The sequence below is a fragment of the Schistocerca americana genome, chromosome 2 (genome assembly GCF_021461395.2).
Source record: "Schistocerca americana isolate TAMUIC-IGC-003095 chromosome 2, iqSchAmer2.1, whole genome shotgun sequence".
NCBI lineage: Eukaryota > Metazoa > Arthropoda > Insecta > Orthoptera > Acrididae > Schistocerca > Schistocerca americana.
Window position 1 is genome coordinate 924898015 of NC_060120.1, and position 576716 is coordinate 925474730.

At 42.6% G+C, this 576716-nt stretch overlaps 2 protein-coding genes and 1 non-coding gene across 6 annotated transcripts; 1 reads left to right on the top strand and 2 right to left on the bottom strand.

The window, feature by feature from the left end:
- Positions 1–40719: 40719 nt before the first annotated feature.
- Positions 40720–40795, bottom strand: Trnas-cga. The gene has a single exon. It is a non-coding gene; the product is annotated as a tRNA-Ser (tRNA).
- A 42791-nt stretch (positions 40796–83586) lies between these two features.
- LOC124595972 (rho GTPase-activating protein conundrum) lies at positions 83587–327814 on the top strand. Its single transcript, XM_047134911.1, has 15 exons — positions 83587–83755; positions 209261–209353; positions 272722–272975; positions 277935–278116; positions 285417–285562; positions 290042–290240; positions 293904–294114; positions 297953–298103; positions 298359–298453; positions 303071–303320; positions 305187–305373; positions 319944–320136; positions 320228–320400; positions 321852–322036; positions 327503–327814. The coding sequence occupies exons 2-15, from the start codon at positions 209266–209268 to the stop codon at positions 327610–327612; spliced, it is 2424 nt and encodes an 807-aa protein (XP_046990867.1). The 5' UTR covers positions 83587–83755; positions 209261–209265; the 3' UTR covers positions 327613–327814.
- A 735-nt stretch (positions 327815–328549) lies between these two features.
- LOC124595973 (zinc transporter 2-like) lies at positions 328550–465773 on the bottom strand. Of its 4 annotated transcripts, XM_047134914.1 has the most exons (9): positions 465616–465773; positions 465250–465511; positions 370770–370972; positions 357019–357129; positions 343130–343430; positions 342424–342625; positions 342222–342327; positions 329183–329317; positions 328550–329078 (listed from the first exon to the last, which is right to left on the bottom strand). In XM_047134914.1, exons 2-9 carry the CDS (start codon positions 465456–465458, stop codon positions 328933–328935), a joined length of 1413 nt encoding a protein of 470 aa, XP_046990870.1. In that variant the 5' UTR covers positions 465459–465511; positions 465616–465773; the 3' UTR covers positions 328550–328932. The 4 variants fall into 4 exon arrangements, with proteins under 4 accessions (XP_046990870.1, XP_046990868.1, XP_046990871.1 ...); XM_047134912.1 differs by having other exon boundaries at positions 465250–465742; XM_047134915.1 differs by lacking the exons at positions 465250–465511; positions 465616–465773 and adding an exon at positions 431481–431573.
- Positions 465774–576716: the final 110943 nt, after the last annotated feature.

Sequence of the window (576716 nt, forward strand, 5' to 3'; positions counted from 1 at the left end):
GTTAGTGTTGTTTTAACGTCCCGTCGACAACGAGGTCATTAGAGACGGAGCGCAAGCTCGGGGTAGGGAAGGATGGGGAAGGAAATCGGCCGTGCCCTTTCAAAGGAACCATCCCGGCATTTGCCTGAAACGATTTAGGGAAATCACGGAAAACCTAAATCAGGAAGGCTGGAGACGGGATTGAACCGTCGTCCTCCCGAATGCGAGTCCAGTGTGCTAACCACTGCGCCACCTCGCTCGGTGGCTGGCTCAGAGAAAAATAATATAGACACCAGTTCTTCAAATTAAGTTACATTTACATTTCACTGCACACGTTTCTGTTGGTCATAGTATATGGACAATATGTGAGAAGTAGGGACTGTTAGTGTTTGCACGTGTGTTAATAATTCAGCAAGGGACTGGATAACAGCATTGCTGGTTCTAAGGACAATTCCAAAAAAACTTTGTGAGTGCACAAGTGGTGGTTTATGGACTTGCTATGTTCTCCGCAAGACTCTTCAATGGTGATTGTGCACCTGCACAGTCACAACAGATGGCTGCTGCCTATTTCTACAAGGACTACAGTGGGTCTGCACCTTTGATGGCCCACCAATACCATTATTTCTACAAGAACTACAGTGGGTCTACACCTTTGCTGACTCACCAGTACCATTATTTCTACAAGGCCTGCAGTGGGTCTGCACCTCTGGTGGCCCACCAATACCATACTCTCTACCAGGACTACAGTGGGTCTGCTCTGTGATGACCTACCAATATTCATCAAAACTTCGACTGACTCTGCAGTGGGTTTGCTCTGTTGTGACCCAATACTTGTCTGCATGTCGAGAGTCAGCACTGTCTTTCCGTTGGAAGGACAACACTACTTCTTCAAGACTGCATGGAAATCCACTACTTCCGTGTGCATTTTCTTTTACTGCTCAGACTTTGAGAAAAACACTGCTATTCTCCTGTTATGTACGATTAGGACTGTCTTTATGGACTGTGAGAAAATTTTAGCTTTTGACCAACATTGTATCAATAAGTGTGTGCATTTGATTTCTTTGTTATTGTAATTATGAAAAATTTTATCAAATCATTATTGGGCACTGCCCAAAACAATTTGTAAAAATTTTTGTGGGGAGCATGGGGGCTATGTAAGTAGGCTGTTTAGGTTTTTTTATTGGTAACGCCACCTCTGTATGAAAAATCACTGGCTGTGCTGTGTGCAGTCTGTGGGTAGTTTGCATTGTTGTCTGCCATTGTAGTGTTGGGCAGCGGCAGCTGGATGTGAACAGCGCGTAGCGTTGCGCAGTTGGAGGTGAGCCGCCAGCAGTGGTGGATGTGGGGAGAGAGATGGCGGAGATTTGTAATTTGTCATGAACTGCTATATTTATATATGATGATATCAAGGTAAATACATTGTTTGTTCTCTATTAATATCTTTCATTTGCTAACTATCCCTATCAGTAGTTAGTGCCTTCCATAGTTTGAATCTTTTATTTAGCTGGCAGTAGTGGCGCTCGCTGTATTGCAGTAGCTTGAGCAGCGAAGATTTTTGTGAGGTAAGTGATTTGTGAAAGGTATAGTTTAATGTTAGTCAGGGCCATTCTTTTGTAGGGAATTTTGAAAGTCAGATTGCGTTGCGCTAACAAAATATTGTGTGTCAGTTTAAGGACAGTCCTGTAAAATTGTTCAAAGGGGACGTTTCAATATACATGAGTATTACAGGAGTTATGACATAAGTAAATAAATGAAAACTGAGAATATCCGTAGAAACATTAACTTGACACATGAGCATTAAAAGAAAACAGAACAGAATAAATAATGTCTGAACATCTTTCCAAAGTAAAAAACAGGTTAGATTTGAGAATGACAGTATTCCTCATCATAGTGACTGCAACTTAGTATCAGAAGAAAAAAAATTCTACCTAATTTATCTGATCAGGTAAACAATCAGAGATAGGAAGAACACAAACACGCAAGGGTACACATAAACACATAGCGGAATAACACAAAAGGAAAGGACATTGTTTTCAGTGTGACATTTGGTATTGCAGTACTTGTGGTGAGCATTTTATACTTCTTTTTTCATTGTTTTTCTTTCAGTGATATCTTTCATACTGATTCCTTTATAACTTTCACCCAAACCAATTTCGTTTCCAACTGAAACTTCATTTATCTCTCTTTTTTCAACATTTGTTCCCACAAAAACAATCCCATTTATCTGTATTTATACTTTTGTATCTTTCTTACCACATCATTTGTTTCCAAGAAAATCGTACCTAAAAAAGTAATTCTTCCTCATTATACAATATTTTTTGGCCAAGCCTTTTTCTTATAGCTTCACAATGCATTTCTTCCCAACTCATCATAACCCATTTTCTTATATAGCATACACCCTCTTAAACTAACTTAAATCTACTGAGCTCACATATATAAACTAGAGAACGAGGCAATGCAGCATCACAAAACATTTAACACAAAGCACAACGACAATCAATGCAAACTAGCAAAGCAAGCAGCAGTATATCTAAATTAGGAAAGCAAATGCAACATTTCAACTAATATAAGGCAATATGCAGCAAGCAAGAAGAATAAATCAGTGGAAAACTGTCTTAGCACAGTAATACAAAATAAAATTTAGTCGGACAATGCCTGACAAATAGCAGCATCAAATGCAATAACTTATACCTAAACATAACAAAGCAAAGCAGAAGAAATATTACAGTAAAGACAACAATGAAGATAAGGGAAATGTCTATTTACATCTTATTGTCTATGTCACATCTTAATACTAGAGTGGTGCAGCACAGCAACTTATTCCAGAAAAAAATTTCCAAGTCCTTGAAAAGAAAATTAAGTATGCAGTTCCTATTACTAGTCCCTTCTCCTTCTTATTGTTCTTTCCTTTCCAAGTGCTCTTTTTTTAAGAATGTAGATCATAAAATTATTGTTTAATGGATCTGTAGACAGAAAGTGTTTACATTGGCGTATGTAATGAATTTTATTTTATAAAATTGCTACAGAACAGCTAGAAACCAAATGTCAAATAAAATAAGCAAATATGTACAAAGAAAAGCATAAAAACATCATTCACCAGCCACATGGCACTTCATAAGTCAGTAAAAATTCTCTCAACTATCGTAGAAAGATACTTGTCATAATCAGGTGTGTAGACGTAAGACTATTTCTCATCGCTTCATAAGCATTTCAGTAAGTAGCACAAAGTACGAGCTCCAAAGTGTAATCATATGTTTCCAAGTAATAGTGTGTTGTGTTTGTGGCGTTTTCTGCAAAAAATGTCAATAGTAAGGTCAACGCCCTCTCTTTTCTGCAGCTATGTGAGCGCTTACAGGAGTGTGGTGAGCTTCAAAGTGACTAAAGTGGCACAAGTAAACTTGAAACTCCACACAACAATGGATATATTTCAAAGCGGCTAGCACGCAGCTGGGGACAGCGTTACGTCAAGGTCACATATACACTTTACCGAAATATTTACAACAGCAGTTTGAGCTACAAGAACAGTTTCATACCAATAAAAAAATCTCGCAGATTGAAAATTTACAGGAGAAGTGTTTAGAAACGAAATCTCATCAATAACAGTGTCCAAAAATTTCCAGCAGCATTGTGGTACTCACATTCCCATATGTACTCACATCTCATAACTCTTGAAGTACGATTCTTGGTTTCCAACATTCTTTTTCACAAATTAGAGTCCCTAACACCCACTCACTATTCACATACATATACGCCAATACTGCTTCAGTACTTCATCATAATAAACACATAGCATAATCATATTCCTCGTATAGTATCGCCTTATTCATCATAAACATATCTCAACATCATAATACACAATGTCGTCGTAATAATATCATCGAACACATCAATCAAATCTCAGAATCGTCGCAGCATCCTGCAATAATCTCAAAACCTCAAAAATGCTCTCTGCTCCTTTCAGTAGTGGCATATACCTAAAACATACTTCAAAAATCATGATCTCATGCAAAATACATCACTCAGATCTCTATTAGTATCACAATCGCTAGGTGAAACTTCTTAATATATTTTTTTACTTGGACTGGAATAACTGAGAAGGTGAAACTTCTTTATTTAATTCTGAAAATGCTGAGTGAAACTGAAGTACTGTCTCTTTGCTTGTATTTATCATTTCATCATTAAACTACAGAATTTGCCCTGACAAACACAACTCAAACATCTCCGACTCATTAATTTCCCACAATATTCATGGATAATGTGATTTGAGTGCTTTAAAATTAACTCAAAAGAATGGGCCTGAATTAGAAGAAATCCTAACAATAATCCATACATTTCGTAAGTCACTTACCTCACAGAAAATCTTCATTACACGAACTACAGCGATACAGCAAGCTCCAATACAGCCAGATAAATAAAAGATTCTAACTACTGTAGGCTCTAACTACTAAGAGGCAGGTGGTTAGCAAAGGAATGATTTTGTAGCAGAGCAAACAACGTATTTAGCAGATTTTACCTTAATCATGTGACAACCAGTTCAAAAATTATGTAATCAGCCATGACATCCAGTTCCAAAATTTATATAATCGTCAACAAAATTAAGTCTCCATGACGGACACGTCCAGACTGTCCGCTCACGCTAACACTTCAGACCTGTAATCTCCATCACTGTTAACTATTAACTTCCAACGTCTATCACTGCTAGCTATTCAGCTCTAACTGCGAGCCCGACCAACCACAGAATCTGTTACAGAGGGCACACAGCACTATCAGAGTTATAAGTGCAGTCTATCGCGCTGCCAACATACAAACATATAAACAGGCTACTTACAAAATTAAGGCCGATTATTGATACTAGTGGACTTTTTTGGCCAGGAATGTCCTCTTTGCCTGTACTGTTCTGCTTCTGATCCCCCTGCTTCGTCTGTCTAGTGTTATTTTGCTGACAAGGTACGAGAATTTCTTCATTTCGTCTGATTCGTGATCACCAATTTTGATGTTAAGTTTATCGTTAATCTCATTTCTGCTACTCCTAATTATCTACGTTTTTCTTCTGCTTGTCCGCAGCTCGTGGTCGTGCGGTAGCGTTCTCGCTTCCCACGCCCGGGTTCCCGGGTTCGACTCCCGGCGGGGTCAGGGATTTTCTCTGCCTCGTGATGACTGGGTGTTGTGTGCTGTCCTTAGGTTAGTTAGGTTTAAGTAGTTCTAAGTTCTAGGGGACTGATGACCGTAGATGTTAAGTCCCATAGTGATCAGAGCCATTTGAACCATTTCTTCTGCTTACTCTCAATCCATATTCTGTGCTGATTAGACTGTATATTCATCCCATTCAACATATCCTGCAATTTTTCTCCCCTTTCACTGCGAATAGAAGTGTTATCAGCGGATCTTATCAATGATATCCTTGGACACTGAATTTTTATCCCACTACTTGAACATTTTGTTTATTTTCGTCATTGCTTCTTCGGTGTGTAGATAGGAGGGGCGGGGGGAAGAGTACATCCCTGTATTACATCCTTTTTAATCTGGGCCCTATGCTACAGATCGTTGTTAGTATTCTTGTTATGAGTCCACCTGCTCCTCATTTCTAAATCCATATAATACGGCCATCTTTTCTGAGGACTGTATTGTTTTGAAGCGATCAGATGACTTCTGCTATTTCCTGAGTTTTCAGAAATTCAATTCGAATCTGGCATCAAATTTTCTGTCACTAGTCCTCCGTGGATAGATATCAGCTAGAATTTCGTATTTGTACTCTTAGTTTGTAATGTTTCACTTCCCAGATCGTAGTGTTGTTGGCTGGTAATTGGACAACCTGTAGTGTTTAATTATAAGTATTTTTTTATTGTTTGGCTTATTTGCATCATTCTCGTCAGATAACTAGCAACGTCGCTAGTTTCGTGACTTCGCTTTCACTTGTGGAAAGCGTGCAGTGGAACATTTCTAGTAATAATAAATGTTTATTCTCTCTCTGTCCTTCCACTCGCCATAAGCGTCCGAAGTATGCTGCCTAAAAGGAAATAGGAAGAAACGTTAAAACACTATGCCTAGTCGTAACAGCCTTCCTTGCGCTAACATTTATTGAACTGGATGTCAAAAATGACGTAGGGCTGTAACGGGAAAATCGTTTTACGATCAAGTAGTTCATATACTGTTCTAGAAAATGCACCATTCCTTACCCGTAACAACCCAACATAAAATACATTCACTAGCCAGTGATACTGCACTCCTTCCCCAAGTGCTCCTCTTCAGGAGTGCATTTGGCCATGACCATTTTTATGGATGACGGTGAGCCACCGCTTCGAACAGTGCAGGTGAAGGAGTTCTTGGAACGAGAGAATATTCGGCGAATGGACTTCTAGGCGATAGTTCGAAGCTGGGCGTTCTACAGGGTGTTACAAAAAGGTACGGCCAAACTTTCAGGAAACATTCCTCACACACAAATAAAGAATAGATGTTATGTGGGCATGTGTCCGGAAACGCTTAATTTCCATGTTAGAGCTCATTTTAGTTTCGTCAGTATGTACTGTACTTCCTCGATTCACCGCCATGATTCCAAACGGTATACTCTATCTGTGTTGCTAGAACATCTGCCTTTACAAGTACGACGCAACATCTGGTTCGTGCACGATGGAGCTCCTGCACATTTCAGTCGAAGTGTTCGTACGCTTCTCAACAGCAGATTCGGTGACCGACGGATTGGTAGAGGCGGACCAATTCCATGGCCTCCACGCTCTCCTGACCTCAACCCTCTTGACTTTCATTTATGGGGGCATTTGAAAGCTCTTGTCTACGCAACCCCGGTACCAAATGTAGAGACTCCTCGTACTCGTATTGTGGACGGCTGTGATACAATACGCCATTCTCCAGGGCTGCATCAGCGCATCAGGGATTCCATGCGACGGAGGGTGGATGCATGTATCCTCGCTAACGGAGGACATTTTGAACATTTCCTGTAACAAAGTGTTTGAAGTCACGCTGGTACGTGCTGTTGCTGTGTGTTTCCATTCCATGATTAATGTGATTTGAAGAGAAGTAATAAAATGAGCTCTAACATCGAAAGTAAGCGTTTCCGGACATACATCCACATAACATATTTTCTTGTATAACATATTGTCTTGCATATGCCGGAACTTCTCATCCCATTTTCTTAGCAAGCACGGCGACAACAAGAAGAACTGCACCACAATATGATCATATTTTCTTTCTTTGTGTGTGAGGAATGTTTCCTGAAAGTTCGGCCGTACCTTTTTGTAACACCCTGTGTAGTCAAATTCCGTGAGTGCCTGCGCTTTCCATGCTATTCCTTCGCGGTGCTGTGATTTCCTTTGTGCAGGAGTGAAACAGGAACAGTTGCAGCCGTGACAGTTTGATAATCAGAGTTGCGCAAGCGGGGCTGACCAGTTGGCGGGCAGTACTGCAGATCCTGTCAGCAACGGCTGCTGGCATTGACATTAGCGCAGCAGCTGGGGCGGCGTAGGCGGGTATGCCGGCTAGTCGGCGCAGCCTCTTGTCCCTGTCTCACTGCCGCGGCTGAGACATCGGTCTTCAGCGAGGCTTTTCGCAGATGCCGAAGTTATCTGTGAGTAAATTCTATCCGATAGAATTTGCAGTGAATAGAGCTGATCCCGATAAAAAAGTCAGCCTAGTCCAAAAGTTGGCAACTTAATGTTCATGTGGAGAAACCTCATGAGACGTAAAAGCATAACGCCCTTTCACTACAGGATTGAAGAGTCACAACTACGAGGGGTAGTCATAAACTTTTAATTATCACCTCGGAAAAATACAGTTAAGAAACTAACTCTCTAACGTGGTGATAGGTTTGGAAACTCGAACCACATTTAGCTCCCCCCACCCTGTACAAGGCGAAGGAGATCTACGTAGTTGGAGAAATGACTATTAGTTGGTGAACATGAAGGTGTGTTCCTCAGTCTTCTTCAATCCGGTAGTCATAATTGAGTTCCTGCCTTAGCGAAATTAATTCCACCAACTTTTCAAAGGAATTGTGGGGTGTATCTTTGGTTCTACGTTACGTACATACACAACTGGCCTTTTAAATTATTGCACCAAGAAGAAATGCAGATGATAAATCGGTATTCATTGGTCAAATATATTATATTAGAACTGACATGTGATTACACTTCACGCAATTTGGGTGCATAGATCCCGAGAAATCAGTACCCAGAACAACCACATGTACCAGTAATAACGGCCTTGATACGCCTGGGCATTGAGTCAAACAGAGCTTGGATGGCGTGTACAGGTACAGCTGCCCATGCACCTTCAACCCGATACCACAGTTCATCAAGAGTAGTGACTGGCGTATTGTGACGAGCCAGTTGCTCGGCCACCATTGACCCGACGTTTTCAGTTGGTGAGAGATCTGGAGAATGTGCTGGCCAGGGCAGCGGTCGAACATTTTCTGTATCCAGAAAGGCCCGTACAGGACCTGCAACATGCGGTCGTGCATTATCCTGCTGAAATGTAGGGTTTCGCAGGGATCGAATGAAGGGTAGAGCCACGGGTTGTAACACATCTGAAATGTAACGTCCACTGTTCAAAGTGCCGTCAATGCGCACAAGAGGTGATAGAGACGTGTAAACTATTGGCACCCCATACCATCACGCCGGGTGATACGCCAGTACGGCGATGACGAATACACGCTTCCAATATGCGTTCACCGCGATGTCGCCAAACACGGACGCGACCGTCATGATGTTGAACACAGAACCTGGATTCATAAAAAACAATGACTTTTTGCCATTCGTGCACCCAGGTTCGTCGTTGGGCACACCATCGCTCCTGTCTGTGATGCAGCGTCAAGGGTAACCGCAGTCATGGTCTCCGAGCTGATAGTCCATGCTGCTGCAAACGTCGTCCAACTCTTCGTGCAAACGTCCCCATCTGTTGACTCAGGGATCGAGATGTGACTGCACGGTCCGTTACAGCCATGCGGATAAGATGCCTGTCATCTCGACTGCTAGCGATACGAGGCCGTTGGGATCCAGCATGGCGTTTCGTATTACCGTCGTGAACCCACCGATTCCATATTCAGCTAAGTCATTGGATCTCGACCAACACGAGCAGCAATGTCGCGATAGGATAAACTGCAATCGCGATAGGCTACAATCCGACCTTTATCAAAGTCGGAAACGTGATGGTATGCATTTCTCCTCCTGACACGAGGCATCACAACGACGTTTCACCAGGCAACGCCGGTCAATTGCTGTTTGTGTATGAGAAATGGGATAGAAACTTTCCTCGTGTCAGCACGTTGTAAGTGTCGCCACCGGCGCCAACCTTGTGTGAATGCTCTGAAAAGCTAATCATTTGCATATCACAGCATCTTCTTCCTGTCGGTTAAATTTCGCGTCTGTAGCACGTTATCTTCGTGGTGTAGCAATTTTAATGGCCAGTAGTGTTATTCTGTGACCAGAAAAGTTTGAAAGGCTGCACGAGCTTTATTTTGTTCGTTGAAGGTGTAATAAGGGGAGTTGGCGCTACAGATTCTGCACATCGATTTGAAGCTGCCATGTCAGAGATGCCTCACAAGGGGATACTCCCCATCGAACCCCCCTCACATTTGGTGGTAAGATGGGCCAATGGATAGCCCTTCAAAAACTGAACACGGATCAAGCATGAAACTAGGAAGGAGGTGTACTGAACTGCGGAAAAAGAAGCAAAATCGAAACAGTGAACGGTCCGAGCTCAAGATGTCCCACATCTAGCAAATACGAACAGCCGCGGCGTCGTGGTTATGTGGTCACGGTGTTGGTCTCCAAATGGGGAGAACCGTGTTCAAATCTCCATCGTGCCCCACAAAATTATGGACTGTCCATCTGGTCATTGATGTGTCTGTTCGCTGTATTCACATCTGTGTCTGTGTTGTGGTGTAACGTCCGTTTGCACCAACGAGGCGTAACGAAGGAACATCCAGATGTACGTAATTCCTATTTGTTCTATACAGGTACCACATGATATGACTCTTGCGTTCCGTATTGGAAATTTTGACTCTTGAATTCCTTTGTTGTAACATAGTTCACATCGTTTATTTCATTTCTGTCACAGATCTATATGGAATCTCTCCTGCTCTCACTATTCATCATGTTCACTTGCGACAGTAATCTAATCTTACCAGATGACTCACATCCTGTAACCAATGAATAGTATGGCAACTGTCAAGACTTCAGAAAGCGAATAGTCACGTCAATGAGAGGACGGAAAGTTAATAATTTAGCCAAAAAAAAAAAAATGTGTACGAGGGAAATTTGAACACGGATCTCTTGCTTTGCAGTCCACCACCGAGACCACAAAATCACGACGCCGTGATTCTTGCAGTTCGCTCGATGTTGCACTTCTTGAGGTTGGGCCGTCCGCTGTTTCGATTTTTCTTATTTTTTTCACAGTTCAGTACACATTTTTCCTGATTCCAGGCTTGATCCGTGTTCAGTTTTCTACTTGCTATCCAATGCGCCACTTTACCACTAAACCTGAGGGGGCTGCGATGGGGAGTTTCCCTCTACAGAACAGTACCATGCTACTCTTTATGACTGTTTCTTGTTCTTAATTTATGTCATATTCACATAAAACTTCTTTTCAACAGAGGATGTTACAGAGCTTTCTGAATAACACAACGTCAGACATTTTTATCTTAAATGCGCATTTGATTCAGTAATACAACAAATTTCGCCTCGTTAGTGACTTTGTTTTCATTATACGTTTCTAATAATCAAGAAGAGAAGTGTATTATGTGAAAAAGCTGCTTTCGCAATCCAGCACTTTTCTTTGTATGGACTGACGAAACTGATGTTCGGTCTGTGTTCTCTTTCTTAAAATGAAGAGAACATATTTTGCGACGTTTGGTCACTTTCAAATCTTCCCTTCTCACAGCGTTCACCCATAGAGCTTTTCAAGTTGGAGTGACTGTAAAAACTGCAGTCAAATGGCAGAAATGAAATCACTACAGTAAAAGTACACAGCGCAACAAAAATTCATGCATATAAAAGAATAGCTTGAACAACTCCACTTACGAATGAAATGTGACTCCTTTACGTTTCAGACTACAATCAGAATGATTAATATGCCCGCAAATGAAGCAAGTTGGCATTTTTGGTCGAAATACTTCCACCAGGAAATATTGTCTGGGGCAACTAACTTCCCGGATGTCGGTTTCAAGTTTGTGGCGTCATGACAACTGATACATCCATAGTTTTGCGGTTGGGGGGGGGGGCAATGAAATATAACAAACAAACTCATTGCTCGCGTAACGGCAGGGTAGAGAGACCGGCTCGCCAATAGCCAATGGACCCTTTTCTCGCAGCGCATGGTGACGTAAGAATGAGTAGTCGTTCTCTTCATGCACTACAATTGTATTTTGACAATTATTTTTACGTAAATCGCCGATTTAAGCATCTTATTTCATTCCACTTTCCACGCGGCCTTAGGTCAGTTTAGTCATGCTATGAGACGAGAAAATGTTTCTATAGTTCTTCTTTCACTGCTTAAAACCCTGCAAAAGAGTTTGCTTAATGTTTCCTGTAATACCGATTTCGTCGTCTAATTTCTATCAACTTCCTTTGCTCACCGATCCATGTGGCCGTAGGTCAGTTTAACTGTGCTAGCCGGCCGCGGTGATCTAGTGGTTCTAGGCGCTCAGTCCGGAACCGCGCGACTGCTACGGTCGCAGGTTCGAATCCTGCCTCGAGCATGGATGTGTGTGATGTCCTTAGGTTAGTTAAGTTTAAGTAGTTCTAAGTTCTAGGGGACTGATGACCACAGATGTTAAGTCCCATAGTGCTCAGAGCCATTTGAACCATTTTTTGAACTGTGCTACGAGAGGAGTAAAGATGGTTGTAACTCTTGTGCGTGTGATACATGTCTGTAATACATTTTGTTTCATATGCTGCCCTACCCCAGTAGTTAGCTAATTATCATTGCTCCAAGTTCTGTTACGTAATTTAGAAGTGCAACCCTTATCGTATCTCAGTCTTCCTTTGCTTGTCTCAATCGTGTGTTCTGCACTTGTGAATAGCATGACATGTTCACCACCATCAGTTTAGCGATAATGGTGAAATTTATTCTCTTTTTTTTTAATGTAATATTACTGAGTTCATGTTCGATTGTTCAGTGTGCTATAAGATCAAAGTATGATGTGCGAGTTATCAATGTAGTAAATGTTACTACAGCCGTCACTATTTCACTCACCAACCAGTCCATACTGCACATTCTTGGTAATAGTTGATCGATTCTGACTGGGAGCTAAATGATCAGGGGGCTGAAATTCACAAGAGTGATTAGAAAAGTGTGGAAAAAAGCAAGAAAAAATGTTTGTTTCGTAAATAACTCAGCTTCGTTCTCGACATAGTCCTCTTCGAGGGATATACTCTTGATCCAGCGATCCTCAACCTTTTTCATCCCAAAGGAAAAAATGTTCCGTCTAATTCTCTAAAATACTACCTGACTGCAACTACACTTCCTCATTTGATGAAAAGTTCTTCTCAGCAATCTAAAGGTTTTAATTAGGAAGCAAATCACTTGTGTCTATGGTGAATAGGATCGATGAGGAACCAATTCAAAGCCCCCTTCATGCATTTTCGCCATTGTTTGGCTGATCTGTGAAATGCTGCACTATCGTGGTGAAAGAACATTCTTTTGCGTGCCTACCTCAGTCTTTTTCAGCCAATGCAGGTTTCAAACGATCCAGTAATGAAACATAATAGAGCCCAGTTATGGTTCAGCCGTTTCCGTAGGTATCTATGAGGACTATTCCTTGGGAATCCAAAAAAAAAAAAAAAAACCAGTGGCAATCACCTTACCAGCTGACAATGTGGTCTTTGCCTTCTGCGATGCACTTTCACCAGACTTTGTCCATTTGTGCTGACTGCCGTATTATCTCTGGTATGTATTGATGGATGCGAGTTTCGTCAACATTCACAAATCGCCGCAAAAAGTCTTGTGGACTGCGATTAAACATCGCCAGACATTGTGTTGAAATGTTATGCCGTTTGCGCTTGGTCGCCTTTGAGCAATCGCGGCACCCACCTCCCACTCAGTTTCTTCATAGCCAATTCCCAGTGCAGGAGATTATGCACTCGCTCACTTGAGATACCTCTGGATTTTGCCAATGGTTTCCCTTGTGGTGACCTCGATTTTACGGCTGGAGCTCGCTTCGTCTTCGGTGCTTGTCCGACCACGTGTAAATTCATTAATCCAAAAGTAATTGGTCTTCAGTGATGGTGCAGAGCCGCGTGAACTTCATCCAAATCTATTTGTGTGGCAGTTCAACCTTTCAAATGAAAAAGTGTAATAACAGCACAAATCTTCATTTTCAATCGCACTCGACACCCTGACCTATTCAGACAGCTGTCAACAAATACCTGTACCCTGTACATTGTTGAAATTCATTACACGATCCTTGGGATAATTAAGCTTACCAATTGTGAAGGCGCAACAAAAACGTTCCATTTTTAATGGAAATTTACAGATTTATCAAACCACTCTAGTGTGTGTCGTTAGCATCATGTACTATGCTTGAACCTGGGATTTGCATAATAAAACATTTTGTGAAGTTTGTTTTGATTAATTATACTGCTATGTGGCTTCTTCTCACCCCTGTTCGTCATGAGCTCTGACTGTAAAAAAAGGCAACTGGCACAAATGGCGAATACTGTCAGGGTACAATAGGCTTTCAGTTTGCAGTTACTACTCTTTAATCCTTGTACACATTGAAATCCTAGCCCCACAACACCTTGAGAGACAAAACAAAATGGCTCAGCTCATTGACAAAGTGGTTTTCCGCCTTCGAAGGGGAACAACGCTGCAACAAAGCTTGCCGAGTTGTTGGATATGTACAACAATACAACTTCATATGACACATTGGTTAAGTGGCACAGGTGGTTCCATTATGGTCGTATAAGTCTGAATGACGAAGTACGAAGTGACAGATCATCCCTCCGTGAAACACCAACAATCGTAAAAGAAGATGAAGCCTAGGTATCACAATCGTGATGACAGTAGAAAACGTAAAAATCCTTCACATATAAGTTTCCAAGCTGTCGCGTAATGTTTTTAATACGGAAAAGGTCGTTGCCCACTGGGTTCTGTGACTGTTCACATTCATTCGAAAAGCCCGCCAAACCGAGGCCACAGTGGTCTGTCACGTCAGCCCATCATACTTCTTTAACTGCCTAATCACCACAGCTAAGGTCTTGTTGTATCATAGCTGGGGGCACTGCTGGCGTCCCACAATTGTTAACAGCAACGACGCCGGCCATGGTGGCCGAGCGGTTCTAGGCCCTTCAGTCCGGAACCGCACGACTGCTACGGTCGCAGATTCGAATCCCGCCTCGGGCATGGATGTGTGTGATGTCCTTAGGTTAGTTAGGTTTCAGTAGTTCTAAGTTCTGGGGGACTGACGACCTCAGACGTTAAGTCCCACAGTGCTCAGAGCCATTTGAACCATTTTGAACAGCAACGCAAGTGTCTTTCAAACGTCGACAGCAGTTGTGCGGGGTCTAGCGAACCCAATGGACCACACTTGCTAAGCCACGCCTCCAGCGGCTCCGTAACACGAGCGCCCTCTTCCACCGGTCCGCTGGAACCACATGGCCCGTTCGCAAAGAGGCTACTGAGACACATCCCAGTAGCGGCGTTGACTGTCTCGTGTATTAATTGCGAGCCTCATTTTATGATGCTCATGTTGCTGTTGTATTAGCTGGACTTCATTGTTGCATCTTCAATTCTAAAGAGTGTTTGTACGCTTGGAGAAAACTACGAGTTAAGTAACGCTACCTTTAACTGTATTTACGCCGGCCGGTGTGGCCGAGCGGTTCTAGGCGCTTCAATCTGGAACCGCGCTGCTGCTGCGGTCGCAGGTTCGAATCCTGCCTCGGGCATGGATGTGTTTTCTGTCCTTAGGTTGGTTAGGTTTAAGTAGTTCTAAGTCTAGGGGACTGATGACCTCAAGATTAACTCCCATAGTGCTTAGAGCCATTTGAACCATTTTTTGAACTGTATTTACTTCTTCGTCAAACATTTCTGCTCCTGTCCTACTTTCCTATGACGACGACTGCTCCACTACTCTGTAGCTGGAGAGGCGTACAAAGTAGTACCCAACAGCTGTGGGTGTATCGTATTACACTGAGACAAATGAGGAAAGCAAGCAGGCATGTAACCTTCACCACAGTGAGGTATGAGGCGAGGACGCAACTATCAAGGGACTAGATCATGCTGAGTATTTTTTGCGACTGGCACGCTGTGATTCTAAAATATACTCAAATAAATAAAGACCGACGCACCACGAAGCAATGATCCGGATGGAACGGAAGTCGGTAGATGTGTACGTGTACAGGCGAACAAATGATTGCAATTTCTGAAACATTGGATGATTTATTCACGAGATAGAAGAGCTCCATAAATTGAGCTGGTTGAAATGGCTCTAAGCACTATGGGACTTAACATCGGAGGTCATCAGTCCCCTGGACTTAGAACTACTTAAAACTAACTAACCTAAGGACATCACACACATTCACGCCAGAGGCAGGATTCGAACCTGGGACCGTAGCAGCAGCGCGGCTCCAGACTGAAGCGCCTAGAAGCGCTCGGTCCCAGCGGCCGACAAGTCAATAATACTTCTGAGGGATATCGCGTCAAATTCTGTCCAATTGGTGCGTTAGACCGTCAAAATCCCGATATGGTTGGCGGGCACTGCCCTTAACGCTCGAAACATTCTCAGCTGAGAAAAGATCTGGCTGGTCAAGGTAGGGTTTGTCAAGCACGAAGACAAGCAGTAGAAACTCTCGCCTTGTGTGAGCGCGCAGTATATTGTCTAAAATATGAGCCCAAGATACGCTACTGGCCATTAAAATTGATACACCACGTGGTACAGAAGCGAAATTTAACCGACAGGAAGAGGATCCTGCGATATGTAAATGATTAGCCTTTCAGAGCATTTACACAAGGTTGGCGCCGGTGGCGACACCAGAACGTCCTGACGTGAGGAAAGTTTCCAACCGATTTCTCATACACAAACAGCAGTTGACCGGCGTTGCCTGGTGAAACGTTGTTGTGATGCCTCGTGTAACGAGGAGAAATGCATACCATCACGTTTCCGACTTTGATAAAGGTCGGATTGAAGCCTACCGCGATTTCGGTTTATCGTATCGTGACACTGCTGCTCGCGTTGGTCGAGATCCAATGACTATTAGCAGAATATGGAATCGGTGGGTTTAGGAGGGTAATATGGAACGCTGTGCTGGATCCCAACGGCCTCGTATCACTAGCAGTCGAGATGACAGGCATCTTATCCGCATGGCTGTAACGGATCGTGCAGCCACATCTCGATCCCTGAGTCAACAGATGGGGACGTTTGCAAGACAACAACCATCTGCACGAACAGTTCGACGACGTTTGCAGCAGCATGGACTATCAGCTCGGAGACCGTGGCTGCGGTTACCCTTGACGCTGCATCACAGACAGGAGCGCCTGCGATGGTATACTCAACGACGAACCTGGGTGCACGAATGGCAAAACGTCATTTCTTCGGATGAATCCATGTTCTGTTTACAGCATCATGATGGTCGCATCCGTGTTTGGCGACATCAAGGTGAACGCACATTGGAAGCGTGTATTCGTCATCGCCATACTGGCGTATCACCCGGCGTGATGGTATGGGGTGCCAATAGTTTACACGTCTCTGTCACCTCTTGTGCGCATTGACGGACACTTTGAACAGTGGACGTTACATTTCAGATGTGTTACGACCCGTGGCTCTACGCTTCATTCGATCCCTGCGAAACCCTACATTTCAGCAGGATAATGCACTACCACATGTTGCAGGTCCTGTACGGTATTTCTGGATACAGAAAATGTTCCGACTGCTGCCCTGGCCAGCACATTCTCCAAATCTCTCACCAATTGAAAACGTCTGGTCAATGGTGGCCGAGCAACTGGCTCGCCACAATACGCCAGTCACTAATCTTGATGAACTGTGGTATCGTGTTGAAGCTGCATGGGCAGCTGTACCTGTACACGCCATTCAAGCTCTGTTTTACTCAATGTCCAGGCGTATCAAGGCCGTTATTACGGCCTGAGGTTGTTGTTCTTGGTACTGATTTCTCAGAATCTATGCACCCAAATTGGGTGCAAATGTAGTCACATGTCAGTTGTAGTATAATATATCTGTCCAATGAAAACCCCGTTTGTCATCTGCATTTCTTCTTGGTGTCGCAATTTTAATGGCGAATAGTGTAGCTTGCCACGAAGGCCAAAGAAACGGGCGTAGACTACCGTCGACGTGCCGATGTGTTTTAAGAGCGTCGCGGATGACAACCGAAGGGCCCTGCCATGAAATGAAAGGGCACCTCAGACTGTCCCTCGTGGTTGTCGGGCCGTATGGCGGGCGACAGTCTGGATGGTACTCCACCTCTGTCTGGGACGTCTCCAGACACGTCTCTGCTGGTGATCGGGGCTCAGTTCAAAGCCGGACTCATCACTAAAGACAATTCTACTCTAGTCAATGAGTTCCAGGCCGAACGTCTTTTGGTGTATAGAGGCAATGGTATTCGGCGCAAGGATGGCTCAGCCCCCCTTTTGTGAGCCCCCTATTAATGGTCCTTGTCGTCACTGAAGCACCAATTGCACTTCAGATCGCTGATAATCATGAATTTGTGTCACTCTGAAGACTGCTCGGTCTCCACATGCGGTTGTCTGTCTAGGTCGACCGCTTTCTTTTTGACGCTGTGTTCGCCCATAGTTCGCCCATTCCTGCCACCATCGCTCCTATTCAAATGTCGAAAGATTCGCTGATTACTCCAATCGCCAACTACACGTCCTCTCTCAAATGCTGATGTATGCGAATATTGTTCACGTGCCTGTCTGCGGGGTATAATTGCTGTCCAAATTGTTACACGTAATGAAATTCACAAAGACTTTATGACCTGATATCGACGAGTCCCCTGTTTACTATCCTTGCCATCTTGCCAGCTGCCCGTCGAAATTGCGCTGCAGCGTCAAACATTCATCCACCGGCCGCCAAACTTTAGTGTTTTCGTCGACACCTATGCGAACATCAATTTCTGACGAATTCCTTCTTGATAAGCCGGTTTTTCTGTCTCGGAGTGTTTTATTCTCATACGCAAGCGTTCCCAGGATGACGTCGAGATGACCTTACTCGTTCGTTTTCCTCTCGGAAGGGAACACAATAAATACTTGCCTCTTCTTCCGTTATTTTTTAAAAAAAAGTTCAAATGTGTGTGAAATCTTATGGGACTTAACTGCTAAGGTCATCAATCCCTAAGCTTACACCCTTCTTAACCTAAATTATCCAACGGACAAACACACACACCCATGCCCGAGCGATGACTCGAACCTCCGCCGGGAGTAGCCGCACAGTCCATGACTGCAGCGCCTAACACCGCTCGGCTAATCCCGCGCGGCCTTCCGTTATTCATTAGCGCTGATTACTTCTACGGTCCCAGATACTTTCCTCTGAAGATTAAGGTGTCACATCGATGCCTCGTAGGTGAGCATACACTTCGTTTGGCTGAACTATACTTAGATGCCTTTCATTAGAAAACCGCTACAGCGCTAGATGGAGATTTAAATAACATTCTCGACCAGAAAACGCTCGCTGATCTCTGAGTGACAGTATTCAAGCTAGTCGTTCGCCAGATTAAGACTCACGGCCTTGATCGTAATTACTAACTGGTTGTGCCTCTGTGCCTCCATTACAAACACATCAGATAATTTGATCGGAACTGTACCGTTCTAGCTTTTCCTGAAGGTCATGTTGCTGTAATAGCTTCACGGGCGTACGTAATCTATTTTCTCTCGCTCCCACACTCACTTCCTCTATCCCAGTTCCTTCCCCTTTCCCTACCCTTCACTCTGTGTCTGTCTGTCTCTCCCCTCCCCCCCCCCCCCCGGTCTCCCTCTCTCTCTCTCTCTCTCTCTCTCTCTCTCTCTCCTCTCCTCTCCTCTCCTGCCTGTCTTACAGATTCGGTTAATAAGGCTGACCACTAAAGTTGCAGTTTTAGTTATTCCGCGTGCACAGTATAGGAGGAAGAATGCTGCTGTTGTTGTGGTCTTCAGCTCGAAGACTGGTTTGATGCAGATCTCCATGCCACTCTACCCTGTACATTCCTCTTCATCTCCGAAGAGGAGACCGCATGCCTTTGAACGTGCTTACTGTATTCATCTCTTGGTCTCCCTCTACAATTTTTACCCAGTATGCTTCCCTCCAATTCTAAATTGAAGTTCCTTTTCAGTCTGATAATGTGTCCCATCAACTTATCGCTTCTTCTAGCCAAGCAGTTCTACAGATTTCTATTCTCCCCGATTCTATTCAATATCCCCTCATTAGTCACGAGAGCTACCAATCTAATCTTCAACATTCTTCAGCGGCACCACAATTTAAAAGCTTCTGTCTTTTCTTGTCTGAACTGTTATCGTCTATCTTTCACTTCCATACGAAGCTCCACTTCAAACAAATGCAATCAGAAAAGACTTCCTAACTCTTAAATATATTATTTTTTTTAGCCGTTTGTCTTCTGACTGGTTTGTGCGGCCCTCCCAAATTCTTCTCCTGTGCCAATATCTTCATCACACAGAAGAGTAGCACTTATAACCTACTTATTCAGTTACATCTAGATTCGATGTTAATGAAGTTCTCTTCTGCAGAAACGCTTTCCTTGTCTTTCCAGTCTACAACTAATATCTGCTTTAGCCATCATCAGCTATTTTACTGCCAAAATATTAAAACTCATCTACTACTTTAGATGTGTGTCATTTCCTAATCTCATTCCCTCAACATTGCGTGATTTAATTCTGCTGCTTTCCACTACCCTTGTTTTACTTCTGTTGGTGGTCATCTTATACCCTGCTTTCCAGACACTGTCCTTTCCGTTCAAATGCTCTTCCATGTCCTTAGCTGTCTCTGACAGAATTACAGTGTCATCACCAAACCTCAAACTTTTTGAAACCTGGTAATTAAGGAAAGCAGGATTGGGTTACGATTGTGGGCGGGGCCCGAAACAATTACTATTGGTTTGCTTTGCAATTCCACTCATTTATTTTAACAAATAATTTTTGAAAGCAAACCAACGCGGTTGCAATCAGGCTTTTAAGGCACGTAACCACAATCACGGCTGAAGGCCTTTAACGTCAGAATGGCAATTATAAAAATTTAAAAAAACATACATAAGATACAGACAGCAAATGCTTTTGGAAAACAAGCCAATGTGGTCGCAACCAGAATTTTAAAGCAAGTAACCACAATCACGGCTGAAGGCCTTTAACCCCCAAAATGCCAATTGTTAAAATATTTAACAAACTACATAAAATACAGACAGAAAATAATTTTTGAAAACAAGCCAACGAGGTTGCAATCAGGCACGTAACCACAATCACAGCTGAAGGCCTTTAACGCGAAAACGGCAATTATTTAAAATTTAACGAATACATAAAATACAGACAGCAAATAATTTTTGAAAACAACCCAATGTGGTCGCGATCAGAATTTTAAAGCAAGTAACCACAATCATGGCTGAAGGCCTTTAACGTCAGAATGGCAATTATAAAAATTTAAAAAAACATACATAAAATACAGACAGCAAATGCTTTTGGAAAACAAGCCAATGTGGTCTCAACCAGAATTTTAAAGCAAGTAACCACAATCATGGCTGAAGACCTTTAACCCCCAAAATGGCAATTATTAAAAAAATTAAGAAACATACATAAAATACAGACAGCAAATAATTTTTGAAAACAGGCCAACGAGGTTGCAACCAGGCACGTAACCACAATCACGGCTGAAGGCCTCTAGCGCGAAAATGGCAATTATTTAAAATTGAACTAATGCATAAAATACAGAGCGCCAATAATTTTGAAGACAAGCCAATGTGGTCGCAATCAGAATTTTAAGACAAGTAACCACAATCACGGCTGAAGGCCTTTAACGCGAAAAATGGCAATTATAAAAAATTTTACAAATATATTGTCAAACGGCGAATGACATAGCAAAACTTAATTTAAAAAAACAAACAACAGATCACCAAACAGGTGAGACAAATGCTGGTAACTTAATAGTATAATAATGAAATAAAACACAAGGGCCAGTGATAGACGGTGCTCCAGGAATCGACCTCTGAGTAGGTCACACCAAAAACACATTTGCGAGCGAAGAGAAAGGCAGCCAAGAGTTGCATTCAGATCACAAGATGGTAACTCGGACCAGTGGCAGTCTAACGAGTGACTAATGATAATCTTGGTGAGGCTACCTGTCATCCAACAAAACAAATACAAGATGTAAAATCACGCCAAAGCCGGAACCGGCGGTCTGAGCTCTGCCCGCAGAATACTGTGCTTAGAGCGCCCAGAACAAGAAGGAATGACTCCCACTAAGGTAGAAGAACGCCACCCACCTAAAATCAAGAAGCTGTCAAACGTACGCGCCTCACAGCACAGCGGCGGCAAGGCGATGAAATGTACACTGCCGTTACATACACTAAACCCCGGGGCAGGTAACTGGGGCATTAATAGCCACAAGACAGAAAAATACCGCTGGTTGAACTTAACAATGTGAGAAGCTGAAAATAGTAATTAGAATCTCAGGAAGGCTAATCAGATCCACCTTCCCCAGGTACTCCACTCGCTGCTTTTCGCCTCGGCGACACTACGAGCAGCAACACGAACCAAAGTCACTGGAAAATCGCGAGATTTCACAATGGTGAAGGTTTCTCTACGCAAATTGAAATGCACTCAACTTAAACATGCAGGATCCAGTTTCGACGAGGTCGTGCACCCTGTGACCACTGCCCTTCGATGCGGCAGTCCATACACGCCGCCAGCGGTCCCGGCGTGTTGATGCTCTGTGCGGACCTCGCTGCTCCTGCCTCCAACTGAACACACTCAGACCACACGGAAGAAGCCCGAGGTTGCCCCAAAGATAGGGCGGCATTACTACATATCGATAAGCGCCGCTGACAGCGGACAGGCGATGCTTACGACATCGAGCGGCGCCAGTGAACACGAGAAGAAGGCAAACAACACAACCATGCCAACTAAACGATACGGTCTGGCACAAACCTACACATGGCACCAATGCGAGCCGCGGCACGGCTCACTTTTTGTATCTTCGCCATGAATTTTAATTCCTTCTCCAAATTTTTCTTTGATTTCCTTTACTACTTGCTCAGTGTACAGATTAACTAACATCCGGGCATGGGTGTTTGTGATGTCCTTAGGTTAGTTAGGTTTATCTAGTTCTAAGCTCTAGGGGACTAATGACCTCAGCAGTTGAATCCCATAGTGCTCAGAGCCAACTAACATCGGGGAAAGGCTCTGACCTTTTCTTATTCCCTTCCCAACCAGTGCCACCCTTCCATGCGCCTTGACTCTTATACCTGCGGTCAGGGATTTTCTCTGCCTCGTGATGGTGTTGTGTGATGTCCTTAGGTTAGTTAGGTTTAAGTAGTTCTAAGTTCTAGGGGACTGATGACCATAGACGTTAAGTCCCGTAGTGCTCAGAGCCATTTGAACCATTTTTTTTCTTATACCTGCCATCTGCTCTCTGCACACATTGTAAATGACCTTTCGATCCATAAATTTTAGCCAGAATTTCAAACAGTGTATTTCAGTCACCATTTTCATAAGCATGCTGTAAGTCTACAAATGCTGTAAACGTAGGTTTACCTTTCCTTAACCTATCTTCTAATGGAAAGGGTCAGTATTGCTTCGTGTGTTCCTACATTGCTGCGGAATCCAAACTGATCTTCCCCAAAATCGGCTTCTGCCAGTTTTCCCATTCTTCTGTAAATAATTTGTGACAGTATTTTGCATCTATGACTTATTAAACTGATAGCAAGGTAATATACATCCCAGTCAGCACCTGCGTTCTTTGGAATTGGAATTATTGCATTCTTCTTCAAGTCTGAGGGTATTTGCCCTGTCTCATACAAGTTGCGCACCACGTGAATATAAGGTATGTTCAAATGAAAAAAAATGTCTCTAAGCACTATGGGACAACATCTGAGGTCATCAGTCCCCTAGACTTAGAACTACTTAAACCTAACTAACCTAAGTGCATCACACTCATCCATGCCAGAGGCAGGATTCGAACCTGCTACCGTAGTGGACTGAAGCACCTAGAACCGCTCGGCCACAGCGGCCAGCTCAAATGAAAAGGTATGAAACGTCGTAGCAACCAAATCGGTTCAAAAATTCATTGCCACTTTGGGACAACGTAGTGAGACCAATATGGATGATTGGCTCTGAGCACTATGAGACTTAACATCTGTGGTCATCAGTCCCCTAGAACTTAGAACTACTTAAATCTAACTAACCTAAGGACATCACACACATCCATGCCCGAGGCAGGATTCGAACCTGCGACCGTAGCAGTCGCGCGGTTCCGGACTGAGCGCCTAGAACCGCTAGAAATATGGATGAATATGTAGTTTCCAGCATGGGTGTGCGTATGTGGAGGGACATGGCACAGGAGAAGCAGGCAGTTAGTTATATGTTCCGTCCATTTGACGTGGCAGTGCATTCACATTGCAAAATTCGAGGATTGGGGAGGAACGATACGTTCTCAGATTTCTGACTGCAGAGGGGCTTACATCAGCCGATATTCATCGCCGGATGGTGGTCGTGTACAGAGAAGACCTTGTGTCTGACAAAGTCAGTGAGAAGTCTCTGTAAGGCCATCTTTATGCAGTTAGTTGCGGGATCTCGGTTGTTCAATATAAAATGTCAAATTAAAACCCCATCAACCATCTAAATTTACAGTTGTTATTTTCTATGAGCAACCAGTTTCGGCGCTACATTACGCCACTTTCAGGCCCCCTACACATCTGTCATGGGGGCTGAAGTTGGCGTAATATAACGCCGAATCTGGTTGCTCAAATAAAATAAGAACTGGAAATTTAGACCGCCGAAGATGGTTTGATTCGAGGTTGGTCAGTGAAAAAGTAGAGTGTCCGTTTTGGTGGACGCCGACAGTTTTTGAGTGATAACCCGAGACCAGACCAGGCAAAGACGATAATCACGGGTGAAGTCATTGACAAGGCGAAAGACCTGGAGAGAAATGATCGGCGTGTCATAATGCGAATGTCGGCAGTGATTGTGGGGCCAGTGTTGGAGCAGTGTGCACAGTTGTGCATGAGAGGTTGGGTTACCAGAAGGTGTGCGCACAGTGGTTCCGATGTAGCTCAGCTAACCGTGAAAGGAACTGTTTATGGGGCTAGCATTGGAACACCAGTTACGATGTCATGAGGACCATGCTTCCCTGGAGCGGATGGTGGCTAGAGACGAGAGCAGGTGCCGTCACTTCGAGCCAGAGGCTAAGTGGGCAGCATGCAATAGAGACATGTGTCGTCACCTACCCCCAAAAAATTCAAATCTGTGTTATGTGCAGGGACGGTGATGCTCACTGACTTTTTCGACGTGCGAGGTCCGATACTCACCTAATTCCTCGAGCACTGGCGTCTGCATTGAAATGCTTCATAGCCCACGCACCTCCATCAAGAGCAAAGGGTCGCGGCTGCTCACGAAGGGAGTGGTCTGCTCCACGATAAGGCGCGTGCATACACCTCCAAGGTCACACAAAGGGTAATGGCCAACTTCAAGTAGGAGTAGCTAGAGCATCTGGCCTACAGTCTGAACATGTCGCCCTGCGACTTCCACGTGTTTTGACTGCTAAAGAAACATCTCGGCGATGAGCTGAAAGACACAGTGGAAGACAGGCTCCTGACGCAACCACAGGAATTCTGGGAACAGGGGATGCTTCAGCTTGCAAGGCAATGGGATAGCTAGGTATTCTCAGGCCGTTGGTGATTACTTTTGAACAGACTTCCATTATATCCAGTATTGTTTCCTACCTTTTCTTCTGAACACACATAGCTTTGTCAAGGTTGGCTGCCCCAAAGGCATCAGCAGTTCTCACAGAATGTCGTCTACTCCATGGGCCTTCTTTTGGCTGATGTGTTTCAATATTTTAGGAAGAGAAGAGGTTGTAGATGAGATGATGATAGTATTGGGACAACCTGCATATGAGTCCACTCTGCATTGTTGCCGGCTGTATCCAAGATGGTGATGATGACGTCATCTAAGATGGCGTCGTGTAGACTTGGCAACAACGCATGACGTCATCCAAGATGGCAGGCATGACGTCATTCAATATGGCGGGAAGTTTGAATTTTGATGGGAAATTGCCATGCACCCCTCCCCCAGAAAAATGGTGCAAACTTCTAATTCCAACAGGATAATGCAACACACCTCGGTTATCTCTACTCAGCAAAGAAAATGGTGCGAAGAAAGGTCACTTGGGCTAAACGAAGTCACCCAACCGGCGATTCACCCTACGAACTGGCGCCAAGTTTGAATTGGGTGGGAAGATAGGTCATTTTTTCATAATTTGAGCGGGTATGATGCTCATTTTCTCGTTGAGCACTTAGCTAATTTCGGTATGAAGAAAGATCAGGTCAGTGTCCTACTTGAAAGTGTTGAGAAGTACATTTCTTCCTCAAAACGAGTGACACCAAAAATTACGCTCCACTTCCTTGACTCTTTACGCTTTATGCAGACTTCACTCCATAAACTGGTTGAAACTTTACCTCAGAAAGATGTGCATATTACTTGATCTGCAAAACAGATGTAACACGCACACACTGAGTTAAATGATGCAGATATCGGAACACTGAAACTGTACTTACCAGGTAATTAAACTTCCTGTACACAGCATCGTTTGCTGCTGCTGCCACTGGCACTGTCGATGCTGTCAGTGCTGTCTGTATGCTTCATAATGAAAAAAAGTAGACCGACGACGACACACACACATACTGAACCAAAGATAGGAGCAGAGTGAGGGTGAGTTGGGTTGTCGTTTGGTTTATACAGGCTCTATGATGTCGAATCACGTAACTAATGCAGTAACCAATAGGAGAGCAGCATTCTAGGGGTGGGTGGTGCTACATCATGAAGGAACACTGCGCCCCTAGTGGGAAAATGTGGAACTTTTCATTTGATCATTGAATATCGAAGTGGTACATTCAGTTATTGAATATCATTAAAATTGAGATGGTATTAAATAGTTAGGTAATTCGTATGTTAGATGCGCGATTTGGGTCTTACAATAGTTAGGATATTTACAGAAGACTATCTCCGGCGCGAGTATGAAGATGCTGGCTGCAGGCTGTAATGTCAGCGGTCGCTCGTTCGCGGGTCGCTGACGCGACGCGTATGCCGTTATGAACGTGAGAGAGAGAGAGAGAGAGAGAGAGAGAGAGAGAGCAGATGATCTTCGGTTAGGTAATGGGACTGTGCAGTGGCTGTGTGTCCTAGAGCTCATGGTGAAGAAAATGTATGCAGCCATCTTGAATACCGGTACTTGCGTCATCACCTGATGTCAGGGTAGCGCTCTCTGGTGGCGACGATATGAACTAAACCAGTTGGGCTCTGGACCTCTTGGTGGACACACTGGGTGCCGCCATCTTGAATAATGGTACTTTCATCACATCACCACCTGACGGGATGAGAGTGCCCTTTGCTGGTGGCGATCTGAACTAAGCCAGTTGGAGTCCAGATGCAGTGGCGAACACATCGGCTTGAAATTGGTTAAATAATAAAGACAAGTCCTTTTTTTCTCACGAATCCTTAGGAGGAGGTCGGGTTAGTACAAGTGTCCTTTCTTTCGCACCAGCAGTGAAACCTTAAGTGACCTATCTTCCCACCAAAATTCAAACTTGGCGCCAGTTCGTAGGATGAAGTGGCGGTCGGGTGCTTAGTTTAGCCCAAGTGACCTTTCTTCCCGCCATTTTCTTTGCTGAGTAGAGATAACCGAGGTGTGGTGCATTATCCTGTTGGAATTAGAACTTTGGGTCATTTTTCTGGAGGAGGGGCCGCTATCTTGGATGACGTCATGCGCTGTTGCCAAGTCTACACGACGCCATCTTGGATGACGTCAGCGCCGCCATCTTGGATGCATGTGGCAACAATGCAGAGTGGACTTGTATGCGGGGTTGTCCCAATACTGATGAGATGGTAGATACGATAGTGTGAGAAAAACCTGACTGAGCACTGAGTAGGAAGAACACATGTATGGTGATTTGGGGGTACACAGTGACATGGGCCTGCAGGTGTTAGCTCGGATAGGTACTGAGGAAAACATCAGACAATGCCCGAAGGCCAATACTTTGAATACATGGAAGTTGTGGGTCGTATGGGCAGGCACCATTTCTCTTGTATTTTTAAAATATTACAACGTTATTAACTTGATTTTAGAGTAGTAAGTAATCATTCGTTATCATGAACAGCGGCATCCTCAATATAGTTTCTTAATGGAAGTTCCTGAAGCATTATTTTAACAGATCGAAGAACAGCTCTCAGAATCAATTTACTACGCTTTAAACTCAAAATCCCTTTTTAAGCAAAGGAAAAAAATACAAGTTGCATAATGCAAGGTTAAATAAAAGATTCTAACGCCACATGGCAATACCAATATGTTCCTAGACATCACATGAGATCTCTAAAGGCAGTATTGATCACAAAATTTTAATTAAACTAACAACTTAAAGGCAATAAAATCTGATTACTATCATCGTACACTCAAACCCCGTAGGCTCTACGATCCGCACGTATCACAAAATATTTTCCTTCTTTTTCAACACTTTACAGTTTAAACCTCCCTACATGTGATGCATACTACAACCATCGAATTATGACAAATAATTAAGAATAGATGTTATAATTAACCAGGTATGTAAATCTTTTCTTTTCAAAATAAAACAAAAAACACACAAATCAACACTTGCTCAGTGGTTTCACCCGTTAAACAAATATGTACAATACGTATCTTTTGATTTCTACGTGGTCATGCGCTGTTGCGCATCGTGCTCTCCCTCACGATCACATGCTGCATGGAAAAGATTTTCCACGATGTACAAAAGTTAACAGGGCGCAACCAAATTACAAAAATTGTATACTTGGATTATCGTCGATATGGATGAGGCCCGCAAATCTTAAAACGGGCGAGGGAGTAGATGCGGTACTACTGAACACTTCGACTATACCGCACCGCACCAAACAGTAGTACGGTGGGGTAGACAAGAGACAAATCAAAAACTGTTACAAGGCAATCTCAGCAAAGGCAATAAGAAAATATTTGGGGCTTAAAACTCTTGGGAGGGCCACACCGAGCCACAGAATGACGTCCCAAGCTAAATTACGAACATACTATCGGCGATTTCTCCACGACAAGTAGAATCGTAAAATACCGTAAGAAGTGAACTACAATTAACGTGATTCATAAGCGTCCGCCTGAAAGGCTCCATTGTCAATCTTTCCCTTACTCCAAAGACTTGGCAGTACCTCCAGAGTTCACTCATGGAGACTTCCAGAGTGTCAAATTACTCGTTGTAACTGTAGATAAAAGAGTTTAACACGCTGGGGGCCGACTTAGGTTTCTTAATAAGACACACAATGATTTGGTGCCTCACTTGGATCCACCTTCGATCCAGAACAGTCATTTACTTTAAAGCAGCTAAGCAGATGACAATACCGATATCAACGCTGTCCTCCCACGCAGCGCTCTAAGTGGAAACCGCAGCACCGAAGCAAAGCTTACACCACTCACAAGTCTGATATACACGCCACCAACGCGCACCTTTTTGGAATTCTTATGTTCACCGCATGCCCCAAACTTGCCGTAATTCTTCGTCGGAATCCAAGGGCAGAACCAAGAAATCACTTCTCAGCCCTTGGACGACGACACGGTGGTCGCCATCGGGACAACACCGGCCCTCCACACTGGGATCTCCGAGCCCACAGCGTTCCGTCCCCAAACGACTACTTCCGCGGGGCCCACCGACCAAACGGCCTTGTCCTCCGACACCGACGTCGCTTCTCACACACAGTCCAGAGATGACTCCCAGCAGCCCCCTCCTTCCTCGTTCTGTCGCCTCGCGGAGCGCGGGAAGCCAAGTCACCAAAGATATGCGGCGGCCAGAGACGCCAGTCCGATCTCGATACCGACATCGCGACGAGTATTGAGAAGGAGGATGGCTTCAAAAGACAAAAAAACAAAAAAAAAACGTAAATAGCGAGCCGTACCAGCTCACACAGGATGCGAAATTTATTACACAGGACTTTCACCCCTGTCTCTAACCCATCTGGACAACAAGTAGAACTGATACGGATGATAGTTATGACTACGTCATTGTAAGCAGCTTAAACTCTATGCTTCAGATACTGCATTGGCGTGGCGTGCCAGACTCCCAGCAACCTATGACCAGATATTTGTATCATGTGAGAGAGCTGCAGAACGAGCTGTCCAGGGCAGCATTCGAATAACCTTTGTGTCTATGTAGGCCAGGACAGTACGGATAACATGCTGAAGAGTGTAGTTGTGGGGTGAGTGGTACTGGTTACGGGCTGGAGGACCCAGTGGATGAAGATAGAATGATTTTATTCAATCCCAATACACGCTTTGACATAGCTCGGTGAGACAAAACACGCCTCAATCGGTTGACACTAGGTTAGGGTTGCCATAATCCAAGGACGAAAATGAAGGACAAATTTCGGTGATTATAATGATGGGGTTGAAACGCGGACCAATATGTTGTGCAAGTGACCATTGTTCTGCATTTCAGTTGAATCTTCATCATTACTTTACAGTGGTAATTATGAAGATATGGTTGAAACCTGGAATCACACAATGTCCTTTCACCTTTCTGCACGTCAGTCAAATCTTCATAATTACCATAATTTAAACAGTTATTCTGTCAGCAAAAAAGTTGTAATTAACAAGGAAAATTAATCCAAGCATTAATGGTGTCTGTAAAGGAGGAGTCAATGATGAAGAAAATTAATTGCAATTGATATTAAATCACTTTTTAATTAAAGCACTGAACACAAATTATTAACATGTGCACAATCATGCTGCTACAATTGATATACAGGTATATCTTTCACCTTATGCTTTAAACCAGTCATATTCCTCTGAGCCATGGACAGAAGAAAGAAACTCGCTTCGATTCTGAATCAGTCAAAACACACGTTTTTGACAGCTCTTTCATTCACCCTGAAAACTAAATTTGATGGCAAGAGGAAAATATTTTTTCAGTAACTGAAAACTATCGCCAGAAAATAAAATTGCGGGAGACTTTGGTTTTAAACACGTACAGTTGAGTAATCTGATCAATTGTAATACTCATTTGTATGCTTTCTACAAATGATAGGCATTGTTTACTGTTACGTACTTACCCACACACTTTGCAAATAGCCTCATGTTCGGTTCTTCCGCGTTTAATACTTATAAATGCATCAATATATTCTTCTAGAAAATGTGCTTTTCGTTTCGACACTTTAAATCTCAAATTCTGTACAATAACAACAGCAGAAGTACACTTCGCTCAGCTGAATGTTAACTTTACACGACCAAAGAATATCAGATACCGACAGCAGAGACGTTGTAAACCAACAGCGGAAAACTGAAACAATCGCAAAGAATCGATTATTGCACTGCTTCCACTGTCTGTTCTGAAAACAGCAGAGCGATTCTGAAGTGACACGGAATATCATGTCCGCAGCTCGTGGTCGTGCGGTAGCGTTCTCGCTTCCCACGCCCGGGTTCCCGGGTTCGATTCCCGGCGGGGTCAGGGATTTTCTCTGCCTCGTTATGACTGGGTGTTGTGTGCTGTAGTTAGGTTTAAGTAGTTTTAAGTTCTTGGGGACTGATGACCATAGATGTTATGTCCCATAGTGCTTAGAGCCACGGAATATCAGCACAGGTTTCAACGGCCATCGTCAAGTTTGCAGGAGTTATGAAACACTTGATCGGTGGCCAGTGGCAAAACTTAAATAATTTTTTTTTTTTTTACTTACTAGCCACTTTTTAGTGGACATTTTCCTCTTCGTCCAGGATATCCGTCTTCGAGCATAAAATCGCGGACTGTCCGCGAAATCCGCGACGTATGACAACCCTCCCCTAGGTGGCGCCGACGTACCAGCAGTGGCTTTTGCCATGATGACACAATGCTCCGTAAGCATCATCTGCTGCATCAGGCCCGTTGGTGGCCGGCAGCCTCTGTAGGTCATTGTTGCGGCGTAAGCAGCGTGCTTCTACTGTTGCGGTAATGGCGCCTGGAGATGCCCCTCTGCTTTACACGCATTCACTGTGCGCAGGAATCGACCCACTGCTCTCTGGTATGAGTAGGACGGCGGCTGGCACTATGGCATACAGTCCCAGGGAGGAAACGCGGTGTTGGCAGCAGCAGGTGCAGCCCAGTCTCGAACCCATGGCTGCTACTGGCGATGCACAGTCGTCTCGCCGTCTGGCGTGGCCCTGGTGTTATGGTGGCGCTGCTGGACTCCGACGACGAAAATGCGTCTGCCTCAAATCTGGGCCATAGACCCAGCGACTACGGTCATTACCGCTACATGGCGCAGTTTTCCGCTGAGCGCTAGTAGCCGCATCTCACAACACCCTTACGTGAATGTTATTATGATTCGCATCTCACCACACTGCGCCTACTTGCCTGCGCCAGCTAATGCAGTTTGCCAAAGAGGCGTCCAATTGAACGACCTGCACTAGGGCAGTGAGCCACACGAAATTCTGTTATTTGCTAGAAGACTGCATAGCTATACTACAATGTGGCCTTGCGTTATCTTGTTGAAAGATAATGTCGCGGAGATCTTGAAGAGAGGACACAGCCGTCGACCTTCAGACATCGGAAGCGAAACGACTGCTGTCCAGATTACCGGCTATGTAAATAAGTGGTGCTCCTGTTGTATACTCAAAGGAATCCCAAACCACCACCACAGGTCCCGGGCTCATGTGACGACGGCAAATAAAATGTGGTAACGTTCGTTCTTCTCAGAGCGTCTGTGCAATGATACGCCCATCGTGATGCAGTACGTAGAACTGGGACCCATCTGAAATGACGATTTGATGCCTCTACCGTTTCCAGTGTTGTAGCCGGCCGTGGTGGCCTAGTTGTTGTAGGCGCTTCAGTCCGGGACCGCGCGACTGCTACAGTCACAGGTTCGAATCCTGCCTCGGGCATGGATGTGTGTCACGTCCTTAGGTTAGTTAGATTTAAGTAGTTCTAAGTTCTAGGGGACTGATGACCTCCGATGTTAAGTCCCATAGTGCTCAGAGCTATCCAGTGTTGTAGCTGCACGCAGCGAAGTCGGCACTTCGCTCTCTGCTGACGTGTCAATTAAGCGGCAACAATGATCGCCGGCAGTCCGTGTAGCTCAGACGTCGTGCACTGTGTGTGTGGATACCTTTCTTGCCCATTTCCTGATTCAAACTTTGTAACGTGGCTATAGGATCTTGCACAGCTGAGCGAACATGTGAGACCTCTCTGGCGCTACTCACGTTGCGCCGTTGAATCATAAGGTTGCAGATAAGCTCAGCATTAACGTTTACCTCAAAGTGCACTGCAATGTATCGACTAATGCGACCAATCGTGACAGCGCAAGTCTGCTGTACAGCCTGATCCACAAGGAGATCGCTAGTAAAAACTTCCAACACTTTGCCGAATTTCAGATAAACTTTCGCTCGTTGCACAAAACAAGTATATTTTTCCGTTTCTCAGCAGAATGTCATCTCACGATATAGGTATCTTATCCAGGCACCATACACAAGGTGACCAAAATTAAACTGTCTTACGAATTTGGACAGCAAGCGATGGCTGTTCGCCGGCCGGAGTGGCCGTGCGGTTCTGGGCGCTACAGTCTGGAACCGGGTGACCGCAACGGTCGCAGGTTCGAATCCTGCCTCGGGCCTGGATGTGTGTGATGTCCTTAGGTTAGTTAGGTTTAATTAGTTCTAAGTTCTAGGCGACTGATGACCTCAGATGTTAAGTCGCATAGTGCTCAGAGCCATTTGAACCATTTTTGATGGCTGTTCTAAAGACCGTTGAGGTTGCGTAAATGCGAGTATTCTGTGAGGTCACATTGTCGGATGGGATGAACCAAATCTCATCTGAAGTGAGTATTGTATGAAGGATCCAAACAGCCCAATAATTCTAACGCAGAAAGCACCGACAGGCCTCAACACGTGCAGGTTTGTCTGGAAACCATAACTTAGGCACAACAGAAAATTTGTAAGCGTGAAGCTGTACATCTCTTTGATAACACCATGACACGACGACCTTTTATGCTTAAATTGTCCATTGTTGATGGGGCTATGTAGCTATGTAGACTCAGTCGCACGAATTAACTAGGGAACAAAAGAAACTGGCTCAAATTGTCATTAAAATTGACATTGACATCAAATGAAAATCAATTAGTTGCAGTTTGAGGAAGTTCTTTTGTTTCCGTAATTGACAGCCTATAACCGATAGACTTCTCGTTCGCAGGCACAGCACTTTTCGTGGCTCCAGAAGCTGGCCTTTCCAGAGTCAAAAACAAAGGGAGTAGGTGATATAAAATAAATTCAGATAACCTGAATACTGATTGACACTGCTCCCGAGATAACCCGTTGACTTATACTGAAAATAAACGTATCAGGTGTGTGGTTATTTAACAAGCTTTTAATCCCAGACGCCACAGAGGTGCCGACTGTTTTGATCACAGTAACACTCCGTTACGTCCAAGTGATTGGTCGCTACAAATCTTTTAATTCCGACTTGCCGAGCTAAAAAGCTTTTCAACTGTCTTGGTCTTTTCTGCAGACTATCTTTTATTTGAACAATGTTTTCTGGTGTTTTAATTCATTTCCAGTTGTTTTCTAATTAGACTTTTGCAGTTCAGATTACGCTGTACAGAAATTCCGAAGAAGAACTTACGAGCCAGTTTCATTTAGACCATCCTGTAATTATGTCATTCTCCCAGGCTCGAGCCTGTCGTTATTAGAATAACAACAGGTCTATCCCTAAGTGCAAAAGAAAATCTCCATAAGATTTCATGTACGAAGAGAAATGGTCCAACAAAGTTCATCTCTGACAAGAAGCGCTCTAAACAGCAGAAAGAATTTCTTCGCAATGTTGCTAAGGGGGTGGTGATGATGAGAAACAAAAAAATTGAATAACCATGAAAGAGAAATATTCAGCTAGACGGAGCGTGGAATGTCAATAGTCTGTACGTTGTAGGGACACAAGAACATCCGAAAAGTGAACTGCCAAGGCTTGAACTTGATAGAGTATGGCTCAGTAAACTGAAGTTGAAAGAAGGATTTGCTGTCTTACGAATATAGGGTAATATCAACAGCAGTGGAAAACAGTGCTACGGGAGTAGGATTCGTCATGAATGTGAAGGTAGGGGGCAGAGCGAGCTACTGTGAACAGCTCAGTCACAGAAAAATCTAGTGGCCATGGGTGATTAGAACACTATGGTAGGAATACGAGCAGAATATAGTGTCACGGGAAAATATGGGCTCGGTAGTAGGAGTGAAATAGAAGAATAACTGACTTCTGTAATAAATTTCAGGTAGTAACAGTCAGCATAGTGTCCAAAAATCACAGGAGGAGGAGGTATACTTGGAAAATTCCTGGAGACACAGGATGATTCCAGGCGGATTATTGCATGGTGAGACAGGGATTTCGAAAATCAGATATTGGATTGTAAGGCGACCCAGGAACAGAAGAAAATGAAACATGCAGATTGCAGTTTAGTAATGATGAGCAATAGATTGAAGTTTAAGAGAAAAGTCAGAAGGAGTCAACGAGTAAAGAAGTGGGATGCTGAAGAATGATTTTGTACATTTGAAGTGCGGTAGGTTCTGCGATAATGAACATCACAACATGTAGTTCAGTTGGTGAGGAATGGATACAGCAAAGAGGGCATCACAGCCGTTGGACAGACATAGGCACAAAGAACATAATTACGAGGATACCTTCAGTAACAGAAGAAATACTTCAATGATCGACGGAAGAAGGAAGTACAAAAATGCGGGACAAACACAGAAGAACAGCAATGTAAGTCACTTAGAAAGGAAACAAACATAAAGTGCAGGAAAGTAAAGGAAAATTGGCCGCAGAAAAAATTCGAAGCAACCGTGAAAGAAATGGTCGTCGGAAGGACTGATTCAGCATACAAAATTTCAAAGAAACCTTTGGTGAAATTAAAAATAAAAACGACCACATTAAGAGTGCAAGAGCAGTTACATTCTAAAGTGCAGTAGAGAGAGCGAACAAGTGAAACGGTGCATTGAGTAGCAGCAGAAATGGTGTAACGGGAGCATGATTCGTCATGAATAGGACAGTAGGGCAGAGAACGAGTTACTGTGAACAGCGGGAGAAATTGCCTAACATCTTGATAGAAGAAGAAATTTGAGCCGATACGGAAAATACAAGGGATCTAATACCAGATGTCAAGTCTTCAAAGGCATAACATTCCTTTCAAATTTCGAAAATAACATTGGAGGTAGCAACTGAATGACTCTTCAGGTTAGAGTGTAAAATCCATGAGTCTGGAGACACAGCACCAGATTTCCTAAAAAAAAATATCATCCCCATAATCTCGAAGACAGCAAGAGACAAAAGTGCGAGAACTATTGCTCAATCAGCTTAACAGTTCATGCATTCCAGTTGTTGACAAGAATAATATAAGAGGAATAAAAAACAAAATTGCGGATCTGTTAGATGATGATCAGTTTGGCTTTAGGAAAGGCAAAGACACCAGCGAGGTAGTTCTGACGTTGTGCCTGATGTGCCTGATAATGGAAGACTGTAAAAAATCAAGATACGTTTATAGGATTTGTCGACTTAGAAAAAATGGTCCAAGATGCGGACAATAAGATTGGAAAACCAAGGACGAAGTCCTGAGATTAAACACAGTATAAGACACCCCTATTGATCAATTATACATCGAAGAAGCAGTGATGGTAATAAAAAAATGATTCAATAGTGGGATTACAATTCAGGATATAAGCATATCAATTATAGGATTCACTGATATTGCTAACCTCAGTGAAAGTGAAGAAGAATTTACCTGCTGTAGTATCATTCATGAGCCATTGCAGAGGGTGTTTTCCAACAGAATAACGCTCGGCCACATACCACTGTTGTAACCCAACATGCTCTACAGAGTGTCGATGTGTTGCTTTGACCAGCTCGATCACCAGATCTGTTTCCACTCGAGCACATATGGAAAAACCCGCATCTCGTGGTCGTGCGGTAGCGTTCTCGCTTCCCACGCCCGGGTTCCCGGGTTCGATTCCCGGCGGGGTCAGGGATTTTCTCTGCCTCGTGATGGCTGGGTGTTGTGTGATGTCCTTTGGTTAGTTAGGTTTAAGTAGTTCTAAGTTCTAGGGGACTGATGACCGTAGATGTTAAGTCCCATAGTGCTCAGAGCCATTTTTTGAACATATGGAAAATCATCGAGTGACAGCTCCAGTCATCCACGACCAGTATAAACTGTCCCTGTACCGACCAATCAAATGCAACAGACATGGAACTGCCTCCTACAAACTGACATTCGGCACATGTACAACACGATGCATGCATGTTTGCATGCTGGCATTCAGCGTTCCGGCTATCACACCAGTTATTAATGTCTCAGCATTTCACATTTGCAGTGGCTTATCTCTCACTAATCTTGCTATGTTAATCATTTAAATATGTTACCCAGACAAATGTATTCCCGAAATTTCGTTCCTCTGCATTAAATACTTTTTTGTATAGCTGAGGGTGTTCGTTGCAAGTGCTACTCTGAGATGAAGAGGTTGGCACAGGAGAGAAAGTCGTTTTGGATCGTATCAAACCAATCAGTAAACTGATGACCCCAAAAAAAGAACAAAACCTTGTGACTACTCGACGCACAACAGGGATATGACGGTGAAACGGTACCATGAGTCGCGTGCCAGAGCTCAGTAGGGGACGAACGTTGAAGGCGCCCAACGGGAGAAACGGGTGCGAAGTTGGAGAAGCTAAGCACTTGGCGGCAGGTGCGCGGTGCCAGACAGACAATAGACGGTGCGGAGCGCGCGCTGCATGCTGGGTAGGCCACGTAGCGCCGGGCCTTGGGATCGCCATCAGTATTCGCCTCGGCAGCGGGTCCGCCAAGTGCTGCCAGCACAGGAATGTCGGGCCAGGGCCTCAGCTAGGCGGCACACTTGTCTGGTCGAGACGTGACCATATGCTGCCTTCGCTGTCACCGGAAGAGCTCATGTCCCGGGGGGGAGGGTGAGAGGGGGGGGGGGGGGGCAGAATTCAGAGCGATCGCCTGCGAGATCGGAATGTCAAGACCGCATCGAGGCTCTGCCTGAGGTGTTCACCCACCCACCTCTAGAGAGCTTTCCATCCATTGCGTTCTCTCCTCGGTGTACGCTTCCTGCACATAAACTGCCAGAAAAAAAATAGTACAACCTTTCAGAGGTTTCCACTTTACACAAGATTTATTGTTGCACCAGCGCATATTAGGTTCATGAAATGATCACATTTTAACGTCAATAGAACAAGCAGTCTGACCCATGCTGAAACATCCATATTAGTACGTGGTGGAACCTTCACCGGGGACAATGCAGACACTGACTCTGGCATCCAGTCCATTGTACAGATGGCGCATACTCTCCTGGGATACTTTATTCCACGCCTACTTGACGTGTAAGAGTTGCACATGTCACTTCTCATCCAACCATGTCCCACACAGGCTTGAAACAAGTCCGGAGATCATGCTGGCCAGAGAAATTGCCCCAAATCCTGGATAGCACGTTTTCACCGGCAGTTGGTGGGAGAGCATTATCGTTTTGGTATAAAACATCATCTTCCTGCTCAAGGACAGCAAAACAACAGGTATAGCAACATTCTGCACTTACCGATCACTGGTTAGTGTCCCCTCCAGAAACACCAAAGGTGTACGAGAGTTGTAGCTTATCGCATAAGATCTGGTGTGGGGATGTGTCTTGGATGAATGCACACTACAAGACAGCACTCACCAGGTCTATGTCGTATACGCAAACTACCAGCACTAGCGTGCAGGCAGAATCTGCTTTCATCGCTGAAGACCATGGCGCGCCTTTTCATCTTCCAACGGATGTCCTGACGGCACCACTCGAGCCGCACACGTCCATGCTGTGGAGTGAGTGGAAGAGGGGCTCGAGGTGTGCGTGCCCATAGTCCCACTGCTAATAACTGGTTCACAACATTTCGTGGTGACACGTCTGGGCTCACAAACCCTGATATCTGTGCTGTGGTAGCTGCACGAACTGCCACTGTTAAGCTGCTTTCACACTGGCCATTTCGTCGCAGCGATTCAGCCACGCGGTTCAGTCGCTGCAATGCGCGGCTATCGCGCAGCTGAACCGTGCGACTGAATCGCCAGGCACGCGGCTCAACCGAGTGGCAGTAGCGCTGTGGCGGGAACTGTCTGTGTGCTTGTGCCAGCCAGCTCCGAAACGGATTCTGACGAGGAAGCGTTGCTTTTCGCTCTGTTGTTGAAAAGGAAATCCAGATGCTGCCGAAGTCAAAGAAAATACTGGATTCATCCTCTACTGAATACTCAAGAAAAACACGGACATTTTTTCACAATTTATTACGAATTAAGAGAAAATCCTGAAAAATTCATGAACTATTTCAGAATGTCTGTAACATCTTTTGATGAATTATGTGCTATGCTGAGGCCAAATCCCACAAATCAAAATACGCAAATGAGGAACAGTCTTTCACCAGAGGAAAGACTAATGATTACTTTAAGGTAAATAAAATGCTTATTTTACATATACCTTTATTTTTAAAGTGGGTTTAACAGTAATTTGCTCCAATGTGTAATATCAAAATACAGTAAGCCAAAACTGTGATACTTCGCTATCTAGAGAATAAATCAGTGACCACTGATGAATCAGATGATACAGGTGAAAGTGTGGCATCACGATTTGATGTACGCCGGCCGGAGTGGCCGAGCGGTTCTAGGCGCTTCAGTCTGGACCCCGCGGCCGCTACGTCGCAGGTTCGAATCCTGCCTCGGGCATGGATGTTTGTGATGTCCTTAGGTTAGTTAGGTTTAAGTAGTTCTAAGTTCTAGGGGACTGATGACCTCAGAAGTTAAGTCCCATAGTGCTCAGAGCCATTTTTTTTATTTGATGTACATGGGCTTGGATTAGATGCAGGTACAGTTATGGGTGAATTTGAGTATACAGGCATTGGTATTTGTGACGTGAACTGAAAATTATAGTTGCCTAGTGAACTGTAAGACCTGCTGTACTTCTCAAAACTGACATTATTTCAAATTTAGCTTCCATTTTTAAATGTTGTGGCACAGATTTCAAATCATCTAATAATGATAGTAGATAATGTTTGTCAGCGTCATCTGCTTCGGCCATTGATGCGTTTTTTCCTTGATGTTTCCTGCAAGTACCTGAAATAATTTCTCATCGTCTGTCATCTTTTGTCTCTTACGGGAATTGGAGGCAACTCCATCCTGTACATCAAAATTATTTGCCTCATCAGTATGTGCATCAGGTTCTTCCAACTCTGGTGGTTTAGTGGCAGTTACAGGTAATAGGAAATTAAGCATATCGAAATATACATATTTTTGTAGGTTTCTGCAGGAAAACCACTTTTTGAGGCTTTTCTCTTGTTGAGTTCTCTTGTGTAACAGTCACGAATGTTCATCCACTTCTCCTGTAACTGTGTTGCTGCAAAAAACAAAACTCTATGATTTCAGGTACCTTGCTACAGGCTGTAGATTTACAGAGCTACATTATTCCTTCAAATGTGAACTATATCAAAAATGGTGCGAGAAACATGTCAGGAGATATGGGATAATCAACAAAGCATATGCATGCCACCTGCATCAGAAGAAGGTTGGATTAATATAGCAGAAAAATTTAAAGTATATGTTGATTTTCCAAACTATCTTGGTGCAATTGATGGATAGCATGTAAGAATTGTTAAACCTGAACACAGTGGCTCTTTATACCATAGCTACAAACACTTTTCCCAACAGTGTTACTAGCAGTTTGTGACGCTGATTATTACCTAAGCCCATGCTTATTACATCTAGTTACTACAGGTCACCCAGAAGAAGTTCAGCAAAGACACTACAACCGAATTCGGTTGGGGCGGAAGAGTATTTGCTTAATATTTCAAGAATCGATAGCAGGTGGTGCGGTTAACTATGAATGAATCTTGCTTTGATAAACAACACCACGTTACTGAGCTGGGGGGGGGGGGGGGGGGGGGGGAAGAACATTTACCATCATATGGCGGGGAAAACTTTGTAAAAGTCCTTATTCCACTAATTGGCATTAAAATCTCAACTTTTCTAGATACAAGGGTTTAACCCGCATATTTTATGTAATGCTCAACATTGCCAACAAATCAAATAGTTATGAGGAGCACAAGAAACATTAACTAATTATCACATTAATACTATTCCACACACGTAGCCAAGTTGCGCTAGCCAACAGAAATACAAAAAATACGGACACGTAAGATTATTCCTTCCCTATCTTACACTTGCCCACTACCGTATGGTTGAAACTTCCTGGCAGATTAAAACTGTGTGCCCGACCGAGACTCGAACTCGGGACCTTTGCCTTTCGCGGGCAAGTGCTCTACCAACTGAGCTACCGAAGCACGACTCACGCCCGGTACTCACAGCTTTACTTCTGCCAGTACCTCGTCTCCTACCTTCCAAACTTTACAGAAGCTCTCCTGCGAACCAAGCAGAACTAGCACTCCTGAAAGAAAGGATATTGCGGAGACATGGCTTAGCCACAGCCTGGGGGTTGTTTCCAGAATGAGATTTTCACTCTGCAGCGGAGTGTGCGCTGATATGAAACTTCCTTGCAGATTAAAACCGTGTGCCGACCGAGACTCGAACTCGGGACCTTTGCCTTTCGCGGGCAAGTGCTCTACCAACTGAGCTACCGAGGCACGACTCACGCCCGGTACTCACAGCTTTACTTCTGCCAGTACCTCGTCTCCCACCTTCCAAACTTTACAGAAGCTCTCCTGCGATGGTTGGTTGGTTGTTTTGGGGAAGGAGACCAGACAGCGTGGTCATCGGTCTCATCGGATTAGGGAAGGATGGGGAAGGAAGTCGGCCGTGCCCTTTCAGAGGAACCATCCCGGCATTTGCCTGGAGTGATTTAGGGAAATCACGGAAAACCTAAATCAGGATGGCCGGACGCGGGATTGAACCGTGGTCCTCCCGAATGCGAGTCCAGTGTCTAACCACTGCGCCACCTCGCTCGGTCTCCTGCGAACCAAGCGGAACTAGCACTCCTGAAAGAAAGGATATTGCGGAGACATGGCTTAGCCACAGCCTGGGGGTTGTTTCCAGAATGAGATTTTCACTCTGCAGCGGAGTGTGCGCTGATATGAAACTTCCTGGCAGATTAAAACTGTGTGCCCGACCGAGACTCGAACTCGGGACCTTTGCCTTTCGCGGGCAAGTGCTCTACCAACTGAGCTACCGAAGCACGACTCCGCTGCAGAGTGAAAATCTCATTCTGGAAACAACCCCCAGGCTGTGGCTAAGCCATGTCTCCGCAATATCCTTTCTTTCAGGAGTGCTAGTTCTGCTTGGTTCGCAGGAGAGCTTCTGTAAAGTTTGGAAGGTAGGAGACGAGGTACTGGCAGAAGTAAAGCTGTGAGTACCGGGCGTGAGTCGTGCTTCGGTAGCTCAGTTGGTAGAGCACTTGCCCGCGAAAGGCAAAGGTCCCGAGTTCGAGTCTCGGTCGGGCACACAGTTTTAATATGCCAGGAAGTTTCATATCAGCGCACACTCCGCTGCAGAGTGAAAATCTCATTCTGGAAACAACCCCCAGGCTGTGGCTAAGCCATGTCTCCGCAATATCCTTTCTTTCAGGAGTGCTAGTTCTGCTTGGTTCGCAGGAGAGCTTCTGTAAAGTTTGGAAGGTAGGAGACGAGGTACTGGCAGAAGTAAAGCTGTGAGTACCGGGCGTGAGTCGTGCTTCGGTAGCTCAGTTGGTAGAGCACTTGCCCGCGAAAGGCAAAGGTCCCGAGTTCGAGTCTCGGTCGGGCACACAGTTTTAATCTGCCAGGAAGTTTCATATCAGCGCACACTCCGCTGCAGAGTGAAAATCTCATTCTGGAAACAACCCCCAGGCTGTGGCTAAGCCATGTCTCCGCAATATCCTTTCTTTCAGGAGTGCTAGTTCTGCTTGGTTCGCAGGAGAGCTTCTGTAAAGTTTGGAAGGTAGGAGACGAGGTACTGGCAGAAGTAAAGCTGTGAGTACCGGGCGTGAGTCGTGCTTCGGTAGCTCAGTTGGTAGAGCACTTGCCCGCGAAAGGCAAAGGTCCCGAGTTCGAGTCTCGGTCGGGCACACAGTTTTAATCTGCCAGGAAGTTTCATATCAGCGCACACTCCGCTGCAGAGTGAAAATCTCATTCTGGAAACAACCCCCAGGCTGTGGCTAAGCCATGTCTCCGCAATATCCTTTCTTTCAGGAGTGCTAGTTCTGCTTGGTTCGCAGGAGAGCTTCTGTAAAGTTTGGAAGGTAGGAGACGAGGTACTGGCAGAAGTAAAGCTGTGAGTACGGGGCGTGAGTCGTGCTTCGGTAGCTCAGTTGGTTGAGATTGAATTGACTGGATCCGTACGTCAAGGTTGCCCAATGTCAATGGCCCTTTTCGCAATAGCAATAGAACCTCTCCTCGCGACACTCGCGCATCACCTGCAAGGACTGCATATACACGGCAAGAAAATAGTGTGCAACGCCTACGCAGATGATGTGGGCGTCCTGGTTATACATGAAGATGAAGTGGCGAAAGCTCTTCAGATTGTACACACATATGAACTTGCTTCTGGCGCCAAACTAAATAAAAGGAAGTCAGGCATCATGAACCTAGGCAGAGGAATATCCATGCAAAATCGGGGACAATTGACGGAAGTATCCACATTGAAATGTTTGGGTATTGAATTTAGGAGCAACATCCAACACACTATTGCCGTCAATTATAAAAAACTACTTGCAAGCATACGAGCATCTGTACAAGGAAACAGTATGAGGCAACTGGACGAGATACAGAAAATCAAACTAGTAAATGTGTACATAACATCCAAACTTAACTATGTTGTCCAAGCTTTTCCGATGCCATTAGAAACAGCCAGAAGAATTTTATCCGCGATAGGAAGCTTTGTATGCCAAGGCAACATTTTCAAAGTGAAGTTCAATACACTAACACTCCCAACAAGGAAAGGAGGTTTAAACCTTGTTGATGTCAGTTACAGGTCACGAGCGTTATATGTGTGTCGAATGTGCAAGCAATGGAAACAGATGCCCGACAGCTTAACGGCCCACTTGCTGAATGAAATTGCTCCAACAAGCATGCAGCCGCCTATAGATGTGAAGCATATACCAGCTGGTCTTTGTCACCTGAAAACGTTTCTCGTTGAGTACAGTTATATCTCCTCGAGGCTCTCAGAACAGCAGTTGAAGAGAGTAAAGGACATCTATACATATTTGATGGAAGCTAAGGACGGAAATATTATTGAAAGAAAATACCCCAACAACGACTGGTCTGCAATTTGGAAAAATATCGACGATCGGAACTTACCCTCTAAGGTGAAAGCAACTTGGTATAATGCAGTCAACAGGAAAATTTCAACTAATTCCAAATTGCACGCTATACATCTCACAAATTCGCCCTTGTGCGCGTCATGTAACCTTCTTGACACTGAAGAACACCGATTCGTGTGTGAAAGAGTAAGAAACATATGGCATATAGTTAAGCAGAAATTAGCGACCGTTAACAGAACATCTCCAACCGTTTTCACCGCCGCAGATTTTCTGACTCCAGACGCAGTGCCATACCCTGATACGAAAAGAAATGCTGTTAACTGGCTAAAAGGGCACACTGTGCACTATATCTTGAAGGCAGAAAATAAAAGCAAAGAAGATTATTGGGTGTATCTAACGACTCAGCACCATCATCTCATCCGGACAAAAGACTACAAAAAAAATTACGCATGCCTCCTAAATAGAATCATGGAATAAAATTAAACAGAGAACAATAGACAGATTAAGATTGGTATGGAATTCAGAGATGTCAGCCCTGCACGATTACAGATACCTGGAACCGGAATGTCTTCGATCCTTTCACGAGACACAGCAGAAAAGAAATCAAGTCCGTGGCAAGACGCACAGGACTATATCCTCATGAAGAAATTAGACATCAAGTTTTATGTATTGTATTCCTTTTTTTTTTTTTTTTTTTTTTTTTTAATTATCTTATGCCATACACGGAGAAGTTTTCAGTTCTAAAAAAAAAAACGTTCTTCAAGGGGTTGCAAGATTTTATGTTTTCCTTATGAAGATGAGAGACTTCAGGTATCAGTTTATTTTAATATACTTATCTTTCCATTAGCAAGAGGAAGATTCATTACCTTTAGTTAATATTAAGAAGAAACATTTATTTCTCATTTCTGTTAGCTAAGGTAATTTAGACATCCAGCTTACAGAAAAAAAAATTAAGAAGCCGAAATAAAAAAAAATAAAAAATAAAAAATAAAATAAATCAAAAAAATACAAAACAAGAAAAAGTGGCCGAGCACTCGCAAAAAGTAAGAAAAATGAGGACTTGGCATCAAAAACATAAAAAAGGACATACAATAAAAAAAGTAAAAAAAAAAGTTGGTAGAAGGAAGGACTCATAATAACAATGATAATAATAATAAAAACGACAAAAGTAAAGACGCTAGCCGAAGAAGGCAAAGCAAGGTGAGCGATTGGAAGGGCTGTGAGGGGAGAAGGGAGGCCCTAAAAAAAAAAAAAAAAAAAAAGTTGGTAGAGCACTTGCCCGCGAAAGGCAAAGGTCCCGAGTTCGAGTCTCGGTCGGGCACACAGTTTTAATCTGCCAGGAAGTTTCATATCAGCGCACACTACGCTGCAGAGTGAAAATCTCATTCTGGAAACATCCCCCAGGCTGTGGCTAAGCCATGTCTCCGCTATATCCTTTCTTTCAGGAGTGCTAGTTCTGCAAGTTTCGCAGGAGAGCTTCTGTAAAGTTTGGAAGGTAGGAGACGAGATACTGGCAGAAGTAAAGCTGTGAGTACCGGGCGTGAGTCGTGCTTCGGTAGCTCAGTTGGTAGAGCACTTGCCCGCGAAAGGCAAAGGTCCCGAGTTCGAGTCTCGGTCGGGCACACAGTTTTAATCTGCCAGGAAGTTTCATATCAGCGCACACTCCGCTGCAGAGTGAAAATCTCATTCTGGTACCTTATGGTTATTCACTCGATTACTATACATTTTCAAACCGAGACTGCAGTTTACCAATGTAGCGGTTGGTCCATCCGACCACGTGGCGGGAAAGCAAGTACACAAAGAAAAAAAAATAATAAAAATCCCCCAAAATATTACTCTAAAAGAAAGACCACATTAAAATACGTTAAATGAGTAAACTTCCGTTAAAGACAAAGCAATAATGCGACCGTGACCTTAAGGCCCATGGTGCGTGGGCTGAGCAAGGCACAAACGCAAAGTTCTTACTGAAATTGGACTAAATTATGAAATTAAACTCCCTTATGGGGGTTTGGTGGTAAACTCACACCTGATCTCAACATCTGGACTTTATTATTATCAGTTTTGAGACATTCTGATACCTTTGTTAAGATTAGCAAAATCGAGAGCTGCGTCTCCACGCCTGTCCAGCGCCGCTACCCAGGAACAACTGGGCCCTCGAACACCTTGCCTAACCGTTGTTCATTCAAAAGCTGGTGGAGGGGATGGTTCGCCAACCCGACAGACCCAATACTCGCGCCTTCGCGACCTCTCTGACCTGGCTTGCACACTATCTTTGCCAAACTTGTTCGCGTTTGGGGATTGGTACTATCCTACCACAGAATCACTCTACTCATGCAATGCTACGACCTCTGACCAAAACTTGCTGCTACTTCACATAATATCTCATTCATACAGCCCAATGTCGCACAAGGGAAAGGATGCAAGGAAATGCGGCATACACGAAATAAAAATCAATTAATACATAAATAAACGCCGCTTGGTCCATTCTCTTCTGCTTGTTACTCACAGACTTACTACTACAGAGTAAAAACACTCTCGCCATAATTCTCCTGTATCGGAATTTACTGAGAAAAATATGGAACGGGACAGCAAGTTCCGTTTCAAGATACTGTACTGTTTATTTACATGTGCATTCTTTATTTCCTGCAAGGAAACAGGAGGACGAGCCTGATTACTAGGAAGTCGTGATGCCCGTTTTGTTTACTTTACTTGTCCACAAGATGGCTCTGTTGTATCATATTCACATTGTCCCAGGACAGAATGTGCTTTGAATCACAACAGATCCATTCATTACTCAGTGTTGTATGGAGACGTACAGTGCAATACGATGGAGCAGCATCGGTATAATATTCCCTGGTCGATGGATTACAAGCAGACGTCCTATTCCATGGCCTGTGGGGTCACCTGACCTGAATCCCCTTGATTATTTCCTTTGGGGATATCTAAAGTCGTGTATGAGACCCCAGTGGATACGGAGATGGAATTAGTTATCAGATTTCATGTGATTCGAAACACACCAGGAATCTTTGTCAGGGTGCGTCAGAATCTTGTTCGCCGATGTCGCTTGCAATGAGGTTGATGGCCGTTGGTTTCACAACATTTTGTAAGATACAGTACAGGTGGTACTTTCATTCTGTCAATGATGGTATTTGGAGTTAACTAATGTAAATAAGAAAGTACACAATAAGGTGATTTTATTCCTATTATCTCTTTAAGCTGGCTTTTCCTACCCTAGGTTCCCTATCTAAAATTGTTTATCCTCTACGTCCTGTTAAATTTTTGCACTCTTTTACGGAAACACGCTGTACACAGTATGTTAAGGGTGTAAGTGGAGATACCGTTACTGAAGAGTGAGAACGCTGTACTCAACAACATTACATTAGTATTTACTTCATTTCCAGAATAATAATTATAGTTGCTAGGAACAGCGTGGGTAGCACCCCCCAAGTACATGTGGCAAGATCAAGCTATTAATGCTTATTTGCCCCTGGGTAGCAAGTCAGATGTGAGGTGTGAATCAGTGGACGCAAAACGGTCAATTTATGACAGGTGTACTGCACTTAGTGGTGCAGTTGCGACGGTGCAGAAAACATCAGGTAGTAAATTGTGTGGCGTGTTTGGGGAGGCATAACTGACCGTACGATTTGTCTTAGAACACAGGTTAAAGATAGGCAACCCTAGCACTTGTAGATTTAGATAAAGCTTTTGACAATGTTGAATGGAATACACTCTTCGAAACTTCGAAGGTAGCAGTGATATAGTACAAGGAGTGAAGGTTATTTACAACTTGTTCGGAATTCAGACAGCAGTTACACACACTGGAGAGCCAAAGAAACTGATACACCTGCTTAATATCGTGTAGGGCCCCCGCGAGCACGCAGAAGTGCCGCAACACGACGCGGTATGGACTCGACTAATGTCTGAAGTAGGGCTGGAGGGAACTGACACCATGAACACTGCAGGCTTGACCGTAAATCCGTAGAGTACGAGGGCGGAGATCTCTTCTGAACAGTACGATGCAAGGCATCCAAGATATGCAAATAATAATCAAGTCTGGGGAGTTTGGTGGCCAGCGGAAGTTTTTAAACTTAGAAGAGTGTTCCTGGAGCCACTCTGTAGCAGTTCTGGAGTGTGGAGTGTCGCATTGTTCTGCTAGAATTTCCCAAGTCCAGCGGGATGCACAATGGACATGGATGGATGCAGGTCATCAGACAGGATACATACGTACGTGTCACATGTCAAAGTCGTATCTAGACATTTCAGGGGTCCCATATCACTCCAACTGCACACGTCCCATGCCATTACAGAGCCTCCACCAGATTGAACAGTCCCCCGCTGACATGTAGTGTCCATGAATTGATGAAGCTGTCTCCATATCCATACACGTCCACCCGCTCGATACAATTTGAAACGAGACTCGTCCGAAATGTCGTTGAATGGTTCGCACGCTGACACTTGTTGATGGCCCAGCATTGAAATCTGCAGCGATTTTCGGAAGGGTTGTACTTCTGTCATGTTGAACGATTCTCTTCAGCCGTAGTTGGTCTCGTTCTTGCAGGATCTTTTTCCAGTCGCAGCGACGTCGGAGATTTGATGTTTTACCGGAGTCCTGATGTTCACAGTACACTCGTGAAATGGTCGTAAGGGAAAATCCCCATTCCATCGCTACCTCGGATATGCTGTGTGCCATCGCTCGTGCGCCGATTATAACGCCACATTCAAACGCACTTAAATCCTGATAACATGCCATTGTAGCAGCAGTAACCTATCTAATAACTGCGCCAGACAGTTTTTGTCTTATATATGCGTTGCCGACCGCAGCGCCGTATTCTGCCTGCTTATATATGTCTATATTTGGCAGTTTCTTTGGCACTTCAGTGTAATATCCGAAGTATACAACAGGTAAGCAGTGGTTGAGAAGAAAGGTTTTAACCTACCCCTATGTTATTCGATCTGTATACTGAAGAAAGAAAAATTTGGAAAGGGCATTAAAATTCAGAGAGAAGAAATAAAAGTTTGGTGTTTCCGTATGGCACTGTAATTCTGTCAGAAACGGGAGGACTTGGAAGAGCAATTGAACAGTAAAGCATCGTATCCTATCGATAGTGCTGGAGCTGGCACCGCTAGGGGCACTTTGAATATCGCCACCAATCTTGCGGCCGCCGACCTATAAATACCGCCACGACGGTGTTTGAAACGGCGGGTACCTGGGCGCCGCTATTATAGTCCAAACTACTACTAGTCGCATTGAGATATTGATAGCTAGCTCTACAGAAAACATTCAGTTTACTTAGACACAGGCCTATGTCAAGACTCTGCTTATAGCTAGCCACGGCTGCCATAAGTTGTCAATAAGCACTCCGTCTTCAGGCCACAAGTGGCCCATCGGGACCATCCGACCGCCGTGTCATCCTCAGTTGAGGATGCAGATAGGAGGGGCATGTGGTCAGCACACCGCTCTCCCGGTCGTTATGATAGTTTTCTTTGACCGGAGCCGCTACTATTCGGTCGAGTAGCTCCTCAATTGGCATCACGAGGCTGAGTGCACCCCGAAAAATGGCAACAGCGCATGGCGGCTGGATGGTAATCCATCCAAGTGCCGGCCACGCCCGACAGCGCTTAACTTCGGTGATCTCACCGGAACCGGTGTATCCACTGCGGCAAGGCCGTTGTCATAAGTTGTCAATAGCGTAACATTTTTTCACCCAGAAGTTGAGTACAGTATATTTATGTCAATGCTTTTATCAATTAATCTTTTGCTTCCAGAATAAAATTTTTAGTCTATAGCGGAGTGTGCGCTGATAAACTTTTGCTTGCTTATCCAGACTGCTACGGCGACAGATCCTTTGGCCCCTTTCAGTCCATTTAACATTAGCGGCGAGGACGTAATATTTGGCTCTTCGGAACATAACGGTTGCCAGCTCACATCGTAACAGATAGTGTCTTTAGAAAAGGTTATAAGATGAACATCAACAAAAGTACAAGGGTAACGGAATGTAGTCAAAGTAAATCAGTTGATGCTGAGAGAACTAGATTGGGAAAGATGTGATTTGATATCTGGACATCAAAATAACTAAGGATGGCCGAAGCAGAGAGGATATAAAATGCAGTCCGGTAATAGCAAGAATACCTCGTCTGAAGAGAAGTAAAATATAATATAAATTTAAGGGGTAGCACGTGTTTTTTGATAATTTTTGTATGTAATGTAGTCTTGCACGGAAGTGAAAGGTGGACGATAAGAAATCTAGAGAGACTGCAGAAGCTTTTGAAACGAGGTGCTACAGCCATATGTTGAAGGTTATATGGACAGACAGAATAACAATGAGATACTGAACCAAACTGGGCAAGAAAGAATTATGTCACAACTTGACTAAAAAGGAGGAAACAGTTGATAGGAGACAGCCTGAGTCATCAAGCAATCATAAGTTTGATAATTGAGAGAAGTGTGGAGGGTAAAAATGTTAGAGAGAAAGACCAAGGCTTGACTATAAGAGGCAACTTTTGCTTCGAAAAATTGCCTTCAAAATTCAGGTGCATCTTATACTCGAAATTAACATAAAAAATGTCCAGAGTTTGTTTTAAAATTCCCGCCAGTCTTAAGAACGGTCATTTATTCGAAGCCGTGGAAAACCTCTCTCTATCTAACAATATTGGATTCAACTGGCAGTAGCAGTGCATCGATGCGACGAACATGAGTTGCAGGGATTCACAAACTTCATAACGTTGTCTGCCGCCCACCCTGCAATCGAAAACCCAGGACACTGTCTAGCCTACGACGCGTCATTGCGGTCTACGGTTCCAGTGAACTTGAATTGAAAGTGATTTGTGTTATAGGTAACAGTGCCTTATCTTTGCTAGTAGCTGGTTTCGTAATGGAAAAAATAAAAGGCATTCACATGATGCGGGCTGTAAATTGAAAGTACGAGGGTTGGAACTTTAATAGTGGGAACTATTTATTTACTGCTCGTACAAAATAGATACGATATCAAAGTTTTACTGACCTTCAAAGTAGTCACCAGCATAGTGTAGCCAGCGATATCGAAGTCATGCGAGTTGTGTTGACAGTTCGAGCGGCGCGGTCTATTGCCCGACGAATTTGTAGCAGTTCAGAAGCGAATGCCATGAAGTGTTTCCTTCAGTTTAGAAATCACGTTGAACTCACGAGGGCTCAAGTCAGGGGAGTGCAGTAGGTGGTATAGCACTTAGTAGCCCCATCAGTCAAACAAATCAGTAACAGCTTGCACTGTCCGTGCTTGAGCATTGTCCTGCAAAATAATGGTCAGGTCCTGCAGGAAGTGTCATTACTTCTGTCTCTAAGCTAGTCGTAGGTTGTGTTCCAAAAATGAACAGCATAGAGACAGAAGTGATGACATTTTCTGCTGGACCTGACCATCATTACTATCTCTGCGCTATCCTACGGCACTTGTTAAGAGAACATTTTGCGTGTTCCCGTATGCTGAAGTTTCTGTGCTAAGATTCTGTCTAATTATTCTCAATGGTCCAACATTGAGTTACTTTTCATAATCTCTGGAATTAATAAGTTACGAAATGCAATGTATAACGCTAGTCGCGCCTTCAAGCAACCCATTCAGGATAGAGGTTGGTAACCGCTTGTTTGAAACATGCCCCTATCCAGGCTGACACAACTGAACTATCGGAAATGTTATTGATTATTCGCTTCATTTCATTTACGTTTGTTGTTATTCTCTTCTATTATGGAGGTTATATTTGATCTGCATCATCCAATTAATAAAGAGGGGGCAAGGGGTGCTAGGAATTGCCAAAGCAACACGTAATTAGCACGAACGAACTTTTTTTATTGTATCAAACAACATTCTCTCTGAATTTCAACTACATGGACTCAAATCGACAGTATTTCTGAATCGAAACAAGGTAAGCTTTAGTTATATTGAATTAATTATTAAATAAACGTCTCTTAATCGGTCTCTCATCCACGAATTACCCTTCGGTTACACTATCAGAAAGACAATAGAGGGAAACGCTCTCAGAACAACACAACATTTCCACGCAATGACGCTCACGGATACAGACGTCGAAAACAGCCGTGTACTACTGATAAAACTAATAGCGTTAGCGTACGTCATCCGAAAGCTCGTTATCAAAGATGCCTCGAGGTGCATTACTTACGTTTGTTCGTGAGGTGTGTGGGGAAGATTGAATTAATGAGCAAACACATGTTAAAAGGGAAGGCTTTGATTAATATTAATGATGTAGAAAATACTTGAACTAATGAAGTGAGCCGGCCACTGTGGCCGTGCGGATCTAGGCGCTTCAGTCTGGAACCGCGTGACCGCTACGGTTGCAGGTTCGAAACCTACCTCGGGCATGGATGTGTGTGATGTCCTTTGGTTAGTTAGGTTTAAGTAGTTCTAAGTTCTAGGGGACTGATGACCACAGATGTTAAGTCCCATAGTGCTCAGAGCCATTTGAACCAGCCATTTTATGAAGTGAGCAGACAGAGGACACTAAGCACTTTTGGCGGGAACACTCAGAACTACTATCAATCACGCAAAATCCAAATCCATTATAATTCTGAAATTGAAATGAAGATGGGTGACAGTAAATGAACAACTATGGGTGCAGGCACCACGTAGGAATTTGTAAACACGTGGCTATCTCTTCCTCACAAAGAAACAAATTAAAAAATACACACAAAATTCACATAAAACCAGTATAAAAATTTTCCAAATTGCTTTACATACTCGTTAGGACACTGCGTTATTAGCTGGTTGCCTCGTTCAAGACACCACCTACTACTAGCTTACACGTAGGCAGCTCAATGCATCTACCATGAACCTCAAAAAGAGTCAACTGAACACTAACCGAGCAACATATCTAACCAACAATTCAAGCTGCCTCTAAGAACGCCTGACCCCAGTTGAAACACTCACCAATCCTGATATTCTGGCCGTCACTGCTTTCTTCCGGAAGTCGCGCGGACACGGGGCGCGGACACAAGCTACAAAGAATGTGCCACGAATTCGTTCAAAAATTAACTAAAAGCATTCTAGCTCGCTTTCTATTATTTTTCCTGAATGTTCGCAACCACTGGCCGTTTCCAAACCTATGTATTTTCAGCAGTTGCTGTGCCACGCCAGAAGTGGCGCTAACCGGTGGCCAACACCCCATTACAAAGTGAAGCACATGGTGAGTCGAAAGTCGCAGTACACCCTGTTAAGTCAAAAATCCTGCAGTAAGGTACGGGTAAGGTGGTCTATCGTTTACAGTATGTATAGAATCTGGGCGCCATCTTGAAATCGGCCATCTTGAAACTAACTTCTTTATATATGGAAATGATGTCGTGCGATACGTAACGTCGGCATTTTCTGACAAGTTCATTCCTGAAAACTGATTCGAAGTAGCAATTATGGTTCAAAAGTTACAATACTTTTTTTGTTATTGCAGGTAACCGAAGATGGCTCTGACCAAGGAGGAATGAATTGAGGTCATTTTGTCGGCTGGGGAAGAGAGTTTCCGTGTCACAGTGGTAGACTTTAACAAGCGGCACCCAGAAAGAGGTCCATTTACAAATTCCGAGAAACTGTGATTGTGATTGAGAAGGCACGGAGTGGCCGTCCAAAATGTGGTACTGACGAGACAACCTCAATAATGGGTTTGGCGTCCTTCGTGAAGAGCCCACACCATAGCACACGACGTTTGTCCGCAGTATGTGGAGTCAGACAGTCATCGATCGTATGAATCCTTCATGCTGATCATTTGAACCAATTCAAGATTCAGCTACTCCAACGCCTAGCAGAGGATGATCCACAAAGACGTATGCAGTTTTGCACGTGGACCTTAGAGCAAATACAAGAAAACCCCTCTTTTGCACGAGGTATCTAGCTCAGTGATGAGGAAAACATTGTTGTCAGTGGTAAAGTTAACAGTCACAATCTTCAGTGGCCAGAATCCACACTGGGTGGAACCTTCTAAGATTGTTGGTGACAAAGGTTATGAAGTTGTGTGGAATATGGGGTACCCATGTAACTGGGCCCATTTTCATTGACCAGAACTTAATGCTCAACGCTACCTGCAAATGCTGCAAGAAATGTTGTTCTCCTTAATTCTGAATGGAGATGGCAGCTTTCCCTCTTATTTTCAACAGGATGGGGCTCCACCACACCACGGGGCAGTTGTTCCTCAGTGGTTACATGGTCAATTTCCCGGTCATTGGATTGGCCGACGTGGTTCTGTGGATTGGCCACTCAGATCACCTGATCTCACACCATATGACTTTCATTAGTGGGACCATTTTAAGCAACTCGTATGTGCGGAGAATATAGGATACAGAAACCATGTCGAGCAACGCATTGAAGCAACGTGTGCCAGCATTCCTGCGGAAATCCTTCTGCTAGTGCATGACAACTGGATTCGGCGCCTTCAAATGTGCGTTAACCGAGAGGCAGACCATATTGACCACATTAAATGACTGTCCTTTATGGAGAATAGTCCAGCCTGTAACTCCAACAAAATGTGTAGTAACTTTTGAACCGTAACTGCTACTTTGAATCTTTTTACAGGAATGAACTTGTCAGAAAATGCTGATGTTACGTGATATATCACACGACCCCTATCCCTTTAAAAAAACTGACTTAGATTCGAGATGGCCGACTTCAAGATAGCCCCCATGTTCGGTACATGCTGTACAAGATGGACCACCTCACCCATAGGTTACTGGAATATTCAGGTTTTCCCATTCCTGCAGGGTTTTTGACATAACAGGGTGTGCTGCGACTATTGACTACGCTGTAATTCAAAATTTACCTCCATTCCATAAAATTATGTTAGCAAGGAAATCTCTTCACATGCTTGCGTAAATACCACCATTTAACACTCTGAAGCTCATCCTGTAAGGTGCAACACTGGTGGTCAGCACTGGTACAAAGACGCTTAGAACCACCACTCATTCACCGTCTCATACATCCAAAATAACAATAATTATATCTACATTTGACACTTCGCTAACCAAATCAACCCTGAATAACACATCGCGAGTCCTATCCACAACGATATAACTCATTTTTGAACTTCTTACCACATACCAACCGGTGCTCAACAACAGCACGTCTCTTCACCTCGACCCCACTAGCTATAGTGCCAGAACATTCCGGAAACAAAGGTCCCTTATTCAAAACTCTGATCTCTCATTGGCGGTAGGCCAACGTATGCCCTCTGTTCTCTTTCGAATCCATCTCTGTGCGCGACCGCTACGGTCGCAGGTTGGTTCGAATCCTGCCTCGGGCATGGATATGTCCTTAGGTTAGTTAGGTTTAAGTAGTTCTAAGTTCTAGGGGACTGATGACCTCAGAAGTTAAGTCCCATAGTGCTCAGAGCCATTTGAACCATTTGATCTCTGTGCTTAGCTTTCTCATGCTATGCTTTGACAAGCCTACTGCTTTCTAGCTATCTTTGTGTTAGTCCGTCACCTACCTGCATCCCATTATATTGTCCTCCCCTGGTAGCTGAGTGGTCAACGCGACGGAATGTCTTACCAAATGGCCCGGGTTCGGTTCCCGGCTGGGTCGGAGATTTTCTCAACTCAGGGACTGGTTGTTGTGTTGTTCTTATCATCATCATTTCATCCCCATCGACACGCAAGTCGCCAAAGTGGCGTCGACTCGAAAGACTTGCACACGGCGAATGGTCTGCCCGACGGGAGGCCCTAGCCACACGGCATTTCCATCCCATTATATTCTCTTACACTCTCGGAGAGGTACAGATAGGACGAGGATGTGTGATTCGAAAGAGTACTTATAAAAAAAAAAAAAACACAGAGGTGCACATTTCCATATCCATTCGCCGAGTTTTATGATTATAAGAGAAGAAACAGCCTTGCCATGTAACAGATTACTGTAAACATTACCTAATTTGCATTCTGATATCATTTGCATATCGACACCAGTAGTGTAGTATTCTAGTACTACCATTTCAATTTCCTCAAATTAAGACCAATCTTTGATGCTAGTAAATTTTTGGCGATAATTCCCTGTTTACCCGTTCTTCTTTTTATGTCCTCCCTGCTTCGTCTCCCATGTGTTATTTTACTTCCAAGGTAGTAGAATTCCTTCTCTTCGTCAGCTTCGTGGCCACCGACTTTTATTTTAAGTTTCTCACTCATCTCATTTCTGCTGCTCGTCATTGTTTTCGTCTTCCGTCGATTTCCTCTCAGTCCATACTGTATGCCCGTTAGACTGCTATTTACATTCTACAGGTCCTGCAATTGTTCCTATCGCTGAAAGTAGCAATGTCTTCGTATGTTGTCATTGATTCTCTTACACCTTGCAGATGAATCCCGCTCTTGAACCTTTGCTTTACTTCTGTCATTTTGCTTTTCGATGTACAAACTGAACAGTAGGGGCAAAAGACTTCATTCCTGTCTTCCACACTTTCACTTTCTTGGTCGTTCATTCTCATTTTACCCCTTATCATTATTGTACATATTATACATTAACCGTCTATCCCTGCAGCTTATAACAGTTTCCCTGAGAATTTAGAACATCTGGCACCCTTTTACATTGGCTATCTCTTTCTCTAGATCCTATGTCATGTACGTATTTACATTTCAAAAACCTTGCCAAAGAAAAACACCTACCGTCGAAAAATTTCCGAGACTGATTTCTTTCTGACGCGCAGTAACTACGATAGCACCTTGAAATAAGAACTGTGAACAACCGATGTGCAATCGAGCAGTCACTTGTGTGCAGGCAATGTTAATTACTGGACGTGCGACTGTAGTGTGTCAAAGTTGCATCATAAACTGCAATGGGACAACGAACTGAACGTATCTAAATCAAGGGCTCAATACATTCTCCAGAATGTTCTGAAGAGGAGGAAAGTGTTGTAAGTAGGCTGTTTAGGTTTTTATGTTGGTAACGTCACGTAGCGCTCTGTATGAAAATCACTGACTGTGCTGTGTGCAGTCTGTGGCTGGTTTGCATTGTTGGAATATTTGCTATTGTAGTGTTGGGCAGTTGGATGTGAACAGCGCGTAGCGCCGCGCAGTCGGAGGTGGGCCGCCAGCAGTGGTGGATGTGGGTAGAGAGATGACAGAATTTTGAGAGCAGACGATCTGGACGTGTGTCCATCAGAAAGAGTAAATTTGTAATACTGGATATCATGTATGATGAATTTAGAATATTATTAAGGTAAATACATTGTTTGTTCTCTACCAAAATCTTTCATTTGGTAACTATTCCTATCAGTAGTTAGTGCCTTCAGTAGTAAGAATCTTTTATTTAGCTGGCAGTATTGGCGCTTGCAGTATTGCAGTAGTTCGAGAAACGAAGATTTTTGTGAGGTAAGTGATTCATGAAAGGTGTAGGTTATTGTTAGTCAGGGTCATTCTTTTGTAGGGATTATTGAAAGTCAGATTGCGTTGCGCTAAAAATATTGTGTGTCAGTTTATTGTTGATCAAAATAAGTAAAGAGAGAAATGTCTGAGTACGTTCAGTTCTGCTCAGCTGTTTGAAAATCAAATAACGTAAGAGGTTTATCAGCACTGTAATTCATAAATTTTTCTAAGGGGAAGTTTCTGTGTGTGCAACGTTTGTTCCAATTATTTCGTCTACGCAACAAAAAATAACATGTGGTCGCTTGTCGTGACTTGATTATAACGAAAAAATCTGCCAGTTTATTTTTGAAAAAAACGATAACGGATGAAGAGATTTGGTGCTACCAATGCGAACTACAATAAAATGGCTAAGTCCAGAATGTGTCTCTGATGGTACACCAAGACCGAAGAATGTATGAACGTGATGCGCAAGTCGAACAACAACCCAAACCAGTACTTTTTTGACAGTTTCAGTAGGTTGTGTGAAATGTCAGCGCGTTGTACTCAAATGAGGGGGGACACACACTGTGTAAGACACATGAAGTATTAAAAGCACCACGTTAACGTCTCTCTATATGTTATTAATCGAGTCTCAGAACTTTTCGGGCTGATGGGGTAGTGCTGATAAGCAGATACAGAAACAACTTCTATTTCAGACACAGTGAAAAATGTAAAACATCAAGGACAGGATCCTGTTAAACCTACAGATACGTCACAAAAGAATATAAAAGTGTACCACGCATCGCCTCCATTCGCAAGGTCATTTACTTTCCGTGGACCCGGCGTATTTCTCATCTCATCGCTTTCCTACTTTGAAACCGTCCTTCTAATAAACGTAAATTTATACTCACATATTTTGTTCCTAAAGAACAGAAAAATATGGAACGGAAAAACATGATTGAGACGAGGTCACACATGACAAGCAAGATCAACTCTCGCTACAGATAAGGACTGTCGGTGAGTCGCAAGCGGCCTTTGAAGATGACGTCAATAAAATGGCGGCGAACACCACAGAGACGTTAGCCATATATATACACGATGTAAGAGTGCGCACGAATGCCAATAACGGCAGTACTCGAACGCAGTTTCTGAGAGTTTATTAAATAGAAAAAGTGTATACTGGGCAGATTACACAACTATTCCGCTGCCTCCCGCGTACAAGGCTTTTGAAAGAGATTCATTTCATAAGACTGTACATTGTGTTTAAAAAAAGGTGCAAATATCTGCAGAGATATGGCCCCGTTTTACTTGTAACGAGTAACGTGTACTATTCGTTGGTGTAGGCTACCTTACTATTGCAGGTCATTGCGCATGTTGAAATGGTTGTAATTTGCAGGACTCAGATGATGGCGCTAATATCAGGCATGGCAATACAATGTCCTGCTACATCAGTCAGCTGACGCTGTGCTGCCCATTCACTCCGTAAGCAGAACAAGACTAGCGATTCAGTGCACTTTGAATAAACTGTACTGTAACTGGGGAACCTCTTTTGATGCTAGTCAGTTGTCAGGATGAGCATTACTGCAAAGGGCAGTTGATTCTAACGCATTATGTCAGGATGAAAAACACTAAATGAATTACTTTTTCTCTCTTAACAACATGTGGGCAGGGTGGGTTCTTCCTTGGCTCGGGTATGAGGTAGAATGAAACAGCATTTTTACATAAGATAACTTTTATTGAAAGTTTTGTACAATGGTTTCCTTGCTGGATTGTTCTGGATGGGAGAGCGCCAGCTGTGTCGTTTGCGAAACCTTAAGCTTGCGTGAGTGGCGGCGTCTGATTACTTGTGGCGGTGTATATCTCGTGTCACTGTTTCGCCCAGTTAACTGGAGACGCACATCGGGAGGTGGCCCGTTTAATTATTGAGAACGAAGTCTGAATCGGATGGTGATACCTTGGATGAGGCGTCCCAGTGTTTCTCTTTTCTATGCGGCCGCGTGTGTTGTGCGTCGGCCAGCGGAGCGGCGCGGCGGGGGAAGGCCAGTGTACCGTACTCGAACAACAGACTCGAGCTTGCCAGTCTTCGGTTGTCAGACCTACATCACCAGCTCACAGGTGACTGCTGATGTGAGGCCGTCTCCTTCCCGTCCTCACGAGTCACCCGGTTACGTAAACATTAGTCTTCAAATACCTTCTAACTTCTGTCTTCTGGCGGCGAGGCTGCAGCTTGCTATTCCATTACAGCAGCGGACTTGGTGCTTCCTGCATGACGGTTTTCAGCACCGAAACTGAACTGAAAACTACCCTCGGGCCCACTGCGTCTCACGTATTTATTTACTTCAGTTCACTGGAGGTGAACGACTTCACGGTCATTGCCTCTTCTGTCACGTTGAAAAGCTTCTCAAAGAATCTTCTTAACGTCGGTCATTGGCTCTTGAAATGTAGGCGAGGGCCTGTGATCACATGTGACAATTGAGAAACACGTGAGCCGGTCGGGCTTCCGCTTATGTGGGGAGAGCGATGGCTTCTCCTGAACGTGCTGACTTGCAAGCGACGGCCGTTGCCACTGCTGCTCCGCCCGCTGTTTGCCAGTGTGTAATTCTTCTAAACTAAACTAAGTTTTTCATTTATTTTCTGATTTCTACTTCACTTCACATTGATTTCACTAATTTATTTACCTATCTTAAGTACCACTCAACAGTACCATACAGGGCGATTTTTTTCCAACGTGTACAAATTCTAGGGACTGATCGATGAGAAGATACAGAACAAAAAAGGTCTACTGAACTAATGACCAGAATTGCATGGTTTCCATGCTAGATACCATTTATTCAATCATACTTTGTCATAGAGATTTCGGTCTAATACGCGCTGTACCATACAGCCACAGTTACAGTATGCATGGGTTCCTTCTAGAGGGTGATGCTGTTCCGCATACGTCATGCCCTAGCGCCCTCTCCTGCCATAGCAAATTGGTAAAGTTGTGTCCGATTCACTTCTCTTGCTGACTCACCTTGTGTTGGATGTGATACAGCATTGTACACAATGGTTCCGTATTCGAATCGAGAGCTTGCCGACATGTGTTTACGTACGGAAAGGCAAATGGCAACGGGCGTGGACTGATAGGTTGTATCAGGAGACCTAAACGCGCCGAGAACAACCACAGCATTCAATATTCGCAACAGTGTTTCGCCATTTATCTGAGACAGCGTCGTTACAGGAAGCAGGAAATCACGAAGGACGTAACCGGAATACTCGGACAGCAGATTTGGAGGAAAATGTGATAAACACTGTGGAAGGCGATCGCCGTGTTGGCCGAGTTGGCACGCTTGTACAGGGTAAGCCAGACGACCGTGTGGAACAGTCTTCATGACAATTGTTGCTATCCTTATCGCTTACAGCGTGTGCAGGGCTTACTAGCGACAGACTTTTCACATGGGGAGCAGTTTTGTCACTGGTTTCTTCACCTCGTGAGCACGATTCCGGGATTTGTGTCATCCATACTATTTACAGATGAGGCCACGTTTACGCGGAGTGGTATCTTCAACTTTCACAACCGTCATCTAGGATAGTATGCCGAACCACCATGGTATGGTGACAGCGAATCATCAGCGTCGGTGCAGTATGAATGTGTGGGCCGGGATAATTGGGGGGCCATCTGAAAACCACCGTCTATGCAGAGCCCATTCCAGATGCGGGGACTCCCAGCAGCGTGTTTATGCGGCCTCTGACACTCTTCGGATGCGGACTGGCCGATGTGAACGTGTGAGACAGAACATAATAGGCGCGTACACGTACGCGTTAAGGCACATGGAAACCATTTTCTGCACATACTGTAACTGTGATGATGATGTTTGGTTTGTGGGGCGCTCAACTGCGCGTTTATCAGCGCCCATACAAATTCCTATTCTTTACTCAGTCCAATCTCGCCACTTTCATGAATTATAATGAAATGATGAGGACAACACAAACACCCAGTCATCGTGAGGCCGGTGAAAATCCCTGACCCCGTCGGGAATCGAACCCGGGACCCCGTGCTCGGGAAGCGATAACGCGACATCGAGACCACGAGCTTTGGACCCTGTAACCGTGGCTGCATGCTACAACGCGTATTAGACCGCAGTCTCTGTAACAATGCATGATTGAATATATGGTCTCTAGCATGGAAACCATGCATTTCCGGACATAAGTGAGACCTTTTTTTGTTCCGTATTCTCCCATCCATCTATCTTTAGAGTTTGTACACGGTGGAAAAAATCACCCTGAATAAACAGTGCAATTCAGGCCTACATTTCCAGGAGGCAAAAGGCAGACATTTATTTAACCTGATCCGATTAGGGCCATCAGGCCTCCTTTTACATCGGACTAGGGTTTCACATATACAGTGCCTTTTTACGTCGTAGTTACCTAAGAAATAACAGTTTTACGAGGATTCTTCCGGAAGCAACGTCCGATAGGGCGCGAAATGCAAACGATAGTGAAGACCTGATGAAACTTTGCATGGATGTGTTGGGCAGTGTCTCTAGTATGCCCGTCGATCGCGTCACGTCGCTCTCTTGAGTTCTCAGTGCACATTGAGTACGTGAAAATTCCTGTGAGGGCCTGGTGAAAGATTTCGCCTGATGTCATGCAGCCCACATAACATAAAGAGTTCTGCGTTCGCTTCTTAATGACAATTCTCAGACGCACTCGGCAGGGGCAATGAAGATGCTCCTACAGCGTTTTCAATGGGAAGTGTTTCATCTCCCACAATATAGCCAGTAATTGGCTCCCCCTGAGTTTTATCTCTGCTCACATGAACCACTGGCTATGAAGACAACATTTTGGCACAGACAACTAGCTGTAGACCAGCGTAGAGAATTGGTGGAAAGCACTGGCGGCTGCCTTCTATGACGAGGATAACGGGGAGTTGGTTCAACCGCTACGAGAAATTTCTAAGTCGGAGAAGTAGCGGGAAGATGTAGCCAACTACTGTAAATAAAATATTTTTGATTTGCACAGTGGTCTCTATTTCGCGACCGATTGGACCTTAGTTTCCGAATGGCCCTCGTAGTATGATAGTATTAACATGATTTGAATGTCTGAAAGGCAGTGTGAGTAAATAATACTGACTATGAACTAATAAAGTTAATATTGGCTGCATCTGTTCTACTGCAGCTACTGCCACTGATAGTGACAATAGTAATAGTAATAATGACAATAATAACAACAGTGATAATGGCACATATAAAAAGAATTTATAGATGCACAAAATAGATGTTTTCTGATACAGCGAGTTCTGGGGAAAGGAAATAAGGAGACTGAATGAGTTAAGAATACTGGGAAATAAGAAAGATTTAGTTGGAAAGAAGGATGTACAAGGGTAGCGAGTACATCCAGAGACAAAGGTAATCCTTATTGTCGCTTTAGTAGATATTAACTGTCTTTTGAAGCTGGAGCTGTTATTCAGTTCCCTAACGAGGGAACTTATTTCAGAGTCGGGTTCCTGCTACTGAGAAAGTGGCTGACCGATGGAGTGGATCAGAAAGGATTTTGCTCTGTTGGAAATGGGTGTTACTGCCATGTTGTTCAGACAAGAGCATTATGGCTGAGAAGAGGTATGAAGGCAGTGTTTGTTGATCAGACAGTAGAAAGGACAGACGGCGTGGAAATCTCTGCGCTTGTCTGCGCGCAGCCAGGATAGCTGTGCATAGGATGGTGAAATATGATCACAGACTCAGGCATCACAGATATTTCGAACACAGTCTTTCATAACCAGTTCCTGGCGCCGTGAACTTTCCAGAAAGGCCTTGGAGGATAAAATCACTGTAATCAATAATTGGAAGGAGAAATGTTTGTACACGTTTCTTACTCAGATAAAGACGAAAATGTTTTTTATATTTTTGAAGCACATGAAGAGATTCTGATGCCCTCTGGACATTGCAGTTACGTGTTCAGTTCAAATGGTTCAAATGGCTCTAAGCACTATGGGACTTAACATCTGCGGTTATCAGTCCCCTAGACTTAGAACTACTTAAACCTAACTAACCTAAGGACATCACACACATCCATGCCGAGGTAGGATTCGAACCTGCGACCGTAGCAGCAGCGCGGTTCCGGACTGAAGCGCCTAGAACCGCTCGGTCACAGCGGCCGGCGTGCTCAGTTCAACTTAGATTTTCATTCATTATTACTCCTAGACTCTTTGCTAAAGGAGAGATGTTGATATTAGTCCCATTTTGGGTTAAAGATGGTAGAGATTCTCAATATTTCAGGGTAATGAGACTAGAACGACTAACCAGTACTGTTTGGGTCCGCTTGGGTTTCGGATGGGTTCAGTTTCAACCCTATACCGCGTGCCCATTTTGACAGTCCACACAGATCGGCACTGAGATTCTCGATGACTGTCTTCATTTCTTTGGTTTTGCACTTAGATACCACTGGAGGCCATCAGCGTACAGGCGGTATTTGGAGGAGGACAAAATTAATGAAGCAAAATTTACGTACAATGAAAAGAATAGAGGACCTAATACCGAACCCTGCGGTTGCCTGATACTACCTGTTTTCATTATGAATTTATGGTGCCGGACATGACGCATTGCTGGCGAGGAATTTAAGATGCTAAGGTGACTAGTAAAATGTAGTCGACGTTGTCAAACTCTTTGGAGAAGATGCACATGATAGTTGTCTCTTGTGCATCCGAAGCAATCTTCAGGTCATCTGTTACCTTTGTTAAGGTAGATGTGCTGCGATGGTTACGGAAACCTGATTGGTATTCGTCTAGTAAGTTGTTTGTAGTTAGATAGTTTGTTAGCTGATCACGTATATATTCCAAGGATTGGACAGTGCAGGAAAAACACAAATAGGCCGGTGCTGTGCTAACGTCCTTTTTAGGTAGTGGCTTAGCTATTCCCTGTTTCCAGGCCTCAGTGAAAACACTTGTAGTTAAGGAATGGTGGAAGATACATAATGTAGTGGGCAGTAGTCGGTCCATAATAAGCTTCATTATTTGGACTGTGATGTCATCGTGTCCAGTAGATGTTGATCTTATGGCTCTTTTGACGGTATTGCAAGTAATCTGCTTTAGATAGACTTTTAAGTAGGTTCAGTCGTTTACGATTATCAAACAAGGAATGAGTCTCTGTTTCGTTTGTGGTTCAATTGTGGTTTTAAATAATGAGAAGTATCTGTTCAGTTCTTTGGCTGGGACAATGGGATCAACCGCACTTTCTACTTGGCTTATACTAAGATCATACGGGTTTTTGCACAGGACAGCTAATCTATTCCTGTTGTCGGCCAAGGTATGGGTATGCCTCAGTTTTGCGTTTCTCACAGCTTGACTGTGCTTTTGCTTTTAAGCTATATGATTTTCCGCTGTGGGTTGTATGCCCGTATTTCGTTATGGATTAGCCGATGGCAGTAATCGCCAGGCCCGTAAACTGTATATTGAACAACATCCGCAACGCGACATTCCATTAGCAAGAGTGTTCAGCAGGCTATTCCCGATTATTGTAGTCACTGGATCATTCTCAGCGAGAACAACGGACGGCCTTAAGCCTCGCACAGTTCATAGACCGGAGATGGGCGAAAAGGTAGTGCGAAATGTAGAAAATGATCCTGAAAAAAATATGCGAAGAATTCGACCTAATGTACGTATCTGCATTACCGCTGCGTGGCCAGTTCTGCACGAGGAGTTCATCCCTATCACACGCAACGCGTGCAAGTTCTTCGGTCGGCAGACCACCCTAACCTATTACAGTTCTGCCAATGGTTTCTACAACAGATTGCTGAAAACCGCAGTTCACAGCCGGCTTTTTATTTAAAAATGAGGCAGATTTCCCAAGAGACAGTTTAGCAAGTTACCATAATACGCACATGTGGACAGATGCAAATACTCGAGCAATCATGGACGTGAGGCATCTGGATCATTTCAGTATGTGTGTATTGGCAATAACTGTCTGTGACCGACTCATAAGGCCGCACACTTTATCAGACAGATTAACAGGGGCTGTGCGTTACCGATTTCTGCGAGATGAATTACCAGCACTACCGGAGAACGATACGCTTGCATGAAGACAACGACTGTGGTTTATGCGCAACGGACACCATTGTATGTCAGTACCTCACCGGAAGTTTCCATGGACAATGGATTGATCGAGAAGGTTCGGTAGTATGGCCTCCCCGTTCACCCGAGCTAAATCCTTTAGATATCTGGCTTTGGGGACAATTATAGATAAAGGAAAAATGCAGGCTTTACAGGATTGTGTGAGTAATACATGTGACGCAACCCAAATGGAGCCAGGTATATGTGAAGGAGTGCGTGACTCATTGCGAAGAAGAGCTGAAAGATGTGTCAGGAAGTCTCCAAACTATACGCACCACTGCCTATATTCTTTACCTCTATGTAAGGGAACGATACGAATGAGAGGATAATGATAAACATTTCAACTGTGTTAGTTGCCAGATATATCATTACTATCTAAGCGCCCGCTGCTTCGCTGCAGTAGACTGTATGATCTGCACAGATTTGTATTGTTTTTCTTTGATCGAATTTTTACGTTATTGCAATATCTTAGAAACTTTTCACGCTAATTAATGCCATAGAAGCGATTCTGGTAGCTATAGTCGGAGGTCTTTGTAAATGCTGTCTTTTGAGTTTTTGTGGTGATAATTCCATTAAAACTTTCAACCCCTAACATGTGTTCTCTTAGAAATCAAATACCAATTTTCATCGATTTAGATTTCAATGTTTTAATATAACGAAATAATTTCATAAAAGTGTTCATCCCCTATTTCACTACCATATGGCTTGAATTCAAAAAAAGAAAAAAAATCTGGAAGATGTATCTATTTTATTTCTAACAGAAAAGTCAAACAGAGATTTTCAGAGATTTAGTTTCAAAAATGCTTTTGTAATGAAGCATTTCCGTAAAAATTTTCATCCTTTAGGAGTTGAATTTCGAAAAACACTGACACAGGAATTTTTTTATTTCTACCTGAGAAGCTAAACACAAAATTTCTTCGATTTAGTTTTGAAAATGCTTTCATAATGAAATATTTTTAAAAGTGATTTCATCCCCTGTTTCACCCATCTTGGAGGGTGAATTTCCAAAAATAGGGAAATATGTATTTTTTTAACACAGCAATCAAATGCCAGTTTTTATACAGGTAGTTTTAAAAATGCCTTAGTAATTTTTTTTAAAGTAATTTATTTTCAAACAAAGCTTTCACCCACAATTTCATCTCCATAAGGGTTAAATTTCCTGAAGACTGAGACGTGAATTCATTTATTTCTGACTGAGAAATGGAATACAAATTTTCGTAGTTATAGTTTCAAAGTTGCCTTAATAGCGATATATTTTCAAAAGACCTTCAGCTCCCTAGGGGTGGACAGTATAAGGTCAACACCCTCTTTATATAAATTTCAAGTTTCTGGCCTTAGCAGTTTGGCTGGGCGATTATGAGTCTGTCAGTCAATTGGTCAGGACATTTCCTCTTATACATAGGGTTGAGAAATTTGCTTCTAGTTCTGACCAATGGTACCATCTGTAGGAAAATGTGGCAATTTTTTTAAACAATCTGCATCTTCCGCATGAGTAAAGAGAGAAGCTTGGTATAAATTTTAACTTATGTATCAAAACTAAAGGTTTGCATTGGCGCCAGTTGTAAGTTGCCGAGTCATTTAGTTAGGCGTACGGGTTTCCTTGGTGCAGCTACCTCGATCACTTTCTCGTTCATTTTTCAAAACGCTTCGAGTTGAGATGATAACACAGCAACAAAAGACCTTTAGCGTTCTCCGTTTCAACAGATAAAATTCGGCCACAAATGTTCAACGTGTTTTTCGTTGAGAGCACGGCGCTGCACCTCCTACAGCGTAAGGCGATTTTACATTCCACAACTGGCCCCCAATGTCACCTGATGTCAATTTATGTGATGTTAATAACGACAGTAGGAGCTTTATGGCGCAACGAGATCGAATAAATTCTTTTTTCTGTCACACGTGCGTTTTGTGGATGCCGCCACTCAGGTAACTATTCCTCGCCTTCACCGTTTCGCGTCCTTCATCCGAATACCGCATTCTCCGGAATTTGAAGTTGGGTGGCTGCTCAGAAGCTTCCTGACGACGACATGAAACAGATTTCCTCCCACAAATATTAATACACTGCACTACATCTACATCCATACTCCGCAAGCCACCTGACGGTGTGTGGCGGAGGGTACTTTGAGTAGCTCTATCGGTTCTCCCTTCTATTACAGTCTCGTATTGTTCGTGGAAAGAATTATTGTCGGTATGCCTCTGTGTGGGCTCTAATCTCTGTGATTTTATCCTCATGGACACTTCGCGAGATATACGTAGGAGGGAGCAATATACTGCTTGACTCCTCGGTGAAGGTATGTTATCGAAGCTTCAACAAAAGCCCGTACCGAGCTACTGAGCGTCTCTCTTGCAGAGTCTTCCACTACAGTTTACCTATCATCTCCGTAACGCTTTCGCGATTATTAAATGAACCTGTAACGAAGCGCGCTGCTCTCCGTTGGATCTTCTCTATTTCTTCTATCAACCCTATCTGGTAGCCGGCCGCTGTGACCGAGCGGTTCTAGGCGCTTCAGTCCAGAACCGCGTGACTGCTACGGTCGCAGGTTCGAATCCTGCCACGGGCATGGATGTGTGTGATGTCCTTAGTTAGGTTTAAGTAGTTCTAAGTCTAGGGGACTGATGACCTCAGATGTTAAGTCCCATAGTGCTTTGAGCCATCCTATCTGGTACGGATCCCACAGCGGTGAGCAGCATTCAAGCAGTGGGTGAACAAGTGTACTGTAACCTACTTCCTTTGTTTTCGGACTGCATTTCCTTAGGATTCTTCCAATGAATCTCAGTCCGGCATCTGCTTTACCGACGATTAATTTTATATGGTCATTCCATTTTAAATCACTCCTAATGCCTACTCCCAGATAATTTATGGAATTAACTGCTTCCAGTTGCTGACCTGCTATATTGTAGCTAAATGATAAAGGTTCTTTCTTTCTGTGTATTTGGAGCACATTACACTTGTATAAATTGAGATTCAATTGCCATTCCCTGCACCATGCGTCAATTCGTTGCAAATGGCTCTGAGCACTATGCGACTTAACTTCTGAGGTCATCAGTCGCCTAGAACTTAGAACTAATTAAACCTAACTAACCTAAGGACATCACACACATCCATGCCCGAGGCAGGATTCGAACCTGCGACCGTAGCGGTCGGTCGGCTCCAGAGTGCAGCGCCTAGAACCAATTCGTTGCAGATCCACCTGCATTTCAGTACAATTTTCCATTGTTACAACCTCTCGATATACTACAGTAGCATCCGCAAAAAGCCTCAGTGAACTTCCGATGTTATCCACAACGTCATTTATATATATTGTGAATAGCAATGGTCTTCCCTGCGGCACACCTGAAATCACTCTTACTTCGGAAGACTTCTCTCCATTGAGAATGACATGCTGCGTTCTATTATCTAGGAACTCTTCAATCCAATCAAACAATTGGTCTGATAGTCCATATGCTCTTACTTTGTTCATTAAACGACTGTGGGGAACTGTATCGAACGCCTTGAGGAAGTCAAGAGACACGGCATCTACCTGGGAACCCGTGTCTATGGCCTCTGAGTCTCGTGGACGAACAGCGCGAGCTGGGTTTCACACGATCGTCGTTTTCGAAACCCATGCTGATTCCTACAGAGTAGATTTCTAGTCTCCAGAAAAGTCATTATACTCGAACATAATACGTGTTCCAAAATTTTACAACTCATCGATGTCTATAATTCTGCACATCTGTTCGACGCTCCTTCTTTAAAATGGGGATGACCTGTGCCCTTTTCCAATCTTTTGGAACGCTACGCTCTTCTAGAGACCTACGGTACACCGCTGCAAGAAGGGGGGCAAGTTCCTTCGCGTACTCTGTGTAAAATCGAACTGGTATCCCATCAGGTCCAGCGGCCTTTCCTCTCTTGAGCGATTTTAATTGTTTTTCTATCCCTCTGTCATCTATTTCGATATGTACCATTTTGTCATCTGTGCGACAATCTAGCGAAGGAACTACAGTGCAGTGTTCCTCTGTGAAACAGCTTTGGAAAAAGACATTTAGTATTTCGGCCTTTAGGCTGTCATCCTCTGTCTCAGTACCACACTACAAAATTAAATGTTCAGTTTTGCAAGATTCCGTGATTGTCTGCCATTGCGATGTATAAGTGTGAAATCTGGCACAAAGGATACGAAAAGGCCTCAAGGGGTGGCATAAAGGGTGTCAATGATGCCACCCCTATCCTTGGGACGTTGATTACTGCACATTTCGCGGTCCTCTGTAACGATGAAAAAGCGTGGCGCCCTGTGAGGTCCCACTCCAGCTCGACAGCGCTTCGAACAGCAATGTGTCACATATGCGAGAAAAGGACGAGAGCTCTAATTTGCATGTGACGCGTAACCTTTGTTAATTGTGTCACATTGGCACAAAATTTCGCTACAATTCTGCCCAACGCCCCTGTGGATGTATAACAACCCTACCACAACAAAGGTCAAAAATTAATTATGATTGTACTGTTGCTCACACTGCTAAATATTGCATTTTCGGGCAACAACAAAGTTATATTATGTGGCAGGTATCATTAGAGCACAGTTAATAAAGTCATTTCTTGAAATAATGGATTAACTAGGCACTCATCTTTTCGTGTTTCCCACGCTGGTCTCGTTGTGAACTCGTGTCTCAATCGTCGAAAATCTAGGTAGTGATGATTCCAAGCTCGGATGCAAAGAGGCCTAGGTGTTATTCTGCGATATTCAAAAGTTTTATAGATCTGTTTCATAAACCATTCTTGAAGATTAATCGTTTGCAAGTTAGGAAAATGATGATGTAAAAAAAGCAATCAGCACTCCGAATTTAAGTTACACTTCTTTTTTATTACTTTTGTTGCAATATCACGTAACTCGTTCCAAAACATCACTTCACAATATAAAACATACTTGAAAATATCTTCCTCACTGTTAAAGTTCACATTTCATAAACCGACTACAATTTGCGTCTTTTTTAACATGACGACCAAAGCTTGACTCTCTAATAACCGCTTACGCGCCCAAAAATCAGAGTTACAAGTACGTCAATGATCATAGTGACAAAAGAAAGAATACACTTAAGAATTATATCATTGCAATATATACATATTGATGCTTCGAAGTACCTCTACATTAATGAAATCAAATCTGAATGTTGTCACAGAAATATGTTAACTATTTTACAGAAACACAGTAGAATATTGCTGGTATCGAGAGGTTGAGGTGAGGTGCCGTAATGGTTACGTAACTCAAGTACCATTACAATTATGAAACGAAACGTCCCCTTAGAAAACTTAATGAATTACTGTGCTGATAAACCTCTTACATTATTTCATATTCAAACAGCTGAGTACCTATTCTGATCAACACTAAACTGACACACAATATTTTTAGCGCAACGTAATCTGACTTTCAATAATCCCTACAAGAGAATCGCCCTGACTAACATTAACCTATACGTTTCACAAATCACTTACCTCACAAAAATCTTCGTTACTCGAACTACTGCAATACAGCGAGCGCCACTACTGCCAGCTTAATAGTGTTCAAAAGTCATAATATATATATCAGTCCATGATATCCAATATTACAAATGTACTCTTTCTAATGGACACACGTCCCGATCGTCCGCTCTCAAAATTCCGCCATCTCTTTCCCCACATCCACCACTGCTGGCGGCTCACCTCCAACTGCGGAACGCTACGCGCTGTTAACAGCCAACTGCCCAACACTACAATAGCCAATAACAATGCAAACCAGCCACAGACTGCACACAGCACAGCCAGTGACTTTCATACAGAGCGCTACGTGGCGTTACCAATAAAAAAAAACCTATACAGCCTACTCCCACAATGTGTCACGCTACTGGAACGCTGTCACGCCCCTTGTTACCCTTCTTTTGACTCCTGTGTGATGGAGGTCAGAGCGTGACACTCAGTGTTGAAATCACGCGGATTTTCTGTGGGTGGCCGAGAAAAACGTTTCGGACACATCGTCGCTCAGAATCGACACGAGAAGGCCCGATGTGGCGGCATAAAGGGCGTCAATGGACCTATCCCTTTGTGGATTATACCATTTTATACTCCAAGGAAAAGTTCCAGTAGATACTTAATCACCTTCTACGGGTTTGTTCCTTATGGCCTAAAGTTTCAGCTCCTCTATAAAGACTTTTCGAAGCCGCATCCCCGTTGAACGTGATCACATCCCTTTGGAGAATAACGTAACTATGTCGGTGCGCGAAAAAGAGTGTGCCGTTATCGAGTATCGAATTCGAAGAGTTAGTCCACCCATGGAGTACTCTCTCCTTCAGCGTGACAATGGCAGACCACACACGAGCCCTGCGGCATCTGCAACAATCCGATTCCTTGGATTCACTGTCATCACCGATCATTCTTCATACAGTCTCGACTTGGCCCCGACTTGGCCGCATTCGATTTTCATCTGTTTCCAGATCTTAAAGGAAGCCTTCGGAGACTTCACGTTGATAGAGATGGAGCGGTACAAGCAGAGGAGAGGTTGTGGCTCCGACAAATAAGTCAAACATTCTACAGCGACGGTAATAATAAACTGGTCTCTCTGTCCTCTAAGGTCACTTTACCAGGGTTCCGGAGCCCTTTTGACGATTTGCAACGGGAGTAAGGCGAGGAGAACGTGTCTGACACGAGGAACCTCAGTGGGCGGCAGCATAGCTCTCCGTGGCGGATCCTCGCCCGGCGATAGCATCGCATTGCGAGGCATGACGCCCGTGTCTTATGCAACCCCCCGGGCTCCCGCGGGCAGCTACCACTGCTTGCTTCCTGCGGCGACGGGGTTCTCGGAGCAAGTGGAGCAACCGCCGCTATGCACGCGGAAGCTTCTCTCGTTTCCCGTGAAAACTGAAACAACAACACGGCAAATGAATCTGCAAAGTGCTATTTATTAAAAAAATCTCTTTACTAGACGCACAGTACTTCGATTAATAATTTTGTCCTATCAACAGAAATGTATCGTCGTTGGACGATTGTAAGGAGATGTACAGCAACTTAGAATTTCTGCTTGGTTTAGTGAATGAAATCCCTCTATTAATGTGTAGCAGCCATATTCAGTTGGCAACCCTGCGGAGCAAAGACTGCGAGATACTTATAACCTTTATAACTGGTTGTCATGAAGCCTACGTACAGCGAACACAATGTTTTTCCCATAAAAATGTCTTGGTTTGGTGCCGTCGAAACGTGTGTCAACAGCAAAATGGTTTTACGGATTCGGAGTTTCTGTAATGACTCTGAAGAAGAAATCGACCAGGAAGAAAGAATCGAGGCTGAACAAGTTTTAACCTTACGGAAACCCACAGTGGCCTGCTGTAGTGATACAGAAGTTACTAAGTATCACAGAGGTAACTCTGCTGCCAGCGTGATGTATAGTACCGTATATAACGAGCTTTTCTTATTAGTTAGGCCTACTAAGGACCACATGAAATACCAAACGTCTTTCTTCTTTTCTCCTTTCTTTCTTTCCAGTAGTTTATCATTTTCACCTACGTTTTTGTTCTGTCCATGCTGTTCCTGTCTTTTTCTTTGTTTTCTGCTGGAATCTCTTGGTACTTTTTACTTTTGCTCTGAACTTTTCTCTTTCTCCCATTTCTTCCTCCGTTATTTCCTTTTCTCCCACGTCTGCTTTAACTTCTTTGATCCATGCCATTGATGTTTTTGGGTTTCTGTCCAAAAAGCTAACAATTACTTATGTTATCCTCTTTTCAGTTAGCTGTTTTGTGTGTCCATACAATACAGCTCTTCACTTCCTCATTCTGTGTAATATTGGTGCCATACTTTTTATAAATTTCTTTATTACTCCTTTATTTCTTTCTTTTCTATTGCATTTAATTGTTCAGCTGTATTTAACCAAACGCATTTTTAAGCATACAGGCATTCTCGTTTAACGACAGTATTGCAGTGGCGGAGTTCTGCATTTATGGAAATGAATTTCTTGTAATACAGGTCTTTTGTTAATTGAAAAGTCACCTCCATTTTCCTTGTCCTTGCTAAGTTAGCTTCTTTGTCCAAGGTATTTGGTTGTACAACATTTTGAAAAACACAGCCCTCAGTCGCGAACACAATTAATTTGTAACCTAGATTTCGGTGTCACAAGGGACACCTTCTTCGGACAAAATTAAAACTAAATGTTACAGCATAACGTACCAAAAAATACGAAAGCTGCGGTCATACTAGACAGCGTCGGATAGTCAGAATTAAAATAAAATGCAACAGAGGTGCAAACCACTAGGGTCTGCCATATGTCCTCTGCTACAGTCAACACAAAACAATTAATTGTGTTCGCGATTGAGGGCTGTGTTTTTCAAAATTTCGTATTATACAACAGTCGCTGATTGACAGCCATGTTAAAAACCTTAAGTATTTGGTTGTATTATTTCACTTAAGTATTTAAATATTGTAGCCTTTTTTTATCTTCCACAATCAGTTCTTATGTGCTTCTGTGCCCCTTTCACACTGTCATATAACCCCTTTTTTTTCAAAAGATTAGTTCTGCTTTTGAAGCTGTCTGTTGTTGAAGCACATCTGTATTGTTTAATGTAAATTACTGAGTTTCTTATCTTGTCACGTATACGTGGCGGAGATTTGACGAGCACTGACGACTATACCTCGCCCGGCGGGGGGTTATCACGTCACCAGATACAATACGCATATGGTCGACTGACCAAAGCAACAAGAATCCTCACGCTAGATGATATCCTCGGCAATGATAATATGATGAGACAAATGAAAAAATATTCAGTGTCATGTACGTCTTTAAAACTGTATTCAGCCTATTCTTGACCAATCTCGAAAGAAGTTGGTTAACATGGAATCAGTTAAGACATTTTATTACGTGGCCTGCCATTGTATATCGTTGATGGAAATAAACGAAAACAAAGCGTTTCGTCAAAAATCATAGTCGATGAATCATGTATACTAACTTAGTGCACCCATGAAGAAGAGTATTTCAACTGTGCTTATCATGAAATTTTAAGCAGATGATTATATGCATATAAAAACATTATTTAAGCACGAGAAGCGCTAAAAGTCAGAAGTACGTCTTTGCTTTTATAATATTTCGACGACGAGTATCTGCAAAAGATTATTTCGGCGTTCAAGGATTAGAAAGTGCTATAAAATGTATGTTGATGAGAAGAACTCAGTCCGATTACCTGGGAAATAACCCTTTGGCACATCAACGTTGTAAAACATCAGTTTAAAGTGCAACTGCTAGTGTAGAAATCAACGATTCGCCGATTTTGTTGAGTACTTGTTTGAATAGCATTACAGGTTGTCTCGGTGAGAGAGAGAATCAGTAAATGAATTTCACGACAGTTTCTGAAAGCGACCAAACAAACGATTTTGTTTATCACATTCTTCCTCGAATGAGGGAATCCAGGTTGTGTTCAAGAAATTAACAGCAGACAGTCAAATTGTATCCAGTATCGAATAAAGTTGTAATGGTGACGGGACAGCGCATGGCCGGAACACATAAACTATGTTCTTTAACAACGTTTCATATTCAAAAGGGATCCGTTTCACCAACCTGTTTCGAAGCAACTAACTTCGGTTACTTATTTCATCTTACTTCGTTTGATTTCCTCGCTCTCTGACCTCACCAATTTACGAAAGTTTGAAGAAAAATTATATATCAAGACGATAAGTTGACCGACACCTTCTTTAACAATTTCGCAAACAGTTACAACGAAAAGTCGTCACTCCAGCAAAAATTTTAATTCTGAACTGTACAGCAAGCATGAATGCCTGTATAGTTGTGGTTTGGAAAAAACCCTTATTATTTTCCTTGTTTATTATTTGGAGGAGACCTCTGCGTGGAACAAACATGGAGTCTGTGACATTGATCACCTCCATTACAAAATCAGGAAACATATAGTTTCTTCTGCCTTTGTGAATGTGGCAGATCTAGGCAATTTAAGTATAGCTACCCAACTAGACTGTGGGTACAGCAGGTCTGTGGCATTACACAACCAAAACTTTGCCGATGATAGGTACATAACAAATCTGATTACTAACTGCATTTTTTGAAGTGGTGAGTTGGAAATTGACCTAATACAACATGATGAGACTGAATCGTCTTCCAGTCCTGGTGTTTTTCGTGCCTTGATTAACTTTAGTGCAGAATTGGACTCGATATTAAAATCGTATTTAGAAAAATCAAAAGTTTTCTAAGGTACCTGTAAAACCATCTGGAATGAGCCCTTTCAATGCATGCCTCTAGTATTTCAGCAGGAAATTAAAAAGAAGTGAAGGATGCGAAGTTCCTGCCTGTAATAGCTGACGAAACCAGTGATATAGCCTCTGTTTTCCAGATGGCTGCAGTTTATAGGAGCATCATTAATGGAAGACCAGTTGAAAGAGCTTGGGACATCATAGCACCAGAAGTGCATGATGCTCAGCCTTTGGCATCGTACATCACAGAACAGATAAACCACCATTTGAAGAATTGTCATTTGTTAATAGTATACACATATGATGGTGCAGCAATCGTGAGTGGTTCGTCACACGAGGAGCTGACTCTTGTCAAGGAAAAGTTTACAGTGGGTCACACGTTCATTATTACGCCCATCAGTCGAATCTGACGATGCTTAAAGCCGTTTCGATTAATAAAAATGTGGAATACTTTTCATCAAAGTTCAGCACTTCCACATACAACTCTCGTCGAAACAGTACCAAATTGGCTGCCACAGTTTTCAGTCAAGGAGTGACAATACCGTTCTCGAATGTAGGGAAGATATTACCAAGTAAATGAATAACATGATCAATGGAGAAAAACCGTGTAATGAAAATACCGTCCCACAAGTCCGTAGCTTAGTAGCGATTTTGAATGATGAAAGGTTCATTTTCTCGATCTCTTTCTTTCACAAGGTTATGAACCATGTAGATAATTTACATACACAGTGAAAAAAAAGGAATAACAACCCAACTTGTGCACAAAATTAGCTGATAGCTTTTGAGCATGAAATTACAAACATAAGGGACGGCAAGACTGAAAATTCAACGACTCTGCACGAGCATCATAAAATAGAACTGTAGGAACTGAAGATGGAGGAGTGATGTGTAATCTACTGCAGGATGCAAAAGAAGTATGTGACTTTGTAAGTTAGGGTCTACGAGCCGAAAGAAAGCTTCAAGTTCTCTGAACACAAATTTGCAAGCTCTTTCTACCAGAGAAATTCACCACTTACTCATTCAATTCTCCAAAACTTCTTTCAGGACTGCTGTTCAATGATATTCATTTTGGAAGCAAAGAAACTCCGAACGGAACTCTGTTATTTATTAAGTCAGGAGTACAAAGGAATGTGTGGAGTTTTGAGCTTGCTGGATTACGTAACAGATACTAACCTTTGTGATACATTGAGCGAATCTGTGAAACTCTTGAAAGCGATAATTAGAATTACGACAACCACATCAGAAGCAGAACGTTCTTTTGATCGCTGAAACACATCAGAACTTTCTTACAGAATGCTATGGACCAAGAAAAACTATCAGTACTCGTAATGCTCTGTACTGATGAGACCTCATTTTAGGAATTTCTGACCTCAGTCAAAAAGCGATTGAAAAATTTCCAAATATGAAAGAAAGAAGAACGGAATCCCTGTACAAGTGATCACCACCACATCAAGTGGCAGAGATAAGATCGAATGGCGTTAACACCGGTCCCACTGAGAAATGTCACTAAAGCGCCTGCTACTTTTTGCGTATGTAAAGTTCCAATTCATCTTAATTTCCTTTATGCTACAAAGTAATATTTTATTCTGTGTACACGTTTAGGTGTTATTACGAGTAGATGATGCAGAGAGAAAAGCGAGTGACCTCTTTATATCATGCATTACAAAAATGTGAGCAGTGTGCTGATTTTCTATTCTTTGCTGATTTTCTATTCTTTGCTGATTGTTTACATGGTGAGCAAAGTGCACCTCCACCCTTTCTTGGCCACGAGTCTCCACTGCTGGTCATGATAGTGTCAGGAAATGTGATGTAAAATGAGCGTGTGTGCAGTCTTGAATAAATTCTACAAGCCTGCTTGGTTGTGGGTCGTTGAAGTACGAGGTTTGGAACTTTAATAGCGGCAACTATTTATTTACAGCCCGTAAAAAATAGATACGTGTTTCAAAGTTTTACTGATCTTCAAAGTTGTCACCAGCATTGTGTATAACCCGTTGCCAGCGATGTGGAAGTCATAGGATACTCTTAGCAGTGCCAGTTGTATTGACAGTTCGAGCGGCGCGGTCTATTGCCCGACGAATCTGTAGCAGTTCTGAAGCGAATGCCGTGAAGTGTTTCCTTCAGTTTTTAAACCGAGTTGAACTCACGAGGGCTTATGTCAGGGGAGTTCAGAAGGTGGTATAGCACTTAGCAACCCCATCAGTCAAACAAATCAGTAACAGCTTGCACTGTAAGTGCTTGAGCATTGTCATGCAAAATGATGGTCAGGTCCTGCAGAAAGTGTCATCACTTCTGTCTCTAAGCTGGTCGTAGGTTGTGTTCCAAAAATGAACAACATAGAGACAGATGTGATGACACTTTCTGCAGGACCTGACCATCATTTTGCATGACAATGCTCAAGGACGTGTAATGCAAGCCGTTACTGATTTGTTTGACTGATGGGGCTGCTAAGTGCTATACCACCTACTGCACTCCCCTGACTTTAATAGTCAGAAACGACACAGTAAATTTAGAAGAGGAATTTATGCCGTAAATGACAACAAATTTAAGAAATTAAACATGAAAGGAATCCAACAGAGACCTTTCAAACTGGAATGTAATGTAGACGACTCCATTCCAGACATTCCCTTTAGTGAAGATGCGCCAGAGGCACACATACAACAGGTCTCCAACAATAAAGGCCACCCCGTCGAAGCCTTCTCTACACCGTTTGCCTTGATACAACACGTCCAGTGGTTGTTGCGAGGTCAGATGCCAGCTGCTACACAGTACTAACGTGGTCCCGTCGTGCGCTTACAGGCAGATAACGGTCCTCTCTTTCTGATGGTCTTCGGCTTACAGTTTCGATCTCCATAAACTATCACCACTTTAGAGAAACGACAGAACGATTCACATTAGCCGGCCACTGTGACCGAGCGATCCTAGGCGCTTCAGTCCGGTACCGCGCTGCTGCTACGGTCGCAGGTTCGAAACATGCCTTGGACATGGATGTGTGTGATGTCCTTAGGTAAGTTAGGTTTAAGTAGTTCTAAGTCTAGGGGACTGATGGCCTCAGATGTTAAGTCCCATAGTGCTTAGAGCCATTTGAACCATTTTTGATTCATGTTAAGCCATCGACTCATGTGAGTTTGCGACTGTCCTTTTTATTTATTTATTATCATCCCAATGATCACATTTGTGATATAAGATTTGTCAGGGTACATTTTAAGAACTATATAATATATTTACAAAATTTGTATCTGTGCTGAATTTATATTATCTATCTTATATGTTTTGGTAGTGCATTAAAAAGTTTGATGCCTTGATTACATACATGTTTCTGACTTCGGGTCCTTGTTACAGCTTGTATGTGGAGATCTTTACATTGCCGTGTATCATAATTATGGAAGTCTGTATTGGTTTTCATTTTGTCCTGATTTCTTTTGATCACCAATAGACATTTCAGTATGTATAATGATGGAATTGTTAAAATTTTCAATGCTTTAAAAAGGGGCCTACCATTTGTTTGAGGTGGGCAGTGGGTCATTATCCGAATAGCACGTTTCTGTAATTTGAAAATCTCATTTAGACGACAATTTGTTTTTCCCCAGAATACTATCCCATAGGATGCAATGGACTGAAAATAGCCAAAATATACTAATCTGGTACAGTCGTTACTACAGACTCTTGAAATTATTCTAAGCACAAAACATACTGAATTTAGTTTTAGTGCTAAGCTCACCACATGGTCCTTCCAGTTAATCTTCTCATCAATGTGCATACCCAGGAATTTTGCACACTGTACTCTTTCAAGTTGTTTGCCCTCCATGGTGGGATTTAGGTCGTCCTGTTGACTTATTTTTCCATATTGCACATAATTAGTTTTTTTGCATTCAGTGTTAGCTTGTTAGTACTAAACCATTTTTGTATATCTTGTAGGACATTGTCCACAGTACTGTGCAATGACAGCTTCATATCACTAACTATTAAACTAGTATCATCAGCAAATAACATGATTCTAGCTTTTCTCTCTGACACCTGAATATCATTAATGTAAATTAGGAACAGCAAGGAGCCTAATACACTTCCTTGGGGTACTCCTGCTGTGACCTCCCGTGGATCTGATCTTAGTTTAATTTTTTGATTAATATTTGGTTCTGTGATTTCAACCACCTGCATGCTCTTTTCCAGATAAGACTCAAACCACTTTTTTACCGGTCGTCTGATACCTATAGCTTCAAGCTTTTCCAAAAGTATGCTGTGATCAACAGTGACAAAGGCTTTTGACAAATCTAGATTTATCCCAACTACACTTTTTCCCTCTTCCGATTTAGTGTATATATCTATGGTGTATTTCAGTACAGCTGTTTCGGTACTTCTTCCAGCTTGAAATCCATCCTGATTACTGTTTATCAGATTGTGCATATTAAGATAATGTGTGACTCTATATTTCATTAGTATCTCTAAAACCTTAGAGAAAGTTGGGAGAAGTGAGACAGGTCTGTAGTTTTCTACACTCCTGGAAATTGAAATAAGAACAACGTGAATTCATTGTCCCAGGAAGGGGAAACTTTATTGACACATTCCTGGGGTCAGATACATGATCACACTGACAGAACCACAGGCACATAGACACAGGCAACAGAGCATGCACAATATCGGCACTAGTACAGTGTATATCCACCTTTCGCAGCAATGCAGGCTGCTATTCTACCATGGAGACGATCGTAGAGATGCTGGATGTAGTCCTGTGGAACGGCTTGCCATGCCATTTCCACCTGGCGCCTCAGTTGGACCAGCGTTCGTGCTGGACGTGCAGACCGCGTGAGACGCCGCTTCATCCAGTCCCAAACATGCTCAATGGGGGACAGATCCGGAGATCTTGCTGGCCAGGGTAGTTGACTTACACCTTCTAGAGCACGTTGGGTGGCACGGGATACATGCGGATCTGCATTGTCCTGTTGGAACAGCAAGTTCCCTTGCCGGTCTAGGAATGGTAGAACGATGGGTTCGATGACGGTTTGGATGTACCGTGCACTATTCAGTGTCCCCTCGACGATCACCAGTGGTGTACGGCCAGTGTAGGAGATCGCTCCCCACACCATGATGCCGGGTGTTGGCCCTGTGTGCCTCGGTCGTATGCAGTCCTGATTGTGGCGCTCACCTGCACGGCGCCAAACACGCATACGACCATCATTGGCACCAAGGCAGAAGCGACTCTCATCGCTGAAGACGACACGTCTCCATTCGTCCCTCCATTCACGCCTGTCGCGACACCACTGGAGGCGGGCTGCACGATGTTGGGGCGTGAGCGGAAGACGGCCTAACGGTGTGCGGGACCGTAGCCCAGCTTCATGGAGACGGTTGCGAATGGTCCTCGCCGATACCCCAGGAGCAACAGTGTCCCTAATTTGCTGGGAAGTGGCGGTGCGGTCCCCTACGGCACTGCGTAGGATCCTACGGTCTTGGGGTGCATCCGTGCGTCGCTGCGGTCCGGTCCCAGGTCGACGGGCACATGCACCTTCCGCCGACCACTGGCGACAACATCGATGTACTGTGGAGACCTCACGCCCCACGTGTTGAGCAATTCGGCGGTACGTCCACCCGGCCTCCCGCATGCCCACTATACGCCCTCGCTCAAAGTCCGTCAACTGCACATACGGTTCACGTCCACGCTGTCGCTTCATGCTGCCAGTGTTAAAGACTGCGATGGAGCTCCGTATGCCACGGCAAACTGGCTGACACTGACGGCGGCGGTGCACAAATGCTGCGCAGCTAGCGCCATTCGACGGCCAACACCGCGGTTCCTGGTGTGTCCGCTGTGCCGTGCGTGTGATCATTGCTTGTACAGCCCTCTCGCAGTGTCCGGAGCAAGTATGGTGGGTCTGACACACCGGTGTCAATGTGTTCTTTCTTCCATTTCCAGGAGTGTATTTTAAGTTTATCACCCTTTTTCAACAGGGGAATGACTTTAGAAATTTTCAATTTTTGTGGAAACATGCCCTCAGCCATTGACAAGTTTGCTATGTGCGCCAATGGTTTCGCTATTTGATTAGCTGTTTGCTTTACTAAGCTGACATCTTGGACTTGAGACTGTTAATCACTTTTAAAACTTCCTTTTCGTTTGTTGGAACTGCCATCATAGTGCTGGCTGCCTTGGGTGCTTCCATCTTCATCTGCTCCCCAAAATTCCTACTTATTGTCTGGGGTACATTTAAAAAGTAATTATTTATATAATTAGGCATGGCATATTTATCTACCATTTTATTCTCCTCATCTTTTAGAATAATTTCCTTGTCTTTGATAGGTACCCCGGTTTCTTTTCTCACAATTTCCCATGCTATTTTAGTTTTATTTCTCGACTGTTTTATTTCCATATTATTACTTAATAACTTTGCATTTGCAATTGCTCTGCGGTATATTTTCCTATACCTCTTTACTTATTCTATAAAATCAGTATCTGTACACTCCCTAACTCTGAATTCAGTTTTTTCATGTCTTCACATGATTTCTTAATGCCAAGAGTCATCCAAGAACTTGACTTTTTGTGTCCAGTAGACTTGATTCTGATCAGTTTCTTTGGAAAATACATCTCAAAGTTGATCATATAAATCGATGCAAGTACACTATATGCCTCATCTGAACTTGACTGCTTCACAACATCTAACCAATTTTCATTTTCTAAGATACTTATGAACTGATGACAGCTGTCCACAGAGAAGTTTCTTTTGTAAATATTATTTACACCTTTATCTTCCTTTGACCTTAAAGCGATTTCAATGGTGAGAGCATTGTGGTCAGACAATCCTAAATCTTTGTTTGTTGCCTCTATGTCAGTTACTGACGTATTTGAGAAAATGTTATCTATGAGGCTATTGGAGGTGTTTGTTATTCTAGTTGAATTGTTTATGTGTGATGACATGTTGAAACTCTTTAATATGTCCAAAATTTGCCTTTTTTGTTGACTTTCAACTAGAAGATTAATATTGAAATCACCACAAAGAATAATCACAGTTTAATAATCACAGTTTCTGTTCTTCCTTTGGCCCTCCATCGCAGAGACTCTGGTAGGCGTTTTCTCTGTGCCATACTGCATCGTCTGTCACTGTATATGCAGCGACTGTGGATGTGAGGCTACTCGGCGAACACTACTCTGTTTGACAGATGACCTCACGCCATCGCTGGCGTGGTCTTCCGTTGACCGAAATGCCATCTTCCGTGCAGAATACGATCGTACAGACATCTCTTGAGCGTTTGTATGATTATTAGTGAATTAGGCACAGGACGGGGAAACAGCAGTTTGTTGTTTGAAATTTGGTCACCACATTTATGTAATGGCTCTGAGCACTATGCGACTTAATTTCTGAGGTCACCAGTCACCTAGAACTTAGAACTAATTAAACCTAACTAACCTAAGGACATGACACACATCTATTCCCGAGGCAGGATTCGAACCTGCGGCCATAGCGGTCGCTCGACTCCAGACTGTAGCGCCTAGAACCGCACGGCCACTCTGGCCGGCCCACATTTATGTATATAGTTTTTATTTTGTACTCAGTAGACCGTTCTTCATCACGATGAAAGGCAAGAGCTTCTTATTATTACTTATAAATGCGAAAGTTACTTATGAATAAAAGGCATATGTTTTATATAAGTTCAACGAAGTATTGAAGTGAGGTTTGTAATAATTTTTATGATTGTTTTTAATTTACCTTTTTGCTGAGAAAATGCGTTGTCTAACACTATGTGGAAAATATGTATTGTTTCCTCTATTTTTACTAAGACCTCCCTCTGTTTCACGTCACAAATCAAGAATGTTCGAATAAATCCTGAATTAAATATTGACAGTTTCAGTTTTGCTCTAAATACTGTTTACTCTTAAATAAGAGACAGGACGATAAGAGTGTATAAAAAATAATTTCATAGGTTATTTGACCCTTTATACATCTTCACTCAGTTTCTAGACCGTTCTCCACATTCGGTTTTTAGGAGAATTTGGTAAGAAACTCATCATGTACGTAAAGAAAGCCATCCTTAGGAGGTAACGCCCGATAGATATGCAGCATACTCAACGCACAGGTAACACGGGTCCGGCCTTTAACTGACTAAAGTTATTAGGAAAACTGTCGTATTCTATGGTAGCCTACGATAAAGCATATAAAAGAACTATGGCCAAAGGAGTAGTTTTCCAGGATAAGATACGTACATATCTAGTAGAACAGTTCTTGATGTGAGCGGCCATAACTGTAGGCCTGTTATTGCTGTGTGTGCAATAGGATCGGGCCTTGTAAAGCACTGCCGTGCTCAAACAAATCGTCAGGTCATGGAGAGCTGTAGTTTTCTGCAGCCTAATTGAGGAACACTTAAATCGCTCTCAGACGCTACTCTCCGGAATATCGCTGTCGGACTTCCGTAAGCAGCTCAGCGCCGCGTTTGCTGAATAGTACCTGTGTGCCCTGGCCGCTTGCTGAACGTTGCGTCATGACCCGCGGCTCAGGTAAACAAGGCACGCTCCCTGCTCCATTGGGTGGCGTGAGGAGGAAGAGGGGGGCAGCAGAGGGGCGGTAAGTGCCGCGGGAGGGTCGGAGGGGGGGGGGCTCCGCGGCAGTGGGTGGGGGTACGCCCCCTCCTCCTCAGCGGGAGGCAGCTCCGGGGCGCTGCAGTTGACCAGTGAGTTTGCTTTGTGTACGCGTGTCGGTGCTAAGCGCCAGTGTCGGTTCAAAAAAAGCTTACACCTGTGCTGTACGCAGTCGGTGAATCCCTTCACGCTATTTGGAATACGTCAATGAACTTACCGTGACGAACAAAGCGACGCAGCAAGTAAGTAACAGTGTCAGAACTCGTTTCTGTACATAATTCGACGCTCGAGTTTACAACATTTACGGACTCGGTTTGCATTTAGCCATGTAAATTCCATCGCGCGATGAAGTGTATTGTGTGATGTCTTGGGGAAGAAATCGTGCAAGTGGATTTCCCTCAGCGAGTAAAAAAATGACCATATGCAGCGAGTTGGCCGCGTGCGTGGTATTTCTCGCAGGTGGAGAGGCGGCAGTATGGGTGACTCTCCGAAGCTGCAGCCAGCCGGTGGCTGGGTGGGCCACTTAACGGACCACCGGCCGTTGAAAACGCCTTCTCGTCTGTTTGTATATAGCTGTAGCGAGCCAGAACCTCAGTGCACAGCTGAGCCAAGCGGTTTCCTGCCGTCTGCACGCTCTTTAAATGTCACGACAGCAGCAGCTGCAGTTTCACAAGATCCTTGGCGTCACCGCTTTATCCAGTTCGCAACAGTCCTCGTTCACCGGCGTCAAATTCAGGAATGGGTCTACATGGACGAAGAAACTGGATTAGCCAAACGATGTTCTGTGTTGTGAAGCATTTAAAGACAATCATAATTGTCAACAAAAACTGCTGCATGGATATATTTTTTATCATCGATACAACTTTCGAACAAAAGGCCATCTTCAATCGGTACATAGATTTACAGAAACAAACGATTTCTGTTGATTTCACTGTGAGGATTCGAAAAGTATTATTATGTAAAAGAAAACCATTCTGTTGCTAATATTTCTCACTGATTATTTTGGCGACCTGGGTTTCTTTAGATAGAGTAGCATGGAGAGCTGCATCAAACCAGTCTCAGGGCTGAAGACCAAAACAACAACAACAACAACGGGTTTCTTTAAGCTAACCGGCAGGTTAAAACTATATGCTTTTCACAGCAAAAGCTAACAGACCGATACAAAGGTCGTAAAAAAAAAAAAAAAAGTGGCAAGAAAGTGTGTTTTTCTCACGGAAATATAGTGGTTACTCTTATCGGGAGGGTTACATAAATAAGTTCTCGGTGTCAAAAATATGCACTGAAGTTGCTATTGTCTCAAAGGCCCACAAGGAAGGTCCCTTGCAGTCAAAAAGCTTCTTGGTGATTAATATTGAACAGCGTCACAGGTCACATTACAATTTTAACTGTTACTTATTACACAAGGCGTACGGGGGAGTGGTCTGCGACATCAGGGGGTTGTGTATGTGTGAACAACGACTGCGTGCCACAGTTAACAATCACGTTAAGTCATGGTTTCTGCCATTAGTTTGGACATTAGACACGTTACTTCCAAATAGACGTTATATACCGATAAGGTCGACTTTTTGCGTATTGGCGAACGCAGCGATCACTTTATGAACTGTTACATACTAAGTGTATCGCACTATCTTCATTGGCTTTATTGTTTCTGCTTCATAAGAGATGTAGAGTGTAGTCGTTTAATTTTTGCATGTGAATGCCTGGTTATGAGAGGCCATTCCGTAAACACATAGTTTAATAAAAATTAATTAAAACCCTAATATAACAGTCGTGTTGTTCTCAAAAGCTAGCGCGTTATAGTGCTTGTGGTACTGTAACGGTTACAAAGAAGGCAACACAGCGGAGTTTTATGTAGTAGTGGGTTAATTAAACCGGCGTGGTGTTTATTTATTTCTTAAAAAGAATTTCATACCTCTTACGTGAGGCACATTCTTTTGTGGAATATAGTTTTCCCGTAGAGTGATTTATTTATGACTCAGGACTGTCACAGAATTGTGAAAATGCTCTCCAGTGTTACAACATGCAACGACAAAGCATGCGTAAAGTTTATATTCACCAGTGCGTTCCAGCTATGCACGAAGTAAGTTCCATTCTAATTAACTCTCTTGCTAGGAATGTGGTGCTCAAATTATTTAGTTTTGTCTTGATTTTTTGGGAGATGATTTTACAGATTGGAAGAACTGCCATTTACTATATGTGACGTTAAAACTGCGTACCAGATCAGGGTGGAAGCCAATCATATATCTTTCTCGGACGTTCCCTTATCAATTGAGCAAAGCAGCTACACTAACGAGGCCGATTCAGAACTTTTACTTCATAAAGTGGTTCCTTTCAATTCCTTTTTAATTGGTGAAGCGTTGTATAATAAGAAACGTTACCAGGTTCGCGTCCCGTTCCGGCAAAGTAGTTTTCACCTAGAGACACAGACAATCAACACTGCATGTAGCATACAGGAGTGAAAGAATTCCTTCTCAATTGCCGTACAGATGGGAAGTGGTCTTTATGTGTTAACAGGATGACTGGCTGACCTGTGTTTTTTGTAAGGGGTGCGCCAGTTACATTTGTCTGTGTCGTTGTTTTAGCTCTTATGTCATGTTTCAATCCCTGGTCGACCACCTGTCACCCTTTTTCCGTTGTGTTTGGGCGTGTGTGATTGAGTGATAGTATGAGTCAATGCGAGTCAGCTGGGAGTGAGTGCATAAGAGTCGTTTTTTTAGATTTCATTCTCACTGTGTGCAACGATTTTAGCGATTTTATCCATATTAGTTTCTTTTTAACATGTGTCAGGCCGGTGATAACCTCGCCGTTTTGCGCTCGTCAAGTCAAAACACGCACACATACACAAACACTCCCTTTTTTAAGGGGATGTTGATTCACGATGTCTCATACACAGTCGTCTCTCGATAATTTGAAATTCAAGGAACCCCAGAGAAAGTTCTAATAATTGAAAGTTCAATTTCATTGAAATATGATTAAGATGTAATCAGGAAAAAATCAAGATAAAGTGTACCGTTTGTAAACAAACTAAAAACATACCACTGTAATTTCAATAACATTCGTATTTCTTTACAAAGCACAAAGTAACAACTTAAATTGAAACCTAAAGGAAATTTGTCTTTTATACGTTTAGTTAATTTTTACTTATTTTAGATATGAAATGAAAGATAAGTACAAACTTCCAAAAATACGTAACAAAACTTCAGTTTTATTCTGCACAGAATTCGACGATATTTTCCTACTTCAGTAGCTTCCAGCGTATTTAGCCAATCACTTTTCTATTGTGACCAATGCCAGTAATACATCGTCATCATTATGTACATCTAACCATGTACACGCGCAACGTTTATAATGACGGCTTTGCCTCTTTTTGAATGACAGATGGAATCGGCTCTGCTTGTTTCGCTTTTTGATTGTCTTCGATTTTTGCCACTCAGAACAGTTAAACTTCAACGATGGTCAGAGCATCGCAAACTGCACATGATCATCAAACCGTACGTAATCACCAAATGTCACGTTTACTCCTAATTCATCAAACTGGCTATGTGGTGGTCAAACACTTGTGCTTCTTTGAAGGTACTTTTACAACTGATATCCCGTAACACATTACTCAGTGTAGACAGAGGAGTATCGAGAGGAAATCGTCGAAACAATATTACCGAAACAATCGAATTACGGAGTTTTTGACCCCCGCTAACTTCGATTTATAAGAGTGTTTGCGGGCGATCTGACTCGACAATCGCTTCGATTTATCGAGTGTGCCGAAACACATAGGATTTCTTCGATCTATATAGATCTTTGCAAAGGACTGAACAATTAGATCGATTTATACCGGTGCGAATTATTAGTCTCTTCCCGTTTCAGTGCTTTAGATTTCATGCTAGTGTTAAAATCACTGCCATTTGAAAAAAAAACTTTCTGTAGAATTCAGCGTATGCCAGGATTATCTTAACCTTTTGCTTTACTGTAAAACAAGCGTCTTAGCAAAACGGTGGTTCGGTAACGAAGGTCTACTCGGAAACCAAGCAATTCGTGGAGGTATTGGGACACTGTATTCGTAAAATTGTTTCCTGGAGCTGCAGAAGGTAAAGCAGCCAGGAAGGTCGTTGACGTAATCAGAAATGATATCATGGGCTTATTGTATTCTCACAGTCGTTTGCTCTTTTCTTTTATTATGATGGATTATATCAAATAATGTATCTCCTTACTTCACACTTACAGTTAGGCTAGAGGCAATCTGTTTGCGAATTGGAGATAAGATAACCATCGCAAAAAACCCAAAACGCCATTATTTACTATCAATCCTCGGTCAACATGTCCACTGCATCCATTGTGACATCTGGTTTTTAACGTTTCTTGCATACCGTCAATGTGAATGTAGTACAGACTCTTTTTCCCTCGTACAATGTACGAATTTCCCTCCCATCATACAAGTACACTTATCTCAAAGTTTGTAGCATAAGTTCAAACATTTTTAGCAAAGTTTATCGGTGGCAGCATTTTACATAGTTTGTTGCACGGTACCGGTATATATAAATAATATGCAACGAAATGCTAGTCGAAGATTTGTCTATTATCTAATACAGCTTGTCTTAATTTTTCTTTCAGCTTTAGTTTTCGTTAAAAGAAGTGCGTTAAATATGGCGCGAACGCACAAATCGGTCTCTGTTGCAGATCAGTCTGCTATTACAATTTATTCTTCATCCATTTTCGTCGAGTTCGCAATATCACAACCTAATCATTATCTTCCGACCCATCCTAGATTCGGGCTGTCACTATGTCACTATCCAAGTTTATCTCACAGAATTTGTTATTTAAATGTCTTCAAAATCTGAAAAGCTGCAATAAGCATTACTCCAAAAGCGCAGTTATTTTTGTTGGTTTTGAAAATTCTGAATGAAGTGTGTTTTCGCATTAGAAAATTTGGATTACACACAGAAAACTTGTAACTTCCTATGAGCGGATAGTTACTTGTTTTAAATTACAACTTCAAATTATAATAGTAGCCCTTTCTATGCAAATAAAAAAGTTCAAATTAATGAAACACAATCTTGTGGTATCCTTTTGTACATGGGTAGTCGTTTTGTAAAGTTTGTGTCTCTACATTGCACAGATGATGAACTAATTCAGGAGGAAGCTATTTTAGCTAGTTAGTGCCTTAAATATCAATTTCATAAACTTACAATCACCCAACAACTACTTCGAAGCCTATATTCGATTGGCTTGATAGATTAGGCCCTAATGCATATGATCCGTGAGTCGGAGTTTCCGTATTTCATACATGTAATACACAGTTTATTTCAAATTTAAATACAAATTTAACCACATGATACATACTATTTATACAAACTTGTTTTATAATGTTTTTCTCTTAATTCTATTCTCCGAAACTTGTCGATTACAAACATTTCCAACTAATTTTGGAATTTTTCCTCGTTTAATGTATCGTATGTATAGTAAATGGTGTATTAAACCACACGAAGATTGGTTCTAAATTGAATTTATCAGACCATGTCTTCTTATATCGAATGTCACGCAATAACTCGTTTGAGACTGGGGTATCTGTATGTATGTGTTACAGATGTTGCCCACCAACATGGTTTACAAATTTTCGTTTTTTGCTTTGTAATGACAAAATATAATTATTTACCTTCAAAACCGCAGATGCACCGGCCGCGATATGTCCGTCAAACATTGTTGCGTTGACCGTACACGAATTCAACTAAACATTGCCTCCAGTACACGGGCGCCATCTCGTAAATATTCTTGGTTAGTACGAATGTGTGGATGAAGAGTAACAACATTAGTCGCTTCAGAGACTGCCTTGATTCTGCGGTGGTCATTCTTCGACATGTATCGACAACAATTGATTTTGTTTTCTTTGTTTATTCAAACGACAAAAAGGGGTGAAATAATAACGTACATCAAAGATGCACAGCATCCAAACTTCAGAGCTTTTCATTTCTTTTGATTCTTTCGTATCAAACAACAACAATCACGTACTGGTGGTGTCATTTGTCGAAAGCCAATTCGCAACGTAAATTCATTCCCTTAAGTACGTGTGCATCACTCTGTAACATGTCGTTCACTTCATAGACAGGTTATCACTATCGTCCAGTGTAAAAAGGAATAATTACTTTAGTTACTTTCGAACATGTTTTTCCAAAACTGTTGTCACTTCCATAATTTAAATATAGATGTAGCTAAATTTTTATTATCTAGTAATGAAGTACGATTCCCAGCTTCTATTCGTAACTGACATAAAAGAAATCACTCTCAATGAATGATTTCAAAGAACGATCTCCAGTAATATAGCTATACACATATTTGTAAACTAGTCTCAATATAAACAATTCACATTCAACTTTGATGAAGTATCATCTGATCCATCACTCTATTTGTGATGTTGCGGTTACAACGTTGCTTGTAAAATTTTTGGAGGGTTAACGGCTTTTCGTAATTGAATCAGCATTATTCACGGCCACCAACGACGATGCTAACAGATAGATTAAGTTTTCACAGGTTAACGTACCAATTAGAGAGCTGTATTCGAGCCGTGGTAATCAGTTATGAGAATGACAATATGAGGAAATGTTTCAAATTAAGGTACGAGGGAAATGTTCATTGTTTAACATACTGTATGAAGAAATAAGCAGAGTTCATAGCGCTTTCCTCGAAGTATTGTGTTAAGGTTGGAAGACCGTGGCACTCTGTTTAAGGATATTATGTAAAGTTTTTATTTTTTTTTTTTTAAGTGCAAGCTTCACTGTTTTGTTTCACCAGCAGTGATACAAATGTGTTCAGCTGCTGTCTCGTAAGGTAGCCTACCCTAGACGGCGTCGTTTACATCTTATCTGCTTCTATGTACCGACTTGACAGATAATCCTAGGAAGTTCTGGTCTTACGCTAAATCAGTAAGTGGCTCGAAACAGCATATCCAGACACTCCGGAATGACGATGGCATTGAAACAGAGGATGACACGCGTAAAGCTGAAATACTAAACACCTTTTTCCAAAGCTGTTTCACAGAGGAAGACCGCACTGCAATTCCTTCTCTAAATCCTCGCACAAACGAAAAAATGGCTGACATCGAAATAAGTGTCCAAGGAATAGAAAAGCAACTGGAATCACTCAATAGAGGAAAGTCCACTGGACCTGACGGGATACCAATTCGATTCTGCACAGAGTACGCGAAAGAACTTGCCCCCCTTCTAACAGCCGTGTACCGCAAGTCTCTAGAGGAACGGAGGGTTCCAAATGATTGGAAAAGAGCACAGGTAGGCCCAGTCTTCAAGAAGGGTCGTTGAGCAGTTGCGCAAAACTATAGACCTATATCTCTGACGTCGATCTGTTGTAGAATTTTAGAACATGTTTTTTGCTCGAGTATCATGTCGTTTCTGGAAACCCAGAATCTACTATGTAGGAATCAACATGGATTCCGGAAACAGCGATCGTATGAGACCCAACTCGCTTTATTTGTTCATGAGAACCAGAAAATATTAGATACAGGCTCCCAGGTAGATGCTATTTTTCTTGACTTCCGGAAGGCGTTCGATACAGTTCCGCACTGTCGCCTGATAAACAATGTAAGAGCCTACGGAATATCAGACCAGCTGTGTGGCTGGATTGAAGAGTTTTTAGCAAACAGAACACAGCATGTTCTTATCAATGGAGAGACGTCTACAGACGTTAAAGTAACCTCTGGCGTGCCGCAGGGGAGTGTTATGGGACCATTGCTTTTCACAATATATATAAATGACCTAGTAGATAGTGTCGGAAGTTCCATGCGGCTTTTCGCGGATGATGCTGTAGTATACAGAGAAGTTGCGGCATTAGAAAATTGTAGCGAAATGCAGGAAGATCTGCAGCGGATAGGCACTTGGTGCAGGGAGTGGCAACTGTCCCTTAACACAGACAAATGTAATGTATTGCGAATACTTAGAAAGAAGGATCCTTTATTGTATGATTATATGATAGCGGAACAAACACTGGTAGCAGTTACTTCTGTAAAATATCTGGGAGTATGCGTGCGGAACGATTTGAAGTGGAATGATCATATAAAATTAATTGTTGGTAAGGCGGGTACCAGGTTGAGATTCATTGGGAGAGTGCTTAGAAAATGTAGTCCATCAACAAAGGAGGTGACTTACAAAACTCTCGTTCGACCTATACTTGAGTATTGCTCTTCAGTGTGGGATCCGTACCAGATCGGTTTGACGGAGGAGATAGAGAAGATCCAAAGAAGAGCGGCGCGTTTCGTCACAGGGTTATTTGGTAACCGTGATAGCGTTACGAAGATGTTTAATAAACTCAAGTGGCAGACTCTGCAAGAGAGGCGCTCTGCATCGCGGTGTAGATTGCTCGCCAGGTTTCGAGAGGGTGCGTTTCTGGATGAGGTATCGAATACATTGCTTCCCCCTACTTATACCTCCCGAGGAGATCACGAATGTAAAATTAGAGAGATTAGAGCGCGCACGGAGGCTTTCAGACAGTCGTTCTTCCCGCGAACCATACGCGACTGGAACAGGAAAGGGAGGTAATGACAGTGGCACGTAAAATGCCCTCCGCCACACACCTTTGGGTGGCTTGCGGAGTATAAATGTAGATGTAGATGTAGATGCTTGTGGCGCAGTGAATACAGCGTCTTGACCCCGTTTATTACTGTCTCGTAAATTCATCTCCTTCGCCTCCGAGATTACCTCTCACTGATGTTTCTTCCCCATAATCCGCTGAGAAAATCTTACTCTGATGTAAATACGGTAATACTATGGCATTGATAAAAAGTTTTCGCACGATTAATTCATCATCGTCAACAATAATACACATCATGTTTCAGTGGCATTAAATCTAGAGGAAAAATAAGGTTGAGATTGTTTCTTTAAGATGACGCGGTACTATTAGCTAAGCAGTACTAACGCTCGAGGCACCTCTTGGTAACTTGTATCCTTTTTTTAGTACAGTTTGTTTTCTCTATACTCCGCTCTCTAGCCTCATCACATCGCGTACTTTATCAAGAGTTTTTTTTTTCGCAAACATGAATTTGATGAAACTTATGCTGCCCAGTCACGTTAATGTGAACACCTGTGAAATGCCTGAATAATCACCCTTTGCAGTGCGGACCGCTGCGAGACGTGCAAGAAGAGAGTCAATGAAGTTCTGCAATAAATCGACAGGGATGTGGAGTTATGCCTACCCAGAGCCGTGGCCAGTTACGCTATGTTTCTATGTTGAGTACCCAAGATCCCACAGATTCTCGATTGGGTTTAAATCAGGGGAATTTGCTGGTGAGGGGAGTACGGTAAAACTCATTCTGGTGCTCTTCGAACCACTCGTTTACACTGCGAGCTGTGTGACTCGTTGCATTGTTCTGCTGGTAGATACCATCGCGCTGAGGAAAAACAATCTGCACGTAGGCGTCGACACGGTCCCTACGGATAGATGCATACTTGTGTTGATTCATTGCGCCTTTCAGAATGACGAGATCTCCGAGGGAATGCCACGAAAACATTTCCCAAATGGTAACCGCTCCCTCCTACGTCCTGGACCCTTCAGACTATTGTGACATGGTGTTTGCTTTCAGGCGTTTCACAGTGACTCGCGTGATTCATTTGGACACCTGCCGTAACTCAGAGTGCGTCGAGTTGGGGTTTGTTGTTGTTGTGGTCTTCAGTCCATGATACTCTATCCTGTGCAAGCCTCTTCATCTCCCAGTACCTACTGCAACCTACATCCTTCTGAATCTGCTTAGTGTATTCATCTCTTGGTCTCCCTCTACGATTTTTACCCTCCACGCTGCCCTCCAATACTAAATTGGTGATCCCTTGATGCCTCAGAACATGTCCTACCAACCGATCCCTTCTTCTGGTCAAGTTGTGCCACAAACTTCACTTCTCCCCAATTCTATACAATACCTCCTCATTAGTTATATGGTCTACCCATCTAATCTTCAGCATTCTTCTGTAGCATCACATTTCGAAAGCTTCTATTCTCTTCTTGTCTAAACTATTTATCGTCCATGTTTCACTTCCATGCATGGCTACACTCCATACAAATACTTTCAGAAATGACTTCCTGACACTTAAATCTATACTCGATGTTAACAAATGTCTCTTCTTCCTTGCCATTGCCAGTCTACATTTTATATCCTCTCTACTTCGACCATCATCAGTTATTTTGCTCCCCAAATAGCAAAACTCCTTTACTACTTTAAGTGTCTCATTTCCTAATCTAATTCCCTCAGCATCACCCGACTTAATTCGACTACATTCCGTTATCCTCGTTTTGCTTTTGTTGATGTTCATCTTATATCCTCCTTTCAAGACACTGTCCATTCCATTCAACTGCTCTTCCAAGTCCTTTGCTGTCTCTGAAAGAATTACAATGTCATCGGCGAACCTCAAAGTTTTTATTTCTTCTCCATGGATTTTAATACCTACTCCGAATTTTTCTTTAGTTTCCTTTACTGCTTGCTCAATATACAGATTGAATAACATCGGGGAGAGACTGCGACCCTGTCTTACTCCCTTCCCAACTACAGCTTCCCTTTCATGTCCCTCGACTCTTATAACTGCCATCTGGTTTCTGTACAAATTGTAAATAGCCTGCCGCTCCCTGTATTTTGCCCCTGCCACCTTTAGAGTTTGGAAGAGAGTATTCTAGTCAACATTGTCAAAAGCTTTCTCTAAGTCTACAAATGCTAGAAACGTAGGTTTGCCTTTCCTTAATCTTTCTTCTAAGATAAGTCGTAAGGTCAGTATTGCCTCACGTGTTCCAGTGTTTCTACGGAATCCAAACTGATCTTCCCCGAGGTCGGCTTCTACTAGTTTTTCCATTCGTCTGTAAAGAATTCGTGTTAGTATTTTGCAGCTGTGGCTTATTAAACTGATTGTTCGGTAATTTTCACATCTGTCAACACCTGCTTTCTTTGGGATTGGAATTATTATATTCTTCTTGAAGTCTGAGGGTATTTCGCCTGTTTCATACATCTTGCTCACCAGATGGTAGAGTTTTGTCAGGACTGGCTCTCGCAAGGCCGTCAGTAGTTCCAATGGAATGTTGTCTACTCCCGGGGCCTTGTTTCGACTCATGTCTTTCAGAGCTCTGCCAAACTCTTCACGCAGTATCGTATCTCCCATTTCATCTTCATCTACATCCTCTTCCATTTCCATAATATTGTCCTCAAGTACATCGCCCTTGTACTGGGGTACTGGTGGGTAAATACCAGCCTTCGTTGCCGACGAACAGCAGTCAGCATGGGTACATGAACCAGATGCCTGCTGTGGAGACCCATATGCTGCAATTTCCTTGAAAGGTCGTTGAGGAGACACTGTTGGTATCATCTTGGTTCATCTGGGCAGTCAGTTCCTTAACAGATGCACGTCTGTTCGCCCGTACACATTTCCGTAGCCGTCGTTCACACCTGTCATCTATGATGGCCCGTGGTGTATCACAGTTGCCACCGCCCCGGTTTTGGATAGGGTCATTTTGTCACGCTCAGTATTCTCTAGCCACGGCTGCACGCGAACAGTTTACAAAGCTAGTCATTTCGGAGATGTTTCCAACCTTGGCCCGAAAGCCAATGATGCGCCCTTTGGGACATCAGACGCACAGGTGCGTTCGCGTATTACGATTACGACTGCACTTTTTCCCGCGTCCTTAGGACACGCTTTATATACCCTCCACTGCTAGTGCTGCCACCTGCCGTCTGTCAGTGGTTAGTGCACGATGACGTCGAACACAGGCGGTGGTCACATTAACGTGACCGGACCGTGTATATTTAATATCCAGTGGCGGAGAATTTCAATGCAGCAAAATTCTGAACTTTGAAACGATCGATGAAAGACAACAATTACTTCATGAAGAACTCAAAAGCGAACAGGTTTAAGATTGACAATGTGGGGGTTATCCTCTTGAACGCAGGTCAAATACCAGCTGTGATTGCAAAGAAGATTAATAAGAACCTACACTACTGGCTATTAAAATTGCTACACCACGAAGATGACGTGTTACAGACGCGAAATTTAACCGACAGGAAGATGATGCTGTGATATGCAAATGATTAGCTTTTCAGAGGATTCACACAAGGTTGGCGCCGGTGGCGACACCTACAACGTGCTGACATGAGGAAAGTTTCCAACCAATTTCTCATACACAAACAGCAGTTGACCGACGTTGCCTAGTGAAACGTTGTTGTGATGTCTCGTGTAAGGAGGAGAAATGCATACCATCACGCTTCCGACTTTGATAAAGGCCGGATTGTAGCCTATCGCGATTGCGGTTTATCGTATCGCGACACTGCTGCTCGCGTTGGTCGAGATCCAATGACTGTTAGCAAAATATGGAATCGGTGGGTTCAGGAGGGTAATACGGAACGCCGTGCTGGATCCCAACGGCCTCGTATCACTAGCAGTCGAGATGACAGGCATCTTATCCGCATGGCTGTAACGGACCGTGCAGCCACGTTTCGATCCCTGAGTGAAGACATCGGGACGTTTGCAAGGCAAGAACCATCTCACGAACAGTTCGACGACGTTTGCAGCAGCGTGGACTATCAGCTCGGAGACCATGGCTGCATCACAGACAGGAGCGCCTGCGTCGGTGTACTCAACGACGAACCTGGGTGCACGAATGGTAAAACGTCATTTTTTCGGATGAATCCAGGTTCTGTTTACAGCATCATGATGGTCGCATCCGTGTTTGCCGATATCGCGGTGAACGCTCATTGGAAGCGTGTATTCGTCATCGCCATACTGGCGTATCACCTGGCGTGATGGTATAGGGTGCCATTGGTTACACGTCTCGGTCACCTCTTGTTCGCATTGACGGCACTTTGAACAGTGGACTTTACATTTCAGATGTGTTACGACCCGTGGCTCTACGCTTCATTCGATCCCTGGGAGACCGTACATTTCAGCAGGATAATGCACGACCGTATGTTGCAGGTCCTGTACGGGCCTTTCTGGATACAGAACATATTCGACTGCTGCCCTGGCCAGCACATTCTTCAGATCTCTCACCAATTGAAAACGTCTGGTCAATGGTGGCCGAGTAACTGCCTCATCACAATAAGCCAGTCACTGCTCTTGATGAATGGTATCGTGTTGAAGCTGCATGAGCAGCTGTACCTGTACACGCCATCCAAGCTCTGTTTGACTCAATGCCGAGGCGCGTATCAAGGCCGTTATTACGGCCAGAGGTGGTTGTTCTGGGTACTGATTTCTCAGGATCTATGCACCCAAATTGCGTGAAAATGTAGTCACATGTCAGTTCTAGTATAATATATTTGTCCAATAAATACCCGTTTATCATCTGCATTTCTTCTTGGTGTAGCAATTTTAATGGCCAGTAGTGTATATAGGATCAACAAAATTTGTTTCCATACTTATGGCAGAAGTGGAATATTTTGTAGTTGTTGTAATTTAAATTTAGACGTTGATTACAGTGTCGAGTGGCATTATGTTAAACAATAAGGGTGAGATATCACATTCTTCCTCTTGCGTTACGACTTCTGTTGGACCGTAGGTAGCCCCTTCTTGGAATGCATTTTTCTCCTCCCAGAACATCTTCACCAGTTTTCTTCTCTCCCGCTCTTCTTCCGAGATCTTCAGTAGCCTCTTCTCTTGTCTGCTTCGATGGTGACTATACTTTTGCAGTATCCTTCTCTGTCGTTGACGTCCGGCACATTGGCCAGTGTGTACCTGGTTCTCCTTTTTTTCTCTCCTTCCACATTCATCCCCAGTTAAAACCTATCCCTCTGGATATCAATAATCTGTTTGGTTCCTCTTGTTTTCCCTGTTGTTTTACATCTCTTTTCGTCATTCTGTCCACATCCATCCTGATTACATGTATGGTTTCTCATGATATAGTCCCTATGTTCCGGTACAGTTCTTCTCTAGGTCTTTACATCCATCTCTTACCACATTTCCTCAGCATTTTTCAGTTTTCTTTCTCTAGTTGTTCTGCACCATTTCTCCCTAGTGTTATCATCTCAGCTGCATATACTACCGCATTCCTCCGAGATTGTCATGATCTTTGTAGATATATTCTTTTTATTGTAGACAGGGTGTTTCAAAAATATTTTTACAAACGTTGGAGACGAGAAAAATGTTCATATTAACACATGTCTGAAAATCCTTCGGTTTTGGGTTATAAATATAAGTTTACAATTTAGGTGATTGGAGCTCATCAACATACAAACTCATAATAAATGCTCGAAATGGCCTCCTCTTCCAGAGACAATAATCCAAAGGACAGAAGCCGGGGGAACGTGTCGGCCATAGAACTGGTCGTTCTCTACCTGTTCATCTGTTATGGTGGATACCAGCCAGTCATCTCGAACATTCAGACTGAAATGTGCTGGAGCTCCGTCGTGCATAACCCATATGTTTCTTCTTATATACAGGGACACATCTTGCAGCCTAGTAGGTCTTGAAGAGTGTTTTGAATACTGACCCTGTAGACAGAAAATGTAAGACTTGGTGCGAGAACGTATGGCTCTAGCAGATAGCCATCTACAATGCCAGCCTATATATTAATCCTAAGCTGATGCTGATGTATACCCTGTGCTGTAGAATGGGAATTGCGATCGGCCCATATGTGTTGGCTGTGGAAATTTGTTATTCCATCTCTTCCAAACGTTGCTCCGTCTGTAAAGTAAACTGAAGAGACCAAGAAAGGATCGGCAGTCTGTGCAACAAACCATCGGTAAAATCTCTCCCGTGGTTGGTGATGGGCAAGTGTAAGGCCTCGTTGAAGATGATACGGATACATAAGTTCCTCGTGAAGTATCTTCCATGCTGAATTTTGCGATGTAACACATGTCAAGATCACTTGCCTTGCGCTGATACCTGGCTCTTCTTCGACATCCTGTAGTTCGTGCTTATCCTGGAGTACGAGCAACACGTAGTCTTCGTGATCAATAGTCTGTGCTACTACGGGTTCTGTCTCGCTAACATGACGATACACAGCACAAAGATTGGGTGACTCGGTTGTCTTCGGTCTGGGAACGCCGTCTGATATAACTTTGCAGCCTCGTATCCAATACCATTCGCGCAGCCGTATATAAAAATTATGTCTGCCTGCTCACGAAATGAACTTCCTGCCATGTCTGAACGGAGCACTCTCGGCCTGAGCACTACCTGTAGTAGATGTACACAGTGGGTGCGTTGAAGATAGACGAATGGAGAGTGTAAGCAAGTCTCTCTGGCAACGCAGAGCCATCTATGACACGAGTGCGATGAGTCAGACGGGTGCATAGATAAAAGAAGTTTTTGGGTTGTGTTGGGTTGAACGTCAGATTTAATTAATAACCTGAAAACGAAGGAGTTTCGGTCATATGTTCGCGCGAACTTTTTTCTTGTTTTGGTTTAGGGAAAGTGTCCCCAAAGTTTTTAAAAGAATTTTTGAAGCATCCTGTGTATCTCTGATCATACAGATGGCGTGATCATCCTCTCTGCTATTCTGTCATTGCTCCTCTATCTTCCTGCGATATATTCTCCCAGATATTTTCAATTCATCCATCTTTTGCACAGTATCTTCTAGTGTTTTCCAATACCCGGTTTTAATCAGTGCCTTTGTCTTCTGCTCAGCTGAACCCTTCTGACCATCTTACTTAGGTTTTCAAGTTGTATCTTTGCGTCTTCTTCCGTTTCACTTATTATCGTTATGGCGCCAACAAAGACTAGACGTTCCTCTTGGCCTCTGTTGTTCTTTTTGTTTCCCACGTGCCGTCTTTGTTAATCCTATTTTCTTGGTTATTGCTCTCCACTGTCTGATCACTTCGTCCAGTTCTACGTTGAACAAAATGAGGTGACAAAACATCTCTTGTTTGATGCTGCTCTTGATCTAAAGCTCCTTTGATACTGCTCCTCTGAATGTCCCAATTCCCTTTGTGTCTGCGATAATGTGTCATATGTAAAGTTATTGTATTTGTTCCTAATACCACATTTTCTTTTTAAAGAAGATAAAGTCGTATCAAGCCGAAAGTTGGCGTGAACACCACAGGGGTTTACCAACCACTATCCGCTTGGAAGTGGAAGTGGTACGTCTTTGCCTTCCGTCGACCTTTAAACTGACTTCACCTACCAGTTAAAGAGAAACCTTTATTTCGAGGTGGATTTCAAAGCACAATGCAGTTTAGTTTCTTCGTATATACAAATAATCTTCAGAGACGAGAAAAAACATTGTGGCCGACAGGGTATTGAGTCCTGCGCCCATGAATTTATCATCTGACATCTGCAGTTTTTCTTTTCTTTAATCATCCTGGCGTGAAATTTTGCTCATCTCTATACGATATGATTTCCTTATCCGTTACATCATGGCTGACAACTTCAATAGATTTTACTAAATGTTCGGCGTAAAGATAAACATAGGTAAGACATCTCCAACAGTTAAATGACGAAGTACTCTTCCAACCATTATGAAATCATACCTTGAATTATAGAATTCCTGTAGTGCCGCGACAATTAGTCTGCAACAAATGTAAAAAATGCCTGTACACTTGAGACTGTCAATTTCAAAAGCTGAGTATCGTGCCGCACATTTTGCAGACAACCACAGCAACCATCTCACCCTTCCATAAAACATTAAACACCAAAAAGAACTGAAAACGAAAACCTGGAGCGTTGCAGTGGTAGACTTGTACCGCGGACATCGCCCAATAGAGCACTTGAGGTAAATCTTTGACATTCAACTCTGAACGAGATTAATTGTAACACTGGAAAACATTTGCACTGCTCCTCTGTCTACAACTAAATTCTGAGAACCACTGTGAAGTGGGTACTCCCCGTAGTTCCTCATATTAGAATTTTTTCCCGTTCCATTCGCGGAAGAAGAACGAGAGGAATTACTGCGTATATGACTCTGTGCGCATTGTAATTGGCGCAGTCTTGTTTCGAAATTCCTATGGGCTTTACGCACAGGCGGCTGCATTATACGTCGAGATCCCTCACTTCATTCCAGTTCTTGAAACCGAGTAAGTAGTATTTCGCGAGACAGTTCAGGATTAAGCATCTTTGAGACACTGTGCCGTAAATCAAGCAAACCTATGAGCATTCGTGCTGCCCTTCTCTGTATACCTCGTACGTTCAGCATCCCCTGTTAGCCCTATGGGCCCTACATATTTGAGCAATATTCTACGTTAGGTCATGCGGGAGTTCTGTAAGCAATCTCCTTTGTAGGCTGATTGTGCTTTCCCATTATAGTACCAATGAAACGATGGCTTCCACCTGCCTTACCTACCAATGAGCCTATGTGACTACCTTATCAGCAGCTAATCTAAGACAATTATTTGTTTACCATTAATTTCCAACCCTTTTGAGCTACGTTTGATTGTTCGTATTGCACTTCCTGTGAATAAATTAAATAAATATGGAGAAAGATGACACCGTCGTGGGACATCTCATCTGCACTCTGATTTTTGTATTGACTGAAAATCAATATTTTATCTCTTCAGACTATTCACGTTTCGCTGTTCTCCAAACAGTGTCCTCCGGTTCACTCTTATCGAAAGCCTTAGCTAGGTCAATGAGTCCACCACATGCTTTCTTCTTAAAATTATTCATAGTGCCATTGCAGCTTCTCCGGTTCATTTTTGAAACAACTAACTGAATCCAAGGTTCTGTAATTTGAACAATCATTGGCGCTTCATTTATCTGGTGTGGTAATTGTTTTACCTTTTAATTAGTTCCATTGGTAGTGCTCCAGCCACATAGGGATAGGTTGCCAACTTCTAAAAGCATTCTATTAAGGGTACCAACGAGAACGCCAAATCTGTACCATGAACAACTGTTACCTTTAGCAAAACAAGGACACGCACAATGTAGTAACCAGTATACATACGTTAATCGGTTAAATGTAAATATTACAGAGCATGTTTAAATACTTGTAAAACATTTACAGTGCTAAACATGAGAATTAACATACATCATTTTATCAAGAGGCTAATCTAACAAAATCGTATTTACTTGCTTCTTTTGCCTTAGCCAACAGTTTGTTGTAATTCTTAACAGTTTCAAAACTTTTCTGACAACTGCAGTTGTAAGTTATTATTTATGCATTGAACGAATTCTTAAAGACTTGTGCTAGCAAAGGATAATTCTTTTTCCGTCTTTCTAAGTAAACAAACAGCTGTGTAACTCGCTTAGGAGGTGAATTAGACATTACCAGTAATCCCTCGTTTCTCTAAAGAATGGAACTCCCAAGTATAAAAGGGCTTCAAACATATAATTACTTTACAAATGAGTTAATGTGTTAAATAGTTAAGCATGCAAGCCAGAAAAAAGTTTCGAGAAGGTTTGAAATTATGTATAAAGTTCCTTGGAAGTCACTAAGTGCTGTCATTATCAAGCACAGGATGAGTAAGTCAGGGTAATTTGCGTTCCCTTTTAAGCAAAAGCAACTTTATCAGACATCTCAATGTTTGCGGTGTCATATCGCCTAGAATATGAGTCGTACAATGATACAATTTTACAAGTACACTCTGTAGTAAATGTGAACACAGTCTGCAAAATATGTTACGAAAAACGTTAGCAGAAAAGAACTAATCAATTAAAAGGCCATGCTTGATGCTGAAGTTTTAAATCAGGGACAGTGAAAATGTAGTAAGCATCAAACTTTTCTTCCTTGTCTCATTTTGTAGGAATCTCAGCGAGAAAATTTTTTTTAAAGGTATGAAATTGTGCGTAAAGTTTGTAGCAAGTCACTAAGCGCTCTTCTCCTCATATACTCGATGAATATAGTACGTGTGTTTGAGAGCGGTGAGTTACACTACCTCAAGATACATACAAACAAAGTTTCTAACTGGAATACCTATCTTACTGCGTTAAACATGCAATATAAGGTTACATCTCTTAATGCGTAGATTAACAGCATTTTAAATTTTGAAATTCGATCAATAAATTACTAAATTAAATACTGAAGTTCCGGTTTTCATTGTCCTTGTAATCTTTTAGAGCCGGCCGGTGTGGCCGAGCGGTTCTAGGCGCTTCAGTCTGGAACCGCGCGACCGCTACGGTCGCAGATTCTAATCCCGCCTCGGGCATGGATGTGTGTGATGTCCTTAGTTTAGTTAGGTTTAAGTAGTTCTAAGTTCTAGGTGACTGATGACCTCAGCTGTTGAGTCCCATAGTGCTCAGAGCCATTTGTATTTTGAATCTTTTAGATTGACAACCTACAACTAGAACCAATCGACTGAAGTCGATTGTTGACTGTATGTCCATCTGTGGCACGGATAATAGCAGCGACGCGTCGAAACATGGAGGCCTTGGTAGGTTGCTGGAGGGAGCTGGTCCCAAGTCTGCACACACAAGTCACCTAATTCCTTTCGCAACGCTCTACCACTGCACCAACGTCCAGTACCAATGGTGACGAGCTCATTTCAGTTGTGTTGATGATGTCGTGCTGTTAACTTTGCCGCATGCATGGGTCGTCGGCTGCGGAGGCATATCGTTTGGAGTGTTTGGTGCACTTTGTGTTCAGACCCCCTTTACTCGGCCCAGCGCTAAAGACTATTATCAGTTCCGCCACAGTTTGCCACCTGTTCTGTTTCACCAATCTGCTCAGCCTACGATGTCCAACATCTGTCATGAGTGGCGGCCACCCAACCACCACGACGTCTTGACGTGGTTTCATCTCGGTTCCGCCACATGTTGAAGACACTCACCAAAGCACTCCTCGAACACCCGATAAGTCGTGGAGTTTCCTAAATGCTCGTGCCGAGCTTCCGGGCCATCACAATCTGCCCTTGGTCAAACTCAGATAGGTCACACGCCTTCCCTATTCTACACACGGACAGCACACTGACTGATATCACATGCACCGTGTGTGTGTGTCTGACTAGCAGAGTGACACTGCCATCGCCTGGACGGGTTTATATCAGAAGTAGATCAGTGGTCATAATTATCTGGCAGCGTATTATCGGACATTAATGTGGGATGTGTCCACCCTTCGCCTTTATAACGGCTTGAATTCTGCTGCGGACAGTTTCAATTAGGTATCTCAATGTCTGTGGAGGAATGGCAGCCCAAACCAGAGAAGGTAGTGATTTTGAACCTGGGGTCTGGAGCGAAGTCGATCACTGACTCATACCAAAGGTTTTGCGTTGGGTTTAGGTCGGGTCTCTGGGCAGGTGAGTCCATTTCAGAAATATTATCGTCCACAAACCACTGCCTCATAGATGCTGCTTTACGACATGGTGATTTGTCATACCGACACAGTTATCGCCTCCGAACTGTTCTTCTACTGTATGCAGTAAAAAGTGCTGTTCATATGTTCATATCGAACAGCATTTAATGTTTTGTTAACAACAGTAAGGCGACTACATCACAGCCAAGAGACACACCCCCATAGCGTAATAACACAGCCTTCTCCGTACTGAACTGTTGACACTAGACGTCAGTTAATGTTCTCCAAGTATCCGCCTAACCCAGCCACAGGGTCTAGCGTGATTCATCAATCCAAATCACGCGTTTCCAGTCATCCACTGACCAGTCGCGTCGCTATTTACACCAACTCATAGCACTGACTGTAGAAATTTGTATCTTATAAGCAGCTGCTCGACCACTGACCCACTTTTTTTTATTTCGCACCCATTGTCCTAGCTGGACTGCTGGTAGTACTTTGAAACTTTAAAGTGTCCCTGTCCATCAGTATAGGAAGTCACATTTCCACTTCGTAATCATGTAACAAACAGTCGACTTGGGCAAGTTTACAAGCGTTGAAATGCCCCTGACGGATTTGTTATCCAGGTGACTCCGAATGATTACTACACGTTCGAAGACATTGAGCTCTACGGAATGATCCATTCTGGTGTTACTGTTTTTGTATTGGCAAATAACAACACAGTACCGCCTGCCTTCTTTTATAAGGGCAAATTCGCCTCTCTTGGACATCTGTTAATCAATTCCGTGTTACACAGGAGCGTCTGCATGTTTTTGATCGGATAGCGCAGAATATGCGAAAACTCGGAACTGCTATGTCACTCCAGTCGTACTCACTTTGCACAGGCGGCGACCGAGTTGGCGAATACGGGTCAGACGAAAAGATCGGCGTCGCTTTCGAGACAGCGCAATTTTGCCGGCGCGTCGCTTTCCATCCCAGCCGTCACCGGCGCGGCCGCGGTCGGTGTTTTCCACAGAGGCGCGACCTTGCGGCCGACATCTGTACGGCGGCTGCCGGTGACGCGCGGATGGGGCTCGCGACACGAAAACAACGGAGAAAGCCATCTCGCGCCTCGCTATGTGACAAGCGTCTCGCGCGCGCTCTTCACCACTGCACCGAGGCGTACGCCCACCAACCGAGGGTGTCCACCTCATTCGAAGGTGCAGGTGCATTAAAGTGACCATGTCAGCTCTTTCAGGCAAGGGATGTGCGACGTTGGCCAATCGTCGGTGCTGATTTCGATTTCCTCAATGACGTCGAAACCTCGATAGCCGATAGTAATCGACCTCAAAAGATTTTAAATGTTTTTATAAAACACAGATCTGACGATGGTCATTATAGACCGAAACCGGTAATCTGCGAACAAAAAGTTAGTGAACATAGACTTCTTCAAGGAAATTTATTAAATGATTATTACACCACTCCGTCTACAGGCCACAAGTGGCCCATCGGGACCATCCGACCGCCGTGTCATCCTCAGAGGAGGATGCGGATAGGAGGGGCGTGGGGATAGCACACCGCTCTCCCGGTCGTTATGATGGTATTCTTGACCGAAGCCGCTACTACTCGGTCGAGTAGCTCCTCAGTTGGCATCACGAGGCTGAGTGCACCCCGAAAAATGGAAACAGCGCATGACGGCCTGGTGATCTCACGGGAACCGGTGTATCCACTGCGGCAAGGCCGGTAAAATGATTAATACACAGATGTGCAAAACTTGAGGCCGAAAGAAACTTTCGCATGATGTGTCACTGGCAAGTAATATAGATCGATGAAACTTTGACCATACATGCAAAGAACTGCTACAGCATAGTAGAGAAGAAATATGCAGTGATACGAACAGAAATGGCACTTTTATTCAAAGGCAATAATTACCCTGAAGGCATCGCGATTGATGACGACCCCTCGAGATTACAAAAGGCGGACATGGTTCATAAAAAGATGTGATAACTAAGCACAGCGGTGCGTTCTCTGCAGTGTGCTTCGATGACTGCCCGGGGTTGGTAAGGCGTTCTTGTGTTAGGCCGATCCATGCCTACACCAGCGCGGTTGACAACTGCTCGATGGTCATTGGTGCATGCGTACATGATCCAGTACGTCTCTACCATACGTGCTCGAGGGGATGTAAGTCTGGGAGCGAGCAGGCTAGTCCATTCGCTGAATACCACTCCTTCCAAGTCGTCCTCCAACTGTGGTGTTCGATGCGGTCACACATTGTCGTCTATAACAACGAAATCGGGGCCGAAAACACCCCTGAAAGTACGCATATGGGGAGGGAGTGTAGTGCCACAATAACGTTGACATATAATCCTACAGTGTACTAGGATTTGGAGGTCAGTACGCCCATGTAACTTCATCCCTCCCCAAACAATACTCCGGCCGGGTGGCCGAGCGGTTCTAGGCGCTACAGTCTGATACCACGCGACCGCTACGGTCGCAGGTTCGAATCCTGCCTCGGGCCTGGAAGTGTGTGATGTCCTTAGGTTAGTTAGGTGTATGTAGTTCTAAGTTCTAGGGGACTGATGACCTCAGAAGTTAAGTCCCATAGTGCTCAGAGCCATTTGAACCATTTGAACCCAAACTGTAACACTTCGACTATCAAAAAGATCATGATCGACTATGTTCTGGGTGCATTGCCTGTTCCCAACTCTCGCCATGTGAGGGTATGTCCAGAATCACTACTATGGCCGAGTCTACTCTCGTCCGAGATGAGAACGCGATCCCTCTCCTAGTTGGTCCAGTACCTACGCCCTTGGCACCATTGCAAATAGCGTCGCTGATGTGCGGGTGTCAGTGGAACGCAACGTACATGTCGTCGGGCAAAATGTATTCACAGTGCCACTGTGGAGCGTGAGGTTGGGTGCCTTGCAGTCCTGTTACTTGTGTCTGCGGTGCACCCACTGTTTGACAGGGGTCCCTCCTTGTCTACCAACGTAGCAGTCATCTGCTGCTGTAGTTGACCGCGGTCGACCGCCTCCTTTCATTCAGACTGCAGTGCCTATGGTTCGAATGGCTCTCCATGCTCATGAAACAATGCTGCGAGCAATATCGAACGACTGGACTACACTCGTCATACCTGGTCCGTTTTCCAGTTTCCCGACGGTTCTTCCCCTTGTGAAGTAATCCAAATGTCGCCTCCGGGGCATGTCGTAATGAAGAATACCAGCACACTGCACTGTAACTGCTCGCTGATTGACACACAGTCTTTTCCTGTTTCTTCAACTGCCTCGTGCTGTGGTGCCAGCCCCGTTTGGCGCTACAGTCTCGTTGAACTCATTACATGTGACCTCCAGCTTTCTGTGCGGGACTGAGAGGCCTCTGGCAACATACTCGTGCACTTTAGTTCATTTCCACCGAGCAATTATTATTGTATGTTGCTTTATCTAGAACGCCCTTACGCTCTGCAGAGCAGGGTATCTATAGTGTTTTAAGAAAGTGTGACAGGCTCCTATAGGCAGTAGTATTGGTCGAAACTAGAACAAAAGTTCCTATAATGATATGTTCGGAAACCAACACCTGTTGAGAAATGGATCAATCTGTCCTGTCAGCCCTATCTGTTTCTTAGACAATAGTACACATTATAGCCAGTGCCCCATATGGTTACAACGCACGCTGACACACTCTTTCAGCCCTTCTTGTCTATGGCTTGGCCACACACCAATGTCTTCAAACGATTTCTGCGCGATCAATTATCAGCGTTATTGGAAAACGCTATCCTTTCGCAAATACAATGTCTGCAGCTTATCCACGAAGGAGCACCATTTCATTTTCTACAGATTGTGCGACAGAACGTCACCGCAACGTTTTGTTGGCGATGGACTGGTCGAGGAGGTCCGGTAGCATGGCCTCATTGTTCACCGGATCTGAATCCATTGGATTTCTGGCTCTAGTGATATTTAAACGAGTTGGCTCTTGCCTACCCCCACCCCCCCAAAGCCACATTTGACAAGACGCAGGAGTGTCGCGACGATGGTAACAGGTAACTTGCCATTTTGCCAACATTGAAGGTCGATACTTTGTCTCCAACATCGATATCATGATGTCTCGACGTTGAAACATCGATTTTTAGTCCCTCAACATCGAAATTTTGTAAATATTGATGATCATAGAACATCCGTGCTTCAGAATCTTGGAACTGAAGATACTCGAAGTTATTTGCATTTTTCAAGCCTTGATTCGTAATCAAACAACTGGTGTATTCTACTCTTAGGTCCAAAAATAAATTATCTCACCCCTACACAATCACAAAATCCGCCGCCTAAGATACGACTAATCTCAGACGCCTGGTACAAAATACCTATTCTATAAAAAAAATAGACTACGTCTTGACCATGGCTCCTCGGAAATTACACATTCTCTGTAGACACAGGACAGAGGAAGCAGGTAGCAGAGGCAGAAAAAAAATAGTCTATCTCAGGGCAACATACTGGACACAACGCTTTTTAATATTTACGCCAGTGGCCGACTACTATCGACTGACACTACGAACTTCGCATACTCTGATAATCGATCTGTGGCCGTCCAGGGCAGTTCATTTGAGGAGGTTGAAGCAACACTAGCCCCCAGAGAGGCTATGTCTGGACCCAGATTAAGCCCTACTCCACAAAAAAACGAGTTTGGACGTTTTGTCCGTGCAGTAATCATGAAACCGGAGGGCTGCAAATTACACAGAGAGGGTCGCTATTGGAGCACTGTGCCTCGCGCAAATACTTGGCTGTTATCTTACACATAACAGCAGCACTGCACCGACACCAAAATGAAATTCAGTGAAAGAAATAATATCCTCTGGAGCATCATTAGCTCACTGTACCACACAAGCGGCTCGTAGTGAAATTACGTGCTTATGGATTATCGTCTCAGTTATGTCATTGGATTTGTGATTTCCTGTCAGAGAGGTTACAGTTCGTAGTAATTGACGGAAAGTCATCGAGTAATACAGAAGTGATTTCTGGCGTTCCCCAAGGTAGTGTTATAGGCCCTTTGCTGTTCCTTATCTATATAAACGAGCAGCCGTCTTCGGTTGTTTGCAGATGACGCTGTCGTTTATCGACTGATGAAGTCATCAGAAGCTCAAAACAAACTGCAAAACGATTTAGAAAAGATATCTGAATGGTGCGAAAAGTGGCAGTTGACCCTAAATAACGAAAAGTGTGAGGTCATCCACATGAGTGCTATAAGGAACTCGTTAAACTTCGGTTACACGATAAATCAGTATAATCTAAAAGCCGTAAATTCAACTAAATACCTAGGTATTATAACTACGAACAATTTAAATTGAAACAAACACATAGAAAATGTTGTAGGGAAGGCTAACCAAAGGCTGCGTTTTATAGGCAGGACACTTCGAAAATACACTCCTGGAAATGGAAAAAGGAACACATTGACACCGGTGTGTCAGACCCACCATACTTGCTCCGGACACTGCGAGAGGGCTGTACAAGCAATGATCACACGCACGGCACAGCGGAGACACCAGGAACCGCGGTGTTGGCCGTCGAATGGCGCTAGCTGCGCAGCATTTGTGCACCGCCGCCGTCAGTGTCAGCCAGTTTGCCGTGGCATACGGAGCTCCATCGCAGTCTTTAACACTGGTAGCATGCCGCGACAGCGTGGACGTGAACCTTATGTGCAGTTGACGGACTTTGAGCGAGGGCGTATAGTGGGCATGCGGGAGGCCGGGTGGACGTACGGCCGAATTGCTCAACACGTGGGGCGTGAGGTCTCCACAGTACATCGATGTTGTCGCCAGTGGTCGGCGGAAGGTGCACGTGCCCGTCGACCTGGGACCGGACCGCAGCGACGCACGGATGCACGCCAAGACCGTAGGATCCTACGCAGTGCCGTAGGGGACCGCACCGCCACTTCCCAGCAAATTAGGGACACTGTTGCTCCTGGGGTATCGGCGAGGACCATTCGCAACCTTCTCCATGAAGCTGGGCTACGGTCCCGCACACCGTTAGGCCGTCTTCCGCTCACGCCCCAACAACGTGCAGCCCGCCTCCAGTGGTGTCGCGACAGGCGTGGATGGAGGGACGAATGGAGACCTGTCGTCTTCAGCGATGAGAGTCGCTTCTGCCTTGGTGCCAATGATGGTCGTATGCGTGTTTGGCGCCGTGCAGGTGAGCGCCACAATCAGGACTGCATACGACCGAGGCACACAGGGCCAACACCCGGCATCATGGTGTGGGGAGCGATCTCCTACACTGGCCGTACACCACTGGTGATCGTCGAGGGGACACTGAATAGTGCACGGTACATCCAAACCGTCATCGAACCCATCGTTCTACCATTCCTAGACCGGCAAGGGAACTTGCTGTTCCAACAGGACAATGCACGTCCGCATGTATCCCGTGCCACCCAACGTGCTCTAGAAGGTGTAAGTCAACTACCCTGGCCAGCAAGATCTCCGGATCTGTCCCCCATTGAGCATGTTTGGGACTGGATGAAGCGTCGTCTCACGCGGTCTGCACGTCCAGCACGAACGCTGGTCCAACTGAGGCGCCAGGTGGAAATGGCATGGCAAGCCGTTCCACAGGACTACATCCAGCATCTCTACGATCGTCTCCATGGGAGAATAGCAGCCTGCATTGCTGCGAAACGTGGATATACACTGTACTAGTGCCGACATTGTGCATGCTCTGTTGCCTGTGTCTATGTGCCTGTGGTTCTGTCAGTGTGATCATGTGATGTATCTGACCCCAGGAATGTGTCAATAAAGTTTCCCCTTCCTGGGACAATGAATTCACGGTGTTCTTATTTCAATTTCCAGGAGTGTATAACAGACCTACTACGGAGACTGCCTACACTACGCTTGTCCGACCTCTTTTAGAATGCTGCTGCGCGGTGTGGGATCCTTACCAGATAGGACTGACGGAGTACATCGAAAAAATTCAAAGAAAGGCAGCACGTTTTGAATTATCGCGAAATATGTGAGAGAGTGTCACAGAAATGATACAGGATTTGGGCTTGACATCATTAAAAGAAAGGCGTTTTTCGTTGCGACGGAATCTTCTCACGAAATTCCAATCACCAACTTTCTCCTCCGAATGCGAAAATATTTTGTTGACACCTACCTACATAGGGAGGAACGATCATCATGATAAAATAAGGGAAATCAGACCTCGTACGGAAAGATACAGGTGTTCATTATTTCCGCGCGCTATACGAGATTGGAATAATAGAGAATTGCGAAGGTGGGTAGATGAATCCTCTTCCAGGCAGTTGAAAGTGATTTGCAGAGTATCCATGTAGATGCAGATGTAGATGTAGAAGTCGACGCGCTAACCCAAGAGCGGTAAAAACAAGAGCACTACCAGTTTGCTATTCCACTAGCGAATGTGCCTCTCTCTCGTGTGGTGCAAACCATCCCACAACAAGCAAGCTGATGTCGCTCTCAACGAAACGAGCAGAGTAGAATTACCGACTCTACGAAACCTACTCCTACAGATAAGCTCTACCACGGGGCTCACTTACCAGGCTGGAATCAAAACTAAACTAAATTCCCCGAACAGGCCTTGGAAGGCCGCTGTGTCATCCTCAGGCGATACGCGTCATTTTTTTTTTTTTTTTTTCATTTTGTTCGGTACTGTTCGTTGCGTTTTGGCCTGGGTGGACGTCAGATGACATCCGTCCAAGTTCATTGATTCATTTACTCAGTTTTTTTTATTACAGAGGGCAAGCAGCCCCTGACCGAACACACTGAGCAACCGTGCCGGCATGTCAGTGGATGCAGATATGGCGGAGACCGTGGTCAGCACACCGCGCTCCGGGCCCTTGCCAGCTTTCATGACTTCTCGATCAAGTACCTCCTCAACCGGCCTCACTAGGGATGAGTGCATCCCGCTTGCCAAAAGCGCTCGGCAGACCCGGATGGTCATACCACTGCGACAAGGCCGTTGGCAATCTGATTGTCTAAGGAGTGAGAATGAAGTGCTGCTTGAGGCTTTTGTCGACGTAGTATCTGCTTGAATGGTTCACGGGGATTGCGTTGGATGGTGTTGTGTAAACAGCACAATATTTCCAACGGACAAATGCTCGTCACCTTCAGGTGCTAGTGACGGATTGCTGTTCTGACTCGCCAGTTTTGACGCTGACTCGCAAGAAAAGCGCAGGCGCCAAGGGGCTGGGCTTTACGTCATCGCTAGCTAATCGTAGAGGACGTCGACATCCAGAACAGGGTAGGCGGCTTAGCATGACGATGTCTTCTACGATTCGTCAACAGTGAGCCCCACCCACTGGAGCCTCTGAGTAGCATTCCACAACTTCTGCTTGTAAGAAATCTCCACTTTCCGCTAAAAGTGACCAAAAGGAATCCACCAAGTCGAGCTCTTGGTCATCAGAGACGGAGAACTAGGATAGGGAAAGAGGCAACTGTGGCCCACTTAAGGAACCATCCGAACTTTCGGTGCTAATGAACGAGAGAAATAATGGAAAACCGGAAATACGATGCCCGGGTGGCTACTGGAAGCTCGCCCTTTCCTAATAAAGACTTCAGTGACTTCAGAAGGGCGCCATCTCTCTCGGTCGAAAATTCATACGTAAATACGCCTGTATGAGCCAAACACGGTGCCATCTGATACTGGAATAGCCTTTAGCGCTGACGAGCACATCATTAGTACATAAAGGCGCGACTATGTGGCAACACCTAATACTGTTTTGTTTTAACCATCTCGAGTAAACAACTTTCCCGGGTCTGATTTCATGGAATGGATTTCAGATGGTATTTTAGTCTTAACAAGAGGGTGAGGCAGCGAAGCCAGGCCATCCCAAATACAGGTTGCTTAAAAATGACTAATCCAGTTTCTCAAGACTGTATCTTCTGCGTGAACTTTGGCTGATTTTTAATTTACGTATCAAGACTAAATGTTTACCTTGGCGCTAGTTTCATGTTCCCAGTTCATATTTTCGTCCAATGTGCGTCGAGTCGAGATGGCGATAACACAGCAACAAAAGGTGATAAAAAAAAGATGGTTTATTTTTCCGGCTCAATTGAAGGAAAATTAAGCAATACAATTTGTTTTTAGAGTTTCGTACCTCGGTCAATAAAAACGGGACTGTTATAGGATCACGTTATTGTCCGTCTCTCTGTGTGCCTGTCTGTTAAGACATCTTTTTCTCAGGAAAAAGTGGAGGTATCAAGTTGACATTTTATGTCAAATACTAAGGTCTACGGTCCCTCTGCGGGGTAGACTTCTATGTCATTGTAATCAAAATATACTGCCATTTATGTCGCACATTTCGATACTCGCAAACTCACTCGTCAAAACCTTCAGACGAACTATTTGTATACGTAATTAAGTTTGAACGGAACCTTCAGAACGAGAGTCCTGCTCGCATTTGTCCGATATTTTCAGTATCAACACAGTATTTTCAGTGTCAATATAGCTGCTGAATTTTCTCATGACGAATATGTTGACTATAGTGAAATGGTGTTTTGCATCATCCGCGTTAACAGAATAACCGTGCGGCGTGATTTTCGTACAGAGTACGACACTGCAGCTCTTACACTTGGTACAGTAGAGCAGACCTTTGTGGTATCTCCTTCTTCTTCTTCTTCTTCTTCTTCTTCTTCTTCTCCTTCGCCCTCTGCCACTCTAGGCTTAGGCTTAGGGCATGTTTCCATCTCACCATTTCATCCTCGGACTTCCCTCTCCTGTGTTGCCCATTGCTAGTTTAGGTAGTCTTTGTGGCAGCATAAAAAGTACATGTTCTCTCCATTCTTCTTAGTATTGGGTTGCTTTTTGGGTTATTGGTTGGATCCCTAATTCTTCCCTTATTATTTAGTTTCTAAATTTGTCGTTCGTAGTGCAGCCTTCCACAGATCTTAGATATTGCATTTCTGATGTCTCTAGTTGTAAATCTATTTCACCCAGCGTTCCGCTTTCTTTCCCGTATAATAAAGTAGGAATTGCCATGACGTTATAAAATTTCAGTTGTGGCTCAATCCTTGTTTTGTCCTTAAGTATTCTCCTTATTGTGCCTCATATACGCCGGCAAGCATTAGTTTTTTTCTGTTTATCTGTATCTTGATCATATGACGTGTCACATCCTAAACACTTGAAATGGGCTACCTGTTCTGTGGCTTCATTATTGAGGACTAATTTTGTTCTTACTGGGATCTACACATTTAGTCTGTGGATGAAACATAATATATGAGTTTTTCTTCCAAGTGCTGTTTCTTCTCGTTTCAGCACTGCGCTGATGTCGTTACGAGACACGTTCAGGGAAGGTTCGTTTAAACGACAAAGGAATTACTGACTGAGAAGGTCGATATTTTGTCTTTAGTATCCACGTTCCTATGTTTCAGAGGCTTCAGTATAGATAAAGACACATCGATGTTTCAACTTTCAATAACGGCATTTTGTAAATATCAGTATTTTCGAACATCTCTAATTGTGTCCAACCGCCACCTCTCCAGCCAGTAGTGCAGGCTTTCGACACCGGAACTGATACTTCGTCGTCAACATGCTCGTCATTGACATTCAAGGCGCTGATCGGACACCCTTTTACTGTTCTTTTAGTTAGGTAATCGAACTCGGATACTCAGTATGGCAGCGAGACATCATCAGTCACAACACGCCGCCACTTGTTACTACGAGTTTCCGAAGTTTGGTCGCAGTAGAAGCGTTTATTTTTCTGACCTTGTCATACTATGTCTATTTTATAGGGGAATTAAGTTGTAAGTTGAATTAACATTGTTCTCGATTTTCTCCGTGTCCACGAGATGAGAGTGAAACAGAAATTACGTCTCATCATTTCCTCTGTAAAACAGTAACGTTGGGTCAGGTTAATTTTGATGCAACTATTTCAAGCTGTGTCACTGGTGGTCACTGAGATGGCGGTGACCGTTAGAGAAGCTCCATTTTTTTTGAGGAAGCACGCCAGGAGCGTAGGAGTACCTTCCTGGAAAGAGGTGGCGGTTAGCCAGGTAATGGCAACCTAACAGACCAGAAGAGTTCCCTCAGAACACGCTTCGAAGACGGAATAGTGTTAGGTTACACCTGAGCCATCGACGTACTCCTGTGGACAGGACTTAATTTCGGCCGCAAAGGCCTTTCGGCACCTCTCAAGGATTTTTTAACTCACTTGAACAATTCGGCACCGGGGATTTAAAATATTATACGTCTATTAAATAGCAACGAAACTTAAAATTCCCGCTGAGACGTCTAAGAGGGACATTTGGTGTTCAAATGTGTTGTTTACTTGTAGTAATGAATATACATCCAAATCAACCCACTTGTAATACAACTCCATGAGTAGAACACATATAACATTTAAAGCATTTACTAATCATGTAACTCATAAGGGGAGGCCACGACATTGGGATCATGGATTTACTTCGGACTTTGTACACCTTTAGTAGGTCACTGAAACAACATAATGTGGAAATAGTAAGGTGCACTACTCTCGTAATTTCGAGAACATCGCAACAGAAGTTTTGCGCGTCTACTATGTACATCGTGTACCTGTGCAAAGCTGCAGCCCATAAGAATTCCTTGTGGTCATGTGGTTAGCGTTCGCGATGGTTAAGACGGTCGTGGACAAGGTAATGGTTCGAATGCTTGCCGGCACGGTAGCTCAGCGTGTTCGGTCAGAGGGTTTGCATTCCTCTATAGTAAAAAAACTGAGTTAATCGCTCAACAACGAACTTAAACGGATGTCTTACGACGTCCGCCCCGAGCAGATGCAATGAACGAAAGCGAACAAAATGACATTAAAAAAAGCGTGTTCGGTCAGAGGGTTAGCTGCCCCCTGTAATGGCTCAACACTGAACTTGAACGCGTGTTATAAGACATCCGCACTGAACAAATGCAACGAACAATATCGAACAAAATGAGATGAAAGACAAAAAAAAGTATACCAAAAACACAAATTTTTAATCTATAATTTTTTCATTGCTGGTCTCATTATTTAATTTATATGACTTTTTAGAGGTAATACAATGAAAAAAACCAACATGCTGTAAGTAGGCTGTTTTGGTTTTTATGCTGGTAACGCCACGTGGCGCTCTATATGAAAATCCCTGACTGTGCTGTGTGAAGTCTGTGGCTGGTTTGCATTGTTTTAATATTTGCTATTGTAGTGTTGGGCAGTTGGACGTGAACAGCGCGTAGTGTTGCGCAGTTGGAGGTGAGCCGCCAGCAGTGGTGGATGTGGGGAGAGAGATGGCAGAATTTTGAGAGCGGACGATCTGGACGTGTGTCCATCAGAAAGAGTAAATTTGTAATACTGGATATCATGAACTGATATATATATATGATGACTTTTGAGCATTATTAAGGTAAATACATTGCTTTTTCTGTATCAAAATTTTTCATTTGCTAACTATGACTATCAGTAGTTAGTGCCTTCAGTAGTTAGAATCTTTTATTTAGCTGGCAGTATTGGCGTACGCTGTATTGCAGTAGTTTAAGAAGATTTTTGTGAGGTAAGTGATTCATGAAAGATATAGGTTATTGTTAGTCAGGGCCAATCTTTTGTAGGGATCATTGGAAGCCGGATTGCGTTGCGCTGGAAAAGTATTGTGTGTCAGTTTAGTGATGATCAGAATAAGTAAAGGGAGAAATGTCTGAGTACGTTCAGTTCTGCTCAGCTGTTTGAAAATCAAATAACGTAAGGGGTTTACCAGCACAGTAATTCATAAATTTTTCTAAGGGGAGGTTTCAATGCATTTTCATGAAGTTGTAGTGAATTTCACGTGCTATTTGACTATTTACTATTTGTAATTAAACTTTCAAGGACGAAGGACAGTCTTGGAACACCCAAGTCAAACCTCGATACATAATTATGCGAATGACGTTATTCATAATCAGTAATATAGTGAGTCACAGTGTGCCAGTCCAAAATCACACGTTGCAGGATATTATTTGTCATACAGACACGGAAAACATATAAAGAAATTCATGCAAATACACGTTTTTTTCATTATAGTACCTTTCAAATGTCATACAAATTAAATAATGAGATCAATGATGAAAAAGTATAAATTAAAATAATATGTGTTTGTGGGGATTGAAATCGTCAGTGACCGTCTTGTCGTGTGTGAACACTGAGCCCATGACCATAACGAATTCTGTTGGGGTGCACCATTGCACTGGTACATGAAGTACATAATATACGCGTAAACTTCTGTTGCGATGTTTTCGGAACTGCCATAGTAGTGCACCCTACTACTTCCGCATTATATTGTTTTAATGGCCTACTAAAGGTGCACAAAGTTTGAAGCAAATCTGTGATCCCAACACCGTGGCCTCCCCTTGTCAGAGTTTCATGTCAACCTGTGTTTTGTTTTGGTTTTTTCGGAATTGTACGTGACCCCAATAGGACAGGCATGTATTCGTCGTCACTCATCGCTAAATGCTAAATCCTATATTTTTGAACACACTATCACCGAACAGCTACAGTGCAACTGTTTTAACGCTGCGGCTGGCAGCAGTGGGAAACGTGACGTCATAGCCACGAAGACTACCGACTTGTGCCGATACGTGTCGAGCAGAACTAGGTAGCTAAGTGACACTTCTATGGAACCAGACGGTAGCACCTGTTGTTTAGCCCGCCCGCCTAGCCCCGCGGTCTAACGCGCTGCTTCCCGTGCGGGAAGGCGTACCGGTCCCCGGCACGAATCCGCCCGGCGGATTAGTGTCTGGCCAGCCTGTAGATGGTTTTCCATCTACCTCGGCGAATGCGGGCTGGTTCCCCTTCTTCCGCCTCATTTACACTGTGTCGGCGATTGCTGTACGAACACCGTTTCCACGTACACACAAACCACCATTACTCTACCACGCAAACATTAGGGGTTACACTCGACTGGTATGAGACGTTCCTGCCCAATAAGTGTGGGGCGGCGGTGGGATGGGTGGACTGCTGTGGGCTGTTGTGGGTTTGTGTACCACTGAGGACTACGGCAAGACGAAGCCTCTCCGTCGTTTCTAGGTCCTCGGTTTCATACAATACAATACCTGTTGTTTATACCAAACCTTGTGGGCGGTTTAGTTGTTTTGATTGTAAGCTATTATGTTTAAAAACATGAATTTCAGAACAGTATTTTGTAAAAAATGATTTCTCAATTTATCACAAGTTTTCAGAAATCGGAACTTGTAATTTTTATAGTCGGGGAGTGGAGGGTTGTATGATTGAAAAGATGCAGTCCGGCACCTAAAATTTTAGAAATTAAGTCCTGGCTGAGAATGTCCTTACCGATAAACAGATCGCTTCCATAGGATGACGTGAGCTGAATTACAGGTGTTGTGCAACGGTTAACTTAATGAATTATATTTATTAACCATGGGTGGCCCTACTATACATGAAACATGGGCGCTGTAACTCAAGAGATAAATAGTAGGCTCATCAAACTAGTGAATGGGATAATGGTCACTATGATACCCTGTTTGTTACAAGTCCCTGTAGACTTCAAACTAAACAGAAGTGCACAAAGACAGAAAACCATTACGTTCATTAAGTATTACCATAAGTTACAAAAAATATTACAACATCAGTACCTTGGCGAAGGTCGGACAATGAGTCTCGGTGAATACGTTGAAGTCAACCTAAAATGTGGAAAAAAACTAAGTTCATGGAAGTTGCACAATGATTACCGATCGTTCATCAAGAAGGAAGGAAAGAACTAAAGAGAGAATCATGCATGCACCTAATATCTTGATAGCACATGTTAAGCTCACAGTGGCAAGTAAACGTACTTGAATTAAAAATGTGGCAGTCCTAACGTCAATTTGAAGCCTTTGCGTGTCACCTACAACTCGGTTTGCGAATGCTGCTGTTGCGATCCGTATTTAGCGCTTTCAGTGCACACAAGTCACTGATGTGCTGGCTGCAAAATTCTAAGTCATCTGGCCTGAACCGAAGGCTGGTGTCCCTCAGAGCCCGGAATCGAAGTCCGTCTCTCAGCTGAAGCGTTCCAAGTCGAGTCTCAGATGGAAGTTGTCCTACAGAGAGCTCCCAGCAAAAAGCGGAATTTTTACTCTTACTTTTTGAATATGAACCTTGTGCATGAGTTGATCACCAATGGCAGATTCTTCTAAGTGATGACCAGTAAGATATGTTTTAATAAGGCAGCATTCTTCCTTCCATTCGCAATTTTAATGTAATTCAACAACCGTTGGCATTTTAAGTGTTGAAGCTCAGAAACAAGGAACCTCTGACTCCCACTATCTGCCCTATTATATGTTTCACCCAATATGGCCTCCTCCATGAATACACAATTGAGTACTATACCCCCAGTACTATACCCCCCAGTCATTTGTAACTGCTCTTACTGTTTCTTAGCAGCCTGACGGTTGAAAGTGCCGCGCATTCAAGCACAAAAGAGCCGGATGGTCTCATCTCATTTCACCTAACAGATCTCGTCTTTGAACCGTCCTGTGCCCAGCGGCACCTAGAATACAGGCTGCCTGCAGGCCCCACTGGATTTCGATATGGCATGTCCTGGTGCTATTACCTCGTGACATGCCTCTCTGGTACCGCTGAACGCGCCACATTAAAAACAATCCTTCGTTACATAATAGCTTCCGTTCATTTCGGACACAGACACAGACGGCGCCTGTCCAGTGGAACATAATCCACATGCAATATACCGCGCTTCTCCTCCCCCCCCCCCCCCCCCCCTCAACGTGCTGGTACTTGTATTTTGAAAGCGACTGCGGCGCCCTAATTGCCCAACGTTGGCTCTCTCTCCCCTGTTCTGCTAGCCTCTGCTCAATATGTATTCAATAGGATTTCCAACAATCCATTTAAACTTTCCTCCAGAATAAGAAATTAACGTCGAATTTTAATACGAGGGTCGTTCAACAAGTAATGCCACGCATTTTTAAGATATTAATATACACAGACAAACGTCCTTGCTGGTGATTCATATTTGACGTTTGTCCTGTGGGTCGGTGAAGTTTCGAATCGTTCTGGCAGATGGCAGAGCCGTAGTACAGCGTCAAAATGGTGTCTACAAACGACTCACCTTACAAGCAGCGTGCACGCTGCTGTTATTGAATTCTTGTGTGCAGAAAAAGAAACCGTCGTGGATATCCATAAACGTCTGTGTGCAGTGTATGGCGATGCTGCAGTTGATAGGAGTACAGTTGGGCAATGGGTAAAGAAACTTACAGGGCTCCATGACCAGCCACGCTCGGGACGACTTGTCACAGCCACTGCTCCAGACATGTTGAATCGTGCGGATGCCATCATTCGTGCCGACCGGCGCATCACAACTCGACAATTGGCTCTACAGTTGTCGGTCAGCAATGGAAGTGCGTCTGCAATGACCGAGACTCTCGGAATTTTAAAGAGGTGCTCACGATGGGTTCCACGAAAGCTCACAGTGGGCCACAAGATTCAAAGAAAGGCCGTTTCACCTGAATTGTTGGAGTGTTTTGAAACCGACAGAGAAGCCTTTCTGTCACGGATCGTAACGGGGGACGAAAGCTGGGTGCACCACTTCGCGCCGGAAACAAAAAGGCATTCCATGGAGTGGCATCATCCTCATTCACCACAAAAGAAGAAATTCAAAACAACCCCCTTTGCCGGAAAAGTCATGGTGACTGTTTTCTGGCCGGCCGCGGTGATCTCGCGGTTGAGGCGCTCAGTCCGGAACCGCACGACTGCTACGCTCGCAGGTTCGAATCCTGCCTCGGGCATGGATGTGTGTGATGTCCTTAGGTTAATTAGGTTTAAGTAGTTCTAAGTTCTAGGGGACTGATGACCACAGATGTTAAGTCCCATAGTGCTCAGAGCCATTTTGACTGTTTTCTGGGATTGTGAAGGCGTCATTCTCATGGATATAATGCCAAGAGGATCATCCATCAATTCAGAGGCGTACGTAAGAACTCTGAATAAACTCAAGAATCGTTTCCGACACTTAAGGAATCTCTACTGGAAACACACTTCAAAGATGACGAGAGTGTCAGTCTTGTAGTGAAAAGATGGCTACGCCTGCAGGCCTACAGGACAACGTTGGTGTACGGCCATAGAACGTGATGTAGACTACGTAGAAAAATAGGACATGGACAAGACATGTTGGTTTATATTGGCACAAAATTCTGACTCTTAACAATAAGTATCTTCTGGGGGAAAAAAAATGTGGGGCATTACTTGTTGAACGACCCTCGTATTAAAATTCGACGTTAATTTCTTATTTGGAGGAAAGTTTCAATGGATTGGTAGAAATCCTATTGAATACATATTGAGCAGACTCCATATCTAACTACGACCCTCGTAGTTAGGTATGGCAGTCACTGATGTTCACCATAATCGTACTTTCATTCCTAGATGTGAATTAATTTACGAGGGCAGTTTAATAAGTAATGCAACACTTTTTTTTTCTGAAACAGGGGTTGTTTTATTCAGCATTGAAATACACCAGATTATTCCCCAATCTTTTAGCTACACAACACTATTTTTCAACGTAATCTCCATTCAATGCTACGGCCTTACGCCACCTTGAAATGAGGGCCTGTATGCCTGCACGGTACCATTCCACTGGTCGATGTCGGAGCCAACGTCGTACTGCATCAATAACTTCTTCATCATCCGCGTAGTGCCTCCCACGGATTGCGTCCTTCATTGGGCCAAACATATGGAAATCCGACGGTGCGAGATCGGGGCTGTAGGGTGCATGAGGAAGAACAGTCCACTGAAGTTTTGTGAGCTCCTCTCGGGTGCGAAGACTTGTGTGAGGTCTTGCTTTGTCATGAAGAAGGAGAAGTTCGTTCAGATTTTTGTGCCTACGAACACGCTGAAGTCGTTTCTTCAATTTCTGAAGAGTAGCACAATACACTTCAGAGTTGATCGTTTGACCATGGGGCAGGACATCGAACAGAATAACCCCTTCAGCCTCCCAGAAGACTGTAACCATGACTTTACCGGCTGAGGGTATGGCTTTAAACTTTTTCTTGGTAGGGGAGTGGGTGTGGCGCCACTCCATTGATTGCCGTTTTGTTTCGGGTTCGAAGTGATGAACCCATGTTTCATCGCCTGTAACAATCTTTGACAAGAAATTGTCACCCTCAGCCACATGACGAGTAAGCGATTCCGCACAGATGGTTCTCCTTTGCTCTTTATTGTGTTCGGTTAGACAACGAGGGACCCAGCGGGAACAAACCTTCGAATATCCCAATTGGTGAACAATTGTGACAGCACTACCAACAGAGATGTCAAGTTGAGCACTGAGTTGTTTGATGGTGATCCGTCGATCATCTCGAACGAGTGTGTTCGCACGCTCCCCCATTGCAGGAGTCACAGCTGTGCACGGCCGGCCCGCACGCGGGAGATCAGACAGTCTTGCTTGACCTTGCGGCGATGATGACACACGCTTTGCCCAACGACTCACCGTGCTTTTGTCCACTGCCAGATCACCGTAGACATTCTGCAAGCGCCTATGAATATCTGAGATGCCCTGGTTTTCCGCCAAAAGAAACTCGATCACTGCCCGTTGTTTGCAACGCACATCCGTTACAGACGCCATTTTATCAGCTCCGTTCAGCGCTGCCACCTGTCGGAAGTCAATGAAACTATACGAGACGAAGCGGGAATGTTTGAAAATATTCCACAAGAAATTTCCGGTTTTTTTCAACCAAAATTGGCCGAGAAAAAAAATGTGTTGCATTACTTATTTAACTGGCCTCGTAGATTAGATAGATTAATCAATTTAACGGAGTCTGATTATGATAGTGTCAGTTTTGATAAAAACCATCATGTAACAATAGCTTCTTGTAGGAACGACCGTTTTTGGTGGCACTCAGTCTCTATTTTCTAAGAGTCCTCCAGTAGTCAATAGGAAGCGTCCGCATAGACAGTGTCCATCACAGTAGATCTCGTGTTAGGCGCCATATTGGAGAAAGTTCGGCTCTAATGTTTCACGCACTTGTAGGAGTAATGAGAGCCTTTGAAAATAGAGTATGATGTTCACTCATTGCGAGACGTACGTGATTCACTCTATCGGAATACAACCGCCGGCCACTGTCTGCACAAGACGGGAAGGTACTGTGGCCTGCAGGCTAGGAAAAACGCCATCATACCACACTGCTGCTCCTAAATGATAGGATTTCTCTCTCTCTTCGCTATCCACAACACAATAATGGCTTCTCTGACGTGATTTTGTAAATTTTATTTTTAAGTGATGCTTGATCACATGTGAAACCTGACACTGAATACTAGTGCACTTACTCTCCATGTAAGAATTTAATTTTCGTTTTCCTGTTTGTTTGTAAAATTTAAATGGTGAATGTATTTAATGAATAAAATTTGATCCTCGTGTTCTAGTGAGTGTGGTACGTATGCTGTTCACATACAGCCCCATGATTTGCTCTTACTAACTGTTGTTCAAAGTAACTGCTTGATTCATGCCTAGAAGTAGGATCGAGTTTGAGGCTTCCAAGACCCCACGGTATCACCTTATTTGGGCTAGACTCGTTAGTGGAAGTGTGGAACAGATGGGGTGTTCCTGCATCTAATAACAATAATTTCGTGTGGCCTGGAGCAAGTCTTTCAAACTGCACGTCACTTCGGTGACTTGCGTGTTCCTAACCTACCCCAGTTATCCAACTGGGGAAATGGGACGTACAGTTTAACTTGGAATTTAAACCACCATTCATTTTTGACGACTCCTCACATCGTTGAGAGGGGAAGGCTAGGTTAAAATGAAGAGCAAAGAATCCTTGGCCTGACCGAGATTTGATCCTGCAATCTCTCGTTTCCCAGGCATCTTTATCAGTAGACTACCATGCCTGTCCCTCCATATACATCTACACTCAGCAAGCTACCTTCTCGTGAGTAGCAAATGATACATCGTGTACCAGTACAGTCTCCCAAATTTCGTATTCCACTCGCGAATCTTGCGCGGACAGAAAGTGTGTTCATGCTTTTTACTGGTAGACTGAACCAGTATGGAATATGGTCAGTCAGGGCCTAAAATGCTGCTAATGGGCTCTGGTCGACCAGGCCGTAACCTCGGCCTCACTTTTACGACACCAATGGGAATCACAAATTTTATCACACGTTAACCGTCAAACAGAGATAACAGCACATACTGTCACTTTGTGGACGAAAGAAATCACTTGAGCCAGGGGAACCCAGTAAAAGGAGGGGGGGGGGGGGCGGAGGGGGGAGGAGGCGGAGCAAGAGTGGTCTCGAGACAGTTCCCCTCTCCCCCCTTAGCTGTCAGCGCCGCCAAGCTTTTTATGACAGTGGAAGACAAAAATAAACCTGTCCGTATAGACTTCGATACGATTGCACATCGTTCACATCCATCGAAATGCAATACACAATTCATTAAATAGCTGTCTGAGTGACGTATAAACTTCCAAGTGGTGCGACCTCCACCCATCCGCGAGCAGACTGACACGATAAAAGAGACGGGAAGATTTCGCAATTGATAAGTTTTATAAAAGCAAGCGAAATCTGCTGTTCGAATTTTTCGTGAAAAGTACTGCATATGTTGGTGTAATTATAATTTCCCCTCACGATGTTTTTCGAAATTTGATTAAATCTCTAATTTTATAGTTCAGCTGTAGCTTCTTTATTACTAAAGAAATTTGGCATAAAACTTATAAATGTCTTGAATAGAACGGAAATTTGATTGTTTTTTGTAACTGGTACGTTTTCGATTGTGATACTTCTTACTTATTTGCTTAATTTCAACCTGTTGTACATTACAGCGCTGAATCTCTTTTTTTTTCGCCTCCCTTAAAAGTAATAATGTGAGTGCCCCTGTATTGAGCTATTATTGGTAGCTTGATCATATCTTGGTCACTTCTACGTCTACCGCCACGCTCTGTAAACCACTGTGGAGTGCATGGCAGTGGTTACTTTCCATTGTGGCAGATATAAATATTTATTCACGCTCCATTTGTATATCTATGAGGGGGGGGGAGGAGGAGAAGAGAGTTTGAACGTCTCTGTGTGCGCTATAATTAGTCTAATTTTGTCTTCATCATCCTTGTGGGAGCTATACTTAGGCAGTTGTAGTGCATTCCGAGATTCATAACTTAAAGCTGATTCTTGAAACATTGTACGTCGGCTTTATCGCATTAGTTTCCGTCTCCCAATTCATTTTCTTCAGCATCTCCGTGACATTCTCCCATGACACAAATAAATCTGCGACCGTTCGTGCTGCCCTTCCTTGCGTGCCTTCAATATCTCCTGTTAGCTTACATGACTCGAGTCCCACATACTAGAGCAACATTCTAGGATGGGACACACGTGTGTTTTGCATGTTCAAAAATGGTGCAAATGGCTCTGAGCACTATGGGACTTAACATCTGCTGTCATCAGTGCCCTAGAACTTAGATTTACTTAAACCTAACTAACCTAAGGATATCACACACATCCATGCCCGAGGCAGGATTCGAACCGGCGACCGTTGCGGTCGCGCGGTTCCTGACTGAAGCGCCTAGAACCGTTCGGCCACACGGGCCGGCGTTTCGCATGGGGTCTTCTTTGTAGACTGATTGCGTTTCATCAGAATTCTACCAATGAATGTAAATACACCACCTGCTTTTTCAAAGTCGGAGCGTAAGTGATCGTTCCATTTTATATTCCTACAAAGTGCTGTTCTCAGTTATTTGTATGAGTTGACCGATTCCCAAGTGTGAGAATTTGCTACTGTAGGATACTTGTTGGTATCATAAGTTAATATGTTATGACGTTTGAAAAGCGTTCAGTTTTACATTTCTGAACACTTAAAGCGAATTACCAATCTATTACTTTGGAATCTCATCAAGATCTGTGCAGCGCTTTTCAGACACTACATCATTATACGAGAGGCTGTCAAATGAAAACGAACGCCCCTCACAACGGGACCGTGGAATACTTCCATTCAACAGAAATCACAACACGCGGTAAGAGACTTACCCCACTTGGAGACTATACGACGATTTCCTGTTCCGTAGAAGACGGTCGGCTGCTGACAGATCACAGTCGCACCCGCTATTGCACTTCCTCGTCCAACGTCCACGCGTGTCTTCTTTCAGGTCGCCAAAGATGTGAAAATCACACAGTGGGAAATCCGGGCTGTGCACAGCATGTTGCAGCGTTTCCCAACCAAATCGCTGAAGCGTACCCTTCGGTGAGAGAGGGGCGGGCGTTATCGAGCAAGAGTATAATTCTGCCCGACAGCATTCCCGGGCATTTTGACCTAATGGGGCGTCGCAGTTTCTGCAAAGCGTCTTCATAGAGCTACGCCTTGACTGTGGTTCCACGCTCGAGGAACTCGGCGAGCAGAGGAAGCATCCCGTTGCACGATAACGCCCACCCCTACACTGTCAATGGGACGAAGGCAGCGCTCCAGCGATTTGGTTGGGGAAACACACAGCCCAGACGTTTCACCGTGTGACTGACGACCTGTGGAAAGACAAGCGTGAACCTCGGTTTCAGTGAGACGAGGAAGTGCAGGAGGGGTGCGATTGTGGATCCGTCAGCAGCCGACCGCGTTGTACGAAATAGGAATTGAAAGTCTCGTCTCCCAGTGGGATAAATGTCTTAATGCATGTGGTGTTTACTTTTGAATGGGACAATTCGATGTCCTGTCGTGGCGGGTGTTCGGTTTTCATTTGACTGCCCTTGTACACTGAAAAACCAAAGAAACTGCTACACTTTCCTAATATCGTGTAGGCCCCTCACGAAAACGCAGAAGTGCCCCAACACGACGTGGCATCGACTAATGCCTGAAGTAGTGTTGGAGGGAACTGAAACCATCAATCCTCCAGGGCAGTCCATAAATCCGTAAGGGTCTGAGGGGGTGGAGATCTCTTCTGAATAGCACGTCGCAAGGCATCCCAGACATGCACAATAATGTTCACGTCTGGGCAGTCTGATGACCATCGGAAATCTTTAAAGTCAGAAGAGCGTTCCTGGAGCCACTCTGTAGCAATTCTGGAAGTATGGGGTGTTGCATTGTTCTGATGGACGGCACAATGGACGTGAATGGATGCAGGTGATCAGACAGCATGCTCACATATGTGTCACCTGACAGAGTCGTATCTAGACGGGTCCCATATCAGTTGAACTGCACACGCCCATTACAGAGTCTTCAGCAACTTGAACAGTCCCCTGCTGACATGCAGGGTCCGTGGATTCATGAGGTTGTCCCCGTATCCCTACATGTCCATCCGCTCGATGCAATTTGAAACGAGATTCGTCCGACCAGGCAACATATTCCCAGTCATCAACAGTCCAGTGTCGGTGTTGACGGGCCCAGGTGAGCAGTAAAGCTTTGTGTCGTGCAGTCATAAAGGGTTCTCGAGTAGGCCTTTGGCTCCGAAAGCCCATATCAAAGATGTTTCGTGGAATGGTTCGCAGGCCGGTCAATGTGGCCGAGCGGCTCAAGGCACTTCAGTCTGGAACCGCGCGACCGCTACGGTCGCAGGCTCCAATCCTGCCTCGGGTATGGATGTGTGTGATGTCCTTAGGTTAGTTAGGCTTAAGTAGTTCTAAGTTATAGGGGACTGATGACCTCAGATGTTATGTCCCATAGTGCTCAGAGCCATTTGAACCATTTTTTTTTGAATGGTTCGCACACTGAAACTTGTTGATGGCCCATCATTGAAATCTGCAGCAATTTTCGGAAGGGCTGCACTTCCGTTACGCTGGACGATTGTCTTCAACCGTCGTTGGTCCAGTTCTAGCAGGATCTTTTTCCGGCCGCAGTGATATCAGAGACCTCGTAGATAAATGCAGTTCTGTTAATATTGTCTGCAAGGTCATTAATTTACGACTGAACAGCAAGCCTTCCAATACACTCCCCTGGTGCTCACCTGACGTTTTCTTACATGTGTAGATGATTCTCCATGCAGTGCGTCCTCCACACCAAAAGAATTCTGGATCAAGTCACACATTTCGCTTGGTACCCCATATGGCTGCACGTTCGGTATGTCGTACTGAGTCAAATGCTTTTCGGAAGTCAAGAAATACCACATGTACGTGACTGCGTCGACCCATGGCTTTCAGGGAGTCATGAGGGAAAATTGGGAGCTAGGTTTCCCCTGATCGGTGTTTACCGAAACCGTTTCGGTTGGCACTGAGCAATTTATTCCGTGCCGACATTCGTCGCTACGTATGAGCTTTAAGCGTCTACAATAAATGGACGTAGAGGATAGTGGACGGTTATTTCTTGAACAATTTCTGCTACTCTCCTCGTAGAAGGTTCTTACCTGTGCTTTCTTCCAACTACGGGACGCGGTTAGATGATATACTACCATGTGGCTACAGAGAGTGCCTCTCATGAACCGCGGATGATTGGAGTTTGGAAAGCCTTTGCATTATTCAAGAGGCTAACTGTAAGCGGCTTCGTTTGAAATGTCCCCTCATGGTAATGAGCCGCCGGGAGACCAGTTTGCAGCGAACCTCCGCCTGTCGGGGCTACTTGCATCTGTGCGCAGTCTCGTACCTGCATTGCGCAACAACTATTAAAGTTCGAGGATTACGTACACTAGGAAAGGCTTACGTAAGGCCAGTGCGGTAATGCGAAGACATAAACCGAGCGAAACAAGCAGGTGATAGACAGTACGTGCATCATGCAATTCCAGTTGTTTACCTCCAATTCTTTTTTTACGTGCTGTTGATAGCCGCTAGAGAGGAAGCGGCGAGGATGGAAGATGCAGCTGACACCTATTTAAGGAACTTATTCCAGTATTCTACTCAAGCACCCCGAGTGTCTATAGCAATAGGGATTTGGTATGTGTAAAAATAAACAAATAAAAGACGCAGCATGGAGGACAAATCCACATGGGGCGGTCATCGGTAGATGTTGTGTAGATGTACACAAACAAGTTATTACAATTTCAGAAAAATTGGATCATTTATTCACGAGAAAGAGCTTCACAAATTGAGCAAGTCATTGATTAGTCGGTCCACGTCTACCCCTTATGCAAGCAGTTGTCCGGCTTGGCGTTGATTGAAAGCGTTGTTAGATGTCCTCTGAGGTATATAGGTCCAAATTCTGTTCAGCCAGCGCGTCAGACCGTCATCCCGAGATGATGGGAGGGCCATGTCCACAAAGCTCGAAACGTGGTCAGTTGTGGAGAGATCCGGCAATCTTGCTAGCCAAGGCAGTGTTTGGCAAGCACGAACACAGTCAGTAGAAACTCTCGCTGTGTGCAGGAGGACATTATGTTCCTGAAATGTAAGCCCAGGATGACTTGCCATGAAGTGCAACCAAACGGAGCGTAGAACATTGTCGACGTACCGCTGGGCTGTAAGAGAGCCGTGCATGACAACGAAGGAGGTCCTGCTATGAAAAGAAGTGGCAGCCCAGATCATCATTCCTGGTTGTCGGGCATTATGGCCTGGTTGGTATCACACTGCTGTCTGGGGCATCTCCAGATATGTCTTCGGCGTGGAATCTCGTAAACTGGAGTAGAAGTGTCTTCAATGATGAGTCCCGCTTCGGAATGAGCCCTAATGACCAGCGATGACGTGTCTGGAGACGCCACTAACAGCGCCAAACGGACCGACAACCACAAGGACGCCAATTATTATCGTAACAGAACCCCTTCGGCTGTCATCGACGGCGCCCTTACAGCACAGCGGTACGTCGACGGTATTCTACACCCCGTTTAGTTGCCCTGCATTGCAAGCCATCCTGGGCTTACATTTCAACAAGATAATGCCCAGTCGCATGGCTAGAGTTCCTGCTCTTCGTCTTCGTGTTTGCCAAACCCTACCTTGCCTAGCAAGGTCGCCGGCTCTCTCCCAGATTGGGGACGTTTGGAGCAATGTGGGCAAGGCCATTCGGTATTTCGGCGATCTAAAGCATCAGTTTCAAATTCTGAAGGTGGCAGGGGTAAAATACAGGGAGTGAAAGGCTATTTACAGTTTGTACAGAAACCAGATGGCAGTTATAAGAGTCGAGGGGCGTGAAAGGGAAGCAGTGGTTGGGAAGGGAGTGAGACAGGGTTCTAGCCTCTCCCCGATATTATTCAATCTGTATATTGAGCAAGCAGTAAAGGAAACAAAAGAAAAACTCGGAGTAGGTATTAAAATCCACGAAGAAGAAATAAAAACTTTGAGGTTCGCCGATGAAATCGTAATTCAGTCAGAGACAGCAAAGGCCTTGGAAGAGCATTTGAACGGAATGGACAGTGTCTTGAAAGGAGGATGTAAGATGAACATCAACAAAAGCAAAACGAGGTTCATGGAATGTAGTCGAATTAAGTCGGGTGATGCTGAGGGAATTAGATTAGGAAATGAGACACTTAAAATAGTAAAGGAGTTTTGCTATTTGGGGATCAAAATAACTGATGATGGTCGAAGTAGAGAGGATATAAAATGTAGACTGGCAGTGGCAAGGAAAGCGTTTCTGAAGAAGAGAAATTTGTGAACCTTGAGTATAGATTTAAGTGTCAGGAAGTCTTTTCTGAAAGTATTTGTATGGAGTGTAGCCATGTATCGAAGTGAAACATGGACGATAAATAGTTTAGACAAGAAGAGAATAGAAGCTTTCGGAATGTGGTGCTACAGAAGAATGCCGAAGATTAGTTGGGTAGATCACATAACTAATGAGGAGGTATTGAATAGAATTGGAGAGACGAGAAATTTGTGTCACAACTTGACTAGAAGAAGGGATCGGTTGATACGACATGTTCTGAGGCATAAAGGGATCACCAATTTATTATTGGAGGGCAGCGTGGAGGGTAAATATCGTAGAGGGAGACCAAGAGATGAATACACTAAACAGATTCAGAAGGATGTAGACTGCAGTACGTAGTGGGAGATGAAGCAGCTTGCACAGGATAGAGTAGCATGGAGACCACAACAACAACTAACGCACCAGTAGGACAGGATTTGGCACGATATCTCTCAGGAAGACATCCAACAACTCTGTCAGTCAATGCTAAGCTGAATAATCGCTTGCGTAAGTGCCGGAGGTGAATCAATGCGTTATTGACTTTCTCAATTTGTGAATCTCTTTCTCTTGAATAAATCATACAACTTTTCTGAAATTGTTATCATTTGTTTGTCTGTAGGTACATCATATCTACCGATTTGCATCCCATTAGGGTTATTACTTCGTGTTACGTTGTGTTTGTTTAATTTTTTTGTCTTAGAGTGTATTTTAGAAAATCACTACAACAATCATGAGATCAATGTAGCAGACACTGGATGCTGGAGAAAAAGAAAGGATGCCGCTTGGAACAGCGTGGAAACTTTTCATTGAGTCAAGAACACTCTCAAAGGCGAATTATTTTAACAGAAACGTGATGCTGCTGAAGACGAAAGATTGTTGAGAACTTCAGAAGTGTATGCAACTGATAGCAAGAGGAAGAACTAGTTAACCATATTTTTTACATGTTACGTAGATATTATGGAATTTCAGCTTGATGGACTGAATAATCCATCACACCGTTTCAACAAAGAGAAAAACGTATCAAGCAACGAATGAGTAACACAGTTGATGAAGTGACATCACACATAATCCTTAGAAAATCAGATTCCGCTTCATCAGACTCTTATTTTTCCCTCTTCTCTGTCCCTGGCCAATTTGCCCTAACTATCGTACAAAGTGGCCATTTTGCAGATTTTTCGCCGAAGCTCAGTGTTGTCCTACAAAAGAAGGATTTGAATAATAGTGCAATTGTTTTATAGTTGCAGGTATATTTTATACAGATATATTTCATCCGCATATCTACGAGGGCCATTTGGAAAGTAATGTCCGATCGTTCGCGAAATGGAAACGACTGTGGAAATCAGGAGTGTCTTCCTTGCAACAGTTAGCTACACCTTCCAGCTACTTCTGTATTCAGTCGCCGCCCCGACTTAAATACAGTTGTCACAGCAATGTACCAACTTCCCATTACTCTCGTCATAAAAGGCAGTCGCCTGTGCTCTCCACCAATTTTTTTCGCTGCTCTGCAGATCGTTGTCTGTGACAACACGTTGTCTTTATAGCTAGCGATTCATGTGAGCAGAGATGAAAAACAGAGCGAGGCAGATCCGGGCTCTGCGGTGGGTGGTCAAACAGTTCCCATGGAAACAGCTGCAGGAGAGTCCCTATTGACCCTGTAGAGTACGGCCGAGAATTGTAAAATGGTTCAAATGGCTCTGAGCACTATGGGACTTAAGATCTGAGGTCATCAGTCCCCTAGAACTTAGAACTCCTTAACCCTAACCACCCTAAGGACATCACACACATCCACGACCGAAGCAGGATTCGAATCTGCGACAGTAGCAGTCGCGCGGTTCCGGACTGAAGCGCCTAGAACCGCTCGGCCACCGCGGCCCGCTCGAGAATTGTCATCAAGAAGGAAACGCATGACTTTTATGCTATGTGGGCTGCACTTGGCGAGAGACACTATGTTCTACGAATTTTTACGTGCTCACTGTGCGCTCAGAACTGAAAAGAGCGATGTGACGCAATCGACGGGCATACTACAGGCACTGCCCAATACATCCGTGGAAAGCTTCATCGTATTTTCGTTGTGGTTTCTACACTACTGGACATTAAAATTGCTACACCACGAAGATGACGCGCTACAGACGCGAAATTTAACCGACAGGAAGAAGATGCTGTGATACGCAAATGAATAGCTTTTCAGAGCATTCACATGAGGTTGGCGCCGGTGACGACACCTACAACGTGCTGACATGAGGAAAGTTTCCGACCGATTTCTCATACACAAACAGCAAATGACCGGCGTTGCCTGGTGAACCGTTGTTGCCATGCCTCGTGTAAGGAGGAGAAATGCGTACCATCACGTTTCCGACATTGATAAAGGTCGGATTGTAGCCTATCGCGATTGCGGTTTATCGTATTACGACATTGCTGCTCGCGCTCGTCGAGATCCAATGACTGTTAGCAGAATATGGAATCGGTGGGCTCAGGAGGGTAATACGCAACGCCGTGCTGGATCCCAACGGCCTGGTATCACTAGCAGTTGAGATGACAGACATCTTATCCGCATGGCTGTAACGGATCGTGCAGCCACGTCTCGATCCCTGAGTCAACAGATGGGGACGTTTGCAAGACAGCAACCACCTGCACGAAGAGTTCGATGACGTTTGCAGCAGCATGGACTATCAGTTCTGAGACCATGGCTGCGGTTACCCTTGACGCTGCATCACAGACACGAGCGCCTGCGATGGTGTACTCAACGACGAACCTGGGTGCACGCATGGCAAAACGTCATTTTTTTCCGATGAATCCAGCTTCTGTTTACAGCATCATGATGGTCTTATACGTGTTTGGCGACACCGCGGTGAACGCACATTGGAAGCGTGTATTCGTCGTCGCCATACTGGCGTATCACCCGGCGTGATGGTATGGGGTACCATTGGTTACACGTCTCGGTCACCTCTTGTTCGCATTGATGGCACTTTGAACAGTGGACCTTACATTTCATATGTGTTACGACCCGTGGCTCTACCCTTCATTCGATCCCTGCGAAACTGTACATTTCAGCAGGATACTGTACGACCGCATGTTTCAGGTCCTGTACGGGCCTTTCTGGATACAGAAAATGTTCGACTGCTGCCCCGGTCAGCACATTCTCCAGATCTCTCACCAATTGAAAACGTCTGGTCAATGTTGGGCGAGCAACTGGCTCGTCACAATACGCCAGTCACTACTCTTGATGAACGGTGGTATCGTGTTGAAGCTGCATGAGCAGCTGTACCTGCACACGCCATCCAAGCTCTGTTGGACTGAATGCCCAGGTGTATCAAGACCGTTATTACGGCCAGAGGTGGTTGTTCTGGGTACTGCTTTCTCAGGATCTGTGCACCCAAATTGCGTGAAAATGTAATCACATGTCAGTTCTAGTATAACATATTTGTCCAATGAATACCCGGTTATCATCTGCACTTCTTCTTGGTGAAGGAATTTTAATGGCCAGTAGTGTTTTTCGCGCCCTGTCGGATCTTAGTTTCGGAATAGTTCTCGTATGACATGTCAGGAGAAAATAACATTTTGCTCGGTGAGGTCACTTTACCCAACCTTAGACAACACATTTCTCTCGAGGTGGCACAGAATTGCTACAGTCTGCATCAAACAAGTCTACCAGCTGACGAGCGCAATGACCACTTCCCTCTTCCTGTCCCGTCCAACCGCGCCGCATTCCGCTGGAAACGCTCTGCGCCCGGTGCGTTTCGTGTCAACAGGACGGTCGACAGTGGGTTAGCGGCCGTTGCGCTGACGTCCCCACTCTGCAATTAAGCGTCGCGTCGTGCCAATAAGGCCGCGGGCCGCAGCGAGGTCGCAATTAACCCGTCACGCAAAGCCGCAGCACGCGGGTGCAACGCTCTGTAACAGCCAGTGGACAGTTGTGTGTCCTCCATGTTCCGCTCGCACAGTTGCGTGTCTGCAGCGCTGCTGTTGCTGTCGCCGCGTTTGCAGGACGAGGCATTCGAGCAAGTCAGAGGAACAGGAAGGCCTCTGTGAAAATGTGTGGCTTGGAAACGGTCATCCAACACCGCCGCTGCCCTGACCGTGCCTAAATCATCAAATGGTTCAAATGGCTCTAAGCATTATTGGACTTAACGTCTGAGGTCATCAGTCCCCTAGACTTAGAACTACTTAAACCTAAGAACATCACACACATCCACGCCCGAGGCAGGATTCGAACCTGCGACCATAGCGGCAGCGCGGTTCCAGACTGAAGCGCCTAGAACCGCTCGGCCGCAGTGGCCGGCGCCTAGAGCATCAAATTCATATCCTACTACTCGACGTTGTCTTCACAATAACAGTGGAGTACTCCAGGCGTGATGGCAGATTAAGGACATAAGAGTATAGCACAAAGGAGACTGCTTATAAAACACTAATACGACCTATTCTTGAGTACTGCTCGAGCGTTTGGGATCCCTAACAGGTCGGATTGAGGGAGGACATAGAAGCAGTTCAGAGGCGGGCTGCTAGATTTGTTACTGGTAGGTTTGATCATCATGCGAGTGTCGCAGAAATGCTTCAGGAACTCGGATGGGAGTCTCTGGAGGAAAGGAGGCGTTCTTTTCGTGAATCGCTACTGAGGAAATTTAGAGAACCAGCATTTGAGGCTGACTGCAGTACAATTTCACTGCCGCCAACTTATATTTCGCGGAAAGACCACAAAGATAAGATAAGAGAGATTAGGGCTCGTACAGAGGCATATAGGCAGTCATTTTTCCCTCGTTCTGTTTGGGAGTGCAACAGGGAGAGAAGATGTTAGTTGTGGTACGAGGTACCCTCCGCCACGCACCGTATATATATCACTTATAAATTCACATGAGAAGTATTTTATTTTATTTTTTTAAAATGTAATCTACACCGGTTGAAAATGTTAAAATTTTTGCGTGTATTACTTCAAGATCTAATAAAATCGGTAATTTTTTATATAGAAGGCTGTGGATTGCTGTGTTAGAAAGGTAATGTCCAGAAGAGGATGGGCAACAGGTTGAGGAAGTTGAAACGAAGTTCGAGAGACAAGACACTTTCTTATAGTAAAACCATAAGAGACAGGCTGACAGACAAAATGATTGATGAACTACAGCAGTATTATGGGGTGGCCATTAGAAATAATACTGAGGATCTGTTGAAAATGAAGCAGGCAGTATGGGCTATCTTCTTCCATAGACTGTCAACTGATGAAAAACCAGTACACCACCTTTGTCCTCCTGGATCTGATTCATGGTGCAATTACCGCAATGCCCAGTACTCAGACAGTTCATACAGCCATAAACATTCCATCCCAGCAGCAGTCATGGATATAATAAAACCTACTTACATAGACCTGGCAAATCCTGAATTACTGAAGAAGTGTCTGCGTGGCCAGACTCAAAATCCCAATGAGTCGTTCAACAATCTAATGTGGACTCGCTTACCAAAAAATGGTTTCGTTAGAATTAAGACACTAAAGTGGGGGGTCAGTGATGCTGTCATTGCTTTTAACGATGGCAACATTGGTAGGGCGAAAGTGCTACAGCATATGGGAATTAATCCTGGAGCAAACTGCATCAGAGAACTTGAACAGATGGACAAGGTTCGCATTGATGAAGGGAATACGCAGCACAGTTGGCCACTAAGAAGTCCAGAAAGGAGAAAAGTAGAAAAAACTTGGAAAAAGATCAAGAGGATGATGTACAGTGTGGTGCAGGGTGCTTCTGAGTGACTAAAAATTAAAAAAATTAAGCATATCTTAAGTGAGTATTTCAAACTTGAAAAGCTGTTCCTGAAGATTTACATTTTCTGTTGCATTTTTCCTTAAATCTCAGAAACCGCTTCGAGTAATTCAAATTTTCTGGGACTAATAACATATATATCCTGAGTCTACTGAACTAAAAGAGGAACATAACGTTATGTACAATTAAAATTATCTAAGATAACGTACAAAAAAGTACACAAAAGTTTAACTGTGTAGTTAAAAAATTGTATTTTCGAAATCAGAGGATCAAATGCAAATGTTGTAGTTCAGTAGACTCATAACATACAGTTTAATGTCCTGTTAAAGTTTCATGTCAATGGCTACTGTGGTTTCTGAAATACAGGAAAGCCAAGTCACTAAATTTAGCATTGTCGGGATACGGCGTTCCGACTCCCCTTAATATGTTCCCACTTTACTGTGTTGGTTGTTTTTCCTCTGTGTTTAACAGTCTTCCAGTAAACACGTGACATAATTTACTACCTGTTGTTTTCTGAACGGCTCTTAGTATAGACTGCTAGTTTTGCAGTTATGTATCCACACTTCAGCACCTGACCTACTGCCCAGGGAAAGTAAGTATTAACGGCTAACTCTTTACAATACATCCTTGGAGGTACTAACTAACCTAAAAACATACGACTTGTTGGCGTAAATACTGATGTAATGGTGTTCAGTACACCATGCTCAGTGAGCAGTAAAAACACCAGCACTACTCGTTACACCTTGTATACAGGGTGTAACAAAAACATACGGTACAAATTTCAGGACACATTCCTCACACACAGACGAAGAAATTATTTTATGTGAACATGGCCCTGGAAATGATTTGTTTCCATGTCACATCTAATTTTCTCCAACTCAGTAACCATGGGAAACACACCAGAACAGAACATTAGAATCACGGGGAACGTGCGTTCTTGATGACGTCTCGTTACGTTGTGCATCGCCAGTGTTTTGCTTTACATTTACATCAACATCTACATTTATACTCCGCAAGCCACCCAACGGTCTGTGGTGGAGGGCACTTCACGTGCCACTGTCATTACCTCCCTTTCCTGTTCCAGTCGCGTATGGTTCGCGGGAAGAACGACTGCTGGAAAGCCTCCGTGCGCGCTCGAATCCCTCTAATTTTACATTCGTGATCTCCTAGGGAGGTATTCTTTCTATATATTCGCAATACATTACTTTTGTCTATGTTAAGGGTCAGTTGCCACTCCCTGCACCAAGTGCATATCTATTGCAGATCTTCCTACATTTCGCTACAGGTTTCTATTGCTGCGACTTCTCTGTGTACTACAGCATCATCCGCGCAAAGCCTCATGGAACTTCCGACACTATCTAATAGGTCATTTATATACACTCCTGGAAATGGAAAAAAGAACACATTGACACCGGTGTGTCAGACCCACCATACTTGCTCCGGACACTGCGAGAGGGCTGTACAAGCAATGATCACACGCACGGCACAGCGGACACACCAGGAACCGCGGTGTTGGCCGTCGAATGGCGCTAGCTGCGCAGCATTTGTGCACCGCCACCGTCAGTGTCAGCCAGTTTGCCGTGGCATACGGAGCTCCATCGCAGTCTTTAACACTGGTAGCATGCCGCGACAGCGTGGACGTGAACCGTATGTGCAGTTGACGGACTTTGAGCGAGGGCGTATAGTGGGCATGCGGGAGGCCGGGTGGACGTACCGCCGAATTGCTCAACACGTGGGGCGTGAGGTCTCCACAGTACATCGATGTTGTCGCCAGTGGTCGGCGGAAGGTGCACGTGCCCGTCGACCTGAGACCGGACCGCAGTGACGCACGGATGCACGCCAAGACCGTAGGATCCTACGTAGTGCCGTAGGGGACCGCACCGCCACTTCCCAGCAAATTAGGGACACTGTTGCTCCTGGGGTATCGGCGAGGACCATTCGCAACCGTCTCCATGAAGCTGGGCTACGGTCCCGCACACCGTTAGGCCGTCTTCCGCTCACGCCCCAACATCGTGCAGCCCGCCTCCAGTGGTGTCGCGACAGGCGTGAATGGAGGGACGAATGGAGACGTGTCGTCTTCAGCGATGAGAGTCGCTTCTGCCTTGGTGCCAATGATGGTCGTATGCGTGTTTGGCGCCGTGCAGGTGAGCGCCACAATCAGGACTGCACACGACCGAGGCACACAGGGCCAACACCCGGCATCATGGTGTGGGGAGCGATCTCCTACACTGGCCGTACACCACTGGTGATCGTCGAGGGGACACTGAATAGTGCACGGTACATCCAAACCGTCATCGAACCCATCGTTCTACCATTCCTAGACCGGCAAGGGAACTTGCTGTTCCAACAGGACAATGCACGTCCGCATGTATCCCGTGCCACCCAGCGTGCTCTAGAAGGTGTAAGTCAACTACCCTGGCCAGCAAGATCTCCGGATCTGCCCCCATTGAGCATGTTTGGGACTGGATGAAGCGTCGTCTCACGCGGTCTGCACGTCCAGCACGAACGCTGGTCCAACTGAGGCGCCAGGTGGAAATGGCATGGCAAGCCGTTCCACAGGACTACATCCAGCATCTCTACGATCGTCTCCATGGGAGAATAGCAGCCTGCATTGCTGCGAAAGGTGGATATACACTGTACTAGTGCCGACATTGTGCATGCTCTGTTGCCTGTGTCTATGTGCCTGTGGTTCTGTCAGTGTGATCATGTGATGTATCTGACCCCAGGAATGTTTCCCCTTCCTGGGACAATGAATTCACGGTGTTCTTATTTCAATTTCCAGGAGTGTATATTGCGAAAAGCAATGGTCCCATAACACTCCCCTGTGGCACGCCAGAGGTTACTTTAACGTCTGTAGACGCCTCTCCATTGAGAACAACATGCTGTGCTCTGTTTGCTAAAAACTCTTCAATACAGCCAGACAGCTGGTCTGATATTCCGTAGGCTCTTACTTTGTTTATCAGGCGACAGTGCGGAACTGTATCGAACGCCTTCCGGAAGTCAAGGAAAATGGCATCTACCTGGGGGCCTGTAACTAATATTTTCTGGGTCTCATGAATAAATAAAGCGAGTTGGGTCTCACACGGTCGCCGTTTCTGGAATCCATGTTGATTCCTACAGAGTAGATTCTGGGTTTTCAGAAATGACATGATGCGCGGGCAAAAAACATGTTCTAAAATTCTACAACAGATCGATGTCAGAGATATAGGCCTATAGTGTTGCGCATCTGCTCGACGACCCTTCTTGAAAACTGGAACTACCTGTGGTCTTTTCCAATCATTTCGAACCTTCCGTTCCTCTAGAGACTTGCGGTACACGGCTGTTAGAAGGGGGGCAAGTTCTTTCGCGTACTCTATCTAGAATATGTCCCTGTTGCCATGCGACGTTCAACATTGCTTGTTTACAATTAACATCAACTGTTCCAGCGATCAGTACGACTGTTGCAAGCACACGCATTACTACGTAGAGTTGTTCGCAGACTTGACTCGTTCAGTGGCAGTGTACACAAATACAGAGATGTCAGGTGCCCATTTGATGTATGGATTAGCTGACGGCAATGGCGCTCGGCGCCCGACGTTTGTACAGGGAGAGATTTCCAGGACGAAGGTGCCCCGACAGGAAAATGTTTAAAGCCACTGATCGTCGACTTACGGAACATGGGGGAATTTAAACCTGAGACTATCGACTGAGGGAGACCGAGAAGGACGAGGACACCGCAAGGAGAGACTGCAATTCTTCATGCAATTGACGACGACCCTGGCGTCCGTACAAGACATGTCGCTGCATCACTGAATGTTGACCGCGTGACTGTCTGGCGAGTCTTACAAGGAAAGGGTTGCACGTGGTATACTGGTGTGTTCTGTTCTTGTGCGTTTCCCATGTTTAATAAATTGGAGGAAATGAATTGTAACATGGTAACAAAGCGTTTCTAGACCCATGTTCACGTAACATAATTTCTGCGTCTACGTGTGAGGGATGTGTCCTGCAACTTGTGCCTTAAATTTTTGTACACCCCATATACTGAGTGCTCCAGGAGGAATGTTCAGTATTCGGAGATATGACACGAACGCTCATTTGAAGCAAAAAACTTCATATGGACATATGCCCTATTCGGAATGGTTTCCCAGATAGAGCACATGTAATTTATATTTGTTCCTTGTCTAGTTGTGCACACGTATGTTTATTACCCATCCAACATCTTTGACGTTTTATTCTAGCCCAAACTATCTCGTTTGCTTTCAACCTCTTTGCTCGGAATATCATTCTGACGTTAAAGTAGTCCGTTGAATGAACATTTGTCCATGGTGTTCAGTGAGTAAAGGAGTCAGAGGGATTGAGAGTGAATCAGAAAGAATCTTCGGTTAACTGTGTGTGTACACGCGCTGGCTAAAATATCAGAAACCTACTAATGAGGAATTCGCAGATACAGTGTATGTTTACGGCTTCGGCTGCTATCGAAGAGTACCGTCGGCTTTTTCCGACACGTCGAATTCCTTATTGTAGAGTGTGTAACACATTGTGTGAAACACGTATTTTTCTCTTCTGAACATGTAGCTCAACCACCTGTGCCATAAAAGAGTCACACTGTTGTAATGGAGCAGTGCAGTCATTTTAGCACATAGAGACTTTCTGTGCGTATCAACGTCCCACGACAACGAGTATGGTGACAATTATGTGCGGAAAACTTGTACCCATTCCACAGTCACCTTGCCCACAATCTTTACGCTGGCGCCAATGCAACACGACTTGAAATCTGCCACTTGTTAAATGGCTATAGTCATTTGCTTCCAATAAAATTATTCACTGATGAAGTCACGTTTACATGGAGTTGACTCATCGGTGGTCGCAGGAAAACCAGTTTCCGTTTATCGATCAGTGTTTGGTGCGGTGTGACCGATATAATGTTGGTAGGCCCAGTAATTTTAGAAGAGGGAATGACTGGATAGAATTACTTGCACTCTTTTGGATATTTCGTTTGTTGAACACCTTGAAGACGTTCGTTTGACCACGCGAACTGCAATGTACTTTCAACGTGTAGGAGCACCTCCTCATTTCACTAGACGTCTGAGGGAACATTTCAACCGCATTTTCCCTAAATTGCGAGACTGGTCTCTCTGGCCACCAATATCGCCAGACCTTACGCCATTAGATTTTTGTTTATGGGTTTGGATGAAATCTGTGCGATACTCCAGCGTTTATTGTGAACTGTACAACGGTTGTAATGTGACTGTATGATGGTGCTTACAGGGGAATGTGTTAAAAACATATTTTTCAATTGATACGTGGTGAAAAGGAATGTTGTAATGTTTACTCACTGTTGTATATGTGTAAGCCTGGTAATGCATTGAATAACACAGAAAATAAATAACAACGTACATTAAATGTGTTCCGCCTTTTTGCTTCAAAAGATAGTTCCTGTCATATCTCTGAATACTGATGGAAGACTGTTCGGACACTCTCCATATTAACAGAGACCTACAAATACATTAATAATGAAGCTGACACACCTGAACAAGGTAAAATGCCACTGGAATGGGTGGCAAAAGTGCATAAATATGAGATGGTTATTACTGGACCGGGAAAAACCCTCAGTCAGTCAAGAAAGCCAACTGTCATAACTACTCAGAGAACACGTAAAAAGGAGGAATTAAAATACGTAACTGAGTGCTAGCAAGGGCGATGCTGTCTAATGATGCCGTATGACAGTAGAAAGTGGCAGATATCCTTAGTGGCGGAATGGAGGCGTCGGTGGTCCTCATCCGATCGTAATTTTGGATGACCTGATTGTAGCTGCACCGTCATTCCGGAAACTAATAGAGAAAATTCAAAGAGATTCAGGCCGTTGTAAAATATACTAGTGGCAAGACACAATTATTACCTTCACCGCGCAGTAACAATGGTAATGTTACCGATGACAGTCTCACTAAAGTAGATTAATGAACACTATTTCGCGAAACTCCTTCCCCAAAGAAGGCGAAGTAAATATTCCAGAATTCGAATCAAGAAACAACTTCTAACATGAGAAACTTAGTAGTCGATAACGTCAGTATAAACAGAGAGACGGACAACAAAGAGGTCCTAAGACGGTTCCATTTTTACTTTCTGTCGTACAGAATGCTAAAATCAACAACTATCCATTACATCCATTTACTCCGAAGTTAAGTCAGCGACCTAAGAAGATTAAGGTGCGTACATTCTATGGACTAATCATACTTATTCATTTACTATAATATAATGTAAAAAAATTTAAAGAGCTTTTCCTGTCGTCTTGTTTGCTTCTCTGTTACAAAATCATATGCCAACGACGAACATGAGTCTGCGTGCTGCGCTTGTAAAAACCTTTGTCTTCTTTTTATTTGACGTGGCTCTGGAAACGAATACTAGTTTGAAAACCTCAGATGACATTCCAACACCAGAATATCCATCTGAACACCTCATTTACGATCCTAGTATCTTCTGTTCTTCGAATGACCTAGATTTTGTACTTGATTCTAAGGAAGCCTCTTTGACAGTTAAATCTCACACCAATCCAACTTTATATACGTAAAACTGGTAGGTCTCGAAAAGATGAGCTTTCTGATACTTCATTTACATACTAAAAGCAGCTGCTCGTGATTTATTTCAATTTTCCCTCAAATCACTAATTAAGTTTTTCTTAAGTTACCTATTACTTTCAAGCAGTCAAATTTTTTTGACAAAACTAGCCCTCACACAGGCCAATTTCATATCCTATGTGACCTTTTTTCACGTTTCGTTTAACTATGAAGATTCGGACATAAATTTTCCTTAGATCACTGATTAAGTTTTCCTAAATTAACCTGAATGCCTTCAAGCAAGTAAACGTTTTTCGTAAAACTAGACTTCACGCTAGTCAATTTACTGTCCCGTTTGTCCATTTCCCACTCTTCGTTTGGATATGAAAATCCAGACAAAAACACAGTATGTAATTTATAGGGTGTCTTGTTTTGATTTTGTTCAAACAATTAATCCAAAAGAGTCTCATAGAATATGTCTCATGTTGTCCTTGAGACCATTACTGGATTCACCTGTGACTCGTACGCACTGTGCGTATTCAGTAGGGCGTTTGGACAAATAGTATACAAGGGTAGAATATGCGAAGAGACCAAAATTGATGCCATCTGTTGTGCACGATATACTGGCGAGACGGACGTAAACGTAATAAAACCGGTGTCTGTATAATACGAGGTTGCCAACTCGTACCCGTATCTAATGACGTGCTAACATATTTTGTCAATGTTTAGTCAATGTATATGCGGGCAAACGGAAAAAACTCCAACCTGCACTTACCTGGTTAAAACATTTTTAGAACTCTGTACATCCTTCGTATTGCGTCACTCTGCTCATGAAGGATATTGTCCGAATGTTTTACCGCGTGAGTGTATATCTCTATTTCTTCGAGGATGTTCAAGAGTCTACCTTTTTTGCTCTGTGCAGAAGGTGACGTTCTTAGTGACGTCGTAAGCATCTCGCTTGTACTCTCTTAAATGAGTAGCATATGCTGATGCATTGGGCTCACGACACTTATATGGTCTCTACATCTCGTTTTGAAGTTCCTCCGAGTCCGCCCAATATAAAGCTTATCACAATCACCACAAATAATTTTACATACTCTGTACATCGTATATTCCTGATTCGCATCCACACTCTGTATAATGCGTTATACTACAGAATGTAACTAAATACCTTTTACAGACATTGAGGACATGTTCCTTACACCAAAAAAAGAAAAAATGTCCAGTAAACATGGGCTAAAAAATGCATACCTTACGACACTGAGCACTTCTTTATCTTCGCTGCTGTGAAACACACCTCTTCTATTGAACAAGTGTTCACAGCTCTTAAGGTATCTGTTTTAGAGCCCGTGTTTACTGAATTTTTTTTCTTGTTTTAGTCTTCTGTAAAGGGAATTTAGGTACATTCTGTGCTGTACAATCCGCCCGGAAGAATTTTCAGCGCAGGTTTTCGAAACAAACGAGCAGTTTTATGGGAAATGTGATTCCAATACGGTAAGATTGCAAATCTATCTGTTTTCTTCGGTTGATTCCTCTCCGGTGTAACTTGATCACTGTTCTTAGTTTGTTCCTTCTGTTTCTTGGTCTACAACGTTTCATATTTCGAGTTCTTCCTAGTGCATAGGAGAGAAGAACACACACACACACACACACACACACACACACACATATATATATATATATATATATATATGTATATATATATCAAGCGAGAGAGAGAGGGTGGGGCGGGGGAGGCAAGAGGCTACAGAATTTCCCTGATTCTTACTGCGACGTTGTTGTTACGCAACTAAATTTCGTAACAGTGTGGCAGGAACTGATGTTTTGTCAGGCCTCGCACTGATAACGCTTCAGCAAACAAAGATAACAGTGGGGAGAGGAGTGATTTTCAATCACTGCCGAGTGCGCAAGCGGTTCTGGCCGCGCCCACGACTGCGTATAAGCCAGGAAATCCCACCAATATGGGAGGAGCCGCACACAACGATAGGTCCCCGCCCGGTATATTGCTTTCGATTATAGCCCCACGTTGTCGAGTGTCTTTGAATTAAGTGGATCGTGAGTGTCATCCTCGACCGGTAGACAGTCCCCCTGGGAGTGGCAGAAGTATTCGTGTTGAGAGCTCTCCGAACTAACAGAGGGACTGTACGAACTTCCGCTCACGGATTTGATTCATATTGACAATGTGCGTAGGGCACGACTACGATTTGAACGTATGCAAACGGGAAGACGCGACTCTGAACCGTTTTCGAGAAAATCGAATATGGAAATTTTAGCTGTGGTTGTATGCTTTTTTGTGTGGTCGCTAGTATCCAAGGAGTCTACAGCCGAGAGTTTCATAAGCGCATGGGTCTTTGGATCGGGGACATGGAGTATGGCAATGGAATATGCTCTCTGTAATAATGTTACGTTTGTCTGATGCACATGTACATCATTTATTCGTCTACTGTAGTAGCTGTGTACACATTCATTACAGTCAATACGGGAACTTTTACTGATTAGTTTTCTTTTATTCGTATAATAATCACGTTTTCTACTACATAAATACACGGAAGTGGTAGAATTTCATTTTTTCTTAAATTCCACATAGCTCAAAAACGTGGTACCAGAAACTTCATTGGACCTATATAGCTCAAACAAAATCCGCGATATCACAAAACCGCACACAACTCGATAAATCTGACAACTAACACTACACTTGATTAATATAGCTAAAACGAAGTCTACGGTACCACAAAACCAAAACTCGCCCATGTAACTGATACCCAAAACCCGATCTCACCAGCGTAGGTAAAACAAACTCCCCTCTACCCTAACACAACGTCATTAGTACTTAATTGTTGGCACTACATGTCATGGCAGGTAATGTTCTCCAGGCATTCGCGAAATCTAAACCGTTCTGTCGGATTGCTACATGGCAAAGCGTGCTTCATTACTCCAAATCACTCGTTTCTAGCAATCTACTCTCCAGTGGCGTTACATTTTACGCCGCCTCAAATGTCGCATATATTGACTACAGAGATGTGTGGTTTATGAGGAGCTGCTCCACCATTGTACCCATTCTTTTTAACTCCTTGCGCACAATCACTGCGCTTGCTGGACTGCTGGTAGCAGTATGGAAGTCACGAATCGTTCCTTCTGCTGATTTCATGCGATTTTTTTCAACCACACTCCGCAATGATCGACAGTCCTCCTCCGTCAGTATAAGAGGTTTGCTTGGTCTTTGTTTAGCTGTGGTTGTTGAAGTGTCGGCAGAAGTGCCAACACCGTGTTGTTTGAGGAAGCCGAAATGCACGCTATAAGCTCACGCAGGATGGCGTGAGGTCTGAAACAGGATACGTAATGAATGCTATAAAGAAAAGTACGTAGCTGCTGGAATACTTAACTTTAATCCACAATTGGTGAACATTGGTCTTGTTACTGTACATGCTTCATTAGATACATAGCAAAGGATAAATGGCGCCTTGCTAGGTCGTAGCAATTGACTTAGCTAAAGGCTATGCTAACTATCGTCTCGGCAAATGAGAGCGTAATTCTCAGTGAACCTTTCCTAGCAACGTCGGCTGTACAACTGGGGCGAGTGCTAGTACGTCTCTCTAGACCTGCCGTGTGGTGGCGCTCGGTCTGCAATTACTGACAGTGGCGACACGCGGGTCCGACGTATAGTAATGGACCGCGGCCGATTTAAAGGCTACCACCTAGCAAGTGTGGTGTCTGGCGGTGACACCACAGTTGTTGCTTCTCGTTTCCACTTAATCACATCACCAGACTTGGGCAGCTTTAGAAGGATCAAAATATCCGCGGTGGATTTACTACCTGATAACCAGACATCCATGTCCGCCCCGAGAGGTGAGTGGTCTGCCGGGACGGGAGCTCAGCGTGTTCGGTCAGAGGGTTAGCTGCCCTTGCAATAAAAAAACTGAGTCAACGGCTCAACACTGACCTTAAACCCGTGTCATGGGACATCCGCACCGAACATATGCAACGAACAGTATCGAACAAAAATGAGAATAAAACCAAAAAGAAGTGGTCAGCGTGACGGATTGCCGTCCTATGGTCCCGGGTTCGATTCCCGGCTGGGTCGGGGATTTTCTCCGCTCAGGGACTGGGTGTTGTGCTGCCTTCATCATCATTTCATTCCCATCCGGCGCGCAGGTCGCCCAATGTGGCGTCGAATGTAACAAGACCTGCACCAGGGCGGCCGGACCCGCGCTACAAGGGGCCTCCCGGCCAATGACGCCAAACGCTCATTTCCATTTACCACACATCCATGTTCGAGGTCACTGACCTCTCCTGACCGACCCTTTCTGCTGTTGCTGCTTCCCTACTGGCAACACAGTACTGCCAGCCTCCTTTTATTCTGGCTTTTCCGCCTCTTACATCTAGAAGTCAGTGCCGTATTACAAAGGCGTGTCCGTATACCTTTGATCATACTTTCCACCTGAGTTCCTCCTCATCCCTGCAAAGTGCCGACCATGTCCTTGTCTTTGCAGCTGGCTGGAATCTGAGAGAAGAGCATTTCTTTGTCTGCGATCTCTCGATGCTGGCGCAAGTGACGTCGACGATGAGGCAGTAAGACTTGCTTCACGGTTTCATGTGCGGTTGGAGTAGGATGACGAAGCCAGAATGAGGCAAACATTTCACCTTCACAATTACAGTCTTCTCGTAGAAGTTAGTTACACCGCTGGTCTTAGTACAGGCTGGAAACTCCTACTGACAGAAATAGAAGTGTGTCATGTAAATGCTTGACTGATGGTTGGTTGACATACGTAGCCTGAGGCAAAACAAATAGATTTCCAATTAAATCCACACGCAGTTATCAAAATTGTGGGCACGTCGTGTCCAGTGTAGTGAGGTAACAGTATGTGGTAACAGACACATGCGTGCTTCGTCGTTTGCTATAGAAGTGAAATAAATTATTTTCTATTATTTCTTTATTGGTATTAGGTCCCATTACCCTACAACCATCTTCTTTGTGCAGATTTTCGTAAAATACACACTGCGAATAACAATTTGAATTATGCTATGAACAAATCATGCAATAACAACCATCATTTAAATTATTCACAGTAATAACAGAATAATTGTAGCTGTGGTAACATACCGTATCACACGACAGTCACAATTTTCGCAACGTTTTCTTGTTCACTGATTTTCCGTTATTTACTTTGTATATTTTCAGGTACTGTTACTGAACTTGAACTACACGCATAGTTAAATTACTTTTGTTGAGATACTTTATGACTAAATCATATATAGCAATTGCTCGTTATCGCACTAGAACATTACTGGACGTTGATAGTAGTAGTATATTTTCCTCTATTAGATGCTTCATCAGCTATTCTTGTTCTTCAGAGACGGAAGGTGTTTACAAATGAAACGTACAATATTGTGGATATTCTACAGTATTAACTTATTTCGTTAACAGGTTTTCGGCCTTTAGTGTCATCATCAGACAATAAGTGCTACAGTCATCAAAGAGGATAGAGTTCAGGCGAAGAACTTTGAAAAGATATTACACATGCTGAGAGATATATAAATACATGCTAAATGTCATATTTGAAAGTGCACTTGTAACATAACTGAAAATGTTTAAGCTAAATGTGGAGGTAACATCCTAGAAAACATTAAGATTAAATGCTGGAAAAAACTTTGTTTCCTCCATGTGGATTTACTGTTTAGCTTAAATATTTTCAGTTAAGTTACAATTCTACCTTCAAAGATGATATTTCTCTGATTTTGCATTTCAATCACTATTTATTTTGTTATTTATTTATTGAGCATGTGATCTTTCAGCGTGGTACAGTATATTAAATCGACATTAGAAAATCAACAGTGTACATGTTGAGCAAATCGACTTCAGTGTGCACACACATAAGCAAATGCACTTTCATATATACTAGGCTTTTAACTTTTTGTCTGAGACATATAGTCCGAGAATTACATTAAAAATAAGTAAAGCATTTTTCCAAGTTTTTCACCTGTACTGTATCTTCTTTGCTGACGATAGTCAATTATGTCTGATGATGGCCTTGTAAGCGGAACATCCGTTAATGAAATCGGTTTACACTGCAGAAAATCGACAGGTTTGCGCTTACTTCTTATAAAGCTGAAGAATCAATTAAGAAAGTACAAGGTGTGTTGAAACAATAACGGAAAATTTTGGTTTTTTGGAAAGAATTTTATTATTTGTCTACGTCAGCGTTATTTGCTTCAAAATAGCCTCCATTAGGTAGGATACATCTGTGCCGGCGTTCCTTATGATCGCAGAAACACGTCTGGAACTCTTTCTCGAATATAGCGGTCGGGGCATTGTTACAGTGTAATTTTTGCCTAAAAATTCACGACCAGGTAATGAAGTGTGAATAGGTGCATTATCATGGAGTGAAAAACACTAAATTGTTTCGCCACAAAGCCGAGCATTTTTCTTTTTCAGACTGCTTCAAGCGGAGGGTGCTGGTCTCGTAGTACTCCGGTCTTGTGGCAAGCACTATAGTGTACTCTGTCGTTAAAATTGAAGAACACACTGAGCATAACCTTCCCATTTGACCGCATTCGTCTAGCTTTTATCGGTGTTGGCGATCCAGAATGCTTCCATGATTGGTCTTTAAATTCGATGTCATATCCGTAAATCCACATTTCGTCACCTCTTACGGGACGTTTCAGCAGTTCTGCATCGTTACTGACATCCAGCGACTCCTGAGCAATTTTTATTCGCTGCTGTTCTTGATCGAAATTCAACAGTTTTGGAACAATTTTTTTCTCACCTATCGTACGCAAAACATCGGAAATATTTATGGCATAAACTATACGGAACGCCAACATCATCAGCGACTTCACTAATTGTGATTAGTCGCTCGTACATAAATCATTCCTTTCACTTTTTCCAGTATTTGATGGGTTGATGATGTGCTGGGGCGTCCGGGACGCTAGTGCTCTTGAACGTCTTAACGATCTCCTTCTAAACGCTTATACCAGTGGTAAACCCTTGTTTTACTCATAGCAGACGCATCAAATGCAATATTTAACATTTATAAACCTTTGCTGCAGTTTGCTTCGTTCTTATAAAAATTGAATACATATCTTCTGATGCATGGTTATAGAAATTAAACAATCTCGGGTACTATAAAGAAATATGTAACACTCTGGCAGGTGACAGCAGACTAAATATTCGATATGGCTAACACTGTATAGAAACGTTTCACACATGTTTACCAACATAACACAAAAAATTACGCGAATCGCTCTAATTCGATAACCGAAATTACAAAATTCGCGTTACTTTTCGAACACACCTCGTAGGGTTTTTCGAGAAGTCCAAGGCGATAATGATTGCTTGGAAAGTTACGGTGGTCAGCTCGCAGTCTGCTGAGAGTAGAGGCGCTTATTCGTTCGTGTAGGTGGCCACCACTGCAGAAAGGGACACCTTCGTGACTTTCTGTGAGGACAAACTGTACTGCCAGTACTGCGCAATGAGTGGTTAAAAATTTCGGTGAATGTTATTATAAAACAAACATCTGTGTAATAGCGCTATTTGTATGTCACCAGTGCACTGACTAGCAGAATGCAACATCGATGGCAACTGCTGAAAATCTCGTTGCCATGCAAAACAGAGCTCCTTTTCTGCAAATCATGATCGCCGAGTGTGGTGCCTAATGACACTAGTTCGATCTGGATTACGCTAGTAGAGCACCGCTGTCTGTTACGTATTTCGACACGAATCCAAAAACAGATGAACTCAATTCTTCATTCGACCTCAAAAGACCCCTATGCTGCCATTTTCAGCATATCTAAAAGGCTGTCAAAATCTTATTTATGGATTTTCCCGTTACTTGTTGGCAGAACAATTCCATATTCAAGTTGAATAACAAGTACACTGTTTTTGTTTATTTCAAACTGGTCTTCGGCTTATTGGGACATCTTCAGGAAACAGGCGCTAGTCAGCTGTTTCCTGAAGATGACCCAATAAGCCGAAAACTAGTTTGAAATAAAAAAAATATCAGTAGAACAAAACCAGTGTACTTGTTAAAATGTTTGTGCACAAGGGCGCATGAGTACATTTTGTTTGTATCTTCTAAACTTTTTTTATCCTTATCCCCATATGGTAATTTTAAGATATTCTCCTAGTCTTTCAGGCACTGAAAATCACAGCCTCTTCCGTAACAGATACCCCAGCTAAATGCGTTCCATCTGCCCTCCTTGATGCTCTGTTGCGTCATTCACAAATGCCAGGCATTGTGTAAAAAAACACAGCCACATATGAGTGCCACATTACCACTAGCTTGCGTTGCGGATTAAAAACATCTGCTTGGAAACATTCTCTCGTCTCTTCATCCTTTTCACCCACTGTTCAAACCGTAAGTAAGCGATTCAGGAAGAATAGTAAATATTTTAGGAGATCACAGTATAGACTAATTCAAGTAAAACATTCCTCGTGTGTCCAGTTTTTATTAATTACAGAGATGCAACTGCTTGAACAAACAAGTTTTCATTTCACTTGTTGGTACTCCAACTGCTACGAGTTTGAACCTTCCTGACAGATTAAAACTATGTGCCAGACCGAGACTCGAACTCGGGACCTTTGCCTTTCGCGGGCAAGTGCTCTACCAACTGAGCTACCCAAGCACGACTCACGCCCCTTCCTCACAGCTTTACTTCTGCCAGAGCTTCTATAAAGTTTGGAAGGTAGGAGACGAGACACTGGCAGAAGTAAAGCTGTGAGGAGGGGGCGTGAGTCGTGCTTGGGTAGCTCAGTTGGTTGCCGGCACGGTAACTCAGCGTGTTCGGTCAGAGGCTTAACTGCCCTCTGTAATTAAAAAAAAAAAACTGAGGTAATGGGTCAACGACGAACTGAAACGGAGGTCTTGCGACGTCCGCTCCGAGCAGATACAACGAACGAAAACGAACAAAATGAAATTAAAAAAAAAAGTTGTTAGAGCACTTTCCCGCGAAAGGCAAAGGTCCCGAGTTCGAGTCTCGGTCCGGCACACATTTTTATTCTGCCAGTAAGTTTCATATTATCGCACACTCCGCTGCAGAGTGAGAATTTCATTCTGCTATGAGTTTATTTACTGATTGTCATTTTTGTTTTGAAGCTGTGTTTCAGTTTATATAATCTAATTTTTCAACTGTGATTCTGATTTGTCGTCGAGTTCTACAGTATTGCACTGTTCACCCGTCAAAAGCCTGAATACCCACCTTTTGCAGCCCAAACCGCTGAGAGAGGTGTACGACGAGAGTCAGTGAGATTCCGGAAGGTACCGACATGGATGAAGGGCCATGCCGACACCAATGCCGTGGCCAGCTGTGCTAGGTTTCTCGGCTGAGGATCAGTAGCGCGAACAGCCAGTTCGAGGTGGCCCCACGTACACTCGATTGGGTTTGAATCCGGGGAGTTTGGTGGCCAAACGAATATGGTAGACTCGTCCTGATTCAAAAATGGTTAAAATCCTTTGAGCACTATGGGACTTAACCTCTGAGGTCATCAGTCCCCTAGAACTTAGAACTACTTAAACCTAACTAATCTAAAGACATCACACACATCCATGCTCGAGGCAGGATTCGAACCTGCGACCGTAGCGGTCTCGCAGTTCCAGACTGTAGCGCCTAGAACCGCTCGGCCACTCAGGCCGGCGGCTCGTCCTGGTGTTCTCCGAAACACGCTCATACACTGCGAGCTGTTTGACACGCTGCATTGTCCTGCTGGTAGATGCCGCCATGACGAGGGAAAACAAATTGCAAATAGGGGTTGACACGTCTCCCAGGGATAAATGCATACTTGTGTTGATCCATTGTGCCTTCCAGAATGACGAAATCACGCAGGGAATGCTATCAAAATATTCCTCCCTCCTCCAGCCAAGATCCTTCCAACGATCCGACGGCCATCTCTTCGATGGAACCTAAAACGTGATTTACCTGAAAAGGACACCTGTCGCTCCTCAGTGGACGTCCAGTTGCGGTACTGGAGGGCAAATTCCAGTCTTCGTCGCCAATGAACAGCACTCATCGAGGGTTCAGGGACCAGGCACCTGCTGCGGAGGCCCGTATATGCAGCAACGTTCGCTGTACGGTCGTTGGAGAGACACTGTTCGTTACCCCTTGCTTCACCTGGGTGGTCAGTTGTTCAACGGCTGCACGCCTACTCGCCCATACAAATCTTCGCAGCGGTTGTTTATACCTGTCATCTCCGGCCCGTGGTGCTCCACAGCTGCCTTGAGGCCGGTTCTGGATAGCGCCACTTTCCCTCGCACGGCATACTTTAACCATGGCGGCACGCGAACAGTATGAAGACTACACTACTGGCCATTAAAATTCCAACACCAAGAAGAAATGCAGATGATAAAACGGCAATTCATTGCACAAATATATTATACTAGAACTGACATGTGATTACATTTTCACGCAATTTGGGTGCAGAGATCCCGAGAAATCAGTACCCAGAACAACCACCTCTGGCCGTAATAATGGCTTTGATACGCCTGGGCATTGAGTCAAACAGAGCTTGGATGACGTGTGCAGGTACAGCTGCCCATGCAGCTTCAACACGATACCACAGTTCATCAAGAGTAGTGCCTGGCGTATTGTGACGAGCCAGTTGCTCGGCCACCAATGACCAGACGTTTTCAGTTGGTGAGAGAGCTAGAGAATGTGCTGGCCAGGGCAGCAGTCGAACATTTTCTGTATCCAGAAAGGCCCGTACAGGACCTGCAACATGCTGTCGTGCATTATCCTGCTGCAATGTAGGGTATCGCAGGGATCGAATGAAGGGTAGAGCCGCGGGTCGTAACACATATGAAATGTAACGTCCACTGTTCAAAGTGCCGTCAGTGCGAACAAGAGGTGACCGATACGTGACACCCCATACCATCACGCCGGGTGATACGCCAGTATGGCGATGACGAATACACGCTTCCAATGTGCGTTCACCGCCATGTCGCCAAACACGGATGCGACCATCATGATGCTGTAAACAGAACCTGGATTCATCCGAAAAACGACGTTTTGCCATTCGTGCACCCAGGTTCGTCGTTGGGTACACCATCGCAGACGCTCGTGTCTGTGATGCAGCGTCAAGGGTAACCGCGCCCGTGGTCTCCGAGCTGATAGTCCATGCTGCTGCAAACGACGTCGAACTGTTCGTGCAAATGGTTGCTGTCTTGCAAACGTCCCCATCTGTTGACTCAGGGATCGAGACGTGGCTGCACGATCCGTTACAGCCATGCGGATAAGACGCCTGTCATCTCGACTGCTTGTGACACGAGGCCGTTGGGATCCAGCACGGCGTTCCGTATTACCCTCCTGAACCCACCGATTCCATATTCTGCTAACAGTCATTGCATCTCGATCAACGCGAGCAAAATTGTCGCGATACGATAAACCGCAATCGCGATAGGCTACATTCAGTCCTTTATCACAGTCGTAAACGTGATGGTACGCGTTTCTCCTCCTTACACGAGGCATCACAACAACGTTTCACCAGCCAACGCCGGTCAACTGGTGTTTGTGTATGAGAAATCGGTTGGAAACTTTCCTCATGTCAGCACGTTGGAGGTGCTGCCACCGGCGCCAACCTTGTGTGAATGTTCTGAAAAGCTAATCATTTGCATACCACAGCATCTTCTTCCTGTCGGTTAAATTTCGCGTCTGTAGCACGTCACCTCCGTGGTGTAGCAATTTTAATGACCAGTAGTGTATGTTGTGTCGGAAATATTTCCACCCTTTACTCGGGGGCAATGATCTACCATACTGTATGTCAGATAAATCGCTCCGTTTCCACATTACGACAATGTCTGCACTGTTTTCCCCGTCTCCCCCACTTGCTTTATGTACCTTCCACTGCTAGAGCTGCCAACTGTCGTCTGTGAGTGGTTATTTCGCTTTGACGTCTAACGTGTACAGTGGTCTCGTTAATGTGGCTAGACAGAGTGCAAAAGCTGAGTATGACGAGATGGTATTTGTGTACACTTTTGTAATGGAAACCGTGCTGCTTCTTGAAGAGAAGACGGCAGACGATTTCGTAACAATAAACTGCGGGCGACTGGTGCAGTGCCCGGCAGTCACACCTCATCTGAGGGTGAAAATGAACAGAGGCTGGATGAAGTGCAAGACACAACGAAACGTATGCACGCTGTCAATATTTATCATATACAGCCGACTCATCAATTCGAGAAGGAGTTAAAGGTAGACAGTTGGAATTTTGTCGTTCGTTAATAGCAAATCGCCATTGATAGTGTTTGCTGACGAAGCCGCTTTCACTCGTGGTGGTATCAATAATACTCTTAACTAACGCCGGTCGTCGGTAGAAGACCCACATGCCTTTATGGACACATTCTCAAGAATGTTTCTCTGTAAATGTGTGGTGTCGTATGATACACAATCAGTTGTCTGGATCTGTTGCGTTACTCCATCGACTTCAGCGGCCCTGTTATCTAGACTTTCTTGAAAGTGAACTTTCAGCATTATTGGGAGAGCTGAAACATCATCTAAACCTAACTCTCCCCGAAAGATAGATCGGTAGAAATGGTCACGTTTCTTGGACACCTGTGTCCCGGACTTTACCCCATCAGATTTTTGCCTGTGGCGATGGTTGAGAGGCAAAGCCTACAAATAAAAAGTAAGAGACGAATTGAGCGTTCAGATTATGAATTGTGCTTTTCTCACGAAAGAAGACCCAGGTGACATCGGAACAGTTACTCGTGGTGTTACCAAGAGAATTCGAAAGTGCATTGAAGTCGGAGGTGGAATTAATGAAAATCAACTTTGAACTCCTCATCTGCCTTAGCTTAAGAGTAAGTATTTGTTTGAGTTTTATTCCTACTTCTCTATCTCTGTAACAAGTGGAAAATGTACATACGTCGTATGGCATGTTCTGGGACATTCTATACTATTAACACCTAAAATATTGACTATTTCTCGGGAAACAAACTGTATTCCAATTATCTTATATATTATTCAAATACTTAAATACTCCTTATTTGACCGAGCGAGGTGGCGCAGTGGTTCGACACTGGACTCGCATTCGGGAGCACGACGGTTCGATCCCGCGTCCGGCCATCCTGATTTAGGTTTTCCGTGATTTCCCTAAATCGCTTCAGGCAAATGCCGGGATGGTTCCTTTCAAAGGGCACGGCCGACTTCCTTCCCCATCCTTCCCTAATCCGATGAGACCGATGACCTCGATGTCTGGTCTCCTTCCCCAAACAACCAACCAACCAACCAACTCCTTATTTGTAGAAGACGGGCCAGAGACTAACAACAACAATCTCGCTTGTTCGTTATACAAAATGGTAAGTGCGTTATCTCACATTCCATTTTGCTAAATCTCGATAAGATCTATTCAGTGGAAACCCACCATCCTCGGTCGTAAATAAATTACTCGAAATAAAGTGATTTGCTTTTCGTGATCCTAAATATACCTTTGTAATTGCTTCAACTGTGGCTCCCCGTAGGTAAAAATCCTGCCTTCTTCATTAAAATATCCTTGAATTTTACAAAGTTGTAAATGAAACATATCTTAACATTTCTTTTACACCTCAACTTCCTAAGCCTCTCCTCCTCCCACCTCTCCCCTCTCTCTTCGACACTGAACAAGAGTCTGGAACCGCGCGACCGCTACGGTCGCAGGTTCGAATCCTGCCCAGGGCATGGATGTGTGTGATGTCCTTAGGTTAGTTAGGTTTAAGTATTTCTAAGTTCTAGGGGACTGATGACCTCAGCTGTTAAGTCCCACAGTGTTCAGAACCATTTGAACCATTTGAACTGAACAAGGGCAAAACATTTGGCGTGAAAAAAAAATCCCTTTTACGTTGAGCCGGAACTAAGAACTCATAATAACATCTGATACTGTTCATCTAGGGCGATAGTCAGGGCGTTGTCACACTACTGTTGGCGTCATTTCTTATCTAGATGCTCTGTCATTTTTTTATTCGTCACAACAGTGCGTCAGTATTTTATCTTTTTCACTCTGCTTTATCTGTTTCATTTTACGTAACAAATAAGTCTCACTTATCACATCAATTTCTCTGAATCTATCATTTGGATTCGGATTGTGAAAATAATAAAAAACTGCTATAAAAGTATCAACACTGATACTACTGTAAGTTAGAAATGACTGGTAATCTGATGAAGAAGTTGCTGTGAAAAACATTTTATTTTTGATCAGCATAGAAGGAGCAAGTCCACTGCCAGAAAAGAAGGAGACATGGTATTCATCAGAGGTATCAGGAGCGTTGTGAAATCAAATCCTCTTGAAGATTGTGAGGACGGTATTATTTCTCCTGGTTTATGCAAACGGGCGAGAATTCATTTTCTCAGCAACTTCAAGGCTTCACTTAAGTCTTTTCTCGGAAGCTGCAGCCACAGTCACGCGGCAGAAAATCAGTTTTCAAGCAGACGCCTGTATAAGTCAATTTACACTCTAAGCCAAAAAATAAAAGACGGACCACGAAGGAATTATCCGAATATGGCAGAAATAGGTAGATGTGATGTACAGACAAACAAATGATTACAATTTCCGAAAAACTGGATGATTTATTCAAGAGAAAGACCTTCACAAATTATGCAGGTCAATAACAGGTTAGTCCAGCACCGGCCCTTATGCAAGCAGTTATCTGGCTTCATACTGATTGATATAGAGTTTTTGGATGCCCTCCCATGCCAAATTCTGTCCAATTGGTGCATTAGATCGTCGAAATTACGAGCTGATTGGAGGGCCCTGCTAATAATGCTTCAGATGTTTTCAATTTAGGAGAGATGAGGCGACCCTGCCGGCCAAAGTACGGTTTGGTAGACACGAATACAAACAGTAGAAACTCTCGTCGTGTGAGAGAGGGCTCTATATTGCTGAAATCTGAGCGCGGGATGGCTTGCCATGAAGGGCAACAAGACAGGGCGTAGAATATCGTCGACGTATCCCTGTGCTGTTAAGTGCCGTAAATGACAACCACGTCCGCCCCCGGTAGCTGAGTGGTCAGCGCGACGGTCTGTCAATCCTAAGGGCCCGGGTTCGATTCCCGGCTGGGTCGGAGATTTTCTCCGCTCAGAGACTGGGTGTTGTGTTGTCCTAATCATCATCATTTCATCCCCATCGACGCGCAAGTCGCCGAAGTGGCGTCAAATAGAAAGACTTGTACCAGGCGAACGGTCTACCCGACAGGAGGCCCTAGCCACACGACATTTCATTTCAATGACAACCAAAGCGGTCCTGCTACGAAAAGATATGGCACATCAACTGTTTTTTTGGCCGTATAGCGGGCGGCAGTTAGATTAGTATCCTATCGCAGTCTGGGCCGTCTCCAGACATCTTCGGCCAAGAATCTCTATCACTGGACTACAATTGTCTTCAGTAATGAGCCCCGATCACCAGCGACGACTTTCTACGCCCTGTTTTGTTGCCCTTTATGGCAAGCCATTCTGGGCTTAGATTTTAGCAAGATAATGCCCCGCGAACACGGCGGGAGTTTCTTCTACTTGTCTTGATGCTTTCCAAACCCTACCTTGGCAAGTAAGGTCGCCAGATCTCTCCCCATTTGAGAACCTTTGAAGCATTTTGGACAGGTCTCTACAACTGTCTCGGGATTTTGAAGATCTGACTCGAAAATTGGACAGAATTTCACGATACCCTCAGGAGGGCATCCAACAACTCTCTCAATCAGTGCAAGCCGAATAACTGTTTGCGTAAGGGCCAGCGATGGACCGACGAATTGTTGACTTGCTCAATTTCTGAAGCTCGTTCTCTGAAATAAATCGTTCAATTTTCCTGAAATTGTAAACATTCGTTTGTCTGTTTATATACATCACATATATCGAGTTCCACGCCATTTGGATAATTCCTTTCTGATGCGTTGTTTTTATTTATTTATTGTCTTAAGTAACCTTGTTTCAGTACGGAAAGATACTTGCTTGCAGTATGGGCACTTGTGTAGCACAAAATCTATTTTATTCATGTATTTTTATTTGCTGTTGGAATATTTTTTCATTAATGCTTATACTAATAATTGTTTGATAATGTATTCAAGTTGGCTAATCCATAATTCTTTTCTTTCTAAAGGAGCACTTTCGAATAAAAAATAAGCTTGTTATTAATACATCCTTTCGTGATAATGAAAAGTACCTTAAAACAATTAATGCATGCCAATACTGTTGGTATCGGCACTTTTATTCCAACGTTGCTGAAATATCGATAAAAAACGTATCTAAATCAGGCCTAGAAGTTGCTGAGAAAATGAATTCTTGCCTTGGTTTAGTCATGTCAGCATGCGGAGTTCAGAAATCTTCTTCTTTCAACAGAGTAACGGCAGAAAAACAAAATTTTGGTACAGGCAGGATGTCAATAAGACCACATCCACAATTTGATGTATTGTCCTTGTAGAGGTTATAACGTCAACAAAAACATTCAACTGGTAAGAGAAATTCATTGTGGAACCTAAGCTATTGGTAACCAGTTGCCTATGAAGAGGATGCTACATTGTTCCAAGGGGTATAAAACCTAAACTCCTGATCAATAGATACATTTTATGTGGTCCGACGTATTTACTTTCACATTGCATACTGTGAAGGCCATGTTTACGCATGGATAACACAAGCAAAATCAAAAGGTTCAAATGGCTCTGAGCACTATGGGACTTAACATCTGAGGTCATCAGTCCCCTAGAACCTAGAACTACTTAAACCTAACTAACCTAAGGACGTCACACACATTCATGCCCGAGGCACGATTCGAACCTGCGACCGTAGCAGTCGCGCGGTTCCGGACTGAAGCGCCTAGAACTGCTCTTCCACAACGGCCGGCTAACACAAGAGAAAGTACAATCTGCATTACCTCCTTCCAACTCTGAAGCAAGTCTGGTGTTTTTAAATGGATGGGGTGGTTGTAGCGTGGCTGTCAGTGGGTGCTGTTGGTACTCGAAGGGAAAAGACTGCTGGAAAGGTGAGAAAAGTCATACACTCGCAGGTGACGCTGTTCGTTCAGAGGCGCAACTTTTGCTCTCAGTACCAGATTGTGCCTTCCTTGATGATAACGCCACCACTTTTGCTGCTATTAATATCTAAGATTTGTTTGAGGAGCCTGAGGATAAACTGAAGCATCTGCTTTGGCCTCCAAGGTTTCTTTGCATTTTGAAAACAAGACTTGATCTGGTGCTAGTTTACTAGGCTTATAACATAGATTCACGAGAACACTGTTGGCCGTCATTTTTTCCGGGTTGTTTGGCTCTGAGCACTATGGGACTTAACTTCTAAGGTCATCAGTCTCCTAGAACTTAGAGCTACTTAAACCTAACTAACCTAAGGACACCACACCCATCCATGCCCGAGGCAGGATTCGAACCTGCGACCGTAGCGGTCGCGCGGTTCCAGACTGTAGCGCCTAGAACCGCTCGGCCACCCCGGCCGGCCCGGGTTGTGTGTGTGTGGCCTTAACAACTGCCTTAGCGGTCATTGAAGCACAATGACCCCACTGCAGTTTACACCTATAGGAATCCCCCTACTTCATGCCGTTGTCCGCCTCCCATAAACTAAGCAGATCAAGAGGAATACCAATAGATAGTCGGTTGATAGTATTGCGAAAAGGAGATGGTAGAGCGACGGTACGAGGATAAACTGAAAATGTAGGCTTTACCCCTACTTTTCAACCTGAACTACGTAGAAGCAACGACGAACATAGAAGAAAGATTCTGGCGTGGGATAAAAATGCGGGATAAAGGATACCTACGTAAGATTCGCCGATGGTAGTTCCGTCCTCAGACAAGGTGAGAAAGAATTACAATATCTGTGAAATGGAATGAGCAGTGAATCATCTTGCTGGGGTGTGAATGCTCCTGTTGATATTTTCTCCGTGTTTGCGAATTAAATTTGGGTTTTTAAAATTCCGCCTTATGCAAACATATCTAGCTAAACGGAAAAAGTAGTACAGTGTTTTCTGTATAAAGAGGAATTTAAGAAAAGAAAAAAAGAAACAAATGGAATGAACAGTCTAATCAGCAAGGAATATGGACTGAGAGTAAATCAAAGAAAGACAGAGGTACTGAAGGGTACCAGAAATAAGGATAGTGATAAAACACACAGTATAAAATTTGGGATCACTTACCAGACGAAGTGAAGAAATTCTGCTATCTTATAACACATGACACACGAAGCAAGGAAGACACAGGAAGTATACTAGAACAGACAAAGACGGCACACCTGGCTAAAGTCCACCTATACTAAACATCGGTCTTCTTTTGAGCAAGAAATTCTGTTTGGATCACAGCATTGTATGGTAGCGAATCACGAACTCTAGGGAACACGAAAAGAAGAGAATCGGAGCGTTTGAGATATGGTACTTTAGAAGAACGTTGAAAATTAGGTGGACTTAGAAGATAAGAAACGAGGAGACTCTACGCAGAATGGTCGAGGACAACATAGACAATAAACAGGGACGGGATTATAGGACATGTCTTAAGCCATTAAGGAATAACATCCATAGTAGTAGAGAGAGAGTTGTAGAAAGAAAAAGACTTTAGCGATGATAGAGATCAGAATACATTCAATAAATAATTGAGGATATTGGGTGGAAGTGCTACTCTGTGATGAAGACGCTTGCACGGAGAGGATGGCAGATCACACTAAACCTACACTACTAGCCATTAAAATTGCTGCACCAAGAAGAAATGCAGATGATAAACGGGTATTCATTGGACAAGTATATTATACTAGAACTGTCATGTGATTACATTTTCACGCAATTTGGGTCATAGATCCTGAGAAATCAGTACCCAGAACAACCACCTCTGCCCATAATAACGGCCTTGACAGGCCTGGTCAACGCGTCAAACAGAGCTTAGATGACGTGTACAGGTACAGCTGCCCATTCAGCTTCAACACGATACCACAGTTCATCAAGAGTAGTGACTGGCGTATTGTGACGAGCCAGTTGCTCGGCGACCATTGACCAGACGTTTTTAATTGGTGAGAGATCTGGAGAATTTGCTGGGCAGGGCAGCAGTCAAACATTTTCCGTATCCAGAAAGGCCCGTACAGGACCTGCAACATGCTGTCGTGCATTATCCTGCTGAAATGTAGGGTTTCGCAGGGATTGAATGAAGGGTAGAGCCACGGGTCGTTCACATCTGAAATGTAACGTCCACTGTTCAAAGTGCCATCAATGCGAACTAGAGGTGACCGACACCTGTAACCAATGGAACCCCATACCATCACGCCGGGTGATACCCCAGTATGGCGATGACGAATACACGTTTCCAATGTGCGTTCACCGTGATGTCGCCAAACATGTATGCGACCATCATGATGCTGTAAACAGAACCTGGATTCGTCCGAAAAAATGACGTTTTGCCATTCGTGCATCCAGGTTCGTCGTTGAGCAGACCATCGCAGGCGCTCCTGACTGTGATGCAGCGTCAAGGGTAACCGCATCCATGGTCTCTGAGCTGATAGTCCATGCCGCTTCAAACGTCGTCGAACAGTTCGTGCAGATGGTTGTTGTTTTGCAAACGTCCCCATCTGTTGACTCAGGGATCGAGACGTGGCTGCACGATCCGTTACAGTCATGCGGATAAGATGCTTGTCATCTCGACTGCTAGTGATACGAGGCCGTTAGGACCCAGCACGGCTTTCCGTATTACCCTCCTGAACCCACCGATTCCATATTCTGCGAACAGTCATTGGATCTCGACCAACGCGAGCAGCAGTGTCGCGATACGATAAACCGCAACCGCGTTAGGCTACAATCCGATCTTTATCCAAGTCGGAAACGTGATGGTACGCATTTCTCCTCCTTACATGAGGCATGACAACAACATTTCACCAGGCAACGGCAGTCAACTGCTGTTTGTGTATGAGAAATCGTTTGGAAACTTTCCTGGTGTCAGCACGTTGTAGGTGTCGCCACCGGCGCCAAGCTTGTGTGAATGCTCTGAAAACCTAATCTTTTGCATATGACAGCATCTTCTTCCTGTCGGTTAAATTTCGCTTCTGTAGCACGTCATCTTCGCGGTGTAGAAATTTTAATGGCCAGTAATGTAGTTAGGATGCTGAAACTCATCCAAAGAAAAAATGAATGCAACAGGGGGTTGTCCTCCTCAAGTATCTCTAATGAAAATGGTTTTCTTCGCGATAAATGTTGTATAATCCAGTTTACATACATTCGACAACTGTATGCTCCAATTTCCAACAGACTGAAGTATTTCTTTTTTATTATTCCAAAGGCCCCCCCAAAAGACATTTCGTGGGTGTCCACAGTGTACTGACCAACCCCTGAACTCGGGGAGATCAGTGCAGTGCCAGGCCGCAGTGCCCTGGCCAGTTTCGTAACAGGCAGGCAGAGCCGCTTTCTTCCGCAGTCGTGCGACGTGCTATGCTCCACTGGATGCTGAGTCGCAAGAACGAGCCGCGTGTAGCGGGCCACAGTCGCAGGCCCGCCAGCCGGAGAGCCATTCGCAGCGATGATTTAAACAATATAACACTGCACCATTTACGGTCTTCATCAAGCATAGCACGGCGAGTTTCAGGTATTTTTTGTCATTTTCAAGTGTAACTAATACATCGAATTGTAGATCATGTGTGCGTGTGTGTTGTCCTGCTTCCCTTGCACCGAACTCGTTTCTTTATGGTACTATGCCACTGGGAAAGTATAACTGTTGTAATTACTTTTAGACGCTAACGTTAGATAATAGTACTTCTTGTGTATCTACATACAGGTATTGCGCTTCCTTCACTACGCAGAGCCGGCCGGAGTGGCCGAGCGGTTCTAGGCGCTACAGTCCGGAACCGCGTGACCGCTACGGTCGCAGGTTCGAGTCCTGCCTCGGGCATGGATGTGTGTGATGTGCTTAGGTTAGTAAGGTTTAAGTTGTTCTAAGTTCTAGGGGACTGATGACCTCAGAAGTTAAGTCCCATAGTGCTCAGAGCCATTTGAACCATTTGCACCACTACGCAGAAGTTCACACACACATACACACAAGCCATCATTTTCATTGTTTCCTCATGTAAAATCACAACATGATACAAAGATTGTTCAATAGTATGTATCCTTTTGTGATTTTACGTAAAGAAAGTCAATGATGCATTTACCCTGGAGCCAAAAAAACGAGTTCAGGATTGATAATGTAATGTTTAAAAGACGAACCCAAAGCAGTATTTGATATATGTTTACGAAAAACAGATTTATGTAAACCTACTAGATGAGATACAGGCAGGAGAATGTGTATTTATTGCAGGGTGTTGGCATAAATCCTGGTGATAATCACCATCTCTCCATATCACTGAGGAACCAAAGAATCTGGTACGCCTGCCTAATATCGTATAGGGCTCCAGCGAACACGCAGAAGTGCCGTAACACTAGTTCACGTGGCAAGGACTCTACTAATGTCTGAAGTAGTGCTGGAGGGAATTGACGACATGAATCTTGCAGGCTGTCCATAAATCCGTAAGAGTACGAGCGAGTCGAGATCTCTTCTGAACAGCACGTTGGAAGGCATCCCAGATGTACTCCATAATGATCATGTCTGGTAACCAGAGAATGTGTCTAAAATCAGAACGGTGTTCCTGCAGCCACTCTGTAGCAATTCTGGACGCGTGGAGTGACGCACAGTCCTGCTGGAATTGTCCAAGTCCGTCGGAGAATACAATGGACGTGAATGGCTGCAGATGATCAGACAGGATGTGTCACTTGTCAGAGTCGTATCTAGGCGTATCAGGGGTCCCATATCACTCCATCTGCGCACGTCCCACACCATTCCAGAGCCTCCGCCAGCTTGAACAGTCCCCTGCTGGCATGCAGGGTCCATGAATTCATGAGGTTGTCTCCATACCCGAAAACGACCATCCGCTCGATATAATTTGAAACGAGAGTCGTCCAATCAGGCAACATGTTTCCAGTCATCAACAGCCCAACGTTGGTGTTGACAGGCCCAGGCGAGACGTACAGCTTTGTGTCGTGCAATCGTCAAGGTTACACCAGTGGGCCTTCGGCTCCGAAAGCCCCTATCGACGATGTTTCGTTGAAAGCTTTGCACGCTGACGCTTCTTGATGGTCCAGCACAGAAATCTGCAGCAATTTGCAGAAGTGTTGCTCTTGTGTCACCTTGAACGATTCTCTTAAGTTGCCGTTGGTTCCGTTCTTACAGAATTTTTTCCGACCTCAGTGATGCCGGAAATTTCATGTTTTACCGGATTCCTGATATTCACGGTACGCTCGTGAAATGGTCGTATGGGAAAATGCCCACTTGATCGCTACCTCGGAGATGCTATGTCCCATGGCTCTGGCACCGACTATAACACTACGTTCAAACTCACTTCAATCTTGATAAGATGCCATTGGTTCAAATGGCTCTGAACACTATGGGACTCAACTGCTGAGGTCATTAGTCCCCTAGAACTTAGAACTAGTTAAACCTAACTAACCTAAGGACATGACAAACATCCATGCCCGAGGCAGGATTCGAGCCTGCGACCGTAGCGGTCTTGCGGTTCCAGACTGCAGCGCCTTTAACCGCACGGCCACTTCGGCCGGCTAAAGATGCCATTGTAGCTGCAGGAAAAGATGAAGGGCTTATTTCAATAGTGGTACAAGTCCACTTTTCAAAAAAATGGAGTTACCCTCACGTACGTACTCACACAAATCTTTTTAATTTATTTGCATTGTGGGACAGCTCCAGCGTCGTCCTGTTGCCAACAGAGAGCACCTCAATGCTGACACATCAGAGAAAGCAAGCAGGAATTTATTTCAGTAGTGCTACAAGTCCGTATGCTTTTGTGCATTGCAGCGTGTTGCTATTTCTTGCGAAGATGATGGATTCAGGAACATTATCAAGTGACTGTGATACAATTGATGATCCAGATTTTCAAACGATTTCAGGTAAAAAGAATTTACTTACTTTTCTCTCAGCACTATAGACATTTTGTTCCAAAAAAGGAATAGGCGAGAATGAAGTTGACAATAACAAAGAAAAATTAGGGTGTCCATCTTAATGTATTTCACATATACATATATTTTCAATCATCTGATGCTGTATAAATAATAACTTGTGTTACTTTCTATTTAGATACCAGTACCGATGATGATAAAACTTCCAATGGAAGTGCAAAAAATGGCGAATTAGGAGACACTGTTACTGATGCATGTGCGAACGGTGCAGCCGCAAATATGCAGACAAAAAGGAAGTGTACTCGAAGAAAGAAGGGTGCAAGGAAAACGGACACACGTGAAAGCATATTCGAAAGAAAAAAAGGAACACTGGGGAGTTATACGTCACAGCAACTGGTAAAATAATTCCTCCAAAAACATATCGCAATGTGGACTGCAGGTGTGCACGTAAATGTTTCAATAAAATTTCAGAGGATGAGGAAGACGTTATTTGACAATTTCTGGGCTATGGGTGATATTAATCGCCGAAATAGTTATCTGCATCGTTTATGCACGTAGCATTCAGTTAACCGCCGACAACCAAGAGATGGATCTGTATTTATGAATATCGATTACATGTGAATGGAAACTGTTCTGTAGTATGCGAGAAGTTTTTCTTGAATAATTTTGACATTTCTAATGGACGACTCTACAGGCTTTTAACAAAAAGCAAGGAAGAAGTTACACCTCACCTTGATGGAAGGGGCAAACATCAGAACAAATTCTCTGTTCCGGAAGCTCTGATCAATGATGTAAAGGAACACATCAAAAGCTTTCCAGCTACCGAGAGCCATTATGCAAGGAAGGATAATCCCCACAAAAGGTTTTTAAATACTGAGCTGTGTGTGTTCAAAATGTACGATTTGTACAAAGATAAATGCATATCTCAGAATAAAGAAATTGTGGGGGAGCACATCTATCGAAAAATCTTTAACAAAGACTTCAACCTGTCATTTCGACCACCAAGTAAAGACACTTGCTCTTTTTGTGACAAATTGAGCTTTAAAATGGACGACCAATGCAGAAGGAAAAAGAAAGTCTCAAACTAAAAACGACCTTCACCTTAGGAGGGCTGAAGCTGCAAGAACGGCAATGGCTACAGGCACAGCATGTAGTGAAGTGGCGGATTCCCAGGTTTCGTGTTTACCTTTGACCTGCAAAAAGCACTTGCATTTCCTAAACTGATAACATCGATATCGTATTACAAAAGAAACATGTACGTGTATAATTTTGGTTGCCACAATTTAACTGACGGCAAAATTCATATGTATTTTTGGGATGGAACATATGGATCAAGGGGTTCGCAGGAAATTGGTACCTGTTTATTAAAACATATTGAAAAGTTGTCACTTCTCAAAAACAGGTAGTTGGTTAGGTTAGGTTAGGTTAGTGTTGTTTTAACGTCCCGTCGACAACGAGGTCATTAGAGACGGAGCGCAAGCTCGGGTTAGGGAAGGGTGGGGAAGGAAATCGGCCGTGCCCTTTCAAAGGAACCATCCCGGCATTTGCCTGAAACGATTTAGGGAAATCACAAACAGGTAGTTGCGTACAGTGCCACGTGTGGCGGACAAAAGAGGAATATAAAAATTGCCTTAACACTAATGAAAGTGACACATCAACAGGTTTATATAGAATGTTCAAATGGTTCAAATGGCGCTGAGCACTATGGGACTTAACTTCTGAGGTCATCAGTCCCCTAGAACTTAGAACTACTTAAACCTAACTAACCTAAGGACATCAAACACATCCATGCCCGAGGCAGGATTCGAACTTGCGACCGTAGCGGTCTCGCGGTTCCAGACTATAGCGCCTAGAACCGCTCGGCCACCCCGGCCGGCTATAGAATGTTCAATTTATTTTATTTCAATAGTGGTACAGCTCCACTTTTCTGCCTATACTGCTGCTGAAATTAATGATCCAAACAAATAGAAAGAAATGTTCATATCTAGCAACAAGTCCTATACTTAAGTATTTCTGGTATCACAACTGCGAAAAAGGTGAATAACTTACAGAAATGTTTTATACAGCACTGAATGTAATGTCTTTTCAAGTTTTATATCCGCCTAACACTGTTAGTTCCTGACGTTCCAAGTGGCATGCGCGAATGAGTTATTCAACAGTCATAACAGAGTCATATGTCTGTGCAGAGCGCTGTGTTGTTTATGGTTTCATGAGTCCAAATCTGTTACTGCAGTTCAGAGACAATTAGAGAAGGTGTTTATTTCTCCGCTTCCGGGAAACGCCGACAGACTGCAACAATGGTAAACATATGTGTGCCACCGTACATCAAGACTTGCTTCATAGGATTTGGCAGGGCAGTTGTCGCATTACAGTAAGTAGCCACACTGGACATGTGTAAATAAAACTTGAAGATGTACTGCATTCAGTGATGTATCAAACAATTCTGTAAGTTATTTATCTTTTCTACAAACAAAGGGTGCTTTTGTATAAATAACTTGTAAAAACCTTCTATATGCAGGGTGTAAGCGATGACTGCCTACAACGTACCACAGTGGTGTGGAGTAGGCAGAGACGAACAATTTTATGTGACACTTGTGGTCCATCAAGTCGGGAAAGTACCTCAGAAGAGCCTACAAAAACCATCTAACCTTCAGAGCATGCGCGTTCTGAGGGATTTTCATACTCTCCTTTTTGTAGCAAATTTTTACTAGAGGCCGCGGTTTTCGATTTATTCAAGAAAAACCTACAGCAAAAGTGGCCTTCAAACTCAGCCTGTCCTCCAAGCGCTCCCTCCCCCGGGTAAGGATTTGTAGTTCATTGTTCATGCCACGCCGTCCTACCACTTTACAAAAATTTCCGACTACACGATTTATTTTCCATTTTCTACCTTTCTTGGTCTTCATTGAATGGATTGTTCGCCACCTGCTTAGTCGGCATTTCGTTTTATTGATTTAAAAGCGCACGTGAGGGTAATGAAAGAAAAACGATATTTATAAAACGTTACGCAAAAACTAATACCACTGGCAGCTCGATCCAAACTTACCCGTCACCAGCACGGTGATTTCATAGTCAGAAGGCTAGACAAACAAAGCGATTTAATTATTAATTTTCTGCTGTTAAAATTCAGAACATTGTTAGGTAAAATATACGTAAACGTCAGTTTTTTAAGAGCGCATCTAAGCTTATGGCGTAATAATAAGTCCAGTCAATGAAGACCAAAAAATGTTAAATATGCGAAATGGTGTACTGGCAAATTTTTGTACATTGTTAAGGGGCTCCGGAAAGGCTCAAAATCATGAAAAGTTCAATTTCTACTTTTTTGCGTTTTCTGAATCTGCAGACTATTACCTTTTAATAGATATATAATTTATTCAATTCCGAAGACTACAACTATTGTAAAATTTTTTTTGAAATGTGTTCTACATGGGCGTGACCCACTGTGGCGCTGTTAAACTGCTGTCAAATGGTGTTATTATTAACGTCCGTGTTCATCAGGTACATTTTAGTGATGTGAGATAAAGTATGTGTTGTGGCTAACCTGTGTTGGTTCAATATATATCGCTGGTGTGATTGTCGATTGTTTCATGTTTATTTACTCTGTCGTTATCTCGAAAATATTCGTACTTAATTCTGTTTCTTGAGTCTCTGTTTTGTCGAAGTATAATAATGAGTAAAAGTAAAGTTATTAGAAATCCTCTGAAGGCTTTTAAGAAAAGGAGAAATGTTGGAAAGCCAAAGGTATGTGTTATTACTGTAAACAATAAAGACGATAACCAAGTGAGTGAACCTAACCTCTCAAGTACACCTGCCCATAGCAGTCAAAGTGGGAAAGAAAATATTTCACAGAAGAAGCTTGGTTCAATGAGTGAAAACTATGAATGTTTTATGGGCGAATCGGATGTGAATGAAATATTTGATATGTCGGTTCTCAAAGAAATTTTTTCAAACTGTGTAAGATGTATTCATTGTAGTGAAGTTGGTCTGGAACTCTCCATAATAAAGCACGTAGGACTTGCTAGTGAAATACAACTGAAATGTGATAAGTGTTCATACATGACCACCTTTTGGAACAGTGTTGCAGTAACTGCAACTGAAGAAAATGGTAGCAAAATCTACGAACACAACAACGAGCGATGCTTGCTTTAGACAAGGAACGCCTTCGGGCTGCAGACAGGGCTGTAAAGAGTCTAGAAATACAAGCAAGAGTAAACAGGAGGAGGAACAAGAGGAAGCTGGAGGAGGAGTTTGCAGAGGATGAAGATAATCCATCCTATGGACCTGGAATGCACTAAAAAGTTAATCCAATCTTTGTCGCTCGATTCCCAAAACTTTTATTTTCTCATACTAATTACATGTTTTCTAAGGATCTTCCAAACATATTTGTTTCAAACTTTCAGTAAATGTTACACAGTACCTTCTGCATAATTTAACACAGCCTTTTTCCAAAAAACTGTATATTTTGGAATATATAAATAAAAAATTGCAAAAAAATGTTGTGAATTTTCATTACAATTGAAAAAAAATCATCTTTAATAACTGAACTAAAATTTTGTAAAATCCCTGTGTTAAGTTGTAGCCCATATTCCAATATATAATCTGTAAAAAGTTCAACTTCCTACCTCAAATACTTTGTGAGGAGAGATGTAATTTATAAGCGTTATTTTAACATTGTAAGTATAGGGCGTTCCGGAGCCCCTTAAGAGGGAGTGTCTTAACAACATACCAATCTGACCGGTGGAAGGGAGTGGATACGTTTGAAGGTGTTCGTCTTTCTTCAACAACTCGAAAGACGCAGCCTCTAGCAAAAACGTGACCCACTACAACGTCAAACTACGTTTCCTACAAAAATATCATGTTCATTTTTACCCAGGACAAGCGGTTTGCGCGTAGAGAGCGAAAATACGAAAATCTCGCTCAGCGCGCATAGCGGTAGCTGAAGTGGGTTTTGTAGACAAATTTGAGGTATTTTCTCGACTTGACAGAATATGCCATCAAATATTGGATATGAAGATGTCTTCAGGCACCAGTATTAAAACAATGCAGCTGTGAAGCTAACGCCACCGCACATAACACAACAGGAATAGTCAGCCTACACTTTAATAATGTAAATGACCGTGTAATCAGGTGGTGATCTAATCTAGCTGTGGTGCCTTAAATAAATTTAAGTGTGCTAATCAGTAATCAGTTGTGATTAAAATTCCACATGCGGGATTCTGAGATAAAAAGAATGAAATTAAATTTACTGTCCAAATCAAAATCAGTAAAGGTGTACTCATATACTCTCCGTGTAAATTTATTCAAGCACGCAAAAAGCAGGATGAAGGGAATTAAAAAAAAATCACTCTCTGACATTATATACAGTTCACACATGTATACAATACCAATGCTGTTGAATGATAGGTATGGGTGCACCCAGGAACGCACTCAGCTACTCGAAATACTCTGATATACGCAATCCACATAACTGATGCAATACTGTAAACAAACCAGCCGCAAACAGCAAATGTCACATTTGAATGCAGCGCCTGCTGCGGCTCCCGACCAGTCAGACTACAGCACATTTCTGATTCATTCGAGCGCTCGCCGTACTGTGGCGTTTTGCAAATCTGTCCGCTTCACGTTATAATATTTATTACGTGAGAAATCACAATCTGTGGCACATGACAAACGTACTGAATGAATGGGTGCATGTGACTAATATTTTACAAATTAACAGATGAATTGTAGACAGGTATGTGAGACGAACATTACATTTATATGTTGTACTGTTGAGCCGTTTTGTGACGTTGCCGTTGATCAGACAATATTACAAGTGAAACATTTTATTTCAAAGAGAAAACAAACAAAACACATTGTTTGCAATTGAGAGCCTCATCATATTTAGCAGTCTGTTTCATAAATTTCCCCTTTGGTGCATTTCACGTCTTTGCAGAATTACCACATAATGTGATGACTATGAGGCGTGACGATGGAACTTTACCCTTCCGTGTTGAATATGTCTCCAGGTGCGTTATATACGGGGCTGTCAAGCGAAAGCGATACAAATGAAATCTCCGCAAGTGTTAATACATTTCAATACGCCCGAACAAAGCAAGATGGGAAACAACACTTACGCAACCCGAGAAGAAATTATCATGTTAATAGATTTATCCAACTGCGAGACAAGACTATCAGTGCCTTCATGGAAAAATGTTTGTAGATGCCTACGGAAACATGTCTGTGCCCATGCGTGCACCTCTTCATCCGAAGCAAATCGAGAGCAACGAATCTCCTTCTTCAGGCTTCCTGAAATATGGAAATCGTATAGGGAGAGATCGGGACAGTGTGGAGGATGTGTAAGGGCTTCCCAGCGACATTTCTGCAGCGAACTCGAAACAGCCTTGGCAACATGTGGACCCGCCCACATTTGTCGAGTATGTTGCAGAAGTTTCGCTAGGAAGCCCTTACACATCCTCCGTAGAATCATAGTTCCATAGGCAACCGCAAAGATTTTTTTCCACAAAGGCATTGACCGTCTTTTCTCACAGTGTGATGAATCTTTTAACAGTTACGGAGATTAGTTTCGAAAATAGTAATGAACAGTTTATTTACTTTTTTCTGTACGTCTCGTTTACGTTTGATAGTGCCTTATACGTATGTTTCAGACACCGATCGCTTCGCTGTTGTCGCCGGGAGCTTGATGTCATTAGACTGCAGTTACAGAGTTTGTTTGGAACACACGGCACTGACCTTTTTACCGAGTATATTTGTCTACGCAATGTCCTAGGCCGCGGCATTCGCGAAACACAATTCAATGGTTGAAGCGATACAGTTCATAACTTATTCACATCAAAGAACAGCGCTGATGATGTTCAAATCTGTTAGTGCGCGCAAGCCGCTCTTGACCAGTGACCTACCGATATTCGTCCCTTGCACACGCAATACCTTTCTTAGTCCATCCAGGAATGAAAGCAGAGCCCACAGTTCACAGACTATTCAGCAACCACTGTCTTTCTGCGGTTCACATTGACAGAGTGCAAATATTAATTTAAATGTTTTGTCTGTTTTATCCGTGTCCACCAACACAAAAGCCAATCGACACATACTCCTCGACTGTCCAGTTTCTATAGTCGAAAGAGACTCACTTATAGCATAGCTAGAGAAAAATATATTGAAACTTTAACGTTAATTAGATGTATTTGTAATATTTGAATGTAACGACATATTGCTAAATATAACAAATAAAACAAAATAATAAAAGGAGAAAAAATATTTATGTAGCCTCCATAGAGGCGTATCTTTACAATCAGAATCGTCCATTAAGAGTCCCCGGCCTGTTGAGACAGAAATGCATTATACTGTTCTGAATGTCACAAGTTTTCGAGATATAAACTATCACAACGGTACTTCAGTATTTTATTACCAGTTGCGAAGTCCGTCTGAGCCGCATCTTTATTACCAGCTATAATTCAAGGCGAGATACGCCTTGCAAAAGCTCTCACTTGCTATTATGACCACCTGTTACAACACAGTAGATTGCTTGTTTCTATGGAATGAAGACGCGTCATCGGTAGCTAAGAGTCTCACTGTGTTAATTGACCATAATACTTGTAGCGCTCTAATATGATAAGATTAGCAGTGTTCTTGCTCGGTGACTCACACTGTTCCTCGCTAAAACAGCTCAAAGAGAGCTGTTCTCGCGAAGGGAATCTTTCTCAAATCTTCAGTCCCGGTACTTAAGTTTGACCGTCTTTGTTGTTTTTATGAACCGTCAGGATCGTAAAGGTGGCTCGGTTACAGATCGATAAAGCGGTCCCAGATTAGTCTGGTGTGATATTTGTTTGATCGATATTTATGACCAGAGGTAGTAAAGCACGAAGACTAACCGGTTCTCCAACAGCGACTGAGCATTGCTGCTGCGTGACGGCAGAACTCGGCGCGGGCTAGGAACGCACTGATGCTGCTGGAAAACTGGTTTTTCTTCTTGTTTTAGTGCCCCTGTTCATAAATATCGATAAAACAAATATCACACTACACTAATTTGGGACTTTTTGTCGAATGGGGCACGTAAAACTCATCTTTAAAAATCATTCTCCCCATAACGGAAAGCAAACCGGCGCTTTCCGTCGACACGGGGCGTCGCATGAAAGGCACGATGAGCGGTATTTGTCTGGACTGACTCCAGCTACATATTGCAAAATCGAAACTGCAACTAGCTTAGCACCCGCTGCTTTGCTCGCGTATACTATATATTTGTTTTCTTTATTGAATTGTTATGTGGTTCACAAATTGCAACATCATCTAAACTTTGCACGCTAGTTATGGCCATAGAAGCGTGGTATTTTTCGAACGCACTTCTGATCAAAACGTGATGCTGGTTGCTAGAGTCGGAGGTCTGTGTTAATCCTCCCTTTTTGAGTTCTTGCGGTGCCAACGGCCTCGCCGTGTCTGTAACACCGCTTCCCGTCAGATCATCGAGGTTAAGCATTGTCGGCCTTGACTAGCACTTAGATTGGTCACCATTCGGATCTGGCGAGTGCTGTTGGCAGGCGGCGTGCACTCAGCCCTTGTGAGGCCAATTGAGGAGTTACTTGATTGAGAAACAGCGGCACCCGTCACGAAAACTGACTACGGCCTGGAAAGCGGTGGGCTGACCCCATGCTCCTCCCTATACGCATGTGGTGACGCCTAAGGACTGAGAATGACACAACGCCTGGTCGGTACCGTTGGGCCTTCGAAGCCAGTTCGGACGGTGTTTGTTTGTTTTTGAATTCATGTGGTGATTTCCACAGAAATTTTCATTCCTTTTTTCTTTATAAGTGAAGCATAAATTTTCACAAATATAGATTTTAAAAGTGTTTTAATGTAACGATATACCGGGTGATCAAAAAGCCAGTATAAATTTGAAAACTTAATAAACCACGGAATAATGTAGATAGAGAGGTAAAAATTGACACACATGCTTGGAATGACATGGGGTTTTATTAGAACCGAAAAAACACCCCATATTGCTAGACGCCTGAAAGATCTCTTGCGCGCGTCGTTTGGCGATGATCGTGTGCTCAGCCGCCACTTTCGTCATGCTTGGCCTCCCAGGTCCCCAGACCTCAGTCCGTGCGATTATTGGTTTTGGTGTTACCTGAAGTCGAAAGTGTATCGTGATCGACCGACATCTCTAGGGATGCTGAAAGACAACATCCGACGCCAGTGCCTCACCATAATTCCGGACATGCTTTACAGTGCTGTTCACAACATTATTCCTCGACTACAGCTGTTGTTGAGGAATGATGGTGGACATATTGAGCATTTCCTGTAAAGAACATCATCTTTGCTTTGTCTTACTTTGTTATGATGATTACTGCTATTCTGATCAGATGAAGCGCCATCTGTCGGTCATTTTTTGAACTTTTGTATTTTTTTGGTTCTAATAAAGCCCCATGTCATTCGAAGCATGTGTGTCAATTTGTACCTCTCTATCTGCATTATTCCGTGATTTATTCACTTTTCAAATTTATACTGACTTTTTGATCACCTGGTATATTCATAAATTTCTCATCCCCTATTTCACTCCCTTAGGGCTTGAATTTACAATAACACTGAAACATAGGTTTTTTTAATTTCTAACCGAGAAGCCGAATACAAACTTTCTTAAATTTAGCTTGAAAAATGCTTTCATACCCAAAAAAGTTTATAGAAATAGGGGTTGAAATTCCAAAAACACTGAAACACGTTTTTTTTTATTTCTAACCAAGGAGTCCAATACCAATTTTCGTAGACGTATCTTTAAAAATGCTTTATTAGTACATTAATAATGAACTACATTTAAAAAAATTTACCAATTAGGGGCTAAGTTTCCAAAAAGCGCTGAAACACCTATTTGTTTATTTCTGACTGAGAAATCAAACACCACTTTTCGTAGTTCTAGCCTTAAATGGAATTAAATGTGAAATATTTTCAAAAAACATTTCATTCCCTATTTTATCCTCTTAGGCGCGGAATTGCGAAAAATCCGTCCTTAATCGATGCCTACAGTATAAGATCAACATCTTCCTCAATCTTCAAGTTTCTGTCCTTAGCGGTTTGGGCTGGCTGAAGATGAGTCAATGAATCAGTCAGGCTCTATTTCACCCACTTAGGGGATGAATTCTGAAAAACACTAAAGCACGTTATTTTTCCTTTTTAACCGAGAAGCCAAATACAAATTTTCATAAATTTACCTTCGAAAACGCTTTCCTAATTAAATATTTCCATAAACTCTTTTATCCCCTATTTCACCTCCTTAGGGGATGAATTTCGAAAAACTCTGAATCAGGTTTTTTTTTGTTTCTAACCGAGAAGTCCAATACCAATTTTGATAGATGGAACTTCAAAAATACTTCAGTATTTCTTTAATAATGATCTGTGTTCCAAAAAAATTTCATCTAGTGCTTTATCCCATTAGTGACTGAATCTCAAAAAATGTTGAGGTACGTACTTCTTAATTTCTAACTAAGAAATCTATTATCAGTTTTCTCAGTTCAAGCTTCAAATTGCTTTAATATCTACATATTTTCAAAAAGTATTTTATTCCCTGTTTCACCCCCTTAGAAGAGGTGCGAACAATCCCTTCTAAAATGATGTCTCCAGTATAAGATCCACACGCTCTCCACGTTTTAAGTTTGTATCCTTGCCATTGGGGCTGGGCCATAATGAGTCAGTGTAGCATTATTTCACCCCCTCGCGGGTTGAATTTCGAAAAATATCAAGTTTGTATCATCAGCGGTTTGGGCTGGGCGTTAATGAATCAGTCAGAACATAGACTTCCATATATCTAGATATCATCGGCGCGACAATCGGTTGCACTGAAAATGTTCAGTCGACATGTGGCAGAAACGATCGAGTTAATTGTGCTGACTATTTTCTGATGTCATTTATTACGTAGTGTTTTGTACGTGCCTATGCAAATGACGACACTGAAACTTGTGTTTTGTGCATTTGGTTTGCGTTGCGTGAGTGCTTGGTGCCTTCAATTGTCTCAGTGCGAGCTTCCGTGTTGCGCTAACTACAAGAGAACAACAACATCCGCTATAACAGCACTTTGGCAGCCTTGCTTGCTGGCGTGATGAAAGGCAAACCTGTAACTATAGCTCAACAAGGGGCGGGTTGTTACGACATATTGACAGCAGAACTGCAGTCAGAGTAGGCGGAACAATGAACATGTGTGAACTACTTAGCGCTGATCTACTTAGGGAACGGCGTGTGTGAGTATTGTACTGAAAGGGGCGAGCCGTTAACTTTTCTTGACGGCTTACAGTAATTTGATCTACATGCATATTCGGCAAACCATGTTGAAGACAATTGCAGAGGCGCTTCTTATTGTATTACGCATTAACATTTTTTTACTGTTTTGTCCGCACAAAAGGGTTGGGAAGGATGGCGGCCTCTGCGCGCCTTCTAATCTTCTCTGTGGCCCTACTGGAACGAAACATAGGGAGATGTAGTATATTACTATATTCCTCTGCTGGGCCTTAAACTTTGTTATTAGACATTCCAGGGGTTGTTAACGTTTGTCTTCTAGTGGCTGCTAGCTCAGGTTTCTCAACATTTTCCGTGGCGCACTTTTGCAAGTGACCATTCGTGCTGCCCTTCTTTGTATACCTTCGATATCCTCGGCTTTTAGTTTTTGGTGTGGGTCCCAGGCGCTTGGCCATTATTCTAGAATTTATCGCACGGATGTTTCAGAAGTAGACCGGCGTTATTTTTGCAGTATCCTTCCAAATAAACCTTCGTCTGCGACGTGCTTTACATACTATTGATCCTATGTGATCATTACACTTTATATCCCCACAAATTGTTACTTGCAAATATTTGTTTCATTTGACTGATTCCAGTTGTGCCTCACTGATATTTTCGTCATTGTATACTACTTTTTTTGCGGTATTTGAAGTTCAGAATTTTACATTTACGAATATTGAAAACTGTTTGAAATATCTAATTCTGTCTGGAATATTTGTGTTACCTTTTTCAGATAGTACATAAAACATAACTATATCGTCTGCAAAAGATCTGATGTTATTATTAATATTGTCTGCTATGTCATTAATATACCGGGCGGTTACTATTAAAATGCAGATACTCACAGAGTTCCAATGTCAACTGCAATTATCGTATGGCAGCGAAACTTGCTAGTTATGCTAATGCGTTAATATGGAACAATTTTGGGCTCCATGTGCAAATCTGGCATATAGAAATGTTTTCATATGTAACAGATTAGGAACGGGACGTGGCAGAAGAAGTGAAACAAGTGAGAAAGGCATTTATGTTGATTCTATTATTAACCGCCGCTTACACAGTTCGTTAAACATAAGTACCGGAAACGTCGACGACAGGGTGCATCCTTAAAACGACGTGATAAACAGTTGCTCGCAGCAGCTCAGGTGGAATCTCGGCAACGTGTTCGTGTACACAGGCCTTCAGATCGGGTAGCTTGTGAGGTGAGACTTGCTACGGCTGAAGAACATCCGGCTTTAACTCGTTCCTTGGAAACTCCTTCTGAAAGTGAGGCGCAAACGTAACTCCGATCGAGAGCGTCATGCGTTATCTTGCTCCTCAGAACCCTTCACTCATGGATGCTTAAAGTTACTTCCCTCCAACCTCACATCATAGACGCGGAAATTTTGACGGCCAATGGCACCGGCGAGCGAGTCGTTATACTCGAAATCCCGCTTCCTCTTAACAGTCTACCATGTACTATTCTCGGTGAATTTACTTTATGCTATGACCGTAAATGAAGCAAAAGGCCAGCGTGGTATGTAACTTAGTGGCAGTTGGTTTTTCTCATGGCCAGCTCTACATAGCTCTCTCTCATGTTAGTGAAACAAACAAGCTCCTCTTTCGTGTCCCCAATAATACTATTTCAGACAGCGAGTAAAAAGAAGCTTTACATGACAAAAATAAATTCCACAAGTCACAGCTATAAATAGAAACCTAGCCAACGTCAGGTTTATCAGCCAGTTGTATACAGTGAAGCGCCAAAGAAACTGGTATTGGCAAGCGTCTTCAAATAAAGAGATACGTAAACAAGCAAAATACGGCGCTGCAATCGGTAACACCTATATAAGACAACAAGTGACTGGCGCATTTGTTAGATCGGTTACTGGTGCTATAATGGCAGGTTATCAAGATTTAAGTGAGTTTGAAGGTAGTGCTATAGTCAGCGCACGAGAGATGGGACACAGCATCTCCGAGGCAGCGATGAAGTGGGGATTTTCCCGTACGACCATTTCACGAGTGTATCTTGAATATCAGGAATCCGGTAGAACATCAAATCTCCGACATCTCTGCGGCCGGAAAAAGATCTTGCAAGAACTGGGCCAAAGGCGACTGAAGGGAATCATTCGACGTGACAGAAGTGCAACCTTTCCGCAGATTGCTGCAGATTTCAATGCTGGGCCATCTAAAAGTGTCAGCGTACGAACTATGCAACGAAATATCATCGATATGGGCTTTCGGAGCCGAAGGCCCACTCGATGACTGCACGGCACGAAGATTTACACCTCGCCTGGGCCCGTCAATGCCGACATTGGACTGTTGATGACTGGAAACGTGTTGCCTGGTCGGACGAGTCTCGTTTCAAATTATGTCGAGAGGACGGACGTGTACGGGTATGGAGACAACCTCATGAATCCATGGACCCTGGATGTCAGCAGGGGACTATTCAAGCTGTTGGAGGCTCTGTAATGGTGTGAGGTGTGTACAGTTGGAGTGATATTGGACCCCTGATACGTCTAGATACGACTCTGACAGGTAACACGTACGTAAGCACCTTTTCTGATCACCTGCATCCATTCATGTCCATTGTGGATTGCGACGGACTTGGGCACTTCGAGCAGGACAATGCGATACCCCACACGTCCAGAATTGCTACAGAGTGGCTCCAGGAACACTCGTCTGAGTTTAAACACTTCCGCTGGCCACCAAACTCCCCAGACATAAAGATTACTGAGCATGTTCAAATGTGTGTGAATTCCTAAGGGACCAAACTGCTGAGGTCATCGGTCCCTAAACTTACACATTACTTAAACTAACTTACGCTAAGGACAACACACAACCCAAGCCCGAGGGAGGACTCGAATCCGGCGAGAACCGGCCGCGCAATTCGTGGCATGGCGCCTCTAACCGAGCGGCCACTCAGCGTGGCGTTGAGCATGTCTGGGACGCCTTGCGACCCGCTGCTCAGAAGAGACCACTACTCTTACTGGTTTATGGATAGCTCTGCAGGATGCATGGTGTCAATTCCCTCCAGCACTACTTCAGACATTAGTAGAGTCCTTGTCACGTTCTGTTGCCGCAATTCTGCTTGCTCGCGGGGCCTACACGATATCAGCCAGGTGTACCAGTTTCTTTGGATCTTCAGTGTATAAATAGTGTCACTAATGTTCTCACATAAACAGACCTGTTGATGACTTTCAACTTGCAGTGTGTGGTATAACACTACACGAAAAATCTGCCTATGATACTGTTATTGCCGGCCGGAGTGTCCGAGCGGTTCTAGGCGCTACAGTCTGGAACAGCACGACCGCTACGGTCGCAGGTTCGAATCCTGCCTCGGGAATAGATGTGTGTGATGTCCTTAGGCTAGTTAGGTTTAAGTAGTTCTAAGTTCTAGCGGGCTGATGACCTCAGAAGTTAAGTTCCATAGTGCTCAGAGCCATTTGAACCGTTTTTGATACTGTTAATGTATAATTCCACATAACTCAGTCTGACGTATTGCCGATAAAGACATCCACATGTGGGCTGTTGTTTTGTCATTGCTCTCTAATTTTTATCGGCCTATAAAAAAAAAAAGGAAAGTGTAGTCAGTGGTGACTTTAATGGGGCACGAAAGAAACAATTTGGTTGTTATCCTGCAGTTTAAATTTAACGCTTTGCCCTTTATTCTTTCTCACGACCTGTTTGGCTTCGTGTTCTGTAGTAGCACACCACAAAGAAAGCACTCGTTCTCTGTGTACACCGAGCGAGCGTGTAAACAGTTGGTAACAATGGATTTATTTTCCTTTCTCATGGCAGTGTGTTTTGAGGAGGAAAAGTGGCGCAGGTTTGATAAGAAAGACAAAGAAAGAAGCTAACTGCAACCTAGTTGACGGAATAATTTCACGTCGTATAGGCAACAAAGATGCAAACAGCACTATAAATCTGCATATACCCCATGCGGTAGTCACAGTACAGGAGTCGTGGAGCAAGTTTTATGCTGTACAGCGACATTTTTCTCACGTTCCGCGACTGTCGCAATACGAAAGTTGCAAGGAGAAGGTTCGCCATCGAAACCCAAAAACATGCGCGAATTATTGCTCCCAGTAGGTTTTCTGAATCCGTTTCCATTTGTCCGCCGCGAAGACGACATTGAAAATAATTGATTTTCAGGCCTTCTCATGCCTTTGGGATATGCCATCCTAGGACCAGAAAAACAGGAGCAATAGGAGTAGTACTATGAGTCACTTGGCCAAAAAATACGAAATGTCACAACATGAGATGTATACTCGAAAGGACGAAGAGACAGACCAAGATTTTATCGCGAGGCAGACAACAAACTACACGAAGAAGTTAACAGAGACAGTTCGGAGGAGACAGTTCGGAGTAGAAATGAATTTGCAGTTCACAGAGAGCATGATGTGAATAAATTAACAACGCCGGCAGAACCTGCAGCGAAATTTCAATAGCCCAGCGAGAAATTGATGATGGAAGGACAGCGAATCAAATGTGCAGAATACCACACCGCTTGAAGTAATATTGCCTCCAGTCCATTTCTCGTCATCAACATCTTATAGCGCAAATAGTATTCACTCATTCCTTTCTGACTCTCCCTTTCTTTATACATCGCAACACTGTGAAACTCTAGTCTAATATTTAGAGACCATCCATCATCGAACTGTGCTAGTATTGCTAGATAAATTTAAGTAACAAACATAAATGTCACAAATAAAGTTGTATTCTTTAAAAATTCATTTTTAAAATAAAATATACTTTCAATAAAAATAGTATTATGCTTAACTTTCACAAGGGCTTTCAGCGACGTAATTATGGCTTCACACGATTCTGGGACGATATGTGAGAATCCTTGTCCTGGTGGCGGAGCCAGTGCTTCATTGTGTGAATCACCTCCTCATGTCCTCAAAATGTCTTCCACGAATGGCATCCTTTATTGGCCCAAACAAGTGGAAGTCCGAGGGGGCTAGGTCAGAGCTGTAAGGTGGATGGGTAACACTGCCCAACCCTGTTTTGCGATGTGTTCAGCAGGCCTCAGATTTGTGTGGGGCAGCAAAATATCTCCCGGGGTTGCTGTGGCATCGAAGCCGCCGTAAGCGTGTCTTGAGTTTTGTTAATGTGTTGACATATGCTTATAAATAAATGGTACCGCCTCTTGGCGTCACATCAATGAGAATCACACCTTCACAGTTCCAGATCATGACCTAACCGGTGGAAGCAGTTCCATTGAATTTTGTCTACTGTGGGGATTGGGGATGACGCCTTTCCATCGACTGTCGTTTTGTTTTGTGCTCACAATAGTGAAACCAGGTTTCATTACCTGTCACAATCAAGGACAAGAAGGCCTCCCCCTCAGTTTTCAATAGTTGCAACAAATGTTTTTTTCTTTGCTATTTGTGATCCACCGTTAGACACTGCGGGACCCATCTTGCATACACTTTTGAAATGTCCAAGAGTGTGGATAATTCCATTCACAAGTCCATTCTGAAAGACGCAGCACCAACTGCCGAGTGGTAATGCGTCTGTCCTCGCGAATGACAGCTCGCTGCAACAAGTCAGGTGCGACAGCCGTGGATGGTCTTGCCGACCGCTGCAAATGGTGGAGCACTGTTGAACCGCCTTCTGATGACCTCTCCCTCCGTGCCCAGCGACTAACTGTACTTCCGTCGATAGCAGATGTTCCATAGACTTGTTTGAATATTCCCCACTGTTCCTTTCTCTGCAGTGAGAAATTCAATGACGGCACGTCGCTTGTAACATTCATCACCTACAGGCGCCATTTTGAAACCGCCCTGCAGCTACGCTATCTGTCGGAAGTGACGGAAACTTGGAGCGCTCACTCAGGAGACTTCAAATACAGTAATATATACGTAACGTTTCGTATTCGTAGCACTGTTCTCGGCTGAAGAAAAAAAAACTCGGTCCATTACTTTCTGGGCAACCCTCGTAGCTTGTTTTGAAATTCTAAGTGTATACGTAAAGTTAGTGAATGATTCACCGCTCGGAAGGATCTTTCGAAACCTTTTCGCCAACCAGCTGCAGAAGAGTTTCGAAATTGGTAAGGCACGTTCTCTGACACCCATACCAACTGCTATATTACTGTTTTAATTTTTCGAGAAGATTCATAGCATCAGTAATGCCTCCATAAAACAAAATTTTCCTCCAGTAACGATTATTTTCTTATTTTTCTCCTTTTTCAATTACATTAAATTAGGCACGAATTAAACGCACAGAGAGCATCAATTCCTTGGGACATCACGTTCTTTCCGTAGTGCAATTGACTCCGAAATCCATATATAATATAGCGTGACTGTGTCGCCAAGTGTGCGCGTTGAAACGTACCTTTCTTGTACGTTGAGATATTTCAATGAAAGGTTCCTCTATGAGCGACTTTACAAAATACTGCGAATAATACGAGACTTCAAGAAAATTTATTGTCGCAACAAGAATGCCCGTTCCAATGATGTTAGCATTAATCTCTCTTGCTGACGCATGGTGTGTTGCAAGTAAGTTAATAATGTGAAAATCAGAATGAGTTAACTTTTAGAAGAGCCACGTCAGCAGGATTAAAGAAAATGTGACCGTTTCAGGCCAGTGAGCATCTTCAAAGGCGCCATCGTTCGATGATGTGTAAGATACGCACGATGAAGGAAACAATCGGCATAATAACCTCAGGAAAGTTCTGTCTTTAGTTAAGGTAGAATTAACGAAAGAACATGAACAGTGTTCGGTCGCTTCATCATAGAACAATCTGCTTCCAACTTCTCGTATCCGTTTGCTGTAAAACATCGAGGTACTATAAAAATTGTCGCCATTATAAGGAGTTAAAGAAGTATCTGATTTTTTAAATAATTGCACACGATTATATTTAATTGACAGTTCTATTTCTGCCAGCAATCAGTAGTACATTGAAACTTACATCATTCATTTGTTATCAACGATACAACGAAAAAGTTATATTGCATTCTTGAGGCTTCTCTCCTAAAATACGTTTACTTTGATTATGAAATAAAAATATTATTTATCTGTGCTTTGCTAATGTCATTTCGTGAAAAAATATATTCACGTAAATACACTTAGGAATTCACTGCCCTTTCCTCAGAGACAGAATTGCTTAGAGGTCACATAAAAAGATAATGCTTCATCGTGCGTTAAGAATCCGAAGACAATTGTATCTGCTAGCTTCACCGCATACAGTATGTACTTCAGTGCAGGCCATTCAAATTAAAACGCCCGGAAGGCTAGCAAATACAGATCTTTTTATTTGTAGCCCACACACAGTGTGGTAGGAAGAAAGCGATTAAATCTGTAGGTGATTTGGGAGTGTACAAAGTGAGACGTTTAGTGTACAAGGCTACCACTACCGGCTGGACGTCGAGGCGAACTGAGTTTGGATGACAGATATGGATACGACATTCTATGCTTCTTCAACTCTGCACCGGTGTTCATCAGTCGTAGTGGTGATGTGCCAGTCTCTTGGCAGCCCATGGAAAATGTTTTCAGTGGGTGTGTGATCTCCTCTGTAGCGAGGCCGGTCAGGACTTGCGATCTTGAATGATTTTGATGGAAGATAATGTCAGGAAGATCTCGAAAACAGGGAAGATCCATCGGCCTTAACATCTCGTAAATGTCCAAACTACTGGCTATGTGAACCAGAGGTGATCGTGTTCTGTGCCCGATGGCATCCCATACAAACACTCCTAGAGTTGGGCTCGTATTACGATGAAGAGTACAATCTGCCAACGTTCGTTTTCGTCGGAGCCTCCACACAGGAATATGTTCATAGTGACACTATACCACTCCTGTGTCTAGTGTCGTAGTTGGGAAGCCGCAACGATGGCCACCATGAAGCTGTCGTAGAACTGACCGTATGAATAGTTTGTCTCGCTGCAAACAGGCGAATTTCCCGACCTGAATGGACGTGCCGTGGCTCTACGATCCTGCGTGGGCAAGCAAACAATGTCCTAAATGTGAATGTATGCTTTCCCGGCGTATACAGCTGGCGAAGAGTTCTCGGGCTTCCAGCCGGGTGGCGGTGTCTTCAAACTGCGACGTTTCGACGAGTGACATACTCATCATCTTCTGGCGAAGTGCAAGAAGATGATGAGTATGTCACTCGTCGAAACGTCGCAGTTTGAAGACACCGCCACCCGGCTGGAAGCCCGAGAACTCTTCGCCAATGTCTGTCCTCTTTGTCGCTGGTCGCATGGGATCTTTGAGATTCTGTGTGGTATAGACTATGGCCCTGCTGATCCCATCGACATCAGATTCGCTGACACTCCTGGAATTCCGACCAACACGAGCAGCAATATCACCCGACGGTAAACCTTACTATCGATAAACCATGACGCTGCCGCTGTCGAATTTCGAAACGTGCTGGTAGACGATTCACCTTCTTACACGAAGTATAACGTGCTTTTCTCACGAAGTACCAACAATCAAACGCTATTTCTTATATACGAGGGTAAGTCAATTACTGTCCGCAAAGAAGTTATAAAATTTTATTGTAATCAAATAGGAAACTTACAAGAACATCATTTTTCGACATAGTCTCCTTGCGTTTCAACGCATTTGGTCCGTCGTTGTACAAGCTTCCTGATGCCCTCATAAAAGAAGGTTCTCGGTTGAGCTGCAAGCCAGGAATGCAACGCTTCTTTCACTGCTTCGTCCGAGGCAAATCGACGGCTCCTTAATGCCTGTTTGAGTGCATCAAACAAGTGATAGTCAGAAGGGGCAAGATCGGGACTATATGGAGGATGATGCAGTACTTCAAATTTGAGTTTCTGGGGCGTGCCAGCAGTGTGGGCAGCAGTATGCGGACGGGCATTGTCGTGCAACAACACAACACATTTTCACAGCAATCCTCGGCGTTTGCTTAGAATTGCATGCTTTAGCCTGGCAGTAAGCATCTCACTGTAACGTACATTGTTTATTGTTGTGCTCCTTTCCCCATGATGTTCCAGTACTGGACATAGCGGGTCCCAAAAAACCGTAAGCATCAGTTTTCCTGCAGCCGGTTGGCCCTTGACCTTTTTCTTGCACGGCGAATTTGGATGTTTCCATTCCATACTCTGCCGTTTACTCTCCGGCTCGTAATGATGGATCCATGTTTCGTTACCAGTAATGATCCTGTCTAAGAAGTTGTCCCCTTCGTTACCATAGCGATCCAAATCTTTTTGCAGATGACCAAGCGCGTTTTTTTATGCAATTGTCTGAGTTGTTTTGGGACCCATCTTGCACAAACTTTTTGAAACCCAAGTCAGTTGTGGATTATTTCGCAGACAGAACCGTGACTAATTTGCAGACGATGTGCCACTTCGTCAGTAGTTAATCGTCTGTCTAAGAGAATCATTTCACGTGAACGCTCAGTGGTTTCTTCATTTGTGGCTGTAAACGGTCGCCCAGCTCCTTCATCGTGTGTAACACTTGTGCGACCATTTCGGAATTTTTCAATCCATTCGTAGACACTCCGTTGTGGCAAAACACTGTTCCCGTACTCTACTGAAAGTCTTCGATGAATTGCGACCCCTGATACGCCTTCCGACCACAAAAAACGGATAATTGAACGTTGCTCTTCTTTGATGCAAATACACAGCGGAGCAGCCATGATTAACAGCACGGCAGCGATAACGAAACTAACCTAGCAGCTTTAAAACAATAAATAAACAAAGCATGCGTCATCAACGTAAAACGACAGTACTACCAAAATAAACAAAAATATAACTAGATTGGGGATAAAAATTGTCTTACCCTCGTACATGGTGCCTATAGCGTTAATCGTACTATCTACAATGGTGTGCAAAACTTAAGGACGAAAGTAACTCAGGCATGATGTGTCACTAACAAGTAACACGGGTCGATGAAACTTGGCCCAAACATAGAGAAACTGCTACAGTATAGTAAAGAAGGTAACTTAAAGAAATACGCAAAGACATGAACGAAAATGACACTTTCATTAAAAGATAATTATGCTGAAGTCACCGTGGTTCCTGATGGCCCCCTGGACATTACAAACGGCGGAAAATGGTTCTTAGTAGGGTGTGTCATCACCACGGACGACATGCATGCTCTGTAGCGTGCTCTCATGTGCCTTGTGGGTACAAGGTCGGTATGGAGTTCTTGTGGTATGGAGTTTCCATTCCTCCACCGGCACGGCTGATAACTGCGAGGGCCATTGGTGCATGTCAACATGGTTCAGCACTTCTACCCAGTTGGGAGAATGGGCCAGCCCAGTCCATCCAGCCCAGTCCATCCAGCCCAGTCCATTCGCCCAATATCCTGTCATTCCAAGAGCCTCTCCAACTGCGCATTTCGATGCGATCGCGCACTGTCATAAATAAAAATGAAGTCAGAGCTGAATGCACCTCTGAAAAGACGTACACTGGAAAGGAGTACAGCATCACAATAATGTCGAGCCGTGAGTATACTTCGTTCAAAGATTTGGATATCAGCAGGTCCATGAGACTTTATGCCTCCCCTTAACTCCTGGACCACCAAAACGATCATGTTCGATAGTGTTCCGCCGACCGCGGTGGCCACGCGGTTCTCGGCGCTTCAGTCCGGAACCGCGCGACTGCTACGGTCGCAGATTCGAATACTGCCTCGGGCATGGCTGTGTGTGATGTCCTTAGGTTAGTTAGGTATAAGTAGTTCTAAGTTCTAGGGGACTGATGACCTCAGATGTTAAGCCCCATAGTGCTCAGAGCCATTTGAACCATTTTATAGTGCTCCTGGATGCATTACGTGTTCCAGCTTCTCTCCATTTGAGGGTGCGTCCAGCATTGTAGAACATGATCGATCTGGTGGCTCTAGTGTTACGACGTGGGAAGGCATAACGTTGCATGGGCGTACTGACCTCCAAATCTTTAAACACGGTACGCTCACGGGGCAACGTTATTGTGACAGTGAATTCCTTCTTCACGCGTGTCTTTCCAGGAATGCTTTCGAGTTTATTTTTATCGATGACAGTGTGCGACCGCACCGAACAGTGCAGCCGCGCGGAGTGGGCGCGCGGTTAGAGGCGCGGTGTCACGAAGTGCGCGGCCCCTGGAGCCGGAGGTTCGAGTCCTCTCTCGGGCATGGGTGTGTGTGTTGTCCTTAGCATAAGTTACACTCATGCTCATAAATTAATGATAACTGCAGAATGTGGTGCCATACAACGTGGCACTACACGAAACTGGGGTTAATAACATAGGCACATAGGGAACATCACGACACAGATCTGTAAGTCCAAGGTATTGGTGATAAGTTGAGAAAACCGTCCCGAAACACATGTCTTCAAAACGCCACTGTTTCCTCAGCATGTATCCCGACATCAATATGGGATATGATCACCATGCACACGCACACAGGCAACAGGCAGCACAACGGTTTGGCATACTCTGCATCAGGTGGTCGTGCAGCTGCGAAGGTATAGCCTCCCATTCTTGCATCGGAACTCCTGAAGTGTCGTAGGGGTTTGAAGACGTGCAGCGATACGTCGACCGAGAGCATCCCAGATGTGCTCGATGGGGTTTAGGTATAGAGAACAGGCAGGCCACTCCATTCGCCTGATATCTTCTGTTTCAAGCTATTCCTCCACGATGGTAGCTCGGTGGGGCCGTGCGTTATCAGCCATGAGGAGGAAGGTGGGACCCACTGCACCCCTGAAAAGGCGGACATACTAGTGCAAAATGACGTCCCAATACACCTGACCTGTTACAGTTCCTCTGTCAAAGACATGCCGGGGTGTACCCCCACACCATCAAACCACGATCTCCATACAGGTCCCTTTCAAGGACACTAAGGTGTTGGTATCTGGTTCCTGGTTCACGCCAGATGAAAATCCGGCGAGAATCACTGTTCACACTATACCTGGACTCATCGGTGAACATAACCTGGGACCACAGACCCAATGACCATGTACTGTGTTCTTGACACCAGGCTTTACGGGCTCTCCTGTCACCAGGGGTCAGTGGAATGCACCTTGCAGGTCTCCGGCCGAATAAACCATGTCTGCTCATTCGTCTATAGACTGTGTGTCTGGAGACAACTGTTCCAGTGGCTGCGGTAAGGTCCCGAGCAAGGCTACCTGCAGTACTCCGTGGCCGTCTGCGGGCACTGATGGTGAGATATCGGTATTTTTGTGGTGTTGTACACTGTGGACGTCGCTTTCTGTATCCCCTGGACATATTTCCTGTCTGTTGGAATCGTTGACATAATCTTGAGATCATACTTTGTAGCACACGGAGGGCCCGTGCTACGACCTGCTGTGTTTGACCAGTCTCCAGTCGCCCTAGTGTCCAACCCCTCAATACGTGTTCTTTGAGCCATTTTCAACACACAGTCACCATTAACACGTCTGACAGGGTCTGCACACTAATTCGCTGCACCGTACTCTGACATGCACCAACACACCTCTGCGTATGTGTTCTGCTGCCAGCGCCACCGTGCGACGACCGCAGGTCAAATGCACCGCATGGTCATACCCTGAGGTGAATTAACCAGCAAACCGTCCAACAGAGCGTTGTTTCACCATGTATCACCATTATCCTTAATTTATGAGCATGAGTGTAGTTTAAGTTGTGCGTAAGTCTAGGGACCGATGACCTCAGCAGTTTGGTGCCTCAGTAATTCACATACATTAGAACACCTTTTGAACTGAACAGCCCAAGTGCAACAACTCTCAGAATGGGAGGACATTCGGTCAATGGACTGGGCTGCCCATTCCTCCGACTTAAACCCCATCTAGCAGAGTAGAATGCATTGGGGAGACACACTGCAGTGTGGCGATGTGCACCGACTACCATCCAGCCGCTGACAACCGCACAGGTGGAAGAATTGAACGTCGTACAACAATTAACTCCGCTCCAACCTTGTGGGCAGGACGGGAGCACATTGCAGAGCATACACTGTCGTCCGTGGTGACCACACACCCTACACCCTACTAAGAATCGTTTACTGCAGTTTGTAACGTCCAGAGGACTATCATGAATCGCAGTGACTTGTGTGGAATTATTGTCTTTGAATAAAAGTGTCATTTCTGACCGTCTCATTGTGTATTTCTTTCAGTTACCTTCTGTACTATACTGTAGTAGTTCTTTCTACATATGGCCCAAGTTTGATCGAGCTATGTGATTAAGCAGTGACACACCATGGGATATTTGCTTTCGTCCTTAAGTTTGCATACCAGTGTACATTGTGCGGTTGCACTTAAATGCAACTCAATTGCATGTTCTCCAGACAGGTAGTTTACCTCATGTCAACTTGAACTACGCTTGCATGTTGTTGCAGTTGGACAGCATGATACTTACCCGTCTTGTTTCTCATGCTCATTCGGCAGTGAGTTTCGACTTTAATCGCGATATAACAGCCTACATCCTTGTGCCCATCTGCGAGAATTACTTTTGACTTTCCTGAGGTTGTTGTTGTTGTGGTCGTCAGTCCTGAGACTGGTTTGATGCTGCTCTGCATGCTGCCTATCCTGTGCAAGCTTCTTCATCTCCCAGTACTTACTGCAACCTACATCCTTCTGAATCTGCTTAGTGTATACATCTCTTGGTCTCCCTCTACGATTTTTACCCTCCACGCTGCCCTCCAATGCTAAATTTGTGATCCCTTGATGCCTCAGAACATGTCCTACCAACCGGTCCCTTCTTCTTGTCAAGTTGTGCCACAAACTCCTCTTCTCCCCAATTCTATACAATACCTCCTCATTAGTTATGTGGTCTACCCATCTAATCTTCAGCATTCTTCTGTAGCACCACATTTCGAAAGCTTCTATTCTCTTCTTGTCCAAACTATTTATCGTCCATGTTTCACTTCCATATATGGCTACACTCCATACAAATACTTTCAGAAACGACTTCCTGACCCTTAAATCTATACTCGATGTTAACAAATTTCTCCTCTTCAAAAACGTTTTCCTTGCCATTACCAGTCTACATTTTATATCCTCTCTACTTCGACCATCATCCGTTATTTTGCTCCCCAAATAGCAAAACTCCTTTACTACTTTAAGTGTCTCATTTCCTAATCTAATACCCTCAGCATCACCCGATTTGATTCGACTACATTCCATTATCCTCGTTTTGCTTTTGTTGATGTTCGTCTTATATCCTCCTTTCAAGACACTGTCCATTCCATTCAACTGCTCTTCCCAGTCCTTTGCTGTCTCTGACTGAATTACAAGGTCATCGGCGAACCTCAAAGTTTTTATTTCTTCTCCATGGATTTTAATACCTACTCCGAATTTTTCTTTAGTTTCCTTTACTGCTTGCTCAATATACAGATTGAATAACATCGGGGAGAGGCTACAACCCTGTCTCACTCCCTTCCCAACCACTGCTTCCCTTTCATGCCCCTCGACTCTTATAACTGCCATCTGGTTTCTGTACAAATTGTAAACAGCCTTTCGCTCCCTGTATTTTTCCCCTGCCACCTTCGGAATTTGAAAGAGAGTATTCCAGTCAACATTGTCAAAAGCTTTCTCTAAGTCTAAAAATGCTAGAAATGTAGGTTTGCCTTTCCTTAATCTTTCTTCTAAAATAAGTCGTCAGTATTTCCTCACGTGTTCCAACATTTCTACGCAATCCAAACTGATCTTCCCCGAGGTCGGCTTCTACCAGTTTTTCCATTCGTCTGTAAAGAATTCGCGTTAGTATTTTGCAGCTGTGACTTATCAAACTGATAATTCGCCAGTTTTCACATCTGTCAACACCTGCTTTCTTTGGGATTGGAATTATTATATTCTTCTTGAAGTCTGAGGGTATTTCGCCTGTCTCATACATCTTGCTCACCAGATTGTAGAGTTTTGTCAGGACTGGCTCTCCCAAGGCCGTCAGTAGTTCTAATGGAATGTTGTCTATTCCCGGGGACTTGTTTCGGCTCAGATCTTTCAGTGCTCTGTCAAACTCTTCACTCAGTATCTTATCTCCCATTTCATCTTCATCTACATCCTCTTCGATTTCCATAATATTGTCCTCAAGTACATCGCCCTTGTATATACCCTCTATATACTCCTCTATATACGATCACCCAACATGAGCCCGCTCAGCTAACTGAGAAGCAATTTCCCAAGTTACGAAGCAGCCATATCATCTTGAAATCACGTGCTACAACACGTGAGAAGAGGTGCTTTTCGTGATTGTGACAGGTTCGATACGGCCCGGTACGAATTCTGCTCCTGAACCAGCCTCTCTTCATCACAGAGTAGCAGTTGCACCTTGACCATCATACATAAGCCTTGACATTTGCTTGCGACAGAACGTATCATCTCTCGTGTTCTGTTCTCGGAATAACTACCATACTGACGATAAATTTGACGGCAAAGCGAAAGATGCGTTGTTATCAACCTCGCTGAGCTGCCAGGTGTCAAGCCTGTCTGATTATCAACGGCTACACAGATAAGGGAGACTGTACTCCGTGCCAGCTTTGGACAGAGCTGAGGCGGTTCGCAGCCGGGAAAGACACCTGCCGACATCTGGCGCATTCCGGACGGAAATAACCTTCCGCCCTCCAGACTGTCGTCTGGAACTAGTGCGAGGGAGTCCACTGTGCCCGGCAGAGGAGGCAGCAGCAGTAGCTAGGCTGGCAGTGCTCGGCTCAGAGGTAACCGCTTGGCTTCCGTCTGCTTTCGAAGGATGGCGCGAGCGCGTGAGTTGCCGTCTGGGTTTACTTACTCTTTCTGTACCATAGTCTTTAGGTCAAATGCTTCTTCAGTATTTCTCTTGCTCTTGTGTGATTCAGTCCGAAGGCTGGTTTGATGCAGTTCCCCACGCTTGTCATTTCTGTGCACGCCTTTTCATCTCTGCATAACTACTGCAACCTACATCCATCGTAACCTGCTAACTATGTTCAAGTTCTTGTCTCCCTCCACAATTTTTACCCCAAACACTTCCATTACCAAACTGACAAATCCTTGACGTCTCAGAATGTATCCTATCAACAGATCCCTTCTTCTAATCTAGTTCTGCCATACTTTTCTTCTTTTTCTCAGTTTAATACCTCCTCATTCGGCATTCGATTTACCAATCTAACCTGCAGCATTTTTATATAGCACCACATTTCGAAAGCGTCTATTTTCTTATCCGAACTTTCTATCGTCCACGTTTCATCTCCTTACAAGCCTACACTCCAGACTTCAGAAAAGGCACCTTAACTCTTAAATCAATAATACATGCTAACAAATTCCACTTTATCAGAAATGCTTTTCTTCCCACTCCCAGTCATCTTTTTATATCTTCCCTATTTCGGCAATGATCAGTCATTTTGCTGCCCAAATATCAAAAATCATCTACTGCTTTTACTGTCTCACCTCCTAATATCATTCCCTTAGCGCCATGTCATGTAATTGGACTACATTGCACTAATCTTGTTTTACTTTTACTGGTGTTCGTCTTATAATCCCTTTCCAAGACACTATCCATGCCGTTCAACTGCGCTTTCAAATTCTTACCAGTCTCAGACATAATCACAATGTCATCGGTAAACCGCTAAGTTTTTATTTCTTCTCCTTGAACTTTGATTCCCTGTCAAGATTTGTCCTTTGTCTCCTTCGATATACTACTCAGAAGTTCATCCCCAATACTACCCTTACATCTATTGCAGGTAAGTTTAACCTACCGATACAGGTCGTCAGTATGGTCCGTGGCGTATAGACGTTGTGCCATTCGACGTCATATGTGCGGAAGCAGAGGCAGAACAGAGTACTCACAATATTTATTTTGTTACTGTACTCTCAGCTTGTGGTGCTCTTTATCCCGAAGACTGAGAAGACTGGTTTAATTTTTTCCACGTTAAGTCCATCCTGTGCAAACACCTTTATTCTACTGCAAACTGCATCCACATGAACCTGTTTGCTGTAGTCCCTCTGCAATCTTTCCACCCCCACATCACACAAACACACACACACACACACACACACACACACACACACACACACATACACACACATATCCGTCCATTCTTTGGCACTTAAGTAATGATGGAAAGATTTGTAATGTAGCTCCAGGACTAGGTTAAGTTGAAAGACGACAGTATGTTTTGAATTGGCGAAGCCAACGAATGTGAAAAATGTGTAATTTTAGTTGTGGTGACATACTGATCTGTAGCGTAGACTCAGATCTAGACTAGGCTGAAAGCTGACAATTTGGTAGCGGGTTGCCGCAACAAACGAATATCTTTTCGCGATAAAAGCTACATTTTTGTGAATCTTTTATGTATAACATATTGATGTCGTGCGTTGAGGCTGGCAAGTGGTATTGGCTCGTTCAATTTTTCCTCTATCGCTATTGCTAAAGTTGGTGAGCCGGCCGGAGTGGCCGAGCGGTTCTAGGCTCTACAGTCTGGATCCGAGCGACCGCTACGGTCGCAGGTTCGAATCCTGCCTCGCGGGCATGGATGTGTGTGGTGTCCTTAGGTTAGTTAGGTTTAAGTAGTTCTACGTTCTCGGGGACTGATGACCTCAGAAGTTGAGTCCCATAGTGCTCAGAGCCATTTGAAAGTTGGTGAAGAGACGACTATTTAACTGCATGAATATATTTGTGTGTGTATGTGCGTGTGTGTGTATGAGAGAGAGAATGTGTTTTGTTATAGCGATCACTTCTTTGAACTGTGGACATCATTCTCAACATTTCGTACAGAGATTGCTCAAATGTAAAGAGTTTTGTTCTTGCGGGAGTCCACAGTCTCAACATGTTTCAAGAACGAAAACATGGTTCAAGTAGTCCTTAATCTAATTGTCTGTACCATAAGCTAAATTCGACATTCGGTCATTGTCAGGCGCTTGTCACAAGCCTCAAGCTCCACACTACATTTGACTAAATAGCCAGTACATATACGTCGTTTTCGTGTGCACAAATACAGTCCATTGGTGCACTAGACATTCTGCGCTACTGGATTGTATCTGTACTACACACGCACTTGAAGGCGATGTGTGCTGTTACATATATACTGGCCATTTAGTCAAAACGATGTGAATCGTGAGGCTTGTGGTAAGTGCCTAAAAATGACCAAAGGTCGAAATTAGCTTATGGCACATACAATTAATAGATCTTACATCTACATAAATACCCCGGAAGCTGCCGTACGGTACGTGCCGGATGGTACCCTGTACCACTGGTAGTCATTTTCTTTCCTAGTGCACTCGCAAATAGAGCGGGGAGAAAACGACTGTAAATATGTCCCAGTGTGAGACCTAATTTCTCGTATCTTATCTTCGCGATCCTTAACGCGCAATGTATGTTGGCGGCAGTTGAATCGTTTGGCAGTCAGCTCCAAATCCCGGTTCTCTAATAAATTTTCTCAACAGTGTTCGTCGGAAAGAACGTCGCCTTTCCCTCCAGGGATTCCAATTTGAGTTCCCGAACCATCAGTCTGTGGCTGTTACGTGTTGTTCGAACCTACCGGTAACAAATCTGACAGCCCCCTCTGAACTGCTTCGATGTGTTCCTTTAATCCGACCTGGTACAGATTCCAAACACACGAGCAGTGCTCAAGAATAGGTCGCACCAGCGTCCTATACGCGATCTCTTATACAAGAGAACCATTCTTTCCTAAAATTCTCCCAATAAACCGAACTCGACCATTCGCCTTCCCTACAGCACTTCCCACATGCTCGTTCTATTTCAAATCGCTTTGCAACGTTACGCCCAGGTATTTAAACTATTTGACTGTGTCAAGCATGACAGTAGTAATACTCTATCCGAACATTACAGGTTTGATCTTCCTACGCATTCGTATTAACTTAACGTTTTTCCACACTTAGACCTAGCTGCTATTCATCACACCAACTGGAAATTTTGTCTGTCGTAACTTCCTACAGTCACTCAACTTCGACAAGTTACCGCACACCACGGTATCATCAGCAAAGAACTGCGGTTTGCTGCCTATCCTGTCAAACAAACCATTTATGTATATAAAGAACACCAGCGGTCGTATCACACTTCCCTGGGGCACTTTTGACGATACCCTTTTCTCTGATGACAGCCCGCTTGGACCATGGTTTCATTCTCAAAATTTAAGGAGACTGGAAAAGCACATCTAGAGAGAGCCTCAATGGGATATGCACTTCTCAACTACATAACAGCCCAGGGATGGTGACTTGATTACATTCAGGGTGGTCTAGCTTGTGGCGGCTCTCAGATACGTTCTCCACTGCTTCTCCACAGTCAGAATGCTTCCGGTTGTTCTTGTCAGACAATAAGTTATCGTACTGAATACTGATTACCTGCAAAGCAGCCAGACTTGTCAGTCAAAGTTGCTGGGTGACTTAGGTAATTCTCCTATACAGTGGTTTGTTACTAGTGTAAAAACAATTGAAATAAAGTAGCGTGATATTGTACCAGTGAAGCACGACACAAATGTTTTGCTACTACTTGGGTCTACGTCCATGGTGACGATGGTTTGAACTCTTTCAGTCAACTCTGACGTGTAAGCTATCAAAACGGTATGGGTTTCCCGAACACGAGCACATCGTCAGGTGTTATTATGCTGTGCATGAGAGTATTTGCACTGCCGATGCGGTCGTTTCGTATGTTTAAACACAGCACGGATGCCATGGACGGTCGGTAATTTGACTCATACTGATCGTAGTACATATAGTCACACTTGATAGTGACCAAGAGATCGAAATCGGACAATAATATAAATGAAATCGGTAAAATATTTGTAACAACAATGAGCCTATGCTGTAAAAATTTCTCATGTTTCGGGCGATAAAAACATACTTGAGGCCAAACTTGTTACACATTTCGTAATCGAAGTACAGGTACATAGATTAAATCTTTAAGGAAATGTCAGTAACATGAAATTCTTCGGGCTGAAATGCCCATGAAGCCATCGGAAATCATTGGACAGCATGGTGGCACAGAGAGAAGACACCGATTCAAATCCCCTTTTGGCAATCCAGAGTCAGGTTCTACGTGTAACTACTGGGGTGGTTCCTTTGAAAGGACACGGCTGATTTCGTACCCTTTCTTCCCCAACCGGAATTAATACTTCTTATAACCGCTAATATTCCTTCCTTCCTTTCCTTACGGTAGCCGACAGTAGCCTAAGACATATGAACGCGTAAAAGAGAAACTGGAAAAGTGAAATCTCCAAAAACTGTAAAGGGACGAAGTTTGTAAATTTCCGTTGTGAATTATCCACTAAGATGTACACCCTTTCTGGCTCCGAAATAGTTTTATTCGAACAAAACTTAGTTGGCAGCAGTCTTTTAAATTTATGTTTGTAAGCAACCGATTGCCTTGTGAACGACCCGATGCGCTTCGTAATGCTGAACGAATATTCTAGCTTTCTCGGGTCTTTGCAAGCTCCGGACTTCGGCACTGTAGCAGGTACGTGCATCGTAAATTTGTGTTGGCATTCAAACTGCGCAGTTATCCAGAATGCAGCCATCATAATTCATAAGAGCCGCTCAACTATGGCCAACCATAATCCCTGCTCTTATTCTTTATCTCTCCGTTGGTCTATGAACGCCATGTTGTACTGCCAAACCGGTGCCGATAAGCGATAAGCCCGCAGGCACATAACTGGTCAACTTTTATGACGTCGCGTTCTAGAAGGACATTGCACTTTTATGACCCACTCTTATTCCACACGCTGTAGTTGTTAGAGTTCTCTTTTGACCTGACATATTTAATTAGTCTTCTTATCAACCTACAGTAACGTAGACAAACCCAATATTTTTGCCACCAGTTCAAGTTATGAAAATAAGGTTCATAGCTAATGGCAGTACACAACGCGGCGAGTAGGTTGAATTGGCCGGGTGCAAGTAGCTCTGATGGTTTCGTACAAACTTAATTATGTATATAGACAGTTCATCCATTCTGGGAATCGATAAACTCAACGATTTTTGCCTCTTATCGACATTGATACTGGAAAGATATCAGTTCCAGGAACTCCGAGACTTTCGAAAATGTTTTAAGTTTGAAGTCGGATAACAAATGACAAAAGAAATATATTTTCGTGTGACGTATTACACAATTTCGGATTTTTCTCTTTGTTTATACTGTGAAGCCTTTCTTCTTAAAATGTCATGATTCTAGATCAACAAAGAGTACCATACAGATTTTGATGAGTGAGCTTGGGATTATCAAATTATTAGATGTAAAGGGCTTTGTCTTTTGACTGCACTGACTTGAAAGCTTACATTCTTTATGCCGCCAAGGGACCTTAGATATGTATGTAACATACATTTAAACTGGGTACGTATATCCGTTCCTAACAAAAAGGAACCGAGGACAGACCGTTGTACAACAAACGACAAAATTTTTTTTCATGTGTTGTAAATACAAATTAACAATTTTCTGGTTTTCACGATTCCAGGCCAACGGGAAGTACAGTATAGGTTTTGATGAGTGATTTTTCGAGCCTCAAAGTATGTGACATGAATGACCGTATCTTTGGATTCATAAACGTTTTACACGGCCGAACGGCCATGGACCTTAGTATGTGACATAAATTTAAGGGTAGGGGAGGTCTAGAATTCGCCTCGTGGGCCATGCCAGGGCTCGAGTACCGAAGCACTCAGCCTCGCTTCACTTTTTCCCCACCTTCACGCGCCTCTGTTTTAGCGTGAGGAGGGGGAAGAGGGGAAAACAGCGAAGGCGCAGCATGCAAATTACAATGCAGTCGCACTGTATTTATATTTCACTTTTCTCAACAACGTAGGTCACAAACAAAACAACTTTTCTGTGTTAATTAATTACTTATGGCGTGCTGAAGATATAATGTTTATCTGGTACGTACCGTCGGCATACGCGCAGATGCAGACAATTATATAGAGTTTCACACTCAAGTTGTCATGTAATCGTGATTTATTTGGTTTCATTATTGAAAAAAGATCTTTCACACAAATATATCGATCGAAATATCGTAGCAGCAGCGACTTCAGGAATTTTACTATTCGCAGCAAGTGCTCCATGCTTGCAAATTTAGCACGAAGTGCTTCTTGATGTACAGAATAATAAATCTCGTCTATCAATCCTCGTAAGTTTTTGCTCTTTCATTGTCGACTAAATCTTTAAATTCTTTCTGCATGGTACTATAATGTCGTTTCATAGCAAATAAGTAGTATCCGTCTCTTATTCAAATAGAGAATTCTCTATTCTCATCCCTCTCTTCTGTCATTCCCACTCATTTTAGGGAATTGTGACGACAGATCGCTAGACTGCGTATTTTTGTGCAAGCTGCCACTGGACCTGTGAACATCCTCCATACCACAAACAGCAAAAGGCAAACATCGCTGACATCACGATTCCGCCGAACTCAAGAGAGTTGTGCCGACGGAGAAATGCCGCAGCGTTGCTAAAATGAAATGTCGCGCTGTTCCGAGTACTTCCGAGAAGAACCGAGCAAATCCGAGTGACAGGCCGGGTCTTGACACGCCCGCGGACCCTGCACGCGTGAAGGTTTTGACACGCAGTGGCCGGCCCTACTATAAGGGTTTTTTTCCCGATTGTGGTACAAAACTCTCAAATTTACATTTATTGTGATGGTAAGTTCCTATGGAAAAAAACTGCTGAGGTCATCGGCTCCTAGGCTTACACATTACTTAATCTAACTTCTAACTTAAACTAACTTACGCTAAGGTCAACACACACATTCATGCCCGAGGGAGGACTCGAACCTCCGACTGTTGGAGCCGCGCGAAGCGTGGCAAGGCACCCAAGGCCACGCGGATACCTCGCGTGGCGACATTTATTGGTCTGATTTATCAGTATATGGAAGCATCTCAGTGCTAAGCGTATAATGTACTATATAAAGAATAAACAACTCGAAAGAAGATTTAATGATGCGTCTTAAGGGGATTTGCAGTCTGTGAGCAAAATGACCTATCACTGTTTTAATAAGACTTCCTTTCTTAAATATTTATTCGAGTTCCAGAAACTTAGGACGTCTGAAGTTTTTCCAAATTTACATACATACCCTGCAAGTCATCATACAGTGCACGGCGGAGGGTACCTTGTACACCTTGTAGTCATTCCTTTTCCTGTTCCAGTCGCAAATGGACCGATGGAAAAACTGCAGTCTGCTCTCTAGACGCTCCTGTACGAGCCCAGATTCGTCTTATCTTGTCTTCCTGGTCCTTACGCGAAATGTATGTCGTTGGAAGCAGAATCATGCTATAGTCTGTCGCAAATACTGACTTCTCTAAAGAACATCACCGTTTTTCGTATTTTTAGCCGTTAGGGTAACGACATTTCACTAAACTCCATCAGTTTGTGGCTTAATGTGGATAATGATATAACCCCTGGTAGACAAGAAGTGACAGAAAGGCTTAACATATTTAGACAATAAGTATTCACGGGGCTCGATCGCGTTATCTGGCATTTATTGACAAGGTCTGTATACTGTGGGCTTTCGCCGTAATCCTTGGCCCTTATCACATTACCTTGCTACGTTGTCGTTAGCGTCTAATTACTGTACATCCGTCATAGGATTATATATCAATTATTACAATGCGTCTACTTTCACAGGATTATAATGCATATTGCTCCCTTGACTTTAGTCTCTCTAATTGTTCATTTTGTTTGTTTGTGTGTTGACTCGAAAATTTCCTCGAAAGGCGATGGTATGTGTCCTTTCGGAACACACAAACACACACACATAAACACACACACACACACACACACGCACATACACACACACAGTCACTCACACACACACACACACACACACACACACACACACACATACAGTGCTGTTACTGCAGTCCTTCACGCTAGTCATTTTTAGGCACATCTTTTTTAGCCGAGTACCCATCGTAGCCCGGGTATTCATTCTAGTATTTATTCCAATTCTATTAGTCCATTTCCTTCCCCCTCTCCCTGTCCGTCTTCTGCGCCCTCATCTCTGTTGATTTCCTCCTCGTAATTGTGACATAAAGTCACGCAGGAAGAATGCGACCATATTGAGTATGAAACTATGCAGCAGATTTTGGAACATATATTTTGTTCGAACATTATGAATTACCTTGAAGAGAAAGGTCTATTGACACACAGTCAACACGGATTTAGAAAACACAACTAGTTCACTCACACGAAGAGTTTAGTGCTATCGACAAGAGATTTCAAACTGATTTTGTATTTCTAGATTTCCAGAAGCCTTTTAACACCGTGCCTCAAAAGCGGCTTCTAATCGAATTGCGGGCTTATGGAATATTGAATATCGTCTCTTGTTATGCGACTGGATTCGTGATTTCCTGTCAGAGAGGTCACAGTTCGTTGTAACTGAGGTAAAGTCACCAAGTAAAACAGAAATGATTTATGGCGTTCCCCAACCTAGTGTTGTTCCTTATCTACATAAACGATTCAGGAGACAGTCTGAGCGGCAGTCTCAGGTTGTCTGCAGCTGATGCTGTCGTTTATCGTCTAGTAAAGTCATCAGAAGACCAAAACCAATTGAAAAATAATATAGATAAGATATCATTCTGGTGCGAAATTTGACAATTGACCCTAAATAATGAAAAGTGTGAGGGCATCCACATGAGTGCTAAAAGGAAACCGTTAAACTTCAGTTACACGACAAATCAATCAAATCTAAAGGCCGTAAATTCAAGTAAATTCATAGGCATTACAATTACGAACAACTTAAATTGGAAGGAACACTGAAAATTCTGTGGGTAAAGCAAACCAAAGATTGCGTTTTGCTGCCAGAACATTTAGAAGATGCAACAGATCTACTACTACGCTTGTCCGTCGTCTTTTGGAGTAGGCCTACTACTGTGCGATGTTAGATCCTTACCAGATAGGATTAACGGAATACATCGAGAAAGTTCCAAGAAGGGCAGCACGTTTTGTATTGTAGACAAATAGGGCAGAGAGTGTCACGGACACGATACAGGATATTGGGTGGACATCATTAAAACAAAAACATTTGTCGTTGCGGCGGGATCTTTGCACAGAATTTCAATCACCACCTTTCTCCCCCAAATGCAAAAATATTTTGATGACGCCGACCTACATAGGGAGAAACGATCATCATAAAAAAATAAGGGAAATCAGAACTCGCACGGAAAGATAGAGTTTTTCGTTTTTCCCGCTCGCTGTTCGAGAGTGTAATAACAGATACTTATTGTGAAGGTGGCTCGCTGAATCCTCTGCCAGGCACTTGAGTGTAATTTACAAAGTAGCCATCTAGATGTGGGTGCAGATGTAGAAACTACAAGTGCTGTCAAAATTAAACAGCTGAAATACATACCATGAACATCTTGGTGATCAGATGTGTAAAGACAGTATGTAACAAACAAAACCGTCATGGTACACTAGCGGACTAGCTACAATGCGATAGCCAGGAAGACAATTTAAGCCATCAGAGGGCGATGATGAAAACAACAGTAGTCCGACGAAACGACAAAAGTAGAATTTTTTTTTAATTTTGAATGAACAGCTGTCTTCTAGGTACACGTGGTTCTTTAAAATATTCAGTGAAATACTGGAGCCGTGTTTCCATGCATTCCCACATGTGTTATCCCATTATTTATGCTTCCCCCTTCTTGCAGCTGTTTCCCATACTTGATCACTTTTGTTACATGTATTTATTGAGGGTTTGAATCGCCACATCCTTGACAACTTTTATTATAATTAATGCTCATGTACCGAATTGGTACTTGTTATTGCTTAGCCTAACATTTTTTGGAAATTACATTACGCCCTCTATTTTCGTTTGCTTTTCCCATGGTCTTTTATTACTACATTATTTATTTTACGTTTTAACGAGTTTTACTTGCACGATCTCCCTCACTTAATATTGTAATGGTTTAAGTGTCCTTGCCCCATATTACGATTGCTTTTATTACTTCTATTTTATTGCACCTTATTAAATTGTTTCCTTCACTTGTTTGATTCGTGTAACTTTGTATGAAAGTTTGAATTTATGTAACTGTTCTGGAATTTTATTCTGATTGCCTGTCATTTTACTCGTGGGTCTTTCCTTGTAGACGGTATTTCCTACAGAGCCGTAAATTTCTATTCTTCGTTCATTTTATTATTCACACTTTGTGAACTTTTCTAAAAGTTTCAATTTGTATGCTACATTTCTTATGGAAAAGAAAAAAATGCTGCTTTTGTCGCAACGTGGCATTACTTTTGTATTCATCACCGCCCTCTAGTGGCTTACATTGTCTTCCTGCTTATCACCTTGTAGCTAGTCGGTTAGTCTGCCATGACAGCTTTGTTTGTTACATACTGTCTTTATGCATCTGATTCCAGATGCTCATGGTTTGTATTTCAGCTGTTTAATTTTGACGATACTAGTAGTTTCATGCTCTTGTATATGCTTTGTATAGTTACATTTTCTGTTATTTCATGTGTATGTCTGGTTTGCAGACAATCTGAGGATGGGTTCTGCCCGAAACGCGTCAATTAAATTCATCTTTTTATCAGCTGGTGGCTTCCTATTTGGTGACCAGTACACAATTTTTCAATTAAACGCGTGCTTCAGTCTAGCACAGAGTCGTTTTATTGTATTCAGTTTGGTGTAAAAGTGAAGTTGTAAGATAATCTGAAGATGCCCCACGAAGGCGAAACGCGTTGTTAACAGAAGAACACGTTGCGCCCAAGACAGTGTTTAGTTCAAATATTCTGCATGTGGTTGCGATACCACACAGCCTAAGGAATGGAAGAAATTTTAGTACAGCAGTTATGCGGGACTCCTATTCATCTCCTTCTACCCCCTCTTTCGGTCCACCTCCTCTTCCTCTGTACATCTTCCCCTTCTGCACATAAGCTCCTCCATCCTCTGAAGCCATCTCCTGCTGCCCCCTCTATCTCCTCGTCACTCCTTCCATCTCCTCCTCCCTCTGTCTCTGTCCATCCCCTCCTCCCCCATATCTGCATCCATGTCCTCTGTCCCTCTCTATCTGTCCATCTCTTCCTCCCCCTTCTGTCTCCACGTCATCGATGCCCCCTCACCCAACATAGATCTTTCCTGGTTGTTACCCTCACGGTATTTCTTTCCAGGTAGTAAGTAATATGCGTACCAAGTTTGGATGAAATCCATCCAGTGGTTTAGAAGGCGTTTTTTACCCACAGCTTTGCCCGCAAAACATGTCGCATATATTTCACGTGCCTGTAATATACACTACTGACCATTAAAATTGCTACACCACGAAGATGACGTGCTACAGACGCGAAATTTAACCGATTGGTAGAAGATGCTGTGATATGCAAATGATTAGCTTTTCAGAGCATTCACACAAGGTTAATGCCAGTGGCAACACCTACAACGTGCTGACATGAGGAAAGTTTCCAACCGATTTCTCATGCACAAACAGCAGTTGACAGGCATTGCCTGGTGAAACGTTGTTGTGATGCCTCGTGTAAGGAGGAGAAATGCGTACCATCAAGTTTCCGACTTTGATAAAGGTCGGATTGTAGCCTATCGCGATTGCTGTTTATCGTATCGCGACATTGCTGCTCGCGTTGGTCGAGATCCAGTGACTATTAGCAGAAATGGAATCGGTGGGTTCAAGAGGGTAATACGGAACGCCGTGCTGTATACCAATGGCCTCGTATCACTAGCAGTCGAAATAACAGGCATCTTATCCGCATGGCTGTAACGGATCGTGCAGCCACGTCTAGATCTCTAAGTCAACAGATGGGGACGTTTGCAAGACAACCATCTGCACAAACAGTTCGACGACGTTTGCAGCAGCATGGAGTACCAGCTCGGAGACCATGGCTGCGGTTACCCTTGGCGCTGCATCACAGACAGGAGCGCCTGCAATGGTGTACCCAACGACGAACCTGGGTGCACGAATGGCAAAACGTCATTTTTTCGGATGAATCCAGATTCTGTTTACAGAATCATGATGATCGCATCCGTGTTTGGCGACAACGCGGTGAACGCACATTGGAAGCGTGTATTCGTCATCGCCATACTGGCGTATCACCCGGCGTGATGGTATGGGGTGCCATTGGTTACACGTCTCGGTCACCTCTTGTTCGCATTGACGGCACTTTGAACAGTGGTCGTTACATTTCAAATGTGTTACGACCCTTGGCTCTGCCCTTCATCCGATCCCTGGGAAACCCTACATTCCAGCAGGATAATGCACGACCGCGTGTTGCAAGTCCTGTACGGGACTTTCTGGATACAGAAAATGTTCGACTGCTGCTATGGCCAGCACATTTTTCATATCTCTCGCCAATTGAAAACGTCTGGTCAATGGTGGCCGAGCAACTGGCTCGTCACAATACGTCACTCACTACTCTTGATGAACTGTGGTATCCTGTTGAAGCTGCATAGGCAGCTGTACCTGTACACATCATCCAAGCTCTGACTCAGTGCCCAGGCGTATCAAGGCCGTTATTACGGCCAGATGTGGTTGTTCTGGGTACTGATTTCTCAGGGTCTATGCACCCAAATTGCGTGAAAATGTAATCACATGTCAGTTCTAGTATAATATATTTGACCAATGAATACCCGTTTATCATCTGCATTTTTTCTTGGTGTGGCAATTTTAATGGCCAGTAGTGTATTGCCTGATACCTCAGTGCCCTACCAGCCTATCGCTCATTTCAGCCAAGTTGTGCCTTAATTTTCTTTTCTGTCGATTCCATTGTACCTCCTCGTTTGTTTCTCGATCTACCCATCTAATAGTCAACATTCTTCTGTGGCACCATATCTCCGAAGCTTTTATAAACCTTATACTCTGTAGTCCGTGGCATCCACGTTTCACATACACGTAAGCGTACACACTAAGTAAATAACTTCAGAAAACACTCCCTAACACTTAAGTTTATATATGATTTTATCGTAGTTCTCTCTTTCTGCCAACGGAAGTTATTTCAATACTGAAATAGAAAATCTCCTCTACTATTTACAGCGAGTAATTTCCCAGTCTAATTCCATCAACGTAACATTGTAATTATCCTTGTTTGAGTTTCATTGGTTTCAGGTCACTACCTTAGCTGTTTTCTTGTTTTATGCTTATTTTTTGCGATGTTTTAAGGTGCCAAATTAAAAGACACATCTTGTACAAAAATGTAGCATTAAGCCGTTGAAAAATTATTGTATAGCTACAGATTTCATGGTCGGAAAAAAATCGTCAACATATTAACTTGCTGCTAAATATTGGGTTTTCCGTTATGCAGATCTGCTGCGACTCGTCTTGGGTGTCTCGTTAAGACGTTCGTCGCGGGTGCAGCGTTATGTATGCTGTAACGAACGCCAAGTTAAGCACATGACGTAACAGGTATGCAGTGGGCGCGACCTTGAGAGGGTAGTGACTCCGCAGCTAACGTGGTGCGCTGGGAATGCAAACCACTGGGAACCATTGCTTATTTAGAGACTCATACATTATTCTACTGACAAACTTTGCAAGTGCAAGTGGATGCAGATAGGAGTAGTGGGTTCAGATTCTCTCCATCCAGATGTAAGTTTACTGCTATTGACATTTTACTACATACTACGCTTCCTGTTTATTTAGTATTTATTTTCATAACATATCTTCCCGAAACACGTTGTTCGTGCCTTCTATAAAATTTTGGAGCCTGTTTCAGATTCGGCTATCACTACATCATCTGCAAATCCAAACATCTTTTCTTTGTATTTTCTCCACGTACAGGGTGATTCAGCCGCCTGTATCTCTGGATTTTATGCAACGCACAACATCTTTGAAAACCGTCTGCGCGATTTTCATATTCTCTCGCTCGTTATGTGCAGACTATTAGCCCAACAGGAAAAAATGGACAGGACGTTTTTTGTAGGAAATTAAATTTAGTTACATTTTATACTGAGATACGTTTTCGCTGGAGGCTACAATTTTCGAATTAGTCAACAAAAAAAGCGGTTGAAGGTCACTTTTGTACTTTTTTCTTTGAAAAACTCGAACACTAGGGCCTCTAACGAAAATGTGTCACAGTACAAAACCTAACTACATTAAATTTCCTATAAAAAGCTCATGTTCATTGTTTTCTGTAGGACTAATAGTTTATTTAGAGTGAATGAGAGAGTATGAAAAACTTGTGAGTGATATTTGATGGCGTTGCTGGTTGCATAAAACCCATAGGTAGGGGCAGCTGGATAACCTGGTATATTAATTCCTTCAACACATGTACCTTTTCAAACAACAGCTTTATTATGTATAAACCAATACACCTATGCATACACTAAAGAATATCGTTTTTTTTGTCTGAACCATTTTGTTCTTCTTCCTCCTCCTCCTCCTTTTCCGTGGCATTTATCTGAGGCGGTACGGCAGGTCCGCATATCAGAGTCCTGGAAGCGGAGCGTTAACCCACTCGGCTATCTAGGCAAGGTTGTTTAAGCTTTATTGTCCCAGTATTTAATTAAAAATATTTACCATCCCCCGGTTCTGACCAAGGTTTTCGGGCGAATGCCGAAGCTGATAACTCTTTCCCAGCTATTTCCAGTTGATACTCCTTCCATCCCACTACCATCTTGGCTGGTGTTTGGCTGGGAAGCCATTGACACTACAGTGGGCTATTAATCGAGTAGTCCACCCTACCTAGAGAACGCAAAGTATACAAAAAACGATAAGACTAGACAGTTTCAACATTGTACGTGATCTGTAATGGGTGTTCTACAATGTTTTAAGCCACCCCAGCCTCACTCAAGTACAGGCACCTGAGCCTGTACTTCAGGCTTCTGCGACAGCAGAAATCACACTCAGAGGTAAAAACCGTTTAAATATTGCTGTTAATCAAAAGTGAAATCGTCTTATGTATTGACTTGTTGAATAAAGAGTGCAACTGCAACAATAACAAGCACTTACCAAAAAAAGGATACAGTGCAAAATAGAGTGAAATACGACGCAGGAACAGAGCAGCCAACAATGGGCACAACAAACGGTACTGGCAGCTAGGTGTGCGTTGGCTGGAGCCAAAAACAAATGACTACCGGCCGACCCTTCCTCCTTTGGGAGCAGCTTCTACACCAGCCGTGGCGCGCTGGCCCGAACCTCTGTTCTTGGTTTTTCTCTGCACTTCGCAGTGCTACTTCACACAGAGCCGGTACCGACGAGGCTTACAAAGGAAACTCCCCATCGTCTGAGTGACGGAGCGGTTCTAGGCGCTTCAGTCTGGAACCGCGCGACCGCTACGGTCGCAGGTTCGAATCCTGCCTCGGGCATGGATGTGCGTGATGTCCTTAGGTTAGTTAGGTTTAAGTAGTTCTAAGTTCTAGGGGACTGATGACCTCACCTCTTAAGCCCCATAGTGCTCAGAGCCATTTGAACCATTTTTTTGAAACTCCCCATCGCACTTCCTTAGATTTAGTGGTAGGGTGGCCCAGTGCATGGCCCGTCAAAAGCTGAACACAGATCAATAGAACAGGAAGAAGGTACACCGACTTTTGAAATAAGAAATGCAAAATTGAAATAGTGAACGGTCCGGGCTTAAAGATTTGCAACTTCGAGAACATACGAAGAGCCAAGGAATCTTGAATCCTTTGTTGTAACATACTTCACACCCGTTTACTTGATGTTTTCATTTCTGTGAGAGATCTATGCTGCGTCTCGCCTGCTCTCACTATTTATTACTTTTACTTGGGATGGTAATATATTCTTACCACATGAATAATTCTATAATCATTGTATAGTATGACAGTTTCCAAGACTACAGAAGGACAGACACGTCAATGACTGGACGGACAGATCATAATTTAGTAAATAAATAAACGACCCGAGGGAGTTTTGAACATGGATCTCCCCCTTCGTTGTCCAACACCGTAACCACACAACCACGACGTGTGGGTCGTCCTATTGCTTCGAAGTTGCACATATTGCGCTTGGACCGTTCTCTGTTTCAATTTTGCTTCTTTTTTCACTGTTCAGTACACCTTCTTCCTGTTTTCATGACTGATCTGTGTTCAGTTTTTGACGGGCTATCCACTGGGTCATCTTGCAACTAAATGTGAGGGGAGTGGCGATGGGGAGTTTCCTTTGTCAGTGTCACTCTAATGTGGCACAGAAGTGACGTTACAATGACGTACAACTAGATGAGACTCCAAAAGTCGGTAACTGTCGACACACTAAGCAGTGAGCGACAGTAGCTTTGCTAGCTGTCCACGAAGTTCCCGCATACGCACCCACGGAAGTCACGGCATATTCGGAAATAAAAAGCGGTTTTGACAAGAAAGAATATAAAGTATCGTTTCATTTGCAGCAGTTGAATCTGTGCTGTTAGGTACCTGCCCAAACACACCCTCGGAAATCGCGACATATGAGGAAAAAAACGGCCAAGTATCTTTTACAAGAAAGAATATAAAAACATCTTTGCTGGTCCGAGGATCTACTACAAACGCCAAGATGAAAAATCATTTTAGCCTATAACAGGACGCGGACGTACTTAGTTCAACTCTGAAACTCGGCGTTTCTACAATATCCACACGGCCTCGCTGAACCCAAGCAGCTAAGAACAATATTATCATTTATCTTATAATCTCCCGAAGGCTTTTACCACCAATCCGTCATGAACTAACATGTAACTGAGACAGATCGTAATAAGAGTGATGTGTTTGTGATAAATCTTCAGTGCGCCCTTGCCTTGAAACCGTATACTGTCATATAGCCAAGAAACAATACGCATACACGGAAATAGGACCAATATAGCGTCTCCAAAGTTGGAGTTCGTCGACTGCTATCGACTTTCGTGGTCGCATCAAGTGACACGACATTTTGACATAGCTTCTGGGCCAGGTTCGAGTAGCACTAGCTTCTCGCTTCGTCTTCTGGTTTTGTCTCTATGTGTGTGTGTGTATGTATGTGTTTGTGTGTGTGTGTGTGTGTGTGTGTGTGTGTGTGTGTGTGTGTGTGTGTATGTGTACACATCTCTTAACGCTTATAGTAATGTGATTTAGTGCTGGATCCGATATTGTGATGATGGGGCGTGCGCTGTTACCATTAAAACTGCCCCTGTTTTATGTGTTGCCTGCCTTTGTTGCAGGAGTGATGGAGGCGGACCACGATGAGGACTACCAGGAGTACCTGAACGAGTTCCGCTTCCTGCACGACGACGGCGGCCTCGATGACGCTGAAGGTATGTCGTCACGCTGATTTCTGAAAAACACCTGCGTAATCTGAAACAAGGTGTCGTCCTTCTCTCCTTGAATATTGAGGCGAAACGTCGCTACGCTATGTCACTTGAATGTTCATTTATTTCTTCGCCATTGGTATGTCTGGAGAGTGTGTTGGAAGAACCAATCGATTCAGTACTCATATTAAAACTGCACATATTGTTTCTTTCCCCATCTAAGTGAACACGTGTATTACTTCACAGCCAAGTTCCACGATTCATTTGACAAAAACTGTCCATTTGTAGAACTTGACTTTATTCTCGTGCTTTTTTCGTCATCAGTCTTTGGACTGGTTGGATCTTGTCCTCCTATTCTGCCCCATCCGCCCTGGTTCTTCACACTTACTTCTCAGGGTGATTCAGCTGCCCCTGCCGACGTCGTTATATGCTCATCTACATCTGCATCATACTCCGCAAGCCACCTAATGCTGTGTGACGGTATCAGTAACGGTATCCAAACAGGCGACAGCTGCATAATCGATATAAGTTCCCTCTCAGAGACGACTGAGCGATGTTTAGTAAACGGAATTACGCTGTAAAAGATACAAGTGAGGACTGGCCACGAGTTACACGGTATTTTTGGATCAAGACATACCTTACTTCCGCCATACTTATCAAGTGACTACAATCATTCTTTGCTTAATTAGCGGTGTAGGTTATACAGGCTTTGGATGTTTCCAGGTTGAGATTTTCACTCTGCAGCGGATAGTTCGCTAATATGAAACTTCCTGGCTGATTAAAACTGTGTGCCGGGCCGAGACTCGAACTCAGGACCTTTGCCTTTCGCGGGCAAGTGCTCTACCATCTGAGCTACCCAAGCACGACTCACGCCCCGTCCTCACAGCTCTACTTCTGCCAGTACCTCGTCTCCTACCTTCCAAATTTTACAGAAGCTCTCCTGCGAACCAAGCAGGACTTGCACTCCTGAAAGAAAGGATATTGCGGAGACATGGCTTAGTCACAGCCTGGGGGATGTTCCCAGAATAAGATTTTCACTCTGCAGCGGAGTGTGCGCTGATATGAAACTTCCTGGCGGATTAAAACCATGTGCCTGGCCGAGACTCGAACTCAGGACCTTTGCCTTTCGCGGGCAAGTGCTCTACCATCTGAGCTACTCAAGCACGACTTACGCCCCCTCCTCACAGCTTTACTTCTGCCAGTACCTCGTCTCTTACCTTCCAAGTTTCAGGCTTTGGATGTCTCTGTACCTTTTTTTTCTTTATGGTACTATCTTCCGTAAATGGTTCAGAAAAGTTGGCCTATAAATTGAGTACCACCATCCGAAGCAACGAAATTAGCAGTAGATATGAAAATGGGAAGTTTGTAAGTAACACATTTCCGGTATATAACCCAATTAAACGATTAGTATACAGGGTTATTCAGCTGCCCCTACCGAAGTCGTTGTATGCAACCTCACATAATAGAACAATGTTGTTGCACAGTTTCCTTTGGAGATGTGGAGCACGTTGTCAAAACATCACTGAATAACTTGTAAAGTGTACAAAGACGTCTTAAACTTACTGTACAAGTTTGGTTTATGAAACTACTTTAGCACATGAATGTGATGAGTTACAATTAATCTTTTGAACGATAAATGTAAATGTCGTGTGACTAGGGCTTCCCGTCGGGTAGACCGTTCGCCGGGTGCAAGTCTTTCGATTTGACGCCACTTCGGTGACTTGCGCGTCGATGGGGGTGAAATGATGATGATTAGAACAACACAAGACCCACTTCCTGAGCTGAGAAAATCGCCGACCCAGCCGGGAATCGAACCTGGCCCTTAGGATTGACATTCTGTCGCCCTGACAACTCAGCTACCGGGGGCGGACTTCTGAACGATAACGGTGGTTCCGGCACATTTATAAGGATATGATCACAAGTGACAACATGTTGGCAGTATGGTCTCCCGACTCAGCAACACGCTGCATCCGTAGCACGGTATATCCGTTGCAATCAGAGCGATATGTCGTCATATGCCATCCTTCAGATCAGGAAGAGTCTGGATACGTCCCTTATAGACACTATCTTTCAGATATCTCCATAACAGAAATCACGTGGATTTAAGTCGGTGAATCTGGAAATTGCCTACAGATGACGCGGCCTTTCTAATGGCAAACGACATGTGGTGTCATGCCAACCTGCATGAAATAAGTGGTTTAAACACAGTTGCGTTCTTGCAAAGCTGGAATCACGTGTTACACAAGAAGGTCTTATAGCATACAGATGTCACGTTGCATCTAACACACCTGCGAAGGGAAAAGGACAGAATCAAGGTGCTTGTGAAACCACACCACACAGACGCATAAGCTGAGTGGAGCGGATGTTTCTGCAGAGATATGGCGGAGAAGAGCCCCATATGTGACAGGTCCGTGCATTCACGGCACCGTACAGAATAAAACGTCCCTCGTTCGTCGAAAGGCTGTTCCGCGGTCACGTGTCATCCATTCACATTCTTGAACAAAAACAATAAACAAGGGCAAAGCCACGGCGTTGTAGCCTTTCTTGGGGCTTCGCTCGGTGCACACTCTGAATCTTGTAGGGATACCAGCGTAAAATGCTCCGCAAAATCTACTGAACTGTTGACCAGAGGAGAGACAATTCCCAAGATACAGTCTGAGCACTGGCTGAAGAATTTGAGGCATGTGCTGCAAGGTTGGCTATAGCTACAGCAACGTTACCAACAAAGTGCCATGGGAATGGACTACGTCTCCCCCTTCCCCCCCCCCCCCCCTCCAACTAATGATCTCGATGTCAACGGGCCGTAAAACCCAAACCAATGTCCCTGCTGCACAGTCTAATTTACCTGTTTCTCTAAATTTCTTGATGATATTCTTTAGCCCATTTATTGATACGTGGCGTTTTCGCAGCTGTTCCTTTCGGCGATGTTCCCGCATTGCAGCGCTACTACTTCTGTCGTTCTGATAAAATCAACTTTACCAGCAGTGCACGATCCTTCTTCTCAAGAGCCACTGCGTTCCGTGCAGAAAACCATCTTAACTCATTACACCAACAGTTACTCCGCAAAAGAAATAAACACGCGCCGCCAAGCAACAAACAGCCGAGGGCCACGAGAAAGACAGGCCGCGGCGCGTATGTCACGAAGATAGCCCTGACTCGCCCGCTCAGCTCAGCAGACAATCTACGCTCCTGAACCTGTTAACTATACAAATCTCCTTCATCATAACCAACATGGATTCCGCAAACAGAGATCATGTGAAACTCAGCTCGCCCTATTTGCCCAAGAAATTCACAGTGCCGTAGACACTGGTGAGCAGATTGATGCCGTATTCCTGGACTTCAGGAAGGCATTTGATACGGTTCCGCACTTACGTTTAGTGAAAAAAATACGAGCTTACGGAATATCGGACCAGGTTTGTGATTGGATTCAGGATTTCCTAGAAGAAAGAACACAACATGTCATTCTTAACGGTTCAAAATCTGCAGATGTAGAGGTAATTTCGGGAGTACCGCAGGGAAGCGTGATAGGACCTTTATTGTTTACAATATACATAAATGACTTAGTTGACAACATCGGTAGCTCCGTGAGGCTATTTGCAGATGACACGGTTGTCTACAAGAAAGTAGCAACATCAGAAGACTCGTACGTACTCCAGGAGGACCTGCAGAGGATTAATGCATGGTGCGACAGCTGGCAGCTTTCCCTAAACGTAGATAAATGTAATATAATGCGCATACATAGGGGCAGAAATCCATTCCAGTACGATTATGCCATAGGTGGTAAATCATTGGAAGCGGTAACGACCGTAAAATACTTAGGAGTTACTATCCGGAGCGATCTGAAGTGGAATGATCACATAAAACAAATAGTGGGAAAAGCAGGCGCCAGGTTGAGATTCATAGGAAGAATTCTAAGAAAATGTGACTCATCGACGAAAGAAGTAGCTTACAAAACGCTTGTTCGTCCGATTCTTGAGTATTGCTCATCAGTATGGGACCCTTACCAGGTTGGATTAATAGAAGAGATAGACATGATCCAGCGAAAAGCAGCACGATTCGTCATGGGGACATTTAGTCAGCGCGAGAGCGTTACGGAGATGCTGAACAAGCTCTAGTGGCGGACACTTCAAGAAAGGCGTTACGCAATACGGAGAGGTTTATTATCGAAATTACGAGAGAGCACATTCCGGGAAGAGATGGGCAACATATTACTACCGCCCACATATATCTCGCGTAATGATCACAACGAAAAGATCCGAGAAATTAGAGCAAATACGGAGACTTACAAGCAGTCGTTCTTCCCACGCACAATTCGTGAATGGAACAGAGAAGGGGGGATCAGATAGTGGTACAATATGTACCCTCCGCCACACACCGTAAGGTGGTTCGCGGAGTATAGATGTAGATGTAGCTGCGTGTTTACGTCCGAATGAGAATTGCATCTTCTACTGTGAATAAGCTATTATGGAGTCTTATTGTTTATTAGTCGTACAGCGATAGAAAGTCCATATGCCTACTAATAATTTGTTACGGCTCTACTGGCTGGCTGGGCTCTGAGCACTATGGGACTTAACTTCTGAGGTCATCAGTCCCCTAGAACTTAGAACTTCTTAAACCTGACTAACCTAAGGACATCACACACATCCATGCCCTAGGCAGGATTCGAACCTGCTACCGTAGCGGTCGCGCGGATTCCAGACTGTAGCGCCTAGAACCGCTCGTAGATTGGAAGAGGCGCTACATCTTGCACGAAAGGAGATCCGTTAAATAGTAGAGACTAAAAGCTATAAATGAGCACTTATAAAATTTATGCAGAGCATAGATCTTGAATTACAGCTACTGCACAGTAGTGTATTTTGTTGTAGTGCTAGTAACCAGTAAGACTCTATAAAACCAGATTTCAGTAGAAAACAGAATTCTCATTTGCACGTAAACACCCAGTTACGAGTTAAAACGATTAGAAACGCATATCGTCTGCTGAGCTGAGCGAGAGAGCTAGCTCAGTTACCCTCGTGATGTACGCGCCGCGGCCTGTCTTTCTCGTAGGCCTCGCCAGCAGCATACTGACGTCAAATAGTAAATATTTTACACTGCGGCTGCTTACAGCGCCATATTTTCACGTGGTGGCAGAGAGTGGTATTATTTTTTTTTCAGCTTCTCCGTAAGCGCTCCGATTCATGAATGTACTTACGATGTTTCAGCGCCGTGCGATGCCTAGATACCGCACTGCAGCAATTGTTACACCGTCAGTTTAATTATAATCACGCAGTGCGTCTAAATTTTAGAGCTTTTTATCAGACCGGTCCATCGTACGCACTCTGAAATGTGGTTGAAAAATGATCGTGTGGCATTGTTGGCTGGGAGGCCCCATCCGGGGGTGTTCGGCCGCCGGGTTGCAAGCCTTATTTCAGGTGATGCCACATTGGGCGACTTGCTCGTCGGTGATGATAAGATAATGACGAGGACAACAGAACATCCAGTCCAGAACACCCGGCCGGGAATCGAACCTGGGCCCGCTGCATGGTAGGAAAGCACGTTACTGCTGAGCTAAGCAGGCGAACAAAATGTGTTTATTCAGCCTCTTGATAGTGGCTAGACAGTGTACATGCAGACCAGAAAAATAAGCTCTGAAATTGGGAGGAAAGAGTGTACTGGTATTTGATATTAGGTCACGCATTAGTTGAAAGTCAGAGTTTGAAAATGATATCAAGGAATCCACTATGGGTTGAGACGATCGAGAAGGAGAGATACTAGCAATGAGGAGCAACAATGGAGCATGGTGTGCAGATGCGCCCGGCAATTGACTTCTGATTGCGTGAGTCGTGTAGGTCGTTTACGTCTCGTATACTACTATTTCAGTGGCTCTCACAACTCCTATAAGTGTATGAAACGTTAGAGCCAGACTTTCTCCAGCATGGCGCTTACCTCGAAGTCGTCTGTGATAGACACTGATCACGCGGACGTTATGTGGTGACTGCTGCAGGACACCGACAAAAGTGAGGGTGTTTAAAACCTCGGCCCCAGCAAGAAGGCAGCAGAGTGTCAGGTTAGGCGCAACTTTCTGTTGCCACTCTAAACGGTCGTACCTACAAAAAGCAGAGTCTGTCTTTCAAATTAGTTCTAAGGGAACGATGAAGATCTGTTAGCTGCCGTTCCTGGGTAGTGCTAAGCGTCAGCTACCTCCCACGCAGATATACCTGCTCTCCTGGAGTCATTCTTCAGACTACACAATCTGTCTGACGGTCACTGCCACCTTGTTGACCACTAATAATTACAGCATGACAGGCGCTCCTTTAAAATTTATCTTGGACCAAATGTCCGTCTCACTCTCCTCGCGCAATGAAAATTAGGAGGCAAAGTTTTATATTCTGTAAGAAAATAGAATGTAGCGTGATAACCGACAGGCTGGTTGAACACTGCAGTCTCTCTTTTTGCATCTGGTCCTATTGTGAATGTTTCTGAGACATTGAAACTGACATTACCCAGCCACTTATAGAGATATTTTGCCGGAGATGAAAGACATGATAGTCCTCGGACTCTGAACCATATAATGTTTATCTGTATACTTTTAATACGTAGTAGAAACGTTGAACTGTTAGGTAATAAATATAGAATTGTCTTCTGAAGTCAGTGTTAGTGCCCTATGCGGCTATCCCTCCTCTCCAGAGACAAGATGGTTCAAATGGCTCTGAGCATTATGGGACTTAACATCTGAGGTCATCAGTCTCCTAGAACTTACAACTACTTAAACCTAACTAACCTAAGGACATCACACACATCCATGCCCGAGGCAGGATTCGAACCTGCGACCGTAGCGGTCGCGCGGTTCCAGACTGAAGCGCCTAGAACCGCTCGGCCACACTGGCCGGCCAGAGAGAAGAGTTGTGTACAACGTGGCATGGGCGTTAGTGCCGGTATCTCCTCGATATAACCCACAATCTTTCTCTTATCTCATCCACGCCCATTTCCCTTACGTCATGCTCTTGCGATATCCCACAACACAATACTACCAGACGAGGTCTCCAACATCCGTTTCCCACTGATATAGCTACTGATATTCCACTCAAATTATGCATCATGGACAACATATGTCACAATGTGTCTTTTTCTTTCGCTCGTCCTTTTTTTTTACGCTAAAACTTATTTGGAATTGTTCTAAAACAGCTGCCGACAAAGTTTGACATACAATAAAATTAAGTCACACTCTTTTCTGTTATGGGTTACGTATTGCAATTTATATCGCGCGTGGTATTAATGGACTGCGTCTCTCCATTGGAGCAGCGTATTTTTACGTCATCCAGTTTGGAAGAAGAAGGGCGGATCACATGGAACCTTGATTCGCGCTCCGACAAAACAAAGAGTTATTGGTATTCATTTACAGATGGCGATAGTGTCAGCGTTACACGCGTATGTAGAACTTTCTGATACTATCAAACGGGTTTCATCATAAATAAGTGCGTATAATTGGAAAGCTGTAATCACTAGGTGCGTAAGAGCGAGTCTGACTAAATGTTCAAAGGTCTCGGATTCAATTCTCAATCGGTTCGACGAGTTTTCTGTTCCTTATCAAACTGCACCGTGGTTCGTATTCCTCGTTACACTCTTACATGTCCCCGTAACTGGCTGGGTAAATCTGTTCTGCGGTCGCAGGAAGGCAACAGCACACAGCCTCCATAATCGCCATTTCTAGAAAAGAAACGCGGTGTTCAGACGAATATTGCAATTGAAGACCGCTTTACACGAACATCATCAGATTTACAGTTGTCAAAAACAAACATAATTCGCGCAAGAAAGCTCAGTTATAATATTAAGATGCTTTAGAAGTAACGGGAATGGGTGGGGCGATTAGAAGAGTTTAAGATATCGATCAAGTCTCAGATCACGTCTGCGTCACAGAGCTAACTGAGAATTGTGATTAGTGGTGATCGGGTTACTAATGACCTCCGCATATGATAAAACTATACTGAATTGAAAATTTTTCTCATTGTAAACGAGAGTGACAGTTGTATCTATTTACGAGGGATGCCCAGAAAGTAATGAACCGCATTTTTTTCTTCAACAATTCTTTATTGAACATAATGAGAAATACACACACGAAAGAATGGTGTTTTATTTGCACACCTTATTTTTTCAGGTAACCTCCATCCAGTTATATGGCCTTCCTCCAGCGCGATAGAAGGGTGTATATACCATATCGGTACCAATACTCCTCCTGGTGGCGGAGCCAGTGCTTCACTGTGTGAATCACCTCATCGTCTTCAAAATGTCTTCCACGAATGGCTTCCTTTAATGGCCCAAAGAAGTCGAAGAGGCGAAGGGGCTAGGTCAGGGCTGTAGGGTAGATGGGGTAACACTGTCCAACCCTGTTTTGCGATATGTTCAGACTTGTGTGGGGCCGAGCGTTATCGTGTGGCAGCAAAACATCTCCTGGGTTGCTGCGCCGGCGAAGTCGCTGGATGCGCGTCTTGAGTTTTGTTAATGTGTTGACATGTGCTGCTGAATTAATGGTACCGCCTCTTGACATCACATGAATGAGAATCACAACTTCACAGTCCCAGAACATGGTGATCATGACCTCCCCGGCGGAAGCAGTTGCTTTGATATTTTTCATCTGTGGGAGTGGCAATGGCGCCATTCCATCGACTGTCGTTTTGCTTCGGGCTCAAAATGGTGAACCCAGGTTTCATCACCTGTTACAATCCGGGACAAGAAGGCCTCCCCCTCAACTTCAAAAAATTGCAACAAATCAAGACAAATATTTTTATCTGTGTGATTTGTGATCCGCTGTTAGATACGGTGGCAGCCATCTTGCACACACTTTTGAATATCCAAGAGTGCGGATAATTGCATCAACACGTCCTTTGCTGATTGACAGATGCAGCGCCTATTGCAGAGTCGTAATGCGTTTGTCCTCGCGAATGACAGCTTCAGCTCGCTGCAACATGTCGGGTGTGACAGCCGTGGATGGTATCCCCGACAACTGCAAATCGAGGAGCTCCGCCGAACCTCCTTCTGATAGCTTCACCCTCCGTGCCCAGCAACTAACCGTACTTCTGTCGACAGCAGATGCTCAGTAGACTGCACAAGCATTTGTGAATATACCTCACAGTCTCTTTCAAATGGTTCAAATGGCTCTGAGCACTATGGTACTTAACATCTGAGGTCATCAGTCCCCTAGAACTTTGAACTACTTAAACCTGACTAACCTAAGGACATCACACACATCCATGCCCGAGGCAGGACTCGAACCTGCAACCGTAGCGGTCGCGCGGTTCCAGACGGAAGTGCCTAGAACCGCTCGGCCACAGCGGCTGGCACAGTTTCTTTCTCTGCAGTGAGAAATTCAATGATGGCACGTTGCTTGTAACGTGCATCACCTACAGACGCCGTTCTGAAACTTTCCTGCAGCTACGCTGTCTGTCAGAAGTGACAGAAACTTGGCGCACTTATTCAGGAGACTTCAGAAATATATACGTAACGTTTCACGTTCATAGCATTGTTTTCGGCTGAGAAAAAAATGCGGTGCATTACTTTCTGGGCAAACCTCGTAAATTACTGCAGATTTGTGACTTTCACATTTGCATCCCATACATGTCATAATTCTGAAATCATCATTATTTATTGTTATTCAAAAATGTCATTCGTAACTCACGTAATACGTAATGCAGCTTAAATCATTGATTCATTCTATAATTTTTGTATTAAATATGAAAGCTCCCCTTAGAAAAATTTATGAATTACTGTGCTGGTAAACCCCTTACGTTATTTGATTTTCCAACAGATGAGCAAAACTGAACGTACTCTGACATTTTCCTCTTTACTTATTCTGATCATCACTAAACTGACACACACTATTTTTAGCGCAACGCAATCTGACATTCAATAATCTCTACAAAAGAATGGCCCTGACTAACAATAACCTATACCTGTCACGAATCACTTACCTCACAAAAATGTTCGTTACTCGAACTACTGCAATACAGCGAGCACCAATACTGGCAGCTAAACAAAAGCTTCCAACTACTGAAGGCACTAACTACTGATAGGCATACTTATATATATATATATATATATATATATATATATATATATATATATATATATATATATATATATATATATCAGTTCATGATATACAGTTACAAATTTACTCTTTCTGATGGACACACGTCCAGATCGTCCGCTCTCAAAATTCTGCCATCTCTCTCCCCACATCCACCACTGCTGGCGGTTCACCAACTGCGTAACGCTACGCGCTGTTCACGTCCATCTGCCCAACACTACAATAGCGAATATTCCAACAATGCCAACCAGCCACAGACTGCACACAGCACAAAAAAATGGTTCAAATGGCTCTGAGCACTATGGGACTCAACTGCTGAGGTCATTAGTCCCCTAGAACTTTGAACTAGTTACACCTAACTAACCTAAGGACATCACAAACATCCATGCCCGAGGCAGGATTCGAACCTGCGACCGTAGCGGTCTTGCGGTTCCAGACTGCAGCGCCTTTAACCGCACGGCCACACACAGCACAGCCAGTGATTTTCATACAGAGCGCTACGTGATGTTGCCAACATAAAAACCTAAACAGCCTACTTACAAATGTACAGTGCCCGAGAAAAGAAGTGAAGCACTCGGAAGGCTTGGCCGGATGACAATGTAACTTCGTACACACACACACCATCAGCGAGTATGTAAATGATTGTAGAGTTGCACTTGTCTGCACTGTCAGGTAGAACGGCCACCAGAAAGCATTAGCGTTGTTCGTCTTTCGCGTTGTCACCAAGCATGGTATGGCAATCACAGGCGTGAACAGCTTGAAATGTTGACTGATCACTGTGAAGGGAACGGAGATGCTGCATCTGACAAGTGTTTCAAAGGGGCGTCACTGTGGGTCTTCATTTGGCAGGGCGGTTGAACTACTCCATATCCTGATTAGTGGGGTATTTGGACGTGAGAATGGGACGATGTTGGAGTCCAGGGGATCATGAAGGCAGGCAGACTCGTCTTCAAGGTTCCGATCGACCACATCTGGCCGGCCGGGGTGGCCGAGCGGTTCTAGGCGCTGCAGTCTGGAACCGAGCGACCGCTACGGTCGGGGGTTCGAATCCTGCCTCGGGCATGGATGTGTGTGATGTACTTAGGTTAGTTAGGTTTAATTAGTTCTAAGTTCTAGGGGACTAATGACCTCAGAAGTTAAGTCCCATAGTGCTCAGAGCCATTTGAGCCATTTGACCACATCTGGCCACCAAAAGGAAGGATCGCCGGGTTGTGCGCCAAGCACATCAGTAAAGCCTCCAGATCTTCACCAGCCATCCGAGAACAACACTGTCTGTCCTCCTGCACCACTGGTCGGAGGCCAGCACCAGACGGACTAGGGAATGTAGGGTTTCTCTTTCGCTTGACACAAATGCCGAGACAATCCCTCTGAAAAGGACTCGGTTGATTTCCTTCCCTTCTTCTCTAGTCCAACCATGTGCTCCGTCGTCGACGGGGCGCAAAAAGTTATTTTCCTTATTTCTTGGTTCAGAAAGTAAAAACAATACAAGACATATTTCAGAAAACGATTACCACCACTGAAACTTAGCAGGAATTATTCCTAACGTTTTTTTCTTGCACATGTGTTTGGGGTATTACAGAATTTTTAAAAATATTTACAGAAGCACGAAGAAGTTGAGGGGCTTGTTTACTCAAAGCATGATTATTATGTTGCATCAAAACATGATGGTCAACTTTCAGTATGATGCATGAGCGTACCCAGCGAGGGGCAGGGGGGGGGAGGGAGCTGCCCCCCCTCCCCGAGAAGATATTCGCAGTTTTTCACTAGTTTACTGTTTTATTTAATAAGAAATGCTGCATGTTTTCTCGGATTGTGCAAGTGCGTTCTTGCATTTAAAATGTTTATTAAAAGCAGTGTTTCACTGGTTTACTGTTTCATTTAATAAGAAGTGCTGTATGTTGTCTCGAGTCCTTGTTTCCTGAGACTAGTATGATCTGCCCCCCCCCCCTCTCCCCTAGTTCAGATCCTGGGTACGCCCTTGGTATGATGCATGAACGCATCTATCCCCCTCCCACACTCCCTCAGCAATACGCCACAGTCTGGGAATGACTTAATGCTTTAATGATAAACTACAAGCGGCATAATAATTAAATACTGAAAATGTATTTCACCTCCGAATGCTTAACATTACAGTTCAGTTTCCAAATATGGATTCTTCCTCTTCTTCTTAGCGTCGTCCCGTTGCAACAAGGTCCGCTTTTTGGGTCAATACACGCAGTTCCTTACGGTCTAATGCTTCCTGTGTATTTAGGTTTTTTGATCTCAGATATGCGTTTATAGTGTCTAGTCACCGTATTTTGGGGCTTCCACGTTGCCTATGCCCTTCGACGGTGAGATGAGAGACTGAGCTGATGACTGAAGTGGGTGGTGTTCTTATCAAGTGTCCATACCGCCGAAGTTTCCATCCATGTATCTTTTTAGTGATTACAGCCATTCCAGCTACTTGTCGGATCGTTGCAGTCCTATTGCTGATGTGGTCAAGCAGAGAAATGTCTAATGATCTTTCCAGTATCTGCAGTTCCATGATATGTAGCGAGTGCTCAACGTTTCGAGGTGTGGGTCAATAGTCAGTACTGTACAACGTAAAAGATTTTTGATCGCTGATATTTGTTTAATAAATTCACCTGCTTTCTGTGGCTTTAATAGTAGCAGTAAAACACATAAACAATGTCCACGGATGGTGAACTATTATTACGTGCGGATCGCACAGTGACGAAATCATATTCATAGTATTGCAAAGAGGGACAAAATGCTTCAAGACTTTTGGCTAATTGTCTTTCATTCTAACGTTATATTACGAAATTTATTGGTGTTTGTTCTCTTGTGGACGTAATGTGAATTTTGGCATCGTTTTAAACGTTTCTTGGGCGAAAACAGAGCAGTCGTCCACTGACTTATTATCAATATTGGTAACCAAAGTCAACGACTAGTCAGCAGCATTGCCACAAAATGGCGCCAGCTGAAAACAATATAATCTCTGACTCTAGCCTACGATAACGTTAAGTAATTGACATATCTATGGGCAACTTTTACAGCAGTGCTCGCTTAGTTTCATCTACCACGTATGACATCTATCATTGCTCTGGAGGACGGAGGAACGCCATCGTATGTTTGTCAGCGTTTCGTGAGTGCTATGTAGGTAAGAGAAGCTGTCATCTGTTCGCTGGCAGAGAACTTCCCATACATAAGGCAAGAACTCACGCTACAATTAGCCTGTGCATAGTAGTTAGCAAAAACGTATATTGTAGGAGATGTGTAAGTCTACTCATAATGCTACACTTAAAGAGTATTACGTAATTATATAAAAAAGAATAGGTGAACGAGTAAAAACGAACGGACCCCAAAAGGGACCGGACAACAGTGAATTAGTTCTCAAAAATGAACGTATTTGCCCATCTCTAGTTTTTACAAGGTAGCTTGAATGGAAGATTGGAAACAGCCAAAGGAGTGTTCTACGGGTACTACAATCCAACGTATTTCATCCTTTCCGTATTCTATTCCACTAATAGGTTGATGACAGTGATTTTCCAAATCAGGTACAGTAACCTGACTTACGGATTCCTTAGTTTAGTACAGTAGTGCAGACGTTTTAAAGACCTCTTCTCCTGACACTGGGTCAGTGGTTTTCGGCGCTGTTACCTTCCCAATATTTGATCAAATTCCATAGACCTCTACAAAAGCTCATTCCAGTTTCAGTAAAAAAAGTATAGAGTTCCATCAATAAAAGTGTCTGTATATAAGATATAAAATTCAACTGCGTACCTCCTAAAATTCACCACATTTTCCGCCACAACCTAGCTAAAAGTGCACCTCTATATATTTACTTCTTCTGGATATGTTTTGGGATGACATGTGTTGTTTGCCGTAATCCTCTTTTGCACAGGCGAATTCCTTGCCTCGAGCGACTACTCGCGACAATGGAGTCAAGTCTACTGCAGCGCTCCTATACTGAGCCCCGGCTGTCACGAGTTCGACTTCACGTCAGCGCCAAAATCATATACTTTGCGAGAACTGTCCGTTGAGCTGTTTGGCATTTGAACGGCGGAAGTGGGTTTTTTTGCGTAAATATTCGAATTTAGTACCAGAATGTAGGAACAAGCATGGACAATACAATTTACAAATAGCCAAAGCAAAATTCATAGTCGATTGTCTTGACGGAGATCGTACGGTAAGTTCACTGCAATCGTGAGGATTGAAAGGATAGGAAATGAGTCGTCTAAACGTTTCAAAACATCCAAATTTATCTTATCATGAAAATACATGCCAGCCGGCCGCTGAAACCGAGCGGTTCTAGGCGCTCAGTCCGGAACCGCGCTGCTGCTACGGTCGTAGGTTCGAATCCCGCCTCGGGCATGGATGTGTGTGATGTCCTTAGGTTAGTTAAGTTTACGTAGTTCTAAGTCTAGGGGACTGATGACCTCAGATGCTTAAGTCCCATAGTGGTCAGACCCATTTGAACAATTTTTGAAATACATGCCAAATTTTAGTAGGGAGAAAATAGCCTCTTTTTACTTCATCCATTGTATATTCTATCTACCTAATGGACTAAGATCAAGTATGTTGTTTAAGTGTCTACACTTTCCGTTATGTTTTATTATTAATACGTTTAATATGTCCTAGATATTTCACTCTCTCTATATCCACCACATCACTGTTCCCAAATAACAAATATGGAAAGCAAAAGAGTGCATTGCAAACATCACATCGGCAAATCCAACTCTTTTTTTCATACTGAATTTCCTCGTATATTTGCACGTGTAACATACCCTGTAGCCCTTTGACTTACACGTACAGTAATCTTGAGTAAACTTAATAATTTTACATATTGAACTGAACTGTTGAAATGTATTCAAATTTTATAATTAGTAGTTTAACTTCGTGAGCAATAAAAAAATGTGGTAGCAAAGAGAATCGAACTCAGGCCAACAAACTGCCAATCAGTGTACTTGAAAACTGTGCTATAGCACCAATGCATCACGTAAGACTCAAACATCCCTCATACTCTACTCCCAAACCCTTAAAGAGCTTTTCACCTTTTCCTACGGCCTACTCGGGCCAAATATTCCAGGAACCTAACATGAGCGCCTGCTTGCTTCTACCGATATAGTGTGAGCCAAATCAGTGGTCCTTGTCCCATTCCCTTCCCTTGTTAGATTTATATTTGGAGTAGGTCTACCTAACCCTTTAACTCTCACATTCTCCTCCAAAGATCTGTTGGAACAGTGCCTCTTTAGCATATCGTCTACAGAATTCGCCATGTTGCTTGCACAGTACTTCACAAGCTCTTACAGAGAAGAGCACCCAATGTGCGGACAGGGGTGATGTCACATCAGAGCATGCGCAGTCTAAAAGCGCGTTTTACATGAGCGACTTTCTGGTCAGAATCAGCTACTCGAAGAGCGTGCGCCTTTCGCACATGCGTGTAAATGAACACCCAACGTCGCGAGTGTATTTATGACGTCAATGATCTACAGACCGTGCCGAGTGTGGAGTTCTTAATTTCCGAGTATGCTGCACACTGCGCACGCGCATAAACAAGGGACAAGGGACTACGGCGGCGCCTGCTAACATTCGGCAGTTAACCTGTTCTAACCGATCTCACTCCTGTTATACGAATGGATTTTGTTCCTTCGCATTGTATTAATCTTTACGGTATTGCTCACTGACACATTGAAAATGTGGCACGGGTTCATGGTATTTTTCCTACTAGTGTTCTCCTACACGACAGACATAATATCCGAAAACGAAAGGGTATTTATGTTTTACAGAGAGAAAACCTACACTATGAAGAAAATGTTCTCGGGTTTCCAACCGCGTCGATTGCTTAAATCTACACGAGCTTTCGGCCAAGCACTCCTTGGCCATTGTCAAGCGTTATGACTGCCAGTGGGATGTTGGTGCGCCCTTATATACGCTAGCTGCCGGCTGTGACGTCACTGGTGCCCGTGACATTGCCATATATGGGCATGTTTTGAGTCGACGTTCGACGTGCCCCCTTCAACCGCGCGATCGCTGGATCCCACGCAGCGCTGAGCTGCAAGCCACCGTCTCTATTCAGGGTGTTTGCGGTAATTTTTATTTCAATAGCTTCCTTTATGACACTGTCCCAGAAGCCGTTAGTGGGAGCGACCACAGAGGTACCGTCAAATTTTATGTGGCGACTGTTTTCTAACGCATACTCAGGTAACGCAGATTTCTCTGGATAGCGTAGGCAATAATACCTCTCATGTTCTTTCCTACGTTGTTCCACAGTGCGCACTGTTTGTCCGATGTACTTCTGGCCTCTCTCACAAGGTATTTCGTAGACTCCAGGTGTTCTGAGATCTAGTGCGTCTTTAACTGGTCTCAGTAATTGACGGATTTTCGTTGGAGGCCTGAAGATTGATTTGATCTTGTGTCTTTTCAACAGGCGGCTATCTTGCCCGACACTGACAAGGGGAGGCCGCCAATTGTGAAATTCAGATTCGATTCATACTGCGCATAATAAAAGCTCATGGCCAGAGGTGTACTGTGGCAAAGCACCAAGATGCACTTCTCAGCCGTTGTCGAGAAAATCGACAGTTAAAAGAAACCGTTGCGGTGAAATACCCTCTACGATTAATACTTTTCTGCAGCGGTAAGGGCTCGGGTTCGTAATCCGAAGATGGCCGGATCGAATCTCGTGCCATGCAACGTTTTTTTTTAGTATTTGTTTTTTGTAATTCAAATATATATATATATATATATATATATATATATATATATATATATATATATATATATATATATATAGTTCCCGGCAATCAGTTGCAACAATTATGCATATAATAAGTTGTTGAAAGTCGTTTGTCGTGGAAAAACTGGCGACTTCGAACATCATTATGTTTTCCGCCAACAAAGTTGTATTTCACAAATGTTATTAATTGTCTTCACAATGTTAACCACGTATAGTTAACGGAAGACGTAGAAACGATATTCCGAAACGAATACGTATAGCGTAAGTCAAACGTTCGAATTAGAATAGAGACCCCACGAACACAAATTTGCTGTGGCAGGTATGAAACATAAACTACGTTACTCGCTCGTTACACTTGAAGGACAGATGTTGAATGGGCCGAAACGAGCCGCCGCATAACAGCGTAGTTGCCTGCTAACTTCGAAAGAAGGTACATGCGGTCCCTAGCGCAACTTATAACATCGTCGAAAATCAGTGCTGACGGGAGAGCTTTGGTACACCCTGTTAAATAAACGGATAAATGGAGGCGCCGGCCGGAGTGGCCGTGCGGTTCTGGGCGCTACAGTCTGGAGCCGAACGACCGCTACGGTCGCAGGTTCGAATCCTGCCTCGGGCATGGATGTGTGTGATGTCCTTAGGTTAGTTAGGTTTAATTAGTTCTAAGTTCTAGGCGACTTATGACCTCAGAAGTTAAGTCGCACAGTGCTCAGAGCCATTTTTTGATAAATGGAGGCGGTACAATTGGAGAGCGATCCGCCTTCACCAACATGCATAAGCAATTCATTAAAACTAATAATAAGAAAATTTGGCGCGAGTTTCGATCCGGCGACCTTCGGATTACCAACCCGAGATCTTACCGCTGCGCCACGACACTTTAGAAAGCTGTTCATCGTAGAGAGTATTTCACCGCAACGGTTTCTTTTAACTGTCGATTTTCTCGACAACGGCTGAGAAGTGCATCTTGGTGCTTTGCCACATGACACCTCTGGCCATGAGCTTTTATTATGCGCAGTATGAATCGAATTTGAATTTCACAATTGGCGGCCTCCCCTTGTGAGCCACAGAATGGCAGCAAAGCAAGTTTCTTTTCCTGCTCCGTCGGTGGTCTTATTCTGATATTTCCCAGAAATCACTTCTTTCACTTGATGGGAGCTGTAGCTGTTATTCCGGAAAACCTTGCGTAGGTGGCTCAATTCATGTGTAGTTGTAAGCAACTGACGCGGTTGGAAACCCGAGAGCATTTTATTCAATGTTATCGCCGCGAGACACTGCATTCAAACCTACACTATGCATAAACAAGAACACAAATAAATGTGTTTTAATGAAGATTATTTCAGCAATGATAAAGTGAAGATTACTTAACAAAAAAATGATTTTCGAAGTCATTTGGCACTTAGCAAAAAAATCAAGATAGAAAGATAGGTAAAAATTCTTCCAGTTCTCTAGAGTGTAGGGAATTTACCACACGACCTTTGACCAGAACATATGCTATGAATTTTTCTTTGTTCATTAACAAACCGAATTATCATTGCTTCTTTCTACTCTTTATTGCTATATTTCGATATTTTCGTAGCAATGATAGTCCCCCATAACCTCACTCTCACCGTTCATACGGCAGGCTGTACAGCAGACAGCTATCACTGCGCACGCAGCTTCGGCGCTGACGTGTAAACGAAAACGGCTGCTCCAGACAGATGATACTCACTACAGGAGTAAGATGCCAGGGGTAGTCACGGGTAGTCGAATGAGAAATGAAAGTCGATCGCGTAAAGGGGCTTAAAACAGAAAGCTGTATCCCTCGTCTGAGACAGTGGGAAAAGCGCTACAAAACATGTTTTCGCCCATTTAGTTTTCAAACCAGCACGCATTCGAATAGAAATGGCCTAATTTTGGGGTGACTTCCGGCTTGCGTTCGAAGTGAAATGGCGTAATTTTAGGGCGGTATTTACAGTGTGGGCACATTATGACATGATTACTGGAAGCCGCTCTTTGTTTTCCTTCTTTCTTCTCACTAGCGAAACTGTTTTCATTAACATCCCATTACCCATTTTGCATAGTGTAGGCTTTCCCTTCGTAAAACAAAAAAAAAAAAAGAAGTCTCCATCGCGTTTTCACATCTTTATTCGTTAGCAGCAGTGACATCCTAACTTCTACGTATTTCGCCGCCACCAGCAGCCATCTACATCTACATCCATACTCCGCAAGCACCTGACGGTGTGTGGCGGAGGGTACTTTGAGTGCCTCTATCGGTTCTCCCTTCTATTTCAGTCTCGTATTGTTCGTGGAGAGAAAGATTGTCGGTATGCCTCTGTGTGGGCTCTAATCTCTCTGATTTTATCCTCATGGAATCTTCGCGAGATTACGTAGGAGGGAGCAATATACTGCTTGACTCCTCGATGAAGGTATGTTCTCGCAACCTCAACAAAACCCCGTACCGAGCTACTGAGCGTCTCTCCTGCAGAGTCTTCCACTGGAGTTTATCTATCATCTCCATAACGCTTTCGTGGTTACTAAATGATCCTGTAACGAAGCGCGCTGCTCTCCGTTGGATCTTCTGTATCACTTCTATCAACCCTATCTGGTACGGATCCCACACTGGAGAGCAATATTCAAGCAGTGGGCGAACAAGTGTACTGTAACCTACTTCCTTTGTTTTCGGATTGCATTTCCTTAGGATTCTTCCAATGAATCTCAGTCTGGCATCTGCTTTACCGACGATCAACTTTATGTGATCATTCCATTTTAAATCACTCCTAATGCCTACTCCCAGATAATTTATGGAATTAACTGCTTCCAGTTGCTGACCTGCTATATTGTAACTAAATGATAAAGGATCTTTCTTTCTATATATTCGCCGCACATTACACTTGTCTACACTGAGATTCAATTGCCATTCCCTGCACCATGCGTCAATTCGTTGCAGATCCTCCCGCATTTCAGTGCAATTTCCCATTGTTACAACTTCTCGATATACTACAGCATCATCCGCAAAAAGCCTCAGTGAACTTCCGGTGTTATTCACAAGGTCATTTATGTATATTGTGAACAGCAACGGTCCTACGACACTCCGCTGCGGCGCACATGAAATCACTCTTACTTCGGAAGACTTCTCACCATTGAGAATGAGATGCTGGTTATGGTTACGGTCTCAGAAAAGGGGCGAAAACGGTTGCTAACGAATAAAAATCTAAAAACGCGATCGAGACTGTTTTTATTTGATTTTTAGCATTTTATATCGACCGCTGTTTTGCTCCAATTGTCGGAATGCTCTCTAAAATCTTATTTTCCTTTGTCCGTGAGTCGTAAAACATAAACACTTTTTTACTTCAGATATTTCATGCTCTCTCATGGGAGAACACTAGAGGGTAAAACAACGAGGCTCTCGTGTGGTGTTTGCAGTGTGTCACGAAAACAAATCAAACAGGAAATGAAGATTAGAAAGTCATAAAAACATAAAAGCCGTTATCGTGGAAGCTCGTCGGGAATAGGTATAATAATAAATAATAATAGTTTCGGGCTGCTCACTGGCTTGCAATTGGACGTCTGACGCCTCTCGCCGACTTGTGTGTCCCTAACCTACGCCAGTTATCCAAGAGGGATAGGGGACCTACAGTTTAACGTGGAATCCGAACCATGTGCCGTTTCTGGCGACTGTTAACATCGCTGAGACGTGAAGGCTAGGTTAAAAACGTAGACTGCGAAATCCGAGGTCCGACCAGCATTCGATTCCGCGACCACCTAGTTTCCAGTCAAGTGCCTTACCTCTACTCCCCGAGGCCCGACAGAGACAACCCCTTATCTTAGGATACTAGCAGACGACGCTGGAGTCGGCTCTTCCTTCGCATGCGTGTTTTACTGCATACTCGAGAACTCCTCACTCGGCACAGTCAATTAATCATTGACGTTATTTTCGCACTTGCCATGCGGTTGGCTCCTGTATTTCATGCAGTCACACGACGCACACCCACAACCAGTGATCGCTTTTGACCAGACAGTAGCTCATGGTAAAACAGAATTTGCGCTTTACGTATTATACCCCCCTTCCCGCCCTGAATGAATCTTGCGGTTGCCACCAGTAATTATTCGCCATACAACTACAGTCTCTGAAAATTCGTTGGTGAAAGTGAACTGGAAGTGGAAGTGAATCTCTAAATGACCTCGACACTGTAAGACATTTCAACATAATTACAAACGTGACTTCATTAAGTGGCAGCTACCGAAGGTTCATCAATCCCTTACCAATGATTTACTGATTTATTCAAATAGATTTGGTTTCACTTTACACAGAAATGAAAAATCTGATCGGTAACTGATGCAAGCGCTTCTTACGAAACTGTTCTCTGGGATCGTGCATTCTTGTCTAGTGTGTCATGTGAAATGTTTACCAAGAGTGCTTGTTACTCACGCGGCAGCACCTCAAAGCTCGCCAAGAATGGTATACCCTATCTGTTCCACGTTCTCGGGAAAGGTATTGTTATTCTGCAGCCAGGTTTTCCTGTTTGCGTTCTATGCAAATGGGCTTTCCTACTGCCTTTAGCGCACAAGAGAAGACCAGCTTCACCGTTTTCGAGATGGTCGTTCTCAGACGCCGTGCAGTAACAATCTGTCCTTTGTCAAAGTTGCTAATGGCAGTAGATTTCCCCATTTTCGGCCCGTATCGTCCTATTATGTTACCCCATTCGTCTTTGCTAATACGTTGTTGTTGTTGTGGTCTTCAGTCCTGAGACTGGTTTCATGCAGCTCTCCATGCTACTCTATCCTGTGCAAGCTTCTTAATCTCCCAGCACCTACTGCAGCCTACATCCTTCTGAATCTGCTTAGTGTACTCATCTCCTGGTCTCGCTCTACGATTTTTACCCTCCACGCTGTCCTCCAGTACTAAATTGGTGATCCCTTGATGCCTCAGAACATGTCCTACCAACCGATCCCATCTTCTAGTCAAGTTGTGCCCCAAAGTCCTCTTCTCCTCAGTTCTATTCAGTACCTCCTCATTGGTTATGTGATCTACCCATGTAATCTTTAGCATTCTTCTGTAGCACCACATTTCGAAACCTTCTATTCTCTTCTTGTCCAAACTATTTATCGTCCACGTTTCACTTCCATACATGGCTACAAATACTTTCAGAAACGACTTCCTAACACTTAAATCAATACTCGATGTTAACAAATTTCTCTTCTTCAGAAACGCTTTCCTTGCCATTGCCAGTCTACATTTTATATCCTCTCTACTTCGACCATCATCAGTTATTTTGCTCCCCAAATAACAAAACTCCTTTACTACTTTAAGGGTCTCATTTCCTAATCTAACTCCCTCAGCATCACCCGACTTGATTCGACTACATTCCATTATCCTCATTTTGCTTTTGTTGATGATCATCTTATACCCTCCTTTCAAGACACTGTCCATTCCGTTCAATTGCTCTTCCAAGTCCTTTACGGTTTCTGACAGAATTACGATGTCATTGCGAACCTCAAAGTTTTTATTTCTTCTCCATGGATTTTATTACCTACTCCGAACTTTTCTTTTGTTTCCTTTACTGCTTGCTCAATATACAGATTCAATAGCATCGGGGAGAGGCTACAATCCTGTCTCATTCCCTTCCCTACCACTGCTTCCCTTTCATGTCCCTCGACTCTTATAACTGCCATCTGCTTTCTGTACAAATTGTAAATAGCCTTTCGCTCCCTATATTTTACCCCTGCCACCTTCATAATTTGAAAGAGAGTATTCCAGTCAACATTGTCAAAAGCTTTCTCTAAGTCTACAAATGCTAGAAACGTAGGTTTGCCTTTCCTTAATCTTTCTTCTAAGATCAGTCGTAGGGTCAGTATTGCCTCACGTGTTCCAACATTTCTACGCAATCCAAACTGATCTTCCCCGAGGTTGGCTTCTACCAGTTTTTCCATTCGTCTGTAAAGAATTCGCGTTAGTATTTTGCAGCTGTGACTTATTAAACTGATAGTTTGGTAATTTTCACATCTGTCAACACCTGCTTTCTTTGGGATTGGAATTATTATATTCTTCTTGAGGTCTGAGGGTATTTCGCCTGTCTCATACATTTTGCTCACCAGATGGTAGAGTTTTGTCAGGACTGGCTCTACCAAGGCTGTCAGTAGTTCTAATGGAATGTTGTCTACTCCCTGGGCCTTTTTTCGACTTAGGTCTTTCAGTGCACTGTCAAACTCTTCACGCAGTATCATATCTCCCATTTCATCTTCATCTACATCCTCTTCCATTTCCATGATATTGTCCTCAAGAACATCGCCCCTGTATAGACGCTCTATATACTCCTTCCACCTTCCTGCTTTCCCTTCTTTGCTTAGAACTGGGTTTCCATCTGATCCGCTAATATATTGTCCTTAAAATGTCACGCACCCTTAAGGCCACTATTCGGCATTCAGTCTCACGGTGGATAGTGGTCGTGAAGAAATAGAAATTTACAGTTCTCAGCTGCATACGGGCTTTACATTAACTGCAACGGCGACAACTGAAGATTTGTGCCGGACCAGTACCCGAACCCAGATGCTCCAGTTCTCTGGAATGGTTGCTTTAACCGCCTCTGCCATCCGAGCGCGCCTCCAGTCCAGCCCAAATTCCCAAACGCCGCACCCTTGTTAACATCCTGGATCCATGGCGTCGTGGAGTCTTCGCCACACTCGAAGCCTACCATCAGCTCTTAGGCCACCATCTTCCAGTCGTCTATGGTCATGAGACCTGGAGAGGCGTTGCAGGCTATGTCGAGCGTTTAGCAAAGGCACCTGCGTCGGTCATCTGCTGCCACAGCCCATAGACGCCAAATTTCGCCGCACGGTCCCAGCGGATATGTTCGTTGTACGTCCCACATTGATTTCTGCGGTTGTTTCACGCATTGTCGCTTGTTTGTTGGTACTGACAACTCTACACAAACGCCACTGTTTGCGGTCGTTAATTGAAGACAGTCGACCCTTGCATTGTCCATGGCGAGAGATAATGCCTGAAACGTGGTATTCTCGGCACTTTCTTGACACTGTGGATCTCGGAATACTGAATTTCCTAACGGTTCCGAAATGGAATGTCTCATGCATCTAGCTACAACTACCATATCGCGTTAAAAGTCTGTTAATTCCCGTCACAACCACCTTTTCACATAAATCACCTGAGTACAAATGACTGCTCCGCCAACGCACTGCCCTTTTGTACCATGTTTACGAAACACTACCGCCCTCTATATCTGTACATATCGCTATACCATAAATTTTCTCACTTCAGTGTGTAACACGACGGTGGATTACCATTTTACCCGCTTCCACCACAAACTTGTTGCAGAACAGGAGGTTTTTTTGTTTTTTGTATATCAACCAGAGTGACATATAGCGATGACATTAGTACGACATGCCTCGGAGGACTGTGGTTGCCCCATCACTGTTTAACAACTGCCCGAAGGAAAGAAGACGTTCACCTAAGACGACTTCTGAAGCAAATATCTTAGAAACCGTTGTAGAGACGCTCTCTGAAACTCTAGAAAACGTTGCTGTCTAATGAAAGAAGTATCGTCTGACAGCAACCTCGTCTAAAACGCAGATTGGTGCTCTCCATCTTAAGAAAAGACATGCCGGGATCTGATGTTTACGTGTGAAGGAACTCTCTCTGTACCACTGTTAGTTTAAACTGAGGTCTGACTTAAAGAAATTATGCCTGCTAGTGGGAATCCGACGGGAAAACGTGGGGATTACGACCAGTCACTATGTAGACAAATGGTTCAAATGGCACTGAGCACTATGGGACTTAACATCTATGGTCATCAGTCCCCTAGAACTTAAAACTACTTAAACCTAACTAACACCCAGTCATCACGACTATGTAGACATCTACTCTCACTCCGGGTTCAGCGTGGACGACATCATGCCCCACAAAAAGGGTAACGGTGAGTCTCAGCCTGCCGGCCGCTGTGACCGAGCGGTTCTAGGCGCTACAGTCTGGAACCGCGCGACCGCTGCGGTCGCAGGTTCGAATCCCGCCTCGGCCATGCATGTGTGTGATGTCCTTAGGTTAGTTAGCTTTAAGTAGTTCTAAGTTCTAGGGGGCTGATCACCTCAGATGTCAAGTCCCATAGTGCTCAGAGCCATTTGAACCATTTTGAGTCTCAGCCATATTGTCACAGGCTGCCTATATCATTTACCACTGGACAAAATTGTACTGTACCATCTAACATTCGTCAGAAAACAGCTGTCTGTAGACAAAAGATCAAGGTACTGACAACGCCACACCACCTTTTGTTTGGATATCAACCAATATGTCATCACCTCAAGCAAGGCCACTTCAGAACTTGCAAAGACATCGCAACAAGCTAGAGTTCAAAACTGCTGAAGTAGGTCTCATACCCCTAGTCAGTGGATGATAACAGAACGCCGGTCGGAGTGGCCGTACGGTTCTGGGCGCCACAGTCTGGAACCGAACGACCGCTACGGTCGCTGGTTCGAATCCTGCCTAGGGCATGGATGTATGTGATGTCCTTAGGTTAGTTAGGTTTAATTAGTTCTAAGTTCTAGGCGACTGATGACCTCAGAAGTTAAGTCGCATAGTGCTCAGAGCCATTTGAGCCATTTGATAACAGGACGTGAAGCTTCCTCTCAGACGCATAAAGGATTGGGCGATCCGAAGCCCCTTAGCACACTGTGCTCCACCACAGACCACTTGCGACAATGTAGTTTGTATCCTCCCACATGGACGATGGAGATGAAACTCTTTGCCGTAACACCACAGGCATCCTAAGTTGGTTTCGGTCGAAGAAAGACGTGTACTGTAAAAAAAAAGTGGTTGAAATGGCTCTAAGCACTATGGGACGTAACATCTGAGGTCATCAGTCCCCTAGACTTAGAACTACTTAAACCTAACTAACCTAAGGACACCATACACAGCCATGCCCGAAGCAGGATTCGAACCTGCGGCCGTAGCAGCAGCGCGGTTCCGGACTGAAGGGCGTAGAACCGCTCAAGTGTACTGTAATTCTGTCTAATTTTCTTTTTATTGATGTCAGATAGTACGTGATTTAATTAGTGTCTAAACTTGCTTTTGGAGCAGTAAATGCCAGCGCAGCAAACCCTCACTAATTCTGACTTCACTAATTCGCGACAGTTCGGACTAATTTTTCCTATCGCGAACCGAACATCTTTTGTGCCAAGCTCATTTATTGTAAAATGTTGAACGTGTCCCCTCTCCTTTCCATTTGCTTCTCACTTATCCGATAAGGTGTAGCGTGGGTGTCATTGTTGGTCACAGTCTCACGCAACAAAGTCGAAACCGGCACAGTTCGCTTGCTGAAACCTACAGGCGAACTGTCTTCCATATCTGTCATCGCTTAAAAGTGTGTTAAAGTGTGGTACAGTAGACTACACTAACGAAGAGTATAAAATATAGATCGTCAAGCTTAGAAGATAAAATGAGAGTGCTTGATACAATACAAGCCGGTGCTCCTGCCCAGAATGTTAGGACAGAGATCGGCATTGCTAAGTCGACTTTTTACATCATTAAGAAAAATCGCAGTAAAACTTCGGATTTTCAGGTAAAGCAAGACTAACTAGTCAGAAAACGAAACAATCCTCCATCGGAGTTTTCATAGGAGTAGAACCGCAGATTGAAGCGAAAAGTTTTTGGTTGGTTGATTCAAGGGAGGTCATCGGTCCCATCGGATTAGGGAACGATGGGGAACGAAGTCGGCCGTGCACTTTCAATTGAACCCTTCCGGCATTTGCCTGTAGCGATTTAGGGAAATCAAGCGGAAAACCTAAATCAGGATGGCCGGATGCGGATTTGAACCGTCGTGCTCCCGCATGGGAGTCCAGAGTGCTAACCACTGCGCCACCTCGCTCAGTATAAGTTTTTGCAGATGAATTAGGCCAAATAGGTTTGGAAGCTAGTACATGGAGGCTGAAGAGATTCCGTAACCGGCACAATATCTCTGAAAGAAACGTGAGTTATATTATTAATTATAGATTCAGTAAATATTTCTATAATTCACACTTTTCAGTAATTCGATTGGGACTTGCCCCAATTAATATGAACTAGTGAGGTTTCGCTTTACTTGATGAGAAAGGTGTAACAGTCGAAACGAGTCATAGATAAATAAAAATCTTGTGGCTACCGCTAACACTGTGGTACTTCCAATTACATTTGCATCGGCAATCCCCACAACACGGCCTATTATAGGTGAAATAGCTGTTACAGTGCTCTAGACACCAGCTTCGTATTCGGAACAACAGATAGTCCAGTCGCTTCTCGCTGATCCTTAGGTAAGTTTTCTAAACTGGTCTAAATCACTCCCGGTGGATACGGGGATCGTATCTTCAACAACAACAATAACATACTTGTCAAACTGCATTAGTGCCTAGTCTCTAATGATCTAAATATGCACTCGTCGTATACTTCAACCTCCATCCTACTTCTTGGTGATTGGGCAGCACGAGCCGGAATAAAGGGCTGACGGTTGAACTGTGGAGTGCCAGGAAGCCAGAATACTTGTCCAAAGCACGTAGCTACAGAGAAAAGGGGAAGTGAGTCCTAATTTTCTTTTCACATTTCACGGGTGGCTAGCAGCTAAACGTGTCACGTTTCCTGCCACCCGCTTTAAACCTGCAAGATAACGCCACTCTCAGGCGACCTTTGTGAAACATTCTCGAGATAATATGGAAATGGGTGCCTGGGCGATAGTGCAACCAGTTTTTGACTTTGTGTAGACCTTGGTCGTTGTTGGGCATTGTGTACGGCCTCACTTTTCAGTGCGCTAGCCTCGCAACAACGTGTAAGGATGAGGCTTTGTTCCCTTGAAAGCCACAAGCGCATTTCTCTAGCGAAACAGTATGGCATTAGCGTTACTCCGCTCCAGTCTTGGACTTAGTGGACAAAGAGGTGAGTCCGGTTTGACATTAATCGCTATATCTTAACCGTTCTATGCGATTTCGGTAAGATATGCTGCTGTTTTAAGTCCGCGGGACTTTTAGGAACTGTTGGTCACACGCAGCGGTTTTTTGTTTGTTTGTTTTAACAGTATAAAGGTGATTCACTAAAGTTGTTAACGTCAGATATTTCCGGAACCGTTTAACGTATTTTATTTCAATTTTCCCCCAGATGAATTGTAAGAAAGTCCTTTTCAAGTGACGCGTAGTTCCTTGTCATAACAATATTGATTAAAGAGATATTATCATTTTAATTTTGTCAAATAAAATTTTGGTAATTAGCTAGTATCGTAGTTTTGAAAGAGATGAATTCGACACTAAGTCACTCCCCAAATTCCGGTAAGAATATTTTGAGAAATTTCTCTTGTTCTCAATATCAAAGTGATTGGTGCCTTATACGAAGTTCGTGATTTCATACCGTTACAAACTGCTTTTAATTAGAGTCAGACCTCCATTCATGCATCAAACAACTGATGTCAATTTAAGTAATTTCAGAAGTAGACGTGCCCATGTTAAATAGTTTTAAATCTGGTAGTTAGCGATTTTTATGTTTTCTTCGATGTCTTCTCCGGAGTGTGATTGATGCCTCTAGTTTTTCCTTTACGAAGAAAATCGTGATCGTTCAAACGGTAAATTCAACTACAAAGTAATAATAGTTCATCCTTTTTAGCCTCTATTTTTTCAAACACTCAAATAACTGGTCCACAATACAATTTCTATCTGCTCACGTGAGCTATAAAATTTCAGACGTTCACTACGACTTCACAAACGTGTCCGACTTTATCAACCGACTCGATAAGCCTCCTTCTTAAAACTATTCTTCCCGCCAAGCGGGAAAGATCACAGATTTTACAACTGTAGTCAAAGAATCTTTTCATCATTGCTGACAGTGAAAGTATTTATCTCGATTATACACCAATTTCTCACCAAATATCGCAAAATTCAATGAAAATATTTACATAGTTATGTTTCTGGTCAATTAATTTTAAAAATTATTCTAATTATATCGAGTGAATACAGAATTTCACAAATATAACATTTACATATAAATAGTTTTACAAAAGGATACTGGTTTTTAGAAATTTACTCGCTGGTATCAAAGGCTTCACATTATGAGTTAGGCTTGACTACTTCGTAATACTCAAATAAGAAAATCGCCGTGCCGAAATGAGAAGCGAACGAATTATTTACAGAATTAATCTTTCAACATGCATCGGAATGTTTGCTGTTCAGTAACTCCTTGCAGATAGTAAATGTGTTCCTGACCGGAGCTCAAATCCAGAACCATATCTTTTCCCAGGCAATGCTCCTACCAACTGAGCTATCCCGGTACAACTCGTAACTCGTCCTCCACCTGCTTTTCAAACGAGATAGGCGATCGTACGCACACCTTTCTGGACTATCTGTACTGGAAGAAAGGAATATTAGTCCAGCGAGGTATATGTGGGGAGCTTTTGGAAAGCAAGAGAGACAGATACTGGCGAAGTTAAGCTATGAGGGTAAGTTGTGAGTCGTGCCTGGGTGTCTCAGTCGGTAAGAGAAATAATTGCCCGTGGAAGGGAGGAGTCCAGATTGCAGTCCCAGTCCAGTACACACTTTTAATCTGCTAGGAAGTTTCAGAAAGGAATGTTGATTCACCGCCGGCCGAAGTGGCCGCGCGGTTCTGGCGCTGCAGTCTGGAACCGCGAGACCGCTACGGTCGCAGGTTCGCATCCTGCCTCGGGCATGGATGTGTGTGATGTCCTTAGGTTAGTTAGGTTAAACTAGTTCTAAGTTCTAGGGGACTAATGACCTCAGCAGTTGAGTCCCATAGTGCTCAGAGCCATTTGAACCATTTTTTGTTGATTCACCGCGATACTGCTATAAAAGGGGCAAATGAAACGTGCAGTTCTCAGTTCCATCTGTCCCCTGTTTCGAATGTGAAATTTGTCTCACTCAGCTGTATCAAACGAGATACAGTAGTAACACTCTTTGCTGTTGCTTAGTACACGTATCCATCACCGCCAAGGAAAATTGTGTGGATAGAACTTGGCGACACTCCTCGCTAGACATACGCAGATGAACCAGAATATTAAGACCACCTGCTTAATAGCTTGTTTGTCCGTCTTTTGAACGAAATACATCACTGATTCTGCGTATCAGGGATCCGCTAGTTCATTAGTAGGTTTTTGGAGGTAAGTGGCACTAGATGTCTACGCACAGGTCCTGTAATGCGCGTACATAACCGGCCACTGATTTGCGTACGTGGTGATGGCGCCCGATAGCGACCCAGATGGGCTCCAAAGGATTTACATCAGGCGAATTTGGTCGCCGAGGCATCAACGTGAGTTCACTATACTGCTCCTCAAACCACTTTAGCACGGTTCTGGCTCCGAGACACGGACAATTATGCTGATGAGAGATGACATAGACGTCGGGGAAGACATCAAGCATGAAGGGATGTTGGAAGTTCGCAGCGAATTTGGTCGCCGAGGCATCAACGTGAGTTCACTATACTGCTCCTCAAACCACTTTAGCACGGTTCTGGCTCCGAGACACGGACAATTATGCTGATAAGAGATGACATAGACGTCGGGGAAGACATCGAGCATGAAGGGATGTTGGAAGTTCGCAGCGAATTTGGTCGCCGAGGCATCAACGTGAGTTCACTATACTGCTCCTCAAACCACATTAGCACGGTTCTGGCTCCGAGACACGGACAATTATGCTGATGAGAGATGACATAGACGTCGGGGAAGACATCGAGCATGAAGGGATGTTGGAAGTTCGCAGCGAATTTGGTCGCCGAGGCATCAACGTGAGTTCACTATACTGCTCCTCAAACCACATTAGCACGGTTCTGGCTCCGAGACACGGACAATTATGCTGATGAGAGATGACATAGACGTCGGGGAAGACATCAAGCATGAAGGGATGTTGGAAGTTCGCAGCTGTGAGCGTGTCTTCGATTACTACCGCAGGTCCCATGCAAGCGCAGGAGAATGTCTCCCATACCATAATAGTGCTCCCACAAGCCAGCATCAGTGGCACGCTGCTCTTTGGAGCCACCGTTCTCCTCGATGACGGCGTTTATGGAGGCGACCATCGACCCAGTGTATCAAAAATTTGATTCACCCGAAGAGCCGACGCGTTTCGATTGATCGACGGTCGAATCCCGGTGGTCCCGTGCCCACTGCAATTGTGATTGACGATGTTGTTGGGACAACACGTGAGCACGTAGTGGTGGTGTGGTGTGGAGCTCCACGTTCAAGAATGTACGATGAACGGTAAGCTCCGAAACACTCGTTTGAGCACCAGCATTGCGCCCTTTCGGCAGAGATGCCACAGATCACCATCTGTCGTACTGTACAGAGCAGACGAGCTTCTGTGAAGAGTCGTGAACGTCCAAACATTCAGCGCCTAGTGGTAAGCTTAGGTTGCTACATTCCATCGCGAAGGTGCAATGTTATCGAAGTTGTGAAATATTTCTCACAGCCAAAACCATGCTGCGTCAAAGTGACCTGAATAAAATCTCAAATTATTTTGTAATGTTCGTAATTAATACTTATGAATGTATAAAATTTCAGTTTGCTTGCACTACAGTATTAAAACGAAGAATAATGTATCAATACACATTTGTTACAAGACAGAACATGATAATATTCTTACTGATGTAAGAAAAACCTAAGATACACCGTTTTTGTTTCAGATTAAATTGCAGTCATTTAATACTTTAACATAACTATTGTTGCGGCCACATGTAGTAAGTGTTGCTTCACGCAGTGGAGAATGGCAAAACAGAGGCACGCCAGCGACCAAGGCGTTGCGAAGTAGGCGAGCACAGATAGCTTTGCTGACAGCAGCAGTCTACCAACAGGCTGACGCAAGGACGCACATAGACCGAGTGCCGAGCGAATCCTGGAGAGTGCTGAGGAAGGGGAAGTGAGGCCAGCACGCTAAGTTATGCTGCAATATACTGCAGGAGTAATAACAAACAGCTACCACCGAGGATAAAAAACGTCCTCCAGCCGGATATAAATTGTGGAGTGCAGGCAGCAACAGACAGAAGCCATTAGGAAGCAGTTCGGTCCTGAGGACGGATGTGGTCCGTGTCCGAATGTTCAAGCTTCGTAGGTGACGACTCCAGAAGTCTGTTCCAGCTCGCAGGGGTCATCCATTCGCCGCCAGATGTCAACTTCAGCTCTGGAGGTCGGCCTGAGTTCGGTCGGCACCATGGCTGACTAACCATAGCGAGAACTTCCAGCAGGACCGGCCGCAGCGCGATCTTGGTCACAGGCGCCGCCTGGGGACTGACGCCCGGACTTTACGGCAACCCGCCCCATGGAGCGTGGTCCGTCCATGACGGGACCTTGCGGACATCGCGACTGACGGCTTCCCAGCCGCTGGTGCAGCAGGCATCGACAGCTGACCTCACAGAGACGCGGCTCCATGGGCGTACCACGTACTGGGACGCCGAGCGGCGACGAGTTCATCTCAACCACAGGGCATCCTGGCTTCAGCGGGGCACTGGTGGCCTGAGGCTCCCGAGTGCGATCAGCGGCGCACGTTGCGCGCATTGTCGGAGAATCTACACAGCAGCAGCCAGGCAGAGGGATCTGCAGGGCTGGGCGGCAACGACGGGGGAGAAATTGTAAAGAAAGTTCAATAAATAAGTGTAAAACTCCACGCCGTCTCAGTCTTTGGCGCAGCCACTGTGTCTGCTGCTAACAAGTGATGTAGAAGTCGTAACACTATTCATTTTTCTACTCATCTACAGTATTCCTTTTTCAATGTCCATCGGAGACCGAAGACAAAACACGAGTAAAGAAACACCTATGATTACAATGATTACAGATCATAACAAACGATCATCTCAATATACACTGTCCGATCAAAAGTACCTGAACACCCGTATGTAATGCAGAATTGACCATGAGATGTCAGGAAAGACCTACATGTCATTACAAAATGAGGCAGAATTACTGTGTTGTCAGCAGAGAAGCAACTACAACAGCATGCATCGGTCAGAAGTGTCAATTTGTCTTTGAATGTCACCTGAGTAACAGGGATATTTCAGCGCTTCTAAAGGCGCCCAACTGGTGGTGATGTGATTGTGAAATGGAATCGTGAAGGAACACCCACAGCTGAACCAATGCCGGCCAGACCTCACGTACTGACGGACCGCGTTCGCCGAGTGTTGCGGAGGGTGATCGTAAAAAAATCGCATGGAATCGGCGAAAGGAGCCTCTCGTGAGTTCCAAAGTGCCACCAGCAGTCCAGCTAGTCAATGACTGTGCGTAGGGAGTTAAGAGAATGGGACACATTGGTCTAACAGCTCCTCATCAGCCACACACTTCTGTAGTCACTGCTAAGGGGCGCTTGACGAGGTCATTGGATGACTGGGAACGAATGATTTCGAGTGATGACTCACGCTGTACCCTGTGGCAAACCGATGTAAGGGTTTTGGTTTGGCGAATACCTGTGGAACTTTACTGCCATGTTTAATGCCAAGAGTGAAGTACGGAGGAGACAATGTTACGATATGGGGGTGTTTTTCGTGGTTAAGTTGTGGTCCCTTTATTGCACTTAAGGAAACGCTAAATGAGAAAGGACATGGACACATTTTAAAGCAATCTGTACTGCGGACAGTAGAGGAACAGTCTGGAGACTATGATTGATTGTGTCAGCATGAAAATGCACTCTGTCATGCGGCAGCATCTGTGAGGAAGTGGCTCAGGGACAATGACATTACTGAAATGGAGTGGCCCGTCCGGAGTCTGGACCTGGACCCCAAGGAACACCTCTGGGGTGAGTTGGAACTACGACTTCCCTGCAGAACCCCAGCATTCAACACTGCCACCTTCTCTGATTTCGGCCCTTGAAGAAGATTGGGCTGCCATTTCTCAACAGACAATCAGACACCTCACAGAAAGTGTCTCCATCACAGTTCAAACCGTCATGAAGGCTAAGGGTAGACGTATCCCATATTAAAATGCACTAATAGGTGTACGGATGCTTTCGATCAAATAATACACTATGTGACCAAAAGTATCCGGATACCTGGCTGAAAATGACAGGTTCGTGGCGTCCTCCATCAGTAATGCTAGAATTCATATGGTGTTGGCCCTCTGTTAGCCTTGATGACAGCTTCCACTCTCGCAGGCATACGTTCAGTCAGGTGTCGGAAGGTTTCTTGGGGAATGGCAGCCCATTCTTCACGGAGTGCTCCACTGAGGAGAGGTATTGATGTCGGTCGGTGAGGCCTGGCATGAAGTAGGCGTTCCAAAACATCCCAAAGGTGTTCTACTGGATGCAGGTCGGGACTCTGGACAGGCTAGTCCATTACAGGGATGTTATTGTCGTGTAACCGCTCCGCCACGGGCCGAGCATTATGAATAGCCTCTCGACCGTGTTAAAGACGCAGTTGCCATCCGCGAACTGCTCTTCAACAGTGGGAAGCAAGAAGGAGCTTAAGACATCAATGTAGGCCTGTGCTGTGATAGTGCCACGCAAAACAACAATGGGTGCAAGCCCCCTCCATGAAGAACACGACCACACCGTAACACCAACGCCTCCGATTTTTACTGTTGGCAATACATACGCTGGAGATGACGTTCACCGGCCATTCACCGTACCCACAACCTGACGTCGGATCTCGACATTGTGTACCGTGATTCGTTACTCCACACAACGTTTCTCCACTGTTCAATCGTCCATTGTTTACGCTCCTTACACCAGGCGAGACGTCGTTTGGCATTTACTAGCGTGATGTGTGGCCTATGAGCAGCGGCTAGACCATGAAATCCGAGTTTTATCACCTCCCGCCTAACTGTCATAGTACTTGCAGTGGACCCTGATGCAGTTTGGAATTCCTATGTGATGGTCTGGATATCAACTGTCGGCGGTCTCTGTCACTCAACAAACGCGGTCGGCTTGTACGCTTTTGTGCTGTACGTTTCCAGTTCACTATCACATCGGAAACAGAGATCCTAGGGATGTTTAGGAGTGTGGAAATCTCGTGTACAGACGTATGACACAAATGACACCAATCACTTGACCACGTTCGAAGTCCGTGAGTTCCGTGGAGCGCTCCGTTCTGCTCTCTCGCGATGTCTAATAACTACTGAGGTCACTGATATGGAGTATCTGGCAGTATCTTGCAGCACTATGCACCTAATATGAAAAACGTATGTTTTTGGGGGTGTCCGGATACTTTTGATCACATAGTGTATATGTTCGCTTTGTAAAAAGTTTGAAATTTCCACGTGCAAATCACAATTTTCACAGTCTCAGATGCTGCCTCCTGTTGACACTAGTTCCAATGTTTTTGTCTCCATTTGTTTCATGATATTGTTCATAGAGTGCACATCCATCGACTGGCACAAGCTTTTTTTCGACAGTCCGTGCCTGTAGTTACATGCAAAATAAACAGAAACGGAATTTTTCAGTTTACTTCTCATCCCTTCTCTTATTCTTATTTTAAATGAGTTAATTCGTTTCCACTTTAGTATATTATTTATAATGTTCCATGAAATGCATTCGTAGCTCATTCCCATTCGTGACAAGATACCCTGGAGCAAAGAAGAAAAACCGACGTCGCGTCTACTTAAAAACAATACTGTCTGCCAATGTCGGGGAGAATGATGGGGCGCAGGAGAGGGGGGTAGCGAATGCGGAGATCGGATACTGACTCCTGTGTAGTGATTCCCAAGCAACATCATGGGTCCTAACACGCTGTAGATCGTGTTTTTCGCACGAGATGTGGAGACCTATTCTTTATGCTGTTTCTTTAATAATATTATTTGTTTTTGTACTGTTTGAATGACCAGCCACAGAATTGGCAGGTCGTCTGCTAAAGCTAAGCAGTTAATTATTGCTCTACATTTTATTTAATTTTTAGACATTTACTACACTTGAAACTTTCTTGCCTGGGTTCTTTTTTTATTGAGTGATCAGTTTTCTGATTGGTTTGAAGCGGCCCACCACAAGTTACTCTCCTGTGCCAACCTCTTCATCTTAGAGTAGCATTTGCGCCCTACGTCCTCAATTATTTATTGTATAAATTCCAATCTCTGTCTTCTCCCTTTACCCTCTACAGCTCGCTCTTATACCATGCGTGCCATTTCCTGGCCTCTTTACACAGTTACTATCATCCTGTCCTTTTTCTTGAGAGTGCTTTTCATATGTTCCTTTCTTCGCCTATCCTGCGGACCCCTTCCCAATTTCTTACCTCATCAGTCCACCTAATCTTCAACATTCGTCGGTAGCACCACATCTCAGACGTTTCGATTATCTTCTGTTCCGGTTTCCTCACAGGCCATGATTCACTACCACACAGTGCTGTGCTCTAAACTTACACCCTCGGAAATTTCTTCCCCAGATTAAGGACGATGTTTGATACATCTACATCTACATGGATACTCTTCAAATCACATTTAAGTGCCTGGCAGAGGGTTCATCGAACCACCTTCACGATTCTCTATTATTCCAATCTCGTATAGCGCGCGGGAAGAATGAACACCTATATCTTTCCGTACGAGCTCTGATTTCCCTTATTTTATCTTTGTGATCGTTCCTCGGTATGTAAGTCGATGTCAACAAAATATTTTCGCATTCGGAGGAGAAAGTTGATGATGAAATTTCGTGAGAAGATTCCGTCACAACGAAAAACGCCTATCTTTCAATGATGTCCATCCCAAATCCTGTATCATTCCTGTGACATTCTCTCCCATATTTCGCGATAATACAAAACGTGCTGCCTTTCTCTGAACTTTTTCGATGTACTCAGTCAGTCCTATCTGGTAAGGATCCCACACCGCGCAACAGTATTCTAAAAGAGGGCGGACAAGCGTAGTGTAGGCAGTCTCCTTAGTAGGTCTGTTACATTTTCTAAGTGTCCTGCCAATGAAACGCAGTCTTTGGTTAGCCTTCACCACAGCATTTTCTATGTGTTCCGTCCAATTTAAATTTTCGTAACTGTAATTCCTAGGTATTTAGTTAAATTTACGGCTTTTAGATTAGAGTGATTTATCATGTAACCGAAGTTTAACGCGTTCTTTTTAGCACTCATGTGGATGACCTCACACTTTTCGTTATTTAAGGTCAACTGCCACTTTTCGCACCATTTAGATATTTCTTCTAAATCGTTTTGCAGTTTGTTTTGATCTTCTGATTACTTTATTAGTTGATAAACGACAGCGTCATCTGCAAACAACCGAAGACGGCTGCTCAGATTGTCTCCCAAATCGTTTATATAAATAAGGAACAGCAAAGGGCCTATAACACTACCTTGGGGAACGCCAGAAATCAATTCTGTTTTACTCGATGACTTTTCTTCAATTACAACGAACTGTGACCTCTCTGACAGGAAATCACAGATCCAGTCACATAACTGAGACGATATTCCATAAGCACGCAATTTCACTACGAGCCGCTTGTGTGGTACAGTGTCAAAAGCCTTCCGGAAATCCAGAAATACGGAATCGATCTGAAATCCCTTGTCAATAGCACTCAGCACTTCATATGAATAAAGAGCTAGTTGTGTTTCATAAATCTGGTCTGCTTTTTATGTTCTCCTTACTTCTTCTGCCATGTGTTATTTTGCTCATTTATTATTATTTCGTGGTCCATGTTACATTGTCGGACCCTTGTTCTAGGTCCTTATATCCTCTGAATGTGTCTTGGTTTTTCCGAAGTCTTGCTTTCTCTCTAGCGCCTTTACCTTTGCGAAAACCAGACTGATCGCCACTCATGTGTCCCTTGAGATTAGATTAGGTTAATACTTGTTCCATAGATCATGAATACGACACTTCGTAATGATGTGGAACGTGTCAGGTTAATAAAAGATGTCTGTACAAGATATTACATTACACAAAGTATTGCATGTTTAAGTTGTTTTTTTTTTCCTTAATTTATATCTAAAAATTCAGCCAATGAGTAGAAGGAGTTGTCATCTAGAAATTCTTTTAATTTATTTTTAAATGTTGGTTGGCTATCTGTCAGGCTTTTGATGCTGTTTGGTAGGTGACCAAAGACTTTTGTGGCAGCATAATTTACCACTTTCTGTGCCAAAGTCAGATTTAACCCTGCATAGTGAAGATCATCCTTTCTCCTGCTATTACTTTTGAGCTGGATTGGATTATTAACAACAAATTTCATAAGTGAATATATATATATATATATATATATATATATATATATATATATATATATATATATATATATACTGTGAGGTTACTGTGAGGAACCATAGATCCTTAAATAGATGCCTGCAGGATGACCATGGGTGGGCTCCAGCAATTATTCTGATTACACGTTTTTGAGCAATGAATACTTTTCTACTCAACGATGAATTACCCCAGAATATGATGCCATACGAAAGCAGTGAATGAAAGTAGGCATAGTAAGCTAATTTACTGAGATTCTTATCACCAAAATTTGCAATAACCCTAGTAGCATACGTAGCTGAACTCAGACGTTTCAGCAGACCATCAATGTGTTGCTTCCAGTTTAACCTCTCATCAATGGACACACCTAAAAATTTTGAAAATTCTACCTTAGCTACAGACTTCTGTTCAAAGTCTTTATTTATTGCTGTAGTTGTGCCATTTACTGTACGGAACTGTATATACTGTGTTTTATCAAAATTTAAAGAGAGTCCGTTTGCTGAGAACCACTTAGTAATTTTGTGAAAAACACCATTTACAATTACATCACTTAGTTCTTGGTTATTGGATGTTATTACTATACTTGTATCATCAGCAAAAAGAACTAACTTTGCATCTTCATCAACGTGGAATGGTAAGTCATTAATGTATATCAAGAACAGTAAAGGACCTAAGACCGAACCCTGTGGGACCCCGTACTTGATAGCCCCCCAGTTTGAGGAATCAGCTGTTGTTTTAACATTACATGAACCACTTATTTCAACTTTCTGCATTCTTCCAGTTAAGTATGAATTAAACCATTTGTGCACTGCCCCCCTCAAACCATAATGATTTAGCTTATCTAAAAGAATTCCATGATTTACACAATCAAAGGCCCAGTGGCAGTATTTTAGTTCCAGCAAATCATTGAACAGTTTTTCTGAGCGGCATGCAGTAGTGTTGAGTACAGATTATTGCACGGTTAGCATAAGGTTTCTACAGCTCACTTGGGGCTTCGGGACGTCTTAACCGCCGCGAGTAGCAGTTGCAGGCATTGGCGACGACAGCATTCCGACGCGACACCAAGAGTGCGACCGGAATGTTCAACTGCGCTGGTTGCGCAGCATGCGAAGTGGCTATTTCTGTCTTTTCAGCGGGCTCTCAACCCCATCCCCCGTCTCCCCCCTTTCCCATATACAAATACTGCCCGTTACAGGTTGGTCATACGCGTTTCCGTCGTGTTCGAATAGACGGAGCTGAGACACTAAAGCCGTCGAATGAACACGAATCGATTCGTGATTCTGGGTACCCTTCCACTTACGCATGCGCGCGTCGGCGAGATTCCTCCCACAGTAGCACTGCAGGCGCCAATGACGCCCTTGGCATAATTTCCCTCCGGACGCTACTTTGCATACACTGACATGAGACCTTGGTGTTGTTTGCGATGATCTGATACCGGGTGAAACAGACGCTGTATCTCATCAGATGATCCGAGCTCTTTCCCTGAAACAGCAGTATTTTGCCCATTGAGCAAGGTGAGTCCACTTACAGACCCTATTACACGACAGACTTCTTTATCTGAAATGTAGGTGGAGGGGGGGGGGGGGGGGGGAGGGGGAGAAAGGAATCCAAAGGGATGAGACTGTTGATATCAGCTGCATCAGAACTTTGTAGAAATCATATGTGACGAGTGAAAGTGTGTGCTGTACTGGTATTCGAACCCGGGATCTCCTACTTACTTGGCAGTTGCGTTAACACCTGCGTCACCCGGACACAGTGTGTATCGCAATTGCGTGGACTGTCGCGGCACGGCTGTGGGCCAACCCACACTCCCACCTACCGCCACCTATCTGCATTCCCTGCCCATGTCCTCTATGCTCACTAGTTTGAGATTTCTACAGGAGGTCGAACGTAATTATGCAGGCGAACTTTTTTTTTGTGCCGTTTTTTCCGCAGATACGCAGGGTCGGCATGGTTAATGGGATGTGGCAATGTTAGTCGAAGGGGTGGCCGGATGCCCTTCCTGCCGCCACCTCGTACCCCCCCCCCCCCCCCCCCCAGGAAGGAATTAATGTACCCCAACTGTCTGCAACTAGTGTAATCCATGGAATAGTGCGAAAGTGTTCAGACGTCTGCGAGCCGTGTAACTGAGGCGGGACGTGGGGACCAGCCCGGTATTCACCTAGAGGGATGTGGAAAACCGCCTAAAAACCACATCCAGACTCACTGGCACTCGTCGTTAATCCGCCGGGCGGATTCGATCCGAGGCCGGCGCACCTACCCGAGTTCAGGAGGCAGCGCGTTAGCGCGATCGGCTATCCTGGCGGGTAATTCTGCATCCGAACTGAAGGTAGTTAATTCATTGCCCATCGAGGCGAACCAATGACACACATAAAAAAAAATTTTGCATCACCTCAGTTCCGAAAGTTCCAGAACCTGTACAGAAAATTGAAATAGAAATTAATATAACCATCATTTCCGCGCTTTTTATTGCTCATGAAAATCATCACACATTGTACGTTGTACCGCCACACAGCGAGACCTTCAGAGGTGATGGTCCAGATTTCCGTACACACCGGAACCTCTGATACCCAGTAGCACGTCCTCTTGCATTGATGTATGTCTGTATTCGTCGTGGTATGCTATCCACAAGCTCACCAAGGCACTGTTGGTATAGATTGTCCTACTCCTCATGGACGATTCGCCGTAGATTCCTCAGAGTGGTTTGTGGGTTACGTCGTCCATAAACAGACCTTTACAATCTATCCCAGGCATGTTCGATAGGGTTCATGTCTGGAGAACATGCTGGCCACTCTAGTCGAGCGATGTCGTTATCCTGAAGGAAGTGATTCACAAGATGTGCACGATGGGGGCGCGAATTGTCGTCGATGAAGACGAATGCCTCGCCAATATGCTGCCGATATGGTTGCACTATTGGTCGGAGGATGGCATTCACGTATCGTACAGCCGTTACGGCGCCTTCCGTGACCACCAGCAGCGTACGTCGGCCCCACATAATGCCACCCCAAAACAACAGGGAACCTCCACGTTGCTGCACTCGCTGGACAGTGTGTCTAAGGCGTTCAGCCTGACCGGGTTGCCTCCCAACACGTCTCCGACGATTGTCTGGTTGAAGGCATATGCGACATTCATCACTGAAGAGAACATGATGCCAATACTGAGCGGTCCATTCGGTATGTTGCTGGACCCATTTGCACCGCGCTGCATGGTGTAGTGGTTGCATAGATGGACCTTGCCATGGATCTCGGGAATGAAGTTACGCATCATGCAGCCTATTGCTCACAGTTTGAGTCGTAGCACGATGTCCTGTGGCTGCACGAAAAGCATCGTTCAACATGGTGGCGTTGCTGTCAGGGTTCCTCCGAGCTATAATCCGTAGGTAGCCGTCATCCACTGCCGTAGTAGCCCTTGGGCGGCCTGAGCGAGGCATGTTATCGACAGTTCCTGTCTCTTTGTATGTCCTCCATGTCCGAACAACATCACTTTGGTTCACTCTGAGACGCCTGGACACTTCCCTTGTTGGGAGCCCTTCCTGGAACAAAATAACAATGCAGACGCGTGGATGAACTACAGAACTACAGACAAGACGGGTCGTGTGCCTCCTTCCTGGTAGAATGACTGGAACTGATCGGCTGTCGGACCCCCTCCGTCTAATAGGCATTGCTCATCCATGGTTGTTTACATCTTTGGGCGAGTTTGGTGACATCTCTGAACAGTCAGAGGGACTGTGTCTGTGATAGAGTATCCACAGTCGTCAGGAGTTCTGAAACGGGGGTGATGCAACACTTTTTTCGATGTGTGTATATGAATGCGTGAACTACGTTAGAGGGATGCAGAAAGAGTGTTATTCTGAGAGAGAAAAGATTATTTCTTCAGTCCGTCGTTGTACGTTACAAGAGAAGACGCTTGTCACTGTTCGACATTTAACTGTTGAGCATTTCCACCTCCTTCACATACCATTATTTTAGTTTAATTTTTGTTGCATATTATAGCCATCACCTACCACTCACTCCATTTCATTAAGTGCCCGACTCGATTCCTATCGACTTTCGGCGATGATCTCGATGTCGGCGGGGTGCTGAATCCTAATGTTTCTTCCTTCCTTCCTTTCTAGTATGCCATTTCCCCTTCTTGTATTATATTGCTAAATATTACTGTTGTTTTAAAACTGCTGTTGGTTGGTGACAACAAACTCCACTAGGGAGTAAATGTGTTGTCGGGCTGTTTTCACTATGCCCGCATTGTTTAAAGAGCTACCCACAACAAGTTCTCGAATGGACAATACTTATTGTCGTTATTACACGTTTCTGAGCAACAAAAACACTTTTCTTTCTTATTTACGAGTTACCCGAAATTATGATGCAATAAGACATTGGTAGGTGAAAATGGGAAACGTAAGTCAACATGTAGATATTTTTATCTCCAATGCCTGATTTATCCGCGGCACAAAAGTTGCGTAGTTCCGACGTTTAACACACGACTTTCAGTTCAGCTTCTTATCGACAAAAACACCTAAGAATTTAGAATATTTTGTTTCATTTGTTGACTGTCGATCATGCATTATTTCTAATAGTGTGGTGCAGAGAACCAGTAATTAACTTTCGAGAAAATGTTCTGTATACGCTGACAAAAAACTGGAGTACACAGGAGGGGAGGACGAAATGAAATGAAACCTCGCGGTTAGAGAGGGTGTGTGATATTATTTCTCTGAGTACAAAATAGACTCCAGTTCAAAAATTATTTTGCAATATGAGTCCACATATCACTAACAGGGGAACCTCCCCATCGCACCCCCCTCAGATTTAGTTATAAGTTGGCACAGTGGATAGGCCTTGAAAAACCGAACACAGATCAATTGAGAAAACAGGAAGAAGTTGTGTGGAACTACGAAAAAATAAGCAAAATATACAAACTGAGTAGTCCACGCGAAGATAGGCAACATCATGGACATTTCGAGATAAGGAGCGCCGTGGTCCCGTGGTTAGCGTGAGCAGCTGCGGAATGAGAGGTCCTTGGTTCAAGTCTCCCCTCAAGCGAAAATTTTTTCTTTATTTTAGCAAAGTTATGATCTATCCATTCGTTCATTGACGTCTCTGTTCACTGTAATAGGTTTAGTGTCTGTGTTTTGTGGCCGCACCGCAAAACCGTGCGATTAGTAGACGAAAGGACGTGCCTCTCCAATGGGAACCGAAAACTTTTGGTCGCAAGGTCATAGGTCAACCGATTCCTCCACAGGAAAACACGTCTGATATATTCTATACGACACTGGTGACGGCATGTGTGTCACATGGAGGAGGAGGAGGAGGAGGAGGTTAGTGTTTAACGTCCCATCGACAACGAGGTCATTAGAGACGGAGCATAAGCTCGGGTTAGGGAAGAATGGGGAAGGAAATCGGCCGTGCCCTTTCAAAGGAACCATCCCGGCATTTGCCTGAGGGGATATAGGGAAACCACGGAAAACCTAAATCAGGATGGCCGGACGCGGGATTGAACCGTCGTCCTTCCGAATGCGATGTGTCACATGACAGGAATATGTTGTCGACCCACCTAACTTGTACACTTGGCGAATGGGTAAAAAGATTCTTCTACGTTGCCCGATTTAGGTTTTCTTGTGGATGTGATAATTACTCCCAAAAAAGTGATGAAAACATAAGAGTTTGTCACATAAACTGCAACAAATGAATCCAAAAGTCTCACACTCGCACACTTTTCCCTGTGCTCTGTCAAAACATATGTTTTTTCGTTTTCAAATTTTTCCATGTGTAGACCGTCAAATCCTGCATATGTCCAAGCAAATCTGGTCCTGGAATTTTGGAGAGCGAAGTTGATTATGTGTGAGTGCCTGAACTTTGATAATTGTCTGAAAATAAAAAATTAAACTTTTTGCTCGAAGGAAAACTTGAACCAGGGACCTCTCGTTCCGCAGCTGCTCACGCTAACCACGGGACCACGGCGCTCCTTATCTTAAATGTCCATGATGTTGCCTATCTTCGCGTGGACTACTCAGTTTGTATATTTTGCTTATTTTTTCATAGTTCCACACAACTTCTTCCTGTTTTCTCAATTGATCTGTGTTCAGTTTTTCAAGGCCTATCCACTGTGCCAACTTATAACTAAATCTGAGGGGGGTGCGATGGGGAGGTTCCCTTGTAAGACATTGCACACCTTTTGGCGCAAATTCAGTCGCTGTTCCGGTTGTGAATGGTGTCGTAAAACTCTTGTACCCTCTCCAGAGGCAAGCTAGCCACAACTGTTGTAAATGGTAGTTGTTACCCTGGGCACTGACATAAGGGCAGAGCTGACGCCCGACCCGCTGCCACACAGGTTCTATCAGGGATGATGATGAGCTCCCACATTCCAAGAAGCGTAGGGGACGATGCGGAAGACACTCACCGCTGACTAGGCAAGGTCCTAGCGGAGGTGGTTTGCCATTACCTTCCTCCGACCGTAATGGGGATGAATGATGATGATGAAGACGACACAACACCCAGTCATCTCGAGGCAAGGAAAATCCCTGACCCCGCTGGGAATCGAACCCGGGACCCCGTGCGCAGGAAGCGAGAACGCTACCGCAAGACCACGAGCTGCGGACTCGCAAAACATACTGTTTACTAAATGGACAGGCATACTACTCCTACGTTAGCTCTATTACAACGCAAATTTGCTCCTTTGCCTATATGCCGTACGCATAAATAAAAACTTCCATACACGTGACCATTTTATAAGGCAAAAAGGAAAGTATCATGTCCAGTCAATAAAGAGATCGGCTAATAAAAGTTCTATTAAAAACAGTGCCATACAAATTCTTACTTGATCACTGTTCCTATTCAGCAATATCTTTACAGCATACGAAATAAGAGACTGAAAACAAGAAAGTTGAAAATATCTTACTGCAAATAGGGCAACCTGTTTTGTAGATTAAACCAATTGAACAGACCCACTCCTCACAAAACACAGCACCTATATTTACATAACATCGAATATTATAAAATATACTTCTATTAAGCTAATAATAAAGTATCAGAACCAATTAAAAATGCGAAGTCTAGTAATAAAAACATCTGGATTTAGTGAGGCACGAACAAGCAACACCTTAAACTGTTGTAGTCCTGTCTCCCTCAGTTGTGTGTAATATTACGGTATATTGACAATTTTTACTTATGGACCGTCTGACAGCAACTGAATAAAACACAATTTTAGTATCATACGCGTTTCGCCTTTATTTTCTGCAAAGCATCATCAGTGGCAGGTTGCGTGGACAATTTCTTACATATTACGCTCCTGTTGCATTTTTGGTGGTGTCCTTCTTATGAATGCAAATTTGCGGTTTTTTCTCACATCCCACAGCACTATGAACTGAACGCTTGTTTCAATGAGCATTGAAAGACTCTGTTGTTCTTGTATTCTCTGGAGGTGACAAGCCCACGAACCGATGTGCGTACAGTGCTTTAAATTCTCGTAGCACGACCCCTTCGTCCTCTCCTTCCCCCGCCGCCTAACGGAACGTCGGGGAAGACGTTACCAAGAGACGAGGTCCTAATATCTTTTAATATCGACAGCGGACCGGCTCAGCGGCACACAGATACCGTCCCGGAGCGGTGGGAAGAGGATAGGGTCGGTGGGGGGGGGGGGGGGGGGGAGATTGAAAGGGTAATCGGCCACCAACTGTCTCTAACATTGGCAAAATCCATATAACAAATACTGAACTTGGAGAGAAACGGGAAAAGTGGAAAAGTGAAGGAAGACGAAGAGTGTATTTTCAAGTGTCGAGTGCACCTGCTTCTGCTGAAATCGAACTGGTCCTCTTGTAACCTACTCATGAAAAGATTAACATCACAAGACAGGGAGAGACGAACGATCGATTCAAACTGGTCGATGGACTTAAAACAGAAAATTCGGCATTTGTTAATGTACACTACTGGCCATTAAAATTGCTACACCAAGAAGAAATGCAGATGATAAACGGGTATTCATTCGACAAATATATTATACAAGAACTGACATGTGGTTACATTTTCATTCGTTTGGGTGCATAATACCCAGAACAACCGCAAAAACGGTCTTGGTACGCCTGGGCATTGAGTCAAACAGAGCTTGGATGGCGTGTACAGGTACAGCTGCCCATGCAGCTTCAACACTATACCACAGTTCATCAAGAGTAGTGATTGGCGTATTGTGACGAGCTAGTTGCTCGGCCCTCATTGACCAGACGTTTTTAATTGGTGAGAGATCTAGAGAATGTGCTGGCCAGGGCAGCAGTCGAACGTTTTCTGTATCCAGAAAGGCCCGTACAGGACCTACAACATGCGGTCGTGCATTACCCTGCTGAAATGTAGGGTTTCGCATGGATCGAATGAAGGGTGGAGCCACGGGTCGTAACACATCTGAAATGTAACATCCACTGTTCAAAGTGCCGTCAGTGCGACCAAGAGGTGACCGAGACGTGTAACCAATGGCACCCCATACCATCACGCCGGGTGATACGCCAGTATGGCGATGACGAAAACACGTTTCCAATGTGCGTTCACCGCGATGTCGCCAAACACGGATGCGACCATCATGATGCTGTAAACAGAACCTGGATTCATCGGAAAAAATGACGTTTTGCCATGCGTGCACCCAGGTTCGTCGTTGAGTACACCATCGCAGGCGTTCCTGTCTGTCAAAGGTAACCGCAGCCATGGTCTCCGAGCAGATAGTCCATGCTGCTGCAAACGTCGTCGAACTGTTCGTGCAGATGGTTGTTGTCTTGCAAACGTCTCCATGTGTTGCCTCAGGGATCGAGACGTGGCTGCACGATCCGTTACAGCCATGCGGATAAGACGCCTGTCATCTCGACTGCTTGTGACACGAGGCCGTTGGGATCCAGCACCGCGTTCCGTATTACCCTCCTGAACCCACCGATTCCATATTCTGCTAACAGTCATTGGATCTCGACCAAGGCGAGCAGCAATGTCGCGATACGATACACCGCAATCGCGATAGGCTACAATCCGACCTTTATCAAAGTCGGACATGTGATGGTAAGCATTTCTCCTCCCTACACGAGGCACCACATCAACGTTTCACCAGGGAACGCCGGTCAATTGCTGTTTGTGCATGAGAAATCGGTTGGAAACTTTCCTCATGTCTGGACGTTGTATGTGTCGCCACCGGCGCCAACCTTGTGTGAATGGTCTATAAAGCTAATCATTTGCATATCACAGCATCTTCTCCCTGTCGGCTAAATTTCGTGTCTGTAGCACGTCATCTTCGTGGTGTAGCAATTTAATGGCCAGTAGTGTAGTTGCTGTGAATCGAAGGAAATGTGACCCATTCTCTCCATCGTACGTGCAGTCGTTAAGTACAGAACAGCAAGGCAAATCGTTCTTTGTCGCCCGGAAGCCGTGCATCATAAGAGTGATAACGTCAGTGGCAAGTCTGGTGCCGTGTGCTTTTGCTGCTCGGCCTTTCGGGTGGTTCGGCGACGCGCCCGGCAGTTTACGGGTGGCAGGCCGTTCAGTGGCCGATACACGATATGCCTGCGCCGCCGCAGCTGGCTGTATCGGTTTCAGATGCTGGGCTGTGGTTCCACGCCCGCAGCGGTTCGCCTTCCCAAATCACACCGCTTCCCGCAGCCAGCATGGCCGCACGCGCTGTTCCTGCAGTACTGCTAATAACCCCATTTGCTTATTTGTGGTTACCTGCAGCTACACCACTGTCTTTTTTTCTTATGTACGCAGCATAGTCGCACAAAGGGAAACTGAAAGTGTTACAGCATGAATACCTTGACCTACCGCTAACAATCTTGCACTCCAGGCCTGAGGGATATGTCGATTAAAATTTCAGCCTTGGGCGAGCTTGTTTCGGTACAGAAATTAACCACTACTGCATACGCATAATGGTGTGTGTGTGTGTGTGTGTGTGTGTGTGTGTGTGTGTGTGTGTGTGTGTATGGTTCAAATGGCTCTGAGCACTATGGGGCTTAACATCTGAGGTCATCAGTCCCCTAGAACTTAGAACTACTTGAACCTAACTAACGTAAGGATATCAGACACATCCATGCCCGAGGCGGGATTCGAACCTGCGACCGTAGCGGTCGCGCGGTTCCACACTGAAGCGCCTAGAACCGCTCGGCCACACCGGCCGGTTGTGTGTGTGTATGACGGGTACTGGATACGTGTAACGCTACTGTAACTTTTGAGGTGGATATCGCAGCACAGCATGTCCATATGTCGTAAACTTGCAGCTTATCACCATCTTCCGGACTTCTAGAAAGGTCCAGTCATTGGCATGATGGACATGGAAGCATCAGATAGCACAGACAGTTGGCTTTAGCACAATGAATGCACAGCGAGTGATGAACGGTGGACTCAGGACAACAATGTGACAGGAATGGTGGACAAGGGTCCTTCCAGAAGGATTGCACCACCAGGAGATCGTAGGACGTTTCGACAGACATGTGCCAACAGATGTTACAGGTAGGCTCTTACCAGGGAGCAGATCACTGGAAGCCAGGTTCAGAGTACTGAGTTCTCATGCGTCGTTTACTACTGATGCCTACCACAAAAACTTGCGTGATGTCGAGCCAGAGTCAAATAGGACATGGAGTGGCGTCCTAGCCAGAGTCAAATAGGACATGGAGTGGCATCCTCTGGTGTTCAGCGGGGAGTCTTGGTCCTAGTTGCGGCGGTGAGATCGATCTACATCTACATCTACATCCATACTCCGCAAGCCACGTGACAGTGTCTAGCGGAGGGTACTTTGAGTACCTCTATCTGTTCTCCATTCTATTCCTCTCTCGTATTGTTCGTGTAAACAGAGATTGTCGGTATGCCTCTGCGGGGGCTCTAATCTCTCTGATTTTATCCTCATGGTCTCTTCGCGAGATATACGTAAGAGGGAGCAATATACTGCTTGACTCCTCAGTGAAGGTGTGTTCTCGAAACTTCAACAAAAGCCCGTCTCTCTTGCAGAGTCTTCCACTGGAGTTTATCTGTCATCTCCGTAACGCTTTCGCGATTACTAAATGATCCTGTAACGAAGCGCGCTTCTCTCTGTTGGATCTTCTCTATCTCCTCTATCAACCCATCAGGTACGCATCAAACACTAGTGAGCAGTATTCGAGCAGTGGGCGAACAAGTGTGCTGTAACCTACTTCCTTTATTTTCGGATTGCATTTCCTTAGGATTTTCCAATGAATCTCAGTCTGGCATCTGCTTTACCCACGATTAATTTTATATGGTCATTCCATTTTAAATCACGCCTAATGCCTACTCCAGATAATTTATGGAATTAACTGCTTCCAGTTGCTGACCTGCTATATTGGAGCTAATTGATAAACTGGTTCCAGTTGCTGACCTATATTGGAGCTAAATGATAAAGGATCTTTCTTTCTATGTATTCGCAGCACATTACACTTGTCTACAATGAGATTCAATTGCCATTCCCTGCACCATGCGTCAATTCGTTGCAGATCCTCCTGCATTTAAGTACAATTTTCCATTGTTACATCGATCTGGTGAAAGGTCACAGGATGCAGCGATTCTCGAGACCCATACCTCTCCAACCCCTGGAACCAAGGTATGGGGGACTGTTGGTTTTAATAGCGCTGAGTAGTAATTGCCGAAGGAGTCTGAGTTCTCGCAAGAAGAGTAAACTCTATTGTCACGCCTTTCGTCACCTGGGTACCAAGTGGTATACAGTGTACGACAAAAAAAAAAAAAAAAGAGCGCACCATGCGGGAATTATCCAAAAGGGATGGAAATCGGTAGATATGACGTACATGCGCATAGAAACAACTGATTACAACTTCAGAAAAATTCAATGATTTATTCAAGAGAATAGGCTTCACAAATTGGGCATTCACCCACTGGTCCACCACTGGCGCTTATGGAAGCAGTTATTCAGCTTGAGATTGACAGATTTTCTGGATGTCCTCCTGAGGGGATATCATGCCAAATTCTGTCCAATTGGCGCGTTAAATCGTCAAAATCCCAAGCTATTTGGAGGGCGTTGCCCATATTGTTCCAAACGTTCCCAATTGGGGAGAGAGCGGGTAACCTTGCTGACAACACGTTTGTAACTGTGAATTATTGTTTATCGTAGGTCAGCTCACCATATTCAGCGCATAATTTTTTGACGAAAGCTTGAAAGCCATCTCACGATGAATCGTGTAAATTCGAAACCGGTAACGGTACTTTTTGAACAGAATAACTAAAAACAAATTTGTGGCTGATTGCTGTACATCACCAACAATTTATTTCTTTAAAGTGCTCTTGTTATCGATATGCCTGCTGGCAATAGACGTCTGCAAACGCTGTGGTGGAATGAAATGAAATGAGCATTTGGTATTGATGGCTCCGAGTCTCCACTTTGGGAAGTTCAGCCCCTGTGCGGCAAGTCTTTTTCAGTTGACGCCACATTGGATGAATTGCGTGTCGATGATGATGAAATGCTGATAAAGACAACACAACACCCAGTCCCCGAGCGGAGAAAATCTCCGACACGGCGGGGAGTTGAACCCGGGATCGCTGCGTGGCAGTCAGACATGCTGGCCACTCAGCTAAGGGGCGGACTGTGGTGAAAGTCATAGGTACCATTTTTCATGTGAAGGGAAAGAGGGGCCCTTAAAATTGCGATTTTTTGTATAAATGAGTTGATCAGTTTGAGACATGTCATGCTATAAGAACTAAATTTCACAGTTAACACAACAATCTACAACCCAGATAGTTTATGGTTACCCTCAATATACAGTGACGGAAACAAATAGCAACACCAAAAAAATAATTAATTTTGGGTAATGAAATTTCGGGAATGCGAATACTTGTACATTTTTCTAGGTAACGTATTTTAGTGAGTAACATTGAAAGAGGCCTGCCCGGTTGACTGTGCGGTCTAACGCACCGCTTTCCAGAGTGGGAAGGAGCGCCTGGTCCCCGGCACTTCTGTCGAGGTCCGGTGAGCCAGCCAGTCTGTGGATGGTTTTTAGGCGGTTTTCCATCTGCCACGGCGAATGCGGGCTGGTTCCCCTTATTCCGCCTCAGCTACATTATGTCGGCGATTGCTGCGCAAAGAAGTTCTCCACGTAGGCGTACGCCACCATTACTCTACCACGCAAACATAAGAGTTACACTCGTCTGGTTTGAGACGTTCCCTGGGGGTCCACCGGGGGCCGAACTGCACAATAACCCCGGGTTCAGTGTGGGACTGCAGAGGGGTGAAGTTGACTGCGGTAGCCGTCGTGGGGTTGTGAACCACTGCGGCTGCGGCGGGGACAGAGCCCCCGGCCCCCGGTTAACATACAATACATACAACATTGAAAGAACACAGTTTAATGCAAATGCGAGATAAGCCATTCAAGTGTGAAAGCCAGAATGTTGAATGCAAGCATGCAAACGTGCATGCATTTGTTGTACAGGTGGCTGCAGTAAGTTGTGGAACGGACTTCCATGCCTGCTGCACTTGGTCGGTCAATACAGGGATGGTTAATGCTGGTTTTGGATGACGCTGGAGTTGTCCGATGATGCCCCGTATGTGCTCGATTGGAGACAACATGTCGACACACTGCACAACACGTTGGGTTGCAACAGCGGTGTGTGGACGAGCGCTATGTTGACCTAGAAGTTTGCGGTCAGTGTCCGTGGGGAAAAGCACCAGAGTGCTCCTACTGTCAGACGAAATCGCACCAAAGACCATAAGTGCAGGTGTAGGTGCGGTGTATCCAGCACAAAGACAGGTTGGTTGCAGGCCCTCAGCTAGCCTCCATCCAATCAACACACAGCCAGCACCACCACCGAAGCAGAACCAACTTTCATCAGAAAAAACAACAGACCTCCACTCTGCCCTCCAAAGAGCTCTCGCTTGACACCACTGAAGTTGTAAATGACGGTGGTTTGCGGTCAGTGGAATGTACGCTTCAGAGCATCTGCCCCGGAGCTGTCCTTGAAGTAAACAATTTCTAACAGTTCGTTGCGTCACTGTTGTGGCAACTGCTGCTCAGATTCCAGCTGCAGATGCAGTACGATGCGCCAGAGCCATACGCCGAACAGAATGGTCTTTCCTCTCTGTAGAGCCACGTCTCCGTACAGAGCGCGGTCTTCTTGCGACCGTACACATGAGTACTCGTGAGCACCATTGCCAGAAATCGTGGACAGTAGCTACATTCCTGCCAAGTCTTTCTGCATTATCACAGAAGGAACATGCAGCTTCTTGTTATCTTCTTACACGACTTCATTCAAACTCAGTGAGGTGTTAATAATGGAGTCTTTGTCGCCTTAAAGGCATTCTTGACTAACATCAACTAACCATGTCCATTCTCAAAAGTAAATAACACTAACGACCGGTACAACATGTACAGGGTTATTACAAATGATTGAAGCGATTTCACAGCTCTACAATAACTTTATTATTTGAGATATTTTCACAATGCTTTGCACACACATACAAAAACTCAAAAAGTTTTTTTAGGCATTCACAAATATTCGATATGTGCCCCTTTAGTGATTTGGCAGACATCAAGCCAATAATCAAGTTCCTCCCACACTCGGCACAGCATGTTCCCATCAATGAGTTCGAAAGCATCGTTGATGCGAGCTCGCAGTTTTGGCACGTTTCTTGGTAGAGGAGGTTTAAACACTGAATCTTTCACATAACCCCACAGAAAGAAATCGCATGGGGTTAGGTCGGGAGAGCGTGGAGGCCATGACATGAATTGCTGATCATGATCTCCACCACGACCGATCCATCGGTGCACCAATCTCCTGTTTAAGAAATGCCGAACATCATGATGGAAGTGCGGTGGAGCACCATCCTGTTGAAAGATGAAGTCGGCGCTGTCGGTCTCCAGTTGTGGCATGAGCCAATTTTCCAGCATGTCCAGATACACGTGTCCTGTAACGTTTTTTTTTTTTGCAGAAGAAAAAGGGGCCATAAACTTTAAACCGTGAGATTGCACAAAACACGTTAACTTTTGGTGAATTGCGAATTTGCTGCACGAATGCGTGAGGATTCTCTACCGCCCAGATTCGCACATTGTGTCTGTTCACTTCACCATTAAGAAAAAAATGTTGCTTCATCACTGAAAACAAGTTTCGCACTGAACGCATCCTCTTCCATGAGCTGTTGCAACCGCGCCGAAAATTCAAAGTGTTTGACTTTGTCATCGGGTGTCAGGGCTTGTAGCAATTGTAAACGGTAAGGCTTCTGCTTTAGTGTTTTCCGTAAGATTTTCCAAACGGTCGGCTGTGGTACGTTTAGCTCCCTGCTTGCTTTATTCGTCGACTTCCGCGGGCTACGCGTGAAACTTGCCCGCACGCGTTCAACCGTTTCTTCGCTCACTGCAGGCCGACCCGTTGATTTCCCCTTACAGAGGCATCCAGAAGCTTTAAACTGCGCATACCATCGCCGAATGGAGTTATCAGTTGGTGGATCTTTGTTGAACTTCGTCCTGAAGTGTCGTTGCACTGTTATGACTGACTGATGTGAGTGCATTTCAAGCACGACATACGCTTTCTCGGCTCCTGTCGCCATTTTGTCTCACTGCGCTCTCGAGCGCTCTGGCGGCAGAAACCTGAAGTGCGGCTTCAGCCGAACAAAACTTTATGAATTTTCTACGTATCTGTAGTGTGTCGTGACCATATGTCAATGAATGGAGCTACAGTGAATTTATGAAATCGCTTCAATCATTTGTAATAGCCCTGTATTTAAAGCAAACCTGATTTGTATCCTCATAATGGCGCTACTACCGCCACTGTAATGTCACTGGCGCTAAATCTGAATAGACATTATCTTGCTGATGTAGAAACACGTGGCCGAGCGGTTCTAGGCGCTGCAGTATGGAACCGCGCGACCGCTACGGTCGCAGGTTCGAATCCTGCCTCGGTCATGGATGTGTGTACTGTCCTTAGGTTAGTTAGGTTTAAGTAGTTCTAAGTTCTAGGGGACTGATGGCCTCAGAAGTTAATTCCCATAGTGCTCAGAGCCATTTGAACCATTTTTTTTTAGAAACACGGCTACCAACTTTCCTTTGTGTTGCACAACGCCTTCTCGGTGCTGCGATTTTTTTCCGTCATTGTGTGAATAAAAACGCTGCGCTCCAGATTTCAAGTGTCCCCACTTGTCCTTCCTTGCTGACGCCTATGGTGGAAGTACTCAAGGAGTTCATTAAAATATTTTGAATTAACAATTAAATGTACGTGTCACATGTTTTGAATTCGTCATTGTCTCGTTTGCCTGCTTCCACATTCCTGTATACAACAAACAAAAAGAATGCCTCTACCTACGCGCGCCGTCTTCTCGAAGTGAAGCGAAACTGGTTTCACACGTACGCGCGCCTTCTTTTGATCTGAAGCGAAATCATATTGTCTCACCGCTCAGAGTAAGTGGCTTGGCACCGCCACGCTGTCGGCGTGACAAAGAAGAAGAAAGACTGAGAGTCAAGGGGAACATTTACATACAAGCATAGAGGTAGATATGGCCCACAGATATGGAATATTCTCTACCATTGGCGTGCAATACTGGTGACACATCAGCAATATGTCAACAACTATGTGCAGAAATAGCAATATTGCAGGGTTATGCAGCAGTATTGCAGTGCTTTACAACGATATTACAGCAATGTTGACGGCAGCACTATTGTGGCCATACATTGTCCTTGTAATCGCAGCTTAAGGGGCTCCGGAACGCCCTATACTTGCAATGTTAAAATAACGCTTATAAATTACATCTTTCCTCACAAAGTATTTGAGGTAGGAAGTTGAACTTTTTACAGATTATTTATTGGAATATGGGCTACAACTTAACACAGGGATTTTACAAAATTTCAGTTCAGTTATTAAAGATGATTTTTTTCAATTGTAATGAAAATTCACAACATTTTTTTGCAATTTTTTATTTATATATTCAAAAATATACAGTTTTTTGGAAAAAGGCTGTGTTAAATTATGCAGAAGGTACTGTGTAACATTTACTGAAAGTTTGAAACAAATATGTTTGGGAGATCCTTAGAAAACATGTAATTAGTATGAGAAAATAAAAGTTTTGGGAATCGAGCGACAAAGATTGGATTAACTTTTTAGTGCATTCCAGGTCCATAGGATGGATTATCTTCATCCTCTGCAAACTCCTCCTCCAGCTTCCTCTTGTTCCTCCTCCTGTTTACTCTTGCTTGTACGAGGGTCAGTCAAAAAGTAATGCCTCCTATTTTTTTTTCTACGTTTAATTGTCAGGAAATTTAAATGCAATTACATAGGTTGAAAACCACAACATTGAGGATCATTTTGTCATTTTTCAATGTAATCTCCGCCCATCTCTACAGTTTTGGTCCATCTTTGAACAAGGGCATGTATCCCAGCACGGTAAAAATCACAGCTCTGCTTCCTAAGCCATTGACGCACGGATGTTTTGACGGCCTCCTCATCTTCAAAATGAATCCCACGATGAGCTTCTTTTAGTGGCCCGAACAGATGGAAGTCTGATGGTGCCAGGTCAGGGCTGTATGGGGGATGAGGCAAAACTTCCCATCCAATTTTGACAATCTCGTCAGAGGTGTGACGACTGGTGTGTGGTCTTGCATTGTCATGCAAAAGAAGAACATCTGCCATTGATTTTGTTGGGCGAACTCGCTGAAGACGTGCTTTAGGTTTGTTGAGGGTTGTGACGTATTGAACAGAATTTATTGTGCATCCCTGCTCCAAAAAATCAACCAGAATCACACCCTCTGTATCCCAGAAAACTGTTGCCATAACTTTCCCTGCCGATCGCACAGTTTTGAATTTTTTCTTCCTCGGCGAGCTTGTGTGACGCCACTCCATTGACTGCCTCTTTGATTCGGGTTCAAAAAAATGCACCCATGTTTCGTCCCCGGTCACAATTTTTTTCAGAAACTCATCTCCCTCCAAACGGAAGCGCTGCAAGTGTTGGGAGGCTATTGTTTTCCTTGCCTCTTTATTCTGATCGGTTAACATTCTTGGAACCCACCGTGCACAAACTTTTGAGTACCCCAATTGTTTAATAATCGTGATCACACTGCCTTTACTAAGAGAAATAATGCGACACACTTCATCTGCAGTCACCCGACGGTCACCACGAATGATGTCATCAACTTGCTGAATGTTGTGTGGAGTCACTGCACTCACCGGCCTGCCGCTCCGCTTTTCGTCAGTCAACGGTGTTTGCCCTTCAGCTTCCTTACAACGACGAACCCATCGTCTAACAGTGCTGACATCCACTGTCACAACACCATACACCTTCTTCAGTCTTTCATGAATGCGTATGGGCGTTTCACCTTCTGCATTCAAGAATTCAATCACACAACGCTGTCTCAAACGAACATCGATGTCGGCCATCTTACAAACTTCTGCTGTGCTGCCACCTGTTGACACAGAAAGTTACTACTGCAGTGGATTGCAGAAGAAGGTTTGAGGAATGGCGCCAAATTCAAATTTTTCACTTAACTTAATTTCTTTAAGTAGAAAAAAAATGGGAGGCATTACTTTTTGACCGACCCTCGTATTTCTAGACTCTTTACAGCCCTGTCTGCATCCCGAAGGCGTTCCTTGTCTAAAGCAAGCATCGCTCATTGTTGTGTTCGTAGATTTTGCTACCATTTTCTTCAGTTGCAGTTACTGCAACACTGTCCCAAAAGGTGGTCATGTATGAACACTTATCACATTTCAGTTGTATTTCACTAGCAAGTCCTACGTGCTTTATTATGGAGAGTTCCAGACCAACTTCACTACAATGAATACATCTTACACAGTCTGAAAAAATTCCTTTGAGAACCGACATATCAAATATTTCATTCACATCCGATTCGCCCATAAAACATTCATAGTTTTCACTCATTGAACCAAGCATCTTCTGTGAAGTATTTTCTTTCCCACTTTGACTGCTATGGGCAGGTGTACTTGACAGGTTAGGTTCACTCACTTGGTTATCGTCTTTATTGTTTACAGTAATAACACATATCTTTGGCTTTCCAACATTTCTCCTTTTCTTAAAAGCCTTCAGAGGATTTCTAATAACTTTACTTTTACTCATTATTATACTTCAACAAAACAGAGACTCAAGAAACAGAATTAATTACGAATATTTGGAGATAACGACAGAGTAAATAAACATGAAACAATCGACAATCACACCAGCGATATATATTGAACCATCACAGGTTAGCCACAACACATACTTTATCTCACATCACTAAAATGTACCTGATGAACACGGACGTTAATAATAACACCATTTGACAGCAGTTTAACAGCGCCACAGTGGGTCACGCCCATGTAGAACACATTTCAAAAAAAATTTAAAAATAGTTGTAGTCTTCGGAATTGAATAAATTATATATCTATTGAAAGGTAATAGTCTGCAGATTCAGAAAACGCAAAAAAGTAAAAATTGAACTTTTCATGATTTTGAGCCTTTCCGGAGCCCCTTAAGAAATAGTGCCGTGGCTGTACAGTAGTGGAAATTAGTATAAAGGCATGAATATTTGTAGGAAAATTAACGTTATAGGTTATAACTGCACAACAAGACATCAACGATTCGGGTGGTAGAGGGTAGAACTGGGTATAAAAGGGGTTTCTTTCGTCCGGTGTTAAAGTGCTCGCGTGTCCCTTTGTTGCAGAGAGGAAATAGACTTATCAGTGACAGTGGGTGTGGTGTACATAAATCATGTGTGACAGTGCCATGCGGAAAACAGTTATCAAGTGGTGTAAAAGCAAAAATATGTCCGGACAAGGAAATGGGACTCTCTAATCGCCAAAATGTTGAGCGGTTCTATTACAGTGTTTGATAATTTCGTTAGGCTGGGCGCATAATAGAGTTGTTGTTGTTTTTCGGGAGGAGACCAGACAGCGAGGTCATCGGTCTCATCGGATTAGGGAAGGAAGTCGGCCGTGCCCTTTCAAAGGAACCATCCCGGCATTTGCCTGGAGCGATTTAGGAAAATCACGGAAAACCTAAATCAGGATGGCCGGACGCGGGATTGAACCGTCGTCCTCCCGAATGCGAGTCCAGTGTGCTAACCACTGCGCCACCTCGCTCGGTCTCGCATAATAGAGTCGGAACGGAAAACATGGAAAAACTAGAAAATTATCTAAGTTATCCAGAAGGCTACTTTTGCCTAAGGAAAGGATCACAAACCGTTACTCTTCTCAACTTGCTACTGATTTACAGTTGCCAGTAACGTGTACGATAACTTCTGTCGCATAACGAACATCTTGCATTCAAGGAAGACTGCAGAAACCTACTCTAACACTCAAACATAAACAAGGTCGACTCGAGTCTGTTGAAAAACAACTTCAGAATGGTATAAAGTGATCTTCAGTGATGAGAATAAGTTTAATTTAGGTGGGCCGGATAGATTTCATGACACGAAAACAGAGCAGCAGGTAAGAATGAGCAGAAATTTTGGTGTGGTAGTGTTATGATTTGTGAAGCCTTCTGTGCTAAAGGTCAATCAAGCATTGCTTGGCCGAACACTAGAATGAACTCTAATACGTACACTGAGTTGCTAGAGACAGAATTGATAAGAATTTTTTAGGATCTAGGGGACATAAGTCTAATGTTTCAACAAGATAATGCATTTGTGCGCGTTTCTGCTAGACCTAAATAGTGGTGTGAAGATAAATATATCGATGACTTGCCCCGGCTTGCACGTAGCTTGGATATGAACCCTGCAGACAACCTTTGGGGAATACTTGCAAGCCTTGCTTATTTCAGTGGGAGGCAATTTGAGACCTATGTGAACTAAAAAGAGGGATACGAGAAGAGTGAGTGACAATTTCACTCCAAGAACGACAAACTCTGACACAATCAATACCGAAGAGAATTTCTGAGGTAAATAGAAAGAACGGAGGTTGAACACGGCACTAACAATGCAGTAACTCCACAGGACAGTGAGTGCCTTTATACCAATTTCCATCCAGGAAATGCAAACGCCTTAATTCGTTACTCGTGTCACGAAAGAAACTATGGACAATGATGAGCCAAAACATTATGATGATGATGTTTGGTTTTTGGAGCGTTCAACTGCGTGGTCATCAGCGCCCTGTAACGCCGGAAATGCATATCCTCCTATTTCCATCTATTGTACTGTAAGTTTTTTCCTTATTTTGTTACCTGAATATATGACATTTCTGTGCCTTTATATATTGTAAATGTTTTACTATTTGTATATATATATATATATATATATATATATATATATATATATATATATATATATATATATTTATGCATTTATGTCGATGTATAATTGATTTATTGTGTAAAGATTATTTGTATTTATACGCTGGGTCTGGCCTAGGGGAAACTGTACTATCGAACGAATACATCGATAGGTCGTGTGGAGAATCAAAGTGTGTAGGATCTTTGGTAGTGTGAACTCGGCCGCGTGGAGCGCGGGCAGAGAGGGAGTCTGGCTGGAGTAGCGAGTGGAGCAGGTGTGTTGTGGGTAGCTGCCGCGAGTTGCCGCGCTTTCGGGGTTTGGCAGCATGTAATTGCGCTCGACTTGCGATGATAGTTTCTGACATGGTGTCGCGGACGGGAAGCATTAGCTCGCGCACATCAAGAGCCCGTTTTGTCTGGTGACCGTGTTGAGAAGAAGGCGCGCCAGCATCCAGCTTCTGCAACAGCGACGGCCGACAATGAGTGACTGTCGCCACCTCCTCGATCGACGGTTTCCAACCTTCAATCAACCAACAAGGAAGACTAAAAGCACGTAAAGTTTCAGAACTGTATGGCAGACCTCAGCTTTTCAAATTGTTCCATTTGCCTCGCAAAATTACAGCAACTTAGCATGAACCTTTGTTGCTCGTTGTTCCAATTGCATTGCCAAGCAGGGTCCCTTCCTTTTCCGAAATGAACCCGAGTGTCGTTGAAATTCAAACGCCAGCATTAAAATAATATAATTAGATTTCACTGCTTTAATTTCAAAGTTCAGTTAAAGTATTCATAGCTGACTACAATATTTAGGTTACACGAGCACAAATTAAGAGTGCGATTTTTGTTAGCATATTTTAGCTTACCTGTGACTGCAGCTCAGCTTGGTACGTACTAAATTTTACTATTGTTAATTGTTCAGAATCATTTAATTCAAGTTCAAAGTTAAATCTCTTGTTTCTAAATTGCGTAGAGTCAAGTTGCTTTTGAAATGATTGTTGAGGTAGTCCAAGACTAACCGTATTTTACTGGAATTCGATGTGCTTCAGAAAGAAAGCTCACTATTAACTTCAGTCACTAAATTAACTTTCAGTTTTCTGGTTTGATTAATTCTTTTGCTAAATTAAGTCAGAGTGCAGCGAAAGTTATTACTTCTGACAAACTTTCAGTTTTCACACTACACGTGTCAACCTTCAGTTGCCACGCTTCTAGTGCTAATTATATGTGTAATTACCTTTCTTTTTCAGTTACTATAGTAATTGTCCTTAGGACTGGCGACCGTAATTTCCCCCAAATCTCAAATATCTAATTACCGCTAGTTAATTGTTAACGTAACGGCCGCACATTTACTTTCTTCTTTAACTTTACCCATTTCCAAAATTAATTTCCACCAGTTTCATTTGCATTTTTTCTTTCATTTAGATGTAACCCTTTCCTCCCTCTTTACCGACAGATTAACTTCGGTGACGATTGCTTTTCCCAAATTTCCATTAGGTACACGCGGTTTAATTTTTCACTATCATTAAGGTCGATAAGTGAGGGGGAGGTTACAGCCCGTACAAAGTCCCAATTATCACGAATGATGATGACGAGGACAACACGAACACCCAGTCCTCGGGCAGAGAAAACCCCAACCCGGGCCAGGTGATCCTGGGGCAGCTACGCTAGCCACTAGAACACGAGCTGCGGACGCCACTACATTATGACCACCTGCTCAATAACTTGTTTGCCCCTCTTTGGAACGAAATACATCACTGATTCCTCATATCAGGGATCCGACAGTTTGTTGGTAGGTTTTTGGAGGTATGTGGCATTAGATGTCTACGTACAGGTCGTGTAATTCGCGTAAGTAACGGGCCGCTGATTTGCGTATACGGTGATGGCGCCCGAAAGCGACCCAGATAGGCTCCATAGGATTTACATCAGGTGAATCCGATCGCCGAGACATCAACGTGAGTTCACCATAACGCTCCTCAAACCATTGTTGCACGGTTCTGACTCCGAGATACGAACAATTATATTGCCGAAAGATGACATCGTCGTCAGAGGAGACGTCAAACTAGAAGGAATTCAGGTAGTTCGCCGTTGTCAGCGTATCTTCGATTACTACCATTCAAGCACAGGGGAATGTCTCCCATAGCATAACTCTGCTCCCACGAGCCTGCATCAGTGGTGCGCTGCACGTTTCGAGCCGCCGCTCACCTCGACGGCGCCATTTGTGGAGACGACTTGAGATCTAGTGTAGCAAAAAAATGATTCACCCGAAGAGCCAGTACGTTTCTATCGATCGACGGTCGAATCCCGATGGCCCCGTGTCCACTGCAATCGTAATTTACGGTGTCGTTGGGTCAACAAGTGAACACATACAGGGGTGGTCTGCTGCGGAGCACCATGTTCCACAATTAACTATGAATGGTGTGCTCCGAAACACTTGTGTGTGCACCAGATTTGTGTTCTTTCGGCAGAGGTGGCACAGTTCACGATCCATCCCACTTTACAAAGCAGGCAAGCCTCCGAACCCCATGTTCTGTAACGGTTAGTGGACGTCCAACCATTCAGCGCCTAGTGGTAGTTTCACTATCCTTCATTCTCTTTCCGTCGACGCTCACGACAGTAGCACGTGAACTTTCGACCAGCTTCGACGTTTTCTAGATACTTTTAGATACTTTTTAGATACTTTTTCTAGATTCTTCCACAGGATCTGCTTAATAATAATCTGCCCGTTTTAAAAGTCGCTTATCTCAATGGATTTCCCCATTTGCAGCCCATAGCGTCGCAAGGGTGATCCCCCATTCTTGGCTGCTCCGCTTACGTACTAGTGTTACCGCTTCATATTCCTGCAACGCCACCAGGCGGCATCCAACGTCGCAGAGGGCAGTGGTCATTATGTTTTGGCTTATCAGTGTAACTACGTCATGATTGTTTGCGTCTCACATCCATTACTTTCATTGTTGTTGTTGTTGTGGTCTTCAGTCCAGAGACTGGTTTGATGCAGGTCTCCATGCTACTCAATCCTCAGCAAGCTTCTTCATCTCCCCGTACCTAATGCAACCTATATCCTACTGAATCTGTTTAGTGTGTTCATCACTTGGTCTCCCTCTACGATTTTTACCCTCCAAGCTGCACTCCAATACTACATTGGTGATCCCTTGATGCCTCAGAATATGTCCTACCAACTGATCCCTTCCTCTAGTCAAGTTGTGCCACAAATTTCTCTTATGCCCAATTCTATTCAAAACCTCCTGATTAGTTATCTGATCTACCCATTTAATCTTAAGCATTCTTCTGTAGCACCACATTTCAAAAGCTTCTATTCTCTTCTTGTCTAAACTATTTATCGGTCACGTTTCGCTTCCATACATGGCTACACTCCATACAAATACTTTCAGAAATGACTTTCTGACACTTAAATCTATACTCGGTGATAACAAATTTCTCTTCTTCAGAAACGCTTTCCTTGCCATTGCCAGTCTACATTTTATATCCTCTCTACTTCGACCACCATCAGTTATTTTGCTCCCCAAAAAGCAAAACTCATTTACTACTTTAAGCGTCTCATTTCCTAATCTAATACCCTCAGCATCACCCGATTTAATTCGACTACATTCCATTATCCTCGTTTTGCTTTTGTTGATGTTCATCTTATACTTCCTTTCAAGACACTGTCCATTCCGTTCGGCTGCTCTTCCAGGTCCTTTGCTGTCTCTGACAGAATTAAAATATCATCGGCGAACATCAAAGTTTTTATTTCTTCTCCGTGGCTTTTAATTCCTACTCCGAATTTTTCTTTTGTTTCCTTTATTGCTTGCTCAATATACGGATTGAATAATATCAGGGATAGGTTACAACCCTGTCTCACTACCTTCCCAACCACTGCTTTCCTTTCATGCCCTCGACTGTTTTAACTGCCATCTGGTTTCTGTACAAATTGTAAATAGCCTTTCGCTCCCTGTATTTTACCCCTGCCACCTTCAGAATTTGAAAGAGAGTATTCCAGTCAACATTGTCAAAAGCTTTCTCTAAGTCTACAGATGCTAGCAACGTAGGTTTGCCTTTCCTTAATCTAAGTCGTAGGGTCACTATCGCCTCACGTGTTCCAACATTTCTACGGAATCGAAACTCATATTCCCCGAGGTCGGCTTCTACCAGTTTTTCCATTCGTCTGTAAAGAATTCGTATATTTTGCAGCCGTGGCCCATTAAACTTATAGTTCGGTAATTTTCACATTTGTCAACACCTGCTTTCTTTATAAATTTCAGTATAAATTCTATATATGTGTGCTTCAGAAATTGTACAGATACTTGCGTATGAACCTTGCCTTTATACTGATTTCCAGTATCGTATGACTGACGCGTGCTGTTTTTTGTGACTGCAGAGGGCGAGCAGGAGGCGGAGTGGCTGGTGGCCGCAGGCCTCTCGCAGCTGGCGGCGGCGTTCCGCGAAGGCCGCGAGTTGCGCGACGACCAGCTGGACCCGGCGCTAAGGGCGCTGCAGCTCGCCCCCCACCACGCCGAGGCCGTGCGCAGGCGCGTGCGCACGCTCAACAGGACAGTGCGCAGGCGCAATGCCCGCCAACCCAGGGGGCGCGCGCGAAAGCCAGACATCAGAGACGTCTTCCGGGACGTGGAGGTAAGCGCGCCGGAAAACACGGCCAAGAAGCTCAAGCAATGCAGCAAAAAAGAAAAAAATAAGAAAAATTGGCCAATTAGGACTCGCACACGAGGTTCCGCATGAACTTAATTATATACATTCATGTTTATCCGCCGTGGGAATCCAGAATCTCAACGATTCTTTCTACGCTCATGCTCATAAATTAAGGTTAATGCTGATACATGGCGAAACAAAGCTCTGGTGGGCGGTTTGCGGGTTTAAATCACCTCGGGGTATGATCATGCGGTGCATCTGACCTGCGGTCATCGCACGGTGGCACTGGCAGCAGTCCACATACGCAGAGCTGTGTTGGTGCATGTCAGAGTACGGTGCAGCGAGTAGGTGTGCAGACGTTTGCAGACGTGCTGATTGTATGCTGAATATGGGTCAAAGAACACATATTGATGACGTTATGAGGGATAGAGTACTAGGGCGACTGGAGGCTGGTCAAACGTAGCAGGTCGTAGCACGGGCCCTCCGTGTGCCACAAAGTGTGATCTCAAGATTATGGCAACGATCCCAGCAGACAGGAAACGTGTCCAGGCGCTACAGTACGGGACGTCCACAGTGTAAAACACCACAAGACGACCGATATCTCACCAGAAGTGCCCGCAGACGGCCCCTGAGTACTGCAGGTAGCCTTGCTCGGAACCTTGCCACAGCCACTGGAACAGTTGTCTCCAGACACACAGTCTACAGACGACTGAACAGACTTGGTTTATTCGCCCGGAGACCTGCAAGGTGCATTCCACTGACCCCTGGTCACAGGAGAGCCCTTAAATTCTGGAATCAAGAACACAGTACATGTCATTGGAACAATGGTGCCAAGTTATGTTCACAGACGAGTCCAAGTATAGTCTGAACAGTGATTCTCGCCGGGTTTTCATCTGGCGTGAACCAGGAACCAGATACAAACCCCTTAATGTCCTTGAAAGGGGCCTGTATGGAGGTCGTGGTTCGATGTTGTGGGGTGGGATTATGATTGCTGCACATACACCCTGCACGTCTTTGGCAGAGGAACTGTAACAGGTGAGGTGTATCGAGACGTCATTTTGCACCAATATGTCCGCCTTTTCAGGGGTGCAGTGGGTCCCACCTTTGTCCTGGTGGATGATAACGCACCGCCCCACCGAGCAGCCATCGTGGAGGAGTACCTTGAAACAGAAGATATCAGGCGAAAAGAGTGGCCTGCCTTTTCTCCAGATCTAAACCCCATCGAGCACGTCTGGGATGCTCTCAGTCGACGCATCGCTGCACGTCTTCAAACCCCTACTACATTTCAGGAGCTCCCACAAGCACTGGTGCAAGAATGGGAGGCTATACCCCAGCAGCTGCTCGACCACCTGACCACCTGACCCAGAGAATGCCAACCCATTGTGCGGCCTGTGTACGTGTGCATTCTGGTCATATCCCATACTGATGTTGGGGTATATGCGCAGCAAACAGTGGCGTTTTATAGCACATGTGTTTCGGGACGGTTTTCTCAACTTATCACCGTGTCGTGTGTGTTCCCTATGTGCCTATGCTATTAGCGCATTTTACGTAGTGTCACGTTGTGTGGCACAACATTCTGAAATCATCCTTAATTTATGAACATGAGTGTAGTTATTGATATTGATACTGACAAGATATCGGTCCCGGGAATTTCAAGTTAGTATCAAAATCTCTACAGTAGTACCAGAGACTATCCCGTAGGCAACAAATAGAAGCGAGAAGAGGACTTCAGTTTACATATGTAGAGATATAAGATTTAATGAAATATTTTTATTTACTGTCCAAAACATGACTACAGCTTACATTTTATGTTTGCACGCACTAAAATTTTTGTACAGTGCTTTTGACGGGTGATGAATGCAACGTAAGCTCTAATGGCGAAAAGATATTTTTATGTGATGTAAATCTAGCAGCTAATCATGCAACACAAGGCACAAAGATTACCAGGTATACAGAAAGACCACCACTGAATGCTCAAAGCATGGAAAAAGGTCGCTGCAGCTGGTGAATCACTGCTATTCATGCACTCTGAGAAGAAGCAGGGTGCAGTGGCTGATGGGAGTGTCTGAATTAACAGAAATAAAATGGTTTTTGAGATAGACCACTTCATACATACTACATAGGGATAGTGAGAATAAAATAATAGGCGATTAGAGTGCATGGAAGGACACTATCAGTAATTGGTTTCCTAGTTCCACGCATCACTGGAATAGTGCAGGGTGTAGCTGATGTTCTGCCAAGCACTGTATAATCGTTTGGAAAACATGTATGTTGATATTAATGTTAATGCATTTTCTTTGAGTCTCATGCTCTGCCGTTGTACAACTTATTGCCAAAAAACGACAATGTAGAACTGAGAAAATGGACAATGTCAGAAAGCCTTATAGGAGTGATGCCCAGAAGTTTAACGCCCAAAAAACTAAAATTGTCTGAAAAGGTTAGAAGTTCTCGCCCCTCTCTCATAAAAGAAAGTGGTGTTAAATTTGGTGGTATTTCTGTTATGCCACCTTTTAGTGTTTGTACAATGGAGGCAGCAGGGTGGGCAGCTCATTTCATACAGATTCCTTCTTGGACACTGACATAGTGTTGTACAAGATGGCACTGGTCGCACTAAGTGACAGAAGGCATCTGAAGAGATATTGGCATGTGCCACCTTGATTGTGTGAAGTAACTCCATAATATTTCTCATTGTAGTTTCTTGAGTGGTGAGTAGTCATGTGTTCAGAACCTACAATGTTTGCCCTTTGTCATATTAGTTTGACAGACAAACTAATTGTTCAAATACTTTTCAAATGATTCTATAACAGTTTTATCATGTTAAGTGGTTTACTTTCTTCTTGGAAAATCTTCACTGTGAACTGTACAAAAAACAAGAAGGAAACAGGCAATGCTGTATAGGAATCACTAGCCCAGAAAACTGGGAGACAAGACCTCTGCTACATCAGTTTAGAAAGCTAATATTTTGACAATTTAAATGGTTTACCTTGAATTTGGAAATGGTGTGTGTGTTTGGGGGGGGGGGGGGGAGGGATAGATTTGGTATCCGGAATTGCAATTACATTAAAAGAGCTGAAATTGTGTGTCATAATTCATTGTGTGATCAAAAGTATCCGAACACATGGCTGAAAATGACTTACAAGTTTGTGGCGCCCTCCATCGGTAATGTTGCTGGAATTCGGTATGGTATTGGCCCACCCTTAGTCTTGATGACACCTTCCACTCTCACAGGCATACATTCAATCAGGTGCTGGAAGGTTTCCTGGGTAATGGCAGTCCATTCTTCACGGAATGCTGCACTGAGGAGAGGTTTGGATGTCAGTTGGTGAGGCCTGACACAAAGTCAGCATTCCAAAACATCCCAAAGGTGTTCCGTAGGATTCAGGTCAGGACTCTGTGCAGGTCAGTCCATTACAGGGATGTTATTGTCGTGTAACCACTCTGCCATAGGCTGTGCTGAAAATGCAATCGCCATCCCCAAATTGCTCTTCAACAATGGGAACCAAGAAGGCGCTTAAAACATCAATGTAGGCCTGTGCTGTGATAGTGCCACGCAAAACAACGAGTGAAAGCCCTCTTCATGAAAAGCATGATCACACCATCACCTCCAAATTTTACTGGTGGCACTACACACGCTGGCAGATAATGCTTACCGAGCATTCGCCATACCCACACCTTGCCACCGGACCGCCATATTGTGTACCATTATTCATCACTCCACACAACATTTTTCCACTGTTCAGTCGTCCAATGTTTATGCTCCTTACACCAAGCGAGGTGTTGTTTGGCATTTACCAGCATGATGTATGGCTTATGAGCAGCCACTCGACCATGAAATCCAAGTTTTCTCACCTCCCGCATAACTGTCAAAGTATTTGCAGTGGATTCTGAAGCGGTTTGGAATTCCTATGTGATGGTCTGGATAGATGTTGTCACATTACAACCCTCTTCAACTGTCAGCGCCCTCTGTCAGTCAACAGATGAGGTCAGCCTGTATGCTTTTGTGATGTATGTGTCCCTTCACGTTTCCACTTCACTACCACATTGGAAACAGTGGACCTAGGGATGTTTAGGAGTGTGGAAATCTCGTGTGCAGACGTATGACACAAGTGACATCCAGTCACCCGACCACGTTCGGAGTCTGTGAGTTCCACAGAGCACTCTGTTCTGCTCTCTCACAATGTCTAATGACTACTGAGGTCGCTGATGTAGAGTACCTGGCAGTAGGTGGCAGCACAGTACACCTAATATGAAAAATGTATGTTTTTGGGGATGTCCACATACTTTTGATCACATAGTGTATGTGCAATGTATCAGCTCCTCAGGGCTAGACAAAACCATCAGTATCCATGTGAGGCACTGTTTATGATGAAGTTTTAATGAAGGCGTTACAGTGGCCTTCCTTTCCTGTGGTTAACTTAGCTTTCCTCCTTCCATCTTTAACATATAAGCAATGTCCCCCCAACAACAACCTCAGTGATTGGTTTTAGATATGATCTGAGTTAATGCATGGTAATTAACGCCACAGGGAGTTTGATCTGTCTGATGCTTGTCATTAGGTTCCCAGTATCATCCACTATACTGCCCACGTGGGCAGTAGCAATCCATAACTGTACCATAGAATTATAAGTGGAAATAAATTTCTGCAAATTTTGTCTTGTAGAAAACAACAACACTGATGTCATTGCTCAATTTTCCTCAGCATTCTGTGTTAATGGTGTGCTTCCAGTTGTTCTGCCAAATTGTTGTTTCACTTTTAAGCATTAACTGTGCAACTTGGCAGAACACCCAGAAGCACACCATCAAACAAAATTCATACAAGGTTAGTACCTGCTTTGTTCTGATAAAATGGCTTATAATTGGGTGGAGATTGCTACTCAAAGTAAGTCTGTCTCATATATATTCATTTTTGGTATAATTTTTCTTACCAGAGTAATAATTTTCTAGAATTCAAGCACTGGCACGAGATCGCGGAGTGCAACACCAGACTCCTTGGATTCTGACCTCCCAACAGATGAAGCAGAAGGTTCTACCAATGAAGTGTGGTCACAGACACCTGCCCACATAATCCTGCCGAGAGCTGGTCACCATGACTGGAATGGTCTTTCTCGGTCACCTCCTAAATTTTTGTAAGTAACAGCAATATATGTAATCTTTGAGACTCTAGGAGCCACTTCTTGATGTATTATCTGGAGACATCTCTATCAGATTCTTTGGCCAAGGATTATTTGATTGATAATTTGATATAATGCCCATGCAGATGGCCATCTTTCTCATAGAGTTGCCCCCCATGCTCATGGTGGTTTGTTAGTTAGTCAGTTAGTTATTTTGTTTGTTTCATGGTTCATGGGTCATTTTGCACAATAAATTGTAATATTATGGAATGAGTCATTTTACATTCACATTGCAAATTAATTTGTAAATATGGCTATATGCTAAACATTTATAAAATGTATGTAAATTGAAGGGAGATCACTGCTATAAGCTACAGAGGGACTTTAAGCGGAATCAGTGGTAATGAGCAAAAATGTGTAATGGACCTGGGATCTCCTGCTCACTAGGCAGGTGCAGTAACCACTGCGCCATCCAGGACACAGTGTTATCACAACTATCTCAGCATGCCTCATAGCTGATCTATACTCCCATAGAGCTCCACATATCCTCAGTCCCTGTCCATTATACTCCTGTTCACTACTTACAGTTTTCCACAGGAGGTCAGACATATTTGTGCATTCACATTGATGAAAGCGTATCCATTGCCCAGCCAGGCTTATCAATTACTTGAAAGCATGGTGTCAGTTCCTTCAAAATAACAGACACCACACAAATCCAGTGGCTGTGAAACAGTATATGTAAATTGAAGGGAGATCAATGCTATCAGCCCTCTGTGGGCTAATGGTGGACGCATTTCTAAAACAGATGACACTAACCAAAGTGTGTCAAGGTAAAATGGCGCTGTACAAGAATTGGCTCAGAGACAACCACGGTGTGCAGCAGGCCATAGGTGATAGAGATGAATGACGATTGCAGAGATGTGTACAGGCAAATAGACTTTCAACTGTTTAACAACCACCCACCCAGATGAACAAAGGAGCTACCACCAGTGTCTTCTCAATGACCATTCAGTGAAAGTTTCTGTGCATGATCCTCTGCAGCAGGCAGATGGTTCATGCACCCATGCAGTCTGCTGTTCATCAGCGACAAACACTAGAGCTTGCACACCAGCACTGCAACTGGACATCCACTGAGTGGTGACAGGTATCCTTTTGAGATGAATCATGTTTTATGCTCCATCGGACAGATGGTCATTGGCTACAAGATATGAAATGTCTGAAAGCAAATACCTTGCAACAATCACCAGAAGAGTTCTAGCCGAAGGATGTTGGGTGATCTCATCATTCTGGAAGGCACAATGGATCAACACAGGTAAGTGTCCATCCTTTCGGACCGCATCCACACCTACGTGCAGTTTGATTTCCTTGGCACAATGGCATTACCAGCAGGATACTGCAACATGTTACATAACTCACAGCGTATGTGTGTGGTTCAGAGACCACCAGGATGAGTTTACCATACTCCCCTGGCCACCACACTTCCCAGATTTAAAACCAATTGAGAATCTGTAAGACCAACTTGATCGGGCTGTTCGCACCAGGTATTCTCAACAGACAAACCTAGCGCAGCTGGCGATGTCATTGGAGTCGGCATGGCTCCACATCCCTGTCAGTACCTCCTAGAACCTCACTGACTCTTTTTGTTAACTTCTTGCTGTGGTTCACACAGCAAAAGCTTGAAGCTTTTTCCAAGGGGTCACATTAATGTGACTGGGCAGTGTGTGTCATTCAGGAGGTATGACATAAACAGTGAGATATGTGAAAAATTAGCTTTTCTTAAGTAGAGTGCAAATTTCTCAGACTACACTCATTCAGTGTTTGATCCTTTAAGGAATCAGAGGTCAGGTGAGAGTTACTGGCATTTGTATAATTCAGCAAAAAGAAATTAATGAGTGTCTCATTTCAGCCAAACACACACATCATGATCATGCTGTAAAGGATATTTTGAAATTACTGGACAATATATTAAAATCAGGATCACAGAATATAAACAGAACTGTATGCCTAAACAGACAGAGAAACTGACCAAAAGTAAGCTCATCTTGAATATTGCAGAAGATTGTATAAAACTCATCAACACTCAAAATTTATCTGTGGAAGAGCAGTCAGTTCTGAGGAATTGCTAGGAGCTACAATCTTAACAAAAACTTCAACAAGAAGATGAAAGCCTCATGCTAAGTGCCTCCTGGATTTGTGCCCTATGGAGAAGAACAGCACATAGCAAATGGCAAGGCATGCCCTATTGGAAAAGTCCCCAACTGGCATTTTCTATCAATTCCGCAATGTATTGTAGCTAGAAGTCTACTTGAAATAGCCGAAAAGTGTTTCTTTTGTGATTGTGTAAATGATGTACATAACAAAAATTTAATAGTTAAATGGCTCTTTCCACACTTATTAACACCGTAATGACAAGATACAGTTTCATATTCACATCTTATACAGGTAAAGATCTCCAGACTTCTATCTCTAAACATAAACTTCAGAACACGGTCTCAGTGAAGTGGCACAATAATCAGTGAACACAATAACAGCATGACACAGTAGATGCATGGTGATAAGAACAGTGCACAAGATAATGTTTTTGATAAAGTTACATGTACACAATCAGACACACATTTTTGCAGATTCATGGCAGTGTCACATAGATGTTACGAATACTTGATACATAGCTGTTATTTGAATTATTTCTGGTGGCATACTCAGAATGGACAGATATTTTGCACACAGGTTTCATGCAGTTGCTAATGTGCCCATGACTCATTAGATATGAAATGACATAGTTGTTCTTGTGTGGTACTGCGGTGCAAACTTGACATAGGTGTTAGAATGTTCACAAGGCAAGCACTGACAGGGGTTTTTGGTTGGCACCCAGCTATTTAAAGACTGGCATATGAGCAGATTATTCCCCAAACTACATAATCATTTGAAAAATGGCTAGGTTAAAGTCTGCTAATCCATGTGGATAATGTGCTAAGGCAGTAATGTGGTTTACGAAATATGTGTGGCTGTAGGAATGCAGAAACGTTTATTGGGAATATGCTATTTATGAGTACAAGTGTCATATTTAAAATTATGGTAAATTATCCAAAGTTCTAAATTACTGTTTTAATCAATAAGTGGAGTATGTCATCATGTGCATGAAAATCAAGTCAACAGAAGTATAATGGCGAAGGTCAAACTTTAACAAGCACAGATGTCAAATCTGCAACAGAAAACATAACTATTTCTTAAATTAAGTATTTATTATCTTATAAATTAATTAGTTTCACAGAATTTGAAATATATTATCAAAAAGTTTGAATTCCAGTCTTTCTGATGGTGTATGTTAACTAATCTAAATATATAGATCAGCTCACTAAAAATTTCACTTGATGAACTGTAGTATTATTTTCAATAGTCATATATTTTTTAAAACCATCACACTGAAAATATCGCCTTTAATAATGAATCTATTGTAAGAGGGGGTGAAAGCTTAGTTAAGTTTTTGAAATATACGAGCACCTACCACGAGTATGCTATTTCAGAGAATGTACAAAATTTGAAGAAGAAGTAAAGGAAAAAATTGTAGTTATTATCAGGAATCAGAGTCATAACACATGGAATAATCTTTTCCCATGTGCCCAGCTTCAATCCACCTTGAGAAATGGACAGTGGCAGCTCATGCACAATTTTATTAGTGTGAGACATGACTTAAAATTGTTGCAGAATTAGCTTTACCTAATGCACTAAGATCATGTATGTTGTTTACATGTTTATGATTTCTGATATGTATTTTTATTAATGGATTAATATGTCCTAGATCTTTCTCTGTCCCTGTGTCCCATGCATCATTGTTCCTGAATAACAAAAAGGGAAAGCAAAAATGTGCATGGCAAATATCACACCCAAAAATCCAACTCTTTTCATACACTTTCTTAATAAATTTCCTTGTATACTCACTTTTTTCACCACCACCTATTAACTTCTGACTTACAAGGATGTTGTTGTTGTTGTGGTCTTCAGTCCTGAGACTGGTTTGGTGCAGCTCTCCATGCTACTCTATCCTGTGCGAGCTTCTTCATCTCCCAGTGCCTACTGCAACCTACATCCTTCTGAATCTGCTTAGTGTATTCATCTCTTGGTCTCCCTCTACGATTTTTACCCTCCACGCTGCCCTCCAATGCCAAATTTGTGATCCCTTGATGCCTCAAAACATGTCCTACCAACTGATCCCTTCTTCTAGTCAAGTTGTGCCACAAACTTCTCTTCTCCCCAATCCTATTCAATACCTCCTCATTAGTTACGTGATCTACCCACCTTATCTTCAGCATTCTTCTGTAGCACCACATTTCGAAAGCTTCTATTCTCTTCTTGTCCAAACTGGTTATCGTCCATGTTTCACTTCCATACATGGCTACACTCCATACAAATACTTTCAGAAATAACTTCCTGACACTTAAATTTATACTCAATGTTAACAAATTTCTCTTCTTCAGAAACGCTTTCTTTGCCATTGCCAGTCTACATTTTATATCCTCTCTACTTCGACCATCATCAGTTATTTTGCTCCCCAAATAGCAAAACTCCTTTACTACTTTAAGTGTCTCATTTCCTAATCTAATCCCCTCAGCATCACCCGATTTAATTTGACTACATTCCATTATCCTCGTTTTGCTTTTGTTGATGTTCATCTTATATCCTCCTTTCAAGACACTGTCCATTCCGTTCAACTGCTCTTCCAAGTCCTTTGCTGTCTCTGACAGAATTACAATGTCATCGGCGAACGTCAAAGTTTTTATTTCTTCTCCATGGATTTTAATACCTACTCCGAATTTTTCTTTTGTTTCCTTTACTGCTTGCTCAGTATACAGATTGAATAACATCGGGGAGAGGCTACAACCCTGTCTCACTCCTTTCCCAACCACTGCTTCCCTTTCATGCCCCTTGACTCTTATAACTGCCATCTGGTTTCTGTACAAATTATAAATAGCCTTTCGCTCCCTGTATTTTACCCCTGCCACCTTCAGAATTTGAAAGAGAGTATTCCAGTTAACGTTGTCAAAAGCTTTCTCTAAGTCTACAAATGCTAGAAACGTAGGTTTGCCTTTTCTTAATCTTTCTTCTAAGACAAGTCGTAAGGTTAGTATTGCCTCACGTGTTCCAACTTTTCTACGGAATCCAAACTGATCTTCCACGAGGTCCGCTTCTACCAGTTTTTCCATTCGTCTGTAAAGAATTCGTGTTAGTATTTTGCAGCTGTGACTTATTAGACTGATAGTTCGGTAATTTTCACATCTGTCAACACCTGCTTTCTTTGGGATTGGAATTATTATATTCTTCTTGAAGTCTGTGGGTATTTCGCCTGTCTCATACATCTTGCTCACCAGATGGTAGAGTTTTGTCATGACTGGCTCTTCCAAGGCCATCGGTAGTTCTAATGGAATGTTGTCTACTCCCGGGGCCTAGTTTCGACTCAGGTCTTTCAGTGCTCTGTCAAACTCTTCACGCAGTATCTTATCTCCCATTTCATCTTCATCTACATCCTCTTCCATTTCCATAATATTGTCCTCAAGTACATCGCCCTTGTATAAACCCTCTATATGCTCCTTCCACCTTTCTGCCTTCCCTTCTTTGCTTAGAACTGGGTTGCCATCTGAGCTCTTGATATTCATACAAGTGGTTCTCTTCTCTCCAAAGGTCTCTTTAATTTTCCTGTAGGCAGTATCTATCTTACCCCTAGTGAGACAAGCCTCTACATCCTTACATTTGTCCTCTAGCCATCCCTGCTTAGCCATTTTGCACTTCCTGTCGATCTCATTTTTGAGACGTTTGTATTCCTTTTAGCCTGCTTCATTTACTGCATTTTTATATTTTCTCCTTTCATCAATTAAATTCAATATTTCTTCTGTTACCCAAGGATTTCTATTAGCCCTCGTCTTTTTACCTACTTGATCCTCTGCTGCCTTCACTACTTCATCCCTCAGAGCTACCCATTCTTCTTCTACTGTATTTCTTTCCCCCATTCCTGTCAATTGTTCCCTAACATACAAGGATAGTAATTGTAATTAAATAGAGCATATTAATTTTACATATATGAACTGAACTCTTTAAATATATTTAAATTTTATAATTAATATTTTAACACTGTTAGGCATGAAAAGAAAGATTGTCATAGTGAACCAATCCGACGAATTGTCAGTCAGTGCTCTAGACCACTGAGCAACAATACTGCAATATTGACATGTCAAGTATTGCTCAAACATCCCCTGTACTCTACTCATAACTCTTTAGAGAATTTTACCATGGCCCATTCAGGTGAAATATTTTTGGAACTTGAAGGGGACATCTACCCACTTCTGCTCACATAGTTTGAGCCAAATTGGTGAGCCCCATCATATGCCCTCCCCCTGTTATATTTAAATTTGGAGTAGGTCTACGTAACTGTTGAACTGCATGTTTCTTCTCCAATGATCTCCTGGAAAATGGCCTCTTTAGGAGGTCGTCTACAGAATTTGCCATTTCCTTGCACAATACTTTACATATTTTCAAAGAAAAATACTGACCTGGTGCTGGGAGCAACGTAATCCTTTGTGCCGGCAAGGATGACATTGCATCTGAGCATCCGCTGTCAAAAACAGCCATTCTCTGAGTTATTGTAGCATGGTTGACCATTTCAGCATTTGGTATGGGTTTCTAGTAATCACAGAGAGAGTGCTACAAAACATGTTTTCGTCCATTTTATTTGCATACCAGCATGCATTCAAAGAGAAATGGTATAATTTTACTGTGGCATTTACAGTGTGCTGTAGCACATTGGCACATGACTGGCTGCTGGCTGGCAATGGATGATAATTCTCCAGAACTGCCAACCATTCGTGCTGGTGAAATGACAGATTATCAATCAAACAACCATCAGCCAAGAACTGAAACGATTTCTCCAAGCAATATGCATCAGCATTAAGTTAAATTCATTTTTGTTCATTACACAGGGTGTTAAAAAAAAAGTATTCTAAGTTTTGAGAGATGGTAGTATGGACCAAAACAGCAAAGGGTTTGCAGTCCAAGACACGGGTTTTGCAGCGGTAAAGATGAAAAAGTGATCATAGCTCTTAAGGTGTGAATTTTGGAGCCCATGTGCACTGACATTTTTGTCTTGTTTCAGTCCATACTGCCACCTCTTAAAATACAGAATACTTTTTCTTTAACACCCTCTATTACCATTTCTGAAGTGCAATGAAGACAAGGGTCAAACCAATTTAGAAAGTCCAAATTCTCATGAGGAAGCAAATATTTTAAGGATAAAAAATACTGAGCTGACACTTCTGTTTTTCTACAGCTATGGAGCCTCCCCACCGTTACGCAACCATCACAAGGATATGGGGCACCGGCAGCCAAGTACACCATTTTCAGGCTCTAGCCTCGACATCTTCAGTCACCCAGGAGCTTGGCGAGGCAGTAAAGGCTCACTTGCCTCAGACAATGGTTAGTTGCCTGTTTGATTATTCCGTTGTTGCAGATTGATAAACCAACTTGAGAGAAAATTACTCCCTTTTGTTTGATAACATACAATTGATAACATATTTTTCTTTAGTTTAAGGCCTTTGTCTATTGTGTAGATAAATGCTTCTAAATGGTGGGGAACTGGTATTCTGAAGTAAATGGACATATTATTGAATGTGCAACAAGATAAAAAGGTATTCCACTTAGTTATGCTATTAATCTGGTGAACTATGGGTGAAAGCAGTCTGGAGGTAATGCAATACTGGTATCATTCTTGTTGACAACCGAAGCCAAACACAGTTCCGTATATATTATGGATTCATTGGTCAAAAAGCCACACTACACATAAAACTGATTCTTTATAGTCATGTTATAAACAAAACTAATCCAGTGAACAAGTTTTGCCCTGAAGAAGACATATCCCCACTTGCTCGGACCTCATTCAGATGAATTCTGTAAATACTTTTCACATGAGGAATACTCATAATTTATGCAGTCTTGAAAATACGTTTACAGATAATTTATGTAATTGCTAAATTCTTCTAGAACTATTACAGAATTTCTTTCTTCTGCTGTGACTTTTAATGAGTAACAATGGCTGTGGCAAGTCATTTATGTTCAGGAGGAGTGTATTGCCGCATAACACATCCTTATTTAACACGTTGACTGCTATGTGGCTGCTGCCAGCCACAGAAGATGGCTCTGCCTTGCCGTTGGTTGTCTTGTGGCAGTAAACGAATTAAAAGTCTGAAAAGCCATATTGGCCAAGTACTGTCACTGGTATCATTTGATGAATATGTTGTTAAGTAAATAAAGAAATATCATACTGATATTGACACTATTTTAAGTGTTAATTGCCTGTTCTATGATTCACATGGTAAGTCTGGGGTTCTTAGTCTGTAAAAAATAAAACTTATTTAATTTACCATTATTGATTTTAGGCCAGTGATGACCTTGAAATAGTGGCACACATTTCTTGTGCTCGATCTTAGGCCACACAGTGTTTAGCATAATGGTATCCTGTTTGGGGGGATTATCTGGCTAACCAGATGTAGGATTTCCATTTTTTAATCATTTAAGGGAAATGTCAGAATGGTTTTCTTTGAAAATTACACGAATGATTTTCACACTCCTCTTTATTCATTCTGAGCTTGTGTTTCATCTCTAATAACCCTAATCATTGTTGGGATGTTAAACCATAATTTTCCTTCCTTCTTTCAATTTTTGTGGAAATTGCATGATGTAGAAAGAGTAAGTAAATTACACAAAAAAGTGTATCTCCATCTGAAGATGAGCTCATGCCTGAACCCCGAAATTTAGGTTCAAAAAGGTTTTTTTCTTTCTCATCATTAGAATTAAGGTCTCAGTATTTTGTGTACATAGTTAATACATTAAGTAGTTCATGCTGCATTGAAATGGTTTTTCAAGAACATCTAAGTGTGTAGTCTGATGCTGGCTTTAGAAATAAACTCTATCTAAAGGGACAAATTGTTCTAAATACAAGAATGAAGCTTGCAGATAACACTGGTCAACACTCATTTTCTTGCCAAGGATATTTGAGTGGCTTTAGGATGGGTTAGTGGCACTGAGGACGAATATAGCAACCATTTATGCAGTTTGGCTCTAGTTTTTGAGATAATGCATGATTTATTCAAAAAATTAGAAAAAATTGCTAATACTGAACTCGAGCGCTACAAACTACAATGAAACAAGAAAATAATCTTTATAAATAGCTTCTATGAAAACCTGATAGGCATTTGTCCACGTATAAAACATAATTGAAAAGTTTCTCTATAAGTATATCATTTTCCGTCCATGACGAACCGCTTCCTGCACGCTTTCCTTTTATAGGTCTCTTCAGAACAGTCACGTTGCAGATTCCAGCAATAATCTGCCATCATATGCCTGTCCCATCTTCCTTTATATCTTTCCTCTATTCCTTTCATATCTTGATGGAACCGCTCTCCTTGTTCCTCACTGAAATCACCTAGATTACGAGGAAATCGATCCAAGTGGCTGTGAAGGAAGCTCCTAAGTTTTGAAAGTTAGTGAGCATGTTTTTGACCAGTTCCTCGTAATTGGGAGCTTTATGATTGCCCAAAAAACATTTTACAACAGCGACAAAACTGTTCCAGGCCGATGCTTCAGTGACAGTCATGACACTTGTAAAATTGGTATCGTTGATGAGCCTGCGAATTTGAGGACCATCAAATATTCCTGCCTTAAGTTTTTCACTACTGAGTCCAGGGAACGTATTGCAGATGTATGTGAAGCAATTACCATTTCTGTCTAAAGCTTTGGTGAATTGCTTCATTAGTCCTAACTTAATATGTAATGGTGGAAGAACAATCTCGTCCCTACTAACCAGAGGTTCATTAATGATGTTTGCTTCACCAACAGTCATATGTTCCCTTGCAGGCCATATTTTCTGCTTCCAATGTTCGTGCTTTGCCCTACTATCCCACATGCAGATAAAACATGGGTGCTTTGTTTATCCACTTTGTTGTCCAAGCAAGAAGTTCACCATTTTCAAATCAACACAAATCAACCACTGGTGCTGCATATACTGAATTTTCTGCAGAACCATCTTGATGTTAGCATATGCTTCACAAAGTTTTGTTGAGTGGGCAATTGGAATAGATGCGTAACGATTGCCATTGTGTAGGAGAACACATTTTAAACTTCTAGTGGAACTGTCTATGAAGAGACGCCAGTCCTCTGGTCTATATTCTGGCAGCCCCAATTCAAGTAAAAGTCCAGGTATATTGCTGCAATACACTATAACCTCTTCTTGGTTGAAGTATGGAAGAAGGTTTTCTTCTCTCGTCCGGTAAGCTGTTATTTTAACACTTGAATGAAGACAGTTCTTTTCCTTAAGCCTGGATGCTAACAGTTCTGATGCTTGCTTTGAAAGATTGAGTTCTCGTATCAAGTCACTGAGCTCCTTCTGGTCGAACTGCTGGGGTTGTGTCTCACGTCCTTCATATTCCGGACCACTACTTGTACATTCCTCGCCGTGCACATCGTCATCTGATGATGTTAGCGTGGGTAATGTTGTGAAGGTTGGTACAGGAACATCGTTGCTGTGCACCACCGGTCTTCTTGCTGACTCCAAATCGGGATATTCCCACTTTCGTTTTTTGAACTTATTAAAACCTTTCACATCAACAATGCAAAAATAGCAATCATCTATATGGTTCTTCTGCTCTCTCCATACCATAGGCACTCCGAAGTTTAAGCTTTTCCTTTTTCGTTTTGTCCACTGCCGTAAGCACTCCACACAGCATTTACAAACTTTATGCCTTGTCTTGATCTCCAAGTTTAATTCCGAAATATGCCAGATACGCTTCCTTCACAAAAGGAGTGATATTCTTCCTGTTCTTTTGAAGAACGTATTCACCACAAATGTAGCAGAACTCATCTGGATGGTTCACGCAAAGACGGCGTGAAGAACTCATGTTTTCCTAAAACAAAATTGCACAAATACTACATATTATGCAGAACTTCCTTGTATTTGCATGTCAATCACATCCAACAAACATCATTAATTGTTTTGTGTGAAATGAATACTCACCTCTTATTTGCTACGTCACGATGAAAAGGTTCTATCTCCTTGAAGCTGCACTGCACATGTGTGTGACTTTCGACCATCGCCATTTTTCTTGTTTACACTGAACGCTACCTATCGGCTGTTGCGGGGATTACCTCGGCCAACAAATGAATGTCGAGTACCGCCGAATTCAAATCTGCACAACCCTCAATATCTTCAACACACGCACCGCACAACAGGACTGAACACATGCTGACAGTGTGATGTTTGCATGATGTAATCCTCAACCACACAGATGCACTCCCTGAGCACAATTGTTTAATAAAGATAGTACAATATCACTAATTAAAAAACAGGTAGCAAATACATTACACCATATATGGACCCTGCAGTCGATATTATCCACATGAAACTCTTATTTCCACAAATAACCTATATCTCAAAAACCAGAGCCAATTTGGAAAAAGTACAAATATACTCGGAATGAGTATCATAACAATATCCCATTTTCGTTCAAACTTCCCTGGCAACGAAAAAAAAATTTTATTTTGTAGAGCTGTGTAATTTTTCAAGAACTGGAATGCATCACAATATGGTTATATAACATAGTTACAAAACATAACTGTTCAGCTAGTCATTTATGATACTATTCATCATCATTATTTAGGCTTCCTGTGAGATTCATAAATTTTTTTAGTGAGGTAATTGGTTGGTTCTTACAGCAATACTCTGGTTAATTCATTCCCCTTTTTTACCCATTGAGCCGGTAAAACAGTTCTAGCAATCATAACCAAAATTTGATTGCATAACTCTATCTCTAAGAATCAACTGAAATACATTATTTTATTTTATTATTTTTATTTTCTTCATTATTATTCATTGTTTTGATATTTCTCTATGTCAATTTTCAGAAGGAATAAAAATGCTGAATTACCAAATGATTGGTACAATGCATTTACCTCGGCCAAGAGAAAGGATCCGTAGTGGTAGTGATCCAACTGTACCTGATGACCACAATAATAATATTGACAGCAATAACAGGCATTACTTGTCTCCAAACAAACTGAAGGGTAATGGCTACATACCAGTTGCTGACAGAATTAAGACCAAGTAAGTTTCATGTAGAGAGAGATTCATGAATTATGATGGTAAAAAATTCCCTTATGTGTTGAAGTTGAATGTATCCTAAAAAATCTTGCAGATGTGTGGGTATAATGTCTGTATATACGCGGTCTGTTCAAAAAAATCCAGAACATTGGTAATTCTGCACCAATGGTGTGTTGGAGCGAAATGCAGTTGGCATCCCTGCACACGCCTGTGTTTTATGTGTAACTGCCAGACGTTTCATTGCTGTACATCTGTTAGTTGTTGTTCTGTGCTATACTGAGTAGAACATTGTGTCACGCAGTTTGCAAATTTTGGGATGACAGAGTTAGAGGAGCAACGTGTCTGCATTAAATTTTGTGTGAAACTCAAGAAAACCTGTACAGGAACACACCAAATGGCACAGGAAGCCTAAGGTGATGAGTGAAACATTCTGATAAAGCAGAGAAAATTATTTCTTAAAGGGCTGTTTTCTCTCACATTTATCATTCTGTGTGTCCACTACAGATTAGTCTTCTTCGTGCGCCGAGAGATTAACTGTTATTGACAATATTTGCATGACAATGCAAGGTGGAAAATGTGAAGGGAAAGCACAGAGCATCACTAGTGAAATGGAAAAGGAAGAAAAGGAAACCACGTGGTCAGGCCCTGAAGACCATGTGAATCGAACTTGCATCCCTCGCATGAGGGTCTGTCACATTGACTGCTTGGCTATGGAGGCAGACTCTAACGCAATAAGTGACCTTCTTATCCATTACGAAACCAACTAAATGAACCATGAAAGCAGCAAAGAATATAAATGGTGATTGGGAAAAAAGTGAGTTGGAACAGTGTTTGACCCTACATTACTTAAAGATAATTTTATACCACTAACTTACAAGGCATCCTGCTTAAAATGAAAGGTGGAGGTTGCAGTGAGGAACAATATTTTCCATGAGTTTACTGGGATGTCATTCAATTCCTGTCCTCAAACATTACTCAGTGCAACACGATATCTTTACTACACTCAGCAGAATATTCCAATCTCACTTGGGACAGATGGGTTGTACATTACCTGTTTATACAGAATGCAATAAATTGCACAGAATTATAACAAAGTGCTGCAGTGTGATCAGAGTGAAGAGATGTGGCCAACAATTAGGCTTGAGCCCATTTGCAAACATCAGCCACCAAGGTTACAGGGTCAAGAAACTACATGACAATTATGATATTTAATTGTACTGTCAATTTGTCTTGTATAATTTATATTCGTTTTCCAAATAAATATATTTTTTATTTGATTTTTTATTTTTCCTTTTGTAAAGGTTGTTCTTTTGTATGTAAATTCTTCTACCCATGTATAGAGAGGAAGAACAAATGTATCAGATAAATATTAGTAGAGTATCATTGTTTTATAGTTTAATGTGTGAACAGCTCACTAGAAAAACAAATACAGTATGCCACCACACTTTTTGTGGTACAAAGAAACATGTGTCTGTAGAGGGCTAAGGAATATTTTACTCTTAACTGCTACACCTGTCGAAAAATGGAAACAGGAATGCAAAAACCATATACAATTCTCATGAGATTATATGCTGATTATCTAATAGAGACAGACACTGTCCCCACATGTTATGCCATTTTTTGTATGTTAGCTGTCAGAGATGTAATTCTTGGGTCTGCTAAAGGTAAAAAACTTCTGCTACATAGAAAAACCTTCACGTCTCAGAGGGATCATTTCTGTAAATTTATCAGTATCAACCTCATTAGAAAATCAGTGCCTTCATTTTTACAGTAATTACTGCTTTTAATAAATATGTTCCCACTTCGAAAGTAGAATATTAACAGTAAAATCAAGCTTTTTGCAGATGATGCAGTTATCTATAATGAAGTAATATCTGAAAGAAGCTGCATAAATATTGTCAGATCTTGATAAGATTTCAGAATGGTGCAGAGATTGGCAACTTGCTTTAACTGTTCAGAAATGTAAAATTTTGCACTTCACAAAATAAAAAAAACATAGTATCTTATGACTGTATCATTGATTCACTTTTTGAATCAGCCAACTCATACAAATACCTGGGTGTAACACTGTGAGGTGATATGAAATGGAATGATTACATAGGTTCAGTTGTGGGTAAAGCAGGTGGCCAACTTCCAGTTTATTGATAGAATACTGGGGAAATGCAATCAATCTACAAAGGAGATTGCTAAAATTCCCTCATGTGACTGGTTCTAGAATATTGCTCAAGTTTGTGGGACCCATACCAGACAGGCCTAACAGATATTGAACGTATAGAGAGAAGGGCAGTGTGAGAGATTACAGTTTTTTTTTAATCCATGGGAGGGTGTCACAGAGATACTGAAGGAACTGAACTGGAGGACTCTTGAAGATAGACATAAACGAACCCAAGAAAATTTATTAACAAAGTTTCAAGAATTGGCTTTAAATGATTACTCTAGGAACTTACTACAACTCCCTACATATTGCTCAAGTAGGGATCATGAAGATAAGATCATAATAATTACTGCATGCACAGAGGCATTCAGAAAATCATTCTTCCTGTGCTCCATATGTCAATGGAACAGAAAGAAACCCTAATAACTGGTACAATTGGATGAACCCTCTGCTGTTCACCTCATCATGGGTTGCACTTGCAGATGTAGATGTAGATTTACTTCTGTTTCAGTGTACAGTAAAATATGATATTAATCACAAGTGTCTCCTCATTATTATATCGATATATCCACACAATGTTGAAACAAAGTTACAGTTGAGCAGATTAAATGTGAACTGATACTCCTGACATATTGTATCATTTGACTTATACATTTCCTGTATGAAAGTTTTGCTACAGAGAATAATAGGTTTCATTTTGAACTAGCCGGCCGCGGTGGCCGAGCGGTTCTAGGAGCTTCAGTCCATAACCACGCGACTGCTATGGTTGCAGGTTTGAATCCTGCCTCAGGCATGGATGTGTGTGTGATGTCCTTAGGTTAGTTGGGTTTAAGTAGTTCTAAGTTCTAGGGGATTGATGACCCCAGATGTCAAGTCCCATAGTGTTCAGAGCCATTTGAACCACTTTTTGATTTTGAACAAGTAAGGATGAATCCAAGAACTAAACTGACATTTCCCTGTTTGAGATTAATGTCCTTTGATAAGGTAGGTAAAGTTCTGCATTCTGGCCCTAGATAGATCAATCAGCCCGACTGGACTCCATGTCATTCTCTGTCAATGGCATCATTATGTGCGATGTGGAGGCGCATGTGGCCACTCTCCCCATAATTGTCGGGTTTCTTGACCTTGGAACAATTACTAAACAGTCAAGTAGCTTCTCAGTTGGCCTCACAAGGCTGAGTGCACCTTGCACCAGTCCTCCCACCATGGAAAAAATCCATGGCTGTATCAGGAACCTGGATCTCCTGCAAGTCAGTCAGCCATGCAGACCAATCAGCTATGGATGCAGACTAATGCATCTTAATCAATTCTAAATTTTTCTTGAATGTCTTGATTTTAGTGTGTGTATAGCTGTGTAATTAATAAATTAGCTTGAGTGGCATTGTGAGGCAGGAGAAGAGTAATTAAGGACTAATATCCATGGCCTGTGTACTGCTAATGTACAACAGCTTGCAAACATTTTGAATGTTGCCTTCATTTTCATGTATTAAGGAAATATTTCTTGTACGCAGAAATGGTCATGTATCTGTTGCAAGAAGTCACAGTAATCTATATAATATAGATACAACTAGTGAGAATGAACTCCGAATGTCTAACCAAAGAAATCATGTAAAAGGACACATTAGAAGGTCTGGGTCTATTGGACAACTTGGTTTTGAAGAAATCTGTCTTCAGAGCCAAAGTAAAAGACAACAGTATCCTAATGGATTGCCAAAAGGCAAGGTAAGTGTTATAATTTTCTGCATATATATATATATATATATATATATAAAGTTTATTTATATGACAACATAGTTTTTGGAATGAAATGTTATGCTATGTGGATTTGTAACTGTAAATAACTTTGTGTGATATAAAACTATTTCTTATTGTGTTATTTGAAGTTTTTGTCTTGGAGTTCATACTTTTTCAGTACTGAAGTTGTGTATAATGTTATTCAACTATTCCTCAGTTGCCTTTTCTAAATAACGTTTAAAAATTGTTTATCTAGTTCACTCCAAAGTAAAAATTTACAAAGCTCCAGGGCTCGATGGAATCCCTATCAGCTTAACTATAATCTGTTGTAAATCCCTCAGACAAAAAATTGTGCCCAGGTGCTGGAAGAAAGCACAGATCACACCCATAGAAGTGATCCACAGAACTACTATCCAGTATCCATGACAATGTTTTGTTCCAGAATCTTAGAAAATACTCTGAGCTCAAACATAATGAGGTATATTGAACAGAATAACATCCTCCATGCCAACCAACATGGATTCCAAAAACATTGGTCATGTGAAACTCAATACTCACTTTTCTCACATGACTTACTGAAAGCTTTGGATCCAAGCAGTCCGGTAGGTGTAGTTAATATCCAAAAAGTACTTGACTCAGTACCACATCTGCCTTTATTATCAAAAGTAAAATGGATGGAGAGCCATACACAGATGCAGAAGTAACTTTGAGTGTAGTGTAGGGAAGTGTGTTGGGACCCTTGCTCTTCATGTTGCATACTAATGATGTGTGAGTAATATTAATAGTAACCTCAAACTTTTTGCAGGTGCTTCAATTATCTGTAATGAATTAGTGTCTGAAAGAAGCTGCATCAACATTCAGTCAGATCTTGATAAGATTTCAAGGTGGTGCAAAGATTAACAACTTGCTTCAAATGTTCAAAAATGTAAATTGTGCACTTCACAAAACAAAAAGGGTAGTATCCTATGACTATAGTATCAGTGATTCACAATTGCAATCAAGTAACTCCTACAAGTATGTGGGTGTAACACTTTGTAGGGACATGAAATGGAATGGTTACATAGACTCAGCCATGGGCAAAGAAAGTGGCAGACTTTGGTTTATTGGTAGTATACTTGTGAAATGCAGTCTGTCTACCCTTCCAGAATACTGCTCAAGTGTGCGGGGCCCATACCAGAAAAGAGTAAGAGGGGTATTGAGTGTATACAGAGATGGGTAGTGCAAATGACAGCATGTTGCAGAGATGCTGAAGAAACTGTACTGGCAGACTCTTGAAGAGAGATGTAAACTGTCCCAAGAAAACCTACTTAGAAAGTTTCAAGAACTGGCTTTAAATGATGATTCTAGGAATATACTACAACCCCTTATGTATCACTGCTGTAGAGATAATGAGGGCAAGATTAGATTAATTACAGCATGCATGGGGTCATTTAAATAATCATTCTTCCTGCACATCATACATGAATGGAATTGGGAAAAAACCCTTAAACTGGTACAATGGGATGTACTCTCTGCTAGGCACTTCACAGTTCTTGCTGAGTATAGATGTAGATGTAGGTGTTTGCCATTAACTTTCCTGTGACCATTAATAGTAAAGAACTGATCAATAAAGCTTGGTAGAAGGCATAAAATATTAATAGAAATTATAGTGCTAGTAATTGATGAAATTATGTCCATAACTCAGCTTGGAAGCAGAGAAAATCATAAGAGAAATGCAAATGAGACACCAGAAGATTCAAAAAATCACTCCAAAATTAATTTATCAGAGCCTGAGATAAAAATTAAATGACTTATCAGTTCTTTACAGAAAATAAGTAGCCATCAAAGCAACTGTAGGTGGCCCCCTCCAAAAAAAACACACACACACAAAAGAGAAATAATGAAATTTCATATGCATGTGAAATCAGTTTGAGAATGTTTTTCAGAGGACCATTTCATATTCATAAACTTATTCATAAAGATTCCCAGTGACTGGAGACATGAAAATCATTGCATTTACATATTACTACATCAGTTTAATGTTGTTGTTGTTGTAGTCTTCAGTCCAGAGACTGGTTTGATGCAGCTCTCCTTGCTACTCTATCCTGTGCAAGCTTCTTCATCTTCCAGTACCTACTGCAACCTACATCCTACTGAATCTGCTTAGTGTATTCATCTCTTGCTCTCCCTCTAAGATTTTTACCCTCCATGCTGCCCTCCAATGCTAAATTGGTGATCCCTTGATGCCTCAGAACATGTCCTACCAACTGATCCCTTCCTCCAGTCAAGTTGTGCCACAAATTTCTCTTCTCCACAATTCTGTTCAATACCTCCTCATTAGTTATGTGATCTACCCATCAAATTTTCAGCATTCTTCTGTAGCACCACATTTCAAAAGCTTCTTTTCTCTTTTTGTCTAAACTATTTATCATCCACATTTCACTTCCATACATGGCTACACTCCATACAAATACTTTCAGAAACGACTTCCTGACACTTAAATCAATACTCGATGTTAACAAATTTCTCTTCTTCAGAAACACTTTCCTTGCCATTGCCAGTCTACATTTTATATCCTCTCTACTTCGACCATCATCAGTTATTTTGCTCCCCAAATGGAAAAACTCATCTACTACTTTAAGTGTCTCATTTCCTAATCTGATTCCCTCAGCATCACCCGATTTAATTCAACTACATTCCACTATCCTTATTTTGCTTTTGTTGATGTACACCTTATATCCTCCTTTCAAGACACTGTCCATTCTGTTCAGCTGCTCTTCCAGATCCTTTGCTGTCTCTGACAGAATTTCAGTGTCATCGGTGAACCTCAAAGTTTTTATTTCTTCTCCGTGGATTTTAATTCCTACTCCGAATTTTTCTTTTGCTTCCTTTATTGCTTGGTCAGAATACAGATTGAATAACATCGGGGATAGGCTACAACCCTGTCTCACTCCCTTCCCAACCACTGCTTCCCTTTCATGCCCCGGGCCTCTTTTAACTGCCATCTGCCATTTAGTTTCTGTACAAATTGTAAATAGCCTTTCGCTTCCTTTATTTTACCCCTGCCACCTTCAGAATTTGAAAGAGAGTATTCCAGTCAACACTGTCAAAAGCTTTCAATAGTCTACAAATGCTAGAAATGTAGGTTTGCCTTTCCTTAATCTATCTTCTAAGATAAGTCGTAGGGTCAGTATTGCCTCGTGTGTTTAATAGATACTTTAATTAAGTTTTGTATGGGCTCCTGGAATTGATTCTTTATGTAAAGATATTAACTGTAGCCAAAGGATATTTGTCTGACTCAGTTAAATTTTAAATTGGCTTGTATCTGAGGTATCAAGTAAAATTAAATAAATAAAAGTAAAATAGTTTAGTATTATTTCATGTCTGAAAATCATTCCAAAAGATTTCATGATTCACATTTTAGGATATATTATACTTATATCAACCTGGAGTGAGTTTACAATACCAGAATTAGAATCAAAAAATCAGAATCATTATTTCATTATCTCATTATATACACACATAAATCAAATCAAAGTGCAAGAGACTCATCACTACAAGTAATATAACTGAAATACACACTATGTATCAGAAAAAAATCTAAAATTAATCTTAATGTTCAACCATCAGTACAAAGCTGTTACATTACTCTTCAAAGAACTCTTTAACATCATTTAAAAATTCAGTGACTGAATAACAACATTTTTGCACTGGGATGAGATGCATGTAAAGTGTTCATACTTAATATGCAACTTGGGTTTATATTCAACAGTATTTTGAAGTAAAATAATATACCATACCATATTGCCAATAGTACTTAATTAATATGTATTTCTTTTTTATCCAGGTTCCATCAGGTCGTACGTGGATAGAGTTTCTTGGTGAAGATGACATGCTCAGGCTTCGCCCTCTCTTGTTGCTGGAAGTAACGGCACTTCTTGATGCTTACAATATTACTTTTACTAAAAGGAAAACTCCAAAAAAGAAGAGAAAAGAAGGTAATATGACGTTTATTTACATAGAATGTAAATAATTTAGAAGTAAAGATAACATGATTCATGCTCCAGTTCAAAATGGATTTGCCTGAAAAACAGCAATATTTTCAGTCTTGTTTATGTTTCTGTTGATGACTCAGTACCTGCATTATGCTATGAGTTGTTACCTTTACTCCTAATTTATTTACTTTATTTATGCTAGTAGCCTACGAAACGTGCCTTTGTGTAATTCTTAATGAGTATATTTCCTTTTTTCAGAAGGAAATGTATTTGGAGTTTCTTTAGCAGCACTGCTAGAAAAAGATCATCAAATCATTGGAGAGGATTGTAAAGTGCCTCTTATTTTCCAGAAGGTAAAAAGTATAAACATTATTTTCCATTATTAAGATATGTTGGTGAAAGAATCACATTTTGGACAAAAGAACAAATTAAAAGTTGAAAATAAAGTTGGTTTTTTGGAGATCCATAAAAAAAAGTGCTACAATAAGGAAATCATAGATACCTAGGTCTAGGATAGATTTCTCAGAATAAAAGTGTGACAGAAAGCGTCATCTTTACTCATTGCATTTTACAGAGTTCTGAGTGGATGCTCATACCCTTGTCATCAAGCAAATTTGATACATTTTATTTCCCTCCACTTTTTAAATAATATTTCATAAAGTATCAGGACTGTCGCCAGAAAGTACAATATACACTGAAGTGCCAAAGAAACTGGTACAGGCATGCGTATTCAAATATAGAAATACGGAAACAGGCAGAATATGGCGTTGCAGTTGGTTACACCTATATAAGACAACAAGTGTCTGGTGCAATCGTTAGATCGGTTACTGCTGCTACAATGACAGGTGATCAAGATTTAAGTGAGTTTGAACATGGTGTCATAGTCAGCACACGACCAATGGGACGCAGCATCTCCAAGGTAGTGATGAAGTGGGGATTTTCCCATATGACCATCTCATGAGTGTGCCATGAATATCAAGAATCTAGTAAAACATCAAATCTCCAACATCACTGTGGCCAGAAAAAGATCCTGCAAGAACGAGACCAACAACGACTGAAGAGAATCATTCAGTGTGACAGAAATGCAATCCTTTTACAGATTGCTACAGATTTCAGTGCTGGGCCATCAACAAATGTCACTGTGAAACCATTCAATCAAACGTCATCGAGTTGGGCTTTTGGAGTCAAAGGCTCACTTGTGTTCCATGATGACTGCACGACACAAAGCTTCACATCTTGCCTGGGCCCGTCAACACCAACATTGGACTGTTGATGACTGGAACCACGTTGCCTAGTCGGGCAAGTCTCATCTCAAATTGTATCAAGCGGATGGACATGTATGGGTACAAAGACAACTTCGTGAATCCTTGGAAACTGCTTGTCAACAGGTGACTGTTAAATCTGGTGGAGGCATGTGCTGTTGGAGTGATGGGACTCCTGATAGGTCTAGGTATGACTCTGACAGGTGACACATATGTAAGCATCCTGTCTGATCACCTGCATCTATTCATGCCCGTTGTGCATTCCGACAGACTTGGGCAACTCCAGCAGGACAATGCGATGCTCCACATGTCCAGAAATGCTTCAGAGTGGATCCAGAAACACTCTTCTGAGTTTAAACATTTCTGCTGGCCACCAGATTTCCCAAACATGAACATTATTGTGCATGTCTGAGATGCCTTGCAACGTGCTGGTCAGAAGAGGTCTCCACCCCCTCGTGCTCTAATGGATTTGTGGACAGCCCAGCAAGATTCATCATGTCAGTTACCTCCAGTACTACTTCAGACATTAGTCAAGTCCATGCCATATCGTGTTGCGGCACTTCTGCAAGCTCGCGGTGGCCCTACACAATATTAGGCAGGTGTACCAGTTTCTTTGGCTCTTCAGTGTATGTTTGGTTATGGATGTGTCTATGTACTGGTCCTGAGACTTTGACAGTCCCCCCTTGGCAAACTTGAGAAAAGACAGCCACTCACTGACAGCTGACTGATTTGTGTTGCAGTCTTAGCTTTTGAGCTACTGCTCTTTCTCTATGGCATACATGCACTAGTAACAAGACAACATTGCATTTTCACTTACGGGCTTGAAAAAATAACATTTCAAATATTGATAAAAATCAAAAGATCTTTCACACAGCCAGCTAGAGATATCATCTGTGCACACTGCAGAAACCAGAAATTTACCCAGCAAACAAGGGGCTGAATAAGTTGCTGAATGTGAATTCAGTATATACAGTATAATTGGATAGATACAAAAAATCTGCTCACTAAGGAGCAGTAGACGAAAAAAAAAGTAAAAGTTGTGGAAATGTGCAGGCTTTTGAAGCCAGTGACTCCTTCTTCTGGCAGAAGTGTTGAAGGGAAAAGAAGAGCGATGAAGAAAAATGATTGGCAAGGATCAAGAAATGGGGAGAGTTATTGGTACGTCACCCAGAACAGTGGGTAAGGGGAGGATTACCACACAGGATGGGAAGGATTACAGTATATATGAGGGTGTGCTGAAAAGGAATGCATCCTAATTTTTTACATGAAAACTCTTAAAGCTTTTTACATGAAACAAATGTTATTAATGTTCTACATCTTTATTCTTCATGTCTACGTATTTGCAGCCCTCTGCTGCTAGAGTGCTCCAAATTGTAGTGTGTGACATGGCGATGTGTAATGTAGCATTGTTGGTGCGTGGGAAATAGCGAGCTGTAATCAAGTTTCGAATTTGAAGAGTTTGTCCACACATTGAGCATCCTCTCCTTCAGCATGACAATACTAGACTGCACACGAGTGCTGTGACATCTGCAACAATCTGATGCCTTGGGTTCACTGTTGCCAATTACCGTCCATACTGTTTTGAATTGCCCACATCTGATTTTCTTCTGTTTCCAAAACTTAAAGAATACCTTCGAGGACATCTCTTCAACAGTGATGAAGCAGTGCAAGATGAGGTGAGGTTGTGGCTGTGTCAGCAAAGTCAAACATTCAACAGTGACAGTATCAGCAAACTGGTCTTTGTAGAGAGGAGAAATGTGTTGATTGCCGAGGTGACTATGTTGAGAAACAAGTATGTAGACATGAAGAATAAATATGTAGACCGTTAATAGTGTTTATTTTCTTTAAAGAGCATTAAGAGTTTTCACAATAACAAAAGAATCAGAGGCATTACTTTTCAGCATGGAATTGTACAATGGCCTCCTGTTGTGGAAATCTGGTGGTATGCTGGTCCTGCTGCTGACACTTGAAACACTTGACTGACTGTGATGTAAATAAACCAACTATTGAAGAGGAAAAGCCCTATTGTAGACCTTGACTAACTCTGCTTCAGTATTTTACTACGTTTGATTCTATTGTATAAAATGTAGCAGAATATCTTTTAAGTTAGAGAACAACTGGGTATGAACATTTTACTGTCACATTATTTCACAATACTAAATGTATTTTACATGACATCTCAATTTGAAGTTTTTATCCCTTTTTTTATTTTTAGATCTCTAAATATTCATTTCAAACTCTTGAAACTGATCATCTGTAAAGATAATTGTGATTGTGTAAGAAAATAAAAACATTTTAATTATACTAGTATCCAGAGCTATATCCAGATGATAAAAATAATGTGGAACTTGCAAAATCCATACACAATGCCACCAGCCCAAAATATGAGAGACCCACCTGCCCTCACATGACAACATTGATGAGCTGTGTACTTGTATCTGGCCACCTCGATCTACAATGATCATCAGTCGACTGACGAATCCTGCAATTGTCAGTGAAGGGGACATTATATTGATCTATGTTCTGTTCAATATGTTTCCTTGCCGACTTTTGTGCACAGTTAAGGAGGGGGTTTGTACTATTCTTTACAATGGACATCTAGAGGCCAAATTGATCATGTAGAGATGGTTGAATACAGCCTAGATTGATACATTTCTCAACTGCCAGATCAGTAGTCTTCATCCACAGTAGAATTGTGATTGCAACAAAGTATTAGTTCAGTACTCTTTCAGCAGTTATTTGTACTTCAGATAACAACATGACAGCACTATTGATGAATTTTACATGTATAAGATACATGCTCATAGTAGGCTTCATGATCTCACTCATTTGCATATTTTTCCTCATCCACAGCAATACAAACATTATTGTGATGCATTCATAACTGTTATTTACATTCAACAGTTAATATGAAATATAATAACCAGTAACAAAAAATCTGTTGAAAGACCGTCTCTTTAGAGTGTCAAGTAAAGAAATTGAGAATGTGTACTGTTCTCTTACAGATGTAATGTTGATTCGATAAAATTTATGTTGTGTGCCAAATTGCATGTTTTAGTCTGGTGATGGTCTGAAGTAAAATCAGTGCTGAATTTTCAATACATACTAGTGTACAGGCATAGTAAAACAAAAAGTGTACTGGCACAGTAAAACAAAAATACTAACCAAACATTCTGTTGCCTGCTGCTGTTAGTGTACACATTAGCCATGAATTTGTATAAGAAAAGAGTAATGTGAACCTTGAGTTGTGCTTATTACGTCCAATATAATGTGGTCATGTGCATGTCCTACCTGTATTTGCAAAGTAAAATAAAACTCATTAGACTCAGCAACATTTGTAGGAGGTAGGAATTATGTTGTTGTTGTTGTTGTTGTTGTTGCTGTGGTCTTCATTTTGAAGACTGGTTTGATGCAGCTCTCCATGCTAGTCTATCATATTTAAGTCTGTTCATCTATACATAACTACTAAGGCCTACATTCCTTTGAAGCTGCTTGCTGTAGGCAAGCCTTGGCTAGTCTGACTATATCATATCCATTGATGCCTGAGGATGTGTCCTATCAAGTGATCTCTTCTTTTAGTCAAGTTGTGCCATAAATTTCTTTTCTCCCCTGTTTGACTCAGTACCTCCTCATTAGTTACCTGGTCTATGACTTCAACAAAATTACAAATGACAGTAGGACTGATGTAGATTCTTGTAATGTGTGCAGCTGCTGGCACAACTGGAAAGGAGAGGACTGCGAGAAGAAGGACTACTTCGTGTACCTGGTTTACAGCAGCGAGTGGATGCGCTATTGGCTGGCCTTGAAGCAGAGTTCTACCGACAGCCTGAAGCTGCCGAAGCACGCATTTCTGGTGCTGGTCCACACGAGCTTGCTGCAGTTCTCAAAAAGCTCTTGAGAGAATTACCTCAGCCCTTGCTTACTGCAGAGCTTACAGACATGTTCTACCAAGTGCATGGTTAGTACAGTATTGGGACACCATAATAATGATAATTATGTGCCACTATTCAGTCAATGAACTGACCTGACAAATGGGCATAGCAACAGGCTTTTAATTTTTCCAGCAGTGTTCCATAAAAAAAAAGTGTGTTCCTGTTGTAAAGTAACATTATTTATCTAAAGTGACAAGTCAATTATTGATGCATATAAAATTTCAGTTCTTAAGTAGTGCTAAATCTTGAAAACAGAATACAAAAAACTATTTCACGTATCACTTTCCTTTTGTCAGGTACCACAGTTGTACAAAATTTGTGAAATGACAACATTACCCGTCTCCAACAATAAATATCATTTATTTTTTTAATATTGGCCAGTTTTGGCTGCTGTGTCATTTTCAAGCAGTAGATGTAAAGGACAGACTATAATCACATACAACTTTGTTAAAGGAAAGGGAAAAAAAGATAAGAAAATTACAAGAAGTGACAGGTACGCCCGTAAACAGAATCAATCAAAGTTACTTGATGTGCATGAACACAAGCCACCAAACTATCAAGCCACCAGGATATGGGCAACAAACATAAAACCTTTGACAAATAGTCTTACATACAGGCAACATAAAAACAAACAGTTTAAAATAGTAGTCAAAACAAAAATACTATCCAGTGCAAATCACCTGTCAGGTTATAAACTGTCATAGCACTGATAATTGTCTAACTTTTTCCAGCATGTTAGACATGCTGGGTATCTAAAACTCTAGCAATAAATTGGAAAGAGACTACAGCATCAGTTGCAGTTTAATTTTTTTGACACTGTGACCAATTTCTGCTATTCTTATGACAACTCCTCTTGCTTGGCCAGCGAAGGAGGGTGTTCTTCAGCTACAACAGAATTCCCTTCATGTAACTGCTCCTCTCCTATTTAAACACTGCTGCTTCACTGGTGCTGCAATTTTTTCCTATTTATTGTTTAACAAATAATAACACTGGTAACTGAGTGCACATTAAGGCATTGTTCAAGTGCATCTCAACCAAATGACTGCTGCTACAAAGGTAGGAAATGATAGTGCAAAGAGCATCTCATTACTGTTGATGTACACAAAGAAGTTCGTTAAGTGTCTATAGTACAAGCAAGCACCATGAGCTGTCACAGTTGGTTCTATGACAGCTTATTTAATGACAGTGGACTTGCACTGGGTAGTTTTCTCATTTCAGCTACTATTTTTAAAGTGTTTTTTAATCTACTGTATACAAAACTATTGTCACAAGTTTTATGTCAATCTGCCATATGATGGTGGCAGGACAGCTTGTGCTCATGTACATCAAGCTAGTTTTAGTGATTCAACGGTATAAATCTGTGGTTTGCTCCACAAATTTCTGAGCATTGGCCAAACAGTAGTCCAGGTTGATTTATTGTAAATGTTCCTTGATTTATTCGACCAGGTGTGGCATTACCTGTCGCTTCCTGAAATTTTTTTAAATTATTTACTTGCTTCCTTGTTCCTTTATCAATACCGTACCTAATTACAGTTAAGAATTATGGGAAATGTTACCACAGTTTTAATCAAGTGAAACTTATACTTCTTTGCTTTGACTTTCCTGACTCAGTACTCTGATTAGAGAAAATGAAGTTTCCTAATTCTAGTAAATTTTAATTGGAGAAGACTGCAAACCATTTTTATACACTGCTGCTTCTATCTTCTTTTTGCACTTTCAACTCTTGTTTCACCTGTTGCCCCAAGTAAAAGAAAGATCAATGGCAAAACTGCCTTATGTGTTTCTTTTTTGGTCATATTGTAATTTTTGTTGTTTAAGAGAATATGGGTTCTTTCTCTGTCTTACTGTAAATGACATAATTAATTCCATATTTCTGTCTTACATTTGTGCAGCACTGCCTACAAGTGAGTTGAGACAACGAGCTCTCAATCTGCTGGTGCTTCTGTTACCTTCTGAGTGTCGCTATACTCTACGAGCCCTCTTCAGCTTCTTACTGCAAATTATACACCACCAGTCAGAGAACAAAATGACCTTGCACAATGTTGCTATGATAATTGCCCCTTCATTGTTTCATCCAAGGTAAGATAACAGAACATGTCATATAATTCAATATCTTTAAGTGTCTGCAGTGTTGTTTAGGTGTGTAAAAGGAAAAGCTTAAACCAATGTGGGGCACATAAATTACACAGGCCAACAAAATTTTTTTTTGAAAAACATTTTTCACTTTGATAGCTGATCTTTATAGATTTTTATGAGCTGAATCCAAACTAGCCTTAGGTTTTTTGTATCACCCATAGTTTTTGAGCAATATGCTTTCTATTACATAGTATAAAAATCTTATGCTATACAGTAAATGGGGAAATTAATGAAATGCATTTTTAGAAAAAAAGTGTGGTTTGTATTTGCAGTAAGCTACTTAAAACAATGATATGTGCTAATAGAGGTTTCACTTGTCAGCTGGAATTCGTTTGTATTTTCTTTCTCTTTTTTCATTGAAGCTTCTTGTGTAGCTTTTTCTATCATGCGTCGCTAGCTGAACTTCTTGGTGAAGTGACCAACAGTAGTCCCCCATCATGTTGGTGTTCCAGCAGACTTGGTAGCGTTTTTCCATCACATTAATGTCCTGGTGAAACCTCTCTCCTTGCTCCTCACTAACATCTCCCATATTGTCCGGGAAGTAATCAAGGTGACTGTTTAAAAAGTGAACTTTCAGGCTCATTAAGCATCCTTAAGTTTTAAACTTCTTTAACATTGTAGCTATAATAGAAACATATTCTGGGTCTTCTTCATGTCCTAAGAGCTTTGTAATGACTAGCTTGAATGATACCCATGCTTCTTTCTCATTTAAGGTCATTGGAGATTCAAAGTTAACATCAGTCATCAATTTTCTAATGCCAGGTCTGACAAAGACGTCTTCTTTTAGTTTAGCTTCTGAAAGGTGTGGAAACTTTTGGCAGAGATACTTAAAACATGGTCCATCTTTAGGCAAAGCCTTTACAAATTGTTCCATTAGGCCTAACTTTATATGTAGAGGTGGTAGGAGAATGTTTTGCAAATCTACAAGATTTTCATGTAGAATGTTCTTCTCACCAGGTTTTAAAGACTCTCTCACAGGCCACTTCTTTCTGCACCAGTGTTGATCCCTAGCCCTACTGTCCCATTCACACGAGAAACATGGAAATTTCGTAAAGCCACCTTGCTGACCAAGGAGCATGCATGTTACTTTCAGATCGCCTCATATCATCCAACCATGAGCAGAATAGCCTATTGTATTTAGCACTATTTCTAGGTTTTCATAGCTTTGTTCCATATGTACAGAATGTCCAACAGGTATATATGCATACATGTTACCATTGTGTAATAAAACAGCCTAAAACTAGTTTTGGATGATTCTTCCTTTTTGTATTCAATACCAAACTCATTCATCAGACCGGGAATGTCTGAGCAGTACACTAAATCACGTTCTTGTTGAAAAACCTTGGAAAATTGCTGCTCTCTCTTTCTATACACGTATATGCTGGCTCCAGCTGCCAATAAGTTCTTTTCTTTTAATCTAGAGCCAAGCAATTCAGCTTTTTCTTTCATTATGCCCAGATCCCTAACTAAATCGTTAAGCTCAGTCTGAGTAAACAATTTGGGCTCTAGACTTTCTGTATTACATTGGAATTCATCATCATCTGGTTCATCCAAATCAGATTGTACAACAGAAAATACTTCTGCTGGAATAGAATTTAAATCATCTGGTGGTCCAGGAACCAGCGAATCTACACCATGCTCTACTGGTTAGATGGCGGACACAAGGTTAGAGTAGCTTATTACCTTCTTGTTTTTCGCATTATGACCAGTAATATCAACACTGAAAAAGTAGCAAACATCAGAATGATTTCTTGGCTCCCTCCATATCATAGGAACAGCAAATCTAAAGGTTTTTTCCTCCTTTTTGGACCATTTTCTCAGATCTTCAACACACACATAACATACCTTATGCTGCGCCCAAGATTTACCTCGATCACCAAGTTTAGATCCAAAGTATAATAGATAACGTTTTTCGTAAAGTCTGTAATGTTTCTTTTGTGTTTTTTAATCACAAATTCACCACAAATATAACAAAACTGTCAGCAGAGTTTTTACAACCATAATTATACATTATACTGAGCACATGTACAGGAAATGGGAAAGTGAGGTTAGGTTGACAGTAAACAAAACACCATCTGTTAACGCAAAAATAGAACTGACCTTTTTTTGCCAGCAAATGTTTTTCAGCAGTGCTACCAACGTCATCTACATTCATTACACCTCCTTTTTAAATTATTTTAACTACATAAAAGCTGTTAAATTCTTTAAAAAAATCGCTAAATTCAATTAATTTAACTGTAAAATGTGAAGAAATGGTGAGAGATACACTTTTTTAAGTATCATATTTGGGTTTCCCACCCTAAAAACATAAGAATAAGGTATTATCAGCAAAAAAAGTTTTCCATCATTGGCCTGTGTTATTATATCGGTGTCGTCTTGAAAGGAAATGCTGAGTTGCAGATAGGCACAAACAAAAAGACTGTCACAAAATAAGCTTTCAGCCAACAATGCCTTTGTCAAAAATGGACAAAAACACACACACACACACACACACACACACACACACACACACACACGAGCACAGTCTCTGGTAGCTGAAGTCAGACAGAATATTGTTACAGTCCATCCTGGATTTTCCATTGTTTGATCTGGAAAGGAAATTTCGATACATATAGATGCAAGTTCTACCTCAAAATCCAAAAGTGGGAATGTACATAGTAAATGTTATTTGTAGAGAATTGTATCCAGGTTAGCTATTCTGCGAGAGATAGAAATAGTGTTACTTTCAGAAGCATTTAAAAACTAATCCGTTTGAGGTTACTGGTATTGCAGAACATCAAGCGAAGTTGAAATTGGAAAGGAAACGCTCATAAGAATGTGTTAGCAGGATAAAGACTGCACCTATACACGAATGCACTCTTAAGTTAAGCTCTGGTCCCACATCAAACAGTGGGTGTTTGAATGGTCTCCGTGAGTTACACACCACATATGGCAATGTAGGACTCAGTCGTGGGACTTAACATCCTAGAACAAAGAAACACATATATTTGTCTGATAGCTAAAGTAGATATTATGTGAAAATGTGGACACTGTAACAAGGCCATTGTAAGCATGTGTGTTTTGAACTGTGGTTGCATAAAATATTGGTAGAGGTCAGCTGTGCACTACCTCATTTACAACCTCAGCAAGTACTTCCATAGTAGCCATTACCAGATGCTTTATGCACTCTACTTTACTTTGCATTGTACATAGCTTATGGCTAATTACTTTCTTCTCTTACACTGAAATGAGCAAAGAGACATCAGGGGGTTTGATTGCAACTCTCAGGACATCAGAATGGATCATCAACCCATGTGTTGTCTTGCTCTTGGAGAAAAACAGAACAAAGGTGTGGGCTGGCTGACCTGCAAAAAGGAGGTAGTGTTTGTTCCCCTCCCCCTCCCCCTCCCCCCTCCTGCATTGCTCCACACATATTGGGCATTCAGAATTCTCATTTGTCTATGCTTGCATCCACAGTGCTATGTTGTAATGTCCACAGAAAAACGATCATGCTGAGAGTTCCTGTTAAGTGCAAGATTGGTTCACACATCCCGCAAAAGGGATGTACAATATGCTAATCAGGACTTACATGCAACAGATTCAAAATCAGTGCAACAGATTCAAAATCAATGTCATGCAGATTTTGTAACTATTGAACTGGATGGGAAAAGGAAGATAATGTTGAGACACACCTTAAGTCAGAGCACTCTGTTCACCAGCGAGAAAATGCTGCTGGTTCTCAGCAGAAACAATCAGTTGCTTAATACTTAAATAGAGCCAAAAGAAGAAAATAAGCAAAGACTGTTTTGGGAAAAATCTATTGACGTTTATGCAGAAGAAAATATTCCACTAAAAAGCTAATATTACAGAGAATAAAAACTATTTATTCTCTTTTATTATTATTTTATCTCCAATAACTTTTTTGTGACCAGTTTCATCTTTATGCACATTGTGTGGTTATTTTTTTTTAAATTAAATGTCTAACTTTTTTATAAAAAAGAGTTTGTATGAATATTCTGGCAAAAACTGATGCTTATTATGCCATAAAATGATACTAATTTCTCCATAACTGGTGCACTAACATTTGTGCGTCCATGTCATAAGAGTCAGTCACAAACATTTGGAGTGCTGCCTTGTATTCCTCACAACCAATGTGATGACATTTCCCTGCCAGAAAGAGCTGCAGGAGGCACAGATGGAACTCATGTTGGTACAAGATCAGAGCTATAGGACAGTCAGTCTCTCATCCAAATTGAAGGAACTGATTCCAGTCACATGGGATGTATGGGTTTGCGCAAAAGTGTTCTACCTGCCCTTGCAATTCCAAATTCCTTTGCCCTGGATCACTCTTGGCAGATTTAACTGTATCTGTCAACAACATTCAGCCTTCCCTCATAGTAAAGTCTCAATCTGAACACTGTGTTGAGCCCAGAAAAGTACTTATTTGATTTACACTATTTATTTTGATGGTGGTTATATACTTGAATTTGGTATTTACAGGTAAACCACTGTGCCACAAATGAATGGGTAGCTTTGTCTCTGGTGTGGGATGTGACACCTGTTTTTCATGCCCAGTGACAAAATGAGTGAGCAACTCACATTTCTCTTCATATCTCTGAAGGAATGTCAGACTTATGATTTTGTATTCACTGTCTTGCCCATACTGGAAAAGCAAGGGGGTGCAGTGACAGTGTGGCCTCAGCAGCCAGAGAGTGTGGTCATGTGTGTGTTGCATTTGAGTGAGTTTGTGTGTGTTCTATCTCTGATGAAAGCCTTGTTGGCTGAAAGCTCATTATCTGACAGTCTTTTTGTTGTGCCTCTCTGTGACTCAGTGTCTCCACTATATATGGTGAGTGGCAACTATCCTTTTCATAATATCATTATATTTTAAGATCAGAAAGAAAAGGATAGAATTTTAGGCTCACTGTAGAATTATATCATTTAAATTATTAACATATTATGTAAAGTGAGAAATTTCTTGCTACAAATTACTTGCCACTTATACAGTGGTAGGAAAAAAATATGGAAACACCATTAGAAATGTATGCTTGTACATAAATGCAGGTGCTAGCCAAGCCAGCATGTGGCACTGTTGTATTTGACCATGAATGACATATGTGTGGTGTCCTCAGTATGGTTCAAGTGTGTCAGTCATGTTGAGAATAGTTCTTGTATAATTGTGAGTGCACCATCGTCACATTGTTGATATGTCAGGTGCTTCCATAACAAAGACAGCCAAAGCGTTTGGTATTTCAAGCGACACTGTATTGAAGATTTATATGCATTCAGGAGATGAGAAAGCTTTCACATGCTAACTCACAATGCAGACAAAACTGTATTGAGTGATCATGACAGATGGTTGTTTAAGAGATTTTAACAAAAAATGAAAAGATGACAGCTGCAAAAGTCACTGCAGAACTGAAAGTTGCACTCATGAATCCTGTCAGCATCAAAACAAGACAAAGGGAGCTCCACAAGTTGGGAATTGCAGGACCACCTGTAATTCCAAAACCACACACCAGCGACACAAATCCATAAAACCTGGACTATGGAACAATGGAAGAAACCCTATTGGTTCTGTTTCACACAGTTTCAAACTTTTGGCTGAGTTTACGTGTAGCTCATGCTGCCCCAAGTCTACAATGCAGACTGCTTGATGCTAAGAGTGAAACATGGCAGGAGTTTGGTGATGAATTGGGCAAGCTTATCATGGTGTTCTACAGATATTCATGGTTGCTCTGCAAGGTTGCATTACAGCCAACGATTATACAACCATTCTGGCTGGCCAGGTCCCTATCATTGAACAATATTTATTTCGCAATGGTAAGGATGCACAGGGCCGCTGAAAGCCAGGACTGGGCCACACCTCCAAATATAGCAATTCAAGTATATTGTTATTTTAAAGAAGTTGTGACGTGATTTAAACATAATTCAATTTGGGGAATATTGGACACACACCAAAAATACACACTGGAATGAAATAGAGAATAAATATAATTTCTTATTGAACATTGAACATATCTTCGCAAATACAATTGGTCCATGCACGGGGCCAATCTGTTCCAAAAAGACTGATGACCATAGATGTTAAGTCCCATAGTGCTCAGAGCCATTTGAACCATTTTGTTCCAAAAAGCAGCACACGAAAATGTGGTTTTTCAGAGGATCATGACTCAGGTTCTATTGACACATTTGACAAGGGGTCAACTGTTTTGGGTAGCCTTTGTCCTCGTGACTATTTATACACTTATTGGAAGAACTAGCATACTATAGCTGTCCTACAGTAAAAGACCAAAATTTAAACATTACCAAACTTTCTCAAGCCTAGGCAAATTGAGGAAATTGATTGGTTCTTCTGCATTAGGTGTGGTCTAGGGTGGACCTTAGGTGGCTTATAAAAGCAACATTTGTTCATGGGCAATTTCTGAGAAAATCGTGAAAAACCACAATTTTTTGGGCATGAAGAAAACCAATTGTTGGGATGGCCACATCAATAATTTCCATGGATGGGAGAGTGTCAATCTGTACGGTATGTTCTTAAGATGATATTCTCATAGAACTTCGAAACTTTTCTCAGTATCATTATCTGGTACCGAGGTCCAGGTTACAAAGTTGTTGTACTTATGCAGCAAAATATGTGTATAATGTCCAGACTGAAGCGTAAATACAATTTTAATTGACATTGTGGCACATAGCGAGGGTTCCATGATCATTGCAAAGGTTCTGAGGTCACCAAACTATGTTTTAGTCAGCATTTGTTCACCAGTAATATTTTATAGCACACTGTCTCTGTATAATGGGCACTTCACACCTATACAAATACAATGCAAAATAGGCTAAAAAGAGTCTTAACTACCTGAAAAGAAGTTTACATGACTAGCAAAAATTATGTAAAACTATGAAGACTACAAATCCAGTTAAATATTTCTAATAACATTTTTACTGTCTTATAACACAAATCATAAGCTGGTTGCTTTCAATGAATTTCGATTGATGAGCAAAGTATTGAGAAAAAATGTACACCAAACGATTTTGGGTTAACTTTATATCATGCATACTTATTTATTGTTTATATGTGTCAAAGTATATAAATGTATAAATTCTAAAAATTTACTGACCTATATGATTCATTTTACATAAGCTGTGTATGTTGCTATCACAGAGAAAAGAAGGAAACTAGCAGAGAAATGCTCCTGTTGGAGCACAAAAAAGGCAAATATGTTCCCTTTTAAAAGATACTGACAGATAATTGAGGAGTGCTGCCTCAACCAGCTGCCTCAATCCTCATTCCACCATCCTCACCAAAAATTTTGACATTTGAACATGTTCACGCTTTTTTGTGCTGGAAAAGAATGACGGAGAGACAGCGATAGTGGAAGAGAAAGGAGACAGTGCCAATGGGGGAGGAGAAGGGAGGAGACAGTAATGGGAGAGAAAAAGTATCAGTAAAAGACAAAGACAGATGGACGAAGACAATAGCAGTGGTAGCCAAAGAGAGAGGAGATACAGATGGTCAGCTGCCAGTAAAAGAGAAAGACAGAGAAACCGTGGGAGGAAAGAGAGAGGAGACAGTGGAAATGAAAAAGAGAGATGAGTGGGCACAATATAGAGGCTTGGGGTGCCTGGACCCTCCCAGACCTGAGAACTTTAACACTTGCTCCACAACACTATTTCTGAATTAACAGATATCAGAAGTCTCTGTGAACATACAGACTTTTAGCGCCAGGTCTCATTAACCTTTGCTATCAAAGAGCACTATAGTGCAGTAGCACAAACATACCTTTCACTCCCTACACGGTTATCACGGAAGATGGAACTTGCTCCCTCTTCCCCTGACTAAATACCTTGGAAAACAATAGTACCATGAATATGGGTAGTACCATGCCAAATATCTTAATATTGTGGTACTCTATTTGCTGTAATTTTTTAAAGGGACAGCTGCTTGCTCAGTTCTGCTGCTTACAGAACTTTAATTGGTCAGTTTTCAGACCCAGTTCCAAGTTTCTTTTACTTTTTTTTCTTTTTTTCATGTTGTCATAGTGGCATGTATATTTGCCACTGTAAAAACAGAAAGATGATTTTAATTACTAAGGAAAATTACCAGTGACTGATACTTGTAAAACAAGACAAATAACATTCAATATCTTTTTCTCATTTTAGAGTTATAAAATAAGGATTTCATACATCACATTTAGCTTTCTTTGTTACTCTGTAAATGGAGTATCTGAAAAGTTTCAACCGGAAGCAACACAATTATGCTTGATGTGTGAACATGTATTCCAAAAGACACTTATAAGAATTTGGTTCATCAGGAGGGATGGCACTAACAAACATGCACTTGTATTTTGGTGTTACCAACATATCCTGCCATCTCTTATGACAGTCATATAATTGAGTCATTCTAATGTGATTTTCACCGAGATGGAAAAAAGTGAGTGTAATTCAGTGATACATTTGGATGGGAAAATGTGCACCCAGGACATTCAGGAGATGATGATATTGAAGAAATCATTCAATAACATGATTCTCACAGATTGCCAAATAGTCCAGTCAAGGAAGGAAAATAAGGGGGAAAAACTCGTGTGGTCACAAATTTTTGCACAGTGCTAGGAGGGAATTTTTCTCGAATAACTCAAAGACTGCGGCTTCTAGCAAAAATGTTTCTCAGTACAAAATTAAACTGTATTAAATTTCCTACCAAAATGTCCTATTCATTTTTTCTCAAGGACTAACGGTTTCCCCATGCAGGGAATTGAAAAAGTTTGCAGATAACTAAAAATATTGTGCATCTTCACATTTTCATGGCACAATGACTGCTCTATTAAATTTCTGGTGTGCAGCCTCATAAATTCAGCTTCTTCTAATATTTCAACTGCATATCATTCAGCCATCTTCAGAGTGAGCCAAAAGACAGACACGTACTCTGTCCTTTTAAGCTCACAGACTGCACCACTGCAAATGCAGCCACAGGTACACAGATGCCAGAGATGATTGGCAGCAAAGAAGCACAATGAGCATTAATTATATCTGTCACTGCACAGTTGATCCACACTGGGATGTCAGTGTATCACTCTGAGCTGCACTGTCACTTCTTTGTAAGTTTATTACAGAAAGTGCCGGATTCCATGACACACGCTAAATCCACTATCCCTATTAATTAAATTCATTACCAAGCAAATTTCAATTGCCTCTTTCACCATTGAGTCCTAGAAAGATAATGTAGACACTAAAATTTTGATGTTTTTGTACAATATAGTGACCAAAATCAACAAAGTGTTCAGCTACAGCTGATTTATTTGCTGTAAGAGTGGGTGTACCTGTGGTATTCTGTAGATCTTTCACGGACTGTACGAATTGTCTGTCAGATATATGAGAGGCCACATTCTCAGGGGATCGTGTAAACCCCAGCCTTCCATAGCAACAAATCACCTGTAATGGAACCCAAGAGTGCTACTGTCTTTGGTGGAAAACGAAAAATCATTTTTACTTTGTACTTGCTGACAATGTGTTCTGCATTTGATGATAGACTTCCCACATATGGAAGGAAAGTCATGGATTTAAATCTTCCTGTGTCTTCTTCTGCATTGTTTATGGCCACCTTTGGTTTTATTCATAGTACCTTACATGTCTGCTGTGGTGAATACTTGTTGGCATCAAAAGCTCTCTCTATTTGTGGAAGCTCATCTTGCAGACTGCTCTCGTCAGTAATGATGTGTGCCCTGTGAACTAAAGTTCTGAGAATACTCATCATTTGCAAAGGACGGAGCAGCTATTTGAACATAAATATAAATCTTTCTGCATCAGTTTTCGGTACAAAGTCCTTCATAAATAAATTTTAGCATCAACATAATCTTCCAGTGTGTCGGCGATGAAAAGGAACTGAAATTCACTTGGTGACGAATTTAATTAATAGAGACAATCGCTTCAGCTTGAATAAGTCGTGGAATCTGTCGCTTTTTGTAATAAACTTACGAAGACACTGTGACAGTGCAGCTCAGAGCGATACACTGGCATCTCAGTGTAGATCAACTGCGCAGCACATGCACATTGTACTTCTTTGCAGCTGATAAATTTCTCTGACACCTGTGTATCTGTGGTCGCATTTGCAGTGGCGTGGTCCGCTAGTTTAAAAGGACTGAGCGAGTACTGAAGCGTCAGTCTTTCTGCTCACTCTGAAGATGGCTGAATGATATACAGTGGAAATATTAGAAGATGCTGAAAGTATGTGACTGCAAACCAGAAATTTAATGGAGCATTAAAAATATTTTCCTAGGGGTATAAAATTAATTTTAATTTTCAAAGGAATTGGGTATTGTGTGTCACATAAAAGTACATTAGAACTGCATCAAGGGATAAAGTATGTTCCATGGATGTAAAAGGGTGGAGAAGGAGAGGTGTGTGTGGTAGAAGAGTGAGGGAAGCTGGGTCACCATGGTGTTTTCATGCCCTTCTCCTCCTTCATAGGCCTGCAACCTGAAGCTCGAGCAGGTGTTGCCCCCTCTATGTACTTACTACATCACAGGAAGCAACTACAAGATCTTCCACAAAGTTATATGGGCCTTCCACAGTGTGTCTTATAAATCACTGGCAGTGTGCAGACATGCCAAGGGAGTGTTTATTTTGCAAAAAAATCCGTTAACAGTACATGGAATGGAAATACTTGTTACTAATAACAGTAACACAAGTAATGTATGTGGACAGAATCCAGGTAAATCTCTGCATGCTGTTCTAAACTACTAGAGGAAAAGTTGATTCTGAGTCAACATGTACAACAGCTGCAGTATTCTTCAAGGAAAGGCAACTTCTCCCATCATGACTGCTGCTTTACAGACAAACTATAGCTCATCAGCATTTCCCGTTCAGTTCTCTTATATGAATAGACAAAATAACATCAGTTTAGTGAATACTTATTGCAGTTCTTAAGTGAGCCATTATATAAAAAACATCAGCTGCTGGAGCTGTCAGCTATCTACTACTAGAAGAGCCTTTTCCAGCTGTAACATGCTGTCAATATATATTTGACAGTGTCAATTTCATTACCTCCATTGACACTACCTGGAATGATTTTCACAGCATGAAGAGTATAAAATGCATCATGCCAGCCTCACATCTCCCAAAATATGAAGAGGACCCAGGTCTTAAATTGTCTCTCTCTGCAACAAAAGTAGGTCACCTAGGTGTTACAGAACTGTAGATATTTCAATATAAGTCAAGCACTGCATTACAGCAGATTACCGTTGAAAACATGATCAATCCCTTTCCTCCAGACATACTCATGCCCATCTTGGAATGTATATTGTGGATGTATAGTAAGTGGCTCCACTTACTCCACGGCCCACTATACAAGTGCCAGCAATTCCTGAACATAAAATATTTATCAAATCTACCAGTAACACAATTAATGACGAAAGAAGTGCAGTAACTTTTTGGTAATTCAGTAATTCGCCACCATGTGACTAAAACACAATTACACACCTATACAATGCGATGTCAATGATAGACAGCAGCAATATGCCACATTTGCCAATTCAATCCCTTTCCCACCAATACTGCATAATTCTCTGACAACATCACACTTACAAATTAAACACACAGGAATGCATTTTATATAAAATGCCCACTTAAGAACAGCAAATAAGTAATCATCCAATAGATCGAAAATAACTCTACTACATCAACACTTGCTCAGTGAAGTTATTTTATCAGTGGAGAGGAAACGCCCAGGAGCTATAGTCTGTAGACTGAAAATTGAGTAGAGGGAGAAGGTGCCTTTCCAGGAAGAATGCTGCAGCTGCTATGCACGATGACTTAGAATTAGTGTCCACTCCACCAGTGTAGAAAATGGTGCAGAGATTTACATAGATTCTGTCCATATGCATTAGTTACATTAGTATTATTAATAAGTCATATTTGCTTCACATGTAGTGTTAACACGCTTTGTGGAAAATAAACAACCCCCGGGCATGTCCGTGCACTATATTGCCAGTTATTAATAAAGTGCATTGTGGTGGATGTGTATAACTTTATGAAACACCTGCAACTGCTTCTTATGATGCAGTCGGTTAAACAAAGGGGGAGAATCACCTGCTCGAGCTTCAGTTTGCAGACTTGTGAAGGAGCGAAGTGCATGAACACAATCCAGTGCTTTACCCCACACATATCCCCCTTCCATTCTATTACACCCCCCTGGAATGCAAGTTCTTCTTTGACTCGGTTCCACTACACTTAGATGTTGTACACAAATTTATTATCTGTTTTAACTCACTTCTTTTGAATATAAACATTAATTTTATAAAGCTAGAATAATATTTTTAATAATCTACAATTTTTAACTCACCTGAATGTGGAAACTGACAGTCCTACAGAAGAAATAAACAGGACCTTTTTTTGTAGGAAATTTAAAATAGTTTTAATTTTGCAGTGGGAAACATATTTGCTAGAAGCTGTGGTTTTCGAGTTACTTGAGAAAAATGTAAAAAAGGGACCTTTAAACCCACCCCCACACCAACCCAAACACCCCACTGGTCAGCATTTTTAGTACATTGTTTTGGAGACATCCTCTTAGCACTGTGCAAAAATGTTTGACCCCACAGGTTTTTCCCCCTAATCGACATCTTTCGGTCTACATTAACTGGGCTGAAATGAATGTGTGTGAGTAGCAGAGGCCATTAATGCTGAGAATGGTAACAGCAGTTCACATTTTACATTATAAGATGGTGTTGAATGCATTGTCAGCTCACAAGGTGTTGCCACTGCATACAGTGGACAAGAAGCTGATGGAACTGTCAGAGTAGATTAGAAAGCTGCGTTTGAAGAAAGAATAAGTGAGATCCAAAGCACTTTTTTGTGTTGAGTTGTCCACACTGATGAATCCTGAGTTCTGCACTATACCCCAAAACCAAGAAACAATCCAAATAGTATATGGCTTCCAATGAATCTGTTCCAAATAAGGTGAATTCTGAATCGAAATACCAGTACTTACTGAGTCCCCTTCTGCTGGATTGAGATGTGAATACCGGTTTTTGCATTTGTGTTGGTCAGTAAGATTTGTCAATGGCCTTTATGTGTGAGGGCCTTTCGATAAGTAATGTAACACATATTTTTCTCAGCCAATTTCAGCTGGAAAAAAGGGGAATGTTGTGGAATATTCTTAGTTCATCCCCTATAGTTTCATGAAGTTCTGATGGGTGGCGATGCTATACGTAGCCTTCAGAATGGCATCTGTAACAGATGTGTGTTCCAAGCAGAAAACTGTCATTGAGTTTCTTTTACAGAAAAGGCAGAGTATTGCAGATACTCATAGGCAATTGAAGAATGTCTACTGAGGCCAGGTGAGGCATCTGTCATCATTGCAACAAGTTGCCCAAACCTGCCTGATCTCCCATGCGCTGGCCGGCCACACGCAGCTGTGACTCCTGCAATGCTGGAATATGTGACGCTCTCATTAAAGGTGAATGGCAGGTCACAATCAAACACCTCACTGCACAACTGGACTTCCCTGTCAGTAGTGCCGACACATTCGTCCACCGGTTGGGGTACTCAAAGGTGATTGCACCTGCTGGGTTCCTCACTGTCTGACAGAAGAACATAAAAAGCAATGAAAGGCCATCTGTGTAGAATTACTTGCATGTTACAAGGCTGAGCCTGACTATTTTTTGTCAAGTGTCATCACAGACAATGAAACATTCGTTCATCACTTTGAACTGGAAACAAAACAGCAATCCACAGAGTGGCGCTACACCAATTCACCTTCAAAGAAAAAGTTCAAAGCTGCACCCTCAGCCAGTAATGTCATGGCTACAGTATTCTGGGTCTCTGAAGGGGTTCTTTTTTATGTCCTCCCTCATGGTACAATAATCAGCTCTGAAGTGTATTGTGCCATCCTCAGGTAATTGAAGAAATGACAAGTCTTTTGTCACCACAAAAATGCAAACAAACTTCTCCTTCTTCATGACAGTGCAAGGCCTCGCACGAGTCTGTGGATCCGAGAGGAGCTCACAAAACTTTGTTAAACTGTTTTCCTCCTTATCCACCTTACAGTCTCACACCTTCCAACTTCCATCTGTTTCACCCAATGAAGAATGCACTCCATGAGGAGCAGTATGTTGGTGATGGAGAGGTTGTTGATGCAGCAAGATGTTGGCTTTGACATTCACAAGGATAGTAGTACTATGTGGGCATACAGACCCTCCCAGTAAGATGGCATAAGGGCATCGCATTGAATGGAGATTATGTTTGGAAACAGGGATTTGTAGTAAGAAGAGTGGGGAATAATAAGGTGTGCTGGACTACGAAGCAATACTGACCTGCTTTCAGAAAAAAAGTGTTGCATTACTTATTGAATCCCCCTCATAGTAGACGCCAGAGAACTAATTAATGTTTGATTTCTGTGTGTTGGTACGACATGTTTGTGGTGGTGGTGGTGGTGGTGGTGGTGGTGGTGGTATCAGCAGCAGTAGTAGTAGAGATGTGAGTGGCCGCACCAAAACAAAGCCATATTTTTCTTGTTGCTAACAAGAGAATTGTTTTTACAGGTATGTTCAGCCTGCTGACAAGAGTGATCTAACAGCCCACGTTAACATAGCAGCAATGTGCTGCCGCCTAACAGAAGAAATGCTGCAGTGTGGCAATGATCTGTGGGTGGTACCAGAGGATCTGGTTGCACAGATAAGGCGCCTTAACGAGGAGGAACGATATCTCAAGGGACATAAAGAAAACAGCAAACCGGTACAGTATTGCCTAGTTCATATGTTTTCTCTACTAGTTAGCTGTTTGACCTAATCATTCGTTAAGGAATTATTCCTGTTGTCCATTTCAGATGAAAAAATTGCTTGGTCGTAAGGGCCCAGCACGTGAACCTATAACGCGGAAAATTGATAACGAAGTTGACTTCCAAGATGGAGTGATACGAGTAAATGCACCACAATTCCAACTGAATGAAATACGTGTGCAGTTAACAGATGCGACAACAGCTGGTGATGTAGTTCTTCGGTAAGACTGTGGTTAATTATATGACCTCTGGGAAACAGCCATTTTTGGAAATTTATCTTCCAATAGTCTGTTTCTCTTATAAAAGCCTGCAACATAATTTTGTCTTACAAAAGACAATGGGAAAGCCTAGGATGGAAATGCAACAATATGTAAAGGACAAATTACTGCTCACCACATGGATGTGTCATATAATCACAGACAAGCAAAATCAAAAAGAATGATAAAAATATCCAGCTTTTGGACTATGTCCACACCAGAAACAGAAAACACACACAGTCACTGTTTCTGGGCGAGATAGAAGGTGTGTGTAGTACTGGAGTCAGAGTGGGGGAGGGCATAGGCAGTTGAAGGACTGGGGACTAGTGGAGATTGAGGCCAGGGGTGTTACAGGAATGAAGGATACTTTGCAGGGATGCTTCCAGCTGATGTTGCTGGGAAGAAGCCAGATGGACAGGATATGATGCAGTCATTAAAGTGAAGCACATTGTATGTTCAGCAACTGGGTGGTCCGCTGTCTCTCGGCCGCAGTTTGGCGGTGCCCATTCATCCAGACAGAAAGCTTGTTAATAGTCATTCCCGCATAGAATGTGGTACAGTGGTTATAGTTAAGTTTGTATGTAGATCACATGGCTGGTTTTGCAAGTGTTCTTTGATGGGGTAGGAGATACCTGGGACATCACTGCAGTAGGTGGTAGTGGGAGGACATATGGAGCAGGTCTTGCATCTGTTCTAATATGAGGATATGAGCCATGAGGCAAAGGGATGGGCCAGGAGTTCAATAAGGACAGACAAGGATATTGTGTAGGTTGGGAGGGTGGCAAAATACCACAGTGGGAAGAGTGGGTAGAACAATGAGCAGGATATTTCTCATTTCAGGGCCCAATAAGAGGTAGTTGAAACCCTGGCAGAGAATTTGATTCATTTGCTTCAGTCCTAGGTGGTACTGAGTTTATTGTACTACTATAGATGTCAGCCTGTGTTTAAAAAACCTAAGTTAACACAATGATATCATGAAAATTGCTGTTAGGTGTATGTTTGAAATACATAGTAAATTAAACTCTCGCGGACAGAAAGGCTGGCTAGCACTTAGCATCTGGAAGTGAAACTTTTGCTAAAGTCAATATTATCGAAATAATAAACACTGTGCTCCTAGGTTTTGGAACTAGTTGTTGCTTGTGCACTGATCAACACATTTGTTTCTTTGTGATTTAAATAATGCCCTGAATGGGATTTTCCTTTTTAAGAGTACAATGAATTTCAGCACAGTAAATTTAAGATGTTCAACTATTCATTTTATTAATGAAAAAGTACGATAAAAATTGCAAAAAGTTGCCAATGGCCACAGCTATAATTTTTTTGTTCCATTCATTTCTGTTTATTTACATAAAGTACGACGATCTCCAGATCTCACATGTTACTGAACTTTTGAACCATAATTTTTCTTTCTGCAGCATTGTGGAAGAGGCCAGTAAAAGGTCAGATGTGCCCATGACCGGAATAAAAATGCCTCGAAAGCCACAGTCTAGAGCTTTAGCAGAATTGGCTCCAAATGGAAACCTAAGCTGTATGTTAGCAACTGGATATCCAGAGATAACACTCCAGACACATTACCTTTACGAGATTGGTGGAAACATCGGTAAGAAAATTATCTATGGAGCAAAAAGTAAAACTAATGTAATCTAATAGTTTCCAGTACACATTACTTGCTCAAATTATTACTGTTCATCTATAAGAATATGAAAGAAGAGGAAAGACACATGAACAGAATTATCGAAAGTGGTTGTAGAGGTATCTTACTAACACGGAATTAAACCTGCGACAGGTAGGTTAGTGTTTGGTAACACTAATCACTGCATCACAGAGTTCGTTGTAAAATACTGTAGGACTTATGAACGTGGGACAAATAGCATCTCAATGTCAGAAGTCTTAGTACTGCTGATAGAATAATGTTAGGTAGAAAATACTAATCCTTATCTTTGAACTGGAATGTTCTTTCAGTCATGAGTGTTGTATAAATAATCAAGCCATGCTTTGAACATTGTTGCAAACCTGGATATTTTACTGGTTTGATAAAAAAAGGAAGGTTAGAAATATATTGTCACCAGATATTGCAATAAACCAAAAGCTAATTGAAATACAATGCCGTTTCTTCTTGTTCTCTCATTTCATATTCTCTGTATTACAATGAATCAGTCATTTCTTTGCATGTCATTCCTTCCTTTGTGCCCAGGATTTCTTCATTCTCTTCCAAGATTTCGACTTTATTTTAGATTTGTCTTGGAACCTTATTTTTTCGTTTTTAGTATTTATCTTAGCTGTTCTAATGAGTGACTTTTCTGTATTTTCCATAAACTAGTTAGGCTTCATTACGGTTATGGAAGAAATAAAAAATTCATTTAGTTGTTCTATTAAGACTTCATTCTGCAGGAGCGTCTATAGAAAGGTCCCAGAACTGCTCTCATTAATAAACTATCACAATGCCCACATAGTACTAGGGACAGAAAGTTGGTTGAAACCAGATGCAACCATTAATGAAATTCTAAACTCAGATTGGAATGTATACTGCAGAGACAGGCTGGACAGTGAAGGGTGAGGCGTGTTTATAGCGATAAAAACGGCAATAGTATCGAAGGAAATTGATGGAGATCAGAAATGTGAAATAATTTGGGTGAAGGTAACAGTTAAAGCAGGCTCAAACATGGTAATTGGATGTCTCTATAGGCCCCCTGGCTCAGCAGATGTTATGGCAGAGGACCTGAAGGATAATTTGGAAAATATTTCGAGTAGATTTCCCAAACATGTTATAGTTCTGGGTGGAGATTTTAATTTGCCAGATATACATTGGGAGACTCAAACGTTTATAACGGGTGGCAGGGACAAAGAATCCAGTGAAATTTTTTAAAGTGCATTATCTGAAAACTACCTTGAGCAATTAAACAGAGAACCAGTGGTGATAACATATTAGACCTTCTGGTGACAAACAGACCTGAACTATTTGAAACAGTTAACGCAGAACAGGGACTCAGCGATCATAAAGCGATTTCAGCCGTAAATACAGATATTAAAAAAGGTAGGAAGATTTTTCTGTTTGGTGAAAGTGACAAAAAGCAGTTTTCAGAGTACTTGACGGCTCAATACAAAAGTTTTGTTTCAAGTACAGATAGTGTTGAGGATCAGTGGACAAAGTTCAAAACCATCGTACAATATGCATTAGATGAGTATGTGCCAAGCAAGATCGTAAGAGATGGAAAAGAGTCACCGTGGTACAACCAAGTTAGAAAACTGCTGCGGAAGCAAAGGGAGCTTCACAGCAAACATAAACATAGCCAAAGCCTTGCAGACAAACAAAAATTACGCGAAGCGAAACGTAGTGTGAGGGGGGCTATGCGAGAGGCATTCAATGAATTAAAAAGTAAAGTTCTATGTACTGACTTGGCAGAAAATCCTAAGAAATTTTGGTCTTGTGTCAAAGCGGCAGGTGAATCAAAACAAAATGTCCAGACACTCTGTGACCAAAATGATACTGAAACAGAGGATGACAGACTAAAGGCCGAAGTACTAAATGTCTTTTTCCAAAGCTGTTTCACAGAGGAAGACTGCACTGTAGTTCCTTCTCTAGATTGTCGCACAGATGACAAAATGGTAGATACCGAAATAGATGACAGAGGGATAAAAAAACAATTAAAATCGCTCAAAAGAGGAAAGGCCGCTGGACCTGATGGGATATCAGTTCGATTTTACACAGAGGACGCGAAGGAACTTGCCCCCCTTCTTGCAGCGGTGTTCCGTAGGTCTCTAGAAGAGCAGAAGGTTTCCAAAGGATTGGAAAAGGGCACAGGTCATCCCCATTTTCAAGAAGGGACGTCAAACAAAAGTGCAGAACTATAGACCTATATCTGTAACATTGATGAGTTGTAAAATTTTGGAACACGTATTACGTTCGAGTATAATGACTTTTCTGGAGACTAGAAATCTACTCTGTAGGAATCAACATGGGTTTCGAAAAAGACGATCGTGTGAAACCCAGCTTGCGCTATTCGTCCACGAGACTCAGAGGGCAATAGACACAGGTTCCCAGGTAGATGCCGTGTTTCTAGACTTCCGCAAGTCGTTTGATACAGCTCCAACAGTCGTTTAATGAACAAAGTAATAGCGTATGGACTATCAGACCCATTGTGGGATTGGATTGAAGAGTTCCTAGATAACAGAATGCAGCATGTCATTCTAAATGGAGAGAAGTCTTCCGAAGTAAGAGATTTCAGGTGTGCAGCAGAGGAGTGTCGTAGAACCATTGCTATTCACAATATACATAAATGACCTTGTGGATAACATCGGAAGTTCACTGAGGCTTTTTGCAGATGATGCTGTAGTATATCGAGAGGTTGTAACAATGGAAAATTGTATTGAAATGCAGAAGGACCTGCAACAAATTGACACATGGTGCAGGGAATGGCAATTGAATCTCAATGTAGACAAATGTAATGTGCTGCAGATACTTAGAAAGAAAGATCCTTTATCATTTAGCTACAACATAGCAGGTCAGCAACTGGAAGCAGTTAATTCCATAAATTATCTGGGAGTAGGCATTAGGAGTGATTTAAAGTGGAATGATCATATAAATTTGATCGTTGGTAAAGCAGATGACAGACTGAGATTCATTGAAAGAATCCTAAGGAAATGCAATCCGAAAACAAAGGAAGTAGGTAACAGTACACTTGCTCGCCAACTGCTTGAATATTGCTCACCAGTGTGGAATCCGTACCAGATAGGGTTGATAGAGGAGATAGAGAAGATCCAACGGAGAGCAGCGCGCTTCCTTACAGGATCATTTAGTAATTGTGAAAGCGTTACGGAGATGATAGATAAACTCCAGTGGAAGATTCTGCAGGAGAGACGCTCAGTAGCTCGGTATGGGTTTTTGTCGAAGTTTCGAGAACATACCTTCACCAAGGAGTCAAGCAATATATTGCTCCCTCCTACGTATATCTCGTGAAGAGAACACGAGAATAAAATCAGAGAGATTAGAGCCCACACAGAGGCGTGCCGACGATCTTTCTTTCCACAAACAATACAACAGGGAGAACCGATAGAGGTACTCAAAGTGCCCTCCGCCACACACCGTCAGGTGGCTTGCGGAGCATGGATGTAGATGTGGATGTAGAGGTGTCCGTAAAAATTTAGTCTCCTTTCTTGCTTAGTATCTTATCCTGAAATTTTGTTCCTGTGATTTTTCTTAAAAACTGTTCTTTGTTTTACTTCTTATTGTTTGATCTGGCCTATGCTATTTGTGGTTTAGATTTCTGCTGCATATAATGCTTCTCGCTTAAACACTGTTTTGTAAGGTTTAATTTTTGATCCAATGAATTGTTGCATCTCTTTTTTTTCAGTTGTAAGGCCAGTTCAAGTTTGTTTTTCCTGTATTCTATTGCCTTGCATTCTCTTTCATTCCAACTAATCAATTCCCCCCCAAGATATTTAAATTCTTTTACTATTTCTGTTTTCCTTTCTGACTTTCAGGTATTTATTTGGGTTTTTGTTGTTTGTCATGATATTTGTTTTTCCAAAGGAAATGTGAAGATCTACTTTAGCTGCTTGTTTCTGTAACTCAAGAATTTATTCCTTTGCTTCCTCCATTGTTTCAGCAAATATTGTCAGGTTATCTGCAAAGGTAATGCAGTTGATTTTGAGATTTTTCTTTTTGCAACCCAGTCTTATTCTGAACTTTTTATTTTTGTTTCATTCTCTGAATAATTTCTCTAGTATACAATTAAAACAATGACTGAAAAAGACCAGCCCTTTGTCTTATTTCTGTTTTTATTTTAAGTGGGACTGATACTTCATTTATGGATTTAATATTTTAAAAATGTATTTGCAATATTGGCTTGTATTATGTTAGTTTTTTCTTATCCAAAGTCAGTTGTTCTATTACTGATACAAGGATTCTCTATCAATCGAATCGTACATCATCTTGAAATCGATGAAGGAAATGACATGTCTTTGTCCTTGATTTTTGGTATGACGTTTTTGAGGTTTAGTATTTGTTCAGAGTGTGATCTAGCCATTCTGAACCCTCCCTGGTATGCCCTCAGTTGTGTGTCCAACTGCAGCTCTGTTCTATTTAAAAGGGCTTTTGAAAGAATCTTTCAAGTTATATCCAGCAATGATATTTCTCTGTACTTGCTTGGGTCTGTGTGTAACATTCTCTTGTGAAGAGGGTGGATGAGGGCTGTTCTCTGCTGTAGTGGGATCTCCTCTTCTTCCAAAATTTTACTTAAGACACATTAAAGAGATTAATGGCATTTTTATGAGATTTTTTTCCTTAGTATGGCCAACATTTGATTTTCACCCAATGCTTCACCATTTTCTAATTCACAAATGTTTTTTGTAGTGCTTCAATTGTTGGTTTTTCTGGTTTATCAACACTGTTTGAAGAATGGGCTCACAGTTCAATAGTCTCTCAAAGTATTTCACTACACAAGTTTTCAGTATTCTTGTGAACAATGTTTCCATTAGTATCTCAAAATTGAAGGGTTGATACATTGAACTTTGATAGCTATTGCTTGAAACCTCTGTTGAAGCTTCTTGTGTTGTTTTCAATAAACTCTTCATCAGTTTGGAGGAGATTTTTGTTTTCATATGCCTTCTTAAAACTTTTTATCTACTGTTTTCCTAATTCTACTAAAATTTAATGTTTTTTCTAACTGTAATTGTTGCCAAGCCTATTTTCTTGTTGCAATGTATGTATCACATTCCCATCAACTGGCAAGCATGTTTCCTAATTTTAATTTTGGGTGCTTCTTGTTCAGCTTTTTTAAGTACGTTTTACTTGATATTTTCCCAGGTTTGAGTCTGCATGTTTTGTGTTGCCTTTGTCAACTAATGTGAACTTGGTATGCTTCTGTGCTGTATTTCCAGTCTGTAATTGGTTTTATTTTATATTTTATCTTTCAAATGACTTTAAACTTACAGTTTGTTATTAATATGCACCTCATAACACATGTACTACTATTTTCCATTAAAAGAGTTAAGCATAATAGAATTTCCATGTCTGTATTAATTTGGTTTGAAATGCAGCATACATAATTCTACTTTTTTTTTCCAGCTCAACGTAGATTAGAACACAGTGCAAATCTATTAGCTGTTTATAAGGACAATCCAAATGCTCGATGGACATTGCGCTGTGATCACAGGAATGCAAATAATGAAACATGACATGTATTGTCACACAAATGACCATCACCATCATCATCATGAACCAAATTTATAAAACTATGCAAAGAGAGCCTTGTGATCTTGTGTGAACTTTGTTAATGTGTAAAATAATTTTATATTTGCCTGTGCAACATCATACAGTCTTAACATTAGATGTACATAGTGTAATTTATTATTTTTGGAATAAATAAGAAATTCTGAATAATCTCTCATAAAATGTGAACCACCACACAAGTGAGTTGTAGGTGATGCTATGTAACCTTGAACTGTTGTAGCAATGCAGAGTGGCTAATGTAGGAATCCTAGGTTAACTAAAAAGAAGTTAAGGAACGAGACTTTATCCTTGTTGAATAAAGTAAAAAGTAAAGCTGTCAAAAACCACATTACAGTCCTACTGGTCATGCCCTTGCCTTCCTCTAATCTTCAAACTGATCTACACAGCCACTTGTAGGAGGCCCACAGTTTAATGTGGACTCTAAGCTATGCTGCAACTTCATCAACCTAACTGATTGTCAGAGTGCAAAGAAACAAGTTAAAAAAAGTCCTAGGATTAACTGGGAACTGAATTCTAGACCTTTGCATTTACTTTCTGTGCTATTATGGGGCATGATTTTAGTTTTTCTTGGGCCATGCATATTTTCTATGCACATTTACTTCTCTAACCCCTCTGAATTCATCATCATGGTAGAGGCTGATCCACACACCTGTATTTGAAAGGTTCATGTGTGAAGAAGGTTCATGGAACAAGTTTGCTTATTCTATCTGACTACAAAAACATTACCAATGTGTCCTCTCCAAATGTGGATATACTACAATTGATAAACATTAAACTGTTATGCTGCAATAAAATAACAGAGCTGCAACATACAGAAGAGGAATCCAAACATACTGCAACTGGTTCAATCAACTGCAACAAAATAAAGATCTTCCACACCAGTTTCTAGATGCACATCACAAATAAGTTTATTAAATGATTATTGCAGTACAAAATTTCAAGTGCAAATATATATCAAACAAAAGGCACTGGAATTGGTACCTACACATATACAACCACACATATATACACGATATGTACACAGTTGTCTTTCTTGACATATTTTTTACTTGGTATGTTTTGACATAGATACTTCTCTCTCATTCCTATAAACACATTATATAGTCTCCATTTATTTAACTCACAGCATTCATCACAGGCATGATAAAGATATATGAATAAAAATTTCGAAGAATATTTGTAATGTGCTCTATAAGAGATCATAATTACACATTATTATACAAGGTAAAACACACAAAACATACTCATACAAAAAGGTCCCAGTTTTATTTTGGTGGACACTGGCATTGAGTACAATCTTCCATATTTTCAACAAATTCTTCAATTTGAAGAGTCATTTCAAAGAAATTATAACGTGCATGTATATCACGAGTTGCATGCCTCAGTACCTTCTGAGGACTTACTCCAGGTCCTGAAAATAAGTGTTTATGAGTAATTAACCAATAATGGATTGGTTCAGTTATAAAAATTACAAATTCTGAGACTCAAGTTCTTCAAAGAAATAATGTTACTTACTTATCGCGAGGTGAGCAGAAAGTGCTGTTTTGTCCAGGCTCAGTGCCCATATTCTCAAATTATGGACTCTTACAACACCATCAATTTGCAAGAAGGTGTTCATAACTGATGCAAAATCTATTCCTTTTGGAATTCCTGTAAAACAAATGCTTTTATTGGTATATCATCAGAGACATCAAATCAATAATGAGACAGTAGTTTTAATGTTTAAGAATATATTGTGCTCCCTTAACAAATACCAACCACTCCCAGTCACCTTTGAGTCATATGTAACTCATTTGCTTGCACTTTTAATACTTGATATGATAGTGACAATACTTCATATCATCAAAGATTTAAAATAAGTTTTCAATTTAGTAGTGTCACAGTAAAAATCTTTGATAATTCTATCAGCACATTCTCCCCCCCCCCCCCCCCCCCCCCCCCCCATCTCCTCATTGAAGGTAGAACATGGAATGCAATAATGATCATTTTTTATGTGTGTGTGTGTGTGTGTGTGTGTGTGTGTGTGTGTGTGTGTGTGTGTGTGGCAGGGGGGGGGGGGGGAGGGGGGGAGGGAGGGAGGGAGGGAAAGGGCGCTGAATGAGAAGTTACCAGCCCCTGTCACTGTGTCATCTTACAAACCACCAAGGTAAGTATTGCCACTAGATATATATAAATGCAGGAAGGGTAAATACTATGCAGGCTTTTGAAACTGATAGTTTCTTCCATAAGAGAAGGAGACAAAGATCTTCATCCTCACAGTGGCTCCATTTCAACCTGGGGTCTCCGTGACCTGCCCCTCCTTTCTAACCTTTCCCAACCTACTCGTCTTTCCTTCCCTATCTGTCTTTCCTTCCTGAGGAAATAACTAACAAATATCAAACATGAAAGATAGGAGAAATTGTTTTACAATGTTTGTAATTCACATAAATGCGACCTTGGCTACTGTGAGGCGTTTCTAATACTCAGTCTTAGAGGTCCCAAAGTTAGACAATTCCAGTAAAAGCAGGTTAACAACAGACTAGAAATTTTACAACAAAGCTGTTAAATAGTGCTAAAAGTCTAAAATTTGTAAAAAAAAAAAAAAAAAAAAAAAAAAAAAAAAAAAAAAAAAAAAAAAAAAAAGAGAGAGAGAGAAAGAAAGAAAAGGTTGCAACCAGCATTGATGACAGCTCAATCAAAATAAAAATAACACAGTGTAATATTCAAAAGGCAAACAAAACCTTCAAATATCTAGGAGGCTACATGGACTTTTTAAGTTCATAAAGAAACAAGATATGGTTGTGAAAGTACAAAAATGAAATCAGACCTCAATATAAACCTTGCTATCTATACACAATTATAGAGAAACGTCATGGAGAGCCACAAAAGTTTAAAAAAGCCGCCAAAAAAAAAAAAACCAATGAAATCCAACTATATTTAGCTAATGTTGACAGGGACTATTACTGAGTGCTTTGTTATAACTTCTGCATATATAGAATAAAGTAGTTATAAGAACAGATTAGTGTTTCGAATTAACTAATCATAAGCATTTAAACTGAACTATTTGTCAATACAAAATATAAATAAAAAAACAGTAAAACCCACAAAACCAAATTTAACTCACTGTTTTTTTTTTAATACCTATGTTTTTCTCAACCCTGACCAACATACAAAATTTACAGACTGTTGTATAATCAGAGCATTAGAAATGTTGAGCTGATGGGGCAACATTTCAAAAATTGTTCTTCAGTAACATCTCAGAAACCGCTAGCAAAAAAATGTGACGTACGGACAGGAAGAATGAAGACATGAGTAACAATATAGGAAAGGTAACAAGACTTTATAAGGATAAAATATTTGATGTCTTTAGGCTATCTCCACTGCATGAAAAACAAGAGGCATCCAAATAATTCAGAGAAAAGTTGGAAAGTTTTAACCTTAAGTGTGGCACACAGAACTGGTTGAGGATTTAAAGCTGAAATGAGTAGTATAACGAGATGCAGAAAGAGAGTGTACTCTGCAATATAAAGTAAGGACTGCAGAGTAGCTGAAGCCAAGTCAAGCCTATCAGCAAGACAACGGTTGATTTCCTATTTTAATAACAATGGTGTCACTATTATGAGGAAGATTACTGAAATATGTTTCCCTCTAGGCTTAAGGATGTCTTGAAGGAAGCACATTTTACTGCTGTATATGTAAAATTTCAAAGTAGGCATATATTTAGAAAGGTTAGACCCACACTCAACACCAAAGACTGTTTTACTGGCAGAACACACATACAAATGCAAACAAATCTACTAAAGAAACTGTCAACACTTTGCTTGTCCATCTTCTGCTGGAGTATTGCTAGGTGGTATGGGATCTTTACCAGAAAGGACTGGCTGACAACACAGAAACAGTTCAAAGAAGAGCAGTGTCTTTTACATTGTAACAAAATGAGTCGGAGAGCGTCACAGATATGAGAAGCAAGTTGAGAGTGGCAATCATTAAAACAAAGCCTTTTTAGTCCTGGCAAGATGTTGTCTCAAAATTTCTGCTAACCCACTTTCTCCTCCGAATGCCAAAATATTTTGCTTATTCTCACCTACATAGGAAGAGTGACCATTATGATAAAATAAGACAAATTAGAGCTTGCACAACAAGATTTAGGTGTCATTTTCCTATTTGATATTTGAGAATGGAAAGGTAAAGAAATAGTCTTAAAGGGAGTCTAGCTGTATGGATCCTCTGTCAAACATTTAACTGTGCACTGCAGAGTAATCTTGTACACGCGGTTATAGAGAGAACTCGGCACTTAGTTATGCTCTCTTGTAACCATGTCTCTTAAAGCAAGGAATAAATATTCCATGATTCAAGAAATCTATTAGCCAATTTCACCTCCACAAGAGCCTTTAACAACCATCGCTGCTGTTTACCGGGTCCTACTAGACTTTTGTTGTACAACACACCAACTGATGCCCATTTGATTTGCACCACCAACAGGCTTAACAATATTTTGTGTGCTTGGTGAATAGCAGAGCACAGACTTGTATCAATTCAGTAAAGAACTACTGTATTTTAATTTCTATTTGGAACTATAGCTTATATTAATTCTTATCACAAGTTAGTATTGTCTGGTTTTGTGGTTTAAATGACAATTTGAATCTGTTATTACAGGAAGTTATATGTATTCAGTACATGTCATTGGCTCTCCAATGGTTTAGAACAAAGCTCATTAACTTCCTTTACACTGCTGTGACCGTCATGTTCAGCTCATAAAATAACAGGAACTACTGGACATGGAACTTGCCGTTGGTGGAGTGACTTGCGTGCCTCAGCGATACAGATAGCCGAACTGTAGGTGCAACCACAACGGAGGGGTATCTGTTGAGAGGCCAGACAAACGTGTGGTTCCTGAAGAGGGGCAGCAGCCTTTTCAGTAGTTGTAGTGGCAACAGTCTGGATGATTGACTGATCCGGCCTTGTAACCCTAACCAAAATGGCCTTTCTGTGCTGGTACTGCAAATGGCTGAAAGCAAGGGGAAACTACAGCCGTAATTTTTTCCCGAGGGCATGCACCTTTGCTGTACGGTTAAATGATGATGGCGTCTTCTAGGGTAAAATATTCCGGAGGTAAAATGGTCCCCCATTAGGATCTCCGGGCTGAGAAAATTTAAAAAGGGAAATGGATAGGTTACAGTTAGATAAGTGGGAATTAGTGAAGTTCGGTGGCAGGAGGAACAAGACTTCTGGTCAGCTGAATACATGGTTATAATTACAAAATCAAATAGGGGTAATGCAGGAGTAGGTTTAATAATGAATAAAAAAATAGAAACGCGGGTAAGCTACTACAAACAGAATAGTGAACGCATTATTGTGGCCAAGATAGATACGAAGCCCACGCATACTACATTAGTACAAGTTTATATGCCAACTAGCTACGAAGAGATTGATGAAATGTGTGATGAGATAAAAGAAATTATTCAGATAGTGAAGGGAGACGAAAATTTAATAGTCATGGGTGACTGGATTCCGGTAGTAGGAAAAGGAAGAGAAGGACACGTAGTAGGTAAATACGGAATGGGGTTAAGGAATGAAAGAGGAAGCCACCTGGTAGAATTTTGCACAGAGCATAATTTAATTGTAACTAACACTTGGTTCAAGAATCACGAAAGAAGGTTGTATACATGGAAGAAGCCTGGAGATACTGGAATGTTTCAGATAGATTATATAATGGTAAGACAGAGATTTAGGACCCAGGTTTTAAACTGTAAGACATTTCCAGGGGCAGATGTGGGCTCTGACCACAATCTATTGGTTATTAACTGTAGATTAAAACTGAAGAAACTGCAAAAAGGTGGGAATTTAAGGAAATGGGACCTGGATAAACTGACAGAACCAGAGACTGTAGAGAGGGAAGAGCATTAGGGAACGATTGACAACAATGGGGAAAGAAATACAGTAGAAGAAGAATGGGTAGCGTTGAGAGATGAAATAGTGAAGACAGCAGAGGATCAAGTAGGTAAAAAGACGAGGGCTAGTAGAAATCCTTGGGTAACAGGAGAGAGATGGAATTTAATTGATGAAAGGAGAAAATACAAAAATGTAGTAAATGAAGCAAGCAAAAAGGAATACAAACGTCTCAAAAATGAGATCAACAGGAACTGCAAAGTGGCTAAGCAGGCATGGCTTATCTCACTAGCGGTAAGATAGATACTGCCTACAGGAAAATTAAAGAGACCTTTGGAGAAAAGAGAACCACTTGTACGAATATCAAGAGCTCAGATGGAAACCCAGTTCTAAACAAAGAAGTGAAAGCAGGAAGGAGTATATAGAGGGTCTATACAAGGGCGATGTACTTGAGGACAATATTATGGAAATGGAAGAGGCTGTAGATGAAGATGAAACAGGAGATATGATACAGCGTGAAGAGTTTGACAGAGCACTGAAAGACATAAGTCGAAACAAGGCCCCGGAAACAGACAATATTCCATTAGAACTACTGATAGCCTTGGGAGAGCCAGCCCTCACAAAACTCTACCATCTGGTGAGCAAGATGTATGAGACAGGCGAAATACCCTCAGACTTCAAGAAGAATAATTCCAATCCCAAAGAAAGCAGGTGTTGACAGATGTGAAAATTACCAAACTATCAGTTTAAAAAGCCATGCCTGCAAGATACTAACATCAATTCTTTACAGATGAATGAAAAATATGGTGGAAGCCAACCTCGAGGAAGATCAGTTTGGATTCCGTAGAAATGTTGGAACACATGAGGCAATACTGACCCTATCACTTATCTTAGAAAATAGATTAAGGAAAGGCAAACCTACGATTCTAGCATTTGTAGACTTAGAGAAAGCTTTTCACAATGTTGACTGGAATACTCTCTTTCAAATTCTGAAGGTGGCATGGGTAAAACGCAGGGAGCGAAAGGCTATTTACAATTTGTACAGAAACCAGATGGCAGTTATAAGAGTCGAGGGCCATGAAAGGAAAGCAGTGGTTGGGAAGGGATGAGACAGGGTTGTAGCCTCTCCCCGATGTTATGCAATCTGTATATTGAGCAAGTAGTAAAGGAAACGAAAGAAAAATCTGGAGTACGAATTAAAATCCATGGAGAAGAAATTAAAATTTTCAGGTTCGCCAATGACATTGTAATTCTGTCAGAGACAGCAAAGGACCTGGAAGAGCAGCTGAACGGAATGGACAGTGTCTTGGAAGGAGGATATAAGATGAACATCAACAAAAGCAAAACGAGGATAATGAAATGTAGTCGAATTAAATCAGGTGATGCTGAGGGTATTAGATTAGGAAATGAGACGCTTAAAGTAGTAAATGAGTTTTGCTATTTGGGGAGCAAAATAACTGATCATGGTTGAAGTAGAGAGGATATAAAATGTAGACTGGCAATGGCAAGGAAAGCTTTTCTGAAGAAGAAAAATTTGTTAACATCGAGTATAGATTTAAGTGTCAGGAAGTCATTTCTGAAAGTATTTGTATGGAGTGTAGCCATGTATGGAAGTGGAACGTGGACGATAAATAGTTTAGACAATAAGAAAATAGAAGCTTTCGAAATGTGGTGCTACAGAAGAATGCTGAAGATTAGATGGGTAGATCACCTAACTAATGAGGAGGTATTGGATAGAATTGGGGAGAAGAGGAGTTTGTGGCACAACTTGACTAGAATAAGGGATCGCTTGGTATGACACATTCTGAGGCATCAAGGGATCACCAATTTACTATTGGAGGGCAGCGTGGAGGGCAAAAATTGTAGAGGGAGACCAAGAGATGAATACACTAAGCAGATTCAGAAGGATGTAGGTTGCAGTAGGTACTGGAAGATGATGAAGCTTGTACAGGATAGAGTAGCATGGAGAGCTGCATCAAACCAGTCTCTGGAATGAAGACCACTGGCACTGCCAAACTGGGGCCCTAGAGACATCTGAACCACCAATTGCCACCCAAAACAATGTGCTTTATTTTAATGACTGCTGCCATCTGAATTCTTCCCATCAATGACAGTTTTTCTGAACTGTGCAGGTGAGAACTCTCCCTACAATGTCTCCTTCATTCCTGAAACCCCCCTGGCCTCAATCTTTGTTAGTTCCTTCCTCCACCTTCTTATCCCCTTTCCTGCTCCCACTACAGTGCACACATGCATTATATCCCACCAATACACCTGCAAGTGCTTTGCTCTTCTCTAGTTCTCCCCCCTTTTCCCCAGCACAGCCTTCCATTACCGCACACAGCACAGCACCCCTATCTTGTCACCAACATGTTCCTGTATGCTCCCACAAGCAGCTCTATCATCTTCCCCAACTATTCATCTCCTTCCCCAATGTAACCTCCTTACCCCTAACTCACTCCCTATGTGCCCAGAGGCAGTAGCTATATGTGTGGGCAAGTTTTTGTTGTTATTCATGTATGAGAGTTCTACCTCTGAGGAAAGACTTTGTTCAAAAGCTTAAATATTGCTAGTACTATATTTTGTCATCCCTGTCTGCAACTCAACAATTCATGCATGTGTTACAAAGCACAGTATCCTTCCCATAATGAAATTATTCCACTTTCATTGATAAAGTATACAAACAGCCAAAGGGTCTATCAATGGACTCCAGTATATATGGAACCATAGCTACAACCTTCCTAAACCAACTTGAGCAGAAATTATTTAATGACCATTATTTAATTTATTTTATGTACAAATTTTTTGCTGCACTATGTATTTATTTACCTGAAGTGAACAATTTACATGATAAGCAATTTGCCATTGTCAAGTGTGTGTCTTAGCTGGTATGATGTGGTCCATACGGCATCTTGGAGTGCAAATTTCAGTCGTCTTTTTCTTATGATAAAATCACATTATTTAAATGTTTACTTTTAATTCGTGTGGTCTTATAAAGTTATTTTTTGAGAGCTTTTATGACAGCCTCAGCTCCAGCGATGCTATATGTTTACAAGACATTGTGTTTAGAAAAGATATGTGTATGATTGATAACAAAAGTGAAAAACAACATGAAGTGAATGTGCTGCTTCAAAAATTCAACAGCATGTACAAGAACATCCAGTTCAGAAGTGAATATGAATGTCTGAATTTTTTAAAAAATCTGTTGAAATTGGAATAATTAAGGTAGTAGCAGCAGCAAATGGTTTTCAACCTGCATCAATAGAAAAGATGTCCACAGAAGTTAGGAAGAAAAAGAAATATGCACAACTGAACAGACACAGGACAGTATGCATTCCCCATTTGGGTGCCCTCATACAGAAAACTGCTAATGTGAGACCAAACAACATAAGAGTCACTTTTTGCACCACCAATCAATTATCTAATAGGCTACCACAATGAAGACAAATTTTCCAGCTTGGGCAACTACAACATAAAGTGCAACGAGTACACAGTACAGTATGTGGATCAGACCACACGAAGCTTCCAAGCTAAATACGAAGACCACACAAACGCGTCTAAGTACAACACTCCCAATAAATCTACCACAGCTACCCACACTTTTGACAACACAAATCACAATACAATAAAACTTCATAAACCAAACAAAGCCCACAAAATGAATCTACCTGCATTCACAACAGAAAACATAGCAGACATACTCAATGTCAAATCTGACATAGTGGAAATGAACATTTTTAGACCCTTCTCAGGCGTACAAGACAAACACAGTAACTTTCATACCATTGAACTCTTGAGAGAGGTAAATCATGAAAACATGAACTCAGATCCCAAATCACCAGACCAATTCATTAACAAATACACAGGCTGAGTTATATGTTTATAAGCTTTCTGTAACAACAAGTTTAAGTGAAAAGATTAATTGAAAAGATTGTAATGATTTAAATACTTGTACATATGTTATCTGTATCACTGACTTGCAATGTAAGCTGGTAATGTTCTTTGACTTATAGCACACTGTATTTCTACATCTATGCAATCTCTGAGCTGTGTGTTCTGTTGTTTTTTTATGCAGTTTAATAATGAAAATGAATGTATGTAATGAACCTCTTTCTTTCTTATTTTTTCATCTTATGATGGAACATCTTGTAGATAACTTTATTATTGCTTAACAATAATGATGATTCCTGGGTGGAACAATACATAAAATAAGGGAAAGGCAGAGCTCTTGCTCTTTTCTTGCAAAAGTACATCCATTTACACACACAACCACACAGACACTCAAATGTACACTCTCACAGTGAGACTTGTTATTAATTATCTGTTATTTGGAGCAGTTGCTGGGGCTACTGGAGGTGAGGAGGGGGGTAGGGGAAGAAGCACGACGTAAGGAGGAGATAGTGGGATAGTGTGAGGCAGATGTTTTGACGGACGATTCAGTGGCTGCACAACAAAACAAAAGGAGTACATAGACTAGAGCGTGTAAGAGCTACAGAGAGAGGGAGAGGGGAAGGGGAGGGGAGAGGTGGAGAAGAAAAGGGACACAGGCAGGGAGAGAAAGGGAAAGGAGGGAGGAGAAAGAGAGAGAATGCCACATGCAGATTGGGAGGGGTGGAGGGGGGAGAGAGAAAGAGAAAAAGGGAGAGGGAGGGAGAGGGAGAATGCTCACATGAGGGGTGGAGTGAGGAAGAGTGGTGGAAGAAGACAGCACAAGATCTCAAAGGGGGACAACTGATGTGGACAAAAGAGAGAAGGGGGCTAAGGTTAGGTGAGGCAATGGGAAATAGGTTAGCAAAGATTTAGGCCAGAGGGATTGCAAGACTGCAGGATATTCTGAAGAGACATTTTCCATATGCGTAATTCAGAGAAACTTGTGATGGAAGGGAGTAACCAAAAAGCTTACATAGTAAAGCAGCATGTTGAAGTCACTCGTGTTGTACTGTACAGCATGTTTGGCAACTAGATAGTTAAGTTCACTGTTTGGCAGAGGCCATTCATGGGAGTAGAGAATTGGTTACTTGTCATGCCCACATAGAATGGTACAGTAATTGCAGTATAGCTGATATACAGGGTGTATCAAAAAGAATGATCTGATTTGGCATGTCTACATTTCTGAAACTAATAAACATATGAACTTTGTTTTTTTGATGAATGGAGGACTCAATAAGTTTTTTTTTTTTTTTTTTTTTTTTGTCCCCCTGGGATACACAGCATACGTCAATGTGATATTCAAATTGTTCCCACTGCACTGAGCAGCATGTCTTGAGTTACAGTTTCCACAGATGCTTTATGAGATGTCTCAGTTCATTCACTTTTATTAGCAATGGAGGCACGTAAACAGACTCTTTTATCAACCCCCACAAGAAACAATCACATACAGTCAGGTCCGGTGACCTTAGAGGCTAGTAATGTATGGCTGAATCCTCTGGTCCAGTGTGACCAATCCATCATTCAGTAATCCTTTGATTTAAGAATTCCCACACTTCCAGATGCCAGTGTGGCGATGCCCCATCCTGGTGGTAAATAAAGTTGTTCGAATCAGTCTCCAACTGTGGGAAAAGAGTTATTAAGCATATCGAGATATGTGCTTCCTGTAACAGTGTTGTTGGTGAAGAAAAATTGACCATACTTCTTTTCCCGTGAAACTGCACATAACAAATTCCATTTTGGAGAGTCCCTCACATGTTGTACAACTTCGTGTGGATGTTCCGTATCCTATATTCTCACATTGTGATGGTTCACCTTTCCATTCAAATGGAATGTTGCCTTGGCACTAAACAGTAGGTGTGGAAGAAAACTGTCATCCTCCATCTTGCCAAGAATGAAATTACAGAACTCCACATGCTGTTGTTTTTCACCTTCATGAAAGCTTGCAGTAGCTGAATTTTGTACGGTCTCATGTGCAAACGTTGACATAACACATGCCAAGACAGATATTGGGGGCATGTTGAGCTGTCAAGCTGCACAGCGGACAGACTTCTCCGGAAGTTTGACATCTGCGTCAGACATTCGGGGACAGCCCAGCGATATGTCTTTATACAAACATCCTGTTTCTCAGAATTGTTCATACCGTCATCTAATGCTCTGTGCTGTAGAAGGATCCATACCATATCTAATACGAAAGTCATGCTGAACAGTTATTACTGACGCACACTGCACAAAACGCAGAACACATAATGTTTTCTGTTGTCCTGGCACCATTTTTACTAGAACTGAAGTGGGTGCACACTGCTGCTACCTAGCGCAAATCATGTAAAACTCCAGAATTTGCTCTTTCCAACAGTACATTGTTCACGCACATATCTCAAATAACATAACAGTTAATTTTTTTTTTAAATTGGACAAGTCTTTTTGATACACTCTGTATAACACAGTTGCTTTCACCTATGGCCCTGCCTTTTAGTGGCGAGCAGATGCTTGTCTGGACTGTAGTAGGAAGTGGTGAGCGAGTGTATGGGACAGGTCTTGCACTTAGTCTAAACAGCATAAAATGAACCATGGGGTGGAGAAATGGGAGCAGAATTGGAATGTGGATGAACGGGGATGTTCTTTAGGTTGAGTGGATGGTGGAACACTATTTTGGGTGATGTGGGTAGGACCTCTCTCATCTCAGAGCACAATGAGAGGTTGTCGAAACACTGATGCGTAATGTGGTTGAGCTTTCCAAGGCCATGGTGCTGCTGGGTAATCATAATGCTGGTCAGTGGCTGGTAAACAGATTACCAGATATCAAGAAAAGGAGCCGGCATGAGAGATCTGTTTATGGATGAGCTGGGTAGGCTCTGGTAATGTTATCAGTATGTAATAAATGAAAAGCACCAGTTTGCTTTTGTTCCACAGTGTTACTTTTATTGCGTTAACCAGTTTTCGGCTTACAAACCGGTTAACACAATAGAAGTAATACTGTGGAACAAAAGCAAACTAATGATTTTCATTTATTGTATGGTTGTTCCACTGACAAGATTCTGTTAACATTATCAGTATGTTTTGACAACTCATGGCTTCCACTGCAGGTGTGGCGTCCACAGGTAGTGATGGTGAACGGAGAGACTTTTTGACATAGGTGAGCTCTGTCAAAGTTGAGGTATTGTCGGTAGTTGCTGTACTCAATATGAACAGACATACAAACCCATCTGTAAGCTAGAGATCGGCATCTAGGAAGGTAATGATGAGCTGAGAAGAACCAGGTGAAACTGGTTTGGGAGCAGGTGTTGAGGCCATGAAGAACAATGGTTCTCGCCACGAGTCCAGTTCATGAAAATTTCGTCAATGAATTTGAACCAAACAAGGAGTTTTAGATGTTGAGTGGATAGGAAGGATGAGAATTAGGGAAGAGGTGGTGTGTTTCATATCAGGGCGACATGGGAAAGGTAGTATCCCATGGCTGCAAGGCCATGGGCATAGCAGGAAATGGTGTATAAGGATGTCACATTCACAGTGAGCAACAAAGGGGTCTGGTGGTAATGGGGCAGGAACTGTGGAAAGGTGGTGAAGAAAGTTAGCGGTGCATTGAATATAGGTTTGTACAATTGTGTGGAGGTGTTGGTCAACAAAGGCACAGGTTCGTTCTGGGGGAGCATTATACCCAGTAACAATGGGACGAACAGCAGGCAACCAGAAGGGTTGGGTTTACGGAGTTTTGGGAAGTTGATGGTGTGAGGAAGGAGATGGATTCAGGTGCCATATTTTGGGATGGACCTAAAGCCTTGAGGAACTGCTGAAGGTCTTGTTGAACTTCTGGGATGGGATTATGGTCATAAGGTGTGTATGCAGAGGTGTCAGAATGTTAACGAGGACACTCGGCCACAAAGTCACTAAAATTCATGAGCACTTCAGTGGAGCCTCTGTCTGTGGAATAGATGATATGGTTTGGACTGGTTTTCACATTACGGATAGTTGTGTGTTCCATTTATTATCATTCAAAACTTTAGTTCCTTATTGTGATGGCAAGTGACAAATCATACCTCATTTTTTTTGTAGTGAAGTGAAGTTCAAAATAAACAAATGGCTACATCAAGCAAATAAAATTGTAACATAATCCACCTGAAGATGAGGGCGTAATCCCTTGAAACACATTGTGAAAGAAAATAAGTGACTAATAAAGATAATTGTTTAATTTATTTTTGTCATAAACACGTGCAGTTCCAAAACAATAGTTCAACATGGAGACAGAACATTGCCGTAATTATTTCTGTGATGTTTGTCTTCATCTGCTTGCTCATCTGTTGGGGAAACACACGTACAAACAAGATACATACTGTATGCTCTCACAATCATCATTTTACCATGTCGCACCTATACCCTGCGTTCCCTCCCCTCATCGTCTCAAGTTCCTCCTTACCCCTACCACCCAGGTTGCTTCTCGCATCAGGCGTCTGACCCCAGCAACCAGACACAGTGGTCATGTGTGTGGGGGGTCATGTTTTTTAAATGTGTGTGTGTGTGTGTGGGGGGGGGGGGGGGGGGGTCTCTTTTGGAGGAAGGCCTTATGGCTGAAACCTTATGTGTTTAGTAGTTTTTTTGTTGTGACTCAACATCTCTGCTATATGGAGGGTAGCACTCTTTTCATAACACTGTCATACATATTTTTGAAGAATACAAGAGCAAGCTACATTTTTTGAACTTCACGAAACACAAAAGTTTTGTGTGCACCTTTATCAGACGTACCTCTACTGAATAAAATGCTTACCTTCCATGAGAACTATTACAGTATCCTTTATAATAGCAAATGTTGTCATCAGAACAAGAGCTGAAAACAGGAATGTGCATACTGGATCTACAATGCTCCAGGAAGGCTGGAATAGAAATGGACAAAAAAATTATTAAGTGCAGAAAACACATTAACAGACATTATGAACAATAAATTATTGTTTTAATCATTTGCACATTACCTTATAATATATGACAAGTGCTGCAATGAAGACACCAACACTTTGGATAAAATCTCCAATGACATGTATGAAGGCGGCACGAACATTGATGTTCTGCTGTGTAGTAATACTTTCTGTAGATGCTCCATTCTCAATCTGCATATCTGATGAATTGTTACTACTTGCATGTGAGTGTCCATGCTGGTGCAAAGTAAGACCCATTCTACAGAGACAATCAAACACACAAAATAAATTACTCTATTTTTAAAATAAATAACATATTATAAATAAGCACTTTCAAAAGTATGAAAGGAATTTCAAAAAATACCCAATCTTTCTCTTAATTTCACTAGATTTGTTCCCATCTCATATAACATTTAAAAAATCCATACTTTATTAACCAAATTACTATGAAACTGGGAGGTAAAGTCAACATTCATTATCAAATGTTATAAAATTTGCCAAAGACATTTGTTAAAGCTAACATAACAACAGACAGATTTAACACACACAGGTCTATCATTCAGCAGGATGAAATGATCAATCAAATCAAACAAGCTGCTACGGCAGACATCAATCTTCTTACAAGGGCCAGATCTAAACCAGTTCCCAATCATTCAGAATGTTGCTACAGGCCAAATCATTTTGTATTTCAATGATAACAGATTTTCTGTTTGTTATGGAAATCAGCATTAACATCTTAATCAATATGAGGGAAGATGCTTACATTAAATTTACTCCAACTCCAATTGCAGAAGTTATCAGCATGATTGTGGCATCAATCTCAAAATCTTTGGTTACAATTCTTTCAATGGCCATATATACAAGCACTCCAGTGATTATCCAGATCATAAGCACAGATGTTAGTGCACCTATAACTTCTGCACGATACCAGCCAAAGCTCATCTTGCGTGTTGGAGGACGGCTTGCAACCCATAATGAAAAAAGAGAGATCATGAAGCTGGCGAAATCTGTCAACAAGTGAGCAGCATCTGTTGCGATGGCCAGGCTCGACGAAAGATAACCTCCTAAAATAAACAAAACATATAGTAAGATTAATGATATGAATATAATAGAGGGAAACATTCCACGTGGGAAAAATATATCTAAAAACACAGATGATGTAACTTACCGAACGAAAGTGCTGGCAGGTCGATAGACACACAAACACACACACGAAATTCAAGATTTTGCAACAAACTGATGGCTCATCAGGAAAGAGGGAAGGAGAGGGAAAGACGAAAGGATGTGGGTTTTAAGGGAGAAGGTAAGGAGTCATTCCAATCCCGGGAGCGGAAAGACTTACCTTAGGGGGAAAAAAAGGACAGGTATAAACTCGCACACACACACACATAGCCATCCGCACATACACAGACACAAGCAAATGTCTGCTTGTGTCTGTGTGTGTGTGCGCGAGTGTATACCTGTCCTTTTTTCCCCCTAAGGCAAGTCTTTCCGCTCTCGGGATTGGAATGACTCTTTACCCTCTCCCTTAAAACCCACATCCTTTTGTCTTTCCCTCTCCTTCCCTCTTTCCTGATGAGGCAACAGTTTGTTGCGAAAGCTTGAATTTTGTGTGTATGTTTGTGTGTTTTTGTGTGTCTATCGACCTACCAGCACTTTCGTTCGGTAAGTCACATCATATAGTAAGATTAATTCACAACACTAAATACTCAGTCAAAAATAGCTCCATTTTTACAATGTAAATAATCACAGCTACTTTTACAACATTACTGCATGGGGGGGGGGGGGGGGGGGGGGAGGGGGGGGGGGAGTTGGAAAACAAGTTTCCCCTGTCGACTGTGGTTAGAGTTGTGTGTGAAAGAAAAAAAAGAGAATGAGGCATTAAAGATAAGACATATCTTTATTTTTATACATAATTTCCAAGTACATTGAGACATTTCTCATACCGCCTTATAAGCTCCAAAAAGCCTTCCAGGAAAAAAATCAGGGCATTGCATATTGAAGAAGCGTTGAACAGCTTGTTTGACATCAGCATTCCTGCCAAAGCACCTTCTGCCGAGTCTTCTTCAAAGAAGGAATCAGATGGAAGTCACTTGGTGTGAGACCCTGACTAAGGCGGATGGTGAAGGCTCTCCCAAACAAGAGCTGCAATATGGTTTTGCGTTGCCATTGCAGTCGCTGTGTGTGGTCTCATATTGTTATCCGACAGCAGAACGCCAGATCTGAGAAGGCCAGGCCGCTTTTTCCGAATCACCTCTTTCAATTTTGACAGAGTGGCACAGTACCGCGCAGCATTGATGGTTGCATCCTCCAGAAAGTCCAGCAGCAAAACTCCTTTGGCGTCCCAGAAAACGGTGAGAAGCACTTTACCGCCAGACGGAGTGCTTTTGAACTTCTTTCGGACAAGTGATGACGGATTTTTCCACTCCATGGATGCGGCCTTCGGCTCGGGCATGTAATGGTGGACCCACATTTCATCCCCCATCACAATCCGTAAACAGGAGGTCATTGCCAGATTCATGGTAATGCACGAGCTGTTCCAGACTGAATGCCACGTGTTGTTCCATGTGTGTTAGGGTCAGTTGGCAGGGTACCCATCATGCTGACACCTTCCTGTATCGAAGAATGTCGCGGATGATCTTGTGAGCTCGCTCATGTTCGATTCCAAGTTCTGCCGCTACTCCATCGATGGTGATATGTCAGTTCACTTTAATCATGTCATCCACCTTCCTGATATTTGCATCTGTAGTGGCTGTGCGCATCTGTCCAGGTCTCGGTTTGTCCTGCACTTGCTGACGTCCACCACTGAATTGCTGGCACCATCTCTGCACCATCTGCCTCTCCATCACACCCGACCCATACACCTTAACAAGGTGGTTATGAATTTCTGTGCCTGATACTCCATGTGCCCATTCATAGCGGATAACAGCTTTCACTTCCACCTGTGACCATGACTCCAAAGCACACCTTCTCTCCAGAAAAAGACTGAGCTGCTGGCTTCTGCTTTGCACAGGCACTGCGACAGCGCTATCTGCTTGATCATGGTCGATCTTTACCTAATGGTGTATCGGTGTCTTGCAAGTGCACGTTTACCTGCCGTGTCGTCTTTTGCCCATATCACACAGCTCTGCCCACAGTCGACAGGGGAAACTTATTTTCCAACTCCCCCTCATATATTCTGGGCCCGTTATTAAAACTTGGACAAAATTAACAATTTATTTCCCGAAAAATTTTATTGGTTGAAAAGGTTACATGAATATTTTTAATTGCAAGTTCACTGCATAGTCTCTTGCTCATATCTGCAAATTCTACGTCATAGGTATGTCACACTGTGATGTCTCTATTCATTAGTCATCATTTTAACTGTACTCTACACAATGCAATGCAAAAAAATCATATCAGTATTATCAAGAATTCAGAACCCTCTGCTCAAAAACATGCACATCATCTGCCAGTTAGTTCTGTAGTAAATGGTTTGTGTATGTCTGAATAATGTTTTTGTGCACGATGTAGATCTTCTTGGGGTTAGGGTCAATGTTTTCACTCGTAATTTCACTACAGACATCACAATGAAATGTTGCAGTCTGCCCGTTCGCAATACAGCGAAGCTTACTAGTTGTTAACAGCCACCAGATGACTAAATTTGCAATAATGAATCAAAACAATGTTGTCATACCCACCTCGCTGATGCCTTGTCTTCAGTGATGAGCCCTGCTTTGAATTAAGCCGCAATGACCAGCAACAATGTGGCTGGCGATGCACTGGGCAGCAAAGAGATACCAACCTGACTGTCGCCCACCATCTGGCCCGACAACCAGGAGTGATGGTCCAGGGTGCCATTTCTTTTCACAGCAGGACACCTCTGGTTGCCATTCGTGGCACCCTTGCAGCACAGTAGTATGTCAAGAATAGTCTACACCCCATGTTGTTGTCTTTCATGGCAAGCCATCCTGGGCTTCCATTTCAGCAAGAGAATGTCCACCCACACACAGTGAGAGTTCCTGCTGATTGTCCTTCATGTTTGCCAAACACTAACCTCTCCAGCAAAGTCCCTGGTTCTCTTTCCAATTGGGAATGTTTGGAGCATTATGGGCACAGCTCTCATTATCTTGCAATTCTGATGATCTAACATACCAATTGCACACAACTCGGCACAATATCTATCAGGAAGATATCCAACAACTCTTATCTATATATGTCAAGCTGAATAATGCTTGCTTGGGTCAGAGGTGGACCAACACATTGTTGACTTCCTCAATTTCTGAAGCTCTTCCTTTCGAATAAATCATCCAATTTTTTTGAAGTTGTAATAATTTGTTTGTCTGTATTTGCATATCACACCTACTGATTTCCATCCCATTCAGATAATTCCTTCACAGTGAGTCTTTTTTTCTCCTACAGTGTACTACTTTTCTTGTTTTCTCCTAAAACAAATAAGAGCAAAATTCGACAAAAGAAAGGATGAGCAGTGGATAGCAGCTGGGATTTTATGTCATGCTAGGAAGAGAGCTCTACATAATCCAGGTAACAAGCAACACTTAAGATTTGAACTCTATTATAGTCTGTCAGTAAACTACCGAGCCAGCAGTGCTCTTAGTGGGGAAACCCTGTGACTGCCTTACAGGCACACCCAAAATCAGTTGCCCACTTCCTGTCCAGCAGTGTAGCGAAGCATGCAGTGATGTACGTCAATCTGGGTAGTTTTATTTAACTGAATCAATCAATTTAGTTTGTATATTTTGTGAGATATGTAGTCAGATACAATGGACAAGCATATTAAATCACAAGAAAATGAACACAATACAAAGAAGAGGTATTTTCAGAGTAAAGAGTGTTTGGTTGTCTCTAACATAGAAGAGCTGCAATTTATATAAAAGACAACTTTTCCACAATATAATACATCAAAAAGGAACACAAAAATAAACTACATGGTTTGTTGCAATCACCAGGAAAGATTGATACCAATTTTGAGTGGAAATCCATTGTTATGGACAGCTTTATAAAACTGATAATTTGACATATGATGGGGGACTTGTGTAAAATACTTGTTGCTGTAAAAGGAAAAATCCATTTTCCTTTTCAGAAAGATCCATTTTCCTTTTCAGAAAGATGTTCTGCACAAGGTAATATGTGAAATGGGTTTTATCTGAAAGTGACCTGTAAGTACGAGATTCTGGTCAAGAGAAAAGATGGGGCTGACTGGTGATGCAAATACTTGATACAAGTATAAAAATTAAGACAATAAGGTGAAATGTTCTTTATATTGACAAAACTTGGCTGGACAACATCATTACTTTAAAAAAATATTGTTACTGTGCTGGCATTGACAGCATCATGGACAATATTAGTCGAAGCAACAGATTGATCATGATTAATATAGGGTCCAATGCTGGATTTATTTGTTAGTTTATATTGAAAATATTCCCTATTACATGTTACACACTTATGCTAGCACTTTATCTAATTGCCAAAACACTTCTGGAACTCCATTTTGGGATAGCGTTCAGATCACTCAGTGATGTATTATTAATCTCACCTATGATCATAGAACACAAAAATTGTACTGTAAGGTTATCTTCTTTTTGGGAACGTACAAATGTCACATTGAGCTACTATGCAGACTACGACATCATTAAAGTATCGTTTTTGACAAAAAATTTATGAATGTGCAATCAAGACTGAGTGGACGCATTATCATGGTGCAAAAACCATCAACTGCTACATCACAAATCTGGGTTTTTTTCCGATTGCTTCACACAAATGGTGTTAAACTTGTAGTCAGTGCTCCTTACTGTTCATTTCACCTTGTGGCAAGAACTCATGGTGCATATACTGTTAGAACTGAAGAATACTGTGAGCATAACCTTCACATTTGACCACATGTGTTGAGCTTTTTATGGTCTTGGCAATCCAGAATGCTTGCACTGGGATGGCTGAACCTTAGTTTTCACTTCATATTCATTAACTCATGTTTCGTCACCTGTTATGGCCCATTTCAGTAGTTCTGTATCGTTGTGACTTGACCAAGTGACTCCTGAGCAGCTTGCATTCATTGCTTGCTGTTTTCGTTCAAAATTCATCAACTTTACATCAGGTTTACCTGAAAAATTGGGATAAATTTGATGCTGATATGCCAACATCATCAGTGACTTTTCTGATTGTAATTCGGCAATTGTTCATAGTCATTCTCTAACTACTTCTACAATTTTATCGAATGATGTTCTGGGTGCGTCCAAGGCACTTGTTATCTTCAACATCTTTACAACCTTCTTCGAAACACCTGCACGAGCTGTAATCCCTTGTTGTATACATAGCACTCATCATTACAATATTAACTCTTCTGTAAGTTTGATGCACTTCATTCTGTTCTTATGGCAAAATTTAATACAAATCCTCTGTCCCATTTTTACACAAAATACAGGGGGTTTCAAAGAGACTTCACAAACTTGAAACTTCATATACTTTAATTCATAATACCTACGGAGGTCACTGTAGTGTCAATTTGTATGGAAATACATCAAGATTTATCCTGCATAGTTCACTAATGCCGAATCGCACTGTAAGTTGGCTTAAAGATAGCTGTCTTCACTGGATCCGAGCGTGCTAGTTTTGTGTTTTCCTTTGTAGAATCGAAGTTGGCAACAACAGTTCAGCGTAATTTCCATACCAAGTACGCTAAAGATCCTTGTAGTGGGCCTACAATTTATGAATGGCATAAATGTTTTGTAGAAACAGGGAGCTACGTAAGACATGGGAAATTATCAGGATGTCCAAGCACATCTGACCGACGCTGTTCAGCAAGTGAGACAACGTTTTGTCAACAGCGCTATGAAATTGACCTGGCATGCGTCTTGCAAACTGCAAATCCCACATATGACTGTTTGGTGTGTGTTGAGAAATCATTCGCATTTGAAACAGATTGGCAATCGTACAGGCAATAAAAGACACTAATAAAATTGCTCATAAGAACTTCTGTGTGAATATGTAAAACTGATTACATGAGGATGAACATATCTTGGACAAAAACATCTTTTCTGACGAGTCAACTTTTCACTTTAGTGGCAATGTTGACACACAACTGCAGGATTTGGTACAGTGAAAATCCACATCAAACATTGCAACATTTTCGTCTTATCCCTAAACTGAACATTTTGTGCACTGAGCAAGAAAGAAGTGTACACCCCCCTTTTTTTCTGTGACAGTACCATAGATGAGATAGTGTACCTGCATAGGTTACAACAATTTTTGATACCACAGATCGATGAGGATGACCAAGAACAAAATGTTTACTTCACGCAAGATGGCACACCACCCCACTACCTGGCTGACTTCCGAGATTTTTTCAGTAACTGCTTTCCAGGTCACTGGATTGGCTGTGATAAGCCAACTGCATGGCCCCCACGTTCCCCAGACCTGACACCACTCTATTTTTTTAATGGGGATTCATCAAGGATAACGTGTTTGTACCTCCTGTGCTGGCTTATCTATTTGAACTTCAAGCAAGACTTACACAGCCACTGAGCAAGTTACGCCTGCAAAGCTACAGTAAGTTTAGGAAGAAATTGACTTCCTATGGCATGCGTGCAGGGTAACCAACGAAAGCCACATAGAACATCTTTAGTTTAAGGGGGGAGGGGGGGGGGGACACCTTGATGTGTTTCCGTACAAAATAACACGAAACTCAGCGCTATATTTTCTTTCAATAAATTTATATCATCATCATCATCATCATTTAAGACTGATTATGCCTTTCAGCGATCAGTCTGGGGCATAGTCTCCCTTATAAAATTCCTCCACGATACCCTATTCAGTGCTAACATTGGTGCCTCTTCTGATGTTAAGCCTATTACTTCAAAATTGTTCTTAACCGAATCCAGGTACCTTCTCCTTGGTCTACCCCGACTCCTCCTACCCTCTACTGCTGAACCCATGAGTCTCTTGGGTAACCTTGTTTCTCCCATGTGTGTAACATGACCCCACCATCTAAGCCCGTTCACCCTGACTGCTAAATCTATAGAGTTCATTCCCAGTTTTTCTTTGATTTCCTCATTGTGCACACCCTCCTGCCATTGTTCCCATCTACTAGTACCTGCAATCATCCTAGCTACTTTCATATCCGTAACCTCAACCTTATTGATAAGGTAACCTGAATCCACCCGGCTTTCGCTCCCATACATCAAAGTCGGTCGAAAGATTGAACGGTGCACAGATAACTTAGTCTTGGTACTGACTTCCTTCTTGCAGAAGAGAGTAGACCGTAGCTGAGCGCTCACTGCATTAGCTTTACTACACCTCGCTTCCAGTTCTTTCACTATGTTGCCATCCTGTGAGAATATGTATCCTAAGTACTTGAAACCGTCCACCTGTTCTAACTTTGTTCCTCCTATTTGGCACTCAATCTGTTTATATATCTTTCCCACTGACATTACTTTTGTTTTGGAGATGCTAATCTTCATACCATGGTCCTTACATTTCTGATCTAGCTCTGAAATATTACTTTGCAAACTTTCAATCGAATCTGCCATCACAACTAAGTCATCCGCATATGCGAGACTGCTTATTTTGTGTTCACCTATCTTAACCTCACCCAGCCAGTCTACTGTTTTTAACATATGATCCATAAATAATATGAACAACAGTGGAGACAGGTTGCAGCCTTGTCTTACCCCTGAAACTACTCTGAACCATGAACTCAATTTACTGTCAACTTTAACTGCTGCCGGACTATCTATGTAAAGACCTTTAATTGCTTGCAAAAGTTTGCCTCCTATTCCATAATCACGTAGAACAGACAATAACTTCCTCCTAGGAACCCGGTCATATGCCTTTTCTAGATCTATAAAACAAAGATACAATTCCCTGTTCCACTCGTAACACTTCTCCATTATTTGCTGTAAGCTAAAGATATGGTCCTGACAACCTCTAAGAGGCCTAAACCCACACTGATTTTCATCCAATTTGTCCTCAACTAATACTCGCACTTTCCTTTCAACAATGCCTGAGAAGATTTTACCCACAACGCTGATTAAAGAGATACCTCTATAGTTGTTACAATCTTTTCTGTTTCCATGTTTAAAGATTGGTGTGATTACTGCTTTCGTCCAGTCTGATGGAACCTGTCCCGACTTCCACGCCATTTCAATTATCCTGTGTAGCCATTTAAGACCTGACAATCCACTGTATTTGATGAGTTCCGACTTAATTTCATCCACCCCAGCCACTTTATTGCACTGCAATCTACTGACCATTTTCTCCACTTTCCCACTGTGATACTATTTCCATCATCATTACTGTCCCATTGTACATCGAAATCTGAAATTTTACTGATCGTATTTTCACCTACATTGTGCAACTCTTCAAAATATTCCCTCCCTCTGCCCAAGGCATCAACAGGATTCACCAGCAGTTTTCCTGATCTGTCCAAAATACTTGTCATTTCCTTCTTACCTCCCTTTCGAAGACTGCTAATTACACTCCAGAATGGTTTTCCAGCAGCTTGACCCAAGGTCCCCAACCTGTTTCCAAAGTCTTCCCAAGATTTCTTCTTGGATGCTGTAATTATCCGTTTGGCTTTGTTTCTTTCTTCAACATAACTTTCTCTGTCTACCTGAGTTCTAGTATGTAGCCATTTTTAATATGCCTTCTTTTTCCTTTTACAGGTTGCCTCGACTGTGTCATTCCACCAAGCTGTTTGCTTCATCCTACCTTTACACACTACTGTTCCGAGACATTCTTTGGCCACTTCTAGTACTGTGTCTCTGTACCTTGTCCATTCCTTTTCCAGTGACTGCAGTTGACTACATTCAACTAACTGGTACCTTTCTGAGATCACTGTTATATACTTGTGTCTGATTTCCTTATCCTGAAGTTTCTCCACTCTTATCCTCCTACACATGGACCTGACCACCTGCACTTTCGGCCTCACAATACCAATTTCACTGCAGATTAAATAGTGATCAGTGTCATCATACACGTGTGTCCCCCACAGCCTTCCTGAATTCCTGATCTGTTATTATATAGTCAATGATAGATCTGGTTCCCCTGCCTTCCCAAGTATACCGGTGAATGTTCTTATGTTTAAAAAAGGAGTTTGTGATTACTAAGCCCATACTCGCACAGAAATCCAAGAGCTGTTTCCCGTTCCTGTTGGCCTCCATATCCTCTCCAAATTTACCCATAACCTTTTCATACCCTTCTGTTCGATTTCCAATCCTGGCATTAAAATCACCCATGAGCAGAACACTGTCCTTGTCCTTTACTCTAACAACTACATCACTGAGTGCGTCATAAAAACTATCCATCTTATCTTGATCTGTCCCTTCACAATGCGAATATACTGACACAATCCTAATTTTCTTGCTAGACACTGTCAAATCTATCCACATCAGTCGTTCGTTTACATACCTTATTGCAACTACACTGGGTTCCATTTCTTTCCTGATGAAAAGCCCTACACCCCATTGTGCTATTCCTGCTTTGACTCCTGACAAGTAGACCTTGTATTCTCCCACTTCCTCTTCTTTCTCACCCCTTACCTGAATGCCACTAACAGCTAAAACGTCCAACTCCATCTTACTTGCAGCCTCTACCAGCTCTACCTTCTTCCCAGAATAGCCCCCATTGATATTAATAGCTCCCAATATCGTTACCATTCGTTTGCGAGTCGTATCTTAGGAGTCCCTGGTTTGTCAATTAGAGGTGGGACTCCGTCACCTCCAAAGGTCCGAGGCATTTTGCTCTGACTGTTGCCAGCATCATATTTATAGTACCAGGGAAGCAGGTTGCTAGCCTTACTTGCCCCGGGGCCCATTGAGTTTTATCCATAACGGTTGAGGGACTAACCGGTGGATTTGGTAGTCTTTGGCGTCTGAGCACAAAGGTGGCCACGACTCGGAATATGTCCGAGATGCCCAGCCTTATTCCAAAGTAACTGTCAGGACCACTTACTTGGCCACTCATACGTTGCCAGTGGTTCATGAACTAGGACATGATACCAGGAACCCACACCATGAACCACTCAATAAATTTATATGAATTTTTAAAGTTGTGAAGTCTTTTTCGAAATACCCTGTAAGTAACTGCCGATACTATCAAAATGCCTATAACCTTTTTGACAGCTGACAGCAGACAAGTTACCTTCTATAGCTACCACTCTAAACATTGTACAGATACCAGAATGAGATTTTCACTCTGCAGCGGAGTGTGCGCTGATATGTACAGATACATTTCAGACATGTTTTCCAACACAACAACAAAAAATTTGGCCAAATTGAACTAATGCAACACACAAAATTACAGACTCCCAGTTACATTTTGATCACTCCTCATATAGCCAACCCCTCAAAGAAAACTACTACCACGTAGCTGAAACACAACATAAGAATAAGCCTCCAATTCCACAGAATAATTGCACTATATTATGCTCAAAATTCTATGGGAATATGCACATCATTTCAGGGGAGATAGCAGATCAACATGCGTTTGAATGGACAGTCATTTGTAGTACATGCATTTTTAGTAGCTTTATAAGTAAATGTATTATGTCCTCTTTCTGGAGGCACCACAATGTCAGAGGGTCATCCATTAACATCTTTCATTCATTCATTCATTGCATTCCAGACCTGACAAGACAAGAAAAATAACAGAAACTTAATCTGTGTACTGTATTAATGTTAACTATCATTACACTGGTTGCTGCTCTTCATGAGTATGCAATCTAGATTAAATCGAAAGAAAGGACGAAGGAACTGCAGCTGACACACGGTCACCACAGTTTTTGCCACAAGCCATGCTGTACTGTCTGATTGACATCAGTTGCCATATGAGGGCATTGCAACATGTATTAATACTCTGCATCCCACCAAGGAAGTGGCACTACACACACACACACCATGTGCCATCGGGCCTGTGAGCAGCGATTCGTACCACAGTGTCACGTCCAACAATGCTGCCCGGGTACCTTTCAGTGTAAACATCTTTGGTATGGTTCATGTTGTTTTGTCAATCTTAAAGAACAATTTAACTTTTATACACAAGTACAAGATATGTTAGTGGACTGAGGACTTTGCGGTGGGGAGGATGCAGCGTGTTATCTTGGATGGAGAGTCATCGTCGGATGTAGAAGTAATTTGACATGTGTTGCGACCCTTGCTGTTCATGTTGTATATTAATGAGATTGCAGACAATATTATTAGTAAAATCAGGAATTTTGCAGATGATGCAGTTATCCAAATGAAGTAATATCTGAAAGAAGCTGCATAAATATTCAGTAAGATCTTGATAAGATTTCAAAGTGGTGCAAAGATTGGCAACTTGCTCTAAATGTTCAGAACTGTAAAATGATGCACTTCACAAAATTGAAAAACATAGCATCCTATGACTATAATATCAATGAGTCACTGTTGGAACTGGCCAACTCATACAAATACCTTGGTGTTACACTCTGCGGAGATATGAAATGGAATGGAATGATTACATAGGCTAAGTTGTGGGTAAGGCACATGGTAGACTTTGGTTTATTGGTAGAATACTGGGGAAGTGCAATCAGTCTACAATGGAGATAGCTTACAAATCACAAATCGCTTGCTGAAGTGTGTGGGACCACAAGGGATTTTAAAAGTATACAGAGAAGGGCAGCACAGATGGTTACAGGTTTGTTTAACCCATGGGAGAGTGTCACAGAGATACTGAAGAAACTGAACTGGAATACTCTAAGATAGACGTAAACTATCCTGAGAAAGTCTACTAATAAAGTTTCAAAGACTGTCTTTAAATGATTACTGCAGGAATATACTACAATCCCCTATGTATCACTCACATTGGGATCATGAGGATAAGATTAGAATGATTACTGCATGCACAGTGGCATTCAAACACTCATTCTTCCCGTGCTCCATATGTGAATGGAACAGGAAGAAACCCCCATAACTGGTACAATGGTATGTACCCTCTGCCATGCACCTCATGGTGGTTTGCTGAGTATTGATATAGATGAAGATGTACTAACAGACTAACACCATACAGCCCCTGATTCAACTAAGAGATTTCAGCAACGTTAATGCTGACATCGGACACAAGAAAGTCTCTTTTAAATTAAAGCTGATGCAATAAAGAGGTGTGTTCAGAAAGTAAGGTGATTTTTATATTTTTATAAAAAAATATTTATTTATTCATTCATCAATATACATGTTGCCCCTTCAAAGTAATCCCCCTCAGATACAATACACTTGTGTCAATGCTTCTTCCAATCCTCGAAGCACTTCTCATAAGCACTTCTTGGTAGCCTTGAGTACTTCCAGCAATGCAGTTTTTATTTCATCATTGAAAATCTTGGTAATTTCATAGGTCTCTTCAGTTTTGGGAGGAAGAAAAAGTCGCAGGGGGCCAAATCTGGCGAATATGGTGGCTGAGGCATGATTGTCGTGTTGTTTTAGGCCAAAAAAATCTCTCACAGGCAACAACGAAGAGCAGGTGCACTGTTGTGATGCAAAAGCCATGAATTATTTTTCCACATTTACGGACTTTTCTGCATATTGCTTCTTGCAAACATCAAACAATGGAAAATGCAGGATGGAATGTAACAATATTATGAAAAGGAAGTTGCTACTCACCACATAGCAGAGATGCTCCATGTAGCAGAGATGCTTCTCGCAAACAGTGCATAACGTCATGGTAATACCCCTTATTGACTGTACAACCTTGAGGAAAAATTCATGATCCACTCCACTATGGTAATTGAAAAAAACAGTGACCAAAACTTTGACATTTGATCAAACTTGGCGTGCTTTTCTGGTCTTGACTCCCCGGAACGCTTACATTGGGATGACTGGGCTTTGGTTTCGACATCATAACCGTAAACCCATGTTTCATCACCAGTTATGACCCTTATAAGAAAATCAGGATCATTATTGACATCATTCAAGAGCTCCTGAGTGATGCTCATGTGACAGTTCTTCTGATCAAAACTGAGAAGTTTTGGAACAAGCTTCGCTGATACACGTCTCATTCTCAAAACATCTGAAAAAATTGCACAACACGAGCTGACTGATATGCCAACATCCTCAGCAACTTCTCTTATGGTACTTTGACGATTTCCCAAAACAATTTTCTTCACAGCTCGACGTTATCACCTGTTGTTGATGTGCTGGGACATCCAGAGTGAGGTACATCATTGGCACCTTCTCGGCCATTTTGGAAGAGCTTATACCTCTTGCAAACTTTTTTTTTTTTACTTAGAGCAGACTCCCCGTATATCACTGTCAACATTTCAAGTGTTTTAGAGCACTTGGTTCCATTTTTTCACAGAAAATTTGATGCAGTCTTTGCTCCATTTTTTTTTATCAAAAATCACCGAGCGCACTAAAACATGTCTAACCTTTCTATCTCACCAAAACAAAGGAAATATGGTGTACACTTGAAACTGTGAATGCATGTTCGGGATATGTGTACTAACATAACAAAAAAAAGATCAATAATCGAATGTACGTTGCCTGCACAATTTGAAAAGTCACCTTACTTTTTGAACAGCCCTCATATAGCCATTTCAATTATGGTGGCATTACTGTACTGTTACTGTATTACAGTTATAATACATATATATTACTTTTTCTGAAGTAACATGATGAAACTTTACAGACTGACATGCATACTCACCAACTGTTTCACCCACCATGAAAATGACACACAGAACGCTGGCAACTATCAGTTTCCTTCTTGCCTTGCTGTCCACCTGCTCATCCCTTTCACGATGACAGTGCCCATCCACTGCAACAATTATTCTATTAGTTAAATGACGGTCAGTTTGGACAAATCACAGTTCACAAATTAATAAGTGAATGATTGAAATTACAGCACTCACTTCAATCAACTATTTATGAACAAAATTAAAACGCTGTAAATTGAAATCTACATCCAGGCTGTTACACGAACAAACTACACATTTATTGAATTGGTGGAGAATTTGCAACCCGTGAAATGAATTAAATAAAAATAACAATAGCTCAGTTTTCAGATTTGGTTATTATCACAGATGAAATGAAGTTATGTATATTTACTATGACTAAGTCATTAGTGAAACTTTGTCTAATGATTGAGTTAAATTGGCGTTACTATCTGGGTGAAGGAATTTACAGAAAACACACAAGGTAGCCAAGGAAGTCTATTTAGTGTTAGTTCAGAACGCGCAGGTGCCTTGGAAGCTGCAATACTGCTAGTTACTATTGTCAGCAGGGCATTAAATGCTGACCTTATTTTCTTTAGTCCATTCAGCAAAAGACCCCCCCAGACCTACACAATACTGACTAACCACTGTTTCATTTTCAGCCTAAGGTGGATGTGACTTCATTATTTAGGGAACATGTAGTACTCTTAACCCTGGCCTCTCGTGTGGGGTCTTCAGAAGTCTAGCTTCTACATAAATGCCAATTACGTACTATCAAAATTTTTCCAGTTGTCTGTTACTCTTGGTAGCTACCTAAAAGGGACAATACTTAACAACCGTGCTGGCAACAATCAATCTGCGTGTGTGTGCCGTTAGGTACAGATGTGTGTTTCTGCACAAGGCTTCAAGGGACCCCATGCGACGACTGGCGTAAGTGAAATTCTACAGATTCCTTTATTTGGTTTTTTAATTTTTTTATGTTCCTTTTGTTACAGTGTTTATATTAATGATTCATTTTGTTGTAGAGCAGCTCAAATAAAACAAACATGGGGGAATGACAGTGTGAACGAATTCTGAGATGGCTGGAAGAGGAAAACAACGAAATTATTGGTGGTGAAGAAGAGAGTGTCGATTTTCTGGAGGAAGTTAGTGATCACGACACAGAGTTGGAACTTGACTGCAAAGATGACAATCCTCAAGAACACCTTCAACCACCAGAATCCTCAAATAATGACGAAGATGATATTTCATTATCAAATTTATCGTCGCATAATTTCTATTCTGGAGAAAAAAAGACAAGGGGAAGGAACCTACACTGTTATTTGCAAATGGAAAAAAACTCCCTACCAACAGGCTGTTAGAAGACGACTTCATAATACTTTCACACAACCAACCAGGTCTCCGAGGCGCAACACGTGAGGTTAGTAACCCTTTAGAATCTTGGTTATTGTTTACTGACTTAGAAAGGTTGCAACACATACAAGACTGCACAAATATAAAAATAACATCAAAGTGGATAAATTATGACAGACATAGAAACTGCAGGCTTACAACTGAGTTGAAAGCTTTGTTTGGCATCATGTACATAACAGGGCTACATAAGTCGTTACATACTTCGACTGATGACATTAGGATTACTGATGGAACTGGCCTTGATTTCTGTTGTGCTTTTATGCCTAAACTGTGATTTCAGTTTCATTCACACACGTGGAGAGTGAAATCTAATAGACAAGTTGGCACCAATCACGCGGTTATACAATATCGTTGTCGACAACTGTGAGAAACTTTGTAGAAACAATGAGTATATTACAGTGGATGAGATGCTAGAGAATTTCAGAAGATCTTGCCAATTTCGTCAATACATGCCCAGTGAACCTGCAAAATATGGAATCAATGTGTTTTCTTTAGTAGACGCTGTTACACATTACACCAGAAAATTAGAGATTTATGTTGGTAAATAGCTGGAAGGGCCTTTTTTTCAAGACACTTTGACTACCACACTTGTAAAGCAGCTAACTGCTCCCATATCAGGTAACGCACGAAATGTGACCATGGACAATCGGTTCAGAAGCATTCCTTTGGCAGAACATCTACTGACAGATCACAGATTGACAGTGGCGGGTACACTTTGAAAAAATAAATCATAAATTCAAAGTGAATTCAAGCAGAAGGGTACGCAAGAACATTCAACAATTTTTGGCTATCACCCAACAATCACTTTGCTGTCTTACTGCCCAAAGAAGAGAAAAACAGTAATATTTCTTTCAACAATGCATCACAATGGTGTCATAGATGATACTGCCCACAAAAAAACGTCCTGAAATTATGAGCTTTTACAATAAAACTTATCCACAGCTACTCTTGCACGAGTTTGCTTCCAAATGCCATAGCTGCTGCTCTTTACTTTTCTGGACGTTGGTGCATTAAATGCTCACATAATACTGGACACAGTCAACCAGGCATACAAATGGAACAAAGTTATCTCGAAAACATTGGCATTTGAGCTGTATTACCCAGAACTGCATTTATGAGCAGCTATTACAACTTTGCCTCGTGAGTTGAAAGATTCATACCTACTGTTCAGGGTATACCACCTGATGATAATGAGTTCGTACCAACGAGAAAGCGTTGCATTCACTCTCCAAGACGAGCAGATAGAAAATTCAAATCTATCTGTCATTTTTGCAAGGGTAATATATGCCCAGCTCATACCAAAGCAGTATGTACAGGCTGTATCCAAAAAAAAAACTAGGCCCACTTAGATGTGTGAAAGTTTACACATTTTTTATCAGTTCATGTTACTTTCTATTTTTTATTAGTTTTATGTCTGTGTTAAACACAAATAATTGTAGGATTTAAAGAAACTGCTTGGTTTTCATAAATAAATAAATATCATGATAGACTCGATCCGAAGAGACACTGTTTACACAGTGTAAATAAATAATGAACTTACAATTACTTCTTTATTTCATTACAGTCATATTACATAAATAAATTCTATAAAATAATACCCAAAATATATGTTATATCAGCAATAAGATGCTGATTATCCTTTTGGGCTCTCTCATGACCACATGACGCCTCATGTTATAAGAAAGGTGCAACGGGTCGAGAGTTAAGAGCATTACAATATCGTTGGTTCACTACAACTTTTTAAAAGTTGACCAAAGAGTAAGAATTCACACACACACACACACACACACACACACACACACACACACACACACAGAGAGAGAGAGAGAGAGAGAGAGAGAGAGAGAGAGAGAGAGAGAGAGAGAGAGAGAGAGAGGGGGGGGGGAGGGGGAGGAGGAGAGATTGGTAGAGGGGGAGAGGGAGGGGAGAGAGAGAGAGAGAGATTAAATAGAGGATAAGCAATGCTACTTCGTGCAAACATATCAGTAACAGAAAAATTCATGGCTTGCAAATTTAATGGCAAGCAAACAATTCTACTTATAACCATCACTTTCAAAAGACAAACTGACCTCCTGAGATTTGCAGTCTTCCACATTTCATGTTCTTTCTGATCTACAAGGCTTTCCAATGTGCATCCCCTCCATCAAGGCTATCATGGTACTTTGAAAGCATGATGATGAATACTCTCTGCACTCATACAGTGCATTCTTTAAACACCCATTTCATCCTTCTAACAATATCAGCCTCACTTATGTTCAGTTTTATCAATAATAAACAACAAAATTTCACTTTTTTACCAAGAGAAACCACAAGAATGCATATTTATAGAATCCATAATGAGAAGTTAAAGAATCATGGCAGAAATTTGCAATGTCCAGCAGAAAATGAGACAAATTTAAGAAATAAGGCCAAAAGACAACAGAAAAGTGTTCATTACATAAGATAAAAGCGTCATGGCATTTAAGAAACCAAAGAGTAAAATAAAAACCAGCATTAGCACGATAAATAAAAACTACCATACAAACACAGATATATACATTGGAATCCAACCAAAACATATTTAAATTTGTGAAAAATTACTTGATACTAGTCACTATTCAACATGAATCACAGACATAACTGGAAACTCAAAATATTAAGGGGCTATTCAACAAGCAGAAAGAAGTGAAAGCACACAACTGTCATTTAATCTTCACCACAGTCAAAAACTTAAAAAGTGGTTACTATGGTTTGTTGTAATCTGTTATCATTATGAGGTGATCTCTGTGTGCTTACAAACCATTTTTAATTATTAGATTTGCCACCTATACACAGACTTGGTACATAAACATTTTCTTGATCTTTCATTAAGAGAAGAGTGAATGGACCCCTGGGAGAAAGGAAGTTCACCACAATTAACATAAGAATAATAACCAAAAGTAGTAACCAGTCTCACTGTAGAGAACTGTTCAGAACAATGGGGATTTTCACTGCAACATGTGAGTTCATTTACCAATCAGTTATGCACATGAAAAATAACCTTGACAATTACTGCACAAACAGCTCTGTCCACGGAACAAGATCTAAACTGAACCTGCTTTTACCAAGAAAGAACAAACATAAAACAGCATTTTCAATCATGGAATAAAAAACTCTTCAATAAATTGCCGAAGAATACTAAAGAGATTACTAAAATAAACTAATTTAAAAAGGCAGTTTAGAAGAACCTATTAAGCCAGAGGTTTTATACAGTGAAGGACTACCTGCACACCACAGAATAAGAGTTTGGTAAAAAGCATAATATATATATAAACCACAACACACGTTATTTCACACACCACTGTTATTTAGTATAATGTTTTTATTTATTTGTGTGTGATTTCCTGAACATCCAAACCTCTTTCCAAGCTCAACATGTGATGGCTTATTCAGTTATTCAGAAAAAGCATGTGAAAAATTCAGACACACAAAATACAGTCACCATGGTACTGACATCAGCTGATAGTGTGTTGTGTTACATTATGGAAATATTGTGTGTGTGTGTGTGTGTGTGTGTGTGTGGGGGGGGGGGGGGGGGGGGGGGGGGGTTGGCATGGTGTGGCGTGGCGTGCCAGGGGCAGGGAGTCAGGAAGTGCAGGGAGTGCGGGGATGTGGGTGGTGCAAGGGGGGGGGGGGGGGGGGGGCACCTCACAAGGGAACCTCCCCATCGCACCCCCCTCAGATTTAGTTATAAGTTGGCACAGTGGATAGGCCTTGAAAAACTGAACACAGATCGATCGAGAAAACAGGAAGAAGTTGTGTGGAACTATGAAAAAAAATAAGCAAAATATACAAACTTAGTAGTCCATGCGCAGGATAAGCAACATCAAGGATAATGTTAACTCCGGAGCGCCGTGGTCCCGTGGTTAGCGTTAGCAACTGCGGAACGAGAGGTCCTTGGTTCAAGTCTACCCCCGAGTGAAAAGTTCAATTTTTTGTTTTCAGACAATTATCAAAGTTCAGGCACTCACACATAATCAACTTCGCTCTCCAAAATTCCAGGACATGTTCAGATTTGCTTGGACACATGCAGGATTTGACAGTCTACACACAGAAAAATTTGAAAACGTTAAAAACAAATGTTTTGACAGAGCACAGGGAAAACTGTACGACTGTGAAACTGTTGCATTCATTTGTTGCAGTTTATGTGACAAACTCTTATGTTTTCATCACTTTTTTGGGAGTGATTATCACATCCACAAGAAAACCTAAATCGGGCAAGGTAGAAGAATCTTTTTACCCATTCGCCAAGTGTACAAGTTAGGTGGGTCGACAACATATTCCGGTCATGTGAAGCACATGCCATCACCAGTGTCATATAGAATATATCAGACGTGTTTTCCTGTGGAGGAATTGGTTGACCTATGACCCTGCAATTAAATGTTTTTGGTTCCCATTGGAGAGGCCCATCCTTTCGTCTACTAATCGCACGGTTTTGTGGTGCGGTCGCAAAACACAGACACTAAACTTATTACAGTGAACAGAGACGTCAATGAACGAAACGGACAGATCATAACTTTGCGAAAATAAAGAAATTAAAATTTTCGCTCGAGGGAAGACTTGAACCAATGACCTCTCGTTCCGCAGGAGGTCACGCTAACCACGGGACCACGGCGCTCCTGAGCTCACATTATCCTTGATGTTGCTTACCCTGCGCATGGACTACTCAGTTTGTATATTTTGCTTATTTTTTTCATAGTTCCACACAACTTCTTCCTGTTTTCTCGATCGATCTGTGTTCAGTTTTTCAAGGCCTATCCACTGTGCCAACTTATAACTAAATCTGAGGGGTGTGCGATGGGGAGGTTCCCTTGTCAGTAATCAATACTGAAAAGTGAATGAGTGAATAGAGTAGAACTATTACTTTTCCATTATTAAAAACTTGCAGTATTGTAAATTAGGGATAAGCTAAATGTGATTGCACTATTAAAAATAGACTGGCCTTGTATTCAGGAGGAGTTCCAGCCTTTCTGCAGCCGTATTAATTTCAGTTTTCCATGGTTTCTGTAAATTACTTCAGACAAATGCCAGCACGGTACCTAACATGTGCAGCTTGCAGTTAAAAATACATTTAAACACATTTCTCAGTCATGGATTACAGAATTTAAATTATGAATTTACATAATGTTAGTCTACATTTTTGGAATGTTGATATCTAATGTCAAGTGATGTTTTTCAAACAGTTAATAGCTAAGGTTTATAATTTATATAAAAAACAGCTACCAGCCACATGTATGGTTTAAAAAGGTTTATTATCTTCAGACCATGACCGGTTTCGGATTTTTCTTTACAAATCCATCTTCAGGTGGGAGGTTACAAGCATTCTTAGTTGGACCTAGTTTTGTTTATGTTATTCGTTTGCTGCACTGGGAAAGAAAAGAAATATTTTTGTTGTCATATCGGTAATGGTATTTTTACGAAAGATTTACTTCTTTTACAAAATCTAATTGCTCATGAGATGGTTTTTATAAACATTAGTAAACTTGCAGGTTAGTGTACTTACGAGCTGTGTAGTTCTGCATGACGAAATATTCGTGCGTTTATGTTTTCGAACGCAAGCTTAATACACTTTTCAATATGCACTATGTGAGTGCTATTCCAGTCAATGGACGTAACTTTCAACATTGAAAGTTACGTCCATTGACTGGAATAGCACTCACATAGTGCATATTGAAAAGTGTATTAAGCTTGCGTTCGAAAACATAAACGCACGTAACTTTCAACATTGAAAGTTACGTCCATTGACTGGAATAGCACTCACATAGTGCATATTGAAAAGTGTATTAAGCTTGCGTTCGAAAACATAAACGCACGTAACTTTCAACATTGAAAGTTATGTCCATTGACTGGAATAGCACTCACATAGTGCATATTGAAAAGTGTATTAAGCTTGCGTTCGAAAACATAAACGCACGAATATTTCGTCACGCAGAACTACACAGCTCGTAAGTACACTAACCTGCAAGTTTACTAATGTTTATAAAAACCATCTCATGAGCAATTAGATTTTGTAAAAGAAGTAAATCTTTCGTAAAAATACCATTACCGACATGACAACAAAAATATTTCTTTTCTTTCCCAGTGCAGCAAACGAATAACATAAACAAAACTAGGTCCAACTAAGAATGCTTGTAACCTGCCATCTGAAGATGGATTTGTAAAGAAAAATCTGAAACCGGTCATGGTCTGAAGATAATAAACCTTTTTAAACCATACATGTGGCTGGTAGCTGTTTTTTATATAAATTATAAACCTTAAATACAACAGCCACGTTTCTTAACATGTCGACTTTCGACAAAATAGAGTTAATAGCTAGTCACATGGCTGCACCTTGAAATACCATTTACAGCTGTGTGCAGTAGATGTTTGGGGGCATGCCCTTGACAAAGTGCAGCTCGTAAGAGCTTCCAGAAGGCTCAGTACTTTTAGCCTAGCTGCCCTACTTCACAGGCAGAACTTAGGAGATGTAATTAATTTCTTCCTGTTGGTGGGTGTTATAATTTTTCCCGAGGGCATGCAGCTTTACTGTATGATTAAATGATGATGGCGTCCTCTTGGGTAAAATATTCCGGAGGTAAAATAGTACCCCATTCGGATCTCCGGGCGGGGACTGCTGAAGAGGATGTCATTATCAGGAGAAAGAAAACTGGCGTTCTACGGATCGGAGCGTGGAATGTCAGATCCCTTAATCGGGCAGGTAGGTTAGAAAATTTAAAAAGGGAAATGGATAGGTTGAAGTTAGATATAGTGGGAATTAGTGAAGTTCGGTGGCAGGAGGAACAAGACTTCTGGTCAGGTGACTACAGGGTTATAAACACAAAATCAAATAGGGGTAATGAAGGAGTAGGTTTAATAATGAATAGGAAAACAGGAATGTGGGTAAGCTACTACAAACAGCATAGTGAACGCATTATTGTGGCCAAGATAGATACGAAGCCCACACCTACTACAGTAGTACAAGTTTATATGCCAACTAGCTTTGCAGATGACGAAGAAATTGAAGAAATGTATGATGAAATAAAAGAAATTATTCAGATTGTGAAGGGAGACGAAAATTTAATAGTCATGGGTGATTGGAATTCGAGTGTAGGAAAAGGGAGAGAAGGAAACACAGTAGGTGAATATGGATTGGGGCTAAGAAATGAAAGAGGAAGCCGCCTGGTAGAATTTTGCACAGAGCACAACATAATCATAGCTAACACTTGGTTTAAGAATCATGAAAGAAGGTTGTATACATGGAAGAACCCTGGAGATACTAAAAGGTATCCGATAGATTATATAATGGTAAGACAGAGATTTAGGAACCAGGTTTTAAATTGTAAGACATTTCCAGGGGCAGATGTCGACTCTGACCACAATCTATTGGTTATGAAATGTAGATTCAAACTGAAGAAACTGCAAACAGGTGGTAATTTGAGGAGATGGGACCTGGATAAACTGACAGAACCTGAGGTTGTAGAGAGCATCAGGGAGAACGTTTGGGAACGATTGACAGGAATGGGGGAAAGAAATACAGTAGAAGAAGAATGGGCAGCTTTGAGGGATAAGGTAGCGAAGGCAGCAGAGGATCAAGTAGGTAAAAAGACGAGGGCTAGTAGAAATCCTTGGGTAACAGAAGAAATATTGAATTTAATTGATGAAAGGAGAAAATATAAAAATGCAGTAAATGAAGCAGGCAAAAAGGAATACAAACGTCTCAAAAATGAGATCGACAGGAAGTGCAAAATGGCTAAGCAGGGATGGCTAGAGGACTAATGTAAGGATGTAGAGGCCTATCTCACTAGGGGAACGATAGATACTGCCTACAGGAAAATTAAAGAGACCTTTGGAGATAAGAGAACGACTTGTATGAATATCAAGAGCTCAGATGGAAACCCAGTTCTAAGCAAAGAAGGGAAAGCAGAAAGGTGGAAGGAGTATATAGAGGGTCTATACAAGGGCGATGTACTTGAGGACAATATTATGGAGATGGAAGAGGATGTAGATGAAGATGAAATGGGAGATATGATACTGCGTGAGGAGTTTGACAGAGCACTGAAAGACCTGAGTCGAAACAAGGCCCCCGGAGTAGACAACATTCCATTGGAACTACTGACGGCCTTGGGAGAGCCAGTCCTGACAAAACTCTACCATCTGGTGAGCAAGATGTATGAAACAGGCGAAATACCCTCAGACTTCAAGAAGAATATAATAATTCCAATCCCAAAGAAAGCAGGTGTTGACAGATGTGAAAATTACCGAACTATCAGTTTAATAAGTCGCAGCTGCAAAATACTAACACGAATTCTTTACAGACGAATGGAAAAACTAGTAGAAGCCAATCTCGGGGAAGATCAGTTTGGATTCCGTAGAAACACTGGAACACGTGAGGCAATACTGACCTTACGACTTATCTTAGAAGAAAGATTAAGGAAAGGCAAACCTACGTTTCTAGCATTTGTAGACTTAGAGAAAGCTTTTGACAATGTTGACTGGAATACTATCTTTCAAATTCTAAAGGTGGCAGGGGTAAAATACAGGGAGCGAAAGGCTATTTACAATTTGTACAGAAACCAGATGGCAATTATAAGAGTCGAGGGACATGAAAGGGAAGCAGTGGTTGGGAAGGGAGTAAGACAGGGTTGGAGACTCTCCCCGATGTTGTTCAATCTGTATATTGAGCAAGCAGTAAAGGAAACAAAAGAAAAATTCGGAGTAGGTATTAAAATCCATGGAGAAGAAATAAAAACTTTGAGGTTCGCCGATGACATTGTAATTCTGTCAGAGACAGCAAAGGACTTGGAAGAGCAGTTGAATGGAATGGACAGTGTCTTGAAAGGAGGATATAAGATGAACATCAACAAAAGCAAAACAAGGATAATGGAATCTAGTCTAATTAAGTCGGGTGATGCTGAGGGAATTAGATTAGGAAATGAGACACTTAAAGTAGTAAAGGAGTTTTGCTATTTGGGGAGCAAAATAACTGATGATGGTCGAAGTAGAGAGGATATAAAATGTAGACTGGCAATAGCAAGGAAAACGTTTCTGAAGAACAGAAATTTGTTAACATCGAGTATAGATTTAAGTGTCAGGAAGTCATTTCTGAAAGTATTTGTATGGAGTGTAGCCATGTATGGAAGTGAAACATGGACGATAAATAGTTTGGACAAGAAGAGAATAGAAGCTTTCGAAATGTGGTGCTACAGAAGAATGCTGAAGATTAGATGGGTAGATCACATAACTAATCAGGAAGTATTGAATAGTATTGGGGAGAAGAGAATTTTGTGGCACAACTTGACCAGAAGAAGGGATCGGTTGGTAGGACATGTTCTGAGGCATCAAGGGATCACCAATTTAGTATTGGAGGGCAGCGTGGAGGGTAAAAATCATAGAGGGAGACCAAGAGATGAATACACTAAGCAGATTCAGAAGGATGTAGGTTGCAGTAGGTACTGGGAGATGAAAAAGCTTGCACAGGATAGAGTAGCATGGAGAGCTGCATCAACCCAGTCTCAGGACTGAAGACCACAACAACAACAACAACAACATAATTTAACTTACATCCTACGAATATATGCTGTTTCAAATCATCAGCACATTAAAGTTCTCTTGGAAATGTGGTGTTATTGGTAAAATTTGCTACAGGAAACTAAAAGGAAATGCCATATTCCCGCTTAATGAATTTTTGAATTTCATTTATTTTGTAATATAGCTTCCATGTTGCATACATTTACTGTTTGAAGACAATGGTGCATTAAAGATGTTATCAAAAACATGTCATTCTCCATACCTTTTTTTATGTATACCTGAAGTGAGTTTGTTCCACTGTGTAAACATGCCAGGGAATATGGACCAATGAATTGCAAAACTGTTTTCTACATCACTGCCTGATTTGATTGCAATTCAGTATTTACACATTGATCCAAAAATTACAGAACAAGACCAGCCATGTCACAGAAGTGACACTGTCTTGTCACATTAAACTCATAAATGCTTGGGACTGAACACAAACAAAAGTTTAAAAGAGAGACTAACATACACAGCATTAATGATCTCTCTCCAAAACACACTTTTTACTACAGTTGGTTGTGATAAAGCGTTAGGAATTGTGATGTCGGTAAATAAATTTGCTGCTTTATCTTGGAGCAAGCTTTTGATATTATTTAGTGAAATGGCACAAAGATACAGAGATACAGTATGTGAACTTTTGGCTAGAGTGTGATAGTGCCACCCCTCCCCCTCCTACAACCCGGATATTTGGGTTGTGGAGATACGACCGATCTTTAGCATAGCCCGAGGTGTGGGTTAGCTCCGATCAATTAATGCCACTCCATTGCCCAGTTTGGAAACCAAAAGTAATGCTTGATTTCTACTGTAAGGCCACAGCTGACCACCTGTTCCAACTTTGTCGAACTAGGATTGTAAGTACATAAATGACTATTTTTGTTCGTAAGCTTCAGTATCACAATATGACCAAATCATTGTAAAAGTGGTCTAGGAATGAATAAACCACCACCACCACCACCACCACCACCACCACCACCACCACCACCCCCACCACCACCACCTGCATCCCACAGGCAATCATCATCCATCACGGAAGTTCTGAGCTTAGAACACTGTTCCATAGTGCACGTCCTCCATCATATAAAGTAACAAGACTGATTTTTTATCTACCAAAGTTTTTTCTTTCAAACAATAACATTGTCCCCTTTGAAGTAGTTTCCTTTAGCATCTGTACACAGGCAAAGTAGTTGTTCCCAGTCTTGCTAGCAATGCTGAAAGGCTTCAATTGTTGGGGTCTTTAACCTGTCAGCCACATTCTTTGTACTTCAGAGTCCAAAACAATGCCCTTGTAAGACGTCTTCAAATTCGGGAAAAGAAAAAAGTCACAAGGACCGAGATCAGGTGAACAGGGGGGCTGTGGAACAAAAGGAATGCCTTTTAACATCAAAAATTCCATGACGGAGGTGGCCGTGTGACATGGGGCTTTGTCACGGTGCAGCATCTGCTTGTCTGCAATGTCTGGTCTCAGTCGACTAACTTTTCTCCTGAGCCTTTCAAGGACATCTTTGTAAAACACTTGGTTGACAGTTTGTCCTGAAGAAACAAATTCTTTATGAACAATATGTCTACTGTCAAAAAAATCAGCATGGTTTTGTTCTTTGGTTTGATTATTTGAGTTTTTTCCAGTTAAGGAGACGTATCATTGTGGCACTTTTTCTGGTCAAGGAGGTGTATCAGTGTGCCACTCCACACACTGTCACTCTGTCTCAGAATCATATTCAAAAATCCAGGCTTTATCAACTGTGGTCACACAAATGAGCCATTTGTGGTCACTGGCAATCCTCTCAAGAAGATCAACCAAACATCTCTTTGATTGTCCTCCTGCTTAGTTGTGAGGTTTTTCAGCACCATTCTGACACAAACCTTTCACCTTTGGTCAAAATTTGATGTACAGTAAAATGTTTAACTTTAACAGGTCACCAATCATCCTTATTGTTAAACGTCAGCCTGATCTCACAAGAGCACGCACATTTTCAACTTTTTGTCAGTTTTTAAGTTGGATGTCTCCCTGAGTAAGGTTCATCTGTAACGTGTTCTCAGCCTTCCAAAAAGATTTATGCCAACGAAGAAATTGTGCGCCTGATACAAAAACACAATGTCACTGATGGCACTCTCAAAATTCACATGATGGCTGTACAGAGTTGAAATCAGACTGAGCATGTTGAAACTCGACTAAGCATCTGAAAGGGATGAAGAAACCAGTCTACACAAGTAGAACAACAGAGTGTCTCCACATCACTCACAGTGTTGACAGTCTCATTAATTTTCTCACATACCTCGTACGAAGAAAGCCTTGTGGAGGAACTCAATCACTGGAAGAAAGTTTTCAAAAAGAACAGATACTCGGAACCATAGGCTGAGCGTGCCCTTCAATGAAAGTTGGTATCACACATAGAGAGGGAACTGGCACCAATGAAGGAGCAGCCAGAATTTCATACTTTCCATTCACTGTCGCCGTTTCCTGGACAACTGAGAGAATACATCAAAGACATGATTTCCAATGCTCATTGATCTCTACAATGAAATTAAAAGGTCTACTATGTTGTGGGAAAGATAACCTAGGACGCAGAAAACCAAGATGTATCAAATACTGTTTGAGCATATTCTGGTAATGTATGCAGCTCTCTTTTTGAAAATCTGTGGTCTTCATCATGGAACACATATATTATTTGACTTAATAAATGTAAATATTATTGCTTCTTTCCTATTTTACCAACCTAAAGATGTAAAGACTTATAAAATTTGATTATACTCTGCAGATTCTTACTGATTGTCATCGAATCACGTCTCTCACGAGAGGTGGCTGGGGAGAGGCCGCCAGGTCTGTCAACGACTTCACCCTCGGTGACAACACAGCATCCACTTGACTTGCCGTGAACACAGTAAATAATTCGTCGTGGATGTGAAAAGGTTTCTCCATTCCTTGAGAGGGAGGGTGGAAGACTTCCATATGTGGCACTATTCTGGTACCTGCAAAAAAGAAAGAAGATAATGTTTTCTTATTCCACCAAGTATGGGAAGCATGAACAAGTAAAGCACAAGAATTCCATTTTAGTAACACATTAAAGTGCAATTTTTATTAGCTCTGCATGTGTGCATACACATGAGGATAAAACACAGATCAGGGAGTCTTGAGAAGCCGAAGAGACAAAATTGAACTGTTGATGGGAAAAGAAAATCTTTCTGTTAAATATTCATTTCCCAAAAACAACAAAGCTGTGAGTGGATCCCCTATTCATCAAAAAGCATTCAAAATCACAAAAATTTAGAGCAACACGAGTTTAGTTAAAGCATCCACGGGCTGCCTTGATAAATTCAAGATCAGGAGTTGCAACTTTTTTTTTTTCCAAATGTGCAGAAAAATCCAGTTCAACTGATGAAAAAAGGAAAAGATACTTGAAATCTACACGAGTTATGATAAAGAAATGTATTTAACTGTGATGATACTATTCTTTTCTCCAGAGGTCTACCCAGTAAAAGTATGGCAGGAAAATTTTGAATGAAAGACTTACCTTTTTACTGTGCATCAGTATGAAAAGCAATTTTGAAAGATTTGTCACCGTTATAGGTAAGGCTACTACTAGATGTAGCGTTTCATTGAGACTGGGTAAAATGAACATGGTTTGGTATTCAAACTGTGGTACCAGGTTGACAAGGGCAACAATTTCTTAGTGGTTGTTGTCATATAATTAAAACACAAGGAGGCATAATAGAAAAGTGATCTTGTTACTCAGTGGTTGTTGTCATACAATTAAAACACAAGGAGGCATAATAGAAAAGTGATCTTGTTTTTGGATAATGTTACAACACATTGCAATGCCATGCTAACAAATGTGAAACTTGTCTTTCTGCCAGTGAAAACTACTTCATGTAGCCGGCCCCTGGATGGAGGGGATTATTCATAATTTTGAAGTTTCACATGGACACAGATAAACCACCAATAAAAATGCTGCCTTGACATAAGTCTCTTTCATTCTAGTCAGCAACTGCATTGTTCCTTTCTTTCTTTTTCTATCTTTTAATGAAATGGGAAGAGAGGATGATAGGGGGAAGGGGAGAAGGGAGGGGAGGGGGGAGGGAGGGGGCAGGGAGGGAGGGAGGGTGGGGAGGAGAGGGGAGGGGAGGGAGGGAGGGGGGGGGAGAGAGAGAGAGAGAGAGAGAGAGAGAGAGAGAGAGAGAGAGAGAGAGAGAGAGAGAGACTGGAATAATGACCTACCTTTAGCCAGCAATAAGTGTGTCCAGAGGCATTAGGTCAACAGAAGTAATATTCTCGATTTGCTTCGTGTAATAATTGGATCTGAGGGTTATGGCACTGCTGACAGCTCACTGTAGGCAGATGTCTCAACAGATGCTTGTGAATTTGATCTTCTTCAGAAAGAGTAAGATGCTGGTGATGACGGATGTAATGGTGGTAATGATACTGCTGAACAGGTCTACCCTCCATTTACAAGAAGATTTTTATGAAATACAGATGAAGATGAATTCAGTTTGGATCTGAACTTTAACCACATATTGAATAGTCAGTTGCAACAACTAGAAGATTCAGAAAACAATAGATGATTATTTTGAACAATATGGATCTGGACATAGATAGTCAGAACCTAGTGAAAATTATAGAGCATTTGAGCTAACTAATTTAATGAAAAATTACAATACTACATGCATTGTACTTTCATTTTTGCAATTTAATTCTAAGAATGCTTTTGTAGACTTGAAATTTGCAAATATATTTTGTTTCACGAATGTTGGAAAATCCATAAGATAAGCTGTTCAGAAAGTACTGTGATTTTGTAATTCTACTTTGCAACAACCTACACTTTTCTCTGTGTAACACACACTTCTCAATTATGGGCATTTACTTGTATATTTCACTCCGAGCTGCCTGCCATTGAGAAATTTTGTTCTCCTAGTATCAGTTTAGTCCATTTCAGTGGTGTCATCTTCAACAGTCTACTAGACAATACACAATTTGTAAATCAAGACAACACAGAAACAGTTCACAACTGTGTGCGAGTTCCCCAAACCTGCACAAACACATCGTATCCTTTTCTGATTGTGTTAACCTCATTCCACTTACCACGCAAGCTCCTAGATGATGTAAATCAGTGTTTGCAGTTCACAGTTCAACCATATAATACACCACCCCTGCATTTCATTGTATGTTGATGCAAACAAACATGCATTTTTGAGACAATTTGGAAGTTACCATTGTCCTTTGCATAATCTATGATCAATCTGTAGCAAATCGATGTTTGTGATTTAGTTACTGTTGCATATTTTTGAACAAACAAATTGCGTTACATCTAGCTTTCCTTACGGAGTAGTAGTCCCATGTATTATCTGCATTTATCATAAATTAATTCTGTTTTTGAGTTTGCTAACAACTATAATTAACATCAAAACATTTTAGGAAATTAGTAATTTTTACCACAAGTTTTCGTGTTGCCTTAATAGAAATCTTGTTTTCTGTATTTGCTTCAATTCTTATAGGGAATTAGCAACATTTAGCTCAACAGATTAAAAGATAATCTGCGGGGTTAATTTAAAGTTATTTTTTTCCCTGCCTTGTAATACACTGCACCAGCCAAAATACAGCCCCACGGTATATGCGGTTTTTGAACACAGGATGAGTTGGGTGATGTTCGTAAACAGCTGGAAATTGCCATGACTACTGTCAAACTATTGGCAGCTGCTGTAAATTGGTATGTTGGAAGAGCTCCCGAGAGTCGTGTACCTGTGATACTTGTACCAGAGTACCTCAAGTACTATCCTCTGCCGTGGATCCTGTCTCCTCTGCAGAAAGTATAGGATCTGTCATTACTCATCCAATTGGCCGCGAGTGACGTGTCAATGGTAGATCTAGGCGTCCTGTACAGGGTGGATGGGGACCAGGAAGGACTCGGTGTTACACTGCTCCTCGTACCCTACAAGTTTGAGGTGCAGTCTTTCAATGAAACTGGGACTGTGCCAGTGGGACTCCCTTCACCTTTTTTGTCAGGTTTCAGGAGGCGGCAAATGCAAAAGGAAAGGGGTCTATTAATCGTCGACAGTACAAACATACGGTGAATGACGGTAACCCTTACGGAAACAGTAGCAAGGGACAGGAAAGGACACCAGGTGCACTCAGTGCGTATGCCTGGAGGGTCTCATTCAACATGTTGAAGAAGCCATTTCCACTGCCACTGAGGGAACAGGGTATAACCAACTGCAGATTGTGGCACATGTTGAACAAATGATGCCTGTCGTCTGGGCTCCAAGGTCATTCTTGGGTCATTTCAGCGACTGGCAGAGAAGCTGGAGAACACCAACCTTGTGGATGGAGTTTCAACAAAGCTCAAAATTTGCAGCATTGCCCCCAGAGCTGATCATGGCCTTTTGGTTCTGAGTAGAGTGGATACAAACCAGAGACTTCAAAGGTTCTGTGACAAGCTATGCTGGGACTTACTGGACTTGCACCATAGGGCTGAGAACTGTTAAGCCCCCTAAATGGGTCAGGCCAGTCTCAGAGGCTGTTACTCAGGAAGTTGACTGTGCATGAGTAACACAAAAGGGTTTTTAAAACTAGGTGAGAGTCCACCCAACCCAAATAATGGTAGCTGTAGAAACCCAAAAGTATCGGTGTATGATTGAAAGAAACAGCTCCCACAGGTGAGAGTATTAAAATCCAAACGGTAAACTGCCCAAGCATTCACAATATAGTGCCAGAGTTTGAAGCGCTTAAGAAAAGCAGAGCAGCTCACATAATATGAGGTACAGTGGGCATAAAATGATAATTGGATCCTTCTATCGCCCACCAAACTGATCTCCGGATGTAACCAAAAACTTTAGAGAAACATCAGTTCAATTGTACATAAGTTGCCTAATCACACTGTAATCATCAGTGGAGACTTTAATCGTCCAACAAATTAAAAATTGGAAAATTACAGTTTTGTTTGTGGTGACATGATGAGACATCCTGTAAAACTTTGCTGCACACATTCTCTGAAAACTACCTTGAACAGATAGTTAGGAACCCTACTCATAATGGAAATATATTGGATTTAATGGCAACAAATAGACCTGACCTCTTTGAGGATGTCCACATCGAAACTGGTATCAGTAACCCTGATGTGGATGTGGCAACAATGATTACCAAAGTACAAAGGACAACTGAAACTCGCAGAAAGACATATTTGTTCAGTAAACTAGATAATAAATCAGTAGTGTCATAGCTCAGTGAAGAACTTTAAATTTTCAGCACAGGCCACGAGCATGTAGAGGAACTCTGTCTCATGTTTAAAAGAGTAGTTGATAATGCACTGGGTAGGTATGTACCCAGTAGAACAGTTCATAATGGGAGGGAACCTCCATAGTATACAGTCACTGTAAAGTAACTTCTAAAGAAAAAGAGATAACTGTGTAAATGAAAGTGTAGGGCTATAGATAGAGAGATGCTGAATGAAATGCATTTGTCTGTCAAGAGCACTGCGTGATACCTTCGATTACTACCATGCAAAATATTATCAAGTGATCTTTCACAGACCCAAAGAAATTATGGTCATATGTAAAGGCTGTTAGTGGCACCGAAGTTACGTGTCCAGTCCCTAGTGAATGAGAGAGGAACTGAAGGGTAGCATGACAAAAGCTGAAATGCTTAACTCTGTTTTCAAATGTTCCTTTACAAAGCAAAACCCAGATGAATTTCCACAATTTAATCCTTTTACCACTGAAAAGATGAATGAAATGAGTATTGGTATCAGTGGTATTGAGAAACAGCTGAAATCATTAAAGCTGAACAAAGCTCCCGGCCCCAACAGAATCCCTGTCAGATTCTATACTGAATTTGCGGCTGAGTTATCTCCTCTTCTAATTATAACCTATTGTAGATCCATCAAACAAAAAACCCTGCCCATTTCTTGGAAAAAGGCAGAGGTCACACCCGTCTACAAGAAGGGTAGTAGATGTGATCCACAAAACCACTGTCCAATATCCTTCACATCAATTTGTTGTAGAATCTTAGAACATATTCTGAGCTCAAACATAATGCGTTATCTTGAACAGAATGACCTCCTCAATGCCTACCAGCATGGATTTCAAAAACTAATCATGTGAAACCAAACTCACACTTTTCTCACATGGCATACCGACAGCTTTGGATCAAGAATATCAGATCGTGCAGTATTTTTTGATTTCTGAAAAGCATTTGACTCAGTCTCAAACATATTTTTATTATTAAAAGTATTATCATGTGGGGTATCAAGTGAATCTGTGACTGGATTGAGGACCTTTTGGTAGGGAGGACATGGCATTTTATCTCGGATGGAGAATCATCGTCAGGTGTAAAGTAACTTTGGGTGTGCCCCAGGGATGTGTCTTGGGATCCTTGCTGTTCATGTTGTATATTAATGACCTTGCAAACAATATTAATGGTAAAATCAGGCTTTTTGTGGATGATGCAATTGTCTATAATGAAGTACTATCTGAAAGAAGCTGCATAAATACTGTCAGATCTTGATAGGATTTCAAAGTGGCACAGAGATTGAGAACTTGCTTTAAATGTTCAGAAATGTAAAATTCCGCTCTTCACAAAACAAAAACAACATGGTATCCTATGACTATAATATCACTGAGCCATTGTTGGAGTCAGCCAACTCATACAATTATCTGGGTGCAACACATGGTTAAGGATATGAAATGGAATGATCACAAAGGTTTAAGTCATGGGTAAAGCAGGTAGTAGTCTTCGATCTATTGGTAGAATACTGGGGAAGTGCAATCAGTCTGTAAAGGAGATTGCTAACAAATCACCTGTGCGATCAGATCTAAAATACTGCTCGAGAATGGGGCATGTACCAAGTAGGACTAACGGGATATTGAACGTATACAGAGAAGGGCAGCGCAAATTGCGACAGGTTTGTTTAATCTGTGGGAGAGATTCACAGAGATCCTGCAGGAACTGAACTGGAAGACTCTTGAGATAGACGTAAACTACCCCGAGAAAGTCTTTTAAAAAAGTTGAAAGAACTGGCTTGAAATGAAGACTAGGAATATACTACAACCCCCCACGTATAACCCTCATAGTTATAATGAGGATAAGATTAGAATAATTACTGCATGCACAGAGGCATTCAAACAATCATTCTTCCCACGGTCCACATGTGAATGTAACAGGAAGAATTACACTATTATATTTCCTGATACAACTGTCCATTATCACACTTTCAGTTAATGAATGGATCATATGACAAACAATAATTCTGGAATAATCCATGAGCTCTGTTCTCTAACTCAAATATGAAATCTTCAGACCTGTATGCAAATATTGGTGTTGTGTAAGCAATAGCAATCAACACACGTCCTTCCTAGATGAGGAAATTGTGTGTGTCCAACAGACCACTAGGCAATGAACTATCCAAAACTGAAAAAAAAAAAAATATATATATTATTAAGTGTTAGGTACAAATTCTAATTTTAGGTCACTAATATCTTGAACCTGTAGCATAAGTTAAGTGATGACAAACTGTTAATGTATATGGTCAAGATGATAGTTTCAACTTTTTAAAATAAATATGCCCTTATTTTTTATGCATTCCCTTTCAGGTCAATGCACTTTGTCCAACACTTTTCCAATGAATCAATTCCGACCTTTGTGTGCTATTACAGAAAGACTGCTGGACACTCATCTACAGCTTTTATAATCTCTTCGCTGATCTCAAACATTCTCAAGCACAAAGTTTCTTAATTAATATGGTAATTGGTGGAAATCAGAGGGTGCCAAATGTAATTAATAGTGGAGAAACCAACAATCGGTACTGATCTGTACTCAATGGAAGTGAGATCCATCTTTCACAAAGCTTTCTCATACTTACAGAATCATGTAAAATGCCCTGTAGTCTTTCTCCTGATAGACCTACACCATCGGCTATTTTGTACATCTTTCACTGCTGATCATGCAGTATCATACTGTGAATTATCTCAATGTCTCCATCTGTAGCTGCTGTTTTGGGACTTTCTTACTTTAGACCATCTTCAAGCAAAGTAAAGCGATTTTGGAATTCAATTGCTCATTTCTTAACTATTGAAAACAGGGAAGCAGGATCCTTTAAAATCATAGTTCCATTGGAAATAAACAGCCCAAAATAAAGATGTGGCACTTCCAATCACCAATTTTAATGAATCACTCAAGACAACTACATGAAAAGCTCTGTAAACAAAACTATTCCTCAGATCAAACTGACTTGCATTATCAGGCTGTATGTACAGTACTTTCTGTTTGCCCTAATACTGTAATGACTGAACAAGAAGGGACTGAAATAAAACAGGTATTCATAAAAACACACACACACACACACACACACACACACACACACACACACACACACACAGAGAGAGAGAGAGAGAGAGAGAGAGAGAGAGAGAGAGAGAGAGAGATCAACATGGATTTTAAGATTTGCACAATCAATATTAAAAAGTAGTTAGTCATTTATGCCAAGAATACTCATTATGGTCTACGTATATACAGGAATGAGTGAAACAGTCTTGAAGTAACATTTATGTCAAAAAAATATCGACATGTACATGAATACTGGATGGATATTTAAAGTGACATGATGAGAGTGACAATTTCCTTTGTGTAAATGAGATAGATGTTGAAAAATAATTATAATTTCTCTTAGTTGCATTTAATGAAGGAAACACATAAACAGTAATCAACACCACCAAAATATCAGTTATGTAAGGGCTGTGTTAGTAGGTCACTAGCATTTTGCTGAGAAAGATCTCTTTCACCTTGGGCATGGAATATAAAACACAGCACAACACTGATAACATTTAACAAAAACAAAACTATAAAAGCTGAACTTCTGACATTACAATGATGTAAAAGATTTAGCTTCAGGGAAACAGAGCCTACATGTAGTCCCTCACCCAATTTGTCAGTCTACACAGGCAAATAAACAACAAACTTCAGTAAATAGGACAAAAATAAAAATAAGCTATCTCAGATTTAATGTGTAAGTGAATACAACATCAAAAGAAAATAGCAGGAAGCACTTTGTAAATTTATACACAAGAATTTAAACACTGACAGGACTATTCTTGCATTAAATGAAACTGTACATGCTAATTACAAATTTACTTTCCTTACAGTTTGAAGAGAGGGTGCCTCTCTTTGTCCTCCATATCAAATTAAGTAACAGACACTCCACACAACATGAAGCACAATTTCATCACAAGAAAGCATTAAAATAGCAAAGCACATATTATTTCATGGCTGAACACAACACGAGACACTGAAGTATATGAAAGAAACTGTTTAAATTCGTGAAGCAATCACAAAGTCTGGACACATACATTACACAGGCACCATTGCAAGATAGACAGTACTGTCAAACACAGAGGCAAATAGGAACACTTGTTTATATAGACCTGGGGCAGTGGTGCCGTGTGACTTGCTCGCAGAGTTAAGTGGCCAGGCTGGGGATTACTTAACACCATCTGCTGCATATCTCAACTGTGGGATAATGAACTGCTCCTCCATCTGAGTACAAGCCTCTTATCAGCAAACCCTTACACACATTGGGAGACGGGCAATGAGAACATCAGTCAACATTGTGGACTTGGAAGAACATGTGATACTATGTCCAGCATTAAAAATAGATTTTCTTCTTTTTTTTAAAAAAAAAAAAAAAAAGAACTTTCTTGTGTAAATACTAATCACACATGGATAAATGTTTTAATAAATGGCAGGATACATTAAGCCCTTATTGGTTATTTCCTACTTCCTGTTATTTACAGCACAATGGCCAAAATTCGTTAAAATAGCCTAAAAGTTACGAGGAATGATTATTCGAATAAACAATGAGCTGAAATACGCTTACATTAAACACTTATTAAAAATACACTTTCCCTGCAACTGATCTATCAGTACCGCATTATTCATCACGAAAACAGGGGTGTGCGAAAACATTTTTACCGGCACATTCAGACCTCACAGGACGAGGAAAGCATTTCAGTTACTAAGGCGGAACGAAGTTGGCGCTGAGCTGACAGCAATTGTAAAGTGATATGCTGACTTACCAGCAACGCAGCGGCATGTGCCTCGGTGCACTTGAAGTGCCTCGACTGCAGAAAATATTATATTTTTTTCTGTGGACATTAGAATACCGGTACATCAAATGTGTACGACGCTACTGCTGTTCTATCAGTTCACATTTACGCATAGCGAACAAACCTTTTACTCTTGCGCTGCTTCCTGTTACGCTAAATGTACACACAAATTTCTCTGAAGCTGCAGATGTTGGAAAAGGTAATTCTACTTTTTTTAATCTTTTCCTTAGGTGGCTCTTACGACTGAAGACACGAGTCTGCCATCACGTTTATTCACAATGTTCGTCTGAATCGCACATTACTATGCGTTTCGGCTAACTTCCATCACCAAGTGATTATGTGATGCTAGCATTCGCATGGGAATACTCCTCATGATGGCAGCAAGCCGAACATGAATTGTACAGTAACGTGCGATGAAGATGAACATTTATGAATAACTACTATTATTGACTCAAAACAGACCCAATGAAAATAGCGAAGGGCATGTAAGTAATGATTAACTGTTAATAGTAGAGAATTACACAGTGGATAGCAGACTGGGCACTTTGTGAGAAATATTTCTGCAGTCTTGCGAAAGCCCAGTGGAAAATTTACGAAGCAGAATCTACGTCTAGAACTAGATCGACGATGGACTACATATTTCCCGAGCTCCATTCGTTACCTGGCGTATCAAAAGGCAATAGTACTTACATTTTACTTTTTATTTGGTGGAATATCTGTTCTATAAAAAGACTTTCAGGCGTTACTGTTGGCTGTATTGACGGACCTCGCGATCTCGATGATAAAGAGGTAGCAGGAACTGCACAAGCGACAGCAGGCTTCAGTTCCGATTTTCGACAGGCATTGTTAGAAAACGACAAAAAAAGCTCTTCAGCACAGGCAGTTGTATTGTTAGCTAAGAATGGGCAATTTTCTCTAATTACTCACCTAGACTGTGTTCAACGAAATCAGGAATTAATTCCGATTAAGGTGATATGCGTTTCGAATCTTTACTTTTATGCACCCGCGAAGAAGGAAGTCATCCGGGGCGAAGCACAAGTTACGTTAAGGGCACAATAGTGCTTGTCAAGTTGTGCCCATTAGACTTGGCCACTGTTTCTATGTTTCGATACAGTGTATCGATACGTGGTACTGTTTCAGTGTTTCGGAACGGCTACGGTTCACTGTTTCGAAACTGTTGTTTCATTCCACCCCTGTCTCGGATAACTGGACCAGATTCGGTCTCGAGCCAGACACAGAAACTGTATCATTGTTTCAGAATAAGGCTGTTTCAGTCCACCAGTGCTTGGAACGGATTAATTGTATCGAAACAGTGATGTTTCATTCCCCTCTGTGTCGGACGAGATTCGGGCTCGGCACAGGTACTGAAACACATTTAACATACCACTTCATGAAACACTTTCAAGAGTGTCAAAATCTTTTTGACAAGCAATAGCATGAAGCTTAAGATATCCGAAAATAAAGCTTCGTTTCTAGCTGACCGTCATATTCCGAAATGGCGTAACATCTGCTTTATAAACACTAACCAAGCAATAAAACAACGCATACTATTCACATTCAAAATAATAAATATGTGAAAATCATTCAGTTAAATTACACTTTTTGATAACATACGCTTCTCTGTTCATGTACAGCAATCCTATTAAGAAACGCAAGTAAGCCTACAACATTTCGAATAAAAAAAGGCGTAGAGTGACAGTTATTAGACATATACATAAATTTGGTGTAGGTATAATTGCAAGCAATCTGTTTCACATCACTGATAGTGTAATGGTGAACGGGAAGGACTAGGAAGCATGGTGAATTTATAGTAACGGTTCGAAACACCTTGAAAGACAAAATTTTTTCTGTTATATTTTGTTATTTATTCGAATTATTTGGCGTTATTTGTGAGTCTATAGTCACTGTGCCTATTATCCTCAATGATTCCCTTTGTGTGCATGGAAATCAGCAGGATGGGTATATTACCCATACTAACGGAATGTGGGAATCCCAGTAGCATATCCGTTGTTTCTGCAGTTTGCTCCCACCTCCAGTTCCGTTCGTGGTGGCTCTTCTGTCTTAAGCTATGGCTGTCCTCAGCCAATTGAAAAATATGAAAGTCACACGACACGAAAGCAGCGCATTTGCTGCAGAAATACGAAACTGCCAAGACGCCTAAGTGATAATTTCATACTTTCTGCGATATGATTAGCGCTCTCGCACCTCATTTGTGTTTATGTGGACATACTTATACAGTAGACAGTCAAGATGATAAAACGTGTAGGTTTATTAGATTACAAAACACAAACTGTTTCACTGTTTCGAAACAGCGTATCGAAACATTACATTGTACTGTTTCATTTGTTTCGAAACAGTTACGTGTTTCAGTTCGCTCATCTCTAGTGCCCATAGACGTTCAAGATGGGGAGCACTTTGCCCCCCCACCCCCCCTCCGCGCTTCCTTTCCAGGTACATTCAGCATTTTTCTACAGCACCACATGTCAAATGACTATCTTCCTCTTGTCTGAACAGCCCACTGTCCACGTTTTATTTCCATACAAGGCTACATTCCAAATATTTTCAGAAAAGATTTCATAACACACTAATATATACTAGATATTTACAAATTCCTCTTTTTACAGAAATGCTTTTCTCACCACTGATGATCTGCATTTTATATCTTCCCTACTTCGGCCACCATTATATCTTACCACCCAAGAAGAAAACTCCTCTACTACTTTTAGAGTTCCAATTGCCAATCCAATTCCTTCGGCACCGCCTGATTTACTTCGAGTACATTCCATTACCTATGTTTTACTTTTGTTGATGTTTATCTTACAACCTCTTTTCAAGACTTCATCCATTCCGTTCAACTGTTTTTCCAAGTCCTTTGCTGTCTCTGATAGATATACAATGTCACTGGCAAACCGAAAAGTTTTCATTTGTTATCCTTGAACTTTAATTTCCGTTTCCAAATTTCTCCTTGGTCTCCTTCAGAGCTTGCTCAACGTACAGACTGAATAACATCGGGGTTGGTCTACAATCCTGTCTCACTCCCTTCTCATTATGGCTTCTCTTTCATGTCCTTCAACTCTTATAACATTAGTCCGAGTTCTGTGTAAATCGTAAACAACGTTCTGGTCCCCACATTTTCTCCCTGGTAGCTTCAAAATTCCGAAGAATGTAGTCCAGTCCACGTCGTCAAAAGCTTTCTCTAAATATATGAATACTATAACCATAGCTAGCCTTTCAGCAGCGTATCTTCTAAGATAAGTCGCAGGGTGCGTATCGCCTCGGGTGTTCCTGCTTTTCTCCTGAACTTAAACTGAGCTTTCCCAAGGTCGGCCACAAACAGTTTTTCCAGTCTTCTGTAAATAATGTACGTCCATATCGTGCGAGTATAACTTCGTATAGTCATAATGAAGTACTACCTGAAAAACGCTGAATAAATATTCAGACATATCTCGATAAGTTTCAAACACGTGAAGAAATTCGCAGTTCGATTTAATGTTCAGAAATCTAAAATTGTACACTTTACAAAATTCAAAACATGGTACCCTATCACTATAATATCAATGAGTCACTACTAGAATAGGCCAATCAGTATAAATAGCTGGGCGTAACAGTTGGTGGACACATACAGGGTGAACATTAATAAAAACGACAAACTGCAGGGGCAGATTCCTGATTGTATATGGATTGTGTGCGTGCAACAACAACAAATCGTCCTGGAACTCAGTACAGAGCTGCATCGCATCCACGTCACAACAGATGATCAAAGTTGTCTCCATGGTGTGCAATGTACGTGTCTGCACGTGCATCATGGACTCCGCACGCGTTCACACATCGCATCATGGACTGCCGCATTCTTTCGCACGTTCCGACCTTTCTCCGAATAACGTCTTGGTGTGAACACGCTGTTGAAGGGTCCGCACATCAATAACTGGTTCAGCGTACACTACGCTTATCAGATGTCTGAAGAGGTACAGGGCCTTCCAGTCCCATCCAACGTCTAGGGACGATGATGATGATGTGGCGGCGAAGTGTAATGCGGACGTGGGTTAGTGCTCCGTCATGCAGAAATCACGTAACCTGTCGCATTGCTAGAAGCACATTCTCAAGTAGCCCAGGCAGAGCATTCCGCAGAAAGTCAGATACGTTCCTCGATCGTTGCGTTGTGGAATAATAATCGGTCCAAGTATGTGGTCGCCACGAATCCCCGACCACACACTGGTGCTTGACTGACTGTCTGTAGCCCACAGATGAAGATAATTCAGATTGATAATGCCATTCTGGCCATTTTTAAACCATGTGAATCTTTCGTAATACCGAGGATGGCTTAAGCACAGCTTAAGCACTCATCACCGTAAGCTTCCTGCATCAGTTGGTGTGTCTCTCTGAAGGTTTTTGGAGCTTCACGCAAAATTTAATGCAGACGTGTAGCTCCTGTAACTGTCTTCTCGAAATCCGCAAGCTGTGCGACAACGTTTACTCAATACAGCACTGAACAATACAGTTGTGGCGATTCGTGAATGAGTCGTTTATTTGAACGACTCTAAATAAAGAATCGTAAGAATCGAATCGTGATACGGACGAGTCGTCGTTCAAAAGAATCGTAAGAACGATTGCGTGTTTCCGAGTCGTGACGATTCCAAATGCCAACGATTCATCGATTCTTAGTATGCTATGCTTCGAAGGCAACTTCCGAATCATGCCGAGTCATGCCGAGTCGTACCGAATGATTACGACCGCCAAATGGCAGCCCTCACATACTGCAAATTTTGCTTAACTTTTGTTTCGTCGATATATAGAGCATAGGTATTTTGCTTTTAATTTGTCTGAGAACTTGCTTCTGCCACTACTATTTATGTGAGAAGACGACATACTTCTAAAGTGTAGGATACAATCGTATACAGCGACATTACTTCACTGCTAATTTGCTAATTCTGTTAGTTCCACCAGTGCTGCCACTAAATGGGTGTCGCACTAGACCAATATTACAGAGCCTATATAGAGAGAATATAGGCTCTCTAACCAATACCTTTCTTGGCGGATCGCCGCGTAATACCGTCTTTAAACAAAAGCTTTTTAATTAATAATTTCGAGTTTTCGAATGTTATCGTGTTCAGATTCATATTAAATTTTAGTGAAGTAATGTCGCTGTATACGATTGAATCCTATTGTTTAGAAGTATGTCGTCTTCTCACGTAAATAGTAGTGACAGCGGCAAGCTGTCAGACAAATTAAAAGCAAATTACCTGTGCTTTGTATTTCGAAGAAATGAAAGTTATGCTAAATTTGCTGTGTGGGAGGGCTGTCAGCTGCGTTATGAATTACAAGGGTGATGTGGACTTGGAAAGGCATCTTAGCACAGAAAAACATAGGATGATACGAGCCAAACCACGTCTGCCTCACTGCTAGATTTTGTTACTATAAAACAGACGTCTGTAGTTAGATACGTTCAAGCCACACAACCAAACTGGCATACCACGTAATTTTGCACCGCCTTTCGCACAAATCGACTCCTCTTTCCTGGCCTACTGAAATAAAACAATAGATGCAATCATATCAAACGTGACCTTTCATCAATTAAGGCATTATACGTATAAATCGAGAATCACACTTCTAACATCATATGCATGTTTACTCATAAACAAACTATTTCTGGCATATCTTATCACGACACAGTTCGATTCTAACCCCATTGACAATTTCAGACATGTCCTGTCATCTGTGAGTAAGATGTAGGACTTTTTGCATTCCGTAAGAATCGTACCATCGCAGAGTAGAATGAATCGTGAAAGAATCGTAGGGATCAATCGCAATGTGAGATTGAATCGTAGGAATCGAATCGGGAAGAAGAATGGTGTTGCCCAACTCTGCTGAACAATAACCAACAGACATACAATAATGAAACTTCCGGCAGTTACACATTAAACACAGGTGGGTACAGGGATACCAACCGCATTTCGCTCCAACATACCAGTGGCGCGAAATTACGAATGTTCGGAAATTTTTTCAACAGATCTCGTACATGTAAAGACAAAGCGGTAACGAAGCACATTCTTGGTTTGAAGACCACAGTACATTGCTAAGTAATGTCACAATGCAGGCGATAAACCCCTTCCCTTCCCTTACTCATACCTGAAAACCTGTTCGTCAAACTAATTATGAGAGAATCTACAACATAGCGTTGAATCCAAAACGCGGTCTAACACTTTTCATCATATACAAAGCACTGCTAGAGGGAAAAAAGTAATTCTAAGTGCCAGGAAAAGCCTGGGATCAAACGCGCTTAAACTGATCGCAGGAATGAATCGAAGGAATGCAATAAAACACGAAGAGGTATTCAACCGAGATCGGAGGCGTTTCAGTAAATGGAAGAATGATCGACAAGTAAGCAATCAGCAGACTAGAGGGGGGAAAAAAATGAAAAACAGTTTACGTCTACGTGGTTCCTGCTTTGAAAAGAACCTTCGACACAATCAATGACTACCACATTTTCCGATAGCACTAGAAGTGTCATGAAACATCCCTTAGCAGCGTTTTTTTTTTAATATATATATCGTTCCTCCTGATTATATCTGCGTCTGTTACCTTAATTCTGATCGTGCTCTCAGTCCACTTATGATCTTTTATCGTTTTTATGCTGCTGGGCACACCTTGCACTTCCGTATATGGATTGTTTTCTTATTCCACGCACATAACCTTTTACGTATCTGTTTTCTGGAGATGACGTTACTGTAAAATATTTCAATTACATTTCAAGTCGTTATCCTGCCTGTTAAAATTTTTTTTACCAATGGCATAATTGGGTTTGAGTTGGTACTATGCACATAACATGTTATCAGGTCCCTACAGCGACGTCTATAAGCCGCGCGGTGTGGCCGCACCATGTCACTGACTGTGCGGTCTCTCCCGCCGGAGGTTCGAGCTCTTCTTCGGGCATGGGTGTGTGTGTTGTTCTTAGCGTAAGTTAGTTTGAGTAGTGTGTAAGTCTAGGGACGGATAACCTCAGCAGTTTGGTCCAACTGGAATTCTCTCTCTCTCTCTCTCACACACACACACACACACACACACACACACACACACACACACACACACACATTTTGAAGTGTAGAACACGTAAGTAACATTTTTTTAAAAATAAAAGTAGCGACCAGAATAGGTATGTAATAGGTATGTCAATCAGGTAAAATCGCAGTGAGCACTGAGGCGTTCGATACAGTTCCGCACTGTCGCCTGATAAAGTAAGAGTCTACGGAATATCAGACCAGCTGTGTGGCTGGATTGAAGAGTTTTTAGCAAACAGAACACAGCATGTTGTTCTCAATGGAAAGACGTCTACAGACGTTAAAGTAACCTCTGGCGTGCCACAGGGGAGTGTAATGGAACCATTGCTTTACACAATATATATAAATGACCTAGTAGATAGGGTCGGAAGTTCCATGAGGCTTTTCGCGGATGATGCTGTAGTATACAGAGAAGTATTAGAAAATTGCAGTGAAATGCAGGAAGACCTGCAGCGGATAGGCACTTGGTGCAGGGAGTGTCAACTGACCCTTAACATAGACAAATGCAACGTATTGCGAATACATAGAAAGAAGGATCCTTTATTGCATGATTATATGATAGCGGAACAAACACTGGTAGCAGTTACTTCTGTAAAATATCTGGGAGTATGCATACGGAACGATTTGAAGTGGAATGATCATATAAAATTAATTGTTGGTTAGGCGGGTGCCAGGTTGAGATTCATTGGGAGAGTGCTTAGAAAATGTAGTCCATCAAGAAAGGAGGTGACTTACAAAACACTCGTTCGACCTATACTTGAGTATTGCTCATCAGTGTGGGATCCGTACCAGGTCGTGTTGACAGAGGAGATAGAGAAGATCCAAAGAAGAGCGGCGCGTTTCGTCACAGGGTTATTTGGTAAGCGTGATAGCGTTACGGAGATGTTTAGCAAACTCAAGTGGCAGACTCTGCAAGCGAGGCGCTCTGCATCGCGGTTGTGGCTTGCGTTGCAGTGCGTTGCGTTGTGTGGGGGAAGAGACCAAACTGCGAGGTCATCGGTCTCATCGGATTAGGGAAGGACGGGGAAGGAAGTCGGCCGTGCCCTTTCAAAGGAACCATCCCGGCATTTGTCTGGAGCGTTTTAGGGAAATCACGGAAAACCTAAATCAGGATGGCCGGACGCGGGAGGTGTAGCTTGCTGTCCAGGTTTCGAGAGGGTGCGTTTCTGGATGAGGTATCGAATATATTGCTTCTCCCTACTTATACCTCCCGAGGAGATCACGAATGTAAAATTAGAGAGATTCGAGCGCGCACGGAGGCTTTCCGGCAGTCGTTCTTCCCGCGAACCATACGCGAGTGGAACAGGAAAGGGAGGTAATGACAGTGGCACGTAACGTGCCCTCCGCCACACACCGTTGGGTGGCTTGCGGAGTATAAATGTAGATGTAGATCCCATCGACGCACCATGTTGAAGATACCCGTCTGGTAAAACAGTTTGTCCCGCTGTGTGAAGAAGTCTGTAACTGCCTGCTACACATCCTCATCCGACAGGAATTACCAGCCCTTCTAAGGTCTTCTTTACGAGACCGAAAACGCGATAATCGCATGGGGAGAAATTAGAACAGTAAGAGCGGGTGCTCAAGTGTCTCCTACTTGAGTTGGCCTAACTCCTGCGTCTCGACATTTGCGATATGGATACGTATGTTGGCATGAAGCAGCAGGAATACTTGTCGCATCATTTCACAACGGCGGTTATCGACAATCATGCTGCCCCTACACGTTCCTCGTTCTCCGATGGATATCTCCCGATGCTTGTCCTTCGGCAGCCAAGAAAAGAACGTTGGTCCTGTTCGGAGGCATCTGATAATAACGTCGCCGTAGTTCACGTTTCCGCCATTACCGTATGCACTTGGGACATACACGAATGCCACACTAACCCTTTGTCTACATATTGGTGCTTATATACCCGCAACGGAGTCGCGCTACGTTGCATTTACGGTGAACCAACGCCCTCGGGCTGTAATTTCGGCTTTTCAACTATAATCAAGTGCAACTGGGAAGATATCAGTTTGCCTGTTGCACTTGATAATGACTCAAAAGCCGACACCGCGATAGTGGAAATAATAATCGCTTAAATAATATCATTATCGTCAATAAAGGAAGGATCATAGTATCCGCGTCTGCTTACGATCGTTTCCTCGGGAGATCTTCCTTGCTTATGCTACAAATGCCAAAAATTTTAAATACACTACTACATATTTTCAATTGGAGGGGGTCCCTTACTCTACTTTTATGTTGCAAGGATTTGACTAAGAAGTACCGGGAGTGCTACAATGACCTAGCTTGTTCAGTGGCTATGAAATTAGGGAATGAAGTGTGTGTGTGTGTGTGTGTGTGTGTGTGTGTGTGTGTGTGTGTGTGTGTGTGAGTGAGTGGGAGACATAGCACTATTTGCCATCTGCAGTTATGGACGGATAGTTTGTCATGGTAAAGAGTAAAGTCGTATGGCTGGGAGACCTTGATAGGAAGATTCATCCGTTTAATTGGAAAGGTTTTTCTACCCTTCGCACCTACTGGCACCTTTCGTTCGCTAAGCGCGGGAGTCGTGTGTTCAAGTGTCTCTGATAAATGTAGGTGACTCTAATGGGTGTGTAAGTGTAATGTCACGTTTGTGTTATATGATGATGATGATGAAGATGATGATGATGATGAGAGAAGGGAGAGGGTGAAACCTAGTGCCAGCACATAGCCTACTCCTATCGAAGAGCACCAGATTTCGGTGATCTGACGACAACCGATGTATTCAGCGAGGCCAGGCTGTTGAATGTTTGTCATGATGGATCCGACAAAATGAGGGCTTTTATTTTATTTTGCGTAGCCCCAACTGGATTTCATATTAAGCCCTGCGAATAGATAGGGCGTTTTTAAAATTTTTTTTCAATATTATTTTCCTATTAGAGGGCTCCGTTGTTTAACAGGGGGTTCGCGTACTATTGTAGGCACAGTTCAATAAACATCTTAGGGGAGACGTACATCGTTTTGTGAATCTTAAATTCATCTAAATGGCTCAAATGGCTCTGAGCACTATGGGACTTAACTTCTGAGGTCATCAGACCCCTAGAACTAACATCACACACATCCATGCCTGAGGCAGTATTCGAACCTGCGGTTCCAGACTGTAGCGCCGAGAACCACTCGGCCACCGTGGCCGGCTTAAATTCATCTCTAGTAAATTGTTCATCTGTAGAACAATTGTACTACATTCCTTTCAAACATGGTATGTCGACTCCGTCATATCATAAGCAGCGTAGCCTAGCTTCGATAGTAAAACAAACAAGATGACTGGCGTCTACAGCTGGTAGCGTCACAAAGTCACCAGAGCGACTTTTGAACAGGCGCTGTAAGCTGAAACTGTCATTTGAGGAAGTCTCCGTCTGTTGCCACTATCCGCTGTGGTGTAATCGGACACCGTAAATATTTGTAGTGTTCCACACTGCACCACCGTGGCATTGTCCCATATCTAGCGAGGGGCCCGTTCGGTTCGCACCAGTTGTCACGCAAACACTTCGCCCTGAAGCTGCTACCATGAGTCACGGACCACTAGATTATTTTGCACTTCCACGCAGGTCTAGGGGTCTCATATTATTTTTACGTAAAATTACGTCTTTTCAAAACATGGCACAAAAACTCACGTAAAATAAATCCAAATTCGCCACATCTAAAATATACCATTTCATATGCTCTGCATTTTCTGCGTCAACATTTCCCAGTTCCTAGGCCTTACAACCTTCTCTAGCTGGATGGTAAAACCTAGGGGCTAAATGAACTAAGGTCGATGCGGTTGAAAAAAAAAAAAAACTCTGTTCCCAATTAAATAGACTGCGTTCCCTTAAAGTCTTAAAGCTGTTCCACAGTGGTATGCTCAATTTAGTGATAGTTGATGTCATTTTAGTTTGAGATCATGAAAACGTCTGGTTTAACGGTGTCTCAATTACAGTTGTGGTACAACGGTATAAACCTCTAACTGTAAAAAGTATGTCACGCAAATGTAACTTATGGTACTGCAAGTTGTTTTTTGCGATAACTGTTATGCAACTGTTAATTTGGTTCTTGAAGATTTATTCTGAAGAGCAACTGTTTCGTTCGAATTCGTTCTCCACGTCCAAGGCTAAATTTTGCATCACAAACTGCGCAGCCTAAGTATTCATTCTATCGTTTAATGAACAAGATGTCATGTTACATAGCAGCGTTTATCTACTTAGTATTCATGACCCAATTTTCATCGTCCCCCTTTTCCTCAAACGAACCCAAATGAAAACACCTTCAGTACCTGCTATGCTACGTTTGCTACTAACGTGGCGAGTCAAGGCCTCATCAGAATATTAATACGACCTACCAAAGTCTTTATTCGCTCCCCACCGACGTTACAAATGAGCAAGAGTGGACAAATTTATTGCTATTTAGCAACACCATTACGCTACATTGACAAAACCGCCGGTACACCCAGAGGTCTCTTAATCTACAAAGAAGAAGTCTTCACGGCAAGTGGCGAGATTAAAGGACAATTTAGTAATAAATCGCTCTTTGAATTTTGGCCAAGTGTCGATTGATGAGTTTCCTGCACTGAAACCAAGAGCTTTTCGTATACTATCAGTATTTTCAACATCCTACCTCTGTAAAACTGGATTTTCTATGTTGGCTGATTTGAAGACAAAATACAGACTCAGCTAAACATAGAAATAGACACTCTGAATTCATTTTCTAATATTAAACCCTCCTTCGACAAACTTTGCCCTGTCACCCAGGCCCAAGGGCGTCACTAATAATTAAAAAACTATTTTAATTTCGTACTGAAAAGTTAACTATTTACTGCATTGTACAGTACTGATGTAGTCTTCTTTATGTGTACATTATATCACTGTACATGTAAATTTTAATTTTTTACTGCGTCGGAATGTATTTTCTTTTCTTTTAGTTAAATAATAAGGTTTGATTTCATATTTTTCGTCTTTTCAATAAGCTTGGGACCCCATTTAGTTAGTGTTATCACGCCCCCGTAAGGGGGTGCATACCGCTGCATGTCACAAAACGCGCGAAGCATGATACAGCATTGTTGGTCCGCAGCAACTGGGCCCCACGAAGAACTGACCATGTTATCTATTTTACATGGCTGTGACACCATCCCCCAAATTTTTCGAAAAGTTTGTATCATATATTTACTCAATTTGAAAGAATAGCTTAAGGAACTTTACAGAAATTCGTCCACTATTCTGAGAGAAAGCTAATTCTTATCACAGAATATCGGCTGAAAAGAAGCCAACGCAACATCAAACAAAAATCCGCGAAATTTCGTTGCCTCTAAGAGTGTTTGTGGAGTTCAGGCCATAAAAACAGTAGCGTGTTCGATAACACCGGAACAGATGGGAATCCTACGCATGATACTGAAAAACATTTGAAACTGTTTAAGCCGCCATATCGGAAAACAAGACAGAACTGTTTTAAGGCCTGCAGAGAAGCTATTACTGAATCAACAGTCCTGTTACCAGTCACATCCACTTTTGAGTCTGACTAAAGAACCTTCGAACAGAACTAAGATATTACACGGAAGGGTACATAAAAAAAAAACTAGTATCGATGTTTTCTGCTGGGCATTTCTACGACACAAGGATTAATTCACCATGGTAAACATCATAGTACACATCCACTTTGCTTGTTCTCTATTTTCATTTGCGTTTTGAGAACATTTCAAAACATTCGAGAATATCGTAAAAATGAATATTCAAGAAGATCGAAAAAATGTTTGTATTTCACGTTCAAAAATCGAATGCTCAGAAAGAAGTCCACTTAAGGATTCAACAACACACGTTAAGAAATTCATTTTCACTTTAATTTACGTTGCGTGCACTACTTTTCAATTTGCTTCTGCACCTGTATTTGCGTTCGCTTGTTTCAAATTGAAATGTTAACCGTCTCTTCCTCTTATAAAAATTAACAGATACTTAGGAGCAACGTAAGAACGATGTTCATGCACTTGCGGTCGTTTTGAATCTCACAAACTTCGTTCATTTCTTAATCTAGTTTCTTCAGCAGTTTCTCTATATCTGCTTGCTGAGTGTCTCACTCAAGTCTGTTATCTAATTTCATCTCGTTGCCCTGTGTTATGATTTCTCTCAATCGACACATTCTCTTTCGTTGTGTAGATAGACGTGCTTCTCACTCCTCGTCTGTTCCATTTCTTCGGTTTCTTTCTGTTTTCTTCTTTCCAATTCACCACTGGCAAGATCTTTTCCTCTTTTACGTTCCGGCATCCTATTGAATGTTAATATTACTTAACCCACTAAAATTCTACTTAATGCACTGTTCACTATCTTAAAAATTTACTTTCATTTACGTTTAATTTACTATCACTTTCACTTTTCCTTGATCCATTCTAATCGATTTCCAACAGTATACCGACTTGTGCATCTCGCCTTCATCTATAAATACCCTTCTGAGATGGAACGTATCCCTACAGCAGGACAGACGAACATTCTCCGAAATTCTGTGACAGTCCGCGAACATTTAACCATCTCAGACATTCTAGAAGGTACGTTCTGGACCGTCTTTGCCACTTCGGCACTAATTTCCAACTGCTATAACGACTTCCATAAGATGGCCACATTTGCTACGCCCTCTCTTGACACGAAATCCCCTTAGATCCAAACTGAAATCTTCTTCTTGAATCGGGGATGGGGGGCGAGCATACCATATAACCCATCCCCCCGTCCCCAATTGGACTTCAGCGTAATAGCGGCAATCGCAAACAACTATTACATCATATTTTATGTCTGTAACAGGTATGCTATTTTAGAAGAAGTATACACAAATCTGCATACAGCAATCACAGGTTTAGCACTTAATATTAACAAATGTCTCGCTTTCATTCCATATTGAGTTAGCAATACGACGATCAGCTTAAAACTTCAGCGGCATTATATCTCCAAAGAGTGTCATCTGCAATTAAGAATGATTTTATTTTAACATTTTCCATGAGATTAAAATTGCACTGAGAAGTAATTTACCGGCACACGGTTATTCCAGTTTTAAAGTGACTGAAAAAAGTGATAATTTGCAAAATACTCTAGAATGGCAATCCATAATGTACACACTTGGATTCTTGCCGAAAGTAAAGTTGTGGGCTCTACACAACGGTACAGACATGATTTCTATATGTTTTACTGAAATTGCAGAAAAATCTTTTCTGAAAATTCCCTGAACCTTACAAAAACAGTATTTTGTAAATTCTCTTGTACGGCGTCTTAAAATCATACAACTCATACATCTGTTTTTAGAGAAATATGCATATGTGTAATTTATCTGTTACAGGAAATGGAGATATACACATTCATAAGCTCATCACCTTCTTCATGAATAAACTACGATAGCCAATTCAGCGTTTCAACAGATTTTGATACATTTTTCATCTGTGCTTCAAAACAGTAATCCCACTAATATAGAATCGTTTCAAAAATGCATTATATGAAGTACAATACTAAAGAATTTAAAAAAATGTAAAATTAATGAATGTCAACATTCTGTCACTAACCTCATTATTGTTACACTGACGTACTACTTAAGTATGCAGCACTACCTCCCATCAATACATACATAGTACGTCAATGTAAAAATAATGAGTATACATTCAATGAGCATAAGTTAAACAAAAATAAACAAATGATGACAGGTAGTGCTGTATACATAAATAGTGTGTCGGTGTGACAATAATGAAGTTTTTAACAGATTGTAAACATTTTAAACGCATTAATTTCCTATTTTATTGAAGTTTTTAATATTGCACTGCATATAATGTATTTTTGAAAGTAGTCAATGTTAGTGGGATTACAGTTTTAAAGCAGAGATGAAAATGTCTTAAAATCTGTTGAAAGGCTGAACTGGCTAGCTCAGTTTATTCATCAGGAAGGTGAGTAGCTTTTGGGTCTGTATATCTCCATCTCCTGTAATAGATTCGAGAGGTTAACTTTATCACCAACAAGTAATTTATATAGGTTGTCTTCGATGTTTCTACGCAGTATGCATTTGGAACCGTGCACACTATAAATGTGGATCTTGTTATTCGTATATCAGCTGTATGTTCTTTAAGCAGTGTTTCAAATCACCTGTTTGGCCTATATTTCAGGAGGGAATGATTTGGCAACTGGGAAGACCAGTTTTATGTTAAGGTGAATCGAAATTTGTTGGAAAGTTTGTGGGAAAGTATAAGGCATCTGTAAAAGAACTTGCATACAAGATGCGAGTGTGGCCAATTCCAGAGAATTGTTGCTGTTTTTGGGGCCCTTGACGAGTAGACATTACAATAGAAATGGAATGAAATCAAATAATTAAATTTAGAGAACTTATATTCGAAGAAGACTGTGTAACCATTTTGATGCTGCAATTGTGTACCTCGCGCAGGAATTTGGGAACTTAACGAGAAGAGATTAGGGCTCGTACAGAGGTACGTGGACAGTCATTTTTCCTTCGCCTACAGGAATGGAATAGAAAGAAAATAGCCAATATTGGTAGAAGTACCCTCCGCCACGGGTTGTAAAGTGCCTTGCGGTGTATATATATGCAGATGTACTTTATATATCTGATATTTTACAAGGACAGGGGGGGGGGGGGGGGGGAGAGATGATTATCGTTTTATAAGTTATCAACTGATAGCTGCTGGAATTTGTTTTTAGTGTGTACATTTATTTTTATGTTTTTGGTTGAACCAAATACTGTACTTCACAGGGCAAGCGTCCTAATATTATTACAGCAACACACTGCTTTCCATTGTCTTTGGTGCAGAGAGGAGGAGTGTACGCAATAGGCGATTGGCGGTGTGAACTTTGTTCCAGTTGTGTGAAAGCTGATCAATCATGGGAGGTATGCATAAATTCTTTCTAGTTGGTGGTTCCTTTTTAGCAGGAATCCATTTGAATTTCCATACTCCCATAGTGTCATTGTTACTTACCGTCAAAATAGTACAACAGACAGAGCGTTTAAACAATTCAAATAATCAAATCCCTGTAAATCGTGTTTAGGCCAAATTCTCATCACAAAGAAAATGCAAAAGTAGCAGTGTTCTTAGCTGCAGATGAACTGTACGAAAAGGACGCTAGTCCTGATCATGACAGACAGCCACGGACGGAACAAATAATTATTAGCTATGCTCAAATCTGTATATACAGTAACATAACATGTAGTACCCACAAATCGTTTGAACGCACTAAACATTTGTTAGCAAAAATTAAGAAAAAGCCGTATTTTTCTCAAGGCAGTGGCTACAGGATATTTCGTTTATATTCAGTCAGCTCTTGAGAAGACTTCACCCTGGTGTACGTCCTGGCCAATGGCTCTGTAATATAGAGTCTGTATGTTGAAAAATAGAAAGTTGAGCACGTCTCTCACAACAGAAGGGAAGTAGGCGTCGATTCCTTTGTGTGCCGTCACTGGTGGCAGTTATATCACACAAATGGTCGCAGGGGCATAAAGAGGAACAATCCCAAAGCTTCATATGTGGATATCGCAAATGAACTTCGGGTCGCTGATATGGTGTTGAAACAGTCAAACTCATTTGTAAATAACATGAGACAAAAATGTAAGCAAGACTGGTGCGATTGAGGAACAGTTTGTGGATGCCATAACGTACGATTTTTATGGTCACTACTATCAAGGATTTATCGACATAACATACGCGTCACGAACATGTCGACTAATCTAAAATTGTTAATTATCTAAGACGGAAATGATCGGGCGAACAACTTAAAATCTTTGAGAGCACGTAATTTGCAACTGCCGTATCTCAATGGCTATGATGACAACTTTTTTTTCTGCCAAATGAGTAAGAGCTTTTATCCGTAACAGTTCAGATGTTATTTACGCGAACTAAAGGTGAAAACTTAAATGCTATGTTAATCACTAATGCTGTTATCTATTTGAACCGATCGCGTTTGGTGAGCTACAAATATCCCACTGCGTGTTGCATAACGTTCACGTAGGGATCCCAAAGATAAGATTAGATTAAAGAGAGTGTATCGACGCATCTACGCATTCCCCCGTGAGCAAACTGGATAAAACAATATCATACAAAAATTTCTATCACACTCATTACGATCTGATAATGCAGTTCCGAACGGGGTCAGTTTAATATTTCTTTCGTTACCTTAATAGACAGATACCTAGTTTATATCTGAATGCTTCACGACATTGTGGTTTAACCACAACCGCAAATCCCGAGAGAAAAAACACCTCACCACAAGGGAGTTATCAGAATGGGGCGGATATCGTTGATGCGATGTACGTAAACAGAGAAACAAATGATTACAATTTCAGGAAAATTGGATGATTTATTTGGGAGAACGAGCTTCACAAACTGAAACTTGGATGATTTATTTGAGAGAACGAGCTTCACAAATTGAGCAAGTCGGTAACGTGTTGGTCCACCTCTGGTCCTTATGCAAACAGTTATTCGGCTTGGCAATGATTGACAGAGTTCTCCTGAAGGGATATCGTGCCAAAATCTGTCCACTTGGCGCATTAGAGCGTCAAAATTCCGAGATGGTTCGAGGGCCCTGCCCATAATCCTCCAAATGTTTTCATTTGGGGAGATCTCCGGGGACCTTGCTGGCCAAGGTAGGGTTTGGCAAGCACAGAGAGAAGCAGTAGAAACTGTTGCCGTGTGCAGGCGGGCATTATTTGGATGGCATGCCATAAAGGGCAACAAACTGGGGTGAAGAATATCGTCGACGCATCACTGTGCTGTAAGGGAGCCACAGATGACAACCAACGAGATTCTGTTACGAAAAGAAATGCACGCGAGACCAGCTCTCCTGGTATGGTATCCCAGCGCTGTTCGGAGTGTACCCAGACACGTTTTTGCTGGACATCAGGGATCATTTCGAAGAGGGACTCTTGACTAAAGACAATTCTACTCTCGTCAAAGAGATTCCAGAGCGAAGATGTATCTGGAGACCCCCCGGACAGCGATGAGATACCAACCTGTCGCTCGATATAGGATCCGAAAACCAGGAGTGGTGGTCTGAGCTGCCATTTACTTTCATAGCAGGACCCCTTTGATGGTCATCCGCAACACTCTTACAACAGAGCGGTACGTCGACGATATTCTTCACCTGTTTTGTTGTCCTTCATGCCAAGGCATCGTGGGCTTACATTTCAGCAAGGTAATGCCGGCCCGCAACGGCGAGAGTTTCTGCTATTTGTCTTTGTGCTTTCCAAACCCTATCTTGGCCAGCAAGGTTGCCGGATCTCTCTCGCTAATTAAGGGCGTATGCACCATTATGGGCAGGGCTCTCCAACCAGCTCGCGATTTTACGCTCTAACGCGCCAGGTGGACCCGGCACGATATCCCTCAGGGAGACATACAACAACTCTCTCAATTAAGTGTCAAGCCGAATAACTGCTTATATAAGGGCTAGGTGTACCAAAGCGTTATTGATCAGCTCAATTTGTGTAGTTCTCTCTCTTGAATAAATCATCCAATTTTTCTGAAAATGTAATCATTTGATTTGTCTGTACAAGTACATTACATCTTCCGATTTCCGTTCCATTCCGATAATTCCTTCGCAATGCGTCTTTTTTTTTCTTAGATGTATTAACAATTCCACGAACACAATTAGCTGTATGATTCTTCACAGTTGAGCTGTTATTTGTAATAAAACGGTACTGAGGAAAAACACTGTTGCATCACTTTTGCAGAGAAATCTAAAGCACTGCGAGGATAATTTCATCAGTAAAAAGGCACGAAATACATGTTCAAAAAACATTTTATTTCAACACGGTCTCCCGCAACTAACTACTTGACCCATCGAGACCGCATTTTGTTTCAACATGAAAGAGAAGTGAGTCGGATCTAATCCTGCAACTGTAAACACTTTTCTGCAGTTTTGTCATATGATGCCATGGTTGGAGACCGTGGCTGTTATTTGAAGACAAATGTTGAAGGCGTTGAGACAGCAACCGGCCACGAATTTATTTTCAGTTCCTTTATTCAAAAGGTGCCGTTACCAGTTTCGAATCATTATGATTCATCTTAAAGATGAATCATAATGCTTTCATTACAGCATGTGGTGCGTTTTTTACAGATTGTCGTGAAATGTTTGCAAAAACATATGTTTGTAAGCACTTTGTATGTATCAAAAATATGTGGTGCATGTTATAAATCTATTCTGTGACAAATTTAAAGCGTTCAGTGAGAAAAATTTACGTGTGCAACGATAAGAACGCAGTGGGAATGTATTCACATCTGTTGGACGAAAACTAAGAAAACAAACACTCCAAACCGATACGACAATTAACCTGTAAAAAAAAACCAGCACATGTAACGAAAGCATAAAACCGTCTGAAGATGAATTCGAAATCGGTAACGGCACCTTTTGAATAAAGGAACTGAAAATAAATCTGTGGCTGGTTGGTGTCTCAATACCATAAACTCTTTTCTTGTTTGGTGCAAATTTTCTTCATGAATCCGAAAGCTGGTTTGAGCTTCACAGTTATTTTTCCAGACATGGCCCTATTTATGGTGGTATGCCCTTGCCTTACTTCATTTTTTGACCCGACTCATCCAGCCAGTTTCAGGGAAGCTCAAGTTTAACGCGGACCCCAATCCACGTTTGGCATTTTCCACAATAAGTAAGCATTACCGTATGTGGAAGAAGCGCTAAGTGACTGATCTAACAAACTTTTGTTATGATGCCGTCTAGATCTTTTGTTACCTCTTGTACTTCAGCCAGGTATTTACTTTGTGCATCTACTGGGTTACACGCCTTTCACTCCGATCTCTTTGTTGAGCCATTAGTTCGCTTTCTTGTCTCTTCTTAATAACTCTCGCCACTAAGAGCTCTACTGCTCGCTGGGCAAGCCTATGATTTTAATAGTTGTTGTATTTAAAATTAATGTGTCATTGCCATATTTCTAAAGATATCGTTAGTTAAGTCTTTAGATGTTCCTCGGACCATACTTGCGACGCTCGTTGCGATTGCGAACATTAAGCTTCAAATAAGTTAATGGCTTCGTTTTGAAAACTCTCTTTAGTTAACTTAAAGCACTACAGGCCATTTTTACTCTTCTGTTCACTAATTTTCCTGTGCATCCAGTCGCACTAATTTCCTGATTTGGAAAATCGACAAGTAAATGTCGACGTCCCAAGACCATTTTCATTCAATTATATTAATTGAAACTGCAACGTTTTTAGCGAAGGATTGATGGCGAGTATCATCGGAAAAAGCCTCAAGAATAAACATAGCTTTCGCCACAGCGGGAAGATGTGAAAATTTTTTAGACTGTGGAAGTAATCGAAAGTGAGGAATCAAACAGTATTATTAGAAATAAGCAGACGAACCGATCAGTAGTTGCTTCGTGTTTTAACAAAACACTTGAAAACAAGTAGTTTCATTTGTTTGAACGTTCACTAAGTATTCGTTATGTTTCGTAATTTTACAAATGGCATAATTATTTTTTTTAATTCAACAGTATTTTTCATTTGCTAAACTTGATTGGCAAACACCGTGATGATATCGGACGTCGTTCAGCGGTAATCCCTTGGGAACCACTACGTTGGAATTAGAAGATTTAAGAGCGCTTGGCACTGTCCCTCATCCAGGCTGCTCGCGATGTTTCAACAGGACAATGCGCGGCCGGCCACATGCAACAATGAACGTGCGCGTTCGCCTGAGTTGTTCATTGAATCTGTCTGGAATCTCGCTGGTCGGCAAACTATTCTGCAATCACCTACAACAACCGCTGCTGATGGTTTCTGGACTCATATTCGTACAGCGTAGAGATTCTCCGGAAACATATCCTGACCCTGTGATTCCATATCATTGCCTTTAGACACTCAGACTGCAGCATATGGAGGCGTAACTCCAATTCATAGAGACCAGGTGCAGTTTTGTAGCCCGAATACCAAGTTTGATAACTGGAGAAAATTTCACAAGCCAAGCATTTTAATGGATGACCGGTTTCGACAAAGCCATGCTGTCATTGAGTGGATGACCCGTTTCGACAGAGCTATGCTGTCATTGTCCGACCTTACGCTTCTGAATTTTTACAACATATTATCCATCAGCTGTAAAAATTCAAAAGCGTAAGGTCCGCTTATGACAGCATAACTCTTTTGAAATCGGTCATCCAGAAACATGCATTCTTTAGTGGTCTTGTCTTTGAAGTTTTCTTTATTGGTCTTGTCTCTGAAGTTTTCTTTAGTTACCATACATAGCTGATCGCTCCCGGACTGTCCTCATCACGAATACACACACATCAAAAAAAAATTTTGCATCACCTCGGTTCCGAGAGTTCCGGAACCTGTACAGAAAATTGGAATAGAGATCAACATAAACATCATTTCCGCCCTTTTTACTGCTCACCAAAACCACACATTGCATGTTGCACCACCATACAGAGAGACCTTCAGAGGTAGTGGTCCAGGCTGCTGTACACACCGGTACCTCTATACATAGTAGCACGTCCTCTTGCATTGATGCATGTCTGTATTCGTCGTGGAGTACTATCCCCAAGTTCATCAAGGCATTGTTGGTCCAGATTGTCCCACTCCTCAACGGCGATTCGGCGTAGATCCCTCAGAGTGGTTGGTGGGTCACGACGTCCATAAACTGCCCTTTTCAATCAATCCCAGGCATGTTCGATAGAGTTCATGCCTGGAGAACATACTGGCCACTCTAGTCGAGCGATGTCGTAATCCTGAAGGACGTCAGTCACAAGATGTGCACGATGGTGGCGCGAATTGTCGTCCATGAAGACGAATGCCTCGCCAACATGCTGGCGATATGGTTACACTATCGGTCGGAGGATGGCATTCACGTATCGTACAGCCGTTACTGCGCCTTCTATGGCCACCAGCGGCGTACGTCGGCCTCACATAATGCCACCCCAAAACAGCAGCCAACCTCCACCTTGCTGCACTCGGTGGACATTGTGTCTAAGGCGTTCAGCCTGACCGGTTTGCCTCCAAATACGTCTCCGACTATTGCCTGGTTGAAGGTATATGCGACACTCATCACTGAAGAGAACATGATGCCAATCCTGAGCGGTCCATTCAGCATGTTGTTCGGCCCATCTGTACCGCGCTGCATGGTGTCGCGGTTGCGAAGATGGATCTCGCCATGGACGTCAGGAGTGTAGTTGCGCATCATGCAGCCTATTGCGCACAGTTTGAGTCGTAATACGACGTCCTGTGGCTGCACAAAAAGATTTACTCAACATGGTGGCGTTGCTGTCAGGGTTCCTCCGAGCCATGATCCGTAGGTAGCGGTCTACCACTGCAGTAGTAGCCCTTGGGCGGCCTGAGCGAGGCATGTCATCGACAGTTCCTGTCTCTCTGTATCTCCTCCATGTCCGAACAACATCGCTTTGGTTCATTCCGGGAAGCCTGGACACCTTCCTTGTTGAGAGACCTTCCTGGCACAAAGTAACAATGCGCACGCGATAGAACCGCGGTATTGACCGTCTATGGATGGTTGAACAACAGACAACACGAGCCGTGTACCTCTTTCCTGGTGGAATGACTGGAACTGATCGGCTGTCGGACGCCCTCCGTCTAACACGCGGTGCTCATGAATGGTTATTTACATCTTTGGGCGGGTTTAGTGACGTCTCTCAACAGTCAAAGGGAGTGTGCCTGTGATACAATATATACAGTCAACGTCTATCTTCAGGACTCCTGGGAACCAGGGTGATGCAAAACTTTTTTTGATGTGTGTATATCTAATAATAAGTGGAGGTCCCAGTAACATGTATCCTCCGTAGAACTGCAACTTTCTCAAACGTTAGTGTACCTTAACTTCCAGATTTGAAAACACAGAAAAGTAGCGGAACTAATTTTTCGATTTTATGCAAACTGAATAGCACAGTGAGGCAATTTTCAAATAAGCGTTAGTATAAAATTGTCGAGGATCATAATAAATGGCTAAGTTGTTATTAACAACACATATGTGGACGACACCGTCACCATAGCTGACAAGCTATCTGCTCTGGAAACCGCGACAAACCGCGTAGTTCACCCCAACTGGTAATCTTCCCAAGACCTAAATCACGATATCCGCTGAAATGAAAATCCAAACAAAACTCTCAATAAAGGATAATACAGTTGAACAAGTGTACTCCCTCAAATACTTAGGCACTGCCTTGGATGAACAATGCCACTCCAAGCGACAGAAAAATTCAGAATAGATCAGACCTGAAAACAATTCATCAACGTGAGAAAATTCTTCAATAGAGTCAGACTTCCTACTGACGCTGAAAACCAGAGTGATATGGTGCTACATTTTGCCTGCTCTCCATTATGCGAGTAAACGTTGGGCCCAACTGAGGCCTTACAAAAATCAGAAAGAACAGCTACACATTATAAAAGACGGAAAGACATGACTTGGTACATATTATGAGGGGGAAGGGGGGGGGGGGGTGGCGGCAAGAGATGTAAGTTGTTACAACTTAATTATCTGAGCATGGCAGAAGGTCATTGATTGATGGAGTAACTAGATGCTGGAAGACGTTCGATGATTACACGTTTCTACGTCAGAAGAAGCATTCAATGCCGCACCGCCGAGAAACTACGTGGATCACCTACGTTCACTAGGAGATAGCGTCTAAAAAAAACGAAGAGGAGCAGTACACTTATTTTCGGGCCTTTGAAAATATTATCCTACAATAATATGAAAGCCATATCATAATGAAAAACGCACTTTGATAAACAATGGCTGAACGTACAAAAATTAAATAATTATACAGCAATTAAGGTTATCAGTCTCGACGTCGTACATCTCCAATTAAAAAAATAAGGTACCCATTTTATGTTGAATAACTAACAGTTAGGATTGTCATTGCGGTATTAATACAGTGGCCATACTTTCTAGACCCATTAAAAAATTTCGATACTGCAGGATCTCAAATGTAAAATTTGATACAAAAGTACTTTAATTTATATTTTATTGACACCTCGTAAGATGGCGTGTGAGCAGACATCAGTATTGTGAATTTTCTTCAGCGTCTTTGTATTCTTCAACACGATACGAAAAAAATTCAACACACGTTTCATAAACAATTTCACAAATTTAACTGAAACTAATAACAAAACATACCAATACGGATGAAATAAATATGTAATTCTGGTTAAATAATTTCATAATTACGAAATCCGGGACAAATAACTGTCCCGAATTACCTTTGAAAAAATCCGGAACGGAGCTACAAAAATCTTGACTGTCCCAGAAAAAAGCGGGGACAGATGGTCACATTATTAATGCTAACTCACAAAATTTTCATAAATAGGCTAGTGACAACAGTGTCTTCTTAACAGTCGTAATGATTTGTAATTAATTTGAAACTATAATAAAAAATAAAGAACAGATGAGCTCGCACGCACGCACACAATTACGATCTATTCCAGCATTTCAGTTTTACAAGATATATACTCTTTCTTCAACAGATACCCAAACCAAAAAGTATTGTCAGTCTATCTCCGATTACGAAGTACTTTTACGTTCATGATGTAGACACTGAATTATGTTGGCAATCCTAGATAACAAATGAGCAGCGCAGAGCAACGAAATAATCCTTTGTGCTTTCAGCCATGTGGAAGTGAATATCAGAGAAACCTGTGAGACAGATTTTCGTAAATGTTCATATATACAATTTGGGGCTACAGCACAGACAAAGCTTATTCCCTATAATGTAATCAGATGTCAGGAACTTTCAATACGTAATGCAACATACTTTTTTCTGAAAGCAAATTCAGAATTCCAATATACCATATTGTTCTCCCTCTTTTGGCTGCGAAACACTAGTTTTCAACATTAGTTAAGTTCAATGAGACAGCTTTCGCCACCTTTCTGTGAGCTCCTGTATTCCCGTATGGTACCACTCTACAGGTCGACGTCAAGGTCAACGACGTGCTGCATCAATAACCTCTCTACTATCCACGTACTGCTTCCCGGTGGAGCGTATCCTTCACAGAGCCAAACTGATGGAAGTCGGAAGATGCAAGATCCAGGATGTAGGGTAGATGAGAAAGACTAGGCCAATGCGGTTTTGCGAGCTCCCCTCGGGTGCGCAGTCTTGTGAGAGACCTTGCGTTATCATGGAAAAGGGGAAGTTGGTTTGCATTTTTGTGGCGACGAACATGCTGAAATCGTTTCTTCAATTTCCTGAGGGTAGCACAATACACTTCCGAGTTGTATCATGAGGGATGGTTCGAACAGAATAACTGCTTCAGAGTCCCAAAAGACCGTCGCCATGACTGAGGGTGCAGTTTTGAACTGTTTCTTCGGGGAGGTGGCATGGCGCTACTCCATGGACTGCCGTTTTGTTTCCAGTTCGAAGTGATGAACCGATGCCTCATCGACTGTGACGATGTTCGACAAAAAATTGTGGCGAACAGCCTCGCAACACGCAAGTAATTCTGCACAGATGGTCCTTCGTTGCTCTTTATGGTCTTCCGATAGGCGGCGAGGAATCCAATGGGCACATACCTTTGAGTACACCAACTGGTGGATGACTGCGTCAGCACTACCAACAGAGAAGTCCAGCTATGCAGCGAGGTGTTTGACTGTGATCCGTTGATCACATCGAATGAGAGTGCTCGCACGTTCCAACATTGAAGGAGTCACTGGTAGTGTGCGGACTGCCGGCACGCGGAGACGGAATAGGTTTGGTGACCTTGCTGCGATGATGGCAGCCGCCTCGCACAACTACTCACTGTGCTTTTGTATACTGCCACGCCTCCGTAGATATTCTGCAAGCGCCTGTGAATATCTGTGATGCTCTAATTTTCCGACAAAAGAAACTCAATGACAGCTCTCTGCCTGGAACGTACCTCCGTTACAGACGCCTCTTTGAAGGTTATGTTTAGTGCCGGAACTTCATGGAATTACAGGGGCTGAAGTGGAAATGTTCCACAACAAATTCCGCAGTTTTTCAGCCGCAACTGGCTGAGAAAAAATGTATTGCTTTACTTACTGAACGTCTCACGTACAATCTTAAAATCGACGACATCGTGCTGTAACCCCTTATGGTTCTGAGCGCCTCATTTTTATTTTTTTCCAGCAGTAAGAAATGTGGGAGGAACGGGTCTAATTTTCCAGTGGTTTCGCAACTTCCTCTGAACGTTCGTCCTGTTAAGAAAACCAGCATCCTGCTCACTACGACACCACACCGTCATCGCAGCTTCGGCAAGTCGGCGGTATATTCCACTACATAACGCGCCGAGCTCCGAGAGCTGCAGCACGTGACCTCAGTACCGTGTGCAGAGTTGCACCCACCAATTCGTTGAACGTTGGCCTTATGAGAACAGCCGTCCCCTCTCCTCCTGTCTCCCCGGCCCCTAATGCAGAGATCCGAACAGGATAGTTCGCTGCTGAAACACAGGGACGCCGCGAAGAGGAACGAGCGACATCGAGGAGGGGTAGGACACTGGACTCGCATTCTGGCGGACGGCATTCAAACCTCCGTCCGGGCATCCAGATATAGTTAAGACATTTATTTTTTTCTGCTACCACTCACTTTTATTTGTTTTGTGTTTAAGATATTGTAAAGTGTTTCTAGTGTGTTCTGCTCATCTTCTGGCGTACATACAGGAAACTTATTTAACAAATAAAATGTCTTACGCTACATTAATACAGGACGTTTAGTTTATTGCTCACTGCTGGTGTGGCTACTGGGTATTTCAAGGGAGAGCGGGCAGTGGTTCGTCAGAAATTGATATCCAGTGATATTTGGACATAATTTTCTGGCCAACAGCTGCTCCCCCTCTGGCCCCGTTTCTATAAATACCCATCAGCCATACCAGCAGCGAACAATAAACAAAAAGCCGTATGCTAATTCAGCTTGAGACAGTTTATTTTTAAGTAACAATTTTCTACATGTATAAACGTCTGAAGACAAGGAGAACATGCTCGAAACGTACTGTATATGATAAACACAAAACAAATAAAAGTGACTGGTGGCAGCAAATACAAATAAGTAATTATTCCACACGGTCACGGTTCCCAAACGTAGCCTCTATAACCAAGAATAATTACGTAAGACATGCCACATTCGCATGGAACGTGGTAAACACCCCGCTTTAGGAGAACTAGAGCGTCATCAACATTATAAAGAAGACTTCTGAAAAAATATTTTGGCATTTCTTACGTGTGGCGGACTATTAAAGCAGTCGAGGAGAAATGCAAAGAACATCAGCGACACAACCACGCAACTCAGTTGTGGCCCAGCACTGCCTCTTTTGCGATCATGAGACTCGTATCATGGCGCAAATGGCAAGTTTTAGGACAGCGTAATTAAGGAGTCTATCAAAATAAATATTTCTGAAACCCAATAATGAGGGAGGTATGTTTCAATTTAATCAAGACTTGAGGGTCTTGCACTCATTTTATTAAGATTTAGCTGACTTATGTCCACTGGTAGCTGGGAGAATGTGATGTGCGTTTCACGGAATATCAGTGCGGGCTCTGAATAATGAATCAAACAGCGTAGTGAGCGTCGGGGCTCGGGTTCACACTCTATACGCTGGTAACCCAAAACATTATGACCACTGTCCATCGTGACGTTGGATGCCGCCGCCTGGTACGCCGCGGGCACGTGACGCAGTAAAAGAAGTAGGTAAGTGGAGCAGACGCGGGTGGGGGATCACTGTAGCGAAGATATGGGCTGCAAACGGCAAAATCCAATGACATAAGAGACTCTGACAAAGGGCTGATTACTGTTACGCAGAGCCTGTGAACAAGTATCTCGAAAAGGGTGAAGCTGGTCGAATGTCCACGTGCTACTGTCTTGAGAATCTATGGAAAGAGGTAGGACAGTCAAACTACCACTAGGCGCTAAATGGTTGGGCGTCCATGCCTCTCCACTGAACGTGGGGTTCGGAGGCTTGTCTGCTCTGTTCCCCTAAATGTTCACCTGCTGACCCAACGACGTCGTAAATTACGACTGCAGTGTCACGGGACCATCAATGGAAACGTGTTGGTTCTTCGGGTGAATCACTTTTGCTACACTAGGTCGCTGGTCGTCTCCACAAACGCCGTCATCGAGTTGAATGGGGCTAGCCGTCATCGAGGTGAATGGTGCTAGAAACGTGCAGCGCGCCACGGTCGCAGGCTGGTGGGAGCAGACTTATGCTATGGGAGACATTCTCCTTTGCTTGAATGGGACCCGTGTTAGTAATCGATGACAAGCTGACAGCTGTGAACCACCTGCGTCTCTTCATGCTTGATGTCTTCCCCGATGGCGATGTCATCTTTCAGCAGTATAATCGTCCGTGCCTCGGAGCCAGAACCGTGCTACAGTGGTTTGAGGAGCTTCACAGTGAACTCACATTAATGTCTCCACGATCAAATTCGCCTGCTGCACATCCTGTTGAACCCATCTGGGTCGCTATCGGGCCCTATCACCGCGTACGCAAATCAGCGGCCCGTTATTTACCCAAATTACAAGACCTGAGTGTAGAGAGCTAATGCCACATACCTGCACAAACTGTCGGGTTGCTGATACGCAAAACCATTACAGTATTTCGTTCCAGAGACTGACGAACAGGCTATTAAGAAGGTGGTCATAACGTTTTGGCGCATCGGTATACAGGGTGAGTCAGGAGGAAAGGTACATGCTATGAGGGGTGATAGTAATAGTGATTCTGAACGAAAATAATTCATACGGACCCATGCCCAATCCCGAATGATTTCCGAGACAGAACTCGTTTAATATCACTTTTGTACGTTTTTCTTGAATAGTTCGAAAACCGCACCCTCCAGCGAAAACGTCGCAGTACAAAATTAAACTATATTAAATTTCCTACAAAAAAAGGTCCTATTCATTTTTTTCTCTAGAACTAATGGTTTGTGCGAAGAGAGCTAGAGAATACTGAAAAACTCGCTCGATGCGCATGAGCTGTACTTAACGTTGGTTTTGTAGGCCAATTTGAGATAGCAAGTTGATACGAACTGTTTGATACGGGGCACTTGTGGTCTATCAAATCAGGAAACTAAAAAGTCGCAGCCAGTAAATGCATGAACTTTTGGTAGACAAGACATAATGAGGACCCCTATTTCGATGGTAATTCTATGCAAATGATGCGGTGAAGCTCTCTATTGCTTTTTTGTCTTAATTGCTGAACCTGCCAACGAAATATCAGCTTCAGTAACATTATGCATATTAGGCAAAATTGTTAAAACATCAGTAGAGGATGCTTTTACTAAACTGTTTGAAGTTGGTGGCACTTTGCTAACACAAAACATAAATTGCTACCCACTTCTTCATTGTGACATCCATAATCATATTCTCCAGTTTTTATATTATTTTCCTTTCTATGATAAGAGTAGAACTGACACCCAACTGTTATAATACTTTCTTCATTTGTAAAATTGATATTGTATGGTCATTCTCCCAGTAATCGGCTGAGAACTGTACAAAGCCTCCTTAAAACGACAATTCCTAATACATGGTGCGGCGCGGGGACTTCATTTTAAACGCGCGGCACATAGCGGCTGTTACTCGTTGTTCCGTGGGTTTCAGTGCAATCAAAACTGCGAGACTTAACTTTTTTTTTAAAGGTTAGTTTACTACCGATCATGCAGTGAGCAAGAGAGGAGCGCGCGTTCGTTGCGGCCTACTTTTCGAATGGACGTTCGGTTATCAGAGCTCAGCGTGCATTCAGGAAACAGTTCAACGTCGCGCCTGCAGTTCGTGTTCCTGATGGGAAATCAATTGTTATGTGGGTAGACACCTTTATCGATACTGGAAGTGTACAGAAAAAGAAACCAGGACCTTCAAGAACCACCAGAAAACATGGAGATGGTCAGGATGTCGATTTCGAATTCCCCCAAGCGATCTGCACGCAAACACGAAGCTGCCCTCGCAATTTCTGAACGCACAGTGGGACGAATTCGTCATGTAGAGTTGAAATTTCATTCGTACAAACTCTCAGTGGTGCACACAATTCATCCACGTGATTTTGTTCCACGAAACAATGCGTGTGAAGCCTTGATTGCAGAGCTGCCTCATGACGTCTTAGTGTTCTTCAGCGACGAGGCACATTTTCATTTGTCTGGCTGCGTGAATAAACAAAACTGTGGAATTGGAATAGTACGAACCCCCGAGAACTCCATGAGCAGCCCCTGCATACAGAACCTGTGACTGTTTGGTTGCACTATCTAAAGTTAGCGTTATTGGCCCATGGTTTCTCGAAGAGAACGATAAAGCAGTGACGGTCACTTCTGAGCATTATTCAGATGATTGAACAGTTTTTTCCTTCCAGAACTTGAAATGGATGTGGGTGATGTATGGTTCCAACAAGATGGCGCCACAGCTTACACGGCACTAACATCGATGACCGTGTTGCGCGAACACTTCCCCGATCGTCTCATCTCTTTGAGTGGCGATCTCCACTGGCCAGCATGCTCGCCAGATTTAGCGCCATGCGACTTTTTCTTGTGGGGCTACCTCAAATCCTTTGTGTATACCAATCGTCCGCCGACCCTGGCTGAGCCACGGAACAATATCCTGTTGCTACTGCCAACATCGACAGACATGTTGGAAAAAGTGGACCGAAACTTCTGATTTCGACTCTCCAAATCCATTGAGCAGAACGGAGGCCACCTTCAAGATATCATTTTCAAAACTTAATGTAACAAAACTTTAGACCTTACTCTTTATAAAGGAAAAAGAATTGAGCTGACGTCTCTAATACTTTTTAGTTTATGATCTTCTTAAACTTACCAAAAGAATCGGTAGGTTTAGGCTGCAAAGGTGCTGTAATTCTATGTGGAATATCGACAATGCGCTTTTATCGTTGATTGAACACGTTAAATATCTATCGAATATAATATGTACATATCTCTCTCCAGAATTACTTGAACGACGTTTTGATCAGAACCAATCTGATCTGCTTATAGGAACTAAAATTCACCTACTATTTCGACGTCGACTTATGTTGGTTGCACCATGTGGACTTAAGATTTCAGAGTCTTGGCTAACGTGGACTAGCCTGCTTTTAACATCTCACCAGTACATCAGGAAAAGAGCAGACGGTATTGATGCTAGTGGATATGCCAGTGTTCTACTTTTTTCCCCCAAGGCAAACAGCTAACTGCGAATAGCAGTAATAGATGTATCGTTCAATTCTTTTTACACTGCTAGCTTATCTTTATTCGCAGGAACTTTGAAGATGCACTGTGGCGCGAATTTAAGAATTTTGTTTCGTGAGATCGGTTTCTCAAATCTTCCGCTAACAGGACTGATTTAAAAAGTTGATCATCATCAACATTCGAAAATATTGCTTGACCAGTATAAATATTAAATGAATCATTTGTATCGATACTATCATTAAATTGATTGACATATTTTTAATCGTTTTAATAACACTATGAAGGAACTGTAGTTTCCGAACTGGACGGCTACGGCGTCACTGGTGTAGAAAGAAAAATCACGACAATCCTAAGATTTGCCTACTTTTCCTAAGGCAACCCTACAGCGTCGTGCTATTAATAAAATTATTTACATATTATATATAATTATACAAGGAAACTTGATAAAGGTAATTTACTGGTACACATTTACCTGTTTCCGTCCATTACTGCCTGGAGAAATATAGGCAACCCTACTTTGACGTTTTATTCACACTTCTTACTCCTGACTGATGCTAAATTTAAGAAACTGCATGAGAGTAATAATTGAAAAAAAAATTCGTTACGTAGTTTTTAATTAAAAACATGTGTGCATGGATACGTGACAGCAATATTGGCATGTTTCGTTTATCTATATACTACATTATATGAAATATACATTTTACTAGGAATCTCGATGACGAAATGCCGATTAAGTTGCGGTGTTCCACTAGTATTCCGATGGTTGTGGGATCGAGTCCATTCGCTGAAACCTTTAAAAAAATTTCCATTTTTACGTTAGCTACAACGCAAATAAACCGAAATAGTGCTTAATATATTTTGTATTTCTTAACATTTTTAAAAAGGAATGGAAAGGAAAGGAAAGACAAAAGACAATTTGGAATTGTAAATAAATTTTGAGGAAAGTACTGTAAAGCGCACATGGACCGTCGCATATAAAATTAGATCCTTTTTTTCACAGCTGGTTATTTACACGTGTAACATTTATCGTAGAAATTTCCTTCGCATCATGCGCACAAAAACGACCTTGATTTACATTTATAAAAGATTCTCTCTCGTCGCACAGTTTGGGGCCAAGCCAAGCCTAACGCATCATATCGCCAAATATTAGCGAGGACAGCTTGTGTTGTGTTTTGAAGCAGTCATTTCGGGACGAAATTTCTTTCTCTCTCAACAAAATAAGCGCAGTTTTGAAGCTTTTTGATGAAATTCATTAGCTGACGATAAAAACAGACATGGCTGAGTTACGCTAGCTGTGTGCATTTGGGGGGAATCACTTTAACACTTCACGATGACAGTCGTCCACCATCTCGAAAATTTCATCGTACACAGTTACGGATTTATTTGTCTTCCCCAACAGTCAGTTAACAGAAGAAATTTGTTCTCCTGGACATACGGTTTCACCAAATAAAATACATGAGCGTTATCCCGCATCAAATCAAGTACAATACACAGAGCATTCTCTCTCCTTATTGACAAGGTAAGTAATGGAAAAACCGAAAATAAAAGATCCCACGCATGGACTGATTCCACGACCTTTCGATTACCGTTCCGTACTCTATCTACTGCGTCAACCGCTACCTGGAAACAACACTAATAAATGGCTCATACATCGCCCGGTGCGCGATAAAAATAGTATTTTTTTCTGAAATGGTTGGTCATCTGAGCACCAAATTCTGTCACTTTCTTTTCTGGCCAAGCCTTGAATATACTATAAATTTGGACGAAATCGATTACGAGTAGGTGCGGTCACCTTGTTAACTTTAATAGGTACAGATGTACTACCTGTCTATGAGAAGAAATAAATAGCTGTGTGAAATGTGGAAGATTGGGTCGGTCTGGGGAGCACGCTTGGATAGCCTAAGTCATATGGCGACCATTCGCGATAGTTGGGAAATTCGCGTTAAAGTCCCGATCCGGCACAAATTTTCGTTTGTCGTTTTAAGTAGTTCATCCATACCTATTACAGTTAAGCCAAATTTCGGAAATAAATTTCAAAATGTATGCATTATCATAATCTAGACAAAGATGCACATTGATCACCTAGACGCACTATTTTCCCGTGTTTGGAAAATGATATGCTTGTCTAACGTCTGATGATGTAACAAAAACAGAAGCAAACGCACAGTTGTATGTGATACAGCAGGCAGGATGTAACAATATCATTTCTTCCGCAAGGCGATAAATGAAAGCTCTTCCGTCGCAGGACTTGGGAAGCACTTGTTTTCCGCGGCAGCTGGCATCGCAGCGTTCATGTCTTCTGCTAGAGACAAATATTGTAGCCATATCCATCTACCGCGGAGAGCGTCAGTATATTCTATAATAAAGTTTTAAAGAGATAGGAGGCCAATTTGACTAACTCTAGGAAATTTCTATGACATCAGAGGAGGGGGAGGGAAATTTTGTCAAAGACAACGCTGTTGGCCGTCTTTGTGGTCTACTAGTTGGGATCGCTTGCTGCTGACATGGAGATAGCGGATTCGATTCCCAGTGATCACCTCAGATAAGATACGCTGGGAAGGTCTGCAATAGGGTACATTCAGTCTCGTGAGGCCAAACGAGAAAAGGGAGTGGAACAGACACGATAGTCACCCAACTGACATCAAATCCAAATGCTTCTACCAGGCTGTGTGCCACATGATATTTATTCATTAATTTTATAGCTAGCTGGCGTGATTCTTTCGCCGTCCTCTCATGATACGTAAAAATGTACAAGGAGCTGGTGACAAAGCGTGGAATTCCACGTTCCAATACAATGCGGAGTGAAGAATCTGGCTTGTCAGAGATATTTTCCTCGTGGAGAGGAACGTGGACAATGAGATTTGACATCGTTTTGTCACAAGCAGAACACGGTAGTCGCTATGTGGAATGGCCAGTCGCCACACTCCGTCTCTTTTTTTCTTACTCACTGCGATTGCATTGCGCCAAACGGCCAGGAAGTTATACTGTTCAGTTCGGCGAGATGATGTGAAAGTGAAAGCGAATCATAACCGTTTATATTGGTCCGTAGAATAGTTTTTCACAGCGGTGTGTCTCGTGAGTGTGTATGTTGGACTGTGGTATGGCGTTAAACATCGTATCTGGTGGGTTTTCTTTCTTGTAGAGTACGTGGTACGAATATAAGCTGTTTCAGACATCAGCAAATTGGTGATCTCTCCAACAAGCGTCGTTTTAGCTACGTTCCGTTGTAATAAAATGATAGAAAACTACATACCGGTAAGTAAATGCTTACTACAGTTGATGTTTTTTTGTTATAATTTGTGTAATACGAAACTACACAGTTTCAATACTACGGCACAATGATTTACCAAAAGCGGTCTCTTTGGTACAATTTTCACTTTAAATATCAAATAATTGTAGATACAGTCCTTCGACAGTTTATACCGCCGTGAGCTCTGAGTAGTAGTGAAGGGAAAGCTAGCAGGTTCGCGTCCACCTTTTTCCCAATATTTTTATCTCACCTTTTGTTTTCTTAAAGTTTCTTATTCATTTAATATCAGTTACTACCTCAAACTTCTATGTTATCTATTTATAATAATGTATTTTGTTCAATTCTTGTTGCAAAGGCCAACTACTGGAATTTTTCCCCAGAGGCCAAAAGTAAGTAACTGCCAATCTAAATCTGAAAGGCAACACAAGTTACACATTGGAAGTTTTTGCTATTATTAAACTTGCTATAAAATATAGCGTGTACATAAAGTCCGGGAACACTTTCGATTATTTATTGCACAAGAACCAAACATTGTACAGATTTCATACATAAATCATTTTGAAGAGAAACCCCGAAAGCCGCGCGGGATTAGCCGAGCGGTCTGGGGCGCTGCAGTCATGGACTGTGCGGCTAGTCCCGGAGGAGGTTCGAGTCCTCCCTCGGGCGTGTGTGTGTGTGTGTGTGTGTGTGTGTTTGTCCTTAAGATAATTTAGGTTAAGTAGTGTTTAAGCTTAGGGACTGATGACCTTAGCAGTTAAGTCCCATAAGATTTCACACACACGTTTGAAACCCTGAAAGTTTTTTCATGTATACCGCCACAGCGTAGTTTGGTAATTTGCCGATAGCGTTAGTCGCAAACATGATGAGTTCAGGTGCGGAGCGAGCTTTCTGTGTGTTGTAGTTCGACAAAAACAAGTGTGCTACAGCTAGTCAACTGACGATTAGATCCAAGTACGGTTAAGAAGCCACCAACAAGGAAGGCCATTTACCACTGGCACAACAAATTCGTAACGACGGGTTGCTTGTGCCCGGCAAAGAGAAGCAGACGTCCCAGTGTGAGTGAAGTGAATATGGAGCTCGCACGAGAGACATTACCGTATTGACGTCTGCCGCGTCACTCATGGTTCGCATATAGAATATTAAAAAAAAAACTATCAGAGTTTCTCTTCAAAACGCAATATGTATGACATCTGTACAATGTGTAGTTATTCTGCAATAAATAATTGAAAGTGTTTCCATCCTTTATGTACACCATAGTCCAATCTCTGGCTTTATGGACTGGATAACGTTTGTTTCTTGCCAATAAATACCTTTTTCAAAAACGGTCAGTAGCTTAGAAAAAAATCTCCTGTTGCATTCGAATGAAGTTATGAAACAAATCTGTATCTTGAAGCCCACGTGATGAAATACGTTATTTCAGAGTGTTGGAAATCAATGCAACATCGAGAACTTGGATATGATGCATGTGCCCAGTGACACTACACTTCAACTACACTGAAGCGCCAAAGAAACTGATATAGGCATGTGTATCCAAATACAGATACATGTAAACAGGCAGAATACGGCGCTGCAATCGGCAACTCCGATATAAGACACGTGTCTGGCGCAGTTATTAGATCGGTTACTGCTGCCACAGTGGCAGGTTATCAAGATTTAAGTGTGTTTGAACTTGGTTTTATAGTTCACACACGGGCGATGAGACACAGCACATCCGAGGTAGCGATGAAGTGGGGATTTTCCCGTACGACCATTTCACGAGCGTACCGTGAATAACAAGAATCCGGTAAGACATTAAATTACTGACATCGCTGCGGCCGGAAAAAGATCCTGCAAGAACGGGACCAACGACGACTGAAGAGAATCGTTCAACGTGACATAAGTGAAACCCTTCTGCAAATTTAGGCAGACTTCAATGCTGGGACAACATCAAGTGTCAACATGTCAACCATTCAATGAAACATGATCGATATGGGCTTTCGGAGCTGAAGGCAAACTCGTGTAGCCTCGATTACTGCACGACACAAAGCCTTACGCCTCGTCTGGGCCCGTCAACACCGACATTGGACTGTTGATCACTGGAAACTTGTTACCTGGTCGGACGAGTTTCGTTTCAAATTGTGTCAAGTGGATGGACGCGTACGGGTATGGAGGCAACCTCACGAATCCATGGACTCTGCATGTCAGCAGGGGCCTGTTCAAGCTGTTGGATGGTCTGCAATGGTGTGGGGCAGGTGCAGTTGGAGTGATATGGGACCCCTGGTACATCTAGACACGAATCTGGCAGGTGACGCGCATGTAAGCATCCTGTCTGATAACTTCCATCCATTCATCTCCATTGTGCGCACTACAACGGACTTGCACAATTCCAGCAGGACAATGTGACACCCAACACGTCCAGAATTGCTACAGAGTGGCTCCAGTAACACTCTTCTGAGTTTAATCACTTCCGCTTGCCACCAAACACCCCACATATGAACATTATTGAGCATATCTGGGGTGCCTTGCAGCACGCTGTTCAGAAGAGATCTTCACCCACCCTTGTATTCTTATGGATTTATGGACAGACCTGCAGTAGTAGTATTGGGGCAAGGCAGTTTCTACCTCCAAGGACTTTTTTTTTTTTTTTTTTTGTTTGTGGTTTTAGGGCGCAAAACTTCTATGGTCATTAGCGCCCAGCCCGTGACGTAGAAAACAGGAAAAAAACGAAATTTAAAATCAGCAGCAATGGAAACATAGTCAGAAAATTGGAGAAACTAAAGGCAGAAGGAATGCTTAAAAGTCCACTATAGAAAGGGGTTGGTTGTCCACAAAAAAAAAGCTTCAAATGACTGACGTCATTTCACTGTCACTAATAAACTGTAGAACGCGGTCAGCTGAGCGCGTGTCATCTGCTAAAATCGACGATAGATCAGGCGATAGCTGTAGACGGGAGCGTAACGGATTAAAATAGGGGCATTCAATTAAAAGGTGTCTGACCGTCCACAGCTGAGAGCAGTGGGGACAGAGTGGGGGAGGATCACCGCTTAAAAGATGTCGATGACTAAAAAGACAGTGCCCTATCCGGAGTCGAGCTAAAATTACCTCCTCCCGACGACGCGTTCGGGAGGAAGAGGTCCAAGCGCAAGGAACGGCTTTCACTTCCCGCAATTTATTGTGGGGAAGTGTTGACCAATGCGCATGCCATAAATGAGTAACTTGGCGACATAAACCACTCCGTAGATCGGTAAACGGAAGAGACTGAAGAGCTGGCCGAGGAAGAGAGACTGCAGCCTTGGCCGCTATATCGGCCGCCTCATTTCCACAGATACCAGCGTGTCCCGGGAGCCAGAGGAACGCCACTGAGACGCCCCCCAGGTGGAGCAAGCGCAGACAGTCCTGAATCCGGTGGACCAGAGGGTGCACAGGGTAAAGAGCTTGGAGACTTAGGAGAGAGCTGAGAGAATCTGAGCAGATTACGTACTGTATCCGCTGATGGCGGCGGATGTAGTGGACAGCCTGGAGAACAGCGTAAAGCTCTGCAGTATAAACCGAACACTGGTCGGGAAGCCGAAAGTGATTTGGGGTGTCGCCAACAATATAGGCACTCCCTACACCTAACGATGTTTTCGAGCCATCGGTGTAAATAAATGTGGCTTCCGTCATTTGTGCACATAGAGCAGCAAATGCCCGACGGTAAACAAGTGTAGGGGTACCATCTTTGGGAAATTGACATAGGTCTCTGAGCAAGTCGATCCGGGGACGGTGCCAAGGCGGTGCTGTACCCCAAGTTGTCAAGAAGGTTTTAGGGAAGCGGAAGGAAAGAGAATGGAGCAGTTGACGGAAGCGGACTCCCGGGGGTAGTAGGGAGGAGGAGCGGCCTGCATACCCGACATCAAAGGAGGCGTCGAAAAAAAGGTTATGGGCTGGATTAGCAGGCATGGAAGACAGATGGCTAGCATAACGACTCAGAAGGACTGCCCGCCGATTGGACAGCGGAGGTTCAGCAGTCTCAGCATAAAGGCTTTCCACAGGGCTGGTGTAAAAAGCTCCAGACACTAAACGTAATCCACGGTGGTGGATAGAGTCGAGACGCCGAAGAATAGACGGCCGAGCAGAGGAGTAGACTATGCTTCCATAATCCAATTTCGAGCGCACTAAGGCGCGATAGAGGCGGAGAAGGACCACCCGGTCCGCTCCCCAAGAGGTACCATTCAGGACACGGAGGGTGTTAAGGGAACGCAGACAGCGAGCCGAAAGATAGGAAACGTGGGAGGACCAGCACAGTTTTCTGTCAAACATAAGACCCAAGAATTTAGCGACGTCGGAAAACGGAAGGTTGACAGGACCTAGATGTAAGGAGGGCGGAAGAAACTCCTTACGTCGCCAAAAATTAACACAAACGGTCTTACTGGGTGAGAAACGGAAGCCGGTTTCGATGCTCCACGAGTAGAGGCGATCGAGACATCCTTGAAGACGTCTTTCAAGAAGGCTGGTCCTTTGAGAACTGTAGTAGATCGCAAAATCGTCCACAAAGAGGGAGCCCGAGACATCAGGAAGGAGACAATCCATAATTGGATTAATGGCGATGGCAAACAGTACAACACTCAGCACGGAGCCCTGGGGTACCCCGTTTTCTTGGGAGAAAGTACGGGAGAGAGTAGTGTTCACCCGCACCCTAAATGTGCGCTCTGCCATAAATTCGCGAAGAAAAAGGGGCAGCCGGCCTCGAAAGCCCCAAGAGAACAGTGTGTGGAGGATGCCTGTCCTCCAACAGGTATCGTACGCTCTCTCCAGATCAAAAAATATTGCTACCGTTTGGCGTTTCCGGAGAAAATTGTTCATGATATAAGTGGAGAGAGCAACAAGATGGTCAACAGCAGAACGATGCTTTCGGAATCCGCATTGGGCTGGTGTTAAAAGACTGCGGGACTCCAGCCACCAAGCTAAACGGTAATTCACCATACGCTCCAAAACCTTACAGACACTACTCGTGAGAGAAATGGGGCGATAGCTAGAGGGGAGATGTTTGTCCTTTCCAGGTTTCGGAACGGGAACGACAATAGCTTCCCGCCATCGCCTGGGAAAGGTACTGTCGGTCCAAATTCGATTATAAAGGCGAAGGAGGTGACGCAGGCTATGGGTTGATAAATGCAGCAACATTTGGACATGGATACCATCCGGTCCTGGGGCGGAGGAGCGAGAAGTAGAGAGTGCATGTTGGAGTTCGCGCATGGAGAAAACAGTATTGTAGCTTTCGCGATTTTGAGAGGAGAAAGCAAGATGCCGCACTTCTGCTGCACGTTTCTTCGGGAGAAACGCTGGCGGGTAATTTGAAGAGCTCGAAATCTCAGCAAAGTGCTGACCCAATGAGTTAGAAATTGCGACGGGGTCCACTAAGGTATCATGCGCGACAGTGAGCCCAGAGACCGGGGAGAAACTAGGCGCGCCTGAGAACCGTCGAAACCGACTCCAAACTTCCGAGGAGGGAGTGAAGTTGTTAAATGAGCTAGTAAAGAATTTCCAGCTTGCCTTCTTGCTATCGCGGATGACGCGACGGCATCGCGCACGGAGCTGCTTATATCGGATACAGTTGGCCAAAGTTGGATGGTGACGGAAAATGCGAAGAGCACGTCGCCGCTCACGTATTGCGTCACGGCAGGCCTCGTTCCACCAAGGAACTGGAGGGCGCCGGGGCAATTCGGAGGTGCGTGGTATTGAACGTTCCGCAGCTGTGAGAATAACGTCGGTAAAATGTGTGACCTCATCGTCGACGCTGGGAAAGCGACGGTCATCGAATGTCGCTAGAGACGAAAAAAGTGTCCAATCGGCTTGGGCAAACTTCCAGCGTCGCGAGCGCATATATGGCAGTTGAGGCTGCAGTCGAAGAACACATGGAAAGTGGTCACTCGAGTGTGTATCATCAAGGGCGAACCATTCGAAGCGCCGAGCTAGCGGAACAGTACCGACCGCAAGGTCCAAATGGGATAAATTTGCCGTGGAGGCAGACAAAAATGTAGGGACCCCAGTGTTGAGGCAGACTAGATCCGCTTGGTGGAAGACGTCTAGCAATAGTGAGCCACGTGGACAAGGATGTGGAGATCCCCAAAGCGGGTGGTGGGCATTGAAGTCCCCAACCAGCAAATAGGGGGGTGGAAGCTGATCAAGAAGATGAAGGAGATCAGCTCGTGCCATTGGTGTAGACGATGGAATGTATACCGTACAAAGAGAGAACGTGTATCCAGAAAGGGAAAGACGGACGGCGACAGCTTGGAAGGAAGTGTTTAAGGGGATTGGGTGATAATGGAGAGTATCATGGAGCAGAATCATGAGTCCTCCATGGGCTGGAGTGCCTTCAACTGAGGGGAGGTCATATCGGACGGACTGAAAATGAGGGAGAACAAAGCGGTCATGGGGACGCAGCTTTGTTTCCTGAAGACAGAAGATGACCGGCGAGTAGGATCGTAAGAGGATCGACAATTCCTCCCGATTGGCGCGAATGCCGCGGATATTCCAGTGGATAATGGACATAGGGTGAACAGAAAATGGAGGAACGGCACCAAGGGTGCTGTCAACTCAACGACTGCTCAGAGCTTGCGACCGACAGCATGGAATGGCATTCAGTCGAAGGCAGAAGATCCTGATCCATAGGTTGGTCAGGAGCAGCTCCTGCCACCAACGATCGGCCAGTTGACCGGCCACCAACAGTGCGCCTCGGCGACACAGAAGATGGCCGAGGGCGATTTCCGCCAGGTGGTGCTGTAGATGGGACACGCCTTGGCGGAGAAGGAGAGGAACTGTGTTTCTTCGTAGCCTTCTTGGAGGTATGTTTAGATGAAGGAGGAACCGATGGTTGTGAAGTTGCAGTACGTAAAAACTCTTCACGAGAATGCTCTTTTTTTGTAGACTTGGCGTCTGACTTTTGGGCTCGAGATTTAGCAGAACCCGACGAAGGGTGAGCCATAGAGTGGGCAGGCGAAAGAGGTGAGGTTGAACGGGCGATCTTTGCGCTGGCCGATCTGACGACCGTGGTACTAAATGTGAGGTCGCAAGTCTGCGTGGCCGCCTCCTTTGTTGGCCGAGAAGAAGCAAGGACAGCGCTGTATTTTCCTTTCTGAGGCACGGTGGGCTGTCGACTGGCGAGTAACTTTCGAGCAGCTAAGGTCGACACCTTTTCCTTCACTCTTATTTCCTGGATCAGCTTTTCGTCCTTAAAAACAGGGCAATCTCGAGAGGAAGCAGCGTGGTCACCCATACAGTTGATGCAGCGAGGGGATGGAGGTGGACAAGCACCCTCATGGGCATCCCTGCCACACGTAACACATTTGGCCGGATTGCAACAGGACTGGCTGGTGTGATTAAACCGCTGACATCGATAGCAACGCGTAGGGTTTGGGACATAAGGGCGAACGGAAATTATCTCATAGCCTGCTTTGATTTTTGATGGGAGTTGAACTTTGTCAAAAGTCAAGAAGACAGTGCGGGTTGGAATGATGTTCGAGTCAACCCTTTTCATAACCCGATGAACAGCGGTGACGCCCTGGTCAGACAGGTAGTGCTGAATTTCTTCGTCAGACAATCCATCGAGGGAGCGTGTATAAACGACTCCACGCGAGGAATTTAAGGTACGGTGCGGTTCCACCCGGACAGGGAAGGTGTGGAGCAGAGAAGTACGCAGCAATTTTTGAGCCTGGAGGGCACTGTGTGTTTCTAACAACAGGGTACCATTCCGTAATCTGGAACAAGACTTTACAGGACCCGCAATTGCGTCGACACCTTTCTGAATAATGAAAGGGTTGACCGTGGAAAAGTCGTGACCTTCGTCAGACCGAGAAACAACAAGGAACTGTGGCAACGATGGAAGAACCGTCTGTGGCTGAGACTCAGTGAACTTACGTTTGTGAGCAGACATAGTGGAAGGTGAGGAAACCATTGCGGAAAAATCCCCCATGATTACCGGCGTCTCCGATGGCGCGCTCCTCCCTTGTGGGGGCCCTCACCGAGGGCACACCCGCCTTAGGTGATTGTTCACACCTCAGGTCACACCTCCCGACATACGGACGGAGGGACCAATCGGCACTTTCGGAAGGTATCAGCTCGGGTAATCACCCCTCCCTGGGCCTGGCCTTTACCAGGGGGTACGTACGTGTCCTACCTGTCTACCCGGGGCGGGGAATTACGCGTTACCCCGTCACCGGCTACGCATGGAAGTGCGTGGGTCGGCCTTCAGACACGCACAGGGAGGAAGAAAGAGAAAGGGAAAGGAAAGAAGAGGGGGTCTCAAACGCCGCAGCGGAGAAAAGGGTAAAGAGAAGAGGTAAGGAAAGGAGATGGACAAAGGAAGGAAGAAGACATACAAGCAAGGAAGAAGAAGAATGCGGTACATTTACAAGCGTCCGTCTCCGGACGTAGGCGCAAACCATACTCCCAGAGGGGGAGAAAGTGAAGGAAAGAGCAAGAGGTGAGGGGGGGGGGGTGAAGACAGGGGATGGGGAAGGATGCGGAAAGGGAAGGTATGCAGCCCGGAAAGGAAGGAAGGCCACATTAGCTCGGGGCCCCGTCCTCGCTACGCACGTATCCACAAAAGAGTTGTGGATCCCCTGGGGGGACCTCCAAGGACTGTTATTCAAGATGGCGGTGGTGACGTTATCCTAGATGGCAGCTGTGACGTCATCCAAGATGGCGGATTTTGCCACCCCCTACCCACCCCCAGAAAAAGGCAGGAAGTTCAAATTCCATCAGAACAATGCAACACACCTAAGAAAATGGTGGGAAAGATAGGGCACTTGGACTACCTCCACTAACGTAAGTCACCCGACTGCTACCTCCTCCCATGAACTGGCGGGAATTTTGAATTTTGTCTGGAAGATAGGTCAATTCGCATATGTCTACTAACCTAAGAAAATGGCATGAAAGAAAGGGCACTTGGGCTACCTCCACTAACCTAAGTCACCCAACCGTCACCTCATTCTAGAAAATGTTGTGGGGGGACGACTCGACCTGTGCTGGACGTAACTCTATTTTGCAGGCAATGTCTCCACCAAGAGATCTAGAGTCCAACTGACCTAGTACACAGTACCGCCACCAGAGGGTGCTGTCATCCCTCCTGTGATGTAATCCAAGATGTTGGTCTGGAGAGGGGAAATGGCGTGAAAATGACTCAGCCTGTGCTGGGCTGCTGGAGAGAGTAAGGAAGGAGTGTACTTTATTTATTTTAGAACAATTTATTTAGGGATGGGTTTTGAAAGACAGTATATTTATCACACTGATACAAAACACATGCACTGACATGCTTGGGTTCACGCCACACAGCCCACAGACCTGTTAACTACTCCTAAATAAGGCTCTGCAGACACGCAAACAACTCCTAAATTACCGAAATAATTTCAGTACAGACATGCAAACTCCTAAATAATGCGGTACACTGATGTGTAGGCACGCTCAGTACTCGTAAATTGTCCATATAACACCTTGCACAGACTACAGACCTGCTCGCAAAATAATGCCGCAAGCACCGCCCTGCCGCCCTGTCTGCTGAGTCGCACAGAAGGCTACCGCACACACTCCCAGAAGTTGAGATGCATCAGCAGCTGTCAAACCACGCACAGGTGCCCACAAGTATGAGTGGCGACATCCCTTTCATACTTGACACCGGTTCACCTTCAGCATCAGTCTTACAAAGTATGTGTTTGTGTTCCGACATGTGTAAAGGAAATGACTGTGGATTACTGTGATAGCAGAGGGAGGAGTACATCAAGTCGTAAGAATGGTACAGATAATTCTATTTCCCGAGACACAGGCGTCAGCAGGGTGTATTTCTGATGTTTTGCTTATTGTTGAATGTCGTTCAATTGAGACTGTGATCATAATATTTAATTGTAAGTACAATGATAAAACATATACGTGACTGGTTTTCTAGGCCGATTCTTCCTATGCGTGGTCTGTGGTGGGCCTGATTCACATTTCCCATTAACGGTAGATCTGTCTCAATGAAGAGGCATGTTGGATCGTAGGAATGTAGCAGAATTAACTTTGTTGTCCTCTAGATGGCAGAATAGCCAACTAATACTTAGTATGTGTTGGATGGCTTTCATGATCGCGTGGAAATTTTAGAAGATTCAATATGGACATGTGCTTGCAATGGACCATTTTTCCCGCCCATGTAAATTGTTTGGTTCATTGCTTCTGCACATTACGCGCCTTTATTTAATTGACGGAACATAGATTGTGCTGTGTGCATCTAGCAGGTGAAAGACATGTTTGCTGGTTCTCTAGACATGAGAAACATGTTATTTGACTTTGTAAATAATAAGGGATGATTCGGAATCTGTTACATCACCTACATTGGTATTAGCAACTGGAAACATCAGTTTCCTCTATTTTTCTTTTGCTAAATTTTTTTCGCGTAAAGGTCCTCACACATGGGATAAGTTTCTAGTTACCCAGTGGTCTAGAGCATGCTCCACCTCGCTAAAGTTTGAGGTTTGTAGAGAAATAATTTCCAGTCTATATCTTGAGAATTATGTTGTGTGAGGGATCGGTAGGATGCTGCTGTGTGCTTGATATCGAGAAGTACCACGAAAATGGTATAATATTATCGCCAACCATGTGAAAATATATCTGTTCTTGTAATCCCAGAGTCCAGAGATGGTTGTAGAAAAGCAAGCAAGCAATCAGGTACTAGTAAAGCATTTGCGCCGAGGGGACGTGATCCCCAATTTGTAGAACAGTTCTGAGAGTGACTTCGGTCCGCTGAGGGTGTGGATGACAACCGACTTCGCAGGGAAATATCTAGTGCTGTGAGGGGTATATACGGCACTGTGTCTTCACAGTAGATGTACGAGTGATGTAAAAGGGATGATTTTGTATGGCGCAGAATATAAATTGTATGTTTACTACATCGAGATGATAATATATTGCTGGGTTGGAGATCGGTTTCACACTCTAATATTCAAGCTCCTGTTCTCAGTGGGAGAGCACTGTAATTGAGTAAGAGTCTTTCCGTATTTGACGATATGTAGTGGCAATTTGCAAGGTTTAACTGTCGATGCAATACGGTGATCTGTGTAAAATAGTTTTTTACTCTGAAAGTCCCATCTACAGAAAGAAAGAAAAGGCAGATAGTGCTTCCACATTGGTGGCATCAGCAATTCAAAGGGTGAGTTCAATAAGAGCCAATCATAATGCTCGATTCATTCATTCACAAGACATCCTTTGTGCTGGGATATAGGAGAGTCTACGTAGCGGTGAGAACTTTCGCGTATGTTGAGAGGAGGAAGGGTAACACGTGGATGACGGGGTGCCATGTTAGGACTGTGAGGAAGAATGAATTCGACATTATTATGCACTATTTTCGTAAACAGGTTCTGTTAGGACAAGAGTTTCTATGCAGACAAGCTGAGACATCAAGAACGCAGATGTTAAGTATTTCTGTGGCACTATACAATTTCTGAGAGTTCAACTTGGTTCTTACTTTCGGTAGTGATGTGGGTTGAGTATAACATTGAGAAGGTTGCTAGATGCACTTGTGATGGTATGTAGCTATTTGCAGTAATGCTTGAGCCACACATAACATATGTCCCGTTACAATCGTGAGCAGTCGAACAGATTTCTATTGGATGATCTGTGACATCAGTATGCGCTTCACACATGTCGCGAGTGGTGGAACAGTTTTCTATAGTGTCTGTGAGGGTGAGTCATTCTGCAAATAGGCCTTCATTGGACTGCATGTAAAGAGAGGGGATGAGATCAGCAGCGATGAGTGTACACGCATGCAGTCCAGAGGAAGGCTTGGCACTTATTTAGATAGATCTGCGATGGCATGTCAATGTTCTTCGAATGTTATACTGATATCAGCAGCGGCGTGAGTGTGATGGCTCACGCTGACTTGGGTCCGACGGTGGCTCGCAGTTTGGTCGATTCGCATGTGCTCTTGGATCGTCTGCACTTTCCAAATAAGTCTTCGCTCTGGTCCGGTCGAATCAGCTATGGTGCCAAGGTGATCACGTATTTCGAGAGGAATTTCTCAGGAGTCAAGTATGAAAGGGATGTTGCTGCCTCATGCTTGCGGGCACCTGTGCATGGTTTGACAGCTGCTGGTGCATCTCGACTTCTGGGAGCGTGTGGGGTAGTCATGTGTGCGAGTCAGCAGACGGGACGATGGGCGGTGCCTGCGCATGTCTGTTGCATTATTTTGTGAGCAGGTCTGTAGGCTGTGCTGTGCGTTATTTGGACAGTTTACGAGTACTGAGTGTGCCTACACATCAGTGTACCGCATTATTTAGGAGTTTGCATGTCTGTGCTGAAATTATTTCGGATATTTAGGAGTTGTTTGTGTGTCTGCATGGCGTTATTTAGGAGTAATTAACAGGTCTATGGGCTGTTTGGCATGGCCCCAAGCATGTCAAAGTGTGTGTTTTGTATCAATGTGATAAATATACTATCTTTCAAAATCCATCCCTAAATAAATTGTTCCAAAATAAATAAAGTACACTCCTTCCTTACTCTCTCCAGCAGCCTAGCGCAGGCTGAGTAATTTTCGCGCCATTTTCCCCCTCCAGACTACCATCTTGGATTAGCTCCATGGAGGGATGACAGCACCCTCTGGTGGCGGTGCTGTATACTAGGTCAGTTGGACTCCAGATCTCATGGTGGAGAGACTGCCTGCAAAATAAAGACTTATGTCCTGCACAGGCAGAGTCCTTTTTCCCGTCATTTCTCCCACCTCAGACCATCATGTTGGATTATGTCACAGAACAGACGACAGCGCTCTCTGGTGGTGGTACTGTATACTAGACCCAAACCTCGTGATGAGTACACTGTTTCCTGGCATCTTGGATAACGGTAGTTGTGTCATCAACTGAGTTCATGACTGCTATCTTGGATTACGTCAAGGGTGAGAGTGCCCTCTGGTGGTCGTACTGTGTACTAGGTCAGTTGGAGTCCAGACGTTGTGGTGAACACACTGTATGGCTGTATTGCATCAAATTGTTTAAATAAAGACTGGTGCATGCAAAATAATAAAGACTTATGTCCAGCAAAGGTCGTAGTCCAAGCGCCCTTTCTTTTGTGCCATTTTCTTAGGTTAGTAGAGATAGACGAATTGACATATCTTCCAGAAAAAATTCAAACTTCCTGCCAGTTCATAGGAGGAGGTGGTGGTCACGTTACTTAGGCTAGTGGACGTAGTCCAAGTGTCCTTTCTTTCCCGCCATTTTCTTAGGTTGCTAGAGGTAGCCCAAGTGACCTATTTTACTGCGATTTTCTTAGGTGTGCTGCATTGTCCTGATGGAATTTGAACTTCCTGCCATTTTCTGGGGGAGGGGAGGGGGGTTAGGTTAGTGGAGGTAGCCAATTGACCTATCTTCCCACCAAAATTCAAACTTCAAGCCAAAATCCACCATCTTGGATGACGTCACAGCCGCCATCTTGGATAACGGTACTTTGAGGTACAAACCCCCTTGACCCAATACTTTCAAAGGTGCCATTCCTCTCCAGCACTACTTCAGACATAAGTCGAGTCCATGCCACGTCATAATGCGGCACTTCTGCGTGGTCGCGGGGCCCTAAACGATATTAGGCAAACCTAAAACTGGATCGAAATTGAACCGAGTTAATGAATACCTTTTACCAGTTTGTATCCCAGATTGTTGCACAACATTACGCAGTGTTTCTCTGACTCTCGCTTTTCAAGCCATTGACGAGTCCTCAAGCTTGTTTGCGATTTTCTTCACTCTTCTACAACAATCAAAAAAATTGTTCAAATGGCTCTGAGCACTATGGGAATCAACATCTGAGGGTACATTCCATCAAATATTTTCAGAAAAGATTTCATAACACACTAATATATATTAAATATTTACAAATTTCTCGTTTTTCAGAAACGCTTTTCTCACCACTGATGATCTGCATTTTATATCTTGCCTACATCAGCCACCATTAGTTATCTTCCCATCCAAGAAGAAAACTACTCTACTACTTTTAGAGTTTCAATTGCCAATCCAATTCCTTCAGCATCACCTGATTTACTTCGATTACATCCCATTACCTATGTTTTAATTTGTTGATGTTTATCTTACAACCTCTTTTCAAGACTTCATCCATTCTGTTCAACTGTTTTTCGAAGTCCTTTGCTGTCTCTGATACATATACAATGTCACTGGCAAAGTTTTCATTTGTTGTCCTTGAACTTTAATTTCCCTTTCCAAATTTCTCCTTGGTCACCTTCAGAGCTTGCTCAACGTACAGACTGAATAACATCAGGGTTTGTCTACAATCCTGTCTCACTCCCTTCTCATTATGGCTTCCCTTTCATGTCCTTCAACTCTTATAACAGTAGTCCGATTTCTGTGTTAAGTCGTAAACAACCTTTTATCCCTGGTAGCTTCAAAATTCCGAAGAATGTAGTCCAGTCCACGTCGTCAAAATATATGTCTCTAAATATATGAGTACTATAACCGTAGCTAGCCTTTCAGCAACGTATCTTGTAAGATAAGTAGTAGGTTGCGTATCGCCTCGCGTGTTCCTGCATTTCTCCTGAACTTAAACTGAGCTTTCCGAGGTCGGCCACAAACAGTTTTTCCATTCTTCTGTAAATAATTTATGTCAATATTGTGCGAGTATAACTTCGTATAGTCATAAAACCTAAAAAACGCTGAATAAATATTCAGACATATTTCGACAAGTTTCAAACGCGTGCAGAAATTTGCAGTTTGATTTAATGTTCAGAAAATGGTTCAAATGGCTGAGCACTATGGGACTTAACATCTGTGGTCGTCAGTCCCCTAGAACTTAGAACTACTTAAACCTAACTAATCTAAGGACATCACACACATCCATGCCCGAGGCAGGATTCGAACCTGCGACCGTAGCGGTCGCGCGGTTCCAGACTGAAGCGCCTAGACCACTTGGCCACTCCGGCTGGCCTACAACGATCGCCATCAGAGTTAACGCAGACGTTCCGCGTGTCCATTTTCGTGAACAAACTGTGGTTTGCAAGCAAAATAAAGCCGACAACGGCAGCTGGAGAACGCTGAGACGGAACTCGGGTAAACCAGCTCGTTCCTTGTGCTGACGGCGCTCTCTCGTGAGTTAGGATGTCCCGTCCGCGTTCACAGTGAATGTCATCGTCAACTGCCTTGCCCCGTGTGAGGACAGGTTTACGCTACTGCACTGGATGCAGAGACCGCGACCCCCAGGCTCCATGCGGCCCACCGATGATCTGACGGCGTGTATCTAGTGTCGAATTTACACAAAATGTTAACCAGTTGCGTCAAACAGTAAACTATACACCTGATCACGTTATCTATGAGTGCCTGATATACAACAATGTGGCAACCGGATTACAGCAAGTACCTAACCGTGATACCTTTTCCTCGCTAAGATGTGACGATATCTTTCAGATTCTGAACATCTTGGCAAACGAGGTATCACAAAAGAACTTGAGGGAGTTTATAAGGGAACATAACGTTCGTTGAATGAAAAGAACCGATTAAGACTGAGATGCACCTGCCCGGTACCGCTGGGCGCGGAATGACCGATCGCCATTACGATCGAGATCCGCCGCAGTCCTGGATCAGGGAGGCAGGTGTGTCACCAACATCGATCGGAAAAAAGCACTTACATATTAGTTATTAGGTATTAGTAGTTTAGAATACAACGTAGACACCAATGAACAACTACTAACACGATAGGGACTGCAGCGAGTTCAAGTAATTTGGGCCAGCCCAGTGCCTTGGCATGCCCACTGGGATTAGCTCGGTGGGCAGGCCAGCAACAGCAGGTTTATAAGATCTGCTGGCACACCTGTAACACTGCAAAAAAAAAAATTGTTCAAATGGCTCTGAGCACTATGGGACTCAACTGCTGAGGTCATTAGTCCCCTAGAACTGAGAACTAGTTAAACCTAACTAACCTAAGGACATCACACACATCCATGCCCGAGGCAGGATTCGAACCTGCGACCGTAGCGGTCTCACGGTTCCAGACTGCAGCGCCAGAACCGCGCGGCCACTTCGGCCGGCTGTAACACTGCAGAAACTTTTTGTATTTTTGTAGAGTAGAATAGTAAATACTAACCTTGTCCATAGTAACAGCCACTAATGAATGTATGTAGCTGCAATTGTTGATGCTAACCAATTTGGATAAAAAATGCAGAACTGCTTTCCCCCATCGCTACAGCATAGTCACTTGGAATAAAGATTTAAAAAAAACTATAGACCTCCATCTGAATGAAAAAGTGACCTAGACTAGATCACAAAAATGATTCGCTCACTAGATCTATGCACCGACCCACTCTGCTTCAGTCACAATGGCGAAGCTCACTGGACCAGACTTGCAACTTGGATGGGAGCTCTGTCAAGAAACAAGGCGAGTTCTAATTTTGTTTTACAACGCTAACAAAACCCTCGTAGTCGCACAAGTACCTTTAAGAACGTCCCCCTGAACTCTGTTGACACAATATGTCTAAAGAAACTCGCTAACAATCCTCGATCCCGAGTCTTAAGCACTGCCCAATTCGCTCTGTATAAAAAGTAAAAATACTGCACGTAATAGCCTGGCCGAAGTTTAACAGCGGAACAGATAATGCTCAAAATGAAGTGAAAGTTGAGAGATCCAATGGAAGACAGAAGACGTTCGTCGTATGTGGTAAAGTCTGTGCGTAAGCGGTAACTGTGAGACAGGATCTGTTTCCTTCCTCATCGAACCGACAGACTCTGGCTAATCAACGTGCTTGCAAAGAATGCAACATGTCGAAAAAATTAACACAGCAAATCAGTTAATGTTAACGATAAATAATACAAGTATTGTTAGAAATTTAATTGCCTTTATTGTTCTGTAATTTCACATTGCGAGACAGTGATGATGGAATTTTGGGAGCCCCATACGGTCGCCTCTAGCGCCTAATTTTGTCATCATTAAAATAGCTTGGGTTGTTGGCACATGAGAACTTCTACTATGTGCAACACGATCGGCAGTTCGGTGCTGAACTTGTTCACACAGTTAACAATAATGTAGCGAAAATTTGGCCTTACCTTACCAATTTGGATAAAAATATGCAGAACTGCTTTCCTCCATCGCTAAAGCATAGTCACTTCGAAGAATAGTTTACGCGCTGCCGAACAGTTGTGGCTTAAAAGATAAGGCTCGTGACAGCACTGTGTTGCGAACAGATGGAAGGATTGAGACAGATGGTGGGCACGAGGTGGGAGGGGGAAGGGGCAGGGAGAGGAGGGATGCGATGTAGAATGTAAACGAGCGCCGAGCGCGAGCTGTATGGGCGCTGTTGCCTTTTCAAGCGGTCATAAAAAGAGAGACGTATTTTCAACCACCTCACGTCGCACCGACAAGGGAACATTATGAAGGACTGTTGATGCTCCGTCTGACTTGGAACAACCGACAGCCGGTAGCTACAGCAATGCGAAGTGCACCTGCAAGTCAACGACATGTGTGTGTGTGTGTGTGTGTGTGTGTGTGTGTGTGTGTGTGTGTGTGTGGTCTACTGATAACGCGTAGACCAGGGGCGTCCAAACTTTCAGCTTACCTGGGACACAATGAAAGACGAGTATTTTTTGGGCGCACCTAATATACTTGTAATTTTAGTTTCATTTGGAACGCAATGTTTGTTTGAAACATTGACCGTTGAGTAGGTTTCTACCTTGAAGGTGCTTTTTTGAGTCATCTAAACAAGCAGTCAAAACTACCACAAATGCTGAATTTGCCAGCCAGATACCGTCAAGGTCTGGCGAAGATTTTGCTATTTCATATAATGAACAATTTGATTTCATCGATTGTGCTGTAAAATATTTTTAACATCTGGCCTCGACTTAGTCATCTTACTTCTGTAAAATACACGATATCACCATATTCAGCATCCAAACTTCTGAGGAATTCCTGGAATTTACGACGACTCAATCCCATAGGAAGCTTGGTCGTGGGCCGTCGAATGAATAAATTGAATTAAAGCTAGTACCTTCATACCAATCATTTGCTACGGTAAAAACTGCACACGAAAGTAAAAAAGAAAAATTTCGTCAAACGCCATTACAGAGACGTCCACGTTCCAATATGGTTCTTATTTGTAGCAATGGATATTAAATAAAGTTTGTTATTACAGGATTACGGTACTCTCCGAAGCAAACAGTAATTGCAGTCCACGCCAAGATTTCTAACATCTACTGACTTGTAGTGGTCATAACTTACGTTTTTTATCACAACTGCACAGAAATATCACAGAATTTCCTTGTATTTCCATAAGTTAATATCGTTATACGTGTCTAACACTCTAGTTCCGCAGAGCAGCGCTGCTGAACGGATTGGCCGGTTATAAGAAGGTCTCTGTGGAAATACAAACATAGCGCGGGCGGCAATGTTAAGAGCAAGGTGGACTAATGGGATAGTAGCATCGTGTACCGGTAGTTTCAAAAATGGTTCAAATGGATCTGAGCACTATGGGACTTAACTTCTGAGGTTATCAGTCCTCTAGAACTTAGAACTACTTAAATCTAACTAACCTAAGGACATCACACACAGCCATGCCCGAGGCACGATTCGAACCTGCGACCGTAGCGGTCGCGCGGTTCCAGACTGTAGCGCCTAGAACCGCCCGGCCACTCCGGCGGCGGTGGTTTCAAATTGAAAAAATACTCAGTTTACCATAACTTTACACAAAACGAATTTTATGGATTTTTTTTTATCGGTCGTGTGATAGAGGTTCACTTCTTGGGCCACACTGATAACTTGCTTTAGGCAACATGCAGCCTGCGGATTGGACTCCTCTGACTTAGACGAAATATGTAGCATATGGGGCACAGACAAGTTGTCTGTTAAGACAACAAAAGCTACTTAGGGAGTGTAGATGCTTTCCTGGGGCACTTTTCGAAAATTCACAACATTTACACAGTCCAGATCAACTAGTCAACACATGTGCTACCGAAAGAGGTGGCGAACTGTTCAAGGCACTGAAGGCCCAATCGAGAAAAATGGCATTCAGACTACCCCGGTGCAGAATTTCTGCGATCTCCCTAAAACGAATGCAACATTTAAATTAGGAAATACCTCCGGGCTAGAAAGGCGGCCTCGAAATATTTTGGAATACATATTGATGAAAACCTTAAGTTACTGTCATCACATATCTGTTATACTGGATACGGCTTCCAAAATAATGCACAAAATAACAAGTACAGGAACTAGTAATTCAAATTTACTACCCTCCGCCATGATAACATACCACAGTTTCATACTCACAAATAGTCAGTTAATAGAGCAAACGCTTGGGCGCACCGACTTCGCGTCGAGCGACATAGAATAGCTGTGCGCTGAGCACGTATATAGAGTATGCTAGTCAGGCTATCTGTGGCATTCCAGACCACTCCGTTACACGCGGTTCCCGGAATATACCAGGCAGACATCACTAACAGGTATAATGCTCCTTCACACTGGCTAAAATAAATGAAATATCCAAAGTGGCCAGAAGACAACTGGTGTCAGGGTCAGCAATGAACTCCAGTTACAAAACTGGAGGGTGGATACTTGACGGAGTCAATGGGACAACATTGGTAAGGGCCGACGTGTTTACTGTATCTTCCTGAACATTTGGGAAAGTTTGAAAATGCTCCACGGCAATCCCAGTTCGGCCATAGTGTATCTTTTGACAGGATTTCCCATTTAACCCCTTAACCATTTGAGCTATCCGTGCACGCTCCCTGGACCGACCCAAGCCCCACATGTCACAGTCCTCTTCCTTATATCGTAGTCTCCCTTTTAAGCTTCCAGCAGTACAGGATTATTGCTCAGGGTGAATGGCAGTACCACAAGGAATAGAGCCCTTTTTCATCATCGTATGTCCTGTCTCATTTTATTGCAGTTACACAAGATTTGACGATCAGCAGCTGTATGTAATATTTTTCCAAATTATTCGCTGAATGGGAATTTCCCCGCTCCCGTACAAATTTCCGTATGCCACAATTGGGTAATACATCTACACCCTTTGCAGATAATTTCATGAAATTCGCATTCAGCGAATAATTTGCATTAATATTTTATGCAGCAGCTGACTGTAAAATCATATGAATTCATATACTAAAAACATTCAGTTAATGTCAACTTTTGGAATTACTTTGAGGCCCAGATAACACGAAGAAATTGAAAAGAAAAAGCACATACTAACAAATTTTAATATTTAAAACGAACTCGATCCTACTTGATAGGGCACTATCTTTCAGGAAGGATTAGATAAGCTTCGAACTTCTGCGCTCAGTCTAGTGTTTTCTACGGCTGAACTTCGTACTGCGATGTGATTGAGCAGCCCTCACCTAAATAAGACATTCATCTCAATACAACCAAGAGAATCATCTCTGGGCGCATAAGAACTACTAAACCAAACTGACTTCCAACACTCAGCCACACAGCTCCTCCTGTGTCAAAACAACAAGAAACCCTGGTGAAAGAATATTCCAGAATAATGAATAATCTTCAACTGCCCATCCATGATGAATTTTTTGGAAGTGTGTGGTAATGTCTTATGGGACCAAACTGCTGAGGTCATCGGTCCCTAAGCTTACCCACTACTTAATCGAACTTTAACTTACGCTAAGGACAACACACACACCCATACCCGAGGGAGGACTCGAACCTCCGATGGGGCGAGCCGCCCGGGCTGTGACAATACGCCTCAGACCGTGCGGCTACCCTCATCCATAACGATATTCCCGGGCTGAGAACAAACCAACTTCGTGCCAGAAATCCAGCCCTACGATTGGCCCAACAGCTTGCTTATAGCAACTTCACGATTTTCGGCAAATGAAGTGAAACGTGGACAACAAATTAATTATAGCTAACCTCTAAATCGCGCCCGACCAACACATACAACATGCACAAATGGGGGTAAAAGCTAGCCCGCCGAAGCTGTGACTGCGGAACACCGAGGAGTGTAAACAGAGCCTACCTGAGTGATCCAAACAACTGTTTTATGGCTACACCATCAAGCCTTAACTGGATGAGCAGACTGGTGGTCATTAGCATACAACTGTCTTTTAATATACTGTCCATACTTACCTCTATTTACGTATTTTTATGAATTCTTCACAGTATTTCGTCTGTAGACTTATTTTACATGTAATGGACTAGGTCCTCAGGTCTAATTGAACCGATCACTGACTTCAAATGACGTTGATGACAATACGCCGTGTCACTGGGCCCCCATAATAGAGATGTCAGTTCGTGCACAAAATCCTGCACCCGGCAACACTTTCGCAATTATGGACGGCTTAGGCAGTATGGGTTAATATTTCTGCGGAGGACTTCCAACAACTTATTAAGTCCACGCCACGTCAAGCTGCAGCGTTACGCCAGTCGAAGGAAAGTCCGACGCGGGATCCCATGACTTTTGCCACCTCTGTGTGGATCATTTACTTACGTCATGCGAATAGTAAACGTCACACACTATTCTCAGTGGCTCCCGCTACTCCTATACGCGCGAAGCCTACGACACAGGCTTCCGCCAACATCCAACATTCCACATAACATCTTCACACTATGTTTTTTTTCCTTTTTTCCTTTTCTAGAAAAACTTACGCCCAAGCTACGCATTGCACAATATTAACACCTCTTCCTCTTTCTGAGCTCAACATCTCACTGATTATAGAGGGATGCTGACTCAGTTTTTCAGGATAGCAAATGGGAAGTTGTGGTACAGAAAATGACCCAGAGATCACCACAGTGTGTGTGTTTGTGTGCGCAGTGAGGAAGTGTTATGAAACAATGTGTATATAGTGTGTGCAGTGACTGATAGTGAGATATGAGGACAGTTTGGCATTACATTATTTAATAAGTTATTTGTAAAAAAAGTATTGTATACCAGGAGTAAATCTAATGATTGTCTCTGACTAGACGTCTGTAAATGTATGTGTATATGAATTAGCTTATTTTAAATTGGTCTAAACTTGTAAATACTTTGACATGTCCTATGTCTTTGTAAAAAGAGATCTACGAATGAATAAAGCAGCTGCTACTGCTACTGCTGCTACTACTACTACTACTACTACTACTACGAGCTCCTCTGTTTTGGACGCTGATCTATGCGGGCGCTACGTGTTGACGGCTCTAGGCCACCAACAAAATTGAGGCTGAGTAACCCTGCTGGTTCCTATTTAGAAACTCGGCCCAGCAACAAATCGGCGGACTGACAGGGCCGGGGCTATTTTCTACTGTAACTATAAAAGGCCGTTCCTACAAAAAACTTTGCATCCCTGACCTCCTGCGTCCTTTTCCAAACCAAGGAGCCCCTCTAACAAACGGGGACATTTTCCAGCACTTCAGTGATAATCTGTAGGCTGATTTTCATCTAGGGTAAGACCCTGCGCTTGCGACAGCTCAAAGCACCCGACAATTACACCAGCGGTATGTGCAGCACCATCAAGAATTTTTGAATCACAATAATTGCTTTACATATAAAAGGATTAGTAAGCTGCTACATAACACAGTTCTCCTGCATAATACAACACAAATGAGTACAGTTACAGAAGAGTATCAAGGAGTTTTATTTACCTAATCACACCATTCGTCACGGACAGTAAATCTTCGAAAGGACTCTTGTAGGGACGTGCGGGAATATTGATACACGAGCAATTGTCAGTCGTTTCGCATCTGCCACAAGATGGAGATGAAGATTTGCAACCACTTGCGGACAGTGTCTGCACATCTTTCATTGCCCGTTAGGGTACTCCACACTGCCCGAGGCTAGTCAACTCCAGGGGGGGTTTCTCCTGATCGCAGGGCTGTTCCAGGCACTATGTTGCCAACAGCGTTTCCATTCATCGATGCCACTGAATTCATTTTCAGTAAGAATCCTGGCTATGATATAGTGGGATGTCTTGACCGCAATGTTTCTCGCTCCATTGGGAATATGTCGTTCAGTATTGGAAGGTCGCGTTATCTAATGGTATTCAAGTAGCAACGCACTCTTCCGTCTGATATCAGGAGTTGGAATATGGTTCAAGATAGTAGCCAGTATGTGGGAGTAAATCGTACTAACCTACAAACAATGAGCATGGAATTGTTAAGTTGAACATCTATCTTTTCCACATTTCTGCTGACGAACTCCAACTACTGCCACAGAGCTTGTGGAGAGTGCTGTTTTTGCTTATCATCTTACCAGACGTTTGTGTCATGTGTTTCTTAAAAGAAAGTGTCCTGCATAGCGTGATAAAAAGGTATTTTGGATGCATGTCGTGATACAGATTGTCTTCCTCAAATTAGACATCAAGGACTCCGTGTGTCAATCTACTAGACTTGTAAGGTCTCCTTATGTACATAAGAAAGAGCGATGTTTATAATCGTGACGTGTCCAAATGTTTGTAACGGTCTCAAGTACAGATGTAAATGCCCAAGTTTAAAAATCAATGTGAAGCAGTTTATATGCCCTGGTGCATATTTATTGTATCACTGCTTCATTAATTCCGTATCTTACGCACAGAGCCATAAAGATTTTTTTGCACGAATACCAAATGGAGGAGTTGCATGCGCCAAGCTAGCAAGCAGCTGTCTGAAACAAGGACGAGTAACAACGATGAATGGCAACGATAGATGGTACTTTCATATGCATGTCTCGAAACGATGCACCACTGTATCGCAAGGAGCGTTCCCTCAGCCTCGACACACAAACTGTATACCGAGCTGGGTAAGCGGATCACATGTGGCTGCAATACACGGCAATATTACGACATGGATGAGCAATATCGCTGAAGGAGCAGACTATTGTAGGTAGCTGTTGAGGTATGGCCGCGGTACTGCCGGTGTTGTCCACTCAGGGTGAAATCTGAAATGATCGTTTGGCATTTATCGGCGAGTAGACCGAGTCTGGGGTTGTTTGGCCGTCTGGTATGAGTCTTTTCTATGTGACGCCACTTCGCGATTTGTACCTCTTTGTGATTAAGATGAAAGGATTGTGGAGAAATGTTGTAAGGTATGGCTGGGCTATTTGTAGCTCTGTCCTTATGTTGCTTTCTCTTTCTCACGCCAACAGCGCAGCAGTGACGAGTAACATAATATGAGCGGTGAAACGATATTAATTAGCGCCAATTCGAAAGATGGCGGGAGTACCTAGAGGCACTCGATTTCTTTGTTGCCCACAGGAATGAAAAAGTGGGTAAACCAAAGAACTACTAATTTAATAAATGAGATACACACCCTTTCTTATCAAAAGTATCCAGCCACCTATCAGTGGACATTAATATGGGATGTGACCACCCTTCGCTATTATGAGGACTTGAACTTTGCTTGGGACACTTCCAATGAGATATCTGAATGTCTGTGGAGGAATGGCGACCCATTCTTCTTCAAGATCCGAAACCAGAGAAGGTAATGATAATGGACGCTGAGGTATGGAGCGAAGTCTACGTCAGAAATCATCCCAAAGGTGTTCCACTGGGTTCAGGTCAGTCCATTTCAGAAATGTTATTGTCCGCAGTGCAATGACAAAAATAAAAGGAAGGTTCAAACGTGAGTTTAATTTTCAGGGTAAAAGAATACCAATGACTCATATGAGTACAGAATATGGAAAAAGGCTGGAAGTTAAGAAATTCTGCTATTATTGGAAGCAAAATAACATACGACGGACGAAGCAAGGAGGACATAAAAAACAGATTAGAATAGGCAAAGAGGGAATTCCTGCCAAGATAAGATTACTGGTACCAAACACAGGCCTTAATCTGAGGTGAAATTGCGGTAGCCGGCGACAGCACTTTAGTATCTTTGCATTCTGTTGGTGTTTTGTTTAGGTAACAATAAGTTACACACGTCAACAAGTTTTTTTTTGTTTTCATAAGTACATGTGCCCTTTCATCATGGCAGACGAAAGAGACGATACGATTTTTTACGATGAAAGCACGGACGTCTTGTCTGACGTGCTGGACGACTTCGCTGATTGGGAAAAACACATTGCATATTAAAAAAATGAAAGTGAAGCAGAATCTCTGGATCCAAATATATCTTCCAAAGATACACAGAGTGTCGAGGATAACGTAGAATTATATGTTGGGAACGATCTATTTGAATATATTAGCGCCGCCCGGTGTGGCCGAGCGGTTCTAGGCGCTTCAGTCTGGAACGGTCGCAGGTTCGAATCCTGCCTCGGGCATGGATGTGTGTGATGTCCTAGGTTAGTTAGGTTTAAGTAGTTCTAAGTTCTAGGGGACTGATGACCTCAGATGTTAAGTCCCTTAGTGCTCAGAGCCATTTAAACCATTTTGAATATATTAGCAACGAAACCAACATGTACTACAGTCGAAATTGCGATATAAGGAAACTAGATTAAAAAAAAAGCCAAATTTGTCGACGTTACGGGACCTGAAGGTAGAAAATGGTGTGGGCTTGCTATCCTTATTGGAACTGTAAAAAAAAAGCAAGGATCGATTATTACTGGTCAACGAATCCGTTGATAGAGACACCGATATTTCACAAAACGATGTCCCGCAAACGATGCAGAAAAATATTATCATTTTTACATTTTTTCGACAACAACAAAAAACCGGATAATGCCGACCGGCTTTTCAAAGTGCAATTCGTAATTGATTATTTTTCCAAAAAATTTAAAGAAACGTTTAATCTAAGTCAAAACATCTCAACTGATGAAGGAATGATACCGTGGCGTGGACGGTTAAATTTTAAAATTTAAAAGCCGTCGAAAATTACGAAATATAGCATAGTCATTCGGATGCTGTGTGATTCGAGCACGGGATACATTTCCTCATTCAAGACATATTCCGGCGATGGACAGCCTTTAGCAAAAACAGTGATGGAACTATTGACACCTTCTGATGGAAAGTGGCATCACCTCTACATGGATAATAATTATAACAGTGTAGAACTTGCAGAGAAGTTACTTGAAAAGAAAATTCGAGTTTGTGGAACGATACGGCAATATAGAGGATTTCCGGAACAATTAAAGAGCGCAGAAGTCAATGTGTTTGAAGCTTGTCATCAACGGAAAGGTGACAAGCGGCCGGCGACAAGCGAAGTAATCCGAATTAGCGCTGCCGGCGCCAAGGGAATAAATTTGAGCGAGACGTGCGGACGGCAGAGCGTTAAGACACCACGGAATGATGTGCATGGTACTAGTTGAAGCTGTAGAGGGCAAAAACTGTAGGGGAATATAGCGACTGGAATACACGCAACAAATAAAACAATCCACATACCATTGTCTCACAGAAGCTGCTTTATGACAGGGTGCACTGTAATGCTGTGCGCACATGCACTTTAGCATTTAGTGATTTTTTCTTTTTTCTTTTTTTTTTATTAAGCGCAAAATGGGGACCACACCCTAACCATGGAAAACACCTCGATACCACCTCATCCGTACTTCGCTGTTGGCGCTATGCGTTATGGCAAGTCAGGTTCTATAGCAGTTCGCAAAACCACAGTCCGTTCATCGGATTGCCACAGGGGACAGCTTGATCAAACTCACTCGTTGCCAGTCATCTAACGTCTAGCGGCGTCGGTCTTTGCACCGTCTCATGCGTTTGTACGATAAGCGGTGGCGCACGGCTGCACTGGACCGGCTGCAAGCGGCCCACTTCAGCGGCTACTCACCTGACAAGCTACACGACAGTTACACTGGGCCCAAGACGAGACACTCAGCTTCTCGGGCGAGAAGGCGCGTAAATGGTCAATGAAAAGCGAATCGCTTCACCCCTCTACATCACGTTGCACGGTATCCCGTGCGTAACGGCCCCAATAACGGGGGCGAGCACGCCGTAAGTAGTGCTGAACCAAAGAACGTAATCAACAATGTATGAAAGAAACCACGACGATTCGATGATTTATCCTCGGTGTTGTTCGCAAAGGCTTTACAATGCGAAACGAATGAAGCGGAATAGAGTTTGACGTCATTTCGACTACGAGTTCTTTGAAGACGGAGCACAAGTTGCGATATGTTTTATGCTCGCGTCTTATGACATTTCTGGTGGCCGAAAATCTCCTCTGTACGAACCAACATGGGTTCCGAAAACAAAGATCGTATGAAACCCAGCTCGCTGTAATGGTCCATGAGATTCCGAAAGCAGTAGACATCGGCGCCGAGGTTGATGCAGTGTTCCTTGAATTCCGGAAGACTTTCGATACAGTTCCTTTCGATACAGTTCCGAACTGAAGTCTAAAGAAGAAAATACCAGCATACGGAATACCAGGCCACTTGGGTGACCGGACTGATGAGTTTCTAATAACAGAACACACCATGTAATTAAAGAAATCTTCAGACGCCATAGTAACTTTAGGCGTACCCAAAGGAATATTATAAGGCTATTTCTGTTGAAAACACAGAGTGAGTCAGGAGTAAAGTCACATAATCTGTGAGGTGATTCTACATGTGAAAATAAACCGAAAGAGTCCTATGAACATGTATCCGATTTTCGATCATTCAACAAACGAACTGTCCAAGTTGCCGAACATAACCATTTCCAATCAATGATCGATTCAGTTGGCTCAGAGGACCCAGTCAATTCCACGTGAACACAGCCCACGCCATTATCAGGCCACCACCAGCTTGCACAGTGCCCTGTTTTTTTTTTTCAGATATGAGAAAGAGCCCAGGAGACGTGCTTCAGGCGTTCGTCATGCGTCCCACATAGATTTCTGCGGTTATTTCACGCAGTGTTGCTTGTCTGTTACCACTTACAACTCTATGCAAACGCCGCTCCTCTGGGTCGTTAAGTGAAGCCGTCGGCCACTGCGTTACCGGTGGTGGAAGATAGTGCCTGAAATTTGGCGTTCTCTCCTCACACTTGACGCTGTGGATCTCGAAATACTGAAATCACTAACGATTTTCGAAATGGGATGTCCCACGCGTTTAGCTTCAACTACCATTCCGCGTCCAAAGTCTGTCAATTCCCGCTGTGCAGTTGTGATCACATCGGGAACCTTTGCACATGAATCACGTGAGTACAAATGACAGCTCCGTCGATGCACCGCCCTTTTGTACCTTGTGTACGTGATAGTACCGCCATTGTACATACGTATAGCGCCATCACATGGCTTTTGTCACCTAATTGTAAAGCATCTTTTACATGACCAACCTCTTTGTCACAAACTAGCACTCGTGGCAAGAGAGTCTACTGCAGCGGGCATTGCATTTCATTTTCATATTGAGACACGCTTGTTACGCAGGCGCGGATCTAAGGGAGGAGGGGCCCCTCAAGGTAGTCGCGACCGCCCCCCCTCCCTCCCCAATTAAAATTTTAATGAAGGTGTTTATATTCTTACACAGATGAGTTTTCAAGTTTCTCGGCTAAATTTCGTGAAACAAAGCATGATACGTTCACAGTCTAAAAAATGACTTTCCAGTTACTCGCGTGTGGCCCACATGGAGGCGCTCGCGGCCTAACCAGCAGCACAGAACATTCTCATCAGGTGAAGGGAACCACTGACAGGCAGACTAAAAGGGGAAAAAAAACAGCATCTCCCTCTTTACATTATCAAATATTCATAATTTTCAGACCTGTTCACAGCCGCAGAGCTAAGAGAATATTGACAGTTCTGGGTCCACACTCTGAAGTTCTAAGAAGGGCATCTCGTTCTGTATCATCGCGAAATAGGCAAGAGAGAGTCACTGATATGATACGTTAATTGGGGGTGGCAATCATTAAAACAAAATTATTTTTCGATCAGGAGAGATTTATTCCCGAAATATCAGTCCCCCGGTTTCTCCGTATGCGAAAATTTTTGTTGACTCACTGCTACATTGCGAAATATGATTATCGTAATAAAATTAGAGAAATCAGAACTGACACGGAAAGATTTAGGTATTCATCTTTCCTACATGCTCTTCGAGAGTGGAACGGCCAAGAAAATGTCTGAAAGTGCTTCTATCAACCCTCTGCCAAGCACTTAACGTGAGAATCGCAGAGCAGTCATGCAGATGTTGATGTAGAGGGATTCCGAAACCAAAGGAGCATGAAGAAGATTGGCACCATATGGCCGTAAGAATGCAATAAATATCGGGCTGTTTTGAAAAAAAATAAAAATAAAAAAAATCCAAGTTTAACTGTTCCGTAACAGAACCAGAAAAAGCAGGCCAGCACTTCTACAACAATCGCGTCTGATATTTCTCACACGCAAACGTTCTAAACTTCCAAAGCTCTTTTACAAACTGTCAATTACCTAATCAATTGTCGTAAAGCAAAAACAGTTTCTGTATATCCCGGTAACGGAAATTTGCCTCTTTTTACACTAAATTAATATAATTTTTTGTGAAATTTCTATAAACTGGAACAGTGTTGTCGTCACCGTTGAGATACCTGTTGCTCTGTAATTGCTAATCAATATTCTGCAACAATTCCTCTGTTACTTCTATCTGCTTCCCGCCTCGATCTTCCCGTGTTCTGAACCAAATATTCGGACTCATGTTTGAAGCGAAGGTTTATTTACAGTCTCGCTTCGATAGACCTTACAGACCTGACGTTGAATGTCAGCTGTTATCAAGTTTCGCCATAAAAAGAAAAGAAAAAATGCTGTTAAAATTTTATATGCGGCGGCCGTTTCGGATCATGTTCATTCTCAGAAAAGTCTACTCCTACTCAAGTCTCAACTAAATGTGTGTTGCTCATACTCCTGCATAAAACACAATCTGTGTGGCACATCTGCAAAACAACTACAGTGTTGTTATGAGCCATCATAAAAACGAACTCTCGAATTTCCACGAAAAACTGTATTCTTAGCTGATTTTCAAGTGGACCGTTTTGTAAACATTCTGTTAGCTTCGCTCAAGTACACGGAAGTGGTAAGCACCATTTCTCAGTGCACACGCCACCATTTCGCCGGAAGAAAGCAAATATCTGAAGGTCATTTGCATCGAAATCATACCAAACAAAACGGAGATAATTGTTCACTTATCTATGGCTTGCAAACGGCACAGCCATGACTAACGTTACCCTGCGGACACATTCCTCTTTGGCCACACGGCGAAACAAATTATTTGTTTGGGGAAACGATACCACGACCATTAAAAAAATGGTGGTCAATATGAAAATTATTACAAGATCCTTATGTAGTTTAGAACTAAAAGTCTAATACCTACTCCACTCACTATCTCTTCTTTCTGTGTTTCTGATATTTCAGTTTTAAGTTTAGTACTACAGTTTTTCTTGGCCGGCGAAATGCTACCCTCGGGTTTTCTATCGTGACACTTCCTCCCTCTCCCTCGTAACTTCACGTGCCTCCAGTCTTGCCAACAATATAATGTGGAGGACATCAGGCGTTTTAAGGTTTTGTACTATAAAGGCTAATTAATCAAGATATTTCCATACACATCTCATCATACATCAACAAAGATTTCAGTAATTCGTCGTTTCTTACGTTTTTTACCCATCATAACAAGGGTCTATTAAACATTCTTCTAAATATGCAACTGTATTTAAAGAAACTTGGCAGTCCTGATGAACACTCGAGCTCATAGAACTATATGACTACAGAGATTATAATAAGGAAGCGGGTGGCTGGATTAAAACGCGGCAGTACTCTTCATTAAAACGATCCACGTGACAAATTCCCAGAAACTGCAACCACCGATATCACTTCTTGGACGTTTTCTCCTGTGGTTACAGATTTAGTATGGCCTTCGCGTGGATCTCCATTAAGCGAAGCATGGCTACGATTGAAGTTAGCTCCTCATTTCTTAACGGGTAAAATGGAGGGAACAGACTCGTTATAAACCTCGACCGATGTCAGACACTGATGAGAAATAATAGTTGCTTGGCGAACTTTGCCAGCATCAGATCTATATCTCCAACTTCCTGTGAATGCGCACCTGTGCACAATAGAATAAGTGTTGGATATGATTCGTCGGCATACGAAATATGAGGAAGGAATTTACGGGAGAACATATCTAGACCCTCTTTGCATGTCATGTTCGTCCAAGATTATAGAACGCAGGAGCTTCACACCAAACGGAATTTTCACAGGCGGAGATCTTGTACAGTTCTGTAATCTTAATCATTATTGCACTGTCATGGTCTTAATCTGAGGTATAAAGTTAATTTCAGTCACGTGTTTCCTTCTTCGCGTAGCAAATCATGTAAACGCCCGTGTAGTTGCCGTCATCAACGGACGGAAGAGTGTGCTGCAGTTGCTAGGACTAATTAAGTTACGCATCACTCTCTATGGGCACTGTGAGAAAACATCAACCTTTGAGACAGAATACTGTTTGCTCTCTGAGATGATAATATTGCCCTCGTACAGCGAACAGATGCGACATCAGGCGTGTACTCGTATATTACACAACAGCCACTAGAGGGATGGCATGTTTTATTAGTGTCGGGTGCACTACCGCTATTCGTAATCACTTAAGTTACAGCACACCAGGTAACAGAATATATTACCCACACTGTTACGCATTTCAATTCACACGTGCCATCGATAGATAAGTAATTTCAGTTAACAGTAAATTGTGTATTCCTGCTACTCGCATATATATACTTGCTGGGTTGGTTGTTAGCTTGACACTATGATGAAGAAGACCTACACTGCGCGTATGATAAAAATTACAGCTCCGTTTTACACTGCCTAACGCTACGGAAATTGAAATCGCTTTATTTCTGTTTGTGAATGATATAGTCATGGCCGAAATAATCACTCGATAACTCGCATAAATTACTTCATAATGCCTTTTGAAAGTCGCACCAATAAACATCGATGAGTCCATTACGTCTTCTTTGACTGAAAGAATGCAGCTGATGTCATGTTGCAGATTACTTGAAACACAATCATATATTGAGAGCAAAGATTTTTTTTCTTGCACGTCAATCAAGCGCTCTGTCTCGATTAATGAAGATTCTGTCAAATAACAGGAAACATAAACGGTACCTACGCCAGGAAAAATCAAGATGAAGCAGGAATTAACAGTTCCAAAAAAACATTTCCAAAAAGAGAGCATACAATCTCAAGTAATTTCACAAATCAAGAGCTGGGCAAGCGAAAAAACTGTTGTGACTGTGGAACCAATTATTTATTCAGCTTATGAAGACAAGGGTGACTCAATATGAGATTAAATTCACATGTCAGAACCTACTTACACACAGCTGGGAGCGAACAGAATGTATGTGTGTGGCAAACAAATTTTAAGCAGAGTGTCCACTATTCTGAAACTTCCTAGCAGACTGAAACTTTGGGACTTGAAACTGGAACCTTCCATCTCCCGTAACAGCTATGTTACCCAGTACCCACTCATAGTCCACACCTACAGTCCACATCTAGACCAGTGCACAGTTTTAATCTGTCAGGAAGATTCAGCATTGCACACCTTGTCCCAGTCAGAAATAGTTTTTTCGTCTTGTGAAAACTACCCCTGGGTAGCCATATCAGCGATATCCTTACTCCCCCCTACTCTCCTGCAAAGTATGCAGAAGAACTGAGGGTGTGAAATGGAGCACGAATTGAGCCTGGATAGCCAGTCAGTGAAAACATTGCCCATTATAGACATGGTTCTGGCTTTGAGTTCCAGGACAGCACACAGCTTTAATCTATCAGAAATGGCGACCTAGAAGATTGGTTTGCAGCTGGGTTCTTGTTGACGAATTATAACAAATGAAAACAAAATTCAGGTAAGTGAAAATCCTGCAAGGTTGAGGAAAGCAAATCAACTCTAAGCTGCTTTGGAAGATGTATTTGTAACATTCCAAAAAATGCACACTAAGAGGAAAATGGTTGAAATTTTCTTTCAAAGCAATAAATTCATTTTTTGAAAGACACAATTAACAGTAAATATTGTATGGCTTAAAATAAGGTGTATGGCTTTAATTGATCAACACATTGAATGCTTGTATGTCAAGTAGCGTAAGCAAGCAGTTTCCCATGTAGCCATAAAAGGCTAGATTGACTCCATTTATATTCTAACAGAAAATCTGACATACTCTGTGTATAGAACACAAGTTCTCTGTGTCTTTAGCTAGGCCACAAATGCTATTACTGCAGGTGATGACACTTAATTTTGTGTTTGTTGCTGTGAACTCAAAATGAAACTCAATGACATGGACACAACCTGGTTTAATTTCATAAATGACATCATGGTTGCCTTTTTATTGTAATTGAGCCACAATTGCAATTTCGGATTTAGGGCCATCATCCAAGGGAAATAATTGTGATGCAGCACACATCAAAACCCAAAAATCATAAGACAGACGTATGTATGTCATTCTTAACAAAAATGGTTCAAATGGCTCTGAGCACTATGGGACTCAACTGCTGAGGTCATTAGTCCCCTAGAACTTAGAACTAGTTAAACCTAACTAACCTAAGGACATCACAAACATCCATGCCCGAGGCAGGATTCGAACCTGCGACCGTAGCGGTCTTGCGGTTCCAGACTGCAGCGCCTTTAACCGCACGGCCACTTCGGCCGGCTCCATTCTTAACAACTTGTGCATGAATTACATCAAAGCACACAATGGAAAATTCAGAAAGAAATAATGACAATATCATGAAAAGGAAAGATTGCAACTCAGCACATAGTGGAGATGTAGAGTCGCAGACAGGGACAACAAAAAAACTACTAAACACATAACCTTTTGGCCAGAAGGCCTTCTTCTGAAATAGACAACATATACACACAAATTCACACATACACAGCTCACACATACATGACTACCTACTGGCCATGGCAGCCAGAGACATTGGTTGTGGTTTTGTGTGTGTGTGTGTGTGTGTGTGTGTGTGTGTGTGTGTGTGTCACACAAGGAAGAAGGCCTTGTGGTTGAAAGCTTACACATTTAGCATTATTTTTGTTGTGCCTGTCTGCACCTCAACATCTCCACTATATGGTGAGTAACAATCTTTCCTTTTCATAATATCACCAATGACATCATATCAAACATGTAGACATGACAACTCAATTCTTTCCAGTTGATAATGGCCATAATACTGAAACTGCAATAGTGTGTTGTATGAACAACTAATTTTACAGTCAAAACACACCCATGGCGTCACTTACAAAATTTTACTTGACTGAGACCAGTAGCTACAATAAGTTAACCTGAATAAATGCATAAATGAAATTCACAGGATGAGCAGCACTTACTATGTCCTTGTGACGTTAAAATACCGTGTGCCAGAAAGCCAGAGCTCTACACTTAGGTGACAGAAGTTGTGGGATACCTCCCAATACCATGCCAAAGCTCCTTTTGCCCGGGATAGTGTAGTAATTTGATGTGGCATGGACTCAACAAGTTGTTGGAAGTTCCGTGCACAAACTGACCTCTTGATTATGTGTCATAAATGTTTGATGGACTCATATTGGGCGATCTAAGTGGCCAGATCATTTGCCTGAATTGTCCAGAATGTTCTTCAAATCATGAAAAATTATGGCCTGGTGGGATGGCATATTGTCATTCATAAAAATTCCATGATTTTTTGGGAACATGGAGTCCATGAATGGCTGCAAATGGTTTCCAAGTAGCCAAACACAATCATTTCTAGTCATTTTTCCGTGTAAACACAGCCCACTCCATTATGGTGCCACCACCCACTTACACGGTGCCTTGACAACAACTTAGGTCCACAGCTCTGTGTGACCTGTGACTGTTGTGATTTAATGTACAGGGGAAAAGGAGACTAAGTCAGTGTCTGCTGCATTATAATAACAGTGTATTTTTTAAAATTTATTTATTCTGAGTCATTCAACTGAATTTACTTAAACAGGCAGCTGTTTTATTCTCCACTTAAGTCTTCACCATCAGCTATGTGCTCAGTTTAATTGTGTTTGTTATTTTGCCACTCAACATGAGTAATACGATATACACTATATAACTTATCTATTGCAAAAAAGACTAAGCCTCAGGAAGAAATGTATGAGACACTCAAAACTGCATACCAACATAAGAAACATATGCAAAAAATGGTGTGATTGCATTGTTCTACAACACATTTTATGTGGCCCTACAGAGAGCAGACCATTCTTTTTTTCCAGATTTCCTGTCACTGACTCAGGAGAAGTTCACAGACTTAAAGGAACTAGAAGTATTTTGCTTTCTGCAGCACGTGACTACTATTCGTCACTATCACATGAGTGATGTAGCACTACTTTCAAAATATTTTATAGTGTTAAGCACTTTACAATAAGAAAAGAAAGGAATCTTCCCTTTTTTGGAAGTATTTAACACCACACGATGAACAAAATGTGTTTTTGTATATGTAATTTGCTAGTACCTATTTTGCCGCTGACGTAGATCATATCACACTAGTTTCCACTGCATTAATTATTTACTATACGAATGCTTGCATTATAATTTAAATATATATAATTACCCCCACAAGCACTTACTGTTAAAGATGGAACAGAATATTCTCTGGTAAAATATATACACATGGGCATACCCCTTTTACACTGTAGTCTTTTTTATGTATTTGATATTAACATTGGTGTTTCATGTTTGTTCAAATGCTTCTAGATGTCAGTGTTGCACTGCTACCAGGGGCAGGTGCCATGCACTGGTCAGAAGCATTAAACTTGAGATTGGGTCACTGGAGATTAGCATGCAGAAGGCATGCCGATCTTGAGTGCTGAGGCCCGAATGCAGTGAGGAATGATCTCAGCTGGAAAAAGGTGAGATGAGGAGGGGGAAGGATAGAAGGGCAGGAGTGGGGAAAGATGCTGTAATGCTGCCTGTGCGAGTGTGCAGGGATGTGGTGTGGACAGGATGGCGGGCTGCTAGGTGAAGAACTGTGAGGGGATGGTATATGTGAGGCTACAGTGGGAGTGGGGAAGGGGATAGAGGCAGGTGGAGGATGGGGACAAGCAAAGGATGAGGACAGGGAGGTTACGCGAACAATGTACATGTTGCAGGGAGAATTTCCACCCACACATTTCAGAGAAGCTGGTGTTGGCAGGAAGAACCCAGGTGGCATGGGCTGCATAAGTCAATTACACAGTCTTGCACTTGAAGCTTGGCAGCTGAGTGGTCCAGGCATCTGTTGAGCACTGTTTGATGGTGGCCATTCATGTAGACAAACAGTTTGCTAGAGGTACAACTCACATAGAATGCTGCACAGTAGGTGGTAGGTCACATGGCTGCTTTCAGCCTTTGATGGAGTAGGTAATGCCTGTGGATGATACTGGGAGGATGTGTGGGCAAGCACTGCATCCAGATCTTTTACAAGGATATGGACCATGGAGCATGGGGTTGGGAGCAAGGGTGGAATACAGACATACAAGGATGTTAGAAGTTCCTGGCAGATTAAAACTGTGTGCCAGACAGTCTCGAACTCAGGACTTTTACCTTTTGTGGGCAAGTGCCCTATCAACTAAGCTACCCAAGCACAACTCATGGCCTGTCCCTCACAGCTTTACTTTCACCAGTCCTTTATCTCCTACCTTCCAAATTTCACAAAACTTCTCTGATACTTGTGGAATTTCTGTGAGGTCTGGAAGGTAGAAGACAAGATACTGGCGGAAGTGACACTGTGAGGATGGGTCGTGAGTCATGCTTGGGTAGCTCAGGTGTTACAGCACTTGCCCTCAAAATGCAAAGGTCCCAAGTTCCAATCTTGGTCCAGCACACAGTTGTAATCTCTCAGGAAGTTTATTATCAGTGCACATTCCCTGCAAGGTGATAATTTCATTCTGGAGAAAAGGATACTGACTGGGAAGAGAAGGTGCAGGAGAACTTTTTCTGGAAAAGGTGTGGAGATGCTGTTCCTGTCATACCCAGAGAGAGCACCACACAGCAAGGTCCCCCTCCAGAGAGGCATAGCTTAGTTATACTCAGATGCCATAGAGGTCACACACAACAGAGACCATTCTATGCTTCTGCCTTGCATCGTATAAATAGTTCCCACACGGGCATCCATCTGTCAGATACAAGCAAACACACAATTCCACAATGACAGAGTGTATCATCAGTTAGTTTGACAGTATCAATACCATGCCTCTAGAGAGCTTCATCAGTATGTACCCACAAGCACAGCCAAGAAGCCTCCAACTGGACATAACACTATTTCTGTAATCATTCACTGCAATCACAACTAGCCCAGTGTTCCAAGTTAAACTTTTAAAAACATTGCCACACACCTTCTCCACACTAAAGAAATGCAATATGGATTTTCTCTTAATAAATTATTGTAAATTTTTGCTGATTTGTGTTGCCTTCTGTTTTTCTATAGTTTGTTTAAGTCCATTCGACCCTGTGGCTAGGCTGTATAATTGACATGTTCAAGTAAGCCACCTCAACAACAGTAACTATTTTTGGTGGTAGGGGATCCTCTTCCTGTCACATTTATGTTTGACACCAGGAGTATTTGGTGAATATAACAAGAGGGTAATTCCAATCTGTGAAGGTTTCAGCAAGAGCATTTGCATTTTTGCTAAGGAACTGCTGATCACTGCAGGTGCGATGATAACAGGTAATCAGGCTCTATGGGATGGACTTCTTGGTATGGTGTAGGTGTGAGCTAACAAAATGGAGGTATTGTTGGTGGCTGATAGGTTTGATGTGAGCAGAGTTATCGGTTGTGACACCCTTGTCGTGCAGATCGACATTGAGGAGGTGGCTTGCTGGGCTGAGGAGGACCAGGTGATGCGAATGGGAGAGGAGGTGTTGATGTTTAGGAAAAATGTGGAATTGATGTCCTCACTCTTAGTACAGACCATGAAGTTGTCAGTAATGAATATGAACATTTAGTTTGAATCAGTGGGTGATTTCTCCCAATTGATTAATTGCAGAACTTCTCCAATGCTCAGTTTCAGTGATCAAGGAGCGTGAATATGGCAAAGCTGCTGTACTGGAATTCAGTAAGAGCAGGATTCAAGTCCCTACCTGGGTATAATGATTTATGTTTTTTTTTATGGTTTGTCTCAATCAACCTGCCAATTCCCGGGATGGTTCCTCGAAAACCCGTCAGTGACTTCCTTCTACAGTCTTCCTCCACCTAAGACAGTACTTTGTCTCTAATGACTTTGACACTGATGAGACTTTAATGTAAACTGACTACCATGGCAGTACAAGTGGGTCTGATGACCCTGTAGTTTGGTCCCTTTCCTCCTCAAACAAACCAACCAACCAACAGTATAAGTGCTTACAGAACAGGACAGGTTACTAATGATAAATTTATTTGTATTTCCATTACAAAGTGGCTATAAATATGATGCAGTAGTTCCCACAAATCAAGCATCATATTTGAGATGCTTCCTCTAGTCAGCAGCCATAAGGCTGGTTGACAGCAGCTCCCCTTTCTTCTCTCTTGTCTCCCTTCCATTTCACCTCATAGTATGAAGAACAATTCATATCCTCCATTATTTGTTTAATGTACTCTAGTCTGCATATTCCTCTGTAATTTTTGCCTTCTACTACTCCCTCAGTTATTCTTTTCAATAAACCGTTGTTTCTGAGTATACAGCCTATCAGCTGAGCCCTTCTTTTTATGTGTTTCATGAAGCAAATTTTGTCTTGCTCTGATGAAAACTTCCTCATTTATAATCATTTCTCTGCAGCTTATTTTCATCATTCTTCTGTAGCACCATGTTTCAAATGCACTGAGTCTCCTCTCCTCTATCACTCCTATTGCCTAAGCTTCACTGCCATCAGTTGCAATGCTCCACACATATGTCTTCAACATTTGTTCCCTCACATCACAGCTTATGTGGCTTGTAATGAATATGTTTTTCTTCTTATTAAAAGCATTCTTGGCATGGGCAATTCTGCATACTGATTAACATATGGAATTCATCGTCCATTATTCTATCCACTGTGTTCAAGATTTTTTGCCAGTCTCCTTCACTTTCTGCAATTAGTGTTACATCATCAGCAAATCTCAGCATGTCTACCTAATCTCCATGAATTGTTACTCCTATGCTTATGTCTTCTCTCACCCTGTTCAATTGTCTTCTGTATGTATAAATTAAATAAGTATGGGGATATAGAGCAACCTTGCAATACCCCATTTAGAATGCTAGCTGATTCTTCGTCATTAACACAGTGAAGTACTCCGATTTCACATATGCACGTGTTATATGTAAGTCTTCTCTATCTAAAGCTGATTACTGATTAGCAAAGGATGCTGAAGAACATGTTCCAATTGAAATCATCAAATGCTTTCTCAAGATCTACAAATGCTCTGAATATACTCTTACCCCTCTTCAGCTGTTTCTCTATCACTTTCATCAGTACCAATACTGTTTCTCTTGTTCCTACACTTTTTCTAAAACTGTACAGGTCTTCAGATAATTGTTCCTCAAATTGGTTTTTGGATTCTTCTGAGAATAATTTTGGTGCATATAAGACAAATAAGGTATACAATATTCCTGACTCAAAACGCGAAATTTCTTGTTTAACACTAAAACATTGCTTTGACGGCATTATGTAACCACTCAAATGCAAAGGAACGTCATTCAAAATACTTTGTATCCTTCCTCAGAGTGCTGCAGCAACTTCAGTCTCCCTGCAGTCAGACTGGGGCATTTTTCTTGGACACACTGAGTACGGTCTTGAACCCGAATTTTTCACACAAATGTGACACATGTGGCAAGGGATTGGAAGCAGAAGAGGCCTAAAACTTAACCAGATTAATTCGTGTGTAAATGGTGGAATATCACTTTGGGAGAAGTGGAATCATTTTTTGAGATAATTATCTTCATTTCTGGATCTAATAAAAAGTAGTAAAAGCCTTGCAGGAGGATGTGGTTTTGCTGTTCCAGTCCTGGGTGGTATTGTGAAGTGAAATGAGACCACCTTTTGTGGAAGTCCTCTAAAGTGAATTCATAAGCATCATCCAAGTGCAAGAGCTTTTCTATGCATCCATTCAGTATGCCACATTCTAATCACTAGCATACCATACCTCATCAGAAGTTGGGTAACCTATGAAATCAGCCATATCATACAAGGGTAATCCCAAAAGTAAGGTCTCCTATTTTTTTTTATAAGTACATATACCTGTTTATTTCTACAATGGTTTACATCAGTTTATAGCTTGAACATTTAGCTATTTTTCGACATAATCGCCATTTCTGTTGATGTATTTTTGTAGACGCTGTGGCAGTTTTTGTATGCCCATGTCATACCACTCGCTGCCATGTTGTTCAGAAAGTTATGAACTTCTTCTTTCACCTCGTCGTTGGAGCTGAATCACTGGGACCACAATGGACGCTGACAGGTACTGTGAGACTCTGGAAATACTCAAACGGGCAATTCAGAAACAGAGAGGAGGAATGTTGAGCAAATGCGTACACATTCTCCATGACAACGCTCGCCCACACATCACTCGGCAAACCGTTGCTCTCCTGCAACAGTTTCAGTGGAACATAATCACCCACCCACCCTATAGTCCTGACTTGGCACCCAATGAGTATCACCTGTTCCCTAGGTTAAAAGAACATTTGGCCGGAAAGCGAATCAGCTCCAACGACGAGGTGAAAGAAGAGGTTCATAACTTTCTGAACAGCATGGTGGCGAGCTGGTATGACATGGGCATACGAAAACTGCCAGAGCGTCTACAAAAATGCATCGACAGAAATGGTGATTATGCCAAAAAACAGCTATATGTTCAAGCTGTAAACTGATGTAAACCATTGTAGAAATAAACGGGTCTATGTACTTATAAAAAAATAGGAGACCTTACTTTTGGGATTACCCTTGTACGTCACCTTAGCTGAAAACGCCTTCTATAAGGGCATGGCTGTCAAGCAGACGTCCATTTCTATGAATGACCATCAGCAAACTGTAGCAGAGGGTGAAGTTCAACACCAGTGCCATATTATATTATGTAGCACTACGTGAACAACTTCAATGACTGCTCCAAAACATGTGGACTCTCCCTCCTCACCTTCCATGAGTTACACTGGTTTGCACAGATGGGAAAACCCTTCTAAAAAATCTTTTCTGTTCCACAACCATCATGACAAATTTTCAATAGCTACTGTCTTAGAATAACCTCAATCCAATTCCCCAATCCATTAAATGCCCCACCCCTACCCCACATAAATGCAAGTTTTCCTCTGCATCAATTTAATTAACACTCTTATCCAAACTGTTATGCTGGCAATCCCTCTCTCTTCCTCTATCCTAAGATTTCTAATTGCCTTATACCAGAAGCATGAACTATAATAGGAAGGTTAAGCCAGCCGTATGTGATACTAGTAACAAAAACAAATTCGAACACAATGACATTGCTTAAATTTAAAAAAAATACAGATTTTCCAGGTGAAGCTCCCAAATTCTCAAAAAGAACATAACTAATGGAAATCAACATTGTGTGATATGTTTCTAACACTAAATTTATTCTAAATGGAACTAAATTTATCTTATCAGTATATGTTGTGAGGCAACTACAATATTGCTGAGTCAGAAGACTATGAAAGTTAAGCTGTAATTAATAGTGATCTAAATAGGCCTGCATGAGCAGGCAACAGTACAAGCATATTAGCAGTCCAACAGCATTAGACCTACTTCTTGAAGCAAACAGAAACTGCAATAAGAGCTATTTTATACAATAACATGAAATCTGAGATGAGCTACTGGAATACTGTCTGCTAAGGCACTTCAGTCTGAGTTCTAAATGGCAGTAAACTTTGATGAGCAGTTAATATATGACCATTATATGTAACTATTCAACTTTGCTGGCTGATTTTATACCCTAATAATCATGTTTCTCGACAGTTGTCGATTTGTATTTCAATGAGTTGTAAAATTTATCGCAATCTTTAAACAAGACAGATGGTTTGCAGTGTGTATTTCTGACACATATGGTACAAAATTTAAATATCTGCATGTACTGCAAAGTTAAATTTACTTAAATAGGTGTAAATTCTTGGGGTTCAACTAAACCTACTGAAATATATTGTTGGCATTGTTCCACAATGTAATGATGATGGGACATGTGCTGTCACATGTGCACAAAAAAAAAAAAGAGAACAGGACACTGATAATATCTCTTTTGTGTCTATATTAGTTTTTGGAATGCAGACTCTAGTGATAGATGGTACTGTAGTGTAAACTGAAGTCTATGTTAGGTTGAAAAGTGAGTTCAGTTGGGAGTTGGTGAAGTAGTATCAAACACTTCAGTTAATCCAGTCTTTTTAATGTATGTATACTCTATAATATTCAAGAACAATCAAAGGATAAGAACTCCATAAATAAACACTGTATTAGTGATAAATAAATGGGATTTTGAGGGATCAAGCAATTTATGCTGGGTTGTCAAAGTAGCTTGGAGACTTCAGGGAATATGCAGCAGCCAGTCTTTTGTTGCTATATAGTGCCATAATAAAGATGCTCTCTGCAGCTTTCCTGGCATGACTACTGTACTGTTATTGGGAGTCATACACCTGTAATTGGCTCATCATCAGTATTCTCCAGCAATAAGTATCCAGTAAAAATGTGTTCAAAGTATCACAATAGGAAATAGCTCATGGACAAATCAAACATCAACTATGATGTACACATGAAATACTTTTATGCTGGTAATGTAGTTGAATTTAATATGGAACATTAATGCTTACTAGACATTTAACGAACCTAAAATTTATGATCTAGGTATTTTCAATATTTTTACCCAGAACTCTCACCATAAGTATTTCACAGTTGTATATACCTACCAGTTCAATGAAAGAAAAGAAAAACACTATTAGTGACTTCGCTCACAGATGTAAAACATGCACATTTGACAAGATCAAGGTGTGAAGCAAAATGGAACAAAAATTAGATCACAGAAAACAGCTCAAAATAAATGGATGGTTGAGTGATTGGTGTGTGTGGTGGTTGGTGGGGAGTGGGGGTGGGGAGGGAGACCAAATAGCGAGGTCATCGTTTTCACGATCCAATGTGGGAGGAACATCAGCAGCACAGTCCAGCCGGTGGGAAAGGAAAAGGGACAAATGAAGAGGCAGAAGGAATGTCGGATTGGCGGGAAGAGTAAAGAAGAGACAGGGAGGAGTGAGAGCAGGGGGGGATGCCACAGAGGCAGTATGTGCAACGGGATGCCGGCACCACCAGCAACCCATCCCAACCTCACACCATAACATGATTGCGAGACAATGCAGGTACCAAACAAGAGAAACAAAATGGCACGAAAGACCACAGAAAGATAAGGAAAAATTGTGGTGGGGGGAACCTGACCGATGTGGAGGCAAAGACAGAGCCAAAAGGCTTCAAAATCAATGCCAGCACTAACCGAGCGACTACATTTCTGGAAGGAAATTCTGGTACATAAATCTGAGAGGGCATACCACATTCATGAAGAAAACTGCAGACAGATGCAACCAAGTGAGGGTTGTCTGCCGACACACAGGACAAGGAGAGTACAATGGCATATTTAGTAGGAAGGACCAAAAGGCAGCAGTTCTACAAAATGTGGATCACCATGAGACCCCCTCCCCCCTACCAACTACAAAGGAGGGTGGCTAATTATGGAATAAAAAACCAAGAGTCAATCTAGTATGTTGGATACTAAGATGGTAGAGGATGAGGCCAAGGGAAGAATGCCACATGGTGGGAATTCCCTTAATCACACAAAATTTATTAGACAGCAGTGTGGCCCCATCACTAGTCAGCCCATGACTGAGCGAAAATGCATTTGACGTGATGATGCAAATCTGTGCCTGGAGGGGTCATGAAGAATGGGGGGCTAGGTAGCTGACATCCCAGACAGATGTTTGCTACTCAGTGAATCCACACATGACCAAATTTGGGTGATGGAGGACCATTTAATAAAGCATAGAACCCAGTAAATGGCCATCAGTTCTGTGGTTAACACTCCACAAGTGTCAGGCAAGAGATGGTGTTCTGTGCCAACAAAACAAGTGAAAGCATATCCCACAAGATCAGCAGATTTAGAGCCACTGGTTAAAAGCAATAGCATCCCAAAACTCTTGTAAGGGCAGACAGAACAAACAACTGAATTCTACTGTAGTAATGGAGGCTTTCGGATCCTCGGAGAGATCCATTCGAATCCAGGGTCAAGGAGCTAACCAGGGGGAGAGATTGGAAGAGAATGTGGTGCACAGGACAAACAGGGAATACTGAAACAGCAAAAGGGAGAAACAAGGTGAAGTTCAACTAGTAAACAGCCATGAAAAGAACAGAATAGAAGGGGTGAGCAGCGAAAGAGCAGATAGCGATAGCACAGGAAACCAAGAGCTGCGACCACTGAGGCAAAAGGGGAGGGGGGGGGGGGAAGCTAAAATAAATATTCATGTTCCAGAATCACCTGAAGGTGAGGCTTAGGATAACATGAGAGAGTGGGCATTACCCCTAACATTTTGGTTATGGTGGCAGAGTGATATGTAGTGTAGCCCGAGGTGTACATTAGAGTGGAAGGTGATAATTTGATTGCAAGTTGGTGAAGCCAATGAATGTGAATACTAAATAAAGGTTTTGGTAACAGACCCATCTGCAGCATACTCTGATGTCTATGTTCTTGTCACATTTAATGCACTTCACCATACGTAACATGCTTTTCATTACACAAACTGAAACTGCAGTACTAGTTTAGAAAGCCACTGTTAAAAAATGGCCAAGTCTCTGATGAATATTTTGATGCACGTTATGTATGTATTTTGTGCATAAAGTATGAAAAATGCCAGGAGGACCACTATATAACTTTTACTTAAACAATCTCTACACAATATACACGGTTTCTAGTACACGTCAGACAACAAATTATGCTAATCACTCTTGCCAACATCAACCTCATTTTTATTTCTCCACATATCCATTTCTGAAGTGTTTATTATTTATTTTCCCTTTTATGCTTCAATGCTACATATTGTATCTTCTCTTATCTTACATCTACTTCTCCAGCATTTGTTGTCTATACAGGTTGAAAAGTTTGTAACGGTATTGCACAGTAGATTGTAATGAGAAACAATTGTTCAGAAAAAATTGGTACATTGTGCTGTTTCTGAGCTGATTAGTGTTGAAGTTTACCAATCAGCCGCTGCATGTGCAAATTCAAATGTCCCATCAGAGATGGTGTTGCCAAACATGCTCTTTGGTTTTCTAAAACTGAACAAGAGAGGGATACAGGATCGAAACTGAGCCAAAGGAGGAGGAATCCCTTGTGCTATCATCTATCTTATGAGAACGAGTGACACTAATTGTATCTGGCAGGCCACTTGAAATCTGTGTGCATAATGGCCTGATTGGCTAACTTTAATATTAATTAACTTCCCCAACTGGTAGCTCCAATGTAAGCATGGTTAAGATATTTTTGTGACATTATTGGACTTGTCTTGGCCGTGCTGTACAGTGAGTCAATATGAAGCTGGAGTTGGTTGCACAGGTGCACATTGCACTGGTGCTGGTGGAGACTATTGAGAGTTAGGGCTGTACTAAGTATGGTCTGATGCTCAACAGGACTGGGAAAAGGAAGTTGGTGGAGTTAATTAGTGAGAATATAGCAAGCTGGTCTGAGGCCACACATGATCATGTGTGGGAGATTAGGATTTTTTTAGGATAAATCATAACAACAGATTACCCTCCCTTGTAAGTATCTCCAGTCATTTAGAGACTTCTTCAACATTTACACAAAATATAGTATGTACCACTCAGAAGTGCGCAAACACCTTATAATTACTCACTTATCATCAAAATGTGCAGTCTGTTAATAATATTTACCAGCTTGAAGCTGAATTACAGCACAGTGGTATGCAATTACAGAGTCCTGGTGTGGAGCAAACGAAATACAGCATGTAGTGCTATCATATGAATGTGCAAGCTGCAACTCTAAGAACTACCTTGAAGTGTGGGGGATCATGGTATTTATATCAGGGGTGGCAGCATTTAAAAAGCTAGAGCAACTATGATCACACTTAAAATGTAGATACACATTTTGAATTTGCAGCCAATGAACCAACGAAACTAGACATCTGTATGCAGTTACTTATTCTGAGAATGTACAGCTTTCCTAGCGGTAACATGGACACTTCCTTCATCAAGGTAACTGAAACCCTGGAAAGTGTCTCAGCCTCTAACACTAACAAAATAATATGTGGAGACATGAATATTAACATATGTGTTGATGGTGGTATTAGTAATGGCATCCTAAGCATATCAATTCCTTTTTGGCATGGCACAAATGGTAAACTCTTATACTAGGGTATCAAAAAGTTCTGCATCAGTCCTAGACCAGTAGCGCCTACAGCATTCAGCAGGGAAAATTGTACATTATTGTTAAGAGGTCTTGGCCTTTCAGGCATTAATGCCGTATTACAACACTAAAGATAGGATTGGTAAAAATCAAAAAAATTACAGGGCTACAAAAGCATCTTCATAAGCTAATAAGCTACAAGAATAGTATTATTTTTATTTTAACAAAGCACAGATTAGTTTCCAAAGTGGGAGATGTACAATATCAGCTATTACAGAGTTCGCAAGCATTACTTGAAGTTCTTTTCAAGGATGACTGTGTTACAGGCTTATTCTTAGATTTACCGAAGGCTTTTGACACTGCTGGCCACAAAATACTGCCAAAAAAAGCTGGAAGCACTACATACAAGAGTAACAGCAAATGATTGGTTCCTATTTCACCTGGAAAGCAGGGATCAAAAGGTAGAGACACTTCACACATCTGCTGATGATAAATTTTTAGTAAAACAATTGGCAGACATGGGACATGTAAACATCAATGCTCTCAATATGTATGAGTGAGTTTTCAGACAGTGTAAGACATGGAGAAATGTTCTCTTTGCTGATGACAGCATCATCATATACACACCACAGCTCTTATTAGAGAAATCAAGTGAAACTCTCAAGGATGTTTAAGACTGGCCAGTACACAAGAACCTCATTATCCAAGCCACATTAATCCAGATTTCCAGTTTATTTGGATTTGTTTTTTGTTGACTTCTCTTATTTTGACACAAAAATGTGTTGCATACAGCTAGTACATCATACAATATATGCAGTTCTTATGTTGTTACTGCAGGTAGCATCAAGATCATTGGTCTCTTGCTTCCAGACTAGGCGACACTAACATAGATGTCTGGTTGCACACTGACAGTGATGCCAGTCATGGCCTGAAGGACGACTGTGAAATTTCATTTGCTACCTGGGGTCAACGGAAGTGCCCGATTCCACCTGTCTGCTTTGACCCATGGTGTGTGACGTCAATACGGCGCGGAGTTTATGAGTTGGTTGTGTTTGTAGTTCTCGTCTTGTTGTGTTTGATGGCGCCCTGTGTGTGTGTGTGTGTGTGTGTGTGTGTGTGTGTGTGTGTGTTTTAGTGATGGCCAACCTAATTTGCAGCCCTGAAATTTGTTGGTGGTAAGTAATTGTTTTTTGGGTCTATTTTTCTCGAGTTGTAATGTTTCGCATATTTATTGTGTATGTAGCGATGTTTGACTTTTGAATTTTTCAGGTGCAGTTTTGGTTCTGTTTTTCGTAGTTGTAGGTGTTGGTTTTTTCGTATCAACAGTGGTGGTTGACCTATATAGGTCAAGGGAAATGACCGATTACAATTTTCGTATAGTTTTATATGTAGGTATTGGTGTTTTGGTATCGTCAGCTATGGTCAAGGGAAATGTCTGATTCCACCTCCATAGTTTTTGCTGTTTTGGTATCGTTAGCTGCAGTTGACCTATATAGGCCAAGGGAAGTGTCCAATTCCCATAGATTTTGTAATTTTTTTGTTCGTCATTTTGTGTTTTTGGGGTTGTGTCTTTTTTTTTTTTTTTTTTTTTTTTTCTTCTGTTATATTTAGCTTGTCCACTCCCTAAAACCCCCAATGTCTCACGGTTGTCCTGCTAGTTTGATTGTATTTTTGGAGGGAGATGTTATTGCCTTATTTATAGGTATTTTCGTATTTTTTACTGTGTGTATGTAGTGACATCATAGGCGCCATATTGGAGATGCTTAGAGTGCCATTTCTGCCATATTGATGACGTCACGGGTAGAGCAGATGGATGGAATTGGACATGGTACGCCTGCTACCTGTTATATTGTAGGGAATGATGGTGAAGTGGACAATGAAAGCGGCATTGCAGAGGAAGAACTAATGCCTAATGTGGAGGAAGCTGGAAAAACTACTGGTTTACCTATGACATCAGCTGGAAATAACCCAGCTGAAAGATGTTAATGAAATTACTACACTATCGTGCTGCTCTCAAATGCCACTCCAGTTTAAAGCAAAAGAAATTTACACACTAGGCCTATTTTAGTAAATAAATGAGAGTAGACTACAATAAGTGCAGAGTTTAAGTGCTAAAAAGTGTTTCTTGTTAGTGACAATATGAAAGGTTTGTGTATTGTAGTATACATTACAGTTTTTGCATTTAGTTGCCAATCTGAATAACATCCAGTCCCACCTAATCTGCACAAATGAGGTTGTTGTTGTTGTTATGGTCTTCAGTCCTGAGACTGGTTTGATGCAGCTCTCCATGCTACTCTATCCTGTGCAAGCTTCTTCATCTCCCAGTACCTACTGCAACCTACATCCTTCTGAATCTGCTTAGTGTACTCATCTCTTGGTCTCCCCCTACGATTTTTACCCTCCACGCTGCCCTCCAATACTAAATTGGTGATCCCTTGATGCCTCAGAACATGTCCTACCAACCGATCCCTTCTTCTGGTCAAGTTGTGCCACAAACTTCTCTTCTCCCCAATCCTATTCAATACTTCCTGATTAGTTATGTGATCTACCCATCTAATCTTCAGCATTCTTCTGTAGCACCACATTTCGAAAGCTTCTATTCTCTTCTTGTCCAAACTATTTACCGTCCATGTTTCACTTCCATACTTCCATGAGGTTGTTGCGCATAAAATAATTTAACATCAAATAAAAAGAAAAAACATTATACACTTCAGGTAAAGGGGGGAAAATAAGTGTTGCATCAAGCATAGGAGCCTACAAGATAAATCTATAAAATGAACAACCACAAAGTTTTTTATGGATGAACACTGATTTTCAGGTAACATGGAATGAACACACACACACACACACACACACACATACACACAGAGAGAGAGAGAGAGAGAGAGAGAGAGAGAGAGAGGGAGAGAGAGGGGGGGGGGGGGAGCCTGCATGTTGGAAATATTACTATTTCACTAATAGCTCTATACATAATCATGGAAGAAGAGACAGTTTAGACTTCTTTTTGCCACGGAAAAACAAGCAAAAACCTCAAAACAACATTTTTTATCAGCGAATCAGCTGTGTAATATATTTTGATAAAATATCTGTTTGCAAAGGGAGCTATGACATTTTTTTTATAAGTAAAGCATACTACACAGTCAAAGCTTGCTTAAAGAACTCAGAAGTGGTTATTTACGAAAGGGGATAGCTAAAACACCTTGTCACTCTATAATGCTTTTACAAGAAAATCATGTGCCAAGAGCTACAGTGAATGACTGCAATGTCATGTCATTTTCCTGAGTTCAACATTTCACTCATCATGGGGAGAGAAAGGGGGGGGGGGGGGGGGGGAGATGCTGACTCAGGTTTCCATGTGGATTGAGAGGCGAACATGAAGACATGCATGTTTACGGGCCTGGAGGCAGTTTTCTGAAGAGAATGGAGTTAGTGCAAGGGGAATAGTTAAGGAGTCACCATTGGCTACCCTTGATTTGTTCAGTAATGAACAAATATATTATAAAGTATCTGGTGCAAACAGTGTGTATATCAAAGAGCATTGTACAATAGGGACCAATCTCTTGTGACAGCACAGCTGTTAGGCACTGACCTCATATTTGGGAGGTTGGAGTTTGCTCTGCCTATCCATCTTAATACAGATTTTCTGTAGTTTCCCCTAAATCATTTTGGGCAAATGCTGGTACGCTTCTGAAGGTCATGGCTGGCCACCTATCCTATCCTCATAAAAGCATTCTTATACTCTCTCTCTCTCTCTCTCTCTCTCTCTCTCTCTCTCTCTCTCTCTCTGTGTGTGTGTGTGTGTGTGTGTGTGTGTGTGTGTGTGTGTGTGTGTGTGTGTGTGTGCGCGCGTGTGTGTGTGTTTTCAGCTATTAATTTTCATCACATAATAATGCCAAATCCTATATTACTGTAAGATGATATGTGGATGAATAAACAAAGAAATGAGAGGCAACCTCAATTTCACATGAAGCCACCAAAAATCCTGGAAGAATTGACTACCCAACTGCTACCTTACAAACTACTAATTCTTGCACTATGTAATTGATCAGTCACTACAACAAAGAGCATGGAGTGGGAGTACAAATACACTCAAACCTTCCTACATGTCTGTTCATATATTTAAGAACTTGACACTTACTACTGAGGAATATTTGTAATTCATGTGCCATACAAAGCAAATGCAAAAGTGACAACATAAACTATAACTTTACTTTAGCCATAGTAACTATTATGTGCAGAACAGAACCAGTCAGCATAAACTGTTATTTACAATGTGGATATTTTACTTAATATTTGCAACTCTCATCGCCTGTTGTATCTAACACTTATTCATGCCTAGCCAACACACAAATGTCCTGGATATTATCAAACTCCAAAAACATTATGACTATTACTGCTGCTGAGCATTTCTGATAAAGAGTATGAAATAATAGATCAATTGTAGAAGTTGTTGTTCTTTATAAAACTTTCTCTAAGACAAAGTAACACAATCTGCACATTGGGAAATGAATCTAGCACAATAAAACCCTGAAGTAAACTGGTTCTTATATAACGCGCCTACTGAGGACATATTATGAATTACTTTTGACGAAAGCGGTATTAAGAAAAGTAACCCTAAGCAATCCGGCATTGTTAATCCAAGAGATGTATTGCTATTCATTCTAAAACAGTAGACAGAGTACATGTTCACTCAACAGTGATCGCTACGAACTAAGTAGACAGAGATTTAGGAATATTCACTTATAACTTACTGGGTATCCGTTCCATTTCTTTGGTAAGAATGCTGTTGACCCTGATCCTTAATGTACACATTCGCGGAACCGTCGACCGCTTCAAGATTAGGGCTGGTACTTGATAATTTCGAAGACGAACTGATTGATAAGGCAGGTACTCTTGCAGCAGCTTCAAGTACTTCCGGCTGGTCTTCGATGAGCAGCAAGTTCGTATCATCTTCAGTCATACTTCTACTTGGCGTGTCACTACTAGAGGGGCAGTTGTTGGAAGAAACCTTTTCTGTTAAATTAGATTCTGCATTATCGTTCATAACGGGACACTTTCGAACGCATTTTCATAACTGACACCAAAAAGTAACAAAACATAATGTTTATTTTACCTACCACTCCTACACTACACGCTTACGACACCATCCATACATGTCGCATGACAGACATAGCGTCAAACATAACAAACAGAAGTATGTCAGCAAAATATGTGGCCCTTACGCATCTACACTGTTTTACATATATTGCTTGTATCTGTGACGTTGGTACACCTGAGAAGTTTGATCGGTGCATCTCTATGGAAGTGAAAATATTTGAATAACGGATCAAGGAACTCAGTTCGGAGGCGATAGATGGCGCGGGCTGTATGACGAGAGATGCCTTCTAGATGGGCGTAGCAACCGCGCGCGAAACACAAACGTGTAAAACTTCCGTACGAAGTACTAATATATCATACACACACCACAGGGGGAGAGAGAGAGAGACATGGAGGACAATTCTTTACTGTTATCATATTTGCCATCGAGTTCAGTTAGCATCTGCCATGTAAATTACCTGCCTTTTCGAGTACTACCGGTAACAGAAATCTGACCATTGAAAGGACTGACGATGGTCATGTACTTGAGGAGTGTGATTCAGCAATTAAAACTCGAAATAAGATTATATTGTCACCATAAAAATGGAGTTTCCTTCAAAGTACAAATTTGATGGCAAAGGTAAATGTTTAAATGAATTATTGTACTACTGCATATCACTAACTTAGTATGACTCTCAGTCTTCCAATGTGTTTACGTTTTCCGGTAACCTAAAACTGGACATCATATTCAGTTTTCATCTTTCATTTGTTCCCATCTTTCTACAATTTTCTTCACTATTTATTGTCCTAATTAATGTCTGAATTCCTTGTATGCTTGTGACTGGTGGTCTCCCTCTTTTCTTCCTTCCTGGTGGTTCACATTCCAATCTCACCTCTGACATCCTTTTTATATGTCCATACAATGTGAGTTGTTTTTCTTCCACAAACTCGATGTACAAACTTGTGATATCTGTTTTCTTCTTGATAACTCCATTTCTGATCCTTTCCTACCTGGATATCCATGCAGATCATCTCCAAAAATCTATCTCAGTTGCCATCAATCTCTTTATTAATTAATACACATAGGCTACACTACTTTTAATAATACTTTTGAAGATTTTTCTTTTATTTCCTTTCTAATCTGTTGATCCCATAAAATAGCATTTAATGTTCCAACAATGAACATTTCAACATTTATTCATGAACTGACTTTTCTTAAATTAAATTCCTTATCTTGTTAACCATCTTATGTGATTTTTACTTCTAGTTATTTGTACTCACCAGTATGTGTCATAGTTCCCATCCCTTCTACCAGTGTTAAAATCTTGATTTGTTCCTCCTGTTCATGTAATTTATTTTACCCATTTTGACCTGAAGGCCCCATTTTTATACTCTTCTATTAATATATTCAATATCTTCTTCATCTTGTGCCAAAATTAACTTGTCATCAGCAAACTGTAGTGAATATATAGCATTATCATTTATTTGGATTCCCGTGTTATTATACTTTTTCTTTCAAGTTTCCATCGCTTTTTCTGTGTATATTTTATAAAGTATCAGTGGTAGGCTGCATCTCTGATGTATTCATTTCTAACTTCATATCCAGGTGAAAGAAAATTCAATTTTTTGTTCTTTCTGTATAGGTTCTGAACTGCTTAATTGTGATAACATTAATATCAGATGATTTAGGCCCTTCCATAAACTGCATAAAGGTATATTATCGTAAGCTGTTCCTGACGCTGCTTTTGAATATTTTTCTTTTCAAGTGTTTGTAAAAAAAAAAAATATGATCTACAGTTGGTATCTCTGCCAGCTTGTTCTTCAGGCTCCATTGGCTTAAATTCTGTCTCTAAAAAATCTTCATTAGTCCTTACATAAAGTATGCTAAGTACGTTGTATTAGTCAAATTTATTCCTCTGTAATTCTTACACTCATCTTTTATTTCTTTCTTCTGAATTTTTGACATAAATCCTGCTTTCCAATCTTCTGAGGATGGCTCGCCATTTAAATATTTTTCAAAAATATTTCTCAAAAGTTCACGTAATTTGTATGGCATATTTCAACATTTCAGTTGGGGTTTCTTTTGGCTGAATCTTTCACCAATGGGTGCCTTCTCATGTGGTGGATAGGGGAATGCCCATCAGATATCGTTGGTACCAGGATAATAAAATACCTGGCGTGGACCAAAAGTAGCAGCTTCTGGTTTATAGTTGGATATTGGGTTACCAAAGACTAACGGAAGATACTCTTGTACAAAAATTACCTGATGATAAATTTTAATGGTGTAGAGTATTGGTTTACTTTCCCTCTTACAACTTTAGGAAGTTTTTGACGTAAAATTAATGATCAGTGTAAGTATCTACTTCAAAGGTATGTAGATTTGTTTCTCGCATTGTTAATACAACTATCTTGCAGTGGTTATGCATAGACGAAAAGGTTCCATTCAATTAAATTACAATAACAGAAAGTAAACTCACTTCATCAAGAACAATGTGTAATCTTAACGCATTCACACTTTAGTTTTCAGTACTGGAATAGTAACTGTGAGAGTAAGTCTTCTACTTGTTATGTGTATAGTTTATCTTTTTTGTGAAGACACCACTGTTTTTCGCCTGTAATTTTGTATCTTTTTGTTATGCCATATAACCCAGTTTCCATATGAAAAAATACGAATTGCATCCAAGAGGGTGACTTCCAGAATGACCTCCATCTTGGTAATGCAGTCTCACAGGTTTTCTCCCTCTTTCATCTGATATTACTTGGATTTAAAGTCTTTTTATGTTTTTGCTTTAGAACGTCGGTTCCACACTTATGGAACACCGTCCATATCGATTATTCTCGTACCTTCCACTGTAGACGCCATGGCGCGACCTCATTGTATCACTCTGATGTCTTCGGTTTTAATTCTTCCTTCCACTACTATAGCAGTGACTGCCCTTAATCTGTAGAAGACAAAATTATTGTTCACAGACCGAGTTGGTGATCGTGTAGTCGGTATTCTGTGGCCCTGCCAATGCCTTTGATTCTGTGGATCACAAAAATCTGCTTAGCAGACTAAAGTCAACCACTTTACTTTTGATATAAGTTATACACATACAGCTGTAATCCGGATGGCCACATTGTCTCTGTTGTATACCATTCAACTTTTAAGTCGACAAGAGCCTTATGTTAATGGGCAACTATGATTAATGAATGAATTAACCATTGAATTAATGGATAAAGCCCGTTGGCGGCCACGAGATAGAATTGCACAAGTGATGCATTCGTGAGGCAGCTTTTGAAGTAGAGACGAATGAACAAATGTCACAAATTAACGGATACCATCAGCACTACTTGCGAAGGAATAAAACCCTTGTGAGCGTTTACGGTAGGTGCTATCTACTTTAGGCATTAGTGTGTGCCATGGCGTTAAATTGCCTGCTTGGTGGCTTTCCGTTGTAAATACAGTATTTCGAATCTCAGATTAATTGGAAATCACTTTTAGTCACTGATCGTCGGCCGTTGTCACGTAGCAGCACAGAGTTGCAGAAGCAGCGTCCTTATCACAGAGCACTGTCCAAATTCACAGGATTAAAGGAAAGTGCACCGACAAGCGTCGAGGGACTGTAGAGGGTGTCTTGAGCAACAAATTGAGGATAAGAACTCTTACATATATCTACATCTACATACATACTCCTCAAGCCACAACATGGTGCATGACGGAGCGTAACTCGTACCATTGTCAGTCATTTCCTTTCCTACTTCACTCGCAAATGGAATGAGGCAAAAACAACTATCTATATGCTTCCATACAAGCCCTGATTTATCTTATCTTGTTTTAACGGTCATAGGCAACGTCCTTTCCACGTTGGCAACACCGGTTCATTGACCTATTCATAATAACAAAAGGTTATTTGCCATAAAACAATTATGTATTTTGCTCTAGTGATATATAAGTAAATTTCTGTGCCCAAATGTAGTATGTTTCGTTGTCCAATTAGTAGTTACATGTATTTTTCATCCTATGTATCCTGTGTCTCATCAGTAAATATGTAAAATTGTTTCGTTCACTAAATGTAGCGTAGTAGTATATGTCGTATCACTACCCACATGTATATTTTCTCTTTGCCACATGTCACGGACATGCCTCGGTAATGCAGGTTCTGTGATCCTGCAGCATAGATAAGAAACCTAAAAACATTACATTCAGACTGCAACAAATCGAGCAATGAAGCTATTTAACGAAAGGCATGAATACATTGTGTAAAAACCTACCGAAGGACAATCAACGAATAATAGTCTTCGATTTTGACAAAAGACAGTACAAGAAAACAAACTAAAGGAACAGCGGTACAATGTTTACCTCTTTTTAAATTAAAGATATAGCAGAAAATTACATGTACATATCTGTATTTGTTAAAATACGCAAATAAAAGTTTATATAATTTACGAAAAAAAAGATGACCGAAGTTAAGCAACGCTGACCCGTGCTAGTACTTGGATGGGTGTACGTCCGGAAAAACCTGGGTGCTGTTGGTTTGCAGGAGAAGCAAGTCGCCGAATTGGCGTCTAATTGAAAGACTTAGACCAGGCCGTGGTGCTACACAACTTTTTTTTCGTGGTCATTACGCTAGATGTGCGAGGCGCTTTTTTTTTCTTTTTTTTTTTTTTTAAAGCAAGTACAATTTTGAAATATGGCCGTTGGAGCTTTGCGTTCGCTATGCTGCTCATGCTCCAAAAGTACGTTTAACTGTTGGCGCTTCACAATCGTGATTATGGTAGCTTTCGTTTGTGAAAATCCTTATTTATAAGTGTTTAAAATGCCTCAGCAGATAGTAAAACTAGCGCTGTTATTTGTTTCTTAAATGCAAAAGACGTGACAGTTGCTGAATTTCATCGTCAGTAGTAGAGTGTATGGAGAAAACGCTATGAGCGCTGAAAGGCAGAAGCTATCGTCACCCGACGCTAGTAAGCGACGTCAAAATGACATGTCTTCCATAAAACTCGATGAGAGCGCGAAACTCGATATCAATCGCCAAATGAAAAACTGGAGACGCCATATTGGATTCACCTACTTCTTTCTTTTTGTATTAGACTCTTGAGTGTTAAATTGACTATGACATTCCAAGGCATCGAGGCATTAAAAATTTATGACAAACACGTCACTGTTGGAATGATTTGTTATTAAATGCCAGTTAATTACATATTGGTGTTGCAAAGCCTTCAGAACATCGTAAAATGAAAGATGTCAGAAGTTGCACGAATTCACAGCAGTGTAATGAGTACAGCCATGGAGTTATGGAGAAGAAGCAATCAGGATTGCATACCACCGCACTTAATTTATTTTTCAAAGCTTCTGGAACTTTCTTATTAATTTAATAAAGGCTTGTTTTACAATTCTCGTTATCATTTACATGCAAGAGCACTCTCTCTGTCACTCTCTCTCTCTCTCGGGAGTGACTTTGTTCGATTTTATTACTTCATTTTGATAAAAAAAAGCGAAGATTAAATTGCTGCAGGTCAATTGAGTGGCAACTACATTTGTATTCTTACTTGTCACAAGTATTTGGCTGTTTATTTCCGAATATGTCACTGTTTCCGAGGGTGTGTTAGGCAGGAACTGATATTTATAGTTTTCGTTGTCACAAATATTTGACTGCTTGTTTCAGAATACGTCGCGATATCCGAACTTAAGCGCACAGCTCATATTGCCGCGAGTGAAATGAGCGCTCAGCAGCAGTCGACAAATGTGCTACGTCATTTAGACGTCACTTTCCAGAAAGGATCGTGTACTGGTGGCTTCGGACGAAAAGGTGCACTCCTGGGTACAAACATTTTTCCATGTAGGCATTGACCGGCTTGTCTCACATTACGATAAATGTATAAATGTTATGGCATTTACTTACTTTTTTTCCGCTTGTATCGTTTTCATTTGGCCACATGTCGTGTCGCACCTCCTTTTGCCCAGTGAAGTGCAGCAACACGACATGGATTCAACAAGTCGTTGGAAGTCCCATGCAGAAATATTGAGCCATTCTGCCTGTATAGCCGACCATAATTGCGAAAGTGTTGCCGGCGCAGAAATTTGTGCTCGAACTGACCTCTCGATTATGTCCCCTAAATGTTCGATGGGACTCATGTCGGGCGTTCTGGGAGGAGAAGTCATTCGCTCGAGCTGTCCACAGTATTCTCCAAAACAATCGAGAATAACTGTGGCCCCGTGACAATTGAATCTTTGTTTGGGAACATGAAGTCCATGAATGGCTGCAAATGATCTCCAGGTAGCCGAGCATAACCATTTCCAGTCAATAATCGGTTCAGCTGGACCAGAGAACCCAGTCCTTTTCATGTAGAAGCACCCCACACCATTTTGGAGCCACAACAGCTTGCACAGTGTCTTGTTGACAAGCCGGGTCCATGGATTCGTGGGGTTTGCGACCACTCGAACCCTACCATCAGCTCTTACGAACTAAAATCGGGACTCACCTGACCAGCTCACGGTTTTTTAGTCATCTAGGGTGCAACTGATGTGGTCAAGAGCCCAGAGAGGAGCTGCAGGCAATGTCGTGCTGTCAGCAAAGGCACTCGCGTCGATCGTCTGCTGCCATAGCGCGTTAACCCCAAATTTGACTATCCTGTCCTAGCGAATACGTTCGTCGTACGTCTTACATTAATTTCTGCGATTATTTCATGTAATGCTGGTTATCTGTTAGCACTGACAACTCTACGCGAACACCGCTTCTGTCGGTCGTTAAGTGAAGGCCGTCGGCCACTACGTTAGCGTGTTGAGAGATAATAGCAGAAATCTGGTATTCTTAGCACACTCTTGACACTGTGGATATCGGAATATTCAATTCCCTAACGATTTACGAAGCGGAATGTCCCAAGCATCTAGCTCCAACTACTACTCCGTGCTCAAAGTCTGTTATTCCCGTTGTGCGGTAATAATCACGTCGCAAACCTATTCACATGTATCGCAAATGACAGCTTCGCCAATGCGTTGTCCTTTTATACATTGTGTACGTGATACTATCGCCATCTGTATATTTGCATATCGCTATCCCATGACTTTTGTCACTTCAGTGTGATTTGACGGGTGTAACAAACGTCTCTAGTTTCTGGTGACTGTAATAATAGGCAAGCCGCTTAACACTAATGCAGGAAGGGCTGCCTATAGTGATAGGAGCCACGCACAGACAAATGGATCGGTGCGTATCGCCGCCTACTTACTACGTATATAACTGGCCTCCATGGCCGAGGTCTCTAAACGTCTGTGGAGCGACGTCAGAGGTAGAAAGCTCGAATGCTGGTGGTGCAGGAAATGTTCACAAACAGTATTTAATTGGTAAGGGCACGTCTACAAAGTCATGACGATTTCCGTTGGACTACCGATGCGAGTTTCCAATGTTATTGATACCGTCACGACTGAAAGTGATTTCACCAGTAAAAAGTGTGAATGAGCTTACTTGATGATTTGCCATAAACCAACGACAAAATTCCAATCGACTATCTTTATCTCTTTCTCGAAGGTTTTGAATCAACGGTAAGTGAGAAGTATAGAGGCAGCGTTCACGTAATGTCCGCCATATTCTTGCACGGTGAACAACGATACGAGATCCATACGTGTGCTTGTTGCAGTCTTATGTTATCGCAAATGGGTAACGTATGCATCATCCACACTCTTCAATTTTGTTAAATAAAAACCTTCTTTCCTTGCTTCAATATATTTTATTTCTTCCAGATGCGTTTTGCCTTTTGCTTTAACGTATCTGCAGTGGGATCTAGAATGATACAGTTTTGTTTTGATATGCGAGATTTGTAGATTATAAAACAGTTCATGTCTTGTATTTTACGTAAATAAGTGATTACTTACAGTTATTCGCGTTTTTGGCTGGGATCTGCGTTTCCTCTCATCTGGTCACATGGTGGAGGTCGCACTATAACTTCGCCTACGAAATATAGCACGTTTTCATGTTACGATCTCGTTTCTCCGGAATTGTGATTTTGTTCACGCTAACTGTTGTGGAGCACTATTAGTCTTCTGTCACTAGTTGTAGATATTTCACCGAAAACCGTGATTTAAAGTCGTAACTGCTGTTTTTTGACTGTATGTCTCTTCCTGCTTGGTTTGTTTACGTAAATGTTGCCAACTTAACGAAGTATATGCTGAAAAGTAACGTCTGTTCATTTCTGTTCTCTCTCTCTCTCTCTCTCTCTCTCTCTCTCTCTATATATATATATATATATATATATATATATATATATATATGTGTGTGTGTGTGTGTGTGTGTGTGGCGCCTTTTTTATACTCTCCCTCTCTCTTACAAATACGCACAGTATATGCAGAGTATAAAAAAGGCGCCACACACACACACACACACACACACACAGGTATAAAGAGAACAGAAATGAACAAACGTTAGTTTTCAGCACATACTTCGTTAGGTTGGCAGCATGTACATAAACAAACCAAACCGGAAGAGACATAAATGAACACACAGTAATTACGACTTTAAATTTCAGTTTTCGGTGAAATATCTACACCTAGTGACAAAAGGCTAATAGTGCTCCACAGCAGTTGGCGCAATTAACCTGACACGTTCCACATCATTACGAAGTGTCATATTCATGATCTATGGAACAAGTACTAATATAATATAATCTAGTATGAAAATTGTGAACAAATGGGTTCGTAACATGAAACGTGCTTATGTTTAGTAAGCGAAATTATAGTGCGACATTCAGCATGTGACCTGATGAGAGGAAACGTACATCCCAGCCAAAGTGTGGGAGTACTCAAGAATGGTCCGCACAAGTGTTCTGTACACGACCTCCTTTGTAGATGATCTACGCGTTCCCAGAATTCTCGCAAGAAACCGAAGTCGACCATCCACCTTCCCTACAACCGACCTTACGTGCTCGTTCCGTTTCGTGTCGCTTTGCGACGTCACGCCCCGATATTTAATCGACGTGTCTGTCTGAAGCGGCACACCACTAATGCTCTATTATCCGAACATTACAATATTTCTTCCTGTTTACATTTTTCACATTTTTCACATTTAAAGCAAGCTACCATTCCTCACGTCAAGAACAAATTCCATCCAAGTCATTCCGTATCCTCATACAGTCACTCAACGACGATAATAACCCGTAGACTATACCGGCATCACAAACAGACGCAGAGCACCCTACCTCTCAGATTGTTTATGTATATAGAGAACAATGACGTTCCTGTAACACTTCCACAGGACACTCCTGACGGTACCTTTGTGTGCGATGAATACTCCCCGTGCACAACAAACGTATTGCGCTCTTTTGCATAAAAGATCTTCGAGCCACTCACATATCTGATAACCTATTGAGTACGCCCGTCAACAGCCTACCCCTCTCGAATAGTATCAGGGGGACCTCTGCGACTAACCTCCATATATGACTGATTGATCACCATCAACAGTATCGCATTCCCTATCTACACGTAAGACAGCAAAGAAGTTTTCGAATTTAGTCCAGAAAACTGGCAGAAAGCTTGGCGATCAAGAACTTCATGTCACAACATCTCCTTCTCTTACCGGCCAAATGCTGGCGACGAAAATTTGTTGCACCATCAAGAGTCAAACTAGCTACCTCCGAATCTAGCATCACCCTACAGGCGTTCGCTAGATATCTCGGCCACGGAAACGGGTTTCATAACAAGTATTGGCGGTGCACACCTATCCAGTTGTCTGCCTATCATTGCAGGCATCCCTTCCTGCTTTGGTGTTAAGCGGTTTGCCTATACATTACAGTCACCAGTAACTACAGATGTTTCCTGCACCGATCAAATTACAATTAACTTAAAAAGTAGTCACATCTTCTGAGGTCCAACGCAAACTGTTGAAGCTTGGACAGGTGTTAATGCAAAATCTTTATATATTTCCTCACACTGTTCAAGTATCACTTTTAATTAAACGACTATTTGTGAGTGATCGACGTTGTTTCACAACATTATAAATAAATTAAGACAGTTAACTACACACATACAAGAGCTACCCCAAACCCAGTACGAGTTCAGCACTACATATGCGATATTACTATTGTTGACGTCACGTTAAACAAAATAAATACGTTATTTAGTAACATAAGACTAAAAATTAATTTCGTCCTCAACGTCGACTCTAGCAGAAGAATTATTCAACACATCTAGTCTATACCTACACTGATGATCAAACCTTGCAATAATAGATCACAGAACAACCAATGTAACATATTCGTTACATCTGAAAATACTGGAATTTCAGTAGCGATTGAATAAAGTTTAGATTAACAGAGTCTGGACCAATGCGGCAAATCTTTAACAGAAATAGAAATATAAGACGCGGAAATGTTAATAATTGGCAGTTATATGAGCCAAAGTAAAAAAACTGTGAAAGAAGAAGATACGTGCACATTTACTCATTGCTCGAAAATAAGTATATTATTCGCAAAGAAGCAATAGACGTACATACTTTGAGATTTTTACGCAAGGCATCTACACAAAGTAAGATGTAATTACATCGGTTTAAACTATGAGTGCGACTAGTATACGATTACTTATCAATTTTCATCGCATACGAGCATATCGACAATGAATACATTCAAAATTGATGGTCCCTTCCGAAATTTTTCTCTGCGTCGTACTGTGTTACCGTTAGGCTCTTTGTACACATGTATAAAGCGAATGCTAGATGTGAGTACACAGTCAAGTAAATTGAAGCATTAATTAGGAAATGTCATCAATAATACAGTTTAGTTCAAACTGCCCATTATGAAAGTAACTCGAAATACATACATCATACTCTTTCAGAGGCAGTAGTGTGGAGCAAACCAAGAAAAAAAGTCCAGTAAACATGGGCTCTGAAATGCATACCTGAGGAGTTAAGAGCAGTTACTCATTTTCGCTATCGTGAAACACATCACCACTATCGAACAAGTAGGGCTCATACCACTCGTAGTATGTATTTTAGAGACCATGTTTATTGCACTTTTTTCATGTTTTCGTCCATGCTACCACCTCTGAAATTTGCCTACCTTACAAACTTAGCAACAACAGTACCGGAACATTTATTCCACTGTCAGAGGAATCATAAAGATTTTCGTTTGTAACTTTCGACTCGTTCGTTTCCGGACGAGGGTCTCTCACCTCAAATCGACACATTTATCCTTCTCCATCGGCCCTGACAGTTGTAACATCATCACGGAATCGCCCTATATATACACACATAACAGGCCATGGCGCCTACATGTTCGACGTTCTGTTCCGCCGCTGAATGACGTTTCCGGACGCGGGTATCTATCCTCATTTTGTTCCTCAAGATACCGTCTACAACCCCTCGAAGTTTCTCAATGTAATTTTTAAACATCCTCTATATCTGTGACTTCCCAGACAGTGTAAAACACGGAGAAGAAATTCTTTCTGCTGATGACAGCAACTTCATAGTCACTGATAGAACATCAGAACTTCTATTATAGAAATCAAATGAAACCCTCAAGGTTGTTTACGGCTGGACAGTATGTAATAAATTAACGATGAACATAAAGAAAACAAACAGTACACACATTAAGCACAGATGATAAATCCGTAAATTGTGCAGCAACGTAGGTACCAATTCTCATTTTGTTCCTCAACATACCGTCTATAGCCTCTCGAAGTTTGTCAATGTAATTTTGAAACATCCTCTATATCTGTGACTTTCCAGACAGCGTTAAAACACGGAGAAGAAATTCTCTTTAGTGATGACAGCAACTTCACAGTCACTGATAGAACATCAGAACTTCCGTTATAGAAAGCAAATGAAACCCACAGGTTGTTTATGGTTGGACAGTATGTAATAAATTAACGATGAACATAAAGAAAACAAACAGTACACACATTAAGCACAGATGATAAATCCGTAAATTGTGCAGCAACGTAGGTACCAATTCTCATTTTGTTCCTCAACATACCGTCTATAGCCTCTCGAAGTTTGTCAATGTAATTTTGAAACATCCTCTATATCTGTGACTTTCCAGACAGCGTTAAAACACGGAGAAGAAATTCTCTTTAGTGATGACAGCAACTTCACAGTCACTGATAGAACATCAGAACTTCCGTTATAGAAAGCAAATGAAACCCACAGGTCGTTTATGGTTGGACAGTATGTAATAAATTAACGATGAACATAAAGAAAACAAGCAGTATACAGATTAAGCACAGATGATAAATCTGTAGATTGTGCAACAAAAATTAAATTTTTAGGAATGATCACTGATTCTCATATAACCTGGAACGAACATACAAAGTTGCTGGTAAAAAGGATGTCATCAGCAGGTTATGTTCTTATAATGTTGGCATCTGTTTGTAGCAGCCTATGCCTTGTGACGACATACTATGTCTACGTACACTTAATTTTTAGCCACGGGATTTTTTTCTGGGGATCGAAGGCACAAAACATGGACACAGTTTCTAAGCTGTAGAACGGAGGTTTCAGAATAATAATTGGCAGTAACAGTCGGGCTCATTGTAAAGAGCTATTTAAAAAATTGGCCCTCCTTACTTACTTCACCAAGTGAATACGTTTACCAATATGTGGAGCATATCAGGGAAAACATCACTATATACTTCACTAATAGCTCTATGCACAATCATGCAACGAGAGCCAGTTTGGAATTACATTTACCCAGCAGAAACAAACAAAAAACTCAAAACCGCATTTTTATAAGGGAATAAAATTGCATAATATATTGCCAAAAGAAATGAAAAAGATTACTGAAATACATCTGTTTAAAAAGACAGCTAAAACATTCTTCATAGGCAATCCATACGCACAATTAAAGATTAATTAGAGGACTTAGGGTAGCGGGTATTAATGAAAGGGGGCAACTACAACACTTTGTCGCCTGTCGGTATTTGATTGTGGTTAACTGATTTCTCAGGAAAGTCGCGTGTCAAGATGTAAACCGCGTGACAGTAATGTCTGCTGACTCAGTGTTTTTCGTGCACTGAGGGCCACTGAACGTGGCAGGAGTGGATTTTTGAGTGGAAGAGGCACAGTGCACCTTCACAGTCCAGGAGACACCACTGGGTGTTCTTAGCGTGTGTATGTGGCAATGAAGTGCGGAACTATGTTTTTTATTACAAGGTTATGAGGCAGAGCAGCTGTTAAGACACTAACCTCATGTTTGGGAGGGTGGAGTTGTTTTGACCGGCCATCCTTAATTGAGTTTTCCGTGGTTTTCCTACATCTCTAGGGTAAATGCCAGGATGGTTCCTTAACCACGCCCACGGCCGAACGCTTGTCCTATCCTCGTAGACTACCTCTCCTATCCTCATAAAGTACGTTATTTTGGCTTATTGATTTGGACTGTACTACCTTTGTAAATCTTATATTATTGTGAGATGACCCTAGAATGAATAAAGATAAATAAATAAACACGACTCAAAACCGTTAACAACGAAACTTGTTCACAGTATTTGGTGAACAACAGAAACTGTCTTGAGGAGCCCCCACAATGTGCGTTTTATACCTTGCAGTTTTATCTACAGTAGTTACATAGGTTCTGTATCGAAATATATCGGCCCCTCTCTCCCCTCCACGGAAGCACACCAAATAAACAATTAGACACTGGCTAGAGACATCGCGCTAATACCATATAAAACCATTTCCGTCCTAGAGGAAGAAACCCCGCAAGTTTCTTCAGTGGTGTCATATCCAGTGAAACCCTTTCACTGGTGATGAGATTCCCCAGAGTTACTGAGCTGTGGGTTCGCTGGTTTATGCGTACCACTCACCGTCCCAAATAGTCACAGTAATTAAGATCAGGCGATTTGCGGGCCAGATGAAATGCAACAGCAAAATACGCACACGACCGTTTGTTGATCAGAAGTTTAGGATGTCAAGCGTCACATTAGTGGAGAGAAACTCTGTCCCAACGATCATCCTCCCTGTTTAGTAGTAAATGAACGGAAAGTACCGCCAACCTACCGTTACTCGAGTTTATGTAGGGCCTGCGTGTAGGACGAAGCGAAAGGATTAGATGGCACGCCTAACGAGGTCGCAATGGCCGCTTTTCCGATGTGGGCCACCGCTTCACATAGTTTATTTACAGCGGCCTGCCCGATCTCTTAAACAGGGGCCAGCGCCTGATGGGCATCTCGTCTGCACACTTGTCTTCCTAGTTTAATGCCTTTGGTTTCATAGTACTGAGTTAAATACTCTGCTCTGTAAGCTTTAAAACAGGAAGTTTTGTTTTTCGCCAACGAGAAAGTAAGCGATATGTTTGCTTCTTTATTCTTTCAGACTGACCATAGGCATACTTACCGAGTCCGAGCAATCGTTGGACAATGCGTTGTTAGTGTGGTTGTTTCTTCGTTGGAGCGCGTCTGCGTTTTGAGGTATATTTACAAGGGACATAAAAATTGCATATTGCTGACAAAATGGTCCGAGAATGTTGTTCGGCAACATCGCGGACACGTGAATTGCAGCCACATATGTAACAACACTGGCGGGCGCTTTTACCCGGTAATGTTTACGGCAACACATTTTAAGGCCACGAGCGTTCACACGAGCCACATCATGGACGAATGCGAGATAGTGGAAGCGAGTGCTGATCTCCTGCATTTGCATTCCTCTGCTATTTCCGTGAATTAGTTATGAGCCCAAGATACAGAAACAGCGTCTGCTTTGTGTAGTTGTATTAAGACAACGTTGAAATTCGAAAATAAATTTTGTCGGACTTCGTATATTACTAATCGATCAGGTAGGTTCTTGTTTGTGAACACTGAAACTGCCATCGGTCGAGAAAGCCGACCGATCGTCCACACTTCCCCACAAGCGTCAGGCCAGCACTGTTTGTAAAAATAACTTCAGTTTTCAGAAAAATGTGTGACTCAGGGTCCTCAGACTACTGGAATGAAAGTCGAGATTATTTTACTCTGGTATTATTAAGATGGTATTATTAAGGTGCGACATCATATGGAGAGAGAATCAGGATGGGATACAGAATTATGAATCATCATCTTATATTTATTATATTAAAAACGATCTAGGCTCGGCTATGAACGTTATATAATAGTTTCTTTCGGTTATTGTTACTCTTTGATGCATTACGATATTATCTTCGGCACTTTGCCGATATCATAAACACTTTCCATCTTTAATTTCATATATAAAACTTAAAGGAAAGAAGAGTCAACTACAGTACAAGGAGCTCCAGAGAGTGTACAACTGCGAAGAACACAAACCATCAACCGAAGACGCTTGAGTGAACGATCGGTGTGCATTATCCTAGAGTTTCCATTTGTGTACTGCCAACTCCAGCAAGTGGACGGCTTACGTTAGTGCTACACTACTCGCCATTAAAATTGCTGCACCACGAAGATGACGTGCTACAGACGCGAAATTTAACAGACAGGATGAAGATGCTGTGATATGCAAATGATAAGCTTTTCAGAGCATTCACACAAGGTTGGCGCCGGTGGCGACACCTACAAGGTGCTGACATGAGGAAAGTTTCCAACCGATTTCTCATACACAAACAGCAGTTGACCGGCGTTGCCTGGTGAAACGTTGTTGTGATGCCTCGTGTAAGGTGGAGAAATGTGTACCATCACGTTTCCGACTTTGATAAAGGTCGGATTGTAGCCTATCGCAATTGCGGTTTATCGTATCGCGACATTGCTGCTCGCGTTGGTCGAGATCCAATGACTGTTAGCAGACTATGGAATCGGTGGGTTCAGGAGGGTAATATGGAACGCCATGCTGGATCCCAACGGCCTCGTATCACTAGCACTCGAGATGACAGACATCTTATCCGCATCGCTGTAACGGATCGTGCAGCCGCGTCTCCATCCCCGAGTCAACAGATGGGGACGTTTGCAACACAACAACCGTCTACACGAACAGTTTGACGACGTTTGCAGCAGCGTGGACTATCAGCTCGGAGACCATGGCTGCGGTTACCCTTGACGCTGCATGACAGACAGGAGCGCCTGCGATGGTGTACTCAACGACGAACCTGGGTGCACGAATGGCAAAACGTAATTTTTTCGGATGAATCCAGGTTGTGTTTACAGCATCATGATGGTCGCTTGCGTGTTCGGCGACATCGCGGTGAACGCACATTGGAAGAGTGTATTCGTCATCGCCATACTGGCGTATCACCCGGCGTGATGGTATGGGGAGCCATTGGTTACATGTTTCGGCCACCTCTTGTTCGCATTGACGGCACTTTGAACAATGGACGTTACATTTCAGACGTGATACGACCCGCGGCTCTACCCTTCATTCGATCCCTGCGGCCGGCCGTGGTGGCCAAGCGGTTAAAGGCGGTACAGTCTGGAACCGCGCGACCGCTACTGTCGCAGGTTCGAATCCTGCCTCGGGCATGGGTGTGTGTGATGTCCTTAGGTTAGTTAAGTTTAAGTAGTTCTAAGTTCTAGGGGACTGATGACCTTAGAAGTTAAGTCCCATAGTGCTCATAGCCAGCCGATCCCCGCGAAACCCTACTTTTCAGCAGGGTAATGCACGACCGCATGTTGCAGGTCCTGTACGGACCTTTCTGGATACATAAAATGTTCGGCTGCTGCCCTGGCCAGCACATTCTCCAGATCTCTCACCAATTGAAAACGTGTGGTCAATGGTGGCCGAGCAAATGGCTCGTCACAGTACGCCATTGACTACTCTTGATGAACTGTGGTATCGTGTTGAAGCTGCATGGGCAGCTGTACCTGTACACGTCATCCAAGCTCTGTTTGACTCAATGCCCAGGCGTATCAAGGCCGTTATTACGGCCGGAGGTGGTTGTTCTGGGTACAGATTTCTCAGGATCTATGCACCCAAATTGCGTGAAAATGTAATCACATGTCAGTTCTAGTGTAATATATTTGTGCAATGAATACCTGTTTATCATCTGCATTTCTTCTTGGTGTAGCAATTTTAATGGCCAGTAGTGTAGTACAACAAAGTTAGTTTTGTGTCACGTTGTTAACAGCGTCACATTTACGCGAATGGCACACAGTGATACATTGTTGAACAGATCTTGGGGAGTGGAAGTGACTTACTTTTCTCGCGAAAAACTGGATACCTGGGTTCGAGTCCCAGTGTGGCACAGTTTTTTTCTTCGAACGTCACATACTTAAGAAACAGAATTATTATTTTTAAATTGTGTACGTCTATTTATCTTCGCAACAGTAGCCAAATGACCCTCTGTCAGCAGTGGTCACGAGCAGTGTCACATCAGCAGGAAAGGCCGGCGTTGTGACGTAGCTATGATGTAGGCGCTTGGCGTCCCCGCGGTAGACTGGCGACACAGTGAAATGGGGCCACGAACCTTCCAGGCCCGTAATGCGGCACGAGGCCACGGTCAGCGAACTCTCCAGATACCCCTCTCAGCTATTCTACAGCGACCTCGCAGCTATTTTTCTGCGACACCGGCGGTTCCCGTACGGTCCACAACAGATGGACTGCCCGTTTCCGCGTTTGTGTCATAAACACTTTGATGCACACAACACTTCCGTCAGAGCACTGAATAACATTCAGTCCCGCGCAGCACAAATTTTCTTGAAAAATCAATAAGTCGTTATCTGCGGATGCATTCTCACTGAAATTGGATATATGACTGTACACGAAATTCTGTACTGCACAAGGACTGACCACACCGACGTCGACACTGACGGAAGTGGAAAGTGTTAGACAATGAATCCGATATTTGTCAGTCTTTCGGTAGATGTCCATCGTATAACGAGTGTTAAATGATTAAACTTCCATCTTGTGGACTTTCTTGCCACGCCTGAATGACATGTTCTGTTAGTTCATGAAGCCTGTAGCTGGAGGCGGGTAATAAAGTGTACATCTTTCCATAGCATCGAAGACAAACTCTTTACTAGGCAAATCAGGGGACGGGCGGGCTAGTAACGATCCCAGCACTTTTCAAGGCGTCTGTGGCACGGACTGCCATGAACGGTCTTGCACTATTCTGTTGAAATATGCTGCTTGGTTCCTTTGGTCATAAAGGGTACGACTACAGGGTCTACCACTTCTGTCACATACTGGCAAGCTTTCAGCCGCCCATAAACAATTTACCAAATGTCCTTTTGTCATAAAAACTGCTCCTCACACGATGATTGCAAGAGAACGAGAGGTATGGGTTTCGAGAATTGTTACTTCCCGTGACCTTTCGCTAGGTCGTCTATGGACACATTGGTGTCAATCTGATTGACAGAAAAAGAATCGGAACTCATCGCTGATCACCACATAATGTCACTCAATCTCTCAGTTGACTCTTGCGTTACAAAATCCAACTCTCTTGTTGCTTGTGGTATGGTGTCAGTGGTAAAATGCGCATGGCAACTCGAGATATCAACTGAGCTTCTAGTAATCTGTTCTTGTCGTTTTGTGATGATACTCTGCCTGTAACACCCACCAGTATTTCGGCTACTGTCATCCATCTATTCGCCAGAGCCAGCTGAACCATTCTACGATCTTCTCGTAAAGTTCTGGAAATATTCATGCCTGACTATTCTTTCCATACGGTTGTCCTGAGTCCACTCGCCACCACTCGTTTTGTGGTCATTGCACTACAACCAAATGCTGTGCGGCCTGTCAGTGTGTTCGAAGTGCCAGACACGGAGATAAGTTGCACATGCGTATCCTAAGAGCATACTGCACTGCATCCTCAACCTGAATGGTTCCAGTAATGCGCCTGTTAACGTCTCTTTCATTTCCTCACAACATATTTTACCTTTTTGTGTCCTGTATTAATATTTTTGAGATCAAATGGTTCAAATGGCTCTGAGCACTATGGGACTTAACTTCTAAGGTCATCAGTCCCCTAGAACTTAGAACTACTTAAACCTAACTAACCTAAGGACATCACACACATCCATGCCCGAGGCAGGATTCGAACCTGCGACTGTAGCGGTCTCGCGGGTCCAGACTGTAGCGCCTAGAACCGCTCGGCCACTTCGGCCGGCATTTTGAGATCCTGTAGTAACTAGTTCCAAGATATACTGATATACAGTGATCAGCCAGAACATTGTATGTCCACCTACCTAATAGGCAGCCGGCCGGAGTGGCCGTGCGGTTCTAGGCGCTACAGTCTGGAACCGCGTGACCGCTACGGTCGCAGGTTCGAATCCTGCCTCGGGCATGGATGTGTGTGATGTCCTTAGGTTAGTTAAGTAGTTCTGAGTACTAGGGGACTGATGACCACAGCAGTTAAGTCCCATAGTGCTCAGAACCATTTGAACCATTTTGAACCTAATAGGCGGTATGTCCGGCTTTTGGCACTGATACAGGGATAACAGCGGCGATACGTCGTGGCGTGAAACCATTGAGGCCTTGGTAGGCCGCTGAAGGGAGTTGGTACCACATCTGCTCACTCAAGTCATCTAATTCCCGTAAATTCCGGGGAGGCGGGCGATCAGCTGTGACGCCAAGTTCAGTCATATCCCAGATGTGTTCGATCGGGTTCAGATCTGGCGAGTTGGTGGGCCGGCACATTAATGGGAACTCGCCACCACTGTGTTCCTCGAACCATTCCACCACACTCTTGGCCTTGTGACATGGCGCATTATCGTGTTGAAAAATGCCACTGGCATCAGGAAACATGATCGTCGTGAAGGGGTGGACGTGGTCTGCCATCAGTGTATGACACTCCTTGGCCATCATGGTGCCTTCCACGAGCTTCACTGGACAAATGGATGCCCAAGTGAATGTTCCCCAGAGCATAATGGAACCGCCGCCAGCTTGTCTCCGTTCCGCAGTACAGGTGTCAAGGGGCTGTTTCCCTGGAAGACGACGGATTCTCGCCCTCCCATTGGTATGATGAAAAAGGTATCATCAGACCATGCAACGCTGTGCCACTACGCCAACATCAAGGGCCGCTGGTCATGTGCCCATTTCCGTCGTAGTTGCCGATGTCATGGTGTTAACGTTGGCACATGAATGGGTCGTCAGCTGCAGAGGCCCGTCGTTAGGAGTGTTCGATGCACTGCGTGTTCAGACACACTTGTACTCTGCCTAGCGTTGTAGTCTGATGTTAGTTCCGCCACTGTTCGTCGTCTGTCCTGCCAGCCTACGACGTCCGACATCCATACTAGGTTTCACGTTGGTTTCACCATTTGTTGAAGTCACTCACAACAGCACTCCTCGAACACCCGACAAGTCACTCAGTTTCCAAAATATTCGTGCTGAGCCCCTCGCCCATCACAATCAGCCCTCGGTCAAACTCAGGTAGATCGCGCGCCTTCCCCACTCCATACACGGACAGCACATTCACTGATGCTGCACGCATCGTGCGTGTTTCTAACAGTCATTTCTCGCCATGTGACGCCGCTATCGCCTGGATGGGTTTACATCGATAGTAGGTCATAATGTTGTGGCTGGTCAGTGTAGACACATCCGAAAACTCTTCGCTAAGTCACTGTGTTATGTGCAGTTTATTCCCAAACTGTCCCGTAACTTGTTTTATAATTTAATATGCATATCCCAATAGTCAGTCAAGTCAAATGACTAACGCTGTATGAAAACTGCAAGCAATATTCGCTACTGCCAATGATTGCATTTCTAATCAGCTTTAAAGATTTTAGCTGGCTCATGAAATGGAAGTTTCATTTAGAGGAAGAGAAAGCCATAAAGATGTTTTCTGTTGAGTGCCATTCTCTGCACAGATAGAGAGCAGAGGAGAAAAGTCTGCCATCCCATCCGGCGGGAGGATAGAGTGATGTTGGGTAGCTTGCTATAAAACTGCACTGCGCGAGAAACGAAAGATATCCTTTTTAGCTAAGATAAAAACCTGAAAGACAGGAGAAAACATGAGCCTTTGAAGCCAGTAAGCCCAGGCGCAGCGTGCTGGACTGTTTATTCAAACTTTGTTAAGGGGTTCTCTGGTTGGTTCATAGTAATTATTTCGGTAGCAGGGGTGAGTTCCTGCAGAAATTCAGCAAAAGTAGGAAATTGTTAAATTTGTTTAATAAACTATCATTGGTCAGAACTCGCAACGTCTGCTGCAGTTAGCTGGTGAGATTCCGATGCTGACAGAACCAGCAAAGTTCCATAAAAACAGGTTAGAACACACCTGCTTCAGGGACGCTGGAGAAGACTTTCGAACTAGGACTTGTGGTAATATGCTGGTCTTAGAGCTGCAGGGCGAGATTTCTCTGACTTGTAGCACAGTACAGAGAGGCCAAGGTGAGAATTTTCAGCCACCACTGCAGCCATCTTCTACCCCTGCATTGCTTAGGAATGGTAAGCATGTGCCGTCTTTGCAGCCACCGGGATGAGTGCAAAGTTAGTTAATTTGAATCAGGGTTTGTGTCCTGCTAAATGCATGTCCCTGTGGGACACCAGTATACTCCCTGTTGCTAGGGCCGATCCCCCACGTCTCGACCTACTGCTGCTAGGGCCCATCCAGCATCTTTCCACCAACAGGGGAGATACGGTGACGCACCTGTCACCCAAATTATCTGCCATTGTTGTTGTGGTCTTCAGTCCAGAGACTGATTTGATACAGCTCTCCATGCTACTCTGTCCTATGCAAGCTTGTTCACCTCCCAGTGCCTACTGCAACTTACATCCTTCTGAATCAGTTTAGTGCATTCATCTCTTGGTCTGCCACTACAATTTTTACCCTCCATGCTGCCCTCCAGTACTAAATTGGTGATCCCTTGATGCCTCAGAATATGCCCTACCGACCGATCCCTTCTTCTAGTCAAGTTGTGCCACAAATATCTCTTCTCTGCATATCTATTCAATACCTCCTCATTAGTTATGTGATCTACCCGTCTAATCTTCAGCATTCTTCTGTAGCACCACATTTCGAAAGCTTCTATTCTCTTCTTGTCTAAACTATTTATCGTCCACGTTTAACTACCATACATGGCTACACTCCATACAAATACTTTCAGAAACGACTTCCTGACACTTAAATCTATACTCAATGTTAACAAATTTCTCTTCTTCAGAAACGCTATCCTTGCCATTGACAGTCTACATTTTATATCCTCTCTACTTCGACCATCATCCGTTATTTTGCTCCCCAAACAGCAAAACTCATTTACTACTTTAAGCGTCTCATTTCCTAATCTAATTCCCGCAGCATCACCCTTTAATTCGACTATATTCCATTATCCTCGTTTTGCTTTTGTTGATGTTCATCTTATATCCTCCTTTCAAAACACTGTCCATTCCTTTCAGCTGCTCTTCCAGGTCCTTTGTCGTCTCTCAGAGAATTACAATGTCATCGGCGAACCACAAAGTTTTTATTTCTTCTCCGTGGATTTTAATTCCTACTCCAAATTTTTCTTTTGTTTCCTTTACTGCCTGCTAAATATACAGATTGAATAACATCGGGGATAGGATACAACCCTGTCTCACTCCCTTCCCAACCACTGCTTCCCTTTCGTGCCCCTCGGCTGTTTTAACTGCCATCTGGTTTCTGTACAAATTGTAAATAGCCTTTCACTCCCTGTATTTTACCCCTGCCACCTTCAGAATTTGTAAGAGAGTATTCCAGTCAACATTGTCAAAAGCTTTCTCTAAGTCTAGAAATGCTAGAAACATAGGTTTGCCTTTCTTTAATCTATTTACTAAGATAAGTCGTAGGGTCAGTATTGACTCACGTGTTCCAACATTTCTACAGAATTCATACTGATCTTCCCCGAGGTCGGCTTCTACCAGTTTTTCCATTCGTCTGTAAAGAATTCGTGTCAGTATTTTGCAGCCGTGGCTTATTAAACTGATAGTTTGGTAATTTTCACATCTGTCAACACCTGCTTCCTTTGGGATCGGAATTATTGGTTGGTTGGTTGGTTGGTTGTTTGGGGAAGAGACCAAACAGCGAGGTTATCGGTCTCATAGTATTAGGGACGGATTGGGAAGGAAGTCGGCTGTGCCCTTGCAAAGGAACCATCCCGGTCCTGGAGCGATTTAGGGAAATCACGGAAAACCTAAATCAGGATGGCCAGACGCGGGGTTGAACCGTCGTCCTTCCGAATGCGAGTCCAGTGTTCTAACCACTGCGACACCTCGCTCGGTTTGGAATTATTATATTCTTCTTGAAGTCTGAGGGTATTTCGCCTGTCTCATACAACTTGCTCACCAGATGGTAGAGTTTTGCCAGGGCTGGCTCTTCCAAGACTGTCAGTAGTTCTAATGGAATGTTGTCTACTCCCGGGGCCTTGTTTCGGCATAGCTCTTTCAGTGCTCTGTCAAACTCTCCACGCAGTATCATATCTCCTATTTCATCTTCATCTACATTCTCTTCCATTTCTACAATATAGTCCTCAAGAACATCGCCCATGTATAGACCCTCGATACACTCCTTCCACCTTCCTGCTTCCCCTTCTTTGCTTAGAACTGGGTTTCCATCTGAGCTCTTGATATTAATGCAAGTGGTTCTTTTTTCTCCACAGGTCTCTTTAATTTTCCTGTAGGCAGTATCTATCTTACCCCTAGTGATATGCGCCTCTACATCGTTACATTTGTCCTCTAGCCATCCCTGATTAGCCATTTTGCACTTCCTGTCGATCTCATAGGCCCCCCAAATTTGCTAAATTGCCTGCCATAAAGTGGCTGTTTTTTTAACTATGCCGGCAGTGGCTACTGCGTCCAGCAGCAGCATTAGCTGGCCGTAAGGAAAAATGGGTTCCTATACGAGTACAATTCCTTCACCTCGAAATACAGCATGCAGAACTACGCCGTAACCAATCCTCCATATTGTTCATTGCATTTGTAACTAAGTCTCCTTAAACTGAGTGAGTTCTATAATCTGAATACGGATCATAATTGATCAGTTGGGTGGAAGGGAGGCGAACCCAAAGGACTAGCCGTCTTTCAAACTGAATAAGGACTATGTGTAATGTGCATCACTGGACGCTGATATGAAACATGTGGTAGCACTGTGTCACTGAACTGATACCGTATTTCATCCGACCGAAGTTAAGACTCTCTTAAAAAATCTTTCAGCTAGTTAACTGTTTGTGGCCTACTGGATTTAGGTGCAAAAAAATGGGGAGAGTGCCTCATTGCACAGCTTGGTTCTGTAATAAGATAAATTAATAAGAGATGGAAGCGATTCTCCTTGGTACACAATACAGGTCAGAACACTGTGGCAGAAGCAACGAAAAAAACATGCTAAATGTCAAAGAATGAAAAATCCCGTGGACAGGTTAAGTCTTACTGGAGCTCGAAATTTGGCGCAGAATTGGTGCCAGATGCTCTTAACAGTTTTTGCAAATATTAACAACGTAACTCTGTCTCGAAATATAACAAGAAATCCAAAGAGATTCTGGTCAATAACTTAACTGCGCGATATCAATGGTAATGTTACTGATAATAGTGCCACTGAAGTGGAGATACTAAAGCGGTTTTCCGAAATTACTTCACGAAAGAAGATGAATTAAATATTCCAGACTTCGGATCAAAAACAGCTGCCAACATGAGTAATACAGAAGTAGATATTGTCGTTGTAGTGAAGCAGCTTAAATTACTTAATAAAAGCAAACCTTCAGGTTCAGATCGTGCACAATTGGCTTGCTTCCAGAGTATGCTGATATAATAGCTCTATACCTAGCAATCATCTACAACCACTCACTCGACGAAAGATCCATAAATAGAAAGTCCCACAGGTAACACCAAGAACGGAAATTGGAGTAATTTGCTGAACTGCTGACTCGTATCACTGAAGTCGATTTTCGGTAGAATTTTGGAACGTATACTGTGTTCATATATTATAAATTACCTCGGAGAAAACGGTCTATTGACACACATTCAGCATGGTTCCAGAAAATACTGTTCTTGTGAAACACAGCTAGCTCTTTATTCACATGAAGTAATGAATGCTATCCACAGGGGGTCTCAAATTGATTCACTATTTCTAGATTACCAGAATACTTTTGACACCGTTACTCACAAGCGGCTTCTGGTCAAATTGCTTGTCTATGGAGTATCGTCTCAGTTGTGGATTTGTGATTTCCTGTCAGAAAGGTCACTGTTAGTGGTAACTGACGGAAAGTCATCAGTAAAACAGAAGTGGTTTCTGGCAATCTCCAAGGAAGTATTGTAGGCCGCCTGCTTCTCCTAATCTACATAAACGGTTTAGGAGACAATATGAGTAGCTCTCTTAGATTGTTTGCAAATGATGCTGTCGTTTACCATCTAATAAAGTCACCAGAAGATTCAAAAGAATTACAAAATGATCTAGACAAGAAATTTGTATGGTGTGAAAAATGGCGATTGACTCTCAGTAATGGAAATTTTGAGGTAAGTACTAAAAGGAACCATTTAGACACAAACACAAAGGCTGTCAACTCGACTAAATACTTCAACCAAACGCTAATTTTTATTGGCAGAACATTTAAAATCCAACACGTCTATTACATACAGTATACTGCCCGCAGTGTGCTCGTCCTTGCTCTGCTAGAATATTGCTGTGCTGTATGGAATCCTTACCTGATGGGATTGACGGAGAACATTGAAAAAGTGCAACGGAGGTCAGGTCGCTTCGTATTACCGCGAAACAGGGGAGTCAGTGTCATGGATATGATACACGAGTTGAGGTGGCAATCTTTAAAACAAAGACTTTTTCGTTGCGGCGAGGTCTTTTTTCGAAATTTGAATCGCCAAATTTTCCTCCGAATGCGAAAATATTTTGTGACGCACACTTACATGGGAAGAAATGATCATCGTATTGGAAAAGAGAAATCAGAACCCGCACTCAAACATTTAAGTATTCGATATTTAAGGGTTCGAGAGCAGTACGGTAGAGAAATAGGAATTACGGAAATGTCCGATCCCACCCGTCTCCATTGAACCATGACGTCATCAATATGGCAGAAATGGCTATTCTAAGCGTCTCCAATATGGCGTCAATGATGTCACTACATACAGACTGCAACAAACACAAAAATACGTATAAATAAGACAGTAACATCCCCCTCCTAAAATACAATCAAACTAACGGGACAACCGCGAGAAACTGGGGGTTTTAGGGAGGGGACAAGCTAAATATAACAGTAAAAAAACACACCACGATCCCAAAACACACAAAATGACGAACAAAAAAAAAATTACAAAATCTACAGGAATCGGACACTTCCCTTGCCCAGATCAATCGCAGCTGACAACACGGAAATTGGAATCAGACATTTCCCTTGACCACAGCTGACGATACCAAAACACCAATACCTACACATGAGACTACGAAAATTAGAATCGGTCATTTCCCTTGACATATATAAGTCAACCATAGCTATTGGTACGAGAAAATCAACAACTATAACTACGAAAAACAAAACCAAACACACACACACACACAGGGCGCCATCAAACACAACAAGACGACATCTACAAAGAGAACCAACTCAAACTCGGCTCCTTAATGACTTCACAAACCATAACATACTTACGCCATGGGTCAAAGTAGACGGGTGGAATCGGACGCTTCCGTTGACTCGAGAAATGTTATGAAGGTGGTTCGATGAACCCCGTGCCAGGTACTTAGGTGTGAATTGCAGAGTATTCATGTAGATATACAAGCAGATATAAGAAGCAGGCTTAAAAACATTCACAACAACCTGTTGCTAAACTATTCTTTCATTTACTACGTAAGTCTTTGCAGGCCCTTTTCTCTTTCCGTTGCCAACGGCCTTGCCACAGTAGTAATACCGGTCCCCATCAGATCACCGAAGTGACGTGCTGTTGGACTTGGGTAGCACTTGGATCGGTCACCGTCCGATTCTTCCGAGCGCTGTTAGCATGCGGGTTGCACTCAGCACTTGTGAGGCCAAATGTGGAGCTACTTAAGTCAGAAGTAGCGGCTCCGGTCACGACAACTGACAACGGCCAGGAGATCAGTGTGCTAACCACATGCCCCTCCATATCAGCATCCAGTGACGACTATGAACTGAGTATGACACGGCAGCCGGTCGGTACCATTGGGCCTTCCAATGCCTGTCTGGACGAAATTGCGTTGGAGTTATGAAAGTGTGCGCTGTGTGATTTCTTCATAGATGTTTTTCGAGTCAGATAGCGTCGTAAACTTAGTCTTGGGGCATTATATTTTCATTCTGCGTATCACTAAAATGTCAGGGCATATGTACAGGGTGACAATTATTGAACTATATAACGTAAATAAGTTATCAACTACGGCCATGCACACACTTTATTCAACATGTAAATGTCACTACAGATATTCGGATTTAGGTTATGACATGTTCGATATGCCTGCCATCATTGGCGATGATGTGGCGCAGACGAATAGCGAAATTCTGCCTGACCCGCTGAAGCGTCGAAACATCGATGTTGTCGATGACCTCCTGAATGGCTGTTTTCAGCTCAGCAAGTGTTTGGGGTTGTTGCTGTACACCTTGTCTTTAATAGAGCCCAACAAAAAGGAGTCGCATGTGTTCAGATACGGAGAATACGGCGGCCAATCGAGGCCCATGCCAGTGGCGTCTGGGTACCCCAGAGGGAGAATGCGGTCCCCAAAGTGCTCCTCTCGGACATCAAACACTCTCCTGCTTCGATGGTGTCGAGCACCGTCTTGCATGAACCACATCTTGTCGAAATCAGGGAATCAGGGTCACTTTGGATAATGGGGATGGAACCATCTTCCGAAGCCTTCACGTATCGTTCGGTAGTCACCGTGCCATCAAGGAATATCGCACATTATTCCGTGACTGGACACTGCACACTACGCAGTCACCCGTTGAGAGTGAAGAAACTTCTCGATCGCGAAATGCGAATTCTCAGTCCCCCAAATGCGCCAATTTTGCTTATTGACAAACCCATCCATATAAAAGTGGGCTTCGTCGGCAAACCAAACTATACAGCGCATACTAAATCCAATCATGTCTCGCGGCCAATTTTGCAGTTTCAACGTCCTAAAGCCAACCGTTCAGAAGCTACGATGATTTTATTTCATATAGTTCAATAATTGGCACTCTGTATCACTACCTATCTATGAGAGTAGTTGATGTTAAAAAAGAAAAAAAAAGAAAAAACAGACACACAGCTTTCAGCACTCAATAGCCATGGCGTACTCGATCCGTTCTTCAAGAACTGGCTTTTCTCTGTTACGCTCGCGTGATATTTTAACCGACAAATCCCACACATATTGAAATACTGGAGTACCTGTTTAGTAGCGTTATACTGTGCCTCTTCGGTGCTAAATAGTCAATGACTTGTCCTTAAACCGGAAATTAGTCATTATTTTGAAGTGGACTGCAACGAAGGACACATCCACATATAAAAATATGAAGTTTTACGTAGCTGATTATCCTGATGTAAGCTTCGTTGTCTTCTTTGGAGGCATGATACGTCCGCAGGTTTTCTTCTAGTAAGGAGAGAATTAACTGATGAAGAGATCGTGAAAATAGGATAATTGTCGCAATACAAAATGAAATAAAGTATCCGAACTTTTAAACTGTTGTTTTCTGCAACGTTCCACATATTACAACGACACAATTTAAACAAACAAACCAAATAATACATCTGCCTTCTTCAGCCACACAAAACGACTCGACTTCCATTTACGATCACTTCCCACGAATACTGCACACAAAGCATAAGACTAGAGATACTGTGCAGAGCAAAGAGTTTACGTCTTTGTCACAGACAATCGCTAGTAAATATTTAGGAAAATTGATAGAACTGAAATGACATAATTTTATGTTAAAACTTCAACATTACTTTAAATACACGGAATATAAATACTTAGGCGTGAAAGAATTCTTTTTTCCTAATGTATCACTGGTTGGATTACATTACAGCGTTTGGTGAAGCTGTTCGTGGTGCAACACTTTTCGTTTCCGTCAGTGTATGACATGACTATCAGTGGTCCTAGTAAACTACCCTGGGGCACACCAGGCGCTGCTCCAATATCGGCAGATTACTGTGCATGCTGGATTACGTGTTGTTTCCTGTTCAGGAGATTTTCTATCCAGTCACAAAGCTGCATATGAATGGCATTGGAACACATTTTATTCCGAAAGGATCGATGTACTTCGGTGTGAAATCCATTTAGTTGTCACGAAGTGCGTGAAAATTAGCCTGCTGACACTGAATTAGGGCGAGCTGAATATCAGAGAAAATGCCAGCAGGCCGCGTCCGATAAGGCAGATACCACTTATAAGAGGCCGCTCATTATTGTTCTTCCCAGCACATCAGTCTTCCTGGTAAAAAGCAGACTTGCTTCTCTCTGGAATTTCTCTTCGAAAGGAAAAATGCGAGGGGGATTTACTAGATACAAACAGCTGTTATTGATTCTACACTGCTGTTTTGAAACTGATACCAGGAACTCACAAATCTTTGATACAGGAAAACACCATTGGACGGACTCTGGTCTGTATCTACATCTATATTCCGCAGGCTACCATAAGGTATTTGGTGAAGGGTACTTTTGCTACCACTAGCATTTCCCGCCAATCGCGTCGGAAGAGCGACGGTATATAAGACTCCGTATGAGCTGTACTGTTTCTCGTCGTACTCATTTCGTGAGAAGTGTATGGTCGGAAGTAATATGTCGCCTGACTCTTCATGGATTCTCTGGATCTCCGCTATTAATCCAAACACGTAAGGCGTTCAGGTTGACGAGCAGCAGTCTCTAAGTGGTCGAACGAACGTTTTGTAAGCCATTTCTTCTATGGATTGATTACATTTCCTTTCGATTCTTCCACCGAATGCGGCATCTGCTTCTCCTACATGTAATTTAATGTCGTCACTCTGCTTACGGTCGCTCCGGGCGTGTATTCCTAGATATTTTACGGTTATTACTGTTCCCAGTTATTTATTTCTGAAATTGCAATCGACAAGTAATAGATCTCTTCACCTATTTGTACGTAATTCGTCATACCTATTTACGACAGCTGCCTCTGCCTGCACCAGCCGTCGATCTGGTAGCGAAGTCTTTGAAACAAATGACGCTGAATGAATAAAGCGTTTTTAGTTGGGTTAATCTCTGACATTAAATTAACTGCTATAGTTAGTTATGAGCGTTTGACGATGTACTGAGAACGAATTACGTCAGCAGCTTTTATACTGAAATGAGAGAAAAACGTTGACTTTCAGCGATTCGTGGAACTATTGAAAAGCGGGGCTCAAGGATACGAGTTCCGTGGCAGACTTAAGTGTGTTCTTTAAATATTGTTACTGTGTGTCTACGTGTTAATCGCCAATAATTGGCGTTACATTAACAATGCGAAGTATCTACATGCAGATCTACACATACACGGTGTAATAGACGACATGCACAAATACTATGCAGGGACATCTGCAGTCCTGTGTTTCTTTTTATCTCGTCTAAAAACTCGAAAATTTTGCATGCGCTACCTTAAATAATAACCGCTTGGATTCTCTTGTAAATAATTCATTTAACGACCGAATTCGTAGCTCATAAGCCGCACCATCAGGTTAGATCTATTAAATTAGGAAAAAAAGCGTTCGCTACCGTTGTGTTCCTTTGCACAGTAGTTTCAATCAATAGTGAGAAATACAGCAAATTAGTTACATGTTTGATTATGACACTAAACTTGTCTATGAATAAATGTTGCAGTTAGCGATTCATCAGGTAAGCGGAAAGCATGGGTCCACGATTCCTCAAGAGTGCCTAAGAAATTTTTAAAAACTGTAAGAATCTTCAAGAGATATCCACCCAAGCCAATGTGACATAAAACCAAGAATGGGCTGGAACATGCAGTCAAAAACTAAAAAGGGACACGACATCTCACTCAGTCCTTAGCTGGGCCCCTCTCTCGCCTACACCTCCATGCATCGCAGTCGGCATACAAATTTTCCAATCAGTTACCATTTTATACTATTTTTATTACTAAGCAGGTTTTGTCGATATTTCCTACATTTTTTATTAATTTCTAGGCACTTTTAATCCATTGTGACCCTCGGTATAATGGTTAACCGGTTATGTGCGGCCTAGTCTCGTCCTTTCCGGATTCACGGTAGGTGTTTTAATTTTTGACTGGATTCTCCATCCCATTCTTGGTTTTATGTCACATTAGGTTTGGCGGATATTTCATGACGATTCTCACAGTTTTCAACAGAATTCTTCAGCACGCTCGAGGAATCATGCACCCGTGAATCGCTAATTGCGTCATTTATTCATACATAAGGAATGTTCTGTCCCGTCCACGTCACGCGTTTAATGTCATGATTTAATATGTAACTAGTTTGTCCTATTTCTCGTTATTGATTGTAGCTACTGCACAATGTACCGCAATTGTAACGAACACATTTTTCTAATTTAATAGATGTAACCTGATGTGGCCTATGAGCCACGAAACCTGTCGTTAAATAAATTACGGCAGCCAAGCGGTTATTGTTCAAGATGTCATATACAAAATTTTAGAAATAAAGATGAAGCACGTTTTATATGTGACAAAATAGTCGCAGTTATGTAGGTTTTGACGCTAGTCATGTTCAGAGGCGGTGCTCGATCTCCCGTATGATGAATTCTATTTTAGAGATGTTGCTGAAAATGTCGTCCGTTTACGTTAATACGCATCTGGCGTCTGCATACTAATGATTGTATAGCACACTCCAAACAACCAGGTGTTAAACGTATAACGGCTGCAGCTTCAGTGAAACGGAGAACCAGCTCTTCTGGAGAGCCTATCAGTGTCTCATGCACCAAACGCCTCGTCTCGTCCCACGAAAAGAAATCGACAAGACGTCAGGAAAAATAAGACACTATTCATCTCACAGAAGGTCGAACACCGTCTCTAAACAGCGCTAGCGTAAAAAAAAATGTTCAAATCTGTGTGAAATCTTATGGGACATAACTGCTAAGGTCATCAGTCCCTAAGCTTACACACTACTTAACCTATATTATCCTATGGACAAACACACACACGCATGCCCGAGGGAGGGCTCGAACCTCCTCCGGGACCAGCCGCACAGTCCATAACTGCAGCGCCTCAGACCGCTCGGCTAATCCCGCGCGGCGCTAGCGTCCTAACCTTAATGGAGCCCTAGGCGTGCAACGATACAACTGTGACTTTTTGTCACATAAAAAAGTGTTTCTTTTTATCTTCTCTAAACATTCTAAAATATACTACACACAGATTTTTTACATCGCGTACTGAGCGACGGAAAACTGAGTCTCTATGCCTCTGTACGCTCCCTACTCTCTCTTCTCTTACTTTCATGACCCCTACGCGAGATCACGATGGTAGCAGCATAATGGCCGCACAGTTTCCTTTGAACCTTTTTACAAAAGTCTTCTGACTGATTTGATGTAGGTCGCCACCAATGTCTTAATTCCGGAGTAGCACTTGCACCATACGTCCCCAATTATTGGTTGGATGTACTCGTATTTCTGTTTTCCGCTACAGTTTTTACTCCTACAGATCCCTCTAGTAACTGCACTATGGAAGTGACTCCCTAATGTCTTAACCCATTATGTCCCAGAATTAATTTTTTTTCAGATTTTGGTAAAATTTCAGAACCACTACCAAATTGGGTTAATAATCACATTATGAATGTTAATTTATGATGATGGCCTTACATTCATAATTTTTAACGTATGATATATCATACAATGGGCAGTAATGGGTAGAACTCCTTAAACAATTTTACCACAAGTAATATGATGAATTTTTTGTGATTATCATTTATTAGACTAATAAATGAAGAAAAAGTACAATAATAATTTCCAGGTATTGTAATGTTCATTTTATTTATATTTTAAGGTTACATTATTTATTTATACATCGTGTATACATGGCAAATTCATATAGAAGAATCAACAAAATAAATGTACTGCATTACATGAATGAAGTATGACATTTTAATAATAAAGGACAAATGACAAATTTGATGAAACATCCATTAGATGTAGCTAAACACCACCGTATGAAACCATAGCGAATTGGCTTATCTCTTATAAGCCGTTTCACAAAGTGGTGGCCATAAAAAGGCTACATGGCCTCATCCAAGGAGAATTTTGACACTAGAGGTTCTGTGATGTCTTGAAGTTTCTTATTTAGATGTGAAATTAATGACCGAACCTTATGAATTTTATCCTCTTTTCCAATGCTGTCATTATCATTGACATGGAAGAAGCTATGAATTTTGCCAAAAGTATTTCTGGAGATAGAATTCGAAACGAGCAGATTGTTTGTGTCAGGTCTGATCTCCCAGTACATATGTCTATGCATGACCTTACAATATCTAGATAACAACAAAATAGCGATGTATTTGTAGACGTCATCATGACTACTTGCACGTTGTGACCCTGTTGAGGAGCATATTTTACTGTCTCTGTCGTCAGAATCTCAACCAAATCAGCATCAAAAACTTTACGAAAAAGATGTATTGGAGTCAGGTTTGATGTGCAGACATGTTCTATTATATCAGGTGTAGGATCACAGGATACCTCAAATTTTTGTGAAGAGTCTAGTCTTTCTTCTATCCAGTGTCTTGCTTTCCTAACTCGGGACCGCGATCGTGATTGGAACAGCAGGGTTGTGGATAAAGATGTAGCATTTGCCAACAAGGTCATCAGTATTTAGTGATCTTATCTCTGGAGTCTGTCCCAGAGCTTTCTTCTCCAAACCCAGAACAATGGCGGGTTGTCCTCCTACACCATTAACTGTATTGTCTTTATCACTGTCCTCACTACCATTTGTAGGAACAAGGGCAAATTCGGACTCCTGACATGTATCAAATGCGTCAGCCAAAATCTCATATTTGAAACCCTATGAAAGTTGTTCTCCTTTTCCAAATTATATCTGAAATAAATCAGACCAACTGCGAGAAAATGACCCCTTACTGCCCACCGTATCATACTTCATACGTAAAGGTATAAGCCACTACCACAACAAAGCAGATAAAGTACTACTTTCCAATTTGTGCTTACATATTGCATTTAAGTATTCAAATTACCAATCTGTAATAATATGAACGAAATTATTGAATCATAATTTTTGTAATTACTTATCGCCTGTTCAAGACGAGAAGCAGCAGAGTCAATAGCACTAGATGGTTCGCCGGCCGCGGTGGCCGTGCAGTTCTAGGCGTTCCAGTCCGGAGCCGCGCTGCTGCTACGGTCGCAGGTTCGAATCCTGCCTCGGGCATGGGTGTGTGTGGTATCCTTAGGTTAGTAGGTTTAATTAGTTCTAAGTTCTAGGGGGCTGATGATTTCAGCAGTTAAGTCCCATAGTGCTCAGAGCCATTTGAACCATTTGACTAGCTTCTTGTACATGATTTCCTTACACTTTCCCAGCAACCATCCAACAAATAGAAGTCTTCGAGGTGCTTGGCGTCTGCACAAAATACAGCTGGTATCTACAAGTGTTCTACTACAGTTTAATAAGTTAATTTCAATTTCTGAAGTTTCTTCCTATGGTGTCACTTTTCTAAGCATTCTTTCAAATACTTGTCAAGTCAAATAACTTTCACTGATTGTTATCATCATCCTCATCATCATCATCACCGACGCCGTCACGAACAACGAGCATCAGACCGCCTCAGGTTTGTTTTGTCCTCACGTATACTGCTTTGTCCCTCTTTCCTTTGACCGACCGATCTTCCTTCGTCCATATTTTGGTTTATATTTCAGCTGCGACTTCCGTAATTTTTTAATTTCATTAATCGATCGATAAATATCGTGGCGGTTCTTTTACGCTTGGGACGCTTACAAGGGTGGCAGACATTTGGCCGACCAAATGGCCCACCGGAACCTAGATGCACTGCCAGTTATTGGCCAAGAGAGATGCCACACAATAAAGGGGCCTGGACAAATGCCCTCTATCTCTGTTGTTCCACTGTGGACATGGGACAGCAGTTGGTCAAATATTTCACAATGAAATTGTCAACCAGCCGTGCAATTGAGAAATTATTTTATTTTCGCTACCAGTTTCGGCAATTCATTAGTCCGTCTTCAGAACCCATATGCATCCTTCAAAATTAATCGATATTGGCATAGCGGGCCATATGTTTTTGGATACCCTTACACAGTCAGGTCTTCGAAGGAAACACTTGAGAGTTCACGACATCCAGAACCATATGGCCCAGTATGCACGGCTATTTGGCGAATTTCGTTGTTAAATATCCCCTCTATAGTTGCCACATAGTAATAGCAAACTCTGTGTGTACTCAGGGGCAAGGACGACAGCACCTGTAGCATTTACTACGAAAAGACATAAAACCACTGAATAACAGTCTTCCAAGGAATAAACAGCTTTTCACTTCATAAAAAACAAGGCTTTCAATCCCCTCCTAAAAAAATCCCAGACCAGTTCTGTGTTCAGATTTATAAGAGCTCATCTAAGGACTTCTCTAAATTCAAAATACTAATCACATTCAATATTGGTTTGAACACACATCACTATATTTTCTCGTATTTATAGAGCATTGCGCCTTTACTATTCCCGAACTGGAATTGATTCACAAGTTAGAATCATATCCATTAGAAAATACGAGCTTGGAACGTATTACCAAGACCAAGTACAACTGAGGAACCTTTTTTATTTTACAACGTTTTAGATAAACTCAGTCTACAGTCAGCGAGCTCATGTTCTTTGCTCTGAAAACATATGAATGTATGCCCTAAATAGTATGTATGACGAAAAAAATGTTACCTTGTTATGTGTGTCAGTACATATATTTGTGATGGCTAAAAGGTTTGTCTGCTAGAAGCCAATAAAAAGGAAACAAAAAAAACTCATGTTCTCTTTGACGGCTGCCTCATTCTGGTAACACTATTCTCACAAGACTTTCTGCAAACGTGACGCCATTTTGAATTCACAAGAAATATTGACAACTGATGTGGCTGGCGCCATATTCATTTTGGCACATTCAGATGTTTTGTATTTTAACTTGCAATATGCCGTTCCAAAGCAACGCAGCATTCAAAATTTATGACAGACATGTTACCATTGTCATTAAATATTAGTTAATAATGCATCAACGATATAGGCATTCGAGAGATAATATGATAACCAAGACAGGAGATTAAAATCACTCGACCAAGAGCGAGCGTAATGGATAATATCGTGTCTTACGGAGGCAAAGGATGTAATTTCCTATCCCACTACATATTCTTTTGTTCCCATCTTAGCGCTGTTAACACATTCTGGGAGTCTCTTAAGATCCTGACACAAGTATGTTCTGCAATAGTCGATGTTATTTACATTCCCAAGTGATCAGAGAACGAAGAATGAAATAAATATTTCGCGATTTCCGAGTGCGTGGTTAGGCAGAAGCCTAAGACGACAGCTTAAACTACTGCAAGTGAAACGAATAACAATAGCCTCCCTTGCCACAAAGTCGACAGCAATTCCTACGGTTCTCGTTAACGTGTTTAACACTAGAATGGCGTCACATTTGAAGAAACACTTGTGAGATGTGTTATTGGCTGCTATTCTCGCCACGCCGTCGGTTTACCCGCAGCTAATGGCTTGTTCCACCGATCGGGGTGCACAAAACGACGCCGAGTTAATTACATCACGCTTTTTGCAATATTTTTTTACTACGATTACACACAAAAATTTCTGCCATTATGGACCTACCACCTGCACTTTTGACGCTGCTGCCATCTTCTGCAAAACAGCAGAACCAAAGTTGTAGACCTAATACTTTCTAACAACGCATGTAAAAAAATCACAAGATTTATTTTATCCTATTTTCTGATTGCAGTAAAACCACGAAAAGACAATTATAGGCCGAAAGAGGTAGAACAACACACACGCAGACACACTTGTAAATATTTGCACTTGATAATGGGAATAAATTCTCGAAACGTGTCTTGCTAAGGACGAAAAAATATTATAACTTAGGTACTATTTTGTTATTTAAATCATGAAAGAGTTTTGGGTTCTGGTTTCTCGACCTGACTAACGTTTAATATGAATAGGCGTTTCCAGCGCCGAAACTCATGAGAGTCGTTTTGTTGGCACACGTTGGCGTGTGTGGTGCCTCAGAATCGTGCTGCCGGTACTAGTGCGTGTCCACAGAGCGAATGTCCAACCTCTACAACAGGAAGCTATTACCTGTGGGAAGTCCTGCCCTCGCTGCGGCCTCCCCAGAGGACAATAAAAGCACTCTCTCACAAAGGCGCCGCCAACAGACGCGGTTCCCGGCAACTCTGTTGACCCGCCGTGACTCGCAATTTAATCTGCGACTCTGACCAAATTGGAGTACAGGCCGACCTTGCGGTTTACAGTTCGACTTCCGCTTTCACACCACTAGCATCCCACCAGGAGCGTAGAGGACCTAAAAGGATGTGCAGGCTAATTCTCACAATAAAGTAAAAGCAGCAACCAGCCACTGTTCAAAATGTTCAAATAAGTGTGAATTCCTAAGGGACCAAACTGCGTAGGTTATCGGTCCGTAGACTTACACACTACTTAAACTGACTTACGCTAAGAACAAAACGCAGACCCCCGCTCGAGCAGCAGGGGCCGCGCAGTCCGTGGCATGACGCCTCAAACCGTGCGGCCACTCCACGCGGGCCACCCACTGTTGATAATACTACACTACTGGCCATTAAAATTGCTACACCACGAAGATGACGTGCTACAGACGCGAAATTTAACCAACAGGAAGAAGATGCTGTGATATGCAAATGATTAGCTTTTCAGAGCATTCACACAACGTTGGCGCCGGTGGCGACACCTACAACGTGCTCACATGAAGAACGTTTCCAACCGGTTTCTCATACACAAACAGCAGTTGACCGGTGTCGCCTGGTGAAACGTTGTTGTGATCCTTCGTGTAAGGAGGAGAAATGCGTACCATCACGTTTCCGACTTTGATGAAGGTCGGATTGTAGCCTATCGCGATTGCGCTTTATCGTATCGCGACATTGCTGCTCGCGTTGGTCGAGATCCAATGACTGTTAGCAGAATATGGAATCGGTGGATTCAGGAGGATAATACGGAACGCCGTACTGGATCCCAACGGCCTCGTATCACTAGCAGTCGAGATAACAGGCATCTTATCCGCATCGTTGTAACGGATCGTGCAGCCACGTCTCGATCCCTGAGTCAACAGACGGGGACGTTTGCAAGACAACAACCATCTGCACGAACGGTTCGAAGACGTTTGCAGCAGCATGGACTATCATTTCGGAGTCCGTGGCTGCGGTTACGCTTGACGCTGCATCACAGACAGGAGCGCCTGCGATGGTATACTTAACGACGTACCTGGGTGCACGAATGGCAAAACGTCATTTTTTCGGATGAATCCAGGTTCTGTTTATAGCATCATGATGGTCGCATCCGTGTTTGGCGACATCGCGGTGAACGCACATTGGAAGCGTGTATTCGTCATCGCCATACTGTGGTATCACCCGGCGTGATGGTATGAGGTACCATTGGTTACACGTCTCGGTCACCTCTTGTTCGCATTGATGGCACTTTGAACAGTGGACGTTACATTTCAGATGTGTTTCGACCCGTGGCTCTACCCTTCATTCGATCCCTGCGAAAGCCTATATTTCAGCAGGATAATGCACGACCACATGTTGCAGGATAATGCACGACTGTGTGTTGCAGGTCCTGTACGGGCCTTTCTGGATACAGAAAATGTTCGACTGCTGCCCTGGCCAGCACATTCTCCAGATCTCTCACCAATTGAAAACGTGTGGTCAATGGTGGCTGAGAAACTGGCTCGTCACAATACGCCAGTCACTACTCTTGATGAGCTGTGGTATCGCGTTGAAGCTGCATGGACAGCTGTACCTGTACACGCCATCCGAGCTCTGTTTGACTCAATGCCCAGGCGTATCAAGGCCGTTATTACGGCCAGAGGTCGTTGTTCTGGGTACTGATTTCTCAGGATCTATGCACCCAAATTGCGTGAAAACGTAATCACATGTCAGTTCTAGTATAATATATTTGTCCAATGAATACCCGTTTCTCATCTGCATTTCTTATTGGTGTAGCAATTTTAATGGCCAGTAGTGTATTTGTCAGGGATAAATAGCGGTACTCGCGTTTCAATCCGACATCTTCAGACGGCTGTTTATATTCAAAATTACTAGGTACTTCAAAAAGTAAGTTACACAGTGTTATAAAAGGCTAAGCGACTTTTATGAAATGCTGCACTACACTTCAGTGACACAGATGCACTGCACTAGTTTTCAACACTCATCAGGTGTCCGTAAACAATGGTGGGAACATTCTGTCGATCGCTCAATTCCGTTCCTTGGTCACGCGGCCACTCGAAAATCGGTGGGCGAAAGACTTAATCGTTACAAAATCCCTCTCCACCGGATGTTCTTTCAGCTCGCCGAAAAATGGAAATCGCTTGGTTCAAGATGTGGACTTCTCGAACACCATCGCTATCGTCTGTGTGACCTGGGTCAGATTGTCGGCACCATTTCACTACGATGGTTTTCTTTATAAATAGCTTTTCTGTTACCAGTCCCAATTTTCTTTTATTTATATTATTTACTTCTCTTCGCATTTTCGAGTGCGTTTTTCTCTGTGCACTATTCCGTGTTTTCGTAATGTTTCTGGAGTGTTCTGTTGCCTTTACTGCAATATACTGGGAGTAGGGTGATAGAAACATAGACTAGCTGGTCAACAGTGGCTTACTCTCTTTCGACAACATTACTCCTTCCATTGAATTGGTATGTCATCTGTGCTTAAGGCCGCGTTTTATAGTGTCTTTGCCGGCTGCCGTGGCCGAGCGGTTCTAGGCGCGTCAGTCCGGAACCGTGCTGCTACTATGGTTGCAGGTTCGATCCTACCTCGGGCATGGATGTGTGTGATGTCCTTAGGTTAGTTAGGTTTAAGTAGTTTTAAGGCTAGGGGACTGATGACCTCAGATGTTAAGTCCCATAGTGCTTAGAACCATTTTATACGAGGTGCATTCATGTTCTAAGGCCTCCGATTTTTTTCTCCGGACTGGAAAGAGATAGAAACACGTGCATTGTTTTAAAATGAGGCCGCGTTCATTGTCAATACGTCCCAGAGATGGCAGTACCGTACGGCAGATGGAATTTTACCGCCAGCGGCGAGAATGAGAACTGTTTTAAATACTTAAAATGGCGACGTTTTCCTTACTTGAACAGTGTGCAATCATTCGTTTTCTGAATTTGCGTGGTGTGAAACCAATTGAAATTCATCGACAGTTGAAGGAGACATGTGGTGATGGAGTTACGGATGTGTCGAAAGTGCGTTCATGGGTGCGACAGTTTAATGAAGGCAGAACATCGTGTGACAACAAACTGAAACAACCTCGGGCTCGCACAAGCCGGTCTGACGACATGATCAAGAAAGTGGAAAGAATTGTTTTGGGGGATCGCCGAATGACTGTTGAACAGATCGCCTCCAGAGTTGGCATTTCTGTGGATTCTGTGCACACAATCCTGCATGGCGACCTGAAAATGCGAAAAGTGTCATCCAGGTGGGTGCCACGAATGCTGCCCATGTGGCATGTTGCCAAGCAATGTTGACGCACAACGACAGCACGAATGGGACTTTCTTTTCGTCAGTTCTGACAATGGATGAGACATCGATGCCATTTTTCAATCCAGAAACAAAGCGCCAGTCAGCTCAATGGAAGCACACAGATTCACCGCCACCAAAAAAATTTCGGGTAACCGCCAGTGCTGAAAAAATGATGGTGTCCATGTTCTGGGACAGCGAGGGCGTAATCCTTACCCATTGCGTTCCAAAGGGCACTACGGTAACAGGTGCATCCTACGAAAATGTTTTGAAGAACAAATTCCTTCCTGCACTACAACAAAAACGTCCGGGAAGGGCTGCGCGTGTGCTGTTTTACCAAGACAACGCACCCGCACATCGAGCTCACGTTACGCAACAGTTTCTTCGTGATAACAACTTTGAAGTGATTCCTCATGCTCCCTACTCACCTCATCTGGCTCCTAGTGACTTTCGGCTTTTTCCGACAATGACAGACACTCTCCGTGGCCGCACATTCACCAGCCGTGCTGCTATTGCCTCAGCGATTTTCCACGGGTCAAAACAGACTCCTAAAGAAGCCTTCGCCGCTGCCATGGAATCATGGCGTCAGCGTTGTGAAAAATGTGTACGTCTGCAGGGCGATTACGTCGAGAAGTAACGCCAGTTTGATCGATTTCGGGTGAGTAGTTAATTAGAAAAAAAAATCGGAGGCCTTAGAACTTGAATGCACCTCGCAGTGTCTTTAGGCTTTGTGTTATTTGTTATCTAGGTGCTGGGCCCCACTGTAAAAAACGCAGATTCTTTGATTCCGTTTAGGACGCTCAGTCATCCCTAACAGAATCGCCGACTGCATCCTGTCGACATCCCACTTGGCGTCCTCTGCAGAACGCTGCTATTAACTGTCTTGGAGGTGAACCAATATGTTTCTTTAATTCATACGAGAATGATTATAAAAGTACAGAACGTTTGGTTATCCAGTTATTTTTACTCAAGATTATGAAAAGCGTGCACTGAGCTGCTTATAGTTTCATGAATCCATATCCACTACTATAGTTCAGAGACAATTCAGGACTAAATATCGTAAGCCACCGCATAAAAGACAAACTATTATTAACTGGTGCACTCGTACCACTGAAATTGGCTGTGTACCACATAGGACGCCGGGTCAGGACGAACCTGCAGTCTCTGATGCAGCATTTCACATTCGTAATCTGGGTTAATCAACGAGACGTGTCAACTTAGAATTTGATATTCCTAATTTCGTCGTGTGGAAGGTGTTACAGAAACGCCTGTAATTCAAAACCCTACAAACTGGATTTGTTGCAAGCTCTAAGAGGAAGTGAGAAAGAAGAACGAGCTGAGTTTTGTGTAGAAATCTTTAACAAAATGCAGACTGAAGATGATTTTCTTCACAAAATTATGTTCACTGACGAAGCCATCTTCCATACCAGTGGTAAAGTGAATCGGCATTATGTTCGGATATGAGATGAGCGGAAAGCAGACGATGTAATCGAACATGTACAGGACTCGTCTAAAGTAAATGTTTTTTGCGCTGTAAGCTGTAACAAGATATCCTGCCCTTTCTTTTTTGTCAAGTCAACTGTGAATGGCTTCTAGTATCTGGATATGCTGGAACATTATCTGTGGTGTCACGGCCAGACACCACACTTGCTAGGTGCTAGCCTTTAAATCGGCCGCGGTCCGTTAGTATACGTCGGACCCGCGTGTCGCCACTATCAGCGATTGCAGACCGAGCGCCGCCACACAGCAGGTCTAGTCTAGAGAGATTCCCTAGTACTCGCCCCAGTTGTATAGCTGACTTTGCTAGCGATAGTTCACTGTCTACATACGCTCTCATTTGCAGAGACGACAGTTTAGCATAGTCTTCAGCTACGTCATTTGCTACGACCTAGCAAGGCACCATATTCAGTTACTATAATTACTATCTTCAAGAAAGTACTCTGAACAGATAATATTGTGAATCATGTACCGTCAAGAGCGACGTTCATCATTAATGGATTAAAGTTAAGTATCAAACTAATTACGTCCGCTTCCTGAATTCTCATTCCTTGTCACGTTCCAGACCTCACGTCAGTATAGTTCTTCCCTCCTCACGCCAGCCTGCGTGAGCTAAAACGCGTGCATTTCGGCCTCCACTCATAACACGGTGTTGGCTCTTCTGCTAACACAAAATTATCTAATGCCTAAATTACTGCAAGGTACGGGTACAGAATTATGAGGTTAATTAAGGACAGTGTCTTTGTTCCTCTGCTTCCGGGAAACGTCGATGAACTGCGAGAACGGATAACGCGAGCATTTGCAACCATACATTAAGACTTGGTTCATAGGATCTGGCAGGAAACTGATTACAGGTGGGACATTTGTCGTGTTACAAAAGGGAACCATACTGAACATTTGTAAATAAAACTTGAAGACATACCACTTTCAGCGCTGTATCAAAAATTTACCTTTTTAACAGTTAAAGGTTATTGTTGCATAACTAATTTATAAACACCCTGTACATTCCTCCTCCTTTGTCAACTGTTCACTATGAATTTTCATACCATTTAGACTTTCTTAAACACCTTCGGCGTGTTCTCTGTAGCGGCCAGAAAGGAATGTGGAGCACGGTATCGGTTGCACGCCTCTGCAAGCAGTTACCGGTTCCGAGGCCTGGATGCAAAGTTGCCAGTTCGAGCCCCGGCGAGGTCGTTGGCTCCAGTGCAGGCAGCATAATTTGTGGCGTCTGTGCTTCCTGTACAGCCTGTGCAACTGATGACGCAGCGCTTTACTTCAGTCAGATTGCAGTGTGCTAGTAACACATATCTTTAGGTAGCACGCATTTTTTAGCTAACCACATAACGTAGGTGATCCTTGCCAGTTGTTACAATCGAGATATGAATTGGGATCGCACGTATGACAGTGGAACGTTTTTAAAGCTTAGCTCTGTTTCGAGTGCACCGCATTCCTCTCCCACTGTTTACGTGTAACTTGCGGCCTTCCAGTCTTTTATGATCGTTTTCTGTTGTTTCAATGACGGCTGATATTATGAACACTAGAGTTTTATTTACACATGTGAATATTCGGGAATGGTTCGTGTGGACTGCCGAAGAACATTAAGCGATGAGCCAAAACATTACGGCCACTGCCCACCGCGGTACTGAATGCCACCTGCTGGCGTTGTGGACATGTAATGCGCCAAGGAGAGGAAATGCGGGGGGAAGCAAGTGACATAAGTAAAGGGCAGATTGCTATAGTCCGACGTCTGGAGGCGAGCATGTCAGAAAGGCCAAGCTGGTCAGCTATTCCCGTGCTACTGTTGTAAGCGTCTCTGGAAAGAGGTTGAAGGCTGGTGAAACTGGAGTTAAGGAAGGACGGTGAAACTAGAGGTAAGGCCCGTCAGATTTCTTTGATAAGGAAGTCTTTTGGTCAAACCTTTGACAGTGTACTAGGGAAGCTGTGATCAAAGATTTCTTTCCTCAAACATCTTTGTTCAAAGTTAAACTATGGGGCTACCTTTGATCAAAGTTCGCCTTATTGTAACACTTGATTGACTCGTTTCGGCTGATAACTGTAAAACGACTGGAGAGTTTACCTGGTGCGTGGCTACCCACAGCATCGATTATTTTCAAGTAGAAAGAAAGCGACATTCTTCATCACGCCAAACACATTGATTTGAAAAACTCCGGAAGCGGTTAGATCATAAAGGAATAGTTGCAGCCATCAGCTGTATTCGAAGTGGCTCCGCTGTGGATTATACGAGGGTTATTCGGAAAGTAAGGGACGATCGGTCACGAAATGGAAACCACAGTGAAAATCCGATGAAATTTTGCACAGGTGTGTTGGGCAGTGTCTCTAGTATGCCCGTCGATCGCGTTACGTCGTTCTCTTTAGTTCTGAGCACACAGGGATCACATTAAGATGCCTAGAACAATAGTGTCTCCCGCCAAGTACAAGGGCCTGGTGAGAAATTTCTCCTGAAGCTATGCAGCCAACATTACATAACTGTTGTGAGTTTTCTTCTTCAAGCCAATCCTCAGCCGCATTCTGCAGGGGCAATGAAGATACTCCTGTACTGTTTTCAATTGGAAATGTTTGTTTACCCACAATACAGCCCGTAATTGTCTCCCTCTGAGTTTCTACTCTGCGCACATGAACCGCTGGCTATGAAGACAACATTTTGGCATCGGCAACGAGCTGTAGGCCAGCGTAGAGAATTGGCGGAAAGCACTGGCGGCTGCCTTCTATAACGAGGGTATTGGAAAGTTGGTACAAAGCTACGACAAACGTCTAAGTCGGATCGGCGACTACAGAGTTAAGTAGCTGGAAGTTGTAGCTAACTGTTGCAAATAAAACAGTTTTGATTTTCACTGTGGTTTCCATTTCGCGACCTATCGTTTCTTACTTTCCGTATAGCCTTCGTATAAGAAGAAATTAAATGGACTAGGGTGTCTATGGTGATGCAGAAATGAAAGTGTCCTCACTAAAGTGTATATATGTGAAATAAATGTATTTATATTTTACTATATTGCATGCTCGAAAAGGCTTCGGCTGTTGGTAAAAATCTTAGCATAACCGTGAGAGGATGTTTAGCAGAAATCACATTTCTAAAATGGGTCTCTTATTTGTAAATATGGGGGGATATTTTTATAAGGACAAGTCGAAATGCTCGTTCGACCATTCTAATATAATTTTCGTAGATCTTTGTTCTTCTACAGTAGTTCACGAAACTAATTCTGGTGAACACTTCGGGCTTCTCTACTCCCTGTCCATGGTTTCACACCAATAGTTTCTGTTTCTCTTTCTTTTTAAGCAATGAGCTCGCCGTATATGTTACATTATATGCTGCTGTACAGACGATTCACTGTTAAGTAGCCGCTGTCGAAAAACTATGACGAAATATTTGACGATGGTGTAGCAACCCCAGTGAAGTACTTTGATCGAAGAAGTTTGGCGTTGTGAGGCGGACTTGAGCGACAACGTGTTGGATGGCCACGCCTTATCACAGCTAGTCCGAAGCTTGTGGTCTAGTGGCTAGCGCTGCTGCCTCTGGATCAGAGGGGCCCGGATTCGGTACCCGGCCAGGTTGGGGAATTTCTGTGCCCGGGGACTGGGTGTGTTATCCTCATCATTTCATCATCATCATCATCATCATCATCATCATCATTCGTGACAGTGGCTAGATTGTACTGTGTACAGATTGTGACTTTGTCTGGGCGCTGATGACCGTGTAGTTGAGAGTCCCACAAACCAAACACCCTCATCATCATCATCACAGACCGTGGAGGACGGAGGCTTGCTCTCTCGGCTAAACAGGTTAGGCGATCTTTTGCGGCAGACATGTTAACGCAGTACTGTTCTGGTGCAGGCGCAAGTGTTGTTGGAATACACCGATCAGCGCACATTGTTCAACATAGGTTACCGCAGCAGACGGACCCTGCATGCCCCCATGCAAAGAAGTGCAACACATCGTCATTTACGATTGCAGATAACACTGGATCATGCTGATTAGATCATGGGTAAATGGTAACGTGTCGAGTGGTGGGATAATTCACGTTTCTTGTTACACATCGTCGATCGTCGTTTCCGGGTACGTCATCATCACGACGAATGGCAACTCGAAACATGCACAGCGCCACAGACGCTGTCCGCCGGCCGGTGTGGCCGAGCGGTTCTAGGCGCATCAGTCTGGAACCGCGCGACTGCTACGGTCGCAGGTTCGAATCCTGCCTCGGGCGTCGATGTGTGTGATGTCCTTAGGTTAGTTATGTTTAAGTTCTGAGTTCTGGGGCTGATGACCTCCGATGTTAAGTCCCATAGTGCTCAGAGCCATTTGAACAGACGCAGTCTGGTGGGGGCAGTATACGGGACATTCACCTGGGCTTCCACTGGACCTACGGTCGTAATCAAAAGCACCATGTGGACCGTGAACACTATTGCAGACCGCCTCCTTCCCTTCATAACTGTTATATTCCCTGACGGCGGTAACATCTTCCAGCATGATAAAATTTTCGTGCCTCAAGGCCTGAATCGTAATGTAGCGGCTTGAGGAACGTAATCGTGAACTCAGACTGATGTATCAGATACCATATTCGCCTGATATATACTCCGTGGAACATATGTGGACGCTATCGGGAGCCCACGAACTACCGGCTCGTACTTTTCGGGAATTGCATGACCTGTGCGTAGGCGTTTGGTGCAACCTCCGGAAGCCTACCAAGTACTTGTGGTGTCAGTGCCCTGCAGAATCGCTGCGGTATTGCGTTCCAAAGATGGACCAACATTCTACTTAGCAGACAGTCATAACATTTTGGTTCCTGAAGTAACGATTTGCAGAATGACCTCCACAGAATCGATGAGTGACGCAGGATCTGGCAGTTGACCGTGACCGTAAATAAATGCAACATACTGCACATACATACGAACATAAATCCATTACTGTACTGCTACACTGCTGATGACAAACAGCTGGGGACAGCATTTACCGTAAAATATCTAGGAGTAACTATCCAGAGCTACCTTAAGTGGAATAACCAAATAAAACAAATGTGGAAAACACAGATGCCAGACTCAGGTTCATAGGAAGAATTTTAAGGAAATGTAACTTATCCACGAAAGAAGTGGCTTATAAGGCGCTTGTTCGACCGATACTGGAGTATTGTTCATTTATCTGGGATACCTACCATGTAGGACTGGTACGAGGTAGAGAAGATACAACGAAGAACAGCGCATTTCGTCACGGGATCGTTTAGCTGGCGCGAGAGCATTACTGAGATGCTCAAAAACCTCCATTGTCAGACGTTACAAGAGAGACGTTGCGGTCACGGAAGGATTTACTACTGAAATTACGAGAGAGCATTTTCCAGGAGAGACGGACAACATATTACTCCCCCCCCCCCCCCCCCCTCACCACCGCATACATCTTGCGTAATGACCACGATGAGAAAATTCGAGAAATTAGAGCCAATGCACAGAGGCTTACCGACAATTATTCTTCCTACGCACTATTCGCGAGTGGAAGAGGGTTGGAGGGCTCAGTTAGTGGTACAAAAAGTACCCTCTGACACACACCATTACGTGGCTTGCGGAGTATGAGGTAGATGAAGTTTAACACCCCGTCGACAAAGATACCATTTCAAAGAGACAGCTCAGTTTTTAGTACTATAATTAAACTGTATCGGTCGTGCATTTGTTTTCTGCGCCATTCCAACTGCATGCCTAAGTGATTCAGGGCAGCAGAAAAAAGAGCCTAAACGTGGACTGGTTAAGGAGAATGTGAAACAGCTTACTTCCGAACGGGAACCTCGAGTCGTATTTTTTCGTCAGCCGTTTTATACGCCGTGCTAGTTTACAGTACGTCATACGCAATTTTTCTGTGACGTAAGATATAAAAGCACCGTAACTTAAAAATTGTTGTGCGTTAAAAAGACTGGATATATCACAATGTTATGTATACTGAATAAATTCAGTTGACATATAAAAGTTTGTCCAAGTGGGAGTAGCACTCCCATAATGAGGGTTCCGCGCAAACTATATATATAACCCATCCTGGCAATCGACATCTCAACGACTTTTGTCTATTTTTCATGAGGCATAAATGTTGGGAGGAATAAACACATTAACACGATGTTATTCGCAGATGATCAAGTTATTTTAGAAGGCAGCGAAGATAAATTGCAAATGGCTTTACATAAACTAAACGAGTGCAAGCTATAATCTGATTATATCTATAAATGAAACGAAAACCATGGCCTTTTTAGGTAGTCACGCAGTACGAACAAAAACAGACCTCAGTAATAAACAGGACAGGTAGCTTCAGGTATTCAGGATGTGACATATCATATGATCAAGATATGGATATACAGAAAAAATAATAACTACCAGGTCTATGTGAGGCACAATAAGAATACTTAGGGTAAAACGAGGAAAAAGGCAACTGAAATTTTATAAAATCATGGCAGTTCCAGCTTTATTACATGGGGCCAAAAGCCGCTAGCTGAGAAAAAAAATTATAGCAACGAGAAGCATCAGAAATAGATTTTCTAAGAACTTTGAAAGGCAGCACCAGGGAAGACAAAATTAGAAACCAAGTTATAGTGGAAGAATGATGATTAGGTATGCACCCAGTAATCCAAAATGGAACCAAATACAAAGACAAATGGAAAGAAGATGTACTTCGTATGTCGCCACAAAGACTTCCTAAACTAGCAATGGAACCTAACCCACGGCGCAACAGAAGTGTCAGAAGACCAAGGATGAAATGGTGAGACCGGAACAGGCGCTAGGCCCAATCTTGGAGTGATAGAGAAAGAAGAAGGAAATTTGTGGTAACGGAACTTATAACCTACATCACATTGTATTAATTTTCATAATTTTGTAAGCTATAAATTTTATTTAATATAACACACTATTCCTTATTACGATGACACCTGTAATTTGATTTGTGTTACTGTGAGAAATGGCTACATGATCAAGTTGAATCCCTCTAACTTCCCATTCGCATTGTTATTATTTCATTACTATCATTATTGAGTTATTCAATGACCTGTAGCTGAAAGTAAAGGTTTTCGCTAATTGCATGGGAATTAATTTTGCTTTTAGTGTTGGTAATTGGTAATATATATAGTCAGAATTAGTTTTGCTTCGTGTTTAAAGTATACTATATCTTCTTTTGACATCTTTATATATCTATATTATTAAGTGGCTAAAACGATTATACGGTCCCATTTGAAGGTTTCTCTGTCTAACGATTTCCAGGGGAACAAGAATGTGATTTTCTGTATTTCATACGATTCCTGACCGAATTTAAAAATTTAAAATGCTGTCATAATCTAATCGTTAAGAGGTATAATTTTACGTTAGAGATTTAACACATTAAGATAAGTATCAAAATTATAAACCGAGTATTAGTTTTGAAGCAGCGTAATTCACGACACGCAAATTACGCAGACTATATTCATCCAGTTTCTTAGAATGAGAGGACTACACTACTTCCAACAAACGTCACACGTATTTTCAAACCTTTTCGTTCCATCCCCCACAAAATAATGAAATGAAAAAAAATCTATCGCTTACGACATTTTTCTTGTTCATGCAGTAAAATTTCAGCATAACGCACGGCGTTTTAATTTATTACTTCCTTTCCTGCTAACTCTGTTCGCAATAGAATTTGAAGACATTGTTGTTGTTGTGGTCTTCAGTCCTGAGACTGGTTTGACGCAGCTCTCCGAGCTACTCTATCCTGGGCAAGCTGCTTCATCTCCCAGTACCTACTGCAACCTACATCCCTCTGAATCTGCTTAGTGTATTCATCTCTTGGTCTCCCTCTACGATTTTTAACCTCCACGCTGCCCTCTAGTACTAAATTGGTGATCCCTTGATGTCTCAGAACATGTCCTACCAACCGATCCGTTCCTCTTGTCAAGTTGTGCCACAAACTCCTCTTCTCCCCAATTCTATTCAATACCTCCTCATTTCTTATGTGACCTACCCATCTAATCTTCAGCATTCTTCTGTAGCACCACATTTCGAAAGCTTCTATTCTCTTCTTGTCTCTTATCGTCCATGTTTCACTTCCATACATGGCTACACTCCATACAAATACTTTCGGAAACGACTTCCTGACACTTAAATCTACACTCCTGGAAATTGAAATAAGAACACCGTGAATTCATTGTCCCAGGAAGGGGAAACTATATTGACACATTCCTGGGGTCAGATATATCACATGATCACACTGACAGAACCACAGGCACATAGACACAGGCAACAGAGCATGCACAATGTCGGCACTAGTACAGTGTATATCCACCTTTCGCAGCAATGCAGGCTGCTATTCTCCCATGGAGACGATCGTAGAGATGCTGGATGTAGTCCTGTGGAACGGCTTGCCATGCCATTTCCACCTGCCGCCTCAGTTGGACCAGCGTTCGTGCTGGACGTGCAGACCGCGTGAGACGACGCTTCATCCAGTCCCAAACATGCTCAATGGGGGACAGATCCGGAGATCTTGCTCGCCAGGGTAGTTGACTTACACCTTCTAGAGCACGTTGGGTGGCACGGGATACATGCGGACGTGCATTGTCCTGTTGGAACAGCAAGTTCCCTTGCCGGTCTAGGAATGGTAGAACGATGGGTTCGATGACGGTTTGGATGTACCGTGCACTATTCAGTGTCCCCTCGACGATCACCAGTGGTGTACGGCCAGTGTAGGAGATCGCTCCCCACACCATGATGCCGGGTGTTGGCCCTGTGTGCCTCGGTCGTATGCAGTCCTGATTGTGGCGCTCACCTGCACGGCGCCAAACACGCATACGACCATCATTGGCACCAAGGCAGAAGCGACTCTCATCGCTGAAGACGACACGTCTCCATTCGTCCCTCCATTCACGCCTGTCGCGACACCACTGGAGGCGGGCTGCACGATGTTGGGGCGTGAGCGGAAGACGGCCTAACGGTGTGCGGGACCTTAGTCCAGCTTCATGGAGACGGTTGCGAATGGTCCTCGCCGATACCCCAGGAGCAACAGTGTCCCTAATTTGCTGGGAAGTGGCGGTGCGGTCCCCTACGGCACTGCGTAGGATCCTACGGTCTTGGCGTGCATCCGTGCGTCGCTGCGGTCCGGTCCCAGGTCGACGGGCACGTGCACCTTCCGCCGACCACTGGCGACAACATCGATGTACTGTGGAGACCTCACGCCCCACGTGTTGAGCAATTCGGCGGTACGTCCACCCGGCCTCCCGCATGCCCACTATACGCCCTCGCTCAAAGTCCGTCAACTGCACATACGGTTCACGTCCACGCTGTCGCGGCATGCTACCACTGTTAAAGACTGCGATGGAGCTCCGTATGCCACAGCAAACTGGCTGACACTGACGGCGGCGGTGCACAAATGCTGCGCAGCTAGCGCCATTCGACGGCCAACACCGCGGTTCCTGGTGTGTCCGCTGTGCCGTGCGTGTGATCATTGCTTGTACAGCCCTCTCGCAGTGTCCGGAGCAAGTATGGTGGGTCTGACACACCGGTGTCAATGTGTTCTTTTTTCCATTTCCAGGAGTGTATACTCGATGTTAACAAATTTCTCTTCTTCAGAAACACTTTCCTTGCCATTGCCAGTCTACATTTTATATCCTCTCTACTTCGACCATCATCAGTTATTCTGCTCCCCAAATAGCAAAACAACTTTACTACTTTAAGTGTCTCATTTCCTAATCTAATTCCCTCAGCGTCATCCGATTTATTTCGACTACATTCCATTATCCTCGTTTTGCTTTTGTTGATGTTCATCTTATACCCTCCTTTCAAGACACTGTCCATTCCGTTCAACTGCTCTTCCTAGTCCTTTGCTGTCTCTGACAGAACTACAACGTCATCGGCGAACCTCAAAGTTTTTTATTTCCTACTCCGAATTTTCCTCTTGTTTCCTTTACCGCTTGCTCGATATACAGACTGAATAGCATCGGGGAGAGGCTACAACCGTGTCTCACTCCCTTCCCAACCACTGCTTCCCTTTCATGTCCCTCGACACTTGTAACTGCCATCTCGTTTCTATACATTGTAAATAGCCTTTCGCTCCCTGCATTTTACCCCTGCCACCTTCCGAATTTGAAAGAGAGTATTCCGGTCAACATTGTGAAAAGCGTTCTCTAAGCCTACAAATGCTAGAAACGTAGGTTTGCCTTTCCTTAATCTTTCTTCTAAGATAAGTCGTAGGATCAGTATTGCCTCACGTGTTCCAACATTTCTACGGAATCCAAACTGATCTTCCCCAAGGTCGGCTTCTTCTAGTTTTTCCATTAGTCTGTAAAGAATTTGCGTTAGTATTTTGCAGCTGTGACTTATTAAACTGATAGTTCGGTAATTTTCACATCTGTCAACACCTGCTTTCTTTGGGATTGGAATTATTATATTCTTCTTGAAGTCTGAGGGAATTTCGTCTGTCTCATACATCTTGCTCACCAGATGGTAGAGTTTTGTCAGGACTGGCTCTCCCAAGGCTGTCAGTAGTTCTAATGGGATGTTGTCTACTCCCAGGGCCTTGTTTCGACTTAACTCTTCACGCAGTATCATATCCCCCATTTCATCTTCATCTACCTCCTCTTCCATTTCCATAATATTGTTCTCAAGAACATCGCCCTTGTATAGACCCTCTATATACTCCTTCCACCTTTCCACTTCCCCTTCTTTGATTAGAACTGGGTTTCCGTCTGAGCTCTTGTTATTCATTTAAGTGGTTCTCTTTTCTCCAAAGGTCTCTTTAATTTTCCTGTAGGCAGTATCTATCTTACCCCTAGTGAAATAAGCCTCTACATCCTTACATTTCTCCTCTAGCCATCCCTGCTTAGCCATTTTGCGCTTCCTGTAGATCTCATTTTTGAGACGTTTGTATTCCTTTTTGCCACTTCATTTACTGCATTTTTATATTTTCTCCTTTCATCAATTATATTCAATATTTCTTCTGTTACCCAAGGATTTCTACTAGCCGTCGTCTTTTTACCAACTTGATCCCGTGCTGCCTTCACTACTTCATCGATCGGAGCTACCCATTCTTCTTCTACTGTATTTCTTTCCCCCACTCCTGTCAATTGTTCCCTTTTGCTTTCCCTGAAACTCTGTACAACCTCAGGTTCTGTCAGTTTATCCAGGTCCCATCTCCTTAAATTCCCACCTTTTTGCAGTTTCTTCAGTTTTATTCTACAGTTTATAACCAATAGATTGTGGTCAGAGTCCACATCTGCCCCTGGAAATGTCTTACAATTTAAAACCTGGTTCCTAAACCTCTGTCTTACCATTATATAATCTATCTGAAACCTGTCAGTACCTCCAGGCTTCTTCCATGTATACAACCTTCTTTTATGATTCTTGAACCAAGTGCTAGCTATGATTAAGTTGTGCTATGTGCAAAATTCTACCAGGCGGCTTCCTCTTTTATTTCTTCCCCCCCCAATCCATATTCACCTACTACGTTTCCTTCTCTCCCTTTTCCTACTACCGAATTCCAGTCACCCATGACTATTAAATTTTCGTCGCCCTTCACTATCTGAATAATTTCTTTTATTTCATCATACATTTCTTCAATTTCTTCATCTGCAGAGCTATTTGGCATATAAACTTGTACTACTGTAGTAGTCGTGGGCTTCGTGCCTATCTTGGCCACAATAATGCGTTCACTATGCTGTTTGTAGTGGCTTACTCGCACTCCTATTTTTTAATTCATTATTAAACCTACACCTGCATTACCCATATTTGATTTTGTATTTATAACCCTGTATTCACCTGACCAAAAGTCTTGTTCCTCCTGTCACCGAACTTCACTAATTCCCACTATATCTAACTTTAACCTATCCATTTCCCTTTTTAAATTTTCCAACCTACCTGCCCGATTTAGGGATCTGACATTCCACGCTCCGATCCGTAGAACGCCAGTTTTCTTTCTCTTGATAACATATATAATATCGAATGTAACTGAAAAGTTACTGGTTGATTCCGTGATAACGTTAGTAACTTTCAGGGATGATAGAGAATGGTAAGTGTATCAGTTTGAAGTAAGGGACTTTGGTCCGGAAACGATCGAGTCGAAAGTTATAAGCGAAATTCTTTCTGGTACCTCTAACAGTGGAGCACATGTACTGGTGGTACTGCTGTTGCTGATACTGCAGGGTAGGTAACTTACAGAGATAGTAGTATGGACCAAATAAGAAAAAAAAGTCAAGTATACATGGGCTCTAAAATGGGTACCTTAGCAGCCATGAACACTTGTTTATCTTAGATACTATGAAACACATCTCCTCCTTCGCAAGTTCTTTGTTAGCCATATTTTTGGACTAGGTGGTAAGGACCAAAATAAGAAAAAAATATCGAGTAAACATGGGCTATAAATTGCGTATCATAAGGGCTACGGGCACCCATTTGTGAAGTAATCAGACGTCTGAAGCTGTTTTGTAAATGGAATTCTATTATTTAAAGATTCGGTGGTGGGATTAATGTAGTGTCGGCATCACTCTATGAAACATTAAGTTTCTGCATTGTACGAAGTCTCGTTTGCCCGTAACTGACGAGTCCAGTCAAACACAAGTTTCCAGATCACTACTACGAGGGTGAGTCCAATGAAAGCCCTAAATTTGTAATAACAAATCGAAATTTCGCGCCGTTATCCTGTAAGTTGGTAAGCGTGCTTCAAACAGCGTGCAGATTGGCCTGTAGGTGGCAGCATAGTGCAGATGCAAACGTACCGTCGCAGTATCAGTATAAAGGTGGCCGCCCCACTTGCGACTTACACCAGGGAAGAACAGAGTTCTGTTATTCGGTTTTTGCGTAGGAAAGGTGTGAAACCTATTGAAATTCATCGACGAATGAAGGTTCAGTATGGTGATGCATGTTTGTCACAACAGCAAGTCTACGAATGGAGTAGGAAGTTCACAAATGGTGTAACTTCAATGGAAGATGCTCCTCGTCCAGGTCAGGCACAACGAGTTGTGACTCCACAGAACATTGCAGCAGTTGAAGCCATAGTGAAGGAAACCCCCCGAGTGGCACTGAATGACATTGCAGCACGTTTACAGATTAGTCATGGGTCAGCACACCACATTGTGCATGATGTGCTCCAGTTTCACAAAGTGTCTGCAAGATGGGTGCCACGGCAGCTGACTCCTGAAAAGAGAGAACGACATGTTGGTGCTCGTGAAGAACTTCGGCGCTTTGAACGAGAAGGGGATGGCTTCCTTGCAAGAATCGTTACTGGGGACGAAACCTGAGTTCACTTCCACCAACCGGAAACGAAGAGAGCGAGCAAGGAATGGCGCCATTCCTCATCACCAAAACCAAAGACGTTTCGAACAGAACCATCAGCAGGGGAGGTTATGCTGACTCTGTATTGGGACGAAAAAGGCGTCATTTTGGACTATTACATGCCTAGAGGGACCACTGTCACCAGTGCATCATACACAGATCTTCTAAAAAATCATCTGCAGCCTGCAATCAAATCAAAGCTACGTGGATTGCTGTCAGAAGGTGTCCTTTTGCAACACGACAATGCAAGGCCCCACACTGTTCGTACAACAGTTGCAACAATCACAGACCTGCATTTTGAGTGTTTTCCTCATCCACCATATTCACCAGACCTTGCTCCAAGTGATTTCCATATGTTTGGGCCACTCAAAGACGCAATGGGAGGAAAGAAGTTCCGTTCTGATGAAGAGGTACGCCACGCGGTGTATGAGTGGTTGCGCGGACCACCAAAACAATTTTTTTCTAAAGGAATTTATGCACTTTGTAAGCGCTGGAAGACTTGCATTGAGCGTGGGGGAGATTATGTTGAAAAGTGATATAGCTTTGTACCACTTCTGGACAATAAATAATATTTTGAAAAATATTTAAGGCTTTCATTTGAGTCACCCTCGTATATAACTCTGAGTGCCTTGGTTATCTGTTAGGTAGAGAATATCCTTTTTGGAATCGTGCTCGTACTGGCTATCGCTGCTGCTCTTTCGCCACCCTGACGATTCCCGCGGCCCATTTATACAGAAACATAAGTATGCGTCCCTTCTGCGATAGGAGAAGGAAGGTGGCATCTCAGATTATATCAGAAGTTGTAAGCTGTTGGCTGCTACTAACTCAGTTGCTGTGAGCCGATGGATTCGGTCTGGCATCGACTGTCGTTACGTGTGGCCTCAGGGATACCCTGTAACTGCGGAACTCGTACGGTTCACGGAAGCGCATTACATAAACATGGTCGTCGCGGCGCTACGGTGCCGATGTGTCGATAAGTCAGAGAGCCAAACACAGCAGCGTAGCATCCGCGCAGAATGCGGTGGCCGACCATTTCTCGTCCAAAGAGCTGGACAAGTTCATTCGTACGTTCGGAAGCGGATGCCGACGGTCAGCGATGACAGGATCGAGTCACATGCCGTGCAGCCTTTTTCAAACAATTTTACAGAAACTATTCGTTAAAAAAATCATTTTTGCGGTACTTGTAGCTTTATTTGCCAGGTTTCTGATGATGTGCCCATCATATCGTTAATGATCATAATTATTGTGATATTTACATGGAAGTTACAGACTGCGCAATGAAAAATAGAGATTTGTGTGATTTTGCGTTTAGTACATATTCTGTTATATGTTGCCGCGTATGAAATTTAGCCAACATATCGAATTTTTCTTTAGATTTGGGTGGAGGTCTCTATCAGTCACTAATCTCGAGAAAATTGATCTGGTGTAACACATTCATTTGCGATCGCGCCGCGTCAGCGATAAAGCCAAAGTGAAATATTCGCAACTTTCCTCGTATTTCACAAACAGACTGAGATATCGAAACGAGTTTGTTAAAATGAGGGGAGTATTTTGCCGTGTTATTATGCAAAACTAAAAACTACCATAGCCACTGTGGTATTCCTCTTACTAAAGATTATTCCGATGAAGGAATGTAATTTTTAGGGCCATCAGTAGCTGGTGAAACAAGAAATGCTACGTGTATTGGAACAGCATAAGTATTTGTATGGAGGATGTGCCTTTTTGTATGCTTTTGACCTTACTTTTCCTCAGATCCTCACTTAATAAACCACTGATTCACAATTCTCTCGCAATTGCAGCTGCACAACATGTTAGTGAGGTGACACTGTGCAAACTCTGCTGTTTTTTGGCAAAAGAAGCAAATTTTAACATGCAACAAGAGAAATTTGTAGGTTTTACTCAAAATTCGCCATTCACGACGCTTCTTTGAAAGTTAAAAATGGTTAAGAAGCCAAGCGAAAATAAATCGCTACATTTTCAGCCGAGTTCTTTTTTGATGCTAACTAAAGCAGAGGTATCAGCTCTTTTTGAATTGTCATCATGCAGGTGTGGGTGTGGGAAGGGGGGGGGGGCTCCACTTCATATTTTCAAGAAATGTGAGTCAGTTTAGAACGGCACTTTCCCTCTAGTGGTGTCTACCCATAACCCCCACCACTACCGCCTTCCCCACACTTGCCGTGCGGTCTACGCATCTACCGGCCAATGTATTCTGCATGGCTTTTTTATTTTATTTTATTTTATTTTCTAACAGACGGTATTCCCAGTCGGGAAGTTCGTGGTTCAGATCATGCCTCAACCACCCACGTGCATTGTATTATTTTACGAACTATTTTCACAGCATCACCAGCATAATTTCTTTTTCAGAATTTCCGATCCTATAAACTTTCTATAGTTTCTTCTGCACCACGGTGAATAGAAAATGGAAGACTTAACGTGGGATGGTATTACAGCTATTTTGTAAATGATGAAAGTAAGAATCTCAATGGTAATAGTGTTACAACAATGTGAAAGTAAATATGAAAAACAAAAAATTAAAATTGCGAATGTAAGTCCGAAATTTTTCTCACTGATCCGTCGTTTACCAAATTAACACAAGTTTTTGGTTCGGGTAAGGTAGATCGTGGACTCGGCGGACAATGGAGGCATATTTGAAACGAATACTCATCGAGATGTATACTTTCCACGGTTTCTCTGTTAATCTAATTCAGGCGAAAGCCGAGGTTACCTTGATACGGCAACGACCGATTCCTGCCACCCTTACCTCATCCATTGCTTCGTTCGCCTTCCGCTTTGCTGTCGCTCTATTTGTGACGAGTACAATGTCCACGAGAGACTATGACGTTTTTCGCTGTTGAGAAAGAGTCTCTAGAAGAAAAGTGATTGACGTGTTCTGCACTTCTTTTTAGTCCTTTATAGGCCTTTCCGTATTCAGAATATGCAGTCGGGTAAAAGTCTACATAAAAACGTGTAACTCTGTAAGCTTTCTAACATTTCAACTTACAAGTGACGTAAAATAAAATTCAGAAAACTCAGAATATGTATGGTTCATACCCATATGTCGACACACAGCAAAAACTACGGGGTGATTAAAAAAGAATGAACAGATTTCGTTTATATATTTTAAACGAACTATGAAAGATTGAAACACATTGCGCTTCTCAGTGAATAGCGGAAGATTCAAAGTTTTATGTTCGCACCGACACCATGCCACACATTGAACATGAACACCATGTGTTGCTCGAGAAATATAGAAACAGTAGTCCATTTCATTCCACACACGAATCAACAGTTCTCTGATTACTGAACCAACAGCTTCAACAATTCAGTATCTCAGCTCATGAAGAGTAGCCGCCATAGGTTGGACAAAGGCTCTGTCTTTTATGTCCCCAATCAGGAAAAGAAAGCCCAAGATGTGAGGTCTGGTGACCTGCCAAGAGCAATGAACAAGATCATGTTGTACAATACTCAAAATGATTTCCTTTGTGGTGTAGTCGCCATGTGCTACAAACAAACGACAGCGCCACCGTGTCAAAACTTTGAACATTCCTGTATCCAGTGACATGCGCAGTGTTTCTTTTATAGTTTGTAATAAACATCTGAAGTCTCTTCCCTCTTTTATAGTCACCCAGTATATAACAGGTTCTGCTTTGACGTACAGAGATGTCAGCATCAGTTACAATGACGGGAAACTCAGGCAGCACTTGATTTACTACACAATTCCTTGGTTTTCGTTTCCTGATTTAGTAACGACACATGTGGTCGCTTTGCAAACCATATGCCATCTATGACGTATGGGTACGTTCCACGTATTGTAACGCTTCTTTGTCTTAATCCACCTCACGTCGAACACTGATACGTTACCAACAATATTAAAGTATAAACTATTATTTGTGAGCTACTGCGTAATGCTTATGATGCAGAACATGCATAACGTCATTTTATCACAGTATAGCTTGTAACAGAGAACCATTCTTAGACTGTTTTATAATTATCTTCCTTCACTTTCTGGACGCCGACTAGTATGGATGTAAGTTCATTGTACTGCTTCTCTTTTGTGAATAATAATGTTGTAATTAATCTCAAACCATTTTGAAAAAATGTTCAAATGTATGTGAAATCTTATGGGACTTAACTGCTAAGATCATAAGTCCCTAAGCTTACACACTACTTAACCTAAATTATCCTAAGGACAAACACACACACCCACGCCCGAGGGAGGACTCGAACCTCCGCCGGGACAAGCTGCGTCAAACCATTTTATTTTAGTATTTAAGCAACCTATTATTCGTATTGTCTTAATTGAATTACGGAAGTGCCTTTTGGCCTTTTTAAATAAGTTGGAGACCGCGGCGCCATTGGCGCACTATTATTAGTTGTTAACTAACTTAAGGCGAACAAGCATTTTCATTACGAAATCCGGCAACCTTTTACAAAGCCTTCTGTGTGTGAGAGAGTATTTACCTACTTATGCGGTCACGCGTCACCAAGCACACCGACGACCATCAAACTATGGCCTGTGCTTTTTCTTTGGAACTAAAAGTATTCAAAAATAATTTATTAGAAAATTTACGAAAGCAAATCCATTTGAATGGCTCAAAGAATGCAAAAGATAAAGAAATTTCGTTCCGTTTATGTCGAAGAGGATGCTATAGTTGAACACTTTTCTAACTTGCCAGTACATTAAAAACTAACTAGTAGCACAGTAGGAGACTCGTCAATGTACTTTCATTTTAAATCATTTGTAAGTAGGGAGGTAAAAATTTTTAAAGATTTTAATACTTTAATCAAGACTTTTTCTCCTTTTCGTATTGTAGGTTGTGAAGACGGCCAATATGTGGCCGAAATCGACTGTAAACGTTTTCTGTGATAGTGGGTGAAAGTAATAAAAAGAACCGTGTCTTTTACAACAGTTGCCGGCCGAAGTGGCTGTGCGGTTAAAGGCGCTGCAGTCTGGAACCACAAGACCGCTACGGTCGCAGGTTCGAATCCTGCCTCGGGCATGGATGTTTGTGATGTCCTTAGGTTAGTTAGGTTTAACTAGTTCTAAGTTCTAGGGGACTAATGACCTCAGCAGTTGAGTCCCATAGTGCTCAGAGCCATTTGAACCATTTTTTTTACAACAGTTACATATGTTGTTTTGGTTGAAGGAAATTGATGAAGAAATTTGTAGTGTATTCTCCTTTATTATCTATGGCTCTCACAATGTTGTGATAGTTTCTCGATTTTACATCTGGGAAAATCCACTCGTGTCCTGTTGAAGATAGCACAGACTGAAGAAGTTCGCTCAATGAGTACTCGACAAAGAATGGACAATGGTGGAGGTTACCTTTCAGCGCTGCTTGTCCTTAATGTCCTTTTACTGTTCTACTAGCAAATGGAGCGAGGGAAAAATGACTATCTACACGTTTCCGCACGAGCCCCGATTTCTCTTGTCTTTGCTGTCCTTATGTGAGATATGCAGTAGGTTTCTTCTGCAGAATGTCGCAAATGCTGGTCCTCTGAACTTCCTCAGTAGTGTTGCGCGAAAAGGACGCCTTTTCCCTCCAGGGATTCCAATTTGAATTCATGGAGCATTTCGGTAATACTCACATACTGCTCGAATCTACTGGTAACAAATCTAGCAGCACGCCCCTGAATTGCCGTGACGTATCTCTTTAATCCGACCTGATGTGGATCCGCAACACTCATGCAGCATTCAAGAATTGGTCGCACTAGTATTCTGTATGCTGTCTCCTTTATAGATTAGCTGCACTTCCCTAGAATTCTCCACTCCTTTTCCCTACAGCCGACCTTACGTGCTAATTCAATTTCTTGTCGCTCTGCAATTTACGCCTTTATATTTAATCCATGTGACTGTGTTCAGCAGCACACCACTAATACTGTAATCCAACATTACTATGTTGCTTTCACTGTTCTTCACTGTTCTTCCACAACTAGACCAATCCGCGATGGCCACTGTGCCAGAAGCCGTACATATTTGTATGAAGTAGCCTGTTCACAGTACGTTTCGTAACACAGTGACAGCATCAGCCATTGCCAGTTGACTAATCTGCAACAGTAAAAAGCAATCAACCAAACGATCGTTGTTTTGAGATCGCAACAGAAACGTGTATTACAAAAAGAATTACGATGTCACGTTATTTTCTTCCTTGATTCTAGCTACTGAGTCTTTAAAAAAATATATAATATACGTTTTCGCTGAATGAGTTCATCATGACCTTGACTACTCACATGTACGAATGCGCTTCTACAGAAGTTCGTGTGAGAGTTTGCAACATAAAACAAAATAACAGGTCTGACTGTATCTGCCCCCTGCCTCCGTGGCATTTTGTAGGTCGTAAATCATCGCCGTATCGCTTCCTGTCACTAGGTATTCCCCAAAATTGCTTCAGTATCTGGTGCGGTAGACCCTAATTTTCTACAGGGCTTTTTGTGGAGGCGAACAATGGGTGCTTAAAACAAATTTGAGGAGTATACTGTGTCCTGATAGTGGGGAGCTACACTTTATGGGCTTGAGAGCTCCTAAATGCAGTCGTCAATTGACTCTTTATGGCAAGGTAGGCCTTTCCTGTGGACTCGACTGGGGCACTTTTACATTATTAGGAGCGTGACAAGTGATTGATTCCCCTTCACCTCCTCCCTTCCCCTCCCCCCTTTCCAATCTCTGGTATACGATTGATAGAATTTAAAAATTTTACATGCTGTCGTGATCTCAGTAAGAGATATAATCTTATGGTAAAGGTGTAACAAACAAAGACAAGTATTACAATTAGAAACTGAGAAGGCCTATATGAGATCTGTTCAAAAAATTCCGGAACTTTGTCCACAAAATTTTTGTACACTTACGTCTTACTTATTGTGCATTGTCTACATCGAAATACTCTCCTCCACAATTGATACACCGCTCCCAACGCTGTTTCCACTTCCGGAAACAGTCTTGATATGCTTCTTGCTGGACCGCGAGTTTTCTTTTATCTCGTCTACCGTTGCAGATCTTCGTTCTCTCAACGGTAGTCCAACTTTGGAAATAAAAAAAGTCCGGAGGGGCCAGGTCTGGAGAGTACGGAGCATGAGGCAGCGCAGTGATTACGTTTTTTGTGCATCAGATTAAGGAAAGGCAAACCTACGTTTCTATCATTTGTAGAAAGCTTTTGACAATGTTGACTGGAATACTCTCTTTCAAATTCTGAAGGTGGCAGGGGTAAAATACAGGGAGCGAAAGGCTATTTACAATTTGTACAGAAAGCAGATGGCAGTTAAAACAGTCGAGGGGCATGAAAGGGAAGCAGTGGTTGGGAAGGGAGTGAGACAGGGTTGTAGCCTATCCCCGATGTTATTCAATCTGTATATAGAGCAAGCAGTAAAGGAAACAAAAGAAAAATTCGGAGTAGGTACTAAAATCCATGGAGAAGAAATAAAAACTTTGAGGTTCGCCAATGACATTGCAATTCTGTCAGAGACAGCAAAGGACTTGGAAGAGCAGTTGAACGGAATGGACAGTGTCTTGAAAGGAGGATATAAGATGAATATCAACAAAAGCAAAACGAGGATAATGGAATGTAGTCAAATTAAATCGGGTGATGCTGAGGGAATTAGATTAGGAAATGAGACACTTAAAGAAGTAGACGATTTTTGCTATTTGGGGAGCAAAATAACTGATGATGGTCGAAGTAGAGAGGATATAAAATGTAGACAGGTAATGGCAAGGAAAGCGTTTCTGAAGAAGAGAAATTTGTTAACATCGAGTATAGATTTAAGTGTCAGGAAGTCGTTTCTGAAAGTATTTGTATGGAGTGTAGCCATGTATGGAAGTGAAACGTGGACGATAAATAGTTTAGACAAGAAGAGAATAGAAGCTTTCGAAATGTGGTGCTGCAGAAGAATGCAGAAGATTAGATGGGTAGATCACACAACTAATGAGGAGGTATTGAATAGAATTAGGGAGAAGAGAAATTTGTGGCACACCTTAACTAGAAGAAGGGATTGGTTGGTAGGACATGTTCTGAGCCATCAAGGGATCAGCAATTTAGTACTGAAGGGCAACGTGGAGGGTAAAAACCGTAGAGGGAGACCAAGAGGTGAATACACTAAGCAGGTTCAGAAGGATGTAGGTTGCAGTAGGTATTGGAAGATGAAGACGCTTGCACATGATAGAGTAGCATGGAGGGCTGCATCAAACCAGTCTCTGAAGACCACAACAACAACAACAGTCACGCACCAACGGGAATGAGTGTTTGGGTGCGTTATCGTGACGCAAGAGGCCTGAACTGTCTCGCCACATTTCAGGCTGTTCCCTTTTCACATTTTTTCACAGGAGTCGTAACAAGCCTCGATAGTACCGTCGATTAACAGTTTGTCCCTCTGGTACGAATTCATAAGGAACTAATCCTTTGAAGTCAAAGATAACTGTCAGCATGGCTTTGACATTTGACTTGACCTGACGAGCTTTCTTTAGTCTTGGACAATCTTTCCTGACCTATTGTAAAGATTGAACCTTGATCTCAACGAACTGCAGGCGCTTGTTTTAGTTTCTCTATTAATTATGACACACCCTACACATAAATCTTTTGTATGGCATACTTCGCATAATGATATTCGTGTCTCGTCATTATGAATTTTAACTCGTTCTTTGTGCTGTTAATTAGTTGGGATACTTAATAATGCTTTGAGTGCAGGACAAAGTGCTTCAAAGCAGAGCGTAGAAATTGATGTATCGCTTAGTGACTAAGAAAGACTTACTATCCGCCTACGATCTCTCAAAATACGAAGACTTCGCTCTTTAAATTTAATAATTTAATGTTTTAAGCCACAAACAACTCAAACTGCGACACAAAATCGTGCAGGTCGTCTACGACCTTAATTTAAATTGCGAGCAGTTCTTATATCACTGGTGTATAAAGGGTCACTTGAAATTATCTGTTCACCGGTTGTTCAAAAATTGTATTTGACGCGTTTCTGGCGTAGCCCATCCTCAGGACATCAAAGTGCCTTCATTCAAAGAACAGTGTCACATGATATTGGTCTTTAAAATGTACTTACGTGTCGCTATGCAGGCATTTTGTTTTATTCAGAGTATTGTGATTAGACGAAACTACTTTCTATTCATGATATATTAGTTCACTTTATTACATTAATGAATAAAAGATTTATTCAACTTTAACGCACTTCTTTGCCACAGGAGTTCTAGAAAATTTACAAGAGTCATTGACTTCATGTACTAATTAAGAAACTGTTCTCTTGCTGTACAGTGTTCACGTTTATTAAAGTACAAGTTCATCAGAAACTTAAACAACTAGTTGGTCCCACACTATGACGTTGATTCCTTCAGAAGCGGTCACGAACTTCATGGTCGACACTGTATTGACCTCAGCATGAGGATGCTGCTATGTAAGAGTTAGCCATGGTCGTCTTCTGGAGTGCCTTGTATTGATAGTTTCAGATTGCAACGAGCCCTTGCTAATGTCTTTGGTATCGATTCGCATTGCCGACTTTGGTGTGACATCACGTCCTCTAGACGATGCCACATACAGGACACCAGAAACGTGTCAGATATAATTTTTTGACAATAAATGATGTGTTGTTTACAGCACACACCAATACGTAAATGATTTGGTTCTACAACTTCATATATTAACGCTGGATCTTTAACATACTGTCACATATAGTCGAGGGCAATTTATGTTTTCCCATTTGTACCAACGTGCACCTGCTCGTGCCGCTGATAGAACGGTCCTCCTCTACTTTAGGTAACCTGGTATATTTACGTACATCTCTTTCATGTAGTGCTATACGTACGTTAGATGTTAGGGAACAGCTCATGTTTCATTACTTTTCTATTTTTGGAATGAATATGGCTTAATTTGATAAAATTCTGTTGTTCTTGTGGTCTTTAGCCCAAAGAATGCTCTTGTTCAGCTCTCCATGCTAGTCTATCCCGTGCAAATCTCCTCATATCCAAATAATTACTGCAACCCACATTCATCTGCACCTCCTTATCCTTGGGGAGGGGGGTGGGGATGGGTAAACTGTTCGTCCTGTACAGCACCATTATCTACTATAGAAGTGTAAGAAGAAGTATTAATGATGACGGTAATAATCAAAAACTTATATTATTTATTACTGCAACCTATATTCATGTGAACCTGGTTGAAGTGTTCATAGCCAGGTCTCCCTCTACCATTTTTATCCCCACACTTGTCCTATCAGTTGGTTCCTACTGTTAGTCAAGATTTGAAACAAATTTCTGTTTCCGCAATTCCTCGTCATCGGTAGTTCGATCTACCCGTTTAATTTTCATAATTCTTTTGTATCACCACATTTTTGAAGGTAATGTTCTCTTCTTGTTTGAAATTACCATTGTCCGCGTTTCACTTCCGTACGAGAATACACTCCTGACAAATACCTTCACAAAAGTGTTTCCGATATTTAAATTTATATTTCGTGTTAACAAATTCCTGTGAATCATAAATACTTTTCTTGCTATTGCCAGTATTATACCCTCTCTACTGCGGCCATCATCAGTTATTTTGCTGTCCAAATAGCGAAGCCCATCTGCTACTTTAGTGTCCCATTTCCTAGTCTAATTCCCTGAGCATCGTGATTCAGATCGACTACATGCCATTACCCTCTTTTCACTTTCGTTGATGTTCATCTTACAATATCTTTTCAAGACATTATCCATGCCGTTTATCTACTTTTCCAGCTCATTTGCCGCCTCTGACAGACTTACAACGTCATCGGAAAGTTTCAAATTTTTATTACTTATCCCTGAATTTTAATTAATTTTAAAAATTTCTTCTTGGTTTCCTTCAGTGCTTTCTGAATGTGCAGATGCTGAATAACACCAGGAATATGTTACAATCATGCCTCACCCTCTTACCAACCAATGCTTTCCTTTCATGTCCTTCAACTCTTGTAACTGCTGGCTGGCTTCTGTACAATGGTCTGTGGTGCCAAAATTACCCGCTTCGCTGAATCGGCGGCCTCCAGCCAGCATATATGACCTTGTCGCTTTACAGCGCTGCAAACGGTGAGCGATGGACACGTACAGTAAATATCCGTGAACCACAGCCGGTTCCGCCCACTCGCTGGCTTGCGGCGCGGCGTTGTTAGTGCAGTCTGTCAATCCCATTCATTTGCAAAAGATTTTTTTTCTTTACACGAGTAATCACTACCATTTCAGGTTAGACGGAAATGTTAACAAGGACACACAAACTGATTACGGGAGTGGTTCGGTGCCTCAGTGGCAAAGTACCAGACTACGGATCTGAAGTGCCGTTCAGTCCTGGGGTTTTTATCTGTCATCTTTCATTTGTGGCAATGATTATTACTGTGAAAAATATCGAGTTTCGCCGTGGTTCGGAATACATGTCAAATTGCTGGCCCCCGTGTATTAAGTCAATTCAAAGGTTGGTGGACCATGCCTAGTCAAACACTGTTGTGTTCAAACAGTCTTCTGGTCGATGACAGCTTTAAAAATTTTTTTTCATCATGAGAAAGTTTTCGACAGAGTCAGCTGAAGATGAACGTATCCCAAGCACTTAATACAAGTTATTAAAAGCCTATATCAAGAAGCAAAAATCATAATGAGCTGGGACAGACGGAAGACTGGAACTGTAATAACTAATGGAGTTGTCAGATTAGGGAGTAGCCCATCATATGAAACATATATGAAACATATATTCACGGCATTGTTAGACAATGGAAAACCAAGGTCAACTGATGCATTAAAATAGAGCGAGATAGCTGTACAAATACCATGATGCTCGTTGAGTCCTAACTAAATTTGACAGGAGAGAGAAAACGTATTGCAAAGGAGAAAAAGTATCTAGACCAGATATGCTACATTTTCAATATTTCGCACAGAATGACTAATATTGTGGCCTTAGGACATGCATACCTAAACAGTATCAAGTAAATTGGAGACTGGCTTCAAATGAAGCAGTTTACAAGAATGAAGACTCAGTAAAGAGCATGATCAGGAAGAAAAGCATCTCATTCTTTGCACGTCTCATGAACACACCAGGAAACAGAATCAGTAAGAGAATAACAGAAAAATTTTGGAACAGTGACAGCAATATTAAATGGGTCTCAGAAGTTAAGGAAGATATAAGAGAACTCCAAATTACAATACATGACCTAAAAAACCACACAGAGGAAACAAAAATACTGCAAGACACCCAAACCAGACTGCAAAAGAAGATCAATAAAAGAACTACAGGAAGAGTGATCTCAGACGAAGAAAGAATGAAGAAATATTGGGCAGACAGAAGAGAAAAACACATTTTATATACTAAAAATTGTAACAATCCTTGTCTAACTACTGTATTATTGGACTGTTTTACTGAATTATTATTGAATTGTATTACTGAATAAGAACAACTTGTGTAAACCTTTATGTAGCTGTCTAGGATGGTACAATAAAGGCTATAAGATAAATAATAATAATAATAATAATAATGGCTTTAGACAAACAACTAGGAGAATATCAGGGTGGTTTTCGAAAGGGAAGATCCTGTGCAGAACAAATTTTTAACTTAAAGTCAATCATTCGCACATAGAATGTTAACCAGCAAACCAATACTAGTGTCATTTACAGATTTCAAAAAAGCATTTGACTGTATAGACAGAGAAATGATCGATAAGGTCATTAGAGAATTTGGTGTTAAATCAAAACTAGCAAACATAATTCGTGAAACACTAACAGGCACAGTCTCTAAAGTCAAATTTATGGGAGAAGTATCTCAGCCTTTTGAAATACACTCCTGGAAATTGAAATAAGAACACCGTGAATTCATTGTCCCAGGAAGGGGAAACTTTATTGACACATTCCTGGGGTCAGATACATCACATGATCACACTGACAGAACCACAGGCACATAGACACAGGCAACAGAGCATACACAATGTCGGCACTAGTACAGTGTATATCCACCTTTCGCAGCAATGCAGGCTGCTATTCTCCCATGGAGACGATCGTAGAGATGCGGGATGTAGTCCTGTGGAACGGCTTCCCATGCCATTTCCACCTGCCGCCTCAGTTGGACCAGCGTTCGTGCTGGACGTGCAGACCGCGTGAGACGACGCTTCATCCAGTCCCAAACATGCTCAATGGGGGACAGATCCGGAGATCTTGCTGGCCAGGGTAGTTGACTTACACCTTCTAGAGCACGTTGGGTGGCACGGGATACATGCGTCCGTGCATTGTCCTGTTGGAACAGCAAGTTCCCTTGCCGGTCTAGGAATGGTAGAACGATGGGTTCGATGACGGTTTGGATGTACCGTGCACTATTCAGTGTCCCCTCGACGATCACCAGTGGTGTACGGCCAGTGTAGGAGATCGCTCCCCACACCATGATGCCGGGTGTTGGCCCTGTGTGCCTCGGTCGTATGCAGTCCTGATTGTGGCGCTCACCTGCACGGCGCCAAACACGCATACGACCATCATTGGCACCAAGGCAGAAGCGACTCTCATCGCTGAAGACGACACGTCTCCATTCGTCCCTCCATTCACGCCTGTCGCGACACCACTGGAGGCGGGCTGCACGATGTTGGGGCGTGAGCGGAAGACGGCCTAACGGTGTGCAGGACCGTAGCCCAGCTTCATGGAGACGGTTGCGAATGGTCCTCGCCGATACCCCAGGAGCAACAGTGTCCCTAATTTGCTGGGAAGTGGCGGTGCGGTCCCCTACGGCACTGCGTAGGATCCTACGGTCTTGGCGTGCATCCGTGCGTCGCTGCGGTCCGGTCCCAGGTCGACGGGCACGTGCACCTTCCGCCGACCACTGGCGACAACGTCGATGTACTGTGGAGACCTCACGCCCCACGTGTTGAACAATTCGGCGGTACGTCCACCCGGCCTCCCGCATGCCCACTATACGCCCTCGCTCAAAGTCCGTCAACTGCACATACGGTTCACGTCCACGCTGTCGCGGCATGCTACCAGTGTTAAAGACTGCGGTGGAGCTCCGTATGCCACGGCAAACTGGCTGACACTGACGGCGGCGGTGCACAAATGTTGCGCAGCTAGCGCCATTCGACGGCCAACACCGCGGTTCCTGGTGTGTCCGCTGTGCCGTGCGTGTGATCATTGCTTGTACAGCCCTCTCGCAGTGTCCGGAGCAAGTATGGTGGGTCTGACACACCGGTGTCAATGTGTTCTTTTTTCCATTTCCAGGAGTGTAGATTAACAAAACAAATACTCCTATATTTCTGGAAAAAGAAATCGACAATAGCATGGATTACAGAAGTAAGAAAAGATCTTGAAAGAAACAACATCAAAGAATCAGAAATAGCAGAAAGAAACCGTTTTAAAAACGAAATACTAAATTTGGAAGGCTTTCGAAGCAGAAGAAATAAAAAATCGGGAACAACATGGACAGAAGAAAGGAAGAGACTTCATGGGGAGAGAATGAGGGAATACTGGAAAAATAGGAAACAACAGCAAAGGAAGAAGAGGAACTGAAGTTGTTAACGTGATCCTAGTTGGTCAATACGATTGTAAAAAAAAGGAAAAGACTGCATACATTCCAAAATAGTGCCCAGTAGTCTTAGGTTGCGACACAGCTACCAGGTTGTTAACGACATGTGTAATAAATAAAATAAATATCACATGATGTGTGGTATAATAGAAAGAACACTAGGCAACAAACTTTGGAAAGATACAAAAATAAAATTTCATGAATTACTAGCTACATCTCTTTTGACTTATGGGTTAGAGTCATATACAATACCAAAGCAAGACAAGGTGCGAAATATTTGAGATGCATGAAAGTTTGAAGTCTGAGGGATCACTATGTGAGAATGTCCCTTTTTTGCCACTGTTTCTTGATTATTACATTGCATGTACTGGACACGTGGGCCAGCGAGGAGAGTGTTGCGTTTTTCACACTGGGAAGGTAGACTGCTGCACTTGGGCAATAGCATGAGTCGTCCCCATCATAATGAGTTTTCTGAAAGTAGGGGGCTGAAAGCTGTGAACTTTGTTTATGGGTCAGTCGTCTCCAGGCTGTCGTAGGGGGGGCCATCTCCGGCTGCCTTCTGGTGCTGATTAGCGCGTGCTGAATGATTTGGGAAAATGTAATTGTCGCGTTTCGCAGTAGCCTGATCTGTATTCTGATCAGCTCGTTGCTTCCGTACTTGCCACGAACTTGTGTTGTTTAATTGGTTACCAATTCGGGCTTCTTCTGATTCGTTTATTTTTGAATTTGCTACCCACATAAGCAGAGCCTGTTGCGCACTCTCCATACAGTCTTCTACCCTTTGGTACCTCCCCACTGTGTTAGCGTTACTTTGTAACTGAGTTCTATACAGCTTTGCTCTCCGTAAATTTTATTGTACTTTAAATCAGCCATTACACTAAATAAAAAATCGTTGTACTCAGTCTTGATTTAAATTACAAGATCATTTAAATTGTGCTACAACTTTTCCGTCGTTAGGCGACCCTGGAAAAGGTGTATCCTGTTGCGCACCCCAAGTGGTTTCCATCACTGTGACGGCTCTTTCGTTGCCACAGTGGTCAACGCCAACCATCAGTCATATTAAAAATTCAGAGAAAGGAACCAGCGTTGCGCTCACGCTTGATTTGTACGATCACAGACTTTTTTAATAACAAGCGTTGCTCTCACGCTTATTTTGTAATCAAAGATTTATTTGGTGACAGGCACCGCATTTGTCTGTCTTGTATGGTGACTGACATTGCATTGGTTATGAAAGTCTCTTCGGGTTTGCTGCCGGATCCTAAAATCAACTTGACTCGATATTTCGGCGATCCAACTGGTCGCCATCTTCAGGAAAATGCTGCTTCTGCTTCGTCAGTTCTCTGCGGGACTCATCAGCAGAAGCACCATTTTCCTGAAGATGGCGACTAGTTGGATCACCGAAATATCGAGTCAAGTTGATTTTAGGATTCGGCAGCAAACCCGAAGAGACTTTCATGACTTATTACGCCGGGAAAGCCTACGTAATCACCTCATTGCATTGGTTGTGTTGTGTGATCAGAGACACCCAGACCGCCCCCCCCCCCCCGACCAAACGATTTGACTTTGACGTGTAAAACAAAAGAGATTAATTTGGCTGGAACATTTCGATAGGCTGCCAAAAAGACGACTGACAAAGTATTGAACTGTTAACTACAAAGAAAATTTAATCGCGGAAGAAACGGCTAGACTCGGATCGTAACAGGCCAGAGGTACTATCCTCGAAGCTCGAAGAGGAAGAAGAAGAAGATGGAAATATTAAATTCCCATTAACGTACTGAAGCCACCAGTAAAAAATTTCGCATAGCAGCGGAATTTCCTATCAGGTACTCCTAAGACCTTCACCTTCATGCCGGTTCATTCTAGTGATTCAGTGGTTTCTTCAGCCTCAACGAATACTTGCGTCGCAATTTTTCACAATGTTACACATCTTCTACCATAATGTTATTTTGTTGCCAAAACAGCAAAGCTCGTCTACGATTCTGTCGTACCCAACATCACCTGACTCGATTCCACTGCTCTCCATTACTTCTGTCTTATTGTTATTGGTGTCCGCATTACAATATCTTTTCAAAACATTATTCATTCCGTTGAAATGATCCCCAAAGTCCTTTACTGTTTCTTGTAGAATTACTACCTTATCAGTAAACCTTAAGACTTCTATTTCTTCTTCCTGAACTCTAATGTACTGTCCAAATTTTTTCTTAGTTTCCCTTACTGCTTGCTCGATGTACATGTTGAATAATATGGACTCGCACAGATGCTGTCTCACCCTAATCTTAACAATTGCTTCCCTTTAATTTCTTTCGATTTTTACTAATACAGTCTAGTTTCTGTGCAAGATGTTGATAATCTTTCGCTCGGTGTATTTTGCCCTTGATAATTTCATAATTTCAAAAGAAAACATTGACAGAAGTTTTTATTCTAAATCTGCAAATGATATCTAAACCTGAGTTTCTTGGGAACGTTCTGTATAGTAACTTTAGTTTAATAGATGAAATGCTTTTCGATCTCCTACGAAACAAACTTGTATAGGATGTGCTTGTTCTGAAAGTACTCACAGGAATTTTACTAATAAAGCGAAATGTGCATAATGGTGAAGAAATATAATTTAATAGTTTCACAGCCACTACTCGGATTAGTAGAGTAAATGACAGTTATCAGTTTCATATTAGTACTTTCTCAGAGACATGGCTTAAAAACGTTAGCCTTCAGCAGGATACAGTATTGTACAGTACTTACTTCAATCAATAACGCCGGCTAGTAATCAAATGTTTTGCTATTCAGATGGCCTAACCTGTGATGATAAAGTCGGAAGCATCGAAGCACGTCTCAGAGAGACAGAATCGCGGGCGAAGCAGTGTTGGTCATTTGTTGCTGAAGCACGCTTTCGTGGAATTCTTGACTGCGCGTTGGCGCCTTTTATGCAGAGGTATGTCAAATTCCTGACCGCAGGGTCTTCTGGGAACTGGAGATTCCAGGAAAACGTGCTCCAAGTGAAACTGTTTCACGCAAGGGCGCCACAGAATCCAGAACGAGGCCTAGGCGTGGCTTGGAGAATTGCTTTTACGTACATTTACGGGTTTTCCGGCAGATTAATAGCCACCTTAAATAAAGTGTAATGAGTGGACAATCACAAATTTATAAACGTAGCTACTTTAATATGCAGAACTCGAACGGGATAAAAACAGTTGCAAGGCAGGTTTGTAGGAACTAGGGATGATTTAATTTACCTCTATATCTCTCCACTGCAGTTTCTGGTTCCCTTCACTGGATATTCAAAAGCGTTTAGCAGGCACATTCTTTTCATATACAGTGACTTCTCAGCACGTTATCGGTGATACAATACGCACACTGGGTAGTATTCATTATTTTGCATCTGGGTAATTGTGTGAAATCAGAATAGAACAGGATAGATGAAAGTTGCAGGGGGTAGCATCTTTGGATTTTCTAAATACCGTATGGTTATAATTAAAGTGCATCTACTCACAGACATCCAATGTGGAATGCAATTATTGTGCGGCAGTGGATAGATAAGCTAATGCATTCATGCAGAACCGATTTACGCTGGAAGAAAAGTAGTTCCAATTGTGGCTACCAGGTGCAAATCTGGCGCTGTGAATGCAAGAAAGACATATAGATATGTTTACATATGTTATAGAGTAGGAATTCGACGTGAGCAGAAAAAAATCAAACTAGTGTGAGAAAATGTGCATGTGGCTAGGGCCCCCTGTTGGGTAGGCCGGTTGCTTGGTGCAAGTCATTTTAGTTGACGCCACTTCGGCGACTTGCGTGTCGATGACGATTAAATGATGATGAAGAGAACACCCTGTTTCCGAGTGGAGAAAATCTCCAATCTGACCGAGCACCAAACTCGGGCCCCTCGCATGTCATTCTGCCGCACAGACCGCTCACCTGTGCCGGCAGACGGTCAAACGAGTGACAAAGGCATAACGCTGATTCTATTATGAACTGCTGCTTATACAGTTTGTTGTATAGAAGCGCCGGAGATGTCGATGACATGCTGTACAGCACGAGATTTGCACCTAGTGGCAAAAATTGGGACTAGTTTTCTTCTAATGTAAATCGGTTCTGCATCAACACATTGGCATGTCTACCAAGTTTCGCTGCCATACGATAATTACAGCCCCATTTGATCTCCGTGAGTAGCTGCATTTTAATCACCCAGTATGTACTAGCCATATTTCGAAAGTAGGAGCCATTTACTAGTAGGGGGTGGAGAAAATAAAACTGTGCCCGAAAATATTTCCTGCCTTTAAAGATAGTGAAGATGACGTTGACAGGGTGCCTGGCTCCTCTCCAACCCCCGCCCTCTGCCGCGCCTTCACTGTTGTGTCACCCCTACCCTCCACCTCTACACTCTCCATCTCCTGTCCCAAGGTGGCTTCTGTCAACTCCCGCTCCCAGATGATGCCCTCTCTCCCTCCATTTATCCCTCCTATCAACTCTGATCCTCACCTCCCCCTCCTTTCCTTTGTCCTTTTCCCGGGCTCCCTCTCCTCCCCTTCCATCCTGTTTTTTTCCCCCTCTCCCTGCCTCCCTTCTCTCCCCCAAGTCCTTTTGCATTTCCTTCCTCCATCTTTCCCCATTCCCTCTTGCGTCTGCCCTGCTCCGCCTTCTGAGTCCTCTCCCTTCGTCGGTTCCCCCCCCCCCCTCCCCCGCCTTTCGTTTTTCCCCTCCTCCCTCTTTTTTTTCTCCCTGATCTGTCCAGGTCTCTCCCCCACCCCCCCTCCATCTGCCCTTGGTCTGCGGTGTGTCATCTTCGTGCTGACTTTTTAGTGCAGTGTTTACAGTGATTGCTAAGTGTTGTGCGTCTTTTCCGAAGTGTTGCGAACGGACATCATACTGTCGCAGGGTGTGATTTTTATATTTCTTGTGGACAGAAACCAGACTGTCGCCATGTTTTTTAATTGTCTGTCTACTATTTTCCCTGTCTGCTTCCTGTGTATTTTATTATCATCCCCCACCATTTGTTTTATGTTTTAACTTTCCACAATTTTCACTGTTTTACAATTTACGTCACCGTTTTATTGCCTGCTTTTATTGTTTCTTATCTTCTTATGTTTTACAAATTCTGTCGGCTGAAGAGCAGCCGCCAGCCCGCCGCCAGCCCGCCCCCTTAGGGTGGAATCGAAACCCAATAAAGGAAAAAAAAGGTGCCTGGTGGCGAGGTGAAACTCAGTCCCCTGGTTTGAATAAAATCTGTAACTCAGTGTTCTGAAGATACACCCAAGGAACAGGAACGGTCGCTCTCCCTATTATGCACGAGGATGTCTGAATGCAAAATAATCTATGTGGCCCTGTCTTTAATGACATTTCATGGGTCGACCCCTTTACATAATTTACGATGTATTGAATAATCTCCCTCAAAATGTGATTAAGTGCGAGGTATACTAATGTGGTTCTATAATAATACTGAAATGATAGGGGGTTGTATGAGATTTATTGGTTTAAAGAACAAATTATTCCAGTTTTCAAATATTTTGACAATACGTAGCAGTTCACATACATGACAAATGCAACAAGTCTTCATGAATAATTCATCGGAAAAGTTGAAGTGGGGGCCTATGAAATGATTGTACTTCCCTTTCATCTGCTGTGAGCGGGCTCTTTATCCTAATAGATTGCTAGCTCGCTGACTTGTGGTACAGTGATGGAGTAACAAAACTCATCTACAGAATCCCACATGTAAATTAGATATGCTGTGGGCACTGTGCAGGACGGTGCTGTGCTGGGGGCGTCATAATAACTTACTCCCTACTTTGCTGGAGCTGATAAATACACTGAAGCGCCAAAGAAACTGGCATAGGATTGCATATTCAAATACAGAGATATGTAAACAGGCAGAATACGCCGCTGTGGTCGGCAACGCCTATATAAGGCAACACGTGTCTGGCGCAGTTGTTAGATCGGTTTCTGCTGCAACAACGGCGGGTCATCTACATTTGAACGTGGTTTAAAATCGGCGCACGAGTGATGGGACACAGTATCTCCGAGGCATCGATGAAGTGGGGATTTTCCCGTACGACCATTTCACGAGTGTATCGTGAATATCGGGAATTCGGTAAAACATGAAATCTCCGACATCACTGCGGCCGGAAAAGGATCCTTCAGGAACGGGACCAACGACGACTGAAGAGGATCGTTCAACGTGACAGAAGTGCGACACTTCCGCAAATTGTTGCAGATATAAATGCTGGGCCATCGGTGAGGGTCAGCGTAAGAACCATTCAACGAAACATCATCGACATGGGCTTTCGGAGCCGAAGCCCCACTCGTGTACCCTTGATGAGTGCACGACACAAAGCCTTACGCTTCGTCTGGGGACGTCGACACCGACATTGGACTGTTGATGACTGGAAACATGACTCCATGGACCCTGTATGGCAGCACGGGACTGTTCAAGCTGGTGGAGCCTCTGTAATGGTGTGGGGGTGTGTAGTTGGAGTGATGTGGGACCCCAGATACGTCTAGATATGACTCTGACAGGTGTACATTTGGAGTGATATGGATCAAATGGACACCCTTGCGTCAACACACCGGTGCGTGTACGAAGGGTGCAATTCCGCAGTTCTATTGAGAACTATTCGACCATCCATCATACAGTCCCGACATAGCACCCTCACTTCGCTTAAGTGAAACATTTAGTTGGTGGGCAACGTTAGATGACAGTACTCTCAAGACCTCCAGTGTCAGTTGGTTCCATTCCCAGTTGGAGAACTTCTATGTAGAGCGACTGCTGAAACTAGAACATCATTACGAAAAGCACTTATAAGCAAATGGGTGTTACGTGGAAAAGTGAAGTAAGTGTACAGGAAACTGAAGCCGCCAATAAAAGGTTATTCTAACTATCCACGAAACACAATTTTCATAATTAATGAAAATCACCTCAGATGAATAATTACTCGTTTATTGTGCTAAGACTGGTTTCGTTCTTAGAACATCTTCAGGCTGCCGAATTGTGCTAGAGTCATCGTATAAATGGTCCGGTTGTCAGCTGCGATGTTCAACATGATCAAGAAATAAATTAAGTTGGGTAGTCAGATTTTTGTTTACAGGTACATGTCTGTAGCCATGGTACACATTGAAATCCACGTGCCTTAGTACTGCAATACGCCGCTAGAGGCGGTAAAAGAAAAGAGCGTGACTCACTGACAAGTGAAGTATCATGCGGCAACAGAGGAAATGTTGTGGTTCTCTCAGACCAATCCAGACGGCTAAACAAGTCCTGGATTGGCCTGACAGAGCCGCAACATTTCTTCTGCTGCCGAAAACGAATTACAGCAATGGGCTACACACTTTCATTTTGCCACCTCTAGTGGCGTGCTGCTGTACTGTGGCATGTGGATTTCAATGTGCACTCTGACATACACCTGTATCCGTAAAGAAATAAAAAATTAATGGGCTACCTTTATTTGTAGAACATGATAATTAAAACTTTATGATTACCCTCGCATAACATAATTGTTGAGGCATTTGAGCCCATTTGTTGATGTATTGTCTCTTGGTTTTTGTCACTCGATCTGCGGCTGACGTTTCTTTAATGAGTTGTCTGACGCCCCGCCAGCACGAGTGGCTGGCACTGTTAAAGATTCACACACCATCAATGACAACCACTGCTCGCTGGATTGTTAGTGCGTCGGGCATACGCCAGTAGTGTTTCCATTATAGCAAGTAATTCCACTCATCACTGTTGCATCTTAAAAGTCCATGCTTCCGTGATCACTTGCACCAACGCAATGTAGGTTCTTGGGACACTGTTTCATTCGGCGGACGTCAGTTATCTTCTCTCCGTCTGCAGAGGATGTTGTCCAGCTGGGATGGCAGCACGCTGACGCGTGTTTGAATGTCTCGTGAAGTCTCCATTGACCTTCCTGGATACTGCGGCTGCGGTATCGTCCAAGATCCGGCAGGTCGAGTCGCTCCTTAGTGCTGCTTTGGGATCCTTAATACCTGACGCCCATTACCCAACGCACCTTGATAGAGCGCGCAGTTCCAAAATATGTGTTCTGGTGTGCTCACTGCCGTAGGCGCAGCTACCATTCATCTGTCTTTTGATTTTGTGTAGATACGTGCTATCAGAGTCGTGGATAGTCAGGTAATGTATCAATCCACACGATGGCTTATGAAATCTCATTTTTAATCTCTTCTTGATGTTCGGGAGAAATTCGTATGTCAATCTGTCTGTGCCTAAAGTGTGCCATTCAGTTTGTCACAGTTGTAATATGCGATATTTTATTGTCATTTTCGAACTGACGTTCCAAGCACCCTTTATACTTCCATATGATTGCTTTTCTTTAACCAGTAAAAGCCTCCTCTTTTCCGAATTTCATTCGTAGATTTACTATAAAGCATCATTCGGGGTAGTGAAGTAGGCGCCAGTTGATTTTAGTAGCGATCCTCGTTGAACACTTCTCAGTAATGAGGATTGCTTCACTGGCTAGAATCTATGAAGCCGAAATTGTCTATTTGCAATAGTTATAATTTTATTCAGCACGTTCGCACCTTTTCTGCCTGCTTCCTCAATACGATGTTCAAAGTCACGACGTTCGTCCACAAATACCCCTAGATAACTCGTTACTGCGCTTCTGCGTTACATCATTTAATTTTAAGTTGGGTTTTGTAACTATGTTTCCCTTCAGCAGGAGGTACGTTGATTTGTCAGGTGCTAGTGACAATAGAACACTTCGACACCAGCCCCCAAGTTCATGGTGTGCCGCATTGCATTTGTCTTTTACAGTTACAACAAACAGCAGGTTATCCGCAAATGATACCAGGCCGCTTATGTTGTCGCTGAAATGTAACTTGTGTAGGTTGGGATCCAGTGCTACATCTGGACCACACATTGATCCCTGGGGACAACCTTTTGTTACTGACTTTCTTTCCTGGGCATGTTAAAGAAGCATGTCGCTCGTGGCAATAATATTTCAGGCAGCTGTACAGCACGTCTGGACACTCCAAATTCCTTAGGCGGCCAAAGAAAAGCGCCCACCTGAGGTTATCGAAAGCACCAGCAATATCGATCATCATCGCTAGAGCGCACTTAGAATGAGTACCTGTCGCTAGCGAAATCGTCTTATTAATTGCTTCTTCAGTTGACTTGCCACTTTGAAACCCGTGCTGGTGAGGCCTCATAGCGTGTAGAGGTCTATGACCTTATAACCTTTTGGATAATACACTCCTGGAAATGGAAAAAAGAACACATTGACACCGGTGTGTCAGACCCACCATACTTGCTCCGGACACTGCGAGAGGGCTGTACAAGCAATGATCACACGCACGGCACAGCGGACACACCAGGAACCGCGGTGTTGGCCGTCGAATGGCGCTAGCTGCGCAGCATTTGTGCACCGCCGCCGTCAGTGTCAGCCAGTTTGCCGTGGCATACGGAGCTCCATCGCAGTCTTTAACACTGGTAGCACGCCGCAACAGCGTGGACGTGAACCGTATGTGCAGTTGACGGACTTTGAGCGAGGGCGTATAGTGGGCATGCGGGAGGCCGGGTGGACGTACCGCCGAATTGCTCAACACGTGGGGCGTGAGGTCTCCACAGTACATCGATGTTGTCGCCAGTGGTCGGCGGAAGGTGCACGTGCCCGTCGACCTGGGACCGGACCGCAGCGACGCACGGATGCACGCCAAGACCGTAGGATCCTACGCAGTGCCGTAGGGGACCGCACCGCCACTTCCCAGCAAATTAGGGACACTGTTGCTCCTGGGGTATCGGCGAGGACCATTCGCAACCGTCTCCATGAAGCTGGGCTACGGTCCCGCACACCGTTAGGCCGTCTTCCGCTCACGCCCCAACATCGTGCAGCCCGCCTCCAGTGGTGTCGCGACAGGCGTGAATGGAGGGACGAATGGAGACGTGTCGTCTTCAGCGATGAGAGTCGCTTCTGCCTTGGTGCCAATGATGGTCGTATGCGTGTTTGGCGCCGTGCAGGTGAGCGCCACAATCAGGACTGCATACGACCGAGGCACACAGGGCCAACACCCGGCATCATGGTGTGGGGAGCGATCTCCTACACTGGCCGTACACCACTGGTGATCGTCGAGGGGACACTGAATAGTGCACGGTACATCCAAACCGTCATCGAACCCATCGTTCTACCATTCCTAGACCGGCAAGGGAACTTGCTGTTCCAACAGGACAATGCACGTCCGCATGTATCCCGTGCCACCCAACGTGCTCTAGAAGGTGTAAGTCAACTACCCTGGCCAGCAAGATCTCCGGATCTGTCCCCCATTGAGCATGTTTGGGACTGGATGAAGCGTCGTCTCACGCGGTCTGCACGTCCAGCACGAACGTTGGTCCAACTGAGGCGCCAGGTGGAAATGGCATGGCAAGCCGTTCCACAGGACTACATCCAGCTTCTCTACGATCGTCTCCATGGGAGAATAGCAGCCTGCATTGCTGCGAAAGGTGGATATACACTGTACTAGTGCCGACATTGTGCATGCTCTGTTGCCTGTGTCTATGTGCCTGTGGTTCTGTCAGTGTGATCATGTGATGTATTTGACCCCAGGAATGTGTTAATAAAGTTTCCCCTTCCTGGGACAATGAATTCACGGTGTTCTTATTTCAATTTCCAGGAGTGTAGTTTTTCAAATATCTTACCGAGAACGTTCAAAAGACAAATTGGTTTGTAGGATTTGAGTATCATTGGATCCTTATCTTGCCCCTTTACTAATTATTACCACTTCAGCGTTCTTTCTTCCTTAGTCTCATTCAATCTAATCCAGTCCTCGGCTTGCTATCCCAGCTTCCAGAACTCGCCAGCGCTAGATGATGTGAGCTGAGACGGAACTTGTCGCGGCCGTTAGGTGCATTCCCATCTCTGTAGAAACGAAGAGCACAGCGCGGGAAAGCAGACCGAGATTCCTGAAAACTATTACATCTCTTTAGAGTCTATTAATCGTAGTCCGTTGTGTCTTCACAAAATGTAAAACAAATACACAAGTAAATATAGTATCCACTGTACAGACAAGATAGAATCTGAAGTATCCTCTGCCCTTAACCAAGCCCTACCTAAAAATGGGAAAAGACACGAAAACTTCCTGAGAGAACCGTGGTACACCAGAGCATCAGATTTATATTGCTACTGGCAGACTGAATTTATGCCAATTATTTGCGCTCAGTCAGTTTCAACATGAGTAGTGATAGATATAAAAATTAATATAGAAAGAGTGCTCCTCGAACACTAGGCAGAGGAGGGTATTAATTAGACTCGCAAAGGCATGTATACACCGCCTGACAGAAGAATGAAGCACCCATAAGAGGAAGAAGAAGCGAAATGAAACTTCACTGAAATTCAGTGATTACAAAATCGAGTCAAACTGACAAAGAACTTGGCAGTATGAGTCACCTATTCTGCCCTTGATATATGAACTGATTTGGTTGCGTCGGCCATCTTAAAGCTGTTGTATCCTTTTCTGACGCAAACTGACCCACAAATGTTGTAACTGGTACTCGACGTATTGCATACTGGCAGTGAGACGGAGTTTACAACCAATCTGGTCCCACGTATGTTCTATCGGAGAGAGATATGGGAATCTTGCTGGTCAGAGGATTGCCTTAGTATCACAGAGGCAGTTCATACAGACATGTGTCACATGTGGACGCGCATTGTCCTCTTGGAAACTGACACCACAATACTGACACAGTTAGTCCATGTCATACTGCTGTGCCTTCAGAGTTCCCTCAACCACCACCTACCTTTACCTGAAGACATACCAACGGTTGTCCGCACCTTAACCCCATGAGTAACACCGTTTTGCCTCTCCAAAACACTGGTTGAGTGGGATCTCTCCAGAGGTCACCGCAGTATTCACCAAAGATCGTCATCAGGGTTTGTGCAGAACCTCGATTCATCGCTGAACACTGCGTGACGCCGATCAGCAGCAGTCTATGCTTCCCGGTCGTGGTGCCTCTCCAAACACAGCCGTTTGTCTTGTGGTTTTAACAAAACCCTACGCATTGGACGGTAACCCACTTGTCCACTGCTGCTAGCCTTCGACCAATGGAGCGGGATGACACAGAATGTGGTAGGGAGTCCAGTATGTGTTCTCGAATGAGAGGCACAGCCGCGGAAGGGACACGATTTACTTGGTTCCTTTTTGGTAGTCAAACGTAGTTGACAGGAACCTTGGCGACGATTATGCCTGTCCTCAGGTTACCATGCAGTCCATCAGCGATCCAGTGTCACATCCGAATGCCCCAGAAATCTGTATGCCTCACAACAGGACCAGCTGGCCGGATGGAGACCGACAATGAAGTCCCTGCTAAACTCTTTCGGGTGCTGATAACGCTGTCTCAGACGAGTGCACAGCATCTCTGCCTCCTTCGCACTGATCTCTCAACGTCTGACGCTCCCTATACACCCTACCAGACCTCGTATCAACTCTAAACACGAACAACACTAATGCAGTCTGGAGGCCGTTCTACATGTCACGGAGAATTGTAACTCTGATCATTTACATACTCTCCAATGATGTACACGTGTACGAAGTTACATTCACATCTGACCAAGTCTTCCGGGTTCTTCAATTTTTTTTTGTCAACCAGCGTATGTTCTGCTACAAACAGTCCATCTTTTATAACGAGTATGACTCCAACTCATATAAAATATTTGTAGAGTATATGCAAAATGAATACATTTTATTGCGGTTTTGGGAGATCAAGGTGAAACGCGCAGACGGTAGAATAACATAATCCACTGTAAGGATTCATATTTGCTATGGTGGCCAGACTGACTAAATTGTAGAGAATAGTTCATATAAATAGCCTAGCCGCTAACTCTATCTCGCAGGTGGCGGTGAGAATGGTCATAATTAACTAAGAAGTGAAATCGACACTGTTGTGGAAGAATCTGAGCATGACGATTGTGAGAAAATTCGACTGGTGACACATCAACAAGACTTACTTTTCATTGTGTACAAAAGAGTCATTAGAGCAGGAATGTTTCCTACCATAATAACTCAATGCTGAGGTGAAGCAATCTTTGGGCTATAGGAAGTCTGATTCATAAAATGCCACCCAGTCAAAGTTGTAGTTTGCCTATGTAACGGCTTCCAGAGGCAAAAAAAAATTTAATTTCAGTAGTTCATACAGTTATTCGCGAATGTAAAAATTTAAAACGCTGTCATAAGGTTCTCATTAAGAAAAATAATCTTGCGTCAAACGTTTAAAACGATGAGTTAGGTCTTAAACATAGAAATCATGTGTATGTTTTGAGGCAGCGTAACTGACAACAAGCGGACTCCAAATGGTTCAAATGGCTCTGAGCACTATGGGACTTAACATCTGAGGTCATCAGTCCCCTAGAACTTAGAACTACTTAAACCTAACTGACCAAAGGATATCACACACATCCACACCCGAGGCAGGATTCGAACCTGCGACTGTAGCAGCAGTGCAATTCCGGACTGAAGCTCCTAGAACCGCTCGGCCACAAAGCCGGCTAAGACGCAGAGTACCCAGACTATATTCATCCAGTACTAGGGTTGCCAAGCAAGTAATGAACCGCATTTTTTTCTTCAACAATTCTTTATTGAACATAATGAGAATTACACACACGAAAGAATGGTGTTTTATCTACACACCCTACTTTTCCACATAATCTCCATCCCGTTCTATGGCCTCCCTCCAGGGCGAAACAGGGCGTTTATGTCCTGCGTGCACCAATCCTTGACCTGGTGGCGGAGTCAGTGCTTCACTGTGTGAATCACCTCCTCATCAACCTCAAAATGTCTTCCACAAATGGCATCCTTAAATGGCCCAGACAAGTGTAAGTCCGAGGGGGCTAAGTCAGGACTGCAGGGTGGATGGGGTAACACTGTCCAACCCAGTTTTGCGATGTGTTCAGCAGTCCTCAGACTTATGTGGGGTTGAGCGTTATCGTGTTGCAGCAAAACATCTCCTGGGTTGCTGCGCCGGCGAAGTCTGCGGAAGCGCTTCTTGAGTTTTGTTAATGTGTTGACATAAGCTTCTACCGCCTCTTGGTATCACATCAATGAGAATCACTCCTTCACAGTACCAGAACGCCTTACCGGCGGAAGCAGTTGCTTTGAATTTTTTCTTCTCTGGGGAGTGGGAATGGCGCCATTCCATCGGCTATCGTTTTGCTTCGGGCTCAAAATGGTAAACCCAGGTTTAGTCACCTGTCACAATCCGGGATAAGAAGGCCTGCCGCTCAGCTTCAAAACGTTGCAACAAATCAAGACGAATGTTTTTTTCTTTGCTATTTGTGGTCCACTGTTAGACACCGCGGGACCCATCTTGCACCCGCTTTTGAATATCCAAGAGTGCGGATAATTGCATCCACTCTTCCTTTGGTGATGGACAGATGCAGCGCCAACTGCCGAGTCGTGATGAGTCTGCCCTCGCGAATGACATCAGCTCGCTGCAACATGTCACGTGTGACAACCGTGGATGGTCTTCCCGACCGATGCAAATCGTGGAGCTCCGCCGAGCCGCCTTCTGTTGACCTCACCACCCGTGCCCAGTGACTAATTGTACTTCTGACGACAGCAGACTTTGCACATTCCTCACAGTTTCTCTCTCTTCAGTGAGATATTGAATGACGGTACGTTGCTTGTAACGTACATCACATACAGACGCCATTTTGAAACTGTCCTGCAGCTACGCTATCTGTCGGAAGTGACTGAAACTTGTCGTGCTCATTTCGGAGACTTCAAATAATGCATACGTAACGTTTCGCATTCGTAGCACTGCTTTCGGCTGAGAAAAAAAAGTACGGTGCATTACTTTCTGGGCAACGCTCGTATTTGAGAATGAGAGCATTTAGTGACTTACAACAAACTTTGCAAGTATTTTATTCCTTTTCAGAAAATTTTGTCGCTGACGTCCCCTACGAAATAATAAAAGCAAAAAAGTTTATCGCTTACAACGTTTTCACTGTTCATGCAATAAAACTTTAGCGTCAGGCATGACGTTTTAATTTATTATCTCTTTACTATTGTCTCTGTTCGGAACATATTTTACGGACAGTATCCACATGTATCACTGAATGTGCCTGAAAAATTGTACCATTGTACGACACGTAGTTCGGGAGATATGGCATCATATACAATGAGACGAGTGAAAAATCTAGTTTATCTTAAAAAGGAGTTATTAGACTTGAGAGTTCCGATTCTTTATATAATGAGGGATGGAGATCGAACACCATAGCCGATTGAAACTTCGCGTTCATCCATGGTATTACTGAAGAAAGTATAACAACGTGGTCATGAAGAACTACAAACTACATAAAACTCACAGTTACCGGTACGGCCAGACGGGGGTTGAAGCCTTAGCTCCTATAATTACGAGTGCAGTATATCAATTGGTGCGTGGTTCTGCCTCGGTCAAGAAAATGATTGTGATAAGGAGGTCGGGATGAGGAGAAAAAAGAAATACTCATACTTATCGGTTCACCTCATATCGTTTGCAGCCTTACTAATTCAGCGGAGAAAGTAATCGAACTAGATCTTGCGACATCGAGTTAATGTTATGAGATGTTGCTCGCTATTCGGATATATCCTGACAGGTGGAAATGCTGCCTTCAGAAATTCAATTTCTCGGGCTGCAGTGACACGAATGCCTTCTGCACTAAAAAAATGTAACCGTGTCTTGCTGACTTGTTAAGTCTGGCGCCAGCGGTCTCCGCTTCTTGGAAGAGTAGGCTGTTTCAGTTACAGCAATCTCGAAGGCTTGTTTCTAAATGCTTACTAATTACGTTCCCAGAAACACATAGACAGACGGTAATAAGCCGTACATGTAATTCCAAGAGTCAGCTGTAGCAGATGTGATGGTGGGATTAATAATTGTGGTGTTTGGTGTACTTCTCGACTCTAACATCCATTATTTCAACATCGTCACTTAGCATCTCTTACCTCGTATAAAAATATATTATGGAACTTATAATTTACAAAACGAAGCAGATGACGATGTTGTAACTAAAATACAACGCTCCATAGGAAATCACTAGCAGTGGGAAAACAATACTGGGAAGATGCCAAATTACTGGAAACAGTTCCAGCAGCAGGAGTTTTCACTGCCAGCGACGTTTCTCTGACGCACACTGCCATACAAAGAAAATATTAATCCATCCAAGTGTCTTCTGGAAAGAACTGAGTTTGTGACGTCTAATACGAATCGCATCACTTCTGCATTAAATGTCGCTAATACACTGAAGAATCAAAGAAACAGGTACATTTGCCTAACATTTTACGGCTGTACGGCCCCCGCGAGCACGCAGAAGTTCCGCAACACGACATGGCATGGACTCCACTAATGTCTGAAGTAGTGCTGGAGGGACCTGACACCATGAAACCCGTAAGAGGGGGTGGAGATCTCTTGTGAATAGCTCGTTGCACGGAATCCCAGATATGCTCAATAATGTTAACGCCTGGGGAGTCTGGTGGCCAGCGGAAGCATTTAAACTTAGAAGAGTGTTTCCGGAGCCACTCTGTAGCAGTTTTGGACGTGTGGGGTGTCGCATTGTCTTGCTGGAATTGCCCAAGTCCGTCGGAATGCACAATGGACCTGAATGGATGCAGGTGATCAGGCAGGATGCTTATGTACGTGTCACCTGTCACAGTCGTATCTAGACGTATCAGGGGTCCCATATCACTCCAACTGCACGCGTCCCACGCTATTAGAGAGCCTCCACCGGCTTGAACAGTCCCCTGCTGACACGCAGGGTCCATGGATTCATGAGGCTGTCTCCATACCTATACACGTCCATCTGCTCGATACAATTTGAAACGAGACTCGTCCGACCGGGCAACACGTTTCTGGTCATCAACAGTCAAGTGTCTGTACTGACGGGTCCAGGTGAGGCGTAAAGCTTTGTGTCGTGCAGTCATCAAGGGTACACGTGTGGGACTTCAGCTCCGAAAATCCATATCGATAATGTTTCGTTGAATGGTTCGCACGCTCTCACTTGTTGATGGCCCAGCATTGAAATCTGCAGCAATTTGCTGAAGGATTGCACTTCTGTCACGTTGATCTATTCTATTTAGTCGCCGTTGGTCCTGTTCTTGCAGGATCTTTTTCCGGCCGCAGCAATGTCGGAGATTTGATGTTTTACCGGATTCCTGATATTCACGGTACACTCGTGAAATGGTCGTACGGGAAAATCCGAACTTCATCGCCACCTCGGACATGCTGTGTCCCATCGCTCGCTCGCCGACTATACACCACGTTGAAACTCACTTAATTCTTGATAACCTTCCGTTGTAGCAGCAGTAACCGATCTAGCAAGTGCGGCAGACACTTGTCTTATATAGGCGTTGCCGACCGCAGCGTCGTATTCTGCCTGTTTACGTATCTGTGTATTTCAATACGCATGGCTATACCAGTTTCTTTGACGCTTCAGTTTGGAAGCTAGTGTAGCGTTGCTCACAGAGGTTGTCGGTTCGAATCTAGTGGTGTAGCCCCTATTACAGATGCACCTAAGGTGTACACCTATGCAGCAGCGCCCCAAGTGTACGTGTTTGGAACTGCAGACTCGTTCACGTCGCCCGGTTACACGATGCACTAGGGAAAGTCCTGGCGCTAATCTACGCTTGCGCACTGCGGAGCAGTATCGCGCCAGTCTCGAAGAACACTCTTTAATATCTTGTAAAGTTGTTCATTCAAGTCAAAAATTTCAGAGTGCTCAAGGTTCCTATTCACGAAGTAACAGTTCTTATTATTCGTTGATGCTACTGATTAAGTAATTGTTGTTCTCTTATATTAATATCACGGGACTATCTTCTCACAGTTCTGAATTATGGAGTGAACTATCGTTTTCCATTATGACACGTGGTAGCACCCAAATATATTGATAAAAATTTACTTTTATATAGCATTTTACACATGGAGCATGCATTTGTTTTTGGAGCTATTGCCCTGAGAGTGGCTGTAACAATTAGGATTATGGCAGAATAACGACAACGAAAAGCCTGACGTTGTTGGTTTCAACCCTGGCTGAGAAGAAGGGACGAAGGCAGTGGCATATATTCCCTGTTAATGAAGTAGTCGTTGCCAGAAGATGCGCAGGAATTTCGGAGGAGGAGAATAGTGAGTAACGTCCCGTCGACAGCGTGGTCATTAGAGACGGATTAGGGAAGGATGAGGAAGGAAATCGGCCGTGCCCTTTGTCAAAGGAACCATCCCGGCATTTGCCTGAAGCGATTTGGGGAAGTAATGGGAAACCTAAATCAGGATGGCCGGACCAGGGTTTGAACCGTCGTCCTCCCGAATGCGAGCCCAGTGTGCTAACGAGTGCGCCACCCCACTCGGTTAGGAATTTAGAACTTCGTGAGAACGGACGTGGGTTATTTCTACAAGCTGCTGTCGATGATGAGGAAAGACTTCGCTTAAGTGACAGAGGAACGTGGAATGCAGTTTCACTAATCAGATCTAAGAATTAAATCATTTGTTTATTCATTTTGCGATAGGACTCTCTCACCGACTGTTGCCAGTTTCTCCTTCTTGCCTTGCTGAAATAAAGCAAAAGACGCAATCAAATCAAATCTGACCATTCATAAGTTACGGCACTAAATATACAAATAAAAGATCACACATATAAAGTTATATTCACATTTACTCGGAAATAAACGAATTCCGACTTACTTGATTATGATACAGTGGATGGTGATGATCAGACAGACACCTATCCCTGCATTATGCTTGAACTAGGACGTTTAAGGCCTGTTTGGTCCATTCCATTTCTAGAACACGAAGGAATCAGTAGAAAGAATGCTGCACGCAAGCAGCTTTTATAATAGAAAGTTCGTTGACAAAAACTTTGCTTTTGTTTAATTACCGCATTTATAAAAATTTAATCACTGAAAAATCAAAAAATCTCCACTATAAAAATGTCGTGTGATTGGGGTCTCCCGTCGGGTAGACAATTCGCCAGGTGCAAGTCTTTCAATTTGACGCCACTTCGGCGACTTGCACGTCGATGGGGATGAAATGATGATGATTAGGACAACACAACACCCAGTCCCTGAGCGGAGAAAATCTCCGACCAAGCGGGGAACCGAACTCTGGCCCTTAGGATTGACATTGCGTCGCGCTGACCACTTTTCTTTATCTTTTCATTTTGTTCGGTATTGTTCGTTGCGTTTGGTCTGGGCGGACGTCACAAGACATCCGTTCTAGTTGATCGTTGATTCCTTTACTCAATCTTTTTTTTTTTTTTTTTTTTTTAATTACAGAGGGCGAGTAGCCCTCTGACCGAATACGCTGAGCTACCGTGCCGACTGGTACTAAGCTACCGGGAGCGGACATCTCCACTACGACAACCTGAAGCTAGATGCTGGTCACGTATGTCAACAATAACCGTAAACAATAAATGATAATAAGCAGAAAGCAGTACTTTGAGCAACCCCTTGTCGGCATACACGAGTTATCGCCGCCTAGTGCGCATGCACGGATTCGCAGTTTAGAACTGATTTCTATTCCGAGCCCAGACAACGCATATGCTCATTCTCTTAGTTGCACCCATTCTACCAGCAGATGACTATCGAGCTAGATCTGTACGGTTCGTAGCGGATAGTCGTCTAATACTATCTAGGAAATTTACATCACTTGTACGAAAGTAGTTTTGTTCCCAACCTCCGATGGCGCAATATAAACGTGAGGTAAGTGGCAGGCGGGTGGTGTGCGCAGCAGGCGACTGCGCACCTCCTACACCACACGTACAGTCACTGTCGAGTTCATGACATGTGTTCAAAATGGTTCAAATGGCTCTGAGCACTATGGGACTTAACTTCTGAGGTCATCAGTCCCCTAGAACTTAGAACTACTTAAACCTAACTAACCTAAGGACATCACACACGTCCATGCCGGAGGCAGGATTCGAACCTGCGACCGTAGCGGTAGCGCGGTTCCAGACTGAAGCGCCTAGAACCGCTCGGCCACATCGGCCGGCAAGACATGTGTCTGTGGCGAGCTGCAGCCATATAAACACCGCCGCCTCAACAGATTCTTCTGCCAAGCGCGAACTGCGAAGTCGCGGATCACGATTAATGCAACTGTTTATTGAGAAACTCTACGATTTTTGCGGAGAGCCATTCAGTGCAAAAGAAGAGGCATCGTGACTCCCGAAATTTTTGTGCCTCATGCAACGCCCAGCCTCATGGTGCTGATGGAACCCAACGGCTCCTTGAACAGTTACAATGGGAGATTTTCGATCGCCCACCACGTAGTATCGTCCTAGCGCAGAGTGCCTTCCATCTTTTCCCTGAACTGAAGGTGCTTGAAAACTAACGAAGAACTTCGAGACAACGTCAAGACTTATTTCATTGTAGCAACACATAATTAAGACGGTATTCTAAAGGTTACCCAGAGGTACGAAAAATGCCTCAACCATTACGATGATAATGTCGGAAAGTAACCGTAAGTGAATGTAACTTTTAGTAATAAAGTCATATTATGCATACACTTGTCTTTAATTTATGGCTAATCGGAGGCTGAAAAAAGGTCCCTCTTAGAGAGGCGGTATCATAGTGGTAAGTTTCAGGTCAACAGATATGGCACAAATGTCCAGGGCTAAATACCAAACCCCTTTGCTGCGTCTAGCTGACTAAGGGTAAGTAACACTTTTCGTGATTCATCCATCGGATGAAGACCTTGACGTTAGGGGCTGCCTTGATACCACTCGAAAACTGTATGTTATATGCCAGCCTCTCCCTTCAGTGGTATTAACACAGCCATGGTCACGTGCTACACGCAGTCATCACAGCTACATGCAAGACACAATTAGCCTTTATTGACAAGCATCAATCAAGTATCCCTGTGAAAAGGTGGTGAGTGAACGAAAAGAAAAAGAAATCTTTTTTAATTAAGCTAATTCTTTGCGTCCCCTAAAAATACTGTCATATGAATTTACTTTTTAAAAAATCTTCCATCTTCAATTCTTTACTTAAATTTCTACCGCCGTTGCGTGTAACTTATACTGGTGACTAGTTTCTAACTTTGCCGTTTATTTTCTAATCATGGTTTTAATATCACAGCACACGAATACTGAATACTATAGTTTCTAAAAAAAAAAAAAAAGCCAAGTGGTCAGCTGATGGCCTTAGTAACACGACGCTGCGATTTGTAGAGCGGCAGCTAATCATTTTAATGCTCGTGGCCTTTATACTGCATTTATCTAGTGTTGTGATTGATGTTTATGTTAATCTTAACCAAATGTGCATAATCCTATCTTAATATCTTCGATGATAAAATGGCAGTTCAAGCAAATACTTTTAGAATGACGAAACGAGCTTTTACTGCCACTATATAATATGATTGTCAGTATTTTGTTTGGACGATGTTGGAATGTGCATGACATGGTAGTTTAATGTTTTAAATTCTAGAATTATGTATCACTTGGTGTCCTGTACTTCGGATGCGACGTGCTGTATCGCAGCAACCTGAAGTGGTTATGTGTTGTGCCGTCACACGTGCTGGTGTGGTTTCTATATTAATGTAACTGATCTATTTATGCTTTTTGTTTCGATAATTTTTCACATAGACTTGAGCTAAAATGTCAGGGTGATAGCATCCACAGTGCGGCTAACATAAATTGGTACTGATTCCCTATTTTCTTAACCTGTATTATTTGGTTACACTATGATTGCAATACTTACCATCCAAAATTTTGTAATGAAATTTGTGAGAGTGGATAATGCTTGTTCATTTTAGTTACAGATTCAATAAGAACGACGAGTATGATGTACTGTTTTGTGATAGCACGGTGATTATGTTAGATGGTAACTGTGTTGTGCCATTGGCCACGTACGATGTACATGGATACAGGACAGGAAAATGGCGACACCTGTAGACTTCCTGTAAACTTGTTTGTAGTATATACATCCAGTGCAGTTTCATCTGTTGAATGCATCACACACGTAATAAGATCACTCCATGCTGGTTGTTTGACTATATGTATGTCAGTGAAACTTTGCTTTGATAAGCAATTTTAAGGCAGGTATGTTAAAATAAAAAAACGCTAATTGCGCTATCAAGAACTGTGCACATCATATCATGTTAATGTTATTTTCATTGCATATTTCTTAATACCAGCATCCTTTGTAAGTCACATTTGAAAATGGACGGCTATATTCGAAACTAGTCACCAGTATAAATTACAAGCAACTCTGACAGAAATTTAAATAAAGAATTATCAGATCTAAGTTCCTGGTCCTCCCCCACAAAAAATGTTGAAACTACATACATCTTTGTCTTCGAGGAACGAAGACGAATCAATGGTAGAGACCATGGACGCTGCAGTACAGGGTCCGGCGGGGAGGTGTTAGTATTTTTCAAAACATTCTAATACATACATTTTTTACTACATTTCAATATTTTTGTGTCTCAAGGATTACAAATACAATGTAATTTAATAAACGCAAAGCACAAACAAGAATGCATTGCAATTCAGGTGTGAAAAATGATATCATCCAAGTGGAGGCCGTTCTTGTCCAGGCACTGTTGCAGGCCAGTGGAAAAACTAGTCCATACACCTTTCAAGCGTAGCAAGGGTAATGTAACGTCCCCTTAGAAAAATTATAAATGACTGTGCTTAAACTGACACACAATATTTTTAGCGCAACGGTCAGGGATTTTCTCTGCCTCGTGATGACTGGGTGTTGTGTGATGTCCTTAGGTTAGTTAGGTTTAAGTAGTTCTAAATTCTAGGGGAATGATGACCATAGATGTTAAGTCCCATAGCGCTCAGAGCCATTTGAACCATTTTTCTTAGCGCAACGCAATCTGACTTTTAATAATCCCTACAAGAGAATGGCCCTGACTAACCTATACCTTTCATGAATCACTTACCTCACAAAAATCTTCGTTACTCGAACTACTGCAATACAGCGAGCGCCACTACTGACAGCTAAATAAAAGATTCTAACTACTGAAGGCACTAACTACTGATAGGCATAGTTAGCAAATGAAAGATTTTGATAGAGAACAAACAATCTATTTACCTTAATAGTGTTCAAAAGTCATAATATATATCAGGTCATGACATCCAGTCTTACAAATTTACTGTCTCTGATGGACACACGTCCAGATCATCCGCTCTCAAAACTCCGCCATCTCTCTCCCCACATCCACCACTGCTGGCGGTTCACCTCCAACTGCGCAACGCTACGCGCTGTTAACAGCCAACTGCCCAACACTACAATAGCCAACAACAATGCAAACCAGCCACTGACTGCACACAGCACAGCCAGTGATTTTCATACAGAGCGCTACGTGGCGTTACCAATAAAAAAACCTAAACAGCCTACTTACAGTAATTTCTCGAATTTCTCTAGTAATGACTTCTGAAAGAGCTTCAGGGGTCCGTAGTTTTTTAATGTAAACTCGAGATTTCTGGTAGCCTCATAAGATGTAATCGCACGCAGAAAGATTTGGAGATCGCGGAGGCTACACCTCATCTCCACGCAAAGAAATGAGGCGACATGGAAAAAATTTCTTTAGAAAAGCAGTGGGTGGTCCTCAGGTATGGGAAGTAGCCCCATCCTGTTGAAACCAAACATTATCGAGGTCAGTCTGGCATAAAAAATTCTCGCAACGTCGTGAGGTAACGCTGTTAGTTGACAGTCACAGTGCGTCCATTTTCTCGGAGAAATTAATACCCAGTGATGCCAAATCGGCCTAATCCACATCACACAGTTACTTTCTCACTATGTAGGCGCACCTCGTGGAGTTCCTATAGATTGCTTTCCGACCAGCACCGACAATTGTTTTGTTCACAGCATCTGATAAGTGAAAATGAGCCTCGTTACTCATTATCAGAATACTATCATTTTCCAAGGTTTTCAGCATCTTTTCTGGAAACATATGCCACCGTACACAGTCATTTCGCTACAGTTACTGAACCACCATGATCTTAAAAGGGTGGAAGTGGAAGTTAAAACTGCAAAATACACAAAGCGCGAGGATGTTTTACCGTTGAATGCCGACCCCTAGCGTCCACAGCTTGTCGAATTTCTTCGATATTTTCTGCTGTTCTAAGTGTCCGAACACCTTCCCGGGTTTTTACAGGTCTCACAGTTCCTCTCGTTCTGAAGTTGTTGAACCACTTCATTATTCTTGGGTGAGGTGGGACAGCACCGCGTCGTGCAACATTGAACTGATTGCGTCTGCACTATAGTATGACCGGTTGCAACAAAGTTGTTGTAAACAAAGACGGGTTGTTCAGTTGACAAAGGTTCCATGGCTGTTGAAATGGCAACTAATAACGAACGCACATCAACCATCGCGCATGCAGTAGTTCCCCCACCACTTAAGTCACGGCGGACTCTAAAACCCAACCCCTCCCTCCTAGACCCTGTATATATATCAGTGGCTCCATCACAAACAGCAGTAACTGTGCTACGTGACCAAGCAATGCGACCACTGGGGGAACTAAGAAGACGGCAACATAACCAGTCTCGGAGCAAGTGGAAGTCAATTCTAATCGCCTAGCTGGGAGTCTTAGTTACCGTGGCCTAAATCGTTTGCAAAACTCTGAACCTGTTCACGTTATTACCACGTGTAACTGATTTCTTCCTGTGGTATGCGCTGACCTTAAGGAACTTGAAGTATCCAAACTTCTAACTCAGTTATTTTCTTGTGGACTTTAGTTTTTCCTACATATAAAAATCCGAAGATTTAAAGTTTTATTGGTTTGATGGCCAGTAAAGTAAAGTAAAGTAAACACTATTCTATGATTAAGCTTCAGGACTTCTCAGACTGGCCGACTGGCGCCCACGAGGCAGACATAGTAACTGTAAAACTGTAAGTTACAGCACAAAAATGGACATAATTATAAAAGAAAAAATGGTTTTTGTTACACAAAAATCCTTGTATTATTCTCGAAAAGGTTTTCGCCTTCTTGGGCCATCATTGGGATAAAACTGACTCACCAACTGCAGATAAGAAAAGTTCAGGGCACAGAGAAATATTAATAATGCAGAAGGTACGAGATGTACATCTTCCATATTGTGTCGTGCTTTTTCTATTATTATTTTAGCTCCTTTGCGGCAATTAACGTTCCCCTGATGATAGTACAAGGAGCCGAAATTGGTTTGTGAACACATTATAAAAAAAAATTACACATCGTCAAGAAAAATGTCCGTTTGGTGACACAGATTTTAATTTCTGTAGTTTCCTTAGAACGCTTAAGATGAACACTGGCTCTTGAGAAGTGCATGGCCGATTTCTTTTTTTTTTTTTAATCCGTCGTTGTACGGTTCAAACATACATTTCGTTTCTCATTACCTCTTCATCGACGGGATATTAAATTCACATCTTCCGTCCTTCCTGCCAAAAGTATTCCGTGAGCTACTGACATTCACAGCCATGACATCTTAATCGCGTATTTCTGATACCGGTTTTCTTCTCCTCTACCCAGAAGCTTCCTTTAATGCTAACTCTGCACGAAAATAACGCATTTACTTTGAAGTGAAGTTTCCAGCACTTTTGAATGCATAGATAACAATAATGTAATTGTAAGTACCTTTCAGTCTTCATAAGCTGCTTCCAGCAGCTTTGATTGCATAAATAAACAACAATACAATTGTAAATAACTTTCAGAGATCATAAGCTGGTTTCCCAGTCGGATTTACACCTTTTTTTTACTTTTCTGTACCCTGAACTAAACGAAGATGGCTTGTTTGGAGCAAACATGTGCGCGCACACACACAAGCACGGACACACACACACACACACACACACACACACACACACACACACACACACACACACACAGTCAACTTCATATTGTGATAATTAAAAATGGTATATAAATAGTGCCAGTGTTGACAGCATTATCACTTATATTTCCTCTTAGCAGTTGTTAGCTCCTAATAAACCATCTTTGCTTAGTTCAGTATATGGATATAGGGTGAGCATAAAGTCTTTCCCTGATTAAAAAAAATTATTTCTCAGCAACTGTGCTAGTTACAGCTAAGCCGTTCGTTGCAAATGGAAACAAAACTCATAGGACTTTTTTATGGAAACGCATCCAAATGTCTATGCAAATTCTCTGCAAATAGAACTTAACCTATGAAGTTTTTATGGATACACTTCTGCATATGCTCTGACAGCTCTTTGCACCTCAGTTACAGCAACCATGGGTAGTGTTTCAACAAGATGACGGACACCCACGGTTGAGGTTATTTGTTCGCCAGTTCTTGGATGAAACCTTTCCAGACAGATGGGTACATAGAGATGGTCCAACACGATGACCAGCACATCCGCCAGGTATAACCTCTCCTGCCTTATTTTGTGGGGTCCTAATAAGGATAAAGTTACCAGTTCACCAGTTCCTGATGTGTAAACGCTTACGGTTCAAATACAAGATGCTGTTGCGGTGATGACGGAGGAGTCATTGGCAACGATAGGGACAGAAATTGAGTACCGTCTAGATGTTGTACTGGTAACAAACGGGGCACATGTGGAAGCGTATCCACAAAAAAACTGTAAGAATCAAGCTACCATTTGCAACAAACTGAATAGGTGTATCTAGCATAGTTCCTTAGAAACTTTATGGTCACCCTGTAGTGTATGTGGTGCAAATACGACTGGAAAGACAACCTGTAAGCATTGAACGTTATTTACATTTATTTGACTGCTCAAGTATGCATTCAAAATGTCCACAGAACTTTGAGATTTGTACTAAAATAGCTTTTTGCTTTCTGCTGCTATACAGTGCCAAAAATTATCCAAAAGTATTTTCTAAATGACGTAAATCCACCCGATGGTGGAGCTGTAGTCCTCCGAAACACGCGGTGGGAAGTAATAATAAATGTGACTGCTTACAGCAGTATACAGTTTCAGCTGATACTATATACAAACAACAGAAATCGTTCTGGTTTCACTGGACGAGTTGTGTGAAGTTTCACGTGTCTAGGAGTGGTTCAGTATTCCTAGCGGCGAGAGCAAAGGGAACATTAAAGCAAACGCTATGTCATAGCTCTTTAAACGCTGAGTTACGGCACTTTAACCAAGATTAAGATTCGCGTTATCTGAAGAAAGCCACTAGAGGTTCTACAATGAGGCTAAGGACGGCTCCACTGATATCAACTTTGACTGCTTAACGCCAGTCGGCCTGTATCAGAGAAGCGCTTGATGCAGACACTTTTTAATACTGTTGATGTTAATGAGTACTGGTTTTGGTGCCATATACGGGCAAGTGCTAGATAAGCAGTCCAAACGACTAGCATTCAGCCTCTCGTCAATCTCAGAGTATTCTGTATTTTCTCTTTTTATCACATCTACATCTACATCTACATTGATACTCCGCAAGCCACCCAACGGTGTGTGGCGGAGGGCACTTTACGTGCCACTGTCATTACCTCCCTTTCCTGTTCCAGTCGCGTATGGTTCGCGGGAAGAACGACTGTCTGAAAGCCTCCGTGCGCGCTCTAATCTCTCTAATTTTACATTCGTGATCTCCTCGGGAAGTATAAGTAGGGGGAAGCAATATATTCGATACCTCATCCAGAAACGCACCCTCTCGAAACCTGGCGAGCAAGCTACACCGCGATGCAGAGCGCCTCTCTTGCAGAGTCTGCCACTTGAGTTTATTAAACATCTCCGTAACGCTATCACGGTTACCAAATAACCCAGTGACGAAACGCGCCGCTCTTCTTTGGATCTTCTCTATCTCCTCCGTCAACCCGACCTGGTACGGATCCCACACTGACGAGCAATACTCAAGTATAGGTCGAACGAGTGTTTTGTAAGCCACCTCCTTTGTTGATGGACTACATTTTCTAAGCACTCTCCCAATGAATCTCAACCTGGTACCCGCCTTACCAACAATTAGTTTTATATGATCATTCCACTTCAAATCGTTCCGTACGCATACTCCCAGATATTTTACAGAAGTAACTGCTACCAGTGTTTGTTCCGCTATCATATAATCATACAATAAAGGATCCTTCTTTCTATGTATTCGCAATACATTACATTTGTCTATGTTAAGGGTCAGTTGCCACTCCCTGCACCAAGTGCCTATCCGCTGCAGATCTTCCTGTATTTCGCTACAATTTTCTAATGCAGCAACTTCTCTGTATACTACAGCATCATCCGCGAAAAGCCGCATGGAACTTCCGACACTATCTACTAAGTCATTTATATATATTGTGAAAAGCAATGGTCCCATAACACTCCCCTGTGGCACGCCAGAGGTTACTTTAACGTCTGTAGACGTCTCTCCATTGATAACAACATGCTGTGTTCTGTTTGCTAAAAACTCTTCAATCCAGCCACACAGCTGGTCTGATATTCCGTAGGCTCTTACTTTGTTTATCAGGCGACAGTGCGGAACTGTATCGAACGCCTTCCGGAAGTCAAGAAAAATAGCATCTACCTGGGAGCCTGTATCTAATATTTTCTGGGTCTCATGAACAAATAAGGCGAGTTGGGTCTCACACGATCGCTGTTTCCGGAATCCATGTTGATTCCTACATAGTAGATTCTGGGTTTCCAGAAATGACATGATACGCGAGCAAAAAACATGTTCTAAAATTCTACAAGAGATCGACGTAAGAGATATAGGTCTATAGTTTTGCGCATCTGCTCGACGACCCTTCTTGAAGACTGGGACTATCTGTGCTCTTTTCCAATCATTTGGAACCCTCCGTTCCTCTAGAGACTTGCGGTACACGGCTGTTAGAAGGGGGGCAAGTTCTTTCGCGTACTCTGTGTAGAATCGAATTGGTATCCCGTCAGGTCCAGTGGACTTTCCTCTATTGAGTGATTCCAGTTGCTTTTCTATTCCTTGGACACTTATTTCGATGTCAGCCATTTTTTCGTTTGTGCGAGGATTTAGAGAAGGAACTGCAGTGCGGTCTTCCTCTGTGAAGCAGCTTTGGAAAAAGGTGTTTAGTATTTCAGCTTTACGCGTGTCATCCTCTGTTTCAATGCCATCATCATCCCGTAGTGTCTGGATATGCTGTTTCGAGCCACTTACTGATTTAACGTAAGACCAGAACTTCCTAGGATTTTCTGTCAAGTCGGTACATAGAATTTTACTTTCGAATTCAATGAACGCTTCACGCATAGCCCTCCTTACGCTAACTTTGACATCGTTTAGCTTCTGTTTGTCTGAGAGGTTTTGGCTGCGTTTAAACTTGGAGTGGAGCTCTCTTTGCTTTCGCAGTAGTTTCCTAACTTTGTTGTTGTACCACGGTGGGTTTTTCCCGTCCCTCACAGTTTTACTCGGCACGTACCTGTCTAAAACGCATTTTACGATTGCCTTGAACTTTTTCCATAAACACTCAACATTGTCAGTGTCGGAACAGAAATTTTCGTTTTGATCTGTTAGGTAGTCTGAAATCTGCCTTCTATTACTCTTGCTAAACAGATAAACCTTCCTCCCTTTTTTTATATTCCTATTAACTTCCATATTCAGGGATGCTGCAACGGCCTTATGATCACTGATTCCCTGCTCTGTACATACAGATTCGAAAAGTTCGGGTCTGTTTGTTATCAGTAGGTCCAATATGTTATCTCCACGAGTCGGTTCTCTGTTTAATTGCTCGAGGTAATTTTCGGATAGTGCACTCAGTATAATGTCACTCGATGCTCTGTCCCTACCACCCGTCCTAAACATCTGAGTGTCCCAGTCTATATCTGGTAAATTGAAATCTCCACCTAAGACTATAACATGCTGAGAAAATTTATGTGAAATGTATTCCAAATTTTCTCTCAGTTGTTCTGCCACTAATGCTGCTGAGTCGGGAGGTCGGTAAAAGGAGCCAATTATTAACCTAGTTCGGTTGTTTAGTGTAACCTCCACCCATAATAATTCACAGGAACTATCCACTTCTACTTCACTACAGGATAAACTACTACTAACAGCGATGAACACTCCACCACCGGTTGCATGCAATCTATCCTTTCTAAACACCGTCTGTACCTTTGTAAAAATTTCGGCAGAATTTATCTCTGGCTTAAGCCAGCTTTCTGTACCTATAACGATTTCAGCTTCGGTGCTTTCTATCAGCGCTTGAAGTTCCGGTACTTTACCAACGCAGCTTCGACAGTTGACAATTAGAATACCGATTGCTGCTTGTTCCCCGCATGTCCTGACTTTGCCCCGCACCCGTTGAGGCTGTTGCCCTTTCTGTACTTGCCCAAGGCCATCTAACCTAACCACGTCTTTCTCTCATTTTTATTGCTTTTTAAGAATTCAGTGTAAGTATTTTTCGCGGATGTGAAACTTTGGTAGTTTTTATCACTTCATGATGCGGCCACACAACCAGAAGTACGTTATTGAAATGGGTCTACGCTCTCTTATTGTATGTCACGTATAAGAAGCACCGTGACCTCGTTCACAACGAAATTTCCTCGCTCTTGCGTAGCCCGTGAATATGAGCTGTGACATATTTGACGAACCATCCCAGGCAATTTGCTGCTCTGTTTGTGAGAAACCGCGAAAATCCTATTCAGGATTGCGAGCGCGAATTTGAACACTATGTGACCCAAACCTTCAGTGTCTTATGCACTGGAGCTCTTCACTCGCTTTCTTGGCAGCACAGTTACCAGTGTTCTATAAAGAAACGAAGCACGACGAACGGCTGACTGGTCGATCTGACACACAATTAAGAAAGGTGCCTGGAAATGAATGGCTACATTAATGTAATAAAGACAATGTACAGAGGACACAATTAATGAATTAGAACACCATTGGGGAATTCTGAATACTTCGAAATAAGACAAGGACATAAGCAAGGAAGTATTCTATCTCCTGCACTTTTTAATGTTGTGATGGAGGGAATGAATAGGGCAGTTAAAGATATAGCAAAAGAAAGAGACAAAAAGATGATTTTTGCAGATGATATGGTAATATGGGGTGATAAAGAGGTAGATGTACAGTTACAACTCGATGCGTGGAAGGAAATAATGCAAAGGTATGGACTAAAAATAAATAAAGATAAGAGTGAAGTTATGGTATTTGGAAGAGAGAAAGGGAACAACGGAAATATTATCTTGAATGGAGAACCCCTCAAAGTGGTCGAAAGTTTCACTTATTTAGGAAGTGAAATATCTAGGGATGGAAGACTAACTAACGAAATTAATAGGAGGTTACAGAAGGGAGGCAATTTCTACCAAACAATAAAACGCCTGGTTTGGAATAAGAAAGTTTCAGAAAAAGCAATACTCCTTATGTATAAGAATTATTACTTCCCAATTGTCACCTATGGTGGAGAAACACGGACAATGACAGAAAGCGACTGGAGCAGACTGCAAGCAGGGGAAATGAAATTTCTCAGAGCAGTTAAGGGAAAAACAAGAATGGACAGAGTAAGGAATGTAGAGATTAGAAAGGATCTTAAACAAGAAAGTATCAGAGAAGAAATTGAAAATAGAGATTTAGATGGTATGGGCATGTTAAGAGGTTGCATGGGCACAGACTTCACAAAATTATGGAAGAACTAAAGATGGATGGGAAAAGATCTAGAGGGCGCCCAAGAACACGGTCAAAAATGGGAGTGAGAATATCTGTGGAAACGAGAGGTGTGACCTGGCAGCAAGTGGAGGAAGAAAAGTGGTGGGAGGACCGAGCCAAATGGAGAGGACTCGTCAGCACCCAGACTCGGCAGTAGCTGGAGCGTGATCCTGATACAGATAGCCTGGAAATGAACGTGTATCTGTAGATCTGGACACAGCAGTATAAAAAGTGAAAGTTGCCTGTTCATTCGGCACTTTCATAATACCGACTAAATTGTTGTTTTTAATAAATCGCGACATCACTTTTACTATACATAGAGTGTTTCTGGTATATTCGGCATCGGTTAATCGCAATAAGCTCTTTGAGAAGTATGCATACTGAGGCATTTTCGCATCTTTGGGAGCTCGGTTTGTGTGCCAACCGATGGGAAGCTTTCGCGGCTGGGAATCAACGAAGTGTTCGTTATTTGAAAGTGCCTGCGTTATTTTTCTTGGGATTCAGTTCTGTTTGTGTTAGAGGGAGGTTTGACTTTGTCTGGTTGGTTGCATCGGAGTTTCTATAATGATGAAGCAATCGGGTGAAATCATTCGAGTTACTTGCCGTGGTGAATATTAAACGAATGGTCACGATATTTCGGGAATGCATTCTAAATGTCTGCAAAGTTTACTTTGTGATTACACTGTGTTCGGGATGCGGCAATATGCTTCCGCATGGCGAAATGGAACCTCACATATTGCTTATTTTTGGTTAAATGGAAGCTGATTGCAGGAAAAATTGCTATCTCTTCAGACAATCGTGCTGTAAGTTCTAAGTTATCTTGCTGCCTTGAATTAAAAAAAACTCATTGCCTTGTTTAAAATTACACTATTGGCCATTAAAATTGCTACACTACGAAGATGACGTGCTACAGACGCGAAATTTAACCGACAGGAAGAAGATGCTGTGACATGCAAATGATTAGCTTTTCAGAGCATTCACACAAGGTTGGCGCCAGTGGCGACACCTGCAACGTGCTGACATGAGGAAAGTTTCCAACCGATTACTCGTACACAAACAGCAGTTGACCGGCGTTGCCTGGTGAAACGTTGTTGTGATGTCTCGTGTAAGGAGGAGAAATGAGTACCATCACGTTTCCGACTTTGATAAAGGTCGGATTCTAGCCTATCGCAATTGCGGTTTATCGTATCGCGAGAATGCTGCTCGTGTTGGTCGAGATCCAATGACTGTTAGCAGAATATGGAATCGGTGGGTTCAGGGGGGTAATACCGAACGTCGTGCTGGGTCCCAACGGCCTCGTATCACTAGCGGCATCACAGACAGGAGCGCCTGCGATGGTGTACTCAACGACGAACCTGGGTGCACGAATGGCAAAACATCATTTTTTTGGATGAATCCAGATTTTGTTTACAACATCATGATGGTCGCATCCGTGTTAGGCGACATCGCGGTGAACGTACATTGGAAGCGTGTATTCGTCATCGCCATACTGGCGTATCACCCGGCGTGATGGTATGGGGTGCCACTGGTTACACGTCTCGGTCACCTCTTGTTCGCATTGACGGCACTTTGAACAGTGGCTCTACCCTTCATTCGATATCTGCGAAACCCTACATTTCAGCAGTATAATGCACGACCACATGTTGCAGGTCCTGTGCGGGCCTTTTTGGTTACAGAAAATGTTCGACTGCTGCCCTGACCAGCACATTCTCCAGATCTCTCACCAATTGAAAACGTCTGGTCCATGGTGGCCGAGCAACTGGCTGTCACAATACGCCAGTCACTATTCTTGATGAACTGTGGTAACGTGTTGAAGCTGCATGGGCAGCTGTACCTGTACACGCCATCGAAGCTCTGTTTGACTCAATGCCCAGGCGTATCAAGGCCGTTATTACGGCCAGAGATGGTTGTTCTGGGTACTGATTTCTCAGAATCTATGCACCCGCCGGCCGCGGTGGTCTAGCGGATCTAGACGCTCAGCCCGGAACCGCGGGACTGCTACGGTCGCAGGTTCGAATCCTGCCTCGGGCATGGATGTGTGTGATGTCCTTAGGTTAGTTAGGTTTAAGTAGTTCTAAGTTCTAGGGGACTGATGACCACAGATGTTAAGTCCCATAGTGCTCAGAGCCATTTGAACCATTTTTTCTATGCACCCAAATTGCGTGAAAATGTAATCACATGTCAGTTCTAGTATAATATATTTGTCCAATGAACACCCGGTTATCATCTGCATTTCTTCTTGGTGTAGCAATTTTAACGGCCAGTAGTGGATGTATTCGAAACATATTCTTCAGATTATGCTTTGAGACATTCATTTCAGTATTTACTGCTCTGAGGGCCCGTGTGGGCTTGTAAACCAGCTGCTTCCTTTTAGCAACAATGTATCTGTATATTAATGAGATTATTTCCTGAATTATTTCCGTCCAAATCAAGTCATTTCTTTGTTATTTGTGTATGCTGCAGCGGCAAGCTGTCATCGCGCCGTATTCGTATTATTTGTTGAGTGCAACCGCAGGAGGTGAATTTTCTGATTCCTCCAAGCCATCTCACAAATTTGTTCTGAAATTATAAAAAGTTAGTAATAAGTCTTCTCTCTTTGCCGAAAGCAAACACTTCATTCTATTCATGATTAGTGTCTTGATGAATCATTGTCAATTAATGTTTGAACAGACTGCACAAAATCCATTTTCCTTGCTCTTATATTATGTAGGCTCGTGTGTGTCGGTGTTTATTCCGTTGGAAACAAAAGGTCAGAGTGCATTTCTAAATTGCTACCTGAAATATAAATATTCATACATACTGCATAGCTTAAAAGTTCTGGGCATTCCTTTTATTCGTCATAGGAGTTGTACATACAGACACAAATACGCCTTACAAATGAACGTTGCATTTATGTTAAAAACACGGGGAGATTGCTCGAGAGAATTATTAGAGATGTATCGCCATTAAAAGAACCCTCTCTGGTAACTTGTGTCAGTAGTTCTGTGGCGTGAAATATTCAGTAGCATAGAGGTAGTGAGTTGATGAACCTCATGTTCCTATCAGTCAGAAACCTCGTTAAACAACAGAAAAAAATTCCCGCTCGTCCTTGCATCAAAAGCGTTTTTTTCTGGTGTAGAGCGATGATTCACGTCGCGGCATTCACATTGCAGACAGTGTCATAAACGCTGTAAGTGATAGGCTGTCCTCTGGCTTTCATTTTTCCCCTCTCTAAATAGCCGAACGGTGAACTGCCGTGACACAAGTTGACCGTGACCTTTACCTAGAAAAGAATTGAGCGGGACGAAATGGAGCGGGTCTTGTCTGCCGTTGAATGATGCAAGGCCTTTAGTGCTAATAGACACGAGGTAATGTAACAAACGAACACGTGTCCAACACATTCACCACCAATGATGACATATTGTACGTTGTGTGCTATTAATGTTTTGTAAGAGTTTGATATGTGGCCATTGCAAGTGGTGAGAATGGCTATCCTTTGGTCATGTCCCGGATCAGTATCTGAGAGACCAGTGTAGGGGTGGGAAAAACCGACCAGCTAAAACCGATACTGGTATTTTAGTCCTGAATAACCGTTATTTAACAGTGTTTGTTCGGTCTCGGTTATAACAGGTGTTTTTTTCCCCCGGTAGTTACTAAAAAATTAAACTACCGGGGGAAAAAACCGAAATATCAATTACCCATAGCAGCAGTGGTAATTTTTTTAATTTTTAGATAAACCTTTTTTTTTTAAAAAAAAAAAAAAAAGAGTAATTTCTACTTGTAAAACTTGCAGTGCTTTGAAATATTGCGTTTTTATAGAAAAAGGGAAGAGTGGTTGGTGCTGTTTTACTAACAGTACTGACAGAAACGAGCAACAAATACTTGGTATAAGGACTGGTACTGTACTCCTGAGATAATAATGTCCGTGTGACCGTGTGGTGCGGCCTATTAGATGATACGTGTGTACATGCAGTGTGCAGAAATTGCCCCTCCTGGTCTGTATGGTCGTCGGGACATCTGTAGTTCAGCGTGTTCGGAAATTCCCTTTACAAACTTCTATGACTTATTACATAATATTTTGAATAGGAAGTCACGTCCGGAAACGTACCGTTTCCGCTCTACGACGGTTTCAGTACAGATGTTTAACTCATCCACTTCAGCTTGAGGAATTGATTTATCACTTAAGCACATTTGTTTGCATTAACACTTAAACATTACGTGCTTACATTCTTCCAAAACAGAAAAGAACCTGGCATACTACACGTACAGAACAGTACTGATGCATTACAACAGTGGCTCGATGTGGCGACCACCAACGTTGTTACAGGCATCGTACCTATGAAGCAAGTTCTGGTACTCCATCTCAGCGCACCTGGTGTCTCTTGTTTCTAGTGTAGCGGCCATAACTCTTGCCAGCAGATCTTCCTCTCTTTCTCTACAAGATTCTCGTAACAAGGCAGACGTTAAATGACATCAGACGACTGCCTGGCATAGTTAGTATACGTCATCCTGTGTATGCTGTAGCACACCAGGACAAGAAATTATGAGACCTTTCTCTTTCCCTCAGCAGACGTGGACGCGTTACACATCTGAATTGAAACTATTGTAGAACGGAAACGGTACGTTTCCGGACATGGGTTCCTGTTCAAAATACGAGGCTTGCGCAGAAAGTAGGTTCCGATCGGTCGCTAAATGGAAACCACAGTGAAAATCAGAAACATTTTATTAGCAAGAATTAGCTACATACACTTTCCAGATACTTCTCCAAGTAGTCGCCGCTTCGACTTAAGACATTTGTCGGAGCGTTATACCTAATTTTCAACACCGTCGTCACAGAAGTCAGCCACCTGAGCTTTCCGATAATTCTCGCTGGTCTATAGCGCGTAGCCTTCGCCCAAGAGTTGTCTTCGTATCCAGCGTTTCATGTGAACAGAGATGATACTCAGGACGAGCCAATTAGGGCTGTGTTGTGGGCGACCGAACACTTCCCATCGAAAAGGCTGCAGGAGCGTCTTCACTGCCCCTGCAGAGTGCGGCTGAGAATTGCCATGAAGAAGGAAGTGCGTGGCAGTTGTGTTAGATGGGCTGCATCCTCTAAGGCGAAGCGTCTCAGCGGGCCCTCCTACTTGGCGGGAGATATCGTTGTTCTAGGCAACTTTACTCGCTCACAGTGCGCTCACACCTGAAAAGAGCGTCTTGATGCGATCGACGGTCGTACTAGAGACACTACCCAACACATCTGTACAAAGCTTGATCGGGTTTTCACTGTGGTGTCCATTTCGCGACCGATCGGAATTTACTTTCTGGACAACCCCCGTATTATATATTCACTCGCTTCTACAAGTCCTAGAGGTTTGTAACGGGAATTTCCGAATACCCTGTATATTAGAATGTCATAATCCTAGTCTGGAAATATTTACAAAATGATATGGCAATGAAGTACAATGCTTCATTTGTTTTAAAAGCCATTTGTCTGCCATTTCTGTGAAATACTAAAACAGGAAGGGAATTATGGTAACAGTAAAAAATCAAAAACTTAGCACAGTTCACTCACAGTTTACAATAAAAATAGAAAGTAGCTGATCCGTTTGCTATATCTACATAATCCCCTTTTATTTGCTTGTAGCCATTGAAAACAGACAAATTAACACAAAAATAGAGCTATTCAAAAATAGTTTTCACCATTTCACACTGTCTATTCGTGATGCTCAAATAGTGATACGATCCCCGTTTACAAGATTATTTTTGAGCTGAGTTTCAAAAACTCAGAATCATTAACAGAATACTGGTGAATTTTTGTAGTAATCAACCACATATCACTTTTCGAGAAAGGCAGGGAACAGTAGACAGACTAAGTTTTCTTTTAATTACTTATTTAATTTAATGTTTCGAATGGAAGGAGTCATAGTTTTTCTATCTGTTTCCGATTTCTGTGTTTAATACGAGTAATAATATGAATAAAAAATCAGAAAACCAGAAACTGGTTTTGAGTGATTTAACGGTCAGGTTAAACTGGCATGAAAAAATATTACCAAAAAAGCGGTTGTTTCAGAGATGAACGACATGCCTAGGCCAATGCTGGCTGTTGAGGGGATATCGGAAGTGCCAACTCCCGATTCGGTTTAGCTGTTTCGCGCTCGCGTCTTAGTCGTGCATTCTGTAGATTATATGCAGTGTCTTTGGAGTGTAGCCATGTATGGAAGTGAAACGTGGACGATAAATACACTCCTGGAAATTGAAATAAGAACACCGTGAATTCATTGTCCCAGGAAGGGGAAACTTTATTGACACATTCCTGGGGTCAGATACATCACATGATCACACTGACAGAACCACAGGCACATAGACACAGGCAACAGAGCATGCACAATGTCGGCACTAGTACAGTGTATATCCATCTTTCGCAGCAATGCAGGCTGCTATTCTCCCATGGAGACGATCGTAGAGATGCTGGATGTAGTCCTGTGGAACGGCTTGCCATGCCATTTCCACCTGGCGCCTCAGTTGGACCAGCGTTCGTGCTGGACGTGCAGACCGCGTGAGACGACGCTTCATCCAGTCCCAAACATGCTCAATGGGGGACAGATCCGGAGATCTTGCTGGCGAGGGTAGTTGACTTACACCTTCTAGAGCACGTTGGGTGGCACGGGATACATGCGGACGTGCATTGTCCTGTTGGAACAGCAAGTTCCCTTGCCGGTCTAGGAATGGTAGAACGATGGGTTCGATGACGGTTTGGATGTACCGTGCACTATTCAGTGTCCCCTCGACGATCACCAGTGGTGTACGGCCAGTGTAGGAGATCGCTCCCCCACACCATGATGCCGGGTGTTGGCCCTGTGTGCCTCGGTCGTATGCAGTCCTGATTGTGGCGCTCACCTGCACGGCGCCAAACACGCATACGACCACCATTGGCACCAAGGCAGAAGCGACTCTCATCGCTGAAGACGACACGTCTCCATTCGTCCCTCCATTCACGCCTGTCGCGACACCACTGGAGGCGGGCTGCACGATGTTGGGGCGTGAGCGGAAGACGGCCTAACGGTGTGCGGGACCGTAGCCCAGCTTCATGGAGACGGTTGCGAATGGTCCTCGCCGATACCCCAGGAGCAACAGTGTCCCTAATTTGCTGGGAAGTGGCGGTGCGGTCCCCTACGGCACTGCGTAGGATCCTACGGTCTTGGCGTGCATCCGTGCGTCGCTGCGGTCCGGTCCCAGGTCGACGGGCACGTGCACCTTCCGCCGACCACTGGCGACAACATCGATGTACTGTGGAGACCTCACGCCCCACGTGTTGAGCAATTCGGCGGTACGTCCACCCGGCCTCCCGCATGCCCACTATACGCCCTCGCTCAAAGTCCGTCAACTGCACATACGGTTCACGTCCACGCTGTAGCGGCATGCTACCAGTGTTAAAGACTGCGATGGAGCTCCGTGTGCTGGCTGACACTGACGGCGGCGGTGCACAAATGCTGCGCAGCTAGCGCCATTCGACGGCCAACACCGCGGTTCCTGGTGTGTCCGCTGTGCCGTGCGTGTGATCATTGCTTGTACAGCCCTCTCGCAGTGTCCGGAGCAAGTATGGTGGGTCTGACACACCGGTGTCAATGTGTTCTTTTTTCCATTTCCAGGAGTGCAGTTTAGACAAGAAGAGAATAGAAGCTTTCGAAATGTGGTGCTATGCTGAAGATTATATGGGTAGATCAAATAACGAATGAGGAGGTATTGAATAGAATTGTAGAGAAGAGCAATTTGTGGCACAACTTGACTAGAAGAAGGGATCGGCTGGTAGGGCATATTCTGAGGCATCAAGGGATAACCAATTTAGTATTGGAGGGCAGTGTGAAGGGTAAAAATCGTGGAGGGAGACCAAGAATGGAATGGTTCGAATGGCTCTGAGCACTATGGAACTTGACTGCTGAGGTCACCAGTCCCCTAGAACTTAGAACTACTTAAACCTAATTAACCTAAGGACATCACACACATCCATGCCCGAGACAGGGTTCGAACCTGTGGACGTAGCGGTCACCTGGTTGCAGACTGTAGCGCCTAGAACCGCACGGGCACTCCGGAGACCATGAGATGGATACACTAAGTAAGTAGGCTGGATAGGTTTTTATGTTGGTAACGCCATGTAGCGCTCTATATGAAAATCACTGACTGTGCTGTGTGCAGTCTGTGGCTGGTTTGCATTGTTGGCATTTGCTATTGTAGCGTTGGGCAGTTGGCTGTTAACAAATGATTCAAATGGCTCTGAGCACTATGGGACTCAACTGCTGTGGTCATCAGTCCCCTAGAACTTAGAACTACTTAAACCTAACTAACCTAAGGACATCACAGACACCCATGCCCGAAGCAGGATTCGAACCTGCGGCCGTAGCAACAGCGCGGCTCCGGACTGGAGCGCCTAGAGCCGCACGGCCACCGCGGCCGGCGGCTGTTAACAGTGCGTAGCGTTGCGCAGTTGGAGGTGAGCCGCCAGCAGTGGTGGATGTGGGAAGAGAGATGGCAGAATTTTAAGAGCGGACGATCTGGACGTGTGTCCGCCAGAAAGAGTAAATTTCTAATACTCGATATCATGAAGTGATATATAAATTATGACTTTTGAACACTATTAAGGTAAGTACATTGTTTGTTCTCTATCAAAATCTTTCATTTGCTGACTATGCCTATCAGTAGGTAGTGCCTTCAGTAGTTAGAATCTTTTATTTAGCTGGAAGTAGTGGTACTCGCTGTATTGCAGTAGCTCGAGTAACGAAGATTTTTGTTAGGTAAGTGATTCATGAAAGGTATAGGTTATTGTTAGTCAGGGCCGTTCTTTTGTAGGGATTACTGAAAGTCAGATTGCGTTGCGCTAAAAATATTGTGTGTCAGTTAAGTGTTAGAATAAGTAAAGAGTGAAATGTCTGAGTACGTTCAGTTTTGCCCAGCTGTTTGAAAATCAAATAACGTAAGAGGTTTATCAGCACAGTCATTCATAAATTTTTCTAAGGGGACGTTTCAACTAAACAGATTCAGAAGGTTGCAGTAGGTACTGGGAGATGAAGAAGCTTGCACAGGATAGAGTAGCATGGACAGCTGCATCAAACCAGTCTCTGGACTGAAGACCACAACAACAACAACATGAGTGAACCCTCAGTCATGGTGAAACGTTCTCTTCCTCCGTGCCTCGGCACTTCCTTGGCGTCGCACGAAAACACACTCGCGGCCAGAACCCACGCATTCTAAGCGATTTGCAGTGTGCGAGACAAATCACGCGATGTGCTGCTCCGCGGATGTAATTGAATTGCAAACGTTTATTGGCAGACTCTCATTAGTTCTCTGCTCTCTTACACTATCATCTCAATCTGACATAACAGACGCCACACTCCGTCTCGTTTTTGTTACACAATGCTATAGCAGCGCGCCAAGCGCTCAGCAAGCAACACTTCTGAGATGGTTGATTTGGGGCAGGGGACCAAACTGCGAGGTCATCGATCCCATCGGATTAGCGAAGGATCGGGAAGAAAGTCGACCGTGCCTTTTCAAAGCAACCATCCCGACGTTTGCCTGCCAAGCTCGCTTTAACCTGTGAGTCACTGTTATTCTTAAAACTCCGAAGTGAATAATCAAAAGCCCTACAGCTAAATACTGAACAGAATCTGTTCTGACTTTATTGGGCGCTCTAACCCGCCTTTAGCACAACTGTGACGAGCTCAGTGCAATGGTCGTGTACGTCGCATACACAGATCAATATACTATCATATTTAACATTTAATAAGCCATTTATTTACTCTAGGATCTCGACACAGACCACTTTAAACTTACAGAGAATAGGCTTCCGCCGAAATGAACGCAGCCTTATAAAATCGACTGAGAAATTGCTCCAACTGTTCGAGCACAAAGTCACATAAAATACTGAAACACGAGGCTCTGTAGAAGCTCAGTTTATTAGGAATATCGCGCTAACTCAGTGGGGAAGTGCCTCATCTCTATGGAAGACTGATTGGGAAACGCTACAAGCTTTCCTACTCTGTGCAGCTCCCAAATGCAAAGTAAACGAGACCAAGACCCACGAAAGAATACAATCTCGTATC

Excerpts from the sequence above, each read along its gene's own strand:
- LOC124595972 (XM_047134911.1), top strand. The coding sequence starts at position 209,266 with ATGGAGGCGGACCACGATGAGGACTACCAGGAGTACCTGAACGAGTTC. Across the intron at positions 303,321-305,186 it reads CATGTTCTACCAAGTGCATG|CACTGCCTACAAGTGAGTTG; the intron begins GTTAGTACAGTA and ends ACATTTGTGCAG. Across the intron at positions 322,037-327,502 it reads CGAGATTGGTGGAAACATCG|CTCAACGTAGATTAGAACAC; the intron begins GTAAGAAAATTA and ends TTTTTTTTCCAG.
- LOC124595973 (XM_047134912.1), bottom strand. The coding sequence starts at position 465,542 with ATGAACGATAATGCAGAATCTAATTTAACAGAAAAGGTTTCTTCCAAC. Across the intron at positions 357,130-370,769 it reads ACGTGATTCGATGACAATCA|TGGATGGGCACTGTCATCGT; the intron begins GTAAGAATCTGC and ends TAATTGTTGCAG. Across the intron at positions 342,626-343,129 it reads GGAGTTGGAGTAAATTTAAT|AATGGGTCTTACTTTGCACC; the intron begins GTAAGCATCTTC and ends TTGTCTCTGTAG.